General features: G+C 41.0%; 5 protein-coding genes and 4 non-coding genes across 22 annotated transcripts; 1 reads left to right on the top strand and 8 right to left on the bottom strand.

Moving 5' to 3' along the window:
- Positions 1 to 13,849: 13,849 nt before the first annotated feature.
- On the bottom strand, positions 13,850 to 18,367 carry LOC144688539 (uncharacterized). 3 transcript variants are annotated; one of them, XM_078555239.1, is made up of 8 exons: positions 18,308 to 18,364; positions 17,394 to 17,462; positions 15,419 to 15,471; positions 15,163 to 15,234; positions 14,907 to 14,978; positions 14,678 to 14,722; positions 14,434 to 14,497; positions 13,850 to 14,346 (listed from the first exon to the last, which is right to left on the bottom strand). In XM_078555239.1, the coding sequence occupies exons 2-7, from the start codon at positions 17,450 to 17,452 to the stop codon at positions 14,463 to 14,465; spliced, it is 336 nt and encodes a 111-aa protein (XP_078411365.1). In that variant the 5' UTR covers positions 17,453 to 17,462; positions 18,308 to 18,364; the 3' UTR covers positions 13,850 to 14,346; positions 14,434 to 14,462. The 3 variants fall into 3 exon arrangements, 1 of the variants encoding a protein (XP_078411365.1); XR_013578432.1 differs by lacking the exons at positions 13,850 to 14,346; positions 14,907 to 14,978 and having other exon boundaries at positions 14,454 to 14,497; positions 17,398 to 17,462; positions 18,308 to 18,367; XR_013578433.1 differs by lacking the exons at positions 13,850 to 14,346; positions 14,434 to 14,497; positions 15,163 to 15,234 and having other exon boundaries at positions 17,398 to 17,462; positions 18,308 to 18,367.
- Positions 14,151 to 14,242, bottom strand: LOC144689305 (small nucleolar SNORD12/SNORD106). Its single transcript, XR_013578635.1, has one exon. It is a non-coding gene; the product is annotated as a small nucleolar SNORD12/SNORD106 (small nucleolar RNA).
- LOC144689301 (small nucleolar SNORD12/SNORD106) lies at positions 14,784 to 14,872 on the bottom strand. Its single transcript, XR_013578632.1, has one exon. It is a non-coding gene; the product is annotated as a small nucleolar SNORD12/SNORD106 (small nucleolar RNA).
- Positions 15,040 to 15,128, bottom strand: LOC144689304 (small nucleolar SNORD12/SNORD106). Its single transcript, XR_013578634.1, has one exon. It is a non-coding gene; the product is annotated as a small nucleolar SNORD12/SNORD106 (small nucleolar RNA).
- LOC144689302 (small nucleolar SNORD12/SNORD106) lies at positions 15,296 to 15,384 on the bottom strand. Its single transcript, XR_013578633.1, has one exon. It is a non-coding gene; the product is annotated as a small nucleolar SNORD12/SNORD106 (small nucleolar RNA).
- Positions 18,368 to 22,820: 4,453 nt separating the features above from the next.
- Positions 22,821 to 69,718, bottom strand: stau1 (staufen double-stranded RNA binding protein 1). Of its 11 annotated transcripts, none has more exons than XM_078555244.1 (16): positions 69,508 to 69,695; positions 62,257 to 62,528; positions 57,861 to 57,985; positions 55,068 to 55,115; positions 53,408 to 53,543; positions 52,929 to 53,064; positions 48,971 to 49,142; positions 44,437 to 44,535; positions 40,916 to 41,128; positions 35,415 to 35,552; positions 35,181 to 35,327; positions 35,016 to 35,094; positions 27,268 to 27,599; positions 26,086 to 26,208; positions 25,809 to 25,894; positions 22,821 to 24,479 (listed from the first exon to the last, which is right to left on the bottom strand). In XM_078555244.1, the coding sequence occupies exons 2-16, from the start codon at positions 62,432 to 62,434 to the stop codon at positions 24,392 to 24,394; spliced, it is 2,100 nt and encodes a 699-aa protein (XP_078411370.1). In that variant the 5' UTR covers positions 62,435 to 62,528; positions 69,508 to 69,695; the 3' UTR covers positions 22,821 to 24,391. The 11 variants fall into 11 exon arrangements, with proteins under 11 accessions (XP_078411370.1, XP_078411369.1, XP_078411367.1 ...); XM_078555243.1 differs by having other exon boundaries at positions 35,415 to 35,558; XM_078555241.1 differs by having other exon boundaries at positions 53,387 to 53,543.
- Positions 69,719 to 76,300: 6,582 nt separating this feature from the next.
- cse1l (CSE1 chromosome segregation 1-like (yeast)) lies at positions 76,301 to 121,923 on the bottom strand. 2 transcript variants are annotated; one of them, XM_078555254.1, is made up of 25 exons: positions 121,795 to 121,923; positions 118,442 to 118,537; positions 114,919 to 115,061; positions 112,310 to 112,411; positions 112,082 to 112,227; positions 110,391 to 110,481; positions 110,120 to 110,227; positions 109,945 to 110,037; positions 107,808 to 107,975; positions 104,126 to 104,255; positions 103,530 to 103,595; positions 100,354 to 100,556; positions 100,186 to 100,270; positions 99,747 to 99,808; positions 99,319 to 99,455; positions 99,044 to 99,147; positions 96,811 to 96,908; positions 96,083 to 96,233; positions 93,858 to 94,066; positions 83,778 to 83,875; positions 83,601 to 83,686; positions 83,237 to 83,318; positions 79,750 to 79,896; positions 77,965 to 78,196; positions 76,301 to 76,709 (listed from the first exon to the last, which is right to left on the bottom strand). In XM_078555254.1, the coding sequence occupies exons 2-25, from the start codon at positions 118,524 to 118,526 to the stop codon at positions 76,620 to 76,622; spliced, it is 2,916 nt and encodes a 971-aa protein (XP_078411380.1). In that variant the 5' UTR covers positions 118,527 to 118,537; positions 121,795 to 121,923; the 3' UTR covers positions 76,301 to 76,619. The 2 variants fall into 2 exon arrangements, with proteins under 2 accessions (XP_078411380.1, XP_078411381.1); XM_078555255.1 differs by lacking the exon at positions 121,795 to 121,923 and adding an exon at positions 121,199 to 121,318.
- An 11,436-nt stretch (positions 121,924 to 133,359) lies between these two features.
- Positions 133,360 to 244,109, bottom strand: LOC144688541 (brefeldin A-inhibited guanine nucleotide-exchange protein 2-like). The gene is made up of 39 exons (XM_078555252.1): positions 243,890 to 244,109; positions 210,806 to 210,836; positions 209,294 to 209,426; positions 205,254 to 205,397; positions 203,979 to 204,158; positions 195,524 to 195,788; positions 193,221 to 193,310; positions 192,339 to 192,511; positions 185,878 to 186,011; positions 183,863 to 184,097; positions 181,105 to 181,204; positions 179,657 to 179,796; positions 177,270 to 177,378; positions 176,855 to 177,056; positions 173,561 to 173,672; positions 172,457 to 172,662; positions 172,231 to 172,315; positions 171,409 to 171,580; positions 169,680 to 169,831; positions 168,869 to 168,997; positions 167,626 to 167,784; positions 166,395 to 166,536; positions 163,053 to 163,149; positions 159,417 to 159,457; positions 156,957 to 157,126; positions 156,576 to 156,727; positions 155,423 to 155,595; positions 154,921 to 155,081; positions 153,420 to 153,550; positions 153,190 to 153,319; positions 152,260 to 152,395; positions 151,780 to 151,918; positions 151,534 to 151,588; positions 151,302 to 151,416; positions 149,779 to 149,918; positions 145,230 to 145,398; positions 144,026 to 144,164; positions 136,909 to 137,026; positions 133,360 to 135,411 (listed from the first exon to the last, which is right to left on the bottom strand). The coding sequence occupies exons 1-39, from the start codon at positions 244,011 to 244,013 to the stop codon at positions 135,250 to 135,252; spliced, it is 5,445 nt and encodes a 1,814-aa protein (XP_078411378.1). The 5' UTR covers positions 244,014 to 244,109; the 3' UTR covers positions 133,360 to 135,249.
- Positions 244,110 to 316,139: 72,030 nt separating this feature from the next.
- On the top strand, positions 316,140 to 536,521 carry prex1 (phosphatidylinositol-3,4,5-trisphosphate-dependent Rac exchange factor 1). Its single transcript, XM_078555256.1, has 40 exons — positions 316,140 to 316,428; positions 386,865 to 386,936; positions 387,741 to 387,863; positions 396,886 to 396,990; positions 397,541 to 397,642; positions 406,700 to 406,861; positions 409,095 to 409,228; positions 410,893 to 411,008; positions 415,151 to 415,300; positions 432,734 to 432,881; positions 434,487 to 434,587; positions 438,906 to 439,009; positions 439,212 to 439,261; positions 440,697 to 440,772; positions 443,827 to 443,899; positions 445,364 to 445,506; positions 452,446 to 452,538; positions 460,323 to 460,471; positions 463,704 to 463,789; positions 474,892 to 475,028; positions 477,169 to 477,352; positions 481,954 to 482,120; positions 483,807 to 483,968; positions 484,987 to 485,197; positions 488,720 to 488,996; positions 489,917 to 490,123; positions 496,234 to 496,322; positions 496,976 to 497,058; positions 499,890 to 499,980; positions 501,077 to 501,205; positions 503,653 to 503,694; positions 506,522 to 506,739; positions 507,788 to 507,890; positions 520,139 to 520,282; positions 520,884 to 520,989; positions 522,200 to 522,266; positions 523,287 to 523,477; positions 527,982 to 528,084; positions 528,213 to 528,280; positions 532,952 to 536,521. The coding sequence occupies exons 1-40, from the start codon at positions 316,288 to 316,290 to the stop codon at positions 532,992 to 532,994; spliced, it is 4,950 nt and encodes a 1,649-aa protein (XP_078411382.1). The 5' UTR covers positions 316,140 to 316,287; the 3' UTR covers positions 532,995 to 536,521.
- Positions 536,522 to 576,716: the final 40,195 nt, after the last annotated feature.

The following is a 576,716-nucleotide window of genomic DNA, read 5'->3' on the forward strand; positions in this document are numbered from 1 at the left end:
GGTGAGGGTTCAGAAGAGATTTACTGGAATGGTACCACTGATGAGGAACTTCAGTTATGTGGAGAGACTGGAAGAGGTGGGGATGTTCCCCTTAGGGCAGAGAGATTTGAGAGGAGATTTGATAGAAGTGTTCACAGTCATAAATGGTTTTGATTGAGTAAATAAAGATGAATAGTTTCCAGTGGTGAAGGGTCATTATCAGAGGACACAGATTTAAGGTGATTGGCAAAAGAACCAGAGATGACATGAGGAATTATTTTGGTTTACACAATGAGTTGCGATCTGGAATTCACTGTCTGAAAGGGTGGTGTAAACAGATTTAACAATAATATTCAAAAAAGAACTGGAGAAATATTTGAAGGAAAGGCATTTATAGAGCTATGGGGAAAGAGCAGGGGAATGGGGTTAATTAGATAGCGCTAAAGAAAGAAAAATTCCAAAGGGAGGATCCACCATCCATGGCTAACTAAAAAAGTTAAAGATAGTATCAAACTTAAAGAAACCGCATCCAATTGTGCAAAGATGGGTGTCAGTTCAGAAGATTGGACAAAATTTTAACAATGCAAAGAATGACTACAAGATCAATAAGGAGGGAAAAATTAGAGTGCAAGAGAAAGCTAGCAAGAAATATAAAGACAGATAGTAAGAGTTTCAATAGATATTTAAAAAAGAAAAGAGTTAACATAGTGAGCATAGGTCCTATAGAAAGTAAGTCACAGGGAATTAATAATGGAAAATAAGAAGATGGCAGATGAATTAAGTAGGTATTTTGCATCGGTCTTCACTATAGTGAATACAAGTAACATCCCAAAAATAGCTATAAATCAGAAATTTGAAGGGAGGGAGGAACTCAAGAAAATTACAATCACCAGGCAAGTGGTACTGAGCACATTGTTGGAGCTGCAGGCTGACAAGTCCCCGGGTCCTGGTAGATTTCATCCTAGGGTCTTAAAAGAAGTGGCTAATAAAATAGTTGATGCATTGGTTTTAATTTTCCAAAATTCACTAGATTCGGGGAAGGTCCCATGAGATTGGAAATTAGCTAATGTAACTCCTTTATTCAAAAAGGGATGGAGACAGAAAGTAGGAAACTACAAGCCAGTTAGCTTAACATCTGTCATAGGGAAAATGTTAGAACCTATTATCAAAACGTTATAACAAGGCACTTAGATAAATTCAAGGTAATCAGGCAGAGTCAATATGGTTTTGTGAAAAGGGAATCATGTGTATCCAATTTAATGGAGTTCTTTGAAGAAGTAATAGGTACTGTGGAAAAAGGGGATGAAGGGGATAAAAGCTCATGGTGTAGGAGGTAACATATTAGCATGGATAGAAGATTGGCTAGCTAACAAGAAGCAGAGAATAGGCATAAATGGCTCATTTTCTGTTTGGCAGGATGTGACGAGTGACAGGGATCAGTGCTGGAGCCTCAACTCTTTACAATTTATATAAATGATTTGGATGAAGGGACCGATGCTATGGTTGCTAAGTTTGCTGATGACACAAAGATAGGTAGGAAAGTAAATTGTGAAGAGGACATAAGAAAGTTACAAAAGGATATAGATAGATTAGATGAGTGGGCAAAGATCTAGCAAATGGAGTATAATGTTGGAAAATGTGAGGTTGTACATTTTGGCAGGATGAATAAAAAAGAGGCCTATTATCTAAATGTTGAGAGATTGCATAGCTCTGAGATGCAGAGGGATCTGGGTGTCCTGGTACATGAATCACAAAAGGTTAGTATGCAGGTACAGCAAGTAATTAGCAAAGCTAATAGAATGTTATCGTTCATTGTGAGGGGAATTAAATACAAGAGCGGGGTGGTTATGCTTCACTTATACAGGGCATTGGTGAGACCACATCTAGAGTACTGTGTACAGTCTTGGTCTCCTTATTTAAGGAAAGATCCAAATACAATAGAAGCAGTTCAGAGGTTTACTAGATTAATACCTGGAATAGGCAGGTTGTCTTATGAGGAAAGGCTCAGCACACTAGACTTGTATCCGCTGGAGTTTAGAAGAGTAAGAGGCAACTTGATTGAAACGTTTAAGATCCTGAGGAGATTTGACAGGATAAATGTGGAAAGCATGTTCCTCTTGTGGGAAATCTAGAACTTGGAGTCAGTGTTTCAAAATAATGTGTTGCCCATTTAGAGATGAGGATTCTTTTTCTTTCAGGGCGTTGTGAGAGTTTGGAATTCTCTTCTTCATAAGGTGGTTGTGGCAGAGGCTGGGATTTTCCACGCCCACCGGCATTGGGCATGTTCGGTGGCGTGAGCAGGTAATATGGTGAGAAGGCCAAAAATCAGTTTCACAATGTCATGAAACCAGTTTGTGATCGTCTGCTCTGCCTGCCGACTGTGGGCTGTGATCCCTGCCTTCGGACGTTGGGAACCTCACTGTAATACATCAGCGTATCATTATAAAGCTGGACTCATCCACCACCCCCCCCATGCTTGTTTGTCCGCCCACGTCGGCGGGAAAACACACCAATGTGTTTCACAACAGGATACAGAAGGCGTGCTTTTGGCAGGCTGCACTTCACTCGGGACTTCAAGGTTTGTTTGCCGACCTTGCTTCGGTCAGCACGCGCATTCATCAGCGCCAGGCTTTACAGGCAGCACCACATCACTTTTGAGGCTACAGGTAGGTCTCTTCCTATCAGATCAGCCATATGTGGGTGGCTTTTCAATGGTTGCAGGGCAAGGTCTTGCTTGGGGAAGGGAGAGAAGTGGCCACAGGCAAGAGAAGAGGCTGCAGGACAGGGGCTGTATTGGAGAAGGAGGGTATCCCAGAGTATGTGTGGGGGCACATGTTGATCTGTGCATGTGGCCTCAAGATGGTGAGGGCTGAGCAGGCAGTCTCCAGAGGAGACGAGGCCAGATGGACATGTGAGGGTGTGTGTGTGAGAATGGGTGGTGATTTGTGCTGGCAGTGAATGAGATGCCAGTGAATATGTGATGGGCTTGAATGTGAGAGTTATGGCCAACCTCTTCTGTGTAACATCGGCACTGATCACCACTGCCATTGCCTACCAAGCCGGTGTGGTAATTTAGTTGCCCCTCCTGTGGCCAAAGCGGGGGTAAAGGACATCACAGTAGGCCTCCACAGCGTCTAAAAGGTGCTTGAGGGCTGCAGCCTTCTTGTCTTTCGGGGCCATGTCTTCTTTGCTGCAGTCCTGGGCTGGAAGCACTGAACGCGGCTGTACTTTAAATGTGGTGTCTGGCGTGATGAAGTGGCGAGGTGATGGCATGACAGGCGAATCCTGCCTGCTACGGAAACAGCGTGTATTCTGGGAACGCATAATTAATGCAGCAGGTTTGGGACGATATGGCGTGTAAAATGTTGTTTTACCCACCCACTATCTGGGATGATTCCACCCAGAGTCTTTGATTATCTTTAAGACAGAGGTAGATAGGTTCTTGATGAGCAAGGAGGTGAAAGGTTATCAGGAGTAGGCAGGAATGTAAGGTTAAAATCGGATCAGCCATGATCTTATTGAATGGTGGAGCTGGCCCGAGAGGCCAAAAGGCCTACTCCTGCTCCTAATTCATATGTTTGTATGTTCTAACAAAGAGCAGCACAGCATGATGGATGAAACGGTGTTCTGTGCTGTATCATTCTGCAATCCTAAAACTGCAGGTTCTGCCCACTGGTATTAAGCCATTGAAAAAAGTGGATTTTTCTTGATGCGCCTTCGCTAAATATTTCTAGTGAGCTCCCAGTGCTATAGTATCCCCTATTAACAACTGGAGTAGGTCATTCAGCCTCTCGAGCCTGTTGTACCATTCAAGTAGGTGTATCTCAAATCCCTTTTCCTGCCTTTGCTTCACATCCCATGATACACTTATCTAGCTTCCAGTCTTGAAAGCTTCAGTTGGCCCAGCATCCATAGCCTTGGGAAGATGGAAAGAGTTCCAGATTTCCACTACATTTTGTTCAAAAAAGTGCTTTGTGATTTCACCCTTAAATGGCAGAGTTCTAATTTTAAGATTAATCATTCAGAATTCTCCCAGCAGAAGAAACAGTTTCCCTGTATCAACCTATTGAATTGCTTTATCATTTTAAAGACCTTAATTAGATCACACTCCAACCTTTTAACTCCAAGGGAATGCAAACTGTTCAAATTTTTTAAGATGATTTAAAAAGTCTATAAGTATATCGACTGGTGGAGTGGATGTGGGAAAATGGGAACCTAATCTTGTCTCTATATGAACAACAGGTCTAGGGAATGGGATAAACATGCATCCTGAGCACTAGCTGTACCTTAAACAAACCCTGTAGCATAGAGGCAAAGGCTGAAAGGATTATAAACTATGTCCTCAGCCAAATGTGCAAACATAGATATTAGGCAGGCCAAGTTTGTATTACAGGTTAGAGTAGACCTAGGTCCCCTTTAACTTTGGAACATTTTCCAGAAGTCAGGAACAATGCAGCTGTGCAGAGGGCCTGGAGCTGGTTACCCAGAACTTACGTTGTTCTCTGATATTAGATTGTCCTCCAAGGTAGTCAGAATCTGGAAACTAGGTGGTATTATTTGCAACACAAAAACAGAATTACCTGGAAAAACTCAGCAGGTCTGGCAGCATCGGCGGAGAAGAAATCAGTTAACGTTTCGAGCCTTCATGGCCCTTCGGCAGTTTTTCCAGGTAATTCTGTTCTTGTTTTGGATTTCCAGCATCCGCAGTAGCTTTTAGCTTTTTGTTTTTACCTTGGTATTATTTGCATGCTATTTAATATAAATGAAAGACCAAATCAGTCACTACAGTAAAGTTTAGTATTATCAAAAGTACATGTGCTTGAATCATAAGCAGAGTTATTGCTGCCAAACTAACAACCTCTTGTTGAAATGGTAACCACTAAGAAAACCACTAACACAAAACAAGTTTATGGAACCTGTCCTCATAATTAAACCTTTTAAGTCCTGGTATCATTCTGGTAAATTTAAACTGCACATCTCACCAGAACATTTACTCTATCCCAACAGTCTCCTGCCTTCCAACTAATGTCATATGGTAATATCCAATTTTATGCATTTGCATGTTTGCTGATAACATTTTGTTTTAAAACTACTAAGTACCTTCTGGAAATCTATAGAGCTCCCCTATCCACATTGCTTGTGACTTCAACCTTCAATTTATTTTAATATTCTGGGATGGAACCCATCAGGTCCTGGAGATTTACCCATCTTAAGATGCATTATTTTTTCCATTGGCATTTTTAAACTTTTTAAAATCCACAAGGTTTATCCCATTGAAAAGAGGTAGCCTTGACAATGAGCCCCTGACAAGCTACTGAATGCTAGAATAAGTTCAGAGTTCTCCAAGACATTCAAACCTTGCTATGCTAACCATTATAAAATACTGGTTAGACCTTAGCTTAGAGCGTAGTGTTTAATTCTGGGCAACACCCCTGAGGAAGGATGTCAAGGCTTTGTGTGAGGGTTCAGAACAGATTTACTGGAATGGTATTAGTGATGAGGAACTTCAGTTATGTGGAGAGACTGGAGGGGGTGGTAATGTTCTCCTTAGAGCAGAGAGGTCTGAGAGGAGATTTGACAGAGATGGAGGGGTGTGAGTCATGTACATGACCACACCCCCCTCCACAGCTGGTAGAAATAATAATATTGCCTTGTGGAACTACAAAGCTCAGTCTGCTATCTTTCTATCTACCAAGCAGCAGCACAGCAAAGGGGCTCTGTCTGGATTTGAATGCCTGGCCCCATCTACACTGGTCCTACAGGAGACATGCTGGCATAGTGATATTGTTGCTGGATTAGTAATCCAGAGACTCAGGGTAATGCTCTGGATACCCAGGTTTGAATCCTGCCATGGCAGATGGTGAAATTTGAGTTCAGTAAAAATCTGTAATTAAAAGTCTAACGATTACCATGAAACCATTGTCCATTGTTGTAAAAACCCACTGGGTTCACTAATGTCCTTTGGGGAAGGAAATCTGTTGTCCTTACCTGGTCTGGCCTACATGTGACTCCAGATCCACAGCAATGCCCCAAGGACAATTAGGGGTGGGCAATAAATGCTTGCCTGGCCAGCGACACCCACATCTCATGAATGAACATATTTAAAAAAACTTCAGAACCATCGTTTACAAGACTGATTCATCTCCACGTGCCTATCTCATCGTGGAAATCAGCTACCCCGGAAAAGTGAATTATCCAGCATCAGTTCCACCTGCCAACCTCTGTGAAGGAATACACCATTGGACTTTTGATTCTGGGCACACATGAAACAATGATTCTTTTCTCTGTGGCCTTTGCCCTGTAAATCTTTCTTTCTTTGTCTTTTATTGTATGGGTCAAAAGGAGGCAACGTTGCCACCCTCCTCCTGCATTTCAGTGTCCAAAATAAACTAACCCTTTGAGTTCATCCTATCACGAGTTTGCTGTGGAGGTTACTAATAGAAATTGGATCACACAGAAACCTGAAGGGTTGGAAAAACGGAACCGCTTTACAAAGGGGGAAGCAAATCAAAAACACCTCTCTGTTTATGGAAGGGTGGTGAGAGGATAAATCAGGGTTATTAAAATTAAAAATCCTCCTGTCCGGAACAGAAAATGGGAGCTCAAATCCAGGATAACCTGTTTGAATTTGACCAATGTCCAAGTTAAGAGGCGAGCAAAATCTGATATAAAGGAATCTATCGGAAGCCAAAAGGAGAAAACCTGGTGGCTGGAACATATTTTAAAACATAAGTAACTTACCACAATAAATATATATATATATAAAAGCAAAGAACTGCGGATGCTGGAAATCCAAAACAAGAACAGAAACAGAAATACCTGGAAAAACTCAGCAGGTCTAGCAGCATCGGCAGAGAAGAGCACAGTTGACGTTTCGAGTCTTCATGACCCTTCAACAGAACTAAGAATAAACCACAATAAATTCCTTTTCCCTAATGCTAAAAAAATGGCAACTTTTGATGTCCAAATGTGGGAAGGTCGAACAGTGAAAAATTGGCGGCCTTTAGCACAAAGCAGTTGAAAGCTGTAGCTGGAGGGAGGGATAGTTAAAATTGCCCAGTAAAGTGAAGAGAAGTGAACCGATCCAGCTGTTAGTAGAACATTTGGATCTCACGTAGAGCAGTAAGATTGAGAACTCAACCATGACTCTGAAACCCGTCCCCTAGCCAATTTTGAGGTGGAAAAGCTCAGATTTTCAGCTAGGAAAGAGAAGAGAGCAAGGAAATGAGAGAGAAAGAGCGCCTCAGGAGAGGGAGCAAGGAAGGGAAAACGAATTCCAGCTCTAAAAATTGGAAATGGATCTCGCACCCCAAGGACGGGAGGCCAGACAGCTGGAAGCTGCCAGGGAAAATCTCTTGCTACCCGGTAGCAACCCCATCTCTCTAACCCAAACCGCTCACTGAGGCCCTCAAGTGTGCTAAATTCATTCCCAAATTTGAAGAGTGATGTGGAGTCATTTTTTTGCCAGCTTTGAGAAAATAGCAGGACAGGTAAAATGGCCATCAGATATTTGGACATCTTTAATTCAAGAGCAGCTGTCAGGGGGAGCCCAAGAGGTTTGCTCTATGCTGACTCATGTATCCATAAATTATGAGCAGACCAAGGCTGCCATCCCAAGTCCCTAGAGTTAGCCCCAGAGGCATATCACCAGAAATTCCAGAACGGTCATAAGAAGCCCACACAAACCGAGGTCGAGTTTGAAAGGCTGAAGCAAATTGTGTTTGACTGATGGGTAAGGTCCCAAAGAATCCCAATCATTTATGAGGTACAACGTGAGTTGGTATTGTTAGAGGAATTTAAAAATTGCTTACCCTCCAACCTGCAGATGCTAGATTGGAGAGCAGAGAATCCTCACAGCCAGGAGTGCAGCAGTCATAGTAGACAGCTACAAGTTCCATGGGCCTGGAAACTCAGGCAGACCCTTTCCAAACCATTCCCATGAGCATTGGAAATATAAGCAGGGCAATCTAGATGGGAAAGACCTCCCCCACCTCCAACCCAGAAAGGAAAACAGAAAGGAGGATGCGAGAAGCCCCCTGCAGCCATGAAAGGAGGACCCCCGGAGACTGATGTGTTCTCATTGCAATAAAATAGGCCATTTCAGACCTGAGTGCTGGAGATTGTGCAGGAGGCCTGTTGGCGTCATAGGGCTCCATATGACTAGTCCCTCGAAGGATATCCCAATGGATAGTGTAGCAGGGCAGGCAGAGACTCACTACAGAAACTTACCCCTTGGACGGCATGACAATGTGTGTGTCTGACCTAGACAAACTCCCCGAGTGTCCCCCTACCCGTCCTAAAATGTGAGCAAGTTGATTGTACTGCTCTGGGACACAGGGGCCACTCAGTGTTGCCAGCTTTGAGAAGGGAAACTTAAACCTACTCACCCCCTGAAGGCCAAAGCATTGATCAGTGGAGTGGGAGGAGGTCCACCTAGAGTATGACTTTGTTTTAGGCCCTGTCATGGTAGGAATTGTCCCTGAACTACCAGGAGCAGGAATTGATTTCCTCCTTGGGAATGATTTGGCTGGCAGCAAGGTGTTAGCCAGTGAAAGAAGGGGCCAACCAGCCGGAATTTGCAGGCAAGCAGAAAGCTGGGCAAGGTCCAAAAAGGTGAAATAGCTCCCCTAAACATTGAGCGAGGGCTGCTTAAATATAGCAAGGCCGAAGCCTGGCCAGTAAAGTTAAAAAAAGGTCCAGGAAAGGCCATCAGAATCTAAAATAGCTTCACAGAATATCCCAGAAATAAATAGGGTCTACAGCAGTGAAACAGATAGTGAGAGAGATGCCCCACATACTCGAAAAACCCGAAGGAAGGCAAGATATTACACAAGGAAAGACAAAGGTTAAGGAGTGCCTTAAGTATGGCTGGCTGAAACCTTCTTTCCAACATTAAATAGGGGCAAAGAGAGTACCCAAATGTATGAACAGGTAGTGAGGGAGATGCCTTCCCCTGCTGAAAAGTCACAAGGGAGTGTAGCAGGAGCTGGACCTCCACCAGAGGGCAGTGGTATTCCAGGGGACATGGAACATGTTAGGAGAATGCCACCTCCAAAGCCAAAGGCCCCAGGTAGGAAACCAAAGTTTGGTTTAGCTGAGAACTTTATGGTGAATTTAAATGGGGACAAGGAAAGTTCCCAGATTAGGCCAGAAAGAGTGAAGGTGATGCCTCAGTTAGTTGAAAATCCACCCAGAGGTATAGCGAGAACTGACCATCCACCAGAGGGTAGCAGTGTCCCACCAACCACCCAACTGACCAGCACAGGGATCCAAACCAGACTGGATCCCAGACCCACCCACCTTAATGCAGAGACGTGGGGCAACCTGACAGAAAGTTCAGAACTTTAGCCAGGAATAGACTTCAACAAAAGATGAATTTCGAACGTTCCCACGTCACCTAAACCTTCCACCTCCCAGGGCTGGACAATGTCCTTGCTGATGCACCAACCCAGATTTAAGCCTCAAAAAAAGGAAAATGCAGCAGTGAACTGCCAATGCCCCTGTCAGCTGTGTCACTGCGAGTGAGAGAATGCACACATACTTCTTTACTTCCTATTCTTTGATTCTGGACACACGTGAAACAATAATTCTTTTCTCTGTGGTCTTTGCCCTGTAAATCTTTTTCTGTCTTTTTTTGTATGGGTCAAAAAGAGGCAACGTTGCTTCCCTCCTCCCACATTTGAGTGTCCAAAATACCAACTAACCCTCTGAATTCACCCACCCAACAACCACAAGTCCATCAGGCAGTGTTCCGCACGACATGTAAGCTCCGCGGGGCTCTGCTGGAAAAGGAGATGGAGGATCCTGTTAGATGGTTTCCTGAGCAGGCTGTCAAAGTCATTTGGTAGAATGCCCATCACCAGAACTTTCAATCAAGCACCATTGATGGTGAGAAGGGCCCCCTTCCCCCGAGATCCTTCATGCACACCCAGAGACTGAGCACCATTATGTGCTGCCCTCGAAGTGGCTAGGGCAAGGAAGGTCATCGGCCACCTTCTCCTAGAATGCGGCTTTGGAAAGAAGGACTGGAAAGAAATATATTGGCTTTTGTCAATGTTCATCCCGAGTAGCTCCATCATGCAGAAGTCTGCTTTATGGGCTGCACACTGAGATAAACATCAACCCTGGTGGAGGTCCAGCAGCTCAGTTTAAGATGCTCCTTGGTCCATCCAAAACATTATTCTTCCAGTGCAAAGGGTCGCCTATGCCCAATGTTGCAAACTGACACATATACAAGGTCCAGGACTACATACCGAAGGACAGGCTAAAGCTTGGAGTAACTGTCACAAAGAGCAAAAGCCTCCGTCTAAGGCTCACCTGCCAATAGAACACAGGCCAGAACCTGTGTAGAACCCCTCAGGCTGTACACACCAGGGAATATTTGACATGGAATATATAAGAAATAGGAACAGTAGTAGACCATTCAACCCCTAAAGACTGCTCCGCCATTCAATAAGATCATGGCTGATCTTCTTGCGTTTCGATTTCTACATTCGGGCGTATCGATTTCTACATTGCCATCTAACCCCGATAATCTTTGATTCCCTTGCCTAACAAGAATCTATCTACCTTTGCCTTAAAAATATTCAATGACCTCGCCTCCACCATCTTGAGGCAGAGAATTCCAAAGTCGCACAACCCTCTGGGAGAAAAAAATTCTTGTCTCTGTCCTAAAAGGGCAATGCCTAATTTTAAAACAGTGCCCCTGGTTCTGGGCTCACCCACAAGAGGAAACATCCTTTCGGCATCCACCTTGTCAAGTCTGTTCAGGATCTTGTATGCTTCAATCAAATCACCACTCATTCTTCTAAACTCCAGTGGAAACAAGCCCAGTCTGTCGAACCTTTCCTCTTAAGACAACCCACTCATTCCAAGTATAAATTTAGTAAACTTCCTTTGAACCACCTCCAATGCATTTACTTCCTTCATTAAATAAGGAGACCAAAACTGTACACAGTATTCGAGGTCCGGTCTCACCAATGCCCTGTATAACTGTAACATCCTTACTTTTATGTTCTGTCCCTCTCGTAATAAAGGATAACATTCCATTAGCCTTCTTAATTACTTGCTGTACCTGCATACTAACTTTTTGTGACTCATGTACTAGATCTCTCTACACCTCAAAATTATGCAGCCATCCTGTTTAAGTAATACTCTGCCTTTTTGTTCTTCCTGCCAAAGTGAACTTCATTAAACTGCCAGATTTTTTGCCCACTCACTCAACCAATCTATATCCATCTGCAACCTCATGTCCTCTTTACAACACTTTCCTACCTATCTTTGTGTCATCTGCAAATTTAGCTACCATGTCTTCACTCCCCCCATCTCAGTCGTTGATGTAAATGGTAGAAAAGTTGAGGCCCCAGTACAGACCCGCGTGGGACCCTACTAGTCACATCCTGTCAATCAGAAAAAGACCCATTTATGCATACTCTCTGCCAGCCAGCCAATCTATACCATGCGCTTTTATTTTCGATAATCATCTTTGATGTGGCACCTTGTCAAATGCCTTCTGGAAATCCAAGTACAGTACTTCTACAGGTTCTCCTTTATCCACTGCGCATGTTACTCCTTCAATAATGTCAAACATGCTTTTCCTTTCACAAAATCATGCTGACTCTTCCCAATTGCCCTAAGCTCTTCTAGGTGCCCAGCTATAACCTCCTGAATGATTGATTCTAATAACTTCCCCATCTGAAGTATCAAGTTAACTGGCCTAGTTGCCTGTTCTCTGGCTCCCTCCCTTCTTGAATAGAGGGGTGGTTTGCTACTTTCCAGGCTGCTGGAACCTTTCCAGAATCTAGCAAATTTTGGAAAATTAACACCAGCGCATTGACTACCTCATTGGCCACCTCTTTTAAGACCCTAGGATGTAGTCCATCGGGACCCGGAGACTTGCCAGCCTGCAGCTCCATCAATTTGCTCAGTACCGTTTCCCTAGTGATTTTGATTTCCCCAAGTTCCTTTCTCCCGTTCACCTCCTGATTTGCAGCTATTACTGGAATGTTTTTTGTATCCTCTGGTAAACACATCAGCAAAATATTTGTTCATTTATTCTGCCATTTCCTTATTATCTACTATTAACTCCCCATTGTCACTCTCGAGAGGACCAACACTCACTTTACTTACTCCTTTTTTAAATACCAGGGTGCATGGATTTAAGAGATCTAGAATTTTTTTCACCGAGGGTGGTCAATTGTAACAATAATATGGCCGAGAGTAGGCAGGTCTTTTGGACGAGATGAGTTTGGAGAGTGCATGAGCAGAGAATGGAGAAACTTGAGAAAATTCAATTTTATGGGGGAGGGAAAACCTTAAGAGGAAATGACAAGAGGGAAGAGGTGACAGAGGCAGCTGATCAAATTGTCTCAGTCTTAACAGAAAGTCCACAAGTCCCCTGCACTTATTGTTAGAAGGGTGGAGGTGATAGGGGTTAAGACAATTTGCAGTCAATAGCAAGCAGTTTTGGTGGATCAGAGCAGGACTAGATTATGCTCTAGGTGGTGCTGGCAGTGAATATGAAACAGATGCTTACAATATCTGTGCATGTCTGCTTCCCTTGGATTTATATGCAACATGATAGTAATGGTTTTATGAGGACTAGGGAATCAAAGCTGAGGGTGAGCAGATTAGTCCCTGTAGAACTGTCAGGCTAAAGGCTGCACATAGAATTTCTTAAGTGCAGTTGTAAATGAATTGAGGGCTTTTTCTCCCAGAGCAGGAAACACAAAGTGGGGGGTGGGGAAGAGAAAGGGATTGTGGGTGGAAAGCAAGTCATCACAGATGGCCTCATCTATGATTGATAGGCACAAGATCTTGCATGATCAATGGGGTAGCAGTGAATATGGATTGCTGAGTGCATAAGAGGAAGAGATTCAAGTTATGATATAAAGGCAGGGAATACAGAACATGACAACTTGAGATGGGGATTGAATTGCTTGGTGCAGAGGCTGAAGAGGAGAGCAGTTAAAATAGCTCAGTTTGAAAATTGATGTTACTTGGGTAGGCAGGAGAGATCAAGGATTTTAAATGAGAGGTTGAAATGAGAAAATACCAGAAGTTATGGGGTTAAAGAAATGGTGATAAGAACCAGTCAGCCTAGGGTAGGCAAATGCTGGTTAAAAATCAATGGACAAAAGCACACTGGGTTGCACTTATGTTTGACTACATCAAGTGCTACAATAAATGCCAAGTTTTTAGTTCAGAAAACTTTAAAAGCTCCCAAAAGACCTGGGGAAATAATTTTCACATCTAATGCCAACCCATCATTTTAAGGCAGTTCACCAATTCAACTAATCTCAAAAGCACTTTCAGGGAACAAATGTAGTATCTTAAAATTTTGTTGGGGTCCTGGTGTTGCACTTCAGTATTAGCCCTGGCCGATAGTGATGTTCAGTTTGTAAAGGTGTCTTATCCATGATCATTTTTTGCACAGCTTTAGGGTGAATTTGGGCAAACTTTTTAATAGTTTTGTGCACACCAGATTGTACCAAGAACCAATCACCCAAGTATCTGGCAAGTATTCAAACTGTCAGTTGTAGCACTTGTCTCGGGCATTAGACAAGGAGGCTTGCAACAATCACGAGATTCTCTCCTCAGATAGCTATGTACTTGGGATCCAATTAACTAGCCAACCTAACTTCACTCTTCCCCCCGAACTCCACACCAGAATCCCTGATAGGCCTTCAGGTACTGAACTCCTTCCCCTAACATCACAGAGGTAAAGAAAGGGGAAGTTTAGTTTGATTCCAAGGTGCTTCCAGGAGCACAGAACCATGCAGGTTATTTGGTCTGGTACAAACCCAGATCCAGGAAGTTAATATTAAGTCAGATAGAAGAATCTACTTTTAATACTCCCTCAACTAATCAGTCTCATAAAAAATTGCATTTATTTCTAAGCATATAATCTACCTTCAGCAAATGTAATCATTTGCCTTTAATATTCTTCTTGGCAATGTTCAGAGTGAGCACACTTTGAAAACAACTCACTTATATTAAAAAATTTATTAAAAAGTACACTTTACAGCATCAAAAGCAACTTTTTCCACAAACTCTGTCATGGATGTGAGAGTATCTTCATTGATAAACCTCAGTTCTCCAAATCCTGCAGGTGGAAAAATACATGGTGAGCACAAGTATAAAACAAAAACTTTCTCTAAACTGCAGGTATGTACTGATGTCAGACAGAGGTTAGCTTTATATATCACCATTCAGCACAATCGATATGATGGGGAAAAAAGTTCTGGTCATCACTCAATCAGAAACAGTAGTAAACTAATGTCACTCAAAATCAACCACATACCTTAATTGCAACCTCACGTCCCATCACCACTATTTCAAGCCATAAGCGCATTCTGAACCTGGGTACTGAAAAATAAAATTTGTTTTAATAGACTACAACTTCAAAATCTTCACTTTCACAATGATAGCAACGGTTCTAAAATTATTACTCACACGCCTGACTCATGGCACTTGCAACATCTTCAGTTAGGTTTGCAAATCATTGTGGCTCCTGGACCTACATGAGATGAGCATGCAAAATGATTAGCAATACAAATATGCAAAAACAAGTAATTACATAATTAACCTTCACTTTAGCCGACATTTAGCAGGACCAATAAAGCCAGGGGATAGAGTGAGGAAACAGGCAGATTTGGAGAGAAATTAAGTATTTTATCACAAAAAAAAAATCACTCACCTCCATCTTCAAGATTCTGAAATTGTTTCAACCGACCCATCTGACCTAAAGGCAAAAATACCACATTGAGGGACATGAAATAATTAATTGGCCCAAACTAATTACTTTTCCAGTGTCAGAAGAATTTGGCTTATTTTACAATCACCATGATCGATAAGATGGGGAAAAAAGTTTAAAAACATCATTCACTGGAGCATGTAAATGTTTACAGCATTGAATATCTACATACCCAAGATGTCAGCATTGTCACACTGGATACAAATGTCTATCGCAACATCTGGCCTAAGCCGGCCCACCTGACCTGGAGAAAGAAATGCCACGTTGAGACACATAAAATGATGAATTTGCCCAAACTAATTGCTTTTCCAGCGTCAGAAGAATTTGGCTTATTTTACAATCACCATGATCGATAAGATGGGGAAAAAAGTTTAAAAACATCATTCACTGGAGCATGTAAATGTTTGTAGCATTGAATATATACATACCCAAGATGTCAGCATTGTCACACTGGATACAAATGTCTATCGCGACATCTGGCCTAAGCCAACCCATCTGACCTGGAGAAAGAAAAGCCACATTGAGAGACATAAAATGATGAATTTGCCCAAACTAATTACTTTTCCAGTGTCAGAAGAATTTGGCTTATTTTACAATCACCATGATCGATAAGATGGGGAAAAAAGTTTAAAAACATCATTCACTGGAGCATGTAAATGTTTGTAGCATTGAATATATACATACCCAAGAAGTCAGCATTGTCACACTGGATACAAATGTTTATCGCAACATCTGGCCTGGGGAAAGAAGAAAAAAAATTGTTTTAAATGTTCCAACTTCACCAATTTTGCCATCAGTTTTGAAATCCTCACAGGAACAACTCTTAACTTTTTATGCTGAGGAAGAGTCCAATAGGAATCCTTTCAAATTCTGAGCAGAAAACACCACAATGCTGTAGCAGAGTTAGAGAATTAGACATACCCTCTGAACTCCACAAGTGGTACTTTAACCACCAAACAAGTAACAACTCTCTCCAATTAGGTCTTGTGGGCATTACAAAATCTGCACTGAACTAACACATAGACAGCAGTGATGGGCGTGGTGGTATTGTTGCTGGACTAGCAATCCAGAGACACAGGGTAATGCTCTAGGACCCAGGTTCGAATTTCAATTCAATATAAAAAAAACTGGAATGGTGACCATGACCTAGCAGAGGTGGCAGCACAGTGGTATACAGTCAGGAAGGAGCTGGCCTGGGAGTCTTCAATATCAACTCCAGACCCCATGGTCCAGCTAATTACCACGTATGGCCCTCCCTCAGCTGATGAATCAGTGCCCCTCCATGTTGCACACCACTTGGAGGAAGCACTGAAGGTGGCAAGGGTACAGAGTGTACTCTGGGTGGGGGACTTCAATATCCATCACCGAGAGTGGCTCAGTTGCACTACTACTGACTCCTGAGTCCTAAAGGACATAGCTGCTAGACTGGGTCTGTGGCAGGTGGAGAGGGAAGGAAAAACATACTTGACCTCATCCTCACCAATCTGCCTGCCGCAGATGACAGTATCAGTGGGAGTGACCACCACACTTGTGGAAACTAAGTCCCACCCTCACATTGAGGCTACCCTCATCATGTTGTGTGGCATTACCACCGTGCTAAATGGGATAGATTTCAAACAGATCTAGCAACTTAAGGCTGGGCATGCATAAGGCACAGTGGGCTATCAGCAGAACTGTACTGGAACACAATCTGTAACCCTGTGACCCAGCATATCCCCACTCTACCATTACCATAAAACCAGGGGATCAACCAAACAGCAACTGATACAGAGCTTAGTGATCCCAGAACCAACGGGTCAGATCTAAGCTCTGCAGTTCCACCACATCCAGTCATTAATGGTGGTGGACAATTAAAGAGCTGTGAAGAAGTCATACGGACTTCAAAGCATTAACTCCTGTTTCTTGCTCCATGGCTGCTGCCAGACCTGCTGAGTTTATCCAGCATTTTATGTTCTTATTTAAGCCTGGAACTGTGTTCTGTCTAGGGCATTACACCTTAGGAAGGATCAGCCTTGGTGGGAGTGCAGCAGATTTACTGGATTGCATGCGGACACCCAACAAACACTGCATTTACACTGGTCTTAAAACCAGTGCAGCCACCGGCTAGGTTCATTGCTTCCTCTGCCCAGGGAACTTGGGCACTGAAACAAAATACATTGTGGCTGTATTCCATAGAATTTCAAAGATCAAGAACCAATTTGACTGTAGTTTATGATATGAAGAAGAATCAAAGGGAGACAGATACAATATTTCCACTGGTCAGGCAGTCTAGGGTGGAGAGGACATAATCTAAAAATTAGAACGAGGCCTTTCAGGGGTAGTTAGAAAATACTTCGACAAAGGGTGATAGAAGTTAGGATCTCTCTTCTCCAAATAACAATTAATGCTAGCCAATATTAACCTTTGAGATTGAAAGCATCTTTGGCTGACAGTAGTCTAAGGGTACAGAACAAAGGCAGGTCTATGAAGATCAGACTGCTTGGAGTGTTGGAACAGGCTCGAGGGGCTAAATGGTCTACTTCTGTTCCTCAGAATTTAAGCTTTCTTCAAAACTGAGAAACAAACAAGAATCCTTAGAATCCAAAAAGTGCAGATAAAATTCAAATACTGACAATCTTCACTGTTTAATGGATAAAGGAGCAAATAAAGACTTTCTGACCAACCTGAAATATATTGCATTCCAGGATTTGGCACAGGAACACTAGATTCGACATCCATCCAAAAAGCCCTAGGAGGGAAAATAAAACGTGCATTATTCACTTGGGCTATGGTCAGAAATCTTGCAGTTTAACATACCAGCTGGTGTATCCGATCGAATTCGACTTGAGAAAAAATTGCAAACAGCATTGACGATCGGATGGGGAATAAAAGAGTTTAGTCATCACAAAATACCAGCAGAGACAACATTGTCTGGAAAGTCTCTAAGATAAAAAGGTCGTTCTTCAGCCTGAACTAAAGGGCAGTATAAAATGGGATCGGCCCCCACGTGTTGCTCGCTCCTGAGGAATTCCTGCTTCAGGTCCACTACTCTCCGACCGCTTGCCCCCTTTCAGCCCTACTCCCCACTCTGTAATTCTCTCCCTAAACCCCTGCCCCCTTCCACGGTCAAACATCGGGAGCTGTTCATCGGCGCATGATATTAAACAGTGCATTAACAGCAGTAAGTGCAGCATCCAGCCGGTCTGCATCGCTTCCACCAGCTGGGAGGGGGTCTCAGACAAGCAAACGCACGGTGGCCCCCCTCCCTGCTGATGGGGCCGGGCCTGCACTCGTTGCCGGAGCAAAGGTGGGAGCCTCCTCTGGGCTCAGAGCCCTGATCGGGCCTGGTCTACAGCCATCTGACGGGCCACACATACATGTAACCCGGGCCCTTTGAGCCCTGCTCCAATCATTAATCAGCCAGCCCGCCGCAACCTCGTGTCAGAGCAGCCTCCGCCCCACTTTAAACACTTGGTTTTCCGGGAGTGGGACATGAACCCACAACCCTCTGATTCAAAGGCGAGGGTGCTATGAACTGAGCCACAGCCCCCCAGCCTCCACCCAAATCCACATTAAACACTAAACCATACTCACTCGCTCAATCCCGGCGCCAAAAGGAAGGTCCAATCCCGCGCAGCCACTTATATAGCAACCTGCCGGCTGATGCGCACGCGCACGGTACAGGGCATTCTGGCGTCAGAATCATGTGGAGCCGGCGCGCCAATGAGAAACTGCAACAACCTGAGCAGCACGTGCTCAGAGCCAATGTAACAAGACAGGACTGCGGGGACGCGCGCGTGAGAACATTGACCTGAAACCAGCAACTCTGTTTCTCGCTTCAGAGATGCTGCTAATTTCCAGCATTTCTGTTCTTTATTTGTAATAGAAAAGGATACATCTCCAAAAGGGCTGTATGTTCTGTGCTTAGACATACGCACACACTGCCAGTTACCGATGAGCAGAGTTATTCTTTCTGTGGGAAATGCGATTGGTAACTAATCATCCAGCATTCTGCTTGCATTGTGTAATTTGGTAGAGGTGGCATAGCCTTAGGAACTTGGCTTGATAATGCACTTACTAACAACCTACCGGCGCGGCAGACATAATCAGTCAGAGTTGAGACAGTGCATAATGCTATCACTCCATGTTTCAGGCTGTGCACAATATTAATCCTTAAAAGATATTTTGGATGCGGTTCTAACGGTAAAGGAGCTAACACTATAAAGCGAACAGGTCTAATCTGCTGCATGGAACAGAGCAGTGTGGTAAGTGAATAGAGGGGTGCTATTAACTGATATTTTCAGGGACACCAAGGATGGATATGTTTGCCATCTGGACAGTCCCAGAAACTAAACTTGTTACTTGAAAATAATCACTAGTGCCAAGTTAAGGATTCATGGGGCATTTGTGCTTTCCTTTGTAAGGATTTGTCATTAAATTCAAAATAGCTGCTTTATCTTATTGCCTTTGTTTGAAACTAATGGATACGTAGCAGTTGCATGAGGTGCTATGCTCCATGAGGTCTGAGTGCGACAATTGATTAGTTGTACAATTGGAGCACTATTAACCCAAGTAATAATTTGTTATAGTGTCACATTACTACACAAATCATAGGAGTGACTTGTGATCTAGAATTTACACAAAGGGCTTCAAAAATGCCCTCAGCCACATGGTTATACCAACCCACACGAGTGTAGTATTTAGGTTAACTTTATCTTGAGAAATCCTTCACGTTTTGCTCTGCTGAAGTCCTGGCAATCCTTCATCATCAACAGCATCACCATAGGGTCCCAGGCTGCAACACTTTAAGCCTTTGATCCTGGTGATCACTTAATTAGACCACATAGCAACATGTCCTGACTCCTCGAAGTCTGCATCATATACATAACTCAAATCAGGAGTGTGATTGAAACTCAACATTTGCCACTGGAATCAGCATTTACTCCATTCTGTGTACTTCTGTACTCTGGGTGCAGAATATATGGCCTACAAGATGTACTGCAACAAATTTATTCCAATTCCACCTTCTTCCCTGAAACTTCCAGGACTAAGAGCGAGAGAAGAAATGTGAGAACAAAATCACCTCCAGGTCATGCATTGCCCTGATCTAGACTCTAAATCACAGTTCCTTCAGTGACACTGGGTCAGTGTTCTAGAATTTCACACCTAGCACCATTAAGACTGCAATAGTTCAAGAAGAAGTTGAAGAGCCTTCAAGACAACAGGAAATGGGCAATAAATTTAACCTTGCTAGCATAATCTAAATTTCAAGAACACATTTAAAAAATGTTAGCCCATGGGTTTATTTAAAAAGATAAATGTCAGAAAATATACAGCCATTGCAAACACAAATTTCACTGAAGTAATTACATGCTTCTCATTTTGGCAATAGCCAACTTCAGTGATCAACAACAATTCACTTTGCTTATTAAGTCTGAACATATGTGAATCATTCAAGGAAAAGGACTTTCCTTCAGTTCTTCCTTAACTGGCATGAAGTAATATTTACTTGCCACAAAAATACTTGGAAGAAATTTTTTTTTAAAAAAAAACTGCAAAGATTACAAAATCTTTCGAAATTTTTTCAAAATGTCTCTGCATTATTGAATGCCACCGAGGATGAATAAGGCATTTTGAGTGAAATATTTGCAACCCTCTTTTCTCTCTTCAACTCTGGGCAAAGAATTAACAGACTGAATAGAAATTGACAGTAAGACATGGCAAAACATTAGTTCAATGTTTTGGACTTTAATGTTCAGGTAAAAAGTTGAGTTTACATTTAGATGTAAAAGTAAAACCAAACAGCCAGAAATTCCCTGGAGCAACAGCAGTCCAAGGATTAGAATAATGGGAAAGTTAGATAGCAATGTATCCCATTAGCTGTGGCATGGAAAAGTACTGTGGACAGTTACCATCAGAATTCACAAAGAGGCAATCAAAAGAGGACTTGAAACATTAACTCTGTTTTTCTCTTTCCACATGTGCTGTTAGACCTGCTGAGCATTTTCTGTTTTTATTTCATATTTCCAGCATCCACAGTATTTTATTTTTATCGATCAAGAGTTCCTGGTTGTAGATTAACATATGAATACTAAATCAGTACGCAACTATTCTCTCCAATGTATGAGTTAAATATCAAGATTAATTTCAGAAACTCAAGGCAGCTATTTTAGATCTAATTTATAGAACGTATTCAATGAATTGTCACAAAGGTAGATGTTTAAGTACATAATTTCACAGGGCATTTAAAAAAAGAGGGAAAGGTGGATTATATAACTTATTTTCTCTGAAATTGTGATGCAACTTGTTTTCCTTAACAGTATCTTATTGCCAAGTTATTTATGAACATCCACAGAGTTCCAAATCCGAACCAGTTAATTTTCCTACAACATTTTAAAGATAAACATGCAAATAAGGCAGGAAAGCAAGAATCTGCACAAGTAGTATTAGAAAGCTGTATGTACACTTGTAAAATGGTAGTTCAGCAGGCTCCTTAAAACCAATAGGCGTACATGAGGTAGTGCTTAAGGAAGCAATTTTATAGGTTTCAAATCAGGTAACATTGTCATTCTGAAGCGTTTCACAAATGTCACAAGGCAGTTATAATACCAACTGTCCCAAGTATCATACAAACTCAAGCCAAGATTTTTAATCTGCTATTAATACCTATGCTTTGTTTAATACCTATGCTTTGTCCTATGCTTTGTTTCTTTACCACAACCATTAGCACTCCATTTGCCTTTTGTTCCATGACTTATTTGGTATTTAATCTCCCCTGCCATCTAACATATGCCTGACCTTCCCTTCTGTTCCACCTAACCCTCACCCTTTTACAACAGCATAAAACCAATAACATTTCTCTTTCTGAAGTGTCATATTGGATTCGAAACATGAATCGTTTCTCCCTCCACAGATATTTCCAGACCTGTTGAGTTTTTCCAGCACTTTGTTTTTATCGAAGATTGTTTACACCCGAGTATCGTTGGCCTTGAAGCAGTCATTGTAGCAGAAATACACTGGCTGGTATACTGGTATCTACTGAGCAGTCTTGAAGGTATTTAAATTTATTTTGCTTTTTTTTAAAATAGCAATCGTCCAATAAATGCTGTCCATAGGGAATACAAAAGTGAACCGTACACTACGTTGGGATAGAATCGAGAACAACACTTCAGCTGCAGAGATGCCATCCTTTGGTTAAGATATTAAACTGATGTCCTATTCACACCAAAATACATCAACTGGTCATACATCTCATTGCAGTTTGTGGGACTTTGCTGTGCATAAATGTCTGCTATATTCGACTACCTAAATTCAGAAGTTCAGAAGTGATTCATTGTATGTGAAGAACTGGAAATATTTCAGAAACATGATAAATGCAAGCCTATCAGGAACACATCTTTTCTCCACTTGTTTTAAAGCCTTGTTCATACAGCAGTTAACAAACTTCAGAAGCGTTTAGTGTGATGAAGTTCAACCCTACAATTCATACAAAGTTCTGCTGGCAGACTGGATCTTTTGATAGGATGTTTAAGTCTGAGATCATCAAATACACCGAAGAGAGTTTAAGTCAGCTTTGTACTGTTTTATGTCTATTTAGTCTTAAAACAACACAACTGTACATTCAAATAGCAGCAATTCTCATTCGTAAGATCTACAGATGTAAATTGCTCAAATTGCTAGGTTAGCTGTGAAAATAGAATGGACCTTACATCTCAGGAAAGTCAAATGAATGAGAAGTGAGCACAACTACACAGATCTGAAATAGGAAGCAAAGTAAGTAGTTCCAGGATAAAATAGATGCTTAAACAAACTCCAATTCAAGTTCAATAGCACAATCCTATAGGTGGGGAAGAAATTCCAGATGCACTAAAAGCAATTTTCAGCTAGACTTTCCCTCTCCTCACATCACCCCATTCCGGTGCCAAATTTTAAGTGGTTTTGCAAAAAAGTGTGTGTGGGCTTATGTAGTCATTCTTTTTCGAACTTTTAAACAATTTCAAAACCAAAATTGCTCAGTATTTAATAATTAATTCCATTTAGGGTCAACCTCAAAAATGCTGTACTCCTCCTACCAATATTTGAATCAAAACAGTTTTAAACAATTAAGTTTTAGTCAAAAGAACTTTTAATACAGTAAAGCTCCATCGTTCTCAATTGAATAATTTTTCAGAGCTTCAAATCTATGCCATTTAAAAAATCTCAAACCGCAGATACCCAAAGTCATCCAAGTGCAACTTTGGAGTAGTGTTATTATTCAGACCGATGTCATTAGGTAAAAAATCCTTTATCTTTAAAGGTTAGCTGTTCTACCACACACAATGGAGAAAAGCCTGTGTAGCTTGACTTAAAGGAGTTAAATGCTTCACTTATAACCAAAAGGCTTTTAAAAGTAATTTACTGGCATGCTTACAGCATTTTCCAGCAATTTTACAAGCTAACTATTTTTCCTTCTACATTTGTAAAGAACAGTATTGTGATACACAAAATAAGTAGTGGAATAGCCTAGCTGTTTAAAAACTAGATTCCAAAAAAAATGTATTGCAAGATAAATCAGAACCAGTAAGATCTTTTCAAAATAATCTTTTAAAAACGTTGAAGCAGATTATAAATCAAAGTTAAAATTGAATGGCTTACAACTCCTTTAACTCAGCTTCACATAAAATGTGTTATGCCAAAAAAAGCCACCAGTACTTTTGCACAAACACCAATTTTTACTTCTCCATTCCATAGGTACAGTACATGGGAAGGAAAAAAAAAGTCCAAAAGTAAAGTAACAAAGTTTTGACTTAGTTGGCAAGGGTTTCGTGCTTTACTTGGACAATAAGCAAAATGTTTACTGTACACACTTTGTGTACATCACATGGAACATTACATCAAAGCATTAATAAAGTACAACACAACATCTTACATTTTACCCTACACCAAGATTTACAGTAACCTGCAATTTCTGGTATAAGCTAGGTAACAGATCATATCCAACAATGTAATTCTTGTGCACTGTTGAAAATTACTCATTTATTTTTTATATAAACAAAGTTTAATATAAAAACAAAAAGCAAAGTCCTTCAGAATTACCAAATTAAAAAAAACCCTTTAGATTAAAAAATACAAACTTAACCTAGAAGACTGAACATGCTACTTGATACCATCTTTAAAGGGTGAAAAAAAAGAGGCAGTCTTTATAACTTATCGAAACAAACTCTAAATTGAGTTTCAACTTGCTTCTTTCAGATATACAATTATGAAAATGCAGGCACGCTACTTTTTAAACTAGCACCAAGTTTTGTCAAACCAAAATGGTTTATGTTACTAACGGCCAATTCAGACAGGTACCAAATCATGAACTACATACATTGGATATGACCCTGATTTTGTTAAGCAATTTTTCAATCATCATGTAATGTACTATTGGAGAGTCATCAACAGAAATTCTAACTTTTTGCTGCTGGATATTGGTGTGAACAAGGTTCCAATGAAACATTAGGAACAAATTTCCTTCATCAAAAAAAATGAATTAATGTTGAAATGCATTACTATTTTAAAAAGTTAAGCAACTTAATTATTTAGATACTACAGCAAGATTCAAACTGTAGTTGTCTAAAACATAAGTTACATGTCACAGAACAGGAAGCATCCGATTTTCTCTGGTGCTTGGCGCTTTGGGTCAATAAAAGGCTTTCAGTCAGTGACATCCAGTGTTTGTCCTAAAGTGTTTGAGTTAGCCGGTTTGATGAGAGAGTCGCCATCAATTTCTTGTTTCACACATCTGAAAAGAAGGATCAGTTGGTTTTTAATTTAATACTAATGCAAAACAAAATATGTTTTCTTTCAACCATAAAATAGTGCAGGTTTAAAGTTGTAGAACTTAAAATAAATACAGTAAGTTATGAATTGTTCAAAGCTGCAGATGCTTATGGATTACAAATTATGTTTACTTAATCATGATAGGGAATCCAAAACTTTAGTACAGATGGTTATCATTTAGCCCATGTTTCGCTTCTTCCATCTTGGGAGTTATGTACACACATATTTATATACATATATTAAAGATACAATGCAGATTAAGGTTCCCTTGCAAAAATGGTAAAAGAAATGCATCCAGAGATCTAGTTTTAGTAACACTGATATAAGGTTCCAGACAAAAGTAGCAGCAAAAATAAGTGGGGTTGGAAGGAACCTTGTGGCAGGGGTCACCAATTAGTTGGGAGACAGGACACAGGCATGATAAAGGAATGCTCTCTGATTGGTGGTATATGGCAAGGGCTGTTCCCCCAGGATCACTTTTGGAGTTGTGGATGAGCAAAGGGATTTAGGTGCCCATATACACAAATAACAAAGGCTAATGTTGGCCTTCATGTCAAAAGTGTTGGAATTCAAAACAAAGGAAATGATGCTTCAGATCCCACCTGGAATACATTGTTCAGTTGTGGGCCACGTTAGGGCTAGGGAGGCCAAGCAAAGTAATTGTTTAATTAAAAATAAATTAATTATTTTCCAAGTTTCTTTGTGGCCAGGAGTAAGAATGCTAATCCAGGTCCCACAAGGAAAGCTTCAACTTCTACCCTAGCCTTTCCCACACTCCTCACAAACGGGATTCTCTCCTGGAGCACTTAGTTTGTGTTAGGGAATGCTCACTTAGGTCCCTGGCAGCAGCTTGTTGCCGAAGGGTTTAAACAGCTGGACAGCCACTCTCCACCAATTGCTTTAATTGGGCATTGAGCAATCTGATTACTAGTAAGGCCTGACTATTTCTCTGCATTCCTCCCTTCCTGCTCTGAGGTTCAATTCTAGTAACTTTGCCAGGTCTGTAGTTAGCTGTTTTTCCACATCCCTTCTTAAATAAATAGTGACATTCTCAATATTTTATAATCCAAAAGGCACAATTCTTGAATGTAGAGCTTTTTGGAAATTTATAACTAATGCACCTTCAATTTCTTGTAACAATGTGGAGGTAGAAACCATCAGTAAGTCTTATTCTTTTCTCCATTACCATTTACATACACAGAGCAAGAAGGAAAAAAGGTATTCTCTTTTCAGTTCAATCCCTCTGTCACACACTCACAAATCAGAAAGACCAGAATCAGCTTATACTTACACAGCAATTGGTCCATTTCCTGTTCTTGGTATTTCTACATTTTGTTGGTCCAGCTCAGACAACAGTTTTAAGATATTAAGAGCAGCCTGAAAAGTAAATAGGGGTATTTACTGCCTGAGCAAAAGAAAATGCAGATTTTCTGTATATTGGTCTTTGAAAAGAAGTCTGACCCTCTATTTAAAAGGTAACTCTTAATTTGACTGAATTATCAGTTTGACAACTGAACAAGCAATAAGACATTACATTAAAGATTTGAAAATCATAAAATATCCTTTACCATATCATGACAGGACTCAACGTCTTTTCCAATTCCATGACTGATCAGAGGAGGTTGGGATGAACAGTTTATCAGAGAGACATACTCATTTTTATTGTTTTTTGGAAAATCTTTATATTCAACCTAAAAAGAGATGACATGACATGACATAAAAGTCACACTAAAATTATCTTTTAGAGGCTATAATGTACAAAGGCTACACATTGGGTTGAGCCAAAACAAGTTACTGGAACTGTAAATGATTGCATTGTGAAGTCAATTTTGAAGCAGCTTGAATTAACATGATAGAATATGGACAAATCTCAAAAAACTTTAAAAGTAGATGTTAAAAGAATTTAGAAATGGCTTCCTACAATGATATATAAAATAAACATAGCCTGATATGCTACTGAGCTACTGTTTCAAAACACCTCAGGCATAATGCTGTGTGGGGTTATTTGAGTCATCCTAACAGGCATGGAGTTGTGGGGATGTGGGAGGGTGAAAACAAAAAGGAATAAGCATGCTGCTGGTACCTAGAAAATTAACTATGCTAGACAAGATCAAGATTCAAGAGACTTTGAATGACATTCCCCATCTCAAATAGTCAATTCAAGGGAGCGGTTACAGCCAAGGCCAGTCTTGGCTCAGCACCTAAATTTGCACATTAACAATAATCATCTGGATTGGATATCAGAAGGCAACTGGTACCTGTGAAAATTGTACCTCAGCACAAGTCAATACCTTTAAAAAAAGGAATGAACTGAAGCAAGTAAAACAGGTGTACTTTTATTTTTGTTGCACATTTATTACACTCATATTTCCGATGCTTGAATTTTTGCTAACAAGTCACAATACCATCCTAATAGTGCTTATAATCTTAGCCTTGCTTCAAACTACACTTAAAACTGACTATCACAAACCAAACATGGAAGGATTAGAGCAGAGAATTCATGTCCTTTTGCATGGGCCACATTCGATATTACTCAATTAAAGATTAACCATGTTAGTATTACACAATTTCGCATTATAGCAGAAAGAAAACAGCCTGTTATAGCAGAGAAGGCAATGTTTTGTTGAATGCACTTCGCATCTCAAATATAAAGACAAGAAATTTGATGGTGCTTTACAAAAAAAAAGCTATTTCTGCTAAACTGGTCACTAGGATAACATAGAACTATCCCCAAGAGAGATTTGTTATACCTGTAATCCTTGAACACTAGCCAAAAAGTCCAACTGTTCGGAAGGTCGGGTAAGGGTGTTTTGTGGCTTGCGGGCCGCAGGATTATTTTTCAAAATTGTTTCTGCAGTTATGGATGTTCCGCCATATAGGAGTTCTCTTGCTATCATTGCGGTGACAGTGGCCATGGCTGGATTTGCTGCGGGCCTGTTGAAATCTTTGGTATGATGCCCTTGATTGACACCAACAGCCTGTGCTACCTCAGGAACCATAGGAAGGATTCCCGCAGGCAGTTGCTGGTGGCTGGGATAAGGCATTCGAAACTCATCTTCTAGACGCATGCTCCCATCTTTAACTGAAAAGTAGTACATATTAGTATTCTCTATAATGCTTGAAAATACTTCAATACCACAAAAGCAGGGTTTGTTACAGAATTCTCAAATGTAGATTTTTCTTTCAGTTTAATCTTTGGAATATTGGACATTTTCATTGTTGACTGTGAAAGTTTACCAAACTCAAGTCTGTTCTTTCACATTACATATGTGAATAGTCACCATAGGCTCTAAACCAAGCATTTTTTCAGAAGCTTTACGCTCCCCAATAAGGTAAAGATTGCAGACCAGTTAAACATTACTTGATATCAGTTCTCCACAATTGAACCCTGGCCCATGGCACTCTATTGATGACCCTTCATCTTCAAAGAGACATGGAATCCATCAAGTCTCATGCAATATTCAATCAGCATATTTCCTTTATTAGTTCACAAGACTTTTTTAAAGCAAGGTTGTAATATTGTAATAATGATTGCATACAAAGTAGTCATCTTCCTCATACAGAAGCAGCTTGGAAACACCTCAGTGCTAGATTTTAAAGTGGAACAAAGAAGCAATTCCTCAGCTTAGTGATATTCAATGTCAGCTTTGGTAGTCGGGAATAGCATTAAAGTGAGCATTTACCCGTTTAATAGTGCAGAAAGAGGTGGCCATTCACCCCATCATGCCTGTGCTTGCTCTTTGAGGGAGCTATCCCACTGTAGTCTCATTCTCAGTCTTTTCCCCATCTTAACAATTCATGGTGTAAACAAACCTCTCATGTCTCCTCTAGTTTTTTTTTACCTCAAATCTGTCCTCTGGACAAAGACACATCTGTCACTGGAAACAGTTTCTCCTTATTTACTAGGATAAAACCCTTAAAGATTTTGAACACCTCTGAATTCTGCCCTCATTCTACGCTACCTAAAGGAAAACAGCCCCAGTTTCTCTGCTCTTTATATATAAGATGTTCTTCATTCCTGCTACCATTCTAATAAATATCCTCTGCACCCTCTCCAAAGCTATGACATCTTTCCTAAAGCATGGTGTCCAGAACACTGCAGCTGGGGCCCAAGCAGCATTTTGTAAGGCTTCCTTGCTTTTCTATTCTTTCCCTCTCTTCACAAAGAGAAGGATCCCACATGCTTCCAGGTGCCAATTAATTTTGCCTAAGATTATTGTCTTGAAGTATTATGACCACTGACATTAGGCTGACTGGTGGAAAGTTGCTGAGTTTAAACCCTCTGTTTTGTTAGGAACATAGGAAATAGGCGTAGGCCATTCAGCCCCTCCAGCCTGCTCCACCATTCAACTAGATCATGGGTAATCTTCTAGCTAAACGCCACTTTCCCATTCTATCCCATATCTCTTGATATGTTTAATATCTAGAAATCTATGCCCGTCTTGAATATATTCAAATGACTGAGTCTTCAGCACCGCTCTGGGATAGAGAATGCCAAAGATTCAACACCCTCTTGAGTGAAGAAATTCGTTCTCATCCGAGTCCTAAATGGCCTACCTCTTATTCTGAGACTGTCAGAATGGTTCTAGACATCCTCCCTGCATCTACTCTGTCGAGCCTTGTAAGAATTTTTTATTCTTCAATGAGAGCACATTTCATTCTTCGAAACTCTAGAGAATATAGACCCAGTCTCCTCAATCTCTCCTCATATGACAAACACCGCATCCCAGGGATCAGTCTAGTGAATCTCTGTTGCACTCTATGGCAGGTATATCCTTCCTTTGGTAAGGAGACCAAAACTGTACATAATACTCTAGGTGAAGTTTCACCAATGCGCTATACAATTGCAGCAAGATTTCATTCATTCTTGTACTCAAATCCTCTTGCAATAAAAGGCCAACATATCATTTGCCCTCCTAATTGCTTGCTGTGCCTGCATGTTAGCTTTCAGTGACTTATGAAGAAGTACATCAAGGTTCCTTTGGACATCAACACTTCCCATTTCTGTTTTTCCTACCAAAGTGGATAACTTCACATTTTTCCACATTATATTCTATCTGCCTACTCACTTAGCCTGTTTAAATCCTCAAAGCCTCTTTGCATCCTCCTCACAATTCACATCCTCACCAAGTTTTGTGTCATCAACAAACTTGGAAGATTAGATTTGGTCCCAACATACAAATCATTGATATAGAGATTGTGATTAGCTGGGACCCAAGCAATGATCCTTGAAGCACCGCACTAGTCATAGCCTACCAACCTGAGAATGACCCTGTTTATTCCTACTCTGCTTTGTTAAATTCTCAACCATGCCAGTATATTACCCTCAATCCCACCTGCTCTAATTTTGCTTACTAACCTTCTGTGTGGGACCTCATCGAAAGCCTTCTGAAAATTCAAATACACCAGTGAATGGTGTATCCATTCCACTCGTAATATCCTCAAAAAACTCCAACAGGTCTGTCAAACATGATTTCCCTTTCATAAATCCATGTTGACTCTGCCATTATTTTCGAAGTATCCAGTCACCACATCCTTTCCAATAGATATAGCATTTTACCTACTATGGATGTCAGGCCAACAGATCTGCAGTTCCCACTTTTCTCTCTCCCTCCTTTCTTAAATAGAGAGTTTACATTTTGCTACTTTCCAATCTGCAGGAACTACTCCAGAATCGATAGAATTTTGAAAAATGACAACCAATTCACCCACTATCTCTACAACCACCTCTTTCAAAAAGCTCTGGTACGTAGATCATCAGGTCCAAGGGGTTTATCAACTTTTCCTTTTGAGCCGAAGTGTAAATATTTGCAATCCTGGAGTCCTGAGGTACCACTCCCATACCCAAGGGGGAGGACTGGAAGATGGTGGCTAAATTCCATCCTTATTTTTCATAAACAACCGAGAATGCATCCTATCTGGTCTGGGTGACCTTTCTGCTTTGAGCACTGCCAACCTTAACCTCATTTATTTTTAGACTAATTTCTCGACCATTCCTCCTTCGCTGCAATATTAGCAGCAAGCTGTTCACTAATGAAAGTATTCATTTAGTACCTCTGCCTAGTACCTCTGCCTCTACAAGAGGATTGGTCCCTAACTGGCCCCATCCTTTTATTATTTCTATGTTTATAAATCACTTTTAAGTGCCCCTTCATTTCCTCTTTCAGTTGTGTACTGTTCATATTCTCCTCAGATCTCTACTGAATTATATTAATGGGACATTCATCACAAAATTCCTTTTTGTACTTCATCTTAATTTAATTGGGCCAGATTTTACAGTCATCTGTGAACAATGTTGTTAGTCATTCATTACAAGTGCCACAGACTGCGGGCTTTTGAACTGGAATTTGTAGTTATTAGTGAGCCAAGACAGCATGGTACACTCTGCAGGGGAGCAGAGACCTGTATGGCTGGGGTAAACAAAGGGGTCTTCTTTTAAAAAATTGTAGAATCCTTAGAGACACAGAGCCTAAACCATGAAATGGAAGGTAAATAATTAATGAAATGCCAGGTAAATAATTAATGAAATGCCAAGCATATACAGAAAGCAAAAATAAAAATAGGGGAAGATGGATGGAATTAAAAGATGAGACAAAAAGAAAAAGTAAATAGATTTTACTATTAGAGATTTAAAGGAATAAGACTCCACACTTTGAAAATTAATTTTCAGTCCAGAAAAGTTGTTTGGCAGTAACTAAGACATAAAAGGCGATGGCGTAGTGGTATTGTCGTTGGACTTGTAATCCAGAGCCCAAGGGTAATGCTCTGGGGACCCAGATCCAGCCATGGCAGATGGTGGAATTTGAATTCAATAAAAATCTTGAAGTAAAAGTCTAATGTCGATTGTTGTAAAAACCCATCTGGTTCACTCATGTCCTTTAGGGAAGGAAATCTGCTGTCCTTGCCTGGTCAGGCCTACATGTGATTCCAGACCCACAACAATGTGGTCGACTTTTAACTGCCCTCTGAAATGGCCTCGCAAGCCACTCAGTTGTATCAAACCGTTACAAAGTCACAAAAAAGGAATGAAACCGGATTAGTTACCCGGCATCGATCTAGTCACCGGAAATGACAATGGCAAACTCAGCCCTGTCGACCCTACAAAGTCCTCCTTTCTAACAACTGGGGGCTAGTGCCAAAATTGGGAGAGCTGTCTCACAGATTAATCAAGCAACAGCCTGACATAGTCATACTCAAGGAAACATACGTCACAGATGTCCCAGACACCACCGCCATCATCCCTGGGTATGTCCTGTCCCACCGGTAGGACAGGCCCAGCAGAGGCGGCAGCACAGTGGTATGTAGTCAGGAGGGAGTTGCCCTGGGAGTCCCTCAACATCGACTCCAGACCCCATGAAGTCTCATGGCATCAGGGTAAACATGGGCAAGGAAACCTCCTACTGATTACTATGTACTGCCCTCCTTCAGCTGATGAATCAGTGTTCCTCTATGTTGAACACCACTTGGAGGAAGCACTGAGGGTGGCAAAGACACAGAATGTACTCTGGGTGGGGGACTTCAATCACCAAGAGTGTCTTGGTAGCACCACTACTGGCCAAGCTGGCAGAGTCTTAAAACACATAGCTGCTAAACTGGGTCTGTGGCAGGTGGTGAGGGAACCAACAAGGGGGAAAACATACTTGGCCTCATTCTCAGCAACCTGCCTGCTGCAGATGCACCTGTCCATGACAGTATCGGTAGGAGTGACCACCGCACAGTCCTTGTGGAGGTGAAGTCCTGCCTTCACATTGAGGATACCATCCATCGTATTGTGTGGCACTATCACCATGCTAAATGGGATAGATTTCAAACAGATCTAGCAACTCAAGGCTGGGCATCCATGAGGCGCTCTGGGCCATCAGCAGAATTGTACTCGATCACAATCTGTAACCCCATGGCCCGGCATATCCCCTGCTCTACCATTACCATCGAGGCAGGGGGTCAACCCTGGTTCAATGAAGTGTGCAGGGGGGCATGCCAGGAGCAGCACCAGGCATACCTAAAAATGAGGTGTCAACTTGGTGAAGCTACAACACAGGACTACTTGCATGCCAAACGGCATAAGCAACAAGTGATAAACAGAGCTAAACAATCCCACAACCAACAGGTCAGATGTAAGCTCTGCAGTCCTGCCGTATCCAGCCGTGAATAGTGGACGACAACTAAACAACTAACTGGAGGAGAAGGCTCCACAAATATCCCCATCCTCAATGATGGGGGAGACCAGAACATCAGTGCAAAAGATAAGGCTGAAGTATTTGCTACACTCTTCAGCCGGAAGTGTCGAGTGGATGATCCATCTTGGCCTCCTCCAGAGGTCCCCAGCATCACAGATGCCAGTCTTCAGCTGATTCAATTCACTCCATGTGATATTAAGAAACGGCTGAAGGCACTGGATAGTGCCAAGGCTATGGGGCCTGACAATATTCCAGCAATAGTGCGGAAGACTTGTGCTCCAGAACTTGCCACGCCCTGAGCCAAGCTGTTCCAGTACAGCCAGAACACTGGCATCTACCTGACTATGTGGAAAATTGCCCGGTTATGTCCTGTACATAAAAAGGGGGACAAATCCCACCCAGCCAATTACTGCCTTATCAGTTACTCTCGATCATCAGTAAAATAACGGAAGGGGTCATCAACAATGCTATCAAGCAGCACTTGCTTAGCAAGAACCTGCTCATTGGTGCCCAGTTTGGGTTCTGCCAAGGCCACTCAGCTCCTGACCTCATTACAGCCTTGGTTCAGATATGGACAAGAGCTGAACTCCCAAGGTGAGGTGAGAGTGACTGCTCTTGACATCAAGGCCGCATTTGACTGAGTGTGGCACCAAGGAGCCCGAGCAAAACTAGAGTCAATGGGAATCAGGGGGAAAACTCTCCACTGGTTGGAGTCATACCTAGCACAAAGGAAGATGGTTGTGGTTGTTGGAGGTCAACCATTTCAGTTCCAGGACATCACTGTAGGAGTTCCTCAGGATAGTGTCCTAGGCCAAACCACCTTCAGCTGCTTCATCGATGACCTTCCTTCCACCATAAAGTCGGGGTGTTTGCTGATGATTGCACAATGTTCAGCACCACTCACAGCTCCTCAGATACTGAAGCAATCCATGTCCAAATGCAGTAAGATCTGGACAATATCCAGGCTTGGGCTGACAAGTGGCAAGTAACATTTGCACCAAGTGCCAGGCAATGACCATCTCGATCGAGAGAGAATCTAACCATCGCCCCTTGACGTTAAATTGGCATTACCATCACCGAATCCGCTACTATCAACATCCTGGGAGTTACCATTGACCAGAAACTGAACTGGACTAGCCATATAAATACTGTGGCTACAAGAGCAGGTCAGAGGCTAGGAATCCTGTGACGAGTAACTCACCTCTTGACTCCCCAGAGTCTGCCCACCATCCACAAGGTACAAGTCAGGAGTGTGATGGAAAACTCCCCATTGGCCTGAGTGCAGTTCCCACAGCACTCAAGGAGCTTGACACTGTCCAGGACAAATCAGCCCACTTGATTGGCACCACATCCACAAACATTCACACTCTCCACCACCGATGCACAGTAACAGCAGTGTGTACCACCTACGAGATGCACTGCAGAAACTCACCAAGACTCCTTAGACAGCACCTTCCAAAGGCACGGCCATCACCATCTAGGAGGACAAGGTCAGCAGACACATGGAAACAACATCACCTGGAAGTTCCCCTCCAAGGCACACACCATCCTGACTTGGAAATATTTTGCGTTCCTTCATTGTCGCTGGGTCAAAATCCTGGAACTCCCTTCGTAACAGCACTGTAGGTGTACCTACATTACAGGGACTGTAGCAGTTCAAGGCAGCAGCTCAGCTCACCACCAACTTCTCAAGCGCAACTAGAGATGGGCAATAAATGCTGGCCCAGCCAGCAAAGCCCAATTCCAGTGATTGAATAAAAAAAGCAATTAAAAACTTGCAATTGAATGGCTAGGTGCAACTTTTTTTTTGTCATATTTATTGGTTACCTTAAGCAAGTGCCACAAGTTAATGCACTTTCCATGCATTTGAAGGTAGAGTCTCTTGGCGAGACATTTACAGCTAAGCTTCTGGAGAAGCAGGGCAACTGTAACAGAAACTTCTATATGTAAATATGCATGCGCAGATGTTAGAAGTTGCCATCTGATTTATTCTTTAATGACGTTTGCTGATATTTTCACAAGAAGTCTACCTTGGAATTTCCTACCTTTCTCCCTTATGGGAACGTGTCTAATTTGTACCTGACCATGTCTTTGAAGGTCTCATATTACTTACTCATCTTACCTTATCTAATAGATTCTGATCCAGATGGGCCAGTTCTCTCAGCAATTGACTAAAATTAGATCCCCTGCAGTATTTTTACATCTGGTCATTTATTTTCATTTTCTCCAACTACACTAAAACTAACACTGTGATTACTGTTTCTTAAATATTTCCCCACTTCATTCTACAGAACTAGGTGCAGTATTTCTATACAACATACCTGTTGCTGTATCTTCTACAGAGGAACCAGGCTCGAAAAAGGTCACTTTCCGTCCTTTAACAGGATCTTTCACTGTTGGCTTAAAAAGAAAATGAAAATTCCTTCAGAACAAGCCCTGGAACTTAAAAACAAACTAATTTTAATTGGATTGATAAAAAAAAATACCTTTTCTTCAGTTTTCAAAGCTGGTTTGGGTGGCTGAGGTTGAGGAACTTTAAAACCCAAAAGCTCCAACATTTTCTCAGCTGCATTTCGCTTGGCAACTTTCTTATTTGGGCCCATTCCCTCTCCTACTTGACCACCAACTTTAACCTAAATAATGGAATACAGTTTAGATTATTTGGGATTGTACACTTCATAATCTGTAGATAATCAAATAAATTATGTAACAGTTCTCACCCGCATAACAAACTCTCTGAGGCGAGGAAGGCCTCGTTCTACCATTAATGTATATTCAGGCTCCTTTTCTTTTTTTGCTTGCTGAATTTGAGCTAGACGGCTGATTGGATTCATTCCTTGCCCATACTCTGGACTTGTCTGTAGCTTAAAAATAAAAAAGATGCAAGCTCAGCATTTCAGCACTATTCAAATTAAATCAACGGGTGAGAAAATGAGTAAAGTTGGTTTAATTTTTGTAGCCAAATTTGAAAAGCCAGATTCTGTTTTGGTTCCAGGTACAGAAATGACCAAATGTTAAATTTTAAAAAAATTAAGAATGCTGAATCTTGCAGATTTTGTAAACACCAAAGCGGTTTTGTTTCCCCTCAAGTTCTTTTTTTCCATTTTCCTTAAGGCCGAAAGGGCCTGTTCCCAGCCCTCCACCAATAATCATTACTATTGGTTGCCAGGAAGTGAGAAAGTGGAGTAAATGGTCCTAGAATTTCTGTCCCTATTAACTCACACTGAACCGAGAGTTCATCATGCACAACAGATACTGGGCTATCCTCCAAATAGCCAAAGGAATAATCAAGCTCCCCAAGAATGCCTTTTTTGTTCTCGACCAACAAACTCAACTCAATTTAATACACTAACGATAACAATTGTACTGGTGAAAGACAGTCTAAAACTCAGATGATGACAACTCAGATTCAGTTAATTGTAGCCAAGATATTCATGAAGAGGACACAGAGATAAAGTTGGAAGCAAGAGGTTAGCTTGTTGCTAATGCTGAAATCAAATTTAACTCAGGGGAAAAAAAAAAATCCATCTTTTCTGGCTACAAGAATCATTAGTGAACTTTAAGCCATTTCAAACCAGGTATAGGTGGATGAGAATCCAGTTCACAAACTACTGATTTGTGTTTTTTTTTGAAAAAAGGCTCAAGGTTTTCAAGATTTTCATGAGGAACTATCCAGTTGGCATAGGAAAAGAAAACCAAACACAGGGGTAAATCATATCACTTGCACCCGGCATACATGCAATTAATACTGAGAGTATTGAAAGTAGAGAATCTCCAGCATCAAGGTTCAGAGGTCTTATCATTTAACATAGAAAGGAAAATATAATGCAGAGTGTTCAGAGAATAATAATTATAATTCAAGAATTGGAGTAAAGTTTTGAAGACAGGCGTAAACTTTTAATTTGAGATAAGACAGACACTAGTATCTTGGCATTTGAGAGGTTGAGATAGTGGAAATAAGTAGGTTATTTAACTTTGATGACGAACAGAGCTAGAAAACAATTACAAACTCTAAGCTTCAAGTGAGACTGAAAATTAGAAATTTATTCCTACACGGACACAAGAGAGATTCCAATGGCAACAATTATATGCAGATCAATTCTTTTAATAAAAATGATAGGATAACTAATGATTAGCAACGTGATGGAAAGTTGAGATGAGGATAAACAGAGCACAAATATTCCACATAACAAAGCTGTTCATGGACTGCTGACATCACAGTAACATCTTTGTCAAACAATGGCCAGGCTAGAATGTGGTGGTGCAATCATATATTTGCTCAAATCTTTGGGGGAAATCTTGGCATAACTCTATAGATTAGATAATTGAGGTACAACAGTCTGTGGAAGGAGCATGAAATATACCAGGTACTTAAAAGTTTCAAATTACATTACCTTGATGATTGACCAGCCATATAAAATAGAGGAGCGTTTCTCTTAACCCCTAAAGCTGTTAACTCACCCTCAGAATTAATGTTCTATGCCCCATAGTACCTTACCCACAATTCATACAGGGATCTTGATAGCAAGTGCGAGCAGGATTTCAAACTGAAAGTCAAAAATCAGCCCAATTTGCTCCTCAGATGTTAGCTAGATATTTGTGGTTCCAGGAGGGACCAACAAATAGCAGTAAAGCACAAGAAATCTGACCAATATTCCTTTCCATTATCCAGGGAATAGTGACTACATCATTGCTGGTGTTTAACCGGCTCAGCAACTCAGAACCAACCCAAGAAATTTTTCCTCATCTCCATGCATCAAAGACATTACTTCAGCCATCAACATGTTGACAGGCTATCAGACTTGGCCCAGCAAAACATGTACATTTTTAATCCCACTGAAGTACTTTAAAAAGCATTACTTGCTTAATATGAAGCACAAGGTCTCAGAAATTTACTGCCCATAAAATGTTGGGGGTTCTCAGTTTAAATCCATAAAAGTACACCACATGTCCTGCTGTGCTATCCAGTTTTTCCTTTATATGGACAGTATCTATGCATTATTACTAACACATATCTAGTTAATAGATGCAGTTGTGGCATTGAATTCCACCTTGCCATAGTTTCATGATGTTGCCTAATATGTTACTAGCAAAAACAAAAATTGCTGGAAAAACTCAGCAGGTCTGACAGCATCTGTGGAGAGAAAGACAGGGTTAACTTTTTGAGTCCTTATGACTCTTTTTCAGAACCAAAGAGAAGTAAAAATGTGGTGAAATATATACTGTTTAAGGGGGGTGGGACAGGTGAAGCTGGATAGAAGGCCAGTGATAAGCGGAGGCAAAGGAGATTGCAAAAGATGTCATAAACAAAAGGTCGAAGGAGTCTTACGTGCAATCATCGTTCAGCTGTTTTTGGGGCAGATGGGGAGCAGTGGCGGAAGGAAAAAGAAAAATATGTTATGATACGATGCACCATAAAAAGATAATTTGCTCATCGTGCTCGAGTCATGTGTGCGCTGGTTTGGGGAAAAATGTAGTGCTGGGTAAAAACTTCATCAAAGCTCTATAGTCTACCTAATCTCAAATTTGTAAAATTAAAGAATTGGCTAGGAACATTTGTTAGATGCATTGACAACACCTGTGGCCAATCTTAAGCACCAAGTGCATAGTGTCCAATTTTCAACAACATAGCTTTTCCATGTCAAACTTTATGCAATTATGACAATTATTTCAAGCTGTGTGCAAAACCATATTAATAGGCTGACCTTGGAATTTGGACTAATTTTTCCAAGGTAAAATGGAAGTTATAGCTTTGGAGTGAATGTAACATACAGAAAGTCACAGTAGTTTCACAAATAAAGTAACTCCCATCAGAATAGCTTTTGTATAATGGGGCGGTTTTTAGACTAGAAACTCATATGAACACAGGCTTCACAGTCACATCTATTGGAAGAACCAGTTAACTCATTCTTAAAGTAAAACACTTTTATCCTGGAAAGTTTGCCAACGACAAAAGCAAACAGTCCCAAAAATACAAAGGTGCCCAATGTGCAGTCAAAAGTTTTGCGTGTTCCCCGGGGATAACAAACTCCATAGATCTACCTCTCCAAGCCATCCTCTCACACTGCATGCTTCTATCACATCTCAAGGCAACTCTTGGACAAAAAAATAACTGTGTCCTTTATGTGTTTACAAAATCATTTGTCTCTGCCATCTTGGTTAATTCATGTTTGAAGCCCCTCCAATTAAATTTCCATCCCTACCACAACACTGAAACAGCCTAATCAAGAATCACAAATGACATCCTACATGACTGTGGTAAACCATCCTTTGACATGTTTCCAAACTTTATCACATTTGACCATACTACCCTTCAACATCTCGTCTCACTCATCCAGCTGGCTGGGACTGTTTGGTTCAATTCTTATTCAGCCAGTCATAGCCAGAAAATCAATTGCAATGGCTTCTTTCTCTTCTGCTCCCACACCAGAGTCCCCCAAGAATCTAAGTTTGGTCCCCTCATTTCTCATCTACATGCTGCCCCTCAGCAATATCAAAAACCCATCAGGTTCTATATGCATAATGACAATACAGCAGCTCCGCTGCCTCCAACATGTCATGCTGCTTATCCTACCTCCAGTACTGCATGAGCAGCAATTTCCTCCAACTAAATATAGGGAAGAGCAAAGTGTCATTTTTCCATCCCCAACCCAAACTCTGTTCTGTAGCCACTGACCCCATCTGTCTGCCCTGTCACTGTATATGGCTGAATCAGACCATTTACAGCCTTATGTGGCCCCAAGATATGCTTCTAATCAAATATCCATTCCAGCACCAAGACCACCTACATGTCATTTCACTGCCTCAAATCAACTGCTTTAGAAACCCTCATCCATGCCTTGATTACCGTTAGACTTCATAGTTCCAATGTTCTTCTGGTTGGTCTTATATGTTCCACCCTCCGTAAACTTGAACTCATCCAAAACTCTGCTGCCCAAATTTTAACTCTCATCATCCCATTCACCAGTCCTGTGCTCACTGACCCATAATGACATTGTTGGAATTGGCAGAGTGTAAAATTCTCAACCTTTCTTTCAAATCTCTCCATGGCCTCACCCCTCCTCGTTTCTCACCTTCTCCAGCCCGACGACCGGAGATAACAGCCCTCTTCCAACTCCGGCTCCTTGTGCATCTCCAATTTTAAATCATCCACCATTGGCACCTGTACTGTCATCTGCCTGGGCCCTCAATTCTAGAATTCCCTCCCCGAAGGCCGCCTGCTCTCAAACTCTCTCTTCCTTGAAGAGGCTCCTTCAAACTTACTTATTGTCATATACCCTTACCTTTGGGAATAGATATTTATGAGGCTATTCAGGGAAGTGGCGTTGATAAGTTCAGCCATGATCCTATTGAATGGTAGAGGGTGACTTTGTCAAATTTAGTTTGAAAACACGCCTGTGAAGTGCCTTAGAAGGCATTACTATTAAGCAGGAATCAACAAAATCCTAAAAAGTAAATAGCTAATTAATGGACCATTGCTTATAATAGATTTAACTTAGGATAGCTGTCATAACCAATTATATTTACTGCCCTTTTCATGCACATTGCACAACTTGCATGCTTCTTTTTTTTAAGATAATTATGTTGCCAGGATTTGAGGGACAAGAAAATACACCAGGAAATCCCATCCAAAAACCAATTAAACCACTTGGGAAAAAAAAAATACCTGCATTTCAACAGTACTTCACAGCAAATGGTCTTAATGGAATGTGGATTCAATAAGGCCATGGCTGAACTACAGCATCAGCTCTACCTTCCCATTCTTGATCCAGAAACATATACCCCCAGAGATAAGGGACATCAGCAAACCTGGCAGCCATTGTGCACTGCAACATTTCACAAGCAGCAAAAGATGAATGGTTAAAGATTATTTTGGTGATGCACACTGAATTTTCTGTTGTTTCAATAGCAACATGATATTTTCATCATCCATTTGATGAGACTTTGGTTTCTCCTTTCCAATGGCTTGCCGTTTAACAACACAGCACCCCTCCAATGTTGCACAGAATCCTCAGCTGGGCATACAATTTGAAGAATCATGGCGGATCATAAATATTTCCCACTTGTAGTTATCAAATGACTAGAGCTGGAATCTTGGAACGAGTAAAGCTGAAAAGCTGCACTTCTGCTTCAATATTAGTTACTGAATGATTTTCTACTTAACGTTAAGGATTTCCCCCCCAAATAAATGTTCCTTTTCATGGGTAAAATACCTACACACCTTCACTATTGATTTAGTTTTCTTTTTTATGCGTGGTTTCACTTTTTCTACTGTCGGAAGCTGTGGAAGTTTCTTCAGTTCTTCCAGAACAGCTATTGCAGCAGCTTTCTTGGAAATTTTCTTACTCTTCCCTTCTCCTTCAGCTGAAAATTCTCCAACCATTACTTTTGTCACAAAACTTTTCATGTGAGGAGGGCCACTTTCTTTTATTACCTGTGAATCCAAAAAAAACACTTAAAACATGTAATGTCTAATTTAATAACAAATTACTGACAAAATTTGGCAATTATTTGCAGCATCCAATTTACTTGATTCCCACACAATGCAAGGGTGGCTCACTAATGTCAAAAGTTTTGCAGTAGCAATCTGCCTTGAAATTTCTCCCCCCTTCCCTTGTCATTTAAAAAAGATTTTCTTTAAGGGAAGCACTGACAATAAATGGATTCGTTCCAGAGATAGATAGCTACACAGGTCCTTGTGTTATGCATTATTCATCTTTTTGGCAACTCGTATGCAATTGTGCAGTCTTTAAGGACTGCTGCGTGAATGTCAATAATTTGCATACCAGCAACAGGAGAAAAGTTCCAACACAGCATGGTCAAATGATAGGCTATAGATTTGCTGTGTGCATTGCCAGGGGTTCTCTCCTGCTGACGAGAAAGACGGGAGCAATTTAATGTCCCATTCTATTGATTTTTTGACTGAACAAAGTGAATGAGTACAAAATCTAAAATCCTCACTCAACATCCAACAAGGGTAACAAGATGGCAGACAGCCTCTGCCCACATCTATCAATAATATTCAAGGTAGCTATTAGGTTCTTTTTTTTTTAAACACAAGAACAGTGCAGGGTTGTCTCCATGAGACCACTTTCAATATGGGTTGTATGAGTCATATCATCAGAATGAAGACTCAAGTACAAACCTACAAACCCATTATTCAGCATCACTGCAACCAACCTTACCTTGGCCTCTTTCCTATGTCTATTTTGGGACCACAGATAATAATATGCACTTAGCAGAAATATTTTTCTTCTTTGGTGTTGTTATTAATCAGCTTCAGAAAACATTTTCTGGAGCTTCCCTGATCACAAGTATTTGTTGAACCGGAGCTGCTAATATGCAAATTATTGAGATTCACACAATGCTTCTTGAAAGACAGACCACTTGAGTATTAGTTGGCATAAAGATGAATGAAGCACAATAAAGGAACCTTGTCTCTATAGCCAATGAGTTACAGAATCACGTGACCCCAAAAATCTAACAGGGATTTGGGGGGTGAGATTGAAGCATAGAAATGAGTAAGACAAGTGAAAAATGTAACCACGTGAACATTTAAGCCAAGTTTAGGATTTCTATTGGGATCAAATTATACACATTTATTAAGTGTGTGTGCAATCATTACATTAAGGGAATGCCAGCACAATGGCACATAACAGACCCAATCTGAACAGCAATGTAAATCCAACATCTTTTTCTTCCAAATAGCCCTGACAGCAATGACAAGGTTAAAAAGGTACTGAAAATATTCCAATTAAAATCAGGCAACTTGAATAAAAACACTGAACTGTGAAATATTAATATTCTGACAGCAATTAGCAGACAAAAAGGGAATGATGATGTAGGCTATAGAAGTTTACATTCTCTGAATCAATGGCATGCTTCAAGGCAAAGAAAAAGTCCAAGCAAGTAAAATCATCAAATCAGTGTAGCCACCAATGATACAAAGAAGCAAAAGGTTATGGTGTGGATAAACAGCATTGCCCCAGAAGCACAAAATATCCAGTAACAGAATGAAAGCAAATCCAGTCTTCCAAAACCTACAGCGAATAATAAAAAAATGGCCTTCTACTTCGGATAGAAAAGGCCCCTCATCTAGCAAACAAACGAACTCCCTCAAGCGTGCCCCCCCACATCCTTTCCTCAGCAGTGCAACAGAAAATGCTCCCCTACCAAGGAGAAACCAGTCTTCCAGAACATGCGCCCCAATTATATCTTCATCCAAGGAATGTCTCCATGCCATTATCTGCACCCCATCCACCCCACTTCCACCTTGTCTCCTCAACTCTTTCCCCTCCGTTCTCACTTTCTCTCCTCCTCAGTCCTGCTTGCACCTGCTTCCTCTCCCCATCACCTGCATCAGTACAACTATGCTTCCATTTTCTATTTCTGCTTGATCCTGAAATTGCCCCAATCTAATGCATGCTGGCACAAGAAAACCAACAAACACATATTGAAAGTAGGGGACACATTGCATTAGAAATTCCTCTTTACCTGGAATACCTACTATTTCCATAAATTCTGCTTTACTACGTATGTCTAGATGTCACACTGTGACACACAACAGTTGCTATTTAGAGTACATAAACTTGCGATTATGTTAACCTGGTGACCAGATTGTTCAAATTGCTCAAAATGTAATGGGAAATCCCACCTCCTTCTTGCTGATCAGATCCCACATACATTCTTCCTCTTGACAACCCACTGACTTCTATTACTACTTCTATGACACAACTCAATCAGCATATTTCCCTTCCCTCTTGCTCCCGTCATGCATGCTTCAACTTACGTCTACTTGACCTGTCTCTCACTACCAAAAATGAATGTCAACTGACTGCCCCTCTTCTCTTCCTCCTAACTTGTCTTTAAAGAGTGCTGTTATGTTTTTAAGTTAGTTTTTGAAAGCTATGTTGGAATGATCAAAGAAAACTGCTTATTTCGCTCACTCTGTCCCAAACCATTTTAATGGTATAAACAACTGACATTGACTGTTACCCAAATGTCAAGTGGGGCTTTCTTTTGAAAATTGAAGATAAAAATGAAGGACATATGCACCTCCAACTTGTGTGCCTCTTTATTCCTCAGTCGAATATTCTTGAGGCAAAATAAAATCAAGGCATGTAATCAGAACACTCCGATGCACAGACAGGTGGGTTTTTTGTGAAAAAAATACTTCATTGAATACAAGTTTTGCTCTAATAAAGCTTGTAAATTTTTTCCTGTCTTTTTCCAGGCAAAAAGTACTGGGTGTTAAGAAAATATCACTTCGCTGAATGGAGAGCCCTGATGCAACCTGGGAAGTTTAAGAATTTGAACATGCTCAGGACAAAATGCTAAATTCCAAGGTCAGGTATATAGGTGAGGCTGAAATCTTCAAATCTAAAGGTAATTTAAGTGGATAAATTTAAATCTTTTGTGGACATGTCATTTAAAAAAAAAATACTGAAACCTGTATTTTGGATCGGACATTTCAATTAAGAAAGAAAAACTCAAGCATTGATGGGACTCAGGGATCAGATTATGTAACCTCAGTGATGCAGCATGTTCACATGGTGTGATACCACTAAATGAAAACACTTAGCAGAGTGACACCTTCAGCAGTAACAGATGCTGCAGGTGCCTTAAGAATTTTCAATAAACATGCAGCCCATGTATTAAATTTCATATATATTAATGAAGAATAAAAAAAACTGAATGGATAAATCGAACACCCAAAGTGGTGACATTTTATGAAAAACTTACTTCAAAGTTTACAGGCATGTTTCTTTTCAGTGCAATCTCAAAAACTTGGCTTATTTCAGATTTATTGAGATCATCATCATCTGGTTCTTTTCCATTAACCTGCAAGGAAACGTTCAAGTAGTTACCAGCATGAAATTACATAATAGAAGTTTTAAAATTTCGCCAGCATACCATGTTCATTTTCCTACAACAATAACTACACTTTAAAAGTGTTCACTGACTAAAGTGCTCTGGGATGCCTTGAAGTCGTGAAAGACACCATATTAATGCAACTCTTTTTTTTCTATAAAACTACAGATTCAATTGTAAAAGACATTTATTTGAAAATATTATCTTGAAAATAACCCTAGGGTGTCTAAACTATTTTAACTGATTGTGGAACACTACTGCTCAAAAACAGCCGATTTATCTCACCTAATCTGTGGTGCTTTTTCACAAGCCACCCAATCTAATCTCACTCTGCTGTTTGCTCTTCAGGGGAAAGGAGAGCTTGCAGGGAGAGGGATGGTGGGTGAAGAAAGAGGTTGCAGGGCTCAAAGTAGTTTGAGATAGGACAGTAAATGCGATAAAGGATTCAAACACAAGGATAAGAATTTTAAATGGGAGACATTGGTGAAATGGTAGCCAATGGATGCAAGCAATAGACATGATAAACAAACCTGGCATGTGATAGATTATAGGCAGCTGAGCTTTGGGTGAGCCAAAGGGTTGACAGACAGTGGAGAATGAAAGGCCAGCTAGAACAGCACTGGAACGTCAAGTTAAGGGGTGATTAAAGCATAAATGAGGTTTTCAATGACAGATAGGGTGAGACAGAGTCAGAGGTGGACTAAGTGGAAGTAGGAAGTGTTTATAATAGGTAATGTGGAGCTAGAAGCTCAACTTGGGATCAAACAGGATGTAGAGATTGCAGCCAGTTTAGTTCAGCCAAGACAATGTCTGGGGAGAGGGAGGATTGGCAGTAAGGATATAGGGCCTGAGGTGACAGCCAAAGAATGGTTTCAGTCTTCCCAATATTTAAGTGAAACTGTGTCTAATATTTGGTTGGGATAAACAGTCTGACACCAAATAGGCAGTGGAGATGTACAGCATTGGGCATTGTCAACATACATGCTGAAGTTGACTCCATATCTTCAGGTAATGGGGTCAGTCCTTAAGGGACACCAGAGCTAAGAGTGCAGGACAGCAAGAGGTACCATTGCAGAAGATGCTTTGGGTACAAGCAGATAATTAAAAGTCAAAACAAGTAAGGGCTACCCCACTGAGCTGGAGTTTTTCTAACCATTCCTCTACTTTTACTTTTTAAAAGTGGTCATCGTAGATAATTACTCTTGTCTGATGTAAGGTACAAATTTATCACCATCTATCAGATTACAACTCATCATCATAAAGGTGCCCAGCAAGTGAGTGTAACTGCTCATCTTGGTAACATTCTCATAAATCTAAGCTACACCTTTTCCATTCCTTTCATATTCTTCCAATTCAGGGATATCCAAAATTATACATATTACTCCAACTGCAATCTAAGATTTTGGAAAGTTCAACATACTTTCATTGTTCGATTTGTCCTTCTAGATAGAAAAAGACTTCCGTTTTTAAAAAAAAAACGTTGTCACTTATGACTGATAGCAAACGTATCTAACACACCATAGAAAAGTCACGGCACAGAAAGAATTGGCAGCTCCATCTGTAGAGTATTAGTGGGAATGATATTGCCCTACATTTGATGTTTTAATTACCAGAGGGCATAGATTTAAAGTGATTGATAGAAGGATTAGCGGGGATATGAAGAAAAACTTTTTCAGCCCATTCAGCCCAGAATTCAGCCCATCACATCTGCGCCAGCCAGAGAAAAAGGAGGAAAAAAAACTAGCTGCTCATTTTAATCCCACTTTCCAGCACCTGGACTTGCAGGTACAGCACTTCAGGTGCAGATCCAGGTGCCTTTTAAATGAATTAAGCGTTTCAGCCTCATCCACCAAATCAGACAGTGAATTCCAGAAGCCTACCACCCTCTGGGTAAAAAAGTTTTTCCTCATATCCCCGCTAATCCTTCTATCAATCACCTTAAATCTATGCCCTCTGGTAAATAAAACATCAAATATAGGGCAATATCCTTCCCACTAATAGTCTACAGATGGAGCTGCCAATTCTGGTTTGATTTACTTTAGTAGGTTGTATCATATTGATAGTACACCCTCAATCACCCTGCTACCATGTTCCTGCTCTTGCAGTAGTCATGGTAACTGCAATGCCCACAATTCTATGTATTTCAGAAAGTACTCGATCCATTTATCCTAGGCCTAACCACCTTCAGCTGCTTCATTAAGGACCTTCCTTCCATCATAAGGACAGAACTGGAGATGTTTGCTCACAATTGCGCAATGTTCAGCACCATCCACAACTCCTCAGATACTGAAGCAGCCCATGTGCAAATGCAGCAAGACCTGGACAATATCCAGGCTTGGGCTGACATGTGGCAAGCAACATTTGTGCCACACAAGTGCCGGGCAATGACCATCTCCAACAAGAGAGAATCTAACCATTGTCCCTGGACATTCAATGGCATTACCATTGCTGAGTCCCTCACTAGCAACATCCTGGGGGGATACCATTGAACTGGACCAGCCATATAAATACTGTGGCTATAAGAGGTCAGAGGCTAGGAATCCTGCGAGTAACTCACTTCCTGACTCCCCAAAGTCTGTCCAAAGTGTGGAACCTGTACTCCAGCTATGATTGGAGGCTGGCGTCTACAAATGTAAACTTAGTATTACATTTTCCAACTTTTGACTTGATGTTTCAAACCAAGTTATATGGTAATCAAAATTAAAATACCCACATTTGGTAACTTACAAGGCACAAGTCAGGAGTGTGATGAAACACTCTCCACTTGCTTGGATGAGTGCAGCTCCCACAACACTCAAAAAGCTTGACACCATCCAGGACAAGGCAACCCACTTGATTGACACCCCATCTGCAAACAATCACTTCCTCCACCACTGAGGTACAGAGAGAGCAGTGTGTACCATGTACAAGATGCACTGCAGGAACTCACCAAGACTCCTTAGGCAGCACCTTCCAAATCCACGACCACTACCATCTAGAAGGACAAGGGCAGCAGATATGTGAAACCACCACGTGGAAGTTCCCCTCCAAGCCAATCACCATTGTGACTTGGAAATATATCGCTGTTCCTTCACTGTTACTGGAGCAAAATCTTGTAACTCCCTCCCCAACAGCACTGTGCATGTAACTACACCTCATGCAGCAGTTCAAGAAGGCAGCTCACCATCACCCTCTCAAGGGTAACCAGGGATGGGCAACAAATGCCAGCTTAGCCAGCGACACCCACATCCCATGAATGAAAAAAAAATACTGGTTAGACTGCACATACCGCAGGCAGCATATATCCTGGGATTGGTTGCAGCACTGCCCTTTGTTCAAATTCGAAGTGTGTCTGGCCAAGAACATGAAAGGATGAAAAAAGTGTAAAATTCCTCTTTATAATTTGCATAGCAGTTTCCAACAGATTAATCTTCTGTTCAAGTGCACACCGGGAGGTACTCTGATAAGGTCAGACAGGGACATTGAGGGCCTATGCCTGTAGCTTTGATCATGTGGCATCTGATTAAGTATACCTGATATCAAAAGGGACGCTGCAATGATGGCCCAAAATGGATACTCGCAATACCCTGCACCACTGAAACCACCCCAACATGTGAGGGAACCAGCCAGATTGTCAGGTTCCAATGCTAGGCCAATTTCAAATTTTTCTCTTGGCTTGTTCACAACGATGCCCAGGAAATCAAACCTCAATTACAGTATCAATCCAGGCACTCTATCAATCCAGGAAGGCTGGCAGCTAATTACGGTGGATGGAAACTACAATGATTCTTCTTTTTAGATTTGGGTGTTCCAAATGAAAATTAACTGCCAAACACTTGATTTTAATTCTATAAGCATAGTAGTCACTGAAAGGTAGGAGAACAAATCAAGTTCTCAGTGATGAACCGAGAAATTAACAAGGCTCTTCATTGATAATTCTTATTTGGTATTTGTATTTGTTACTCTCAAATTCTCTGAGGGAGGACAGCTGAAGAGATCCATCACCTGAGAGGTGTCAGCCATGGCTCACTGATAGCATTCTTGCCTCTAAGTCCGAAGGTTGTAGGTTCCTGTGGATACCTCATGTGACTATGACAAAGGTAAACCATACCTTCTCACCTGGATCCCATTGTTCCATTTCAATGTGGATAGTCCCTTTTTAAACAAACCTAGCTGCAGTTAATTGAAGTGCTTACAGAATACAAACTCTACAGTTCACAAGCTCTAAACATTACAAGTTTTAATCAGAAAGGAGAGGGCTTGCAATTTAGAATATAGTGTAAAGAGGCTTCTGTCTGGCTGGAACCTGTACTCCAGCTCTGATTGGAGATTGGCATCTACAAATGTAAACTTAGTATTACTTTCTCCAACAGTTGACTTGATGTTTCAAACCAAGCTAGACGGTAATCAAAATGAAAATACCCACAGTTGGTAACTTGGATGGCAGGGTTTCATTTTGCAAGGCTTTGAGTGCTTTAGCAGCTGCATCATGTTTAGCAGCCTGCCTTGATCTTCCTTTTCCCTGGAATTGCTGATTTCCAATTACAAGTTCAACTTGGTAAGTGACTGGTCCAACAGGAGGGAAAGGGTAGAAGTACCTTGAGGAAAACAAACACCAAATTATGAAATCTCAATTCCCAAGAACAATAGGATGAAAGGTTTCAGTTAAACATTCATATCAGCTACAAAGGTATGCAGATTATAGAAGTATTGACACAGATTAAGAGGACTTTACAGAAAGTAAACAAAACACTGGGGCTCATTTCTAAAAGGGAAAAATTGAAAAGTAATGTTAAACTTGTATAAATTTGGTTAGACCACACTTGGAGCACTAAAGGTTCTAGTTTACATATTATAAGGATACAGAAGTGCCAAAAAAGATTTGGAATGACACCAGGTGGAAAGGTGACACGCATAAGGAAGAAATGAACAGGTGGGGCTTTTTCCCTAATAAAGATGACTGAGGAGTGACCTGATACAGGTCAAAATACTCCCACCTGTGGGAGAGACCAGAACTAGGGGCCATAAATAAGGTAATTACTAATAAATCTAATAGAGAATTCAAGATTAACTTCGTTACCCAAAGAGTGTCTAGAATATCTAACTTGCTGCCAGAAAAAGAGTAGTTGAGGCAAATAACAGATGCATTCAAAGGTAAAGTGAAGCATGTGGAGAGGAATGGAAGGACATGTTGATGGGTTTAGATAAGAGGGGTAGAAGTGGCTTATGCAGAGCTGTCAGGAAGATATAATTATTCTCATATTAACGGAATTTATTGTAAAATAGAGTAATAGTGAGATGTGTTTATATGTGCGTGTGTGAGAGAGATTTACTGAATTAGAGGCAGCTAGTCTGGGTGCTTTGATGTAAAAAGAGAAGTTAGGTTTGAAATGCTAATTAGGTAAACATGGGGAAGTTTAGAAACATAGGTGTCAAGAGAACATTTGCATTTTTAAATAAACCAGACTAGATTGTTTTCAAAAGACGGAGTGAAGTTTAGTGAAGATTACTAGTAAAACTTAGTGCCATGAGAGATTTTTATTATCTGGGAGATAAAGTCCAAAGGCATAGTGAAACAATGGGTGTTCGCATTCAAAGAGGAAGATATGTATAAAAGGAGAGAAGAGTGTTTGCAGGGGAAGGCATCTTAAGATCTTTCAAGTGTGAAAAAGCCTTTAATATCTATGCCTCAAGCTGCTGTCTCCAGGGACTGAAGTGAAGAGCACTCACTTTGAATTCGGCTTGTTCAGGGTATCATGTTTCTTGGCCGAGGTCTTTTAAAATCTGTGTCTTACTGTTGCCTTACCAAAAGTGTAACTGGGAGTTAGATTGATTAGGGGCTTGGGGCAGTCGCCGCAAAGGTGCAATGAGGAAGGGTCGCTGTCTAAGACCTTTCTGCCACAGTGCACCGAGGGACTGGGAACTGTGTAGAGCCCCTTGGGCTGTACAGCTCAAAATGAATGTCTGCAAATGATTGTAATATTCATTTATTGTATTGATGCACCTCGTGATACATGTTGTAAAAGTTGAACCTGATTGTACCTTTGTGTTTGTGATGGTGATTTTGAAATGGTTTGGTATGTTCTTCCAGATATTTTATGAATAAAGTATATTTTTCCAAAAAAAAGAAAAAAAATTTAGGGGTTATCGTAGTAGTTTGTAGATCTGTGTGTGTATTTAAAAGCACTTCTCTTATTAATAAATGTTTAATTTAATTTTAAAAACCTATAAGACTTAGTGGTCTTATTACGACTGAATTCAAGGCACACACCTTGAAATTTATACAAACTGCAGAACAAGTTGTGGCAGTTGTTTCAAGTTTCCCTTTGGGATTTGAACAACTCAGCATTTACCATCTGCCATGCCATAACAGGAGGATAAAGACTGGCATGGACCTGTTGGGCCAATTGGCTGTTTGTGTGCTGTAAACATGGTTAATTTTGTCCAGATTATCATTTGTAAAAGATTTAGGCACTTAAAAATATGGATTAATTATACAAAGTCAGCAAGGATTTGTCAAGGGTAAATTATGTTTAATTAATTTGAATGAGTTTTTTGATGAAGAAAGGGATAATGACATTAATGTGGTTCATGTGGTGTACATGGACTTCCAAAAGGTGTTTAAATAAAATGCCACATAACAGGCTCATCAGCAAAGTTGAGGAATAAAAGGGACATTGCCACCATGGATGCAAAGTCGGCTAAGTGACGGGAAGCAGTGGTGGTGAACGACTGTTTTGACTGCAGAAAAGTATATGCTGTGGTTCCCCAGAGGTTAGTATTAAGGCCATCATTTGTGATCTACATTAATGGCTTAGACTTGTAAGTGCCAGGCACAATGTCAACACTTGGAAGTATTCTGAAATGTGAGGAGCATAGTGATAGACTTCAATCAGACATAGTGAGGCTGTTGGAATGGGGGGGCTCATGGCAGATGAAATTTAATGTGCAGAAGTGCAAATTGGTGCACATTGGTAGGAAGAACGAGACAGCACAACATAAAAAGGTACAATTCTAAAGCAGCAGCAGAGGGACCTGGAGGTTTATGTTTTGGGGCGGGGGGGGAGGAGGGGGGGGGGGGGGGGGGGGGGAGGGGGGGGAAGAGAGTGAGAAAGAGACAGAGAGAGAAAGAGAAAAAGAAAAAGAGAGAGAGGCAGGCAGAAAGAGGAAGGGAGGGGAGGGGAGGGAGATCCGAAAGAAGTATTTAAAATCATGAGAGATCTGGACAAAGTAGGTAGGGAGAAACGTCCCATTGGCAGCAGGGTTGAAAATCAGTGGACACCAATTTTAAGTGATTGGGAAAAGATACAACGGCAAAATGAGGATAAGTTTTTTCTTCCGGTTTGTAGAGTGTGGATTCAGTTTGAATTATGGCTTTCAAAAGGGAATTAGATAAACATCCGAGGAGAAAAAAATTGCTGGGCTACAGGGAAAAGGCATAGGAGTGGGACTAGCTGTGCAGCTCTAATGGAGTGCTAGCACGGTCACAACAAGGTGCCAGCTTTTGGACAAGATGTTAAACTGAGCCCTGTCGAACTCTTCAGGCAGCCATAAAGGATCAAGAGATCTTATTCAAAGAGGAGCAAGGAATTTTTCCCAGGTCCTGGCCAAAATTCCTCCTTCGGCCAACATAAAAATTTTTTTTTGCTGTTTTTAGGACCAAGCTGTATGGAAATTATCTGTTTCATCTGCTTACATGAAAATAACGACTACATTTCAAAAGCCATCGGCTGTGAAACACTTTGGAACATCCCGAGGTCATTAGAAACAACTTTGCCAGTGTATGGCACTTTTTTTCCCTACTGCTCAACTATAGAAGTGATTTTCTTAGAGTGTACGCTCTCCTTACCACTACATTGCATTGCCAGATGCTCCCAAGCCAAGCATCATCTATGTCAGCTTGTTATTAGAAACTATTAGCATAACTACAAGGCTTAACCAAATTGTCTTCAGACAATACAAGTTGGGATTTTCAGAAACACATGCTCACTTTTTTTGCAAATGTCAGTAATCAGTGATCAAAAGGCAGAATGTCAAATTGATTCTCCCCCGTGCCCCCCCACTCCCCTTAAGGAATGACACAATACCAAATTGCACCTTGAGAACAGCACAGTAGAGGATTTGAACATTGGAATATTTAGCCCACATGGTGTAATTTTTGCTTAAACCTACTGGGCTACCAGAAGCACTCTCTTTTGATATTGCACAGGATGCCCTGGAACAAATCTACAACTGCTTCTTGATTTTTTTCCCTAAACCTACTTAAAAAAAGTGAAATGGTGCTTTCACTTCAAGCGCTATATAGAATGGGTAGCTAATAGATAAATCATTTCAGTTGTGATAGGCAGAACAGAACAAAATGCAGCCATAGATAAAATTGATACCTTTGAGGGTAAGCATTATTTCTCAGCATATTGTAGCTCGGCCTTAGCCCAGGATAAGGATCAATTGGTCTGTAGGTCGGTTTTTTCCCCATTTTCATACACAAGGCATTCAGTTCTACTGTTGGAGTAACACTGTCTAAAAACACAAATAAAATTGTTAATTTTATGTCATCCCCAATTTCAAAATTATGCACACACTATTCAACTTGTACAATAGCTGGCTTTGGAATAATAGGTTGTGATTGAGTGCAATGTGACATTATGAAAATAAACTGCCAAATAAATGAAATTCACTATTTTACTTAAAGAAACAAAGTGCCTGTTCCTTTATTTTTGACCTTATATTTTCAGATACCACTCTCTACTGATGATTTTAACCTTCACTTTTGTCAAGAGTTTGACAGACAGCGATCAATATTGCTTCTTTCAGGGACTGTTCTACTAAAACTAATTTTTACCAGGATTTTTTGAATCATTACGTGGGGGACGAGGTGGTGGTTTTGGGAGACTGGTTTCCACTAAGGCCTTTGCGGCTGCTGCATGCTGAGCCTTCTTAATGCTGCTTCCTTCAGCTTCCCAGTGCTGGTCACCAAGTGTCAGTTGCACCGTAAAAACCTAAAAGCAAAATTTACAAGACATCAAAAAGTTCAGTGCAAACCATTGTAGGATTAACTTTAATTTCCATTTAGTGTATAGATTGCATTTAGGTTGCATATTAAAATGAAAGCAGTTAAACATTACTACTAAACCTCACTAACTGCACTGAAAAATATATTATATCTACACAAAATAATTCTTATGTCTGAAATAACTACATAATCAAAAAGCCATTATGGCATTCAGATACAATATGTTTTACAATAAATGCCACTTCATATTGACCAAATATCTGGACAAAACCATTGAAAAACGGGGTATGAAGATCAGTGCATCAAGAGCCAATATGTGAACTGACAGTTTGAGCCTAGAGAAGAGGATCAGAGTGAAGCTATAAATATTATGGGTGAAGACTTGGAGAAAGTGAGTTGTTTCAAGTACCTGGGGTCAGTGGCGGCAGAAGATGGAGTATAGAAATGGAAATTAAGCAACGGGTTAGCTCTGGTTGGAGTATTTGGAAGATGTGCAGTGAAGTGTTGTGTAATAGAAAAGTATCACTGAAACAGAAGGGAAGAATCTACAAGACAGTTACAAGACCTGGCCTTGTTATAGAGTGCAGAAACTGAGGCAATATCAAAAGAGAGGAACGATGAATGGATACCAATGAGATGGATCTGTGGGGTAACGGGAAAGGACAACATCAGGAACCAGGCCATCAGGGGGCCTGTGAAGATTGTAGGAGCATAGAAGAAACTAGTAATAGGGTAACCTGTCATGGAGAGAGGAAGGAAATGCAGCGAGGCGAGTAATAGAGAAGGGACTGCCAGAAGAGGAGGAAGGCGGCCTAAGACTAAATGGAAAGATACAGTGGCAACAAACTTAAACATAGCCAGGTGGTAGTCGTAGGAGGAGGAGGAGCACTTTGGGGACACAAGACAGATGGACGTTGACTACTGACCGAGAGAGGCTTGTGCCAACATAACATTAGTCAAATGCAATTGATTTGCAATTCAAATATTAAAAAAAAAACCTTTCAAAATGTTTTCCTTCTTTTCCAGAAGCAAAGATAACACACTTACTAGTTCCATGGGAGACAGAAGCCTTCAAGAGCAAGCACTATTGATAATTCTAATAAATCTGGACAAAGAACATCTGCCAGCTATTCAACCACAGAGCATCATAACCAATCCTTGCCCTTAACTGACAATTGTGTACGCACTTGACAGAAACAGCCTAGAGAAACTTGGATGATTTACCTTCTCCAGTTAACTTAGTACCAGGTAACATAATACAGACCAAGAATGGAATAAGGCACCTTGTGGCCTGAATAGCTTTGAAGTAGATCATAACTCTAGACCCAATGGGGATTTCCCCCAAATCTTTAATAATCACCCTCACTTGAGTTCAAAGCAGGCACCTCACAGACACTTATTTTGGGTCTGAGAAAGTGAACTACTGCTCCTCCAAGGAAGATGACTATCAAGAGATATTACCTTCTTCCAGTTAGCCTGTTAAATAATTTGTCAGTCAAGTTATAATTACCCGGATATTATAAGGGTCCGGGGGTTTCTCTTCAAAAAATTGTATTTTCTGGAAGTGGGAAGATACAAGAAAGGTGGGTTCTTAAATTGCTTACAGAAGATTACAAGAGATGTTATACTTTACTAACTTATTTACAAATTTATTAAATAACTATTTAACATGCAATACAATTTAAAGTGGATAAGAACATCGCAACGTTAATGACTATAAAAAGATTTTAAAAGTCTTAGTTCTAACAGAGAACCCAGTGAAAAAGACTTTAAAATACAATGGTACAGTTAAAATTAGTTAAGGATATCCATCAAATATTCAAAGTAATGTGTTACTTTAAATCCTCGAGTGCTTCAGTTGATGGGCAGTTGGACACAAAAGCTGTCCTCTTAAGATATCCAACCCCTCAACAACCGGAGAAATATTGGAGGGTTCTCAATACCCTTCTGCAATATCTCTGATTTTCTGAAGACAAACTTCAACATTTATACCCTTCTAAAACCAGGTTATATTATCTTTAGCAGCTCTGGGTGCTGCCTCCTTGATTTAACTCCTCCTTCTTGATTAGCCATTAAAATTCAATATTATTTAATTGTTAAAATAGTTTTATTATATCAACGTTGTGAGCTGATATCTGGTCAACGTGTACTTATAATATGTTCCAATATCCTTCCTCATTTCTTCCAATTGATTCTATTTCTTCATCAAGTGATCCTAAACATTTAATAGAGAAAAAGAGAGATTTTTTAAATTGCTTTTTGTTCTCCAGCTTGGATGGAGCTGCATCCCTATAATATTTATTTTTGTATCAGGTGTCTGGTCACGCTCAATTCTGATTTGCTAAGCTAGGTTTAGCGATGTCTTCTTAATGGGAATAGTACCAGACTATGTCATTATTAATTGTCCCTAAAATTCCTTCGCTAGTGAATAAGGCAATTAAGCTTTTCTCTATTTCCAAAAAAGGAGGCCCAGTGATACCCAGTGGATGGTACAGAGGAAGTAGCATCTGTTTCTAGCTCAAAGCAGAGCTCTAAGCTAGTGCTGCCCATGTATATGTTTGAGGGTTTCTGGGTAAAAATGGCTATTCATGAATCTGTATCCATTTTCTCAATTCTAAAGTATAACGTCCTAAATATATTTGAATTCTACCTATTTATTCATGAATTTCCTTCACAGCTTAGTGTGAATACACCACTAAGCCATGAGCCACATAAGTACTCTTTTTGCAATTTGATTTTGTTGACTTTATTCTTTGCTCCCTTTGTAACCAGAGTGTACAACAGTATAGCACATCAACTTCTCCCAAAATAATCTATATTATTCCTTTAATATCCACCCAGAAAGTGGTCCCCAAGGTATATCTTAAAGGAATATTTCAATTTTTTCTTTGGATTTGAATTTCAGAAGAACCCAGGAGATGCATAGTTATCAAGCTTTTAATTTTCATATAGTCTAGCCTGTCATCCTCCCAACAAAACCAACGGTTGGGAATAGCTTAGGTCTCCCTCCCAACTCCATCCGCTGTCCAACAGGGCAAATTTCTGGGTTAAGAGCAGAAAAACAAACAGTCTGAGAACAAAAAGGTTGCAGCATGGAATACAATATTTTGTAAATTGGTTGCAGAGTTCCTGGGGCAGGGACAATGCTATGGGACATATGTTGGGCAACTAGTTCCAACAGGTCTCTATTTTTTTCCCAACCAAAGAGAAATTCTAACAGGAAGGATGGCAAGTGTACAGAGGAGAGCAATTAATTGCTGGTGGTAAAGTGGTAAACTAAATCTACAGAGTTTAAATCCGAGTCCACCTTTGAAAAGAACGGCCCACCCCCTCCTCCAGAGGGCACTATAATGGCCGTTCCATATTTCTTGCCCCACCCCTATCACAGGTAAGCCGACGCACAGGGAGTGATCTAAATGGCACAGATGCCTACCACTTTGCCTTTGACCCAGGATTTAATGCATTATTAATTTTGGATTTGAAAGTTGGATACAAGCCTCAGCCTCCCACAACTCTGGTAGTGGAGAAAAATTTCGGGTCGATTAAGTTCTAACTTACTGAGTTCACTATGAGATGCTTATAATATAAGCATCTGTGGTTCTAAGAGCAATGCAAATTCTGAGATGGGTAAATTGCAGTTTGATAAAGTGTACACTATGCTAGTTTAGAGTCCAAATGGAACGTCTATGTTGTCATGGTCCATATTGCTAAACAAACTGGAAACTTCATCTCCCAGGTGGAAAGAGATTTTAAATTTCACTTTTGTAGTGAAAAGCCGTCTAGTCAGTCACTTCCTCATCACCAAATGCAATTGTGGCAAGCATTAGTGTGCGCATAGAAATTAGTAACCTACCTCTAATTAAAAATATGTTCTCTCGCCAACACCAAGGTCAATGCACTGCAAATCTACATTTCATTCAACCTCACCTAGTAATAAGAATGTACAGATTCATTTAGATACTCAAGGATATGTACTAAATATTTAAAACTTAAGTACATCTTCCAAGGTCCTAAGTTACATTAAGTTATTAGGGATTGATTTTTTTTTTTAAAATGGAGAAGCGCACTCTGCAACATTGCTATTTGGGGAAAGATAAATGAGCAATGGAGCTAGTGATAATTTCAGGGTGTTATTGCACAAAGCCTTTGCATTGCTCTTACCCTAAATTTCTGAAGGAATTGCAGTACTTTCAACTTAGCAGTTACAGAATACACACATCAATTTGAAATAACCTATTAAAACTTGGGGAACAGATTCCTATCAAAGCACAAGAGGACAGAAATATTAATGTTTTCTACTTACCTTGGCATGAGCTGGACCAAGTTCATTTAAAAGTTTGTATTCTGGCTGAATCTTGTTGAAACGGGCTAACTCATTCACAAGACACATAGGGGTTTTCTCTTTGGGGTTTGCCATGTTTGAAGGAACTGAAAAAAAAAGTTGAAGTGCAACAACCAACACATTTATTTCTGTATTGCTACCAAATATTACCACACCCCACCACTTCCAATAAGCAGCCATTATTGGCAGTACTGATTAATTTTATAAATTAAAAACTTCCTGGACAATGGATTTTATAGTGTTTCAGCATGTAAAACACATCATGATGTTCTTACTAATCCAGGGTAGTAGGTTAATGCATTCACTGGCATAATCTCTGAATCCATAAATAAACGTATCCGTTAGAAAACCATTCAGGAACATCAATTAGGTACTTCTGTCACCAACTTTTACACAACTACAGCCAGTAGTGTTCTGGACAAAGATGAGGGTACTTGCAGTGCAGCCTGCAATATTTTAGATTAGCTGCACTTGAGAGACATTAGTGGACAAAAAACAAGACTCAAGCAAATATAAGCACGGATAAAGATTTCAGTAGAAAAGGAAAGGTAGGGGAAAGGTAGCCACATTCAGAGGCGAAAAAAATAGTCTTGTTAGCAAATTGAATGAAGAAAGAAAGCTCAACTTGGTGTTTAGTTCACAAAAGTTCAACAATTTTAGTCTAAGCTGGACGAAGCAGATGGAGAAATTCATGGAATCAAGGTGGATAGAACATGAATATTTTCAGAATCTCAAGGCAGCAATTTCAGTTTTGCTTCATATCAGAAAGGCAGTTGAAGGCATTAGCAACAGCAATGGGGTCAGTCGAAGAGGCAGTGATGAAAAGTTGAAACATAACCATGTACTTGAGGATGCCAATTTCATGCTTCCAGATGATGCCACAAAAGATAGCAATTATTGAGCATGGGGCTGGGGTGGGGTGGAGAAAGGGAAAGAAAGAACAATTAAGCTGATTTTTAAAATATTCATTCATGGGATGTGGGCATCGCTGGCTGGGCCAGCATTTATTGCCCATCCCTAATTGCCCTTGAGAAGGCGGTGGCGAGCTGCCTTCTTGAACTGTTGCAGTCCACATGGTGTAAGCATACACACAGTGCTGTTAGGGAGGGAGTTCCAGGAATTTGACCCAGTGGCAGTGAAGGAACAGTGATATATTACCAAGTTGGGATGGTTTGCAGCTTGGAGGGGAACTTCCAGGTGGTGGTGTTCCCATGCATTTGCTGCCCATGTCCTTCTAAATGGTAGTGGTCATGGGTTTGAAAGGTGCTGTCAAAGGAACCTTCTTGAGTTCCTGCAGTACATCTTGTAGATGGTACACACTGCTGCCATTGTCTCAGTGGTGGAGGGAATGAATGTTGAAGGTGGTGAATGGGGTGCCAATCAAGTGGGTTGCTTTGTCCTGGATGGTGTTGAGCTTCGAGTGTTGTTGGAGCTGCATTTATCCAGGCAAGTGGAGAGTATTCCATTACACTCCTGACTTGTGTCTTGTAGATGGTGGACAAGCTTGAGAGTCAGGTGGTGAGTTACTTGCTGCAGGATTCCTAGCCTCTGACCTGATCATACAGGTATAAAAGGAGAAACTGCTAAAGGCAATATAATGACCATGAGACAAGTAGCAGTGTAGCCAGAGTCTGGCATCAAAAAAATAGGGCTGTGCAAGAGATGCCCATGGATAATACAATGTTAAAAGTGTTAAAGCAGCATACAGATTGAGTGGTTAAAGTTTGAGAATCAAAAAATTGCTCGATAAGCCAACCAACTAGATAAGCCATGATGTTTCTGCCCATTTAAGTATTAAAAATATATATGTAATGCTATTTACCAAAGAAGGTATCTAAGCTGCTTACGTGCTTACGAAACAGTGTGATGGCCATGTCAGTTAAGTGGTCCACTGGTTAGTGCATTAGTCTTTCCAGAGGAACTATGCATGCAGGGTCAAAGTACATTTCCTGCAGCATCTGAAGTAAACTGCTATAGCAGTTTAAGCCATTTTACAAAGAGTTTTCCAAATCTTGATCTGGAAACCCAAGGGTTTACACTGAAGTAAATGGACAAAGGATGGCATCCTAGCATTCATTTGGGACGCAAAACCCAAAGAACTTCTACCATCATAATGCTTTACGAGGAAGCGCCTGCTCCAATAAAATAGCATTGCCAAAGTAAGCAATGTGGCAAATCAAGGGCATAGAAGAATGTCCATTGTGCAGTACAGAACATAAAGGTTCAAGTCACTGTCTTGTGGGCAATTAGGGACGGGCAATAAATATTGCTCTTGCCATTTGGTAAAGAAAATTAATAGAGGGTGGTATTAGATAGACTGGCTATACACAAAGTTGATAAGGCACCAAAATTAAATGATATGGATCCACGGAAGCAAGGATGAAAATTGAGGAGATATTGGCCATAATCCTCAAATCCTTCATAGGTCCAAGGTGGTTTCAGAGAACTGGAGAATTGCAATTGTTACACTTTTGTTCATAAAAGGGCTCAAGGATAAACTCAGCAACTGCATGCCAATCAGTTTGCCCTCAGTGGTGGGAAAGGTTTTTGAAATAACAATGCAGGACTAAATTATCACTTTAAAAAAAAAGTGAATTAAAGAAAGTCAGCACGACTTAAGGGCAAATCATGTTTAACTCGATTGAGTTTTTGATGAGGTAACAATTTGATGAGCTGGTGAGGGTGGTATGGTTGTACATAGATTTTCAAAAGGTGTTTGATAAAGTGCCACATAACAGGTTTGTCAGCAAAGGCAAAGCCCACGAAATAAAAGAAAGGCGTCACAGAGAGGAGATTGGCTGAGTGACAGGTAACAGTACTGGTGAAAGTTTGCTCCTCGGACTGGAGGAAGTTATTATGTGGGGCTTCCCAGAGGTCCGTGTTAGGACCCATGCTTCTCTTTATTTAATGACTCAGACTTGGATGTAAAGGGCACAATTTCAAAACTTGCAAATGACAAAATATGGAAGCATCGCAAATTGTAGGAGCATAGTGATACACTTCAAGAGGACTTAAGGCAGGCTGGTGGAATGGGCGGACACGTGGCATTTGGTAGGAAGAATGAAGAGGCAATATAAAAGGGCACAATTCTGAATGCAGTGCAACAGTAGAGGGACCTGGTGGTATATATGCATAAATCATTTAAGGTGGCAGGACAGGTTGAGAGAACGGTTAATAAAGTATTTGGGATCTTGGACTTGATAAATATAGGCACAGAATACAAGAGCAAGTGAGTTATGATAAGCCTGGTTTGGTCTCAACTGGAATACTGTGTCCAGTTCTGAGCACCACATTTTAGGAACAATGTCAAGGCATTAGAGAGGAGGCAGAAAAGATTCACGTGATGAGGAACTTAATTAACAGACAGATTGGACAAGCTGGATTAAGAGAGATTAAGAGGAGATTCATTCAAAATTAAGGGATTTGGACAGAGTAGATAAGGAGAAACTGTTCCCATTGCCAGGAAGATTGAGAAGCAGAGGACACCGACTTTAGGTGACTATTCAAAGAAACAACGGCAACACAAGATTTTTTTACACAACGAATGGTTAGGATCGGGAATGCACTACCTGAGAGTTTGGTGGAGGAAGATTCAATTGAAGCCTTCAAAAGAGAACTGGGTAATTATCTGGAGAGCAAACAATGGCTGGGCTATGGGGAAAAAGGCACTTAAGCAGAACTCGATCAGTTGCTCTTTCAGAGACCCAGTACAGACTTGAAGAGCCAAAAGTCTGCTGTAACCATTCTTCGGTTTATTATAAAGCCCACATCCCATGAATGGAAAGAAAATTGTCCCGTGTCATTAATGCAATTATTTACTGTATAGCTGAAGGAGTGTAAAATAATTCAATAAATTGAGAGGGATTACAATGTTAAGACCAGGGTGCTACATTGTTTCTGTGTGTATGATGAGTTTCAGAACTGCCCTTCGTTACTCATCCAAACAACACTTAGTTTGGCTTTGAATAACTCCCAGCTAGATATTTGATGCAAAAAAATTCCTCAAGAGCAAACACAATATCCTGGAAAAACTCAGCAGGTCAAACAGCATCTGTAGAGGAAAAAAAAGAGTTAACGTTTTGAGTCTGTATGACATCTTCAGAGCTCTGAAGAGTCATATGGGCTTGGAACACTAACTTTTTTTTTCTCTGCACAGATGCTGTTCGACCTGAGTTTTTCCAGCATTTTCTGTTTTTGTTTCAGATTTCCAACATCCGCAGTATTTTGCTTTTAAACACAATATCCTGTTAGCACTCCCTGCCCCAAACAAATCCAAAAAGTTACCAATGAAAAAATTCATATCTGATTATCTGCACGCACAACATGGACATTTTCTCAACAGCTCATCCATACTAACCTGCAGCTGCGGTGGCGGAAGTGGCAGACATGGAAGGTAAAGCTAAGCTTTGAATGGGCCTGGTAGCACTTTCTGATGGCAGAGGACCTATACCAGAAGGAATGCTCTGGCCAACAGTGCTACCCATAAGAGGCTGCGATAGACTGGAGGGCGAGTTATGAACCTGAATCTGAGACATTTCACACTTCCAACTCAAACTTTAAGATTAGGTTTACAGGAAGATTTCACAGAGGTGCTGGTTAAGATCAGAAATATGCAGTAGCAGGATCTACCTGGAAACAAATAGAAACATATCATAATTTAGTACAACTGTATTAACAAATCACAAAATCTCATCTCAATATGCACTATTTCACCAATAATTACATTTCAGAAAACAGCATTTATAACTTGATATTTATTCTATAGGAACTGGAGTGCAATGCTAAATTAGTTTCCAATATCCATACTGTAATTAAGTGATTACAGTATAGCCAATTCAAAAATTAACTTAAATGTTTTACAAAATTCACCACAGGTAGTTAAATATCAATTTAGTACTTTATCCATAGCCTCACACTTCAAATAAAATAATATATACCAGGTTATCTTCATAATTAAGCTAATAAAAAAGGGAGTTCAACAAATTGCTGAGCAAGTTTATCCAATAAGTAAATGGGCCCTAAAGAAAGGTGCTATTTTCACTCCCAGTGCCCTGAATTAGTGGATTTGCACTGGGATGATGTGGGATACAATTGAATGATCTTTGTGTGTCTGTGTCATTATCAAGCAACACCTGTTAAAAGAACACATGCTCATAAACATACCAGGCAAGAGGAGGGTTAGAAAATTGGGGGCAAACATAGGAGTGCCGGAGCACAGTAGATTAATGCATCATGTCACTTCCATGACTGAATTCAATCCAGTATGAAGATTAGGTTCAGGCCTTCAAATGAACTTGAACAGTCTTTTTCAAACTTTCTCCCCATTTCACAGCAACCTATTCAATGAAGGATGGCTTCATAGAGAACTTCTATCCATCTTTCCCAGCACACATACTTCCAGGGCACTGGATAGCTAACAAAGTAGATAATGGATTAAAACCTGGATGCTTTTGGTGTGTTCAGTACTATGTGGCAAAACAAAGATTGGAAAAAAAGAGTTTGCCTCTTAAGAACAAGTCATCATATTGCTAATCATGGCAATTCTGACAATTCCAATCTTGCCCTCCTGCCATATCTTTACTTCCTAATTGAGTATCTATTCCCCTTCAAACATTTCAATTGATTCATCTTAAGAAAGTATAACCCAGTGTCTTAAGAACTCAATCCCTTCAGCCCTGGAATCATTCCGGTAACTCATTGTTGCTTTATCTCCAAGGCCAGTATATTGGAACAGGAATAGATCATTCAGCTCAAAACAGTCTGCTCTCCCATTGGATTAGATCAAAGAATGATTGAGCAGAGAGAGATGCCATGTGATCTTTCAAGCCTGTGTACAGCTATACAATTAATCTCACTGCACTATTCTTCCCAAAGGCCTCTAAGTTATTTTCCCCCCTCAAGTAATTATTAAATTTCCTTTACAATGCTGCAATTGAATTTGCTTCCACTATCTTTTTAGGTAATGCATTCCATATCACAATTGTGAAAGAAAAAATAATGTTTCATTTCATCTTTGGTTCTTTTGTCTATTACCTCAAAGCTGTGATCTTTCATGGCTGATCTTTCTCAACAGAAAGTTTAGCTCCTTATTTACTCTATCAAAACCATTCCTGATTTTGACCATCCCATCAACTCTCCTTTTAACCTCCTTTACTCCAAGGAGAACAACTCCAGTTGCTCCAGTCTCTACACATATTGAAGTCCCTTATCTGTGGTAAAATAATAGTACAATCGCATCTGCACCCGCCCCACGACCTTTACTTCCTTCCTAAAGTGTGGGGTCCAGAAGTGAATACAATAATCCAGCTGAGGCCAAGCCTGTGCTTTAAGGTTCAGTATAACTTACTCGCTTTGTACACCATTCATAAGGCCAAGAGTCCTGTAGCCTTTTCTCACAGACTTCTCCACTTGTCCTACCACCTTCAAATATTTGTGCACATCCACCAGCAGGATCTGTTTCTATGCCCTCTTTAAAAAGGAAACTATTTAGTTCATATTGCTTCTCCTTATTCTTCCTACCAAAGTGTATCAATTCACACATCTGCATTATGTTTCGTCTGCCATGTGCCCACTCATTTTAACAGTCTTTGTCTTCCTGAAGTCGGTTATTATTGCTGCACCCACTTAGTCTATGTGCATTTGTAACTCCATCCTCCCATCCACTTGGTTATTGTACCAAACTGCCTTAAAACAAATCACAATACATCAAAGTGAGGTATAGTCCAGCGCTCCGCATAGCTAAAGGTACTTTCCAAAGTCAGAATATCATTCCTTTAAAGAGGGGATACAGTGCGGATTCACCAGAATGTTACCAGGGCTCCCAGAGTTAAATAAGAGGAGAAATTACATAAACTAAGTTTGTGGCCCCTGGGATATACAAGGTGATTTGACAGGATAGCTAAAGAGAACATTTTCCACATGTAAACAAGTTTAAGACAAGGTAGCATAAGTTTAAATCTGAGCCAGCCATTCAGAAGCTGAGGCTTGGGTGGAATATAAGTACCAGCATAAACCTTGGGCAAATGTCCCTGTGCTGCAGATTTGATGCTAATCACTGTCAAGGCTGTTTGGGTTTTCATATGAAAAACGGATGCAATCCCCAAAATACCAAGAGGGGAAAGTCTGACAATCTCATATGAATAGAATTTGCTTTTTTCCCCAGTCAGATTATCTGCATTAGAAATTGGCTGGATATGGCCCCAAAACAATGGCTAAAATCCTGGATTTCCATGCAACACAAGTTGAATTTGATTTATTTAGTCATGGTGAAACAGTGGTCCTGCTTATATCCATTTTCCACAGAGCATTCCATCTTTGTAGTCTTGGAAAATTGATTTTCAACCATTGGAAAGCTGGTTGTTACAAATGTCTTGATTGTGATAGTGACTTGCCGCAATGTTTACAAAGAATGGCAGCAAAAATATTTAGTCACAGTAAACTGCTGCTTGGTAGTACAGAACTTGAGTATTGCTGATAAAAACAGGCATGCTGTTGAAGCTTTTCATTTTGTACTCATCAGGACAGATGTAAAAATGCCAAGTTTCAAAGGGAACAACAATAAATACTACGAGAAAAGCAGTGCCAACAGTACATGCAGTGTAAATTGTTGTTCCCTTTGAAATTTGGCATTCTTGTATCTGTCCTGATGATTGCAAAGCAAAAAGCTTTGACAGCATCTCTCTTCTTTCAGCAATACTCATGGTAAATTTGCTGATCCCAGTTCCTTCTGTCTACTGTCAATTATATACAGCATAGGTGCCCAGTACCTATTTTCAAAGAATTTAGTGAATGCTTTATTGGAGATCAGGTATAACATGGATATTCAGAAAGTTCACCTCTTATTCTGTGGTGGCAATAAGCCACAAACCCTCCAACTTTGAGAAAAGCCCAACACCCCACTGCCTCCCCTGGCTTTCCATGCCAGCCAACAAGAGGTTATCTCTTGGTAAGAAAAAGCCAGCATTTATCAGGCCTTCAAGACATCAAAGTGCTTTTCAACCAATTAAATACTTATGAATCATAAGCAGAAAAATTTATTTACAGAAATCTCCCATAGTCATTAAATGAGTGAATGACCAAATTTATTTTTGATAGTTTTGGCTGAGAGGAACGAATATTGGCCAGGTCACAGCAAGAGCTTCCCATTCCGGTTGAATATTGTCACGGGGGTTCAATGCTTTGAGATGACAAATGGGTCCTTAATCAACATCACAACCAAAAATGGTTGGTACTTGTACCAAAAGCAAGAGCTTCACATTAAATGCAAATGATTGATTGTAATAGATGGCAAACTAAGCTGAGAGGTATAGCAAATTATCATAAATGGCAAAAGGATAGAGTGACAAGATGCCAGAAGCAGCTTAACACAACAGAAGTGTGAAGTGAAATTTTGCAAAAGAATGGAAGATGGGGTCCAGGATCAACGTGAAGTAAATGAAGAAATCTAAAGGTAAGCCATTAAAGGCAAGTTTGCAAGTTGTATAGAGTGATCAAAAAGTATTAGTGGACAGTTGGGCTTTTTCACAGATTACATTACAGGGGAAGATGGTGGCATGGTGATGTCACTGGATTAGTAATCCAGGGGCCCAGGCGAATTCCTTGAGGGAAAGGGTTCAAATCCCAACGACAGCAGCTCGTGGAATTTGAATTCATAAATAAATTTGGACTATAAAGCTAGTCTCAGTAATGGTGACCATGAACCATCATTGATTGTTGTAAAAACCCATCTGGTTCACTAATATCCTTTAGGAAAGGTATTCTGCCATCCTTACCTGGTCTGGCCTACATGTGATTCCAAACCCACAACAATGTGGTTGATTCTTAACTGTGCTCTGATATGGCCAAGCAAACCATTCAGTTCAAGCGCAATGAGAGATGGGCAACAAATGCTGGCCTTGCTAGCAACACCCACATCCCAGGAAAGAATAAAGAACATAAGCAAAATGTACTATTACAATTGTAGGTGCTAATTCTAACTCATTTGATGTATTTAGTTTAAGGACAGGAGTAGGCTACTCAATTCATCATGGTTGTTTCACCATTCAATGGCATCATAACTGACTTTTATCCCAATTCTTGCCTGCCTTGGCTGTATCCATGAATATCCTTGGCTAGAAAAAAAACTATCATTCTCAGATTTTAAATTATTGAACTAGCGACTGCTTTTTGTTGGAGAATGTACCACACTTTTACCACCCTTTTCTTGCTTTCTCCCTCATGCCACTTCTCTGAATTCCTGAAATTACTTTCATTTATTTGCCTCCATTTATTTTAACTATTTCCCATCCTACAAGTGGATCTGCACTGTATGTTCTCCTTCCAGTAATGGGCACCAAAACTGCACCAAGTGTTCGAACTGTGGTCTAACCAATGTTCTGTATCACAACCTTTTCACTTTCAAAAAACCATAAGGGTTGCCTTTTAATGGTCTGTGTCCCTCCACTTGCAGTTAAGAGGATCATGTATTGAACCCTTAGGTCTCTCCATTCATCTTCACCCGTCAGTGTTTCTCCATTATGTACACTCCCAATTTGATTTTCCTCCAAAAACATATTACAACAAATGTATTGCCTTACTCTTCTCCATTAACTGCACATGCCCATTCTGCTCACTTCTCAATGTCTCCAGAAGTCATTCATGGTACTCTTCACAGTTGGCCAAAATTAATTTTGTATTGGTAGCAACCCCAAGTTGAAGACATCAGTATGAACAGAGAACAAAAGTGGATCCAGCACGCTCCCTGAGGGAACCACCGTTTACACGTACTCTTACCCCTTTGTCTGTCATCTATCTCTGGACTGGAATAGTATCATGATTCTGCACTGACCAAGGAACATTACAGAGATGCTGTTCCCATTTAAAAAAAGATACATCTTAATCTTCTGAAGACCTCATCCAAGCTGTGGTCATTTCCAGATTTCAATGATCTGAATGATTTTCCACCCTTCAAAAACTTCAGTTCATCCAAAACTTTTGCTGTCCATAGCCTAACTCACATATCATACTGCCCTCACTAGCCTACAAAGGCTCTGAATTATCCCAATACCCATAATTTACATTCTTACCCCAGTGTTTAAATTCCTTTGTGACCTTCCCCATTCCTATCTCTCTAACTTTTCCCAGCCCTACAATACACATGTTCTTTACCTCTTGTGACGTGCTTGGTCCCCGTGTCCAGCCTTGACAATTATGCCTTTAACCAACCTATGAATTCTCTCCCTAAAATATTCCTGCTTCTTCAGCTCCTTTAAGACTCATCTTAAAACAAACTCCTTGGACCAGATTTTGAGTCAGCACATCCCAGTATTTAATTCTTTACTCTGGAATGCATTTTGTCCGATGCAACTTTGTGATAGAGCTTCAGAAATTTAAATTACATCAAGATTTCTACACTAATTTTCCATCTCCCATTTGCCACACTCACCTCAATCAATCCATCGACAATTTCCCATGAGCTTCTGATCTGTACTAAATGTACACAAACAACTTGGGGGTATCTCGTTTTCTCATTATTTTTCAATTCATATTAGATTTCCCCAACCCTTTTAAGTGTTTTCATGAAGTACACATACCAAGAAACTTTAACATACTGACAGTTAATTCTATAGCGTAGTGCCAGCACAACAATTACAAACAAATCAATTCTCCTAAATCAACACTGCAAACAGGAAACAACCACCTGTCATACAGAAGCAGAAAATCTCAATCAAGTCTAACATCCATGCTCATGTCAATTTGCACACATTCCAATCTGCTGATAACAGAATTAAGATTTATCCACCAATGAAGAAACAGTACTATAAATAGCTCTTTTTAAAACCAAACACACAATATAACTCAAAGATGACCACAAATTAAGAAATTCAAACAAAAATAAAACAAGAGTTGCTTGGATTTTGGGGATCATATATGACGGTTAGGAATGCATATAATCCTATGTACACAGGTTGGGCATCCGAAAGTCTAAAAAAACACGAAACAATTATATTCCAAACTAGCCACGAACTGTATGTTCGGATACATGAAAATACCCAAATAGTTAACTTTAAGGGGGACTCCTTGCTGTGAAGACTTTTTCGAATGATGACAACTGGTATGTGTACACCTAAATATACCGGAATTATTAATGTCTCAGCCTCCCGAACGAGCGGCAGGTATTAGGACATTTTCAGTTGCACAGCAACTGTACTATTTTCCTTAATGGAAAAGTGACATTTTCCTTAAGGTCTTGAGGGGTGTCAACACTTGCAGAGGATTTGAAAAGTTTGAAAATCTGTGCGTGTGAGGGGGCAGCGGCCAGTGCATTGGAGCCCAGGGTTTAGGCTGAGCAGGTTACATAGGTGGTTTTGTAAAGCCGCATGGACAGGCTGGCCCTCACAAGCCGCTGTAAAGGTTTGTGTTTTATGGCAGGGTGGGGGGGCCTAACCCGGGCCTTCTCAAGCAGCTCCCCCAGCTGGGGCAGTGCGGCCTGCTCATGCTCCCCGTCCCCAGTGCGGGCCTCTTGTCGCCCGCAGCCAGAGTTTCTCTCCGGTGAAAAGTTCTGGGACGGAGCGAGCGCTGGGGCCGCTGCCCGCAGCCGGCGGCCTCATCTCTCACACACCAAACTTACCTCCTTTCTTCAAAAAAGCGAACTTGAAGCCGAATTTCTGAAGAAACGAATCAATCCATTCGCCCCCGAAGCAGGAAAGAGGAGCCGCTTCCCGCTGCCGACACACGGCAAACACTAAAGAGAATCAGACGAACCGGCGGCGGAACCGACCTTAACCGCTTCACCTTCCCAGAGCGCCGCGCGCCATCGGAACTGACGTCGCCGCGTTCCCACAAAAACCCCGCCCCCCCGCCCGCCGTTGCCCTTTAAACCAGGGGTTAGGGCGCATGTGCACTCCTCAGGCTGAGCCACTTAGACCGTGTTCCCTTTCAGCTGTATGCTTGACGTGCAATCATTATTGTAAATATTAACGGCGTAAACGCAATGAGTAACACACAGCATTGGAAGAAACTGATTAGGCTTTACACCTTAAGTGATGTCAACTTTGGACGGTCATGTAACGCGCCTTTATGAAATATATTTTTGGAAAAGAATACTCCTGGGGCCAGGCACACATGACTCATTCCATATGGCATTTCATTTACTCAAGTCAACATAAACCAGACAAAATTTTAATTTTATATAGCAGCTTATCAAATCCTGCGGGTATCCAAAAGTGCTTTTCACTGTTGTCATGGAGGCAAACAAGTTAACCAACCTCTGTGCAGCAAGATTGTACATGCAAGAAAAGAACGGTCTACGAGGTAGTTTGTTTTTGGTGATCTTGTCTGACAGAAATGTGCTGGCGAAGATACTACTACTTAAAACAGTGGCATGTGATCTTGATGGATAAGTTGTCAGTCACATATAGCCAAAATTGTTCAGACCCCACTCAACCACTTTGAATATTAAAAAACAGCCTTCTCACTAGGCATACACATCTGCATCATAATGGGAGAGGAGCTGCAGAGACTCAGTGTGAGGTACCATAACAGAAGGCTGCTATATTTGTCCTATTTACCACGCTGCATTTGTGTTCGTTTTACAGCAGTTTTGAACTTTTCAGGGAAATTTGAAGATAAATTGCATTTGGCAAAATTGATGCAATACCTGCTATAAATCCCAGTATGATTCAAGAGCTTTAACCTCAATTACTGCTGCTAATGATAACTCACATGAATTGTCATTCAGGGTCTTGTTTGGTTTAAATATCATATATAATTCCATCGACATAAGGTTGGACAATAACAAAATGACCTTTTCTGATCTAGTTACTAGATAATTATCACAAAGTGGCATACCTACTGAATTTGAAGGAAGGCGTGTCTACATGTTGCCGACTGCTTCAAATACCAATGAATTGTTCAACAGGAAGGAAATTCACTGTCAACCTGTTTGTGTCTCCCTCCCAAGTAAAATAGGATCATTGCAAATAGAATGCATACCCTATGTTGCTGGAAAATAGAGTGGCCTTCTGTCTTTTCGACACCTGGAATCCCAATGAATGCGAGCTTTAAGTTGGACACAATTTTTTGGGAAAGCACTGAGCAAATGTGAAGAACAGCTTAGTCTTTCTTCCGTGACAGCAAAACCCCAAAGCATGTTGTTAGCCTTGTATTGTGTAAGACACACAATGATTTACTTTGATAAACTATTAAGGAAAAGCATACAATGTAAGGGTTTTCTACAGTTCATGCATGAGATCTAGGAGCAAGCAAAAGGTGAAATAGTTGCAAGGATGGCTCTTGACACTGAGTACCTTGGAGAGAATTCAGTATCACAGTACATGTACCTCTTCACTAAAACCCTTCAAATGGCAACCTCAATGAAATAACTGGTGTTGGTTAACACTGATATGTCTCATTCCACTCAAACATTGAGAACATCAAGGTGGCTCGGACACAAAGTTACCCTGTGTAGGTCCTTCCACCATATTGAAGGCTGATATCCCTTATAGAGCCAATGTGAACATTCAGACTTGGGGTGATAGCTGTTGAAGGCATTACCTGAAGGTCAAATATGAACACATTTTTATACATGCAGGACTTGGTACCTAAATTGAAGAAAGGCAATCAATTGTCTCTAAGGTTCTGCACTACAAATGGTTAAATCACCGTTCAGTATAGGGTATGTTGGTGCAGTTGTTAGGAAGATGATGGCAATGCATTCAGGCATTTCATGATGTGTTATTTAAATGGAGAGAAACTTTAGAATGCTTCAGTGCAGAGGGATCTGGGTGTCCTCATGCATGAATTGCTGAAAGCTAATATGCAGGTACAGTAGGTAATAAGGAAGGGAAATGGAATTTTGGCATTTATTGCTAAAGGAATAGAGTATAAAAGTAGGGAAGTGTTGTTGCAACTCTACAAGGCATTGGTGAGACTGCACCTGGAGTACTGTGCACAGTTTTGGTCCCCTTACTGAGGAAGGATGTAATTGCATTGGAGGCGGTTCAAAGATGTTTACTAGATTGATTCCAGAGATGCGGGGCTTGTCTTATTAGGAGAGATTAAGCAGTTTAGGCCTTTACTCACTAGAGTTTAGAAGAAGGAAAGAAGATCTAATTGAGGTATATAAGATGCTAACGGGGATAGACAAAGTAAACATGGAGCGGATGTTTCCCCTTGTGGGGCATCCTAGAACAAGAGGCCATAGTTTTAGGCTAAGAGGTGGTAGATTTAAACCAGAGATGAGGAGGAATTACTTTTCTCTCAGTGTCGTGAATCTGTGGAATTCACTACCTCAGAGTGCAGTGGATGCTGAATAAATTTAAGGAGGAGATAGACAAATTTTAAATTAGTAACGGGTTGAAAGGTTATGGGGAAAGGGCGGGAAATTGCAGTTGAGGCTGAAATAAGATCAGCCATGATTGTATTGAATGGCAGGGCAGGCTCAAGGGGCTGAATTGCCTACTCCTGCTCCTCGTTCTTATGTTGTGCTCACTATATACCAGGAGATCTGGTATATACTGTCTGGTAGCAAGGCCTCAAGTCTATTTTCAGTTGTCCAATGACAAACTACTGACAATCTTCCCTTGGAAAGATAGGCAAGGGCACCAAGGTGACACACCAAAAATGGAAGTTGAAAACCAAGTCAACGATCTATGGCAGACTGTGCAGTACCATTCATGAGCTATATAGGTCTGCACTATTAATAATTAATCAGTCAGCCTGGACTATAAGATGTCAGAGCAGAAGTAGGCCATTCGGCCCATCAGGTCTGCTCCGCCATTCAATGAGATCATGACTGATCTGATAATCCTCAACTCCACTTTCCTGCCATTTCCCCATAACCGTCGATTCCCTTACTGATTAAAAATCTGTCCACCTCAGTCTTGAATATACTTAACGACCCAGCCTCTACAGCCCTCTGCGGTAAAGAATTCCACAGATTCACTACCCTCAGAAAAAATTCCTCATCTGTCTTAAACTGGGAAAGATGAGTTATTCGGAACTGGCATTTAACACACCTCGGATAATCCTTTAGAAAAATATCTAATGAGTGTTGTCATACTGTCTAAACAAGCAGCAGGAAGCTAACTAATTTTCTGTGCTGTCAAAATCCAGCAGTATCCTTGCACAACTAAGCCTTGACTCTATGCACCTTCACCAAAGTTATTTGGTTATGTCCCCATTAAATGACAGCCTGCACTTAAAATCAGGCGAGCAGATGCTCCACCTGAGATTTAGGCTCCAACATGGTGAGGGCTTCTGCATGTTAGACACCCAGCTGACCAAATAACACTAGATTGCAGTAAATTTCTAGATCATTTAGTAGGTGTTTGCCCTCCTATATATTAGGATGTAGCTTCCCAATAGCTTTGAATGAAAGCCTCTGATCCATGTAGACAAGGAAGTTCCCAAATTTGATTCTCCTGTCAATATTGAGCTAGATGTTATCTGCCAGAGTAACAGTATGGGTGCAACAATTGACTCCAGTGCTTCTGAGTTAGGGAAGCGATAAAGGTACCACCTAATGCTCGTTGCTTCTGTCATTCCTGCTAAAAGGGTGTCATTATGAATGCTCAGCATGGACAGTATTACATTTGCTTCTAGTAGCCTTAAGTCAGATTCAATGTCCAGACTCAAGTGAATAATGACTGGAGGACAAAAAAAAATGTTTTATGTATGTCTATGGCACATGTGATATCTGGTAAACTGCTGGCTGGATTTGAAAGTCAGTTAAATAGTGTTAACCAAGTAGAAACTGACAGCTATTTCCAGCTCCAACTTCTACTTAAATCCACTATGCCAGGCCGCCCAACCTATGAAAACTAATCGGAGAACATTGTGCCTGTCCTATACCTGTCATCTGCTTCTACAACTCACAATCAAAAGAATATCAGTCTGTTAGCTGCTCATCAAGCGCTAAGGAACCGTATACACGTCATCAATCTCCCTATTGGTACATCGAACTGAGCAAGGCAAAAAGATTAAATGTGTTAGTAGATTTGCAAACTCACGACTTCTTATCATTAAGGACACAGGATTAACACCACCTGTGAGTTCCTCTCCAAGCCACACATCATCCTGTTTTGGAAATATATCATTCCTTCATTGTCACTAGGTTAAAATCCTGGAACTCCCTAACATCACTGTGGGTGTACTTGCATTACACAGGCTGCAATGTTTCAAGAAGGTTGTTCCCACCATTCTCAAGGGCAATTTGTACCAATTAAAAAATGTTGGCCTTGCCGGTGACACCCATATCCCATGAAAAAATAAATACATTATTAAAATTTTATAGAACTTAAATTCTCTCAAAAACATACTGAGCTAAGATTGGTCCATGCAGCAGCGAGTACTCGTTTGATGAAAATCTTCTAACAGAAGCAGAACAACATCCTGCTTCAAATAAAATGTCTTCCCCTTCACATCCCATTAAGTTTTTGATAGGTCAATATGGTAGATTTAAAATGGATTCACTTAATAGCATCGTGCATACAATCCCATTTCTAATCCTTCAAAACAAATGCATGTTTTATGTCAGTTCCAGACAAGGAAATTGTTTCCATTTCTTAACTGCCCAAGTATGTGAGTTTACATATTGAGTATCTCTGTTACTGACCTTGTTCTAAATAATATTTGAATCTACAGATGTGCGAAATTAATAAAAGGAAGAAAAATAAGTTTGAAAGGTATATGAATTTCTGCAGAGTGTTAAATTAGTAAGTTGGGCTAACATTTTAAGATTGGGCAGTTTTGATATGCCAAACTTTCATTAACCTGGAAATCATGGAATTTAACCATCCATTGAATGAGGTAGAAATGGTTGACACATGGAGCCTGATGGTACTGTCAAGTCATAAAAAGGATAACTAAACTTGTTGTTACACCAAAATAATGTGTTCTGCACATGAATATAGCTTACTTTGAAATGGAAAAGTCAGAGGAGAGTGATGATCTGGTTGAAATGTATAGTCCTTTGAATCTATCTGCCTGGTGAGTAATGATTTGGATAATCTGTTTAATAGGCCAAGATGAAGCCAAGTCCTGGGCCTCCACTTGCTTGAGTTGAGATCTTTTCTGTTGGTCCATGGAAAGTACCACTCTTAGAGCTAAGTATGCAGAGTTAGAACACAGATTTTATAAGCCAAAGACTAAGGATGAGTAGAGAAATGGACAAATGCCAAAGTCCAAACAACAAAGTCAATGATTAAAATGACTCAATGAAAGTAATAAAGTTTCTTTCACTCATTTGCTACTAAACTGTATCTTTTTCCAGTGAGTATACCAGAAGCTGGAAAACAAATATTTTGGAACATATTGGCAGAAATAATATTGATGATTAGAATAACCAAGGGTGTAACACAGAAGAAGTCAATAGGTACAATGGAGACGCGCAAGGTTACAAATAGCACTCTAACTGGGTCAATTGTGTCTTATCACATGATTTCTATCCTATTTTAATATGGCCATTAAACAAAAGAGAACTATTTCAATTCTGATCAACATGACTCCCTATTTATGAAACTTCTTGAAGAAGCTTCATCATAACATAGGAATTGCAAAACAAAAAGAGGTGCATAAAAGTTGACTTTCTACCAGCCTGGTGGTTGCATAATGCAAAATTGGGAGCGCTTGACTAATTATAGGAATTAATCTCTATCAATTGCTCTACAATAGACCCAAATACAATGTGAAAAACATCACTAGTTGAACAGCTTTGGTAACTGTGGATCCCAACTCACCTGGTTCCTCTAAGCATACAACACTTAACATGTCTTAAATTACTCACTGTATCCCAAAGTGTTACTTCTGGAAAGAAATTTAATTAGCCTTTGATTAAATCAACAATAAGGGAGCCTGTTTCATAAATTGACCATACACTGAATGAAATATTATTTCTACAGATTAGTTTTGAATTTACCTCTTTTGAGCGGTGTTCTTTGGTTCTACTATTCTGGACACGGTGAAATGCCTTATCATAGTCTACATAATTTATATCAATACTATAACTTCTCAACCTTCTCTTTTCCAGTAAGGACATTTGCACCCTACACAATTGGTCCTCATAATCCTCTATCCTGAAACGTTTATCTGAAGATCCTTAACCATGATTGAATACTTCAAGATAACACATCTCAGAATGTTAGAGTGTACTTTTGTAAGGTCATGATGTTGGTCAGGTTACAAAGGGATGGAAGAATGCTTTCTAACCTTACCTGTTTAGGGAAGGTTCCAACCTCCAGCACCAAAGCAAGGGCCTGTAACAGGAAGTCATCATATGAGGCATTGTGGACACAAGACTGCACCCAGCCATTCTGTCGCACCCTGCGTTGTTTAGGCATCTGTTATCAACTTGCTCCTCACAACTGGGAAATCTGTTGTGCAATAAATCTGAAATGGGTAAAATGATGGAAGCAAATGACAAGTTTTTAATATTTTCCATTTTTATTTTACACCAGAGTAACTGTACACGGCAATGCATCTGTAGGTGCTTTATTGTTTTAGGTTTTTGCAGTCAGATTAAGAAAACATAAATAAAAGACAGAAAGATGGATAGAAAGAGATCACAAGCGTTAAGCCTACACAGGGCCGAAATGTATTTGGGCAGAAGTCATCATAATCATCGCTGGCCGGTACTACTCCCCCAGGTTTATTCCTACTGCATACGCAATCAAATGATGTTCACTGTGCAAGCACACATGGCAAAAAGCCTTTGAAGAGTGTCCTTAGTCAATTAGAACAGGTTCACACCAGCTGCACGCTTGCAGCCTGAAGATAACTTTGCAGATACCGTAAAGCCTCTGCATTCAAACTTGTGCTGATCATCGATGGCACCTATGGGAGAAAAGTATTACATCATTAATTATATTAAGTACATTAAATCAACAAATGCAAAAGCAGTTCTAGTTGATGCACATGATAAGTTTGTGAGATTTATTGTTTTTAGGGCCCAATCTCATCTTTAACTAAGTCTAAAAATATATTTCTCTTCCCAGGAACCAATGCCATTAACTTCTGGATGTTTCAATCAAAACAATATTTTCTGCACAACATAGTAATGAAGTATGAAATCATTCCTTAAATTGAGCTTAATGAATGACTTTTATAACATGAAATCGTAATTACAGCACCTGATCAATATCCTAGTTAAGAAATAGCTAACCCAGCAGAGACAGGGAATTCAAATTGGGACCTTCCTGGTAAACTTACTTAGCCTAGGACAGAGTGACTATTTGTCCCTAGACATAATTCTCAAATTTCTTGTACTCCTCCAACTTTGGCCTTCACTTCCTTAAAGTCTAAACATTGCTCCTTTGAGTTCAATGATCAAAACGAGAACTAATGGTCTCTTGCGCATAACAACATTAAGTTTAATTTCTAGAAGTCAATTCAGTTAAACGAGAATTTGCACATTTGGTGACTCCGAGAAAATGTGTCAGTCTATGGCAAGCTACAACAAGCTGTATTTGAGACTGACTGTCTATACGTCGTTGGCATGGGATGAGGCCAGTGAACTCAAGTCAGTTGTCAGCTGTGGGAATCAAACCTAGTAGTCTTGCCTACAGTAATGGAATTAGTAGGATCCCAGAATTGAAATGTACAATTGCTTCATAGCTCTTCCCCAACATGATACAACTGTATTCCCACTGAAAAATAGGGTCTATCGCCCTGCTAAAAGTTTAAATTCATTAGGCAATACTTTGAACACAGAGGACAACTGTTTTACAAGTATAGCTTTCTTATATAAATACTACATTGCCTGATAAATGAGCTTATCCAGTGAGGTTCACTTCCGGGTCTTTGATGAAGTTGGCCACTTCCAACCAGGTTAGTAACGGAGGTGTTCAAGTGACCTTATCAATTGTGTGCTAATCATCTGAGATTAGGGTTGATTGCAATGTTCCCCATGGTGAAAACAAAACAATGAGGTCCATGAGGCATCCAATATCTATGGAACCATGTCCCTGGTTTTGCTTCCACAGAATGACAACAAAAGCATCTCTCATATGCTTTCATGGTTTGGAAAAGATTAATCCTGTCCGAATTGGATTTATCCAATTTTTCCTCAATGCACAATTTTAATACCTACCCTGCCTGGACATGCTGTGGAGAGCTTGTGAAGGGACTGGGCCAGATGAACCCTTGGATTGCTCACTGTTGCACCAATGGGATCATGTTCTTTCTTTCCTGCAAATGCCAGCTGGGAGAAAGCTGTCTGATAGCCTGGTGCATCTTCAATATCAATGAAATGTTCATCATCAGGAATGCTGTCATCTTCAGGCAATTCAAATAACCCAATAAGAGCCTGGAGTAAAGGAGTCCTGTTTAAAGAGAATGGATAAGGAGAATCAACACATTTAATTTTGTCATTATGAATAATTAATACTATTATGGGTAAAACCATTAACGACATAATTTAAGTAGGTGAAAAAGGGAATTTTAAGAGCATATGAAAGGGGAAAGGAAATAGGATAACAGTATATTGTTCCATCCTGCATCCACGCCACCCTGTCCCTCACCACACCTGCACCCTCCCCCCTCCAAGTTTGGGGAAATCACAGCCACAAGTCCTTATTTCATCAGCCAACAGCACATTGTTTCCTCCAATACTTAAGTCCACCAATATCTCAGCAATCTGAGATTAGTCTACAGTCTAGAGTTTACAGTATTAGTCCAAAGAGATGCATTAATGCAACATAAAATGGATAATACTAATTCTACAACTGGAAATCTGCACCCAGATAAAGATTTTTTAGCTCTGAATATTTCCAGTTACACTTTGGTGTGTGAGAGAAGAGGCCGCCGGCTGCAGGCAGAACTTTTCACCAGAGAGAAACTCTGGCTGCGGGCGACAGAGGCCCGCACTGGAGATGGGGAGCATGAACAGGCCGCACTGCCCCAGCTGGGGGAGCTGCTTGATAAGGCCCAGGTTAGGCCTCCCCCCTTGCAATAAAACACAAACCTTTACAGCGGCTTGTGAGGGCCAGCCTGCAACAAAAAAGGTGATAGCATTTCAATTTAACTGATGGGACTTTTTGTTAGTAAACTAATTAAGAACTGCTTGAATTATTTCTCTTTCCCACAATCAATTCCCAGATAACAAGTGCACAGGCCACTTACTTTACAAATCAGGAGCGTGATGGAATGCTTTCCACTTGCCTGGATGTGTGCAGCTCCAACAAAATCCAAGAAGCTCATCACTATCCAGGACAAAGCAGCATGCTTGATCGGCACCCCATCTACCACCTTAAACATTCACTCCCTCCATGACCAAGGCGCTCTGGCAGCAGTGTGTACCAAATACAAGACGCAGCAACTCACCAAGGCTCCTTCAACAGCACCTTCCAAACCCAGAACATCTACCACCCCGAGAAGGCCAAAGGCAGCAGACACATGAGAACATCACCATCTGCAAGTTCCCCTTCAAGTCACGCAACAACCTGGCTTGGAACTATATTGCTGATTCTTCACTGTCACTGTCAAAATCCTGAAACTCCCTTCCTAATAGCACTGTGGGTGTACCAACAATAGATGACTGCAGCTGTTCAAGGCGGCAGCTCACCATCACCTTCTCAAAGGGAATTAGGGATAAGCAACAAATGCTGGCTTTGCCAGCGATACTCACATCCCATGAAAGAATAAACGAAAATCTTTCCATATGTATGTGACCTTCCTGAAATTGGAGCCCTAAGACCATCCCAACTGTGCAGGAGCCTGGGTCTACTTTCCTCCCCCCCGGCAACCCCACTCCACCACAAAGTAATTTCAGTTTTAATATTAATTTAAAATCTGGTACATTTCAGAGGCTGGCTGTCAAGTTAACAGATTCCAAACAGAACAGAGACTCTTTGCAAAAAAAAAAACACCAATTTACCACAGCTTGGTATAGTCAGTGTCCATCATAGAAGGGCATTCTGTTAGGATCTTTGTAATTCCGACTGCACAAATCTTTTTCTCAATCTGTCCAGACACTTTCTGCACTTCCGGAACAAAAATCTTTTCCAAAACCATGCCGAACATTCTGCAACAAAACAATTGCATGTTATTTTAGAAAAAACGCGACAAGATGATGAAAGTTAACTCAGAAGAAACAAATGTATTTACTTAGCAAGATATTAATTCTCAAAAGTTGTATGTAAACAGTATACTTGGCTAAATTCAATTTTTAAAAAAATTCATTCAGTTGATGTGGATGTTGCTGGCAAGGCCAGTGTTTATTGCCCATCCCTTCTGCCTCCGAGGTGATGGTAGTGAGCCAGTATTTTTGAACTGCTGTCGCCTGCATACTGAAGGTACTCCGAGGTAGGGAATCCTAGGATTTTGACTGAGCAATGAAGGAATAGCAATAGACTTCCAAGTCAGGTTGATCTGTGACTTTGAAGTGATGGTATTCGCATGCGCTTTTGCCATCCATTTAAGTGGTAGGGGTTGTAGGTTTGGGAGGTGCTAGATGTTGTCAAACTGGCTGCTTTGCCCTGAATGGTGTCCAACTTGTTCAGTGTTGTCAGAGCTGTACTCATTCCAGAAGCATTCCATCACATTCTTGACTTGTGCCTTGTCTATGGTGGAATAGTTTTGGAGAATTGGAAGTGTCATTCGCTGCAGAATACCCAGCTTTGTTCTTGTAGCCAGTGTGTGGCTGGTTGGTCCAGTTCAGTTTCCGGTCAATGATGAACCCCAAGATGTTGATGGTGGGGAATTTTACAATGATAATGCCACTTAATCACAAGGGGAGGTGGCCAGACTCTTGTTGGAGACAGTCATGGCCTGGCATTTGTGTGGTGCTTATATAACTTGCCACTTTTCTATTCAAGACTGAATGCTGCCCAGGTCCTGCTGCATGCAGGCATGGACTGCTTCATTAGCTGCAGAATTGCAAACGGAGCTGAATACTCTGCAAACATTCCTAATTCTGACTTTATGATGAAGGGAAGGCCAATGATGCAGCAGCTAAGGATGATTTTACAAAAGACACCGCCCTGTGGAACTCCAGTGAGCATAAACATCTTCCTCTGAGGTAGGTATGACTCTAGCCAGTCAAGGGTTTTCCCTGATTTCATTTCCAGTAGGGCTCCCTGATGCCACACTGAATCAAACGCTGCCTCAATGTCAATGGCAGTCACTCTCACCTCATCTCTGGAATTCAGCTCTTCTATCCATGTTTGAGTCAAGGCGATAATGAAATCTACAGCCAAATGGTCCTGGTGATACCCAACCTGTGCATCAGTGAGCTGATATTGCAAGTGCCACTTGATAGGACTGACTATCAACAACCCCTCCCATGACGCTGCTCTGAGGGGTGGTCATTGGTTAGATTGGATTAGTCTTGCTTATTGTGGACAGGAAACACCCAGACAGTTTTCTACTATTTTGGATGCCAGTGTTGTAGCCGTACTGGAATAGCTTGGCTAGAGATACAGCTTGTTCTGGAGCACAAATCTTCAGCACAATAGCCGGAATGTTGTCATGTTTGAGGAACCCATAGACTGTGTTGTATCCTCTGTGCTCAGGCATTTCTAAATATCATGTGGTGTGAATTAAAATAGCTGAAGACTGGCACCTGTGATGGCCGGTACCTCAGTAGTAGGCCGAGATGAATTATTGGCACTTCTGAATGAAAAGTTATGGTAATAGTTCTAGAGTTTATAATTATTTAGCTATTCACTAGTTTTAAACATCTTATTTGTTTCTGAGCTATATGGATGGTTTTATTCAGTCAGAGGAGAAACTGCTGAAAGTGTAATTTGAATGAGAAAAGAGTCGCTTGCATTCATACTGCCTTCTAAAAGCAATCCTGGTTCCATTTACATCATCTTAAAAAACAGGATTCACCTCTGATAACTATAAAGGGGATAACCTGGTTTAATTTCTCTTGCTCATTTTCCCAGATAATAAATTTCTTCCAGAAAGCATGCAGAATTGATGCCACCAATTTAAAATACGTGGATGTCAAAAAATGTTGACATCTGTGGCATGCCAAACTTCAATCTGAAGAGTCAGGAATTTACATGAAAAATAATTTAAAATGAATTATGAGAGCCAGCTTGAACTCAATATTGATAGACATCTTGTCTGCTGCCTTTATCCTACACCTGCAAATGTTTTAGCAAGAATGGTTATGCATGTGAAGAGAGCAGAGGTTTATGCATGCATACCCAGATGGGGAAGTGGGGGACAGGCAAATCCACATTCCTTTACATACATTTAAATAAGTTGTTGCAAACAGATATAGGTATGTTGATTGAGGATTTATCCACCACCAAAGCATCGGTGCTAAATGCAATCCCTTCCAAATCTATAGATTTGTAAAATTCAATTTATACAGATGAGTGTCTAAAAATGGAAGGTGATAGGACAGCGTTGTTATACTAATGAAGCCCATAAACCACAATTAACTCCCTGTTTTGTGTTATGGACAACAATTTACAGAATTGATTGGGCGTTGTATTGGACAAAGGATATCTTTGTTTTCCTGTTCATGTGTGTCAGTCTTTCAAAGACAAGTACAAAAGTAAAAAGTCTTAAGTGGTGAGCTGAAATTAATTTATGCATGAGGGCAGATACAAATCTCTGCACAGTTTGATGTCTGCTGCTAAGCAGGGAGTTAAAATAGGTGCTGAGATTATGTATGTAGAGTTGATATGACTTTTCTGGGTGTCTTTTCTGTGTTCAATTAATTCCTTTAAAAAGCAACTGAAAACTTCTAGATACAGAAACTAGGGAAAAAATGAATTTGCAAAATTCAGTAAAAATGAAGTTCTGCCAGACAACTGAAAAACATTGGGAGCAAGCAGGAGCAAAACACACGCACAGATTTGATGGGCTAAATGGTCTGCTTCTATGCTTTAACATTCTTTGATTAAAATTGGCAATAATATGCAGGATACTGACCCAAAAGCAGTTGGAATATAATTCTTGGAGGTGGTCAGCAATAATCTTGGTAAAAATTCTCTAGAGATTAAATAAATTGAATAAAGTATGAAGTGTGAACCAACCAGAGGTGGTCTCTGGCATTAAAAGCTGATGGACTGAATTTCTTTTTATTTTCCATTTGTTTCCTACTGGACACTGATTCAGGTGAGTTTCTTCTGACTAAGAAGAGCTGTTGGTGCCATTTCTTGCCGACAATAAGTAGAAAGTTAAAGGTTACATACCATGTCCAATTTACATGTGAAAAAGAGTGCTTTGTAACGTGGCAGTTGTGAAGCAAAGAAAGACAAAGCCAGGGAGAGGGTGAAATAGAGTTTAGACATGTACCAATAAGCAGCACATAGCAGCTGTTCTGCACATCAGAACAAAAGCTGTAAAAAAAAGATTTAAAGTTCATTTTGCTTCTCACATTTAGGCAGCATTATACCTACTTTGGTTGTATACTGTCGAATATTTCTTGCAATGCTATTGCTCCATATTTCACAGCGTAAAGGTTAACGAACACCAAGAAACCTAAAATGCAAAACAAAAAAAAAATCCAGACAAATCAATAAATTGAGAAGATCCCCCTCCAAATATAAGTGCATAGCCCTGGAGCACCAATAAACAGTGTCAGTGGTGAGTTACAGGTTCAATCTTTCAGGTTCCCATTTCAGAATTTGCTAGTCTCATGCATGAAAGCACTGAGTTGGAGGTAATAAAAAGAGATTTGTCACTTCGCTATAGGGAGGAAAAAAAATCAAACCATTTTGTAAAATTTTAATGAAGGACTTCTTTAGAAAGAAAAAAACTTACTTTTAACAAACTTTGTTGTCTTTGAATTCTGAAGTCTCTGGAAAAGCAAAATGAAGATCTGTTTCCGATATTGGTGCATGGCATCACTAACAGATGGAAAATACAAAAACAATCCATGAACATAGTTTATTTAGCTGTTAACACCCAAAAAACTGTAGAAAGTAGCTCTATACTTACGGAGGCATGTGTTCAATTATACTGTTAAGCAGGTAGAAGCCTTGATGGTCATTTGCTTTAGATGCAATTAGCTTTTGGAAGACTCCAAGCAATCCTGGCTATGATTGGAAAGAAAAAGAAAGCAAGTCAGGAAAAATCTACACCTATATTTTTCTTCGAAGTACCTGTTCAACTTTCTGCTTACCACCAGGCACCAATACTGGTTAAGAATATGTGTCTGTCTAGGTGCCACAATTAGCATCAGCTCTGCATTGTGCTTGTCAGCAGCTATCCCTTCCTCTGACTGTCAGCTTGTTTTGCACCAAAGACACTCTTGTCTTTTCATCTTTCTCAGGTGCGGTCACAAATTTATTAAATACTTGTATTTCTTCATATCTTTTAAAAAGGTCAATTGCCCCATACGTTTTGTGATTTTATTTCAAATGTTAAAAGGAGCTTGCATTTGATGCATGTATATGAATCCTGCAGCATGGTCTGGATATCGGTGAGCTTTACTAAATCAGTCATTCTTTAGGGTTGCTCTATTTTATTGACAATAAATGCCCCTAACATTGCTGTCCATAACTTTTAACTTGCTTGTTGAAATGCAACTCTGCTATCCCAAGAGACCAGTTTGAAATAGTTAAAGCTGCTGAATGTTATGAAGCGGTCCAACTGAGAATCCTACATCAAAGGAACAGATTTCTTATTTAGCCCAAAATCTCACTCTGCAAATTATGATCATTTCTTTCATACCCAACCAAGATGAGCTTAGCTCAACAATTAATCAATACCCAATTTCCTACCACACTTCCAGACATAACTGACATCCTGTTCACCTAAGCCTATTCTATCATTATGCAAAATCTTCAGAACACCACCTTTTCCTTGAGGTGTCAAAGCTCAGGCGTGGAGCAATTTATAAAATGGCAATGTAAAATAAAAATGCTTTAATTAAAATGGATAGTTATTATATACATTGCAATAGCAATATCCAATTATTGTCAAATATTTCTATTATATTCTTTATTACAATCCGGTGCTTTACTTTTCTTTAAAGCAAAGATCATTATCAGTTATACAGGAAATCTGAACCTGGTAAAACCGGCAAGGTGCAAGTTAAAAAATAAGAGGATGAGATGAGAACAGAGCTGCATGTGCTAAATTAACCTAAGTCTTCTTATGCAAGCCACATGCCGTTCTCCTTGCATCTCTTATATCCACATAGATCAAAATAAATTTTGAGCACAAAATTTGCTGCTGAAGAAACAAACTGATGTATAAACAAATATCCCATTTAGATTAATAATTGAACAATTAAACCCCGCTTGTGCATTCCATGATTAGGCAAATATCATTTTCAGGTTAGCAGGCTGCAACTAGTTGGGTGCTGCAAGGATCAATGCTTGGACCTCAGATGTTTACAATCTATATCAATGATCTGGATGAGGGCACAGAGTGTAATATATCCAAATTTGCAGATAGTGCAAACTTGAGTGGGAAAGCAAACTGTTAGGAGGATGCAAAAAGGCTGCAAAGGGTTATAGACAGGTTAAGTGACAGGGCAAGAACCTGGCAAATGGAATATAATATGGAGAAATGTGAAGTTATCTACCTTGGTAGGAAAATAGAAAAGCAGAATATCTTTTAAATGGTGAGAGACTGAGAAATGTCAGTGGATTTGGGTCCCCTTGCACACGTAATGTGAAATTGACACAGGTACAGCAAGCAATGAGGAAAACAAATGGTATGCTAACAATTACGATGGGATTGCATTACAAGAATGAACAAGTCTTAATGCAATTATATAGGGTCTTGGTGAGACCACACCTAGAGTACTGTGTACAGCTTTGGTCCTACATAAAGGACTTGCTTTAGAAGGAGGGCAACTAAGGTTCACCCAACTGATACCCAGGATGAGGAGATTGTCCTATAAGGAGAGATTGAGAAGACTAAACCTATGTTCCCTAGAGTTAGCAGAACGAGGGGTGAAGTAATTGAAACATATAAAATTCCTAAGGTGCTTAACTGGGCAAATGCTCAGGGGATGTTTCACCAGCTGGGGAATCTAGAACTTGGGGCGACAGTCTTAGACCGAGGAATGAGGAAAAGTTTCTTCACTCAAAGGATTTGTGAAATTTTGGGATTGGCTACCCCAGAGAGCTATTAATGCTCAGTTCTTGAGTATATTCAAGATAGAGAATAATGGAAGTTTGGATAGTAAGGAAATCAAGGGATATGAGAACAATGTAGGGTAGTGGAGCTGAGGTAGAAGGTAATCATGATCTTACTGAACGGTGAGCAGATTTGAAGGGCCAAACGTCCAAATTTTGCCCATATTCCTTATGATCTTTCCACAAATCATCAGTACATGTTTAATCCTGCAAAATGATTGTAAACTAAAATGAACCTGATAAAGAAAAATACTGCACATCCCAAAGGGAGTAGAAAGAAAACAAAAATCTGCATGTGTGCGCAGGTGCAGGGCAGGGAGGGCAGGCAGGAGTGAGAAGGGAAGGTAAGCTGAAAGCAAAACAAGCATTGAAAGCAGCAATAAAAACAGAAAATGCCGGAAAAACTCAGCAGGTCTTGCAGTATCTGTGGAGAGAGAAACACAGTTAATGTTTCGAGTCCGTATGACTCTTCAGAGCTCAAAAAGAGTCATACAGACTCGAAACGTTAACTCTGTTTCTCGCTTCACTGATGCTGCCAGACCTGCTAGGTTTTTCCAGCATTTTCTGTTTTTATTTCAGATTTCCAGCATTCGCATGTTTTTTTCATGGAAAACAGCACGTTGTGGCTTTGATGTCAAATTTCCATCTTGAAGTCAACTTGGATACCTGAAGTTTCTCAATCTTGAACAAAAACAAAAGGGTGAACAGAATATATATAGCCAGAGTCTTAAGTTATGTTTATACTTTCTTCAAAGTTTCTAACAAAATTGCAGAAACTTAAGTCATGTCCAAATGGAAAAATAATAAATGTAATCTTGATCACAAGCCATTTTTCAGAAAAAATGGAATTAAAATCCTGCCGCCTTGATTTCATTGTGGCAAGAAAGTATCGGCAAACCTGGAGTTCTTGAAAAAACTATTGTGGTGGCCTAGACAAATAGGGAACCCACTTAGTACTAAAAGGGTTAATGGAGAAATTGAATTAAATGCTTAGGTCTAAGAGAAAAACACTGCAACCTTGAAGAACAATAGCATCTTGTCTGACCACTATAGCAGGATAGGCCCTGAGACATTCCATGTGTCTCTCTCTTGGGCCGAATGTAATCAAAGTTGTGATAGTCAAATTATAAACAACTGCACTTGTGGTGTAGGAATGGAAATTTACTGGAACATGGATTGGTCAGTAAACTTATGCAAATAAGCAGATTGAGATGTACAAAATTTACTGATTGGTTGTAAAATGCTTTTAAGCAAGTCTTTGTGTATTCTGCTTGGAGACGGCATAATAGCTCTCGTTGTATTGTTCTCCCTTGTGCACAAGTAACAAATGGGGTTTCTATGTATTAATGATGCCTCGGTGTGATTAATCTCTGACAGTTTCTGGAGGTTCCACCGAGATGACTAACCCTTGGGGTTGAGTCACGGAACGCCAGCGTTAGGACCTCGCGGTTCAAGGACTCCTCAGTCCGCGGCAGCCCCATTTGGGCTTCTGGGGTTCGTTGACCTGTGATCTGCCTTCGCCTGCCTGTGGCTGACTCTCAGGGTAAGTCATCTATTTAAATATTTGGGAGATTAATTTGGCCAGTAATTTAGTGAAAAGTAGTAGTAGTATTCCCAGAGGTTTGAGTCCCTGGAGGTAGAAAAACAGTAGTAGTATACCCAGGGGTTTAAGTCCCCGGAGGTGAAAAGTAAGTAATTTGTGTTTTTTTTGTGTATATTATTAAGTAAAAATGGGAAATATGGCATCAAAGAAACCCCAGGTTCCCCCTTTGAAGGGAACCCCAAATGCTTATATGTATGTCCATTACGGTCCTGAAATTGTCCAATGTGTTTCTGATTGGGTTAAATGGACTCAAGCTAAAGGAGAGAGCTTCCCACCAGCTGGAACTTTTAATCGGGACAGAATTGAGCGCTTATAATATGTTTAAGGGAGGTAGATAGTCTGCGACTGAATTTTCTGTAACTTAAAAAAAAAATGAATTGATCTAAGTTAAAAGAGCTGTTTGTGCTGAAGAGAGAGAGAGAGAGAGAGGGAGAGAGAGAGAGAGAGAGGGAACCCTAGGGGGTTAGTGAGCAACTGACAAGCAGCAACAGAGAAAATATGAGCTTTCGTCAGTTTGAAGGTCCCTATAGGTGGAGCCTTCAAGATCCCTTTGTTCCCCCACTGCTACTCGAAGCTTCGTTTAGAGTTAAGTTCAATATTATAGGAGTTTCGATACATACCTTTATCTATGTGTTTGTTTGTGTGCAATGAAGCATTTTTATGTGAGCTTTAATGTGATTTCTTCCCTGAATTGTCTTTTGTGTGTGTAGTTAAGCACTTTCGAGTCAAAAACCCCACATTAGATTAAAGGAAAAGTTTTTTCAAATATTCCAAAGTTTTGAATATAAGGTTTGAGTTGAGATTTCTGGCAAAAATCATAATTTGAAGGTAGTGTAAAGATAACACAGGGCTTGCCTTTGTTTGAGATGAACCAACCCTTGTACCACCCCCTTGCAGACTAGTAGGGAATAACCCTCATCATCAACTTCCAAACTGATTGGGATTAATACATACGAGCTCGTATTCTAAAATTCTGAGGAAAAAAAAAATTACTTGAAATTCAGAAAGATTCTAGGAAAACCAAAAGACATAAACACAAGTTCTAGATGGTTCCAATGATAGAAAGGGGTTTCTTATGAAGAGATGAATTAAATATTAGAGGAAATCTGCTTTCCAAAAGCACTGGAATTTGAATTTGGGACAATCTTGAGATGTAAAGTGCAGTGAAATTTAACAGGTTACTTTTGAATCACTAGGATGCTATCTAAGATAAAGAATGTGTCGATAAACATACGGACATTATAACTTGGATACAAATCGTTACACATGAAAAAGAGGTTGTTTTAATTTTGATAGTGTAAATTACAGTTCTTACAAAGTTTAAAAATTTTAGGTTTGGTTCTTCATAAAGTTCTCAAAAGGGAATTTTCATTTTAAAAGGTTTGACAACAATTGGCACTAATTCAAATGCTGCAAGCTTTTGTATTTGTAAGTCTGTTCCCCAAATATGAAGCTAAGCTCAAGACCTTGACAAAGTTTGGCAGAAATCCAATTTTTGGCCGAGTTAATGAATCTGGGATAATTCTAAAAAAGGGTCAGACACAATTTAGTGGGTTACTTTTGAGAAGAAGTTAAGGAAGCAAAACATGTCAATACCTGATTTCTGTTTTTAAATTTATTGTGAGAATATTTTATTTATTTTAAAGTCTCTCCAGGCAACCTGAACAAGATAAGATGGTAGCTGTTGCATGTGTAAAATGGTATGAGGCAAGTAGGAGAATGAGTTAGGGAAAGAGGACATAATGTACAAACTGTTTTAAGGGAAATGAATTTGATAATCTGGCCATCAACTGAGGCATTGGAACTGCACAGGGGGAGATAAGCAAAGATCTAGAGACAGAAATCCCTGTTGAAATGGAATAGTTAATATGGCCTAAAGAGTAAGGAAACATTTTAACCAATCAAGACAATAGAGAAACTGAATTCAAGAGAAACTTAGGATGATCATGGTCAGAAAAAAAGTTAAGAGGTAAAACTATGTGGAATCTGTAGTTCGGGAATTGAAATGTAAAGAGAAATAATACTTAACAACAATTTACCACAAGATGGATACAGGTAAAGGGAAAGCTGGAAAAAGGCTAAATAGGTGTATTACTGATTATATTAATGTGCCTGTGAGCTACAAAAAGTAAAACCACAGGATTAACACCTTGATGACAGGCAGAGTTGCAGTTCCCAGAGAGAACCATCACTGGAAGTGAAGATACTGAGCCATTGAAAGATAGGATAAGAAGGTGCATTGTAGAGTTGTTTAAGGAATTGAGGTCTGACACGAGACAGCAGCAGGAGAGAATAAACTGAAAGGAGTGGGGGTGCCTACCCAGATGGATTCAGAACAGGGAACTCATTTCACAGGGAGAGTCATTAAAGAAGTGTGTAATCTTATGGAGATTAAACACAAATTCCATATTTCTTACCACCCCGAGTCCAGGGACGGTGGAAAGGATGAACTGAACTTTAAAAAAAAAAATCAATCAAGAGACAGGGAAAAGCCCAAAATTCTAATGCATCGTGGACTACCCCAAGCAGGACCGCCGGGTTCACCCCATTTGAAATGATAACAGGAAGGGCCATGCAATTACCTGAAGGCATTATAGTAGGAGGTGCAGGGTCACCGAAAGGAAAAATACAGGACAATGTAAGGGAATTAAGTAGGCAATTACATGAGTTGAGAGAGGAAGTTAGAGACTGACAGATGATTAAGGATATGGAAACGGGCAAATCCAAAGAGCAACAACGGACCCCCCCCCCCCCCCCCCCCCACCCAAAGTGAGGAATAAGGTGATGGTCAAGGTGAGCTTGGAGCGAACAGGCATGGACCATACGAGGTAATTATGACAGGTGATACATGCGCAGTTGTAGATATGAGAACGAGAGCCGATGTTAATGTCTCCACAGATCTACAATCCTGGTCGTGGGCGTATCATTACTGGCAACAAGGTCGGGAATCATCGCTGCTCATCCTGCACCGCAGGAGGAACTTTGGTACAGCACGGACAGTGCCAAATGCAACACGCAACGGGGAATGATAAATGTAACAGTAGAAGAACAAGTGCTTTCAAATTGTAGTAAGGGTTTGCTTCGGATCGGGCATGGGAGGTTCACCACTACCTAGCCACCTCCCACCTCTACTTTCACAGTCCAAGTAGAGATAATTGAAGCCCCAAACCACACCGACTGACCCATCTTGTCCGACTATGCATCCAGGACCGACGAATGGTTTGGTACTGGTTAATCAGAAGTTTTGTATGATAATGTACACCATGAGCTGGTACCCATAGCCTTGAACATATCCGGTGTCGTCCTGCCCTAGTGGTGTTCAACCCATACCCAAGCACTCTATATGGCTCTGACGTGCCAATTGATGACTGAAGCAGTTCAGTTCAATGGCGAGATGCGATCAGGCTTGGGAGGGAACCGCGTTAAGCACAGCCTGATAAATGACGCCACTACGATATTCAATATAGGGACATCATTGGTTAATCCAAAGCCTGGCTACCATGCTCGAAAGTCATGCGGGACTATCAATAAATTAATTGAAATAGGGAAAACTATTTCAGACGAAGCGAGCGGAAATGATGTATGCAGCACCTATGGATCTTGGGCACTGGAACAAGCCCGAGAAAATTTAAGACAGATTAATGAAGAGGTAGTCCCTTTATGGGTAACTAATGAGAATTTATTGAATCTCCCACGACACAAGCATCATGACTTGACCGGTTGCCAGCTCAGAGGTTTAACACGTGTATATAGAATGAATGTTGAATGTATAGTGAATAGTAATATGCTAATAGACATTGTATTAGTAATACCTATCATACCTATGTCAATGACATAATCCAGGCAAGACGCCCACAGTGACTGCTGGTACGGGACCCCAGCCTTTGTACACCTACAAATGGACTTTATACAAATGCCTAAATGTATGGGATATAATTATGTTTTAGTTATAGTATGTTTGTTCTCACGATGGGTGGAGGCGTATCCCACCCGACGAAATGATGCTGTTATTGTTGCAAAATTGTTGTTGTGTGAATACATACCCAGGTTTGGGATACCAGAGATTTTATCGAGTGATAATGGGCCTCATTTTACCGCTAAAATGATAAAGGAATTGTTGAAGGCCTTACAATGCAACCATCACCTTTCCTGCCCATACCACTCCCAGTCTACTGGGGCGGTGGAAAGACAAAATGGTATTCTGAAAAACTAGCTAAATTACGTGAAGAAACCGGTTTGAAATGGCCTGAAGCTCTACCCTTGGCGCTCATGACTATGCACTCTCACCCTAACCGTACCACCTCCCTTTCCCCTCATGAAGTTGTAATGGGACATCCTATGCGCCTCCCAGTGGCCCCACCTTTGTCTGCTAGGGAAATGGACATCCATGCTATGGATGAGGGAATGATTACATACTGTATAGCACTCACTAATTCTCTCAAGAGCTTGCATATACAGGTAGTAGAAGCTCAGAAAAAGCCCACCATTGAAGATTGCCACCAATACCAGCCCAGGGACCTAGTCCTGGTAAAGACCTTCAGGAACCTCGATGGGAGGGGCCTTTCCGAGTCCTGCTCACTACCCATACGGCCGTGAAGGTTGAAGGATGACCCTTGTGGATCAACGCATCGCACGTCAAGCGGACGCTGACCTCGGACGGAAGTGCTTGTGCAAGAACTTTAACTGAGCCATCAGAATGCTGAATCTGATTTGGATCCTGTCCTGCGTGGTCCATGCGGGGGCATGGCCTACCAATTCTGTGGTTCAACGAATGCAGGCCGTAGTCTTGCAAGTTAATCGGACTAAATGTTGGATTTGTACTAATTTTCCTGTTAACTCTTCCCCCTCTGAGATGCATTTTCTGGCTTTCCCCTCAGATTCTGCATGGTCCCTAGGTAATACAGGGGCCCTTTTTCAGCAAACGCCCATTTGGATACGGGAGCCCACCTTTGTGGTTGTTAAGGGGGAGGCCTGGCTATGCGTCAGGAGAAATTATACCAAGGGTAGCATTCGGGTGGGTTCCTGTGCCTACCTTGCTGGTGGCAAGCCAATTATCTATTCTCTCCCTTTCCTCAGGAATCAGGATTCCACTGAGGATGAAGCCCGGCGGCTAGGATACATAGAACTTGGATAAGGGTAGTGGATTGTCCTTATAGGACAAAAGGGGGGAAGTGTGGTGGCCTAGACAAAAAGGGAACCCACTTAGTACTAAAAGGGTTAATGGAGAAATTGAATTAAATGCTTAGGCCTAAGAGAAAAACACTGCAACCTTGAAGAACAATAGCATCTTGTCTGACCACTATAGCAGGATGGGCCTTGAGACATTCCATGTCTCTCTCTCTTGGGCCGAATGTAATCAAAGTTGTGATAGTCAAATTATAAACAACTGCACTTGTGGTGTAGGAATGGAAATTTACTGGAACATGGATTGGTCAGTGAATTTATGCAAATAAGTGGATTGAGATGTACAAAATTTACTGATTGGTTGTAAAATGCTTTTAAGCAAGTCTTTGTGTATTCTGCTTGGAGACGGCATAATAGCTCTCGTTGTATTGTTCTCCCTTGTGCACAAGTAATAAATGGGGTTTCTAAGTATTAATGATGCCTCGGTGTGATTAATCTCCGACACTATGACCACACTTGCATTTATAAATTATCCCGTAAATGTCTCAACAATTTATATAAACAACATGCAAACAAGATATACTGGTCATGGCACCATTGCGTAATGAAGGCACAAGGCAAAAAGGGCGGAATGGACATTCTGCACAGGGCAAAAAGGTTGGAATGGACATTCTGCAAGTTTGCAATAGGCTACACCAAATGCTAAACATCAAATTGAAAAGAAAAAGTACGTGTCCAACAATAAAACCATTTTCATCCAGAGGTGTAGTAGCATTTGCTGTCCTTGTAAAGGAGATAAAAGTTAAAAAGCAAAGTCAACTCATAATAGAACATCTTCAGGTAACGGTAGCATTCAGACCCTGACTTCTTGCAAATGATTAGCAAAGCTTAACAGTATCTGAGTAACTTCTAATTTTAGCAGGAGAGTAAAATAATGGCATTATATTGCATCACACCCCTCTTCTGATTTTCATTTCCACTGTAATTTTAAACCTTTGCTGGAGTTGAGAGTTACCCTACAACTCTCTCACTGGCTACAACTAATTGTTAGGGATTCTCAAAACTATTGACATTACTGCACATTTGAATGTAGCCTTTCTGATTCTACTTTGTATTAAAATTGTTCTAAATCAGGTAAAATTTGGTCAAGAAATGCTAATTTTGAAAAATGTTTTAAAGAGTTAAAATAATTATACGTACAATTTTATCAGCTGCAGTAGTAGAAATGGAATTTGCTCCTTTCTCCAAGAAAGCCTGCAGTAGTCTGACAAGAGGCGGGATGTTCCCTACACGTTCCCAGAGTAGTGGCTGCAACAAATGCGGGAAGAGAGCCATGTAGCATGGAGAGATATCAGCACTGTATATTTCCAGGAGCAGCGACATCACTTGAAACACATAAGGAAGGAATTCTAAAAAGTAGAAACAGAGAGAACAAAGAAAAAAAAAATCCATGTTGAGATGTGCAATGATCCGAAATTTCAAGTTTGCTGAAGGCATCAGAGGAGACCTTAAACTACCAGCTACATCTTTCTCATCTGAAAAACAGAAAATTTGATGGGGACCCTGTGCAACCATTTGTCTGCCTGAATCAACTTTCAGACAGGCTTTTAAATGAGTGGCCCAGGATTGTCACCCAACACATGGAAAATACTTTTTAACTATTAAATAAGGATTCTGCACGTGTTTTAGGATTCCAGATGAAACCTTTAAGGAGAAATGGATGAAGTATGCACGTGCATGCCAATCTGACTTTCTCCATGTGTTGAGGGGCCTTACAGATAGTTCTTAATGGGACTGCTGGAGGTCAGCCCTTGTGGGCCCAAGCGTTGCAAGATGGGCATACCAGGCCACAAAATGTTCCGATCGCAGCAGCCTGTTTCACCAATTCCACTATTCCTAACACCCACCTTGCTTTCCACCGGCGCCCCCAGCCGACTCCGTTTGTTTAATAGACCAGTGAGCTGCAGCGGAACATCTTATTGGGGCTGCAGCTCGTAAAACAAAAGTTACTGTACCCATTCCACCTATTGGGAGGGTACATCACCAATAGCAATCATAAAGGGTCTCTCATCATCTCTCTACTAGCTCAATTTGCAGATCTAGAATTGTGATGGTTCAGTGAACTTCTGCAATGAGCGACTAAGGCATACTGTTATGATCCTTAACCAGACCCCCAAGTTTTTGCTAAGATTTGGTCATGGACCAAAAACATTTTGTTTAAAGTAGACAAAGTTTGAGATTCAAGACACTTGCCTAGTGAATAAAGCTTCAAGATTTCACAGGTTTTGAACAAACAAAAATAAACTTTACGACATAAAAGGTCAGAAAGATAAAACAATTTACAATATCTATCTTATACCCTAATATTCAGGGTAAATATGAGGTACATTGTGAATTAACAAGCAACCTGTGGTCAAACACACCACACTACACAATAAATGGCAGGTGCGACCAAGACAGAGTCCATGAATTTCTCAACAACCCACAGAGAGGTCAGTAATCACTGAGTCAATCAAACTCACTGAAACTCTGTCTCTTTCACACGAAGGATTCCAGTCTTTACATTCGAAGATCTAGCCTGGAATTCCCTCCAAAAGTCATTCAAAATCGGACCGCATCAACAACAGCCCACCTCACAGGGTTTCAATCCCTTCTCCCGAGATTCTGTTCCCCTGCATTCCCGAGCATGCACCCAGCCACCAACTTAAGCATAACTTTAGATCTTCGGCTGCGTCAAGCAGAATGCTACTGCTCCAAAGGGGTGCCCTTTGCGCCAACAGCCCAGAGTCACCAACCTTCTGCTGCCCTCTTGGATCTTGAGGGCTTCTCCTGAGCCCTCTTCACTTGAAGTCTGCTCTCTGCAGCCAGTTTCCTGTTTGGAGCCTGTTTCTCTGCTCCTCTCTTTTTTTCTTAACTTAACTGGGACCTGTTTCTGTCCCTGTCTGGGAGTCTCCCTTTGGGACTTCTTCCTGTCTCTTCTCCCCTTTGGAGCTTCTCCCTGTCTGGGACATTGGTTTTCCATGGTCCTCCCACCTGGCCCGGGTTTATGCACCATTTTACCTCTGTGCGCCGGCACACTGGGCCCTTGGCCCAAGAAAAGTACAAGTTGCAAAACTGCGCATGCGCAGCCTGCTCTGCGCATGCATAAAAGCTCCAAGGTTTGTCAGGAGTTGGAGTTCCTGACCGCCACTTTCAACGAGGTAAGTATAGTTTTCGTAACAATACAGATCAGGAAGGTCCCAGGGTTTGCTCTTGAGCCTGTACTTAGTTAACTGATCTCAGCTTGTACGTGAACAACAATTACTCCCAAGATTCTCATCATTCCTGCTTTTCTCTCCATCTAAATGCAGAATTTGGTCAAAAACACTGTAATACAAAAGTGAATTCACTGTGTAGTTAGTGAAGTTATTTGCAACTATACTCACCTTGCACATCATTCTGCAAGATCTCTGTGAACACTGGGAAGAGGGCCTCTTCAAAACTTCTCACAGTGGCAGGGTTTGCCTTGCATGTTATACGCACAGAGAGGCAAAGAGACTCAAACAGGTAATGGTTGAAGTGTGGCTTGCTTGGATTCTAAAACAATATCAAATTCAAGTCAATGCTAATAAATTATTACATGTTAACAAAGAAAGAATTTGTATTTATTTAAGTCCAACCAATGCGCAAAAGGCCAGATAATCTAGATTTGATTGTGCTGACTGAATGAACATGCTGACGAGAAGGCAGAAAGAAGCCCCTGCTCTCCTTCAAATAGTGACATGAAATCTTTCATGTTCACCTGAGCAATCAGACAAGACTTCAATTTACCATCTCATCCAAAAGATGGAACCTCTAACAATGCAGCACTCACTCAGTACCACAGCAAAGTATCAAGTCCATTTTGAGGTTCAAATCAAAATGCTAACTCAGAGTGCCACCAATTGAGTAAAACAGCAACAGAGGTGCAATATCTTTATCAGTGAACAGGTTCTTTAAAGAATTGCATCTAAGAAAGAACAAATAGGAATGGCAATTGAATGTATTGATCTTTTCTTCAGACCACATCATAACTTCTAAAGACTTTAATAAATAGAAGAAAGGATTTAAAACACTCAAAATTCATCTTAATATGAAGTAAACTATACATGATATTAGTAACTGGGTACTTCACCTTGCTAACTAGTAATAGCTTCTGTGTTAGCTGAGTAATCAGTGTGGGGACATAAGGAACAATTGCTTCCTGGAGGAGGGAGAAGCTTCTCATAATGGCTGTCAACAGAAAGAGAACATATTTAGAAGATGTTTTTTCCACAAGCTATGCAGCCATTTCTTGTGAAATGGGTGAGCAGGCATCCCAAGCCAATACTTTTACTTGAAGGTGTTGTCAGGAAAATTGATGTCATTTGCCCACTGTTGTGTGTGGTGGAATGCGCAATATACAAAAATAATCATCTTATTTTCTTGTGTCTCTAATGCCTGGATAGCTTTGGAGCAAATCATTGCCCCTGTGCACTCTCAGGTACAGAAGGTGGCAGAAGGGGGTGAAAGAGGAAAGATTCATTTCATATGCTAATTATATAGAGTGCAGGAATGTTACAATTATTTTAACACCTAATGACCTCATGAAAAGCAACTGTAGTTTGTAAAATATTTTAGATTTGCATTTCCCGAAACAACCTTGTACTATGCCACAAATGTAATTTCCTTCTTCAAAAGAACTTCTTGCTCATAACCAAACTATATTCTTCAGTAAAGGAACTGCATTAAAGTTCTCCATAATGAAAGGATACAAAGAGGCCATATAAATGATGTTACATGGATACTTGTTTTTTATGTCTATAAATTGAACTATAACATGCAGTACTTGGGGTACTGCACATAAATCCGCACTGAAACATACTGGAGACAGACATCGTATAACATCAGTTTCTACTCCTGTTACATGAGCCAAGATGTGCATTCAAACAAAGCAGGCTTATAAACGTGTGATAAGTCTGAGAAGACATGAGCAGTATAGTGTTAGTACAGGTAGAATAACTCAAATCTGGCAACTGTGTTAATGCCAGATTTCAGAACTTTCTGGTTTGCGGAAAGACAATTGGGACACCTTAATTCTGTGAATAGGGGACGCAGGAAAACCAATTTATGATTGCAAAGCACTTTAAGTTAATGGCCATGTCACTGCTGATATTAATTCACTTCTCAAGCACTGGATTTAATCGCTGTTCAGTGCCTCCCCCACTTCCCCATATCAGCACACCTCATTTAAAATGATAAAACATCAAATCGAAATAATGTTAAAAATGCCCTGTAGAAGTAACTGAAAACCATTTTTTTTCACTCATGCAAGATTGTACAGTCCTCTTTAATACTGTAACTTTCTCTGAACTGACTTGGGCCAGCTGCTAAAAGGCAAGTGTCAATGGAACTTAAAGACTTGTGAGTATTAAGTGCAATGTTTGAACTTAAGCCGGAGTGCTTCTAATGCCATCAAAACTCAATACAGGTATCCTGAACTGTAGCAACAATTGGCATATGTCCTGATCTCAAGTACAATACACAGATAAATATTCTGCCTCATTGGATTCTCTAAATCTTTTGTTCTTCCTGGGTGAGTTCAACCATCTCTGCCACATCTGCACTGGGTCGGGTGGGGTCAAGGTTCGCTAGAGCATGGGAACTATCAGACATGCAAAGCCAACCAGTACTCAGCAACTCCACAAACTTTATCATGCTGGGTCGGGTGGGGTCAAGGTTTGCAGGAGTGCGGGATAAAACGTCCAGTTTTTGAGTAGCCAGATTTGAGGTAGTCTACCTGTATGTATTTTAAATGCAAAGCAGAGGCCCAACAAAGAATCCCAAGCATTTACCTTCTCTACTGGAATGCAAAAGTTAGACCCCCCAAGTCAAGGTAAGCTGCATGCTCATCTTGCTTGGTATGAAGGAACCCATAGTTGGAACCCATGCATGATACTTAAATGAAATGGTTCTCCAGCCTTGAATAAGGAAGATAAGAAGGATGGGAAAATAAAATAGCATTGAGATGAAGCCAGCTCACCCATATCAAGCGGTACTGTACCTTTAGTCACTTGTCACATACATACATGTTGTAGTTTGGAGGTGCGTTTGCATGCCTTCTAAAGCACATTTAGATTAGTGATCATTTTGCTTGGGAAGGTATAAAGCGTGGTGAATTGTAACAGGGATTTGTATTTGACTTCCAAGAAATACTCAATAGGTGGTATTTTCCCAAATTAGATTCATTTGATTTGTAAGTACTTCGCTCTATATGGAGAATTAAACTTTGAATAAGCAAAACTTTGCTCGCAAATACATTGTTTACTGTCATTGAATGAACAAATTAAAGCTAGCCAACCAACAGCTCACTGCTAAATCATTCTCACCTTTCATGACATATTCATTTTCAGAAGACCCCGGTAAAGTCAGGGCTTTGAAAAGGTTTGTTAACAACTGTTCAACCATAGGAGCGAGCTCCACAGCAGATATTCTGAAAACAGAAAAACGTTTTTCCTTAAACAATTGATACCTTTGCATATGAATTACTACCTTACTAATGATTTACTAAAAATAAGACAAAACACACAATTGAAAGATGGCCACAAGTAACCACCTTAAACTATAGATGTGGACCTCAACTGCTGTCACAAGAAATACTTACAATGTGGTATTGTTGGGTCCTCTCATAGTGAATATCCTTTCAAGAGCATGGGCGGCATACGTATGAACAACAATGTTTTCTGCTTGTAAGTGGTTTATTAACAGTGGGAGGGACATCAAAAGCTGTTCCTTAGGAAGCTGTAATGCAAGCATTAAATTAACTCATATACTTTACCTTCCCAGTAGCAAAAAAAGATAATGACACACAATGAAAAATACTTAAAAACACAAAACAAAATTGAACTAAAAGGTTAAGATACATCTCTCTATGAACTAAACTTTAACTTAGTGCATTGCTACATATCCAGTAATAATTTATGTGAAAGGCATTAATGTTTTACGAATACTGACATTTTTCTTAACAGTTTTTTTTTACAGTAACCATTTAATTTGAAAATATATCAAGTACAAAATTGGAAGTGCCCTTGCCTGATTCCTGAAAATCATAACGTATTTAATACCATCTGCTTTCAGCACAGGAAACTCATTCACTGTAAATAAAATTCAAAGAATATAGATCAGGTACATTATCATTGACGTTAAGTGCCAAAACAAGACTATAAACTCTGTGCCAGAAAACAATTGAAATACATTCCACAAATACATTCCAATAGGTAATGTGTGGCTGCAAAAGGCTAAGAGCCTTGGAGTAAGCAATGCATCTGTTGAACTTGAGCTTTCTGACATTACTCAGTTACTTTCATGTATGTATTTGCACCATCCATAAATGCATAGGTTTAGTGACAACTTTCTCTTCATTCGTGATTGTGTTTTATCAGTAAAGCCATTACACTGCACATACGCAGTTTTAAATTGTACACAATTTCTAACATTGTTTCAAAATTACTGATGGAATATTTCAACTCACCATTTGGTGACTTCAAATCAGATAGTATGTGATTAACAAAGAAGTCTGTTAAATTTACGAGCTCGTTTGCTTGAGTTATTCCATGCTGCAAATTAAAAAAAATACTATTTAATAATTAAAGCAAGACACAAGAAAACAAAATGTGCCAGTGGGACAGAGAAACAGTACCTTTTGAGTTTGAGCTTTGGAGGCAAGTGAGGTCACAAGATAAATTGCAGCATCTTTGTGTTTCCAATTAACGGAAGGATTTTTGGCATATTGTTGCAGCATAGAATTGACATAGCCAGAGAATATTGCTGTTACAGGCCCTTCAAAGTATTTGCAAAGTCCCCGCACCAAGTCACAAGCTGCCCTTCGCCTTGTGTCGATATCTGCAAAAAAAAGTTAGAAATTAACAAACTCTAAAGAAAGAGATTGCTTTTTGGGGTGGGTGAGTGCAAAGACAGAAGAGATATTAAGAACATTTACTCTGCATATAAAGGTCACAACTTCAAATATTTATTAAAATAAAACAAGTCCAGATAATGAGTGTCATCAAGCTCAAACAGAATTGCAGCTTTCCCTGTAAGCTATTTCAGAGCCCAACAAATTCAGCAGTCAACCTAATGTAGCTCCAAGAAACATATTTTTCTACATTGTAACTTAGTTCATTCATCTGACACAGCAGGTCTCAGTCAGCAAATTATTTCTGTAGCAAACTGAACTCTATCCAGTAAACTTTAGAAGCGAATCTAATTGCAGTTAACATCAGCAAAAATATGAAATTGGAAGCATCATTGACAGCATATTAACTTCCAAGAAGCATCAATTCATGTGTCTGACACAATTCCACAAAGTCACACATGAGTTTAAAAAAAATTGTTCTTGGGTGGGATCAGTGAGGCTACATTCATTGCCTATCCTGGGTTCCCCGAAAAAGGTGATGGTGACCTTCTTGGACATTTGCAACCCGTATGCTGGTGGTACATTTATAATGGGAGTTCAGCAGGAAGTTAAATCACCAATAATGCAGGAATGGTGGAATCTGCCCAAGTCAGATGCTACTTGGAAGTAGTGCCGCTTTTCTCTCTCTTGGTGGTAAGGTCATAGGGCTGGGAGGTGTACTGAAGTAAGCTGAGTGAGTTATGTTGCTTCCTGAAAATTGTACATAGTGCAGCCCAGTCTCATGGTGGATTGTTGGGGGGACAAAGTACATTTTAAGCACAATGATTGAGAGGCTAATCTATTTAGACTGGCTCTGTCTTGAGTGTTGTTACATCTGCATCTATCCAAATATGTGGTGGTTATTGCATCACACTTCAGACTTAAGCCTTGTGATGGTGATGAGGTTTCAAGGAGTCTGAAAGTGAACCACTCAGAGTATCCAGCGTCAACTTTGCTCTTACAGTCATGATGTTGATGGAGGTGGTCCAGTTAAGCTTTTGTTTAATGGGGTTTCAGAGGATGTGATTGTGGTGCCACTGAAGGTCAGGATGAGGTGGTTCACCCTTTCATTGTCGAAGGTGGTATGAGGGGACAAAGACCTCACCCTGTATATTTTTATCAAATACATACAGATATCCTCATGGCTATTTTTAATATTTTAAGAACTGAACAAAGACCTTTTAAGATGGTTGAATCTATGTCTGTCTGTGACCCCTGAACAAAAGGAGCTATCTGGCATTATTAAAAAAGTTTGCACCTTGTTACCTCTGAAGAGACACTAACGACACATTGTGGGCTGCACAGACCAAATTCAGAGAGCTATACAAAGGCCACTTGCATTGCATAACCAGGGGGCCAACTGGAGTCTAATTGTCTGTTGGACAAAGGGCCCCGCCATCTTCCTTTCAATTCTTAATGGTTGAGGCATTTAACCATCTCAAGGACCCAGACAGGGGCTACACAACCTTTGTCAAAGACACTGTGAAGAGGTGGCAGTAATGTGACATGGACCTCTAGTTTGTGTAACCAGTAATATTGCCTTGCTGTACTGAAAAAGCCTCAGTCTGCCATTTTACCATCTAACTAGGAGCAGCACAGAAAAGGGGCTCAGCTCAGGCCAAATACCTGGCCCCCATCTACTGGGAATTCTGTACCATTGCCTATAAGACTGATTCATCTCTGCATGCCGATCTCACCATGCAAAATCAACACCACCGGAAATGTGAATTATACAGCATCGGTTTTCAACTTGCCAACCTCCATGAAAGGATACTTCATTGGACTTTGATTCTGGATTCTGGACCCAGGAGAAACAATATTTCTTTACTCTGTGGTCTTTGCACTGTAAATCTTTCTTGACTCTATCCCTCTTTTACTGTATGAGTGCAAAGGATGCAACGTTGCAACCCTCGTCCTGCGTGTTGAGTGTGTGCAAATGAACTAACCCTTCGAGTTCATCCTATCTCAAGTTTGCTGTGGGGTTATTAACAGAAAATTGGATCACACCAAAACTGAGGGGTTGGGAAACACGCCGCCACTTCTAAAGTGGGAAGCAAATCAAAAACACCTGTTTACAGACTGTGGTGAGAGCAGAAATTAGTGCAGTTTAAATTAACCCTCCTCCTGTCCGTAACAATGGCTACTGCATAGCACAAAAGCTACTGCCATTTGTGATAAGCCTGCATATTAACTGGATCATACAGCAGGAATGGGCTCCTTCATTTTGGAGAAATTATAAGTAATACTGAAATTGTAAGTATATAGCTCCAGTCCTGAGTTTATGCAGAAGGGAAAGTTTTTGACAAAGTAGTTGAAGATGGCTAAGCAAGAGTACCCTGAAGCTCTTCTGCAGCAATAATCCTGGGGCAACAATGACTGACACTGAACAATCACAGATATTTTGTAAGTTACTGGGAGATCTTCCCGTTAACCTTAGATTTGTAGATCCCCTTGGTGCCGTACTTGGTCAAACATCCATTTGTTGCAAAGGGCTTTCAGCTCAAGGCCATGCCTAGGACAAGGTTGTGATGAGGTCTGAACATTTTTGTTGAAACCCAAACTGAGTGTTGGCAAGTAGGTGTGCCTTGATAATACTGTCTGAGAGTTCTATGATTTTGCAGATGATTGGTCGAAGGCTGTTAGGGTGATAATTGTTTGGATTAGATTTGCCCTACATTTTGTGGATCAGACATACCTGTACAATTTGTTGTATTTCAGGGTAGGTGCCAGAAAAGAAACAAAGCAGTTAAAAGGCAAAAACAAACATTAAGCTTTTGGCTGGAAGCCATAGCCACTATTTGTGAAAAAGGAGCTTCAAAATATACTGGATAGTTTGAACATTTATCGATATTATGTGGTTAGTAGTTGTGATCTTGATGAATCGAACATCCATTCATTATGGACAAGAACCACTAAATTACCTGATCCCTCCAAATCTCTCCTGATGTACTCTTCAGAGTTATCCTCAAATGCTTCTTCATCAGCAGCTAAAAAAAAATATTTTGCTGCTAGTAAATATGACGAGTTTTTTTGACATACCTATCAATTTAGTAAACAATTCATTTGAGGGTTAACCATACGAAGCTACTCATGCAATCACATTTCAAATACTACACCCAATGCAATTCCAAATTTTATTTTTAAGCTAGAATTCTGGTCATTTTGTAAATAACTACAAAGTCCTGAAAACAATATAATATATTGTTGCCAAAGTCATCATAGACATAAATGCTTTCTTTCAATTTTCTTTCCTGCACTCTTAAAGGCCCCAGTTCATGCTTAAGTATTATTCCACAATTGTTAACAGTCCTTAGGCATTTTACTCGTCTAGGTCTAGTTGATGTCTGTCACCAAGCTGCTCAACAACTTCTGCCACCCATACTAGAGTCCAATCTGGTCTTCACCAACTCATCAATGTACATTCTCATCAATGTGCATTTTCAACACAGTTTCACTGAATCATCACAGAAATTTATGCTCTGTATTTGACAGTATAAATTCCTTTGGAGTTAATTACCTCTGAATTCCATGTTAGGAACAATAACTTTTTCACAGATACTGGTTAATGTATTCTGATCTTCAAATAGATGTTTGTAGTGAGGTCTTTCACAAACAGATGCCAAGAATTGAATAGCATTGCTTACCAACTGAAAAGATAAGAAAAAAATGATTAGTTTTACTTGGTGGAATTAGCAGGTTTTGGGGGAGGGCAGGAAGCACTTAGTGTCACGTACTCCCATGAGATTTAAAAAAGAAAATCAACTTATACAAAGCTATCTCATTTCAGGCCTGCACTCAAAGCCAGTAACACTCCACAATGTTGTGGTTTACTGTGGCATCTTGGAACAGCTCTTGTTCCTAAAACAGAAGGCAGAGCTATTGATGGATGATGATCAGGGGTGCTGTTAGAATATTATCTCTTATGATTTTCAATATTAAGCTTTGCTGGGTTCAAGTTTAGTACAGGTTTTGCTTTTGTATAATTTTATTTTGAAGAGCATGTTGAAACATAACTTCCTTACAGTTAGAGTTATAATCTTCAAGGTCTATACAGTGAGTCGCCATCTGCATGTGCAAATATTGTGTTCAGGCTAAAAAAGTTAAGACAAGAAGGGAAGACACCCGATTAAATGTATTTTGCCTTGTTATCATTTTTTAGGGTATTATATGGAATCTAGGCTTTTGTTAATTTAGAGGCAATCACCAGGCTAAGAAAACAACTGTAGATAGGGAAAAGCAACACGTATTCTTAAGTTATGTTCCCTATCCAATTCAGATATCATTTCTAGCTTTGCTTTGTCAATTGTGGTTTAGATAAATGTGCATTCATCGTTGTTTTTACTTCTCAAAATAAACAATTATGGTAATCATTGCTGTTAGCTTTTATTATGAAGAGGTTGAAGTGCAAGAGTAAAGTAGCCATATTACAATTATGCAGACGTAGTCGTTTTGTAGTACAGAATTTCAATATTGCTGAAAAAGGGACACATCGAAGCTTTTGGTCTTGCACTCACCACAAAAACACTTTGCAAGACTGCCAATATAAGGGGAAAACAACAATTTATACTGTACAGCATAAATTGTTGTTTTCCCCTTATATTGGTATTCTTGCAAAGTGTTCTGACGAGTGCAAGACCAAAATCTTTGACATGTCTCTCTATTTTGAACAATTCTTTAGAGCCTTGGTGAGGCCACATCTGGAAGTACAATGTACATTTTTGGTCTCCTTAGCTAAGTTAAGCATATCCAAGGCAGAGATCAATGGATTTCCTTAATATCCAAAAATCTATGGATATGGGAATAGTGTAGGAAGGAGTTGAGGTAGAAGATCAGCTATGATCTTACTGAATTGTGAAGGAGGATCAAAGGTCTATATGGTTTACACTGATCCTATTTTTTACGCTATAACCTGCTGAACAAGTAAAGGAGGCCTAACAGACAATAATAAATAAAAAGCATGAAGGAGGAGGTTGAAATCTTGCTCAGGAACAGGAGTATGCAATTTAACCCCTTAAGGCTGTTCCACGACTCAATGAGATCATGGCTGATCTGAGATCTAATTCCACATACCTGCCTTTGCCCCATATCCCTTAAACTTTTATTAAGCCAAGTTATTATCAGGATCAAATTTCAAATTAACAATTGATCTAGCATAAATTGCCTTTTTCAGAACTGAGTTCCAACCTCTACCATCCTGTGTGTTTAGAAGTGTTTGCTAATTTCACTTATGAAAAATCTGGTTCTAATTTTTAGACTATGTCCCTAGTCTTTGACTTCCCAATCAAAGCAAATAGTTTCTCTTTCCCTCTACCTGTTCCTCTTAAAATTTTGGATCATAACACCCCTTAACCTTCTAAATTCCAGTTTGTACAATCTCATAATTTGTATCATTCTGGCAAATCCATGCTGCACACCCTCCAAGGCTGATATATATCTAAATTTATTCATTCTTAGGAAGCAAGTATTGCTGGCAAGGCCAGAATTTGTTGTCCATTCATAATTCCCTTCAAGAAGGTTGTGGTGAGCCACCTTCTTGAGCTCCTGTAGTCAATGTGGTGTAAGTATACCCACATGCTTTTCTCGTTAGCTGTTTGATACAACTGAATGGCTTGCTATGTCGTTTTCAGAGGGCTGATGATAGTCAATCACATTGCTGACGATCTGGAGTCTTGTGTAGATCAGATCAGTTAACAACAGCAAATTTCCCCCCTTGAAAGACATTAGTGAACCAGATTTTTGTTTTGAAACGACAATCCAATAGTTTCATGATTTAATGAGACTAGCATTTATTAAGTGAATTTAAACCCCGGAGCTGCTGTGGTTTGAATTGAACTCATGTCTCTGGGCCATTGGTCTGTGGCTTTGGATTACTAGTCCAATAAAATTACCACTATGCTATCGTCCCTTCCATGCAGCTTGGAAACATATTGGGCAGGATTTCCCAGTCGGCGAGCAGGGGGCGGGGCCCGCTCGCCGACACATAAAATGACGCGGGATGACGTCGGACAGAACTCTCGACAAGTCGGCGGGGGCTCAGCCAAATCAGCTGTGTGCCCGCCGACCTGTCAATGGCCTATTGAGGCCATTGACAAAGTAACTGAGCTAGTTAAAGGACTAGCCCGTCCAACCTTAAGGTTGGTGGGCAGGCCGGGAGCCCTGGCGGGCTTCAGAGAAAGCATGAAACCTCATGCGCGGGCGGGATGAGGTTTCATTTAGGTTTTTAAAAATTTAGGAAAAGTTCAACTAAAAGTGATGGACATGTCCTAACTCATGTGACAGTGTCACATGAGGGGACATGTCAGGGAAATTGTATTTTTCTGTCCTTAATATTTTTGAATTTGGCACCGATCTCTGAGGCAGCACTTAGCCTCAGGGAGATGAGTGTGCTCTTTCATGCACATGCGCGAAAGAGCACACTCTTGGCTCAGGGAAATCCGTCCCCCCACCACCCCGCCCGCACAGGGAGCACATAGCACTTCCTGGCGGGCGTCATGCTGGGCGGGCCTTAATTGGCATGTAAAATGGCGGCACGCCCCCAATTGGGGGCACCAATCGGAGGCGTGCCTCCACGCGCCACTCCTGAACATCCCCCCCGACGTGCGGAAAATTCTGCCCATTGGTTCTGACAGCAGACCCCAAGTCAGTGTGCACATACACCAGCTGGTGTTATAGTCATTAATAACAAGAGTTGACCATTTCTCTAGATTTCACAATACTTGAGGATAACTAACTTCTACAATGCAAACTCAGAAGTTCAAGCAGGGATTTTTGTAGAAGTGTTTGGGTTTTATCATCTCCACCGCCTACACCCTAAAATGATTCTATTCTTGCCTTCAAGTCATCACGTTCCAAACACCATAACATATTTCGACAACCTGCTCTCAATTCTTTGACAGACTGTTTTAGAGCCAACCATTAGAAAGTGAGAAAGAACAGTTCAAGTACACAGGTACTGAAGATGTCCGTCTCCTTCTGTAGGAGAATCATGTGGCTGGGATCAAAAGTTCCTGAAGAGAATTGAAGAGAAAGAATCTGCACCCAACCAGTAGATAGTCAAAGGTTAATTCTGAAAATAAGCAAACAACAAAACGTATAGTGCAACAAGTATATATGGAATTCACCTTCTGAAAGATTTCCCAAAAAGCGTAATAAATTTCTATTAGTTTGCTTATATCACTTCTTGTTGTCACAAAACCTACCAAGTCATATTTAACCTCCTGTTTGGTCGTAACCAGTAAATTCCAAATAGCAGTGACAAACCGAGGTAGATAGGGCTGGAATTCTTCATCATATTTCTGAGCATAGAGAGCAGCATTGTCACATATTTGAGACTTTAGCAGCTCCAGTAAACCAGCTTCCTCTTCATCCTGCAATGTAAAAGACATTAGGATTACAACAATAAATTGAAAATTAATGAACCTTACTTTTGTTAGGGCACTTTCTCAAAGAGTTCTGAAGTAGTTGACGTAGAGTCAGACCATTAGTAGCTAAGCATTCCAATTCTGCTCCAGACCAAAGATAGCTGTGATATTACAATAGAAAGTCTAGTTAGCACTAAGTCTTGAACATTACTGAAGAGTATCATGATTTGGCCAGCAACTGTTAGTTACTGTTACCAAATAAGATATTTATCCTACAAAATCAGGCCAGTTCACTAATATGGTGCAGTGGGAGAATAGAAATTTGGATGAAATTTAATGCTCAATACAACGTACATCAATAATCAGCATTTTCTGCCACAAAGACATTGGTAGCTATTGCCAATTTGTGAAAAATGGGAGGTTATTCTTTTTAATATTTTGGGGGAATTTTGTGTTATTCTGTAAAGAAGGTTGTGTGTCTGTGTGTAAATGATTTAATTAAGCTGGGCAGAGGTTACTAGGAGACAGGTTGTCTGGGGGTTTTAAAACATGAAAGGATAGAGGTGTTGGGTTTGAGGTACAGGTAAATAGGTTGGATCTAACATCTGCATTTTTAGATAAGTTGACAGTTCATACGAATATCAAAGGGAAGTCAGAGGCAACAAGAAATACGTTTGCATCTTGCAGGCGTTCCATAAGTAAATAGAAGAGGGAATATTATATTTTTGGACCTGAAATCAGAGAGAAAATAGAAAACATGGAGATTTTATATTTGGAAGGATTTAAGTTTCAAAGAGGTGTAAGAACAATGAAACCTGACTTGAAAGGGGAAAAATGGTATTTTAGAGTTACTGTGGAAAGCTTAAGGTAGCTGAGAGGTGGAGCCTAGCTGTGAGAAGTAGCTGTTAGCTGTGTGAGGGAGGTCTCCTGGAAACAGCTCTAGGCATGAGAAGATGCAGTTTGAATCAGCCATCCAGTCAAGCCAGAGAAGTCTTGGGCTGCAACAAGCAGTCTGGTTCTGAAGTCTTGGATTTCCACAGCAGAGTGGAAGAGAGTTAGAGGTCATGTGGCATGCCTTTATTAAAACTACAGCAGTTTGCCTTGGATAATATTACTCACTTTTTATAGTTAAAAATCTATCAGGAAGTGTTGCCTTAAAGGTGTTTACTTGTGGGTCTGACCAAGTAGGGAGTCTTTTGGGAGAAATGTTTTAAGACTAACTTTAATTGTGCGACCGTAATCTTGTGTGCTTAAGTTTTCTTTGTTTGTTGATAAAACTTTTACTTTTAATTTTTAAAAGCCCCAAAGTGTTACTGGACTTTTTGCTGCAGAGATCAGTACATCATCTTCTAGTTTTCAGGATACAAAAGCATAGTTTCCCTCTGGGGTTTGGTTTGCACAGCAATTAACATCGGCTGTGATAATAACACACTGAAAAGGTAGCAAATATCATGCATTCACTAATTTACTTGTTAAACTCAGGCAAGAATGCTGCCTTAAGAAAGAGCTAAGCTTTTAACTAAAACTCCATTCATAGGGACTATATGCCAATACATTTTAGAAGATAGAATGAATGACAAAGAATTCTTTCAAAATTTGTAACAAAAGTTTTGTATAGCATTATATACTACAACATCCATTTCAATGTGGGACAGCTGCTGAATTCTCATAGACAATGAGAAAGAGAAAGGAGTGGGTCAGTCAAAGGATCATTCAATTGACAGCATGGAAAGTACAACTTCACCGCAGCATTTTACAAAATAATAAAGATGACATATTATACTTCTGGGATGCAAGACAAATCCAGAGAAAGTCTACCTCTCAGTGGTCTCTTGCCTGGGGGATAAAGGAGATGATCAGTGCTGCCTGTTACCCAACAAAATTCTTCCCAGGTACAATTTCTTAGCATTAAGAATGAAACTTATACATAAACATTGCAAATGACATAAAATGCTTTTACAGACAAGCCACTTACGTTAGTTTGGAGTAACTTATTGTCCAAAGTGAGCAAACTATGGAAGTTCATCATCCATGTTTCCATGTTATCCTCAAAAAACTCTGGCAAATCCTTCAGAAAACAAAATAAAATATTAACTGCAAATCTACTGAAAGGCACATTAATACTGTAGTCAAAACTACTGAATACTTACTTGGAAATTTAAGCTATAGAACAGCTTGGCAATCAAAACGAGGGAAGAGAAGAGAACCTTCAACACATTGACGTCCTTGGCATGTGTATGGCACAGCTCAATAGTAGTCTGCAAAAGTTTTATAGTTAAATTATGATAGAAAACTAACACACATAATTTTTAACCCACAATTCACAACCTACATTACCTCAACATTAAAACTGTGAGGTATTAATACTACTGAGAAATTTCAAAATCTAGACATTCTTATGAAGTTAGTGGTAACACTTACCTTAAAGAGTGCTGTGAGGGGCTCTGCAAATGTGTCCAACACCAGTTTAATCTCAGTCCACAATTCATTTGACTTGAATTCATGTCGGTACCTAATGAAATGAAAGAGAAAAAGGTAACTTTTGTTTGAAACAACAAATAAAACTTGTATTTATATTGAACTTGCATGATTTCAGGATGTCACAAAACATTTTAGTCAGTGAAGTACTTTTGAAATATTGTCAATGTTGCAATGTAGGAACTGCAGCAGCAAATTTCCACAAACAGCAATATGATAATGACCAGGTAATCTGGTTTTCAGATGTTGAGTCAGAGATTAACATTGTCCAGGACACACTTTTTCTTCAAAATAGTGCCTTAAGATCTCTTACATCCAACCAAAAAGAGCAGATGAGGAATGTCTCATCTGAAAGATGGCACCTCTGACATTGCAGTACTCCTCCAGTACTGCACTAGTGTCAGCCTGGATTTTTGGGCTCAAGTCTCTGGATTGGGACTTGCCATAATCCTCTGGCTCAGTAGCGAAAGAACTGCCAACTGAGCCATGACTGACACCTAGGAGAAAGGGAGAAAGAATAAATGAACAAATTTGCATTTTTCACAATCAATCTATTGCTTTTAAGTGTAGCCACTGTTGCTACGTGGGAAAACACAGCAGCCAAAGTGCCAACAAACAATCATCAGTTAACCTATGTTTCTAAGCATTGTTGCCAAAGAAGAATACCTAGGGAACTCCCGTGCTCTTCTTCAAGTAGTGTCTTTGAATCCTGTACTTCTACCAACAGTTCATTGTCTCATCTGCATGACAGCATCTCAACACTCCTTCAGAGTACTGCACCCAAGTCCCAACAGAAACACAGCTGATAGAGAACACACACACACATTTGAAATTTTGTTGTGTGATTCCTTTAAGTTGGTCACTGGGAATTCAAATCTATTTTTAAAAGTTCATTCTCTGTGGGGATCATAATTTGTTAAATCTTTCATCAGTATGGTAAAAAAAAAATCACATTTATTATTTTTTGTGATATTCTAATTTCTACCTTAATCCATGCTCAAGTCCCAATCATTTGCTTCACTGTTAGCAAAACTTAAAATTAAAATTCAAGGCATTCAGTGGTTTTTATTTCCTGGTTTTCTGACTGAGAATACTTCAAAGAATTACCCCCCCTTGATGACATTACTTTGCTGAACACAGAGATGCTCTTGGTGCCAGGTTCAAACGATGTTGGAAAAGGGGAAATCCATGCTAGAGATCACTGGAACTTTGTGAGCAGCATTTTTTTTAGGTCACCAGCAAACGCTGCTGCTTAAGTGCTGAGTGTGAAATCCAGAACAATAGCACAGGACACACTTTCAAACTTACAATTCTAGTTAGAAAAATTCCTATGAACTACAAAATATTGATCTATATTCCCCTGTCAGTTCATCTAACAATAAAATACATGCCTACTTGATTTTCCACATGAGCGAACTGATTTCCTAGTGACACCTCTCAGCGTTGGTGAAATTTCAGCCAAAGAAAATCGGAAACTTAATTAACCACTAAACCACAACTTGGTTTACAGTCTATTAAGTAATCAAAAGCAGGATGTAAAGACCATCGTCCATTAAAAATTAGCAATCACAGCAGTCTACATGGGGTGAAATCTTAGCCCAGCCCTCACCCCAACCTCAGGAAAAACCAAATACCTTTTAAATAAGGAGTGTGCTGTTCGAAGTACTCCATTAATGACATGAAAATCTCCACTCTGAAAACGGTTAATCATTTCTGTTAGAAGGTGCGGCCATTTCTGAGGAAAATCTTCACGCCCAATTATACTGATAGCATCACTTAACTGCAAGAGAACATGATCATGTAAAGAAACCAGAATAGACAATGCTCATTAACCTTTTGCACAAGCAGAAGTAATCAGGTACCTGTTTCTGAATCTGCTCAGGACTACTCAGCATCAAATTCACAATATTGGCTTTAATAGCTACCCTGTCGGCTTCGCAGATTTTGTTTGGTTCGTCTTCAATCTGAAGGACAAAAATAAATGTGTAAAAACAGGCTGAGATAGTTACCAGTAACTTTTAATTTTTGGATTTAAATATTAATTTTAACAGGGCAATAAAGATTAGTACTGGAATACCTTTTTAATTACTCCTAGTTTTCATCTACTCATCATAAATTACATGATCACTGTTCTGGGAAATGCTGGCAACGGGACTTCAACATCCCCTGAAGTTACTTGTCAGGTAGCATGGATGTGTAAGGCAGAATGGCTTCCTCCATGCTGTGAATTTCTGATTTTAATTTCCATAATTCCAGGCTGGCAGTGACCTTACTTCCTGAACTGCCATAATCCTCGTAATGATGTTACTTCCCAAATAGTATGTGTTAGGGAATTCCATAATTATTGATCAGCAATGATGAAGGAACAGTGATATATCCAAGTTAGGACAGTGTGTGACTGGGAGCTGATGATTTTCCTGTGATGTTGTTGCCTTGTTCTTCTTGACAGTAAAGGTCAAGGGTCTGGGAGGAGCTGTTGAAGGTTTTAGTTAATTGTTGTGGAGTATGCTGTAGATTGTACACCATGCAGCTTTAGTACACCAGTTATGGAAATAGTAGATATTGAATACGGTGATAAGCGTGCTGACAGACCATATGGTCTGAGGCAGTGACGAACATTGAGTGTACATGCAGCTGTAACTAGCCAAGATGAGTGTTCCATCACACTGCTGAATGAAACCATAAAGATAGTAAAGAGGCCTTCAGGATAAAGAAGTGAGCCACTCATTGCAAAATATCCAGCCACTACCCTACCCTTATAGCCACAGTACTGAAATAGCTTATTCAATCAATCATCTGATCAATGATAGCCTCAAGAAATTGTAACTTGGTAAGGATGATGCAACATATTTGATTCTTGTCATTGGTGATGGTCACTGTCTAGCACTTGGTAGTGGGCCTGAAATATAAATGGTACTCATCATGTTTGTTCAAGCATAGATGTTATCCAGAGCCTGCTGTAGACCACAAGTGGGCTTCTTAATTATTGGAGGAGCCTTGAACGGAACTGAACTTTTGAATAATCAGGACGAACTACTTCTTATCTTCTGACAGAAGGAATTGATGAAGCAGCTGAAGGTGGTTGATCCAAGGAAGCTGAACAGAGGAACACCTGCAGTCACATCCCAAGGCTACAAGAAGTGGGCTCAAACAAGTGTAACCATTTTCCAGAGCACCAGGTTTAATTCCAGCTACTACAGCAATTGCTCTTGGACCACAATGCCATCCCCATCTCAACTTTGTGGGTACAACTGAGAAGGTGATGCTTGGCTTCAAGGCTAGCTGCTCCTACTTATATAGTAACATTCAGTACTTGCATTGGTGCCTGCAATGAGCTCTGGAACTGAGCATTTCTGACAGAATCTGAACTAAGCAACATGTTATTGTTAAATAGGTACCACTTGTTGCCACCACTCTTCCCATCATAACAATAAATTTCTCTAGTACCTGTGACATAGTAAAATGTCCCAAGATACTTAACAGGAACATTACCAAACAAGATCTGAAACTAAGCCACAGAAGGAGATATTAGAACTATGGCTTTCTAAGAGAGAGAAATTTTAAGTAGCAGCTTAAAGGAGGAAAGGGAGCTCAGATGAACAGAAACGTGTGGGGAAGGAACAAGAGAGTCTGGAACTAGACTAAAATTGGAGATGGTCAAGGGGCCAGAATTAAGAGTACCTCAGCCATCTTAGAAGGTTGTCGAATTGGAGGAAATAACTGAGATAGGGAAGGGGCAAAGACACGTTGGGATTTGATAACAAAAATAAGAATTTTTAAATTCAGGTATTACTTTTCCGGAAGTACATGGAGGTCACTCAGCCTAGGGGAGATGGGTGAACAGGATTTGGTGAATTAGGATACAGGCTACAGAATCTCGGATGATCGCAAGTATATGGTGGGCAGAAGATGGGATACTGGACAAAAGTGCATTTGAATAGTAAAGCCTAGAGTAACAGTGGCATGGGTGTGCCATTGAATGGGAGGGACTGATGGGCGGTTATTGGCAAGGATTATTTTTCCATTATGTGGCTAGGACATAGCTATGCTGAAAATCACAAATCATTGGCTACTAAGACACTGGCTATTTTTGGGCATTTTCTACTTGCTACCTCTGGGATAGGATTAAAAGATGCCCAAGTGCACATCTCACATCTACCTGGCCAGTTGCATGGTTTGAAGAATGTAAAGTGTGTACAAAACTCACCAACAAGAGTTCCTAAAATCATTGGATTATGCAGAGGACATTGAATAACACAGTATGTGGTTCAAATGTCTGAATCTCAGTTGCAATATATTCATATGTTAATTACAAAGTTTCAAATTCAAAATTTTGCAAGTCCTTTAGCCTGCCCCAAGAAAGTGCATTTTACTTTAAGGAAATCCATTTCTACTTTTCTACACAGCACAACAGGAATAGCTTGAACTTCTATAAAGTATCTCTATGATTAAGGCACCACAGATTACTTACGATTCGCCAGTTTCTTTTGATGTAGTTCTTGAAAGTCACACTTGAACACACTTTCATGACATTGTCTTGAGACTTTTCAATGAGAGTTAGCAGTAGCAATGGGTAATTTTGGCTTCTCTCCACTGACTCAAGGAACTTTTCAGCTAAAAAGCAAGAGCTGTGATTTAAACATGTGCCTAGAAAGCAAGTTTTCTCAGATCTATTTATAGAATGCACATTAATACTTCAATGTGCATAAAATTGCCATTTCCCTCCACCATCTTCCACAGTACAAGGTTTACAATCATCATTCGGCAAATATATATTTTAACTGGGGTACGGCCCTACGCAACGAGAGATGTGGAAGCTCTTAAATCTATTATTCTCAAAATGTCAGTGATTTCTATTCATGGGACAGATGCTGACTAATCAATCTGAAAAGATTATGATTGCCTTCTGTTGTTAGGTTTGCAACTGCCTTCAAATTACAAAATGCTTGCTAAAATCCATTGACCACTACCATCTAGAAGGACAAGGGCAGCAGACACATTGGAACACCACCAACTGGAAGTTCCCCTCCAAATCACTCACCAATCTGACTTGGAAACATATCGCTGTTTCTTCGCTGTTGCTGGGTCAAAATCCTGGAACACCCTCCCTAACAGCATTGTGGGTGGACCTACACCACATGGGCTGCAGTGGTTCAAGAAGGTAGCTCACCACCACCTTCTCGAAGGCAATTAGGGATGGGCAATAAATGCTGACCTCGTCAGTGATGCCCACATCTCGTGAATGATTTTAAAAAGCATGAAGCCATAGCATAGGCATAGTACCTTCCTTCAGGACATTTCATGTCATACAGGAAAGAAATTAAGTTAACTCATTTCTTTACTACAACCCAGACATAGGCCACTATCGTACTAGCAAACACAAGAATGCAGCAGCGTAGTGATTACGATAGTTGTGTTGAATCGAGAGACCCTAAGTTCAAACTCCAGTGTGGTAAATAGAATTCAGTAAGTCTAGAATAACATGTGACATCAGATAAAAGTTACATAAAATCTGTTTGATTGTCCTCAGTCCAACTGGGTCACTCATGCCCCTAAGGAAAGATATCTGCCACCCTACCAAGTCTGCCCTAGATTCTAGTTCTGCACTTACTGGTTGACTCTTAATGCCCTGAAGGTCAAGAAGGATGGGAAATATGCCTAGATCCAATGAATAAATTAAAAGACCTCCTGGTTTTTAATATATTAATACAGTCCATGATGCTTATCGTGGGCATGTTTGTACAAATGAGCTGGCTAGCAAAAGTGATGGCTGGTATAAGGTGAGCATTAATTTCAAATTATGGTGATATTATACGAACCTGGGGCAACTTGGGGCAACATTCCCGTAATGAAACAAAACCTTGTAATGAGTAAGAGGGGAAATGGTGAGAGAGTGATTCTTACAGTAGTTGGAAAGTACTGTATGATGAAATGTGCCACATTGCTTTCTTTTCAGACCAATTCACTGAAACTGCAACTAAAGCGTCTGTGACATTTCAGATGCAGTCTATGGATATCAATTGTCTTTCCTGGTCATGTGCAATCCATTTTCTAAGTGCACTGAGGCATATGGGATGGTTGGTAAATCCATCTGATTCCCTAATAATTTTCACAAGAGGGCCATTGAAGGCAAAATTATCTTGTGCAGCTTGTTTGGGTGTCTCCGGTAAGGAAACTGTCAAAGAGATTTACTGAAATGGACTAAACTTTTTTCATTACCTCTACCTCAGTTTTTTCCTTCAGATAAAATGCTAGAGACCCTCAATACAGCTGCTCCAGCCCAAAATAAATGCAGTACTTAAGTCACTATAGCCCAAAACTTTGAAATTGATGTCAATGGTCATGACATCCCTTTCTGAACAATATAACCAATTGCCCAGCAAACATGGATGGGGGCTGTATTACAAGTATGCTCTTATATTAACTGTTACTCGCTGACCACCAAATATTTAGCTTTAATGTGGTAAAATATAAGAAAATGTATTATAAAAGTTAAAACGTACTCCCAGAGTACCTCAAGGGGGAAGGTGGTAGCATAGTGATATTCCAGAGTAGTATTCCAGAGACTCAGGATAATGCTCTGGGGACCCAGTTTCGAATCCCACCACAATAGATGGTGAAATTTGAATTCAATAAAAATCTGAAATTAAAAGTCTATGGCCGTTTGTTGTAAAAACCCATCTGGTTCACTAATGCCCTTTAGGGAAGGAAATCTGCCATCCTTACCTGGTCCGGCCTACATGTGACTCCAGATCCACAGCAATGTGGTTGACTCTTAAAAATTAGGGATGGGCAATAAATGCTGGCCGAGCCAGCGACGCCCACATCCCATGACCAAATAATTAAAAAAACCTGTAAATAAGTGCTGAAATCAAACAATTTGACAGAAAAAATTTAACCAAGTCAATAGTTTTCCACAAAATTGAAAATCACCAGTGTCAGTTAACTCAAGTCCTAGCAAGAAATGCAAATTCAAACAGCACAACAAATAATTACTTCAATATAAAACTCATGCTGTGAGGTAAAACTTAAAAATGTTACTCTAATAACTTTCAATGTCAGAACAGGACAATGTCAGAGACAAACATCAACATGGAACATTGCAACACCATGAAGCGTTCAGCGATTTCTTCAAAGTTAGCACTTTCCATGTGAGAAGATATTGTCCCGGACAAGTATTATGAATAAAGTATGAAGAATGGTTAAAAGAAAACGGGTGCAGTTCTTGGAATGAGACTCCAATCTGCTCTCGTTGATAAAAGAAAAGATCCATGACAGGAAGAAGTCTTTTTCAACTTTAACTGCAATATAAGATCTTAAGTCAAAATTGAAATTCTGAAGTTTTCAAGGTTATGAAGGAGAGTGACAGAAGCTGTCCAGCAAATCATTCATCATGATAAAGGATTAAAATGCTAGGATACATGCCCAAAACTAAAAGATGAAGAGTAAGTTGGGGATGGGGTGGGTGGGATGTGGTGGCAATGGAGAGAAAGAGGAGGTACAAATTGATCTTGATTTACCAGGGAAGGTAACTGAAACATGGCACAAATTGATTCAATGATAGTTTGTTTGACAGAAAATAATAAGACTCAGTGAGAGATAGGTTAATCGGTTAATTGAACAGACCTTGGCGAGCCCATTAACATCCTATTGCTACACCCTCAAAATAGGGCCTCAAATACACCATCAAAAGATGGCTCTGACAGTACAGCACATTTGCACTAAGGTGGCAGGCTAGATCATTTAAGGGGGCTTCTGCCTCATGCAGAAGTGTTACCACTAAGCCACTGCACATTCTTTTTGAGTACTTGCTCCAAGTGCAGCCACTGTACATAGGAAATAGAGGTTCATATTTGCATAAGCCACAATAAATAAACGAATGCCAGACAATCAGCTTTTGTACTAATGGTGGCTTTGAAGGAATAATCGCCAGCATGACAAAAACATAGGGATAGACAATATACATTTCAATTTTGTCTCACAAAACCAGTTACCTGGTCTCCTAACTGCAGGATCAGGGTCAAGAGTCTTCTTCAGGAATTCAGACAGGGATTGTAAATTGGCATCACTGAGGTCCATAATTACAAATCCTAAATGAAAAATGACCAAGGCATGAGATTAATATTTACTGCAGATCAGTTCTGCTTGCTCGTTTATTTTCTCCTAAATGCAATTATTCCAAGCACTCCAGGACCCAAGAGTATGTCAGCTAATACAGTTGTCTATTTGTGATGACAACTGTGCTGATTTTAACTCCATCAAGGAATCACTTGGCTTCCATCTGTTCCTTTTCTTGGGGAGAAAAATGAGAAACTTTTCATTCAGTTACAGAAGTTTATGTACAGAATATCATTTCCATTTCTAGCTGTTCACTAGGGCAATCTAAAACTAATCCCACTTCCCTGCTCTCCCACCAGTTTTGAATCCTCCTCTGCCTCAAGTACTTATTCAGGTTTAACTTAAAGGAGGCCCTACATCATCCAGTCACTGTGGCAAAGCAGCTATCCGCTGTAAAGACATTACTAACCTCTCTCCTCAATCTCAGTGAGTATTTTAAATTGATGACCCCCCCTCATCACTAGCTCCACAAACAGAGTAAATGGGGACAGCTATCAAAAATCTTCATAATTTTAATAATCTTTTAAAAATCTTTTGACCCTCTTTGCTCTAGTGTGAATAACACTAGTAACTCAAATCTCTTTTGATAAGAAACAAAAATAAAAATACCTGGGAAAACTCAGCAGGGCTGGCAGCATCTGCGGAAAGGAACACAGTTAACGTTTCGAGTCCGTATGACTCTTCAACAGAACTAAGTAAAAATAGAAAAGAGGTGAAATATAAGCTGGTTTAGGGGCAGGGGGGTGGGACAGTAGAGCTGGATAGAGGGCCAGTGATAGGTGGAGATAGCCAAAAGATGTCATAGACAAAAGGATGTCTATGACATCTTTTGGCTATCTCCACCTATCACTGGCCCTCTATCCAGCTCCACCTGTCCCCCCACCCCGCTTAAACCGGCTTATATTTCACCTCTTCTCTATTTTTACTTAGTTCTGTTGAAGAGTCATAAGGACTCGAAACGTTAACCGTGTTCCTCTCCGCAGATGCTGCCAGACCTACTGAGTTTTTCCAGGTATTTTTATTTTTGTTTTGGATTTCCAGCATCCGCAGTTTTTTGCTTTTATCTCTCTTGATAAGGATCCTTTCCCATCCCATGTACCAGCTTGGTGAATCTATGCTGTACACTTCCATGACCTTTTGATAATAGGGTGCCCAAAAACATATACAAGCATTGACTGGTACTTTCTTGATGGACGCCGCCTGGAATTGCAAGGGCTTGGCAGTCAGAAGATTGGAATCTTCTCACTTGGCTTGCTTGTGTATTTTTCTTCAAATTTTCACTTTTTTTTTAACCCATGTTCTCAAAGTCCCTAATCCTACTAGCCTTAAATTTCACACAGACAGGTATGTCTGTGCCACTGTACGTTTGCCAACTATTTCTGGATCATCAAACACATAGACTGCACTGGTAGGCGGCAGCTCACCACCACATTCTCAAGGATTATTAGGGATGGGCAGTAAATGCTGGCCTAACCAGCGACATCCACATCCCATGAACAAATATAAAAAGTGTTCGAGAGCAGCACCAACTTCAGCCTGACTGCCAATGACTGTATCAAATTGCATAACTCAAGCAGACCATCAAGTGGCTGACACACAACTACACTTCGCCATATTGCATACTACAGGGCATAGATGCTGTTCATGTATTAACCTGCAAAAATATCTGCATTTATATAAAGGTATAATGCCTTTCAGAAACATCTGTAGAGAGCACTGAATTGATGCTCACATTTTTTGAAGTGTTGTAACTATGAAGTAGATCTGACAGTTATTTTGTATGGCACAATCCCACAAACTTCAGTGAATAGCACCATGGAAATCAATGGCCTGCCAACACTGCGTGTTTGCACACAAATTAGCCCCTAAAGAAGTCAATGGTTTAGAAGCACTCCTTTGCCTCATGTGGCATAAAACAGACCCTTGTATGAAACAGAATTAAAGGCCAGAGAATTATTAGGATAAACATGGGGACTTATTTCAGTCAACATATTTACTTCATAAATGGCCAATTTCATATATTATTTCAGTTATAAATTATGTCCACCAAGGCCTCATCTGCTAGCTTGCTCGGATGAATGTGAAAGATCACATGGCACTACCTCATTACAACAATGACTACATTTCAAAGTCCTCTTTGGCTGTAAAGCGCTTTGACATGTCTAGTGGCCGTGAAAAGCACTATATAAATGCAAATTTTCTTTCATTTATAATAGCATGATCTATGCAAATGTCAGCTGTAATTAAACCTCCCATCAGCGATGACGCTACTTGCAGTGAAGTGTAAGTACAGTGGACAAGTTTACAATAACCCCACTATGAAAATGAGCACAGAAATTCATAATAGAAAGCAAAAACAGGGGGCTACATATTACTAAGATCGAATGGACGAGGGATAAAACTTAGCAAGGGGGAAAAGACAAGTTTCTAAGAAATCTGAAAAATAATTAAAGACGGCTTCTAAGTGCAATAGTGTCAAATCTACCGTTCAGCTTTAATTTCTTAAAGGTTTATTCTTAAAACGCAAATTGACTGGTACTTTCTCGATGGACGCTGCCTGGAATTTCAAGGGCTTGGCAGTCAGAAGATTACAATCTTCTCACTTGGCTTACTTGTGTAGATTTATAACCTACCACGTATTTTATAATAAGTAACTTGCAAGGACAGCTTGTATTTCCCTAGGCCTGGAGGCAGCGAGCTGAGTACGAGTAGTGCATTCCTTCGTGGAAGAAACGCGGCTTCAAAGTCCAGAGGAAGGCCTGGAATAAGCAACCTAACATGCTGGACAGAGTTGGTGATTGACAGGCAGAACAACCAATCACAAAGCGGCACAGCTGACATTACCTGACCAGTTACCAAACAGCGCCGTTTAAGAGTGAGCAGCAGGTTTGGTTGCAGTGAAGCCGTTCAGTCTGGGCCGAGAACCGGGCCTCGCGTCCGAACACGGGCGGTCGGCCGGGGCGGGCAACAGCCGTTTACCCTTCTGTACTCACTCTCGGTTAACAGAAGGCGGCGGCGGTAGCAGCAGCTGCCGGGCCCAGCCGCCCTGTGGAAGTCGGTGCTGCGGCGACACCCCGGGGGGGGGGGGGGGAGTCACCAGCCCCTTCAGACTGAACCAAATGGGAAAGGTAAGGGCCGGGGGGGGGGGCTCCTCAACATCGAACTGCGGAGATCCTAGAAACCGGCCAAAGATCAGTGTCGAAATCCGGACGGAGCCGCTCTTCCCTACCTTCTCTTTCAAATCAAAGTGATTTCAAACCCTCAGGCGCTCCTTCCCAGTTCAGGCTCGTTCAAACACAAGGAAAATGGCGCGCTGCCTAACGCAGGCATGCGCACTACCGCGGGACGGACTCTCCGCAGCACGCATGCGCCCTAATTCCCACATGATACAATCGTACAGCGCGCGTGCTTGGTGCTGCTGTATTGACTGAGATGTGTCACTGTAACCACCCTATGGAAATCAAGAGTCTCTGAGTCACATTGTTACTGCCATTCTTTAACTAATGTAACCCATTTACTAATATCAAAACACATTTTGCTAGCTCAGTGAGCACCTTAGTACGCATCCCAACTCTTACTAGATCCCGTTTATCTGTCCTGTATTTGCTGACCGACATTGGCTTCTAGTTCAAACCCACCTTCATTTTAAAATTCTCAATTTTGTTGTCACCTTCATGGCCTCACCTCTCCCTAGCTTATAATATTCTACAACCCCTCAACCCTCCAAAATCCAATTCTGGCATCTTGCAAACATCACACTATTGAGGCCTTAAACTTGCTATGTCCCAAGCTCCAGGATTTCCAGCCGAACTTTTAATAAATGGCAGTTTAATAGGTTGGGGCTGTTTGTAGTGCACTGAATATTTTTAAGTGTAGTTCGCCCAAATGTTTACTTCAATAAATGCAGCTGCTGTTTCCACTTCTCTTCAGCTCTGAAGAAGGATCATACGACTGGAAATGGTAAGTCTGTTTCTCTCTCCGCAGATGCTGTTAGACCAGAGTTTTTCCAGCATTTTCTGTTTTTGTTGCTTTTTCCACGTGTACTGGCGAACAGCACAATGTTGACAAAACGGTTTGCACAAAAAATCTTGGCAAAAGTTTATATTAAAATAAATTTTTAACAAAATATGATGAGTAATGCAGTTCTTTCTGTTTCTAAACTTTTCTAATGCTTCCTATGTTACAACAATGAGTTTTAGAAAGTAATTGTAAATGTAAAGTGCTATGGCATGTCCTGGAAAACACTACTGTATGAATTGAAAACAAAAACAAAAGTACCTGGAAAAACTCAGCAGGTCTGACAGCATCTGCAGAGAGGAATACAGTTAACGTTTCGAGTCCGAATGACCCTTCATCTTTAGTTCTGATGAAGAGTCATTCGGACTCGAAACGTTAACTGTATTCCTCTCTGCAGATTCTGTCAGACCTGCTGAGTTTTTCCAGGTATTTTTGTTTTTGTTTTGGATTTCCAGCATCCGCAGTTTTTTGCTTTTAACTGTATGAATTGAATTTTTTTGAGCATTGCCCTCCCATCACTTTTGTCGCTTTAGGCATTTCAACTCTGCAAATCATGTTATGGATCTTTGCAAAAGTTAACTGATTTTATTACAAAATGTCATGCAGATGCCCAAGTCTTCAGAGTCAGATTTACTGAACAGCCAGCATCTTGGAAGATCTCTGACAGAGATAACGAGTAAAGTCTGTAAGCAGATTAGTTGTTCATGTGAGTGAACCACTTAGCTTCATGGTGCAAGGAAATTGGAATTGAAATAGCTGTTTATAATCTCAGTTAAAGAATAAAGATGAAAAATCTGACAACGTTATTATGTTGGACAGAGGGAACTGATTAGTTAGCAGTTTTAATCAGTAAAAGTATAACGAGTCACTTGTTTCTGCAAAACTATATTTATATTAAATTGCTTAGCCTTAAGGGTCCATCAGAGTGATTTTCCACTATTTCAGAGGTCATTTAACTGTGATATTCTGTATTTTCAGTCTACATTCCAATGTTGAAGGGGTTAATTGTTGATCCTGCATCCCAATCTGAGATATTTTGTGCACAGCAGGTTTCAGTTCAAAGGAAGCATAAGACTATCCATTCAACTAATTTTAATGCAGAGCAAAATAAGGAGTATTGGGGAAAGGCAAGAATTGTAACATAGCTACATTAGAAACATCAGTAGGTTGTGTAGCCTTGCAATCAGCAATAGCCTGCAGCAAGTTATACTAACATTGCTGAAGTAATGTGAATGGAAAGGAAACTACCCCCCTTGAGGAAGAACTTCATGAGACAACAATGAGCCACTGTTGCTCCATATAGTATCTATTCCATTTTCTTACAGCATAGTTTCATGGGGCAGTTTGAATTTCTCATCAGAGTAGCTAATCTATATTATAACCCTGTAAACAAGAATTTAAATTAAACAACGTTTACCATCACATATCAAAGCGTTAATGAAAATATACATTCAAGTCAGATAATCTACTAAGACAATATAGAGCCTTTTCACTTTTGTAAGATGTTTCTGCAATATTGCCTTCACATAGCCATCACTGATACACTTACTCTAAGTGTGGAAAAGAAACGTTCCACCAATTATGGCAGGATTGATAGACTATAGGCTAATATTGCTTTCATTTTATGGCAGGGATGCTGAATTAATAGGAATTATCATGGACTTATGATTTTACAGGATAATACTATAATTTCTTCACTGTTGCCTCTCACAGCATCATTCAGTGTCTTTTTCATTGATTAATCTTTTCCCCTAACTTTCCATCACTCTTGGCTTAAGAAAGTAGCTGTGAATGTGCAACACTTTAGTGCCTGTTTGCAACCAGCTGTCAATTACAGGTTCACGGTTCTCCAAACTCTTCCTGAGCCACATATTACTGGAAGGTTGAACTTGGCTTGGAACTTTCAGCATGTAGAACTGTTTGCACAAACTTAGCTCCAAACTTGCATTCTATAGCACAATTTGTCACTTTCACCATCCTGCAATACGGGACCGCACAACCATTTTTCTTCTTTATTATTTCATGAGATGGAGGTGTCATTGGCAAGGCCAGCATTTGTTGCCCATCCCGAATTGCCCAAGTAGCTTACTAGGCCATTTCAGAGTCTACCACATTGCTGTGGGTGTGGAGTCACATGTAGATCAAACTAGACAAGGATTTCAGATTTCCTTCCTTAAAGGACATTAGTGAACCAGATTTGTTTTTACAACAAACTAGAGTTTCCTGGCCACCATTACAGAGACCAGCTCAATATTCCAGGTTTATTAATGGAATTGGAATTCCAGCAGCTGTCAAGGTAGGATTTGAACCCATATCCCTATAGCATTAGCCTGGGCTGCTGTATTACTAGCCCAGTGACATTACCCCTAAGCTACCTTCTCGACTGGAAAAAAATTAAGTAATTGAATTTAGAAATTGTCTTCAGAAATGTAGCTACAGTGATAATAGCCACAAATGTAGGCCATTTAGTCTGTTCTGCCATTGCATGAGATCATGATGTGACTTAACTCCATGTAGCCACCTTTGCCCCGTGCCCCCATTACTGAATGCGTTTAACAAAACTTTTAAAAATCTGATATTGTTACAAATAATTGACCGAGCATCAACAGCCATTTGTGGGAGTTCCAAATGTTCAATCACCCTGTGTGTACAAAAGTGTTTCCTAACTTTAATACTGACAGATCTGGCTTTAATTTTTAGGATATGCTACCCAGTCCTAGACTTCACAACCAGCAGAAAGTTTTTCTATCCACCCTCAGTTCCACTTATCTTGAAAACTTAAATCATATCACCTTCTAAATTACACATAACACAGCCCCAGTTTGTGCAAGCTCTCCTTGTTATGTCTGTGTAATTTTGTGTTCCTAGACATACTGCTTACAACGCCGTCCTCCTTTCTTCCATTGGCAAACCTACAATTTGTGGCTCACATCATCATCTAAATTAGTAATAGTCAACTGTTGAATCCCCAACACAACTCCCTCTAAGACACCACTAGTCTCATCCTGCAAAGGGAGAGTATCTGCCCACTTTCCCTACTCTCTTCCTGGTGCTCAGCTATTTTCCTAACCAGGTCAATAACTTGCCTTCAAGTCCATGAACTTCAACTTCAGGTAACAGTCTATTACGAAAGGTTTAATCAAATGCCTTCTGAAAGTGCATAAATAACATCCATCCACACAATCCCGTGTCCACTACTTCAAAAAAATTTAAGTCTGGTTCATCAGATTTGGCCCATCCTTTACAAATTCTTGCTAACTCCCTCCTAATATCTGAAAATTGCCAAGGTGTATAATCATCCCATCCTTAATTATAGACAAGTAATTTCCTAACAAGTGACGTTTGCTGCACTAGACTCTAATTCACTGGCTCTGCCCCCTCACTTTTCCCCCAAAAATAATGGAGTGATTTGTGCAATTTTTTAATCTAAAGAAAAGTTGTTTTCATCTTGCTCTCAAAATACCATGGATCACTCATCTGAGACTCATTGTGTCTTACATACAACTGATTTTAAAAACAAATTCACAACCTTTTTGTACATGACAAGACCAGCACTCATTGCCCAATTACCCTTGAAGGTGGTCTGAGCTGCCTTCTTGAACCACTGCAGTTAATATGCTGTAGCTACACCACAGTGCTGTTAGGAAGGAAATTCCATGATATTGACCCAGTGAAGGAACAGCAACATAGTTGCAAGTCAGGTTGGTGAGATTTGGAAGGGAACTTGCAGATGGGGGAATGCCTGTACATCTGCTGCCCGTGTCCCCCTAGGTGGCAAAGGTCACAGGTTTGGAAAGTCCTGTTGAAGGAGGTTTGGCAAAATGCTGCAGTGTATCTAGTAAATGTACACACTGCTGCCACTGTCCCCTGGTTGTGGAGGGAACTAATTTTTAAGATCGTGGATGAGAAGCAGGAAGTATTCCATCACATGCCTGACTTGTTCCTTGAAGAAGGTGGACATGCTATGGGGAGTCAGGAGGTGAGTTATTTGCTGCCAAATTCTCAGTCTCTGACTTGCTCTTGTCGCCACAGTATTTATATGGCTGGTCCAGTTAAGTTTCTGGTCAATGGCAATTCCCAGAATGTTGATTGGAAATAGATTCAGTGATGGTAATGCTGTTGAACATTACGAGATGTAATATTCTCTCTTGCTGACTACCATCACTTCCTGGCACTTGGTGCAATTACCTGTCACTCATTAGCCCAAGCCTTTATGTTGTCCAAGTCTTGCTGCATGCAGATACGAACTACTTCAGTATCTGAGGAGTTGAGAATGCATAGTGTTCAGTATCAATCATCAAACATCCCACTTCTGACTTCATTTTGGAGGGAAGATGATGAATGAAGCAGCTAAAAATAGTTGTGCCTTGGGTGCTACCCCAAGAAACTCCTGCAGTGATGTCCTGGGGCTGAAAAGATTGGCCTCCAACAAACGCAACCCTATAGTCATTTACAGAACTTGAGTATTGCTGAAAAAGACATTTTGTGGAAGCTTTTCATCTTGCATTCATCAGGACAATCGCAACCATATGAATGTCAGGGGAAGCAACAACTTTATACTTGTATGAGAAGAGTGCGCTGATTGGTTGGCAAGTGGACTCTGATTGGTAGAGGTGTTGCCATGGACAATACACCAGTTAATGGTTACTGACATTTAACTGCCAAACAGTTTGAAATTTAAACCAGGCAGCTTGACACTGATTGGTCAAGGCATTGCGCTGAGGAATGAACCAGTGATAAATGATAGCCATTACCTGCTTCATTCCTCGCAAATGCCTTGACCACAGTCAATCTGCCTGGTTTAAGCTTCAAACAATTAACTGGTGCATTCACCATGGCAACGCCTCCACCAATCAGAGTCCACTTGCCAACCAATCAGCACTCTTTCATACAGTATAAAGTTGTTGCTTCTACTGACATTAGTATTCTTGCAATTATCCTGAGTGCAAGACGAAAAAGCTTTGACAAAATGTCTCTTTTCAACAATAAACACAACTCTTCCTTTGTGTTCCATAGGACTCCAACCAGTGGAGCATTTTCTCTCTGATGCCCATTGACTGCAATTTTGCTAGGGCTCCTTGATGCTTGTCAGTCAGATACTGTCTTGATGACAAGGGCAGTCACTCACCTCAGCTCTGGAATAAGCACAGCTTGATGGCACTGTTGACGACACTTCACTTTCTATTACTTTGCTGATGATCGAGTCATCAATCATCGACAATTGGTCGGATCCAATTGTCCTGCTTTTATTGAAAGGACATTTTTCACCAATTTTCCACAATGTCATGGAGATGCTAGTGTTGTAGTTCTACTTAAACAGCATTGGTGAGGGGCACAGCTAGTCCTGGAGCATAGGTTTTCAGTATTTCAGCTGGGATATTGGCAGGGCCCATAGCTTTTACTGTATCCAGTTCTTTCAGCTGTCTTTGATATCAGGCGGAGGGAACTGAATTGGCTGAAGACTGGCATCTGTGATGCTGGGAACCTCGAGTAGGGCAAGATGCATCATCCACTCGGCTGCAAATGCTTCAGCCTTGTCTTTTGTAATGACATACTTGACTCTACCAGCATTAAGGATGGGAGTGTTTGTGGAATCTCTTCCTCTGGTTAGTTGTTTAAGTTTGGAATGGCGATGAACAATTAATGTGGGAGAAAAAAGCAAAATACGGCGGATGCTGGAAATCTAGAACTAAAACAAAAAAACCTGGAAAAACTCAGCAGGTCTGACAGCATCTGCGGAGAGGAATACGGTTGATGTTTCGAGTCCGTATGACCCATCAGAACTAAAGAAATAGAGAAATGGGGTGGGACAGGTAGATCTCGATAGGGGGCCAGTGATAGGTGAAGGCAAAGAGGAGATTGCCAAAGATGTCATAGACAAAAGGACAAAGGGGTGGTGATATTTCTAAGGAATGTGCTAATGGGGACATTAAGGGTAGCAAACAGGACAAGCTAGTGGCAGATGGCCCTAATGTGGGAGGACTGCCTTGGTTGTGGGATTGTTTCACTATCTAGAGCATGTATGCTAAATGGCAGAAGCAGCATGTAGTCTGTGTTGTTGCTTCACCAGGTTGGCATCTCATTTAGGTATACCTGGTGCTGCTCTCTCACACTTCTTAGTGAGGTGAGAGTGACGGGCCTAGACATAAAGGCATTTGACCGAATGGGGCATCAAGCAGCCCTAGCAAAACTGGAGTCGATGGGAATCGGGAGGAAAATTCCCCACTGGTTGGAGTCGTACCTAACACAAAGGAAGATGGTGGTTGTTGTTGGAGGTCAATCATCTCAGTTCCAGGACATCACTGCAGGAATTCCTCAGGGGAGTGTCCCAGACGCAGCCATCTTCAACTGCATACTCAATGACCTTACTTCTATCATAAGGTCAAAAGTGGGGATGTTCGCTCATTATTGCACAATGTTCAGCACCATTCATAACTCCTCAGATACTGAAGCAGTCCATGTCCAAATGCAGCAAAACCTGGACAATATCCAAGTTTGGGCTGACAGTGGCAAGTAACATTCACGCCACACCAATACCAGGCAATGACCATTCCAACTAGAGATAATCTAACCATCGCTGAATCCCCAACTATCAACATTCTGGGGGTTACCACTGACCAGAAACTGAACTGGACTGGCCATAGAAATACTGTGGCCACAGGGGCAGAGGCTAGGAATCCTGCAGCGAGTAACTCGCCTCCTGACTCCCTAAAGTCTGTCCATCATCTACAAGGCACAAGTCGAGTGTGATGGAATATTCTCCACTTACCTAGAGTACAACTCCCACAACACTCAAGAAGCTAGACACCATCCAGTACAAAACAACCAACTTGATTGGCATCCATTCAAACATTCATTCCCACCGACGCACAGTGTATACCATCTACAAGATGCACTGCAGGAACTCACCAAGCCTCCTTAGACAGCACCTTCCAAACCCATGACCGCTAGCATCTCAAAGGACAAGGGCAGCAGACACATGAGAACACCACCTGAAAGTTCCCCTCCAAGCCATTCACCATCCTAACTTGGAAATATATTCTTCACAGTCACTGGGTCAAAATCCGGAATTCCCTCCCTAACAGCACTGTGGGTGCACCTATACCACATGAACTGCAGCAGTTCAAGAAGGCAGCTCACCACCACCTTCTCAAGGGCAATTAGGGATAGGCAATAAATGCCTGTGAGACCCACATCCCAAGAAAAAACAGAAAATATAAAGAAACAGCCGTTGGCAATGGTCGAGTAAGGGATATTCCAGGATCCAGATTGTGGAAACCAAACTCAAGGAATTTCTCAAACACAGATAGAAGCAGCAATACCTTTATAATCTGTCACACAAATCATCTGTTGTTACATACACTTTAAAAAGCACACTAGTGCAAATAATTGAGCTTCAATCATCAACTGTAATGAGCAACTTAGAAGATGTAAAACCTCATTGATTTATTAACTGATTATCCAATTCCAATCAGTAGTATTATACAGAATATTTTGACATAGAAAACTTTACATAGTTATTTCATATATATTTGATCTGTTCCTCCAAAATATTTATACATCCACAGTGGCAAGGAATGCTCTTAAATTATGCGTATTCTTTAATGCACTTCACAGTAATATATTCTCATTCTTAAAACCTATAATTATTCATAATAATTATAATTAACTTTTACATTGTCTCCATAATGTCCTAGAACTTAAATATGTAAACATAACATTTTGCACACAAACAGTCCAAATAGTACATTGAAATGGAGCTACGATTGGATGCGGCAATCACAATTACATTTTTCAGGATTCAGTTAAGATTGTTTTTAATTTAAGCCATATTGTTTCCATTAACAATTTCTGGTGGGATAAGCAAAACCCTTGTTGTATTTTCAATGGCACCAGCAAATTAACTGATTAAATTTATATTGCTAGAACATACTTCATGACAGCAGTTACAAATTTGAGATATTTAATTCAGCAATCAAACATTTTTTAAGCTACAATAGGGCGGCAAAGATTTATTTGACAACAGAGTCAGGGATCAGCTATCTATTCCTTCAAAAGGGAATTTCTGATAAAACAATCTTCGATTATTCTCCCCGATGACTCATTGAGAAGACATTGCCTGGTGTGGTACTAAGCTACATGGAATAGCAAGGTTCTATTTTTCATTCATAAGTTAGGTGATCTCAGCCTGGAGACAGAAAAGGGTTTATAGCGGTTGTTGGCTGGGGGAAAAAAAAGAGATCCTGCTCTGGATCACTATCCAGTGATGCCCTCCTGGAAAATCCATGGATGTACACTATGGATGAGAATTGGCTCTCAATACTCAGCACTTAATATCACACATGAAGATTACCCACTTTGTTGATGTACCAAAGGCATCCATTAAAGCCTCCAGGAGCAGGGAGGAGCAATAACTGCAACACTGAGTAATGCAATGATGATGCTTTAAGAAACAAAATGCTGTCTGTTAACAAGAACACCCAAGGTAACCATGGTAACAACCCATGATACTTAAAGGATGCATTCACTTCAATTGAAACTATCATAGGTTAACCATTTTACCCTACCTCTGTTGCATAGAATACGTGTACTTTGTTTTTAATGCAAGTCCAAGAAAATATAGTAATGCATTATTTTCAATTGGGTACTATGATAGCAATAGCATCACAAGACATGGATCAAACTTTATTTACAAATAGGCCAACTAAAAAGTGCTCAATATGTTTTATTTAATGGTCAAACTGGCTTGGTGCACTTGCTGAGGTTACACTACATCTCCAATTGCATTATCAATAGTTTCTGAACAGAATTGCAAATGAGGAATTATGGCTCCACTATTAAGCAACACTGCTGTAGAGTTCAGGCAGCAATAGATCTCAATGTTCTTCAAAACATGGCAAGAACTCTTACTGGTCAGCAAGCTCTGCTAACAGTTTTGCTACTGAAGAAAAACTGGAGAGACAAATCGGTGCACATAGAATTAGAGAGCACCAAGCTATATTAGTGTTAATCTTTTTAAGTTAAAAATGGGCTTCACGCTCATAACTGTCATGCTGCTGGTGGTGAACAATGTAACTGATGTAAGGCCTATGGCAGTCTCACAAGAGACGAGCAGCACTTCCTACACTTTGCAAGTTATTTTAGTGCTTACGCCAAAGTTCATAAGATCCCTAAGTAAACCAACTACAGGAATAGATGTGAAACACGGCTTACAGAATTAGGCAACAAATGGGTTGTCTTAAACTATGAGCAAATAAACTGCTTCAAATAAAATACTTGGTGCACCTATGTGGTCAATCATTGGACATACTTTCATAAACTTTCACAAATTAATTAATTTGCTGCTGCCATTTTTAGTCATTCATTATGCTCATAACTAAATTAACAAATTATTAAAAAAAAAATACATAACTATGCAAATGACCACGACCCACACCATTAAAACAAAATCAAACCAGAATGAGTCAGAAAAAATGTAGCAAGATACCAGCTAACCAAAAATTCTACACCTTTGATATTGTTGATAGTAGCCACGTACATTACAGGTGGAGATTAATTTTAGTGCTCATTTGATGCCAGAGTTAAGGCCACAACAAAACTTTCTATTTATTCTTACATCTTTAAACAATTTTGAAGCACTATTTTTGACAAGATGTTTGAGGAATGAGCTACTTAGAAGAATTTGTATTGATGGCCGAACCCATTGCATCTGTAATGTGATAAATCAACCCATTTAAAAATACCTACTTCATTTCCATATAATTTATGACATTTTAACATAATTTGTTTGATATAGTAAGCAATGACTTAATAAATCTTTTCATTACATCACAATCTTCATTTTTTTTGTGTGATGTCATCACTCATCAACACAGAGCACACTCACGGTCAACAAAAATACCATCCCAGAAGTAAATACTATCCTCTCCATCAACCTCACTGTATGAAGTGTAAACACGCATAGCCTGGAGTGATTTCAAGATTGTTAGCTCATCCTGAGATCTGAAAGCTAGTTATGAATTGCTTGAGACTTATAGTAAATAACATTATTTGAACATCACATCCCTTCACTACAATAAGATTTCAGCTTGGACAACACCCCCAAGTTATTCTCAGTGTATCATTATTGCAACATGGCAACTTAAGTCTGTTCACACCACACTGTCTCAAAAGTTCAGAGGTAAATGCATTGGTCAGGATAGAACAAGCCATGAAGACCAGGGAATCCTCGACTGACTCTTCAGTCTGTGTGGAGTGTGCCGTCAACCAGGGCAGTGGTAGCACAGTATCTATCTTGGTTATAATGCATGCCACAGTCCGATAACCCACTGGCACCCACTGTTTAGGCTCTCACATTTGGAATGGCCCTTAGGTCAAAGTGCAACCAGTGCTTGTGCAACTGGATTTCAGTGTGAGGTCACACTTTTAGGTGGGAGAGGATTGGGGTGCAAAAATGTTAAACTTGTCCCAAGTTACCTTAATTCAAATTAATCAATATTTTCAAAAAGTTGTCGATAAAGAGTCATTTTACTGTATAAATGCTAGATTACTTTCTCTCACTTCAAGTGCATAAGTTAAATACATAGTAATTATTGCATAATAGTCAACAGGAAAACTTTATAATCCTTTCAGGTATCCTTTCATCTTATGTTATTTTTAAGGGCTCTTGTCCTAACTCTTCCTACCATTTGATACCCAAGAGAGCAGTGGGCTACCAGGCACATGCCAATGCTGGCTTTAACAAAGCCAATAGAAAGGGTCAGAGCTCCAGACTTTTGTGGGAAATCACTGTAAAACTTAGCAATCACTATGGATTTTGTCATTTTTTTTCTTCTCTTTCCCCAGTTTTTCCTAATGTAATTGTACAAGAACCAATACCTGATCTACTGATACAAATACCTGGTGTCCTGATTTGAAATGATAATTAGATGACATTTGCAAGTGGCTATTAGCTATTCATTTTATGCCTTACCCAATTCGCTTAAAGATAAGTTGTAGCAAGTGTCGAATGTCTGGGAAGTACATAATTCTATTTTACATACAGCTTTTATACTGGCTGGCACCAGTGGAGTTCTGCATTGTCAGTTCATAAAACACAGGCCTCACAAGTTAGCAGCAAGCCCAATGTAAACTTGCCATATTTGCTAAATGCTGCAGATTCATACTGAATTTGTAACTGGCCGACTGACACCTGCACTTTAGTATTAGGTGGCACAAGCATCCTCCTGGCACCAACATAAAAAGGACCTATTAAACTCTTGTTCTTAAACAGGTGCTTGTCAAGAAATTCACTGGAGGTAACTGTGCATGATGTGAAATTCAAGATCAACAACAAACTAACCATCACTTGAGGGAAGATTAGTGTCAATGAACAAAATTCCAACTCAGAACAAAATATATTGGTCCACTATGCATTGGTTATGTACTATTTAATACCTAGCTGCTATTTAATATCCTGGTGCAAAGTCAGGCTATGTATTAGGCAGCAATTGATATAAAGGAGTAGAGGCTAAGCAGAACCAAATGTTTTTCATGAGTTTAAAATGTTCAGTTTCCCTAAAGAGAAGTAAGCATAGCTTTTATACAGAGTTTTAAAAGTAATTAGATTGAGTTTGAGATGTTGCCAAATCCTGCACAAATTTAAGAAAGAATCCACATTCTCATGCCTTAGGATTTGGCCTCGAGGTGTTATAGGATTCAAGGAGCCTTAGCTAAGGGATAAAAAAGTGAGACTATTCTCTAGCAACATATGAAGAGATTTTGCCATGCGGCACCATCAAAGTGGCCATCAACACATCAACTGGAGCTTTTGTATCATCTGCATATTGTTTTGCATTGAAAAGTACTTTGTTCTAAAACAGTCAAGTTGAAATCCAGCTTCATTCTCTCAGTATTAATATTGTTTTCTTATTGCAAGTTTGTAATTGTGCTTAAGATCTACTGTGGTCATAATTTAGGGGGAAATTGAGTATGCAAGCTCCACCATAACAATGCAAGAAGCATATATCAAAAACATCTCAGATTCATCACATCCACCTAACACAAAATTGAATTGTGCACAGAGGAGGAACTCAAATGAAAATTGCCATTTTTGCCTCATCAAATGAATCACTGAATTTTCTGCATCTTTCAATTACCATCATTCCCTCAATAAGCAATTCATGTATTGTGTTTCTAGGCACATCACAACTGCAATTCAAAATTACACATCTATTGTTTTAACAGTTACTCGTAATTTAAAAGCACTGAAACCATAACTCATTCATGACATTAATGACTTCATTTTACACTGTACAGTGTTCAAACCATTTTTACCTCAAATATTTACTTTTTAAGACAGTAGTGTCCCATAATGTTGACATACATAACAATTCAAAGTCCCTGAAATGGTGAAACTGGGTATTTTAGAGACATAAAATAAACGAGGCAAACAACACAGACATTCCTTTAAGATAAACAAAAATAAAAATGCAAACTGTAGAATACACAAGATTCAGGATAAGTGCCTCATGGAATACCCTTTGACAGACGGAATACACGTCACTTATTTTGGAATTGTCTAATATAATGTTCAAAATAAGCTCCAAAATTAATGTTTTCCTTTACTACAAGTAATATTAGTGGATCCATTTATAGGCTGGAAGTAGAAATGCATGCTGACTTTTCATTATGTAGTATCTTCTTGTCGCTGCTCCTCCGGATGGCAGATTTGAAATACAAAGCCGATGCGTAGAAAGAACTTGCGTAAAACTGCTCTCAGTTCAGGGATGAGGTCAAACTGCACAATTTCACACAAATATGGATAGTATGCTGATGCATGGACCTTAAACTTAAAAAAATCAAAAATCAAACGTCAGAGATATGGACTGTAAACATGCATATTTTACTGTTTCTGTTTTTAAGTGTGAAAATTTAAACTTTCCAGCTCAGGATCAAGTATTCCAGTATTATACTCTTATGAATTATCTGGCTGTGAAATTTATAGATCAAAGCATTTCTTACCAAAGATACCCAAAGGCATTTTTGCCCATGTTAATACTCATTTTTGGTGGTTTATGCTTCAGTTCCTGTCTAGTTATGTTTTGCAGGTGTCAACATCTGCAGTTTTTTGTGAACTTATTTATTATTAACATTTCTCCAGCTTACACCATTGCTTAAGGACAATTATAGCATTGTGACATTACACTGAACCACACAGACTCATAAAATCAGATTAGAGTCTTAGTGTATACTAGATTTAGTTAATAAGTTGCAATGGAAATGAAAAAAATTAAACTGAGGCGAGGGGGGGGCATGGTTTCTAACTTTTATCTAGCAACTCCAACTGAAAATGTGTGTATATATGAAGATAATAGGTTCACATTTAGTTCTGATGTGCCCAATATCACTTTCAAGAATAAAGAACTGCTGCTTCGCAAGCTGCCAACCATTGGATCTTACCCCAAAATTGAGTTATTGAACAGAAGGAACAGGGATGGAAAACCCCTTTGAAATATGGTGCGAAAAAACATTGACAAAAAAATAAGTTTCAACACGACTTGATAAAAATTTACTCTTTTGCAAAGCACTGACATGACAATTCTAGAATCGTATAAATGACAGCCATTTGGCCCATCTTGCTCATTCATGGGACGTGGGCGTCACTAGCTAGGCGAGCATTTATTACCCATTCCTATTTGCCCTTGAGAACTCAAATGGCTTGCTAGGCCATTTGAGGGCACTCAAGAGTCAACCACATTGCTGTGGTCAGGATGGGCAGATTTCATTCCCGAAAGGACATTACAACAATTGACAATGGTTTCATGGTCAGATGTTTTAATTGAATTCAAATTTCACCATCTGCCGTGGTGGGATTCGAAGCAGGGTCCCTAGAGCATTACACTTGGACTCTGCATTACTAGCCCAGTGACAGTTGGCTCCCCATGTGCTGGCATTCTCTCCAACCTCTCTTTAGTGTATTCTAATTTCATTTTCTGCTCCCCACCTCCACCATTAACTTTTTACATTCTTTCCCTATCCAATTCTCTTTCAAATCATACCATAGTCTTTTGTCAGAGGCCAGTTATGAAACAATTCAAACAGCAGCACGGATAAGACCTAATCATGTTGGTTCTTAACAATTACAGATGGTGCTGGGCTTCAACCTCCTCTACCATTGGCCCAACCCTCATTTAGAGTGAGACTTCCTTTGTGGCTGTTCCTTATTTCCCAAAGATGATTTTATTTTTGAACTGCAGAGGTAAGCCTCCATATTATTTTACATGTGATTTAATGATCTGAACTCTTTGAATAGATAAATATGTACAAAAATAAGTTTCACCCATACCTTTTCATCACTAGTTTTGAGAGTCTTTGTAAGGAAGAGCAGTAACAAGTTTGTCCAAGCTTCACGGTGACTTTCAGAGGTCAGTGTTATGAAGTAGGCAAGGGCTTCGCTACAAACACTAATGAAAACAAAGTTTTCAATCAACTGACAATTGTAAAACTGACAAAAAGGAACAAGAAATCTTTCATAATTGGTGTAATTCTCCACAACTTTCAGGTTTAACTGTTCACCTTGATTTAATCCTAAAGTATGGATAAAATGATAAATGAAGAAACATGACCTTAGAAAAATATTTCTCACTCTTCAAACAGTGCTATCCACAGCATACCACAGGATTAAGCCTGGTTCCTTTTAATAATCCTACAGTATGGAGATTATAAGATACCGTGTATTCACAGCAATAAACCAACAGTAAGTTCTCATCTGACAGTTATATATTATATATGGCAAGTGCACTCAAAATTCCAAGAAGGTACTGTGCCAGCAGATGGCACTGTTAACGCTACCTGCATACTAACATGAATTACAAAAAGTTAGTGTGCACATACAGCAAGTGATTAAGAAGGCAAACGGAATGTTGGTATTTATTGCAAGGGGAATGGAATTTTAAAAACTAGGAAGTTTTATGCTGCTGTACAGGGCCTTGGTGTGACCACATCTGGAATGCTGTGTACAGTTTTTGTCTCCTTATTTGAATGAAGAAATAATTGCATTAGAAACAGCTCAGAGAAGGTTCACTCGACTCATTCCTGGGATGAGGGGTTTATCTTATGAAAAAAGGTTGAACAGGTTGGGCCTCTACCCATTGGAGCTTAGACGAATGAGAGGTGATCTTATTGAAACCTACAAGATCCTAAGAGGATTTGATAGGGTAGATACCAGGAGGATGTTTCTCACTTGTGGAACAGACGAGAACCAGGGGATATAGTTTAAGAATAAGAGGTCAACCATTTAAGAAGGAAATGAGGAGAATTTTTTTTCTCTATAAGGGTCATTAGTATGTGGAATCCTCTTCCCCAAAAAGTAGGCTGAGTCATTGAATTTTTTCAAGGCAGAGTTAGACAGATTTTTGACAGACAAGGCAGTCAAGAATTATAGGGGACAGACGACAAAGTGGAGCTGAGACCACACCACATCAGCCATGATCTTATTGAATGGCGGAGCAGGTGAGAAGGGTTGAATGGCCTAATCCTGCTCCTAAGTCCTATGTTCAAAGGTTTCATACTTAATGTTATGTGATAGCCTCAAAAGGAAAAGACTAATCTTCATGTGTACCTTTTGAAAATGGTTTACAATTTTGGTCTTCACAGAACAAAGAGTAATGTGAATCAGCAAAGGCATTCTAAATTCTATATATACTCAAATGGAAAGTAATTTTAGAATGTTAAAAGCGAATAAACCTGCAAGAATTTTTAAACAGGGACAGAACTAACAGAACACAAAACTAACATGAACAATACATGCAGCAAACATCCCAATGGTGGTTCACAACCAATAAAGTACTTTTGAAGTGTAATTATTCTTGTAATGAAGGCACATAAGCATTCAATTTGCACACAGCAAGGCTCCATAAACAAAATGCAAAATCAAGCAATCTATTTTTGTAGTAGTCATTGAAGCAGAAATGTTGGCCAGGACAATGGACAAACCTCCCTGCTGCACTTCAAATAGTGGCCACAGAACCTTGCATATCCACAACAGAAGATGGATAGGAGCTTGATTTAACATCAGTTCCAAAAGATAGCACTATGGACAACACAGCAGCCCTAACAAAACTGAAGCTGGGGAAAAGCAATTTGGAATTCCACTGTCCAGGGTATATTGTGTTAACTTGCTGAGTTTGTTTTAAAATTTAAAATCTATTTTGGACCGTTGCCTTAAAGAGAGTGTAACTGGCAGTCAGGTTAATTAGGAATTTTAGGAGTTATTATAGGAGCAAGTAATTGTGGTCTTATATGCTTGAAATCTTTTACATTTTGTTAATAAATATTTTAATTTAATTTTTTAAATATCTAAAGGTCTTGGTGGACTTATTACTTCTGAATTCAGTGCACACATCTCGTAATAAATACAAATTGCAAAACCGTTGTTATAGCGCGACCAAGTTTCTCATGTGGATTTGGTCCGCCTGGCATGTCATAACAGTATGCTCACTGGCCCAGAGATGAGTTTGACCCAAGAACTTTCTGACTCAAGAGAGTCAGAAAGCTTTCAGTGAGACAAGGCTGACATCTTGTTTGTTCTTTGTTTACCTTTGTTTAGGGCAAGCATCTTACTCATGTCTTCTCTTGTAAATACTTGAAAGTAATTCACATTCAGAATATTCATTATCTGCTAAACTGCTGCATTAAGAGATTGGAAGGGTATGTTAAAACAGGAAAGCTATTTCAAAGGGATTTCACATCAATTAAATAGAAACTGGGAAAACTCTGGGAATCAGAGTTGATAAATGCAATGCAATTTATTTTGATATATTTGTATATGATCCAGATTATGTACAGTAAATGTAAATTTTAGCACTCGAAAGGAACATCACCACAGAAAAATTAAATTCATTATGATCAGAAAATCAATAATGCCCAAGACCAGGAACCAGATACATAACTTTAAAAGGGTGAAATTCAATAAAACGGAGGAACAAGCAAAGCAAGTTGATTGGCAGATGTTTTTCAACAGTGCTAAAGTCCGATAAACTTAAATGGCATAATGCTGAGCATGAAGGATAAATATATTTTAAAAATCAACAAGCTCAAATTAAACAAACATGATCCAATATGGATTAATAAATTAAACGTGATTTAAAGAGGAATAATGATCAATAAATCCTGCAGTGAGAAACAGCAAAAAGGTCACTGTGAGGAATGAGTAATCAGAGAGACAAAAAGCAAGCTAGAGAAAAAAAAAGTAGAGGCTATACACAAATTGAAAAAAAACATTGTACTGTTAACACCAAGAAGTAGCTGAGATTAAAAAAAACCCATAAAAGACATGAATGGCATTGAAAAGAAGGATACACAGAAGATAGTAAATATTCTGAATGATTACTTCCTGCTAATATTCACAAAGGAAAAACATGAGAAATAAACCCTCCTCAAACAGAGTATCATAATTCAGTTTTACAAATCTGTAACTAAAAAGCTGGTATCAGTATACTGACTGAGTTGTTGTTGAATTGCCATTACAAACCCAACTGGCTCATTAATGTTATTTAGGAAAGAAAAGTACTTCCCTTATCCTGTCTGGTTTATAAGTAACTGCAGTCTAATTCCAGTGTGATTGACTCTTAACCGCCCTTTGAAGTTGCTAGAAAACAATTAAAGGCGGCAACCCACCACCACCTTCTCAAGACAACTCATATGAGCAATAAATACAGGCCTTGCCAGTGATGTTCGCATCTCATGAATAATTGTAAAAAAAAATTCAAGAAGAAAATTAACGACGTTGATAGCAACAATTTGAGTTTAACTCATGGTTCTTCTCGTCAATCTTTGTCAAATACTTTTTGGAAGTCCAAACAGATTATGCTCCAGGACTTTCCAGAGCTCATTTGGGATATTACTTCCTCAAAAAAGTTAGAGTCAATGATAATAACATACATATATAGCGCATTTAACACAATTAAACATCCAAAGACGCTTCATAGGAGCATTACAAAATAAAGTATGAAACTGAACCACAGAAGGAAATATTAGATCAGATGACCAAAAGCTTGGTCAAAGAGATCATTTTAAGGAGTGTCTTAAAGGAGGAAAGTAAGGGATAGGTGCACAGGTGAGGGAGAGCTTGGTGCCCAGGCAACTGAAGACACAGCAACCAATGGTGGAGCAATTAAAATTGGGGGTGCACAAGAGGCCAGAATTAGAGGACCCCAGATTCTCAGAGCATAGTGAGGCTGGAGGAGATCACAGAGGCCTGGGTTGGGGGGAGGGGTGAAATTTGGAAACTGGGATGAGAATTTTAAAATCAAGGCGTTGCCTGACCAAGTGCCAACGTAGGTCAATGAGCACAGGGGTGATAAGGGAACGGGATTGTTCAAGTTTACAGAGAGTAAAATGTAAAATGTGAGACCAGCCCTGGGTGCTTTGGAATAGTCAAGTCTAGAGGTAACCAAGGCTTGAATAGATACAGGCAATGATTTGCATTTCTGGATTTGTGTGTTTTGAAAAGGTCAAGTTAAGTTTTAGTTTCACTTTAAAAGGTCCCTGCATTTCTAATGAGAGTTAATGACTGTATGAAAAGTTAAACAAACACACAAGTAGAAAAACTGGGCTGTTGCCTAGCAACAGGGGTTCAGAGAGGCAGGTCCCTCCCAGAGAAACACACACAAGAAACAGCAGTTTTTGAGTTCAGTTGGTTTTGAAGACAGCTGCCAAATCAAAGCAACCTAAAAGACTCAGATAGCCAGTTCCAAGCGAAAGTTGGTTGAAAGTAGCTGCCAGGAGAGTGTGGAGCAAAGGGAACATATAGCAAGTCCCAAGCTAAAGGAAAAGTCCATGAATCCAGGAGAAAGTCCCAAGCAGACCTTCGAATCAAAGGAAGGACAGGAACCTGGAAAAGGTCCTGTTAAGTGAAGTTAAGATTGAGGGGCAGAGAAAGGCTCCAAGCTTAAAGCTTCAAGGTGCAGGATGCAGAGTCAAAGCGACATAAAGGCTTCTGAGAAGTCAGATGGTCCAAAGAGATGACTGAAGGTCTGTAACATTTTGCGATGGGCATATGAAACAGTGGTGTACTGTTGCAGCTGAGTCAGTGAGAGTGTGCGGAGGACAGCTCGAACGCATGAGGTGACCCAGCAGGAGGAATACCTAGAGGTGAACCCTTGTGGAAGGCGTCTGAGAGAAAAGTGTCGATTTTGGAGACGATTCCAAGGCGAGTTCTTCAGAAAGTGGAGATTGGAAACCCTTGTGTGAAAGACTAAGTTCAGTGAGACTGATTGGCTCACGGAGCAACAAGCTTTCGGGGGGGAGTTGAGGAGAGATCAACAGCGTCTGTCTGGGGTGGCATCTGTTACTTGGTTTCAGAGTGTGGTCTGTCTGACCACAAGTCGTCAATTGGTTTATATGGACTATACTTAAATGTGAACATTAGAGAGTGATAGCTTATGTAACTTGTGTTATCCTTACAAATCTGTATACATCTGTAAAGGTATAGTTATGGGTGAAGGAGTATTGTAGTATAGTTCATCTTTTCTTGTTTAATAAATGTTTTATGTTTTTGTTAGAAGTTCATTAGTTGACTCTGGTGACTCTGGTGACTCTGTTCAGTCGCCCCTTTCCATGTATCTAAACAAACAAATAAAAGTTAGGATCTATCAAGCTGGGTTCCATCCTGGGATCAGGCTTGTCCAGTGGTAACCTCCGCTGGGGATTATAACGATACAGTATTCGAGATGTAGTCTCACCAATGCCCTGTATAACTGAAGCATAACATACTTACTTTTATGTTCAATTCCTCTCGTAATAAAGACTTGCATTCCATTAACCTTCTTAATTACTTGCTGTACCTACATACTAACTTTTTGTGATTCATGCACCTAGATCCCTCTATACCTCAAAATTCTGCAGCCATTCTCCATTTAAGTAATAAGCTGCTTTTCAATTCTTCCTGCCAAAAGTAAACAACTTCACATTTTCCCACATCACACTCTATCTGCCAGATTTTTTTCCTACTCAGTCAACCTATCTATATCTGTCTGCAACCTCCTTATGTCCTCTTCACAGCATATTTTCCTACCTATCTCAGTGTCGTCTGCAAATTTAGCTGCCATGCCTTCGCTCCCCTCATCTAAGTAATTGATCTAAATTGTAAGAAGTTGAGGCCCCAAGACAGACACCTCTGGGACTCCACTCGTCTCATCCTGCCAATCAGACATATATGCATACACTTTTCTGCCAGCCAGCCAATCTTCTATCCATGCTAAAATGTTAGCCCCTACACCATATGGGCTTTTATTCTCTGCAATAACCTTCGATGTGATACCTTATCAAACGCCTTCTGGAAATCCAAGTACAACGGGCTCCCCTTTATCCACAGCGCATGTTACTCCTTCAAAGAACTCCAATAAATTGGTTGAGCATGATTTCCCATTCACAAAACCATGCTGACTCTTCCCGATTACCTTGAGTTTCTGTAATTATGGTTATAAATAACCTCCTTAATGATCGACTCTTAACACCTTCCCCATGACAGATGTCAAGCTAACTGGCCAATAGTTTCTTGCCTTCCTCTTACCTTGAATAAAGGGGTTATATTTGCTGCTTTCCAGTCTGATGGAACCTTTCCAGAATCGAGTGAATTTTGGAAAATTAACACCAACGCATCTACTACCTCACTAGCCACCTCTTTTAAGGCCCTAAGATGAAATCCATCAAGACCTGGAGATTTGTCAGCCCACAGCGCCATCAGTTTACTCAGTACCACTTTCCCCAGTGATTGTAATTTCACCAAGTTCCTCTCCCCCTTCCACATCCTGATTTATAGCTATTACTGGAATGTTTTTTTGTATCCTCTACAGTGAAGACAGAAGCAAAATATTTATTCATTTCATCCACCATTTCCTTATTATCTATTAACTCCCGATTGTCACTCTCTAGAGGATCAACACACACTTTAATTACTCTTTCCCTTTTTAAATAGCTGCAGAAACTCTTGCTATCTGTTTTTACATTTCTAGCTAGCTTCCTCTCATACTCTAATTTCTTTCTCCTGATTAACTTTTTAGTCATTCTCTGCTGTTCTTTATTTTTTGACCAATCATCTGACCTGCCACTCATCTTTGCACAGTTATATGCTTTTTCCTTAAGTTTGATGCTTTCCTTAACTTCTTTAGTTAACCACGGATGGCAGGTCCTCCCTTTAGAATTTTTTCACATATTTAGAAAATAACAGCATAAAGCACTTTTGCCTTGTCTGTGTACAAAATGGCCTTCTTAGTACTGTTAAATATTTAAATATTGAAACATAATTGAAATTAGTAGCCCAACATTCAGAATCTTGAACACACAATTAAAGGTCATGTATATAATGACAGAATTTGCAGCAGAGAGCTTGCTTCTTGTTCAGTTTTCATGATAAACACAGCAGTGTAACAAAAAAAAATGATGAAAATAAATTCTCATACTTCAGTAGTCGTTTCTGGATGTTGTTCCAAGAATCCTGGCGATTTTCATCTGTATACATGCGGAAAAGTATACGAAGACAACAGGCAAGACTGCTAGTTTCCTGCTTTAAAAGATTAGGCTTGGATTTGCCCTTAAATCCTGGAATAAGAAAAGCACTTCAAAGTAAGTATTTAATACAGTATGATGCTAAGTAACCATTTGCATGCTGTCATTACAGATTATGCACTTTCTGCCATTTAGGAAATCAGTTTTCATTAAAACACCAGGTTTTACTAAATTGGCCCACCTTGAACTGGTTTCTGATTGGGATGAAAAAACATTAAAATGGGAAAAATGGTGCATTCCATGGGGGTAGGGGGGCAGAGTGTTGAACAGATGCAAATACCTCCCTGCAGACAAGGTAAGAAATTCAGTGGCAAGTCAACTTGACAACTGTTGGGTACTTTGATCGAGAGCTAATTGCAGAAAGGCAGTTTGATAAGAAACACTGAGCCGGTCATTTATTATCCCTCTAAATTGAGAAACTTTAAAAGTCAGTTTCCCTCACCTGTAAAGAAACTGCAACAGTTTTAAAAAATGTATTCAGTTCTACATTTTCAACAAAGTAGCAGTAATAGTGTGACAAAAACCCTCTTCACACCACAGCTGCACATACAATTTGTTGGAAAAAATGAAAATGAAGACATGTTGTATATAAATCCCAAACTTGTCTTCTCAATATGATGCCTGTTCCAAACAACCACAATGGCTGTGACAAAGAACCCCAAATCACACATTTCAAAGTCCTCCACATTATTAATTACCTAGTCTCCTGTTAAGTCACAGAACTGTTAATGCTGCTCACGGAGTTCCAAATGACATATATTTCTCTTCCAAGTAGCCAAATAAATCGGGAAAATCAAATTTATTCAATCTGATTTTCACCAAAAACAGAATTAATCAAACTAAACCCTTTTACTGACTACTTCAGATCTTTCAGAATGTACTAACTTTGGGTTTCTCTCTACAATTCCATTGCTTTTTCATACAATTAGGCACTTTTAGCGAAGATGTGACTGAACAACATCCATTTTATTCACAAATATGAGTGAAATGATGTGTTACTGTTCAAATGTAACATACTAGGGAAATTAGATTAGTGCAGCTTATTCAAACTTAAGATGACAAGATCCACTCTTAATTAACGATGTATATAGTATTTACCCGCTCTCCACAGCGTTGTCCTCTGTTCATTATTTGAGTTGAAAGCCTTTGCAAATGAATGTGACTCCAACAGACAATCCAGGAGTTTGAAAAGCTGCTGTGAAGTCATGTATCGGTACATTCCCTGATCTTCAGTATCTATATGGACCTCAGCATCAATTGAATCCCTCTGTACAAATAAAAAATTAATTTTGATTTGTGACACTTCTGTACTTCCAATATCAAGTGTAAAAATAAATGTTCCTTATTCACATCTTCCAGTCTTTCCAAAAGAAACAGCAAGCAAATGACCAATTCTGAAACCTCTACCAATGCAGCAAATAACATGTCTGCTGATTTACGTTTCAAATTCCCCGGGTTCCAATCGGGTAACACCTCCTCTCTGTTTATTGCTGCTGCTGACTGATCCTCAGTTTACATTATATCGCGTCCATCTGGATCCAAACCTCAGCGCAGGCTTTGTCCAAATATAGGCAAGAAGTTAAGTTCCGAAGCGAGGGGAGAGTGAGTGCCCTTAATATCAAATGCAACATTTGGCTCATTTGAGCACCAAGGAACCATAGGAAAACTGAAGTCAATGGGAATCAGGGAAAAGTCTCCACTGGCTGGAGTCAAAAAGAGAGCAAAAGATGATGGTTGTGGTTGATGGAGACCAATTATCTCAGCCTCAGGTCATCACTGCAGAAGTTTCTCAAGATAGTGTCCTAGGCCGAACTGTCTTGAGCTGCTTCATTAATGAATTTCCCTCTATTTTAAAAGTCAGAAGTGGGGCTAGTCACTGATGATTACAGCATCAGTTGCATATGTGATTTCTCAAATAGTAGAAGAGCCCATGCCCGCATGCAGCAAGACCTGGAGAACATACAGGTTTGGGCTGATAAGTGTCAAGTAATAGTTGAGCCACACAAGTACCAAGCAAAGACTATCTCCACAAAGAATGTAACCACCTCCCTTTGCCACTTAAAAGCTTCATCATCATTGAATCCACCATGAACAAATTTTGGAGGGTAAGTGGGCGGGGTCACTATGGACCAGAAATTCAATTGGACCTGCCACATAAATGCCACGGATATTAGAGAAGTCCAGGGGTTGTGGAAAGAGGCTCACTTTCTGACTCCCCACATAGAAGGCACATGTCGGAATGTGAGATAAAATATTCTCCTCTTGCCTGGATGAGTGCAACTTCACCATCACTCAAAAAGTTCAACACCATCCAGCAGTCTGCTTGTTCAGCAACCCATCCATCATCTTATACTTTCACTCTCTTCACCATCGCAAACCATGGCTGCAATGTTTACTAACTACATGTTGGACAGCAACAACTTGCGAAGCCTTCTTCAACGGTGCCTCCCACCATCAAAATCTTGGAACTACTTAGCTAACATCACTATTGGAAAACCTTCATCACATGGACTACCACATCTTATGAAAGTGGCTCAGCACCACCTTTAGGGCAACTCGGGACAGGCAGTAAATGCTGGCCTTGCTAGTGATGCTTACATCCCTAGAATATGAATCTAAGAATTAGGAGCAGGAGGAGGCCACTTGGCTCTTCGAGCCTACTCTGCCATTCAATAAGATCATGGCTGATCTGATTGTAACCTCAACTTCACATTCCCACCTATCTCCGATAACCTTTCACTCTTTGTTTATCAAGAATCTATCTACCTCAGCCTTGAAAATATTAAAACACTCAGCTTCCGCAGCCTTTTGAGAAAGAGTTTTCAAAGACTCAGAAAAAAAATTCTCATCTCTGTCTTTAAACATTGACCTCTCGTTCTAGATTCTCCCACAAGAGGAAACATCCTTTCCACATCTACCCAGCCAAGATCCCTCAGGATCTTATGTTTCAATCAAGTCGTCTCTTATTCTTCTAAATTCCAACGGATACAAGCCTAGCCTGTTCAACCTTTCCTCATAACACAACCTGCCAATTCCAGGTATTAGAGTGGTAAACTTCTCTGAACTCCTTCCAATATATTTACATCCTTCCTTAAATAAGGAGACCAATACTGTACACAGTACTCCAGATGTGGTTTCATCAATGCCCTGAATAACTGAAGCATAACCTCCCTACTTTTCTATTCAATTCCCCTCACAATAAACGATAACATCCCATTAGCTTTCCTTGTTACTTGCTGTCCATGCATACTAACCTTTTGCGATTCATGCACTCGGATACCCAGACCCTTCTGCATCTCAGAGCTCTACAATCTATCACCATTTAGATAATATGCTTCTTTTTTATTCTTCCTGCCAAAATGGACAATTTCACATTTTCCCACATTATACTCCATTTGCCGATCACTTAACCTATCTATATCCCTTTGTGGCCTCCTTATGTTCTCTTCACAACTTATTTAACTACCTATCTTTGTGTCATCAGCAAATTTAGTAACATTACCTTTGGTCCCTTCATCCAAGTCATTTATATAAAAAGTTGAGGCCCCAGCACTGATCCCTGTGGCACACCATTAGTTACGTCTTGCTAACCAGAAAATGACCTATTTATGACTACTATGTTTACTGTTAGCTAGCCAATCTTCTATATGTTAGTCCCTACACCATGAGCTTTTATTTTCCACACTAACCTTTGATATGGCACCTTATTAAATGCCCTCTAGAAATCTAAGTACAGTACATCCACCAGTCCCCCTTTATCCACAGTACATGTTACTTCTTCAAAGAACTCCAATAAATTGGTTAAACATGATTTCCCTTCTTGATTACCTTGAACTTAGCTAAGTGCCCTGCTATATCATCTTTAATAACAGCTTCTAACATTTTCTCAATGGCAGATGTTAAGCTAACTGGCCTGTAGTTTCCTGCTTTCTGTCTCCCTTCCTTTTTAATTAAAGGAGTTACATTCACTGTTTACCAATCTAATGGAACCTCCCCAGAATCGAGAGAAGTTGTGAAAATTAAAATCAACGCATCAACTATCTCACTAGTCACTTCTTTTAAGGCCCTAGGATGAAATCCATCAGGACCCAGGGATTTGTCAGCCTGCAGCTCCAACAATTTGCTCAGTACCGCTTCCTTGGTGATTGTAATTTTGACTTTCTCCTCCCTTCGGTTTTCTGATTTACACCTATTACTGGGATGTCACATGTGTCCTCTATAGTGAAGACCGATGCAAAATAGCCATTCAATTCATCTGCCATCTCCTTATTTTCAATTATTAATTCCCCAGACTCACTTTCTATAGGACCAACGCTCAATTTGTTAACTCTTTTCTTTTTTAAATATCTATAGAAACGCTTCCTGTCTGTCTTTATATTTTTAGCTGGCTTTCTCTTGTACTCTAATTTTTCCCTCTTAATTAATCTCTTAGTCATCTTTGCTTTTTTTAAATATTCTGTCCAATCTCCTGACCTGCCATCCATCTTTGCACAATTACGTACTTTTTCTTTAAGTACGATACTGTCTTTAACATTTTTTAAGTTAACCACAGATGTTGGGTCCTCCCCTTGGAATTTTTCTTTCTCGTTGAAATGTATCCTGTGTATTCTGAAACATCCCCTTAAATGTCTGCCACTGCATCTCCACTGACTATCCCTTAACCTAAATTGCAAGTTCACTTTAGTTAGCTCTGCTTTCATGCCCTCACAATTGCCCTTAGACTAGTGTTTTAAACTTAAATTAGACCCTATCTTCTCTCCCTCAAACTGAATGTAAAATTCAGTCATATTATGATTGCCGCTACTTAGGGGGCATCTTCACTATGAGGTCATTGATTAATTCTATCTCATTGCACAATACCAGATCTAGCAAAGCCTGCTCTCTGGTTGGCACAGAACGTGCTGTTTTAAGAAACTATCTCGAAAACATTCTGTGAATTCCTCATCTATTAATCATTGAGGTAAGTTTGCAGTTTATAAAATTCCATGGCACTATTTCTGGAATTCAAGACATCCATCTGAGTTGCGAGTTGTCGAGTTTACAGCCAGAATCCTCATTTCTGGCATCGGAGTTGCAATGAATGAAATTACAAGGTCATTTATTGAATGCTGGAAACTTGCCTTTGGTATACTCACTATATTGGTCTGATCCACTGAACAAAGGAGGCTCTCAAGGAATACCTTTGGGTTTTCTAATAGAGATGGAAGGTACCAGAAAACCATACATAACTTGACCCTGATAATGACAGCGTCATTTCAAACTTTGCATTTGCACATAAATATTACTGCAGTGAAGATAATGATCCGCGAATGAGCCTTGAAAGATTTTGAATTGAGCACCTCACCCCCAACAAATAATACTTGGGTTCCATTCACATTTTAGCAGTGACACTCAGGCACTCAAGTCAGTGGGCAATGTACAAGTTCAGTTTCAAGGACAGCTCACCACAGCTCTATTTAGCTAGCTTGTTAAACTGGACTTTTTTTTTCCCCCACATCACATATAAAATTAAATCAATTTTAAGTTAGCAACAGAACTCTCTTCCTATGGGAAGCAGCTAAAATTTAACTGGAGTTTTAATAAGGCCATTATTGGCAATATTTAATATTACAAGCAAATTGTGTCAGGCAAATAGGTTTCATTTTACCTGTACAGCTGCCATAGTTTCAGCATCTTCCTTTTTGCTTGTTGCTGGAAAGAACACAATGTTGTCTATTGTTTGGATTAATTCCAGCTGCACAACACATTTGATGAGGAGGGCAGCAAAGAGTTTCTGATCAGACATTCCTGGAAAAATGAATCAGTGGAGGACCCCATCAACATTCATTCACTTGTACATGCATTAAATAATTGCGGCACTAGTATTTAAATGTATATTTTGCCATTCCTGTGGTTTGTTGCTGAAGCACATGGTAGCAAGGGCATTATTGCCGTACAATGATTACATAGCAGGAATTTATCCATGCAATGAAGGCTGAATTGGTACATAATCTGTCATTTTTTTCTCATTTGTTCATGGGGTATGGGTGTTGCTGGCAAAGCCAACATTTATTGTCCATCCCTAATTATCCTTGAGAAGGTGGCGGTGAGCAGCCTTCTTGAACTACTGCAGTGTAGATAGACCCACAGTGCTATTAAGTGGGGAGTTCCAGGATTTTGACCCAGCAATGATGAGGGATTGGTGATATACTACCAAGTCAGGACTTTGGTGGAAGGGGGGTGGGGGAGAGGTGTCATGGTGCTCTTACGTGCCTGCTGCTTTCGTCCTTCGAAGTAGTAAAGATCAAGGGTTTGGGTAGCTGTCAAACAACTTATCACACAGATGTTGTCCTCTGCTGTCAGGTCAGCTTTATTTCTGGCTGCCAGGGGTATTTGTTTCTCTTGCTTTTTCTTACAGCTATGTTACATCAGCACTAAGTTGATAGTGAAGCTTTAACTACCAACCTCCTTTTCACCTTAGTTGGGATAAAAGTGAGGACAGGTCAGCTATTATTCGCATTTGTACGAGTGCAGGAAGTGGTGGTGTACTTGTAACTTGCACAAACTTCCAAGGGTAAATCAGATGCTAAGAGCTCATCTAAGTTGTCAGTTCAGTTACTCCATAGACAGGCTGATGAATAAAACATTCTTTTGCTATTGCTGGATGAAATATAGAAGGTTACACAAAATTGACTAATTTGGAAATTCTCACTCAATATCAGTATACGATTATTTAGTAATATACAGAAAATAACATTTTTGGCATATAGTGATTTGGCATCTTTAGAAAGTTACCATGATCATTATAGATGCCAGTTATAGATTATTATAGACCCCAAAATTAGATATAGTGCCAGGTTAAAAAATATATAATACCATTTGCATATACTTGCCAGCATAAGTTTCTGGACAATTACTAGAAGAGCCTTTGTTAACTTATTTTTCCTCATCCTGAGCAGAGGGGACGCTGAGGTCACTTTAATTTTTTTACAAGATTAAGACTTAGCATGTGTTACTTTAACTGGAATTAATTTTTTTAAATTATGCTTGTTGGGGAAACTTTTGTGATTGAAGCTTATTTCAAGCATGGCACGAAGATATTCACATTTTAAAACAACCGCACTGCTCAGGAAACACCTGCCTGGATATTTACAGTAAACAGAAAATGTGGAGTGCAAAAATAACACTTACTTGCATGCGGTCTATTTTTCCAAGTTTCATCACTGGTGTTAGATACTTGACTTTGACCTTTTTCAGAAGGGTTTCGCTCTGTGCTGCAGATTGATTGGCGGTCAACTTCCAAGTCCTATGAAAACATGAGATACATTATTAAGTTACAACAGATAAACTACCACAATATTTTTTTAAACATGCATTTAGGCATTGAAGCCTTTTAATTGCATTTATTTCAAATTACACTCACTGAACCCTTCTCTGAAGACTCCTCCTCCAAACCAGTGGGTCGCCATGCTAAAAGACTGTAAACACAAGATAGATATTTATCGATCAATCTATAAAGGATGTCATTATGCCATAATTTAAAGAATATTTAAAAGAACATCGTGAAGTGTTCATGCTATTGCTACAGCAACACTATTTTTCAGATAAGTTTCCAATGCTTAAAAAAGATCTCTTACATTCATGTAGATATTTGGTAACTTGAACTTACGCATGGGGAATAGTGGTCTTGAAGATGTCCAGCATGCAACCACATGTTTTATCCCAGACTAAAGGACTGAATTTGTGACCAGTTAGTATGACCACATTTTCTAAACAGTTTGTTCCTGATCGGGCCAATTGTTCATTATCTATAATAAGATAAAAAAGGTCACAGAAAAAGTTTAATCACATGAAAATGGAAAGGAGCATTTCAAAGAATGCATATCATCACCCATTCAAATCATGTTAAGTTTCAAGGCATCAATTTACCAAACCACATTTACCCTTACCCAGCAAACAAAATTCTGCAGTTTGCACAGCTAAGACTTAATTAGACTGAGAAGGACAAAAAAACTACCTAGCTAGACCACTTGTTTCAAGAAAAACAAAGCTATTACCATTGGGCACCTCAAGCTAGACTTTCATTTAAATGATATCTTAATACATTTTAGAATTCTTCTGTTACGATACTTCTGAATAAATAAATTACCTTGTTGTACACACCAATGTAGTTGAGCAAATATGTCATCCAATAGTACATGATTTAAAACTTCATAGAATTGTGTGAAAACATCGCAAATAGCATAAAGTGCATGATTACATGTGGTTGTCATCCATTCAGACTTCTGTGAAGAAGATTAGATGTGGCATTTAATTATACATTTGGCACGTTTTCGTAAAATGCAACAGTGAATTTTAATAATACACCTCAGAAAAAAAAAGACTCAAAAGTATTTCGTCAGGTTCGTCACATCAAAGCAGCAAATCAGGGATTGAATCTGGGACTTGCAGGCTGTGTGGGTCAGAACTGCACTGCACAGTATCTTTATCCATTCAGTCATTGTGGAAGTTACCTTAATCTATATTTATTAGCTAATTATAGTGGATAAAACAAAATATGTCTCTCTGGTATTGATGAATATTGCAGTTGTCCAGGTTAATCATAACATATTTTGGGGCAACAATTTTTAATGAAAAATCTATTATTCAATCATAGATTTCTACAGGTGTGATGTACATGGTAAAACCTACAGCAAATGTTAAGCCTGACATTTATTCTCAAATAATTTGGAAATACAGCACTCAGCATTCAAAGAAACTGAAACTTCTGTATTAGGTTAGATAATAGATTCAGAAGAGGGTCATTCATTCATTTCTCCAGAGACCAGCAAATATTACCCCTTCATTTATCCAGTTCCCTTTTAAAATGATTGCATCTGCATCTACTACCTTTTCAGGTAGTGTATTCGGGATCATAATAACTTGCTGTGTGCAGTTTTTCCTTCATTATTCAAATTATCTGGAGATAATATAGTACAAGACTACAGATTGCCAAAATAACTACTGTTGTTGGCTATTTTGGGTCCTGTGAGACAAAGAAATCAAATTAAAATTTATACCAAGTCCACTTATGTCTTACTTCAGTCTGCTGTTCGGGGAGTTTCATGTTATCAAATATCCGAAAAATAATCCTAAACAGATCTTGCCACCAGTGTTGCTCAAAAGTTTGACCATAGCTTTTTATGATTTCAAACATCACAGTGAGCCCTCTGCAAGACAGATTGCATGAAAGATGTAAACTACAAATCATCATTGTAACATGTCTAATCGACAGTTAAATGAAAGTATCACAATTGAACTGTTTCTTACCTTGTACGGACATCTAATTTGCAACGATTAATAATGCAGGAAAGCTCAAACAAAATTGGAAACCATCCTCGTACCCATACTCTATCCCCAGGAGCTACATTCATGTCATCGCTGGTGTATTCCTTTAGTGCCTAATAAAATACATTTAAAATTTGAACATTGGATAATGCAAAATCCATGTAATCAAACCATACTGATTATAATTTATAAATGAATTTACTTGGATCACACACGATGTACATATAACAAACAAAAAATTATCATTTTTAGTGCTAATAGTCCTTTCCATCACTGGACAGATGGTGGCAGAGGTGAGCAAAGCACTCATGACAAAGTCCTGGTAGAATCTGTCTAGCTTTGGTAAAAATCGAAGATCCTCTGGACTTAGGCTACTCTCCACACCCCAAGCGATCAGAAGAGAGATTGTTTTAGGCTACATTCTATGAACTTGAATGCATAGATTTTTTTAATACAGAACAGAATTTTGTCCATAGACTGCTTACAGTCAATTAGTGGCTCATTCTGGGAGTTGTAATCCATTATTTGGTTCACTTCCTAAAGCCCTCTGCTTCTCTAACTTCCTTTAAGATGTTCCTCAAGACTTACCTCTTCAACTAAGCTTTTGGTCACCTGTCCTAATATGGCTTAATGTTAAAGTTTGTTTAATAGCACTCCTGTGCAGCTCTTAGGATGTTAAGCTACATTCAAGGAGATATATAAATGCAAGCTGCCATTGACTGAACTTCTCCATTCAATTCAGCAAAGCCTTACACTAGAATTATTCAATATATAAGCAGATCATGACTTGGTTCTGTTATACTACATTTAAAAGACTATTCTGCTGATGCACGCACCATATTTACTATTTTGTTGCTCATTATTTAGATGATATCACACACCTGCATGTGGCACTGTCAATACAATACTTCACAATATCAATGTAGCAAATAACATTTTATAACACTACCCAATGCTAAATAAGCGATTGTTAACAGCAGCTTAACAATTGACATCAGAATAGATTAGCACAAACTAGCAAAGTTATGGTATCTGGCACGGCTCAATGTTAACACTCTTGTTTTGAATCAAAGGCTGTGAGTTCAAGTTTCTAGGCTTAAGTTGTAGGCCAATGCTCCAGTGGTGTACTGAGGGAATGCTGCACCATTAGAGATACAGTTTTTTGAATGATTCATTAAACCTAGTTTATCCTCTCAGGTGGATATAAACAATTCCAAAGCATTCTTTCTTCCAATATCAGGGAAGTTTTCCCTGGCGCCTGGCCTACAGTCATCACCCAATAACATCACTAAAATAGATTATCAGGTAATAATCACTTGCTTTTTTTGGGGATTTTGCTATACACAAATTGGCTGCCAAAATTCCTACATTACAAAAATTACTATACTTTAAATTACTTAATTGGCTGTAAAGCACTCCTTAGATCATGCAAGGTGCCACATAAATCAATGTCTTTTTATCTTTTTCATTAATATTAACTCACTTGTGGTCTCTCAGACACATATGTTGCACAATGTCGAATAAGTCGGATAGCCTCCATACTGGTGTCAGGAAATGCAGCATTACAAGCAAACTCAGCCAAACATTTCACAGCGTCCTGGAAGGAATCAATGGCTGCCGGAAAGTGCTTCTTAAAAACATCCACTAAGGGACAAATATCCATCAGAAGAAGAATAATTGATCACTGGTTCTCCATGTTTCATTTACAAACACGATACCAATCTAGAGACTTCAAGCATATACACAGCTACAAAACTAGTTGACAATTTTCAGTTCTGTTTTTGTCTATTATAAAACTATTTTCAGATATTCAATTAAATTGTGCTATATTCTTATATTGAGCTTTTAATGTACTGTATTATAAATGGCTTGTACATAGAAAATGTATATTATCTGTGAGGAAGCTTAATTAAAATGAAAGCATTTACTAGGGAAGGAATTCTAATGAAACTTGTACTATAGCATTAAATAAAGAGAACATTTACAGATGATGTGCCCAGTAGTCTGGAATGCCAACTCCACAATTGGCTCATCATGGTCTGAAGCAGCTTGGTGGAATACGGAGAAGATGTTTTTCCATCCTGAACGAATATTTGAAGCCTGTGAATTTACCATCTGAGCAATGCACCGAATGACCATGTCCTTTATTGTGGGTGACCTGAGTACATATTAAGCAAACACATTTGCCTTTGTGTTACAAATTTAAGTTTAGTTGCTAACGTTACTTTGAAACGTTTCTAGTGATTGTGCTGAAAATAACTGTACATCAATATACTTGTAATGAATGATTATACTCTATCCATTCCAATTACTTTTATTGAAATGAGCAAAAATTAATAGTTCTGAGTATCAGAAAGCAAGTTGCAAAACAATGCAAATATTATAGATCAGGAAGGTTACCCCAGATATAACCACAGTCCAAATGATATTTTTTCATAAATGTAGCTTTACGTTCAATATAAACAATACTCAATACAGATCCAAAATGACCAGAATTGTATAAGTAAATTAGCGTTACACAAAAAAGGTGTATATAGTACACCAAGGCTATTACAATGGATTGTGATGATCTTACAGGAACTTACAGCTTTGCTTCAAACTCCAGACCCACAGCAATGTGGTTGACTCTGAGATGCCCTCTGAACAAGGGCAATTAGGGATGGGCCAAAAATGCTGGCCTAGCCATGAACATCCAATGAATCAATTAAAAAAATGGAATATCTTATTAAAATAAATATATTCTCATTTTGGGATCTTCACAAATATTCAGTTCCATATTTTTGAACAAAGGGAACATTGTATTGCGGCAGATTCAACACAAGTGTTGACAAGGTGCTGTTGGAGTAGCAAATCTTCAGTACAGGCAAAATTATAGTGGACTTCAAAACTAGCAAAAATAATAACATGCATTTATACTGTATCTTTAATGAAGACACTGCTTTAATGAAGAATTACCGATGTCCGAGCTATACAAGCGTTGAACATTGGTCCATTGGAGATCAGTAATGTGTGAATCAGGCGTTGTTGAGAAATGATATATATAATTTTTTAAAATCACAAAAGCTAAGTTGTTCATAAAATGCCCTCCTACTTCTAATTGGATTATTTTTCTTCAGTGATCAAGTAATATATTCATACCTGTTCCTTTTCATAATGTGCTCAAAAGGTCTCAAGAAGTCCTTCTGGAACCGAAAGTTTGCCAACTCTCCTTTCTCCAAAAATTTCATTGACAGTTGTCTTAGGGAGTCAACAGCAAAGATGGCAACATCCTCATTTGGATTGCATCCAACCTGTATCAGAATGCAAATACACTTAATTACTCCTGAATGGTAAAATCTTTAGCTTCTGGGAGGACACAAGAGGCACATCCAACAATTTCTTCATGCATTTAATGGCTTCTTAAAAAAGAAACCTGTGAAGCATTTATTGGCCAAACAATGACTCAAATGCTTATATGAACTTTGGACCCTTGCCAAGTGAGAAACTTCTATAGAAAAAGGAAATTCAACACAACTGTACCTTATTAAAATGGTCTCCAATCACTTGCCAAATTCTTGACCACTGAAGCCTGATTCGACCCATGTTATAGTATGAAATTTCCACAATCTTTTGAAGACTGAACATGCGTGGATGGTGAGGTGAACCCAATTCATCCATAGACACAGCACACAGCCAATGTACAAAATCAACTGGTGAATTGAAGAGAATATGTTAAGTTTTTTTCCAAAATGATTTTTAAAGAAAGCCCTTATATTGCTTGTGGACAAAAACAAACTGATCTCCTTCCTGCAAGTTTGTGCCTTTCCCACTCTAAGTCTTCTTGTCACTTTCTCTTTCAAATACTTGGAATCACTATGCATCGGATTTGCATCTGATTTTTCATACTCATTCCCCATCATTGTTTCTGGAAATCTTCTCTACCCACTGTCTTTTTTCTCTTCTCTCAATATCTCATCCACATGTTCTTCCACTGGTAAACTCAATTTCTCTGCTTTAGCTCTGACAAAGTTTATGATGCACAGCAACATAATAGACAATCTATAGAAGGACACTGATTGCGTGGGGAAAAGTTACCAGGAGTTGGTACAAAATACAGTGAGAGAGAAATTGGCAGGTTCAGGCTATGAGATTAGACAAAGGTGGAGTGTAGAGTCTAGGAATTTTTGGAGCTAAGGGTGGAAGGAGCTGGCAGAAAGCAAAATTTCAGATGGAGGTTCTTTGGCAGCACGAGGGATGTCAAGTCTCGTGCTTCACCGGTATGTCCCTGACAACACTTGGTTCTGATAGCAATGAGAAAAAGAAACTAAGATTTGCTTTTATATAGCACTGATCACATCTCTAGAAGTAAGTCAAAATCATTCACCTTTGCTGATTAATGTTTGAAATGCAGTCACTGTTATGAATTATGTTGCAACCAATTTCCACACAATAAGATTCCAAAAACACAAAGGAAATAAATGATAAACTGTGCCGTTTTAGTTGGTGTTGACGGAGGGAAGAATAACAGCCAGGAAACTGAGAATTCTGACCTTTAGGGTTGCCTTCGAAACCAGTGACCTCTACCAACTAGATGTACAAGGGCAGCAGGTGCATGGGAACACTATCATCTGCAAGTTCCCCTCAAAGTCACACACCATCCTAACTTCGACATGAAGTTGCTGAATAAAAATCCTGGAATTCCCTCCTAACAATACTGTGGGTGTACCTATAACAATTCAAGGAGGCAGCTCACCACCATCTTGAAAAGGGCAATTAGGGATGGGTGACAAATGCTGGCTTAGCCAGTGATGTCCACATCCCGTGAAAGAATAAATAATTTTTTTTAAAAATCTTGATTTAACATCTCATCCAAAATATACCATCTCTGGCAATCCCACAACAGTGCAGTAGAGTGTCAGCCTAGATTACATGCCCAGGTTCTCAAGTTGGATTTGAACCTACTACCTTCGGACAATAAAAGAGACAGCAAGAGGTACCACAGACCAACAGAAACAGAACAAGAAATTAGCATGTGACCATGTCATGGTTCCTAGGCCTTGTAATATATCACATGGTATCCTGAACATGCACAATTTCTAACTTTTGATCAGGAACATGGTGAATAAACTGTCCATGTGGTGACAGTCTATGTACCTGGAATTCGGGATGCTATTAGCCCTGGTGTATGCATGGTTATTTTGGCAGAAGAGGAAAGAAAATTCCTGGAACCAAGCTTAAGGGTAAAAGTTTTTTTTTGTTGAAGAATTGCATAATAAATTTTTTAGATGAATATAACATATTGAGTTGGAAAAAAGGGAGGAAACTAGGAAGCTATTTATTTGGTTAGTTTTCTGGTATATGCTGGTCCAGCAATGGTCACATAGGAAAATAAACTGAAGAACTTGATTCCTCAGTTTTCCTTTAGTTACTTACCATTAAATATTAACTTGTACTCACTACCTGTTGAGTGAATGGAATTGCTTTTGATTCATTCACTTTTTGAAGATTAAGGAGTTAATACTGGGTAATGGAAATATGCCATATTTAGAGGAGCATTAAACATTTCTAGAAAAAGTACAGTACATCCTGGTGCAGAATAAAGCTTCCTCTGACCCAATAATGTGCCTCAGTTCTAACATCAGGAGAGTTCCTGTACTGGAATGATATCTTTTTCCTGCTGTCTCTCAGATTGCCAACTGCTAATGAGTTAAAGGTAACTCTGTATTGTAGATCAATGCCCACAAGGAACTGATTAGAAACCACCCAAGCTCATTTTCAATTGTCAGCTGACAAAGGAAACATTAATCCCATCAGAATGGGTTTGGATTTAAATCCATGTCCATGTCCAAATGGTGAAAATTCATATGAAACCAACTGCCCATCCAATGCAATGATTCATTTTACATTTAAGTATTTGGATTTTGATTACCTAAGTTAACTATCTGATAAATTACTCAACATACACACACACAGACAAATGGATAGTATTCAGAAACCTACCAATTGCATTTCCATCTAGTCTCGTTGATCCAGTGAATATCCTGAAATGAAAACAGGAAAGAAAACATTACTGAATACTTTGTAAGATTTGTTCCCTTAAACCAGAGATGTCCAAACTGGGGAGTTTGGACATCACACTGATATTTTAGAGTTATATCTTTTAAAATGAACACATTGGTTTGCATAAAGCAAGACACGGGCACAACCGATGTTCCACAATTACATCTGTCTTTAACTTGGCTTCATATCCTTGAGACATATTATACATATGGTGCTGGTAGTTGGTGCTGTCATACGTTATACACTGGTCAGTCACTTCAGGTACTACAGTTCAAATTCCAGAAGGTTGGGTGTAAGAATATAAAAGAGTTTGGGCGTATTCAATTCAGATCCGAGTTGGAATAGGCCCAACACCATCTGGAAGAAGCACCTAGGGTGGCAAGGGCACAGAATGTATGCTGGGTTGAGGACTTCAATGTCCATCGCCAAGTGGCTCAGTAGCACTACCACTGACTGAACTGGCTGAGTCCTGAAGGACATATCTATCAGACTTGGCCTGCAGCAGGCGGTGAGTGAACCAGCAAGTGAGAAAAGCCGACTTCACCTCATCCTCACCAATCTAACTGTTGTAGCTGCAGCTGCATTGTTAGTTGTGACCACCGTACCTTCCTTTTGCAGACAAATTCTCTTAGAGGCCAACAGCAGCAGCAGAACAGTGTTCAACCACAATGTGCAACATCATGGCCTGGCATATGCTCACTCTACCATTACCATTAAGTGTAATGTGGCCAACTGTAGTTCAATGATGAGCACAGGGGGGGGATGCTAAGCAATATCAGGTATACCTGAAAATGTGATCCCAACCTTGCAAAGTTAAAACACAGGACTACTTGCATGCCAAACAAAAGAAGCAGCATGCTCTACCGAGAGATAAGCAAGCCCACAAGCAACAGGTCAGATCAAGGTTCTACCGTCTTATCAGTTCAAGTCATGAATGGTGGACAATTCTGCAACTAACTGGAGCACGATGGTCCACAAACATCCTAATCTTCAATGATGACGGAGCCCAGCACATGAGTACAAAAGACAATGTTGGAACGTTTGCAGCCATCCTTAGCCAGAAGTGCCAAGTGGATGATCCATCTTGGCCTCTTCCTGAGGTCCCCAGCAGCACAGGTACCAGTTGTCAGCCAATTTGATTCGCTCCACGTGATTCCAAGGAACGGGGGTGATATCAAGGAATGGGTAAAGGTACTGGATACGGCAAAGGCTAAGGGTCCCAACATCATCCTGGTTGTAGTACTGAATACTTCTGCTCCAGAACTAGCCATGTCCCTAGCTAAGCTGTTCCAGTGAAGCTACAACAGAGGCATCGACCCAACAATGTGAAAAGTTACACAGGTATGTCCCGCCCACAAAAAGCAGGACAAACTCTATTAGGTCAATTACTACCCCATCAGTCTACTCTTGACCATCAGCAAAATGATGGAAGATGTTGTCAACAGTGCTATCAATCAGCATTTCCTCCTCCTCCTTCAGGTACCATGCCCCAAGAGGGCATTGGCGACCATGAACTTCCATTGGATTGGTCCATGCTTATGCTTGGCAAAGTAGTGCAGTGGTTTGCTATTGCCTTCTGCAGTATGGCTGACCAGGAAACTCCCAACTCTTCCTGAGGTAGGACTTGAGCCTGGAGCTTCTAGCCCAGAAATAGGGACGTGACCACTGTGTCACAAGACCTCCTATGCAGCAGTTACTCAGCAATAATCTGATCACCGATGCTCAGATTGGGTTCCATTGGGTCCACTTGACTCTAGACCCATTAGACGAAAGAGGCAAAATTCCAGAACTGAGTCGAGAGGGCTGCCCCTTACACCAAGGCAGCACTTGACTGAGCATTGCATCAAGCAACCCTAGCAAAACTGAAGTCAGTGGGCATCAAGGGAAAGTTCTCCACTAGTTGGGAGTCATACCTAACACAAAAGAAGATTGTTGTGGTTGCTAGGAGGCCAATCATCTCAGCCTGGAACAGCACTGCAGGAATTCCTCAGAGTAGCATCCAAAGCCCAGTCATCTTCAGCTGCTTTGTCAATGATGACCTTCCCTCCAATCTAAGAAGAGAAGTGGGGATGTTTGCTGATGATTGCACAGTGTTCAGTACCATTCACACCTCCTCAGATGCAGTCCGTGCTGGCATGCAGCAAGAGCTGAACATCATTCAGGCTTGGGCTGATAAACGGCAAATAACATTTGTGCCACACAACTACCAGGCAATGACCATCTCCAATGAGAGGATCTAACCATCTCATCTTGACTTTCAACAGCATTACCATCACTGAATCCACTGCCAAAACCTTGGGATTACCATTGACCAGAAACTTAAATGGACCAGCTATATAAATACTGTGGCAACAAGAGCATCTTGGAGGCTGGACCTCTGCGGCGAGTAACTCAACTCCTGACTCCCCAAAGCCTGTCTACCACCAACAAGGCACAAGCCAGGAGTGTGATCGAATACTCTTCATTTACCTGGATGACTACATTTCCAATAATACTCAAGAAGCTTGACACCATCCAGGACAGAGCAGCCCGCTTGATAAGCATCCCATCTATCACGTTAAACATTCAGTCCTTCCACTACCAACGCACAGTGACAAAGCAGTGTGCATAATCTGCAAGGTGCACTGCAGCAACTCACTAAAGCTCCTTTGACAGCACATTCCAAAACCATGGCCTCCACCACCAAGAAGGACAAGTGCAGCAGGCACATGAAAACATTGCCAAATACATCTAAATGCTACACACCATCCTGACTTGCCATACTTTCACTGTGACTGGGTCAAAATCTTGGAATGTCCTCCTTAACAGCACTGTGGTTATAGCTATACCACATTGACTGTGCAGTTTAAGGTGGACAATAATTGCTGATTTGCCAGTAAAGCTCACATCCACAAACAATTTTAAAGAAAAGTCAACCTGCAGTGAATTGGCTCTCTTAGAGAGGCTACAAGATAGTTAGAATGTGCAATGTCAAAATTTCACACTGGAGCACTGGAGGAATTGGTCTCTTATGGATAGGTGCTTGACGGCCGGCATGGACACGGTGGGCCATAAGGCCTGTTTCTGTGCTGTATAACTCTATGACTCTATGAGTATTGATGCAGAATAGAGAGGCTGCACAATACTTAACAGGGGAGTGCTTCATCCTGATATTGTGTGCTTGAAAAAGCATCACCCATGCTCCTAAGTTTGAAAACATTATTTTTCTTTGCTGTAGTTTATTGGTTAATCATTTACATTTCTATTAATATAGATTTAAAAACCAAATTATTATGGTCTGGAAATTAGTGAAACTACAAAAATACTGTTTCTTCAAAATTGGAGGGTTGCAAGAGGCATGAATCTCCAAAGGGAACTCAATAAAAAAAAGTTTGGGAACCTCTATTATATATTTGTAGTTATTGGTTCAAACAATCATAACTAGATTATGTCAAAAATGGCATATTAAACAATTTTGAATATCATTTTCTTTTATCGTATGCTAACTCAGCATAAAGAAGAATTTAAAATACAGCTGAAAATATTTTATCAAGACATAAAACATGCAAAGCCCATGATTAGAGGATTTTTTTTAACCTGTCCACTGCAACAACTACACTCTGTGAGCTGGTCTCTCCAACAGATTCCTGAATGCTGGCTATTTGTTTTTTATCCACAGTGCCACCAAAGGTACCTGGAACCAAAAAGAAAAGCACAAAGTCAAAATTATACACACTTCAGAGAAAGCAAATGTTGGTCACCTGTCTCCAAATGCCTTATCCCCTGACTTGTCATTTATTTCCTTTACACTTCTGCCAAGCACCTCAGGTTGCTTTTCTATGTTAAATGCACAATATCAATGCAAATTGTTATTAATCCATCATGTTATTCACCACAACATTTCTGCAACTACCGATCTGCTCAGCCACATGTTCACCTCCACCTTTGATGTGCGAGTGCCCATCAAAACTATTAAGCTCTCTCACACTGCCCGCCCCCCCGGTACAACCCTTATCTTTGCGCCGTTAAGTGCAAGGTATAGAAACTTCAACAGAAATGTTGGACAAGTGGCTAGCCATTCACCGCCATATCTGGCTGAACCACTTAAAGTACTACCGGGTCTTGCCCTCATCTGCTAAAGTTGTCCACTATTCCAGGGTCATACTGGAATGCAAAGTTTAGCTTCTTTTCTCTGCTGCAAATCATCTTAAATCTTGCTCTCCTGCCTCTCCCACCCTCACCTCCAACATCAATAAGCCACTTCTACTGCTACCCTCCACTCAACTAGCCCATCGGACCATACTTCCTCTAAGATTGCTCCTTGCCCTGGACCTGACCTTGCACCTTTCTCTAATTTTTTACTTATCTTCCCAAAACCCTCTCCAACCTCCACTTGTCCATGAGATCCACCTCCTGCTCCCTTGACTCGATTTCCACTAAATTGTTGACCACTCAACTTCCCTTTCTAGCTGATATTGTTAATGCTTTTCTATCCTCTGGTACTTCCCCTTCTCTTTCGAATCGGCCGTCATCATGCCTCTCCTAAAGAAAAATATGGAGTTCGTCCACCTCTGCAAATTACCAACTCATCTTCAACCTCCCTTTCCCCTTAAGTCCTTGAACATGTTCTTGTCTCTCAAATCTGTGCCTGTATTTCCTGGAACTCCACATCTGAATCATTCCAATCAGGTTTCCATCCCTGCCATAGTACTGATACAGCTCTTATCAAAGTCACTAACTACATCCAATGTGACTGTGACAATGGTAAACTATCCCTCCTCATTCTTCTCAACCTACCTGCAGCCTTTGGCATAGCCAAAAACACCAGCCTCCTCCAACTCCTCCCCACTATCTACCAGCTGGGTGGGACTGTACTCAATTTCATTTTTATCTATCCAGTTGTAGCCAAATAATCAATGACAATGGCTTTTCCAGTTCCCATACCATTACTTCTGAAGTCCCCAAGAATCTATGTTGGGCCTCCTCGTGTTTTTCATTTACATGTTGCCCCTCCAAAACATCATTCAAAATGTCAGTTTTCGCATACATATTGATTGACGACACTCAGCTCTACCTCACCACCACCTCTCTTGATTGCTTCACTACCTCCAAGCTGTCACACGGTTTGTTCAACATCCAGTAGTGGTTGAACAGAAAATTTCTTTAACTAGCTATTGTGAGGATTGACACCATTGTCTTTGGTCCCCACCACAAACCTTTATTCCTTAGCCACTGAGTTCCTCCCTCTCCATGGCAAACAGCTGAGGCTGAATCAGACTGTTCACAACTTCGGTGTCACATCTGATCCTGAGATGAGCTTCCAACCACCACCACTAAAACCACCCATTTCTACCTCCACAAGATACCCCCCTTTGCCACACCTCAGCTCGTTTGCTGCTGAAACTCTCAACCAAGCCGTTGCTACCACTAGACTTGACCATTCCAATCAGTCTAGACACTCTCATCTTCCACCCTCCATACAGTTACGGTCATCAAGAACTCTGCTTTCTGTGTCCTAACTTACACCAAGCCTCATTCACCTATCATCATAGCCCTAATTGACCTATGCTGGCTTCTAGTTAAGCAATGCCTTAAAAATCTCAGCCTTGTTTTCAAATCCCAACATGGTCTCAACCTTTGAAATTTCCTCCAGCCCTACAAATCTCAGATATCTGTGATCCTTCAGTTCTGGTTTCTTAATCATCCCTGATTTCGCTTCACAACTGGCATTTGTGCCTCAGTTGCCATGACCCTAAGCTCTGGAATTCCCTCCCTAACCTGTCCAGCTCCCTTTCTCAAGAGGCTCCTTAAAACCTACTTCTTTGACCAAGCTTTTGGTCATCTGCCCTAATATCTCCTTATGTTGCTCCATGTGAAATTTTGATAATGCTCCTGTGAAGTGTCTTAGGACTTATATTACGTTAAAGGCACTAAATAAATACAAGTTGTTGTCATAAAACTCTGATTGCTTTCCTGATAGCTGAGTCAGCATTCATTCTTTGTCTAGTGTGATACGAGCAATATAGACAAAATTCTGTTCTGATAAAAATACATTATCCTTAATAATGTTCAGCATTAAACAATTCAATTAAATACAAACCAATGAATTCTGTATTACAATAGCTAAACAGTAATAATCTTGAAACACGTCCTTGTCTTTACTCAATAACTGAATCAAATATCTGAATAGGCAGTTCTAAGGTGTAGTTTGCTAATGGTCAACTAAATATTTGAAGTACAGTACTGTCTTTCTCACTTCCTGGAACTTATATCTAAATTTAAAAGAAAATTTCCTGTTTAGAAGTGATACTGAACCGGCCTAATTTATTGAATGCAACAGTACACCTAGGCACAGTCAGAAGCAACTAACAAGATGCATCAACTTGTGATTGATGTATAAATTTTAAATATAACTTTTTAAAAATTATGAGATGTTATTCACTTGCAGATTTTCAATCTTAAAATGTAACATAAATCAGGATATTCTCTCATCACTAAAAAGGTTTTCTTTAAACGTATAATTCAAACATAAAAGGAAAGATGCAATTAAATTCTAATCACAGCAACAAAAAGGACCACCAATGGGCAAACTGTACAGTTTTGCTGAGGATTATATTAACACTTAAATTACTTATTGTGGTCATAATGTTAAGATGACAAATCTGCTCTAAATAAGTTAGTTGCTACTTCTTTGTTTATTTGATAAAATAGAAAATGTACCCCAACTTAAAGACATAGGCAAACGTAGTTTATTCCATTACTGCTGTGTGGTAACTAAAAATCAAAACATGAATGTGCTTTTATTCACAAAATACAAGTCCACATTTAAGCTAACAATTTGTATTTGCATCTGAATAATTCAGCAGAACATCTAAAAGCCAGGTTTGTATTTGACGCGTCTACACAATAGCTTAACCATGGTTAAGTTGTTCATTTTACCTAGTCCTAAGAATTCTTCTCCTCCAGTTCCAGAACTTCCAATGAATCCATCTTTAGCTCGCAGAGAACCAGAAACATATTTAGTCTTGACCCCTGTACCTATCAACTGTGCCAGTTCCAGCTGGCTAATGCACTTCAGGATCTAGAAACACAAAGGTTAGAAATCCAAAAAGTTAACTTTTTAAAAACAAGGACTTGGACTTTGTGCATTTCTGTTTGCTCCAAAATTATTAGAATATTTGCATTTTGATTGTGAGAAAATGTTTAGATCTGTTACCATTTATATCCTAAAGCAGACACAACTATTTATACAAAATACAGATTCCTGCTTGTCTATTTAAAGCTTCTCCTCCAGAAGTTCAGTTTTCAGCGACTTTTGCATGTGTCATAAAATTAGTCCAACTTTAAGCAAAGAACCATGCATGATGGGAAGGTCAAAGTACTTCAAGCAAAGGGGTATTAGGAATGTTTACTGTGCTACCAAAAGTGATGACTGAAGCGGCAATCGCAATATGCGAGAATGAGATAAATACTTGAAAATATCAGACATTCCCGCACAGAAAAAGGTTGTTTGAAGCGTAAAAGCAGTATGTCAAGCACTATTGCATACGTTTTCTCTTGATGTTTCAGAGTGACAGAGAATAATCAACTACTACCAACTCCTGTGACACTGTTTCAGTTATAATCTTTTCAAGGATTAATAGCCCAACTCTATTATTCAATGTCAGAAAAGAGAAATGCTGGCATGGAGGATGCCAACCCTCCTGCTTTATATTACTTTCAAGGTACCAAAGAAAGACTCTTTCATGTAGGTCAAATAATGGACACTCATGCCAACTGGCCTTTTGTTTACTGCTTTGATATGATTTGGAGATTTGGTCACTGTTACATCCAGGCAGTGGTTACTAATAATTAAACTGACAACTAGCTGAGGGAGGCCATTAACAACTGTAAAGAAATTTTCAACACAGACCTGGATAGTTTGTACATATATTTTTCTTCTTAGCTACTTTCCCTTTATGACTTGGATCATGTTAAGAACTATGAGTATCAGGAGAGAAATGATAGAGAAGGTAACAAGCTAGGAGTTAATCCTACGAATATGAAATGGCCACATCACATCCTGTATAAAGAATCAATCTTTCGGCTCATTTATCTTTACTCATTGACCAATGCAACAAATACTCCAAAGGGATTTCAAGAAATAAATAGCATCTCTCAGAATATTTACCTCATGCCAAGAATTTCCAAGGTAGTTACCATCAGTGTGGGCCACAGTAATAAGCGTCTTAATAGTATCTATATTCTTCTGCTTCATTTCTGTGATGCCAGAACTTGCTGTCAATAGTGTAAAACGGGCCAGAGCTTGAGCATAGGCATCTCGTTCAATCTACACAAATGATGTATTAATAGCAGATTTTATTTCATATCAAATGTAGGTTTAGCTATACTAAAATAACTATGTTTACATTCCTAAACTTCCCTGCTGTGTATAATGAAAAAGAAACACAAACAAATTTACACTGGAATTTGATTTTAATTTGTATCTATTTTCTACATCCAGACAAAAATAATGGCCTGTTTTTCCAACATCCAATCATGGATGAGGCTCAATTTTGATCAATTTTACATTGACAAAAACAAAGCTGTTGCCTTTGGCCCTTGCTACAAATTCTGTTCCCTCGTCCGAGTCTATCCTCTTCCCTGGCCAAGGTCTCATGTTAAAACAAGATTGTTCTCAACCTCAGTGTCCTATTTGAGTCGGAGCTGAGCTTCTGACCCTATATCTTCATCACCACGAAAACACCGCCTGCTCACGATTCCATGACTTATACCTCCCTTCCACTTTAACATATCTGCTGTTGAAACCTTCTTCCATGCTTGCGTTAGCTCCAGTCTTAACCATTCCAATGCTTTCCTGGCCAGCCTCCCATTTTTCATCCTCCATACGCATGTTCATCCAAAACTCTGCTACCCGTATCTTAAGCCACATCAAGTCATGCTCGCCCATCACCCGTGCTTGCTACCTTGCAATGGACACCGGCATCTCAATTTTAAAATGAGCTTGGTGTTTGAATCTCCCCATGGCGTCATCTCTCCCTATCCTCCTCCAGCTCGATAACCCTCTGAAAACTCTGCATTTCTCCAACTTACACATTCCCCACTCCCTTTGCACCACCACTGGTGGCATATTGCACATCCCTGCTATCTTGTGCACTTCCACTGGCAGCTGTGCCATCAAACGTCTAGGTTCTAAGCTCTTGATTTTCCTCAATAAACCTCTTGACCTCTCCCAGACAGGCGCCGTGACGGCAAAATCATGGTTGGGACTCAGAAACGGTCACGACTCACAATCTTATCTGAAGAACAGAAGATTCCACCCATTGTGTGCAAAACTTAGATTGAGGTTTGAAGAAAAAGCCTACAATTCTAAATTAACACAGCATGGATGTTGGGGACACATAAATACATACCTGCATGCCAAAAATGCAGGCTATCCTAACTGCACAGCGAATGCCTTCCAGGCAAAGGAAGGCCACATCAGGATCATCACAGTCTTGTAAGCCAACACTGAATGCTGCTAATAGTGGTGTCCACGCCAGCTGCAAACAGAAATATAAAGATTTTCAATGACATTGTCTGTCTTTCACAATGTTGATGATATTACTCAAAATTGAAAGCATCTTCATTGAGAGTAACAGGACCAAAACAATTATTGCAAAACTAAGTGTCCATTTGTGTGTTTTACAAAATAAAAGGTTGAAAACCAAAAAGATATAGTCATGTAACACCACCAAACATACACTGAAGTATTTTCACCAGTAAAATGAAGCATATTTCCGTCTAAAATGGAGATCAAATCTGCACTCTGTTATCATATGGGCCATCTGAAGAAAGTAAGTTTTCTGTCTTCGGAAACTAAATAAATTGTGTTTTCTCCACTGCTGCCAATGAAAGTGGGAAATCTGCTTCCAGGCTTCAATTGGTGTTGTATTTGAACCACCTGCTCATAGAACAGACCATGGTAACAGAGGCCTTGGATTTTCCACTGTTCTACTAGCAAAGCAAATAATCAGAATATGGTACCTCAGTGTAGCACAGTCATAACCAAATAGCTACCAACTGAAGAACTTCAATTCGAACAATAACTTAACTTCTCCACAACAAAGTACATTTGAATGCATGCTGCAGTTCCACACTTCCAGTCAGCTGCAAGTTTTCCTGGGATCTCTGTTAGTCATGTCAAGGGGAAAAAAATGATTTGAGATTTAGCAACAAACTTACTTTAAACATTGGTCTGACATGCTCAAGATGTGTAGCACTGGTAAATGGTGCCTGTGCATGACTCACTGCCTCCATCAGAACCTTGGCAGTTTTTGCCATTTGCTCCATTTCAAGATTATACAGTAACCTTCGCTGTTTTTCAGTGGCTACACCTACAAACCAAGATGACAAAAATCTACTTAACATTAAGATAAAACGTAAATGGTTAGGTAAAAATGTCTCAGTAAATCACAACAAATTAACCCAATCAACGGTTCAAATAGTGTTGTTAACCACAAGTATAAAACTGAAATCATCTGAACCCCTTAACTAAATTATTATTGACTCAGGCTTATTCCATGCCATTCATTTTTGCACTGTTAGCTGTTTTCAGTGGTGACATTGAGACCTGTAAAGAAAAAGTAGTGGCACATGATTTAGAAGTTATTTGTTGTGTTGCCAAGTTGGAGGTTTCTAATTATTCCATTTGTACACAGGGGTCAGAGGTAAGAAAATCACAATCGTACTACCATTTGGGAGCAGCAACAAATTTACTATATGCCAGGTAAAATGCGTAAATTTAATATATTTTTTGAATGGCCCTGTATGAAAAGAGTCACAAGTCACTGTGGGAATCTTAAACTTAAGTGGCTTAACAACCAAACTTTTTGCTTCACCAGATTCACAAATTACTCAATTCCAATGGGCAATTGTACAGTTTTTTTTATTAGTGCATGGAATGTGGACATCGCTGGCTAGTCCAGCATTTATTGCCCATTCCGAATTATGGTGTGCTGCCTTCTTGAACCTCTGCAGTTGATGTGGTGTTGGAAACACCGACAGTGCTGTTAGGAACAGAGTTCCAGGATTTTGACCAAGCAACAGTGAAGGAACGGCGATGTATTTCCAAGTCAGGATGGTGTGTGGCTTGAAAAGAAACTTGCAGGCGGTGTTCCCATGTATCTGCTGCCCTTGTCCTTCCAGGTGGTAGAGATCGTGGGTTTGGAAGATGCTGTCGAAAGAGCCTTCGTGAGTTGCTGCAGTGCATCTTGTAGATGATACACACCGCTGCCACCACGGTGGTGCAGGGACTTAATGTTTAAGGTGGTGGATGGGGTGCCAATTAAGTGGGCTGCTTTGTCCTAGATGGTGTCTAGCTTCTTGAGTGTTGTTGGAGCTGCACTCATCCAGGTAAGTGAAGAATATTCCATCACACTCCTGACTTGTGCCTTGTAGATGGTGGACATGCTTTGGGGAATCAGGAGGCGAGTTCCTCTCCGCAAAATTCCAAGCCTCTGACCTGCTCTTGTAACCACAGTATTAATATGGCTGGTCAAGTTCAGTTTCAGGTCAGTGGTATTCCCAAGCCTGTTTTACTTGCATTGCTTGGAGACTAGCACTTGAGAATGTACTTGTGATGTGCCTGAACATATATCCAATGTTTCTTGCTTTCGATGAATGCCAATTTAGCTTTAGGTCTTCAGTCAACTCCATAAAATTGTGACTGTAGGTCAAGAGCACAATTAGTTGCTAATGAAGCTTTAATATAGTACACACAGAAAAACAAAAAAAAAAGTGTAACTTGCATCAGTGGTTCAGATCCACACAGAATATTTCTAAGATCTATCAAAGGACTATGGCATCCATAAAACACTTATTTTTGGGAGGATTATTAAAATATCAAATTCATGTGTCCCATATTTAACGACCAGTCTAATGAAACTGCTGCAGTTAAACATGTCTGACTTACTTGGTTTAGTAGACTTTGGCGTGATTGAAAATTCTTTTGTCTCTTTCATGGCAATTTTTTTCCCTGCAATTTCATCATAGATGGAAGACAGGTATTCTTCTGGCAGATCTTTGCTGTCATGGATCCCACGATTCATTTTTATGTACTGTTCTTTGGTCATTTTGTTCTTTACCTGTTCAATACATTAGGTAATGTAAGCCTTGCAATAGCACTTCAAGATATTGATATCTGATTCTTGAATCGTTTCTCAATAAAAGATTATTGCTTTGCTTAAGGAGGTCCTGAAACAGCTAAAAAAAAGTTTGTTCTTTTTTCTTTTTGTTACTATTTTGATGCTCTTCCCTGTAGCCTTATTTGTAACAAATAACTATCCAAACACCAGTTGCTGTTTCTTTCGCAACGAGAACAAGGGTAATAAAAATGCTAACAGAATTGGGGCAAACTTTCAACTTTGACTGACGGTATAAAATAAGTGGCACCAGATTAGCTGCCTGTTTTACACCCTGAAGTTGAAAGTTCCACCCATTCTTCATGATATTAGAAGATTTTATTTTGTGCAATAACATGATCCCCTTTTCAATAATGTCCAATCTGATGAATATATGGGAGTGGAATGAAAAACATACATTTCATAGTCATGCTGCATGGGGAATATTCATCCTTGGGAAGGGAAATGGTAGTGGGTAGAGGAGAGATGAAGTCTGAATCTCAAACCCAAATTAATCCAAATGCGAATCCCCCATTTGTGTGTAGCTCAGGAAAACCAACAGTCACAAAACCAAATCTTCAGCTCACAGGATATTTTCTCATGAAATAAGTTACCTGAGGGCTATGCAGATCCGTTGTCAGCATTATAATAGAGTAAGCCAGAACATATGCCGAGTCAGCACTTGCAAAGTGTGTCTGTCTGGGTGGGGGAGTGGGAGGCAAAAAGTGCATTAATTAATTAAATAAATAAATGTTCAATATTTCCAAGTACAACTTTTTTTTTTAAAGCCCAAACCCAGATCTCATTTTAAAATATGAAAAGTTTACTCGTAGAATTTACCCTTGATTGCACTCCAAATATCGAGCTGCAAATTTTTCCATGAGTCGGTCAATTTTCTGTGCTTCTCCAGGTAGACGAAATCCTTCAAGGTATATACGAAGTGCTGAGACAAAATCCTTCTCACAGAAATCCAGTTGGTCAACATAACTGTACATCACCTCTTTGTTGAACTTGGTGTTCTCCCCTAGGAACTCACCCACTTGGCTCTGTGTGCAAATTATGCTAAATTAAGTTGAGGCTTTGGTACTAGATTAAACATTCATCCTAAAATTACAATACAAAAAAGCGAGAAGGATGATTCTTTCAATCCACATCCAAAATCACGTTATGCTAACATTGAAGTAATTAAAAGAATACCCCAGGATAAGGTCCTTCAATCCCATTATTTGTACTCCGAATAAAAAGAAATATTTGCCATGAACTTGCAGTGAATTGCAGTTCATGGGAAGTGCAGAGATTGCGGAGGGGCGGGGACAACAGCTAAATTGAGACAGAGGTATATTCTTCAAGTGAATTGTTGAGATAATCCCAATCTCAGGGATATGCATTCTTATAAAATGTCATGAAATATGCAACATACCAAGTACCGACATCATCTTACTTGATCTGTCATATGCTTGTCACAACCAAACAACTTGTCCACCCATTCATAATTAAATGAGATCATCAAACTGAATTACTGAATTAATCAACAAGCATCTGTAATCATGCAGTCAATCATACGTACAAAATAAAAATTACATGGGAGGGAGACATTTAAAATGTTGTCCATTTTAGTTATAGCTGTAGATTTATTTAGGATGAATAGAATTAGCAGCTGTCTCAAGTTTCTGGTTTGGCATGCAAACTTAACACTAACCCCATGTGATCTACGAAAGATTAGAATTTTTATGCTTGAGAATAATAAGCACGTATTCCAATCTCTGAGGAGAAGGAAAAATTATTCTATTTTGTCATTTGTTCTATTTTGCATTTTAGGATACTGGGGTCATTATGTTTGCAGCAAAATGTGCATTCAGAAAAATACTGAAATGGAAAAAGCACTATTGCCCTGGTAGAACTAAGAATTTTTATGCATGTCTCACTAACTAATATAAATCTTACTGAATCTAATCTTTCTTCCTGTTGAAGGAACTGTGCAATGTCTTCAGCTGTCGTGCCCAACATTCCTTGTTCTTGCAAGTACTGTATACCTCTCTTTGGTTTTCTGTTGAACCTAAAGACAAAAAATGCAGGGTTATTGCCATCACTGACATTCTACAAGAGTGACAATGGAAAGGAGGTGCACAGAATAGATTTTATATGCAAACACAAGGATTTTACAGGTTTTCTAACTGGAGACAAGAATGAACAATGACATGCATTTTGATGCTTGCAAATAGCAGCTGCATGTCAGCTTCCTGGACATTATGATACCTGCGTAGCATCAGAACATGCTGAAAGCTGAAACTATTCTGATAAAATTTCAGTCAGTAAACAAGATTGACTGTACGTTATCACAGCAACCGTGTGCAAATGCTCGTCGTTCATTCTAATTCAAAGAAACTATCCCACAAGGAGCTGTCTGGCCCATTATGCATGTATGATGCTAACTCTTCAACGAGAACTATCCACTCTAATCCCATTTCCCTGAATCATTTCATATTCTTGCTTTTCAAATATTCATCCAATTCTTTTTGAAATGATGTTAAAGACTCAGCCTCAGCAGCCACTTGTATTTTAATATTTTAATCAACCTCTTCGTTCTCCTAGTGATAATCCTTAATTTATGCCCCACATATACTGACCAATGAAAACAATCTGGGACGATCTGCTCACGTTCTATCTGCTTGCCCATACTAGTTACTGTATATTAATACATATATCGTATTTATCCATATCCATCTAGTTTAAATTCTACAAGTATAATTTGCCAACCTGTCAGTCAAAATAAATCATTGGACTTATCACCCTAACTGCTGGTATGAGGACAGTTATAATACATGGTGCCTGTCAGACTGTTAGTCAGCAAATCCTTCTACTATTTCACACTATTACCTCCAGGCAACTGTGCAAAGATACGAAAATTGGTTGTAGCAGTTTTTGATGAAAAACTGGCCACGTTTTTGCTGTCAAAAAAGTCAAAAACATAGGCATTTTCCCTCAAACATTGCTATAATTCATTTTCACAGAGTGGCAAATTATACTTGAGGAATTTACAATGCTAACCAATTTCTGCCATACATATGCAAATGAAACTCTACAACACAATTGCATCAGGCTCAATCAAAAAAGAGGAATAACCATCCCCGAATGCTCATCACATTGTAAGCCAACAGTATACTTGCAAAAGTTTATATTTTTGTTCTCATAATAGGTCATTCATCATGAGTCAACTAGCATCTTTAATAGGATGGGTCAATATCTGTGAAGTAATAAGATTGAGTGCTACTGAGATATTAACAAAACAGCTTGATATTTTTTGAGAGATTAGTTTGGAATTAAAGTTTGTGCCCTAAAATAAGGGACGAACATGTGAAGCAGAGCAAACTGTTGGCTTAGTGGCAGCATTTCACCTCCAAGTCAAAGGTTCAAGGCTCATATCCCGCCCCAGACAGCCCTGGGGAATGGGAGGTCTGGCTCTAAATTCTGATTACATGCCCAGTGGTTGTAGATGTCACCAACCAACCTCACCCCCCCTCCCACCAATCATGTGTTGAAGGAACCAATAAAACCATCCCACCCTATTGGACAAATCACATCAGCTGATATGGGGATAGTTACATTCACATTGTGTCTGTCAAACTGTTAATCACCCTACAAAATCTTGTCCTATTTCACACCATTAGTGGTGGGACAGTGCGATGATACAAAACCCCGATCTATATAACAGCATATATACGACACAATGACAGCTACAGATGGAATACATGAAGAAAATTCAGGTGTAAGTGACATATTACAATATGCCCAAACTTACTCAATCCTTTGCACCAATTCTACAAAACCTCCACCAAAATCCTCTGTCAATCATGAGCACATGCAGGTTCCCATGAAAATTTCCTGAATTTATGCCAGTTGTGAAGTAAATTAACATGTGAAATGTTAAGTGCAATAGGACCTAAAGTCATATTTCCAGTCTTTGATCGTCATTCTTTTATTCTATTTTTCTTCACGGAGACCTAACATTAATTTGCTCTAGCTTCGAATGTATCTTTGTGGCACCAGGATAATTTACATTCAATATGGAAAATCTTCCACAATTGTACTTTTAAAAAAATCTTAGAGGCCATGAGTTTCTGCTTTGGGCACAAGTTGCAATCTAAATACAAGTTGTGCTAGTTTTCGGAAGTGTTTTTTTTTGCTCAAGTATCTGCTCAAACAGATTTGCTCATTGTCAAACCTTCCATGGACCAATGCATTTGGGTTGTAATATTCTTTTTAAAGTTTGCATTGATAAATATTCTTATATAAATTTCAGTGGTAACCTGGTACAATTTTATTAATACAACTGATGAAGCGTTTTCACAAAAATAATGTAAATTTGTGTGTAGACCACAACCTGTGAGTAAGCCGATTCTAAATAACTAAAAATGTTAGAAAGCATTCAGAACTATTCACTGGTTACATTGGTGTACAGTTATCAGTTTCTTAGTAAAAAAGAAATTAAAACATTTTAAAAACATCTAATAGTATCCTTGCGCCTAAAAAACCTCAATTTTCAAAGCCGCCTTGAAGGCCTGCAAATGGGGGCAATCAACAGAAATGCACTATGGTGAATAATTCGATCTGGGGCTTGAAATTTCTCGATCTTTTGTGCTAGTTGGGCTGACTTTGAGCAAACTGCACCCAATCAGCAAAACCAGGCAGAAACTCCTGCCCTCTGGCACTAATGATGCATAACAATGATTTGATGCCTGCAAATCTTAAATTTCCAAACAAAAAGGGGTACTTGAAGAAGGAATAAATATAGTGTCAATTCAGCATTTTCCTCAGGCTTCAATTGTAACACAGAATTCCACATGTACAATGGTCTTTATGTTTTGGCATTTGCTCATGTGATTCTCAGTAAATTTCAGCACAATTCAATTCCAGGAGGATGAACAGATGCCCATAAGATCAATTTCAGAAAGTTCTGGGTTGTGATGTGACAGAAAGGCTGTGATAAAATTATCATTCACAGATTGTGGATGGAGCAGGCTTGATGGGTTAAAATGGCCTCTTCTCGTTCTCAATTTTTCTTATGCCCAAAGTTGATTGCAACTTGGTTAGTCAAATTTCCTTCATGACCTTACTTTGCAAATCCTAGCAGTAGAAAGGGTAGTACATGCATTAATTTGATAAAGCTCTGCATAACAACAGAGCAAGACTTAAAGCACAATGAATATTCAAATCTGCACATTTTATTTGAGAACTCACAGATCTATTCCTTGCTCAATAATATCCTTCTGTTGTTTCAGGACTTCAAATTGCTCAGGGTCATCTGCTGAAGATGTCTGAGCACTAATACTCCCAACACCTGATGATATAGTGGAGTCAAAGGAATTTGTACTCCCTCGTCTGCGCATAGCTTCTGCAAGTTTGCCTTCGCTGTTATCTTGCTCAGATGGCTTCTCTTGACCTACAAATTCAGTTAATGAGAAAGGGAGATTTCAGCTGTATTATTTGCTAATTCCAGCTTAAGTTTAGAAATTGTTCATGACTTAGACACATGGTTAAGTTTCCATGATCATTATGATAAATGCTAAAAGCAAACATAACATTTAGGTTTCCCTCATCATTAGGCTTTGTAAAGCAGATAGCAGGTAAGTGTTCACAGGCTTTGCTAACTCACCAAGATTAGTCTGATGGTTTGGATTTATATATAAATCTTTACTCCATTCAACCATGCATTTCAGGATGGAAACCAAGCATTCCAGTCCTTTCTTTCTAAGGCTCAGTTCCTGGAAGATAAATAAACAACATTTCCTCAGTTGAATATGTTATATGTTTAAAAGACAAATATAAACTGGAACAACAACCATAAATTCAATTATGTGCTTCTTGTACTTTGTGAACAGGATATATAGGTTTAAAATGAAAAGTGATTTTTGTTTAATTCTTTTATGTTGAAGAGGAGCACCCCTCTTAATATTTATAATTTCAGTGGGTTGCATGAAACCAATCTACTGTCAGTGCATGGTTTTGCCTAAAAAAATACATAAATTAACAATTTCTCTATGGCTGCAAATGTTTTTCCTTTAAACTAAGTATTTGCACTTCAATCATTCTGCTTTTCACTGGAAAACTTAGCAGATGAGCATGCTCAGCAGTGCAGAATAATTGCTGGAACCTTGAGCACAAATTTCCAGGGCCCTCTGTCTGAATCAGATCTGAACAACACCGGGAAAAAGCAGGTTACGGCAATGTTGAGAAAATCTGAAAGCCCTCTCGGTTTTATTCTTCTTATAATCTTTTGGAGCAGTTTGATACAACTGGGCCATTTCAGAGAGCAATTAAGAATCCTGTCTGTCGGTCTGTAGTCACTTATAGGCCAGGTTGGATAAAGACAGCAGATTTCATTCCCAAAAGGACATTGATAAATCAGATGGGTTCAGATGGACTTAGAGGCAATACTTGCAACATAGGATCTATTGACAAAGATTAAAATATATGGAGATAACCAAGGCCCAGTGCCGCAGGAGACTGCATCTGTCCAGGAAGATGGTCGCAGGCATCTGCGTCCTCATCCTTGAAGATCTCGCAGCTTGCAGCACTGGTCGCCATGCTCTACCAGAGGTCGTGAAAATCGCTGTGGCCTTGAACCTCTTTGCTTCTGGCTCCTTCTGAAGATCAGATCAGCTGCTGACCTTTGTGGCATTTTTCAAACAGCAGCACTCCACTGCATCATGCGGGTCAGTGATGTCCTCTTTGCCAGAGCTGAACAGCACATTCATTTAATGACAGCTGCGTATCGTGGGCATTGGGGTTTCACCTCCATTGCTGGATATCCCCAGGTGAAGGACATCATTGACTGTAGCCATGTGGCCACCAAGACTTCCTTCCCTCAATGTCCAACTGGTCTGTGACCACAACATGAGCCATCTCCATGTGTATGCCCACTTTCCTGGCAGCTGCCATGACTCCTTCATCCACCACCAGTCCATACTGCCTCAAATCTTCATTCCAATCCCCCAAGGCGTGTGGATGGATGCGAGGGGACAAGGGAAATCCCGTGAAGAGATGGCTACCAACTCCTTATAGCAGCCCCAGTCAGAGGCACAGAGGCAATACAACCTATGCCACCTGCTCAGCAGGACAACCACTGAGCAAGGCACCCTCTGGTGACTCCTTGGTCTCCAACTCTCCACAAGCTTCATTTCTTAGAACAGGGGATCCATTCTCACCTGCAGTCCTTTTCCTCTACCTGTCACAGCAGCACCTGCTGTGGGTCTTCTTCTCCAAATCTCTCCATCTAACTGACTCTGAGAACCTGAACACAGCAAGACTCGCTGCCTCCTCCTCTGTATAAGGGTGTTAAAACTTGCACCTTATTTTCATTAAGTTTTGATTTGAGTTTCTGTCTCCCCAACAAGGTCACATGGGTTTGTCTCTGGCCAGATTCAGCCTGAAGCCAACAAGTCACCAACCTTCAAGAGGTACGCCTTTAATTTTACTGGTCTCTAAATGACCTCGTCAATCTTCCCCAGTCTATAATCTGTGTGTGTGTGTGAACTTCAAGTGTGAGTGCATGTGAAAGTTGGAGTGTCTTTTTTTAAATTATTTTTACTTAGACGAGGTTATGTATTAAAAAAGACTATGCTCTTTTTAAAAACACAAGAAAACCTGTCTGATCAAGTCTTCTATGGTCACAGCATTTAGACAGTTAAACATTCATGGAATTGGCAAATATATCCTTTTTTTAAAAAACCAGTTGAAATCGAACGAAGACAGGAAAAAAGAGCCAAGTCATGAGGCCTCTCCTCACCTGATCGTAACAATATTTTTGATCAGAAGCAGACAGACCTTGCATAAATTCAGTTAATTCCATAAAGACTACCTGATGGAAATGATCCTCTATTATATGGAGCAATTATCCTAGACTAAAATGCATTATTTTGAGTAACTGGGTCTTGAAGATTCATGGGTCAAACAGCTCAAGCATTGCAATGACAGGATCTGGATTACAACATGTCACTAAATGTTACACTATTCTTCTGATGATTTATAAGATCAATTTACCTGCAGAGGTGTCATCCCCAACTCCTGACCACTTCGTCCCTGAGCAATTTTTGACAAGTCATTCACAAGGCGTTCAAATATATTTGCAGCATTTAAATCACAATCATAGTTCACATAAATATCCACTACGCACTGAGCATCTGAAATATACAAAGATAGGAATTTAATGTGACAATCGACGATCGTCCTGGGGTGTATTTTTTTTGATTAAAGAAGCTGAGAATCAATTGATCTTAAATCTCAAAATTAAGCACAAAATGTATAACTGATTGTCCATACAGCCAATGTTCCCTCTAATTTGATAAAGTGTCACATCAAAGGTTATTGCAGAAGATAAAAGCTCATGGTATAGGGGTAACATCCTGGCATGGGTAGAAGATTGGCTGGCTAACAGGAAGCATAGTGGACATAAATGGGTTTTTTTCAGGTTGGCAAGATGTAACAAGCAGTGTGCCACAGGGATCAGTGCTGGGACCTCAACGGTTCACAATTTATATAAATGACCTGGATGAAGGGATGGATCCCGGTTGCCAAATTTGCTGATGACACAAAGATAGGTAGGAAACTACGTTGTGAAGAGGACATAAGGCAGCTACAAGAAGATGTAGATAGGTTAAGTAAATGGGCAAAGATCTGGCAGATGGAGTATCATGTGGGAAAATGTGAAATTGTCCATTTTGGCAGGAAGAATAAAAGAAGCATTTTATTTAAATGGAGAGAGATTGCAGAGCTCAGATTCAGAGGGGTCTGGGTGTCTTAGCATATGAAATCACAAAAGGCTAGTATGCAGGTACAGCAAATAACTAGAAAAGCTAATAAAATGTTATCATTTATTGCGAGGGGAATCAAATACAAAAGTAGGGAGGTTATGCTTCAATTATACAGAACACTAGTGAGACCACATATGGAATACTGTGTATAGTATTGGTCACCTTATTTAAGGGAGGATGTAAATGCGTTGGAAGCAGTTCAGATAACTGTTTTCAAGAACAATTCATGTTCAAAACTCACATGGTTCGTTTAGGCCAGTACCAAAATGCTATTCAATTTTTACATGTATAAACTCGGACTTTGGTCTTGCAGTCTACTTCGCTGTGCACAGTTCAAATACTAATAAGACCGGGTTGAAAAAGCTAGAACGAATTTTTGGTTACAAACTGTTTTTCAAAATGTGCGTTTCATTTTTGAGAGAATTAAGATTTTTAACCTGGCTTTTCTTTAAGCTGATATTAATTCCTGTTACAAGAACCCTGCTATATACATTTTATGTTGCCGTCCAAGTGATGATTTGTTTTGGAGATGGCAACTGCACTTTGAAGGTTCAGAATGCAAGATAAAAACAAAGTCTGATATGATTTTGGTTTTTGGATACTACAATGGGAATTAATGCTTAGAAAAATAAATTCCTCAGCTGTGTTGAAGGTGAAAAGTATGATAGAACAAATTACCTGCACAAATCCTGGTCAGAGTTTGAATGACCATCCACTTATGCTCAAACGTACTTGTGGATGTTTCCAAAATATTTAGGAAAATCTCTTTGAAGAAAACCTGCTCAATTGGGGAAATAGGAGTTAACACTTCAAATTCCTAAAAGCATACACACACAAACTTTACAAAGATCAATATATTTTTCTAAGTAGAATACATTGGTCGACTTGACCAAATCAGACACTATCATCCAAAAGATTGGTTTTTAGGCCTGATTTTCCAAACACATCAAATTCTATTGCAATTTTCTTTTCTTAACAAATGTGACTGGAAACCATTCTCAGTAAGGAAATTCTATGGGATAGAAAAGTTACATCAAAAGGAAGTTTGTTAAACTTAGTGGATTCCATTAAGCTAGTCTCAGTAGGATGGAAACCAGGCAGGGGACTCAAACAGTGAGTTATGAATCAAAATTCTGGAACTCCCTTCCGAACAGCACTGTGGGTGCTCTTAAAACACATGGACTGCAGCGGCTCAAGGCAGCAGCACACCATCACCTTCTCAAGGGCAATAAATGCTGGCCCACATCGCAAATAAAAAAAATTAAGCAGTGGGAAAGAGACAACTGAAGTGCCAGTTCAGAATGAAGGTGGATCAGTGTCTCATAACAGCAGCCACAAATAAAGCACCATTCCCAGGGCTCATCCAGATTTAGTGCTGCTCAGAAAAACAAGCCATCAGTGCCTGTGTGGGAAGATATTGATAGATTTTCACAAAAGCACTATGGATTGTCCAGATAGCAAAAATAGCAACAATGCTTCTCCGCCTGACCTTGAGTGCATTTTCAACCAGGTATATCACTGGGACATGCCTGTGTACTACCTCCAGAATTAATCTCAAGTTCTAGTTGGTACACAAGTTTTACTGTGGACCAGGAAAAAAATAAGTTCATGTTCTAGCCCTATTTCGTAATATTTCAGGAGCAGACAAGTGTGCATTTGTGTACTTCAACTTTATGATCAGCACGAAGAATACTGAAGTCTGCTCCAGGAAAGCCCTATCTCTAGCCCAAGATTTCAGTCCATGACCAGAACCTGTCAGCAGTGGATAGGTTCACTTATCTCAGCAACACACTCTATTGAGCTGTCTATACTGACATCAAGACACATGCAACAAGTGCCAAAGCAAGAGTGGTCTTCAGCAGACTTTGAACATGTTTGGAAATGAAGAGGAATAATTCTGCCTCCCAAACTCAGTCTACAGAGCAATCGTTCTGGCCACTCTGCTCCAGAATGCAACACTTGGGCTGTACACCAGCATCATGCCAAGTTTAACCAATTTGATTCAGCTGTCGCCAGAAACTTCTGAAGATCAGATGGCAGGACAAAATACCAGACACTGAGGTGCTCACCCAGAGCTGGCATGCCAAGCATCCACACCGTATTAAGAGAATCACAACTGTGTTGGGCAGGTCATGTAGCCAGAATGCCTGGCATTTGTTTTCCTAAAGTGAATCGGCTATGGAGCGTCTGAGTCTGGCAGGGGGAAGGGGGTGGCACTCTCATGGCGGTCAAAGGAAGCACAACAGGGATGCTTTGAAGGCTTCACTTAAGTGTTCTGACATCAACCTCAAGTCCTGGGAGAAGCTCGTCCCAAATCACTACAGCTGGTGCGACAAAATAAAAAACAGCACAGCCTCCTTTGAAAGCAAGTATGCACATCACAGGCAGAGAAAATGCAAGGAGAGAAAATTCCAGGCCAGCAACTTGTCCATAACTCAATCATCTGCAATATCCTGTCCTATTTGCAGCAGAACCTTCCAGAGGTGACCAGCCTTAGTAGTCAGCTACTGACCCACCAGAACCCTTCAAACACCCCAGATGATGAAGATGGTCATCTTCACCTTGAAGGACGAACAAGAAGAAAATCTGTACCATCTCAAAATGAGTACAGTTTTAAGTAAAAAAACTCTAAAACTCCAAGTGATGTACAATGCCAAAGGACTGACACCAACACTGTTTACTAAATTCAGGATATTAAGACATTTCAGTCAATTCCAACTTGGCTCAGATTCTTCGGCAGGACATCACTGGTGACATTTTTTTTTAAAAGAACACTTTCATTCAATAATCCATCCTTGGCTGGTGGTGTTGGAAGTCTTTATTGGGTAAGGATAAGGGAAAGCATTCCCTACTTGTTTGTTGGTTTAACTGGAAGTTTGACATTCGTGTCTGTGTTCTGGCTTCCTATAGCAAGCCAGTTTTTTGTTTTGTGCCTCTGCCAATTTTAGATGTGTGAATTTTTGTGTTTATCAAGGTGGTCATGGTAATAGAAGTTAGTCCTTTGAAACAAAGTACTCCAGACACACTATATAAAGCATCAAGTGGTTCCAGGCACAGGAGTAAAGCTCCTAGTGTTTGGATCCAACCAAGTGCCATACTCTGTTACTCTCTCTACAGATGCTGCCAGACCTGCTGAATTTGCAGCAGACCTGCAGCATTTCTGACTTCAAGGCAGCTCCTAGCCTACCTGAACAATTAGTTGCTTGAGAAATTACAGGCTTGAAACAATATACAAATCACAGGGTACAAAACCATCCATAGCTGTTGAAAATCAGAGTATAACACCATTGTATTGTTCTAAAAGTATCCATATAAAAAACTGAACAGTGGTTTTTCAGGAATTGATGGTACATTACAAAATGGAGAGTACATGGACACTGCAGCCAATGCTTTAACATCACACAAATGTACTACTGAAGAGACATTAAAGTCATACCTCAATTTGCATTTTTAAATGAATCTTGAAGTGTGAGAGAAGTGTAAGGAAAATAGCCAGTGAAAGTTCAAATACATCTGGCACACATGAGACACCATTTTTGGATAACGCCACACAAAGGTATTGTTTAATTGCATTGATAAACATTTCATTAGTTTTGAAGGCAGGACCAGCATTTTGAAGGACTGACAGAAGTAGTTGTAGTGAAATTATCTTCGACCGCAGCTCATGGGACCTTGAAAAAAATTGTTCGAAGTAAATTTTTTATTAAGAACTATACATACTATCAGATAATATACGTGATTACACTAAATACCATATGTGCCAGAACTAACCGCTATTCGGTTGTGCTATTCAGAATTCAAATTAATATTAAAGACCTAAGAATCACTCACTATAAATATTGCAAACAATTCTCTATGTTCAGTAGCCAGTGCTGTAAACCTGGGAATAAAACCAAAAGTGGATTCTAAATTTCCTCTTATGAGTTATTTTGTACGACTTTGGATAATTCTTAACAGCACATCGAGAATCATTCACTAATTTTTTTTGAATACCCAAAGTATTTTTCAATGTGACTCCATTAGTTTATTTTTTTTTCCTCTAGATCTACTGAATAGCATACACAGAATATTAATGATGCCTAACTAACCTTTGTGTAGTAAAGAGAGTTAAGTTTGGTAGTAGTACAATTGTTTGTGATCTTTACTAAAATGAGCTCCAAATTATGCAAGTAAAATTACATTTATATAAAAACAAGTCAGTTGCTTCATATAATAAATGGGAGAATTTTACCTGTACTCAATGGTACAACTTTAAGATGACCCAGTTTTGGAAATTACCCGTAAGATACACAAGGCTCAGCTGACCACTACTAATAGGAATTGACCCAAAATTTTTGTTGTTGTTATTGTTGCTGCAATGGCACAACTCACATTAAACAATGCGAATTGGACTTTCTACCTCATCCTTCAGATCGCACCATATTTGCATTGCAAATTGCAGGATTTGAGAATTGATAATGGTGCAACGATGTCAACATTGTATTTGGGAACGCATATACATCATACCCAACATTCTATCTCCTTAACCAATGAACTAAAGGACAGAGAAGAAACAGAGCAAACAACAGAGAATGAGATAGGCCGAGTTAAGGTCAAATTATGTGCTCAAAGAAGCACAATGAGTGGATTAAGAGAGAGGAGAGAGGCAAAGAATGAGCAAGAAAAAAATTGAGAATAAGCAGATGTGAACATTGAAACCCAGTTGTGTTTGGGAATTGTACTGATTGTCGAAAAGTTATTCAAATGAATAGCAAGGCAGATACTTAAAATGCACAAACATTCTTATTCAGACACTGCATCCCAAAATGACTTCCCACAAAATATTAAATTTCATTTCTGATTGTTAAATCAGCTTTAAAATCCTCAAAATTACTGCCTCTGACATTACCAGGAATGTGGATGGCAGGTCTGGTACAAAAAATCCTGCAAGGACAGATCTTTAAAAAGATTAAAAAAAGGAACAATTTGATATTTGTTGGAATAAAAATCCGCAGCTTCGTTTGTTTCCTTCTGGACATCCAAGGCTAAGTGTCATATCAAGACCATAAATCAAGTCATCAACAGGATCCTAACGATATGAATCACTAGCCCTAAATGGAAGTTTAATTTGCATTCATGTCACAAATCCAGCAATTTCATTATGTGCAAATAATTTCAATGGGAGGCTCCTGATGGGGTTACAATTCTTTTGGTTTTGTCACTGCTAACAACAAAGCTGCACAAATAGTCCAGCAATTTGTGGAGAATGGGAACTCATGGCATAGCCCCTCTTCTCTAAAAATCACTTGATATTTCTCAACTGATTTTGGTGGGTGTCATGAATTTCCTGGTAATTTTCTGACAATATCTGGGCCAGTGTTGTGACTGATCTGCTTTTTTGAACAACGAGCTAAGATTGCACAGTTTAGTTTACGTACAAGATTTTTTTTTAATGTCTTGGCAATCACTTACTTTGGATCTGGAGGTCCATCACTTAATGGCTTCATGGAAAGCTTACAAAGGGATCTGAAGACCAAAAACGCATCTTTCTGCAAAACGTGCGAGAATTTAATACCAACTGGAGGTGGTACCACAGCTTCGGTCTCCTAGTACCAAGATAAAATGTGATATTAAGTAAGAGCTGCAACATTTATTGTCGCTGTTTCATTTAAATTTCCCAGGTTTCTCCATCCACCTCTTCTCTTAAACAGGCAAGTATTTCCACAAAATTTTTTATGGGCCAAGAAGTGAACACTTCTTCAACTTAAGTACATTGGCATAAAACCAAATGATCATTGCAAGTGGTTAGATACTGCAACTGATACTCATGCCTGTGTCTTAGGAAGCTTGATGATGGATACAATGTATTCTACCTTAAACATTCAGGCTGTTAGAAGGTGAGGAGAAGAAAAGGAAATTGCTAATTGGCATGAGTTGTGGCTCAACAAATGTTGAGCACTGATGGTGCAATGATGTAGAATTTTGGGAAATATCATATTTGGTCTTATAACTTAAGTTTTATTTAAAAAAATCAAGAAGAAAAGAGGAAAGGGGAAACATTACCATTATGAATAATAATCACTGTGTCTGAAGTGGATAAACAGCACCTGTAGCTTTACGTAGAAAGGTTGAAAAATAGGTTGAACTAACTATTGGCAAGGTTTAAGCACAAAACATGCAATCACTGAACAACTATGATTGTCTACAGATTTTTGTTCAATTAACTATATTTTTAAAAGCATCACATAAGAATATATAAAAATAAACAGCCAAGATAATTCAAAACACTTTTTTTTAACTTCCTTAAGTCAGTGAGTAGCTGGGCCATAAATAGCAGGAAGGTCTCAAGTTTGATATCTGACATACAAAGAGATTAGGAGAGAAGTTAATAATTAGCAAGGAAAAGGGGAACGATTAAGTTAAATTATCAAGGAACATAAATCAAATTAGCAAAATATTCTACAGGCACATTAAAAAAAGGAAAATTATGATGCAAATACTGCCACTAAGGGACAAACAAGTTAAAATCACAGGCAGTGACAGTTAAGTGGCAGGGATATAAATAATTACTTTGCTTCAGTATTTACCAGGGTGGACATGACATCAGAAGATGAGATTATTTTAAATATGGTTCTTTAATTTCTAAAAAGGAGAAATCGTAAAGGAACTAATAAAACTCAAAATTTGAAAAACTCCGTGACCTGAATGGATTGCATCGAGGTATTTTAAAAGAATCTAGAGGAGAACTAGCAGAGGCACTATTACATATACTTAATAATTTATTAGAAAAAGGTGCAGTGCCAGAAGGCTGGCAGATAGAAACATTTCATGTATTTTAAAGGAGAGAGGTAGAACAAGTGGTTGTTCAGAGTGGCAGAAGGTGGAAAGTGAGGTCCTACAAGGATTAATGCTAGGACTAAAAAAAGAGGAATAAAAAAGTAGAGAAGTTACGCTACACTTGTATTGAACCCTGATTCGGCAATACCTTGAGTAGTCTATACTGTCCTGGTCACCTTATTATTAGAAAACGATATAGATGCAATGAAGAGGGAGTAATAAAGATTTACAAAGCTAATACCAGAAATGAGGGGTTACACCTTTCAGAGAAAGAACAGGCTGGATGGCCAATGCCTTGAAAGGAGAAAAGTGTTGCGACCTGGTAGAGGTCTTTAAAATTAGGAATGGTTTTGACACAGTGAGATTCTTTCCAGTTGTGGGTTAAAGCAGAGGCCATCAATTTATCATCACCGAGAAATAAAATGAGGAATTCATAAAAACTTATTTATTTGGACAGCAATGAGAATGTGGAATTTGCTAACACAGGAATGATTATGGGGAATAGGAGAGATGGGGTTGAATCTTCAGAGGAGTGGCAACCACCGTAAGATTGCCACTCTACTCTTTTTTTTGCCTCGCACCAGAGTCTCATATTTCTCACCCAGACTTCCAAACTAGGCCTCTTCAGAAATGTGGAGCTTTCTTGGAGTCCTTCCTCTTGGTGCAGGATTGCTGGGGGAACTCAAGCTGCTCCCCCTTTTTACAGCACTAGCTGCCTTATAAGTACAAAGTTTAAAGGTCCCAAAGCCAGTTGGGGAAGCTACAGAGAGAAGGCAAGTATCTAGATATTTGTGGGTGAGGGGGCAGAGTGGATCAGGGGGGTCAGGGAGTGGGGTAGACCAGGGTTCAGTAGTATAGTTACCCAGTAGTCACAACTGATTTTAATCCTAACTTTTCCTGGGTAACTATTCAGCTAAGTGAGTTGGAACCCTCTCATTTCTCCAACTTTAACTAGGAATTTGGGGGTTCCAGATGTGAGGGAGTTGCCTAAGAGAAGTCCAAACTTCCCAGTCAATTTACACATAGTCAGCACGTCAGGACATCCAAGGGGTCCCCCAGTGCATTGTCTGGGGTACGACCACCTGGAGATTGGAAGATCGGGGCCATTTTATTTAAGGAGAGGCTAGATAAGCATATAAAGGAGAAGGGAATAGAGGATTGATACAGTTAGATGAGAAAATGTGTAGGAGAAGGTTTGAGAGGAGCATAGCTACAAACTGATTGAGCTAAATGATCTGTTTCTGTGTTGTATATTCTATGTACCATTTGCTGATTTAGCTGATCTGAGCCACACCTGTGGTACAGATGTGCCACAACAGACACATAGCTCCAGAGCTAAGGCAAAGAAAATCTGTTAGGACTTGTGTTCCTAACTGTTATTCAGTAACCCTTCCTGCAAGTGTGTGAGAACCTCTGGTAAACAAAGATTAGGCCTTGTCTATGGATGCCAATATTGTCAAATAACTTGCCAAAGCTGTCCATTAAAGCACCAACTTGAATAGTGACTACTTGTATCAGAGGGTGATCAGCACCTATGGAATTGCATCTGAGCAAACTGTAAATGCCTTCAGGAGAGAAGGGTAGAAAATGGGGCATGCTAAAATCCTAATAATATTTCAAAGGAAAACTTGATGGTAGAGTAAGGGGCAATATGTTGGATGACAATTCATTGCCTCATGTTTCCTTCACCTCTCTGCAACTTTAAAGATGATTGACCATCTTCCTCCACTGTCTTTCTTCCATTGGTGGCTTCTGCAGAATTCCCCCTCAGTTTCATTTCCACCCATTTCAGCGTGGCCAGCACAGCTATCGCAATAATTTGATCAGTTTTCATACTTATGCAAACAATAGCTGACCTTATCTCTGCATCACCATTCTGCTCCATGACTGTCTTGACATGAAATTGTCAATGAGTCAGAATCTGACCTTCTAGCAGAACATCAACCAGCCAAATGCATCATTGTTGGCTTCCATAAAATCCCAGAGGCTTGTGCCCATTCCTTTTCCTGAAAAGCCATCGAACCCAACACAGCTCTAATGTACTTTTTGACCTTGAGCCAAGTTTCAAACCTGACTGTGGTCCATCAGCCCGTTTCCTCCTCATCTGAAATACTATCTCCTTCCATAAAACCCATTGCTGCTGGCAATCTCACTTATGCTTTCGTCAACTCCAGAATCAACTTTAACAATTTTCACTACAATACTGGTGACAGAAACTTTAGCCTTCACCGACTTTGTCTCAAAATTCTCCTACATTGTTTCACTTGACACTTATATTGAAGAGCCTCCTTACAACAACCTTTTGGACAGTGATCTCACCTTCCTTCCAAATTCCCTTCTATTCAGGTCTGAATACTAAATATAAAGATATTTTATGACATTAACAGGCTTCATATAAATGTTGGCCATAAGCTGCGTAATGGTGGATGATGGCAGTACTCATCCAGTTGCTGATATGTTTTCTCCTTGAGCCAATTCAATCCTTGTGGCGATGATGTTAGGCAGGGAATTCCAAGATACTTACCCAGGAGTGTGAGAGATGTGGAAAAGGAATTTACAGACGATAGTGAGCCCACAACATTGGTGTTCATCCTTTTAGATATTTCAAGTTTTGGGTCCTCAAGGTGCTTTCCAAGCAACCTTAGTAACTTGCTGGAATGCATCCAGCAGACAGTGTACACTACAGCCGCACTTAAAGGGTAATATTGTCTGGTCAATTATCACAAGAGCTGTGAATGGAGTTAAGCACTGTAGACCCATTGAAAAACCTCACTTCTGACCCTATGACGGAGGGCAAGTCACTGAGAATACTGCCACCAAAAACTCTGGCAGAGATGTTCTAGGGCTGTAATGATTCACCTCGTAACTATGGCCATCTTCCCATCCGTCAGGTATAGTGCCAATCTCTTAAGAGTTTTCACATGGAACTCACTTTTGTTGCAGTTTTTGGTATCATGCTTGGTTAAATGCTGCCTTTGGCAATTACTTCAATCTCAGTCAGTTCTTGCATCAATGACTAGATCAAAGCTATAATGAGGAGGTCAGTGGTTGAGTGTTCTGGGGGAAGCAAAATCTTGGAGGAGGTGTCAACTTGATGGCACAATTAATTATTTCTTCCATCACTTGACTCATGATAGGTGAGTAACTTGTAGGTTCAATTTGTCCTTTTTTTAATGTGGATAGGACACAATTGGGCAATTTAACAAATCATTTGGTGGATATTATCCTAGCTGTGGTGGAATAGATTGAGGAGAACAGGTAGTTACAGTTCACAGGTCTTCAGTACAACAGCCAAAACGTTATCAGTCTCATAGGCTTTTCTGAGTCAGTGCTCTCAGCTGCCTCTTAATGTCACATAGGGTGAAACAAATTGTTTGGGCCCTGATATGAAAGATGGTGGTGAGATCTCAGGATAAGGCCAAATATGATTGCTCACTTGGCATTTCTGGTTGAAAATGGTTGTAAATACATCAGCCTTGTCTTTTACACTCACATACCAAGCTCTGCCATTATTGAGAATGAGTATGCTCATGGGGCCTCCTCCAATTAGCCACCTTATAGTCCAACATTTTCAATGGGAAATTGCATAGTTAAGAATTTCTCTTGAATCCATTGGCTGTTGAACTGCTTAGTTTCACCTATATCCAGCTGCTTAAGGTCTTTAACATATAGTTAGCCCAATTTTGTAGCCTCATGTTAGGTGTATGCATAGTGCTGCTCTTCTTCATTGTGCCATTTTTCAGATTGATGGAGGATGGGATGTGCTGTACTGTTGAGTTACAGATTGCAGTAGCATACAACACTGCTGCTGATGGGGGCCAACAGCCACTCACCGACAGCTAATTTTCAGTTTCTTCAGGTGTCATTCGACTTCTCCTTGAGCATGGTGGTAATGCCACACAACACAACGGACTGCATCCTCAGTCAAGACAAGAGCCAAAGATCAGAGAAGGGGCCACAGCCAAGAATGTTGCAGAATGAAAGGACTTTAAGCCAAAAATAAAAGACGGTGACTGTTGGCTTCACTTGCACAAACTGCCTTTGACAAATTTTTTTTAAAAAGCAAGATTTTCATGAACTCACTGAAGAACAAGGAAGTAACTAAGATGCAGTAATTCAGTTATTCCGTAATGATGAGATCACAAGTAGGTGGTGTGTGGGCTGAAGATGGTTAAAGAAGATGGAGTTGAAACCTGAGAAACAGAGTGAGCAGGGTTGAAAATTTGGAGCAGGGGGAGGGGTCACCAAAAGAATGAAGGCTGTACAATATAGCACAAGTTCCTGGGGAGCTTGAAAGTTTACTGAAAATAGTTACAAGATAAGCGATCAGCTATATTAGAGAAAAAGCTATTTTAGAGGAGATTATATGCAACAAACATAGGGTGCCCACAAATTACATGGTAACTTCTGCAGGAATGTACTGTGAGCAGTGGAGTACGTGAAGCCTGTTAGGAACAGCAGCAGCAGACCTGATCGTCAGGAGCTCCGAAGGCAGTCCTGGTTCTTATAAAATTTCTGATTGGTATTCTAAACTAGATGTAGTGCTTACATTTGCACAAATTGCTACTGCTCAACTTCATAAAAAATCTTTTATTAAAAAATTCAATTAAGCTTCCAAGCCTTATTTGAAAGTACACAGAAAGACCCAAAAAAATAGCTTTTATCTCTGACTGTTGCCAAATTAGTATTTGTGCATTATAAACAGGCCTACTTGAATTGCCAAAAGATTTGAGAATTGCACTGCAACAAAAAGTGCAGGACCCAACAGACCAGATACAAATAGAACTCTGTACACAATGAGTGATCCAATGTACTGAACTATAAAAAGGAAACTACCTGTCCCTTTATTTCTCCAAATACCCTGCATACCAATTGTGTTCTTGATTTAGGCTAAACAAAGAAAATGAAACTTCTGCATACATAAATACAACTCAAATACACATTTGCACAGATTGTTTCTGACAATTATACCAGGTTGAACCACAGCTCCAGCTAGGGAGCACAAAATAAGCATTAATAATTTCAGTGTCAATGCACCAGAGTCCTTGAAAAAGTAGAGCCGAGATTCTAGCAAAAAATATAATTAGGTTCCTTACCTGTATATCATTATACGGTATGGACTGCCTATCAATTAATGAAGTACTATCAGGCAGCGGCAGTGAGCCTTCAGGGATTCCATTGGTTTGCAGGTTTTCAGTGCATTCAACAGCAGCTTGGTTTTCAGAAGCTGCTTCCACAGGTCCATTTTCTTTGTTTTTTGCTTCTACCTCTTAAGCAAAAAAGAAATTACCAAAACACCTTTCTGGACATAATTTATTCAATAGCTAAGGAAAACTGTATAAAAAATGCACTTCAGCATCTTTTAAAACTGTCCCATTCAAACATTAAATTATGCCGCATTGTGTGTGAAAATATATGTTTTTTGGCATTTCTTCAAAGATTTGTACCATTGTTTTGTTTGCAACTACTTTGAATGACTTTCATCTGTTAATAAGATTTTGCTAAATTCTTGGAAAGTTTCTTATTTAAAAGTAAGCTTATATAATTCATACAAGTTAAAGGCTTTCTAGTTCCAAAGCATATGTCTTTGAAATATCTGATTTTAGGACCTATTTAACATTCCAACAGCAAACCCAATTAATCAAAAAATAAAATATACATTTATCATTCAAAAACAATTGGTTTCCACGAGAATATTGACTTTTCTTTCCCCCACTCAGGAATATATTCCTGGTTCAACAAAACCACAGACCAGCTTTCAACAATGGGAGACATATTAACTTTCATGAAATTTTCTCATGCTAATCTTGAGCTGGCAGCTCTAAAGCTGGTTCAACTGGTCAGGCAACAACTCACCCACCAAATTTACTGCCTGCAAAACACACGCAGTTTCCACATTGCAGCTTAAAAACAGAATTCTTGAAAAAAAATTTGGGGGTGGGTCATTAAAATTATTTCATCAAGATCCCATGAACTACCTCCAGTCACAATGGCCACCACTTCCTCCAATATTTGTCCCACAATATCTTCCGTTTTCACATCTTCCTCAGGATTTTCATCCACATTCCCTTAAGTTAAAACATAGTGGTTAGAGTCCAAAATAGTGCCTGAAACTTTGATCAAGACAGCACGCAGGTAAAACATTGAGGCATGCTAAATTCTCATTTTAATATCTGAAAGTGCATTAAATTTGGAATTTGGCACTGGCACACATAATAGAAATAGTAGAACCCATTAATCGTCATTTAGAAACAGTCATAGAACTGAGCAAGCGTGATAGCATCAGGATATATTTTTTTCCAGTTTCTCTGTGTCATACAAAACTTTGGATTTACAAATGCCTTATTCCTAAGTTTGGTCAACGCCTCTATGGTGTAATGAGAAAAGTATACAATTACTTCCTTTCCTTTGCTGTAATAGTCATTCCATAAGTCCTTGGTCAAGCGTGGCTATCAATTGCCTATCGGGATATCCAAGATGAACCTGTGGCCTACAAGCCCGTGGGTTTAAGTACTGCGACACCTCCAACTTACACAGAAAATTATGATATAGCAGAATGGTGCTAATTTGAACATGACCAATCTGCAGTCATGGAATTTAACTGATAGACAGTAAAATGCCTATCAGCCCTGAGTAAACATACATACAGCCCTTGACACATAAAATTCCTTTAGAGCTGAGAAATTAACACTCATCCACAGACCAGTACATTTAGTGACCAGCAACTGAAGCTGGGGGTACGGCTGACCCAATGACCAAGAAATTGCTCCAAGTTTAAAAAGGGCAGCTGAAACTTTACCAACAACAAGAACTGGAAGAATGTTTGCCATTTAAATAATACTGCAGTGGAAGATTGAAGCACAAAGCCAAATGTAGCTCCGCTACAAAAACACCCTGGAAAAACTCAGCAGGTCTGGCAGCATCTGCGGAGAGGAACACAGTTAACGTTTTGAGTCCAAATGACCCTTCAACAGAACTAAGTAAAAATAGAAAAGAGGTGAAATATAAGTTGGTTTAAGGGGTGGGGGGAACAAGTAGAGCTGGATAGAGGGCCAGTGATAGGTGGAGATAACCAAAAGATGTCACAGACAAAAGGACAAAGAGGTATTGAAGGTGGTGATATTATCTAAGGAATGTGCTAATTAAGGGTAGAAAGCAGGACAAGCAAGGTACAGATAGCCCTAGTGGGGGTGGGGTGGGGTGAAGGGAAGGGATCGAAATAGGCTAAAAGGTAGAGATAAAACAATGGATGGAAATACATTTAAAAATAATGGAAATAGGTGGAAAAAGAAAAATCTATATAAATTATTGGAAAGGGCGGGGGGGGGGATTGGAAAGGGGGTGGGGATGGAGGAGAGAGTTCATGATCTAAAGTTGTTGAACTCAATATTCAGTCCAGAAGGCTGTAAAGTGCCTAGTCGGAAGTGGTCCATCTCTGACACTTCCCTTCCCTTCCTTGACCTCTCTGTCTCAATTTCTGGTGATAGCCTTCCGGACTGAATATTGAGTTCAACAATTTTAGATCATGAACTTTCTCTCCTCCATCCCCACCCCTTTTCCGATTTTCCCCCTCCTTTTTGTTTTTTATAATAATGTATATAGATTTTTCTTTTCCCACCTACTTCCATTATTTTTAAGTGTATTTCCATCCATTGTTTTATCTCTACCTTTTAGCCTATTTCAATCCCTTCCCCCCCACCCCACCCCCACTAGAGCTATCTGTACCTTGCTCGTCCTGCTTTCTACCCTTAATTAGCATATTCCTTAGATAATATCACCACCTTCAACACCGCTTTGTCCTTTTGTCTGTGACATCTTTTGGTTATCTCCACCTATCACTGGCCCTCTATCCAGCTCTTCTCGTCCCACCCCCCCCTTAAACCAACTTATATTTCACCTCTTTTCTATTTTTACTTAGTTCTGTTGAAGGGTCATTTGGACTCGAAAAGTTAACTGTGCTCCTCTCCTCAGATGCTGCCAGACCTGCTGAGTTTGTCCAGGTATTTTTGTTTTTGTTCTGGATTTCCAGCATCCGCAGTTTTTTGCTTTTATCTTAATTGTCTACTTACTCAATTGTTCCTTTCCCGTGACAGTAATTAACACCTCATATTAAACGATATTAAACTATTTTAAGCCATGTTCAGTTGTAATACTCTTATAGTGATATTCTCTTGTAACTAGGTTTGGCTGGATGGCAGTTTTACTACTCTGCAGATTTACATTTTTTTGACACGGTTCTAAATAGTAGTTTTTAGCCAAAATTTCAAATAAATATGAACACCTGCAGTATGCAAAGAACAATCAGATGCTACATGGTCGTCTTCTATATGGTCTGCTGTTGTCCCATTTTCCGTTTCTGAGATTCCAGATTGGGTTTTCTCCTGCATGGTATCCGCTTCTCCCTCTGTAGAAGCCAGTCTGCAAGAATGTTCTTCTATTCTATCAAGTTGTGGAGATCCAACTAAACTATGAGGTCCAGGAGACTGCTGAAGCTGATGTTGATGCTGTTGCTGCCTGCCTTTCTCTAGGTCTTTAGCCTCGTGTACCTGCAAAGTGGATAGCCAGATTCCAATGTGAGAAAATTGTCTTAACTATGGTAGCTTTACAACAGTTTTTGGAACAATAATTCATCTAGGGGGTGAGGGGAGTGGGAAGGGGGGGGATGGGGCATGGGGGAGATTTCCACAGCAAGTTCTGGTCATCCTGAAGAACATTATGTAGGATGATTCACTATAGGATGTTGATGTAAGTGGGTTCAAAAGTATTAGGCTATACTTTTCTAACATATTGTTTGAGTGTATGCCAAAAAAGCATGATTAAAAGAAAAATTCTGTTAAAAGTCAGCTCCTCTATATGGCTGAAAATCTGTTACCATGCTGGACATGACAAAATTGTCAAGGCATTTTGCTGGCATGGTGAACCAGAATTATACTTGGAGCAACAATTCATTGTTAGAAGCCCAAAATTTAAACAAATTTCCAACACTGTTTCCTGGCCTGCAGTTGCTTCAAATGTAAGCAACATTTCAGCCAAAGGTATCGAAGCTGAAAAAATAGCCCTTAATGAGTGAAGAGTTACAGCCATGACTTAAAAAAAACTCACTTGGTTCCTAATCCTGGAACATTAAAACTTCAAAGGAGTTTTTAAAAAAATGTCTTTAGCAAGTCTTATGTGCTTCAAATGGACAGGTTACAAATCATGTTTGAGACATAAACTGCAGTTTTGTTACTTAAGGAAGTACTGTATTTGTACTGCATAGCTCCAACTGGAATTCACCTGTCCAAGAGCCAAACTTGTAGAGTCCTTTTCATAGCCATTAACATTTAGCTGTTTTTAGCGTGTAGGTGGTTGATGTACACACAGTACCTTTCCAACTCCAAGTTTAAATAAACTGTTCAGGAGGTCCAGCTGACCCTTCAAAAGACACTTGAAACTAGATTTGATACTACTTTGCAATTATATTAGATGCAACATCAATCCTATGAACTTTCAAATTACTAATAGCCTCATGTAACTTATGTCCAGGGTTAGTTAGATGTTCACACAAGTTAAATCATACTGTTAAATGAAAACTGCTCCACAGTGATGAGGCTATACAGCGTAAAATACTGATTGAGTGATAAACAACTCGAGATAATGCCAATGGAACAGATTGTTTGACTGCAGGTTGCTCATCCAGAAAACAAACTTGTGCAACAGCTGGACAATTATTACAGATGATTGCTGGAACAGTGCTCCTTAGCATCAACACTTCCTGATTTCTAACAAAAAACCTTATGTTGCACAAAGCCTGACATGGATCAAGCGGAAAAAAAGACTTTTAAAATGGGTTTGACATGACAACGAAACAGGCTTCGTCTCATGGGAACACAATTCCCTGAATGTTTGAATCCTGCTTTGTATCCCAAGTGATGAGTTGCATTCAGCAATTTGTTTTCCCTTCTTTCACTCAAATCACCTCTCCAGCTAGAGCAGTGGAAGGCCTGCATTTGCTGATGTGTTTATAATCTTTGCCATAACTTCTCAATAACAAATTATCAGAGGTAACCTCAATAGGCAAAATGTCCTTCCATCTTACTGAGCCAAAAAATTGTGTTACACTTACTAATTCTGTGAAATTGAGCCAAGTACAACACCCATTCTTATTAGTTACAGTCAGATATTCAACTATCTGGCAAAAGAAGGGTGAGGGGATGTTGGAGGATGGGAGTAACTCATTGCTGAGCCTGATCCTCTCAAAAGATTTTTAAACACACATTCCCACAATATATAGTTAACTGTGTATTAATTGTGTTCAGTTATATGCAGGTGTTGGACGTTAACTGGGGATTCACTCAGAGGGTTGTGGGTTCACGTCCCACTCCCGGAAAACCAAGAACTGTGATTGTACTCAAAGAGTTGCAATCTGTGACTGCTGATAACTCGAAAGAGTATAAATAGGAACAGACTGAAACTGTGGTTGTTGGTTTAGGGCAGGTGGTGCATGTTTGTAATGTATATCTCTGTAAATAAATGCTTATCAAATATGTAAAGGTTGGCTCCAGTTCTATCTGCATTACATGGCTTTCGAGACTATAACATGGTAGCGGAGAATAGTGCCTAAAGGTGCAGATTGGAGACTAAGAGAAGAAACTCAGATTTAAAACGAAATTCGTGACCACTGTGGAAAATTGTAGAAAGCAAATGTTAATTAGCAGGGCATGGTTATCCTCTGATATTCTTGGAGTCTGAACCATATGAACCTGCTGGAAGAATGAAGTGGGTATGTAAATATGGGTTATGACTTTACGAAAGAGAAAACAAGGCATTGAATTGGTACTGCAGCTTCCTACAAGAAGTAAAAGCAGAATGAAGTGTTTTGTGGGATAGATGCCTGTCAGCTGGGCAACTGGGTCTAACTGGTGTTCTATTTCATGAGAAGTAGAGCCCGTTGGATCAGAAGTCTGTTACCTTAGAAATAGTCCTGGAAAAACAGTTATCTCCTTCAGCCTTCAAAGAACAATGAGACATTCCACAGTGTCACAAAATAGGAGGCTCAGTGATCGTCAAATTTCAAAATAGCCCAGAATCAGATGCAGGCGTCAACAAAAGCAAGAAAACAATTAGGAGAGCAAAGAGGGGATATGAGAAAGCCCTGGCTGGTAAAAGAAAATCCCAAGATATTCTATAAGTATATCAATGGGAAGAGGATAACTAGGGAAAGAGTAGGGCCCGTTAGGGACCAAGGGGGCAATCTATGGGTGGAACCAGAGGACATTGGTAGAGTGTTGAACGAATACTTCACATCCATCTTCACCCAAGAGAATGAGGATGAAGGTATGGAACTTGGGGAGAGAGACGCGAGGTTCTTGAGCAAATTGATATAGGGAGTGACAAGGTATTGGCAGGCTTAAAAGTGGAAAAATCTCCAGGTCCGGATGATTTGTGTCCCAGACTGTTGAGGGAGGCAAGGGATGAGATCGCAGAGGCTCTGACCCAAATTTTTAATTCCTCTCTGGCCACGGGGGAGGTGCCAGAGGACTGGAGAACAGCTAATGTGGTTCCGCTATTTAAGAAAGGTTGTAGAGATAAGCCAGGGAACTACAGACCAGTGGGTCTCACGTCAGTGGTAGGGAAACTATTGGAAAAAATTCTGAAGGAGAGAATCTATCTCCACTTGGAGTTGCAAGGTTTGATCGGGGATAGTCAGCATGGCTTTGTCGGGGGGAGGTCATGCCTAACAAATTTGATTCGATTTTTTGATGAGGTGACTAGGTGTGTAAATGAGGGTAGTGATATGTGATAAATTTGATTGGATTTTTTGAGGAGGTGACCAGGTGTGTAAATGAGGGTAGTGATATGTAGTTTATATGGATTTCAACAAAGCCTTTGACAAGGTCCCACATGGGAGACTTATGAAGAAGGCAAATGCACATGTGATACAGGGTAATTTGGTAAGGTGGATTCAAAATTGGCTTAGTTGTAGGAGACAGAGGGTGATGACAGAAGGCTGCTTTAGTGACTGAAAGCCAGTGTCCAGTGGCGTACCACAGGGATCTGTGCTGGGTTCCCTATTATTTGTCATTTATATAAATGACATAGATGCCTATGTGGGGGGTAGGATTAGTAAGTTTGCGGATGACACAAAGATTGGCCGGGTGGTTAACAGTGAGGTTGAGTGTCTTGGGCTACAGGAAGATATAGATGGGATGGTCAAATGGGCAGATAAGTGGCAGATGGAATTTAACCCTGAAAAGTGTGAGGTGATACACTTTGGAAGGAGTAATTTGACAAAGAAGTATTTAATGAATGGCATGACACTAGGAAGTTCTGAGGATCAAAGGGACCTTGGCATGTATGACCATAAATCTCTGAAGGCGGAGAGGCATGTTAGTGGGGTGGTGAAAAAGGCACACGGGACACTTGCCTTTATCAATTGAGGCATGGATTACAAAAGTAGGGAGGTCATGTTGGAGTTGTATAGAACCTTGGTGAGGCCACAGCTGGAGTACTGTGTGCAGTTCTGGTTGCCACATTATAGGAAGGATGTGATTGCACTGGAGGAGGTGCAGAAGAGAGATTCACCAGGATGTTGCCTGGGATGAAACATTTAAGTTATGAAGAGAGGTTGGATAGACTTGGATTGTTTTCGTTGGAGCAGAGAAGACTGAGGGGCGACCTGATTGAGGTGTACAAGATTATGAGGGGCACGGACAGGGTGGATAGGGAGCAGCTGTTCCCTTTTGTTGAAGGGTCAGTCATGAAGGAACATAAGTTCAAGGTGAGGGGCAGGAGGTTTAGGGGGGGGATGAGAGGAAAAACTTTTTTATCCAGAGGGTGCTGATGGTCTGGAATGCACTGCCTGGGAGGGTGGTGGAGGCGGGTTTCCTCACATCCTTTAAAAAGTACCTGGATGAGCACTTGGCATGTCATAACATTCAAGGCTATGGGCCAAGTGCTGGTAAATGGGATTAGGTAGGTAGGTCAGGTGTTTCTCATGTGTCGGTGCAGACTCAATGGACCGAAGGGCCTCTTCTGCACTGTGTGATTCTGTGAAAAGGATCAAGGGTGGGCAGATTGAGGATGAAAGCACTTTTAGCAGATCAAGGGCTGCTTGATAAAATGAGTGATTATGGCATAAAACAGAGCCATCACATTCACAGGCCTATTACCCAGAGTGGGTACTTGGGTGACATATATTTTAAAGGGGTCTAGTGAATAGAGGGATGTGATAATTGTGAGGCATACATGAAAATCTATTGCCAAGTTTAAATATTGGTTCAATGTTCAAGATGATGCCCAAGAAAAGAGATGGCAGGATAATGTCAAAGAGGGAAAATTTAAAAAAGTACAGTGCAAGTATTAATCTTGAGTCCAGAAGTGACTCTTACATCAAAACGATCACCTACAGGAGAAAGAACCTCAATAGTGCAAGAGGGAGATCTCACAGTTGTACTCCTGGAAAACATAAATGTGCATGTAGAAACGTGAAGGGCAATCTCGTAGTAGTCATCCCGGCAGTCATAAAAATGGATGTAGAGTAAAGGTTTTTCTCATAGTCGTAGTTTCTGCTGACAAAAAAAATGGGTGGAGAAGCCTAGCCTAAATATAGCAGATAATGAAATAAAGGCCACAGAAAAGCCTAGTCACAGGACTAGAATAAGTATTTGAGATCGTGAGGTTTTGGTGGCTGCCAATAAACTTAAGGATAAACTAACGAGAGGCAGAACAAAGGGAGCTGGAGTTCAGAGTTTATTTTGACATACCACATAAGGGTCAATCAGCTTTGCTGCATAGGTGGATTTGTAATGAAAAAGTCCTTGCAGATGGGGCTTGTAAGGCTAGAGCTAAGCTAGTTGCTAGGGGCTTTAAGAGTGACTGGGTAATATAGATGTCAGAGCAGACTCTCCGACAGCCTGAAAAGTAACCATAATTATTTTTTGGCTCTTTTGGCCACATTCATGGGAACGCAAGGTCAATGTAGTGCAATGCTTTTTAGAAACTGAACAAACAGGCAGCAGATGCAGATGGAAAGCTATGGAAAGTAAACCAAGTCTATGGCCCAAGTAATGATTGCAAGGTATGATATTGTTCAGTGAAAACCAATTTAAAGGTCATGTTCAACTAAAAGCAGATCTCTCAATATTTGACTGGAATCAAACGAAAACTTTCATGACATCTTCATGATGCATGTAGGAAAGTCCATGTTTAATAATTTTAATAGTTTTACTTTAGTTATGTGCAATTATCAAGGAATCAAAGTATATTAATCAATTAGCTCAATATGTTAGGCACATGTATCATATTATGTGAGCCTCTCTTTTTAGGTGTGTACCATATTGCCTTAGGCAAAAGTAATGTTATGTTTTATGGTTTTACACCAGAACAAATGTTGAAGGAAACTCACTGTGGCATTTTATGGCTTGATTAGAGGACACTTGTGAGGTCTCTCGTAGTTTAAATGTCAAAGCAAATAATGCAGAAATGCTGTAGAAATTAAACTCTGGGAAGTGGTTTAACACTTATGCTATATTCCTCTCCAAAGCCTATTGTGTGAAGTAAACCAGTTTTAGGTCTCAAATTTCAGTTCTAGGTCTTAAATTGTCTTAAACAAAAATAAAAATACCTGGAAAAACTCAGCAAGTCTGGCTGCATCTGCAGGGAGGAACACAGTTAACGTTTCGAGTCCTTATGACTCTTCAACAGAACTAAGTAAAAATAGAAAAGAAGTGAAATATAAGTTGGTTTAAGGTGGGGGAGGTGGGACAGGTAGAGCTGGATAGAGGGCCAGTGATAGGTGGAGATAGCCAAAAGATGTCAAAGACAAAAGGACAAAGAGGTATTGAAGGTGGTGATATTATCTAAGGAATGTGCTAATTAAGGGTAGAAAGCAGGACAAGCAAGGTACAGATAGCCCTAGTGGGGGTGGGTGGAGTGAAGAGAAGGGATCGAAATAGGCTAAAAGGTAGAGATAAAACAATGGATGGAAATACATTTAAAAATAATGGAAATAGGTGGGAAAAGAAAAATCTATATAAATTATTGTAAAAAAAAGGGGGGGCGGGGGGATTAGAAAGGGGATGGGGATGGAGAAGAGAGTTCATGATCTAAAATTGTTGAACTCAATATTCAGTCCAGAAGGCTGTAAAGTGCCTAGTCGGAAGATGAGGTGCTGTTCCTCCAGTTTGCGTTGAGCTTCACTGGAACAATGCAGCAGGCCAAGGACGGACATGTGGGCATGAGAGCAGGGTGGAGTGTTGAAATGGCAAGCGACAGGGAGGTCTGGGTCATGCTTGCGGACAGACCGAAGGTGTTCTGCAAAGCGGTCACCCAGTCTGCGTTTGGTCTCTCCAATGTAGAGGAAACCGTATTGGGAGCAACGAATGCAGTAGACTAAATACTTAAACGGTCTTAGCTTTTTGACTTAAAGTGCCTTAAGGGGAAACAGTCATTTTCCTACAAAGTATACAATACATTCGTGCATTACTGTGGTTTTTATCATCAGTTTCTGTAATCAGTGTTGTAAAGTCGTTTTTGTGGCTTTCATTTCTTAAAGACATGTATCAATAGAATATGGTATTTTGTTACGTGTATGGCTACCTCAACTTTAACACATCAATTATCTTTATGCACTGATTTTATACGAAGCGTAGTAATTTTGTAATTGCTATACTAGTTTAAGACTGTGTACCTCTTGGAGTTTTAGTTATGTTGTTAAATAACTTGCTTCACGCATCAGCAGTCATTAAGAAGTTACATATAGGTGTCTGAAATTTCCAAAACGTCAAAGATGTATCAATTAAGTCTTTTGGGACGATGAGCCCAGAGCATCAATCATGAGGAAGTGAGACCAGGCATACTCTTATCACAAATAATCAGACACACAAATTATCTTGTGGTGCCTTGTTATCTTAGTGGACAATATAAACTTAATAAAATAACAGGGAAAAGCTATAAAGAGAAGCATATTCCCACAAGTGACTGACGTCTTAGGGAAGGAGTTAATAAGTGATATCAGCAAGGTGACCATCACCCTTAAGAGATCAATCAGACATGGATCATACACCACTTAACCATTCAGGGACTGAACATGTGCTGCTTCAGCCAACCAGAACTAAAGGATACTACTGACCATGCATCGAGGTAGTGGCTTGCAAGGGTTAACAAGCAACAACTTTCAGTAGCTAGGCACGCAACATCAAGAAAGAAGAAAACACTTCAGTCAACAAGAGACAGCATCACAGTCAACCGGAAATGACAGTTTCCATTGCTTTTGCTAAGTATTGCATTTTGTACTTATTACAACTAACTTAATCAATTCTATGAAATTTGTTTTGAAATTGTTGTACATATAAAGTCTAATTTTCAAAAACAGATCAAATTAATTGTACGCAGGTGCTTTCACTTATGCTCCCATAAAGAAGAACAGAATGAATCTGGTGCATGCTGGTAAACAAAAGCTTATAAAAGTGTGTAAAGATTGGCTCAAGTTCTATCCTTAACTATGTGGTTTTCTGAAATATAGCATATACTGCAGCGATCCAGAAGAAAACTCTGGCAAATTTTTCTCCCTCTTTAATCAAGAGCAGTGAGGCCAATGTAGCCAATCTATTGAGATCAATAATTCAATACAGACCATTGTTCAAAGCTATCACCTTCTGCTCTGCAGAGCTGTCATCTACTGCCTTCAGCAACAAAGCTGCCAGGCATAAAATAAACTTGACATCCTAAACTGAATTTTTATTTTAAATACATACCACTTGGTTTTCCATCTTTGTAAATATAACATTGAGCATCTGTGTGAGAGTAGCTTTTGCTGTAGTTTGATTGATCAGATTTTTACTAGCTAGGTAGATATTATAGCAGGTCCGGACAGTCTGCAAAATTGTTCCTTCATGGATTTCAATGTGAGATGAAGTCACAGCAGTGAGCAGTGCCTAAAATGATGAGCAACAGATAAACAAGCAGTGAAAAAAAGTCCACTTCATGGAAACTGCACTCAGTTTAATACTTTCAATATAATTTGATTTTCCTTAGCATCATCCCCTTATCATTTTCAGACTATTGTACAGAGATTTCACTGCCGTATACATTTTTCATGCAGGGTCCATCTGCTCAAAATATTACATCATTATTTAATAATTTAATGTTAGTTCTTTATTTCAAAATATTGTGGTTTAGAAATATACTGTCATTCATTTTTAACGAGTTGGAACTTCACACAGCTACAATATGCTCAGTTGCCTTACGACACATGAAATGAAGTATAGCAGTAGTCGGATTAATTCCATCACTAACAAAAATACCTGCAGGTTCTTGGCTGCAGCCCCAATTTAACCCTTTCCATTCTATTGCAATTACAATTTAAAATCCATCATAGAGTCTGCAACCCCTCTTGTGACGATTTCAGCTAGCTTAATTTTTTTCTAAATGAAAATGTATTAACACTACTGTTAGCCAGTGAGTTGCACTGTGTCAACCAATGAAGAATTGTCAAGCAAGTGCAGGTTGATAACACTGTCGACGACTCCCTTCATCACTTTGATGATTGAGAGTAGACTTATGGGGTGGTAACTGGCCTGATTGAACTTGTCCTGCTTTTCATGGACAGGACATAACTGGGCAATCTTCCACATTGCCAGGTAGATGCCAGTTTGTACAAAACTATTCCAGTACAGCTAAGGGCAAGGCTTGTTCTGCAGTACATGCTCAGATTCTGAAGTGAGATTTGAACCCATTATCAGAATGCTAATAGGTCAGAATGCAATCAACTGAGCCAAAATGACACTTAGAATGTAAGTTTAAAGAGTGATGGACTCAGAACTGATTTTGATGTACCAATCAAACTGAAAAGGTACCAATGTCTACCTACACATTGTGGGTGGCTAGGTGCAACGATAACTGTTTGGTAGAGTTTAACATGTAAAGTTTAAGGATCATAAGATGAGTGTTAGATTTTTCAGAGCTAAGAGCCACATGATCTGCAATTTCCCTGTTGTACAAAACAGAATCAGTGGAAATGTCAAATATACCTTAATTATCTGAAGCTGAACTCCTTCATCTGTCTGAGTTCCTTGGAAACATCCACAAATGGTTTCAATAATCCTATCAATCAGTCTCTTTCCAGTCGAGCTGTCAGGGGCATTACCTGTGATATGTCCATATGCTATCAGCTTCTAAGAAAGAGATCACAACAATGCACATTTTAGTAAACATTGAGATAAACAGTGCTTTCCCAAATCTATAGTGGTAACACAAGGGGGCATCCAAAACCTGCCAATACAATTTGACCCCCATCATTTTCAGCTGATGCATCTTTTTGAAATGTCAAGCTGCAATACTAATAAAGAAATTTTAAATCAGTGCAAAGTTCTCTTGGACCTCTAATACTCAGAACTGTATTTCTGCTTGGTATACAAGTGTAGACAGTAATGTTCACAGCCATGGGTTCCAATGGTATTTCTGTGCAATTTTCTTTAATAAGAAACATAACAATACCTCCAGAATTCTGTATCAGCGTATGTTTTACATCAGTGTACCTGTGCCAGGATGGTTAATCAAAAGTTTGAACAAGTGATATTCCACATCCCATTTGTTACAAGTATGAGGTTTATAACATTATTATGTTTGAGGCTGTATTTGTAAGTTAGGGGAAAATGAAGGGGCTTATGTGACCTGTTTGGAAGTCTGTCCAACAAGATTAAAGGAAGGCCCAGATTGTTTTGCTGGTAAGTGTAAGGTTTTCACACTTGGAGACAATGGCAGCAGCATCTGTGTTTACAGGGGTTAGACTGCAAAGTCTCAGGAAGATGAGAACGTTGAGTTATAAACAGTTATGCTTTAAACTGTTCATTTACTTCCAAGCTAAGAAAATTGGGGTAGTTAATCAGCATTTCCACCTGGATAAAAGGCCCATGTGATTCATGCTGCTATGGAGATGGGTTTTCAGAGGGGAAGGGTTTCCAAGAAATCCCTGAAAACTCTCAGATACAGCCAGTCTGCTAGGCTCTGGGAGAGAGAGAGCAACTAGAGGCTGAAAGTCTCTGCAGTTCATCGCAGTGGAGTCTTATGCTCTGATTGAAAAGACCAAAGTCGTGAGAAGTTAAAACGAGGCTGGGAGATTAACCTAGCTTGCACGAGAGAGAGATTCTGTGGGAAAGCTCTCACCATGAAGGACTGTTCTGCAATTATATACCATGCTGAGAAAGGACAAGAACAGAAGTAAACCCTCGGGAGCTAAGAATCACATTGGGCTGGCTCCTGGAAAATTGAATGTCTACCTAAAGGACTGTGTAAAGTATACCCGTGAAGTTTTTTTTTGGTCTGTTAAAAGTAATGGGGAGAGTATGGTTCTGGAGTTCAAAATATAAGCTACCTGCAAAAGTAGTGTTTAGTCATTAGTGCTTTTAGTTTGTTTATTATAGTAAAGTCCTAAAATGTGAAATCTTGTTGTGTCATTCCTTCAGCTATTAACTGGAAGTTCAAATTTCTTGTTAAACGTTCAAGGCCTCCACGGAGATCATAACACAATTTCAACTGTGCTACAAACAGATAATGTTGTTGAGAGTCTGGGGATGACTCCAAATCAGGAAAGGAAGAATGAACTTTTGAAAGGAAGCCATCCCAAGCTATAAAAATGAAGCAAATAACCAATTACCAAGTACTAGGGATACACTAAAAAGCTAAGGAAGGAAAGTGCATGGTGCAGATAAGAGAAAGAAAAATTACAAATAAAACCATGCATTGTGATGAGCATTCAACCAGGGTATATCATAGAAAATCTACAATCTAACAGGACACGTTTGGCCCATCGTGTCCATGGTGGTTGACAATGAACTACCCAGTCTACTCTTACCTTCCTGCACTAGGTCCATAGTCCTGCAGATCACAGCTTTTCAAGTAAACATCCAAATAATTTTAAAATATGGTCAGAGTTTTTGCCTCTACCACCCTTGCATGCAGTCTGTTCCAGGTCCCTATAATCTTCTGGATACCCTCCTCCATTCACAGGACAACAGATCCATACCCTCACATGTCAGAGTCAGGCATAGCTGGGTTCATAGTTGCTAATTTCAAATCTAACTGCAAATCGCTGAGTAACACATGGTTGGATGACCAAAGCCACTTGCATGTGCAGGTCCATAAACACCTTCAAAGTCTTCAGGAAAAATATTGAACCCTTATATCTATATTAAAGCAAAGTATTTATTCCCCAAAAACAGCTGAACACGTAAGAGAGAGAGATAATGTCAATGCAGCTGAAAACAATGAATCAAATGGAATCTAAGAACATTTCCTGTATATTCTTCTGTTTGATTCAAACATTTTTCTAAAGATCAGAGACGTCCTTGATAGAAGTAGTTTAAACATCTGGATTCGGATTGAACACATGGATTTCTTTTATAATGATCCCAACTGGACAAGCCTGATCCCAGGGTGGAACCCGGCTTGGTAGGTCCTAACTTTTATTTTTTTGTTTAGATACGTGGAAGATAGCTACTGAACAGAGTCACAGATGTCAGCTGATGAACTTTTAACAAAAGAATAAAACATTTATTAAACAAGAAAAGATGAACTATATTACAATACTCCTTCAACCACAGCTATACCTTTACAGATATATACAGATTTGTAAGATAACAAGTTACAAAAGCAACATTATATACTAATGTTCACAGTAAGTATAAAATCCATGTAAACCAATAGGTGACCTGTGGTCAGACACACCACACTCTGAAACCAAGTAACAGATGTTACCCCAAACAGATGCTATGGGCCTCTCATCAACTCCCCCCTGAGACCAGTCACACTTGAGCCAATCAATCTCACTGAACTCAGTCTTTCACATGAGGCTTTCCAATCTCCACTCTCCAAGAACTCGCTGTGGAATCTTCTCCCAAACCAACGCTTTCTTTCAGATGCCTTCTGCAGGGTCCACCTCCAGAGTTTCAAACTGTCCTTCCAATGTTCCTCTCCCCTGGGTCACAACATGCATTGAAGCCTTCTTCCATGCAATGTCTCTTATCGATTCAGCCATCAACAGTACACCACTGCTTCACATGCCCATAGTAAAGAGTTACAGACCTTCAGCTGTCTCTTTGGACCTTGTGACTTCTCACAAGCCTACATCACTTTGAATCTGCTTCCTGCAGCTTTCTTCTCTTTAAGCTTGAAGCTTTCCTCTGCTCCTCACTCTAAGTTCACTTAACAGGACCGTTCCCAAGTTCCTTCTTTTGACTATCAGGTCTTCTTGGGACTTTCTCCTGTTCACTCTCCTGGATTTTGAAGACTTTATTCTTCAGTTTGAAACCTGCTATCAGTCCTTTTTCTTGTCCTGGCACCTTCTTCCAACTGAACTCAAAATGCGTTCAGTGTGCGTATGTGTGTGTGTCCTGCCTCTCTGGACCCTTGTTGCTAGGCAACAGCACAGTTTTTTCCACTTGTGTTTGCTTTAACTTCTCCCCAAGAGTTGTAAAATTCATTAGAAATGCAGCTGTACAGCTTTAGACCTGCTGTCTCCACTCGAAATTGAAACTAGATCCCTTCACCTTTTAACCCAAAGAGAAAAAAAGTCAATTAAACTAAAACTTAAAGATATACCTTATTCCCAACACCCAAGTACACATATAATTTACCTCAACCATCTCCGTTTCCTAACGCTTTTCAAACAAATCCTCTTCTTGATATTAACCCACTGTTGAATTCAATTTCAAGAACATTTTTGATAGACGAATTTAAATTTATTAAACTTATGAGAAGGACACCTGGTGGTGCAATTCCAGGTCTTGCAAAGAGCAAGGCAAACAGGACTATGCTAATCCCATGCAACTTCCATGAGGCTGATTTAAGACATTATTGCCAGAGGATTGTGGAGTGTTTACAAACCTTACACTCTACAGCAGTGAACAATCAGTGTTTCTTTTGTGGAGGGAAACCTAAAAGTGACAAATGAGTAATAGTCAGGGAGAAGGAAGGAACAAATAAGTCAGGTTTGAAGAATTTGACACTTACAGTTCAACATTTTATTTGCAACAACATTAAGGAACGTGTTTCATCAAGCAATTTTACACACCTGCAAGCAGTCCAAAGATGTGCTGATAATTCGAGGGGATTTTGATTGACAGGCCAACTCAAATGGAAGAAAGTACTTATCAGCCTCAATGAAGTTTGCCTTTGGTGCTGCAGAGACATTTTTGTCTCCGGCTCTATAGAGAAAAATTAGTCCAAATGAGTCAAAGCACAATGTGAAGAAATGGGCAAAGAATCTTGCAACAGGTCCATTTTCCAGCAGCTCCACAAAACAGTAAAAAACAATATTAGAAATCAATTAACTGGGAATTAACATACATTAGCCACTGACACAAAAACTAACTTTCTTCCAACATGTCACACCACGTACAGGAATCTTCATGTTCTTCTAATTAACTTGGACCTGTTACAATATTGTAAAGAACATATCTTTTTATTTTTTCATTTCTATTGGACTGTGAACTAAAATTACAATGGCTGCAGTTTGAAAGGCATGTCTACTGGAACAGTGTGAGGATATATACAATGTTGGTGTCCTGGAACAGAGTGTGGCAAAAAGACAAGATGGTGCCGAGCAAGAATCCGGTCTAACGTGGAACTGCATGGCAACAACATTTTAATTGGCTCCTAACCAGGTGACCAGGGTTTGTGAGAGAGCAGTGCAGCAAAAAGCTCCTAGCCTGACAAGAGAAAAAACCTAAAGCCTCTTTCTCCTGTGTGTCCAAGATTCCAATAATTCTACAATAATAGCTGCCTGTTTTTTTCCCCTCCTATCTCTATAACCTGCTCTCTCTCCCTCTCTCTGAAAAACCTCTGTCAAGAGGAAAGGGGGAAAATCACTGTTAGATACATTGAAAAGCAAGTGCTCAACCAGTGAATTGAAGACTGAAAGTACCAGAAGACCACATTGTGTCATCAATAAAGAAATGAAAGGAATTTGGAAGACATCGATCAAAATCAACCAATTGAATTGTGCACTCTGGAATTGGTGCGATTGAACTGTTTTATCCCACCCTTAAAATCCATGTTTTTGTGTGTCTTGTATGTGTGTGTATAGGGATTTAAGAAGGGGTAGGGTTTATGTTAGAGGGAGTTAGAGATTAGCAGTTCATATTTCTTTCTTTTGCCTCTGGTTAAAGACAATTTGTTCAATAAACAGCCATTTACTTATTAAGTTTACAAACCTGGTGCTCGTAAACTGTTAACCTAAATTAGCAATAAGGTGGTTTGATCAAACTTTTCACATTTGTTGCCGTTTGGGGAGCAGTGGGGTTTGGTATTGCAGCGCACTATCCTCAGTGAGTCGTGGCAATATAAAAATATTGCTGTACTGCCAACTTGATTGTATTATGTAAAAATAAATCAAGGGTTTATTTCAAGTATATATATATTTCTATCCCTAGTGAAATCGTACGAAAGGTTAATGTTTGGTGCTTTTTTTGGAACAAAGTGTCATTTACTGCCGTATCAAGTCAAGTAACTGACACCCACATCTGTGAAACAATAAACTAGATACATGACAATTTTCAGAAGTAATAGAAACTGCATTTCCTACCTTTGTTTCTCTATTTCAGCTTTTATTTCTTCTGTTGAAGAAAAAAAAATCACAGAGTTACTATCTATAGTTAAGTGGCACATGGACATCGTTCAAAAACAGTGCTTCAAACAAATTTACAAGACAAGTGTACTGTAAAAGCTTCCCAAAATGATCGCTGGCATAGTCACCATGGGCCTAATGCCTCTTTCTGTGCCGCAAACATTCTGCATTTCTACGTTCAACTGTTACACCTTTGCAAAAATACTCCAAACGGACATCAAGTACACAGGAGCCTAGTAAATGTTATGAACTAATATAAAGGACCAGTCCTTCAGGTCACATTCAGTCAGACCAGCACAGTGGCCATTTAGAACAAATGGTTGACTTCAGTTTGGATTAGGTTCACATTAGTAATATAATTCAACATTTTCTGGGTCCATAAGTCAATGGCAGAAATGAACAAGTCAATTTAAAATCATCAATTTCTTATGTTTTATAGGTTGTCACAATATAAAATTAAAGCCATACATATGAAAATAAAGTCTAGGGAAGCAGCCATGGAACAGTTATACCAAGAGCTGCACTATTCAGCACAAGAATGCACACAAGACAGGATTTTTCCTTGGCTCAATTCCTTATATGGATTTAGGATGCAGAAGTTAAACAGCAATATCCTTGAAAAATACATTTTCTAGTCATCACCAATGAAGGAAAGAACTGGAGAAACTCACCAAGTCATAATCGTGACAGTGGCAGAACCAAAAAATATATAGCAAAAAGGGGGAGGTAATGGCACGGTGGTATTGTCGCTGGACTAGTGATCCAGACACCCAGGAAAATGCTCTGGGGGCCCAGGTTTGAATCCCGCCATGGCAGATGGTGGAATTTGGATTCAACAAAAATTAGAAGTCTAACAATGACCATGGAACCACTGTCGATTGTTGTTAACAACCCATCTGGCTCACTAATGTCTTTTAGAGAAGGAAATCTGTCGTCCTTACCTGATCTGGCCTACGCATGACTCCAGACCCACAGCAATGGTGGACTCTTACATGCCCTCTGAAATGGTCTAGCAAACCTACACAAAAAAGTCATGAAACTGGGCGGACCACCCGGCACTGCATTCAGCACTGGAAACGACAAAAGCAACCTCAGCCCTGTCAACCCTGCAAAGTCCTCCTGACTAACATCTGCCTAAATGGGGAGAGCTGTCTCACAAACAATTCAAGCAACAGCCTAACACAGTCATCCTCACAGAATCATACCTGACAGACACCACCATCACCATCACTGGTTATGTCCTGCCCACCAGCAGGACAGGCCCAGCAGAAGTGGTGGCACAGTGATATACAGACAGGAGGGAGTTGCCTGGGAGTCCTCAACATGGACTCCAGACCCCACAAAGTCTCATGGCATCAGGTCAAACATGAGCAAGGAAACCTCCTGCTGATTACCATGTCCCGCCCTCTCTCAGCTGATGAATCAGTGCTCCTCCATGTTGAACACCACTTGGAAGAAGCACTGAGGGTGGCAAGGGCACAGAATGTACTCTGGGTGGGGGACTTCAATATCCATCACTAAGAGTGGCTCGGTAGCACCACTACTGACCGAGCTGGCCGAGTCATAAATGACATAGCTGCTAGACTGGGTCTGCGGCAGGTGGTGAGGGAACCAACAGGAGGGAAAAACATAGTTGACCTCATCCTCACCAACCTGCCTGCCGCAGATGCATCTGTCCATGACAGTATCAGTAGGAGTGACCACCGCACAGTCATTGTGGAGATGAAGTCCCGCCTTCACACTGAGGTTACCCTCCCATCGTGCTGTGTGGCACTACCAAGGCAAAATGGGATAGATTTCGAACAGATCCAGCAACTCAAGACTGGACATCAATGAGGCACTGTGGGCCATCAGCAGCAGAATTGTACTTGAACACAATCTGTAACCTCATGGCCCGACATATCCCCCACTCTACCATTACCATCAAGCCAGGGGATCAACCCTGGTTCAATGATGAGTGCCGGAGGGCATGCCAGGAGCAGCACCAGGCAAACCTAAAAATGAGGCGCCAACCTGGTGAAGCTATAACAGGACTACTTGCATGCCAAACAGCATAAGCAACAAGTGATAGACAGATCTAAGCGATCCCACAACCAACGGATCAGATCTAAGCTCTGCAGTCCTGCTTCATCCAGTCGTTTAATTGTCCACCACCATTCACAACTAACTGGAGGAAGAGGCTCCACAAATATCACCCTCTTCAACAAGTGGAGGAGCCCAGCACTTAAGTGCAAAAGATAAGGTTGAAGCATTTGATACAATCTTCAGCCAGAAGTGCTGAGTGGATGATCCATCTCGGCCTCCTCCAGAGGTCCCCAGCATCACAGATGCTAGTCTTCAGCCAACTCGATTCACTCCACGTGACATCAAGAAACGGCTGAAGGCACTGGATACTGCAAAGGCTATGGGCCCTGACAATATTCTAGCAATAGTACTGAAGACTTGTGCTCCAGAACTTGCCACGCCCCTATCCAAGTTGTTCCAGTACAGCTACAACACTGGTATCTACCCGGCTATGTGGAAAATTGCCCAGTTATGTCTTGTACACAAAAAGCGGGACAAATCCAACCCGGCCAATTACCGCCCCATCAGTCTACTCTCCATCATCAGTAAAGTAATGGAAGGGGGTCATCAACAGTACTATCAAACGGCACTTGCAATAACTTGCTCAATGATGCCCAGTTTGGGTTCCGCCCGGGCCACTCAGCTCCTGACTTCATTAAAGCCTTGATTCAAACATGGACAAAAGAGCTGAACTCCCAAGGTGAGGTGAGAGTGACTGCCCTTGATACCAAGGCAGCATTTGACAGAGTGTGGCATCAAGGAGCCCTAGCAAAACTGGAGTCAATGGGAATCAGGGGGTAAACTCCACTGGTTGGAGTCATACCTAGCACAAAGGAATATGGTTGTGGTTGTTGGAGGTCAGTCATCTCAGCTCCAGAACATCACCACAGGAGTTCCTCAAGGTCCTTTCCTCGGCCCAACCATCTTCAGCTGCTTCATCAATGACCTTCCTTCCATCATAAGGTCAGAAATGGATGTTTGCTGATGATTGTAACGTTCAACACCATTCACGACTCCTCAGATACTGAAGCAGTCCATGTCCAAATGCAGCAAGACCTGGACAATATCCAGGCTTGGGCTGACAAGTGGCAAGTAACATTCGCGCCACACAAGTGTCAGGCAATGACCATCCCCAACAAGAGAGAATCCAACCATCGACCCTTGATGTTCAATGGCATTACCATCACTGAATCCCCCACTATCAACATCCTGGAGATTACCATTGACCAGAAACTGAACTGGACTAGCCATATAAATACTGTGGCTACAAGGGCAGGTCAGAGGCTAGGGATTGTGTGACAAGTAACCCACCTCCTGACACCCCAAAGCCTGTCCACCATCTACAAGGCACAAGTCAGGAGTGTGATGGAATACTCCTCACTTGCCTGAATGAGTGCAGCTCCCACAACACTCAAGAAGCTTGACACCATCCAGGACAAAGCAGCCCGCTTGATTGGCACCACATCCACAAACATTCACTCCCTCCACTACTGACACACAGCCGCAGCAGCGTGTAGCATCTACAAGATGCACTGCAGGAATTCACCAAGGCTCCTTTAACAGCACCTTCCAAACCCACGACCACGACCATCTGGAAGGACAAGGGCAGCATATAGGTGGGAACACCACCACCTGGAAGTGCCTCTCCAAGTCACTCACCACCCTGACTTGGAAACATATCGCCGTTCATTCACTGACGCTGGGTCAAAATCCTGGAACTCCCTTCCGAACTGTTGGTGTACCTACACCACGTGGACTGCAGCGGTTTAAGAAGGAAGCTCACCACCACCTTCTCAAGGGCAACTAGGGGTGGGCAATAAATGCTGACCCAGCCAGCGAAACCCACATCCCATGAATGAAAAAAAAAGATTCACCAAGCCATTAAGTGCAGACAAGTTTCTGCTTGCCAATTCTCTTCCCTCAAGACACTAACTCCTTATTCGGATACAGTTGCATAGGCCCAGTCATTCTCCAGTATCTTGACCAAATGACCTTTATTTATTTGGTCAGTGACTGCAATGTCAGATCACAGGAGCTGAACAGCCAAATCAGTTCCTGCCATACACCAATGCACACAATCTTTAGTGATAGTTAAGGAGGACACAGAAAGGCTATACTGCTAAAAGCTAAAATGATGGAAATAGCAAATCTTGAATGGAAAATATCATGAGTAGACCTGACATTTTAGCAGAATCTGGAAAGAATACATCACGCAGGCCAAAGATTGTCATGAATAAGAAACCTCAGTTATCATGGTAACTTATTGGAAGAGATATCGGAGAAATTGAGAAAAAAAGTACAACTTCTTTCAACCTTTATTGCAACAAAAATCAATGTGCAAGGTCAATGTGAATCTTGAGAAACAAACAACAAGCTCTTTTGGAAAAAAAAGTTTATGCAGTTGGCATTTAAAGAAGACGGGGCCATCAGCAAAGAATAACTGGGAAAAATGTTTCAAAAACCAGAAAATTTTCAGCTACCATGTAAAAACCAAAATACAAAACTACTTACGCACACCTATAAAAGGATCATTTCATAGTTTTGACATTTAAGTAGCATAGACCCAAACAATGGTGATAATGTAGCGTTATGCCTCTGAAGGGTTTCAACAGAGCAGTAAGAGCACATGGGTCTGTTCAGGGGCAACCACTTCAGCATTACCATGTCTAAGCAGCACAAGGGTTAAAAGCAGTATGAACGCCAAGTTGGAATTGTTGACATGTGATTGCATGAGTTGAAACTCATCAAAAACAGCAACAGCTATTACAATAGTTAGTCAGGTAACTGAAACATAGATAACAATACTAATATGAACAATGGTTTTATAATTATGAAAAGTATGAACTCTTACGTCACAGAATATTACAACAGCAAAACAGAGCAGACAGCAAATAAGTCTGCACCAATGCTTTTCTCCACATAACTCATTGGTTGAATTCCACTCATTTGTTTGCACTTAAACTCAATGTCTTGTTGTTTCTGCTGGATTATTTGGTATGATTCACCTGAAATCAGCCATGAGAGAGAGCAATTTCAAGAGCAAATTACATTCAGCGTAAATCTAGTTTCCACAATCTTATGCTAGTTGAAAAAGATATTGCACTGCAAGCCGGCTGCATCACAGAACCGGCCGCTCTCCCAGCATGAGTTAGTCACCAAGGCAAGCTACCACTCATCATGCCTGTGTGTAGGCCTTCAAGGAGGCTCAAAATTAAGGTTTATTTATCACTCAGAAGCTGATTATACTTGTTTCACTGGTGCACATTAATTAAACAACTAAACAGAATCATTTAACTCATTTTCAAATTGGGTTATACACAGATGGTGCATTAGACATGATTTTAAAATGCTCATTTTTCGTGATAAATCCATTTTCAACTGTATTAATACAATTGCACCACATTATCACTCTTAAATTCTTCAAGAATTTTTTAATACAATTTTTATATTTAAATTACATTATAAAATACTACCTGATTGTGCTGGTTCATAGGTTTTACATTTGAAAATCTTCAAGGTAAAAAAAAAGTGCTCAACTAAGGAATCATGGGAAAAAATGGACAGTTGGAACATTAAATTGAGACCCTGACTGCTCTCATTAGTTCCTATGATTCTATACCATTTCTTGAGGAACAAGGAGCCCTCTTGGTCTCCTGGCCACCATTCGTCCCTCAAACAATACCAAAAAAAGGTCAGCAGGTATTACATCTCATAGTTGTGCACCAAGTATCCATCATGTTGGTCAATGTAACAGCTTGCTGCACTTGGAAGTAATTAACTGTAAATGGACACAAGAGATGTGATAGGACATAAAAATAGAGCTTTTCATTGCATGGATTGGACTACACTGAGCCTCTAAAAATCAAGAAGCCTAGAAAAGCTGTCACATCCACATGTTTCATTGTCAGGAAGATAGAATAATGTTATTGGAATTTATTGTAAAATCTGTGTCTATATGTGTGTGTGTATATATATGAGAGAATTAATTGGATTAAAGGCAGATGGTCTGAAGGCTTTGATGTATTAGAAGATAAACTAGGTTGTGCTAAGTAGGTAAACATGGGGAAAGTTTAAAATGTAAGGTGTAAAAGAACATTTGCATTTTTAAATAAACCAGACTAGATTCTTTACGAAGGAGGAGTGAAATTCACCTAGTCTGGTGAATTTCAGAAAGTGTGTTTATTTTTCCCAAAAATCAAAATTACTGGTAAATTGATACTGTGATAATTTTTTATGATAAGGGAGGTAACGCCCAAAGGCATAGTGAAACAATGGGAATTTGCATTCAAAGGGGAAAATATGTCTAAAGGAGATAAGGCTGTGTGTAAAGACAGGCATTTTAAGATCTAACAAGTGTGAAAAGCCTTCAGTATCTATGCCTCAAGCTTCTGTCTACAAAGAACTGAAGTTAAGAAAACTCACTTTGAATTGGATTGTTCAGGGTGTTATGTTTCTTTGCCTGCGTCTTTTAAAAATCTGTGTGTCTTACCGTTGCCTTAACGGAGGTGGAACTGGGAGTCAGATTAATTAGGGGATTTAGAAGTTATTATAGTAGTAATTTGTAGATATATATATGTGCTTAAAATCATTTCTCTTATTAATAAATGTTTAATCTTGTTTTATAAAAGCCAATAAGGCTCAGTGGTCTTATTACTACTGAATTCAAAGCCTGCATCTTAAAACATAGAAATTGCAAAAATAGTTGTGGCTCCAGAGTTCTCTCTGGGATTTGAACAACTCAGCATTTACCATAGGCTGTGCCATAACATTCATAACAGAAATCCTGGACCACCTCGTCTGCTTTTATCCTAGACCAGTGGTTCCCAAATTTTGGTTCACTGTTCCAAGTGGGGTCACAGAAAGAGCGAATGGAGTCACAAGATCCCAGACTGTGCCCTGCATCAGCACCAAGGATCACATGACATCTGGCCCTGCCCTTGCCCTGCTCATCTTTCGGTCTCTCTCCCCGGGCCACATGCACCTGCATGCAGATGCTTCACTGAGTCTCGAAGCTCGGACCTGACCATGAACCTCGGGGCAATGGCTCTGCTGCTCAACTGCAGCCTGCCTGAGCATAACCCCATCATCCAGGCACTTCAGAATGACCTGAGCTCCAAAATCATCCACTCAAGACGCTCATCTGTGCTTCTGCTCCTTCCTGGTCCAGGTCCATGAGCTGGAGTGGCTGAGATGAAGTAACGGTCTGGTGAATATCATCCTTAAGAAGTATTTTACATCACAGATTTTCATATTTATATGATGGATTGTGTGTTGATCTATATGAGAACTTTAATAATTACATACTGAATGTTACTATGCTGCTTTACTGCTGTTTTGTTTTTGTTGGCATCTCAAGTCACATGAACTTTCAAGTGTTAAAATGGGGCCATAATGGAAAATAGTTTGGGAAACACTACCCTACACTTATAAATGGATGAGTAAAATAACTGATCAAAAAAGATGTGCAGTACTCATTGTAGATTAACTAAATCATACCAAATTCTGAAATTCAATGTTCATAGATAAATATCCACTTTTGCTCATTCTCAAGTTAGTGTACATTTTAGTTAATTTCAGGAAATACTCCACTGCTAATGCAATGATTAATGTCACACTCTACCAACTACCTAAAGTAGCCACAATATTCCAGAAAGCCGAAGCAGATAAAGATGCGAATTCATACTGTATTAGACTATTTCACTTGTGTCTTAATTATTTTGATAAGTTAAGATATGCAAAGAATAGGCTTGCAAGCTTGGCTGAGCCTAGGCATTCAATAAATTATTTTGTTTTACACATCGGAAAAAATACACTAACATTTTCACGCTTATGCTTAAGAACATTATTTCCTGATTTCCCTCATACCAAGTCACCTTCAACTTCTTTTAGCCACATTTGCCAATCAAAAAGTTGTGTGGCATTGTTCTGATGGACTGCTCTTTAGGGTTGCAGGTGGTGGTTCACACCCTTCATTCCATTCCTGCACATCAGACTTCTGATCTTAGCTGTGTTGCAATAGGGCAGTGGTGAGCCAGGCCAGGTACTCTGTCTCTCTTCTTTTTCTATGGTGCTGCTACACTTCATCCAGCACAGATTCAAGTCTCAGTCAGCTTGGGACACTTTTTCAAGTGGAAGCTACAAACAGCACCATATGCTGTGGACATTAAATCCATACCATATGCCCCGTCAGATAACCCAAAACTTGACTAGTTTCAATTATAGAACATGCACATTCTTCAATAGAATACTTACATTTTATATTCCATCTTGGCATAAAATCACAATACTAAATATGTAAACTGGAATGGTTCTGCCATCAAATTCAGACAAATTAACCCAAAAAAAGGGTGGAAAAACCAATTAAAGGCTACTACATCCACCCCTTCTACATACCTAGGACAACTAGTCCTATTAGAGACTTGTTAGAACATACTAGATTTCTCCAGGTAAAACCTGAAATGATAAAGCTCTGTGAAATTTCTCCTCAAACCCCCATCTCCAAAGCAACATTACACATCCACAAGTAACACAAAATATAAAATTACCTCCTCAAATTCATACTCGCTCAGAGCAAACTAACAATGATAAGCAGCTAAAATCTGCTGTAAAAACAAATTCAATCACCAATAATATTTAAAGTAGTGTGTTTCCATTTACCTACAAATTAAATTCAAGATGAGTTTTAAAACATAAAAAGTACAAATTTTACTATAATCGAAAATCTACTGCAGATGCCCGAAGTCTAAAATAAAACAGAAAATGCTGGAAAAAACTCTGCAGGTTAGGCAGCATCTGTGTAGAAGGAGAAACAGAGTTAACGTTTCAGGTCTGTAACCTTTCATCAGAACTGGAAAAGGTTAGAGATCGAATAGATTTTTAGCAAGAGGTGGTTGGGACAAGGACAAAGGAAGGTCTGTGATCGGGTGAAGACAGGAGAGATTGATTGACAGAAAAGTTTGTCCTTCAGGCCAAAGGGAATGGTGATGCGGGCAAGAGAAGAACTTAAGAAACAAAAGATGTGCCCATTGCAGGTTTGCTGATGCCTGAAAGACAAAAACCAAAACAAGCAGAGAAAAGAAAAAAGGGGGAACAAAGTTCACAGTCAGAAGTTATTGAACTCAATGTTGAGTCAAGAAGGCTGTGAAGTGCCTAATTTAAAGAGCAAGTGCTGATCCCGAAGTTTTTATTGAGCCTCACCCCCACAGTGCAATCACCCAATCTGCATTTGGTCTCACCAATGTAGAGGAGACATGCAACAATTGTTAGCAACAATTTGCTGAAAGGTCACAGGCCTGAAACGTTAACTCTTTTTTTTTCTCGACACAGATGCTGCCTAACATGCTGAGTTTTTTTTCCAGTATTTTCCGTGTTTATTTCAAATTTTACTGTAATCTGATTAAACACAACTGAAAAAGTCTTGTGAAGAGATTCACAAACATTTCTAGTTGGAAACTTAGAACTTCTGTCGGTCTGACCGTTGATATTTTGTCCTCCCAGAGATTTTTAATCTTTCATGGGACACGAGCATCGCTGGCAAGGCCAGCATTTATTGACCATCCCTAATTGCCCTTGAACTGAGTTTGCTCAGCCATTTCAGAGGGCAGTTAAGAGTCAACCACATTGCTGTGGGTCTGGAGTCACATGTATGCCAGACCAGCTAAAGACAGCAATTTCCTTCCCTAAAGAGCATCAGTGAATCAGATGGGCTTTTATGACAATTGATGATGTCTCATGGTCACCATTACTCAGACTAGCTTTACTTATTGAAATTAAATTCCACCAGCTGCCATGGTGGGATTCGAACCCATGTCCTCCCATGTCCCCCAGAGAATAAGCCTGAGCCTCTGGATTACCAGTCTAGTAACATTACCACTATGCCACCATCTCCCCACTCTATCACTGCTTGTTCAGAAGAACATAGGAGGAGTAGGCCATTCAGCCCTTTGAGCCAGCTCCGCCATTGAATAAGATGATGGTTTAACTGGTTGTGGTATCAACTCCCAACTACACTTGTTTGATTTGTGGTCTCAAAGGAGCTCCCAACAGTGCCTGCAAGTCCCAAGATACTGGAGCCTGGGAGTGTACATGCTGCAAATTTTCCCAGCAAGCATCAGCTGGTTTCATCATAGTTAAGGCAGTGCGTTCCAGATCACAAAAACTGTGTCAAGAAATTTCTCAGCTCCTCTCTTGTTCTTTTGCTAATTACCTTAAATCATGGAGCTCGGGTTGATGATCCTCCAGCCATCAGAACCAGTTTCTACTTATTTACTCTATCAAAACTTTTCAGAATTATGAACACCTCTGCAAAACCTGACCTCTTTTGTTCAAAGCAAAGTCTCTGCACATAACTGGAGTCCCTCATCACTGGGCTATTCCAATAAATATCCACCGAAGCCTCACTAAGGCTTTGAGGTCCTTCTGAAATTGTGATGACAAGAATTGACAATACTCCAGGAGAAACTGAACTGCTGATTTATTACGGTGTAACATAAGTTCCTTGCTTACAGGAAAAGAATAAGGGAAATGGAAGAGAGGGAACGTACAGTGTGTGAGGGGGGGGCAGAGAGCAAAAATGTTAAGGCCGCAAAGAGAGCTGGCTCTTCTCTTGACCTTCATTCTGCTCGTCCCCATTCTGCATCTCCTCACTGTCCTGCCTCTCTCTGCTCCCATCACCACTTGGTTTTAGAGTGCGGGGGGAGCTGTGCAAAAGGGGCACAAGGAGGGGTGCAAAGGTGAGGGCAAGTGCAAGTGGCACTTGGAGACTGACACAGATATGTTTACTTAAGTTGGAGAACAGAGATGTAGGAATATAGAATGGGAATGGATGAGCCGACCATTGTATTTTCTGATCATTGTGTGTCTGATTCTTTTAATTTTTCACTTAATTTCTTATTGAATACAGTATCCTTCATATTTTAACAGTTCTAAATAATATTCTTTTGTCTTTACTGAAGAAATACTGCGATAGATAAAGGAAGTTGCAATCTTTCCACCAGCTACCTATTTGTCTAAATCTGTGCTAATACTGCAGAGCTCAGTGTACAAGATTTTCCCATCAATTGTATCTAAAAAAAAATGCCTTGGTCTAATTTTAGTTATAGTTCTTAATTGAAATGTACATTTGTCTCATTAAACCAGTGCAACTATGACAGCATAGATATCTTGTTATGAAAACTAATTTATCTTCTCATCGAGAGCAGAGATCAGGAACTCTAAGTCCCTACAGATCTTGGGAGCTTCCACACACATGCAGACCGGGAGCAAACTGCACCTGTGCAGTTCCGCATTTAAGTTCTTTGGACTGAGGGCTGGCCTGGTGTGCCTGTGCATGATGAAAAAAACGCGGAAACCAAGGTCATGTGTTCGGTTGCAGAGTGCCATTGAAAACAAGTGTCCCAGGCAGGGGACAGGGACAGGAAAAGGTCCCAGTTCAGTTTAAAAAAAGAGTAACAGAGAAAAAGACTCCAATTAGAGAAAAGGCTGTAGTTAGCAGACTAAGTGAAGAGGGCTCAGAAGAAGCCCTGGCGATCAAAGAGGACTTCAAAGAAGCCCTCAAGAACCAAGAAGGCAGCAGAAGGTTGGTAACTTCGTGCTGCGAGCCATTGGCTCGAAGGTATCCCTTTAGGGTACCAGTGTTCTGTTCGGTGCACCAAAAGACTGACATTGTGCTCCTGACTTGGTGCTTAAGTGAATAGTCAGGAATCCAGGGGAACAGAATCTCAGGTCATGTGACCAGGCGACGCGATTGATACACTGCGAGGTGGGCCACTGTTGTTGCTGTCCGAGTTGGAGCAATTTGTGGAGAGAATTTCAAGGCGAGATCTTCAAAGATGAAGACAGGAATCCCTCGTGAAAAAGACAGTTTCAGTGAGATTGATTGATTCAGTGTTTACTGACATCTGGGTTGGTTGTTGAGAGATCTGTGGACTGTGTCTTGGTTGCATCTGCCATTTCGCATGCAATGTGGCGTGTTTGGTCACAGTCTGCCTGTTAATTCACATATACCTCATATACTCTAATATTCAGGGTTGATAAGATAGATATTGTGAATTGTTTTATCTTTCTGACTTTGCATAGCTAAGCGTATTTTTGTTCGTTCAAAATCCGTGGAATCTTGTGCCTTTATTCTCTGAGGAAGTGACTTGAATTTCAAACCGTCTCTACTTTAAACAAAACATCATTGGCCCCTAACCGGATCTTGCCAATAACTTGGGGGTCTGGTGTAGAATCATAATGGTGTAGAAATAAAACAAACTGATGGAAACCCATCAGGCTGCTTCTGATTGTCAGCTATTATAATCCAGCATAAAACAATACAATTACCACATCCCCGTGCATTGTTTATTTTCTAACAACTGAGCAATTTCATTATGTGATTGTGACAATCCTGCTCAGTGTTGGATTTGAGTCTATGTTGTTGACTAACAGAGGCTGTATCAAATCAAGATATTACTTAACCGGAAGCCAATATAGGTCAGAAAGCACAGGGGCGATAGGGAAACGAGCAGCAGAATTTTGGATGACCTCAAGTGTGGAGGGTAGCATGTGGAAGACCAGCCAGGAGTGTGTTGGAATAGTCAAGTCTAAAGGGTAACTAAGGCATGAATGAGGGTTAGAGCAGCAGATGAGCTGAGACAGAGACAAAGTCAAGCAATGTTACAGAGCAGGAAATAGGTGATCTTAGTGATGACAGAAGTATGTGGTCAGCAGCTTAACCAGCAGTCAAATATGACACCACAGTTGCAAACCGACTGGTTTAGTCTCAGACTGTTGCCAGGAAGAGGTTTAGTGTTGGTAGCAAGGGAGTTCGGAGTGGAACTAAAAGCAATGGCTTCAGTATTTTCAATACTTAATTGAAGAAAATTTCTGCTCATCCAGTACTGGAAGCTAGATAAGCAGTTTGATGATTGAAGCAACAGTGGAGGAGAGAGGGAATGGTAAGATAGAGCTGCATGTCGTCAGCGTACAGGTGAAGTCTAATGCTGTGCTTTTGGATGGTGTAACCAAGTGGAAGTATGTTGATGAGAGTCAAGGATAGATCCTTGAAGGACACCAGAAATAGGAAGTGCAGGGGCAGGTAGAGAGGCTATTGCTACTATTAGATAGATAAGAACAGAGCAAAGTGAGTGCACTCCCACCCAGCTGGGCAGTCGAGAGGTGTTGAAGGAGGATGGTGTAATTAACTGTGCCAAAGTCTGCAGGCAGGTGAGAAGGATAAAGAGGGATAACTTACCTTTGTCTCAGGCACATATGGCTTTTGTGACTTTGATAACGCGGTTTGGTACTGTCCTAGGGGTAGAAACCTGATTGGAGGGGTTCAAACATAGGGATCCAGGAAAGATGGGTATGGATTTGGGAGATGACAACACGTTCAAGGAAAGGGAGCTGATAGGACAGTAATTTGCAGCAACAGATCAAATAGACCATCAAAGGCAGTTGCTTGCAACACATCAGAGTTCTTTTGTTTTAGTTTATGAAACATGGGTTATAATAAGATCCACCATTTGGCAAATAGATTTAAAAATCCATTGGGAATATTTTTCAACTACAAATATCAATGCAAATAATGGCCATAATGTCTTAGAGAAACACACTGCAAGGTATTAGATTTTTTGCTACTTTTAAAAGAAGTTCATGCATTCAACCTACAATTTTATAACTATTTGAAAAATCACTAATTTGGGTCATGGTTCAACACTTGTTTGAATAATTGAAGATTTAATAATGCAAGGAAATAATTCATTGAACTGCTTGGAAGCAAAAATGGTAACACAACTAAGAATTGCATTGACCAAAGCATAGTACAGTTTCAACACGACAGCCTTACAATTTGGCAATATTACTCGGCTTTCTGTTCACTTTGTTGATGCAACTTTGCCATGAATGTACATTTTTAGTGTTAGTTTATCATCACTCGCATCTTGTTCAGCCTCTTACTCAACACCATTCATTGGGTAACTGTATACGTAACACCGTGCTCATGACAATACTAAATTGTATACTACAGTTTTGCTCACTACACATTTTGCCAAGCTTCTTCAATGCCTCATCAGTTTCCCCATTTATTTATTCTTTCCTCCCTCTTTCCCCTTCCACCAGCAGCATCATCTACAAATTGTACTGCATTTTCATCACCAGGTAATTTCTTTAGATTAGAAACAGAAAGAAGAGTGTTAATCCAAACACTGCATTCAATACATTTCCCCAGTTGCATAAAGCGTGTTACTGCTGTTATCTGCTATTTTCTCTCCCATTTCCCAGTCTTACCATGGGGATTCACTGCTGTGAACTTGCACAGCAGCTTCTTGTTGAACATACAGGGCCAGAAGTCAGTGGAGTAGGTTCCATTAGAACAAAAGCCTACAAAAATCAAGGGAAAAGACCAGCTGGTCCATTGAGCCTATTCAATATGGCCATAACAAAACATGCACACCACAATCCCCACTTCCTGGCAACCCTCTCAGGAAACCAGCTACAGAATATCATGGGAGGGACATATAAAGAAGCAAATGAAAACATGACCCAATTTAAAGAAACTTTTTTAGAATTCCTCTCCATGTCTTAAAAGACCAAACAAGTTTCAGGAGGCCAATGTGATCAAGAGACACAATCTCAACTATCAAGAGTGCTTTGTGTTCATTCATAGCATATGATTGTTGTCATGTAATGACCATCACTAAATGCACTTAAGAACATAAGAAGTAGGAGCAGGAGTAGACCATCGAGCCTGCTTCACCATTCAGTACAATCATGGGTGCTCTTGGGCTTCAAGTCCATTTTCCCACCCGTTCCCCATATCCCTTAATTCCCTCAGGTACCAAAAATCTGTGTATCCTAGCCTTAAATACTTTCAATGATGGAGCATCCAAAACCCTTCGGGGTCATGAATTTCAAAGATTCACAACCCTTTGAGTGAACTAATTTCACCACATCTCAGTTCTAAATGATCAGTCCCTTATCCTGAGACAGTGTCACTGTGTTTTAAACTCCCCAACCAGTGGAAGCAATCTCTCAGCACATACCCTATCAAGCCCCTTCAGAATCTTGTAGGTTTCAATGAGATGGCTCCTTGTTCTCCTCAGCTCCAGACAACATAAGCCAAATTTATTCAGCTTCTCATCATAAGACAACCCTCATCCCAGGTACCAATTTAATGAACCTTCACTGTACCACCTCCAATGCAAGTATATCCTTCAAATATGGACACCAAAGCTGCACGCAGTACTCCAGATGTGGTCTCACCAAAACCCTGTACAACTGTGGCAAGACATATTTATTTTTGTACTCCAATCCTCTTGCAATAAAGGCCAACGTGCCATTTGCCTTCCTAATTGCTGGCTGCACCTGCATGTTAACTTTCTGTGTTCCTTGTACAAGCACACCCAAGCCTCTTTGATCATCAACACTTACAAGTTTCTCACCTTTCAAAAAATATTCTGCATTTTTCTTACTTCACATTTCCATATATTATACTCCATCCACCACTCACCTAATCTGTCCATCTCTTTGCACCTCCTTGTTCTCCCCATAGCTTACTTTTCCACCTAGCCTGGTAACATCATCATCCTTAGATATATTATTCTGTCTCTTCATCCAAGTCATGAATATAGATTGCAAATAGCTTAGGTCCCAGCACTGATCCTTGCGGCACTCCATTGTTCACTGCCTGCCAACTTGAAAAAGCCCCATTTAAGCCCACTCTGGTTAATGGATAGAAAACAATCTCCTATCCATGCTCATATATTACCCCAACTCCATGAACCCTTATCTTACCTATTAACCTTTTGTGTGGCACCTTATCAAATACCTTTTGGTAAGCCAGGTATACAACATCTACTGGTTCCCCTTTATCTAACCTTACGAGTTACATCCTCAAAAAAAACAATAATAAATTTGTCAAACAGGATTTCTCTTTAGTAAAACCATGCTGATTTGTTCTACTAATACTGTGCCTTTCTAAGTTAAGACTTTCTTAATAGCATATTCCAGCATTTTCCCAACAATTGATGTAAAGCTAACCAGTTTGTAGTTCGCAGTTTTCTCTCTCCCTCCCTTCTCGAGAAGTGTAACATTTGCCAACTTCCAATCCAGTGGGACAATTACCAAATCTAAGGAATTTTGGAAAATCACAGCGAGCACATCCACTTTCTCTGCAGCTCTTTTAGAACCCTAGGGTGTTGGCCATTAGGTCCCAGGAATTTGTTGGCGTTTTTGGTCCATAAATTTCTCCAGTACTTTATCTCTACTGATAATAATTTCCTCACTTTTTAATCCCCTAGGTTACCATCTATTTCTGGTACGAAACTTGTGTTTTCTATATGAAGACAAACAAAATATTTGTTCAGTGCCTCTGCCATTTCCTCATTCCCCATGATAATTTCTCCTGTCTATGCTTCTAATGGACCAACGTTTATTTTAGCTACTCCCTTTCTCTGTTATATACTTATAAGAGCTTTTACAATCTGTTTTTATAATCCTGGCAAGTTTACTTCTGTATTCTATTTTTCCCCTTCTTCTCAACTTTTTGGTGGCACTTTGCTGGTCTCTAAAACACTCCCAATCCTCAGACTTGCTACTGTTCTTTTTGCAACATTGTAAGCCTCTACTTTTAATCTAATACTATCCTTAACTTCCTGAGTGAGCCACGCATGGGTCCTTCTTGCTGAGTTTTTGTTCTTCAATGCAATGTTTTTTGTTGAAGATTTTGAATTGTTTCTTTGAATGTTTCCCACTGTTCATTTATTGGGATTATTTTTAGTCGACTTACCCAATTAACCTTTGCCATTTCTTCCTTCATGCCTGTGTAATTGACTTTGTATAAGGATATTTGTTTGAGATTGGAATATGTCACTTTCAAGCTTAACATGGAATTGAATGGTATTATGGTCACTATTCCCCAGTGGATCTTTTACGATGACATTACTAATTAACCCTGCTTCATTACACAATACTAGATCCAAGATAGCTTCATCCCAAGTTGGTTCCACTACCATAGGACCATAGAAAAGTTACGGTGCAGAAAGAGGCCATTCAGCCCATTGTGTCTGTGCCCACCAAAGAGAGAAAAAAGAAACTAGCTGCTCATTTTCATCCCAATTTCCAGCTCCTGGTCTGTAGCCTTGCAGGTTCCTACTGCTCCAATAAAATGTTGCAAAAATATTCTACAAACTCATTTTCTAGACCGTTCTTGCCAATTTGTTTGTCCTGGTCAATTTTTTTTTATTATTCATTCATGGGATTGGGGCATCTCTGGCTAGGCTAGCATTTATTGCCCAACCCTAATTGCCCTTGTTCAGGGGGCATTTCTGAAGGTTAAAGTCACCCACAATTATTACATTTCTTTTGTTACAGGCTCCAATAATTTCTTGTTTAATGCTTTGCCCAATGGTATAACTACTGTTAGGGTGCCTATAAACTACTTCCACCAGTGCTTTCTGGCACTTGCTTTTTCTCATTTGCATGCATACTGATTCCATTTCATGATCTTCAGAGGGCAGATCCTTTCTCACTCATGTCCTTATGTCATCCCTTACTACAAGGCCTACACCCCACCTCCTTTGCCATTCTGTCTGCCTTTCTGAAATAATGTGTACCCTGGAAAATTTATTTCCCAACTTTGATCACTTGTAACCATGTTTTTGCAATAGCAATTAGATCTAAATAAGTTACCCTTATTTGTGCCATTATTAATCTGGCTTATTGCAGATGCATTCAGATAAAAAACCTTTAATTTCATTTTTTACTTTCATCCCCTGCAATTACCTTATTTGCTGAAGATGGCAACAAGCTGCCTTCTTCAACCGCTTCAGTCCATATGATGCAGATATATCCACAGTACTGTTTGGTAGAGCCTTGACATTCAATGGCATTACCATCACTGAATCCCCCACTATCAACATCCTGGGGTTACCATTGACCAGAAACTGAACTGGACTAGCCATATAAATACTGTGGCTACAAGAGCAGATCAGAGGCTAGAAATCCTGCGGAGTAACTCAACTGCTGACTCCCCAAACCAGTCCACCATTTACAAGGCACAAGTCAGGAGTGAGACTTGTGCAGCTCCAACAACACTCAAAAAGCTTGACCCAATCCAGGACAAAGCAACTCACTTGACTGTTTGTGGATGGGCTGCCATTCATTCCCTCCACCACCAACGCACAGTAGCAGCAGTGTGTACCATCTACAAGGTGCACTGCAAGAACTCACCGAGGTTCCTTACACAGCACCTTCCAAACCCATGATCGCTACAAGCTAGGACAAGGGCAGCACACACATAGGAACACCACCACCTGAAAGTTCCCCTCCAAGCCACTCAACATCCTAGCTTGGAAATACATCACTGTTCCTTCAGTGTCGCTAGGTCAAAATCCTGGAGCTCCCTCCCTATCAGCACTGTGGGTGTACCTACACCACATGGACTGCAATAGTTCAAAAAGGCAGCTCACCACCAACTTCTCAAGGGCAATTAGAGATTGGCAATAAATGCTAACCTTGCCAGCAAGGCCAACATCTCATGGATGAATAAAAAAATAATTTTGACCCAGTTACCATGAACCTCCAGTAACTGTACTTATGTGGCTGGTCCTGTTAAGCTTCTGGTCAATGGTGGCTACCCAAGATGTTGATGATGGAGGGTTCAGTGATGGTAATGTTGTTGCATGTCATGGGGAGTGGTTAGACAACCTTTTGTTGGAGATAATCATTGCCTGTCAGTGTGTGTGGCACACATGTTACTCACTAATCATCCCAAGCCTCAATGTTGTTCAGATCTGCTGCAGGAAAAAACGGATCCATTATCTCAGGAGGAGTTGTGAACAGTGCTAAACATTGCACAAACAACAACAAACATCCCCAAATCTGACCTTCTGTTGAAGGGAAGGTCATTGATGAAGCAGCTGAAGATGGGTGGGCACAGCACAATAGCCTGAGGAACTCCTCCTGGGGTTACGATGATTGGCTCCCAACAACTGCAATCTTCTTTTACACTAGTTATGACTCCAGTTAAAGAGGAGCCGCCTGGCTCCCTGATTCTGACCGATATCACATGCAGTGAATTAAATTAGCTGAAGATTATATGTGTGTTGACAGGGACCATTGGAGGAGGCTGAGATGGACCATCAACTCAGCAATTCAACTCAGCAATTGACTGAAGATGGTCACAAATGTTTCAGTCTGGTCTTTTGCGCCAAGAGTCTGGGCTCCACCATCATTCAGGATGAGGGCATTTGTGGACCTGCCTCCTCCTCATTAGCTGTCTAATTGGCCACCACCATTCAAGGCTGGAGGTGATAGGGCTGCAGAACCTTGGTCTCAGCTGCTGATTGTGGAATCGCTTAGCCCTGTCTACAGTATGCTGTTTTGATTGTTTAATAAGCAAACAGTCCAATATTGTTGCTTCACCAGGGTGGCATCTCATTTTAGGTCTGCTTCGGACCAGTCCTCGCTTGCTCTTGTATACACACCATCTAACTTAAACCCTCTCCACAAACCAGCCACACAATTACCTGGAAGGGGCAGATAAAGAGGCAAAGAAACACTGCCTCCTGCCAACTCAAAATGGCCATGCAAGATGGCTACCGAGACCTGTCTGCACATGTGTTCTTGGCCACACACACGCAGAATCCTATGTCGTCATTTGCAGGAGACAGTGCCTGTTGGAAGCAGTTCACCCAGGTTCTGAGCCCTGTCTTGGGCGGGCAGTTGGGGCGCAGCTCCCCACAGGGAAGGCTTCTGATTCTGAGGGTTGGGATGGAGAGATAGGGGAGGCTTCTGATCCCTGAAGCCATTCACTCAGTTTCTGAGTCCCGCAAGGACCGGCAGTCACAGCATATTTAAGCCCAAATGGGCAGTCAGATGATGGAATACAGGCTTAATTACACATCATCCCTTTCACACCGCTCAGATATACTGCTATGACAAGATGGTTTATTGGAAGAAAGGTGCCTCCCCAAAATAATGGGGGGGAGAAAAGGCAAGAGAGAAGTTAAGGAAATCAAGTGGGATAAAGAAAACTGTGGGACTCCTGAAAGATTCTGCTGCCAGCACTATAATATTTGCAGTTCCAGGGCCAGTGATCACCACGCCTGTAACCTGCTGCACACTGTCTCCTATAAAGATGTCAGCTGCATACAACTGTGCACGCACAGCGTTGGCAGAAAACCCAGATTTTAAGAAAACGTCAGCCACATTCATGAACTTGTCCAGCTATCTATTGACTGTTAGCAACAAATTTGCACTCAATAAGTTGACAACTTGATTCATATATCAACAGCTCTGAAAATAAATATGTCCTGCCAATTAATGGAGTTTTCCAATCAAATACATGCATCTTTTGGGTAGTTTTAATCATGCTTTCAAAACATTTAAAAGATTGTTTTATCACAACATCAAGTTCCTCTCATTGAAGATCTGAAAATATGTTGGGGATTCCTCTTGTCCAATTTGTCAATCTTGGCAGAAATTTTAAAGGGAAATGCTGCTGTCATCCCTAAACTTCTTTTCAATAGTTACCCATTCTGTGGATCGCTGGCTTTCCACTGGTTTGAAATGTAATTATATTTATACAGTGAGACTCTTATGATTGCATTTTAAACTTTGAGCCATCAACATTTTGCTTTTAAGGGACGAAAGATAAATGTCAATTTTCTAAGCAAATTCCACTAAGTGGAGGAGAGACAATGATAAAGACATTTTGGCTCAGATTCTGTAGTAGGAATAATGGTGCTCTCCCTTATTAAAGAGTAAATGGAACAATTACTTACAGCTTCTGCACACACACACAGCTGAGATATAGGTTACTGGCCGATTTGCCCTGCTCCTCTAGAAATTTTGCCACAATGCTACCTTACCACGAGATTCAGCATTCAAAGGGTGCTTCAACATGAAGGGCCTGAGGGTGCAGTACTTAACCACTAGATGCCCAATTAAAACGCCAGAAATAGTTAGGACTTTTCCATTCCTGTGTAAAATTAATTTCGCACAATTTGGCAAGTCTTAATTTATATCAAACAGCTTCTCTGTACTCTTCTACAAGTGTCTCATTCTAACAGAATATTTAAAAAGTCAAAAATCAAAATCGTTTACTTTTCTTGGTCTTTTTTTTAATCTCCCTCTCAATTCATCTAGGTTCATTTCCTGTACATGATTCCACATTGAATTAAAATATTTAACACTCACTTCCTGTTTTAGACTCTGCATGCTTCAATTAGGATTCTTCAATCTGATTGGCTAAGGCTGTTGCCTGCCTTGTTCACACAGGTCCCAGAAGCATGTTGAGGTCGCCGCACGCTTCTGGGCTCCTGAAGACCATAAGTTGCTGCACAATGCCCACGAGAGGTCTGTGGGCAGCTGTAAGGATTGACCACTGACGACAAAATCCAGGCCATTAAAGCATAAAAAAGGTGAAAAGCTTTGGTGGGATCGACAAAAGTTCTATTTTAGTACTTGTTTATGAGTCCCTCCATTTTTTTAAAAAAAGAACTGCTTTCCTTGAAAAATTTAAAACAAGCAAATCTTCTGCAGTGTTTGTACTCAGCTGTAGTTTGAGTATGGAATGGTGTGTTCTTTAAGTGTTACACTATGTTCTGTCATGATTGTCCTACGTGGGCTTCATCTGTTCGGGTGGGGATCTGAACGAGGGATAGGTCAGACTGGTGAAGCTCAGATTGGACAAATGTTGCTTCTGCAGTGCTTGTTGTTTCCCAGGCAGCAAACAGTTGCGAGTAGGGGTTGAGCTGTCTTCACAATCACTGCAACTTGTGCAACCCTCTCAGAGGCATCTGGTTTGAGAGACAGCATCAAGAAATTTGAGCACCGTCGACACCACCTGTAGTACGCGGTCTGTGTTGCTTTCAGCTTTTCTCTGCACTTCCATTATTCTCATGTGCTTGCTTATTTCAGCTTCCTCCACTTCTTCCATTCATTTGTCACCATTATTTTTTCCTCTGTGGTTCAGTTCCTTTGTGTGCATCTGTTACTATCATTCTTCCTCTACTTAAATCTCATTGCTCTGTATCCTTCCTTTTAGCTTAGTGATTTCAGACAATTGAATTTTATTCTATTGCTGTCCTGGATAAATGCTTTTTCCTCTCAGTTTTCTGCATTCAGCCAACTTTACATAAATGATCAGTGCTAATAAAGCACAAGATTACTCTGCTCTCCAGGTGGCTCAATCGCCTCTTGTTTTTCACTGCATTTTATACTGAGATGAGGGGTATTCTTGGAATGTCATTCAAAATAGTAACTAAAAATATGAAGAGGAAAAAAACTGATGAATAGAAGGAAATTCAGCAACATAATGTGCTGGATTTCGCGGTCAGTGGTGAAGCAACAGCGCTAACCATTGACTTTGAACATAACAAATAGAAGTAGGCCACATGCACCTCTCAAGCCTGCTCCGCCATTCAATATTATGGCCTCAACTGCACTCTCCTGCCTGTTGCCCATAACCGTGAACTCCCCTGTAGTTCAAAAATCTATCTCAGCTTTGAATATATTCAATGAATCAACCTCCACAGCTTTCTGGGATACAGAATTCCAAAGAAACATTACCCTCCGAAAGAAGAAACTCCTCCTCATCTCCTTCTTAAATGGGAGACCTCTTACTTTGAAATTGTGCCCCCTAATTTAAGATTCTCCCACAGGGAGAAATATTCTCTCACCATCCACTCCATCAAGCCCCCTCAAAATCTTATATGTTTAAATAAAATCACCTCTTATTCTTCTGAATTCCAATGAGTGAGTATAGGGCCAACTTTCCTCAAAAGATAACCTCTTCACCCCAGGAGTCAACCGAGCAAACATTCTCTGAACTACCCCAAATTGAAGTTTTTCCTCCTTAAATAAATAGGCTAAAACCGTGTGCAGTGTGGTCTCACCAAAATCAAGCAAGCTCCATCATGCAGACTTCCCTTTCCCCACCATCTGTTTGAATCTGGCGTCAAGTCAAGCGGATCATCTCCAGAAATAGTGATGCCATCAACCAGGGTAAGCAATTAATCACATAGTGGTTTTCTCACAGGTGGAAAACCACTAAGTAAAAACCATCAATACCTTTACTTCTAATTTTTGAATCTTACAGACAGTAAGATAAATGTTTGGGACATAATTATGGGATTACAGTAGAAGTTAAAATATCACAAGCAAATGTTAATTCTTTTTTCATTATAATGAAGAAATCTGACACTCCACAAATATAAAATTATTCTTTCAGGGCCAGTAAGGCCAGTAATTATGAATTCAGTATGCTGTTAAAAATCCAGTTACATCTAATTTGACATGACAGAACATTTTCAAGCCTTTTCACAGCGAGATTAAGAGCGTATGAGTGAAGTTCTTGTCAGTTCAGTGACTTCTATTTGATAGTGCAGGTTGGCGGGGAGTAACTTCAACAGCGGACCCTCTGGAGAAGTGTTGAATTAATGACAGCAACTTATGGATTTTTGCATTTAACTGCACTCGTGCATACTCTCCAAACTGCTGTGAATTTCAGGAGGAGCAATAACGGTGAACGCTGACAGTTTCTCTGTCATTACAACCACAAAACCCCGGCCATTTAAGGTCAGAAGGCTAACAGTTGCTTACTATTTAGTTTTGCAACTGCAATAATTTAATTCTTACAATTTTAAGGAGGACAAAACTTTATGAAAATGCTCAAAGGGTGAAAAACTTTATAGCCTAAAAAAGGCCAATAATATCCATGGAGTAGATGGGTGGCTTTTAATCCTTGGGCACTGAAGAGTAAGGGATGAAATCTTTGAGATGCTGGTAATCATGAGAAAAGAAGCTAACAAAACAGTTGACAGGCCCTGGTGGACTGGAAACAAACCAGTATGGTGACCATATCTGAATAGCAACTAGAAACTGGATTGGGAAGGGAGAGTTGGTATTGGGCATGGACAGCACAAAAGTTGGATAATTTTTATTAAACCTCATTTTGTGAAAAGAGGTGATAAACAGACTTAACCAAACAAAATCTTAATTCTGGATAAATAGGAGTTAAAATGGAATTGACTATCAAGAGTAAGCTACAGGATTAATCTGCAAGAACATAGGATTTGCAGCAGTAGGCCATTCGGCCCTTGGAGCCTGCTCCATCATTCGAGAAAGAAGCTGCATTAAAACCAAGCCTTAACGTGTCTTCAACTTGTCCCAAAATGCTTTCTCAACAATGAGTTATTTCTGAGTTGTAGTTACTGTAATAATGTAGACAAATCTAACAGCCACTTGTGTACCAAGTAAGGTCCCACAAACAACAATTGGAAAAAAAGGCCATTTATCTAATGACCTCATGAAAAGCAGCCAAGACAGTTTCAAGAGGAAAATAAGAACATGAGAACATAAGGAATAGTCGGAGTAGGCTAAACAACCCTTCGGGCCTGCTCCACCATTCAATGAGATCTGGCTGATATTCTCCTTCAGCACTGTTTTCTTGCACTATCCCTGTATTCCTTGATGTTTTTAAAATGTAGAAATCTAACAATCTCAGTCTTGAATATACTCAACAACTGAGCCTTCACAGCCCTCTGGAACAGAGAATTCCAAAGATTCACCACCCTCTGAGTGAAGAAATTCCTTAGCTCAGTCCAAAATGGCCTCCCCCTTATTCTGAGACTGGGTCCACTGGCTCGTGACCCACCCAACCTGGGGAAACATCTGCCTTCATCTACCCTGTCGAGCTCTGTAAGAATTTTCTATGGTTGAATGAGATCACCTCTCATTCTTCTGAACTCCAGATAATAAAGGCCCAGTCTACTTAATCTTTCCTTTTTGGACAATCCCTCCATCCCAGGAATTAGTCTGACGAGCCTTTGTTGCACTCCCTCTATGGCAAGTATATCTTTCTTTAAGTAAGGAGACCAAAACTGTACACAATACTCCAGGTGCAGTCTCACCAAGGCTCTATATGAGTCACCAATCTCCTTGGATTTGAGGAAGTAATATCTCCCAATAGCAGCAGATGGACCTGGCAATGTGCACGCACAAATTGTTGAAGGTGACAAGCCAGACCGAAAAAATGGATAAGATGGCAAATAAGATCCTGGGGCTTCACGGATAGAGGAAGAGTACAAAAGCACGGAAGTTATAGTGAACCTTTATGGTTCGGCCTCAACTGGAGTATTGTGTCCAACTCTGGGTGCCACACTTTAGCAAAGAAGTGAAGACATTGAAGAGGGTGCAGAACAGATTTTTGAGAGTGGTTTCAGTGATGGGTGTCTTCAGCTATGTGGATACATTGGAAAAGCCAGGGCTGTTCTTCTTAAAGAAAAGAGATTGAGAGAAAATTTGATATAGGTGTTCAAAATCAAGAGGGGTCTGAACAGAGATGATAGGGAGAAACTGTTCCCATTGTGGAAGAGTCAAGAAGCAGAATAGCAATAGAACAAAACATGGAATTCATTGCCTGAGTATGTGGTGAAAGCAGATTCAATCATGGCTTTCAAAAGAGAACTGGGTAATTAGCTGAAAAACAATTTGCAGAGCTGCAGGGAAAATGTAGGGGAATGGGATTAGCTGAGTTGCTCTTGCTGCAACTGTTCTGTAATTGGAAGAACTATGTTCACCAATACAATGTATCTGGACCTCTAAAATGCAGCTGACAAAGATGAATGTAAAAAAGGTCACTAGTACCAGCCATAACTTGGTCAGTGGCATCCTTGCCTCTCGGTGAAAAGGCTGTGGATTCAAATACCACTCCACAGACTTGAACACAAAAATCTAGGCTGACACTCAAGTGCATTACTGAGGGAGTGCTGCACAGTTGGAGATGCTGTCTTTTGGATGCCAAGTTAAACCAGCACCCTTCTGCTCTCTCAAGTGTGTGCGAAACATCTCAAGAAATAATTTTGAAAAAGGGCAGGGAGTCTTTCCTTGTGTTCTGGCCACTATGTGCCCCTCAAACAAAAACACTAAAGCAGATTATCTGCTCATTATATTGCTATTTGTGAGAGCTTGCTACGTGTGTTAGCTGCCATGTCTATGACTGTACAACAGTAACTAGACTCAGACATCTACAGCACAGGAGGAGGCCATTCAGCCCATCATGTATGTGCCAGTCAACAAAGATCTGACTGCACTAATCCCATTTTCCAGCGCTTGGCCCATAGCCCTGGAAGCTATGGCAATGCAAGTGAATATCTAAATACTTCTTAAATGTTACAAGAGTTTCTGACTCAACCACCCCTTCAGGCAGTGAGTTCCAGACTCCCACCATCCTCTGGGTGAAAAAACTTCTCCTCAACTTCCCTCTTAGCCTTCTACCTCTTGCCTTAAATCTATGCCCCCTGGTTATTGACCCCTCTACTAATGGAAAAAGTGCCTTCCTATCTACCCTATCTATGCCCCTCAATCTTATACACCTCTATCAGTTCCCCTCTCAACTTTCGTTGCTCCAAGGAAAACAACCCCAGCCTATCCAATCTTTCCTCATAGCTCAGACCCTCCAGCCCAGGCAGCATCCTGGTAAATCTCCTCTGCACCCTCTCCAGTACAATTGCATCCTTCCTATAATGTGGTGACCAGAACTGCAAACAGTACTCCAGTTGTGGTCTAACCAGCGTTTTATACAGTTCCAGCATAAATTCCCTGCTCTTGTATTTGCTCTTGTATTCTATGCCTTGGCTAATAAAGGCAAGTATCTCATATGCCTTCTTAACCATCTATCTGCCCTGCCACCTTCAGGGGTCTGTGGATATGTACATCAAGGTCCCTCTGATCTTCAGTACTTTCCAGGGTCCTCCCATTCATAGTGTAATCCCATACCTTGTTAGCCCTCCCCAAGCGCATTACCTCACACTTTTCCAGGTTAAATTCCATTTGCCACTGCTCTGTCCACCTGACCAGTCCATTGATATCCTCCTACAGTTTACAGCTATCCTCCTCATTATTTACCACCCTACCAATTTTCCTATCATCTGCAAACTTCTTGATCATATCTCCTACATTTAAGTCCAAATCATTTACTTACACCACAAACAGCAAGGGCCCCAGCACCAAGCCCTGCAGAACCCCACTGGGAACAGACTTCCAGTCACAGAAACATCCCTCTACCATCACCCTCTGCTTCCTGTCTCTCAGCCAATTTTGGATCCAAAGTGCCACTTTGCCTTGGACCCCATGGGCTCTTACTTTCTTGGCCAGTCTGCCATGAGGGACCTTATCAAAAGCTTAGCTAAAGTCCATCAAATGCATTACCTTCATCAACACTCCTGGTTAACTCCTCAAAAAATTCAATCAAATTTGTCAAGCACAACCTTCCCTTAACAAATCCATGCTGACTATCCCCGATTAATCCGTGTCTCGCCAAGTACAGATATATTCTGTCCCTCAGAATTCTTTCTAGTAACTTCCCCACCACCGAGGTTAGACCGACTGGCCTGTAATTTCCTGGTTTATCCCTTCCTCCCTTTTTTAGTAATGGGACAACGTTAGCAGTCCTCTGGCACCTCACCTGTGGCTAGAGAGGATTTGAAAATTACTGCCAGGGCCCCTGATATCTCTTCCCTTGCCTCCCTCAGCAGCCTGGGATACATCTCATCTGGGCCTGCAGACTTATCCACTTGTAAGGCCACTAAACCCGCTAGTACCTCCTCTTTCTCTATGTTAATTTCATCTAATATTTCACAGTTCTCCACCCTGATTTCTATATCTTTTTAATTAATTCATGGGGTGTGGGCTTCGCTGGCTGGGCCAACATTTATTGCCCATCCCTAGTTGCCCTTGAGAGGTGATGGTGAGCTGCCTTCTTGAAATGCTGCAGTCCACGTGGTGTAGGTACACCCACAGTGCTGTTAGGGAGTTCCAGGATTTTGACACAGCGACGGTGAAGGAACGGCGATATATTTACAAATAAGGATGGTGAGTGACTTGGAGGGGAACTTCCAGGTAGTGCTGTTCCCATCTATCTGTTGCCCTTGTCCTTCTAGATGGTAGTGGTCGTGGGTTTAGAAGGTGCTGTCGAAGGAGCCTTGGTAAATTCCTGCAGTGCACCTTGTAGATGGTACACAATGCTGCTACTGTGCGTCGGTGGTGGAGGGAGTGAATGTTTGTGGATGTGGTGCCAATCAAGCGGGCTGCTTTGTCCTGGATGGTGTCAAGCTTCTTGAGTGTTGTGGGAGCTGCGCTCATCCAGGCAAGTGGAGAGTATTCCATCACACTCCTGACTTGCGCCTTGTAGATGGTGGACAGGCTTTGGGGAGTCAGGAGGTGAGTTACTCGTCACACGATTCCTAACTTCTGACCTACTCTTGTAGCCACAGTATTAATATGGCTCGTCCAGTTCAATTTCTGGTCAATGGTAACCCCCAGGATGTTGACAGTGGGGGATTCAGTGATGGTAATGCCATTGAACATCAAGGGACATTGGTTGGATTCTCTCTTGTTGGAGATGGTCATTGCCTGACACTTGTGTGGCGCGAATGTTACTTGCCACTTGTCAGCCCAAGCCTGGATATTGTCCAGGTCTTGCTGCATTTGGACATGGACTGCTTCAATATCTGAGGAGTCGCGAATGGTGCTGAACATTGCAATCATCAGCAAACATCCCCACTTCTGACCTTATGATGGAAGGAAGGTCATTGATGAAGCACCTGAAGACGGTTGGGCCGAGGACATATCCGTGTCGTCCTTTTCCATTGTGAAGACCAACACAAAGTATTCATTGAGGACTGTACCCACATCTTCTGGGTCCACACACAGATTACCTCTATGATCCTTAATTGGCCCTACTCTTTCCCTAGTTATTCTCTTGCTCCTTATATATTTAAAAAATCCCTTTGGGTTTTACTTTATTCTACCCACCAATGCTTTCTCATGCACTCTCTTAGCTTTCCAAATTTCCTTTTTAAGTTTCCCTCTGCACTTTTTATACTCCTCCAAGGACCCGTGTATATTAAACTACACTTCAAAAATACTTCATTGGTTGCATGGTGTTCCAGGATGTCCTATATGGTGCTATATAAAAGCAAGAATTTTGCTCCTCCAGCTTGAAGTAGGGAGGGTTCACAGGAAAACCCAAGAATAGGTAAGATATTGACTGAGCAACAGGTTAATGGAAGTAAAGGGCCAGGGTGAGGAAGTGAGCACTGACTGCAGTGCTCCAGAGAGCAATGTTGGTTTGGTTGTCCAACTTTCAAATTTATACTGCTGGCAAGTTCAAGGTCTCAAAGCAAAGTGAATAAACTCAAAGAGTATATCTAACAAGTCGGGGCAGTTGCAATCAACATGGTTATCAGGGACCTATCAAATGAGGGAGATAACTCTGAATGGTAGAAATACTGGGAGATGAATTGCGATTTTGATAGGTGGAAAATATTGCATAAAAGAAAAAAAATTGCATAACTTCGCCATGAATTGTCAAAATGATGAGGATAAAATTTAAAGACATCTAGCATCATTAGCTAACTTGACATATTCCAATACAGCTGAGCTGCAATAAACAAGGCCAATAGGCTACTTACCTACATAGCTAAAACAGCAGAGTAGAGGTTAGAGGGAATCATGCTTAATTTGCAGTGTCACATTGATTCCGGTCATCAAGCTGCAAAGCAGACATTTTAATCTTGGTGCTCAAGAATGACAAGACTGTTCCCTGGCAATAAAGGCCATATTATAAGCAAATACTGGACAAATCTGGGCCATTTCTCCAAAGTAGAGGCAGCACAGGGGCACAAGATAATAATTGGCACAGGAAGCATAAATACAGAACATTACTTCAAAGTAAATTGTTGACATAGGCTAAGGGGCCACAAGCTCTAATTAGCAAAAAGCATATTCAGGACTCACACCATAATTTGATTTTCTTTAGGCATTCTCCGGTTGAAGGAAATAATAAACCTGCAATCATCAACTAAATGGCAGAATATCAAGATGGGGACAAAGTAATTTCCCCTCCCTGAGGATACACAAGCAAGGATGGTCTTAAAAGTCTTGATCAAAACATAGACATTGCCAGGTTTACCTCAGGCCCGAGTCCTAATAAGTAAATGATCCAGATCTTAGTGTACAGGGGACAATTTCAAAGTTTGCAGATGACACAAAACTTGGGAGAACTGTAAACTGTAAGGAGGACAGCGTGTAGAGCTTCAAAAGGACATTGACACATTGGTGGAGTGGGCAAATAGGTGGCAGATGAAGTTCAATGCGGAGAAGTGTGAAGTGATACACTTTGCCACGAAGGACATGGAGAGACAGTGTAAAATAAAGCATACTATTCTAAAAGCTCTCTGCAGAAGCAGAGAGACCTGGATGTCTATGTATATGCGTCATTAAAGGAGGCAGGACAGGTAGAGAGAGCTGTTTCTAAAGCATAGAGTATTCTAGGCTTCATTAATAGGGGCTTAAGAGTTAAAGAGCAGGGAGGTCATGATGAACTTCTCTACAACATTGGTTAAACCTCAGCTGGAGTATTGTATACAGTTCTGGATGCCACACTATAGGAAGGATGTGATCGCATTGGACAGAGTGCAGAAGACGTTTACGAGAATGGTTCCAGGGATGACACACTTCAGTTATGAAGAAAGAATGGAGAAATTGGGACTGTTTTCCTTGGACAGGAGAAGGCTAAGAGAAGACTTGATAGAAGTTTTCAAAATCATGAGGGGTCTGGATAGAGTAGATTGGGAGAAACTGTTCCTGCTCGTAAACGGACCAAGGACAGAGGGCACAGTTTTAAAGCATATTGCGAAAGAAGCAAACGTGAGGTGAGAAAAAACATTTTCACACAGTGAAATTCTTCCAGTTTCCTGGTCAATATTTATCCTTCAGCTAAACTCATTAAAACAGTCTCTGTATTTGTTCAAAACCTGCTACATCTCCAATTTTTTCCAGTTCTATGAAAAGTCATTGAACTAAAAAGTTAATAGTGTTTCCCTCTAAAGAGATGCGACCTCACCTAATGAGTATTTCAACAACTTATATTTGTGCATTTATATATTTATATTTCCAGCATTTTCTCTTATTATTTCAAATTATTTTGCTTTTGCACTATAACACATTATCTGGTCCATGCCATGACTAAGATCACCTATCACCCACATCTCTTACATCCCCCTACTTCAACTCATCTGCTGTTGAAACCCTCTAAACCTGACTATTCTAACACTCTCATGACCAACCTCCCATGTTCTACCCTCTGTAAACTTGAATCAAAAACTCTGCTCCCATGTCCTAACTTAAACTAAATTCCATTCATCAATCATTCCTGTGCTCGCTGACTTTATTAGCTCCCAGTTAACTTGTACCTCGATTTAACTCCCTCTATGCCCTTGCCTCTCCACATTTCTTGCATTCTAGCTTTACAGCCCTGAGACATCTACGTTCATCTAATTCTGGCTTTTTGAGCATCAATGATTTTAATCGCTCCACCACTAATGGCCATGTTTTGAGCTGCCTAGGCCTAAGATCTGGAAATCCCTCTCTGAACTCCTCTGCCTTTCTTTATGCTTTCCTTCTTTAAAACACTCCTTAAAACTTAGGTCTCTGATCAAGCTTTTGGTCCTCTCCCCTAATTCGTCCTTAACTAGCTCAGTTTCATATTTTGTTTTGAAATGCCACTGTGAAATGCTTTGGGATCTTATGTTATATTAAAGATACTACATAAACACAAGTTATTACTGGATATTAACTCATGGCAATTTGTAGGAACACAGATTACGTAACCTAGCTTCCACGTTGTCCTACATTACAGCAGTAACAACACTTCAAAAGTATTTAATTGGTTGCAAAGCACTTTGGGACATTCTATTATCATAGAAGACATTTTGTAAATCCAAGTTCTTTCATTTGCCAACAATATCATATAATGTACCACAGCCCTACAAGTACCACCTGTACAATTAATATTTTAAATCTGTAGAACATGCATCAGACTCTAATCTTTATCCACAACAAAATTTGTCATGCTATACCACAATTCATTTGCTTCACTGTCATTTGCAGACTTCTACCATATCCTCTGTCTCAGCAACACAAGATTTAGCTATATGCTATTAACATTTAAGCACACACAAATTTCACCATCAATATAGCCTTGTGATACCCACTGTGAGGTTAAGTCATTTGCACTCATTCTGAGGTTCCATATTACAATTCAACCCATTACTGGAATGTGAAATTAATTTTAGTCAAGAAACTAGTATGAAAACAACACAGAAGAGCTTGGCTGCTCACATTACTCAGATCTGTCAGTTTATGGTTGATATTTATGTTAGGTAAATTATATACAATTTCACTTCAGAACTTCATACATTTAAACACAAATTCTACAACAGGGCTCAGTGTACAGCTATCACTCATTATGAAAACCCAAGCTTAGACGAAGTGAACACATTGAACAGACTGACAAGGAAAATAAATTCGTGCAGGTAGTGTGGAAAATTTCACAAAAGAAATGCATAAATTGGTGAAGAAAGGCAATTGTGGGATATCTATTTTCGAGAATAGTCAGCCGCACCAGAGTCTTATCTAATCTTGTACTTTCAAAGCCTACATCTACTAGATTACAGAAAAGTGATTTCTAATTTCTTGAGCAGAGGCCCATTTTTTTACTCTCAACTAGTACTAATAAGGATAGTTTCAAAATCTGAAAACAAAAGATGCAAGGGTGAGACGATGGGTCGCACGCAAAATAAACTTAAGCTACCAATGTTTTAAATGTCATAGAAGATAGAATCAGATTAAATGCAATCAGTTGCAAGGTCTCGCTAATGCTGGTAGCTGCTGGTGCCTCAATTAGATCTGTCTTGTCAGCACGGTTTTAATCGCGGAAGTCAATGAAAAGGGAATTCTCAAAGAAGCGGAGGAAGGCCTTTTCCTCGCCAAGTTGCAGATACTCAGCTGCCCTGGAGTTGAGATTAGTGCCAGTCAAATCCGTGCCTCAGTTAGCTAGAGGAATGCGCAAAGTGAGCAGGTTAATACATTTCGAGCCTCAATTTTCACGAAATCTCTCCTTCCCTCTTTCAGCCGAACCAGGAAACTCACCCAAGGCCACCTCACAGGCTTTGCGGAGCTGGGAATGGTGAGTTTTCCTCACATCTTTATCGGTTAGGATCTTCTCAAGCGCTCGGGTCAGAAACATGTTTTTCGTTTTGCTGCCCTCGTGCATGATTTTTCGGCTGTCGATGACAGTGAAATCACGGAGACAGCAGCGGCCGACGAATTCCTCCTAAGGCTCAGGCGCCGCCATGTTGGCAAGTTAGCACGTGACCCGCCCCTGACCCCTGGCCTTCGCCCCGCCCCCGCGACCTGCGGTTGGCGTCATGGAAACGAAGGGCCTGCTCCCCCCCCGACCAGGGACAAGGCCAAGCTGTCCCTTCACTCCTCAATCGGGGAGTGAGTGCTGTGTGAAAGAGGCATCGCTTGTCTGGATTAAGAATGAAGGTAATTTGTTTTCCACATGAAACGAGAAACATTGTCACAATTGAACCATTCAATCGTCACTTGTTTTCACGGAAACGCCCCAATTATTTTGGTCCTTTTGTTAAACTATTTCTGTGTGCCTCACTAATTAAAACAATCCAATCCATGTAAATTGAGATTTACAATCCGTCTCATTTTTTTCTTCCCATGTTTAGTTATTAAACATTTTACATCTGCTCCCATTTTCTGTCTGCATAATTTCAGGACAGCTTTGCATCCCCTGATAAATTTTCATCTTCATTTTTGAATGGCTTTTACCTAGGGTATGGTCACGCAGGGATGATACAATCAGGGGCTTGAACCTGAGTTAAGATTCCACCATGTTAGTTGGAAGATTGAGTGTGATTTTTAAATCTGGTCATAAAATGCTGGTATCACTCATGACTGGGAAGCAGTTGTTGCCGTAAAAACCCAACTGTTCACAAACATCCGAGAATAACCAAGTTATATTTTCCAATATGATTTAGGAACTATATGTTCCAGCATATTATAAATAAGTATCCATAGCAGCACAGCACTCACTGCTCTGCTGCAGTCATTGTACGGAGCAACAACATATCAGTCTGCAGCACATGGTATGATTTGAGAAATATATTTGATGAAACTCAAGAATTTGAGTCTAAAAGTGTGATTATTTCGAACTTCTGGGAACCACAAGACATAACAAACCGCAACTTTATTTTTATATACCTCTAAGGTAATAAAATATCCCAAGACATTTCACAGGAGTGTTATAAAGTAAAATTAGACACTGAGTCACATAAGGCGATATTAGGGCCGATGGTCAAAAGCTTGGACAAAGAGGTAGGTTTTAAGGTGCATCTGAAAAGAAGCAAGAAAGAAAGAGAGGCAGAGATTTATGGAGGGAATTCCGGAGCTTAAGGCCGAGGCGTCTGAATGGTGGAACAATTAAAATCAGAGATGCTCAAGAAGCCAGAAGTGGAGGAGTGCAGATAACCCAGAGGGTTGTGGGGCTGGAGGATATTGCAGAGATGCAGAGGGTGAGGTCATGGAGGGATTTGAAAACAGTGCTGAGAATTTTAAAATCAAGGCTTGACCAGTGTAGATCAGCGAGCACAAGGGTGATAGGTGAAGGGATCTGGTGTGAACAGGGACAGGGGCAGCAGAGCTTTGGATGACCTCAAGCTTATGGAGGATAGAATGTGGAAGAATAGCCAGGAGTGCTTTGGAATAGTTAAGTCTGGAGGTGACAAAAGTATGAATGAGGGTTTCAGCAACAGATGAGCTAAGGCATAGACAAAGTTGGGCAATGTTGTAGAAGTGAAAATAGGCGGCCTTAGTGGTGGCCTGGATATGTAGTCAGAACAAAAACAGAATTACCTGGAAAAACTCAGCAGGTCTGGCAGCATCAGCGGAGAAGAAAAGAGTTGACGTTTCGAGTCCTCATGACCCTTCAACAGAACTGAGCAATATCAGGAGAAGGGTGAAATATAAGCTGGTTTAAGGGGGGTGGGAGAGAGAGAAGTTGGGGAGGGGGGTGTGGTTGTAGGGACAAGCAAGCAGTGATAGGAGCAGATAATCAAAAGATGTTACAGACAAAGGAACAAAGAGGTGTTAAAGGTGGTGATATTATCTAAGAGAATGTGCAAATTAAGAATGGATGGCAGGACATTCAAGGTACAGCTCTAATGGGGGTGGGGTGGAAAGTTTGCGTTGGGCTTCACTGGAACAATGCAGCAAGCCAAGGACAGACATGTGGGCAAGAGAGCAGGGTGGAGTGTTAAAATGGCAAGCGACAGGGAGGTTTGGGTCTTTCATGCGGACAGACCGCAGGTGTTCTGCAAAGCGGTCGCCCAGTTTACGTTTGGTCTCTCCAATGTAGAGGAGACCGCATTGGGAGCAACGAATGCAGTAGACTAAGTTAGGGGAAATGCAAGTGAAATGCTGCTTCACTTGAAAGGAGTGTTTGGGCCCTTGGACGGTAAGGAGAGAGAAAGTGAAGGGGCAGGTGTTGCATCTTCTGCCTGGGCATGGGGAGGTGCCATAGGTGGGGGTTGAGGAGTAGGGGGTGATGGAGGAGTGGACCAGGGTGTCCCGGAGGGAACGATCCCTACGGAATGCCGCCGGGGGGGTGAAGGGAAGATGTGTTTGGTGATGGCATCATGCTGGAGTTGGCAGAAATGGCGGAGGATGATCCTTTGAATGCGGAGGCTGGTGGGGTGATAAATGAGGACAAGGGGGACCCTATCATGTTTCTGGGAGGGAGGAGAAGGCGTGAGGGCGGATGCACGGGAGATGGGCCGGACACGGTTGAGGGCCCTGTCAACGACCGTGGGTGGAAAACCTCGGTTAAAGAAGAAGGAGGACATGTCAGAGGAACTGTTTTTGAAGGTAGCATCATCAGAACAGATGCGACGGAGGCGAAGGAACTGAGAGAATGGGATGGAGTCCTTACAGGAAGCGGGGTGTGAGGAGCTGTAGTCGAGGTAGTAGTGTGTTTACTAAAACCCGCTTTCACAGCCATATTTCCTTTCTCAGTGGTGTTTACTAAAACCCGCTTTCACAGCCATATTTCCTTTCTATGTAGTCAGAAGCTCATCTTGGGGTAAAATATGATACCAAGGTTGCGGACGGTACGGTTTAGTCTCAGACGGTTGCCATGGAGAGGTGGCTAAGAAAAAAAATTTGAAGCACAACCAAAGACAATGCCAATTTGCCAATATTTAATCCAATAATCAATGTTGAACAAGTAGTCTTACATAAGAACTAGGAGCAGGAGTAGGCAATTCAGCCCCTCGAGCCTGCCCCACCATTCATTACGATCATGGCTGATCTCATTTCGGCCTCAACTCCAATTTCCCGCCCTCTCCCCATAACCTTTCAACCCATTACTAATTAAAAATCTGTCTATCTCCTTAAATTTATTCAGCGTCCTGACATCGACTGCACTCTGAGGTAGTGAATTCCACAGATTCACGACCCTTTGAGAAAAGTAATTCCTCCTCATCTCTGATTTAAATCTACCACCCCTTAGCCTAAAACTATGGCCTCTCATTCTAGAATGCCCCACAAGTGGAAACATCCGCTCCACGTCTACTTTGTCTATCCCCTTTAGCATCTTATATACCTCAATTAGATCTCCTCTCATCCTTCTAAACTCGAGCGAGTATAGGCCTAAACTGCTCAATCTCTCCTCATAAGACAAGCCTTGCATCTCTGGAATCAATCCAGTGAACCTCCTCTGAACCACCTCCAATGCAACTACATCCTTCCTCAAGTAAGGGGACCAAAACTCTGCACAGTACCCCAGGTGCGGTCTCACCAATGCCTTGTACAGTTGCAACACTTCCCTATTTTTATACTCTATTCCTTTAGCAATAAATGCCAAAATTACGTTTTAGAGACAGTGGAGGAGTCAAGAGAGATGATGGTGAGGTATACCTGGGTGTCATCAGTGTACCTGTGAAAACTAGCAGTGTGCTTTTGGATGTGTGTTGGAAGGAAAGGGAAGGAATGCTGGGTGTACATTTGGCTCTACTCCTACACCAACATAATTGACTATTGATGTCGTCCACAAGCCGCTTTGTTGTATCAGACTGCCACCAGTTGTCCAAGAAGGTCCTCCAACTGAGGACAATGAAGGGTCGCCACATGCCAGGATGAAAAACAAATTGTTGCGCAATAATTACACCTTCCACTATTGGTGGCATTGTTGCACTTGTTTCCTTTCAAAATCCTGAATCATCGGTATTCCTGATTGCTGCACTGCTCATATCCTGTTCTGTTTCATGATGTTGCAATCCTCATTTCATAAAACAGCATTTTTTGACAAGTTGGCCTCACTTCTTATTGCCGATGTGGCCGAGGAGTAAGTTTTACTTTGTTAAATTCAAGATGGACCTGCCAAACTCAACTGTCACTGTCAGTCTTGCAGCAAATTTTTGAAATCACCCTTTGTAAGATGGTGAATTTCATCATATCCAAAAATATAATCTTGGAGTGTTCCAACCCATGAAACCTGCCTAGACCTCTCTTGTGGGTCCCAACCCTGCTGTACAAATGTACTATATGCCTGTTTCTTGGCAGTGGACAGTACACTGGGACACAGGAGATAGGACTATTGGAAATTCCAGCAAACCATGCCATTCCACCAGTTCCATTTCTTTATATTATGTCAAACTTCATGGGGTGGGCAAAATAATCACTTTCAGCCACCCTGAAACAAAATCCTGATGTTGATGTCAACAAGACATAGACGTGATCTTATTAGGTCACATCCCATTTTACATCCATACTTGTCTCGGTCCACCTAAAACACACCGGAAGCCCAACACATGACCTGAAGAAATTCATGGCTGTGCTGTTTGTATAGTCAAAAGACTACAAGAAACGCCTCAACACTGGAGGAATAAGAGAACATTGTTGTCAGTTAACATTATGCTTATGAGCAGCTGCAATAAAACACATTGACCCGATCAAGCACTCACCTTAACTTCAGCAGGTGTATGGCATAAGAAGAACATTGTTGGAAAACAGATCTTTATATAGCATGAAAGATAATGAAAGCTGGGAACAGTTGTGGCTGTGCTTATCCAAGTGAAGCATGTCCCTTTAGTTGACCCTTTAGGAGACATCCCAGAGAAGCATGTAAATGCTGAAGAGTGAAATATTTATGGTTCATTTGAATCTGTTCCCCATATTCTATCCCACTCACTTATCACTTCTGTCCTCACTGATCTGCATGTATTCCTCGTCCCTCAGTGCTTCAAACATAACATTTTCATTCTCATATTTATCACTGTGTCTCCTGCCAATGCAAGATAGCCACTGATACCCACTTGTCTGCGCATGAGCAGATCTTCGCTCTTCTGGAACTGAAGGTTAATGGACACAAGTTTAAGAGTTGTATTTTTTTTCCCTTTGCTATCAATACCAGGTAATTCTCTGGGCTATTTATATCAGTAAATAACAATACAGTACTGAGTTTTCAGTTTGGTAAAACACGTACATGTTCAACTGGCATTGTACTAACTTGGGTTTGTTTATGCTTCATCGTTTGCAATGACGTCACGGAGTAAAACAGTACGATTGTGCATGCACGGCGTTGGCAGCAAACAGCCTATTTTAATTCCTTCATGGATTTGCTCCTCATCACCTTTGCAATCTTCACCACTACTAGCAGCCCCCTCCCTGATCTCACCATTCCTTCAAGGATTAGAATGCATTCAAAACTAGATCCCTGAGGTGAACAGACAATGCTATAACATGCTGTACCAAATCTTTGGAATGCACTTTCCCAACCTAAATCTGAGTCGGGGCAGTATGAGGTTTACTTGCTCTACATTTGTGTCACCAGTTGCTTATGTCACTAACTAATGTAACATATCCACAGTGACTAATTATAAGCCGCAGAGAATGTTAAAAAGCCAGATATGGGTAATGTAAACAGTTTGTACTTAATCACAGTTACTGCCATTGACACAAGCTGTGGTTTGTTCTATATCTGCTTTCATGTGGTCTGTACTTATCTCCTATTAAAACTTAACCCTGTAATTACTAAAGGGAGATATTGGTAACAAAAATAGATAATATGTTTCTGAAGATTGCCATTTTTTGCTTTATTAAAGATACATTGAAATGTACTGTAATAGAGGGAAACCCTGAAGAATAATGGAAATTAACAGATAATTGGGAGTCTTTAACATTGCACAATTTGAACAAATAAAAGCAAAATACTGCAGATGCTGGAGATCTGAAATGAAAGCAGAAAATGCTTGAAATACTCAGCAGGCCTGGCAGCATCTGTGGAGAGAGAAACAGTTAACATTTTAAGTCCAACATGACTCTTCTTTGGAGCAGAAGAAGAATTCTCTGAAGAGTCATATTGGACTCGAAACGTTAACTCTGTTTCTTTTTCTACAGATACTGCCATGATATGAATGAAGATAAGCTTAAAACAAAGAAGACTTTACCACCACCTTTTCACTGTCACTGGTCAGGAAATCTTGCCACGAATTCAGTTGAACATTTTGTAGGTTCTGAAATCAATTTATGTCAGACAGGAATAGATTGTTGTGAGCAGACTAATAAAGCAACGTCTCATGCAAGGCTTTGTCTTGAGAAAATCCTTGTGGATAATTCGAGCACGGTAATAGAGGTGACACAATGTTCACTGGTTCACTCAGTGCTTGCCTCATATATTGTCTCTACAAATTGACTTACTTAATCTCTTTAAGCTTTGCATCTCACTCTCCTGTGGTTTTGCACATAAGGAGTCACGTCCAAAGTTTCCAGGTGAAGTGCTGTTAGAGGCAGGTGGATACTTGGACATAATTCAATCTGCACTTTGAAGTTATTAATTCTGTCCTTATGTTTATATTCCTTACTGTAAATTGTTTCTAAAATTATAATGGAAATTGCTTGTCATACCGTTTTTATACCCTATTCCATCGAGTAGCATTTTCCACCATTTGATAACCTTCACACCGCCTCTGAAAACAACACATTAACTCATTTTTTACACAACTAACACAGTTGAGAACCATGTTCACTCTCCAGAAAATGTCTCAATCGCACTGAAAAAATAATTCCAGTTTCCGTATGCAACATTTGCACTTCCCTTTCTCTCAAACCTGTGTTATACCCGAGATAGCCATTTGGTAAAGGAAGAATCCAAAGCCAATCTTTGCTTGGGATATGTTTATTTGCAGAGTGAAACATTACAGGTATATATGTCCTGACTCCACTCCACCCTTGTGTCAATGTCTCTTCATATGTGCTCAAGTAACCATCTAATCAATGCCCTCCAGTAATAGGTACTTCCCCCCAATTGATACTGTCATGACCAGTGAAGATAACACGTTCCTAACTTTCAAGATACAAATTTATGCAATGTAGACTTTTTGAAATTGACTTTAAAAAGTGGACAATAAACTTCAAAATGAACTGGCCACCCAGGGTCAGGTGACTTTTTGTGATTTATGCACAGACAAAGAATTAACTTAGGTCTTAAATGTAAGTAACTGTGGGTGGATTGCCCTCCCTTGAAAAGACATTCAAAATGCAAAACCACTTGTGAATTCATATTGCCTATCATCTGAGTATTTACAGAAGCTCAAAATCAGTAACCCCCAGACTGACACAGTGTCTGAGAGGTCGACACTTCTCAAAGAGAGGTGCGAAGAAACCAGTTTACCACAAGCAGGTGTAAACAGCCACTATTCATCCTACATTGTGTGGTAATAGCTTCTAACTTTGAATCCTTTGTGTGGACAATAGAAGTATTGATCATGTGGTTACATGATCAAAACTGACCAGATAATAAATCTTATTACTGCAAGAACCAGCCAGGGCCAGGTCAGCCTGGGAGTCAACAGGATAAGAGGGGCCATTCCTCCAGCAAGAAAAATAGAACCCTGCCAGAACAACCATTCAACCTAGGCAGTGAAAAAGTGGGGCTAATTTATCTTCACCTGCAAAGAATCATCTCAACAGCTACTCAATGATGACTTCATCTAGAAATCCAGAGGCTTTCAATGCTAATTCACCCAAAGAATCATGAAAAATAATCCATCCAGGCCTGCAACATGTGCATTTGAAAGGACTAAATTCAAACATGTGATTTGCTTCTCATATTTTTGTGAATAATATATATGCAAGCTTTGTCTCTAGAATCCATCTTTGCTTGCATGTGTGTCTGTGTGCATTAGGGAGTTTGTGTTTTTCATTGCATTTACATTTCACATGTTATATGAATAAAGATAATCTTTTCTTCTGATTTAAATGTACCTGAAAGCCTGCTTCATGTGTATTACTAGGGGTCACAACACAAAATGGGTTTTAAAAAACTTCCTCTGAAATACATCTTGTGGACAACCGAGAGATGAGGTGCCAAGGGAAAATGTCTTCCAACCATCTCTCTTCCATCAGTAACAGACTGGAGGCTCAAGTCTGGAATTTGGAATCATTTGAGGTAAAGGTAAAGGTGAGGTAACTTGGACTGCATTAAAGCATTAAATATCGAAGAATTAAGAGCTGGAGTCAAGCAGATAGATGTAAGGATAAGAACTAAAAGCGAAAAATGCCAAAATATACAAATCCTGGCTAGTCATTTGGATCTGGGGAGGTGATGGCATAGTGGTATTATTGCTGGACTAGTAATCCAGAGACCCAGGGTAATGCTCTGGGGACCCAGGTTTGAATTTCGCCATGACATGGTGGAATTTGAATTCAATAAAAATCTGGAATTAAAAGTCTGATGCTGACCATGAAACCATTGTCGATTGTTGTAAAAACACATCAGGTTCACTGGAACTGGTCTGGCCTACATGTGACTCCAGACCTTTGACTCTTAAAATGCCCTCTGAATAGCCACTCAGTTGTAACAAACCGCTACAAAATCACAAAAAAGGAATGAAACCGCACAGACCACCTGGCATCGACCTTGGCACCGAAAACGACAACGGCAATCTCAGCCCTGTCAACACTGCATAGTCCTTCTTACTAACATCTGGGTGCTAGTGCAAAAATTGGGAGAGCTGTCTCACAGACTAGTCAAGCAACAGCCTGACATAGTAATCCTTACAGAATCATACCTTACAGATAATGTCCCAGACACCAACATCACCATTCCTGGGTATGTCCTGTCCCACCACCATCAGAGGTGGTGGTATACAATCGGGAGGGAGCTGGCATGGGAGTACTCCATTGATTCCAGACCCCATGTAGTCTCATGGCATCAGGTCAAACATGGGTAAGGAAACCTCCTACTGATTACCACATACCGCCCTCCATCAGCTGATGAGTCAGTGCTCCTCCATGTTGAACACCACTTGGAGGAAGCACTGAGGGTGGCAAGGGCGCAGAATGTACTCTGGGTGGGGGAGTTCAATGTCCATCACTGCGAGTCACTCGGTAGCACCACTACTGACCGGACTGGCTGAGTCCTAACTGACATAGCTGCTAGACTGGGTACTGCAGCAAGTGGTGAGGGAGAAACATATTTGACCTCATCCTCACCATGCTGCAGATGCATCTGTCCATGACAGTATCAGTAGGAGTGATCACCGCACAGTCATTGCATAGACGAAGTCCCGCCTTTACATTGAGTATACCCTCCATCGTGTTGTGTGGCTAATTTCGAACAAATCTAGCAACTCAAGACTGGGCATCAATGAGGCACTGTGGGCTATCAATAGCAGCAAAATTGTACTCAAACACAATCTGTAACCTCATGGCCCGACATATCCCCCACTTGACCATCACCATCAAGCCAGGGGATTAACCCTGGTTCAATGAAGAGTGCAGGAGGGCATGCCAGGAGCAGCAACAGGCATACCTAAAAATGAGGTGTCAACCTGGTGAAGCAAGTAACACAGGATGACTTACATGCCAACCAGCATAAGCAGCAAGTGATAGACAGATCTAAGCAATCCCACAACCAACGGATCAGATCTAAGCTCTGCAATCCTGTCACATACAGTTGTGAATGGTGGTGCACAATTAAACAACTAACTGGAGGAGGAGGCTCCACAAATATCCCCATCCTCAATGATGGGGGAGCCCAGCACATCAGTGCAAAAGATAAGGCTGATGCATTTGATACAATCTTCAGCCAGAAGTGCCGAGTGGATGATCCATCTCGGCCTCCCCCTGAGGTCGCCAGCATCACACATGCCAGTCTTCAGCCAATTCGATTCACTCCACATGATATCAAGAAACGGCTGAAGGCACTGGATACTGCAAAGCCTATGAGCCCTGACAATATTCCAGCAATAGTACTGAAGAGTTGTGCTCCAGAACTTGCTGCGCCCCTAGCCAAGTTGTTCCAGTACAGCTACAACACTGGCATCTACCCGGCTATGTGGAAAATTGCCTAGGTATGTCATGTACACAAAAAGCAGGACAAATCCAACCCGGACAATTACTGCCCCATCAATCTACTCGCCAGCATCAGTAAAATAATGGAAGGGGTCATCAAAAGTGCTGTCAAGCGGCACTTGCTTAGCTATAACCTGCTCACTGACTCCCACTTTGGGTTCTGCCAAGGCCACTCAGCTCCTGACCTCATTACAACCTTGGTTCAAACATGGACAAAAGAGCTGAATTCCCGAAGTGAGGGGAGAGTGACTGCCCTTGACATCAAGGCCACACTTGACCGAGTGTGACATCAAGGAGCCCTAGCAAAACTGCAATCAATGGAGATCAGGGGGAAAAGTCTCTACTGATTGGAGTCATACCTAGCACAAAGGAAGATTGTTGTGGTTGTTGGAGGTCAGTCATCTCAGCTCCAGGGCATTACTCCAGGAGTTCCCCAGGGTAATGTCCTCAGTCCAACCATCTTCAGCTGCTTCATCAACGACCTACCTTCCATCATAAGGTCAGAAGTGGGAATGTTCACTGATGATTGCACAATGTTCAGCACCATTCCCAACTCCTCAGTTACTGAAGCAGTCCATGTCCAAAGGCAGCAAGACCTGGACAATATCCAGGCTTGGGCTGACAAGTGGCTAGTAACATTCGCGCCACACAAATGTCAAGCAATGACCTTCTCCAACAAGGTAGAATCCAACAATCGCCCCTTGATGTTCAATGGCATTACCATCAGTGAATCCCCCACTATCAACATCCTGGGGATTACCATTGACCAGAAACTGAACTGGACTAGCCATATAAATACTGTGGCTACAAGAGCAGGTCAGAGGCTAGGAATCATGGGATGAGTAACCCACCTCCTGACACCCCAAAGCCTGTCCACCATCTACAAGCCACAAGTCAGGAGTGTGATGAAATACTCTCCACTTGCCTGGATGAGTGCAGCTCCCACAACACTCAAGAAGCTTCACACTATCCAAGACAAAGCAGCCCGTTTGATTGGCACCACATGCACAAACATTCACTCCCTCCACCACCGACACACAGTAAGCAGTGTATACCATCTGCAAGATGCACTGCAGGAATTCACCAAGGCTCCTTAGACAGCCCCTTCCAAACCTACGACCACTACCATCTAGAAGGACAAGGGCTTCAGAGAGATGGGAACAGCACCACCTGGAAGTTCCCCTCCAAGTCACTCACCATCCTGACTTGGAAATATATCACCATTCCTTCACTGTCACTGGGTCAAAATCCTGGAACTCCCTTCCTAACAGCACTGTGGGTGCACCTACACCACATGGACTGCAGCGGTTCAAGAAGGCAGCTCACCACAAGCTTCTCAAGGGCAATTAGGGATGGGCAAAAAGTGCTGGCCCAGCCAACGAAGCCCACGTCCCATGAATGAATAAAAAAAAAGTTGAACCAATAGACAGAGGAAGCAAACCTAGAACCAGAAACTGACAAATGAATGTGAGCTGGAATTCAAATGGAGAGGGAAATTGCCATAAGAAAGATGGAATTAGAATTCCAAAGGGGAAAAGTGCAAAAGGGGGAAAAGGAAAGAGAAAGGGAGAAAGAAATGCAGTGGGAGAGGGAAATCAGGTAATTTGTGTTGTAAAAGGAGAAACTGTAATTGGATAGCGTGGGTGCTGCTAAAAATTTTGATTCTGATTCAGAGCAGAGCTTTGATTTTCTGAAATGTTTACAGCTAGTGCCCAAACTTAACGAAGAGGAAGCCGAATCCTGCTTCATTTCCTTTGAGAAAATTTGAAAAAAAGACTAAAATAGAAAAAAGAGTCCCGGACCCTACTCTTAATGGGTGAATTATTTGGAAGGGCTCATGAAGCTTATTCCACGTTGTTGGAAGAAAGCTCTTGTGATTATGATCAGATGAAAACTGCTATTTTAAATATCTATGAGTTAGTACTGGAGGCATATCACCAGAAATTCAGAAACTCCCAAAGTCAGCCTGCCCAGACCTACCTTGAATTTGAAAGAGAAAAACATGTAACTTTTGATGACTGGGTAATATCCCTGAAATTAGACCCATCCAAGGAAAACTTAAAGAAAATAATTTTACTGTGGGAATTTTAAAACAGCATCCCAATTTAAATAAAGTCCCATATCAAAGAACAAAGAGTAACAAGGGTGAGAGATGCTGCTATCACAGCAAACAGTTATGAGCTGACCCGCAGACCCTTTAATGCAGGAAAACGTTTCCCAAATAATCTCAAGAGGTCCGGGAAGGACAGCAAATGGGAGAACAAAGGGAAATCGGATAACAGTGAAAGGGAAGAAGGGGAAGGAGAAAAAAGGTCCAAGGAGAAAGACAATGGAGGAGGAAGGACAGATCATTCTCCAATTTATAAAAGAAGAAGTCAGAAAGGGGCTCACCCAACCTGCTTACATTGTGGTAAACCCAGTCATGTGAAAATGAACTGTTGGAATTAGCAGGGTTGACCAACAGAGGGCTCTGTGGTTGAACCCATGGCTGTGGCCATGAAAGTTGTGCGTCTGTGCTCAAATGTTAAAGCAACAGGGAAGTACAGCAGAAGCTGGACAGCCACCTGTGAGCAGTAGTGCTCCTGAGGACATGGGGAAAATTGGGGGAAATCACCATCCCATCAAAAGGGAAAGGGAAGGGAATACACCCTAGATGAACAGCATTTGTGAACACTACAAGGAAAGCATAAATTAAGCCAGTATGGATTTTTTCACTGAAGAATCAAGTAGTCAGGTTTGAAATTCAAAGCTAACCAAACCCAAAATTTAGCTTCAGAACCCACTAAAGAAAAAATGCAGAAGGAGACTCATGCCTCACAAGGGCTTAAAAACAATTTAGCACCCACTGTCACCCTAGAGATAAAAATTATCAAAGTACCAGAACCTGAACTATTGGACTCATGGGTTGTGGAAACGTTAATCAAGGTAAAGACTTTACAAGTAGTGCAACAATGCAGTAACAGAAATTTGCATATTACAAACCTTGGAACAGAAAAGCTGCCTGTACAGCAGTCTGTGAAATTCGATCCCCTTGAGTTTGCACTTAGCCCAAACCACAGGAAAAACAGTACATCTGTTGGTATTCAAATTCCCAAATTACTACAAACAGATGCTGGGGAATATCCAACCACATTCAAGAACACATAAATGGGATTTAAAAGGATAGAAGGCACTAGGTGTCTGAACAAAGCTTCCCCAGGGCCAAACTTCAATGTCCCAAAACAAATCAATTAAGATTGTGCCTTATCCAAAAGGGGATGATGAGAAATTCAAACTCGAGCAGAAAATGGTTGATGCAGACAACACCAGCTGGAGCAGTTGTAAGATCTAGATTTGGATGTCTGAATGAGTGCAGAGGGAATGTTGAGGTGTTCATGTTTCTCTTACTTTACCCTGAAAACAATGTAAAAAAAAGAATTGGGATTCCATATGTTTTCCTTGTGGCGGGGCATGTCTTACTCAGTAAAGATATCATATTCCTCAATTTCAAGATATGACTTTATGCAATTTAGACTTTTTGAAATTGACTTTAAAAAGAGGACAATGTGCTGCAAAGATGGCAATCAAGGATCAGGACCTTTTGTGATTTCTGCGTAGATAAAGAATTAACTCAGGTCTCTAGAAAGCTCTTAAATTGCATATGACTATGGGTAGAATGTCCTTCCTTGAAAAAACATTCAAAGTGCAAAACCACATGAAGTTACACATCCTATTGACTGAGTATTTACCAAAACACAAAATCAATTGTCCCCCAGACTGACTCACTGTCTGCGAACTTGACACTTAACAAAGAGAGATGTGGAGAAACCAATTTATCACAAGCAGGTGTGAACAGCCACCATTCATCCCCCATTGTGAAGCAATGGCTTCTGACCTTGAATCCTTTGTGTGGACAATAGAAGTATTGACCATCTGGTCACATGATCGAAACTAATAAATCTGATTACTGCATAAACCAGCTAAATACAGGTCAGTCTGGAAACCAACAGGACAAGAGGGATCATTCCTCCAGCAAGAAGAATAGAACCCTGTCAGAACAACCAAGGAGTGAGAGGGTGGTTAATTTGCCTTCACCTGCAAAGATTCATCTCTACAGAAACTGGGTCATGACTTCATTTGGAAACACAGAGGCTTCTAGCTCCCATTCATCCAGAGAATCATGAGAAAGAATCCATCCAGGCTGCCGTGCATGCATCTTAAAGGACTAAATTTAAACACGTGTTTTGATTCTGGTATTTCGGTTCATAACCTAAAAGCAAGCTTTGTCTCTAGAGTCCATCTTAGCTTGTGTGTATGTGTCTGTGTGCGTGAGGGAGTGAGTGTTTTTCATTGCATTTACATTTTGGGGTGTTATGTGAATAAACATTATCCTTTCTTCTGACTTAAACTTAGCCAAACGCCTGCTTCATGTCTATTGCTAACAATCACAAAACTCAAAAGGTTTAAAACACTCCCTCTAATAAATACATCTTGTTGCAGACAACCGAGTGATGAGGAGCAAAGGGGCAAAGTCAGTCCACCATCTCTCTCCCGTCCGTAACAATATAATTAATACCCTGCACTGAGCCCCAGCTAAACCTTTGCCCCTACCCAATTAAATCAGAGCATACCTACCACACAGTTTCCCCAACAGTGACCATGATCCCTACCCATTCTCCCTCTCTCGTCAAGCTACCATCCCCATTTCTTTTCTTTTGTCCGTAATCCCCAGTAACCCTCTCACCAAGCCCTCATTTTCACTGAGCTCCCATCCTCATCTCTCTTTCCACCATCCAATTACATCCATTTGCACCTCTTCCCCAGATTCCAGACCCCCCCCCACAAAACTTTTAATAGCCCCGCCAACCTCTGAACCCCACTCTGACTCCCAATTATTCCTGGCACACCAACTGTTCCTGGCTTTCAGCCAGTGATTTAACAGGGATGGAGGGGTCCTGCTGCAGAGTGAAATTTAAAATCCTGGGCAACTCGCAGCAACAGTGGAGATCCATGTTCCATTCTAGGAAACTCTTGGTCAGTCCAGGAGGGTTAACAACTTAAGATCAAACAAGACAGGAATGGAAAACTAAAAAGACAAATAAATTTTAAATTCTATCAAGTAATCTTAAATTTTACGTCTTACAACTAAGCTTAAACCATAATTAGCTCAAAAGGATCAAAGAAACAGGGTTGCAGCCAATCTGGCACAAACAACTCAGAAAGCTGTTCCACAGTCACCTGTAATCAGCACGACAAGTTTATGTAGACATTTCCATTACAAATGTGGACATTAGAACTTATAAATGGAAAAAAAGACATAAAAGTGTGATTTAAAGCATGGCCACAGGAAGTGAAGTGGTGCGGAAAAAGGATTGTGTATACGCCTAAGACTTTTAAAAATGTTATCAAGATTAAACGCTTGCAAGAATTGCATCATACTCAGGAGAGATAATGAGCCATACTTTGATTTAAAACTCACAAAACTGGGGCTCTCTCAATTGAAACAGAGGAAGTTGAATGTTTCTCAAAACAATTTAGAAGATTTTTCGAGCGTAAATTTCATTCTTATAATAATGTAGATGACAAGAAAGGTAGCACTGTAAAACTGGTAAATTTGATAAGGTTGTACTGGTCAGGAAGTAGCTCAAAATGGTAATCGTGAAAATCCTTAAAATTGGACCTTTTAATTGCGTTCTAACCATTCAAGTATTTCTCAAAGAACAACTCACAAAATTTGTAAATTCTGGATGTGATGTTGTCACATCACAAATCATAGAAATATTCAGTAAATGGAGTGGAATTAGACCGTTTGGTTCCTATTTTCTGAGAATGTCCAGAAATCAAACATGAAAAGCCTACTCATTTAGCAGTGCCTACTGGTGATTCCCTTGTGATTATTTCTCTGGTTTACATTCAAAGAGTTTAAATATTTAAATATTTTTAACATTGCATAAAGAAAAAGAAGCAAATTCCAGATTCAGAACCATACAATTTAGACAACAGCAATGACTTCAACATTCATGCAAGAGGGAGAAAACTCATTTGAAAAATATACTTGAATCACAGTAAGTTTAAGCCCTGATTTTGGTTTGGAATAAGAATGCATGATTGTTTGTTTATTAATGTCTGATACACTGGTCAGGGTTTTTAGACCTTACCAGGGCCGCAAACAGAGGCAGGTTCCTGGCTCCATCCCATACCTGGGCATCTTCTAAGAGGCAGGATGGGGCTGATGAGTGAAAGGGCCCCCGTTCACAAACAGTGGGTAGCCAATTGAAGTAATTAAAGGCCAGTTAAGGCATATTAAAGGAGGCTGACTGGGATTTTCCAGTTGGTCTGCAACTATGGCAGACAGCAGGGAGCAATTTAGTTGCCCGAGGCACCGTAGACACGGGACCCAGCACTCCAGGCAGGGTTAGAGGCCCTCCTTGACTGTCTGGGTTCAGTAGCAGCCACAGGTCACTCTTTTAGGGCACCTCCATTTTGGTGCATCCACTTTCTCTCACTTACCCGCCCTGGAATCCTGCTGCTGCTTTCATGCCGGGAGACTTCTAATTGGCCCTTCCCAGCTCCTTCCCCCTCCCCTGCTGTCCTTAATTGGACAACAAACCTGCCTTCTGACCACTAATTGGTCATTTCAGGGTAAATTACAGGTGAATGACTGTTTCCCCCCCATTTGAGCAGGGCTCAGAAGCCCACAGGAAAACACTGCCCTACATCCCAAAACAGTAACAAACTATTTCAACTTATTTTAAAGAAATAACAGGTTTATTGTTTGCAAAAATATATTTTATCCATAAAATATCAATAGCCACCACAGAAAGTGCAATGATATTCAAATGTTCTACGTACATCATGTTACACTTTGAGGTGCTTCAGTACAATAAAAAGAACATTACAAACATTTCAAAATGGTCACTACAGAAAGTGCAATGATATGCAAATTATCTACATAGATCATGTTGCACTCTGAGATGCTTCAATACAATGGTGATACATGTAATATTTACTGTATACATTCGATGTGACTAGAGGTTAGTCAGGAGAAAGAAATTGGAGTATGAGAAGAAGCTAGCTAGAAATGTAACAATGGATAGCAAGAGTTTCCAAAGGTATTTAAAAAGCAAAAGAGTAAGTAAAGTGAGTGTTGATCCTCCAGAGAGTGACAATGGGGAGTTAATAGATAATAAGGAAATGGGGGATGAAATGAACATGTATTTTGCTTCTGTCTTCATTATAGAGGATAGAAAAACATTCCATCAATAGCTGTAAATCAGGAAGTGGAAGGGAGGGAAGCACTTGGTGAAATTACAATCACTAGGGAACCATTACAGAGCAAACTGTTGGAGCTGTGGGCTGACAAGTACCCAGGTCCAAATGGACTTCATCCTCGGGTCTTAAAAGAGGTGGCTGATGAGGTAGGAGGAGCATTGGTGTTAATTTTCCAAAATTGCCCAGTTTCTGGAAAGTAGCAAATTTAACCCCTCTATTCAAGGGGGGGAAGACAGAAAACAGGAAACTATAGGCCAGCTAGACTTAACGTCTGTTGTAGGGAAGGTGTTAGAATTGATCATTAATAAGATTAAAGCTGGGTATTTAGAAAAAGTCAATGTAATTGGGAAGAGTCAGCATGGTTTTGAGAGAGAGAAATCACCTTTAGCCAATTTATTAGTGTTCTTTGAAGGAGTAATATGTGCTGTGAATAAAGGGGAGCCTGTAGGTGTACTGTACTTGAATTGCCAGAAGGCATTTGATAAGGTGCTACATCAAAGGTTAATGCAGAAAATAAATGTTCATGGTGTAGGAGGTGACATATTAGCATGAATAGAAGATTGGATGGCTGGCAAATAACAGATACCATACACAATTGGGTCTTTGTCTGATTGGTATGGTGTCACAAGTGGAGTCCTGCAGGGGTCTGTGCTGGGGCCTCAACTTTTTACAATTTACATAAATGACTTAGATGAGGGGAGCAAAGGCATGGTAGTTAAATTTGCAGATGATGCAAAGATAGGTAGGAAAGTATGTTGTATGAAGGAGACGTGTGGAGTTTGCAGACAGACATAGATAGGTGAGTGAGTGAGTGGGCAAAAATCTGGCAGATAGAGTATCATGTCGAAAAATGTGACGTTGTTCATTTTGGCAGGAAGAATAAAAAAGCAGAGTATTACTTAAATGAAGTTTGGAAGAGTGAGGGGTGACTTGATTGAAATGTATAAGATCCTGAATGGCCTTGACAAGGTGGACATGGAAAGGATGTTTCCTCTTGTGGGTGAGTCCAGAATGAGGGAGCACTGTTTTAAAATTAGGGGTTGCCCTTACAGGACAGAGATGAAGAGAATTTTTTTCCCTCAGAGGGTTGTGCGACTTTGGAACTCTCTGCCTCAGAAGGCTGTGGAAGCAGGTCATTGAATATTTTTAAGGCAGAGGTAGATAGATTCTTGTTAGGCAAGGGAATTAAAAGTTATCAGGGATAGATGGCAATGTGGAACTCAAAACACAAACAGATCAGCCATGATCTTATTGAATGGCGGAGCAGGCTCGAAGGGCCGAATGGCCTACTTCTACTCCTATTCCGTATGTTCCCACTACATTTAATATGAATCATACAACCCATGGGGTTCTTTACAATTTCCAGCCCCTTGGTGCAATATGGCTGACAGGCCTTAGACTGGAATGTGCCAGTCAGAGGTGGAAGTTGGTATTTTTTTTTTGAAAAATATACTTTATTCAAAAAATATCTGAAAGAACATTACAAAACATTTCAAAATGGCCATCACAAAAAGTGCAATCATATTCAAGTTTTCCATAATGCAATCAATGAACATAACAGACAATTCAACATGGTCATTACTGGCAGTGAGACAGTGCAATGGTATTCAGGTTATTTACATAGATCATGTTGCATTCTGAGGTGCTTCAATACAATTGTGATACATGTAGTATTCACTGCATACATTCAATGTGAGGCATACAGCCTGAGGGGTCTATCCAATTCCCAGCCCCTCGGTGCACTATGGCTGAAAAATCTTAGACAGCGACCTTTCCCCATTGCACCTGTGCGATGACTGCCGCAAGCTTTAGAGTGTCCCTCAGCACATAGCCCTGGACCTTGGAATGTGCCAGTCTTCAAAACTCGGTCGGAGACAACTCCTTGCACTGGAAGACCAACAAATTTTGGGCAGACCAAAGAGCGTCTTTAACCAAGTTGATGATCCTCCAGCTGCAGTTGATGTTTGTCTCGGTGTGTCTTCCTGGGAACAGCCCGTAGAGCACAGAGTTCTGTGTCACAGACCTGCTCTGGATGAACCTTGACAAAAACTGCTGCATCCCTCTCCAGACCTGCTTCGCAAAAGCACATTCCACAAGGAGGTGAACAACAGTCTCTTCCCCACCACAGCCACATAAAAGGCAGCATGTGGGGGTGGGGTGAGACTCCTGGCGTGTAGGAAGGATCTGACGGGGAGGGCCTTTCTCACCACCAGCCAAGCTACGTCTTGGTGCTTGTTGGAAAGTTCTGGTAAAGAGGCATTCTGCCAAATGACTTTGACAGTCTGCTCAGGGAACCATCCAACAGGATCAACCATCTCCTTTTCCCACAGGGCTTCTAGGATGTTACGTGCCGACCACTGCCTGATGGACTTGTGGTCAAGAGTGTTTCTCGGCATAAAGATGGAAGTTGGTATACTTATGCAATGTTCCACTCACATCACTTGGTTATTCATGTTACCTACCTTGTTGCACTGACCATTTTGTGTGTCAAATTTACACTGCTATGGCCATTAATGGAGGTTGAAAATCCCAATACTGAACTGTTGATTTCATTTGCTTCTTCCATGACCTAGCTAATACAATAGCTTGGCAGAGGACCAGTGTTGTCTGAGCTCACTTATAACACAAGAGTAACCACAATATTCCACAAACCATGCAGTACCCAAATCCCACAACACAATTACATGCATCAATGCTGCTGCTTATGTTTATTTACCAGGATATGCCTGACGCCTTTATTTGATGGATGATAAGTAAAATGCCTCAGATTATGCAGGATTAACCAATTCTGGAGATGAAAATAAAATTATCCTGATTTTGTACTCAGATATATTTTAACAAAGACCGCAATATAAATGTATGTGAGTGAGCCCAATTGGCCCAGCTGGTTTATCCTTGCACGGAAACCTCTAATTCAAACAAAACTTTTTGTTGTCCTATTTTGCTCGGAGACAAAAAAAAGGAGAGGTCTAGATGCTGGTTTAGCTCAAACTACATACTATTTATTGCTGAAAAACACAAGGAAATTCTAAATGACAAACAAAATAATTTATACAGCTGTGTGAATATTGAAAAAGGAGTAAGGCCTTAAAATTACAGTATCGAAATTCATATCCAGCTATTTAATGTTTTTGTATTGAATTCTATATTCCACAATATTAACCAAGATATCAACCTGCTGAAATAAAAGAGTCAACACCTGTAAAAATAGCAGACAGAAGAATCTATGCAAATTCATAACATCTTCATTTGCTAATCTTTGTGCAATATAATTTCAAGTCCTGAAAGAAAGAGATAACAGAAAAAAAGAGAAAAAAAATGAAAGAACTGTACTGCGGAATTTACAACATGGATGAACCCTGGGCCAGGGTTGGTTCTTCAAGTGGAACTCTTTATTCTAATTCCATTTCATTGTGCCATTTTATATTCTTTCACAAATACTTATTCAACTCCCTTTGAAATTATGACATAGTATCAGGCGGGATAACACTGGAAATGATGTGAAAATGGGGAGTGGAGACCCACCTCCTTCTCCTTGGCCAGACCTGGATTTTCCAGCCCTACTTTACTGGTCAACCTTTTATGCTTACTGCTTATAAATATAAGTGGCATCCTGACCTATTTTCATCTCATCTGCCTCTCTTATTTCTGATTCCCAGGACTACCAGTTGGAAGGTGGCATTAGGCCTGGGGTACTGGTGGTTATTGCTCCTGATAATAAGATTTCTCGATTTACAAATGGGCCCCCAAAATGTACCTTTGTGGGCCATGTTCCCTTTTCTCCAAGAATGCGCTCTGAAATTTTTGGTCTCCCTTTTCTCGTTAACTGAAATTTCTATAATAAGGGCTGAAGCAAAATCAGAAAATTGATAAAATACATAGTTTACAATGAGATGATTAGAGGGAGCTGGAGTGGCTCAGTGGGTAGCTCCCCTGTCTCTGAACCTGAAGTGCCCTGGTTCAAGTCTCAGTCTAGGATTTGTTTGCCACATAAGAACTCAGCCAATGGTGCAAGCAAGTATATCAATGCCTGACCCCAGCCTGGATAAATGGGGAGGGTGAGCAGCAGAAAGTGCATCTGGCTGTAAAGCCACCCATCAAATCCAAAATAAAAGATCATTGGTATGAAGGATGATCAACCAGCATTGTGGTGACCCCAAGTAACATGAGAAAAGTGAAAGAGGAAGGAAGGACGATGGCATTATTAGGTTTAAACTGTTTATTGTCTTCTAATACCTTCAATAACTTTTTAATGAATGCTGCAGCCTCTTGCAGAAGCCTGTGCTTGAACTTGATATTTACACATAGAACTGTGATAAGGTGAGCTGAGTTTGCTTTTGTCTAGTCTGAGCACGTGCAGCATATTAGGTTCCACAGGATGCATTAGTACAATTCAGCAAGCTGTGATGATAGAATATTTTTCCTCATATTCTTGAATTTTTTGTTCACTTTATTTTCATAATCATTTGAAGAAAAGTTAGAAGACACATTTTGAAAGGTTTATTGAGTACAATTTATATTGAGGTACTCTAAAAAAACTGTGAGAAGCCAACCGAGGAATATCACAATGTGCTTCTTACACATATGATGTGCCTTTTGTTTTTAATGTTCTACACAGTTCAGAAATTCAAATCGTTAACACCTGTAAGACAGGAAGTGAAAGAGGCAGATAGAGGATGCAAGTTTCCTCAGTCTAAAATGATTTCTTCTGAAGTTAAGTTGAATTTTGAAAGAAAATACAGTCTCTTTGAGGTAAATAGATTTGAAAAACATTAAGAGAAGGAGAAAATAGTTTGAGGATGAAGGGATCTCTGGCATCTCACCCCTCATCCTTGGAAAGAATGTTTGGATTGGATGGATGGAGGGGGAAGAATGAGATGAATGACAGTTGAGCAAGGGGGCGGAATGGTTGAGCAGGGAAAGAGGTAGAGGAAGTGATGGGTGTGAGGAGATGACAAAAGTGGGAAGAATCCTGGCAAGGTGAAGACAGATGTGAAATGATGGACGAGAGCAGAGGTAAGAAGCAGGAGTGATTGGGAATAGGAAGGTAGGAGTTGAGGATCACATTTGCCCCATAATCCCAAATGCAACCTATAGCTATTGGCCGCTCCTCCCCTGCCACACCATGTTGTGCACTAACCCAAAAATAAAGGTGAATAGAAGAAAAAGAGGAACAACAAGGAAGTTAGGGAGAGAGAAGCAGAACAACTCATGAGAAAGGGAGAAACAAAAGCAGAAAAGGAGATCTGAAACATCAACAGGAAACAGGTGGAAGAAATAATATTTTCCAACTTACCACATACAATGCCACAGGAGATCAGTCAAAATGTGGATTTTATTTTCTTTTGTTCTGAGAATAAGTGAGATTTTGGGAAGTCTATGGCTGAGATTTAGTTCTACCTACAGGGGTCTCTCCCTCTGCCCCACCACTGATTCGAGAACCAATGAATCCCATGTCACTTCTGTGGAGGAGGCCCAACACTAGTTAAGTGCCCTCAGGCACTTAACCAGCCATCATCGGGCCTTCTACACAATCAAGCCCCCCCAGTGAGGTGGAAATCCCAGGTGGAGAACTGCCAGCAGCTCTCCATTGCTGGCACTGCCACTGGGAGCGGCAACAGTTGTTGGTAATGCCCCAAGGCCCAGCCCAAGGATTGCCAATGGATCCCTGAACACAGGTCAGTGGAGCAGGATGGGGTTTGTGGGAAGGGAGTCACTGGAGAGGGGGTCGGCGGCAAGTGTGGGGGTTTGTCTTTCAGCAGCGATCGGGCACAATGCCTGTCAACGAGGGACCCACCTTCCCACCACCTCCCCACCATGAGGCTGCAGACAAACCTGACAGACAAACCTGATAGGGTTTGCTGGGCAGCCATGTGAGTCTTGTTAAATCCCTGAATCACCATTGAATTCCGGTGGGCTCATAGTTAATTAGTGTCAAGTGACTAATGAGCCTAACTGACATCCCACTGCTGGCAGGCATAATACTCTTGTCGGACCCTTCCCACCCCCAACTTAATTGGGGACAGTTTTCCCGACACTGGCAATCTGATGCAGGTCCTGGCACCCCTGCCATTATACCTCCAGCGGGCTGAATTAAGTTCCACCCTATTCCTCCAGCTGTCTTGAGAACATGACAGTGGGCCTTAACGCCCAACCACTCTATGGAACAGAGGGATCTGGGCGTCCTGGTACATGAATCGCAAGAAGTTAGTATGCAGGTACAGCAAATGATTTGGAAGGAATATTGAAGGATATTATTATGTTATTGTGTTGGAGTAGTTTCAATAACTCCCAAAGCCTGCTCGCTGCAAACGTTCTAACTTTGTTCGCATGTTTGTATATTTACAGTTATGAGAACTTTCCCTTACCCTAGTTTCTTTCCATACTGCTTTCTCCTAGCCTTTCTCAGATCACATGAATATATGACACTTCCTTCTATGATATCACAGACAATTACAGTTATCTCTTTATGGGACTTAGTCTAACATACTCCATTATACTATACAAAAATAAAAATGCCTGGAAAAACTCAGCAGGTCTGGCAGCATCTGCAGAGAGGAACACAGTTAACGTTTCGAGTCCGTATGACTCTTCAACAGAACTAAGTAAAAATAGAAAAGAGGTGAAATATAAGCTGGTTTTAGCGGGGGGTGGGGGGGGGGCGGGACAGGTAGAGCTGGATAGAGGGCCAGTGGAGATAGCCAAAAGATGTCATAGACAAAAGGACAAAGAGGTGTTGAAGGTGGTGATATTATCTAAGGAATGTGCTGTGAAAGCGGGTTTTAGTAAACACCTTGTCAAACACCAGGAGAGAAATGGAAAGTAATCAGCCATCATCGGGCCTTCTACACAATCAAGCACCCCCAGTGAGGTGGAAATCCCAGGTGAACAAGGCAAAAGAGAGATACGGAAATCCTGTCGGAGAGAAGAGCACTACTTCTTCAAGGTAGGCATTAGCAAGGGGAATTGAGTAAAAGTAGAGAAGTATTGCTACAGCTATACAGGGCCTTATGAGACTGCACCTGGAGTACAGTGTACAGTTCTGGTCTCCTTACTTAAGGAGGATATAATTGCATTGAAAGCTGAGAAGGTTCACTTGACTGATTTCTGGGATGAAGGGGTTAGCCTGTGAGGAAAGGTTGAGCAGGTTATGTCTATATCCATGAGAGCTTGGAAGAATGAGAGGTGATCTTATTGAAAAATATAAGATCCTGAAGGGACTTGACAGGATGGATGGTGAGAGGATGTTTCCCCTTGTGGGGAGTCTCAAACTGGAGTACTCATTTTAAAAATTAGAGCTCTCCCATTTAAGATGGAGATGAGGATTTTTTTTCTCTCTCAGAGGATCATTAGTCTGTGGAATTCTCTTCCCCAGCGAGCAGTGGAGGTTGGATCATTGAACATATTTGAGGCTGAGTTAGATTTTGGATCAACAAGGGAGTCAAGGGTTCTTGAGGGCTGGCAGGAAAGTGGATTGAGGCAACAATCAGATCAGCCATGAGTTTATCGAATGGCAGAGCAGGTTTGAGGGGTCGAATAGTCTACTCCTGCTCCTGATTCTTGTGTTCACTGAGGTCCTTTTGGTGATGGCATTTCCACAGAGGCATTCAGTCGTTGTACTCATGCCTGAGTCAGAAGGTTTGTGGGTTTAAGTACCACTCAAGAGATAAGCACTAAATCTCGGCTAACACTCCAGTGAAGCACTGAAGTACTGTCAAGTTATTGAGGTCTTTTGGATGAGATGTTAATCCAAGGCTCCATCCGCCTTCTCAGGTCAATGTAAGATATCCCACAGCGCTATTTTGAAGAACAGCAAACTATCCCTAGTTTCCTGGCTAAAATTTGGCTCTCAACCAACATTACCAAAACAGATTATCTGGTCATTATCTCATTGCTGTTTGAGGAAACGTGCTATGTGCAAATCAACTGCCATGTTTCCAACATTGCTACACTGGCTACGCTTCAAGAAGGAATTAACTGTTGGAATGCACATTGGGGCATCCCAAGACCATGAAAGGCACCATACAAATGCAAGCTTTTTCTTTTAGGTAAGGAATTTCAGAATTTTGACTTGGTGATGAAGAAGAAATGGCCGTAAATGTCAAAGTCAGGGTGATGAGGTAATGGTGTTTTCCTAATGGTGCTGCTCATGTCCTTCTCAGTCGTAGAGGTCAGAGGGCTGGCAGATTCAATGGAAGTAACCTTCATATGTTGCTGTAGTACATCCTGTAGACAATATATACTGCAGCTATAGTACACTAAAGATGGATGAGTAGTTATTAAGGTCAGTGGAAATGTTTTACTCAAATGGACTGATTTATTCTGGCTGTTGTTGAGGTTCTACCGTGTTGTTGTGGCGAGATCAATCCAGACAAATTTTGAAGTTTCCATCATACGCTGGACTTGAGCCAAGTGAAAAATAAAGAGGCACTGAGGGGTCAAGAGGTGAATCACTCACCACAGGCCTTTGATGTGTTCTTGTAGAGCATTGTTATAGCAAGACCAGTAAAGCTTCTGCTCAATGGGTGACCTTCAGGATGTTGAAAGAGGGAAACTTGACGATAGTTACGGGTATACTGTTGAAGGTTAGTTAGTGGCCGAGTCTTTTCTTGTCGGAGATGATCATTGTATACCCTTCATGTGATACAAATGTTACCTTCTATTTACCATCCTCAGCCCAGACTTTCAAGGTTCTTTTCTCGGCTGAAATTACCAGACAAATTCCGAAATGAGCTGAAGTTGGAGAAGCTTCAGCAAGCAATCACACTCCCAACCTTATTGTTTCTGGTTAAGTAGAAAAACCTATTGCCACTGGGAGCACTTTGGAGCATCAGTTTCTTTCCAAGACAGAATGATGAGCTGGCGAATGCATCCCTGAGGAGTTACAGTGCCTCTGCTGGCGGAAGGGTCTATTACAATGTGATGAGTTAACCTAGTCTGCTTCCCCAGTAATTGCTCACTTAATGTTGTAGCTGCGTTCCTGAGAAGTCTGATATGAAGCGAAACAACATTAAGCAAATCAGAATTTTGCATGACAACTAATATAAAAACTGTAATTAGTTCCTTTTGGACATTGTTCCTCCTCAGAAAAAAAAATCAAAACATTATACTGTAAGTTGAAATACCGTACATTCCTAGCTTCCTAAATGAAATAACTTATAAAATATAATGAATGTATAGATATAAATATAAATAAATATAAGTAAGATTGCAGTCATTAGCCGCCGAGCTTCGGAGTGATCAGTCTCCATCTAGCGGCAGAAGATGCTGTCGATGCTGGAGCAGCTGAAGAAGTTCCAGGTGGTGGATGGCAGGTACCTGGGATTTCAGCGCTAAGAGCGTGTGGGAGGAAGGGAGCAGAGGCGGTCTTTTTGGCGATGACTTGCGGGGGATAATACATGTAGCAATGTCCACCGGCTGCACCTCGGCTGTGGGACAAGGAGAGCAGACCAGTGAAAATCGTGGGAATCATGTTATAGTGAAATCACAACCTTGAATGGATAGATGTCCCTTATTTTGTCAGCTAGCTTATAATGAAACAACGTTGACTGAATCAATATTAAAGAAGAATTACTGTCGCTGTGCAAATACAGTCATCGGGTTTTATAAAGGGAAAGGTGTGACAAAAACAGTACAGCTGGAATTTAGATTTTGTAGATATGAAGTGCATGCAGGTGTATATTTTAAAATATATTATAGGTGTTCTGTAATATAACTTCCAGGCTTTAAGACTGGCGTTTATTTAACTTTTAAATTTAGAATCCTAGGGTTTACACCTTTCAGCTGAAGCTGTAAAGAAACTCATAAGTGTGCAGAATTCCACAGTATCTGTGGATACCCTGTGCCCACAGTCCTCTGATCTCTTTCATGAGTCAGTTAATCTTTTGACTACTAAAATAATTGTTCTTTATGTGTGCTCTACCGTGAGTGTTGACAGGTTCTTTTCACATGGAAGGCTTCACAGTTGAGCAAGCCTTTATCCTAACCAATATTTCACACACACACATATCGATGTCAGTGGGTATTGATCAAGAGTGGAAATCTAAAGTGAATGTTTTCCCCCACCGCAGCCCAAAGAGATGATAAGGAATTGCAATTCCTTACTGCCACCATGTCAAATATGCTCCATACATTTATTGTGTTTATTATGCACTTTCCTATGACTGACAAAGCCCTTCATCTAAAGTTACACATTGATAAAGATTTATGGGTCAATTGCCATTTTGCGAACTTTTAGGAAATCTGTCGGCTGTGAGCAGTGAGGAACAATCAATAGACAAAATTGCCTGTGCCCGCTGGCGTCGGGCATGCTCGGCAGCGTGAGCAGACAATATGATGAGAAGGCCAAATATCGGTTTCACGATGTCACGAAACCAGTTTGCAATCATCCGCTCAGCCCGTCAATGGCGGACCGCGTTTCTTGCAATTGGACACCAGGAACCTCCTTGTAATACACCTGCATATCATTATAAGGCTAGCCCGCTGGACCCATCCCCCCATGCTGGATCGTCCGCCCACGTTGACGTGTTTCACAGCTGCATGTAAGTGATGTGCACCTGGCGAGCAGCACTTTGCTTGGGACTTTGAGGTTTGTTTGCCTATCTTGTTTCAGGCAGTGCTTGCAGCCATCAGCGCCAGGCTTCACAGACAGCACCACAGCACTTTTTGGAGGGCTCACGGGCAGTTCTCTACCTTCCAGTCCAGCCATAAGGCAGGGGTGGCTTTGTATGGCTGCAGGGCTAGAATTTGCTTGGGGAAGGCGGAGAAGTGGCCTCAGGCAAGGGAAGAGGCTGCTGGGTGAGGACTGGACTGGGGAAGGAGGATATCCCAAGGATTGTGTGGGGGAACTAGTTGATCTGTGCAAGTGCCTTCAAGATGGTGAGGACTGAGGAATCAGTCTCCGTAGCAGATGAGGCCAGATGGAGATGTGAGAGTATGTGTGAAAGGGTGAGTGGTGATGTCCCTTGAGCTGGCAGTGAGTGAGATGCCAGTGGATATTTGATGGGCTTGAGTATAGAGTGATGAGATAGTCACTTTACTTTGGCAGCACGGATGAGATCATTCAACCTTTATCTGCATTAGATGGTGCCATGAAGATAATATATATAATGTTATTGGAAATTATTTTTATTTGGACTTGCAGTAGAGTCTGTGTCTGTGGGTGTGAGTGTGTGTGTCTTAATTGGATTAAAGTCAGCTAGTCTGGGTGCTTTGATGTACAGTAATTTTGAGATGTTAAACAGTAAAGTAAAGGGTACATTTGCATTTTGTTGAATAAGCTATTCAAAGACTGGGGGTGAAATCTTGCACCTAGCTAGGAGACACCAAGCAATATGTTTATATTACTAATACAATTGATACAATGAAAGAGATTTTATTGTTAGAAGAGGTGGAGTTCAAAGGGCCTGGTGATACAATGACAATTTACTTTCAAAAGGAAGACTAGGTATATACAGAAAAGTGTTTTGTGTGTGGGTCAGAGGCATGTAATATCTAAGCAGCCTGTAAGCCCTACAACTGTCTGCAAAGGAAACAAATTGCAAGGGACCTCATTTTGAATTTGTAGGATAAAATGTGCTTTGCCTGGTGTCTGTTTAAAGTCTTTGGGTTATTGTTGCCTTGGGGAAGATTTACCTGGGGAGTGATTAATTTGAGGATTTGTTTAAAAATTATTATGGTAGCAATTTGTAGACATGTGTGTGTGTTTAAATTTGTTGTTAAATTAATAAATGTTTAATTTATATAAAAACCCTCTGGAGGCTTGGTGGTTTCATTTCTGAATTCAGAGCTGCATCTCAAACAAACCAATTGAAAATATAGGTTATGACAGTTGTTTAAAGTTTCCCTCTGTGATTTTAAATAACTCAGCCCTTACCAACTGCTGTGTCATAGCAGATGGCCTACTTCTTCCGTACAGCATTGGGACTGATCACCACTGCCATCGCCTATCAAGCCGGAGTGGTAATGTTGCTGGCCCTCCTGTGGCCAGGGTGAGGGTAGAGGACATCATGGCAAGCCTCCACAGCGTACAAAAGGTGCTTGAGGGATGAGTCACTAAACCTGGGGGCTGCAGTCTTCTTGCCTTTCGGGGCCATGTCTTATTTGCAGCAGTCCTGGGCTGGAAGCACTGAGAGGTGTGCGTGCAGCTGTACTTTAAATGTGGCGTCTGGCATGATGAAGCGGCGAGGTGACAGTGTGGCGGGCGAATCAGAGCCCGCCTGCCATGGAAACGCCATGTTTCCCAGGAATGCATAATTAATGCGGCAGGTTTAGGACGATACGGTGTGAGAAGCCGCCATTGCGGCTGGCAGCTATAAAGTTGTTTTACCAGCCCGCTACTGCATCTAGTGCCAATCTGGGACGATTCTGCCCAATATTGCTTGCTGATGTAAGACCACCTGAGGGCAGTGTAACAGAATGGATGACAATGTGCTGACTATTAGTAAAAACTAACTTTTACACCTTTGATACATTGGAGCAGTAATATACTGTGTATTAGACTTCATGAATCACTAAAGACAAAAGGATTAGTGCAGAGGAAAAAAAGACAAGAAAAATATTTATGCTCACCTTATTTCTTAGTGATGTCATTTTAAATGCCATCCAATGTATACTTAATTACTTATAAAAGTAAGTTAAAATTCTTGGCATATAGTAATCTTTATCCCTGTGCTAATATTGGAAAATATACTTTATTTGGCCGATTGCATGAACAGTTAAACAAATATCGTGTGTCAGTAACTCTTATCAGGGAAAATTTAATGAAGTAACACCTTTTGCAATAATTTATGATGCAGTCTTTTCTCAGATGCCACATCCCCTTTCCTGTGCCCTTGCTGATCCCATGATAACTTCACCATGTTTCCTTTACTCCTATTGTAAGGAATTGCAGCTGTGCTTTTTTATGCCATGCTGCTATGTCACTTGGTTTCTGGGCATAGTTCATTATTTTCATTACATGAGGTGCTAAGAAGTCATATTGCCTCAGGGAATATTAGTGACTGAAGGTATAGAAGCCTAAGTATTGGGATGGAGACTCTATTTTGAGAACAATTGGAGCAAGGGCCTCAGCTAAGTCTGGTTTCCAGCATCAGCTGAGATGGATACAGAATTTGGCAAGCACTTTGATTTTCTCCCACTTTCCTTCTTTCTCCTTCATACTTTCTCCCCTTAAGGTCGTGATCAGTGCAGAAGTACAGTTCACAGTTAGTGGTTGCACCTGCTAAAATAATTGTTCTTGATGTGTGCTCTATCATGAGTGTTGACAGGTTCTTTAGACATGGAAGGCTTCACAGTTGAGCAAGTCTTTATCCTTATCAACATTTTATACACACACATATCGATGTCAGTAAGTATCGATCATGAGTGGAAATCTAAATTGAATGTTTTCCCCCACCGCAGCGTAAAGAGATTATAAGGTATTGCAATTCCTTACTGCCACCATGTCAAAAATGAAGTATTTTTGTGTAGCTTGGTAGATAGCCCTTTAATTCAGTCACAATAGATAGGATAGGGTTGCCAACCCTCCAGGATATGGAGTCTCCAGGAACACAGGGAAGTAGGCCATTTAGGTATTCAATGAGTTCATAACTGATCTGCAACCTAAATGCATATACCCATGTTTGCTTCATATTCCTGAACACCTTAGGCTATTAAAAATCTATAAATCTCAGTTTTAAAATGATCAATTGATCTGGCATCAATTATCTCTTGCACAAGAGTTCTAAACATCTAATACATTCACATGAAGGAGTGTTTCCTAGGTCTGGTTCTAATTTTTTGACTTTGCTCCTTAGTCCTAGACTCCCCAGTTAACAGAAATAGTTTCTCCCAATCAACCCTATCTGTTCGAATTAATGTCTTGAAAACTTCAATTAAATCACCCCATAACCTTCTAAATTCCAGTGAATAAACCCAAGTTTGTGTAATGTCTCCCCATGGTTTAACCTTGGAGTTCATCTTTTAGTCTAGTAAACCTAAACTATGCTCCTTCCAAGACCAATATCTTCTTCTGAAGGTGCACTGCCTAGACCTGCTGACAGTAGCACAAACACGGCCTAACCAGGATTTTGTATAGCTGAAATATGAATTCCACCTTTTTGAATTCTAGTCCTCTTCATATAGAGGCCAGCTTTCCATTACCTTTTTGATTATTGCTGTACCTGTTCAGGACATTTGAATGATCTCTGTACCTGAACCTTAAGTCTCTTTTTGGACCTCCACTGCTTTGATCTTTTCACCATTTAGCAAATACCCTGTTCTATCCTTTCTTTGGGGTGATGATCAAACTTCAGTACAATGCCATGTGCAACCCAGAAATAAAGCCATAGGGGCATAATTTTTTTTGTGCAATTCTGGTTCATAATTATACAAGTATTGGAGATAAGAAAAAGGGTATTTAATTGACAGTGAAGTATCATCCGATTGGGTAGAAGAGTTTTATCACTTTTCAATTATGTAGGAAGGTGGGTGCCAAGAGGATTGATGTGCTTGGCAAGCAACGGTGGGATGCAAGGCAGTTGGAGGGAAGGTTGAAATCTCCAAGAATACATCCAACCAGAGTTGGCAACGCCAAGATAGCAACCTGAAATTCCACAGAGGATCTTTCAGTCACTTGTAGTTACTTTGGCATGAGACCAGCAGAGCCCCCAGGGAAATGGACTAATTGGCATTGCTTGTAATGTTGCTTTGGAAGTTCTTATGCTCTCCTGCCTTGTTTATGATGAGAAACTGAGACAATGCTCATGGAATTGTTCGGCCAAGAATTTTAAATCTAACTAGATACACCATCACACCCCCAGTGTAAATCAATACAAATGTTAGTTTGATTGTTTCCTTGACAGTTGGCTTAAGGTGACCAGTCAAGCATACAATTCAAATACAAACAGTGTGAATTGTTCAATTATCAACATGGCTAACAGCTTTACTGAATTTAGCTTGTAGTTATTTAAGTCCAATTAGTACAACAATTGTTTTGTGGAATAATTATGCTGTCTGAATTGAGTTGGCTAGAATGAATGAAGAGAACAATTTCATGTGGCATTGCACACATTTTTTTTATTCATTCATGGGATGTGGCCGCCGCATTTATAGCTCATCCCTAACTGCCCTTGAGAAGATGGTGGTGAGCTGCTTTCTTGAACCGCTGCAATTCATGTGGTGTAGGTATACCCACAGTGCTGTTAGGGAGAGTTCCAGGATTTTGACCCAGCAACAGTGAAGGAACGGTGATATATTTCCAAATCAGGATGGTGAGTGACTTGGAGGGGAACTTCCAGGTAATGTGTTCCCATGTCAAAAATAAAAATACCTGGAAAAACTCAGCAGGTCTGACAGCATCTGCGAAGAGGAACACAGTTAACGTTTCGAGTCCGTATGACTCTTCAACAGAACTAAGTAAAAAGAGAAGAGAGGTGAAATATAAGCTGGTTTAAGGGGGTGGGGGGTGGGACAGGTAGAGCTGGATAGAGGGCCAGTGTTAGGTGGAGATAACCAAAAGATGTCACAGACAAAAGGACAAAGAGGTGTTGAAGGTGATGATATTATCTAAGAAATGTACTAATTAAGGGTAGAAAGCAGGACAAGCAAGGTACAGATAGCCCTAGTGGGGGTGGGGTGGGGTGAAGGAATCGAAATAGGCTAAAAGGCAGAGATAAAACAATGAACCATAGAACCATAGAACACTACAGCACAGAAAACAGGCCATTCGGCCCTTCTAGTCTGTGCCGAAATATTATTCTGCTAGTCCCATTGACCTGCACCTAGTCCATAACCCTCCAGACCTCTCCCATCCATGTATCTATCTAATTTATTCTTAAAACTTAAGAGTGAGCCCGCATTTACCACGTCAGATGGTAGCTTGTTCCACACTCTCACCACTCTCTGAGTGAAGAAGTTCCCCCTAATGTTCCCCCTAAACCTTTCCCCTTTCACCCTAAAGCCATGTCCTCTCGTGTTTATTTCTCCTAATCTAAGTGGAAAGAGCCTACACGCATTTACTCTGTCTATACCCCTCACAATTTTGTAAACTTCTATCAAATCTCCCCTCATTCTTCTACGCTCCAAGGAGTAAAGTCCTAACCTGTTTAATCTTTCCCTGTAACTCAACTCCTTAAGACCCGGCAACATCCTAGTAAATCTTCTCTGCACTCTCTCAATCTTACTGATATCCTTCCTGTAGTTAGGCGACCAGAACTGCACACAATACTCCAAAGTTGGCCTCACCAATGTCTTATACAACCGCACCATAACATCCGAACTCCTATACTCAATACTTTGAATTATGAAGGCCAGTATGCCAAAAGCTTTTTTTACAACCTTGTCTACCTGTGACGCCACTTTCAGGGAATTATGTATCTGAACTCCCAGATCCCTTTGTTCCTCCGCACTCCTCACTGCCCTACCATTTACTGTGTATGTCCTACCTTGGTTTGACCTTCCAAAATGTAACACCTCACACTTTTCCGCATTAAATTCCATCTGCCATTTTCTGGCTCATTTTTCCTGTTGGTCCAGATCTCTCTGCAAGCTTTGAAAGCATTCCTCGCTGTCCACAATGCCTCCAATCTTAGTATCATCAGCAAACTTGCTGATCCAATTCACCACATTATCATCCAAATCATTGATATAGGCAACAAACAACAATGGTCCCAGTACAGATCCCTGAGGCACACCACTAGTCACAGACCTCCAGTCTGAGAAGCAATCATCCACTACCACTCTCTGTCTTCTCCCACACAGCCAATTTCGAATCCAGTTTACAACCTCTCCATGGATACCAAGTGTCTGAACCTTCTGAACTAACCTCCCATGTGGGACCTTGTCAAAGGCCTTACTAAAGTCCATGTAGACAACATCCACAGCCTTTCCTTCACCTACTTTCTTGGTAACCTCCTCGAAAAACTCTACAAGGTTCGTTAAACACGACCTACCACGCACAAAGCCATGCTGACTATCCTTAATCAGCCCTTGGCTGTCCAAATAATTATATATCCGATCTCTCAGAACACCTTCCAATAATTTACCTATTACTGACGTCAGGCTCACTGGCCTGTAATTGCCTGGTTTACTTTTGGAGCCTTTTTTAAACAACGGAACAACATGAGCTACCCTCCAATCCTCCGGCACCTCACCCGTGGCTAAGGACATTTTAAATATTTCTGCCAGGGCCCCTGCAATTTCTACACTAGTCTCCCTCAAGGTCCGAGGGAATATCATGTCAGGCCCGGGGGATTTATCTACCTTTATTCGCTGTAAGGCAGCAAGCACCTCCTCCTCTTTAATCTCTATATGTTTCATGAAACTACTGCTTGTTTCCCTTCCTTCCTTATACACTATGCCAGTTTCCTGAGTAAATGGATGGAAATACATTTAAAAATAATGGAAATAGGTGGGATATTGGAAAAAAAGGGGGGGATCGGAAAGGGGGTGGGGATGGAGGAGAGAGTTCATGATCTAAAATTGTTGAACTCAATATTCAGTCCAGAAGACTGTAAAGTGCCTAGTTGGAAGATGAGGTGCTGTTCCTCCAGTTTGCGTTGAGCTTCACTGGAACAATGCAGCAGGCCAAGGACGGACATGTGGGCATGAGAGCAGGGTGGAGTGTTGAAATGGCAAGCCACAGGGAGGTCTGGGTCATGCTTGCGGACCACCATCTAGAAGGACAAGAGCAGCAGATGAATGGGAACACCGCCACCTAGGAGTTCCCCTCCAAGCCACTCACCATCCTGACTTGGAAATTTATTATTGTTCCTTCACTCTTACTGAGTCAAAATCCTGGAACTCCCTCCTTAACAACACTATGGGTGTGCCTACACCACATGGACTGCAGCAGTTCAAGAAAGCAGCTCACCACCAACTTTTCAAGGGCAATTAGGGCTGGGCAATAAATGCTGGCCTAGCCAGTGATACCCACATCCTGTAAATGAATTTTAAAAAAGGCAAAATGAAATTAAAACAAAATACCACAGTTAAATTATTACATAATATTATTTTTGACCCTTTAATGTTATTTTTAATATTAACAACTTGCACCTCATTCTGTTGAAGGCTCAAGCTGCAGGGGGAAGGATATCCTGCCAACATTGTATTTCCTGATTACTCGCTTTGACTTCTGCAAAAGTCTAAGATGGCAAAATGTGGTGATTGAAACCAAAAGATTATCAAATTATATTTTGACTTAATCCATTTACATGCACTGATCTCAGTAGAATTGTTTCACGAATTTTCATAATTTACCCTGGGAAATACAAAGTTTTTTGGACATTTCAAACAAATCAGCAGTGAATTATTAAGAGTAAGAGGATAACTAGGGAAAGAGTAGGGCCCATTAAGGACCATAGTGGTAATTTGTGTGTGGAGCCAGAAGACGTAGGTAGGGTTCTAAATGAATACTTTGTGTTGGTGTTCACAAGTGAGAGGGACGACGTGGGTATGGAAATCAGGCAGAAGGACTGTGATATAATTAAAGAAATTAGCATAGAAAGGGAGAAGGTTCTAAGTGGTCTGGCAGGCTTAAAAGTAAATTAATCTCCATGGCCCAGATGAAATGTATCCCAGCCTGTTGAGTGAGGCAAGGGAGGAGATAGCAGGGCGCTGGCAATAATTCGCAATACCTCTCTGGCCACAGGAGAGGTGCCAGAGGACTGGAGGATAGCCAATGTGGTACCATTATTCAAGAAGGGAGGAAGGGATAAACCAGGGAACAACAGGCCAGTCAGTCTAACCTGAGTGGTGGGGAAAATATTGAAAGCAATTCTGAGGGATAGAATTAATCTACACTTGGAGAGGCAGGGATTAATCAAGGACAGTCAGCATGGTTTGTTAAGGGGAGGTCACGACTGACCAATTTGATTGAATTTTTCGAAGAGGTGACCAGGTGTGTGGATGAAGGCAATTCTTTTGACATAGTCTACTTGGACTTCATCAAGGCTTTTGATAAGGTCCCTCATGGGAGACTGATAACAAAGGTAAGAGCCCATGGGATCCAAGACAATTTGGCAAATTAGATCCAAAATTGGCTGAATGGCAGGAAGCAGAGGGTGATGGTCGAGAAGTGGTTTTGTGACTGGGTTCCTGTATCCAGTGGGGTTCCACAGGGATTGGGTGTTGGGTCCCTTGCTGTTTGTGGTATATATAAATGATTTAGACTTGAATGTAGGAGGGTTGATCGGTAAGTTCGCAGATGACACGAAAATTGGTGGGGCAGTAAACAGTGAGGAGAATAGCCTTAGGTTACAGGAGGATATAAATGGGCTGGTCAGATGGGCTGATCAGTGGCAAATGGAATTTAATCAGGATAAGTGTGAGGTGATGCATTTGGGCAGGACAAACAAGGCATGGGAATACACGATGAATGGTAGGACCCTGGGAAGTACTGAGTATCAAAGGGACCTTGATGTGCATGTCCACCAGTCCCTTAAGGTTGCAGGACAGGTAGATAAGGTGGTAAAGAAGGCATATGGGATACTTGCCTTTATTAGCCAAGGCAAAGAATTTAAGAGCAGGGAGGTTACGCTGGAACTGTATAAAACACTGGTTAGGCCACAGCTAGAGTATTGCGTACAGTTCTGGAATCCGCATTATAGGAAGGATGTGATTGCACTAGAGAGAGTGCAGAGGAGATTTACCAGGATGTTGCCTGGGCTGGAGAGTTTTAGTTATGAGGAGAGATTGCATAGACTGGGGTTATTTTCCCTGGAACAGAGGAGATTGAGGGGGGACATGATTGAGGTGTATAAAATTATGAGGGGCATAGATAGGGTAGACAGGAAGGAACTTTTCCTCTTGGTGGAGGGATCAATAACCAGGGGGCATAGATTTAAGGTAAGGGGCTGAAGGTTTAGAGGGGATGTGAGGAAGAATTTTTTCACCTAGAGGGTGGTGGGAATCTGGAACTCACTGCCTGAAAAGGTGATAGAGGCAGAAATCCTCATAACATTTAAGAAGTATTTGGATGTGCACTTGCAATGCCATGGCATACAAGGCTATGGGCCTAGTGCTGGAAAATGGGATTAGAATGGTTAGGAACTTGTTTGACCAGCGCAGACTCGATGAGCTGAAGGGCCTTTTACTGTGCTGTAGACCTCTATGACTCTAATTATCGAAACAATGTTACACAGTAATTTGATTTTATAAGTAATTTGATTCACTTAATACGCCCCATTATTGCTCAAGCTCTTTGGCTTCACCTCAGCCTCATGTCGCCAGCATCATGCTGACAACAAACTCCTCCAATACTTTTAGTCTGACCTGAAGATTTGAAGCAGTGATTGCATTATTTTCTCTGTGAGAGGCAAGGGGATTTATTAAAAATAAATGCAAATGCAACATTTTAACAAAAGCAGAATCAACAAAGTTATTAATTAAAAAAATGGTTCAAAACACCAAATGGTTGTAGTGGTAGACAAACGCTGCAGGAGACCATGGTTGCCCAATCTAAGCCAAGGCTTCCCAAACTGTGAGTGAGATTTTGGGGTGTGAGCTGTGAGGCAGCAATAGCTGCCATGGAGCTCAGACTGATTTCTGACAGTGTGTGAGTCCCTTTAAATGCTTGTAATTTTTTGTTGGTGGGTATGGCTTAATAGACTACTCTCTAAGGCCAAATTACTGCTGCAAAAAAAGCCTGTGAATAATGAGTTGTTTTAAACCCTGCCTTTTCAGCAACTTTCCTCATGCTCAACTCCTTTCCTCCTACCCTCCCCCCTCCCCACCTTGGTCAAGAACAAAAACTAAAGAACCCCATCCCTGGCCTCATCACCCGCCCCCTTACCCTACTTCACAACTGAAGCCCCCCAACCTCTGCTCAACAACTTTTGTATCCCCCAGTGTTTCACTCTGTGGTCACACTAAGTCTGAGGCATTAGAATTAAAATGGAGCGACACTGGAAGAAAGTTTGAACAGCACTCTAAGCACCTTATTATTTGAATACTTAGCTTGTCATTCAGAGTGAAAGGAACAAGACCTAAAAGGGAAACAGAGGCAAAGATAAGAAAAAGGTGCTCTCTGATCATAACAAAATTAGCAGGCAGTTCACAAAGTATTGTGAGATAAGACATTGAAAAATACATGTTTTCTACATAGTCATTTGACAAACTGCAACAGTAAGTTGAACAAGTACAGATGTTGTCTAAATGTGCTCTGCTGATTCCCGGGAACATAGATAGAGTTGGTAAAATTGTACCACAGTACTTAAAGTAAGAAAGGAATTCCCAATAACCTAGTCGGATCTTCAGCTGATGCCACTGTCTGGAATAGAGTGCTGCAGGCAACTGAACAGCCGAAGGTATTTTGATGATACTCCATTCAGAATTTTGGGATTGCTAAAATATGTTGCCATGAAAATGCAGCAGCTGTTTGTGGCATAAAAATGAAAGTCTGGCAAGTCATAAGAGCAGAAAAAATAGTACCAGAGGTTGGTCATTTGACCCTTTGATTTTGTTCCGCCATTCAATAAGATCACAGCTGATCTTTGGCCTCAGCTTTACCTTTCCACATTATTCCCAAAATCTTTGATTCCCTTGGTATCCACAAGTCCATTGATCTACCTTGAATATTCTCAATGAAGGAACATCCACAGCCCTCTAGGGTAGAAAATTCCAAAGATCCACAACTCTTTGAGTGAAGAAATTTCTCTTCAACGCTGTCCGACATGGCCAACCTCTTATTCTGACACTGTGATCCTTACTCCAGACTTCCCAACCAGGGGAAACATTCCACCAGCATCTACCCAATGAAGCCCCTTAAGAATTTTGTATAATATTTTATATAATTATCAGATTATTGCATTCCAATCTATCCAACTTAATGTGGTTACCAGGTTCTTTCTTGGTTTCCGAATAAAGGGGATTTAAGTCATTTAATCAACTTTCTTGTTGCTTGGCTTTTCACAAGGAGAACCACCTTGAAATAAGCAAGTGAGCATAACTGATGGAGCAGTATCAAAGGGTCAAACGGCCAACTTCTGCTCCTATTTCTTATGTTCTTAAGACTTAACAGACCTTAATTTTCATGCCATGAACAGTTGCTGCAACAGGACAACAACATATTTCAGCAATCCCAAAATTCTGAATAGGAGTGCCATCATCAAAGTATCTTACGCTGTTCAAATGCCTGTTGCACTCTCTTTCAGACAGTGCCATCAGCTGAAGTTCTGACCCTTGTATCTAAAGCACCTAACTCTCTGCCAGGCCTCCATCTGTTTCAGGTACTGTTCAGCTACATATCTCTGATGTCATACTGGATCAACTAATGTATGGAAGGGACAACAAACAACAAATGGCTTGTGTAAAGGAGCATAATTATTTTGTATTTTGACAATTTAGATAAAATTCATTTTTAAAGATGATAAACTTAATTTGAAAGCTATATTGACACTTTTTGTATTCTTTCACAGGAAATGGGCATTGCTGGCTAGGCCAGCATTTTTATTACCCAATCCTAAGTGCCCTTGAGAAGGTGGTGGTGAGCCACCTCCTTGAACCGTTGCAATCCATGTTGTGTAGGTACATCTACAGTGCTGTTAGGGAGGAAGTTCCAGGATTTTGACCCAGTAACAGTGAAGGAATGGTGATATATTTCCAAGTCAGGATGGTGAGTGGCTTAGAGGAGAGCTTGCAGGTGATGGTGTTCCCATGCATCTGCTGCCCTTGTCTTTCTAGGTGGGAGAGGTTGCCGGTTTGGAAGGCGTTGTCAAAGGAGCCTTGGTGAGTTGCTGCAGTGCATCTTGTAGATGGTACACACTGCTGTCACTGGTGTCGGTGGTGCAGCGAGTGGATATTGAAGGTGGTGAATGGCGTGCCAATCAAGCGGGCTGCTTTGTCCTGGATGGTGTCAATCTTCTTGAGTGTTGATGGAGCTGCACTCATCTAGGCAAGTGGAGAGTATTCCATCACACTCCTGACTTGTGCTTGTAGCTAGTGGACAGGCTCTGGGGAGTCAGGAGGTGAGTTATTCACTGCTGAATTCCTAGCCTCTGACAGGTTCTTGTAGCCACAGTGTTTATATGGCTGGTCCAGTTCAGTTTTTGGTCAATGGTAAGCCCCCCAGGATGTTGATAGTGAGGGATTTGGTGATGGTGATGCCATTGAATGTCAAGGGGAGATGGTTGGATTCTCTCTTATTGGAGATGGTCATTGCCTGGCATTTGTGCGGTGCGAATGTTGCATGCCATTTATCAGTCCAAGCCTGAATATTGTCCAGGTCTTGCTGCATATGCACACGAATTGCTTCAGTATCTGAGGAGTCGCAAATGGTGTTGAACGCTGTGCAATCATTAGCAAACATCCCCACTTCTGACCTTATATGGAAGCAAGGTCATTGATGAAGCAGCTGAAGAAGGTTGAGCCCAGGATCCCTGAGGAACTCCTTCAGTGATGTCCTGGGACTGAGATGATTGACCTCCAACAGCCACAACCATCTTCCTTTGTGCTAGGTATGACTCCAACCACTGGAGAGTTTTCCCCCTGATTCCCATTGACTCAAATTTTGTTAGGGCTCCTTGATGCCATACTTGGTAAAATGCTGCCTTGATATCTAGGGCAGCCGGTCCCACCTCACCTCTTGAGTTCAGCTCTTTTGTCCATGTCTGGACGAGGGCTGCAATGAGATCAGGTGCCGATTTGGCAGAACCCAAATTTAAAGGGTTAATGTGCTCTGAGGCAGAATTAATGCTTAACATTATTTGTATAATTAGGTGTAATGATGTGGGGTAAGATCTCCTTTCATACAGTGCAGCAGCACTGTAGATGCATTTATTTTACAAGTTTGAAAAAAATAACATATTAACAAGAGATTTTTATCCCTGGGTTATTTACACAGCTGGTTTGGTATGTGAAATGGTATATGCTTGCATACAAACAGGGGAGAGACCTCATCCTGAGTGAGACACAGTCAGAGTGAGTGTGGGTATTGGCAATTTGGTGCACAGTGGGAATTCAGTGCAGAGGGGAAGAGATGCTATTTGCATTTTTTCTTTGCTATCCAACTTCTTAAATCTTCAGAGAGTGGTCTTGTCCTGCTGCTGCAGTAGAGGTTATAAGGGAGAGAAATGATTGGTAAGTAGTAGGTAAGGTCAGGTGAGTATTTACTACTTTTATTGCTTATAGCTTAAGGTCTTTTTGTGATTTATAGTTTGTATATTCTGTAGTAACGAAGATCAGGAAAGAAGGGCCCTAGAGTAAGTGATTTAAAAGGTTTAATTTAAAGGATTAAGTCATGGCAGGAGAGCTCAAAGCCGTTGTGTGCTCCTCGTGCTCCATGTGGGAAGCCGGGAACATTTCCAGTGACCGGGACCAGCATGTGTGCAGGAAGTGTGTCCAGCTGCAGCTCCTGGAAGTTTGGGTTTCAGAGCTGGAGCGACGGCTGGGGACACTGTGGAGCATCCGTGAGTCTGAGAGCATTGTGGATAGCACGTTTAGAGAGGTGGTCACACCGCAGCTGAAGGGACTTGAGGAAGGAAGGGAATGGGTGACCACCAGGCAGTCCAAGAGAAACAGGCAGGTAGTTCAGGAGTCCCCTGGAGTCCCGCTCACAAATCGGTATTCCATTTTGGAGGCTGATGAGGGTGCTGGTTCCTCCAGGAAGTGCAGACAGAGCCAAGCTTCTGACACCACAAGCAGCCTGTATGTACAGGAGGGGAGGAAGAGAGGAAGAGCAATAGTAATAGGGGATTCTGTAGTCAAGGGAACAGATAGGTGCTACAGTGGCCGTCAACGCCACTCCAGGATGGTGTGTTGCCTCCATGGTGCCAGGGCCCTGGATGTTACTGAACGGCTGCAGGGCATCCTGAAAGGGGAGGGCAATAAGGCAGAGGTCATGGTACATGTTGGTACCAATGACATAGGTAGAAAGAGGGATGAGATCTTGCATCAAGAATTCAGGGAGTTAGGCAGTAGACTAAAAAGCAGGACCTCTCGGGTTGTAATCTCTGAATTACTCCCAGTGTCACATGCTAGCGAGCACAGAAACAGGAGAATAGCGCAGATGAATACATGGCTTAAGAGTTGGTGCAGCAAGGCGGGTTTTAGTTTCCTGGATCACTGGGACCATTTCTGGGGAAGGTGGGACCTGTACAAGCAGGATGGTCTACAACTGAACCAGAGCGGGACTAACATCCTTGCAGGCGGGTTTGCTAGTGCTGTTGGGAGGAGTTTAAACTAATTCAGCAGGGGGAGGGGACACAGAATGTTAGCAGAATAGGGACACATCATAATACAGTAAAATAATCAAGTCAGAGGGAGTACAGCTGCAATAAGCTTCAAGGGAGTAAGGCAAGGCTGGATGGCCTCTACTTTAATGCCAGGAGTATTACAGGTAAAACAGATGTGTTAAGGGTGAGGAGTGACACGTGGAATTGTGATATAGTAGCTATCACAGAGACGTAGTTGAGGGAGGGGCAGGATTGGCAGCTCAACATTCCGGGATATAGAATCTTCAGACAAGACAGGAGAGGGCATAAAAGAGGAGGAGGCATTGCATTATTAGTTAAGGAGTCAGTTACTGCAGCAAGGAGAGATGATGTCTTGGAGGGGGCATCGAATGAAGCTTTGTGGGTAGAGTTTAGGAATAAAAAAGGAGCAGCCACATTGTTAGGTGTTCATTTTAGACCTCCAGATAGTCAGCGGGAAATTGAGGAGCAAATATGTGCACAATTTGCAGAGGTGTGTAAAAACAATAACAATAGGGTAATTATGTTAGGTGATTTCAACTTTCCCAACATTAATTGGGATAGCCATAGCGTTAAGGGCTTGGATGGAGTGGATTTCTTGAAATGTGTACAGGGAAACCTTTTAGGTCAATATGTAGAGGGTCCAACAGGGGATGGCGCATTGCTGGACCTAATTCTGGGGAATGAAGCCGGACAGGTGGCTGAGATGGTGGTGGGGGAGCATTTTAGTGATAGTGACCACAACTTGGTACAATTTAAGCTTGTTATGGACAAAGAAATAGACAAGTTGCAAAAAAATGTTTTGGATTGGGGGAGAGTGGATTTTAGTAAAATAAGGCAGGATCTGGCCAAGGTAGACTGGGAACAGCTACTTGTGGGGAAATCTACAGAAGAGCAGTGGGGGGCTTTCAAAAAAGAAATGGGGAGGGTACAGGCTCAACATGTTCCCTCTAGGGTGATAGGAAGGGGTAACAAGCCCAGAGAACCATAGGTAACCACTGATATTTAGGATACGATGAGAAGGAAAGGAGGGGCTTTTAGCAGGTACAAGGGGAGAAAATCAGCGGAGGCATTAGCGGAGTACAGAAAGTGCAGGGTGGAGCTTAAGAAAGCAATTAGGAGAGCAAAGAGGAGATATGAGAAAGCTCTGGCTGGTAAAAGTAGGGAAAATCCCAAGATATTCTATAAGTATATCAATGGGAAGAGGATAACTAGGGAAAGAGTAGGGCCCATTAGGGACCAAGGGGGCAATCTATGGGTGGATCCGTAGAGAGTTGAACGAATACTTCACATCCGTCTTCACCCAAGAGAATGAGGATGAAGGTATGGAACTTGGGGAGAGAGACTGCGAGGTTCTTGAGCAAATTGATATAGGGAGTGACAAGGTATTGGAGGCGTTGGCAAGCTTAAAAGTAGACAAATCTCCAGGTCCGGATGGTTTGTGTCCCAGACTGTTGAAGGAGGCTAGGGAGGAGATCGCAGGAGCCCTGAACCAAATTTTTAATTCTTCTCTGGCCACGGGGGAGGTGCCAGATGACTGGAGAACAGCTAATGTGGTTCCGCTATCTAAGAAGGGTTGTAGAGATAAGCCAGGGAACTACAGACCAGTGGGTCTCAAGTCAGTGGTAGGGAAACTATTGGAGAAAATTCTGAAGGAGAGAATCTATCTCCACTTAGAGATGCAAGGTTTGATTAGGGATAGTCAGCATGGCTTTGTCAGAGGGAGGTCATGCCTAACAAATTTGATTGAATTTTTTGAGGAGGTGTCCAGCTGTGTAGATGAGGGTAGTGCAGTTGATGTAGTTTATATGGATTTCAGCAAAGCCTTTGACAAGGTCCCACATGGGAGATTTATAAAGAAGGCAAATGCACATGGGATAGAGGGTAATTTGATAAGGTGGATTCAAAATTGGCTTAGTTGTAGGAGACAGAGGGTGATGACAGAAGGCTGCTTTAGTGACTGGAAGCCAATGTCCAATGGCGTACCACAGGGATCTGTGCTGGGTCCCCTATTATTCATCATTTATATAAGCGACATAGATGCCCATGTGGGGGGTAGGATTAGTAAGTTTGCGGATGACACAAAGATTGGCCGGGTGGTTAACAGTGAGGTTGAGTGTCTTGGTCTACAGGAAGACATAGACGGGATGGTCAAATGGGCAGATAAGTGGCAGATGGAATTTAACCCTGAAAAGTGTGAGGTGATACACTTTGGAAGGAGTAATTTGACAAAGAAGTATTCAATGAATGGCATGACACTAGGAAGTTCTGAGGAACAAAGGGACCTTGGCATGTGTGTCCATAGATCTCTGAAGGTGGAGGGGCATGTTAGTGGGGTGGTGAAAAAGGCACATGGGACACTTACCTTTATCATTTGAGGCATAGATTACAAAAGTAGGGAGGTCATGTTGGAGTTGTATAGAACCTTGGTGAGGCCACAGCTGGAGTACTGTGTGCAGTTCTGGTTGCCACATTATAGGAAGGATGTGATTGCACTGGAGGGGGTGCAGAGGAGATTCACCAGGATGTTGCCTGGGATGAAACATTTAAGCTATGAAGAGAGGTTGGATAGACTTGGATTGTTTTCCTTGAAGCAGAGAAGACTGAGGGGCAACCTGATCGAGGTGCACAAGATTATGAGGGGCATGGACAGGGTGGATAGGGAGCAGCTGTTCCCCTTAGTTGAAGGGTCAGTCATGAGAGGACACAAATTCAAGGTGAGGGACAGGGGGTTTAGGGGGGATGTGAGGAAAAACTTTTTTACTCAGAGGGTGACGACGGTCTGGAATGCGGTGCCTGGGAGGGCGGTGGAGGCAGGTTGCCTCACATCCTTTATAAAGTACCTGGTTGTGCACATGGCATGTTATAACATTCAAGGCTATGGGCCAAGTGCTGGTAAATGGGATTAGGTAGGTAGGTCAGGTGTTTCTCACGTGTCGGTGCAGACTCGATGGGCTGAAGGGCCTCTTCTGCACTGTGTGATTCTGTGATTCTGTGAAATAGGCTACCCAATTCTGCAATAGCGTACTTGTGCACTCTGTTCAGTGGTAGCATTCTTGCCACTGAGGGTCATTGCTAATTCCAACTGAGGGAGTGCTTTTACTATGGAGGTGCCATCTTTCAGATCAGTTGTTAACTGAGGTTCTGTCTGGGATCTCGCACAGAAGCAAAAGATCCTGTAGTATTATTCAAACAAGATCAAGGGAGTTTTTTCTGGCCAAAATGGGGCACGCAATCAATATAACTAACTTACATTGCTTGGTCATTTACCTCATGCCGCCTGTGGAACTATGTTCTGCAAAAAATGGCTGCCATGTTTTCCAAAAGTGACTACACTTCAATCTACTTTCTTTGTAGTAAAATGCCTTCAGTCATCCTGAGGCGTTGAAAGGTGCTATATAAATGCAGCTCTTTCTCTTTGAGAGGCTTTTTCTTGAGGCACATGCTGTCAAGAACAGCTGATGGTTTGAGAGCCACAATATATTCCTGTGGTTCTCCCTGCATGCCTCACAAGACCCACCTGCGTGAAGGTTTGAAAATCCTGTGAGGTGTGCTGCAAAGTTTTGAAGGCCTTAAAAAGGCAGCTTGATTGAAACACATGGGCTCCACATGGGTCCACTAACTAAATGTAGGCTGACTTGGATCCATGTCTTTGTACCTCCCAATGTTGACTGTTCCAATGCCCTTCTGGATGACTTTCAATCTTCCACCCTACATAAACCTGAGCTCATCTAAAATTCTCTGCCCTTATCCTAACTTGCACCAAGTCCCATTCACTTGTCACTCCTCTGCTCATTGACCTACATTGCCTCCTGGTCCAGCAACAGCTCAATTTTAAAATTCTCATCTTTGGTTTTAAACCCCTCTATGGCCTCACCCGTTTGTATTTCCGTAACTTCCTCCAGCCCTCCATGAATTCTGCACTCATCCAGTCCTGGTGACTTGTGCATCTCCAGTTTCAATTGTTCCAGCATTGGCAGCCATGCCTTCAGCTGCATGGACCCTAAGCTCTGGAATTCTTTCCCTAAATCTCTGCCTCTCTACCACTCCCTTCTCCTTTAAGATGCTGCTTATAACCTGACCTAATGTCTGCCTTTGGAGGGGAGCAGGCCAATGGCAGCATATTGGTAATGTCACTGGACTAATAATCTAGAGCCCTGGGATAGTGCTCTGGGGACATGGGTTCAAATTGCAGCAGACCTGAAAGTGTAATTTAAATTCAATAGATTAAAAATAAATCTCAAATTGAAAGCTAGACTTGGTAATGGTGAATATGAAACTATCATTGTCATCGAAGCTCATCTGGTTCAATGATGTCCTTTAGGGAAGGAAACCTGCTGTCCTTACCTAGTCTGGTCCACTTGTGACTCCAGACCCACAGCAATGTGTTTGACTCTTAACTGCCTTTTGAAATAGCCTAGCAAGCCACTCAGTTGGCAAGGGCAATTAAGGATGGGCAACAAATGCTGGCTTTGCCAGCAATGTCCACATCCCATGAAAGAATTTTTTAAGAATGTGGCTTAGTGTCCAATTTTGTTTGATAATGTTCCTCTACGTTGCCTTGGGATGCTTTACTATGTTAACGGTACTAGATAAATACAAGCTATTGTTGTATTCATGTTTAATTCCTAAAAGCTATTCTGCAAAAGGGGAGATGGAAGTGGGGTGCAGAGCGGAGTGGGGTACATTGAATGGTCTCATTCTCCGATGAATCACAACTCATGTTGGGGACACTCCTCTGATGGGGGTGAAAGGGATTTAGTTTGAGCTACATAATCTCCAACATTCCAAAGTGCACATGTGTTTTCTTAAAAAAGGGATACTAAGAAATATCACTGAAACCAATAGCTGTTAAGGTGGTTCTTTGGGGATTCATGACATGCACAGAAGATATTCTTCAAAACAGAGGAATAATGAGAAAGGAATGGAAAGGATTTTCTTTTGATGAGGAATATGTACTGTAAGTCAGGCTTAGCTTTATATGAGGTCACAGAATATTGTAATTCTAAGTATGATCTTATGTACTCATTTGAATGTATTTTCCTCAGGCTTTTCAGCCATTGCATTGTGCAGCCCATCCTATGGAAGCTGCAGCTATGGAATTTCATGAGCCAAATGTCGAGTTTTGCCTGGAAGGTGCACTCCGTTTACAAATTCTGTGTACAGATAGATGAGCAACTCAGTGAAGTTATCCCTCTCAAAAGAGGAGTGGGGCAAAGTTGTTGAACTGTCGCTCATCCTAATCACTGTCTTCATCCTTTTTGTGGGATTCACAATTGCGCACAAACCACCTTCCAGCTTCTGCAATGGGACATGTGGCCTGTTCGTCAATTCATCCTTTTGAATTCTTCATTTCATCATTGTCCCTTTGCACTCAACCTCAACAGTGATTGTGGCCATGCTATAGTTCTACACAACAACAACTATTCATTCTTCAATTGCTTCTCATCTGGAATCATCCGGAACCATCTGGAATAAATCATTTGCCCTGTTTTCTTCCTCAAACAAATTGGCACCTTCCTAGGTTTGTGCGACTGAACTGGCATTTGGTTCTAACAATATAGGTAATGCAAAGTGCCAAGGTGATTGTGAGGTTGCAATAGCACTAGGTTCCTCTGACAGTTCTAGGAAAAAGCTGATGGCATCAGATGGGCACACAGGTATTGTAATGTACATTGGTATTGATTGTGTATACAATGTTTTGTGATGGAGCACAAACAATGCTTGGACCTACTGAAAGCAAAAATTGTTATCAGAATTAACATAATTGGTTCTCATCGCACAAACGAAGACCATTGTCATTTTCATGAACGTTAGCATCACAAAGGTGCCATCTTTGTGAAGGATTTTATCTCCTGAGTGATACCACAAACCCTCACACAGTAGCACCGGTTGAAGGCTGGTTTCTTCTGTAAAGAAAAGAACATTATGCATTGCCTGAGACTAAATATTCAGAGTGAAGCAATCAGTGCATTGCTAGGTGTAAAAATGCCAATACTTTACCAGTGGAAGCTACCACCAAAGCAGAGTAAGTAGTTTTGTTTTGTCATCTCTGTCTGTGCATAAGAAAAGTTAATGGCAATCTTTATCAGCTGTTGGTAAACATGTGTGCTTTTTGTAGCTTGTTTTTATACTTATAAAGTATCCTCAGTATCTTATTTTGTGCTCGACTTCCACACCAGTAAATTACTGGATAAATTCAAATGAACAATGTTTATCCATGAACCAACTCAGGCAATTATGGATAAGGCACAGAAGGAGGCAATTTAGAAAAGAGCTATCCAGTCTAATTCCACCCTCCATCTCTTGGTCTGTAGACCTGTAGGTTATGGCATTGCAAAAGTGTATTTTTCTAAATGCGATGAGGATTTCTGCCTCAACATCCTTTCAGGCTGTGAGTTTTAGAGCTCCACCAACCTTTGGGTGAGAAGAATTTCTGAGCTCTCCTCTTATTCTTCCACCAATTACTTGAAATCTAACCTTCCTATTGACCTGTCTGCTAACAGAAATAGGTCCTTCCTATCCATTGTATCTATAGTCCTCTCGTAATTTTATGCAGCCCAATTAAATCTCCCCTCAGCTTCCTTTGTTCCAAAGAAAACAAATCCAGCCTATCCAATTTTTTCTCTTAGCTAAAATTCCCCATTCCTGGCAACATCTTTGTAAATCTCTACTGCGCCCTCTCGAGTGTGATCACATCGTCTCTGTAATATGGTGACTAGAACTATAGGCAGTACTCTAGCTGCAGTCTAACGAGTGTTTTATACAGTTCTAACATAACCTCCCTGCTCTTATAAGCATGGCTTCGGTCAATAGAAGAAAGTATCCCAAATGCCTCTTGGCCGTTCTATCTCCCTGTTCTGCTACCTTCAGGGACCTGTAGACATAAACTCCAAAGTCCCTCAGTTGCGCTACACTTTTCAGAATACTACCATTTATTGTGTATTCTCTTGCTTTATTTGTCCTCCCCAAATACATCACAGTTGATGCCTACAGACTTCACATATTGCCATTTCTGCTCATGTAAGATAATTGCCAGCCATACCCATGTGTTAAAGTACCATGTATAAATAATACAGCTCTACCCATATATAGCAGAGTGAAATATTGATATTGCTTCTCATTGCTTACCATGGTACATTTCTTCAAATCAAACACCTTCGTCCGCACATCCTTTCAAGCACAGTGGATTGTTGTCAGTGTGTTTCCTTCCCTTGCTTGTTGGACTGTTGTGCAACGGGTTGTCCTTCTGTCCTGCAGAAGACACTTTGCCATCCTCTCCTGTTATCTTCAACAATCTGTAGTGTCTCATCAGTGAAACAAATTGTTCTTTGCTTCCTCCATGAATGTTCTAATTAGATTGATACACTGAATGTTCGTTATTTAACTTAAAACATCCAATGTGCCAAGAGCAAATTAAACACTGTGGTGCCAATTATAAAGTGCTCTGAACTGAAACATCAGGTTTCCCAGTCAAATAGATTTTCATCTATATCTGTTATAAAAATAACAACAGTTACAAAGATCTGTGTCACAAAAGTATTATTTTCTCAAAGATTTTTGTTTTTAAAATGCTTTCATTTGCAGTGAATGAATGAGAAGTGGATTAATGATGAGATGAAATTAACAGATTTCTGAAAGAAACTAGGCATGTTTGTCTCCACCAATGTTTGACTCCCTTTCACAATTTTCTTCAGCTTAAGTCACCAACCATTATAGTATAAGAACATTTTTTTTTAAATGAGGAGAAATACAGAAGTGAAAAGATTTTCAGGGTAAAAGGAAACTCCAGGCTTCACAAGGCATTCCTCCAACATCTGCTGCCGAATTCAATATAGCTACACAGTAAAAACAAGTTTTAGAATTGACTTTTTGAAGTTGATTGTGGTGTAGATTTTGTTACCAATTCAAAACTCTGCATAATCACTGAAATTAAGTGGAAGTCTACGAGTTCTGTCCTTTTCTTTATTCGTTCACCAAAGCGCAGGGTAGTCATTAATGTGCAGAAAACTCTTCTTTGGTCTTGTTACTTCTAAAATCCTGTTTCTATAAAAACTTCTAATTAAAGAAACTTCCTGTATTGAGATTTATAGTCTCCTGTGTATTTTAGCCAGCAGCAAGCAGTGCGACATCATCATCCAGTGACAAGGGGCTGCTAACAATCTCTCCACAGCAATAAATAACTACTTCCACTTAAGTGAAAAATAATCACTTTGAAACTTGATTTTCCACAGTAGGCAAAAAGATAAAAATGAATGATTGTTGGGAAATAAATATTAGAGAAACAGCCTCTTTAATCAGGTTCATTTTTTAAGTGCTTTGTATTGTTAATTGGTTACATGTAACATTACCCTATCTTTATAGACATTTTTTTTAAACTGTCCCATATATTTGCTTTTACATACTGTGAAGTAACTTTTGCACCTGGCACAGATATTACAATGGGGCCATGTGGTGTGCAACCCCAATAAAAAAATGTTTTCACTACCTTTGCTTTTCTATGCAACAGAAGTCCAACCAAGATAGCATCCTGTTGCTAGCTTTGTTATCAATTTTGCTTGGCAACCAGCTCCTGAATAGGACAGAGAAGATTCTCGCTCTGATTTTTTCCTCTCTTCATATTCATCATTTCCATCAAACATATGATTGAGATCACAGAATCATTAGAACATAGCAATTAAGCAGGTTAACCTTCCCACTTTGACTTCTGATGAAGAGTCATACGGACTCAAAACGCTAACTCTGTCTCCCTCTCCACAGATGCTGTCAGACCTGCTGAGTTTTTCCAGCTATTTTTGTTTTTGTTTCAGATTTCCAGCATCCGCAGTATTTTGCTTTTAACATACCCATTTTGCTGTTCTAATGCTAATTCCTTAACTCAAACCCCATTGCTGTGCCCTTTTAATGTATCTCTTTGCATTCTTCCTTTTCAAATATTTTTCAAATTCCTTTGTTCCTAAGGTTATTGACGCTGATTTTAACCTAAATGCAGGAATGGCAAGAGCCACAAAGCGGGCATCACACCCAGAAACTAGAGTACCACCGAGGCCTGGATGATTTCAATAGCCAGGCCTTATTTGTATGCAGCTTTCTGACTTCCCAACCAAAATGACTGGAAAGTTCATGGCAAGCAGCTGCCTGGCCATGATGAGAGCTTATTAGAGTTAGGCAGTTTAGAGAATGGAGCACCAGTGGGTAAATGGAGTTGAGATTAAGATCAGCCATAATTTAATTGAATGATGAAACTAGCTTGAGGGAAGAATGGTCAATTCCTGTTCCCATGTACCTACAACATTGTTTTGTACCAATAATAAAATTGCCAATTTATGTTAATAAATAAAGCTGTTTTTTCCAGCTTTCATATTTAAAATTGGATGGTAGTTCACATCTTCAACAATAACATGGAACTAGTTGTGTATTTTTTATCTGTCATATTAATCGAGTAAGAGTAGTTAGCAGTAAATGGACTAGTGCTTTAATTTTAAACAGATTATAGTTGTAATTAAACAAGATCTTTGAAAAATGATCAGGCTTAAGCTGAGTCTCTTTATGTGCTGCAAACATTTGCGCACATCCTGTAGCACATCTGGTAAAAATCAGACGAAAACAGTAATTTATTGAGCTCAGCTTGAGCTGGGCAACACCTGGACCATTTTGTTTTATATTGATTCACATTTTGAACATATAAAAAACATATTCAAGTCAATGAAAACAGTAGTCAGTGAAAACCTTTTTGTTTTAATTGAACAGCAAGCCTTGTCTTGCTTGTAAGGTTTCTGTTGATTCTACATGAAAGGGATGGTAGTCTTAAATTAGACACCTTATAGTTAATTTCAAACTGTCCCAAATCATCAGAATGTAATTTTTTTACATGCTTCCTAATTTATTTCCTTAATGTTAATTTTTTTTCCTCCTGTTTCCTCACCTGTCTAAGCCTAAACTTTCTCAATAAGGTGGACTATGGAGGGTAACCTGTTCCCGGGTCATTGCTCATGCTGAATTACATATGGTTGCATGAGGCAGTCATCAACCCTCACATCCTCCCTATGAGGAAGTTTTGGGTTTCTGCTCAGTTCTTCCCACTATCAGCATGGCTGAGATAGGGAACTTGTAATGAATACAACCATGGTTTTGAACCCACATTGTATCGGAAACAATGTATTACGCAGAATGGGACACCATACAATCTTGGGCATCAGATTTTTTGAACAGTTTCCTGCTTCTTGATCCTTCAAAATTTCCCCAGCATATTATTCTGCTTTTGGTAATAAACACCACAACTAATTTCAATAAAGCTGTTTAATATAACAGCAATATAGAGCTCAGCATTTCGTATTGAATAATTACAATAAGATGAGAATTTATTTTCCTCTGCACTTACACCCTTCAATGTTCCTGAGGTCACATATGGTGGAGCCTGATGAAAAAGTGGAAGATAACCACAGAGAATGCTGACTTTTGCTTATGATGATCTGTGGCTAGTTTACAGAAGGTGCTGAAGTGGAAGTTGAAGTGAAACCTACAACAATTTTCCTTCCTTCTAGCCAATCTAGCTAGGCTGGAAGTTTTTAAAAATTCATGCACAGGATATGGACATCAATGGTGAGGCCAGCATTTGTGGTCCATCCTTAATCACCCTTGAAACTGAGTGGTGTTTCAGGGCAGTTAAGAGTCAACCACATTGCTGTGGGTCTGGAGGCACATGTAGGCCAGAACAGATAAGCCTTCCCTCAAGGAGATTTGTGAATCAGTTTTTATCACAACTGATGATGATTGTCATGGTCACCATTACTGAGACTAGATTTCAATTCCAGATTTATCAGTTATGTTTAAATTCCACCAGCTGCCTTTGTGGGATTTGAACCCATGTCCCGAGAGCATTAACCTAGGCCTCAGGATTACTAGTCCAGCGACATTACCAAATTTCCCCCTAAACTATTTGATTATGTGTAGTAATGGGGCTGTGTTTCTAATCTGGGGCATCCAATTCATGTTGCAATGCATTTAAATATTGGGACACTGCACTGGCCAGGCTTTTGGTTTTTATTTGTTAACTCAGATGGTGTTATTACCTCCACCACTGAATGTAAACAATATTTCTGAAAAACTAATGACAGGTTACAATGAAACTTGGTACACAGTTAGAAAGAATATGGCCCAAGGAGAAGCTGATTAATCTTTGGCAAAGATGTGGGTCCTGATCCAGATCCTGGAATTTGTTAAAGGATCCATTAACATTTACAAATTTACTTGTTTTTTTGGAATGTTGTGGGTTGTTTTACTCAAAATGTTGTTGATTGTTTTAGAATGTTATGGATTATCTCAGTGGCTTTGGTGCAATTTGTTATTGCTGTCAAAATGTGAGCAGAGTTTTTAGAGCAGGATGTGGATTGGCTTGAAGCCTCCTCAGTGAGATGGAAACTCTTAGTAAAAAGATTTTTTTCTCAGCTTTGTCATTACAGAGCATCAACCAGGCAGGGAAAAATATCAAAAAAGAGCTGTGTAATTGTAATAGTGTTGGGTTAACACAACGTGGTAGAAGTTTGCATTCCACTGAGTGCCCTCTTTACTTTTCTTGCTTCAATTGTACTCAACGGTTGACAGAGAATGACAAGAAGATGAACTTCTTCCTTATTTTGATCAACGTCTATTGTGATTGGATTTCCCAGGCTTTGGGACACCTGGTAGGTGAAAGGAGGTGCATGAGTTAAGTGCCTTTGCAGCCCCACTTGTGAGATCTCTGTCCTGCTCCAGGTTTGGCTTCTTGTGCATCCCCAATTTTAATCATTCCACAATTGACAGCTGTGACTTCAGCTGCCTAGGCCCTAACCTCTGAAATTTCCTTTCTAAATTGCTCTATTTCCCTCTCCTTTAAAACACACCATACTTGTCCAAATACCTCCTTATGTGGCTCAGTATTAAATCTTGTTTTAATACACTGCTGTGAAACATCTTGGGTGATTTTACTATAGTTAGAGGTGCTATACAAATGCATGTTGTTGATGATTAGATTATAATCTGTTCCAGGACAATTCTAGCCACAATTACAATGCCGTCATCCTCTTTACTCTTTCTCCCTGCCTTAGATCCTGCCTGATTCCCACCCTTTAGACCAGCCTATTTCTCACCTCATCCCTTCTGGATGTGCAGATCCACCCAGTTCGTATTTCACGCTGAGTAGGCATAATTTAATGTTGGTGGTAAGTGCCTGTTGGGTGCCCTGCGTCACCTTCATTGAGGAATTCAATGCTCATCAGGCCAGTGTCAGGCCTTCTCCTGGTTTTAAGACTCCTAAGGTGTAAATCCCAAGAGCTACAGGTCAGCCAGAGGTTGGCAGCCCTCTAATATCCATCAGCGCCACCAGGAGTGGTGGCTGATGCCGGTAGTGCACCCACCAGGGGCCTAGGATCAATGAAGGACACAGGCCACAGGTGAGTGAGGGTGGCAATGGGTTGGGGCGAAGGGGTCTAGTGGCTAGAAGTGGTCGCCAGAAAGGGCAGGGGTTGGGTCTCTGCAGACCCCACCCCCTTCCTAATGCCTGGACTCCATCACTGAGTGCCTTTGAACAAGGGACCAGCCCACCCCCAGCCCCCTGAAGCCCACAAGTAAAGGCTGTCCATAAGCCTTGCCATCCCGGGCTTAACGGGGCAGAGGCCAGAAGCTGAATGGGTCCCTACCCTGTACCCACTCGACTGAATGTCCCCCCATCTCGAAACTTGCCGCCGGGGGTGGGGGTGGGGGTGGGGGTGGCCCATTAAATTCCATTCTGTGTCTATACAATAATTTAATACTGCTACTCCCACTCCTGCTGTTTGTTATTGGGATTGCAAGCAATGCTGCAGGATATTCTCAAATAAGTCTGATTTAAAAAGAAATTGAAGACCATTTGACCTCTGTAATAGAATTAGCTGACGCTTGGAATCATCCACGTGAATGGACAGAACTATTTCACATTACATGCAAATGAAGTTTGTTATATATTGTTGAAATATAATTTGCAGGTGATGAATTAAAGCAGACTCTTGCAGCAATACAGTTGTAGGGCCTGCCTGGATAATACTGACTTCTGTGCACTTGGTTTTGTTCCCAGACTTGGCAAGGACCCTTTTCTATTGCATCTGTGAGAGCCTGGTTCACTTCCATATGAATGAAATAGCTCATTTCTATGTGGAGAAGCCATTCAGCTAAGGATTATTCATCAAACAAAGGAGACTGTTAAAATACTGATGTAGAAAATGAAGATCTTGCATTGAAGATACATTCCATCCACAGATACTTCCATGGTGATTTTTAGCCTGGAATCTTGTACCAGAGATAGCACTGTTCGTTCTCTGATAAGAATGTTGATTTTCAGTATGATTTTTGCAACACAAGAAAACATTGATACATTGCTATTATAATGTTCTCAGTCATGGAATTCCAGACAATGAATGTTTGAAGATCAAAACAGCAATGAGGATACAATCATCTAAAGTGTTTTACTTGAGATCAGTGCGGTGAGGATGCATGTACTGCAAATCCAAGAAGGTAAACCAGCAGTTTTAACTAAACCTCCTGAGAAGTATTTTTGGTACATGTGATACACCTCTGTTAGTGTCCTGCACACCTGCATTAGCTCAAAAGTATTTCAATTTATGGTAAGCAGATGTATCTGTGTATTAATAACCTGTCTTTAATTTAATTCTTAGGTTTAATTCCAATACCTATGCCGTCTCAGAAACAGCTGAAGAATCTTAGCAAACACTTCAAAGTACATTTCTTCAGTAATAGGGGAGCGGGCAGAGCTTAGCTTAGTGGAGTTGAATAGAGTAGAAATTCATGACTTAAAACACTCTCTTATCTGGTTGTAAAGGTCACAGGTGAAATGGATCTGAGAATTATCTTGTGAGCACAACTTGGTCCAAAATTTAGAACCAGTTGGCAAAAGTTACAGATGAGCCCAAACTCAATAATCTGGACACAGCATTAAAATTTAATATCTTTTGGATCGCTTTAGCTACAGAATGCTACAGAAGTTGTGGTAGCATGTTCCTAGCATTCCCATTCACTTGTTGGTTTGATCAATTATTTACCCATCAGTTTGGTTGCTCAATTGTTACTAATATGCTAACATTAAAATATAAATGAAACATATGTAAAAATAATAATATTCCACTGACTTTGCTAATGCATTTTTGTGGATTCGACTTTTATACCAATACTCTGCCAGTGAAGGCAGCCAGTGTTCGTTTCTTGTAAGATCATGCAAAGTCAAGGCTGAGATGATGCTATATATCTCTATCTATTTTATGAAACAGCAAGTTGAGTCCTAGGGAATGGGGGCCAAGCCACAGGGCTGGAATGCTTGTGTTGCATGTGATTTATGGTGCTCCTGCACTGGATCAAGAGCCATAGCCCTAATTGATATTGACATATACAGAAGATTCAGGAATATGTGTGGGTTAGAGTGAAACATTGGGGTAAGGAGAAATCAGAAAGATAGAAAGGCGGATATGGAGGTGTGGAGGTGAGTGATGGCAGGGCTAAGTTCTGGGGATGTGGAGAGTGAGACTGGAGGCTTTGCATCCTGATTTTAGGAGTGGGAAGGCCACAGAATCTGAGCATGGATATAGCAGTTTTTTTCTGAAAAAACTGGCTAGAAAATGTTGAAAAGGTTCTTGCTTTCCCTCGTTCCCTTGTTTCCCCTCTTAAAGATGGTTTCTGTGAACGTTTCTGTTCTCAATGATTTCCATTCAAGATATTGAGATTGACAGAAACGCTGTAAAAATGCAAATATTTCTTTTGTCAGCTTTGATTTCTGTAACTCCGCCTCCCCAGCCCCACCCACTAAATCTTTCTGCTTCTTCACTTTTCTATCCTTTAAAACTTTCTCAAAACCCGTGTTTTTCTGCAAGACTTCAGCTGTCCTTCCTAAACCCTCTCCCTGGCTTAGCATTCTCTTCCTTTCCTTATCACGCTGTGAAGTGTTTAAGCACACTTTAAAGGTGTGACACAACAGTAAGTTGTTGTTGCTGTCATTTGTGTTAGGGAGTCAATGATATTACAGTCTTGTAATGCAGTCCATTTAACTATTTTTGATGCATAGAATAGATTATTATCTCAATCACAGAGGTCTTAGATGACAGCAAGTGGGAGAGTCTGGACAAACTGTTAACCTTGGATGAGCTGACAAAGGGCATCTGGTCCTTTGAGACAAGTAAAACACCGGGAAGTTAAAATTTACCATCTAAATTGTATTCAACTCTGGAACCTGCTAGAAATTTATGAGTCTATGCTTCTGACCAGCAGTGTATCAGAATCTATCAAAATCTACAAGTAGAAGGGAGAGAGGGAGGAAATTAGAAATCGACGACCCATTTCATTTCTGCTTTTGGACAAAACGGTTTTGTCCACGGTCATTGCCAAATGTGTCGAGTGTGCTATGGATCGTGATCCATCCTGATCTGACCTGCACTGTACGCAGCAGGAGAAGATCTCTGATAGCCTTGTGCAACTCAGGGAAATGATTGCCTATGTACAGGACAAGGGAGTGGACACCTGCCTCATCGGCTTGGACCAGGAGAAGGCCTTTTACAGAATAGCGCACACCTACATGATGGACATGCTTTCCAAAATGGCGTTTGGAGAGGGAATCTGCAATTTGATTCAACTGCTCTACAAAAACATCAGTAGCACAGTTTCAATCAATGGGTGAGAATCAGAAAGCTTTCCGATCAAACCTGGAGTCAGGTAGGACTGCCATCTCACCTTTGACGAGGCAATCTGGAAGGATGTGGGCATAATAGGGGTGACATCTTCTACCCAGATCCTCTGTCCGTTTGCATACTAATGGACATCTGTAACCAGTTCAAACTGGCCTTGGAGCCAAAGTCAGTTTTGGGAACTGGGCTGACTAATCCTTTGTCCCCTTCACCATCAGGTCAGATTATGTGAGGTTGCTGGGAACATGGTTCAGCGGAGCCATGTCTGTGCCAAAAACTGTGAGGAGTGTATAGCTAAGGTTAGGCAGAAGCTGGGCACATAGGAGTGACACGCCCTCTCCATTGTGGGTAAGAAGTTTGTCATCAGGTGAGAGTTGCTCTCTGGTTGCCGTATGTGGTGCAGGTCTAACCCACATCCCGTTCCTGTGCTGCATTAGTCACCCAAGCCATTTTCCACTTCATCTGGAGATCAAAGATGGACTGTGTTCACAGGCACACTATGGCCCGTAACTTCAGTGATCCTCAGCGTCGGATTTGGAGGGTACCCCAAAGATGCGCTGGGGAATCCCTCTGACAAGTTCCCAGGCAAGGATTTACATGGCAATTGCCCTGAAGTGCTAACTCCCTTTGGACAATTGTGCTGCGCTGGGAACCATCTGAAAATGCGATTTAAATTGTAAACTTCGGATGGTTCTGCTGCGGTTATAGCAATAGTTACCCAGAAAAAGTTAGAAGAATTAAAACCTCTTTTAACTTCTGGGTAACTATTGTAAAGACCCAGACTGACCCCACAGGAACCCCCGACACACCCACCCCACCCCCCCACCATGGGACTCCCCCCACCGCCCCCCCCCCCCCCCGCCAAACCTCTGACAACCCCACCTCCCCGCCCCCAACCAAACTCACTTCCCCCCACCCCGACATCGGATCCATGCCCCTGACCTTGGACCCCCTGTGGCCTTGGACCCCCTCCCCACGCCCCCCCCCCCCCCGACCTTGGATCCCCCCCTCGACCACGGAGCCTCCGACCGCTGAGTGCCCCCCACACCCCGCTGATCTCTGGATCCACCCCCAACCTTCAGACCCCACCCCAACCTCTGACCCCAACCCCACCCCATGTCTGAAACCCCCTCCCTGACCTCTGGACCCAGTCCCCAGACCTCCGGAGTGTCCGTGACCTCGGACCCACTGATCTCCAGACCCGCCCCACCCACCCCGACATCCGAACGCTTCTAACCCTCCTCCCACCCCTCAGACCTCGGACTTCCGAACGTTCCCAACCCTGCTACCTGAGACCTCAGACCCCCAGACCTTTGGACCTCTGGAGACACCCAACCTCCAGACTCCCCCCACGACCTCGGACTCCCCCAAACTCGGACCAGCCCCCTCCGATCTCGGGACACCACTACCCCTCCCCCCGACCTCAGGACAGCCCTACCCACCCCCCCAACCTCCAGACACCCTCAACCACCGGACACCCCAACCTCCCCTGACCTCCGGACCCCCCCCACAACTTCAGACCCCCCCCCCGCCCAACCTCCAAACTCACCCCCCGACCTCCTGCTACACGCCCCCCTCAACCTCCAGACACACCCTCCCTGATCTCCAGACACCCCACCCGACCTCTGGATATTCCTAACCCCCCCTCTCGCCCGCTGACCTCTGGACACCCCCAACCCCCAGATACCCGCAACCTTCCCCTGACCTCCAGACACCCCCAACTTCCCCATTGACCTCTGGACACCCCCAATCCCGACCTCCAGTAACCCCTGACCTCTGGTCACCCCCAATCCCCAAATCCTATCTACTTATCTTAGACACTTACCTTCCTCTGGCCTGTCAATTTCCCTGGCCCTTTAAACTTACCTGCTTTACGGCAGCAAGTGCTGTAAAAATGGGGACGTGGCCTCCTTGAATCCACTGGACCTAGACTTTGCTGGGGCCTGTGAGGATTCTTTTGATGCAGGCCCCAAGCAGCTCCGGTGATCAGAAGTGGCATGCAATTTTCAAGACCAGGTAAGTGTGCATTTATTTTGCCTAATTTCTGCGGGCCAGCACTTTCTGATGCTAGTCGGAGGTTACGGCCCTATGTACAAATTTCTAGATCAAGGGGGGAAAGAAGGACCCAATGTCACCCTTGTTCTGATGGTCACCTTTGTGTGCAGATGCATCAAGCTGTCTGTAGACCTTGGCATGCAAACACCAAGTGTAACTACAGGCCGAGGTTGTGTCTGTCCCTGTGTTGTCATGGATGGATATAGCCACATTGCCGTGGATCACTTCATTCAGTTGGACTGTGCCATACCACCTGTTCTTCATGGAAAAGTTTGTGTGAAAAAATACCTTTGACCACAAATCCATCAGGCAGTGGTCCACAAGTAACTTCTTTGAGGTCCTGTGGGAAAAGGAGATCGTGGATTCTGTCAGATGGTTTCCTGAGCAGATTGTCAAAGTCATTTGGCAGAATGCCTCATCACCAGAACTTTCAAACAAGCACCAAAGCATAGCTGGCTGGTAGTGAGAAGAGCCCTCCCCATGAGATTCTTTATGTATACCTAGAGTCTCAGCATTACCACACACTGCCCTCGAAGTGGCTGAACTGGGGAAGAGACAATCGCCCACGTCCTTCTGGAATGTGCCTTTGCAAAGAAGGACTGGAGGGAGACGCAGTGTTTTTTGTCAAAGTTCATCTCGAGCAGCTCTGTGCTGCATGACTATGCTCCACAGGCTGCTCCCAGAGATGCACACCGAGACAAACCTCGTCTTCTACTGGAGGAGCGTAAACTCGATGAAGAACGCTCTTTGGTCTGCCCGAGACTTGTTGGTTTTGAAGTGTAAAGAATTATCCATGACCGAGTGTTGTAGACTGGCACATTCTAAGGTCCAGGACGACGTGCTGAAGGACACCTTAAAGCTCGGGGCAGCCGCTGAAAAGGCTCAATGAGATAAGGCCACAGTCTAATGCCTGCCTATGATGAGTACACTGAGGGGCTGTAAAATGTGTAAAACTCCTTGGGTTGTATGTTTCACATGAAGTGCATGTTGTAAATAATATTGCTGTTGTATTGAAGTACTTCACATATTGTGTGGAAATAACTTGAACTGTATTGCACTTTCTGTAATGACCAATTTGAAATGTTATGGAATGTACTTTTACAAATTTAATAAATAAAGTATATTTTTGGAAAAAAATCAGAACTTTATTTGCATTTTTGATTTAATTTTGTTATGATCTGGTTAGGGACCGTTAGCATTACACCAGGCCTAAAATGCAACTAACGGTCTCAGAAAACATCCAGATAAATCTAAACCAGGGAACCTCCCTAAGTTTCACCCATCTCCATGATGTTGTAGCATGCTCTGGGGTGTCCTCAATCAGACCTTTAGGTTACATATCCCTCATTTAAAATTGCTTCTTATCTGATGAAAGAAACGGATTTTACAATCCTTTAGGGTTACTGAATGCTTTTAAACTCGTTTAGCTCTAACTCCCTAAACAAAAATATCTCTCTGCACTGCCCTTACTGGAATGATTGCAGTCATCATGTCTTCACCAAAAAGCCCGCAGATAGGTCATGCGTTATTTAAGTTTCTCCACCTGCTGTTTTATGATCCTAACTTTCTAGCTGCTAATCACTTAAGTCAACATGGCCCCAGCCTTTTAAGTGTAATAGACCCCAAGTTTGTTTTTATTGCATCTACAGTTAAAACTCAATTCCTAAAATTAAGAGTTATATTCTTAAGCACATGAATCATGAATTAGATATTCACAGTAATATCCTGACCAACTGATGGCCAACATGAGACACAACAAACCTACTGTAGAAGACTGCAGCCAGGCGATGAAGCATAGCAGCAATGGAGAGAGGGAGAAAAAAATTGGGATATGGTTGGGGGACTCTAAGCAAGAGGGAGGGAGGGATAGCTCAGGGCATAGTCAGGGAGGTTTGCAGATTGCAGTGGGGGTCTGAAGAGTGGGGGAGGTTGGGAGATCATGTGGGAGGGCCTGATGATCATGGGGAGGGAGGCAGATCACGACAGGTTTGTTTGAGGGGCCAAAGGAAGCACTCCTGCTCCTCATGGCCTGCAAACAGTGCTCTAAAAAGCAGTTAAGTGCTGGAGCTGGCAGCTTCCACCTCCCCAAACATGCTGGCTACCGTAAGCTTGGGAAACCCAGCCATCCAGCATTAAATTTATTTGGTTGCCAAAATCTGTGAACTGAACATCGTTTAAATATTATATTCATGGATTCACCTCTCCAAAGTGGGATATTCAGACAAGTTGCGGTTAAACCAATAAGTGGGTTCATGCGGTTAGGTTTCACATATTAACTGATCAGATAAGTATGTACCACTCTCCCAGCCATCACAGAGGGAATAAAATTACCTATTTTAACATATGTACATACACGTTTAATCTTACTTTTTCACAGCTGCTTTCAAGAAGTTCCTGTTCCTCACTTCCTGCTTTCTGAAAACATTTATGTTTGTTAGAAATTTTTACCAATGACAGGAAGTCTCTGAAGGGAACATCTTGGGATGTTGTTTAAAAAGAAAGTCTTAAGTAATATATCTACATGAAGGAGAAAGGCAGATTTATCTTGAAGGACAATTTGAAGTAGTGGAAAGATTTGGGGACTGATTAAGAGTTTGACAGGCCATGATGTATATATTCCCTCCAGTATTGTAACCATTTAAAAATTTTTATTAACTCCCAAGGCCCACATCCACCAGACATGAATACTCTGCTATAATAAAAATAGAAAATGCTGGAAAGACTCAGCAGGTCTGCCAGCATCTGTGGAGAGAGAATGAATATTCTGCTGACTATCAATCCATAAGTTAGAGCCAGGGTTCTTGGGCCACAATTTTTGAAGAGCTGCGGAAAAATGCATGGAGGCAGGAGGACCCATTATTTGTCGTCGCTAGCCGGCATGCTGACTGTTTGTGTTTTGAAATGTAACCAGTCTGACTGATACATCTGGCTTTCCATAGTCATGTGACACTGCCATTTCTAGCCAGTTCAATAAAGCCTCTCACACTGACAGACACTAATGAAGACTGCTGTCCTTATACATGAAATGTGGTGTCAGAAAGTGAAGAAAACTAGATTTTTGAACACTGGAAATTATGCAGAGAGGTTCAAATCTGCAAAAAAAGTTGCTGGACAAAGGACAAAAAGAAAAGCTGCACTTAAAATACTGGCTACAGAGAAGACAGAGCTAAGAAAGGCACAAAGAAAGGTTCAAATCTGCGGAAAGCTACTAAAAATAGGACAAGGGAAAAGCATTAAGCTGCAGAAAAAGGATAAAAGAAACACAGAAAAAGACTGCAAGTAAATTACAGCGCGAGTGAAATGACTGCAGTAAATTTTCCAATCCCATCTCCGGTCAAACCAATAAGTGATGCATAGCAAAACTGGCAGTTTTTCCACTTACAATGGCAAAACTATGAGATTGCAACAGTCTTAATTCTCTCCCTGTGCATGTTGTCTTCTGCAGTATTTGCATCCTGCCCTTTGCCTGCGATTGCTCCGCTCTTTCGGCTTGGACTGTATTTCCTGGTCTGCTCTGCCATACATATGCTCTAGCTGACAGTTCAAAAACTTCCGCATTTCGGCACATGTCTATTGCTTGCTTCAGCATCAGTTTTTCATCTTTTAGTAGACTTGCTCTCACTGAGGGGTCTCTCACACCTAAGACCAATCTACTTTTAATCAGATCATTTTTAAGCTGTCCGAATTCACATGATTCTGCAAGCTGCATTACTGCTGTCATGTACCATTCAATGATCTCGTTTTCGCTCTGAACTTTAGTGTTGAAAACGTAACCTTCTTATGTAACATTCACTCAGGATTCAAAATGTGCATTCAAGACTTTCAAAATCTCTTCAGTCTCGCTTCTTTGCTCATCTGTTAGATTTAGAGTGGTATACACTTTATAGCAGTCCCTCCCCAGCAGTGTTAAAAGTGTGGCTATACTTATCGGTTCAGGCTTGTTAATTCGGACAGCTAAAAGATGATCTGATTAAAAATAGATTGGTCTTAGGCGTGAGAGACCCCTCAGTGAGAGCAAGTATACTAAAAGATGAGAAACTGATGCTAATGCAAGCGATAGATATGCGTTGAAATGCAGAAGTTGTGAAACGTCATCTAGGGCATATGTATGGCAGAGCAGATCAAGAGACACATGATGCTAAGAGACAGTCCAAGCTGAAAGAGTGGAGCAATCGCAGACAAAGGGCAGGATGCAAATACTGCAGAGGACAGCATGCACAGGGAAAGAAGGATTGTCCAGCATGGGGAAAGCAGAGGTTTAACTGCAAAATGCAGAATAATTTCCCACACAAGTGCTTAGCCAGAAAAAGGGAAAACAAACCTATACAGAAGGCCAATGGAGAGATATTAGCAGGCGAGTCTGATGAAGAATTATACACAACAGGTTGGCTCCGGCAAGTCCAAAGGCAACAAATGGTTTGTGACTGCTACAATGATGACCACAGAGGGAGACCATCAAGCGAACAAGAAGTGTCAGATAGACATGGGTTCGTCATGCCACGTAATGACCTTCACAGACCTGTGTGAAGTGGCTCAACATGGTGATTTGAAAATGAAACCCTTGAAAGTAAAGTTGAGGCTATATGATGGCACAATACTTATACCGCGAGGACAAATTCATCTGACAGCCCAATGCAATGGCAAGAAGGAAGGTCTAGAATTCCAGACCATAGATGGGACACAACGACCCGCATTTCAGCTGAAGCAAGCCTAAAGCTCGGACTGGTAACCCTGACTGTGCCAACAGAGATTCACAATGTGTCACAGCACAGAAAACTATTGATGGTGGAACAGATCCTAGAGGAGTACAAAGGTGTGTTTACAGGATTGGGATGTCTACCAGGAGAATATCATCTAGAAGTGTCGATGCAGACTCGATGGGCCGAAGGGCCTCTTCTGCTCTGTGATTCTGTGATAGAAGTAGATGTGAGTGTAAGACCAATTCAGTATTTACCGAGAAGATCTCCAGCTGCCCTCAAGTCAAGCCTAAAAGACAAGATTGAAGACCTGGAAAAGAGGGGAGTAATCAAAAAAGTGACAACTCTAACAGACTGGATTAGCAGCATGGTAGCAGTGAAAGAACCTGGAAAGCTGTGAATATGCTTAGAAGAGATCTCACTACCCCATGCCAACCATCAAAGGAATTTAGCTGCAACTTGCCAAGGCAAAGATATTCACTGCACTAGATGCAAAGGATGATTACTGGCAAGTGAAGCTGGATGAAAGCTGCAGCTTCTAACTACATTCTGGATGTCATTTGGGAGATACAGATGGTTGCGCATGCCACTAGGCATTTCCATGGTTCCAGTAGAGTCTCAGTGCAGACAACATGAGGTAGGCAATGATCTTTCAAGAGTGGAAGCTGTAGATGATCTTCTAGTCTATAGATGTGGAGACACAATGGAAGAAGCCATAGTTGTTGACCATGATCATAATTTAATAGGACTGCTGGAGAGAGCTTGCCAGATGAATCTGAAGCTGAACAAGAACAAATTGCAACTGAAGATGCCTGCAGTCAAGTACATAGGTCATGTACTGAAAGCAAAAGGTCTTCATCCAGATTCTAACAAGGTGAGAGCTGTAGCAGCTTTGCAGCGATACTGTGAGCAACGGATGTGAAAGCAATGCAACAATTTGTTCGATTCGTGAATTATTTAGCTAAATTTTTGCCTAATTTGTCAGCTAAGCATGAACCATTACACAAGCTCACTGCCAAGGAGGTGCTGTGATATTGGGGAACAAAACAAGAAACAGTGTTCACTGAAATCAACTGGTGACGACAATGCTGTTGCTGAAGTACTATGATGTCAATGAAGGAAGTCACCTTGCAGTGTGGCGCCAATGAGACAGCTCTGGGAGCAACTCTGATGCAGCAAGGATAACTGGTTGCATTTACATCCAGGGCAGTAACGCAAACAGAACAATGCTACAATCAGCTTGAGAAAGAGTGCCTGGCTATTATTTTTGCCTGTGACCCTTTTCATCAGTACCTGCTTGGGAGAGACAAAGTAACAGTGGAGTCTGACCACAAGCCCCTTCAAAGCATTTTTCACAAACTGCTACTATCTGCTCCAAAGCGACTGCAAAGAATGTTACTTCATTTACAAAGGTATCACCTGGACATGACATACAAGCAAGGAAAACAGATATACATTGCAGACATGCTGTCAAGAGCAGTGCTCTCCATGAAGAAAGTTGAGGAGGCTACAACAGAATGTGACATCTTCCAGATTCAATGTGAAGCATCAGCTAGACATGCTCTGGAAACTATCAATGCAGCAGAGATATTGAATCTGACAGACAAGGGCCTTGCTCAAATCAAGCAAACTACCCAACTAGATGCAACTCCACAAGCACTACAAGATGTAGTGATGAAAGGATGGCCTGAGAGCATCAAGGACACACCTGTGGTCACAAGAGCACATTGGGCATGCCAAAATGAATTGACAGCCCAAGATGGCATCTTGTACAAAGGAAATAGAGTCATCATCACTAAGGAGATGAGAGGAGAGATGCTGAAGTGCATCCATGCAACCATCAAGGAATTGAATTGACTCTGAAAAAGGCAAGAGGTGTGTTTTACTGGCCAAACATGAGCAATGAAATTAAAGACCACATTGGCCAATGCGGTGCATGTAATGAGTTCCAAGCTAAACAAGCTAGAAAGCCACTGATGACGCATGACATCCCAGACAGACCATGAATGAAGCTGGGAGTAGACCTTTTCACTTTGGCAGGAACTGATTATCTTGTCACTGTAGACTACTGGGAATTAGACCAGCTGACTTCAATGACAACAGAAGAAATAGTAGGATGCCTGAAAGAACACTTCAGTCAGTACGGCATTCCAGACATTGTGATGAATGACATTGGCCCTCAGGTCATGAGTGAAGAATTCAGCCGATTCACAGAGGATTGGGAAATTCAGCACTACACATCATCTCTGCACTATCCCCAGTTAAATGATAAGGCTGAGGCAGCAGTGAAAATCGCCAAAGGACTCATCAAGAAATCAAGCAAATTTAGCACAGATGTATACAAGGCAATCCTTGATTGAGAAACACATCGTCTGAAGTCATGGAAAGTAGTCCATTTAAGAACCAATTAGATGTTTCAATGGGAAGACTTATGGGTTATTCTGAGTGAATAAACTACGATGGAACAAATTGTGTGATTTGATGATATAACACAAGTCTCTTTTTGAAAAGGAAAATTGCATGCTGGTTTGCTTATTGGAGTGTTCGTAGTATAATATCTTGACAGTGGCTGCTGGAAGCATTTATAATGGAAACGGAATTTATGTTATTGGAAAGTTAATTTTATTCTGTCGTCGAAAGAATTGTCAGCTGTATAATGTACTTGTTCTCCAATCTCTTATGTAAAAGAGTCACAGAACAGAAACTAAGAGCACTAACATATTATAGATACTAGATTGAAACTTGTTAATAATGTTGCACTTGTGTGCCTGAGTAAGTTCCCATTTCCAGCCATTGAAATGGAATGCTGATGTGCAGCATTTTACTTGCCAGCACAGTATGTTGTTAAATTTTGAATCTTAGTGGAGAGCTGATTAACATTTAAAAGATTCAAAACATTACTGAACAGTTGATCTGCAGCCTGTATAAAGCTGAAGTGATGCAAGATATTTTCTGTAGGTTTTTTCATTCCATTTCACTTTGAATTCTGTGTACTTGGCACCCAAATTACATTTCACTGTTTGAAATATGAAGGACTGATACAAACTGTGCGATATAACTGGCCGGAAAGCATTCGAGCAGATGATGTTTGAAACTGGAAGAGTAACACTGGGTTCAGAAATGATCTACCATAGATTCACCATGGATATTTAGTTTGTACAGGTACCCTATACTAAATCAGTTAAACAGCTACTATGATTTGACTTTGTGCTCTAACCTTTACACACCCAAACAGCCTGAGCAGTTCAGTTGGTTGTAATGTCAAGTGGTATTATGTAATTGCTCAAGCTGAACAGGTTATCCCAAAACTAAATACAGCTTAGAAAAGCTACTTTTCCCATTTGGCTCAATATTACAAAAAAACTCTGGTCCCTCTAGCACTGACCGCTATGCAGTGCCTGAGGTTGAAGCCACTTTTTCCACATATGCTCATTTTTGGTCACCTAGTTCACACAGTTAGGAGATGTTTCATCATTGGTAACAAAAACAGAAAATGCTGGAAAAGCTCAGCAGGTCTAGCAGCATCTGTAGAGAATCAGAGTTAACGTTTTGAGTCCATTTGACCCTTCTTCAGAGCTAAAGAGAAGTAGAAATGTGATGAAATTTATACTGTTTATGGGGGTGGAGCAGGTGAAGCTGGATAGAAGGCCAGCGATAAGTGGGGACAAAGGAGAGATTGACAAAGATGTCATGAACAAAAGGACAAAGAAAGGGAGTGTTAATGGTAGTGGTAAGGGCTAAAAAAAGGTGCTGATAGTGGCTTTAATATAAGAAAGCAGAGTGTGATAATAACAGAACAAGGGTAAGCACAGTGTGAAAGAACAACATGGAACAAGTAACAGATGGCCCTTTTGGGGATGGGGCGGTGGGAGGGGGTAGTGGTGGTGGAGAAAGGATAGAAAATGGGATAAAAGGGGGATAAAAAGGGATAAAACATTGAAATATAAAACAATGAATATAAAAATAAGTGGATAAAATATAAAAATGAATGTAGAAAAAAGTGATTAAAAAAGGGGTGAGGATGGAGGAGAGAATTCATGGTCTGAAGTTGTTTAACTCAATGTTAAGTCCGGAAGGCTGTAAAGTGCCTAATTGGAAGATGAGGTGCTGTTCCTCCAGTTTGCGTTGGGCTTCACTGGAACATTGCAGCAGGCCAAGGACAGACGTGTGGGCATGAGAGCAGGCTGGAGTGTTGAAATGGCAAGCGACAGGAAGGTCTGGGTCATGCTTGCGGAGAGACCGAAGGTCCCCAAAAGGGCCACCTGTCACTTGTTCATGTTGTTCTTTCCAGAGTGCTTACCCTTGTTCTGTTATTATCACACTCTGCTTTCTTAGCTTAATGTCACTATCAGCACATTTTTTGGCCCTTACCACTACCATCAACACTCCCTTTCTTTGTCCTTTTGTTCATGACATCTTTGTCAGTCTCTCCTTTGTCCCCACCTATTGCTGGCCTTCTATCCAGCTTCATCTGCTCCCCCACTTAAACAGTATAAATTTTATCACATTTCTACTTCTCTTTAGCTCTGAAGAAGGGCCATGCAGACTCGAAACATTAACTCTGATCCTTTCTACAGATGCTGCTAGGCCTGCTGATTTTTTCCAGCATTTTCTGTTTATGCTTCAGATTTCCAGCATCCACAGTATTTTGCTTTCATCATTGGTATCCTGTCAAATTTAATATGATGCTTGCTGAATATCTGGTGGTATTTGGTATGACAGAAGATCTGAAGATCAGATGGCAGGACAAAATCCCTGACGCTGAGGTGCTTACCGAGGCTTGCATATTGAGAGAGTCACAACTGAGTTGGGCAGGTCAAGTAGCCAGAATGCCTGACACTCACTTAACAAGTGAATCTTCTATGGAGAGCTTGAGTCTGGGGTGTGCTCTCATGGCTGTCAAAGGAAGTGCTATGAATACATTCTGAAGGCTTTTTTTTATTCATTCATGGGATGGGGGAGGGGCATCACTGGCTAGGCCAGCATTTAATGCCCATCCCTAATTGCTGTTGAGAACTGAGTGGCTTACTAGGCCATTTCAGAGTCAATCATATTGTTGTGGGTCTAGAGTCACATGTAGGCCAGACCAGGTAAGGCCCCTCAAGGGATGGGTGATGGGTTTTTACAACAATTGACAACGGTTTCACGGTGATCATTAGACTTTTAGTTCCAGAATTTTTATTGAATTCAAATGCCAACATGCCATGGCGGGATTCAAACCCAGGTCCCCAGAGCATTACCCTGGGTCTTTGGATTACCAGACCAATACCACTACACTACACTACCACCTTCCCTTTATTCACTTAGGAGTATTGATATCGAGTTCTAGTACTGGGAGAAGCTCACTAAGGATCACTGCAACTGGTGCCTCCTCCTTTGAAAACAAGCACTTTTCAGTGGCAGAGAGCAAATGCAAAGAGAGGAAATCCCGAGCAGGCAACTTGTCCAAGATGCAATCATTTGTGGTATCCATCCTGTCCTATTTGCAGTGAAAACTTCAGGGTGCTGATTGGCCTGAGCAGTCGTCTATATACCCACCAGAACCCTATAAACACCTCAGATGATGAACATGATCATCTTTGCCTCAAAAGACAAATAAGAGTGCCATCCCTCTTGCCTATCTAAAACAGGCAATTAACTTGCTGTTCAATGACTCCAGAAGTTATTCATCCACAACCCTGCTCAAAAGATTACTCTAGGTACGACTCTGGGTGGAAACATGCTTTCTCACATCATTCCTGAAATTACCCTTCACCAGTTTATGTCCATATCCCCTGTCCTGCCTGGTTTGACAGAAATAACGTTATTCGCTTGGTATCTTGCACGTTTCTCCAAGAATTCTCTCATTTTCTTTCTTGCAAGGTTCGAGTCTTAAGTTTTTTGCATAGCTCATAATTTTGATTTCGATCAGTCTCAGACGGGGAAAAAAGACCCATTTGTATTTGTGTCCAAATCCAACGCAGTTCGAAGATAAACAGCCCATTTTACTTCAATGTTCTCAACTTTCACAATCTTTTGACATGAGGGGAGGTTCTCTTCACAACTGAGGATTTGTCCAGATTTTAGGCAAGTCAGTCACTGAGATTGGTCGACAAAATACATCTGCAAAGATCGCCCTCTAGAGTAAAACGAACACAGTCTTACGATCTAATTATCAGCGTTTCTGAGTTTCTCGCTATGTTTTACGTACGTCCTGATAAAAATTAAATAAATTCCACTTTAATATTAATGCATGCTTATCGCTTACAAAGAAGAATCGTGTTACTACAGAACAGAGCAGCGGAATTGTAGGCAGCGGTGTCTAAGGGATGTAAGGGACCATCTCTAACATTGCACCTTTTAGAGTGCAGTATTGAAAGTTATTTCCTGTTTCCAGAATCATTTGAACTTTAAAATAAAATACAACGTCAACTGGTAAAAAAAAAAGTTGTCTAACAATAGACTAACAATGTAAAAGCTAGTTTAGTTATTGACGCCAGTCAAATTTATAGCTGGCACTGGCAGCTTTGTTACTTAGACCACGTTTAGCTATAGAAAAAGTTTGACCTGATACAAGAAAGCCTTTTGTTCTTACAAGCTCTGAATCTGAGAAAAGCAGTAAATAAGTTATTACTCCGAAAAATTGGAACTTTTAGATGTAGACTTGTTCTCGTTTGAGCCAAGTTGCTTTCGGGAACCCCGCTGCGCGATTCCACTGAAGTTTTAAATGAGATTTTGTCGACGGTCCCTTCACTCGGTTTCCTGAGCATGTGCTTGTTGTCTCATTGGTAAAAAGAAAAGCGGAATTTGACTCGACGGTAGCATTTGCTACAGATTTCGGCAATTTGCAGCCCGTCACTTACATCCTTATTTTTGGGCTTGTGACTTTTTTTTTTCTGCAGCTGAAATCAAGTTCGGCGGAAGTTTAAGGACAAACATGCAATCATAACTCAACAGTTTCATGTTGAAAAGTGACTTCTAACGGAGTGCAGTGGGGACTTCTCAGAGCAGCAGCGGAACGGAGCACTGCTCCCTTGTAATCTTTTGTGGTGTTTTTGAACAGAACTGAAATAGGCAATCCAGCTCCATCAAGCAAGTATTTTCCATATGGTCAAAACAACATTACAAAATGAGAGGGGGCCTGAACCCAACTGATTCCGAAGTGTTTTAAAGAAGCCGCCAGTTGTGGAACGGTAGAAATCTACATACCCGTCTTTTCTCCACACCCCCCCCCCCTGAACAGACTTGTTTACTTTAAGTAGCACAGGAACATGGATGAAGAAAGTCACCAAGAAAATGGAGTGGAGAGTGGAAAGGACACGGATCGGCAGCTTCGTTTACGAGTTTGTGTGATGAATGAGATTTTAAAAACGGAGAGGGACTACGTGGGGTCCTTGAAATTTCTTAAGTCTGTAAGTTCCTTTTTAATCCTGTTGTTCTGTGTAGCTTTCTTATTTCATCGGTTGTGAAATCGGCAAATCAAGGTTCAGACCCTACTGGGTGCAACAACATCATGTTAGCGCCAGTTTAATTTCAGATGGTGAAGGGCTTTGTGATTCCCTTTCAATTACTAACCTATTAACTCCTTAAATTGCTGCTATCATTGTGATTTGGAACTTTGTGTCAAGAGTCACGCTTTCTTTTGAGGCCGATGGACTTAACTGGCTGCTGGGGCCAATCCTAACTGTGAGACACTCAGTTTAAAAGGGCTTCGAAATTGTAATTTGGAGAAGTGGCGCTTCAAGTTCCTGTAGACCTGGTTAATTTTAGCGCAGCGGACTTACACCAATTCAGCCAGCGAGCTCTGATAGAATGAGGAATCGATCCATTGAGCAGCTGAAAGCGTCTAGGGACCGAAATTAATAATGAACGCGGATTCAATGTACATCTTGAAGTGGGGGTGGGGGAAAACCCATGAAAGGTTCATGTTTCAAATATTGTTAGAAAGACTTTTACGAAACTGAAATACAGATTTTTGCATCATTTAACTTTTTGGAATTCAGTTAGAGCCATTTCTCTACGCGATCAGTGTGGGAGAGGGATCCCGAAATTGGTTTGGTGTGACATAGTAATTAAGCCGACTTGTTGTTCTGTGGTTTCCTGTTGAGATAGAGCGACATCTATTAGCAGGTTCGTTTGCTGCCGATAAGGCGTGCTGGGAGCTGAAAGGTGTGCCATATGGTTTGTGTAAAGTCAAATACACGGTCTCCAGACACAATGAGGTTAAGGGGAAAGGCGCAGTAAATCAGTCTCCGTCCTTCCTGATTGAACATCTGAGCATTTGGCCGCAGACCCTCGAGCAGTCTTTTGGGATCTAAATCAACCTGACTTCATGTGCAGTGTCTTTGACTGAACAAGCCGACAGGACAACCAATTTCAGATTTCCAATTCTGATTTCCAATTCTGATTATGTACTTAGGTAAAATTAGATTAAGGTTTCACTTAGAATCTAAAGCGAGCGTGTGGTGAGAGTTTCCCCCCTCCTGCTTTCCTTTCTCCTCCCCATCAGTTCGCTTAAGTGGATGTTACCTGATTCACTGGTTAACTGTCAAATGTTGGCATTTATGTCAAAATCCGAAAAAGAACTTCTGAATGGAATTTTTGGGGGTGGGGTGGTCTTTGGCATAAATGTTGTGAACTGTCAACCTATTTTCTAGCTGCCTTAGATGTGCAGACTGTTGTAGACTATTTTTGGGTTTCAGCCCTGGAAAATCTCTACTTCACTTTTCTTCTTTTAAGTTACTCCTTAAAACCCATCTGACCAGTTGTCCCACTCTCTTAAATCTGCCGTCATCACCCATGTCTTTTTTAAAAAAAAACAACTCCCCCACCCCAACCCCCCCAATCTACCATCCATTTTCAAACGCCCCTTTCCTCTCCAGAGTCCTTGAATATGTTGCCCCCACTCCCGAATCCATTCCCATCATTCCTGGAACTCCATATATGAATCCCACCAATCAGGTTCCCGACCATCACCACCACCAACACGTAGCGAGACAGCTCTTATCAAAGTCACAGATGGCACCTTCGTCACAGTTACATAGGATAACTTTCTCTCCTCCTCTATCTTGACCATTGCCTTTGAGGTGCTTGCCCACAATGTCCTACTCCAAAAGCCACACCAATATTGTCCAGCCGGGTGGGACTGCTCTTGTGTGATTCCGTTTTTATCTAATTGTAGCCAGACAATCACTTGAAATGACTTCTCTCCCTGCTCCCACACCGTTTTTTCTGGTATCCCACAAGGATCTATCCTTAGCTCCCTCCAATTTCTCATCGACATGCTGCCCCTTGGTGTCATCATTTGGAGACAGTTATTTTTCTTATTTATACGATGACACCCAGTTCTACCTCACTACCATCTCTCTCAACTCCTCCACTGTTGCCAAATTATCAGACTGCTTATCCGACAACCAGTACTGAATCAGCAGAAATTTCCTCCAGTTAAACATGAACCTCCATTCCAAATTCTTTTCGCCAGCTCCTGACTCCATCCCTCTCCCTGACAACAGTGTGAGAAAGTCAATCTGTTTGCGGCCTTGGTGCTACATTTCATCCTGAGAAGAGCTTCTGATCTTATTTGCACCATCAATAAAACCATCTATTTGCATCGCTAACTCCGCCCCTGTCTCAGCTAATTTGCTGTTGAAACCTTCGTTTGTGTTTTGATACCTCTGGACTTTACTATTCCCATGTATTCCTGGCTGTTTTCCCACATTCGATACTCGGCAAATTTGAGAGAGTCCAAAACTCTGCTGCCTGTGTCATAACTCGCAGCAAGTTGTTCCTATATCACCCCTGTGCTCGCTGACCTACATTGGTTCTCAGTCAAGCAGCATCTTGATTTTAAAATTCCCATCCTTGTTTTCAGATCTCTCCATTGCCTCGCCCCTCCCTATCTCTATAATCTCCCTTTTCCAACTCCTCAACCCTCCAAGATATCTGCGCTCCTCTAATTCTGTCCTTTTTTGTGCATTCCCAATTATATTGCTTCATCATTGGTGGCCATGCCTTCGGCTATCAAGGTCCCAAGCTCTGGAATTCCCTCCCTACACCTCTCTACATTGCATTCCTTTTTAAGGCACTTCTTAAAACCTACATCTTCGACCAAGCTTTTGGCCATCTGATCCAACATCTCATGTGGTTTGGCGTCATATTTTGTTTTATAATGCTCCTGTGAAGCACCTCGGGCCATTTCATCTCTTGAAGGTGTAATATAAATATATTGTTGGGAGTAGGTAGCTGGATTACATCTTTTATATGATATGCTTACTCCAGCTCTAACACACTTGAGTGTAGATAGAAGGCTTGCTGGAACTTTTGTTGAGGAGTGAAGCTAGATTGGCCAGTTTTACTCTGAATTTTATGTCGTCGTCAGTAATATCTTCGATGGTATCTCAGGATCATCTTTACTGACTATTCCAGACATTTCTGAATGAACTGCAATGCTTGTTTTTGTTGTTACTGGTGTATGATGTCATTTCAACATCTTCAACAGTGGAATAATGGTGCTGGGTGCACCCAAATGCTGTATTATGGTTTTCACAGTTAAAGTGGGAATCCTGAAGGTATTGATTAAAAACACAAGGAGCATATGCTCCACTTGTATCAATACCTGAGGGTTCTGATATATGTTGACATTAGCTCAGAAAGAGTTCTTTGTGACCTCACTGAATGATCTAAGTGTTTTGGGGTTTTCTCTTTTTTTCAGTAACTGCAAAAGTCTAATGTTGGTTAAGTTTGTGGCATGTAAGCTGTGCTTAAATAATTATCCTGAATATTTTAAGTTGATGGCATGCAGTCATAGGATTCTATGCAGCATATGCGCAAAGATCAAGCTGAGGTGAATTGCTGGAAGGGAAAGGGAATTTAATGCATTGCAAGAGGGTCCTGGCCTATGTGGGACTGTCAATTAGTGGCCTAGGTGGGGAGTTAATCTCACAGTGGACCCGTACTTTGTCAAAGCTAATTCTATAAGAACCTTGAATCAAGGAGTTGCATACAAGTAGCCTGACATTGTATATGGGCGTCTTGAACATCAAGGCAGCTGCATACCATAATGTCATGCATCAGTCTTTGCACCACACTGAAGGCACATCTGTCTTGCAGATGAGGAAATTCTAAACCTTGGCAAAACAGCTGCTGGAAGGTGTTATTTAGAGGCTAGTTCTAAATATGATTTGCTTCTATCTTGGTTTGATGCATACTATGACTTGGTTTCAAGAGGTAAGATGTTGCTGCTATGCACTGTGAACTGGTGGAACCATGTGTCTACTTGTGTGTAGGGCAGATGGTGATGCATGTTTGGAGAAATTTTTGGAATTTACTATCTTCCTGATGTGCTCTGTTACTATCTAATGACCAACTAGTGACTATTCTTTTCATAATTTTTTCTTGGACCCTCTGCAATATGCATTACATCTTGCTGGCTTATAAAACTTTGCAAGTGAATGAAGTGGGAGGCCAGATTTATCCCCTTCTCCATGATAATTTTCTCGTAGGAGCATTATCTTCTTTATCACTGTCGTCACTACAGACTTGCAGTGTAAAGCTGCCACAGCTATCTCTGAACCTGTTACTTGTTGCAGAATTGAAGCATTGTCATTACAACTTAGCCATGTTACAATGTCTTCCTCGTCTAAGTCGATGCCTACATCAGTTTGCATTCGCTTGGCATAAAACAAGATATCAACTGCCTTGGCCTTAACTTTGCTTACATTAACGCCCTCAAAATTTTCCCCTAAACCCTTGTCATTTAAACATTGTAACAGCACAGAACTTATGTCATGCATTTTGCAAGAGTCTCCCGAGTGACACTGTCCCATGCATTTGCCAAACACCAAACAGGATCTGAAATGCTGAAGGCTTTCTTAAAAGCATCAACACCACCTGTGCTGCAGCTGTTCATGAGACGATACAAAAAAAATTTCTTGTAGTAGTTTTTCATTGATCTAATACCATTCACTGAGTTGGAGATGTGCAGTTGGGGCAGAAGTATGTAGAGGAGAGATTGTCTGAATCTAACCATCCAGCAGTGAGCTGTCCAAAAGCGCAATTTTGCACTCTGTAGCCAAGCCAAGCCAACCCAACGTACGACACTGTGTGCAGGCTTTGGGGAGAAAATAATTACGGAATCAGTTATTTATGATCTCCTGGGTGATCCATGCATCCTTTAGTGGCCTTGTAAAGCACCAGCATAATTTCAATCTTTTGAATGCATGAGGCTTAACATTTTTGCTAATAACCAAGAGGGAATTTAGGTGTTGCAGCAGCATTTGCGCATGTGAGCCTTTCTTTTGATTTTTGCAACAGTGCGCCACTGTCTCCTCTGCAGCAAGTGTGCGACATGGCAAATGCCCCCAGAAAAGACCTGTCCTGTCTGCATTATATATCTGTTCAAGGTTAAGTTCCTCATCCTTTGTTAACTTAACAAATTCAGTTACGTACAACAGCCTAGCAGAAGTCTTTTTGCCAGGAGCCTTAAAATGGTGAATCCAATACCTATGATTAAATTTTTGCAGCCAACCTTGAGTTCTCACACACACACAAATTCTCAAATCTGTATAAAATGTTTTGGCCTTTTCCATAAGCATTGTTCCTTAAATAGGGACCCCTCAGTATGTGGTTGTTGGAACCATTTGTACAGCACACTAGGTCAGCACACCTAACAATATGCAGCATTCGACACTCACTAATTCTTTTAACTATGTCACTTTCTGCATAGAATTTAAATAGCTTTTCATGCTGCTGCTTAATGTTATAAACTGTTGAGACACCCACACCGTACGCATTTCACTGAAGCACACTTAGCTAGTTTCTTGATGATTCCATCTTTCCAATCTTGTAAGCGTAACATGGTTGGTTACGTTTTGCTGCACTTTTCTTAGATGCACTTGTGGGGTTTTTTAAAAAAAACAAACTACCCTTGGAATGCTCGGGTTTGCTCCAAAGCACCACTGCAAAAGAGGAGGAGGAGGAGGAGGAGAAAGAGGGAAATTCTGTTAATGATGAGGAAAGAGTGAGAGGCCAACAAGAGGTGGAAAAAGAGAGAGACCGAGAGATGGAGAAGTATACCAACTTAGAATAGAGACAAATTGAGTTAGTGATTGTGTAACTTTGTGCTGCGTTTTGCTGCGATATTCAGTCACTGTATCTCTTCCCCCCCCCCCCCCAAAATCACCCACCATTTTCTACCCAAAGGTTAGGTGAACCCATGCATTCCTGATTTGTTGAAGCACCTAAATAGTCGAGTGGCGAGTCTGATTACCAGACAATTGGTGTTTCTGGAGTTTGGACATCTGAACCGGAGAGATTATAGCATAACATTTTTCTGTGTGGGTCAGATTCCAGTTTGGGTGGAAAGAAATGGTGGTGTTTTGTTACTCCATCCTCCTTAACACTTGCTTTCAGCTAAGTGTGTTGAAGTCTGATTGGAACCTAGAATTTAATTTAATTTAAAATTGTAGAATATGGTTTATTTTACTTGTATAAATGAAGCCTTTGACAGTGCAACACTTGGCTTCCAGCGTACATTATGCAGAAAGGCTGCAGGGGAAAGTCTGGACTTTATAAATTTGTTAATATGGATGTGGGTGAAAGACTGTTAAATTTAGTTTTTTCCTGTACAGCGCATTTTCGTTTTTTACTTCATGACATGGCATTTCTAAGGTAATTTTGGGTACTGGAATAACATGAATTAAAATGAGTTTTCGGAGTCTGAATTGGTCAGAATGGAAAGTGTGACTGAATTGTAGTGCAAACCAAAACACCAAAAGCCCCCGCAACTCCCTGTTTGACTGAAAGTACTGCAGAGGTTTTGTAAAATGTAATTTACTGGTTGCCAGATGCATTGGTAAAGGAAAGCTGTGTAGGATTGTGTGCCACTTGATTCTTCCCAGGACTTTGAACAAAGTGTTTGTGATTTATTGGTGGCCAAATTATATTTTCAAAGAATGGAGTTGTACAGTATAATAAATGGTAATGTGCTGGTTGTGTTCAAAATCAAGTGCTTTCTTCATTAAGTAAATAATTGAGTATTGCTGAAAAAAGGCCTTTTGTCAAAACTTTTTGTGTTGCACTCATCAGGACAATCCCAAAAATACCACTAATGGTGCATTCTCCATGGTAATGCCTCTACCAATCAGAGTCCACTTGCAAACCAATCAGCACTCTTATACAGTATAAGTTGTTGCTTCTTTGGTATTCTTGCAATTGTCCTGAGGAGTGCAAGACGAAAGGCTTCAACGAAATGTATTTGTTCAGCAATACTCAAGTTCTGTACTACCAAATGACTATAAGTAAATAATTGATATGAACTGGTGGAAGATTTTTCAATTACTTTGCAATCTCTGGGTGGTGATGCTAAATAACACTTCCAGCATTGGATAAGAGATTTTTGTGCCTTTTCATGTTTTGCGAACCTTGATTATGGTTGGTCATAATGTATAACTATATTCTTTCCAAGATTCTGACCCTTGTCTCTTCGGACCCACTCAGAGCACTTTCTTTGGGGAAGTGGTGGGGGGGAAACCCATGTCAAATGCCCCTCTTTTCACTGTCCTTGAGTGATAATTCCTCCTTTTTAATTAAATCGATACCTTCTCAAATTTCACCAACAGATTCTGTGACCTGTATTTTTTTGCTTAAGATTTGAATTTCTGTTTTTGTCCTTTGGTTCCTTGGTTTTAAATATCAATTGATTTTTTTTTTAAAAGGTCTGACTGTATGTATTATTAAAAACTTATTGAATTAATTAAGATATTGACATCAGACTAAGTTACCTTTTGGCTCCCAGTGAGTGGTCATCAGTTATACTAAATACACTGTAACATGCATTTTAAAAAATGGTTTACCCGCAAACCTTTGTTTTTTTTTGCTATTATGAGCCTGAAAAACTTGTTGCAGTCTCTGTATGTGATATGGCCTATATTTGACCTGTCTATCGTAATTCCTTCAAACATTATCAGCGTTAACATTTTGAGGGTGTCTATCAACTCCTGTGACTTTATACAGAAGCACAATATGATACTGTAGTCAGCCATAGTAGTCATGAAGATTGCATTTTCATTCCTTGGCTTTAGGATGAGATATTAAACTGAGGTAAAAACAAAAAACTACTGCGGATGCTGGAAATCCAAAACAAAAACAGAATTACCTGGAAAAACTCAGCAGGTCTGGCAGCATCGGTGGAGAAGAAAAGAGTCGACGTTTTGAGTCCTCACGACCCTTCAACAGAACTGAGTATAGTTAGGAGAGGGGTGAAATATAAGCTGGTTTAAGGTGGGCGGGGGGAGAGAGAAGTTGGGGGGAGGGGGGGGGGTTTTGGTTGTAGGGACAAGCAAGCAGTGATAGGAGCAGATAATCAAAAGATGTCACAGACAAAAGGATCAAAGAGGTGTTGAAGGTGGTGATATTATCCAAGAAAATGTGCTAATTAAGAATGGATGGCAGGATACTCAAGGTACAGCTCTAGTGGGGATGGGGTGGAAAGACTGACAAGGTATTAGTTGTAGATTTAAAAATAATGGAAATAGGTGGGAAAAGAAAAATCTATGTAAATTATTGAAAAAAACAAAAGGGAGGGGGAAGAAACGGGGTGGGGATGGGGGGAGGGAGTTTAAGATCCAAAGTTGTTGAATTCAATATTCAGCCCGGAAGGCTGTAAAGTGCCTAGTCGGAAGATGAGGTGCTGTTCATCCAGTTTGCGTTGGGCTTCACTGGAACAATGCAGCAAGCCAAGGACAGACATGTGGGCAAGAGAGCAGGGTGGAGTGTTAAAATGGCAAGCGACAGGGAGGCTTGGGTCTTTCTTGTGGACAGACCGCAGGTGTTCTGCAAAGCGGTCGCCCAGTTTGCGTTTGGTCTCTCCAATGTAGAGGAGACCGCATTGGGAGCAACGAATGCAGTAGACTAAGTTAGGGGAAATGCAAGTGAAATGCTGCTTCATTTGAAAGGAGTGTTTGGGCCCTTGGACGGTGAGGAGAGAGGAAGTGAAGGGGCAGGTGTTGCATCTTCTGCGTGAGCATGGGGAGGTGCCATAGGTGGGGGTTGAGGAGTAGGGGGTGATGGAAGAGTGGACCAGGATGTCCCGGAGGGAACGATCCCTACGGAATGCCGCTAGGGGGGGTGAAGGGAAGATGTCTTTGGTGGTGGCATCATGCTGGAGTTGGCAGAAATGGCGGAGGATGATCCTTTGAATGCGGAGGCTGGTGGGGTGATAAATGAGGACAAGGGGGACCCTATCATGTTTCTGGGAGGGAGGAGAAGGCGTGAGGGCGGATGCGCGGGAGATGGGCCGGACACGGTTGAGGGCCCTGTCAACCACCGTGGGTGGAAAACCTCGGTTAAGGAAGCCCTGTTTGCCCTCAAGTGGATATAAAAATACAGTGACACTATTTTGAAGAAGAGCAGGGGAGTTATCCCCACTTTCTTGGCCACTATTTATTCCACAATCAAAATCACAAAAGCAGATTATATCTGGTCATTATCAGATTGCGGTTTGTAGGAGCTTGCTGTATACAAATTGGCTGCTTAATTTTCAACCTTGTTATGATCTGGTTATGGCTGTTAACATTTGAAGAGCAATCTGAACACCTCGTTTTAACCAAATCAACTATGCCACAAGATTTCACATTTCTGAACAAAAACAAACTTTATTGTGCATAACAGCCATGAAACAAGCACGATTAACTTAGCATGCGTAGTTATGCACCATATTGTTATGTGCTCATTATAACTTGTTACTTCCCCCAAGAATTCTTTTATTATGATATGTTAGAGTGATTCCCTTCTGTTGGGGCTACCCAAAATTATGTCACAGTCTTCTGGGCCTTCACTTTAATTCTCCATTGTGTTCAAGCTCTTGTCAGATGTGGGACTTCAACTTATGACCTCTTGACTTTGGATGCCTCGGTTCCTTGTTCTGGTTGCCTTAATGCTTCGCAGCTAATTTTGCTTATCACTTTCTTTTGCCACAAGACTCCTGAAGACTACCGTAGATTCTTCCACTAGTTTCAAACTAGGTAATCTTACAGCCTCTTTTCCCTCATGGAATTCAAACTGAGATTAAGCCTCGCCTGCATTCCGCACAGGGAATGAAGTAGTTAGCTTTATGCCTGTTTACAGTGCAGGCCTAACTAACTTATTTACTTTGGCAAACTTCTCTGAGAGCTGTGAACTGCACGCACCAGGTCCAAGCTGCAACTAACTCTTTCAGCAAACAACCAGATAATTTGAGACCAGGGAACTTCCCCAAGTTCCACCCATCTCCATGACGAAGTGGCATGCTCTGGGATGTCCTCAATCAGACCTTTAGGTTAAGCATCCTTTATTTAAAAATCTTTCTTTGACCCGATTTAGCTCTAACTTGCAAAAAAATAATCTCTGGACTGCCCTAACTGAAATGATTGCAGATGTCATGTCTCCAGTTGTAAGTCCACCTGCTGTTTTTAGGATCTTATTTTTCTAGCTGTTAACCTCTTAAGTCAACACAGCCCCAATTTTTCAAGTGTAATCAACTTCAAGCTTGTTTGAATTGCATTTACCCCATTTTCTACAATTAAAACATTAATTCCTAAAACTAAGTTATACTCAAAAAACATGAATCAAGAACCAGAAATTTGCAACAACATTAAAACAGTGACTCTGCTTCATAAGTTCTTCATTGGCTGCAAAGTTCTTTGGGATGGTATTATTGAAAAGTACAATTTTTTTACCAGCTGATTTCACCTTAGATACCACTAAGGCACACCCTTGGTACTCCAGGATGGGGTGGAGGGAGATGGACACAGATTCCTGCTCCCATTCAATATTTCAATCTGTAGGAGGCGCAGCGCAGGACATTAGATAAGGATGGGTTTGGTTGTGATTTATCTTGTACTGAAATATAGCCATCACTTGGTATTTAGGCATTTGTATCAAGAATGGCCATTTAGTTGAGGAACTGGAGGGCCGACACACTTAACACAACATGCATCATCACCACCTCCAGAAAAGAAGTATTGAGGTCAGAAAATTGGAGGGAAAATTTAGCTGAATTTCCAAGAGGGAGCTGTGCTCTGTAAAGAAAGAATATTGATTTTAAGTTACTTTAGACTCCACTTTTCCTTCTTGGAAAAGGGTTTGAACGACAGGTCAGTTTTTAAAATTTGGCTTCATGTTCCCTTCCCATTTTGAAAAATTTTAACTGGCTCAAAGCTGCAGAGCTCGGCAAACAGATTTTGTAGTAACTTTGCAAGTTCACCTAAAGCTGTTTGGAACTTCACCATTGTTTATGTTTACAAATGTCACTCCTCATACGGTTCTCATTACATCATCCAAGATGCAGGCAAAATGATGATTATCGACACTTGTATTAAAAGGGAGTAATGTTGATTGCTGATAACTATAATACTTGTTAAAAAACAAAATTCCATTACTAGGTATTCGAAAAAATGGATAGATGAAAGTCTGCCTTCGTGCAAACATATCATGTGGTGTTACCCTTTACTAATCTGCATTGTTTCTTGCATATTACAATAACCCTTTTTTGTTTATACATAAGCAAGTGGTTGGCTCACCTCAGAGTTAGGATCAATTGTATAATGTATTGGTTTCTCCAGGAGGTTAGAGCTTTTTAATCTTTTGAGCATTTTCCTAACTGATATATCATGGAATATTCATAGGCTTAACCTTGACTAATTTGAAGTGCATTTGCCCAAGTCACAAGTACACTATTTTTGCTTTGTTTATTGGTACAGAGGTATATACTTAAGAAGTATGTTTGTCCTTGGACACCGTTTCAGCATTGGTATGGATTGTGGGTCATCTCACCATGTTAACTTGTGCATAAATTTAGTGGCTATCTTAATAAATTCATACACCCCAGACTGAATCTTCTGTGTGATTGGACTTTTACACATGGAAAATTTGTCTATTCACTTGAATTAGATAAACTGTATAGTATTTATGCATAAATAAAATGATTTATAGAATTTAAGTTAATGGCGCCTCAAATTCTGATAGTACCTTTTTTTCAAATTCAGGCATTCCTTGCCATGTTGGTATAAAACATCAAGAAAGGCTTAGACTTTAAGCTCTTGTTGTTATGTGCTACCATGCTCAGTAAAGGCATGTCATATTCGTAACTTAAAACATGGACCATATTCAGTGAAAATTTTTCTGGAACTGCCTTTTTTAAAAAAATAGACATTAATGGGTGGCTAAGATGGCTGCTGAGGGGCAGGTGACTTTTGTAATTTCTGCATAGACTTAAGTATTTTGAGTCTCAAAGTTCCTAATTGAATGATGATGGGTGGAGTGCCTCCCTTGAATGGACATAGGAGGACAAAACCATTTGGGCTTCACACCTATAGTTTATGGACTAGCCCAAAACTCAAAATCTGTGGACTCCAAGATTTACTGTCTCCAAGCTCAAAATTTACCTGAGAGCTGTAGAGAAACCAGTCAAATCATAAGTAGATGTGAATAGCCACATTCATTTTCCATGGTATAGTAATGGCTTCTAGTATTAAATCATTCTGGGTGATCAATATGAGTATTGACCATGTCAACTGACTGAAACTGCTTTCAGATAACAAATCTTATTCACCCAAGAACCAGGGAGAAGTTGGTCCATCTGCAAAACACACAGCAAGGAACAGCAGCAGCAAAGGCAGCAACATCTATGCCTTAAAACTGGAAAGTGCAACATTATAAGGTCTCCCACCCTGTTCCTTTTCAAGTCCACCAGTACAGAGACTTGACATCCTGGTAAAAAGACCACAAGTAACTATCTTGGTGACCTGCTGAAAATCCATCTCTTTGAGGGAATCCTGCAATAATCATGATACACACCTCTGACTATTGAATACACTAGACTAATCTTCAGGAGTGAAAAACAATTCTTCACCAGGCCTGCAGCACATGTTTTTTCCTAAGGTGAGCCAAGCACATGAATTGTGAACTATTCTTTATTTACAACTCATAAAAGCGCTATAATCTCTTTAATTGGATCTTTCCTCAATTGTGAGAGTGAGTGACGTAGCATTAGACTTTCAGGGTAAATGTGTGTTTAAATTATCCCCTCTATTTTAACCCATGAAAGCTCGCTACTGGTTATCAAATTGACCATAAAATTGAGCATAAACCATAAAATATTTTCAAAAACACATTGATTCTGACAGTAAGGGAAGGAAATTGGTGTTTCAGTTTTCTCTTATCCCTGTCCGTAACAGTGCCATTGGCCTGTGCCAATTCAGAAGTTAGATTAATCACTTGCTGTGTCATGCAAATTCAAGTACCAAAATATACTTTGATTGCAGCTGCTAAAATTAGTAAAAGGTGGACACTAATCTGTTGGAAAACTTGTTAAAACAATTGCAATGATTTTGTGAAGAATTTTGGAAGCGAAGCCCTACATTTCGTTCAATCTTTAAGCCGACTGGACACCTGTCTAGCTGCCGTCTCGAACAGATGTGCCATTTTATCTTTTATTTCTCTCCCTTTCAAATGAAAGGACAATTTTTTTTAAGTATTAGAGATCAATTGCATACTAAACATTGAGTAGCCTCTAAGGTGTATGAATGTATCTTCTTACCCTTTCAATATAATACCCTGGAGATGTGTGCCATTTAAGTACTAGTGTACATGCTTCAGAATTTGACCTGTTACTGCAAACAAATAGTTTAAATAAGCATTTTCCTGGTCAATAAGTATTGACAATAAACATTAACTTGGAAATGCAAATGCGCCAAATGAATAAATAGTTGTACTTTAGCTTCCTTCCTTAGTAACAAACTTATTTTTTGGTGGGATATTGCTCTGATTGGAGCTTATTGATCAGTTCAATAATGAGAAACCATATTATTACTAAACATGAGACATGCCAAACTTTCTAAGTTGAGCATTACCTTGATGGAAAAAGTGATTTTGGTAAAGCCTTTATTTTCAGATCAGAGGAGACTCGTGCATCATTTTTGGATGATATGTGATTTGCCATCACCATGTGCATCTGCAAACAGATGAAAAAGGTTTGCCAGACATGGTTGCACGAAGCCATTACCGCTAAGTTTCCTTCTGTTGGAGAAAAGTATGCATCAAATTTTAACTGTTTAAAACATCAGTCATGAATAAATACTTAGTTTTCTGGTATTTGCCAAGGAACACTGTTGGTTAAGGAAGTGAAAAGGGGGAAGTTTGCTGTCATTCACGCACACCATGGAGCAACTGGGCCTTTGTCCGACTCTGCTGGGCTCTTGGACAATAGGGTTTTTATTTCATTTCATGCCGAAGAGTGAAGGGGCTTCTTTTACAAGAGATGAATTTCATTAATGAGCCAAAAATGGACTCAGCTAAAATAATGAGTTTTTCGGTACTGCATTTTCTGAGTAACTTGTTTTTGTTGAACAGATTTAAGTTTTGTACATGCCTGAAAACAAGATGGCTGCTATTACTTGTATGAAAACAAAACATTTCTTTTGATATACTGTTTTGTATAATGCTTTACATCATCAGAGCTCTAACGTGCTTCATTGCTTAGTTACCAGCATTACTCTAGTAACCTTTTAGGATTTATATTGTGTGTGGAGAAAAATAAATGATTCTGGAAACTGTAAATCAGGAACTGCAAGCACACATCTAAGAGAAAAAAATAATTTGTAACCCTGTACTATTCCCACTTGTTCCATGTGATCCTCGAGGCATATTTCTAACTGGTTGCATGGATTAAAGTGTTGATTAACAATGCACTGAACTTTTATGAGAAAGTCACAGTGTGAACAAAGGGCATGAGATTGATCACAGTTTTGATTTGTTTCAAAGCCATGTTTTTTTGGTTGACTTAAAGTTTGCCTAATTTATTCTTTTAAACTGCTCACGATATGAGGAATAATTAATATTGCTGAAGAATAAAAGCAACACAGCTTTAATCCTGACTGTGTATCAAATCCAGGATGGTGAGTATTAAGAAATTAGTTGTGGAGCTTGCAGTTTAATATTTATGACTATTGCAGTAGAATCTTGATACTTTACAAATAAAAAAGACTAAAATCTTACTGTAATCATATGTCATTTGAAACTCCAGATTGCAAGTCTAAATTTTCCCTACTCCAAAGCAGGCTGCCAATTTTCACTACCTAAAATGAGAATTCTTCAGTTTGAGATGTGCAAAGTAAAGATGCTGAGGCTGTATTGGCTTGTTTTTGCCCCTATATAATTTATTGGAAATTCTAAATTTTTGCCCCTTGTAGGTGTTTTAACTTCAGCTTGATGTGCATTTTTGCCTTTGGCTGTAGACACAGAATGGCCATCTGAATGCAAAATTAATGCCATTAATACTGAAAGTTTCAACTGAGGTTCTGATAATGGATTCAATCCATCATGTTGATGGCAATTCTAGGTAAATGAGTTGCTAGCATTACCAGTAAACAGCTTCTGAAATGCAGTGCTTTGTGTCAAGAGTAGATGTTAAATCAAGCAAAATTGATGTTCATTTCCAACAAGAAAAATTGAGGCAACAGTGGCGGCAAAGAGTGCCTTGAATTGAAGGGATAAAATCATCCAAGTTCTCCAGATTGGAGTACCAGCAAGAGCTGACAAAAAAGCTTAATTTGCAAAATGTATGTTCAGGACTGAAAAAAGGAGTGAAATTCCAAGTGCAACAACTTAAATTTATATAGTGCATTTAATGTAGTGAAGCATCCCAGGTTGCTAAACAAGATTGATAGCAAAAAAACACTGAGCCACAAGTAGCAGATGCCAGGACAGATGACCAAATATGTTATTGTAACGCACTTACAGTTATAAGAACACTCTTTTACACGAGCTTCTTTTCATACTGCTTTCTTCTCTCTGATCACATGCATATATGTCACTTCCTTCTATGGCATCATGGTTAACCCTTTTATGTGAGTTACACTAACATACTCCATTATACTACATTAGTTAGTTTAACAGTTTCAAGGAATGGAGTTTGTGGCATGGACCAAAGACAGTGGCCTCAGTCAGCACAATATTAAGATGTTGGAAATTTCTGCTGTTTGGATATTGGCTGTGAGGTGAGCAGTATGACACAGATCAGAGACAGTGGAGAACTCCAAAGAGGTGTAGGTGAGATAGAGCTGAATGTCATCTACATAAATGTGGAACCTGATGCTACCTTTCCAAATGTTAACTTGAGAGTAGCATATAGATGAGAAATAGAAGGGTGCTAAAGAGGGACTCCAGAGTTAACAGTGTGGGAATGAGAAGAGAAGCCATGGCAGATAATTCTCTAGCTACAATTTGCTAATAATGGAACCAAGCAAGAGGACTTTCCTCTGTCATCCAACTGAGTCAGAGGCATTGGAGGAGGATGATGTGATTAACCATGTTGAAAGCTGCAGACAGGTGAGGAAGGATGAGGAGAGAGAGTCTTGCTTGGCTCCAGCTGCGAAGAATGTCATTAGTAACTTTGAAGGTCATTTTCGGCACTGTGGCTGGGCTGGAAACCTGATTGGAGGAACTCAAATATGGAATTTTGGAAAGATGGGCATGGATTTGGGAAACAACATCACATTAAAGGACTTTGAAGAAAAAAGGAAGTTTGAGACATGGCCATAGTATGCAAGGACAGAGGGGATAAGGGGAGGTTTTCTTGGAGAGAGGTGATGTCAGCTAATTTGAAGGGGTGGGGAAAGTTTTGATAAAGGGCCACAGCCAAAATTAATTTAATTTTAAAAGGAATGCTGATGAACTTTTGCATTTCAAAAAAGCATCTTGTGTAACACCTCAAAACACGAGGCCAGAAAATTGTGTTAACAAGAGTTGTGTGACATTTCTGTCTCATACTTAAATGGGGACTTAGTTCCATTTAAAATAAATTGATTAAGTTTGCATTTAAGGCCGCAAGAATAACATTAAATGTAACTCTGGCAATAATTTCTAGCCGAAATTGCTCCTTTGACCCTGTCCAAAAGTTGTATATAATTGTAATGAAAATAAAATATTGAAGCAAATGAAGATACAGTTCATAGAGGCAGCTACATGAAGCTGAATTTTGTGCTATCAGATGGACCTGACTGACATGACAAGAGTCTGGCATCTATTATGCTGTTTCATTAATGCTGCAGGCTGCCTTAGGTAACAAAGGGGCCTCCATCACTCCTTAACCCCTCTGCCCTAGCAAACTATGGTCACATTTCAAAAGTCCTCTAAGGTGTTTTCCAAATCTATGCCACCCCTTACCACAGTTCCATGTTTGGGTCCCTCAAATCAGGTATCCAGCCCAGCCACAGGATTGAAAACAGCCTTTAAAGTTATGAATGACATTCTATGCAACTGTGACCAAGCAAGGCTATCCTTCCTATCTGCATGCAGCTTTCAACATAGTTAACCACATGATCCTTGTCCAATGCCTCTCCTCTGTCATCAACTGAGTCCAAGTCCTCTTGCTTGGTTCCATTCTCATAGCTTTCAGTGTTAGTGAAAATAAGATACTGTTTGAATGCAAAATGGACCAATGTTTCACATCAGTGATATGCCAGAAAAATTCTAAATAGTTTTTAATAGCTGCATTTCAGCTTATGTATTAATCATTGATTTTCAGCCAAAAACCATGCACCTTCAGCTCTCCAAAATCATTTGTTTATCTTTCATAATAAAGTAGAAAGTTGTAAGAAATTAATTGGCCATAATCTACAAAGGACCATAGCCATCTGCTCACAGGAGAGTGTGATTTCTGCTTGGTTATAAGCTGTATGACTGACTGCAGCCTTGTCTTCCAGCTATGAAACTGACTCTAATGCCAGGACAAAAAAAAAGCTGATTTTTCTTTTATTAAGCTAACACCCAGGTTCAAGTGCTGATGGTACCCTCTGCAATAAGTTTCTGACAATTGTCACTTCCCTACAAATAGCAGTCCATAGACCACTGTTTCAGTGCACAATTAAGAGCTATGCAGGATGTGGAAATATGACAACGGTCAAATCCAGGGGTTCAGATGAGGCCATTATATGTAGAGGATAGACTTGTTAATTATCTAAATTGCCACTTAAAGTTCTCTGCAATTTTTAAAAATTCATTCCATGGTGCTTTCATGTAGAATGGAGCAGAGTTGGTTTTGTTGAGTGAACCATGTGTGCTTATTCTGGGGACACTGCTGAGAACTGGGAAGTTGTGGGCACTCTGGACAATTCAGAAGCAGCAAGAGAGTGGGATGATCTGGCAACTCAGGAGCATAGAAACTGTCCAGCAGCTGAGACCTGGGAACCCCAGAGCAAGCTCATAGCATTCTTTATTGGGATTCTTGATTTACATGGTTGATTTATAGAACATTTATAGAACATTTATAGATCATTTAGCCCCTCAGCTTGGTTCTATCATTAAGTGAGATCATGGCAGATCTGTGATGTAACTCCACATATTTGCTTTTGCCCCATAGCCCTTCATAGCGTTGGTTAACAATTCTACCAATTTCAGATTTAAAATTTAATCATTGATTAAACATCAATGCCTTTGTGAGATATTTAAACTTGATGAATGGGTGAGATATATCAATTCTGCAGCTTCCCCCATCATAGAATGATATAACACAGAAGGAGGCCATTCAGCTCATTGGGCCTATGTCAGTTTTTTAGTAGAGCTGTCCAATTAATTGTACTTCCCTGCTCCTTCCCTGTAAATGTTTCTTTTTGCCAATCCCTTAAAATCTGTGTCCTCTATGGAAACTGTTTATCTTAATATACTCTGTCAAACCATGAATGGTTTTGAACACCTCAATCAAATCATCTAATCTTTTCTGCTCCAAGGAGAACAAACCCAGCCCCTCCTGTTTCTCCATGTAACTGAAGTCCCTCATCCCAAGAACCATTCCTGTCAATCTTTACTGCACCATCTCCAAGGCTGGTGCCCAGAATTGAACCCACAACTCCAGCTGATGCAAAGCTGGTCTTTTTATAAAGGTTTGACGTCTCTTGATGTGGCATTGCTTCTTCAAGAAGCTAAACTAAAATATGAACTTTCAGGTGGCACATGAGGCTTTCAAAAAAGGGGTTCAAAAAAAGTTGTATTTTAAATACACTTTTAGATATTTTTGCCAGAGTTGGATGTGAGATTGAGTTCAACAAAACAATGAATATTGTACCGGTTTGCTCTTATTGAGAGATCGGTGGAAGTGTTCCACCCTTTTGTGTGCAGAAGAGTTTTCCAACTTTAGTCTTGAAAGGTCTGGCTCTAATTTTCAGACAATTCCAGTTAGTTCTAGACTCCTCAACCAATGGCAAGAGTTTCTCCCCATTTGCCCTATCTGTTCCCCTTAATAACTTGAAATTTTGATCAAATCCTACCATAACCGTCTAAACTCCAGGAAATACAATCCTAGTTTGCCCAATCTATTTTCATAGCTTAACCATTGTCCAGGTATGAATTGATTAAGTTTACACAGTACACTCTCCAATGCCAATATGTCCTTCCTAAGTTGTGGTGGGCAGAACAGCTCACAATTCTCCAGATGTGGTCTATCCAGGGCTTTGTATGGCTGAATCCTGCCTCATCCACCGCTACCCCATCCTCCTAGATGTGGAAAAAAAAGTGTTTTATTAGCCTTTTTGGCTATGTTGTACATCTGTTGATAACATATTAGTGATCTATGCACTAGGATTTCTAAATCTCTTTGGACCTGGACTATTTCTAGCTTTTTTTCCCCCATTTCCTTAAAATTGCAAAGACACATTGTTAGATTATGCTTCCAATCCTCACTCCTTATATTGCTGCCTACTTTCGTCATTGCCAGTTGTAGCTCTGTTAAAACGAAAGTGCTTAAGCCTCAAGAAAATTATTAAATTTGTACGATCTTTCTAATGTCTTAGAATGTAAACCATTCAGAATAAATAACACCATGTGGTCTCTCCAGAACCCCCTGATGCATTCAAAATCCAGACTTAAAGTATTCATTATACACTTATTTAAAATCTCAACTCCTGCCACTGTTTTGTTACTGTTGAGTGATGCAAAAAATGTCAAATTATACCAGGCATTTCTATCTGTTGAAATGCAAAGCAATTTAACAATGCTTTCAAATGCTTATTTAGAATAGCGTTTCAAGCCCTGCTTGGAACTATGATTTTAAATTAATGGCTGCTTGATATGCTTGTTGTTTTTGTCGCTGCTAATGTGGCTGTTCCACTCGGAGGTTTTTGCATTTGTTCACTGATTAAAATGCTATCCCCTGCCCCCAGCAACAGGTTAATTTGCTCAGCCTTTCTTGGGCCAACAGATGAAAAACTTCCAGTGACTTGAGTGTTTGATCTCTCTGTGCCTGGAGTGTGCTGAGCATAAGATATGCACTACAAAGATCAGTATTGGTATGCAGAAGTATATTTCTTTCTAAACAATCACTAGCATTGATGGCTGCAATAGTTTGCAGGTCAGGCCATCCTGCTCTGAACAGAGGCAGGCAACTGAAGTTTGAACAAGTTAAACTGCTCAAAATAAAAATTTGCAGCTCCAAAATAAAAATTTACACCATTTCCACAAAGATGCGCGCGAGTTGATATTCTTCGACTTTGTGCTTAAAAGAAAACTTCACAGAATTTCTAGAATATCTACTTATATGGAAACCAGTACAAATGCTTAAGCTCTTTTTAAATAAGATTAATGCCTCATTGTTGCTTTATAACTCCCAAAATGGGAAATGATACAAAGGAAGTTTGTGAGAATTGTTGTTATTGGTGCCAATAACTGGTGATTTTGTTATTGTTGCTGTACTGAGTCTGGAGTTATCGCTCAATTCGATGCAAGTTTTGAAGTCATGCTTCTCAGTTAAGTGTTGGTGCATCTGAAAGCAAACTTGTTGCACAAATGATGTGTTATTTGCAAGTGTAATGAAGAAGTTGGCTGTGTATGTGTGTGTTTTATTTTCCTTAGCCTTCCCTTTGTGGGGAAAGTGCCCCTTTAACTGGTTGTTGCCTGAACAGACGACAACCATCAACTGAATGTATTGGGAATTGTGGGTCACGCTGTATCCTGGAATTGTGCAGCACTAACTCATTTTTGCTGTGAATGTTTTAAGATTTCATCATAGTGAACTTTCATCTGAATGCCCACTCTCATTCACTCTCGATGCAATTTTGGCATTTCTTTTCTTGATTTGTTCCCCCCAACCCCCCAAAAAAGAATATGTCCATTATAACAGCACTTTATTTTTCAATAGTGCCTGGTGCGGTCCTGTTAAAAAGAAGGTGCTTAAAGCTTGAATAAAATGATTAACAGTATAGGATCTTTCTAATTCCCTACAATTTATAACAAATTCATGAATGGTAACTGGTAGTAATGCTATTTATCTGATCTTGTGAACCACAGGAATGAAGTTTGAGACTATTTATAAACGATCTCTGAACCCCAATAGCCTTGAAACATAGTCCCTGTAATGAGTCATTGCCACTTCGGTAAAAGTAAGCAAATGAAATTCAAAATGACCTGAAGCTGACAAAAGCTGTTTTACACCTGGACATTTGTGATTTTATGTACTTTTAATTATAGGGCATAGCAAGCTTCTCTTGCAGGATTAGAGCAGTTGCCCCAGTGGTGCTTTTCCAACTGTAAAGTCCTGCTTTATCCCTCCTGATGCTACCAAGTGAAACACCAATGACCATTTCTTACACTTTATATTAAAGTGTAAAGTTAGGACAAATTCCTACACCTTAAATACATGTACTTAATTCTGTAAATTTTGAGATTGTGAAGGTTCTACCTGGCACAATATGCACAACAGTCTCTTAGAAACTATTGTTTCTGTACTTGCTGCATTATCAGCACCATTTAAAAGAAAAAAAAAGTTAGGAAAATAATATATTTAATCAGTCGAAAATTAAAATTGTCACAATGCACAATTATTTTTGGAGGGGGGTTGAGCAGCCAAGGGGAAAACAATTTTAAAATTGCAGTTTAAATGGGAGTGAACATTTAGGTGAGATTTTGCCATGAAGAAATCTCAATCCTCACAGCAAAAATTAGTTCTGTTCTCCTTTTAGAAGAAAACATTCACACAATTCTCCTTTTTGTCAGCTGATAAAACTAGTTAAAACATGAGTTCTCTGCTATTGTAACAAGAATAACAATTGGCATTTATATAGCCCCTTTTCTGAGCTAAAGGTTCTCATAGAAATGTAATTAGGCTAAATCAACAGCAAGCTGAGGAATAACGAGCTTAATCAAAGAGGTCATCTTAAAGGAAAAGAAGAAAGTGGGGAAGAGGCTCAGGAGGGTGTTTCGAGGTGAGGTGCATCAGAGTAGATGCCACAACTGCCCACAGCGAGGCAGAGAATCACAAAGGCCAGCGTTACGAGGAATGCATAAGGCTGAAGTGGTCAAGGCCATGGAGGGATTTGAACAGGTAGGATGAGGACTTTGACGAGCACGAGCCAATGCAGATCAATGGCCACAGGATGATGCTTGAGCAGGGCTTGGTGTGCACGGAGCTGACGTTTATGGAGCATGTGAGGCTACCCAGCGCAGAATTTCAGCAGCAGCTGGGTTGAGGCATTGAAGACTGGTGATTGTTATGGATGTGGAAGATGATGGTCTATCTAATGGGGAGAATATGGCATCGGAAGCTCAATTTAAGATTAAATAGACAATATTTGCAGAAAGTCCTCTGATCAGATTGTGGTTTGACATTCATTAGAGATATAAAATTGCTTTATTATGTGAGAGATCTTGGGAGCCCAGACTCTCTTAGATTTTTAATGTCATTTTTGTTTGGTTGCTGAAACTTCGAGCCTGCTGTGTTTTGTTTTTAGTCCTTTCCTGTACTTGCTTTCTGCTTTGTTGACCAAAAAACATAATTAAAGGGACAGAATAAGGTTGGACTCCCACATGATTTTACTGAAATGTCTAAGATGAGCTATTTGCTTACAATGAACATTGATCTGCTTTACACTTTTGAACCAAAACATAGCTTGCCAAACCTTCCTGTGCTTCTCCAGCTGGGACTTCCCTCGTCTATTGAAACATTGGGTTGTGGGTTTATCTGGAGTCAAATGTGAAGAATTCTCGCTCCATCGGGAATCCTAGTCAACGAGTTTCTTCAGTGAGGGGGGGATGACTGGGTTTTCATTAACAGTGCCTTGGGATACTGCAGACTTCAGTATATCAGACTTGATGAAACAGACCCTGAATCAGAGATTTAACTTGTTTCCCAGCTTCCATCAGAATGCCTGCCCTTGTGGAGCCACTTTGACGACAGAGCCTTCACTTACCTCTTCGCCTGAAGAAGGGAGCATTGAGTAGGCAATTCCCCAAATGCTACCTTTATTTGGTGGTGATAATAGTTGGTATTGGAGCTTAAGGTGCGCTTTTATTACCTGGCTTACTCTCCATCCCTCACTTGCATCTTGTGCTTGTTCACTTGCGTTTAACTTGCACTTCCCTCAATTTGGCCTACTGCACTCGCTGCTCCCAATGCGGTCGTCACTACATTGGAGAGACCAAACGCAGACTGGATGACCACTTTGCGGAATACCTTCGGTCTGTCCGCAAACATGACCCAGACCTTCCTGCCATTTCAACACACCACCCTGCTCTCATGCCCACATGTCCATCTTTGGCCTCAAAACGTTAACTCTGTCTTTCTCTCCACCGATGCTGTCAGACCTGCTGAGTTTTTCCAGCAATTTTTGTTTTTGTTTTTGTTTCAGATTTCCAGCATCCGCAGTATTTTGCTTTAACCTGTTTTAGTGATGCTGGTTCAGAGATAAATATTAACCAGGATACTGCTTTGTTGAGAGAAATCATGTACTTCTCTATGAAATAATCTCCTGGGATATTTTACATTCACCTAAGAATGCAGATGGGTCCAGTGTTTAATATTTCAGGTGAAGTTGGCACTCGTCACAATGTAGTAGAGTCTCAGCACTGCACTGATGTGCTAGATTTTAGACTCCAATCTCTGAGGTGAACTGAAATCTGTGTTCAGACACTGATTCCTATCTCCGTCCCGCTTAAAAATGTTTATTACCTATAGTGCCCTATGGTGCTTCAAGATGAGATTTGAGGATTTAATGTGACATGTTTAACTTGATCACTATTTGTTTAAAAGCTCTATGAACATAAAAAAGGAGAGTATCTATGAGTAACTTGCAGCTTCATGCCAAAACAGTTTGTTATTGAGTTCTTTGTGGTCACTCTATGTAGGTCACACTGACAGTAACATATGTCAAAATGACCACAAGTGAGCAAAGCTGCAGAATGAAGAACCAAAAGTACTGATGACAATTTAATGTCAATCAATCACTACTTTGTAGGCGCTAAAATTATTAAATTAGTCACCAACTGGTAAAGGTCAAAATATAATAATTTCTCTTGAATCAAGAAAATTGAAGGGACGCTGAAGTGATTAATTTGGAGACTGCTGAATTTCCCATCTGGTCTTTGTGTTCAAACTGAAAATTATTCTAAGCAAGATTAAGCTGAAGACATTGCAAGAGGCAATTTGATTCTAATCAGCTACATGTCCAGTGATTTATTTTTTTGATTACTTTTTCTGCTAAAGATCTAAATTTCAAATACAACTTATCTGAAATTCTATGTTAAAACAGATGCTTGAATTGAGCATGCTAACTGTTGAACAATTATCGTTATATAAAGCAGCATAAACTGCCATTTTTTGGCAGTTGGTCAATATTAGGAAAACCCCACAGCAGTTGACATTTCATACGAATGGGTGCCAACAGCTAAGAGCTTTCGGTAGAAAGTCAAAGTTAAGTGTTAATGGGGAGCAATTACAAATTCTACTGTCACCACAAGGTAGTAATTATTCTATATTTCTTTCTCTTAACACTACTCTCCCTCCACCACCCGAGCCTTTTCCTTGGACCACCAATTGTAGAACGTTTTATTTAAACTGCCTCTAAGGAGGTTGTTGTTTAATGGCCCTTTGATAATCAACTTGTTCATGGAGTATGATAGATTTTTGTTTATAGGAAGAGTTTGTGTTTTCTTTCAACTTGTTTAATCTAGTTAAACTCTGACCAAGAGTTCTTCAAGTTATTCAAACAACTTGAACGGTATTGTGGGGTTGAAATAAATGTCTGTAATATATCTGACTTCAAATGAACTTGTTTCTCCTTCTAATCAATCAGTAAGGTAGGATTATCTGAATCTGAGTTCTCCATAGCAATTATCAAAGGCACTGTAATTGGGTGACAGCAGCTATGCTGCTTCAAGGTACCATGATCCTTTCCATATTTGTTGGCTGCCTCAACTGACGTAGGTGTCTGCTTTGCCAAACTGGTGGAGGCAGACCAAGTTTGGAGGGATGGTTTTGGCTTGTTTGTGATATACTGCCTGGTCCTCTCTTCTGAGCTCTTAGCATTTAAACCATCAAAGTAGTAGTTGCTGGAGGTTGCCTAGAGCTCCTGAAATGAACATTCTATGCTGTATCAGACTATGACTGGAAAGGCACAAGTTCAGGATCATGTTGTGTGGTTACATCTAGAATGAAAATAAGATTGAATTTGTCCAAATTAATTTGGAATTTTAAATCGCTAGAAGAGACATTGATCAAATTCATTAATGATGCAGACCTAACTGAACTGATTTTGAGCATTTTCTGAATGTGAGGGAACAGTTTATGACAGCATCCTCACTGTAGTCCAGCTTTCCTGGTTCCATTGTTATCTTTCTAATCGTAGGCAGAAAGTCACCATCAATGCCCCTCCACTGTGTATAAATTATCGGACTGCTTTTCTGACATTCAGTGCTGGGTGAACAGAAATTTCCACCAGTCAGATATTGGCAAGGCTGAGGCCATTGTCTTTGGCCTCCATTGCAAACTCCTTGTTGTTGAACCAGTCTGTTCGCAGTCTCTGACCTACATTGGCTCCCAGTTAAACAAATCTTGGTGTTTAATTTGACTTCAAGGTGAGCTTTCAACCACATAACTATGCTGTCATTAGGACCGTCTATTTCCACTTCACTAGTATTGTCCTTCTCTGCCCCACCTCTGCTCTTCTGCTGAAATCTTCATCTATGTTTTTGTTACTTCCAGACTTGATTCTTCAAATGCACTCCTAGTGAACCTCCCACATTCTACGCTCCATAAACTTGAGACAATCCAAAGCTCTGCTGCCTGAGTCCTAACTTGCACCAAACGTGGCTCGCGCAACTCCCCTGTTCTCTCTGACCTACACTGGCTCCCAGTTAAACAAATCCTTGGTTTTCAAAATTCTCAGTCTTGTTTTCAAATCCCTCCATGGTCTGACCCTTCTCTATCTTTGTAATCTCCTCCAGCCCCACAACCCTCTGAGATATCTGTACTCCTCTAATTCTGTCCTGTTGAGCATCCCCGATGTCAATCACTCTACCATTGCTAGTTGTACCTTCAGATGCCAATGCGCTTAATTTCTACCTACATCTCTCCACCTTTCTACCACGTTTTGTTCCTTAAAACCTTCCTCTTTGACCAAGCTTTTGGTCATTTGCCCTAATACATCCTTATATGTTTGAGTGTCATATTTTGTTTCATAATGCTTCTGTAAAGTGGCTTGAAACATTTTGCTATATTAAAGAAATGAGATAAGTAGTAGTAGTAGGAGAAAAAATCAAGAACCACCTTCCCTATCCCCCACCCCCAAAAAAGCTGAGGCCAGGTCAATTAAAAAATTAAAAACGGGTATTTGTTGGGACAGTGTATTGAGGGTTATAGAACCAGTGCAGGTAGATAGACTTTGGATAAAGATCAGCCATTATCTAATTCAATGGAACAGGCTAGAGGGGCTGAAAGACTTGATCCTGCTCAAATTATCCCATTTTGTACCTATTTGACATTACAATGTGAGTTTTTTTAGGATGGACATGAGAAATTTTGTTTTAACTTTGCTGTGGAGTTGCATCATTTACATTAGAGAATGCAAACTTGTTTTCCCATGGCAGTTCTTCAGGAGCCAAACTAGCATTCATTTAACAAACTCCATTTTATTTGACTGTCCTTAGTAAGGTTTGTTGGAGTCAATGAAGTTATATAATGACAGCTGGGCACTCGGATTTGGGTATAATCGTTAAAAACCAAGTTCAGCACTGATATCAGGAAGTACTCAATCAGGAAATACTTCATACAAAGAGTGATTTAATATCTGGAATAGCCTTCGAGCTAGAAGATTGGAAGCAAAATCTCAGGAATGAGCCAATGCAGTTGGAAGCGGTGAGGACTGTAGGTTTCTTTGGCAGGATGAACTATATGTGCTGAGTGGCCTGCCTTTCTGAAAAGAAGTTGACTGCGCTGACATTGGGGAGCAATGCAGGAGCAGCAGCACACAGTGTACATCCAGTGACTCCTCTTCATGAACTGGAATGGGAAGGAGTGGGTGGGGGGGAGGGGTACATAAAGATAGATCACAAAGTTTTTAGTACAGGTGAGTAAGGGCACTCAGTTTATTTAGCTGACCTTTGCTTTCAGACCTACAATTCCTTGCCATGATCCAGTTTCACCCCCCCCCACCCTCACCCCTCTCAACAGCATGGGATCGAACTGCCTCTTGAAGGATTCCAGAGCTTCAGCCTACAACACTTTGAAGACAATTATTCTCCGGGTACTCTGTATTCACAGCCCATGACCCCTTGTTCTATAGTCATATTTGCTTAAAACAGTGCTATGAATCAACCTTTTTCTGTTTTATCTATAAGGTCCCCTCATTTGCCTTTTCTCCAGACCAAAGTGTAGGTTTTTCTCTCCTTCTGTCATCACTCATCCCTCTGATACTTGGGATCAACCTCCCATGCCTGTTCTGTACCTTTTGCAATGGATAGTACACAGACAGTCTGAAATTCAGGCAGCAGGGACTTCCACTTTGGGAGTTTGATCATTTGCATTTGAGAAGACTCCTGATCCTCTGGCAAAGGAGTAAGAAACAACGGAGTTTGAGTGAAACAACTAAATTTGAAATGGCTAATTATGAGAATTGCATACTAATGACTTGAGTGACAGTATAACCTTACTGATCCTAAATCCAGTTGAACAGTTATTGTTTCAAATGGCACTGCCATCTACAGTTTTATTCTATGACACAATTGCAATAAGCTGGAAATGTAGTAATTTGATTCTGGCACATGTGCAGGATATGAAACTTTGGAATTTAAATGCTCAAAGCATTCTAAATTTTGGCTATTAAACTAGAGCACAAAGCAATCCTGCCTCAAAATAAGGTTCTCTCCGAATGCAACAGTTTTCTGTTTGACAGTCTTTGAACAGATTCTGGCGTTGAAACAGGTCTCTGAGAAAAGAGCAGAGTCTGTGTTACTGCATATTATTCAATTGGAAAAAGCAGAGAGCTCAAAACAGGAAGGGCAAGGAGTAATGGATCAGACAATACCCAATTGCTGCAGTTTGTGTTCCTGTAGCCCTCGAGATCATTTGAAGAGGTTGAAGAAGGGAGTCTCTGGGGATTTTGTGCCATCAGGACTGTTTTGACCGAAGGGAGAGAGGGTTCGTAGATGTGTCCCTTGTCAGTGTTGACCATGTCTGGGGATATCGGATGGAATAAAACTGCAGGTGAACTCAAGGGCCGAAATGATTTGATTGGAAAGTGAGAGACCCTAAATAGCGGAGGCCGAGTTGGAAAGACTAAGATTGCACGTGGTCCCACATTTATGTGTGAACTAATGCAAGTGCTTGCAACTGCAGGAGGCATATCTTTGTTCTATCAACTATTTAAAGTGAAATTTACCTCTTTGAAATAAACTTCCTTTGTTAACGTTTGAGTAACGTTGATTTTAACTAGTTAGTTGCAGTAAAAGTTTTTAAAAGTGAAATTTTCTCCCACCACTTTTCTTTCCATGAGCCTCATGGGATTCCTTTTTAAAACGTTATCAGTGTCTACAAGAGTCGTAACAGTACACCCTCCGATATCTGTTCTTATACCCCCTTAAAATTCTATAATTTGCTTTGTATTGCCTTTCATTGTTCACTCAATAATTCTCCCTATAATAGTTTATCACTTCGCACTTGACTTTATTCTCTGCTAAATTTCATCTATTTGCCCATTTCACAAGTACACCTGTGTCCTCCTAACCACCACATTACTGACTGCGTTTTAAAGTTTTGTGTTATCTTTAAAGTTTGAAGTTAGACCCTGTATGCTGAAATCCATGTCAAAAAGGACAGTGGTCCTAATATAGCAACCTTCAGTCTGAAAAAGTAACTGTCCTCAACTATTTACTTGGTCTTTTAGCCAATATTGTATCCAGACAGACACTGCTCCTATAATCCAAAGGGATTTAGTTTATCAAAAAGCCTTTGGAAGTTCCATGCACGCAGTAACCTCACAAGCCCACTTAGTTACTTTAACAAGGAATTGAATCGAGTGTATCTGTAGTAAATCCTGGCTTTTGTTTATTAACCCATGTTCCTAAGTGCTAGTTTTATTTTCTCCTGGATTATTGTCTTCAAATTGTTACCCACCGCTGCCATCAGGCTGACTGACCTGTCATTGCCACATTCATTTCTTTCAAACAGGGGTAACATTTGTATTTCTTCAGATTTCAGACACCACTCCGATATCAGAGGAGGGTTGGAAGATTTGTGGCCAGTCTCTCTGAAATCACTACCCCTAGTTTGCTTAGCAATCGATGAGGCATCCCATCTGGAACAGGTGACTTTATGAGTTCAGTACGTCTGTTGGAGTTGGCAGACTAAAATATGGTTGCTTGGTTTTGAATATTTACAACTTGAACTTTTTATTACTGGAAATTAATGAAAATATTTTTACAAAGCTTTGGTTTGAATGATGTGTATTCACTTTTATTGGGAACAATGTTTTTCAATTTTCTTTGTTGAAGAACAATTTCAGGAAGTAGTACAAATGCTCACCCCTGTGATTCACTGGGGAGTCTGTGGAAGTCAGAGAAGACATTTCCTAAAGATGTTTCTGACCTAATAATATCCTTGTTCAGTAAAGATCAATGCTGTTTTGTGGCTCTTAAAGGTTATAAAAGTTAAGCAAGCTGTCTAAACAAAACAATGGATACTTGCAAAGAACAGGAATTCAGTTCTATTTTCTATCCTTGGGAAAATGGGCAGTTTGGTTTTGACCATTGTCTTGTTTTTTTCCTTCTTGATTAAACTGGAGGGAAATGTTTGTCTTTTCATGGGATTGTGCATGGACATTTACTGACCATTTTTTCATTCCTTGCATAATCTTTTATCCTTTTTGTTCCACCTCCTCTACTTAAAACTGACAATGTACAGTTGTTGACTGGTTCTGCTCATCTTTTTGGAGAGGGGGGAGTGTCAAAGCAGGGTCAGCTTCATGTCAATGGAATATGTACAACTCAATGGTGAGGCTGCTCAAATCAAATGCAGACATTCAGTGTGAAGCCACCTTAAGGAGCAAAACTGCAATCAATAGGAATAAAGGCACCAGATTAACATATATCTAATTTACATGCCTTTCTAGTTTCCAGCAATTCTGTCATAATTGCCAGTACTTGATAAATGTCCTCCCTAGTCTCGCTTAGCACTCTGGGATAAATGCCATCTGTGGATGGGTATTAATTTATTTTGAGCCTTTTTTAGATACATAAGGACTTTACTTTCATGAGTATTCTTGATATTGTTTGGGTTAACTCAATTTGGTGGAACCATTGGTTTTCCCTCATCAAAGTCAGTCTTTCAGATTGTTTGCTTCTTCCCTCCCCGCTACAGTGGAAGCCATGTGCAAGTAGTCTCCTTTGAAGATGATGCATGGCTGCGTAAAATAAATGTACAAGTATTGCACACTGAAATGATTAAGTCATACACAACAAAAGAATTGAGAAGATACTGGTCTTTCAGATTAAAGTCTGTTTTCCATCTTGTATCATTTCTAACCAACCCCTTACTATTATCTAACTGACTTCTTCTTAGCTCAACTTCTACTGATTTCCCCCATTCAAAAAAAAAATTAAACTTGCAGTTAATAGCTGAAAGGATGACATGACAAGATTTCACTTTTTAACATCCTTACTGTAAGAAAAGACCAAAAGAGCCATTGATTTAACACTATCTTTGTAGGCAACTTTAAGCTACAAAACGGAACATTGCTCTTTTTCTTTTAGCACAACCAAAAACACCTTTCACACATGGACTTTACACTACCCTTTTAAGTGGACATTCAGTTCTCCTGGAAACAGTCCAAAGTTCTTGGTTCATGAGGATTTACTTCTGTTCATTTCCTTTCCCAGTCTGGGAACTTTTAATTTCAGACCTATGTTTCACAGTGAGGATTCTTCCTCAAGTGCAAGCTAGGCATATCTTCCAGCCTTGTTTAACCACCACATGAATTTTGTCTTCTCAATCCAAGCACACGCTCCCAACCACGTTTCTGCTTGGTGAAACAGTGTCTTGCTGCCTATAGCTGCTCCCCCTCTCCTGGATCCTCGCAAACTAACCTTGTCTGTGCATTTTCAGGGATATCTTAGACCCTTTGCTTCTCAAAGCCCATCTCCATGACAATGTAAATCACATGGCCCTTGTATCCAGGTAGAAATGCTGATTAGCTATCCTTGAGATCCCAGCTCTCTTTTACCTTGGAAGTAAATGGGCAGTTTAAAGCATAACTGTTGACTACCTAAATTCTGAATGCTTTTCTGGGACTCTGGATGCTCCCAGTCTATCCACTGTCTGCACACAGGCTGCTACCATTGGCTCAAAATGTGAACACCATGCACTTTTTTTTCCCCAGTAAAGCAACCTTTACCCCCTCTGATCTCGAACAATCAGAGCACTCAGGCTTGCTGTCAAGCAGACTTCAGAATATGTCACATGATTCCCTTCATTTTACTTTAATTTAATGACAAAGTCCTAAAATGCAACAATCTTATAAATCTCATAAATATAACACCCTCCAGGTCTCCCTTTGCCCTGTTGATCACTGTTTTTAATGTGTTCTTGTAATTTTTTTGTGAACCTTTCATCTTTTTTTCTCCTGAAAGATTTGAAAAGGCTGTTTTACCTTGCATTTTCGTTTCAGTTTGTTAGCAAATGCACATCATATTACAGCTCTATGGTTTGAGCTTTATCATGGTAATAAATACCAAAGCAAAATTATGTGGTTGATGGAAATCTGAGATAACAGAAAATGCTGGAAATACTCAGGTTCGGCTGTACCTGTGGAGGGTGACATAGAGTTGATGTTTCTGGTCAATGACCATTTTATCAGAGCTGGAAGAAGTTAGAGATATGACAAGGTTAAAGTGTGGGAGATGTGACATGTTTGAAGCATGTATATAGGCAGGGAAAGGGGAAGAAAGAAGAAAAGGGAAGATTTGTGATGGGCTGGAAGACAGGAAAGAGTGAATGACGAGAGTGATTATGGGACAGCTAAATAAACAAACGATGTTCTGGAGGTGTACATGAGAAAACAGCATCACCAACAGCTGCTGTGTTCTGGAGGTGTACATGAGAAAACAGCATCACCAACAGCTGCTGTCCAAAAACAAAAGACAACGGGTGCGGGGGGGGGGCGCCTGGGCGGGGGCAGAAGTTACGATCTGAAATTTTTGAACTCCATGTTCAGCCTGGAAGATTGTAAAGCATTTGAAAGTTGAGGTACTATTCCTCTCTTTTATGTTGAGCTTCATTGGCCCAGTGCAGGAAGTCGAGAACTGAGGTCAGAATGGAATGGAGAATTAAAATTACAGGTGACTGGAAGCTGAGGGAAATGCTTACAAAAGAATCATCCAATCTGCTTTTGGTTTCCCCAGTGCGGATGAGATCCCATCATGAGCAGCGAATGCGGTATATTAAATTGTAAGTAGGACAAGTAAATCGCTGTTTCATCTGGAAAGGAGCGTTTGGGGTGTTGCATGGTGAGAAGGGACGATTTAATAGGGCAGGTGTTGCATCCCCTACAACTTGCATGGGAAGGTGCTAATCGAAGGGATGTTGGAGATGAAGAATTGGCCCATGGTGTCACAGAAGGAATGGTCTCTTGGCAATGCTGCAATGGAAGGAAAGATATGTGTTAGGTTGAAGCATCACACCGGGAAGGATTGGAAATGGTGGAGGAAGATGTTTTGAACAGGGAGGTTGATTGGGTGGAAGGTGAGGACAAGGGGAACCCTTTTATGGTTCAGATGGGAGCAGAAATAGAGGAAATGGAAATGAACACAGTGATATTTTGGTTTGGCACTTTGACAGCCTTCTGGACTCCAAAGTGCGTTCAACAATTTCACATAACTTCCTCATGTTTTTTTTTGTTTTGTTTTTGGTGATGATTTTGCTTTCCGATTAACACCGCCTCCAAGATCCATCTTTTTGTTTTTTGTCCCATTGCCATCTCTTTTTGCCTTGCGGCATCATCCCTTTGTCATTTAATCATTCCAACCTTCCACCCTATCACAGACCTTCCTTTTTGTGTTTTCTTCCCCTCCCTGCCTCTGTACATGCTATAACTTATCACATCTCTCTAACCTCTTCCAATTCTGATGAAAGGTTATTGATCTGAAAGACCAAACTTTGTTTCTTCACAGATGCCATAAAACTAGCTGTGTATTTCCAGCATTTTTGTATGTTGTTTTTTTGAATATCCTTGTCCTGCATGCTCAGCATTATTCATTTGTCCTGTAATGTATTTTCATTTCTGAAACCCAGTCCACCCTATTTGTTTCAGTTCCTGTGTCTCTTTGAATTTGGTTCTTTTGAAAGTTATATAATTGACTCCTGGCCTTGGAAATTTGTGACTCCCATGATATGTTGAACTGAACTATTCTTTGCTGCTGCCTTTATGGTGTTACAGCTTCCATTTACTGTACATTGAATCATTTTGAAGTAAATGATATGAACACTGACTCTTGTTATTGGCTTGATGCAGTCATGCATAGCATTGGGCAGCACTGAACTCTAAACTAGTTATTTTTCAGTTTACATTTGAATGATTGAAGTCTCCTATGAAAATACCTTGGCTGCTCTCGGATATGCTTGTCATCGCTATGGAGCAAATTGTCCTTTTTATGCAGACTGCTGGCATAAGCATGGATTCTAAAGTTTAAAAAAAATTGAGAAGTCTAACCAGATTAGTTTATTTTGTAGTTTGTCATCTGCTGAAAGTCCCTAATTTAGAACTACATCCATTTCCTTCTCTGTGCACAATGTGTTTTTTGAGCATACCAGATTCCTGAATGTTAACTGCCTTTCAGTCCCCTGGATTTAGTCATGCTTCTGTAGTTTATCTTGCCTGCCTATGCCCACCATTTCCTACATTCTGCCATCTAATGCATTGCATCTGGTATCTGGTTTCCTTTTTGCTCTTTCTGCTAATTATTTATTTGCTGCCTTGATACTCAAGTCTCTTTGTTTTTCCCACCCCAGCTTGTTTTTTGTGTAGCCTTTCTCTTGTGCCAGTTGTCTCCATTCTGGACCAAAATCTCATTTGTTTATGAATGTGTCTTTGTTGTTACCCCAGGTTAGTGGCCACTTAGTATATGCTTTGTTTTCTTGGTGAACTTTCAGCCTTTTCCTAACAAATGCATCTCTACCTTGAAACATGGAGGCAATTCTTGTATATGTGACTACCAAGGCCCACATATTGTGCCTCCCAATATCCTTTATCCCTACTTGAACTTTCCTGTCTCTAAATATCCTTTCTAACCTTTCTTCAAATATAATTCTCAAACTCCAGGAATACTATTCATTGTTACTGCCCTCACAACATAAGTATTGACTTTGCTGAGTAAAGAATTATGCGTGGTTGCAATTTGTCTGAATAAATTGCTTCATTTTTCAAGTTGTCATCTCTCTTCCTGGTTCCCTTCTATTTGAGACCTTGTTTCCTTTGCTTTACTGGATCTGTTGATTGTTGCAATCTGTTAAGTAGCTTCACTGACTTGCTTTCTTTTACTGCTTTAATCCATCCATTAACTTAATTTTCCTGGCTTAGCACTTTTTATTTCATAGCAGCCCTGTTTGGGATATTGCTAATCCCTGCTTCCATCACTGATTAATTTGTGAAGTCACATGTTGCTTTGGACATGTTGCTGACCTGTAATGATACACCATTGATATTTTGGCTGTTGTTTGCCTTCTCTTTGTCTTTGATCTCATTACTTCTTCAGTGCTTCAAGATGAATTCTCTTGCTTCTTGCTGACCAGAGTGAAGATGCGGTCTGAGAAAAACATTGTACAACTTAATCATGATTTTCTCTGACATGGCCAAAACAGTAGAATTTCGCTGTTCATTGTTTCTTTTATTGCTCTGTGTTGAACTGATTCTGGTAAAACTCTTGGATGGCTTGAATTTCATCTGCAGCTATTTTTATATCATCCCGAGAGTACAAGTTAACCATTTTTCCTTCCTATGTGCCAGACTTCACTTATTTGCATAAAATTTGGCCCACTCAAACATTTGCTATTATTCAGTAAATTCATGGTTGCTTCCTTTGATTCCACTGCCCCTCCAAGGGTTATATTATCTTCAACTTTGACTATCTTGTGTGTTGAGATTCTGAATCCAAATTATTGATCTAAAAATTTAGAAACCACCGTGGCCCCAATATATTTACCTGGGGCAGCCCAATCCACATTGCCTCATCCTTACCCTGACTAATACCTAATGCTTTCTACCCTTAAGCCAATTTTCCATAAAGTTCCACCGCTTTGCATTTAGTAAATTTTTTTCATGTGAAACTACCAAATGTCTTTTGGAAGCCTAAATTCGCAACTCTTTAGGGTTTAGCACAGTTGAGTTGGATTGCCAGTTCCTCAAAGAAATTGAGTATGTTGATAATTTGTGCACGTCACTCTTGATGTCTGATTTTTTTAAAACTATAGTGTTTCTAATTAGGAGTGCACTATAGGCAAGCAGGATTGAACTTTGAGCCACCATGACTTGTACATGTATCCTGGTGCATGCAACATGCTTTGTTAGAATGCAGTACTTTTCTCTTGCAGTGTCTTATATCTCAAGTTATAGCCAGTTCTCTTTGTACTAACTACAAGACTTATCAACTTTCATCGAAGATGGTGACGTTCATATCCCTGAATGTGGAAGGGGGTTGGAACTTAAATGCAACCTTGTATACTATGACCCTTCACTGTAATTTGCCGTTGTATGCCTTTGAGAGAGGGTCAGTTAAACTGCAGTCATTGCAGCATAACTTAGTTTTGATGCCATTATGCTTATTTTGCAGGTTCTGATATTTATGTTAAACTAACCAGTTAGCTTTATGCAAGTGGAAGTGACAGCAGCTTGAAACATGGCTGTACATTTCACAGGGCCAATATTTGAAGTAGTGTCACAAACTCTGTCCTATCACAAAGTGAAATGTTTTTAGCACCTTTCACGTCAGAATATGCTGATGTATATTGTTGGGAATTTCTGAAAAGTTTCTTCTCTGGTAGCACTTTTTAAAAAAAAAAATGTTCCTTATCCCATGAATGTCTCACGTTAATTTTTTGTTTTGTTCTTGAAATCTGACTTTTTGATGCTAGCAAATCTACAGCTTTTCACAAGGATTGTGATTGCAAGATGTTGCTTTTTCATTTCTTTGTGAGCTGTTCATTTTCTATTTATTTATTTTCACTTTCCAGTTTGCCTGTTGCTATATTGGTTACCCATTCAGTTACAATTGCTGTTTTATGAAATTTGGCCCAATAGTTGCAAGAAATGTGCATATGCATAGGTGCGCCAGCAAAGTGTGTGATAAATGCAGCATTTCCATACATTTTCACTTGCACATGCAATAACAGTTTGTAACTATCACCACCAAATTAGAAGCTCTACATTTTAAATAACAGGGGCTTTTGCCAAGACCACCCTGAAGTCACAGACATCAGAAATATTTAATTACAGAAACATACTTGTGGAGATTAGGTTATTTTTCAAAATGGGTGGCGTGCTATTTTACCTGCTCTGTCCTGCACTTGTCCCAAATGATAGAATCAAAAGTTAACCTGTTCACAAGCACCTGCCAATGAGGCTGCCTTCTGTCAGGCATAGGGTGTGAGTGATGCTTCTCTAACATCTGCTTAAGCCTGGGTTCACTCGTTGGCTTCTGAATTTGGTACATGATATATGATGGTATTATCATGTCCAATAATTTCCTATAGTAATTGCACTTAGCTTTGTGGAAGAGTTAAATCTTTGTAGCAGTGCATGCTATTTCAAAGGCCATCAGTGCTATTAAGAGTTTGAGGAGCAACAGCTGTGTTGTTTCTGCTTTTGCATGCAGTTTCAAGTTGCCAGCTTTAGTAACATAGATTGTTCATGTGTTGTTGCCATCACTTTTTTTTGGTTGTTTGTCATTTTTCAAAATTATTAGTACTTGAAATTATTTTATATCGTTTTAGAGCACATAATAAGTTTAATGGAATGAGGAAAGAGTGGCTGTTTTGAAGTGGTAATCAATATTTTTAAGCTGATGGTCCACCAGAAAGATCTGAATATTAAGTCTATAAATGGGAAAATTACTTTAACAGCCTCATAATTTACAAAACCTCACTGGCAAGAGTGTGTGGACAGTACTGCAGCTGTGTTATCGCCAACACTCTCAAATTATGTAACAGTTCCACTGCGATATCTGAAAGCAATAAAAACATGAAAGAACACAATGAATTACTACTTCAAACAACATTCAGGGAAACTTGAAATTGGAACCTTGTTTCCATTCACAGTATTGTTACAGTCAGGGGAGGGAGTCAAAACTGAACTCTTCTATTTTCTTGCTGTCTGTCCGTAAGCAGAGGTATTTTGATTTTTGAAAGGGATGTGGTGCGTTTCCCTAAACCCTCTGTTTGTGAGGTCAATTTTTAAAGTGACTTTAGGGCTAAATCAGAAGTATAGTTTATTCACACATTTGAACCTGGAGAATGGATGCAACTTCATACTCGCACACAAGATGGGCAAGAGGAGCTTTTACAACTATGAGTAACTTGAAAGAAAAAGCAGCACCGATGTGGATATCAGTTCACCTGATTGCCAGAGTCCAGAAAGTCGGAGTCCAGTGAGGGTTCCTTCATGGAGGTGCTAAAGTTCAGCTAGCTGAATTTTGCAGAATTCCTTGCTATACAGAGACTTGGTCTGCTCGGAAGGCAGCGGCAGGAATTGTCCAGACAAATATGGTTTGAGGAGACTTGGACTTGATGCAGATTGTTGTCAATCTCGAGTCCTGCTTTGATATTTGTTGGCTGGAGTTCAACAACATACTGAGTTGTTAGTCTGGAAATGCAGTATTAAAACTTTCCAAAGGCCAGAAGCTTGGGTCATGTGATGTTGCCCATTAATGAGTCAGTTGCAGGCTAATGAGCAGTTTCTATGCCTCTAGCCAAAATCCATTATGTACCTTAAGAGATAAATGGTGGATTTTAGTGCCTCTGCAGGTGTAATTAATTTCAATAGCTTCCCTTTTGTTATGGGACCAAGCTGGAGAGACAGATTTTCTGCTGGTCCCTGGTTTTGTTGATTGCAATGTGTCCTCTCGATGAGAGGTATGAAGTTCTACAAGGATGAGGGTTTAGCTTTTGTTCTGTAACTACATTTGGAAATTTCCAGAAACTAGCCAACTTGTAAATCATGTGACCTGTAGCAGCCATAATTTGGTTCAGCAAAGTCCGCTTTTTAAATAAGCAACAAGTTAAGGTTTGGTTTAACAGTTTATGATCTCTTTCATGTCTCAGGGATATGACACTATTGATAGACTATTATGACCAGTTCTATGTTTGTTGCTGTGCAACTAAGTATTTGAGTAAATTGCACCAAAAATACTTGTACTGAACCTTTTGAGTTACTTGGCAAAATGTATTTGTCTTTATAGCCGGTTTACAGCCATTGGAGCACTACCTGTCATGTTTCGTACCGTTTGAGATGAGGTTTGAGTTTATTGTCCCTAGAAGCAATTGGCTCCACAGTAACACAACCAAGATCTTAAAACCACATTTGCTCATTGTGTTAATTTTACCTACTGTTGTATTGGCTATTAGTGACTCTCATTCATATGTCTTCACAGCCAAAAAAACCCGTTGGCTGACCAAAAATTTTTGTTGCAACTAGACTTAAGATGTCATTATCCATAGGATTCCGCATGTGGCAAGTGCAATGTTGACCCTTTCTCTGGAAAACTAGGCTAGTCCTGAGTCATAAGCAGGAGGGTGTACTGTTAAATTGATTTCATGCGTTCTTGAACTCGGCATGTGCAGTTCTTGGAAACCAAACAACTTGGACTGTTTTCGAAGCTAAGCATCTGAAATGTAGTTATGTTGTGCTTTTTATATTAACATGAAATGTATGGCTTTTGTGCTGTTGTTTTATAAAATTTTTATAATAGGGAACCATAGACCAGGTCGCTTAATGCAAGTGGTAGGAAAGATAATAGAATCTTAGAAAAACATTTAGGAACTGAACATATAATAAAGGGCAGTCAAACCTGATTTCAAAAGGGAAGTTCATACTTGACCAATTTATATTAAATTCTTTTGAAGTAGCAGAAAAAGTAATGCAGTACATGTAATATACTTGGATTGGCAAAAGGCCTTTAATAAGGCACTACATAGCAGATTCCTGACTGAATGTGTGGAACCGCAGGGTGAAGTAGCAGAATGGATTTCAAGCTGGCTACAAAATGGAAAACAGAGTTGAGATTAAAGGTGGCTGCTCAGGCTGGCAGAAGGTGCAAAGTGGTGTTCCACAGGGGTCAATGCTAATGCTGAGAAGTTGACTGTTCATCATTTACATGAATGATTTGGACTCTGAAGTGAAGATAAAACTTCAAAATATGCATCAGTACCAAATGGGGGAGCTGGTTAACATAGAGAGAAGCTTTGCAAGTTACAAGAAGAGTTTAGGTGTGTAAATGGCCAATTAACTTCAGTGTAGGCAAATGTGAGGTGGTGCATTTTGGTTGGGGGAATAAGGAAAATAAGAGTCTGAATGGGGTAGAGGAGAATGAAATTGTCAGGGGGTGGTTATACACAATCTTAAACCACTAAAAGCAGCCACGTAAATTAACAAGTTGATTAAAAAATGCAAAGAAAGCATTTTTTAAAGAGGAAAATAATTGAAAGGCAAGGAACTTAGGTAAGATTTGTACAGGACCTTGGTTCGACTACAGTTTGAGCATGGTGGGTAAGAGATTTGGTGATCTTAATAGAGAAGAATTAAGAAGCACTGGAGAAGATATATAAAAAAAAAATGTACAGCAATGGAGGTTATAACCATCATGGAAGATGGATTAGGGTGGTGGTCTTCTCATCTAGAAAAGCAAAGGCAGATGGTGATCTGATAGAGGACTTTAAAATTATAGAGGTTTGATAGGGTGGAGACAAGACCAAAACTGGAGAATTGGGTAAAGGAGAATAGAAATGGCTTGTCTGGAGCAAAAACACCGCTTTAGATCATTTGGGCCTTACAGCCTGTTGTAAATTCCATGTATTCCATTCATATTTCCTTCTTGGAGGCTTCTGATGAAGTGAAATGCAACCATTCATTTCAGAAAAAGTGTACACAGTTTTATGAACAATTGAAATTGGTGTGAATTTATACCAGTGTATTTCAAAATATAAAGAATTGTCATGTGAGCTCTCCCTCTAATTTATTCTGAATTAATTTCAAGCGCTTGTTTTAGCTTTAAAATGAGTTTCACATGTCCCCAACTAAATCTGATTTGCAAATTTAACCCATATGAAAGATGCTGTGTCCACACTGCTTCACAGTTCACAGGATCTTAGAAAAATGCAACACTAATGTGAATCGAATACCATGAAGGACTTATCTAATCAGGTTGCCTTTAACAGGATTAATGTAAAGATTTATTATATTTTATTCAACATTTTCTTTTTCTTTTTTTCATTCGTGCATGTGAATGTGTGCCAAAATTCATTCATGATTGGAAACATGGGAACTTTGGCCCAATTTTAACTTTGACTGGATTGTGCCTCCTTTCACTGTAATGGTGTGGATGAATGGTCCATCATTTTCGCTGTTTGCATTTCCTGCTTGTGCATTATCTTTTCTTGTTTTCATATTGCTGTTCTGCTGGCAGCTGATGAGTTTTTACTGTTTTTAGACTATATATGGCCCTGGTGTTTAGAGGTTTCATGTCTACCTGTGTAGATGTCTAGATTTGCTTGCAGTTGTGTTTAGGCTGGGGGGCAGGGAAGCCAAGGGGAAAAGAGGAAATTATCCAACATATCCTGGCGATTATAAGGAGGGCAGAGAGCATCGTTCATGTTTACTGGCTGCTAAGGGCAATTTTGATGATGGTGGTTTTCGTGGCATAGCCTTAAATTTGAAGCTTTAAAATGTTTGTCTCTTGTACGCTATTTACGGACACACCTTGAATTATTATCTAGCCATCTCGATTCTGCCCCTACGTAAAGAAGTAATTGTGTGTTCTTCCCTTTTTTGAGAAAAGATATCTGATCTTGTCAGCATTTTCTTTGAAGCTTTTTAACCACAGGCCTAATTTAACTCATAGCTTGATGAAAGTAAAATACCGCAGATGCTGGAAATCTGAAATAAAAACATGAAATGCTGGAACAACTCAGCAGGTCTGATAACATCGTGAAGAGTGAAACGGAGTTAACGTTCCGAGACTGTCTGACTTGTATAACTTGTACATTGTTGAAATTCTGCAGCTGTTATTAAAACCCCAATTCTTTAAAATGTTGAATCTGCCACCTTGCATCTTAAATTTTGCAGTACACTTTTTTTTAATAGATTCCTTCTCTCCATCTGCACATGCCAGACAGCACCTTGGGACTTTTTTGTACTACATTACAGGGGTGTTCTATAAATACAAATTGTTGCTGCTGTGGTAGGGTCAATGAACGGAGTTCAATCCACTATGCTCAAACTTTGGTTTGTTAGCCACTATGCCCAAACATTTTGGCCCACAACTTGGTCATGTTTGAATTCCTATTTCTTTGACACTGACTTGTCTCATTTGGATTGTGTCGGCTGTTGTATGTTCAGTAGGCCTGAGGTTCCAAGTCTTGTATGGTTGTACATTAACTGTTTATTGATAACATATCCTGTATGCATGTACATAGTTATTGCCCAAGCTATGAGCTAACTCTATTCTTGCTCTTACACAGGGCCCTGTCTTGTCCACAACTGGCCCTAGTCTCCGGTAATGTCTCTCTTTACACCACACTGGGCAGTACTATTTCCCAGTCCCACATTAACCTGTGCTCTGCCCGATTAGCCTTGTACTAAATCTCCCCCAAGTCTTTACCCAACGCATTTACATAACAATCATGCTAAGCCATCTCCCCAACACCACCCCTTTCAAGTCTCTGACTTGATAAATTCTGATGGCCTGGAGGCTTGACAATTCTTCCAGATCTCGTTCTGGTCACATTTTGAGGAGTGGCAGGCTCTGTTGATTTGGGCATACTTTGTTGATGTAGAGTTTGAGTTGTAGTCTCTGTTTTTGGCACTTGGTTGTTGTCTTCTGATAGCTTTTTCCACACCTTGGAGTCAACTCCCCATCTGCTCTGCTCAGGGACCACTGGCTTGTCCTGTCCTTTCTGGTGGGAGCATTCACTCCGTTCAATCATGGTGTGAACCCAGTTTTTCTTTGCCCATGTGGTCCACCGTGACTTTTGTGGGAGTTGAAGGTGTGTCTCCCTGTCATTTGGATGTTCCTGATCAGTGGGCTCATCTTGCCATTTGGTTTTTGTTGCAACACTGTGTTCTTCCCATGTGTCTCCATGCCTCATTCTGGTGTGCTCTGGTAAGTTGATGTTCGTTAGTTCCTTACTCCAGCATCGTCTTCAGATTTATGCCTTGGCTGGAGGTTGCATTGTCTGTGCCATAGTGTTTACAGGTAGTGTGACAGCAGTTGTTGGAGCATGGGTTTGGGGCTGGTTCTTCTGATGCTGGTCATTTTCCTGTGTGTCTTCCACTGGAGGTACAGTGGTAATTATCTGAAAGTTTGGCTGGTCTGACCAAAGAGGAGCTTCTGCTGCCTGTAAAGAATTTGGACAAACAGGCTCTGCGAAGACTGAAGACAATTTAGAGCTGAAGTCCCAGCTGAGAGTCTCCCCGTGGGTGGGCCTCTTGGGAACTTGCAGCTCCGTGCAGTTGATGAGAGAGGTTGTCTTGAAGTATTCTGCCATTTTTAAGAAGGTTAAGGGCAATACAAGCATCTCTGCTCAAGAGAGAGGGATTGCTTTTGCATTATGTACATGACTTTGAATACCTGCTTGTTGCTATACCTTAGTTGTTTGAAGATCATGCCTATGACTGGAAGTCGGATTCCACCAGGCCTGTAGAGTGATGTGTCTGTCACTTGTAGTCAGACACCTCTCATCCTTATCAGAGAGTACTATAACACTGGCTCCCATGTCCAATTCAAAGTTGGTGGGGCGACTGTTTTATTGAAATGTCCACAGTGCAAAATGAGATCTAGGATCCTTGACCTCACCCGAGAAGCACGGTTGGGCTCTCCTTGGTTCGGTACTTCAATCTCATGGATTGTCTTGGGATCCCCCGCCCATCTGGGTATCTCAGCTTTGCACAGCTTTCTGAAGTGTCCCAGGCGCTTGAAACACTGCACTGAGATTGCTGGACATTGCTCTTGCCTGTGAGGTCGTTTGGCTCCGCAGCACTGACATGATCGTTCACCCTTTTGTGATTGGTTTGGGTATTGCCTTCCTTGGTTTAGAGCCTCTGTCCCTTTGTTGCTTTACTAGCTGGACAGTTGTGGTTGCTGTAGCTTAGTTTTGCCTCATAAAATAGATCACTGCTGTTGGTGGATTTTAGATGACCTGGCGTTTCCTTGAGTCCGATCTTCCTTGGCCTATGGGGAGGTGGTGGCGTAGTGGTATTGTCACTGCACTGGTAATCCAGAGTCCCACGGTAATGCTCTGGGGACCTGGGTTTGAATCCCATCACAGCAGGTGGTGGAATTTGAATTCAATAAATATCTGGAATTAAAAGTCTAATGATGACCCTGAAACGATTGTTGTAAAAACCCATCTGGTTCACGAATATCCTTCAGGGAAGGAAATCTGCTGTCCTTACCCGGTCTGGCCTATGTGTGACTCCAGACCCACAGCAATGTGGTTGACTCTTTAAAAATGCCCTCTGAATAAGGGCAATTAGGGATGAAATATAAATGCTGGCTTAGCCAGCGATGCCCACATCCCACGAACGAATATAAAAAAAAAATAATGCCTGAAAGGGCATCGTCAGCCACCTTGACAATAATTCTGTCCCTTATGAGTTCTGACCTAAGGTCACCATAGTAACAGCCTTTAGCCAATCTGTGTAGTTAGTTTATAAAAGAATCAACTGGTTCGAGCTGCTGGACACGTTTGCTGAATTTCACGTGCTCAAATTCTGTTGCTGCTTAGATTTAAAATTTGTGTCAAATGATTTTAGAACTTTATCAGATTCACCTGAGGATTATTTTGTTGCAAGGCAAGGAATAAATCAGTGACTGAATAAAGTGGTGTATTCACTTGTTAAGCTTCTGTCTTTTTATTTAATCCTGAAGCTATCGTGTATCTTAAGAATCTTTCCTCCGACGTCCCCAATTTTGTTTGGTCTGGCTCTTGGATCGGTCCAAATTGGACTGGTAATGCCGATAAGTTGCCCATCGTTGCTTTAAAGTTCAGGCGAATACAGTATAAATGCAGGTTTTAAAGATGGCACAGCAGTCACCGTTTTTTCGGTCTTCCCGTGCTTGTCACATTTTGGGCTCTGGCAACGATCGTGGTTCCGACTGCTTTGAGTAAACCGCTGCACAAGACTAGAGTCGATCACCTATTCTAAGCCTTCCCTGCGTTATTGGAGGATTTTTTGGGCGTTTTACAATTGATTCCTGGCTTTGGCTGAGGTTTTTAAACAATCTTCTGACGAGCTTGGCTGCCACGTGGTAATGCGCCAATTCTGAATCCAGGCTGGCTGCAGTGGTTTTGGAAATGGGCTGCTATGACCTTTTACAGCACTGAAGCTTCTTAGACTAGCCTGGGCTTCGAACTGGATTTTTTGCTTCCCTCCACCGCCAGGCCCTTTGACTCTGCGCTCTGTGGACATTCACAATGGACTCCACAAGGTCTTGTGGAGTCCTCGGCTGTACTGTAGAGCTTTTGCTTCTGCCTTTCTGCTTCCAGTTCTGCAATGGAGCTTCTTTCAGGTGATCTCCCTCTGTGTCTTCCCTCGGGTGCTTTCATTCAGGTCAGAATGTTGCTCCTTCAATTTTCCAGCTTTTGAATTTCTGCTCCAGCTTCTGAGGTTCTAGTTTTTTTTCCCATTAGCTGTCACTATGTTGTATATTCAGTAGGTCTCATGAAGAGGTCCGAGTCTTATCTGTTTCAACATTGTGTTTATTGATAACACACAACTTTGTACATAGCTTGAGCTATATGCTGTATACATGAGCGAGCTCCATGTTTGCTTCTACACAGGTCCCTATCCAGTCCACAACTGACCCCAGTCTCAGGTCATGTGTCTATTTCCATCACACTGTAGGTGGTACTGTCTCCAAGTCTCTCATTAATCCTTGTGATGCCAGATACCCTTATACTACACAGGCCTGAAGATTTGGGTAGGGTTGTTATTGGTGCTGTTTTCTGATTGATAGATTAATCCTGAATCAGCTTTAACATGTCTTGATGACAACAGCTTGAGATATATGCAAACTGTTGTGAATTTACATGAAATTTTGTGCAGCTGGAGGCCAATCACCTACACACTGCATAGACAATCCAACATTACACTGAAATGACAAATGACAAAAATTAAAGAAACAGCATCAATCTGATAGAACTGGAGGCATGGAGATAAGATTTTAATGTTTTTAATATTGCAGGTTAAGAGCCCATAACCTAAGGTTTTTAAAAATCTCTTCAGATTGGGAACCAGATTTTTAAAAAAATGCATCACAGTTTAGAATATTGAGCCGAATTAGGAACAGTGCCAATGATTATACACAATGCTTATAATATAGTGCAGTTAAGTGCTGCTAATTTGCTTTGTGAACAATGTAATTCTGCCCAGCAGTAGCAGGTGACATAGTGCATTCTACATAATTGGGTACAGTAATTGAATTGCTTGCAAATTTGTAGATAATGTGAACTGAATTTTGCCTTAATCTGATTCATGAGCAATGGCTATTCAAGAGTTGTCCATGTGTTTAAAAAAAACAAATCCTTGTCTGTCAAATGCTCAGCAGACGAGACCCAATTCACCAGATACAGACAATGAGGAACTCACGCCAATTCACTCCCTTCAGTTACAAAGTTTTTCATCAAATTTGCTGGGAAGTGATCAGTGGAAATTTGGGGTCATAACCCATAACTTCTGAGCTCTGGGGCGAAGATACCCCAAAGATGCACTTGGGCTCGCACCCCTCCCCCCGCCCCACCTCCTGAAGTCCCCTTGTCAGGATTGCTTGGGAAGTTCAAACTTGCGTTGGGCAATTGCCCTGCAATGGGAACCATTCGAAACTTCGATTTGAATCACAAACTTCGGGTGGTTCCAACTGTGTTACAACAGGAGTGACCCTGAAAAAGTCAAAAGAATTGCAACCAATTGTAACTTATGAATAACTATAGTGCTGACCCATATCCCACCTCCCCCCCCTCCCCCCCCCCCCCCCCTCACCCCAACCAATCCTGCCCACTTAGCTTACACACTTACTTTCTCCCTGGCTCTTCAAGGTGGTTGTACCTTTAAAGGTACCTGCTTTACGATAGCTAGTGCCATAAAGAAGGGGCGTGGCTTCTTTTACCTCTGACTCAGTTGCCCTTAACACAAGGCCTCGGGAACCCGCTGCACAGCACCTTTCTCACCCGGCCTGAGTCGGAAGGTCAGGTGAGAAAGGTACAGCTGCATTTCAATTTAAGTAACAAGTAGCAGAGTGACAATTCAAATATCTTGTCTTACTTTTCTGACTGCCTCAAATATGTACTTTTCATAGCTGTATCTGGCTTTCCTGAGAGAAACATGTATTTTGCTTAAAGATGATAGATTTTCTATTTTATAGATTTTCTTTATACCCTATAAGCCATTTTATGTTCTTGATGGTAACAGCCCCAAACACACTCAATGCGCTCCAGTTGAAGACTAGAAATATACCCAACAGAAGTTTGGGCTTGGGGAAAATAAGGGTTTTCTTTCTGTATTTGACAAGCTGGCATGCTATCAACAGCTGGGTTTATCAAATATTCTTGGTGGCTAGGGCTTTTATTTTGGAAATATGTAAATTTATGAATCAATGGAGTGCAAGTACGACTACATTGGCTGATGGATTTCACAATCCAGTCTGTTGTTCAACAGTTATTTCTGTCAGCATCTGAATAGGAGATCTGCCAATGTTATTCTTACATCAGACCTCCAGTGACACTTGAGGTTTAAAGAGCTTTGAAAGCGATGTGCTCAGGACTGGCATCACATCGGCTGAATTAGAGCTGCCAGGAGTCTGCTTCCTTAGTTCAAGAAATGAATTTGATTATTTTATCACTGAGGGACTTACTGGAAGGGAATTATTTAGTACACAAATCAGGCTATTATGCACAAATAGATCTGAGCATGTTGTAGCCTGTTAGTACTAAGAGTGTTCTAGTTATAATATTTTAAAAGATTCAACCCAATCCATGTGCTATGACTTGTGATTTATAGTAACATTGAATTTGAACCTTTTTCGGGGGAGGAAAAAGCAATTTTAAAAAATTCTTTACAGGGATGTGGTCATTGTTGGCTAGGACAAGACTTATTGCCCATCCCTAACAGCCCTTGAGAAGGTGGTGGTAAGCTGCCTTCTTGAACTGCTGCAGTGCAAGTGGTGCAGATACACCCACAGTGCTGTTTGACAAGGAGTTCCAGGATTTTGACCCAGCGACAGTGAAGGAACAGCGATATATTTCCATGTCAGGATGGTGTGTGGCTTGGAGGGGAACTTGCAGGTGGTGGTGTTTCCATGCATCTGTTGCCCTTGTCTTTCCTGGTGGTGGAGGTTGAGAGTTTGGAAGGTACTGTCTAAGGAGCCTTGGTTTCTGCGTGCATCTTGCAGATAGTACACATTGCTGCCCCTGTGCATCGGTGGTGGAGGGAGTGAATGTTTGTTTGTGGATAGGGGCCGATCAATTAGGCTGCTTTGTCCTGGATGGTGTTGAGCTTCTTGAGTGTTGTTGGAGCTGCACTATTCCAGGCAAGTGGAGAGTATTCCATCTCACAACTGACTTGTGCCTTGTAGATGGTGGACAGGATTTGGGAGTCAGGAGGTGAATTACTTGCTGCCATGCCCTGCTCTTTCTATCCATAGTATTTTATGGTTGGTCCAGTTCAGTTTCTGGTCAATGGCAGCCCCCCAGGATGTTGTTAATGGGGGATTCAGTGATGGTAATGATATTGAATGTCATGGGGCAATGGTTAGATTCTCTCCTTGTTGGAGATGGTCATTGCCTGGCACTTGTGTGGCACAAATGCAACTTTCCAGTTATCAGTCCAAGCCTAACTGGGCTACTGTTCCTTTTCACTATGATTGCAAATGTATAATTAATTGTAAATGTAAGAAATTTTTAAAGATAATTATCTACTTAAATATTGGTTTTCCATGCTCTTCCTATATATCTAAATAATAAGGCTATGGTGTGATTGGCTAAATTTAGTATTTCAGTCATCTTTTTAGGGTTGGGCTGGATTAATTCTTAAGGCTTGAATTTAAAAAAAATTCTGCAGACTTCCTGTGTAGGGGGCTACACCTGAAATTAGTTTGAGCAGTTGGAACCCAGTTCCTAGGTGGTGTGGGTTATAATTTGGAGCACGGATAAATTAACAATGGTGTGGATTTTGTGGTCAGCAGTAATACCGTTGACTAGAAGTTGAACAAGCAGCCCCATAAACACCATGGCTACGTGAGCAGGACATAGGTTAACTGCTTGGCAATGAGTAGTCCTGAACCCTAGAAGTCATGCCATGATTTAATAAACTCAAATGGCAGTGTGATAGAGGTACCTGCTGTTCTCCTGAGCTGATGTAGTTGCAACAATGCTCGAAGTTTAACAGATCAGTTCAGTCAATTGGTGGCACTGGGCTCAATATTTACCCTCTCCCACCACTGGCGCAAAGACTGCAGTCTGTATGATCTATAGGTTGCAGAGCAGCAACTCACGTAAGGTTACTTCGACCCACCTCCTTGGTGACCCAAATGAAGGAACAGTAATGTTGTGGGAAGACTTTTGCTTCTAAGCTGGACTCTGTCCTGCATACCATTCTGATTTGAGCACCTATTGCTGTGCCCTTACTGTCAGGAGGTGATGATCTTGGAATTGTGCCTAGCATAAATGTGGGAGTACCATCAACACAAAAATAGTGGTTCATGGAAGAAGCCCATTAGCACCACCTCTGAGCCACTAGCAACAGATAATGTGACCATGCCCTGTCACCCAATCTTGAGAATGAACAAAGTTCAAGTAAGAGACTGGATGAAATTCTTGTATGTTCTCTTTCTGATTGAAGCAATATAGTAGGTCAAATCTGATCCTGTTTCACCTGAGCATTCACTAAGCGCCTTTTAGAAGATTGGAGAAGTGATTGCAAGACTGTGTACGAGGATCACAGTATCGAGTTGAAAAAATAAGGAGGTCTTATTGTTAAACACTTCTAGGTTTCCCTATCATACATCTTGACAAATGGTAGCAAAAATAAATGTTTCCGATTTGTTTATGGAATAGACCGCTGATGCAAACATGAGAGAAAATCTATGTCAAAGTCAATAATTGTGATGTATACTAATGGTGCCCTAAAGCATCAGATCTAACAAAAATAATACATGCAATGCTGTCACTGTGTTATATAAACAAACATTGGAGGCAACCTTTTCTCACAGCAAGATCACAAAATAGCAGTGAGAGGGACGATGAGTCCACTTAGTTTGGTGTTTGGTTGTAGGAGGATGCTGTCCAGAACACTTAAAAAAAAACTCCTATGCTGTTCAAATATTGTTCTTTTGGTATCCACCTGAAAAGGGAGCTGGAACCTTGATTTAACATCTCCTCTGAATGATTGTGTCCATGGTGACGTAAGCACTGAAGTCTTGGAAGGGGCGTGAACCTGCAACCTTGGATTCAGTTGGTAGGATCATGTGTAGCTTATATTAGGTATGTATAGTGGTATCAGTTTTGTTGTTTGTGAATTTATATGTTGATCGTTGGAAATCATGCACTAGCCCCGGTTTCAACATACGCTTGCCAGTAATTTTACCTACCAATGAAGCACTCAGTCTACTGATTCATGATGCGGTTTAGTATCCGTACTGTACCAGCATTTCTTGCATCAGTTTTCCTGGTGAGCTTTGAGTAATATTGCTGATTTGACACTTGTTAATGCTTGTGGACATGTCTTCACCAACTCAATTTACACTGTTGGTACATGGGAGATATTCTTCTCATCAGCCTCAGTTTGGAGTAAAGCCCTAGCTCAAGTTGAAAGTGTGGTAATAGTCTCTACCCCCACCCCCTGGACTAAATTATTACCAATTTAAGTCTCTTGCAGAATTATTACAAATCGAAACAACTTGACAAAACATTCATCCTTCCTGTAATACGGCAGTATTATTTCGAACATTTTATTTGAGTCCGCTGCAGAACTTTAGGAAATGGAAAGTTGTGTTTCCTGGTTGTTAATGCTGAAGAAATAGTTAGAACACAGTCGTAATGTCAGCAAACAGGATGTGGTAGTCACGCAAAGAAGTTTGCAAAGTCCTATTTATGTTTTACTTCTGTAATTTATCACCAACTTTTGTCAGGTATTTTTGTGCTGCCATCTGATACTTCAGTTGTCTGCTTCAGCGAAATGGTCTTGCACAAGATCCGGTATGAAGTGCTGATTCTTCGCATCTAGTTTTGATGACCCACATTCACTGGGCTTCTTAAGTAAATTCCCTTGGACTTTGCCTACCAGCAGGGCAGGAGATTGGATAAATTGAGACTTTTGATAGGATTAGCCTCTCCCAAAAAAAAAATGTGAATGCCAATTGTTGTAAAATTTACTTTTTTTTCTTTTCAAGAAAAATGCTAGGTGAGGTAGTTTTCACTGAGGTCCTTTGTGCCTACCACAGAACATGGTGATTTATGGTTGGACAACACTACGCAGTACCATGGAAACCCAGTGTGATGGGCAGGGGGGTGGGGGGAAGAAAGTTCCCACCATGTAAATGGATTCAGTCAGTCCATTGCACAAGAAATACCTTGGTAAACACAGTTGCTGTTTTATACTATTCTAGTTGTTGGCCTGACAAGTGAAAACACACAGATGCTCAGAATTTTGCTGCATTCAGCTTTCTGGCATTGCAAAATAAAAGTTTATCTTGAGCTTAGATAATATTTCCTTAAAGGAACAGCAGCATCCAATTTGGATTTCCTCTTTTACATTTTGAAGTAAGATACTGTAGTGTTCTGATTGTTTTCAGGTTGCTGAACTATATTGGCCAGTTACAGTTTTGAGACTCACTTGCAGTAACTCAGGTTTTGGATATTATCATATTACAATGTTTTGAATTTTTGTTGTTTTAAGCTTTTAGTGCTAGTATTAGCAAATGAGTTAAAGTCATTGGGCTTGAATTTTAAATCATGTTAGCTTGGCCCCTTCATGATGTTGTGGTGTTCAGTTACCTCTTCCAGCCAGTTTCCCAAAAATGTCTTAAGTACTCAATGTTTCAACATTTTCTTGTAGCCAGATATTGAAACAAATGGATGTTGGCAGTGCAGTTAATGCTGAGTGTTGGAGTACCACAACTTGGTAAAGGAGTGGGAAAATGTAGGTCTGTTTTCCATATTTACCTCTGCTCCTAATCTGCACCCTGCCAAGACAAGGCAGGAAGTAATTATTGGCCCAAATCCTCCGATATGGGGAGAGGCCTCCGACTCAACTTAGTCGTTGCCTCAGGACCCTGAATAAGTCCAGATGTGTGTACATCTGTCCCTACAGGGAAGTTCAACCAACCGATTGCCGATTTTACCCTGTCGGATTGGCCCATGATTCCCTATGACAGTGGGATCAGACAGCCAGAACCATGGAGGCTTGGGCTGTTTGCTCTATACTTGGAGTAGTTTTTACCCGGATTTATTTCAAGCTCTTCAAAGCAAATGTGAAGCCTGCTGAGCAGCGTAACACTTCAGCACATCAGCTGGAGTGTCAAGGCACAAGGGCAACTACAGCAGCCCCAGAAATGTTGACCACCCCCCCGCCAACCTCTCCTCATCCGCTATATTCAACTGTCTCCCTGCTCACCCCCTCCTGCAACCCCTCACCCATTTCACCTTCTGGAATCCTTGGTTTCTGTCCGGCTGACGTGAGAAGAGTCAATATTGTTGGGGAAGGTAGCCTGCAAAGCTACAGACCAGGTACTGGGAGGTGGGATTAAATTGGACAACTAGTTTGTTTATTTTTTGTTATTCGGCCAGTGCAGACACGATGAGCCGAATGGCTACTTTCTGGCTGTAACTTTTCTATGGTTCTGTGGAATTATGGAATGGGGGTAAGGGGGGTTTTGAGCATTTTTGTGGGGCGAGGGAGGATTGTGAATACCCTCCATGGGGTGAGGGAGGGCGGTATCGGGGGTGACAGCACCACTTAAAAACTGTAAGTCAGTGAAGTGAAGGCAGACCTTAAGGGGCGTATGTTCATGACGGAAAGGGGCATGGCTGCATTGAAATTACACTTGGCCACCCAACTCTGTCCCTGCATTTCTGCAGGAGTCAGGATTAGAAAGTACCAAGACTCCAGCACAAAATGGCAAGTGGGTAGATTAAATTGGAGTCAGCGTTGGACAGTTCCTGTCCGCACTGACGGAAGACCTGGGCCAATATATTACTGAGAAAAGAGGCATGTTGCCTAAGCTTTTTGGTCTCATCTGCACAGACGTAAGAATGCCAAATTTTAAAAAACCACAACAATTTATGATACAGAAGAAAAGGGTGCTGATTAGTTGGCAAGTTGACTCTGGCTGGGTTTCTCTCTTTTCGCAATATTCAGGTTCTGCATACCGAGCAATTGTAGTTTGTAGATATTGTCTTGGTAAGAATTCTATTCTTGAACTCGGAAATGATCCAGCTTCCAGGAGGTTAACAAACAAAAGAAAATCCATTGTTACCTGTTCATTGAAAACTGTCAACACCATCTTGGTGTGAGCAGTTTGAAGATCAATAAGTGTTGTGCACCTCTGCACTGTACTTACAGTTAGTATGAAGCGTGAATATTTTGGCAATGCATTCTGTGGGCTGAGGTTCAAGTGCTAGTCTACTTGACAGTAGGAATTAAGTTACATTTTTGAACACATGATCTATAATTTGTTCCCAGTTTAAATGCAACTACTCTGGAGAATGAATATTTCTGGAGGTTGAATTTATCGTAACTCTAGAAGCTTGAGAGTGCCTAGTAGTTATTTTTGTTAAGAGACTGCATGAGCTGTATAATTTGCTAACTTCTTAGGCATTTGGCTTCTATAAGTATGTAGGAATAAATGGTAGGAATAAATGGTATCCACCCTCTGAATTTCTATCTATTCAGACATGACAGCATCGGTAACTGTTGTCTTATACAGATTAACTTTACTTGACAATTTGTGTACTCGGTCATTTCAGAGGAGCAGGTCCATGAGTTATCATATTTCTTAGCTTGCGTTAGAGGTGAAACCTGAAAGTGGGGCAAGTGTTCAAATTAAGGAAGGGCAATTGTAAATGTATATAAGTGAAAGTTCTCAGTGGTTGTTGTTTATCAGCTTGGATATATATTGCTATTTGACTTGAGGCCAAATTGAACAGCTTATCCAACTGGATGAAATGCAAAGAATTTTAGGCTAGATTTTCTGCCCTCCACCACCTCTCCTTGCATTCCTAGATCTCAATTTCCTGGTGGGCAGTTCTGGAAGCTTAAACTCCACCTGCCTATACATGGGTAGGCATATGTAAATTTGATGTGGCTCCCATTGCTTGTTCTAATCAGACATTGGGCCTCAAGGCATATGTTTGGAGAGGCTTTTGAGTGATAATTGTCAAGGTGTCTGTGTGGATCGTCTGAAGACAGCTGTACATGTCCCAACAACTGAATATTTTTCCCAAAAAATTCAGTTCAGTGGCTTTTTTCCTGGACCCCTAAACCTGGCACCCGCTGTTCATGACCAGAAATGCAGCTAGGGTCTGAGGGACGTGTTTGGGGCAGACAGAATCCTCACAGGGAAACTCACTGTTAACACTCCCTCATTAAAACAGCCCCCTGCCCCGAACCCTCTGTGCTGTCCCAACTTTCTTTACCTTCACAAGATTCGCAAATGCATCTTCGCAGTCTGACTTCACCACGCCTTCCAGCACTTGATGTTTGAATCACCTTCACTCTGATTTTTGTGCCACCCACAGAGACTACCCTCCACAAAGTCTCCATGTAATTTGCATGATCATGGTGCATTGGCTGTTTGTGTGATTTCAGTGTGGCCTTTGCAATTGCTTGTTGCATCCTGTTTTTGCTTTACTATTTTCTCTGGTCCAATTTGTTACATTCCTTGGTTGATTGCTAATTTTCGATGCTACATAATTGCTGCTGTGCCCTCATTTGTCATCTCCTATAACTATTTTGCATGCAGCATTTTGGAGACATTATCCATTGAAATTTAAGGCTCAAGATGTAAGTTGATGACACCAGGTTTATCTTTCTGTCACCACCCTTGACTCAACAATTTTTGCTGTTAATTCCTATCAAGTTATGGATGCAGTGAAAGTTGCCATAGTCCCAGAGGGCCTTAGGCTGCTCTCTCAATAGAGGGATGACTGGAGGTGAATTTAACCTGAGGGTCACCCGCAGCTCAGGCAAGGGGTGAAGTTGAGAAGGCAAGGCCTTCATGGATGACCTTGACTGTTATGGGAATTTAATCTGCGCTGTTGGCGTCACTCTGCATCACAAACCAGCTGTCCAGCCAGCTGAGCTAACCGGCCACTGGAATTTCCAGCAACCCAAATTTGGCAAGACCGAAGCAGTTCTCTTCTGCTTTTGGACACTTTGCACTTCAATTCCGAACGCTCTCCCTGCCTGTTTGCCGCAGCTGGAATTATGGTTGGGCAACCAAAACCTCTGCCTCTCAAACCCTCCTGGGTGTTTTTTTTCTCTCTCGGCAGTTTTTGAAAGTTCATCTTCCAAACCTAAAAATTCTGAATTACCATAAATTCCTCCCTTGAGTTCAGTTTTGCTATTTTGCTTTGTAAGTGCATCTCAAGGCAGAGTCAGTGCAAGGAGTCATACTCTTGCTCCTATTTCTCAAGCACTTATTCTTATGTACCTTGTGTGCCACAGTTGAGTCTCATTATTCACTAATTCTGTTACTGGACTAGAAACCTACAAGCTTGTACTAAATTCAGAGAACCTGGATTCCAAAAGCACCATGGCAATTTAAGTAATTGAAGCAACTTCTTTCTTTAGAAAAAAATCTGGAAATAAAAGTTGATATTGATACGTGAAATTATCAGGTGTGAGGAAAGATACAACTGTTTTGCCTATGTCTCTTGGGGAAGGAAAGCTGTCATCTTTACGTGGCCTATATGTGAATCCATTCTTGTGCCTGTGGTTGGCACTACCCTCTGAATTGGCTGACCAAACCACTCTGTTGTATCAAACAGTGAACTAGCGTGTTGGTGACATCGATTTTTCACAAATGAATTTTTTATTTAAATTATTTGTATGATAGCTTAAGCCAAGTATATCCCTATTGGTATGCATACCAGATATTTTGTCCTCTGCATGTACCATTGTGTGTGCATTTCCAATCTCAACTAGACTGTTTACACCCAAGTTTAACGAGGTCAGAACAAATCATAAAGGTATTCCATTTCTCACCTTGCTGACTAATGAATTGCTATTTGGCTTTTGCTGGAGAATGCCAATGTCTAAATGCCAATGTTCTCATTAGAACTTTTAAACACTATTTTGTCTTCAGTGAATATACTTACTTTCAAAAGTCCGTGTTTTAATATGACATTTTGAAATCTCTCCTGTGAAGAAATGGTAAAACATACTATAACGTATTGCTCCAAGTTGCTTGAACTATCCATGCTCAGTGTCATGTGCATGTGTCATGTGCGTATGTCCTATTTTCTCCTTGAACCCCACTGGTTACTTATTCCCTAACTTGTGTTCAAAACACTAAGTATTTTTTCAACAATTCTTCCTACTAGTTTACATTACTCTGCTTTTATCATCTGTTCTGCTGACTCTGACCTTCTGTTTGTTCCTCTTCCCTTCAAGAAGATGGCACAGTCTTCGATCATCATACCCTGAAACTCTGCCAAACCTTGCCGCTTTCAAAAGTCTCCCCAAAGCCTTTGATCACTTCCATTAACTGACCACCCAAATTGTTATTTGGGTTCTGATTTTTCTCCCCCGTCAACCCCCTGCCTTCCTGGGGAATGTTAACAGCAATAAAGTTGTTATATATGTGTCCAAGTCACTGCTGAGGAAATATTTTGAAAATATCATTTTTGTAAACGGGAGTTGGAGATATCTTTTTTCAAATGGCATTACATTTCCTAAGTTGATATTTACTCGGTTTAAAAACTGCACTAAATTGAAGGAAGCAATTTTCCTCTGCGCTCTGATTTGTATTTGAGCCTTTGAAAAAGTTAATTAAAAACTGCCTTAATTGTAGGAATGAACTCTTGTCTGATTTAATTATACAGCTTAAAGATTGGCCAAGCACCACATCATGTCCCTGCAATAAAAGCTTATCCTCACTTAACTATCTTTTCTGCTGGGAGAAGCGATGGTCTTGGGTCAAAAACAGCTCAAGGACTATTCAAAGCAAAATTTGTGACTTGCTAACCAGTGATTTGGAAATTATGGCTTGCCTAATGCCCATCTGCCTTTCAGGGTAGTACTTATCTGTGCAGGATCCACAATTCAGGATGAGTTAGTTGTCTAATGACATCTAAGGTGGTCAGTAACTTTCAACGATTGACAACATTCAGACCTGAACCCAAGGCTACCCAGTTGGGAGGAGGTGCTTCCTGCTGTTAACAGATTGAACTACAAAGCAAAGAATTTCCAAAATTGTTGTTATGGTTTTGCCCCTCAGACTAGTTTACTTTATTAAATTATACTAGCTGATGGTATTCTTCCATGAACCAAGCGATGATGGACTTTCAGGAAGCAATCCATTTAGGTGGGTTATCTTCGTATAGTACATCTTTGCTGATGGCTGTGAAGGTCAATCCTTAAGAGGTAGGTTCTGCCACAAACAGTGCATGTGAAGCTGTCAAGTGAAGTGGGTTGTTTTCGGTGTTGTCCCCTATTGCCAAGTTACTGTCGCCTCTGCTTGTCATGGTAGTGAACTCCAGCCCACAGGAGGTGTTGCCATTTCCCTGTTAAACCAGCTAGTATCTCCCAGGTGTGATAGTCGATGCTTAGGGCCTTCATGTCATGCTCACAAGCACCTTTGAAATGGAGCCTTGGGCACCCCACTGGTTGCCTGGCTCTGGCTACCTCACCACACAGAGGGCCCTTGGGTATGTGATTATCTTCCGTCCTGCAGGCGTGCCCGATCCACCAAACCACCTTTAATGCCAACGCAGTTGGGAGCACTGCCACATTTGTAATTTTTGTCCTGCCAGGATATACCTACAGTGAAGATGGAAATTATTGAATTAATTTTCCTGATAGCTGTGTATTGTCCATGTTTCCATGCAGTAAGGTGTTGAGGATACCATCAGCTTGGTGTTATCTCACGCAAGTCAGCAAAAGTGGCAGCTGCTTTTCCTATGCGCGTATTGAGCTTTGTTCCAAGGGGCAGATTGTTTAAGGGAGCAGAATTTGATAAACACTTCAAGTGGGGTTATATTTGGTGTAACCAGGGGCAGAGATGCAACACTTTGTCCTATGACCACTGTTCACTGTGAGGGGTTTGCTGATCAGGGATTTGGTGGTAGCAGCAACAACAACTTATATTTATATCGCACCTTTTACTGTAGTAAAGTTTTCCGAGGCGTTTCACAAGTCAAATGTAAGGAAATAATGGGGAAAGATGACCGAAAGCTTGGTCAAGGAGGTAGGTTTTAAGGTGTGTTTTAAAGGAGGTAGGTAGGTTTAAGGAGGAAATTCCAGAACTTGGGGCCTTGGTAGCAGAAGGCATAGCCACTGAAGAATTCGGAGGAGGGTTGTGGGAGCTGGAGGAGATGACAGAGATGAAGGATTTGGTTGGTAGTGGTGTTGGTGGGGGAGATGAGCTGAGCTGGTGGAGGGATTTGAAAACCAGGATGAGTGTTTTAAAATCGAGTTCTTCTTTGACTGGGAACAATGACGGGTGAATGGAACTTGGTGTGAGTTAGGGTGCTGCCACCAGAGTTTTGGGTGATCTTGAGTATACAGAGAATAGAATGTGGGAGGTTGATATGGCGTGCACTGGAATAATTAAGTCTAGAACCAACAAAGGCATAGATGACTGTTTCACCAGCAGATGAACTGAGGCAAGGATGGAATCGGGAGATATTATGGAGCTGAGAATAGGCAGCCTCAGCTATGGAGTGATGTGAGGTCAGAAGTTTATCTCTGTCAAATGTGACATGAAAGTTACGAACACTCTGGGTTCAGCCTCACAGTTGCCAGGGAGAGTAATGGAATCGATTATGTTGTGGGGACAGAAGATAATGGTTTAGATCTTCCTAATAATCAGTTGGAGGAAATTTCTGCTGATTCAGTGTTTAGTACCCTTTCAGACAAGCAGTCTGACCATTTAAAGCTCGTAAGCAGTCAAAGAGGTGGAGATGAAGGGAAGCTGGTGTCCTGGCAGATGTGGAAACTAATGCTGTATTTTTGAATGATGTCACCGAGTGGCAGCATGCATGTGAGAAATGAGGAAGCCAAGAATCGACCCTTGGAAAACCAGGCATAGTGCTGCGTGAGCAGGAAATGAAGAATTGCCAATGATTCTTTGGCTATGATTAGATAAAAATGGAACCAGGTGATTGCAGTCCCGCCCAGTTGGAAGATGATGGAGAGGCATTGGAGGATGGTGTAGCCAACCATCTTCAAGGCTGTAAACGGGGTTGAGAAGGACAAGGAGGGATGGTTTAACTTTGTCACATTCGCATAGTATGTTAGGATGTCATTTGTGACTTTGATAAGAGCTGTTTCGTTACTGTGGTGCGGCAGAAATCTGATTGGAGGGATTCAAACACAAAGATGGGCATGGATTTAGGAGGCGACGACTGTTTGTGGATTTGGGACACTGAAGGGAGGTTAGATAGTAATTTGCAAGGGCAGTGGAGTTGAGGGTTGGTTTTTTTGAGGGGAGGGTGATGACGGTAGGTTTGAAAGTGAAGAGGGCAGCTGGTGAAGAGAGAACACCATTAACACTGGGTAATATGGAAGGGTGGAAAGGCATTTGGATGGTCAGTTTAGTGCGAATAAGATTAAGGAAGCAGGGGATAGAGCTCCTGGACAAGATTGGATTGAAAAGGGCATTAGGGGAGATAGGAGAGAGACTAGAGAAAAATGCTCATTCAGGACTAGGGCAGGATGACCTAAGAGGAAATTTAGTCTGGTGGGTCAGGGAATGGAGAGAAATGGCAGAAGCAGCTGATCAGATGGTCTCAGTCTCTGACAGAGAAGCCTGTGAGGTGCTTGAGCTTGCTGAAGGTGAGGGTGCAGGTGACAGGGTTAGAGGTATTTAAAACAATTTGCACCAGGGAAAAGAAACCAGGGGTTATATTTGCATTCCAGGGTGATGCTGGAATCGTCAGCATTTTTGGCACATGAGCACAGGACCCGATAATGCTTTGTGGCCAGACCTGGTCGTGAATGACTATAAACCGGTTGTCCACCATAACCTTGCAGTTCTGCACCCCTTGATCTTATGGAAGTGGAGACAAGGCCCACATTGGGAGAACATTAGGGTGAGAGAGTGTAATTGTTTCATTGGGGAGTGGGGCATCAGAGGTGGAAGTGAGGGTGTAAATCAGTAGCTGCAGAAATGTTGTGGCCAACAGAGGACCAGATGTTAGACAGTAATAATTTTAAAAGTGCAAACGTCAGTTAATTGGGAGGGTTCCTTTCCCTGGATGGTCATAGGATGGCGTACGGTTGGGAGGGGGAAGGGGGATGTGGATGTAGAGTGATACAAGAAAATGATGCAGTTATTACCTTTATAAGTTAGTGATTAACTATGAACATGGAGAATAGATACAGGACATTGACACAACTGGTCCATGCTGAGGCTTATGGTGCATTTGGGTCCAGAAGCGTGGCACTACCTAGCTGGGTGGTATTAACTTGTTGAAGTGTGTATAGCATGTGCTAAAAGACACGAGTTAATGCTGGGAATGGAGCTTGATGGATTCTGCATTATCAGACAAATCTCTGCAACCAAGTTTAGGGATCAAGATGTTTTTGGAGCTGGGAGGCAAGGTGTTCCTGGGTTGAGACTGTTGATAATGAGGTCAGTTCTGCATTATTTTTAGGAGGTTCACACTGTTGTTCATGACTTTTGGTGCCAAACTTGGTCTTGAGATTAGAGCTTCTGACCATGCATTCATGTCATCTCTAAGACTGCCTATTTCCATCTCTGTAATTTGACCCCTGCCTCAGGTTATCTGCTGTTGAAACATTCATTCTAGCCTTTATCTCTGGATTTAAGTACTCCTATGCATTCCTGGCTGGTCACCCTTTTCCTAAGCTCTGTAAACTTGAAGACATCTGAAACTCTGACTGTGTCTAAACTGGCAGCAAGTCCTGTTTACCTCTCACCCTTGTGTTCACTGATCTATATTGGCTCCTGGTCAAGCAACATCCTGAATTTAAAATTCTTGCCCTTATTTTCAAATTCCTTCCTGACCAGCCTCAGTAATATCCCCCAATGCCACAACCCTCCGTGATATCTGTGCTCATCTAATTTTGGCGTCTTGGGCATCCCTGAATTTAATTGCTCCTCTATTAGTGGCCGTGCCATCAGCTGCTGAGACCTGTAGCTCTGGAATTTGCTTCCGACACCTTTCTTACATGCCACCTTTCTTCTTTTTAAGATACTCCTTAAAACCTACCTCTTCCTTCAAGTTTCATATTATGTTCTCCAATATTACTTCATTGCTTGGTGACTAACATTGCTTTATAATGCCCCTGTGAGGCACATTCTCATTGCGTTCATGGCACGATATAAGATAGTTGAAAGAAAGACTTGCATTTATATAGCTCCCTTCACAGCTACTGGATGTCTAAGTGCTTTATAGCCAATGAGGTATCTTTGAATTGTACAAGCTTCTCCCAGAAATTAGCATTGATTTGAGGGGACAGGGAAACAGTTTATTGTAGTCAGCCCTTTTTCTGAAGAGGGCAGGGCTTGCCGCATGGATGTGGATTAGACATGAATGGCTAGTCTTGCTGTCAATTTGAATTTGCATGTTTGGCATTGCCTGTGTTTCAAAATATGACCATGCAACTTGGAAAGGAGGAGTTTTTATTTTTGCTTTTTGACTGTTATAATTTGCCCTTGGAGCCTCTTGGATAATTATAGTTCACCCCCTGATAGCTGTGGAAACCCAATCAACTCCCAGCTTCTTGAAAGAAAATCTTTGTGTTTCCTGGATTTGAAATCTCTATTTTTATTACATTAATTCTATATTTGATCTATGTTCCTGGATTCTAAAGAAAGCAGAGTTGCTGCCAAAAGGATATTCAGAAAATAGTTTTGGTCTTTTTCTTGGATTTCTTGCCCACCCCTCCCCTTGCTAATTAGTTTATTTGTAGTTTTTTTTTTGCTCAGTGTTGGATTTTTTTTGGGGGTGCACTTTTGTGACTGATTGGAGATTGTACTAGTGTGATTTACTGTGTCTTTGGTTCACACGACATTTTATTCTAATCAGCTGCAAGACTTGTGTCGATATTGGTGGATCTCCATGGTTTTGTTTGCGTGGGTGGTTCTTGCATATTACAGAGTCTGAAGCTGCATTTAATTACCAAACTCCTCTGTATTTTTTTCCCCCCAATTTATTAAAAATTTCAAAGCTGCGGGGATATAACAAATGAATTTCCCTGTTCAGTGAACTTGCACGGACCTTGGTCTCATTCCCACCTGAGTGTTTTTGTTATCCTCCAAAAAGATGAACTGACAAGAGATTTTTGAAATGAGGCCAATAACCAGCTGCCTGGATTAATTCATGCATAATGATTACAGTGAGTTTTAACTTAATTTGTAACGGTCCTTTTTAAAAGAAAATAAAGCATGTCTCTCTGTCTCCAAGAGAAGTTTCTGTTTTGAAGTCTGTGTTCTGTTAAGACTCAACCTTCCTTACATTTGAACAAGACTTTCTCCGCAGACAGTTTCTTGGCTATGCAGCAAAGTAAGACCTTATGACCCTCCCCACAATCTGTCCAGCAATTGGTAGGTTGAAGTGCCAATCAAACAAGCTACCACTCCTGAGTGGGTTTCTGCCTGCTAACTCCTGTCGCCTTCACATATGTACAGAGACTGTGAATATATACTAGCTATTATCTGAAACTTTAGAGGTTGTCTCAATGATTGTTGCAGACCTTATTCCTCTTTATTCTAGTAGCTACATTTTTCTTAAAAATATAAGCTGCTGGGTTTTCAGTATTTTTTAAAAATATAATTTTAAATCCAATGTCGTGTCAGAAATATATTTGTGGCTTAAATTAACAATCCCTTCTCGGTAAAAGAGCTACAAATCCCAAGCAAAATAATACCTCAAAATCAAGGTAATAGTTTATAAGTTTCAGGGTTAAATTACAGGTTTGTTAATTATAGGTCAGTAAATTTAAGGCTGCAGAATGAAAAAGCCAGTCCATTTATTTTATAAAAGAATTGTTTTTTGCATACACAACATGTGCACGGTTTGTAATGGCTTGCATTAGATGGAAGACAACTTACTCTAATAACAAAAGTGGAAATTATTTGACAGGACTCCAAGTATATAATTAACATTAAAGTGGAAATGCAAAATTTCAGCTTGTTTAGACTATATATATTGTACATAAAATTGAAGAATTGCTGCTAAACTGAGTGGGAAATACTATTATCATTGAACTTAAACTTCATTTAAACAAACTGTGGTGGTCTTATTGGAAGTTTACTGTGAAGTTACTTTTGATTTTCTGCAATCTGAGCATGCAAATAAGACTGAGTAATGTTACAAATAAGAGATGTATAAGATTGTTTTGGGAATGTGCCTTTAATTTAGGATAAAATGAAGGGGATCATGTAACCTGTTCTGAAGTCTGCCTAATAACAGGCCTGGGTGATGTGGTTGTTCAAGATTAAAGGAAGGTCTGGGCGGTTGGCTGAAAACAAGATGTAAGGTGTTCACACTTAGTGCCAGCAGCATCTGTGTTTATAGTGGTTCAGCTATGAGTCTCAATAGTTCCAGGAAGGTGTTGAGAATGTAAGGTGGTAAATTGTCATGCTTTAAACTGTCCATTTACTACCACGATAAGAGAGTTGGGGTCTCAAGGATGGCTCATCAGCATTCCTACCTGGATACAAGGCCCAGGTGATTCATGATGCCATGGAGATGGGCTGTGAGAGGGGAAGGGTTTCTAAGATATCCCTGAAATTCAGACACAGCCTGTCAGGATTTGGGTGGAAGTTCGCACTTCTATTGAAAAGGCAAAACTCATGAGGATTTGAAATCAGGCTTAGAAGATTCATCTAGCTTGTGCTAGAGGGAGAATCACCAGGAAAAACCCTCACTGTGAAAGACACTTCTGGGGTTAAAAGTTAGCAGGCTAGGAAAAGAAAGCAATGGGAAGTAAATCCTCAGGAACGAAAAATCACTTTGGATTGAATCAGGGAAAATCTCATGACTATCTTCAGGGACAGTGTGAAGTGTGCCTGTGAAGTGGGCTTTCGTTTGTTCTAAAAGTAAAAGGAGAAAGTTCTGTTCTGTAGCCTAAAGGATCATTTGCTTACAAAGATAGTGTTCAGTCAATAGGGCTTTTACTCTGTTTGTTAGGTTAAAAGTCTTAAAACGTGAAATCGTGTTGTGTTATCATTTCAGGGCTCAACTGGAAGTTTGGATTTCTTTTGTAAAATTATCGGTCTCCATGGGGTTTGTAACAGTAATAACAGAAACTTGAAACGGTTATTGTATTTGCATTCCTGTTGGTGCTCTCAGCTATATGTGTGTGACTGAAACCACAGGCAGCTATCAGATTGGAGAATGTGATCTTGAGATTAAATGCAATAAAGGTTATGTTTTTACTGTGTAATTACAGAGCTGTTTTTAAATCTTGTTATTTTAGGCAGTATTTTTGAAAATAAAATTGACTCCTTAAATTAAATCCTTGATTACTCCCCAAAGCACTGTGGTGACATTGTATTTATGTAGCAGTTGTTGAATCCCAATTTAGAGAATAAAAAGCAAAAAGAAAGGTATTCTGAAAAAAAAACTGGTTGAGGAATTGTCCTTTCAAATACTGCTGTTAACTGACTTCTAAGGTGAACTGGCAAGGTGTGATTTTGATCAGTGTTTATTAAATTGGGACCCACAGATATCTGGGAGTTTGCAGTGACCTTCCAGTGAGTCCACAACAGAGGGATGGTCTTATGGGTGGGGTGACGTGTTCATGAGTGAGCGAAGAGGTGGTGGAGGTATACTGTCACTCTCCCCAGGCTTCCCTCGTGCTTGCTCTCCTGCTGAAGAGCCAAGGAAGGCAAACTCTGCATTGAGAAGCAGGCACACTGACCCCATTGATATCTGCAAATCAATAACCTGTTTTCTTAAAAGCTTTATTAAAACTCTCTTTACATGCAGCAGTTTCATAATATGAATACTATTGTAAGTTACATGCAGAGTAGGGGGAGGGGGGTCGGGGCAGTGGGTAGGGTAGTGCAGGATGTCCAGGATTAATCCCTTTGAAAAGGGGTCAACCAAATATTTTGAGAACCTTTTGATTTTTGACTTCTGTAGGAAGGCAATGGCTTGAATGTTTGCTGAACTACCGCAAAGGTTCAATTGTATTTCGGAATTTGCTATTCGAGTTGAAAGAATAACTGGAACCAATATTGATTTCAGTGCACTTAATTGCTCGCTGGTATTGATCAGCTGTTGACTACCTTTACAATAGCAATTAGTATTGTAACATTGCAGTGCCACGTAATATCAGCACCAAAACATTTGCCTGGATCCGGATGTTCTGAAAAGTGCTTGAAATGCACAGTAGATAATCAACATCTGTAGAAAGACAGACAAGCTGGCATTTTGGGTGTAACCCTTGCTTGGCTCTGAGGAAGCAAATATACCTGAAACTAACTGGTACTGTCTCTTCACAGTTGTGCAAAGATTTATTGCATATTTCCACCATTTTTTTTATATATTGGTCTCAAAAATAGACTAGCAGCAGTGACGGCCGAGATGACGGCTGAGTCTTCACAGTTGAAGATCATGGGAAGACTTCTCTCTGTGGTAGTTGGAATGAATGGTGACTGAAGAGGCCAGTTCTTGATCTTCAGGCTCTTGAGCACTTTTTAAAAATTCATTCATGGGATGTGGGTGTCGCTGGCTAGGCCAGGATTTATTGCTGATCCCTAATTGCCTTTGAGAAGATGGTGGTGAGCTACTTCTTGAACCGCTGCAGTCCATGTATTGTAGGTACACCCACAGTGCTGTTAGGGAGGGAGTTCGAGGATTTTGACCCAGCAGCGATATATTTCCAAGTCAGGATGGTGAGTGGCTTGGAGGGGAACTTCCAGGTGGTAATATTCCCATGTACCTGCTGCCCTTGTCCTTCCAGATGGTAGCAGTTGTGGGTTTGAAAGGTGCTGCCGATGGAGCCTTGGTGTGTTCCTGCAGTACATCTTATAGATGGTATACACTGCTGCCACTGTCTGTCAGTGGTGGTGGAGGGAGTGAATGTTCATGGATGGGGTGCCAATCAAGCGGGCTGCTTGGCATTGGATGGTGTCAAGCTTCTTGAGTGTTGTTGGAGCTGCACTCATCCAAGCAAGTGGGGAGTATTCCATGACACTCCTGACTTGTTCCTTGTAGTTGGTGGACAGGCTTTGGGGAGTCAGGAGGTGAGTTACTTGTCACACGATTCCTAGCCTCTGACCTGCCCTTATAGCCACAATATTTATATGGCTAGTCTGGTTCAGTTTTTGCTCAATGGTAACCCCCAGGATGTTGATAGTGGGGGATTCAGCAATGGTAAGGGGGATTCAGCAATGGTAATGTCATTGAATGTCAAGGGCAATGGTTAGATTCTCTCTTGTTGGATATGGTCATTGCCTGACACTTGTGTGGCGTGAATGTTACTTGCCACTTGTCAGCCCAACCACGTCCTGCTGCATTTAGACATGAACTGCTTCAGTATCTGAGGAATCGCAAATGGTGCTGAACACTGCGATCATCAGCGAACAACTGCACTTTTGACCCTATGATGGCAGGAAGGTCATTTATGAAGCAGCTGAAGCTGGTTGGGCCGAGAATACTACACTGAGGAACTCCCGTAGTGATGTCCTGGAACTGAGATGATTGACCTACAACAGCCACAACCACCTTCTTTTGTGCTATGTATGACTCCAACAAGCGGAGAGATTTCTCCCTGATTCCCATTGACTCTAGTTTTGTGGGGGCTCCTTGATACCACACTTGGTCAAATGCTGCCTTGATGTCAAGGGCAGTCACTCTCACCTCACTTCTGGAGTTCAGCTCTTTTGTCCAAGTTTGAACCAAGACTATAATGAGGTCATTAGGTGAGTGGCCCTGGCAGAACCCGAACTGAGCATCACTGGTTATTGCTGAGAAATGATGGCACTGTTGATGACCCCTTCCATCACTTTACTGATGATCAAGAGTAGGCTGATTGGGCAGTAATTGGCCGGGTTGGATTTGTCCTGCTTTTTGTGTGCAGGACATACTTGGGCAATTTTCCACGTAGCTGAGTCAATGCCAGTGTTGTAGCTGTACTGGAACAGCTTGGATAGAGACGCAGCAAGTTCTGGAGCACAAGCCTTCGGTAGTATTGTTGGAATATTGTTAGGGGCAATAACCTTTTGCCTTCAGCCGTTGCTTGATATCACGTGGAGTGAATTTTAATTGGCTGAAGACTGGCATCTGTAATGCTGGGTATCTCCGGAGAAGGCCTTGATGGATCATTCACTTGGCACTTGGGGCTGAAGATTGTTGCAAATGCTTCGGCCTTATCTTTTGCACTGATGTGCTGGGATCCCCCATCATTGAGGATGGAGATATTTGTTGAGCCTCCTCCTCCAGTGAGTTGTTTAATTGTCCACCACCATTCACGACTGCATGTGGCAGGACTGCAGAGCTTAGACCTGATCCGTTGGTTATGGAATCGCTTGGCTCTATCTATCACATGCTGCTTAGGCTGTTTGGCATGTAAGTAGTCCTCTGTTGTAGTTTCATCAGGTTGACGCCTCTTTTTTTGTTACACCTGGTTCTGCACCTGGCATGCCCTCCTGCACTCTTCATTGAACCAGGGTTGATTCCCTGGCTTGATGGTAAGCGTAGAGTAGGGGATATGCCAGGCCATGAAGTCACATTGTGGTCGAGTACACTGCTGCTGCTGGCCCACAGCGCCTCACAGTTGCCCAGTCTTGAGTTGCTAGATCTAGTTTGAAAGCTACCCCATTTAGCACGGTGGTAGTGCCACACAATTCGATGGAGAGTATCCTCAGTGTGAAGACAGGGCTTCGATTCCATAAGGACTGAGTGTTGGTCACTCTTACCGATACTCTCATGAACAGATGCAAATGTGGCAGGCTGATTGGTGAGGATGAGGTCAAGTATGTTTTTCCCTCTTGTTGGTTCCCTCACCAACTGCCGCAGACCCAGCCAAGCAGCTATGTCATTTAGGACTTGGCCAGCTGGGCCTGTAATGGTGCTACCGAGCCACTCTTGGTGATGGACATTGAAGTCCCCCATCCAGAGTACATTCTGTGCCCTTGTCACCCTCAGTGCTTCTTCCAAGTGGTGTTTAACATGGAGGAGCACTGATTCATCAGCTGACAGGGTGAGGGGGAGGCAGTGAATGGTAATCAGCAGGAGGTTTCCTTGCCCGTGTTTGACCTGATGCCATGAGACTTCATGGGCTCTGGAGTCAATGGTAAGGACTCTCGGGTAAACTCCCTCCATACTACAAACAACTGTACCGCCACCTCTGCTGGGCCTGCCCTGCTGGTGGGACAGTGGTGATGGTGGTGTCTGGGACATTGTTGCTTGACTAGCCTGAGACACAGTTCTCCGAATTTTGGCACTAGCCCCCAGATGTTAGTGAGGATGACTTGGCTGAGTTTGGCATTGTCATTTCCAGTGCCTTGGTGGATGCCGGCTGCTTTCTCCAGTTGAATTCCTGTTAGGCTTTTTAGCAGTTTGATACAACTGAGTGATTTGCTGGGCCATTTCAGAGGGCATTTAAGAGTCGACCATATTGCTGTGGTTCGCGAGTCAAATGTAGGCCAAACCAGCTAAGGACGGCAGATTTCCCTCCCTCGAGCATTAGTGAACTGATGGGTTAATCGACAATGGTTTCAGGGTGGTCATTAGACTTGTAATTCTAGATTTTTATTGAATTTAAATTTCACCATCTGCCACCCAGATTCACAGAGCATTACCCTAGGTCTCTGGACTACTAGTCCAGTGACAATATCACTATACTACCACTTCCCCAAGGGGCGCAGGAACTCCTGATTTGGTGTTCTGATATAGGCACGGACAATGGAAGGAGTCTGCTTACCTTAAGCAGCTTGTGTCTGATTGTTTTAGACTTTTGGGTTGCTGTCCTGTTATTGTGCACTAGCTGGCTCTTTCGGCAGCCTCCTGCTCCCACACCCATTGTTCAGTGTCAGCCAGAGAGAGCTTTCTTTTCGTCTGGTCTTTTGAAGTATTTGCAAGGTGCGCTTTGGTCTCTTTAACCAGTGCATAGTTCACCATAAAGCTCTGCTTTTAGCCATGTGGAATCCTCCGTGTGTGACACATGCGCTACGCAGCACACTTGGCATTATAAGAAAATGCACTCAACGCTCGGCAGATTGACTTGGTTGATGACCGCTTTGTTTTAATCATCTCATAAATCAGATGATGTTCCTGTAGCCATGAACTCTACATAATATCTTTGTAGATGGTTGTTGGCAAGAGCCCCATGTGCTAAGAGAAACTATGCAAAGTCTTGCATTATTAGTGACAGAGCCTGATCTATTCTTGCAGCTTTCCGATGAGGTGCTGCAGGCTTTCCATTAAAAGTGTTTTTTTTATTCATGACTGATGTCATTCAGCATGGTCTCAGCCTCTTGTATCCCTTTTCTTGTCTCTTCCATTCTTCTTTGTTTTCAAAGCTTTAATCGTTACATCTTGAATATTAGTAAATTTTTATTTCTTTCATAGGGAAATTATACATCCTGACAAATACAAATCAGTTTGACTACCTGTCCGTGTGACTTGCATAGTTACCATCAGCTACAATCATATATGTATATAGATGTAACATTTCTAATGCAGATAGTTTCAAGTTTTAGTGTTTTGCCTTGAAACGGGGAAGTGAGTGCAGAAATGACCTGCTTTCACTGTCCTGTAAGGTACGCCATTTCAGCTGCACATGCAGACATAGTTCTGAAGGTTATTGTAATGGTTACCACTGGCTGTTTTATACTGATGTCATCGAGGTGTTTCCAGGATTGGGTCACAAGCAGCCAACAGTCCCAATGTAAAACCAAATTTGCTGAGGCTACCATTCAGGAAGACCACTTTAACAATTGAATGGCAGACTCTGGGTGATGCCTAAAATGTTGCAGATGATAGACACGCCAGTGATGTATGGATGAACTGGAAATTTGTATTTAAGATCAACTTCCATTGCAATATGCAAGCACTGGATCTGCTGACACTTGGAAAAGTATTTTTTTTAAAACAGAAATTAAACTGGAGCCAAATTTATTTGATTATTCACTTAATTGCTTGTATTCTGTCCACATGTTGACCATGATTAGCTCATCTGCTGAGGGGGAATGTGAAGGCTGCACAATTCGAGAATACTTTGTTTCTCTTAATTTGCTAACCATTTGGTAATGTTCAATTGGATGCACTTTAAGACCAATCATCACCAATCCAAGGTGAATATTAAGCATATAATTCTATAACTATAGAATATTGATAATAACCTGAGAACTCAGCCAACAGAAGTTGAGTGCAATTTCTTCAAATTGCATTAGGTGGAAGAGTTTTTATTTGGAGGGGTAAGCTGTCAGAAGGTCAATGCATTGGTTAGATTTTGACAGGTGTAGTTAGCAATTCAGCAGTGCACTTATGTGGCAAATGATTCTTTTCACCATTTGGTATAATGTACTATTGAAATTGGAAAAGCTAAAGAACCAAATCTGATTCAGCAGTGAAGACTTCAGCATTCAAACTGATGCCAAGGCCAATTGAAGGCTTGTCTTCCTGAAGCTTTGAATGTGTCACAGGATTTGGGAGGGTGGGTTAAGGGAACGTTTTCCAGCTTGAATACCCCTTTCTGCATTCTCTTGATTAGTGAAGAATCTTGTATTGTCAAAGACTTGTGTTGTTTAGCCCTGTGATGCCCTGTGAATGGGTATTTGACTGTTGGATCTATATGACAGGCATTTATTTTTGATCATGAATTGATGTGCTCTTTGAAATAATTTGTTAAATGTTATTTGTGTTTATCTGGTTCAAGTCCCTGCCCTCTTCTTTTAATGTTTATGTCACTGGGCAAGATTAAACGTGAAACTTATGACCAAAAATCTTTTAATCTTTGTCTTGTGCATTGTACTTCCTGTTTCTCCATCGCGAAAAATATTGATGCTTACAAATAGCAGTTGTGAAAAGTGTTTAAAATTGAAAAGACACTTGAGATCATTTTTATATTTTATTTATTGGTTTGCAGGTGGATAATTTCATCTACGGAATATATCTTGACGTGCATACAAGTAATGAATCTTTTTCTTTTGTGTGTAGTCATTCCTGCATAGAAATCATCAGAATGATGGAGACAAGTCTGAAAAACAAATTACTGAAGAGCATCTCAAGGTAGGACCATTGTAAAGATTAAGATATATTAGTAGTATTACTTAATGGTTCATTGCATTGTTGTACTTGTTCTGTGATCATTTGGGGTCTGGTGAAAAATCATTAATTGTGGAGCATGCTCAATGCCCTGTTGGATAATTCAATTTTGTGTAATTTTCTAAAATCTCTAAGCAGATTAAAGGAAAACACCACTTATGCTTATTCACAGTTAATGTTTTGCTCCTTTCTTTTTTCCATTTTTTTGCCTTGAAAGTGTTGGCTGGCAGTGTCTGCCTTGTCGCCTATAAAACTCCCATGCATGTTAATAGACTTTTTTGTCATTCCTCTCTTGATTTTCTCCCCCTCCCCCTGTAGAGAAATGTCATGTTTCCAGTTGTACTTGCTGAAATAGTTCAAGGTCTTGTATGTATGTAAGAAGCTACAGACATGAGCCAAACCTCAGTGGATCATTGCATGTTTTCCTCAAGGCAGGAGCTGCTTTGTGAACAATGTTAATTCTGGTTTATTCAAAAAATGAAAGACACACCCCAGCAAAGAAAAGATCTAGATTTGTTTTTTCATATGCTCACTTCACACTATCAAGGTTACACCCAAACAGTTTTATATTTGGTTTCCTGCAAAAATGGGGCTTCTAATCTAATATAATCTAGAAATTGGGGTGGATTCTTAAGAATATTTTTGGTTCATTAACCATTTGTTCATTAAATAGACATTCAACTGATTTCAGCTGAAAATTAGTTGTGTGTTTTTAAAATACTAACATAAATTTTGGTCCTGAAAATGACTTTGTTCTGTTTTTTTCAGATTTTGTTTTCTAACATTGAAGAGATACTTGATGTGCATATGCTGTTCTTGGCAGCTCTTGAGGGTCGCTTACAACCAGAGCCACAACCTCAGCATGAACTTGGAAATATCTTCCTTCAGTTTGTGAGTAGAGTTGTTTGTGTTTTATTTGTGCTCTTTTGCTAATCCCATTTCCTGTCACTTGACTTCAGTCTCTTAAATTTGGCATCCTTTAACTTTTTAAACAGCTTTTAACTTTTTCTCTGCCACCACTTTAGATCCCTCATGGCGGTCTGCAAATTCTAATCCTTGGGGGGGAAATACTGGAAGGCTATCCTGTCAATTCAACATCTGCATTTGTGTAACATCTTGACAATTCTTAACACAATCAAGTTCAAGCCAACAGTCACAACTGATGTGAAAAGAATGATTTTTCATTCTTAAAATTTAACTGGTAAAACATTTACTCTTTACAGCCATGTAGGCAGTCAGCAAGGCACCAAGAGCCCTCTGGGTCCTTATTATCCAACCGACATTCACCTTTGTGATTTTTAGCGAGGGTTCCTGCAAATGATATTTCTTTTCTCGAGAGATTAGGATCACCACAGCTTCTTAGACCAACTCCCCACCCCTGTCCCCTGCCCCAAAAATGCTGACCGAGTTCCAATCAGTTCAGTCAGCACACATCAAAGGTTGAACATGGAACATTTTTAGCCTGTATAGATCAGGTACATTTTTCCCCCACTGGTTAAGTAATTTCACTCCTATAGAGAAGAATAAGCACACTTGACCAAGTCTAGCAGGCAACCACTACCCACTCCCCCAACATTAAATGAAAGCCCATTGTGTGTCTTAGGTGGATATGCACGACCTCGTGGCAATATTCAAAGAGGGCAGATGTTCTCCTAGAATTTTGACCAACATTTATCCCTCATAGACTTGCTTATCTCATTGTAGATGTGGAACCTTTGCACAAATTGACTGCTGTGTTTTCTATATTACAATAGCAATAACAGAACTCGATTGACTGTCAAGTATTTCTGAGTGTCCTGATGTTCTGAAGTATCTCTATAAATAAAAGCTTCTGTTATTATTTATGCTTTGGACCTTTAGCGCTCATGTCTCTCGTCTCCCTGCTTTCCAGCTCAATCAAGTTGTTTGTATTTAAGGACAACAGAATAATGATGTGTATAGCTAGTGCAATTCATATCCTTGGGCTGTCCAAAAGCATTTCACAGCCAGTGAGGTACCTCCGAAGTGTTCTCTCTCTCATAAAGTTAGCAAATGTGATGCCAGTTTTCATACAACAATGAGATAAATTATCAGAAAACCTGCTTTTCATGATGTTGGTTGTTGAACAGAAGTAGGTCATAATCCTGGGAGGAATCCATGACTCAGCGCCAATGTGCAATGGGATCGTTTAAGTCCACCTGAAATGGGAGATGGTGCCTCAGTTGAACGTTTAATCTGAAAGTTGGCACTTCCAACATTGCAGCACTCTTATTGCACTGGATCGTCAGCTTCATTTGTGCTCAGGTTTCTGGAATGGGGTCTGAACCCATGATCTTCTAACTCCAAGGCTATGTATCCAAGAGGGCCACCTAATTCATTGCATTGCATTGATCATCATGTCTAGTCTTCTGACCTCCAGCAACATGACATGATTGATCTGTGATCAGGCAATATATTTTCTTCGGGCTGGGGGAGAAGCTTTTAGCAAGGCATGACAACAAGTGAGACTATGGGACAAGACATGTCAGATGGAGTCATGCTTTTCTCGATGAGCCCCTTGCTATGTCAATGTTATTCAGCAATTACGACTTTCCCAGCACCTATTTAATACTGTCACATAGGTCAACAAACCATGTTTAGAATGCATTATACTAACTTCACACTTGGATCTGCATTGCGTATTAACATTCTGCATTAGGAATCCTTTCCAATAATTCTGCTAATTTATTGAATATAAATATTTTATTCAGACATTTTGCTATAAGTACTTGCATAAACTGCATTTCATTAACATGATGCTTGTATGCTCTGGATGTGAACAAATGAAGTAGACCTGGAACTTGTTCACTGTGACCTGATGAGTGTTTCTACTTGTTTATATCCATGGCGTATCAATATCCCAAGTGACCAAGTCAGAAATCTGCTGTAGATGTTAGAAACACAGGAGTTGCAATGGCCAAAGTTTTTTTTTTGATGTAGAATTTGAACCTCAAGTGTGAAGAACTCTGTTCCCTCCTATCACAAGTACTCAATCACAGTTTTGGGGTGGTTGGGGGCGGAGTGCATGTGATAGAGTGGCAGGTCCAGGGTGAGAGTCGGTAGGGACAGGGTCAGGGTAGGCATGGGGGACGGTAACGAGTGTCGGTTCTGAGGGGAGGAAAGGCATATGAAGGTGGGTCATGATAGGGTCCAGGGTAATGAGGGGAGGCTCAAGGGTGACAGAGGGGAGAGGCATGGCGATGTTAGGTTGGTCTATGGTGATGTGGGAGGAAGTTGGTGGAGGGAGTTTGAAAGATGATGTGCACCATTTTTCCAAACAGACCTTGATCACGCAGTTAGTTGTCCAGTGAGATCCTTCGAAGTGGGAGGAGGGTCTTTTCATATGTGTGGAGTTCAAGGACAGCGCAAGTGGTTGACTGAAGGGACACCCGAATGATTGAGGCAACTGGATGTCAACCTTGCTCACTTGTGTTCTCTCTATGGTGAAGCCCACATTGCAGCAGGTTTGTTCTTAACTCATGGGCCTCAGAACATCGAGATCCCTGCAAGGTCTGGAGCTGCTGTTAGTTCCATGCCATTTGCCATCTGCTGCTGCCAGAGATAGGGATGAAAGTACAGAGGAAGTTGGATGCCTCCAAGGAGCACGGCTGATGGAGGGCAGCCAACTCGTGACTTCAAACCCTCGTCCTCTTGGGTGAATGATCATGGCTGACCAGGGCTCATGCTATTAACTTTTCTATGCTGCCAAGGAGTGGCCTTTCTATAAAGTCTTGAGGATAGTGGAGGCAATCGGAATAGCGTCAGAGGAAGGCTTCTTGCATGTGGTTCTCATAGAACAAAGAATAGTACAGCACAGGAACAGGCCCTTTGGCCCTCCAAGCCTGCGCCGATCATATCGCCCGTCAACTAAAACATTTTGCACTTCCGGGGTCCGTATTCCTCTGTTCCCATCCTATTCATGTATTTGTCAAGCTGCCTCTTAAACATCACTATCGTACCTGCTTCCACCACCTCCTCTGGCAGCGAATTCCAGACACTCACTACCCTCTGCGTAAAAAAACTTGCCCTGCACATCTCCTCTATAGTTTTCTCTTCTCACCTTAAATCTATGTCCCCTAGTAATTGACTCTTCCACCCTGGGAAAAAGCTTCTGACTATCTACTCTTTCCATGCCACTCATAATTTTGTAAACTTCTATCAAGTCGCCCCTCAATCTCCGTCGCTCTAGTGAGAACAATCCGAGTTTCTCCAACCTCTCCTCATAGCTAATAACCTCCAGACAAGGCAGCATCCTGGTAAACCTCCAATGCACCCTCTCCAATGCCTCCATATCCTTCTCGTAATGTGGTGACCAGAATTGCACGCAATATTCCAAGTGTGGCCTAACCAAGGTTCTATACAGCTGCAGCATGACTTCCCAGCTTTTATACTCAATACCCCTGCCAATGAAGGCAAGCATGCCATATGCCTTCCTGACTACCTTATCCACCTGCGTTGCCACTTTCAGTGACCTGTGGACCTGTACACCCAGATCCCTCTGCCCGTCAATGCACTTAAGGGTTCTGCCATTTACTGTATAATTCCTGCCTATTAGACCTTCCAAAATGTATTACCTCGCATTTGTCTGGATTAAACTCCATCTGCCATTTCTCCGCCCAAGTCTCCAACCGATCTATATCCCATTGTATCCTTTGACAATCCTCTTCACTATCTGCAACTCCTCCAACTTTAGTGTCATCTGCAAACTTACTAATTAGCCCAGTTACATTTTCCTCTAAATCATTTATGTATACTACAAACAGCAAAGGTCCCAGCACTGATCCCTGCGGAACTCCACTAGTCACAGCTCTCCATTCAGAAAAGCACTCTTCCACTGCTACCCTCTGTCTTCTATGACCAAGCCAATTCTGTATCCATCTTGCCAGCTCACCTCTGATCCCGTGCGACTTTACCTTCTGTACCATTCTGCCAAGAGGGACCTTGTCAAAGACCTTACTGAAATCCATGTATATAACATCCAATGCCCTTCCATTGTCGATCATCTTTGTCACTTCCTCGAAAAACTCGATCAAGTTAGTGAGACACGACCTCCCCTTCACAAAACCATGCTGCCTCTCACTAATACGCCCATTTGCTTCCAAATGGCAGTAAATCCTGTCACGAAGAATCTTCTCCAATAATTTCCCTACCACTGACGTAAGGCTCACCGGCCTGTAATTTCCTGGATTATCCCTGCTACCCTTCTTAAACAATGGAACAACATTGGCCATTCTCCAGTCCTCTGGGACCTCACCCATAGCCAGTGAGGATACAAAGATTTCTGTCAAGGCTCCAGCAATCTCCTCCCTTGCCTCCCTCAGTACCCTGGGGTAGATCCCATCTGGCCCTGGGGACTTATCCACCTTAATATTCTTCAAGATGTCTAACACCTCATCATCCTGGTCAAGGAGCAATGTCCCCAGGCACAGTCATGTATGAACAGGAGGAACACCCATCTTTGTTCTTCCAGCATGCCCTTTACCTGGAAGGCCTGGGGTGGGGATGCCATGTCTAGATGGAGGCCAGGTGAAGGGCTTAGCACTGGCCTGCTGGCTTTGAGACAGAGGAAAACCTGTAAAGGACTAAATGTATTACTTCAATTTGTTCACACATCTACTGAGATGTCGATGATGCAGCCAACCTTGTCTTGGTAATGGCTCTCATCTAAATTGAAGAGATGGGTGGCCCAACACCAGTTGGCACAGGGCTATGAGGAGCAAGGGCCTGAGCAGCAAGAGGCAGCATGGCCCCTAAGGTTAAGAGGCTAATGCACATCGACCACTGCAGTGGTGCACATCGGCCCGGCCATGGGTGTATCGCTGGTGCCGTTCTTGCCTAGAGATGAGTGAAAGGCAATGCCAAAGTCGCCTCATGTGCCCTGGGATGTGGTTGCTCGCATCTGCCAACTTCTCCAGTGCGAGCTGTGGCTGCAAGGAGTCTGAAGGAGTAATGTGGAGCTCCTGACCTACAGTGAATCAATGGCTGTCAGGTGACATTTAAATATGATTTCAGGACCTTGGACCTCATGAGGTAACAGGGATTGGGGGAGGGGGGGCATGCAACTGCCTGCCCCTCCCCGTCGCAAGTTTCCCCAAGCTCCTTGTGGATGCATAATTAATTAACTGAAAAGTGGAAAATCACACGCTTTCAACCGTGCCACCTCCTGTTAGTGATCACACTGACTTTCCTGCCTGCCACTACACAGTCTCCAGAGTAGAAAATTCTGCCCAGTGTTTCATGTTAATGACCTTTCATCAGAACTGGAAGAAGTGATGAGTGTTACAGGTTTTAAGCAAGTACAGAGGCAGAAAAGGGAGGGTGACGGGGAGCAGAGGAAAGAACAGAAGTAAAGTTCTTCTGTGATCGGATGGAAGGCAGGAGAGATTAAATGATGAAAGGCAAGGCAAAAAGGAGTGGCAGTGGGGCAAGAAAAGAAACTTGAGGCACTAGGTAAATACAAGTAGTTGATGGAAGAAAAATTGGGAGCCATAGTTATGATCTGAGGTTGTTGAAGTTAGGGAGCCCACAAGGTTGTAAAGTGTCGAATTCAAAGATTGGGTGCTGTTCCTCGAGTTGTTTGGGCTTTGTTAGGACAGTATAGAAGGCTGAGGTCAGAGTGGGATTGGAACAAAGAATTGAAGTGACCAGCAAGGAACAGACCCCAGCGCATGAGCATTTTTTTGGACTTGTTTGCACCTATTCCTTAGTTATCAACCTCACATCCATTATAAATGGTTAGAAAAATAGGATTTGTAACTACTTGTCATGGACTAAATGTTACTCATTGGATCTTCAAATATTGCAAGAATATATGTGTATTTTTAAATTAGTGGGTCATAAGGGACTTATGGGACTAGATTTAAGGGAGTGTGCACCTATCCCTGTAATTTTGTGGTTAGATTGCATACCAGAATTGTTAATGTTCTTGAGTACTTGCAGTCCTGCTGAGCTACTGAGTAGGATATTTTAAAAATTAAAATATTTTTGAATTGTCCATTTTAGACTGTACGTGTGTGTAATTTGGAACTTCAAAAATCTCCTGGAGTGGGTTAAGTACACTTTACAAAGAAACCAACTTTTGAAAATGTACTGTATTTGCTATAACAGTTTTGATGATGAAAAATTGAAGCAGCAAAATCTTCCTGCTGCACTTGCATCAGTGAATAGCCAGCAGGCTACTGAACAGAAAGTTTAGTTCATTCCAGAGTAACACCTACGAAACTGACCTGTCTCTGTTTCCTGTGCTATAGAGCTGCACTCAATCATGGAACTAAATTCAGTTTAGTAGCTTTGTCATGCATTCTATTAAGCTCTGTTGCATTTCACATTGGCTGTTAAATTTCTTAGCTTCTATAGAGGAGGGATTATTGGATCTTAATAAATTGAGGTGTCACCTGAGAGAGATGTCGGTTTGGACGTTTCTTTCTAAAACTAACACGTGTATATATAATGCACGATGAGACAAATTCACAGTGGGTCCGTTTATAAAATGTTTATTGAGTACATTTTTTCCGCTTGGATAGCAAAGCAACCTTCCATGAAACTGTTATGCAAGAATTTAGATTTGAGATAAACACATTAAAGTAGAACCACCTATTCTAGACTGGAGGTGGGACACCCAGTATGAGATTATGGCTGGGATTTTCTGGCCCCACCAGTGACGGATGTCGTCGCAGGCATGATGGGAATTGACTTTTGGCTGTTCTCGGAATTTTCCTATCCCGCCTGCGCTGATCCCCACTGTTTGAAAATCCTGCCTTTTGACTCGGTTTACATCAGGATTTAGCTTTTAGCCAATTTTTCATGGAAGAGAGTTTTAAAAACTGCTTCCTTGTACATTTAAAAAAAAACCTTTCTTCCTGGGCAAGTATGGCATTTGTGTTGTTTAAATATTTAAAATGTGTTAGGTTACGTTTTATTGGGATTGAGGACTGGTGGGTAAAGTGTATTCTTTTTGTTAAATATGTCCAAACATATATCTAAAAGCTGTGTGTGTTTTACGAATTAAACTGGCTCTTTACCAAACTAAGTGAATTGGTTAATTCAATTTCCTATCCAGAGCTGCAGTTGGCCAGGGTTTTGAGGTCAGCAATGAAACAAGGGTGCTCGCTATGATCTAATGATCTCTCTGGAGTGGTTTTCCCCTTCATTTTAAATCTGGTGCCTTGGCAGCAGTGATGTCAGATCCCATCCCAATTGTTCACACACAACAAACCAGGAAGTTAAAAGGACATTATGTCCTTCGTTTTTATTTGAAATTTTCAGACAGTGGCATAAATGATATGGATTAAGATGGAAGTTGAAACAACTTTAAAAAAAAAATAGAAAATCATAATGGAGAAATTTGATATTTCCATAAATATAAATTAGCTTTTCAGGACCAATCAGCGTGTTCAGCAGCAATTATTAATTTAGTATGCCATTTTAAAACCCAGTTACATTTTTTTCAATAGAGCAACTTTCTCGATGTTTTTTTTCAGCAAGACTAACGGTGTACGTATGGCAGTCCTTGTCATTTCCAATGATTTGATTTTCATGACGGGTCTGTGGGGGTGGGATGGGATGGGTGCAGCAGCAGTGTACCCTCCAGAGAAGCATGGAAATCACTACCAGCAGCTTGTGGGTCTGTGCATTATTTTTTGCAAGTCTCGGCTCCCAAAGTTGCTGCCAGTTTCAGTTGGGGTGTGATGGCAAACACTTAAGTTTGGCATAACTCCCCACAAGTCCTGCTTATACATTCTCATTATTGCTTATGCACTTTGGGTTTGCCCCATGAACGACAAATCAGAACTTGACTCCAAAACTCAGATCCATTTCAAAAAACTGCAGGACCACTGGCATCCCCATTTCCATGACCCTGTTAAATGCAGGATATCTTAAAATCAAACAATCCGAACGAGACATTAACTTTTCTGGGCTCCAGAGAACTGTCTGTAATATTTACATTGCACACAAACTCTCTCAGTTTGGTTAAAATTCACTGAGCAGCAGTCGAGTGGAGATAATTGTAAAAATCCAGTGCAAATGGATGTATTACAAATGGTGCTTTTGAAGTGTAACTGAAATTTGATGCTTCATTTCAATGTGGCGTCGAAATTCTCTGGATGGGTTCACAAATGTTAGTTGTTTAATTGGAAGGCCGTCCTTACCTGTGGTGCTTGGTTTGTCATAGCCTGTGCTGCACTTACTTCAATGGATATTTTTCCTTCTTGCTGTTGTCTTTTTGTGCCAAGTTTCTACTCTGAGCAGAAAGAAGCAGTAGTAAGTTTATTCTCTGGTCTCGGTCAGCAATACTGTTTTGTTTTTCTGTATGAAACAAACTCAAGTGATTTGGAGTGACTTAGCTCTATGTCATGCCTTCAAAGGTGGCGATCTGAGAATGGAAGCTGACTCTATAGGACATTGTACAATAGGTTGGAACTGTTTCATGTTAGATCACAGTGTCACCTGCACAGCAATGAATTAACCTTGGTCTTATTAGTGATCTTCATAAAAAGATCATAACTGTAGCTAATGTACATGTGTGAGATACGTATCATAATTTTTATTGCGGTTTGGTGAGAAAATGTATTGATAATAGGATCATGCATCACAGTAGGAAACCATTTGGCTCATCATGCCCATGAGAGTGCAATTACTGTGGAAAGAAGGCTGAGTGAAGTTCATTAACTCTAACCTTACGTATGAACTGCTAAAACACTCAAGAACTAGACTCATCAGCTGCTTTATAATGCTTTTCTTTCTAAAGGGTCATATTTTACCTTACTAATCCTAATATATTTTTTCTCCAGTAGTGCACACATTAAGTGTGAGTTTAAAATTAAGCCAACTTAAAATTGTTGCACAAAAACCATTTGTTTTAATGCCGATGTGATCTTTGTGTTTGTGATTGTAGAAAGACCGATTTTGTGTCTACCAAGAATATTGTAGCAACCACGAAAAAGCCTTGAGACTTCTAATGGAATTGAACAAAATACCTGAAGTGCGGGCAATGCTTTTGGTAAGCTGCATGGCTTCTCCTCAAATTCACTTGGAAAAATATTTGTTTGTTTGAATGTGGCCTGTGCAATTGGTTGAATTTGGGCTGCCTAATACAGTTATCCTTCCTTATAGTCGGACACTAGTATGTATTGCTGTGAACCTTATATTCAGCAACAAATCTTGCTTGGTCAGTTTAAAAAAAAAAATAATTCCAATGTTGATTTTAATCCGGTTCCATGAGACATTGGTTAAATATGTAAAATATTTAAGAATTTTATCTAGCTTTTATAATATTTTAGATCCAAAAATGAAGATTCACTGCACATTTATTGTGTTAACATAAGCACCTCTAGGATGTAAATCAAGATATTTAAAACTTGTGACAAAAGTGGCGAATTTAAACTCATAAGCCTTGATGGAGAAATGGTCAAGTATGAGAATTCTAAAATGGAAAATTGCTTTTGGCAGTATTTGTCTCTAAGATTTAGATAATCATCTTGGGAGCCAGTTGTTCAATGGTATCTGTCCATTTAAAATCGTGTGACTTACCAGTTCCAATTTCATTTTAGAACTGCATGGTACTGGGAGGAATGAAGACAACAGATATTCCATTGGAAGGCTATTTGTTAACCCCAATACAGAGAATATGCAAGTATCCACTACTACTAAAGGTAAGTGACTAGAATAAACAAAAATTTAATAAATTGTGAGCATTGTGTAGTTTCTTACATAAGTTACTATGATACTGGGCTTAATCTTCCTCTCACCAGATTGCTTCCAGTTTGATCTGGCTGGATTTCCACAAGAAATTCAATCAGAATTTGAATGTTGTGAAATATTTTCAATTGTTATTTAAAGTGTTGCTTAACTTTAAAATTTAGAAATTTCAGTTGCTTGGAAGAAGTTGTGGATAATTTCTTAAAGCTGTGATTTGTTGGTTTATGAAGGCAATGTGGCAACTAAATGTTTACGTAATATTTTCCATTATAATAATTTGACGCAAACTGTTTAAGATGTAATGTTTGTGATCAAGAAATCTGTGTCACATCCAAGATTTTTAAGAATTTGCTTGTTGATCTCCTCGAACATGGCATATGGGAAGCTGAGACCAAACATAATCTTCAAGTGAAGCAGGGTTAGAGGGCAGAGATAATTGGAGAAATTGCCCTTTTTTTCCTACTCCATGTGTCATGTAATAACTAGCAACATTTTCCAGCCATTCATGATTTTTTTTGCAAAGGTGAAAGTCTAAATGTTGCCTTTAAACTCGCACGCTTCTGCACTGGGGAAACCTCATTTTTAGTAAACTTTTAAAATCTGTTTGTTCTCTAATTCTAGCAGTGTAGTATGGTACTCATTTTATATCAGTGGTAACCTCAATGAAGCTGAGTAGTTCATATAAATCAATATGTATCTAATGTTTGAAGATTGTCCAGTAACTGCAACAGTTAATCTATAGTTGAAATAAAAAAACTGATTTTAAAGTTTCTGTTGTATACATCAGAACCTAAGAGTTTTCTTGTGATAGCTTTTGAGCCCAGTATAACTCTTGATTATTACTGAAAATGCCCATTTGGCTGAATCCAAAATGATGTCTAATGTACAGTAGCTGGTGTTTACAAATGTTATTTTATTGGACTGTTCTTCGATACTGATATTGAAGTAATTGATATTCCAAACAAGCAAGTTATCTAAACTGTGAAATAGATAAATATACCAAAGAAACTTGGATGTTTTGCTCTTTGGTGGGCTGGCATAACAGACAGGAGGATTAGAGTAATGCTTATTATTCCTGCTTGTGTTGAGTTAAGGGGTTTCCTCATCCAGTATTGCTACATGTTTGAAAACAAAATCAGTCATGTTATGTTGAGAGAAATGTGTTTGTGTTGTTAAAACTTTTGCCTCTGATTTAATTTGGCTGATGCACTGCCATGGCTAGGAAACCTAAGACAAGCCGATCCAATTCTTGTGTAAGCACTTCAGATTTCACAAATTAGTGTTGAAAATTAGTGGAAAAGTTCTCCCCCCTCCACTTCCGTAATCCTGTGTGCTTGAGTCATTTTTATTTGAAATGACAATAATGCAATTAATAAACTGGCTAGTCAAAGAGTCCCTCACAAATAATAGATGGATTGATTAGATCTTGGTAATCTTGACTGCTTGTGGTTCCAAAATCAACTTCCAAACAATTTAATGTTCTAGTCACTTTGATGGTCACAGCAATGATTCACATAGTATGGTGAATAAAATATACTATACATCCACTATTAAGGAGCCAAATGTTAGACCGATATATTCCTGTTCATCAACAACCTAGTTCCAATATGTTAAACTTCGCATTTTATTTTTCTCATTAGCATTGATGCATTCAATGATGTGCAGTCAGAAAATTTTAGATGAAATGTTATTAAATGTCTCCAAAAGCAAGTGGTTGCTTGTATTCCTGGTGTATTAATCTTTAGACAGTTACTACAGTGGTGTTGTACAAATAAAGCCACTTCTTCAGTTTCTAAGTTGCTGTTGGATTCAGGAAAACCACTCCTACTCAGTTGCTCTTACAGAAATTCATGGATTTAACTCAAACTGTTATGATGTGGCACTCAGTTTTATAAAGGCATCCTTCAAATGAGCTTCCCAAAGCAAGGCAGTCGAGAGCCAGCACTTGTTGATCCCTTGTATTTGATCATTGAGCTACCATGCAAGTCTACAGGTACCAAGTATCACTGGCATTTCTTTGATACTGGTCTTTCAGAGCTATGGATTTCATAACTTTGACGGATCAGATAGCATTCCTGCATCTCAGTAGTTTGCAGCTGGTGGAAATTGATGTGGAGAGACACAAAAATTGCAAGCCCCACTGTACTTTATCAATCCATTTGAAATCTAACAGTTTGCTGAAAAAGAAATACAATTGCTGATCAACTAAGGTGGTTCTGATTTCTTGACTTGCTGGAAGCATCCCACCCAAATTTATATGCTTGCGTCTATAATATTGTCTCAGCTTTGTATTTGATGCAGCTCAATTAACTCATAATCCTATATGAGCCTGCAGCTCTAGGATGCTGCAACTTGAAATATGCACTGGGTAAAGTTTTCAAGAGCACCTTATTGGCAGCACTTAAATTTATTCTCACTTTGAACCATACATTATTAACCAAAGTGGTTTTCAGAGCAGTGCTGGCAGCTGGCAGGATTACGTGAAGCCTCTTGCTTGATTATTGAATATTATGGGATAATCATAACAGTTTGAGTGAAATTCATGAATTTCTCTAAGAGCAACTCTGTAGGAGTGGTTCTGAATCCAACAGCAACTTAGAAACTGGAGAAGTGGCTTTTATTTGTACAACACCACTTGTAGTAACAGCTTTAAGATGCAAAATACACCAGGAACGCAAACAACCACTTGTTTTTGGAGATATTTTGTTGGAGTTAGCTGTACTTGCAGCCCTATGTCTGTTTTAAGCTTGCATGTGATTCAGTGTTCCACTCTCTCAAGTGAACATAAGAACTAGGAGCAGGAGTAGGCAAATTCAGCCCCTCGAGCCTGCCCCGCCATTTAATACGATCATGGCTGATCTCATTTCGACCTCAACTCCAATTTCCCTCCCTCTCCCCATAACCTTTCAACCCATTACTAATTAAAAACCTGTCTACCTCCTCAAATTTATTCAGCGCCCTGGCATCCACTGCTCTCTGAAGCAGTGAATTCCACAGATACACGACCCTTTGAGAAAAGTAATTCCTCCTCATCTCTGATTTAAACCTACCACCCCTTAGCCTAAAACTATGGCCTCTTGTTCTAGAATGCCCCACAAGGGGAAACATCTGTTCCACGTCTACTTTGTCTATCCACTTTAGCATCTTATATACCTCAATTAGACCTCGTCTCATCCTTCTAAACTCTAGCGAGCATAGGCCTAAACTGCTCAATCTCTCCTCATGAGACAAACCCAGCATCTCTGGACTCAATCTAGTGAACCTCCTCTGAACCGTCTCCAATGCAACCACATCCTTCCTCAAGTAAGGGGACCAAAACTGTGCACAGTACTCCAGGTGCGGTCTCACCAATGCAACAACAGTTGCAACAACACTCCCCTATTTTTATACTCTATTCCTTTAGCAATAAATGCCAAAGTGGTGTTTGAACAAGTCTGTAATGAATGACCCCCCCCTAGCTTCAGGTGACACTCTCCTATCATAAAAACAGAAAATGCTAGAAAAGCTCAGCAGGTCTGGCAACATCTGTGGAGAGAGAAACAGTTAACGTTTCAAGTCTGTATGACTTCTCTTCAGAGCTCTGAAGAAGAGTCATACAGACTCGAAATGTTAACTGTTTCTCTCTCCACAGGTGTTGCCAGACCTGCTGAGTATTTCTGGCATTTTCTGTTTTTATTTCAGATTCCCAATATCCGCAGTCTTTTGCTTTCATCAACATTCTCCTATACTTCAGCTGGGTATTTTTTGAATTGTTTTCTTTTTAAACTAGGCTGCAACAAACATTGTGTATTCCAGAATTCCATATAAAATGCACAACTGGTGCAATTTACTTTATAACAATTGATTATTTGAAAGACTTCCAATGTTTAGACTCTGCAATTTTCACAAAACAAGCAGCTCTCCTGCCCATCCTTTTCTCGTCCTCTTTCTCCCCTTTTCTCCCTCACCCCAATAATGTGACCTGAGGTCAGGATTCTCAAATTGGGCTATCCATGTCTGACCAGCTGAAAATCAATATAATTGTACTGTATTCATAATCTTTCAGTTAAGATATTGGAGACAATAGTTTTGCTTCTCTCTCGGCTACTAGTGTCTACTTGGAGGTAAAATTATCTTCCTCAAATCTGAACTGCAAGTATTTTATGAAGACTGGAGAGGCAGCAATGACCAAAAGCATTATTTGTAGAGACTTTTTTTATACAGTTATTGCTGCTTAAAAAGCTTGTTCTGTAATTTATTGTGGACTTAACTTTGTATACCTGAATAACTTCTAACTGATGAAAGAATCTACCTTTTAAAAAAGGAAATCCATGGGTGAATTGGTGTTGGAGGCATTCCTGTGTAGAATGTACATACATAATTTGGGCAAAACAAAGCTATATTAAGTTTTCAAATGGCAAAGGAAGTGATGAACCAAATAAAAAAGCATCAGGATAGACAACAAAGGTAGTTTTATGAGTAGGAAATGACACTTAGGATAAATGCAAGGTAATGACTAAGGAAGGTAAATAATGGGTACAACACAGAACAAGCATTTGAGAGTTTTGTTGGATAGTTAATTGAAGCCACCAGCACAGTGAGAGATGATCCAGGGATGTGTATCCAGAGGTTAGAGCGCAAATCACCTTTGGTGGTAACATGTTGTTACGACCGGCCCCTGGGTGAGGTCCCCCAATTTGTTATAATTCCAGACGAGGTACTCCGAATTGTTATGCTCCCAGGTGAGGAGGGATGTACTGGCTCCCCTTCTTTATTCAAACTTTATTCCAACCCCTCGGTTGGTCCCATCAAGGTTAAGTGAAAAAAGATCCCTTCCCCTATGGAAGGGATTTTCCAGTCCAAATGTATTTATGTCTTAAAAGGAGCCAATTTAACCAGGCTTTCTTGAGTGAAAAAAAGGAGTGAGTTTATATGAAAACACAAGAAAAAAACAATAAAAATGCAACACGCACAGAGGCGGGTGTGCTAGCGCACACAGTGAGAAGTTAGTTGAAAAATAAAAGTTAAAGAGAGATGAATCGGTCTTTGGCTTGTCTGTGAGGAGGAGATGGTGAAATATTGCGGCCCGTTAAGTTGGGTTATTCTGGTTGCGCTGACTTTGAGCAGTTGCTTTGAAGATTTTTGGTTCTGCAGGTTAGCTGAAAGGAGTGGTCCTGTGTCCTTGTCAACTGTGGCTTTGCGGACTTGTGACTTGCTTCCAGCAACCGGAGAGAGAGACTTGTTTACCTGCAAGTGCAGGGATGCCTTTTTCAGCTGTGACCTGCACAGCACACACTAGCGCAGTATAACTGGAACACCAGACTAGCACACGCAGGCCAGTTGGTTTTCAACCCCATTTGTTGTTTTTTTGCCTTCCAGGAATATACATGTCCTTCGCTCAGAAACTGCTTTCTTTCAACTTGTATCATGTCAACAGTCTGGGATATAACTCCGATGAGATGTTTTCTGCTGAGATGGTACCTCTGCAAAAACAAGAGGTTACAGAGATTACATCTCTTCCCTTAGTGTTTCTGTTTGAAGTAGGTCTGAACACGCTTTTAGGTGACACATTCTGTTCTCTCTAGACTAGTTGGTCAAGTGTAATCCACATAGGAATTTTTCAGCAAGTGGTTACCTTAGAGTCTTAGCCAGTTTTTGCTTCTGTTTCCTTTGTTAAAAACAAATCTTAGTTAAAAGTTCATTATGTCTGTAAGTAATTTGGGGCTATGATCATGAATCTGTCCATACAAGTGACTGGGCTGCATGTAGAATATCATAGACAGTCCTGGTCACTGTCCTGACTGAAGATATCAAGGCAATTAGTTAGTGCAGACAAGGACAACCAAGCTGGGAAGTAGCTGAAGCAGATGAACAATGATTAGGTTGAGTCGTTGAAAATTGTGCACTGTGGAGAAACTAGGCTTGGGAGATATAATTCAAATATTCTGTGTTCTTAAAGGTGTTGTTAAATTGAATTCCCATAATGGATTCCAGATCGGTACAAACTCTGGAATAAGGGACTTTAACTTAGAAGAATGATGCATGGACAGTTTTGCTTTAACTGCTTCATGCTGTTCGGAAATAGAGACAGTTTAAGTAAATTATGTTTGTGGATGTTAGGAATGAGTTTTAGCTTTCAATTTTAAGTTTGATTTGTATTTCTGTATCTGTGTGTTAAGACAAGGTCAAGTTGAGTTTTACTTTTTATTTTAAAAGATGAAATCTAGGACTTAGTTTAATTTTTGAGGGAGACAGCAGGTCTAAAGCTGTATAGCTGCATTTCTAATAAGCTTTACAACTCTTGGGAAGAAGTTGAAGCGAGCACGAGTAGAAAAAACTCTGCTGTTGCCTAGAAACGGGTCGAGAGAGGCAGGGCCCACACGCACACACGGAAAAAGCAGCAGTTTGAGTGCAGTTGGAAGCAGTCTAGAAGGGATAGACAGCCAGTCCCAAACCCTAATTCAGTTGAAGCCAGGATTCCAGAGAGACTGGATGCTGGGAGAGGGAGCTGCAGAGTGAGAGCAGATTTCCCAAAAGAACTGAAAGGCCCCAAGGCCAAGGAGTGGAACAGGAAAGAGAATCTCAGGAAGACCTTCTAGTCAAAGGAAGGACAGGAACCTGGAAAAGGTCCTGTTAAGTGAAGTTAAGAGTGAGGAGCAGAGGAAAGCTTCAAGCTTAAAGGAAGAAAAGTTCCAGGAAGCGGATTTAAAGCAAAAACGGTTTGAGAGAGGTCAGGAGATCAAAAGAGACTGCTGAAGGTCTGTAACTCTTTGCTATGGGCTTGTGAAGCAGTAGTGTACTGTTAATGGCTGAGTCGATGAGAGTGCGTGGAAGAAAGCTTGTGGTGATCCAGGGGAGAGGAACATCGGCAGGAGAGTTCGAAACCCTGGTGGTGGACCCTTGCAGAAGACTTCTGAGATAAAGTGTCAGATAAAGCATCAGTTTGGGGGGAAAATTCCAAAGCATATTCTTGGAGAATGCAGATTGGAAACCCTCATGTGAAAGACAGAGTTCAGTGAGACTGGTTGGCTCATGGTGTGACAGGCGTCTGATAGGGAGCTGATGAGAGATCCATAGTATCTGGTTGAGGTGACATCTGTCACTTGGTTTCAGAATGTGGTGTATCTGACCACAGGTTTACGTTGACTATGTACTTACTGTGAACGTTAAGAGTATCAGGGGAGAATTTTCTCCCGCCGGGGGCGTGGGGGGTGAGGTTGTGCGGAGGCGGGCGTGCAGTGACCGGCGTCCCCAATCGGCTGGGCACTGCCATTTTATGTGGGTGGGTCAATGAAGGCCCGCCAATCATGACACGTGCCCGGAAGTGCTGTGTGGTCCCTGTGCGGGCTGGGGTGGAGGATTGCCTGAGTCAGGAATGCACTTTTGTGTGCGAAAGAGCGCATTAGTTTTAAGTTTAAACAATTTAACACAGTGTTGAAAATTTTTTTATGACGTCCCCTCATGTGCAACTGTCACATGAGCTGGGACATGCATTAATTTTAATAAAAAATTTTCTGAAAATTTTAAATCATTCATGAAACCTCATCCCGCCTGTGGATGAGGTTCCATGAAAAATGCAAAGGCCGCCTGGGCTCTTCGCCTGCCCACCAACCTTAAGGTTGGACGGGCAGCTCAGCTGATTGCCTTAATTGCTTTTTAACAGGCCTTAGTAGGCCTTTGACATTTTGGTGGGCGCACTGAACTGAAAATCTAAATAATGCGCAGTGATGTTGGGTCGCACACCCGATGTCACTCTGCGTCGTTTTACGCCTCGATGAGCAGACCCCGTCACTGCTCATCGAGCTGAAGATTCTGCCCTAAGAGTTTTTGTAACTTGCGTTATCCTTACAAATCTGTATATATCTGTAAAGGTATAGTTGCGAGTGAAAGGCTATTGTAATATAGTTCATCTTTTCTTGTTAAATAAATGTTTTATTCTTTTGTTAAAAGTTCATCAGCTGACATCTGTGACTCTGTTCAGTAGCCACTCTCCATGTATCTAAGCAAAAATTAAAAGTTAGGATTGATCAAGCTGGGCTCCACCCTGGGATCAGGCTTGTCCAGGGGTAACGTCAACTGGGATCATAACAATGCAAAATTGAGCATGTGGAGAAATCCATGTCTGTAGTGACTGTGTGGAAAATTGAGTATTAGCTTGGTGTAATGGGGAGCAGGTGATTGAGAGGTGTTAGATTCGGGGTTACATCAACTGCAAACTGGCTTCTCTGGCCCTGTACTTGCTATATACCACAGAGAAAGGATCCTGTTTTTAATATTCACAAAAATGTCTCAAAACTACCCAGAGTGATTCGTCTTTCATAAGAAAGCAGCCAAAAATATGATGTGCCAAAAGAGTAATGAAAAAAATCCTGCTGCTTCTCATGGATTATCCTTTGTTTTGTGTTCAAATCTCTCTTGATTGCACTCTGTAACAAGATAATAGCTTCATTAGGAAGCTCTTGATATATTCCCAATTAATGATGTAACAAAAATGGGAAATGAGAGATTCGTACTATAAGGCCTTGTCTGTATGAATAGTGTTGGATCAGTGGCCTCCAATAAAATCCAGAATGAGAGATAACTTATCCGTCAACCAGTTGTGTTCCAGAACCAGGTGGCCAATGAGATCTCAGAACCATACTAAATTGTCATTTCTGGTTTGTTCTCTTTTAAACTGACCTTAGTTGTGACTGTATACTTTTTGAAATATAACTCATAACATATTAAAATATATTATTTCATCTTGCAGCCTTTGTTTCATTTCCTCTGTCTTAAATGTACAGAAAATTATGTGCAGATAAGCACAAACTTAGAGATGCTTTTTTTAAAAAAAGTTGTTCTTGATCATTTCCATGGGATTTGTGAAGGATTTTTTTTTATCCAATCTTAATTATAAGAATTATTTAAAATAAACTATTCCTTTTTATTGGAGGGGCTGTATTGACACCTGAGTCGAGTTTAAATGTTTGTTTCAAGTATTTTGGTTTCTGAGATGGCATTGAAGTTTGCGATGTGGTTTTCTGTTTTTGCAGGAGTTGCTGAAACGGACCCCCAAAAAGCACAACGATAACTCAGCAGTGGAAAAAGCCTTACAAGCAATGAAAGCTGTGTGCACGAATATTAATGAAACCAAGAGGCAGATGGAGAAACTGGAAGCTTTAGAACATTTACAGTCTTCAATTGAAGGATGGGAGGTACGATTAGAAAGGCTGAGAAAATGAGAGGCATTTCCTTCTTGTTTTCGTTTGAAATGTCGAACAGTGTATTTTTGAACAGTGCATTCTTAATCTGGTGCGATGGAAGAAATGTTTTTGCATTTCTAAATCCATCCACAAAAGGCAATTTCGAGAAATCCCTGGTTTATAATGGTGCTATTGACTACATTTTTCCCATTCGAAATGGTTCCTCACAGGTGCATTAGTTTAAAATTCTGTGATGAGGTTGACGGAGCAGATGTTTCTTTGTACACTGACGTTTATTGGTGGAACCTTCATTGTGCATCCAGCCCCTGCTGTTTCACCAAACATAGGCAAAATTTAACATTAGCCTTGCATTTATATCTACAATATTAAGACTTGTATTAGATAAATTTAGCAACAGTCTTTCCAATTAAAACACTTTTTTTGGGGAGAAATAACATTATTCTAGTTGTGCATTACTATGCACCTTGTCAACAATTCTGTCCATACTAGAAACAGCGCTGTATGATGGGTTGATAAGTGCTATTAATCTTAGTCACATCGAAGCTTAAAATAACAAACTTTATACTGTAAAGTGCAACAACACTTGTCATTCTTGTGTGATAGTCATTTCTGATGTGATATCAATTCCGTTGTGAATGTCTCTTTTGTTAAAGAATTGAAGACCTTTGCTGTTTCAGTTAGTGCTTTGCATCAGTAGCAGCTGCAAAGATGATGTAACTTTCTGACTGAAGGAAGTGCCTTCTCTGTTGCCTTGACTGAATGCTGGACAGCAAAAAGCCCTGCTGAGCAATTTGAGGTAGACCAGACTTCTTTAGTCACACAGCTACAAGTGGCAGTACTGCTTTATTTTATTATTTTAATGGAGAACTGTTATTCTCTTCATTTATTCCCATGTCTATAAACATAGATCCTTTCTTATTTCTTCCCCAAAAATAGCTATATCTAACGATCATGTGGTTTGAGGTGGTGGATTGCGTGTCCTAGTCTCCTTTTCCCCCCCCCACCCTGGATAACTTAAAAATTGTTCCATTGTAAAATGTCAAAATAATTAACTGGATATTTTTGAAGAGAAATTATACAAAAAAAATCCAAAGATAAACTTCTGAATAAGCTGTGCTAATTTCTGTCAACCAAAGATTTCATTTGCATGTGCAACAACTTTGATTTATGTGGTGCCTTTGAGATGGTAACATGTCCAGTGATGGAGCAATGAAAATTTTCATTGTAGAAGAGGCCACAATTGGGGAAGTACATGATCTTGGAAGCTTGTGGGGCTGAAGAAAGGTCTCGGCTTGGAGAGGGGTGAGGCAGTGGAGGGATTTGTAAGACAGCATGACAGGTTTAAAATCGAGACGTTGGGAAAGCAGAAGCCAATGGTAGGTAAATAGGACATGGTATGAGTCAGGATATGGGCAACAGAGTTTTAGATGAGCTTAACTTTACAAAAGGTCCAAAAGCAATGCAGGCTAATGCTGGCTTTTATCATCTCCCTTATGGGGAAATATTTTGTGCAGTTTATGCTACCAATAGCTTAAAGTTTCATGTATTCATTTTGGAGGTTAACAGGTCATAAACTGGGTGCAGTTACTGATAAAGCGCAGACAGATAAGATGTCACGTATTATTCAACTGCAGGGTATATAGCATGACTCATTGCTTACTGCTCTCGTGTAAGAGAGACAATATGGATTATTGCCAATGGCTTTTTTAACCGAACTATAGTGCACAAGTTGGGGCTGTGGTTCAGACTCCTTTGTGCAAATGTGGTATGTACTGTGGTCTTGATTATCTGTTTATCCTCATTCAATGCAGAGGCATTTCAAGCTGTGTAAGAACAGAATACACTTATTATTTTAATAGTTAAAGTAACCTAAATTTTGTTCTGGAGTTAGTCATACAGTCAGCAACTTGTATTTGGGGAAAATTGAGGATCTTGCAACTTTGCCACTTTCTTCCCTATCTTCTAAATATATAACATGAGAGTGTTCAGCTGTGATGACTGGTTGAGAGGATTCAGCTATGTACTTCCTCATCTGCTGTGAAAGGACATTTTGAGTGGACATTAGTGCAAGAAATAAGGATGTGGCCAATAATCAGGCCATTTTATTTGCGCCATTTTAGCTGTATATTCAACTAATCTGTCTTGTATTCTGAATTTGTACATGAGCTGATAATCATACACAATTATGCGTAATACAGGATGTTTCCAATGTTTTTTTTGCCAGGGTTCAAATTTGACAGATATATGCACTGAGCTGCTGCAACAAGGACCTTTGTTAAAGATCTCGGCTGGAAATATTCAGGAACGAGTGTTCTTCTTATTTGATAATTTGCTGGTGTACTGCAAAAGGAAGTCTAGGTATGTTATGATTAAGATGCCGTTTTACATATCCAAAAGAGTTGGAGAAATTGCTGACTTTCAGCTTCTTCACGAGATTAACTCTGTTGGAGTTGCATACTCAAAACTCTGGATTCCACTACTTCTAGCATTAAGCATCATTCTTGAAAGTGTGAAATTCAGTGACAACTGATGGTCAATTTGAGAGAGCACATCCTGCTCTCAGCAGAACGTGTATGTTACGTGCCCTTCCAATCTGGAGATGCTTATTTTAAGGAGAACTGAATGTAGTGGGATCAGTGACCATGATGTGCACGAATATTGTTGTAGTAAACTGATGGACTTGAAAGGCAGTCTTGTGCTTTTGGTCCTTAGATGTGACTCATTGTAATTTCACTAAGGAAGGAAACCGTTGGCTTCACGTTGCCTTACCATTTACTGGCAGGGCTTGGAAATTAAAAGTAGTGACTTCCCTACATGTTCTGCAGTGCTGATGTGGCATTTGTTCTAAATCTGCTCAAGAGCAGCTGATCATTCTCAGCCCAAGGCGCTGCATGCAGGAACATTGGTGCACATTGCTCACTGGAGTGCTTTTTGTCAGTTACTTTCTGGATCCTTTATAGAAAGTACTAGGACATTGTCCACAGCAATCTGATGAATGCACCTTTTTAAAAATACTGTGTGGCAAAATGGAGGAAAAACTAGACAAACTTGTTCAAGAACTAAAACCTGGTCAGGTCTCGCAATTATACTGTGACTGTTGACACACTAAACGTGAATCAGAAATGCTGACATTGTGCTTCTATGGTAAATTAGATACAGAAGCATGAAAAATCCTGACAGACACAGTAAGATATGTGAACGTGATATACACACTACACAAGTTTTTTAATTTATAGTTATGTGAGAGCAGGTGATTAGAGAGATGTTATTTTTCTTGTTAAATTCCAGAACAACTGCTGTTGCTCGTGATACCCTGCAGTAAAAAAATTATTTAAATATTTGAGTTTGATTGCCCTAATGGAGATAAGAGACAGATTGTTGATTTACCTGTTTAAAACTAACCAAGGTAATGAGTTAAAAGCAAAAAACTGCAGATGCTGGAAATCCAAAACAAAAACAAAAATACCTGGAAAAACTCAGCAGGTCTGACAGCATCTGTGGAGAGGAACACAGTTAACGTTTCAAGTCTACATGACTTGAAGAGTCATACGGACTCGAAACGTTAACTGTGTTCCTCTCCGCAGATGCTGTCAGACCTGCTGAGTTTTTCCAGGTATTTTTGTTTTTGTCAAGGTAATGAGTTATCACTTGTGCTATGGACTTTTAACTTCCCTTGCATGGAATTTTGGGAAGCACTAATTTTCAGTTGCTCACTTAGTTCTAAATTTGAAGCAAACCTGGAACAAAAGAACAGAAGTGGAAAATTTGGCCCACTTCAACTCCCAAAGCAACTCTCTCCAATCTTGATTGCCTGTCCTCTCTCCATCTCCCTTAATGCTCTCACTTCCCAAGTTTAAATACTTATCTCATTTCTAAGCGCCTCGCTTGACTTCACACCCTGGAAAGCAGAACTGTGATTTTGTCATCCTTTGTGTGAAGATGATTTTTGGGTTTTTGTTTAAGCCTGATGATTAAGCTGTGGAATTTATAACACTAGAAATACTTATTTCCTCTCTGCTCAGAGTTGCTGGTAAGAAGTCAACCAAGCGCACCAAGTCAATAAATGGAGCCCAGTACATTTTCCGTGGAAGAATTAACACTGAGGTGATGGAAGTAGAGAATGTTGAAGATGGAACAGGTATGTTTCCTCTTGTGGGGGTATCTAGAACTAGGGGTCACTGTTTAAAAATAAGGGGTCGCCATTTAAGACAGAGATGAGGAGAATTTTTTTTGAGAGTAGTGAGTCTTTGGAACTCTCTTCCCCCAAAAGGCAGTGGAAGCAGAGTCTTTGAATATTTTTAAGGCAGAGCTAGATAGATCCTTGATAAGCAATTGGGGTTAGGTGGGAATGTGGAGATGAGGTTACAGTCAGATCAGCCATGACCTTATCAAATGGTGGAGCAGGCTTGAGTGGTCTACTCCAGCTCTTAATTTGTATGTTTGTATTTTAACAGCCAATTTGCTCTTCTGTTGCCGCCTCCTTGATAACCTGAAGGTGGTGATGATTGCGTGCTGGAATGTGTTTCCATGGATGTTAGTCATCCTTTGCTACCTTACCCAAGTGGCCACCTTTTTATATTGACTTTTACCACATAACTGTTTGACTGTAGAGAGCTTCAATCCTACCCAATACTCACCTCACTTTATGCCCATACATATGCATATCCAGCAAGGGCTTGATTGTTATGACGCGGCAGATGATGTGTGCCAGATGGGCTAAATCCACAAGAGATACTTAGTCGCGCTTTCACAATAGTTTTGCAATTTGTATTTATTTCAAGATGTGTGCACTGAATTCAGAAGTAATAAGTCCACCAAGACCTTAAGAGATTTTAAAAATTAAGTTAAAATATTTATTAGCAAAAAATATAAAAGATTTCAAGCACATACATAAGACTACAATTACTAGTATAATAACCCCTAAAATTCCTAAATAACCTGACCCCCAGTTACAGTCCCTTTAAGGCAACAGTCCAGAGTAGATTTTAGATTTAAAACGATCTGTAAGTTAACACAACATCCACTTAACAGTGGAATTCCAAATGGCTTTTCCCCTAATTCAGTTTTGTTCTGTAGCAGACTCACGCACAAATGCTGGAGGCTTCGTTAAGGTTATATCACACATTCCTGTTAGAGACAGGGCCTTCTGACACATAGAGCATCATATATAACGGAGAATGAAAGGCTATCTCTTTTTAATATGTAAATTCTATTATTCCGTATGTCTTTGAAACCGTGTCTTCCTCGTAGTATAAAAACTATCATGTTGCCAATATATTGTCAGTAACCTTTGGGAAAAATAAACACATTCCTTAGCCTTGCTTATCTGGCTCATTATGAACAGACTAAGAGATCCCTTTGAAATCCAAATCTCTTCATTTATCTAAAAATGCAAATTCCCTTAACACCTGGCATGCTAAGCCAGCATCCATGCTTACTCATTAGCATGTCAAGTACTTTGTTTCTTTTGATGATTTCAAACTTGCAGTCTACTTGACTCCAAATGTAATTACATCACACACAGACCCAACTATAACTTAGCCTCATAAACCTACTTCGCAATAAACCAGAAAAATATTATGAAAGTTATTATATTATGATACTGCCATTGGGTACAAGAGCTTGAAGCAATGCCTCATTTCCCAGCTGTAAAATGTCTTGCCTTAATGATCACAAATCTTTACCTTGCATTATGATGCAGCAAATGAGTTTGTAATTCTGTTCTGCTCCTGTTCTAAATGTAGTTGATAATCCTCAGGGTTGGTGGGGTGACCCAAACTTTCAATGTACTTTTCAATTTTTAGGTTATGAACTGGAGAAGTTGACTCGGTGACTGAATAAATTGAGCCTGTTTTCATGTTCTGAATGAGGTTTTTCCACATAGCATTTGTCCAGTTATATGTTCCAGCCCAGATACTGAAGATTAATCAAGTACTGTTCCTACAATTAAAAAATAGTGCTGTAATTTATGGGAGGCAAGGAATTTCTTCACTATGGTATAGCTCACTGTTGATGCTACTTTCTTTACACTGATTAGAAAAGCAATTCCCTTCCTCTCAACTTCCATTAATCGATTAAAGATTTGCTTGGTTTTTAAAATTCGAGCTTCTGTTCTTCCTATTTATAGCAGTAAGATGAGCAAATAATTGAAGTTATAGTCGGCTACAGGAATTTTGAAGATCGAATTTGGAATTAATTCCCTGACATGTTCAAATTTGAGTTCTTGGAACTTGCATAGCTAATAAATTAAATGAACTACGCAGTTTAACTGCTTGTTGGTTGAGATAAATTAACTGCTAAACTGATACAAATTCTTAATAGCACATTTTACAAAATGTTCTAGTCAAAGGCGCAAAAGGTTTTGATGCTTTTGGAATAATTTCTTGCTTGACCTATTTCTTCTTCAGTAACTATGGGCAAGGCAAACAACAAACTCAGCTTGGTAGCTTAAGACTGAGATGAAATCAATTTACTACATGCTTTTTTGTCCATTTTTGTGGGTTGATTGTATTGCCTTTGTCATTTGGACCCTCCAGTATTTGCCCTTGCATGTCATTTATAGATTGTGAATGAGAGCATGCAATCAAAATTGGGCCTCTACTAGGGGCAGCATTTTGCCCTAGGTTGGCGGGCGGCCCCCACCGGCTCGGCGGCGGCGGGCGGGCAGCCAAACTCCGCTGCTGAAGTGGGCCCCGCCGCCATTTTAAGTGGCGGGCCAATTAAGGCCTGCCCAGCTATGCGCTTCCTGTGCAGGGGCTGGGGAGGGATTCCCCATCTCCCTGAGACTAAGTGCTGTGTCTGGGAGATCAGTGAAAGTTTTACAAACTTAGAAAATAGAAAAATAAAAAAATTATTAACATGCCCCCCTCATGTGACAATGTCACACGAGATGGGACATGTTAATAAATATCACAGAAAATTTATTAAACATTTTTAAAGCGGACATGAAACCACATCGCGCCAGTGGATGAGGTTTTATGTTTTTTCTGTTGCCCGCTGGGGCTCCTGGCCTGCCCGCCAGCCTTAAGGTTGGACGGGCAGGGCCTTTAACTACCTTAATTATCCTGTCAATGGCCTCAATTGGCCATTGACAGGTTGGCGGGCGGACAGCTGATTTCGCTGTCCGCCTGCCTTCCTCAATATTTAAATGGACCGGGATGACGTCGGGGGTTCCTCCTGACGTCATCCCGTGTCATTTTCCCGTCGGCGAGCGGACCCCGCCCCCAAATCGCCGACGGGAAAATTCAGGCCCAGGTCATTTTAGCCAAGTTGGGATTCAAGATTTATCTTGCTTAAGAACTGGCACTGAATTAATGTTAGAGTTCATTATTTTTTTCTTCCCTTCCCTAATTCAGTTGCAGAATAGTCCATTACACATGATCTGGTTCAGTGACAAACAAATTTAAAGTGCTTTTGCTAACTTTGTTGCAAGTTCTCTGCATGAAACCAGTTTGTTTCAGAAGAAATAAAAGATGAGATTTTTCTATTCCAGCGTTGCATAGGCCAGAAAAGTGAAGGGGTGGAATTTCCACTTATCTTAGTGACCAGTTTCTGACCTTGGAGAACTTGAGTCAGAATTGGTGCTGGGAAGCTCACTGTGGAGGCTGGGGCTGGGGGAGAGGCAAAAATGCACAACACTGCTGCTACCGCTACTTGCAAGTTCATCTGATGGAGTGAATGTGAGCCTGAGACGTGCATGGTTCTGCTAATAAATGGCCTGCACGTCCCTGGCAGTTGTTGAATCTAGTGAACATCTATAACAGTAAGTGTAACGTATAAAGTTACATCATTATTTTTGTATCCTTCAAATATTTTTGCACAGAAATAAACACGTCTTTATGGTGTAAAAACAAAAAATGCTGGAAAAACTCAGCAGGTCTGACAGCACCTGTGGAGAGAAGGACACAGTTAACGTTTCGAGTCCGTATGACTGTTCTTCAGAGCTCTGAAGACGAGTCATACAGACTCAAAACGTTAACTGTGTCTTTCTCTCCGCAGATGCTGTCAGACCTGCTGAGTTGTTCCAGCATTTTTTGTTTTTGTTTCAGATTCCCAGCATCCGCAGTATTTTGCCTTTGCCCAAGTCTTTATGGTGTCTGCTGTCACTTCCGGCAGAAAATTTGGGGATCTGGCATAAATGTTGTAGGTCAAGAAAATTGGCAACAAAGCCACTGGTACAGGCTGAAAAATCGCTGCTTGAAGTGTGTTTGTATTGAAAAAAAATCATGTTTCATAATTATATTCTAATGTTCCATAACTAGTGCTGTCCATTGTTTGCAGCTGATTACCATAGCAATGGCTATACTGTGACAAATGGTTGGAAGATTCACAACACAGCTAAAAATAAATGGTTTGTCTTAATGGCCAAAACTGCTGAAGAGAAACAGAAATGGCTGGATGCAATTCTGAAAGAACGGGAGCAGAGGGAGAGTAAGTAATTTTAAATCATCTTTATTGTTTTACAGAAGAGCAGAATAATCAATCTTGTCCCACTACATGAGCCAGTTATGAATTATTGATAGATGGCATGCATAACTCATTTCCCTATGCTTTAAGCCAATTTTTCGAAGCACTTATTTAAAGCTTGGATCTAGATGTTCATTTAAAATTCTTCTGTTCAAATTCCGTAGTGCATGCAAATATTTCCAAGCAGGTTGAGATTAAATAGTTTCAAATGCAAGTTTACAGTGCCGTGTTGCCATTTTTTCTTAAGTTTAGATAACCAGCTAAATTATTTTCATGCTTGTGTAGAAGGTCAGAGCCTTAACAAATCGCTGAGAAATGTCATTCAGACGTCTACATGTTTGTATTGTTCTTTGGCGAATAATGTCTTTGGACATGCTTCTATTTCAGTAATAGAACTATGATGGAATTCAATGTTGGCCCACCTGACTTGGGGATTTCTGTTGTAACTCTCCTAGCTGGCTGCCCTCATTTCCGACCTCGTCACAACCTGTACTACAAAATTTGCAATTTTGCTAGACATAAAATTATTGCACAGTGGTGCAAGTCATACCATTCGGTGCACAGTGATACCTGGCCATTGATAATTTATTGCTCTTTAAATGACCTTGTCAGGATTTTAGTGTTTGGGGCCAATGAAATCTCCGAACATGAAACTTTCTACAATTTTTCCAAATGTAATCAGGGCACATCTCTTGCCCTTCAATTTGGTTGCAATAATTTACTTTTTGGCAATAGATAAAATCATGATTTGTTAAAAACTATTGAAGGAGTGGAGAGTGGGAATCCAGCTGATGGTGGCAGAAATGAAAAGACCTTTAATGCGTTTGGAGAAGTTATAGCACATTTCTAACAGAGGGTAAGCTCACAGTAGAGTAGAGCAGCTTGTGTCTCCCTTGTTGGTACAGCATCAGAAACTGGGACTTGGAAGGTAGCATTGGAACTGGCGATGGGGTGTAGATCTTCAACAGCATCACCAGAGATAGAAGGGTGCCTTTGTCCATTGATCCTGATAGATGCTGTAATATGCCTTGAGGATAGCAGCATGCCATCACTAGAGGGGAAGTGTGTCATGTGATCCAGCTTCAGTTCCAGTTTGGCCTGGAGCAGAACATCGCAGACACAGCCCTGCTGCTGATGTCTTCAAGCTTTTCTAGCCATATATGTATGTTCACATGTGCCTAGTTTAAATAAATGAACCCACAATGTGTATACAACATCCCTTATGAGTGACTGGTGCCTTTTATATCATTATCAAACACGACATGGTGCTCAGCAGTGGTCAAGCAGCATTGCAGCAAGATCCAGTACAGGTACGATGTGGTGAACAGCCTTGGATTGTGCTACATGAGATGACCCTCAACATTTTGGTCAGACCGCAGTGAGTCCGCAGTGCGGAGTGTGTTGAAATCATGGTGTGCTGACTGCATGGAAAAGCTTTGACGGCTGCTATGGTGCTCAGGTAAAGAACTGGGAAGTGAAGGGATCCCCCTTGGTGAGTCAGGCAGTGCTAAGAGGACCAGCACTGGGTTAACTCAGTCAGGAAAGGTGAGAGATCAGGGGGTGGACCAGATCGATAGTGAGCAAGGAGAGTCAAACAAAAAAGTCATAAAAATCAGGCAGAGAAAGTTGTGATTATAACAGGCAGATCTTTGGAAAATCATGCCAAAGCGACTCCAGTAACACTCATCACAGGTACTAGGGGAGAAGGAAGGTCAAAGGGAATTGTCAAAATGTTCACAAAAATCCCCAGTTTGAATTGGAATGCAGTTGACCTACTATCCGAATTCAAAATGTTTAAACAGTGTAGAGAGCTATAGCTTCTTGATTCAGGTGTGTCTGAACCAGACAAGCAAGCCATAAAAATTTGCCAATAATTGGGAGTGAAGGTTGAACATATCAGGATTAACAGCAGAGGAGCTAAAGGATCCCCTCAAGGTATGGACTATATTGGAAAACCGGTTCAGAATCAGGTCAGATTTCCGTATTCATTGTCTCGAGTTCATGTCATTTCAATAACAGCTTGCAGAACCCATAGACCACTTGGTCAGCAGAGAAAAGGATATGTACTGTGACTTTTCAAAAGCAGAACTGGCAGACACAATTGTGGAGTTGATGATCACATCCATTCCCATGGAAGCATTCCAGGAATATCTGCTAGACAAGCCCAAAATGTATAGCATTGAAGAACTAATCAAGGATGGATGGACAAAAGTATGAAGCGATCCTCACAGGTCAACAATGCTTAGGGGTCCTAAGCACAACCCCAATTGTTGATGCACTTATTAGAATACCCAAACCCAGAAAGACATGTGGAAGGTGTGCCCTTGTGCATGCACCAAGGAAATGCCCAGCTTTCCATTAAATTCTGTGAGGCATGTGCCAGAAAAGGCCATTGGCAGTGGCAGTGCACTAGAGTAAAGGCTGATGCAGCTACAGAGAGCTGTGCATTGATCCAAACAGACCTTACAGAATGTTTACTTTCAAGCAATAAGAATGACCACCTGGTATCCCATCAGAAACATGAGGTAATGGGCAAACTAGAAAATGACAATGATGTACACGATGAGATGAAGAGTGGTGAACAGATGTTTCATACACTCAAGTCTCGTGAAAAACATAGGCACTGTCACATTGTCCAAAGTGTTTTTCAAAGTTTGAATTATCTGCCTGAAGAAGGTTGGCAAATACTTATTATTGGCTAAGATTTACAAAAGGGCACGTGCCAACATATTACCCCTGCGAATTCTGAAAGGCATATTTCCACAGACACGGAAGGCCATGGTGAAACCTAGTATTGCACAACTTTCAGCATACACTAATCCCATGTGCCGGATCCATAGTTCTGGAGTGGAAGTACAATCAATCCCCCTGGGTGCCCAGCGATTGTAGGTCTGCCAGCATGCTGTGACCTTGTACCGGTGACAATGCATGGAATCATTCAGACCTCACATGGCAGATCAACCTCAGAAACTATTTCTATCACCTCAGTTCATGACATAACATCAAAGTATCCAGAATATTTTGAAAAAATTGGCCATTTCAAGGGAGCTGCAATGTTAAGCTTGCAAGGGAATGCAAGTCTGTCAACTGATCTGATATATTTTATGCAATGCAAAGGCCAGCAGCTACAAGAAGAAATGGTGAAAGGTTCTAGACTACAGAAGTTGTGGAAAACCATCATTGAAGAAAAGCCTGATTTTAATTCAGCAGTACACGAATGCGTGAAACTATTTTGGTCTTAGCGGGTCAAACTCGGCATCTCCCAGGGAGTCATTTTTAAAGGCAGGCAGGTCATCATACCAGAATCTTTGTGACCTGATGTTCTTCAACAGCTCCATTGCTCACACGTGGGCATAGATCGGATGAGAAGACTCGCCAGAGAGGGAATCTATTGACCGGGTATGAGCAATGACTTTGAAGTCCTCGTCAAGAAGTGCAAGGCATGTCGAGAGCAAATGCCAAGTCAGCTGAAAGAACACTGATTTCACATGAATTTTGTACCCATCCTTGGTCCAAAATCGCATTTGACCTTTTCCATGTCCATGGCACTGACTTAATCGTCATCGTTGACTACTTTACCAAGTACCCCATTATTCAACATTAGTACAATACGTCAAGCACAACCGTTGCACACACTCTAAGTGCTATTTTCAGTTTATTTGGTGTGCCTAGAGACATCATTACCGATAATGGCTTTCAATTTATTGGTAAGCCATTTCAAGATAATGTGTGAGAATTGGAATATCGATCACACTACTAATTCTCCCTGATACCTTAGATCTAACAGCTTAGCTGAACAAATGATTCTCACGGTGAAATCCCTAATTCTCAAATGTAGACAGAGGAAGAAAGATCTACACGTTACAATGTTACATTTGGGGGCAATAAGTTTAAGTGCCAAATTAATCCACCACTGGCAGAGGTCATGTTTGGCAGATCAATGTGTACCAGTTTACTGACTCCTACACATTCTACTGTTTTAGAAGCTAGAGAGCAACTTTTCAAACAGCAAGAGAAGGTGATCACTGTGTATGATAAGACTCCAGGTAGAGAATTGCCAAGTTTATTGTTGGGACAACAAGTTCTTATCCAGGATCCCACAGAAGGTACATGACAACCAGCCGAAGTGACGAAGGTTTGTTTGGAACCAAGGTCCTATGAAGCCATTACGCACAAAGGCTGCAAGGCTGAGATGTAACCAAGGACAAATTAAATTCATCTCAGTTCCTTGGCCACAGTGCAGTCCTAAGGCATAGAGGAGAAAATCTTGAATGCAACCAGGAGCAACATCCAAGAATGATAATCCCACAGATCACTGTGAGCAAATGAAGAAACCTCCAGACAAGATTACCATGACCAGATCTGGGTGTACCAGCAGATTGGCCCACAACATCGGATCTGCAGCGCATTATACCTGGAGGTGGGGTGTATCCCAGTGATGCACTGGGGGTCCCCCATGCCTCCCCCCCCCCCCCTCCCAGATGTCACCTCGTCAGGATTACATGGAAATTGCCCGGCAAGTTGAAACTTCATCTGGGCAATTGCCCTGCAATGGGAACCATCTGAAACTCGGATGTAAATCGCAAACTTTGGATAGTTCCAGCTGTCTTAGAGTGATATATACCCAGAAAAAGTTAGAATTAAAACCTCCTCTTCTAACTCCTGGTTAATTATAATATGAACCCACGCCGACACTCCAAAGGATCCCTTGACTGCCCTCCCAACCCCTGACTGCATTCATGCCCTCGCCACATCCCCACTGATCACATCACCGAACTGTCCCCCTCAACGACCACTTAACCTCGTACCTATGCTTTCTACGTAGCTTACATACTTAGCTTCTCCCTGGCTTCTCAAAGTGGCTGTACCTTTAAACCTGCCTGCTTTATGGCAGCTAGTGTGGTAAAAAGGGGAGCATGCCTTCTTTATCTTTGACTCAGCTGCCCTTGACAGAAGGCCTTGGGAACCCACTGCACTATTATTACCTGGCCTGAGTCAGGTGTGCTTTCATTTCATCATTAAGGTTCCTAAATGGCACCTTTTTCAAATAAACTTTGAAAATCAATAGTTTTTATTCATTTCTCCTGTCGGATTGAATAGAGTTCTGCAAATGCAGCTTGCCCTTTTAAAAATCCATGTTGGCTGCTTAAATTAACAAGTGTCATTCCAGGTGAGTAGTTTTAGCCCATACAAATTGGATCTTGCCCACTCCCATGGTTAGGGTGACTGGCCTATTGTAACCCAGCTTATCCATTTTTCATTTTTTTAAAAATCGGAAATGTTTCATTGACAATCCTTCAATTCTCTGACACAACTAGTGTATCTGAAGTTATTTGAAAGATTGTTGCTGGAGCCTCTGCTCTTTCCTCTTTGACTGCCTTAGCATTCTCAGATGTATGTCACCAGGATCAAATTTATTCAGCCGTACTTCGTTGTCAATTGTCTTATACTAACACCTTCTCCTTCAGGTGCCATGCCTTAAGAGGGCGTTGGTGACCATGGACTTCCAGTGGGATTGGTCTATGATTACGCTTGGCAAAGTACTGCAGTGGTTTGCCATTGCCTTCTACAGCATGCCTGACCATGAAGCACCCCCCTCTTTACCGCCTGCCATCAGGCCTATTGGAAGGGTTTACAGGCTGATTATCAACCCATTTGGCCACGTTATAAATCACCTTCTGTGGCCATCAAGTCATGAAGCGGGACTTGAACCCGGAATTGCTGTAGTGCAGAAAGAGGCCGTTCGGCCCATCGTGTCTGCACCATCTCTCTGAGTGAGCAATTCATCTAGTGCCATTCTCCTGTCTTCACCCGTAACCCCGTTGATTGTTTCTTTCCAAATAATCATCCAATTCCCTCTTGAATGTTCAATTGAACCTGCCTCCACCACACTTGGGCAGTCCATTCCAGACCCTAAACATCCACGGTAAAAATAAGATTGCTCTTCTTCTGCGAATTATTTTAAATCTGTGCCATCTTGTTCTCAATCATGTCATGAGTGGGAAGAATTTCTCCCTATCTCCTCTGTCCAGACCCATCATAACTTTGAATACCTCTAACACATCTCCCCTCAGCCTTCCCTTTTCCAAGGAAAACAGTCCCAACTTTTCCAATCTTAGTTCATAACTGAAGTTTCCCATCCCTGGAACCTCCCTCGTAAAACTCTTCTCCAGTGCCTTTACATCCTTATTGAAATGTGGCTATCAGATCGTATGCAATATGCCAGCTGACGTCTAACTGCTGTCTTACAGAAGTTCAACATAACCTCCTTGCTCTGCCCCTATTAGCAAAGTTTAGGATACTGTATGTTTTATTAACTGCTCTCTCAACCCATCCTGCTGCCTTTAAGACTTATGCACATATACATCCAGGTCCCTCTGCTCCTGCACCCCTTTTACAGTAGCACCCTTTATGTTATACTATCTCTCCATGTTCTTCCTACCAAAATGTATCACCTCACACTTCTCTGCACTGAACTTCATCTGCCACTTATCTGCCCATTCCACCAACTTGGCTATGTTTTTCTTAATGTTCTGCATTGTCCTCATGGTGTACAGTGCTTTCAAGTTTTGTACTGTCTACAAATTTTGAAATTGTTCCCTGTACACCTGTTCCCCAAATAGATCATTAATATATATCCAGAAAAGCAAGGGTCCCAACACCAATCCCTGGGCAGCTCCACTACACACCTTTCTCCAGCCTGAAAAACATCCATTAACTATTACTCTCTCTTCCCTGCCATGTTGCTACTGTCCCTTTTATTCCATAACTTTGCTCACAAGTCTGTTGTGTAGCACTGTATCAAATGCCTTTCGGAAGCCGATGTACACCACATGAACAGCATTACCCTCATCAATCCTCTCAGTTACCTTTTTGAAAAGCTCCAGCAAATTAGGTAAATACTGTTTTCCCTTAAGAAATCCATGCTGGCTCTCCTTAATTAACCCACATTTGTCCATGTGAAAATTCATTTTGTCCCAAGCTATTGTTTCTAGAAGTTTCCCCACTGCCGAAGTTAAACTGACTGGTCTGTAGTTGCTGGACTTATCCTTTATGCCCTTGTTCAAAAACTTTTTTTTTTCAAGTCCTCTGGCACCACCTCTGTGTGTAAGGAAGACTGAAGATCTCCCATACTATTACCACACAACACACATGATTTGCTCATTTGTCTCATGGCTTTTTGTCAAATTGTGTACAAATTTTGTGCACAAATTGGCCACTATTTTCTGACTTAAACTGGTATCTACATTTTAAAAGTACTTCAAAGGTGTGAAGCACTTGGAATATCCTGTGGCCGTGGAAGGTGCCATACAAATCCAAGTTTTCTGTTCTGATTGTACAAGAGCGAGAGAAAGAACACTTATCCCTATTATTACACTCTGGTGTAAAATTATATTCAATTTAGTGTCTGGACTACTATTCTCAACTTCTGTAGGAAAATGGTATCTTATTGGTCCCATCCTTTCTTCACTGTTCTGTGTTTATAAAGTCATTTACCTTTGTTACCTGTGTCAAGAAGATATAACATTATAAGAATTATTATTGGAATTTATTGTAAAATAGAGTAATAGTGGGATGCGTGTGTGCGCGAGAGATTTAATTGAAGAAGAGGCAGCTAGTCTTGGTGCATTGATCTAAGAGAGGTTAGGTTTGAATTGTTAATTAGATAAACATGGGGAAGTTTAGAAACATAGGCGTTAAGGGAACATTTGCATTTTGAAATAAACCAGACTAGATTATTTTCAAAGGAGGGGTGAAATGTGTCGCCTAGCCAGGTGAAGTTTAGAAATGGTGTGTTCATTTTCCCCAAGGGTTACTGGTAAAACTTAATGCTATGAGAGGGTTTTATTATCAGAAGGCATAGTGAAACAATGGGTGTTTGCATTCAAAGAGGAAGATATGTATAAAGAAGGAACAAGGGCTGTGTGTGAGGGAAGGCATTTTTAAGATCTTACAAGTGTGTGAAAAGCCTTCGACTTGTCCAGGGTATCATGTACTTGCCTGGGCTTTTAAAATCTGTGTGTCATATTGTTGCCTTAACAAAAGTGTAACTGGGAGTTAGTGATTAGGGGATTTAGAAGATATCATAGTAGTAATTTGTATGTATTTAAAGTCATTTCTTCTATTAATGTTTAATCTAGTTTTGTAAAACCTATAAGACTTGGTGGTCTTATTACTACTGAATTCAGGACACGCATCTCAAAATTTATACAAACGGCAAAACAAGTTGTGGCAGTTGTTTCAAATTTCTTTGGGATTTGAAAAACTCAGCATTTACCACTGGCAGTGCCATAACACCTGCTAGTCTCCTGTCATATACTGTCAGCCTTCCTCATTTTTTTGTCACCTGGATTTTTTATACTCTTGAATTTGTGTTATTCTGTTTGGTGTTAATGACCCTAGATTTGCCTTTTGATTGATTTAAATATCCTTTTTATTAATTTTTCTCCATGCTCAAACAACTCTGGCATTTGCTGCATCTCCTTTAGTGTGGGAATATTTCTAGTTTTCTCAGCAATTTATTTGTCACAGTTCCCCTTTTATCTTGTTTTTTTGTTCTAGTTAAATTGTAGAATAAATATGCTTAAAATCATGCCTTTCATATCCATAGGACTTCCAAAATTACTTGACAATTAATTATTGAGGTATGGCTACCATTATGTATGCAGCCAATTGATACACAGCAATATGATAAAAGACCAGATCATCTTTTATAATGGGGTTAGTTGAAGGTTAAATTGGATGGGGAGATTCAGGGACCAAAAGTAGCTTAGCAGAGAGGCTTTTCACATACTAAAGAGTTTTAGAATGGCTCATTGTGCAATATTACATTTACTGAATGTTAAATTGAAGTGTCTCAATAAGAGTACCACTTCTGTCATTCTGGCAACAGACTTGGAAAACAGCAGCTCTGCATTTAACTATATACACAGCACTAGGGAAGTCCTGTCAGAACCTGTAAAATTTAGTTTAACATTTGCTTTGCATTTTCAAGCATATAGTATGCCTTTATATTTCATTTAACAAATAATTTTTGGGTCCTCTCTTCAGAGTTCTATCAGGTAAAGGCTAATGGACTGCAGGTCTGTAAAAATGATTGGAAACACGTGGAGATCTAAATGCATTTATTATGTAAACTGTTCTTCATCCCCTGAGTGTTGCAAATCACAATTGTTCTTGAGCAGTTGGGAATTCAGAAGATTATTGCACAAAATGATGAAGATAATCAATTAAATTTTTAATGGGAACGGGACGATACGCATTTTGATGATTGGCCTTGATGATCTAAAATGGTCTCCGGTTGGAAATATTATCCAACAAAAAAAGTTGAAGTGTTGAAATCATGCCCACCTGGGACCATTTTGCACTGGGAAACTGTCCACATAGAAATTAGCTAGGAAGCAAAGTGTGGGTAAAATGTTGCATTTGTGTGCGGCTAAAATGCAGTAAAGGCCGCATTTATTAGCGGCACCACATTGTTCAGCTCTTGAGGCAGCTTGCCACCTGAGTAAAATGCTAAACTTTGTTGATTTTGAAAATGAATTTGAATTTTCTTTATTGGTTTATTCTTTACTTTTACATGTGTAACCATTTAAAATGTAGCTGTCATTATTACTGTGCTAATGAACTGGTGTTTGTGTGCGCGCGCATGTGTGTCCCCCCCATCCGTCCGTCTGTCCCGTCTGGAATAAGCCCTGCAATGACATCAGTTATTGTTATATATTCAATGGATAAGTTCATGCACCATGTTTCTGAATGTGCACCAGCAGTAACTTGCATTTATGTAACACCCTTTTTAACATAATGAAGGTCCCAAGGTTGAGTGATAGTACAAGACCTATGAGAGATGACCCAAAGTAGTGTTAAGAAAATAACCAGGTAGACTTTGAGAATATTCTAAAGGGCAGGAAAGCTGCAGAAAGGCAAAGATTATTGAAGAAGTTCTGAAACATTGACTTTTACAACTGAAAATTCTGCTACCAGTACAGGGTTAAAAATCAAAGAGTTGAAGAGAGCAGGCTGTGATGTAGGACTGGCCAAGTTTACAAAAGTAAGGTTGTGTGTGAGCAGGCAGGGATTTGTAAGCAAGGCTGAAGATTTCGAACTGAGTTACTGAGCAGAAAGCCCATGGAAGTTGACAAGGATGGATACACAATGCACAAACCTTAGTGTGGGGTATGGTGCAGTTAACAGAGTTTGTATAGGATAGAACTTCGGCGTATGTCCCTGAAGGTCAACAAGAGCTTCAAGAGTGTTCGTTAGTACTATGGTTTGGGAGCAGAGTTGGGTGCTATTGCAGAGGTTAACTATCTTGATGGTTGAAATGTGAGATTTGGAGCTCTGTGTATTCTGGTCGTCTGCTTAAACCTAAGTGGATGGCTGGAAAAGAGCAATGCTTTAGTTTTCTCAATTACAATTGGAGAAAATTTAGGTAGAAGCATGCAGTGTGAAGTTAAAGATGTCGCCTGCTAATGAGCCAGGTGTCATACCCAGTACAGGCATGAAGTTGTTACCAACTTCAAAGCCATATTTTTTTAAAAAATGAACACCAAAAGCTGTTTAAGATGGCTGTAGCATATCATATGACTTGACACTATGCAACTCCAAAAAGCTGTGAAACTCGAGCAAATACCTAATTACATCTGGACAATTGCAGTCACTTGTGAAATTCTCACATGCCCTTGTTAAGGATGAACCATCAACAGAAAGGTCCATGGACAACCAAGGTATCAAAACTCAACAGGTGCTAGAGGAATGTGAAATAGATCTCTTCGACTTTTTATTGGGATGGTGAGCCATCACGATACAAACAAAAAGCGAGAGAGCATGAAAGAGCGCACATCTCCCTAAGGCTAAGTGCTGCCTCAAGGAGATTGCTTACACTTTGAAAAATATGAAAAATAGAAAAAGAAAAATTCCCTAACATGTCTCCCTCATGTGACAATGTCACATGAGATGGGACATGTTCATAACTTACATAATAAATTTATTAAACGTTTTAAAACGCTACATGAAACCTCATCCTGCCGGTGGATGAGGTTTCATGTTTTAGCTATTTGCCACTGGGGCTTCTGGCCTGCCCACCAACCTTGAGGTTGGATGGGCAGGTCCTTTAATTGTATAATTGATCCTGTCCATGGCCTCAATTGGCCATTGACAGGTCGGCTGGCCCGCGGCTGATTTTGCTGCGGGCCTGCCTTCCTGAAAATTTAAATGGACTGGGATGATGTTGCGGGTTCCGCCTGATGTCACCCCGTGTCATTTTACGTGTTGGCGAGCAGGCCCGGCCCCCTGCTCGCCGATGGCAAAATTCTGCCCATAATCTTTATTTTTAAATTTGCAAAGGCTTGTTGCTAGAAATGATTTAAATTGGGACAAATCACCCTGAGGGTAAAAGAACACTAACCTCAGAGTAAAACACTGATTGTGGGCAACAATAAAATGCATAAATTCTGTCCATGACACAGGTTTTAGTTAATATGTCAACTCAGAATGTTGATCCAAAATCAAACTGAAACTAAACAAACGAGTTTGTTCAAGAACCTGGAGAAAAACATTTGCTTGTGGATTCAAAGTGAAAAGAAGAGAACAGGGAGGAGGTTAGAGGTGTTGATCCCTAGCATAGGAACCAGGTAGGATTGCTACTGGGAAAGAGAAGTGAGACAGTGGGAATGGTTGCTGCTTTAGAAGAGTTTAGTATCTGTGTTGGTTGGAGATCTGGGTTAAACTACATGGTGATGGTCTGTTCGGTTCAGGACCTAGGTTTTGGTTGAGAAGCTTGGGCCAAGTTGGAATATAAGGAAGCTGGATCTGGCTGGTTTACAAAGGGTGACTTGAGTTGCCCAGTGGTTGGAGAAACAGAGATTCGCAGTTTGGTTACGGCTCAGGATTCAGCCATACCCTTTCATGTGTATTTGTGGCTTTCAACCCTTAGAGGTACAGCAGTTGCTGTAATTTTCCTTTTACCTCCACATCCTTTTCCAGTGTGGATTCATTCTGCAGACTTGTGCATTTCTCTCCATTTCACTCTTTGCTTCAATTTTAATATCCTAATCCTAGGACTTTTGAAACCTCTTGCATCCTGTGAGATCTCTGGTTGAAGTTCTTTGGTTTACATTTGCTCCATGACCCTGAATTCTGTCTGTTAAATGCATGTAATATTTTTTCATATGAGAATGCTTGTTTGCTCCACAGCATTTCATCCAGTGTTCCTTCATTGTTCAATCTGTCAAATTTCTGGGAACCTTGGCATGTGTTTCTCTGCAAGGCGTCATTTATTTTCCAAAGTTATGAGAAGACAAATCAATGACTTGTTTAAGTTTGTGATTCAAGCACGGACTCAATTGTACAAGAATGTCATTAGAAAGTTGGGGGAAAGTAGGAAATCTTTTTTCCCCTGGTTGCATTACATGTAGCAAGGTTGCTTTATAATTTTTGAAGTATGTTTTATCTATTCTTCTTTCGTCATTTGAAGTTGTTCGCTTAAGGTTGTGATCAATGTGTTTGGCCAATGAGGTAGCATTCCTTCTGTAACTATCAAAAACTGAGTCAGAAAGTGCTGTGTTACCTTCACAACCTCTCAGAACGTCATTAACCAAAAGCCAGAACTTGAGCAGGTGAGTATTAGCATTGGCAAGTGCCGCATGTGCATACTGTCGGAATAGATACTCTGCCATGCTTTTTGTTACAAAGTCTGGAATTAATTTTGCACTGAACAGTTAGTTATTTAGCACTTACCTTCAGTCACACTTTCAATTGGAGTGCATGTGGTCCGTTGTGTCCTGTCAGAATTTGACCAGAATCATGACATTTGAAAGTGGAATTAATTTTGTACTTGTGGATTGGGCATCATTACAGGATTTCTTTACAGTGAAGAGTTAGAAACATAGAAAATAAGGTCAAGAGTAGGTCATTCGGCCCTTTGAGCCTGCTCTGTCATTCAGTATGATCATGGCTGATCCTCAATTTCAACACCATACTTCCACTCTCTTCCCATACCACTTGATGCCTTCAGAGTCTAGAAATCTATCTATTTCCTCCTTAAATATATTCTTAATATATGACTTGACCTCCACAGCCTTCTCTGGTAGGGAACTCCACAGGTTCACCACCCCCTGAGTGAAGAAATTTCTCCTCATCTCAGTCCCATATCCTGAGACTCTGATCCCTTGTCCTAGGCCCCCCAGCTAGAGGAATCGTTATCTCTGCATCCAGTCTGTCCAGCCCTGTCAGAATTTTATATGTTTCAATGAGACCCCCTCTCATTCTTCTAAACTCCAGTGAATATAGGTGTCGTCGACCTAATCTCTTGTACGACAATCCTGCCATCCCAGGAATCAGTCTGATGAACCTTTGCTGCACCTCTGTTATGGCAAGCATATCCTTTCTTAGGAAGGAGACCAAAACTGCATGCAATACTCTAGCTGTGGTCTCACTAGGGCCCTGTACAGGTGCAAAAGGACATCCTTGCTCCTGCTGCTTAATTTCTCATGATTCATGAGAAAATTTTATATCCTCTTGCTCAGGTTGTGAGCATAAGCATTCTAAACAAGCCTAGGATGCAGTCTTAGTATGGGGGAAAGAACTGACTAAACTGTTGTCTTTCTCTGAATACTATGGCAAAATTAACTGAAGGTTTGAGAAAACCTGTGGTTCAGACATTCCTGCTAATTTGTTGAAAGAGGTCCTCGACAGTTGAGTCTTATCATTAGGGACTTGAAGGAGGCCAATGATAAGAAGGATTTAAATGTTTTAATTTTTGTGGACTCTTTTTTCCCCCTGTTTCGAAACACATCTGTGCACATTGAGAATTTTTAATGAACAAAATGGAATTTTCCATACCCTTCAAAATCATTGTGTACCTATGTTCTTAAGACTTAAACCTCAGAATTTGTTGCAATGAGATTGAAAACCAAGTGCCAAAGATGAAGTGGAGTGGCTGCATTCCTGTGAAGGGAAAATCACAAGGACATGAGATTTACAAAAACCGCACAGAATTCTAACTAGGCACATTGAGAGGCTCTTGCTATCCCCAATGGCTTCAAATAAATTAAACTTCCTGTTATTAACAAGAACCAATAAGAGGTATATTCTATATCCTCTCCACATGACCTGTGTTAATGAGACACGAAATGAATGAATTGTTTCAAGACTTTGGATTCATAAATAAGCACCTGCTGTAATGAAGTCAAGCTTCATTGAATGTGGCTGCAACTCATATCTTTATAAAATAGTGTGCCGAAAGTACAAATTTGTGTCCATCGCTGGCTACACTGAGTTCCGTAGATTTCCGGGAAATGAATAGAATATTAGCTCAACAGTGGAACCCAATCGAAGAGAGTGAATCCTGCCACAAGGAATAGTTTTGCTATTATCAAGGAAATAAGTACAGCAGCGTGCTACCTGAAATTCGCTTCACTGTGATTAGTTGTCTTTTGTTTTGATCTTCCCCCCAGAATGATCCCATTTCAGTGGATTATTGAGCTCCTTTCTCTCTCTGCACTTATTGCTCAGATACTGGTGCTTAGAGGATCTCCATTTGTTTTTATTAATTGTTCATGGGATGTGGGAGTTGCTGGCTAGGGCAGCATTTATTGCCTTTGAGAAGGTGCCTCCTTGAACCGCTGCATTCCATGTGGTGTAGGTACACCCACAGTGTTAGGGAGGGAATTCCAGGATTTTGACCCAACAACAGTGAAGGAATGGTGATATATTTCCAAGTCAGAATGGTGAGTGGCTTGTGGGGGGAGCTTGCAGGTGGCAGTGTTCCCATGTGTCTGCTGCCCTTGTCCTTCTGGATGGTAGTGGTCATGGATTTGGAAGGTGCTGTCTAAGCAGTCTTGGTGAGTTCCTGCAGTGCATCTTGTAGATGGTGCACGCTGCTGCCACTGTGCATCAGTGGTGGAGGGAGTGAATGTTTGTAGATGGGGTGCCAAGCAAGCAAGCTGCTTTGTCCTGGATGGTGTCAAGCTTCTTGAGTGGTGTTGGAGCTGCACTCACCCAGGCAAGTGGGGAGTATTCCATCACACTCCTGACTTGTGCCTTGTGGATGGTGGACAGACTTGGGGAATCAGGCGGTGAGTTACTTGCCACAGGATTCATAGCCTCTGACCTGTTCTTGTAGCTACAGTATTTATATCGCTAGTCCAATTCAGTTTCTAGTCAATGGTAACCTCCAGGATGTTGATTTGTATTGATTAAATACTGAGACTTCTGAATTCCAGCATCGCTTTATATAGTGGTTATAGTGCATCTTGAAGGTAGTTAAGGCAAGAGTTGGGGCAGTAGAATTGACCTCCAGAGTACTAGGCTAAAAAAGGCCAAGATTCTTGCTTTCTTGGTTATTCAGAAATTACTGTTGGAAGTGGGCATGTTGGGAAAGTCGAGTGACAAATTTGGTCTGAATGGCCCCTGTCAGTAAGTAATCAGCTTGAACCACCCCCCCAGCCCATCCTTAATGTGAAAACTGGGCAACAAGATTCATGTGTTGAATATCTGCCAGTACTCTTGAAACTTCTTCATTGGCGGGAGGCATCGTATTTGTAAGGTTCAGCACAAGCTGTGATGTCATTGTTACACTTAGCAGGTTAGATTCCTAATGTTCATTTTTTTTTTGAAAATAAAGCTAAATGTTTGACAACATGATAAAACCCACCACTGAGTTTCCAATTCAAGCTCCTGAGAAAATAACAAAGGAGTTTCTGTTTGCTTGGTGGGGGGTACCCTTTTCTTCATAGAAGCAACCCTTGCTTGTCTAAATCCAGAAAACTTAGATGCAGGTTGACAAGAGTCCAGGCTTATTAACCCTCTTTGTGTTCACATACTGTTGTGCTGAACCAGCTAAATTATGCAGCCCCTGAGGACTTTGCACTACAAGCCTTGCTTCTTGGTGTAGAGCGAGTATCACCCCATTGTTCATTTTGAAATTACCTCCCTCAACCTCTTTGCCTCTCCCATCTCGCGTCCCTTTTAATGCACTCTGTAAAACCTATCTCTGACCAAGCTGCGGGTTTTTTGTCCTAATTTCTCCTCCTTTAACTGGATTATTTTCTCTTTGTCTGATCATGCTCCTGTGAAATCTTTTGGGCTAGTTGTTGTGTTAAAAGGTACTATATAGATGAAAGTCTTTGTGCTAGTGATGCTTACACATGTGGCTTTGTTCTTTTATGGTTCATTTGTGAGCTAGGCCAGCTTATCAAGTATCCACAGCTGCACAAAAGATGTGAAGCTTCCTGGCTCGGGCATCAGACTGGAGATTGCCACAAAAGGTTTACTTGGTTTCAAATTTGTATTGTTAGGCATGTATTCCTGGAGTCATATGTCAATCCCAAAGAGAGTCTACATGTAATGCCTCCTTTCTTTGTCAGTCCACCCAAGTCAAAGATAGTCACAAGTTAATTCAGACAGTTGGCAGATGTGCATTTGAGTTTGTGCTATGTGGGTAGAAGCTTTCATAAGTATCACTCAGCCAACCCGATGGGCACAGCTCATCACAAATGGTATTAGCGTATTGCCATCATTTTCTTGATTCCAGTATACATACCCAAATGATGGGTCAAGGTGTTGAACCTTAGCATTGTAATCATAGCAGGCACTGCTATGCGAGTGTGCTGTCATTCTTGGCCTGCGGATTAAAGTCTTTCAGCAACTTTTATCCTAATTCTTTGTTTTCTTAATTATTATGAGAAATGTTGCTAGGCATGGACTTCAGGCATGATGGACAGACTTACACAGGGTTGTTAGCTTTGTGTTGCCACCTTGATGTTTTGGACATTGGAAGTTCAATGTCAGGTATCAAGCTTGTTCATTGACAAATGTTAAATCCAGATCCTGGTGAGTTGAATTTTAATTTGTAAGGCTGACTCTTGTCATTTCTTTCCACCTGCGCTTGTATCTTTCTGCCAATAATCCATCTGTTTGATCATGGATATCATTTTGAGTCAGACGAGGCCTTTGTATTGCATCCCGTGGAATGCTAAATAATGACAGGAAACTGTTTGGACTTGTATCATAAGCCAGGAAATGCAATAGAACCTTTGAAGTATAATAGGGTTGATTGTTGTGCAGTTTCTTATTTTTTGGAGGCAGATGCTGGCACATTGGTGAAGCTGTGAAGGGAGCTTTTTTTATATATCTAACAACATAGCTACCCTGCTTCTACCTTCCCACCACTGCTTGGTGAGACTGTTTCTGATCTGTGTTACTGTGCAGTGAATGCATCAAATGGACCTGAAAGCTATAATTTGAATACAAATAAGCAATTTTTTTAAGGTATTAGAATCTAAGTTGAACACTCAATTTTTTTCACATTTTAAACAGTGCATGGACTGAACTAATTTGTTGCCAAGAATGTTCTATGAATTGGTCGTGTGATGTTCTCTAACCTTTGATTTCTAGGTCTCAAGTTAGGCATGGAGCGTGATGCATATGTCATGATCTCGGAGAAGGGAGAGAAACTCTATCACATGATGATGAGCAAGAAAGGAAATCTTATAAAGGACAGGAGGAGAAAGCTGTCTATTGTCCCAAAGTGCTTTTTTGGCAAGTAAGGCAACATCAATTTTCATGTTCTATTCATGCAACTTGAAAGACTTTACACTTGATTTCCTGTCGACTTAATTTTGGTTTGCCAAATCAGATATCATTTGATGGGTCCTAATTTGCACAGACGTTGCTATCTACTATTTGAGGTACAATTAATAATCATTTTTGTCTAAACTGGGCACTGAATGTGGATTGCATGGTGTGGCAAAAGCCACATTTTCCATTACACTAACGTAAAAATTGCAGTGAAAACAATTAAATGCTTAATGATTTTAAAAAAATTACTGTGCACACAGTTTGTTACCCTAGTTAACTGTATATTTATTCAGATCATACTACAATCATGATAAACAGCACTGCATAATAAATGAAACTTGGTGTGTATATATAGATTGCATGTATTCTGCTGAATGTGGTAAGCTGTTGTTCTTATCTGTTCCATAAACGGCAACTTGTATGAAGGTTATCTTGCCAATTGTATTGAATTCAAAGTATGAAAGATCCCTAGTGTTCAATCATGGTAGATAATGAATTACAGTTGTTTGTTGCATGAGCAGGAGACACGCTTAGAACTGCATCACCCATCTCATTCATGTATTGCAAGAACCTTTTAAAATGGTTTTTCAAAGGATTTCTGAGCTTTTTCCTGCGGCTAATTGTAAAGTATTACTAATGTTTGTGAAATAATTTCTTTGAATTTTAACTGAATGTTTATATAAAGACTGAAATGACCAAGTTAAATGAAAGATTTAAGTAAATGATGCCCCTGTATCTTGAACCAAATTAATGCCTCAAATAAGGAGATGAAAATCTAAGTGTGGGCTTTCAACTATACCATCTATGGAATATATGCTTCCTTGTTTGCTCCAAATGCAGCACTTTTTTTAAAAAAGATAAAACCCTCCAATAATGTGTGCAATAGAGTAACCTGATTTGAAATGTTGAAAGGAATATTTCAAAAAGCCATAGATTCAAATTGTGAAATGTTTATCATTTGTATGTAATTTAGTTATGCTCAAAGTCACCATGCGTTACTAGCTGCTGTGTGTAGGAAGGTGATATTTGGACGAATGAAAAGTGAATTTTGTTTCTGGCCTCTGAAAAAGCTGTTGCCTGGCTGTGGACCAAGTTCAACTTAAAAGAAGCCTCAACTGTTTAAGAATTAGGCACTTGACAGAGGTTATGAATTGTGCCAAAGGAACTCTTGTGCTTATGTACTTTAGATGACAACTAGCTCTCAGAAAGGAACATGCAGCTTCAAAAAAAGTTTTATAGTTACAGCTTGGCTGTTGACTGAGGACATTTACTTTACAAAAACAAATTTATCATAAGTTTCATTTTAAAACGTTTTTAATTATCCAATTAAAGTCATAGTGTTTTAAACTAAGTCCCCATTTATGACAGGTTGTAATTTATTTAATACCTTGAGGCTTCTACAAATTGCCGTTTGTAATCAGATAATCTATCAACATTCGAAATGAAGTTTTGTATTGCATATAAATTGTAATATGCTAATAAGTGGATTTATAGCATTTGTGCACACTGGAGATAACTATTTGCCTGTTTTATGCTAATTGTATGAAATTCTTGGCAATATTTTTTCCAGTGAGTTTGTTTCCTGGCTGATGGAAATCGGAGAGATCAGTAAAGCCGAGGAAGGCGTGAATCTGGGTCAGGCATTGCTTGAGAATGGCATCATTCATCATGGTGAGTACATTCATGCAAAGTTTTAAAATGCATTGCAAAGGAAGGCTGTGCTATTCTTCTGGGTCCAAGGCAGCTGTTAATGATGTGCCTTGAAATGATCCATCTCAAATGAACTGGACAAATTTACTGGCAGTGAGTGAATACAGCTTCACTTAAAGGGAAAGCTTATTAACTCCAGTTGTCAGATTCACTGGAGCTATTATAAATGCACAAAAATTGTGCTTTCATTAGAAAATGAAATATTTTTCTCAGCCTCCACAAAATGCAATGCCTGTTGAATATCTCCTCATGTTGCAGAGTCATACACATACTCTGTGTGAATATGTCAGCATGGTACAATATCTTGTACAGTGTATAATATAGGTAATTCATTTAACACCTCTTTTCCCCCTCCCAATGCCCATGTGGACCCATGTGGACACATGCACCCAAGACAGTGTCACACATCTGTGTCATGCAATTTCAACCTAACCCATATGGTGGGAAATTGGCTGGGTCTGTTGATCTCATTTCTACACCATGCCCAGTTTTCGTTTCCATTGACTTCAATAATAGAATAATGTGAACTTCAATACTAATCTCACAATTGAACTTGCATCTTTAGCTAGTTTGTGTACTGTTATATCCCACAAGCAGTGATATGATGAATGACTAAATGAAACTGTTGCTGGCTTTGTTGTTTAATGGATGAATGCTGAGGTCCATGTTGATGATTTTCCAACTTAAAAGGTATGACCTGACATGACATAACAGTCATGAAAAGTTACACCAAGGTGCAAAGTTAACAATTATAAGCAAACCTTAGAAAAGGCATCCTTATGCAAGAGGGGGTTGCAATGTAGAATTTTCAGTTTCAAACTACTGATAAATTCTTTAATATTCATCTTCAGACATTTTTTATTGAAGTCTAGAATGTGAGTAGGAAGGTGGGGACAATGCAGTTGGCTGAGGAGTGAAACACTGCTAGATTTAGAGGGCTCAGTAGTCTGATGCTTAACATTCTACTTGAACATTTACTAGTTGTACCCACCCTGATAATATGGCAGAGATGAAGTAGAATGATTTTTTTCTTAAGGGTTGACTCAAATTGGCGTGGAATTTGAGAAAACCACAACTGTAGTAGAAGAAAAAGTCTTGCTGCCAATTAAGCAAGTTCTGCAATTCTTGAGGCAAATGCCACTCTGGAGTTCTAGTGCTATATTAAGGCATTTCTTGGCTGTGATCATCTCTGTAAAGAACAAAGGGAATGGTGAGGAAATGTGGATAGTTTTGCTTTTGGAAGCCAATATCTGACACTTGCCGTAAACTATCTTCATCCTACTGTGTCCAAGCTAAGCCACTGATAAATCCACAAGTGAAGCTGCTGGTTTATCTGATTTGGAGAGCGCAAACTCTACCTGGAGGGATGCATTCCACTCAGCCCAGAGAACCTGACTCTTCCTAGCCCTTGTCTAGGGATTGCCAAGAGCGCACAAGGAAACAGCTAGTTATACGCCAGCAAAAATGACACAATGTAATAGAACAGGCCACTGTTGATCCAGTTAGGATCACCCTACCAGCTTGGATATTGACTTGGTGAATAATTGAAAGCTAAATGGAAATTTGCTCTCTTTAAGACCTGAGGAGGTTGATCAGTCACTATCTATGATTCAGTAATGTTGTGAAGTACTACATGGGAACAGGGGACAAGGACCACAATTATAGGTGCTGAAGTTAAGATATTAATGGAGATGCTTGCACAAAACCAAAAGAAATGACAGCTTGGTATTAAAACCAGGTTGTGGTACAAAAGTGCAAGAATTAGACCTCAATACCAGGTCCCTCAACAAAATAATGGAATCCAAGTAAATCTTTGATGAATTGACTTAGATGAAGGAATTGAATTCCTAATTATTTTCTAGTATTTCATTTCTTAAAATTGTCTGCATCTATGTAAAATAGCCTCAGTGAAATTGTCATATGCTATTGAGTACTTTACAATCATGTTCATTTCAAAATTATGCATGTTTCAAAGCAGCATGCACTCTATCTGTCTTTGCTTTCGGTGTTTTTGGCTGCTGAAACTAAGGCAGACCTATTTAGTTTGGGCTTGGCTTAATCTGAAGCATCTCTGCCACAGCTATGCCTAATCACTGTGGTGCTGAAATATTATTCCTCAAGGAAATTAAACCTTGGTATTTTAATTATCAGCTTTTACACAATTGCACCATTGGGCAGAGAGAGACAAAAGCTTTTCACCTGCATATAGTCTTCTAAACTTGGAGCACATTCTCTTTATATGCATGTAATTGACTCATCCGACCTGAACTTGCCTCCACTGACTTGCAGAGAAATGTCTTTAAGCTGTGACATTGCTCCATGCATAGTGGAGCAACTTTACATAATGTTAACTCATAATAGAATGGCTGAAGTAAAAGCGCTGATTTAGAGATGATGGCTTTAAATTTAGACTATTGCTGTCAATTTTAATTTTATCCAATCATTGTCTCATGCCTTCCTATCTTTGGCCTCCAACAGCTTGGTGCGATTTCTATGCTCCTCCATTGCTGACCTCTTGTGCACCTTCAATTTCTATTGCTTTACTATTGGCATTCATGCCTTCAGCTGCCTAAGTCTGAAGCTCTGGAATTTCTTCTCTAAATTTCGCCACTTCTCTACCCCTCTCTCCTCCTTTTAAGATGTTCCCACCTCCTTGACCAGCCTTTTGATCATTTGTCCTAATATTTTATATTGCTTGGTGTCAAATTTGGTTGATAACGCTGCTGTGGTGTGCATTGGGGTCTTTTACTACATTAACAGCCATCTATAATAAAAGTTGTTTTTAAAGGCTGTGCAGTTGACATTCTCCATCTTACCTGAACCACCACTCTGAAAATAGAAAAAAGCTAAGTTGGTTAAATACCTTCACAACATGTAGCCAGGAGGTGTCCCTGAGGCAGGGTAGACCAGCTAGGTTGTTGAATGTTTTAAGATTTTAATATTCAAAATTGATGACTAATGCCAATATGAGCTAATTGCTTGAAAATTTAATAGAAACTATACCATTTCCTTCAGTCAATAGCTGTGCACAGATTTACAGGTTAAACCAAGTGATTGTTTTTCTGAAAAACCAAACCACAATTGCTGAATGCTAGAATTCTTATTAGCAAAGCACAGTTCTAATAGGGATGGGAGGGGAAGAAAATTACTAATCTGTATGTGAGACATTGCAATTCTTTTTAAGTGAGACATTGTCTATAGGACAGAACAAGTTTTTTTTGTCTCAACTGGTCTATATTGGTGCTTAATGTACCACACTAGCCTCTGCCCACCAAGCTTCATCTCACCCTGTTCGCATATCCTTTATCCCTTTCTCCCCTGTGCTTATCTTGACTCTCCTTACATGCATCTGTGTTAGTTCCCTCAGTCGCCCCTTTTGGTAGTATGTTCAACATTCTTGCTGCCTTTTGGGTAATGTTTTTTCTCGGTCTCCTGTTGAATTTATTAGTGATAATATATGGTTTACAGCAAGAATGTAGCTCACCACCACCTTCTCGAGGGCAGTTAGGGATGAGCTATAAGTGCTGGTAGAGCTAGCGATGCCCACATCCCATGAATTAATTTTGTAAAAATTTTGATTGTTCGTCTTGAACTCAGCACAAATAGAAAAATAATCTCATGACTACCGTCTACCTTCCTTAAAATCTTAAAGAACTATTTTTTTTAAACATAACACCTCAGCCTTTTTTTTGAGCAAGAAATCCTAGCCTCGTCAGTCTTTCCTGATGGGTATATTGCCTCAGTTCTGATATCATCTTTGTGAAGTGTTTTGCACCTTCTCCAGGGCCTCTATATCCTTTTTGTAGTGTGGAGACCAGAACTGTATACAGAACTATGTGATCTCACCAAGGTTCTGTACAAGTTTAACAAATTTGCTGCTTTTAATTCTATCCCTCGAACCCAGTGCTTGGTTTGCCTTAAGTCCTTATTAACCAGTCACTAATTTGCCAGTGATGTATCTGCATCTCTAGATCCCTTTTGCTCTAACACCCGTTTAGACTCTCTACCCAAGTAGGGTGCACCCTCCTTATTCTACCTATCGAAATTGACCACCTCCCACTTAACTATGTTATGAACATATTATATTTCTAGGAGTGCTTAAAAAATGGCAGCAGATTTTAAATTGCACTGTTATTCTAAGAAATTCAACTTGATTAGAAGTACATTAGTATTCCATTTTTAGTGTTTTAGATTGAAAATCATTTTGAGATTTATGGGCAAATGATGGTGCATTATGTAACCCTAATTTTGATTTCTCATGGGCATTTTTATGTTTCAGTTTCTGACAAGCACCATTTCAAAAATGAGTTGGTGCTCTACAGGTTTCGGTATGATGATGGAACCTACAAACCTAGAAGTGAGATGGAAGATATCATGTCTAAGGTATTGCTCTTTTACTGGAGTGACCTTTTCGTTAAATGGACTTTCTCAGCCTCTGGCAGTTGCATGCTGTGTGTTGAAGGAGCTTGTGGAATAATCCCATTTGGTAACTGTTGGATACAGATGGAGTTATTACACATTTCTGAATAAAACTAAGTGAAGTGCACTGTTTTGCATATAAATGATCTTTCTTTCTTCTTGACAGGGCGTGAGACTGTACTGTCGATTGCACTGCCTCTTCACTCCTGTGGTCAAGTAAGTTATGCATTTTTCAGTTTGCTTTTTGTTGATTTCATGAGCGTCTGTCAGTCATTGAGTGAAAAGAAACAACCTTGTACATGACTGATTTAACTTTTCAATTTGAGTCTTTGTTAAAGAAGGTTCAAAAATTGGAGAATTTCTTTGCATCTGTTAATTTACTTTTGTGCATGAAAATTAAACTTCCAAATGTCATGAAGTAATGGGACATTTATTTGCCTAGAGCTCCCAGTCTGGTGCATTGGTAATACCACTCAATTTCTTGATATAATGCCCCAACTACTTCCCAATGCAAATCAAGCACAGGCTGTTGATAGCTTCATGAATCAGATTGCATCACTCATATATTGTCCTTTGCATTTGATAAAAACTGATCTTGCTCCTGAAACTTCATCTAGTCACCCTGTGTCCAGTTTTGTCAGGTCTTTACACCTATAAATTGTTCTGTTTCTTTGCAAGCATTGTGTCAAGAATGTAGTGTTGCAACGATTTGGATAAGTTCTGTCTGCCATTAGTCATGATTTCCCCAAAATTACTGCTTAATTAGGGGCTGACAGCGTGGGGGCGGTGGGGGGCGGGAAATTAGACAAAGTAATTTATGCTTCGTGTTTAGGAGATTAAAGCATATGTCATGTGTGCTGAACTATAGCACTGTTTGTGCATCAGAGTAAAAACTTCTTGACTTATACAAGAGTGAAAGCAGTAAGGTGATAGTGCTGGAGTCTTTTGTTTTGGTAAAAGTTTTTCAGAATCCGTTCTGAAGGTACAGGAAGCTTTGCTGTGTCTTTACCCATGTTGCTTCCACATGTAGTTCAAGAGTGTTATTTCATTAGCGAAGAAAATAAGTAGTTCTCTAATACGTAAACAGATTTTTTTCTTAAATGAAATCAGACTGAAGAGAGCATGTCATTGGCATGAATTCCATAAATATTTTCTTCAGTAAATGTCATTTGACACTTTTCCTTCCCAGTCATTTTTAAAGTTTGGCTGAGAAATGGCAGCTCTTTTTGATCACATAGCTTGAATTTCTGAAAAATAGCTTTCAGATTGGATCTAATCTACAGGACAGTTTAAATGATAGTAAGAATAGAGATTTCACTAAACTTGGAACCTTGCAGTACCAAGTGTTTCAGGTCTCTAATGAATTTGACTTCCCTGCTCTCTCAGTGCCACATTTTGTATTGTGATTTCTAATGGCTTTAAAACTTGCTATTTGATTTTAATTAAATGAGCGCTAATTTCATGATTGTTGAAACACTTGAAGTTTTGGATCCTGTAAATTATCTCAAGTGCATCAATATTTAAAATAAATTGACCCCTTTTCAACTTAAAGGAAAACTTATCAGTCCATGCTGGTGAAACTTTACTACATATGTGACCTAAATGCCGGAAATAATCAAAGAAAAATCACCTTGTTTTGTATTAAATGTAGAGACCGAGATCACCACCTGAAAACCTATAGATCTGTGGTGCCAGCAAGCAAGTTGATAGATTGGCTGCTCTTGCAGGTAAGGAATAATTGAGCGAGGACAGGATAGATGTTCCCTTCCAAACTCTTTTTTTCGTTGTTGTTATTGTTACACTTAAGTGGAGAGTGGCTACTGAACAGTGTCACAGGAGTCTCTGATGAAGAATAAAACATTTATTAAACAGGAAAAGATGAACTATATCACAATACTCCTTCACCCTCAACTATACCTTTACAGATTTATGCAGATTTGTAAGGATGACGCAAGTTACAAAAGCTGACTTATATTCTAATATTCATAGTAAGTACACAGTCCATGTAAACCAATAGGCGATCTGTGGGTCAGACACATCATGCTCTGAAACCAAGTGACAGATGCCATCACAAACAGATGCTATGGATCTCTCCTCACCTTCCCCCAGATGATTGTCTTACCATGAGCCAACCAGTCTCACTGAACTCTGTCTTTCACACGAGGGTTTCCAATCTCCACTCTTGAAGAACTGGCTTTGGAATAGCCCCTCAAACTGATGTTTTCTCTCAGATGCTTTCCACATGGGTCCACCTCCAGGGTCTCAAGCTCTTCTGGATTTCCACGTGCATTCAAGCTTCCTTCCACATACACACACTCTCCCTCTGACTCAGCTGTGCTAACAGCTTCACATGCTCATAATGAAGAGTTACAGAACTTTAGCTGTCTCCTTGGATCTTCTGGCTTCTCGCAAATTTATATTGCTTTAAATCTACATCCTGCAGCTTCTCCCTTTAAGCTTGGAGCCTTTCTCTGCTCCTCACTCTTAACTTCACTTAACAGGACCTTCTCCAGATTCCTGCTTGTTTCTTTTGACTAGAAGGTCTTTTCGGGACCCTGCTTCTTCTGTTCTTTGGGGAAACTTGCTTTCTGCAGCTCTGTCCTGTTCAGCTTTTCCTGACAGCTGGTTTTAACTTTAGTTTGGGACTTGCTGTCTGTCCCTCTCCTATACTGCTGCTGGCAACTCCTTTCAACTTTAGAGCACACTGACCAACTGAACTCAAACAGCTCTCGGTTTCTGTGTGTGTGTGGGGCAGATGGTCCCTTTCTGGACCTCTGTTGCTAGGCAACAGCACAGTTTTTTTCTATGTTGTTGGTTTTAACTCCCCTTCAAGAATCATAAAATCTCACTAAAAATGCAGGCATATTTTAAAGTGAAACTATAACTCAGGTTTTATCCTTTTCTTAATGCACAAATACAAAATACAAATTAAACTCAAGATATACCTTATTTCTAACACCTCCAAATATACTTATAACTTAATTAAAACTATCTCTCTTTCCTAACAACTTCTAGACATTTGCCTTGTAATTTGCAATATTTTTAAATAATAGTGTGCTCAAAAGTGCAACAGAGCTCACTTCGAGATGGCATACTCCAGCAAAATCTGGATCATAATATTTAGATACTGTTAGCATCTTAGTTGCTGACTGGGAACAGCTTGATTTTTTTAAAAAATTCATTCATGAGATGTGGGCATCACTGGCTGGGCCAGCATTTATTGTCCATCCCTAGTTGCCCTTGGCAAGGTGTTGGTGAGCTGCCTTCTTGAACCGCTGCAGTCTTCATCCTCTTGTGTGTGGGGGGTGTCGTGGTGCAAATTGTTCAAATGGGAGAAAATTACCTCCAGAAAAAACGACCAGGTGAAATATTCACAGGTTTCTTGTACTTCTGTGGAATCATAGTTAGTTCATTTTTTTGGGCATTATACCTGACAAATGAAGGTATTCTAAAAGCCACAGGAATGCAGTCCTCAGAGCGAAATACAGCTGGCGGAATAGTTGAAAGTCTTTATAGAGTGGACTCTGTGCCACTACTTGCTCATCTGGGTGGGTCACTCTTGTTGAGGGGTGAGAGTATTGGTGAGTACCAGTTTGGCTCCACAGGCTTAGACATCGCTTGTCACAAGTTGCTAGTTGTAAACGTTAGAATTTTTTTCCCCCTTGTGCTGCGTGTTCTTAAGCAGTTGGCCACTCCCAGGCTTAATTCCTGTCATCAAGAGGGTTTGCGGGAGAGGCTAGGGTAAACTTTTCACATTTTCCCCTTTTTCATTTCTGGCTCAGGGCCTCTCTGAGACTGACATCTGGAAATTGTTATGGGTCTGAATTTGCACAAGAGATTGTTTTGGTGACTTGTGGTGCAGCTTTTCATGAAGTTTTTCTGCATTTCACAGCGATACTTGTGTATCTACCAACACTTTAAAAATTGGTACTTTCACCTTGTTTGGGATGACCAGGAGCACACTTTTTTTGGAAGTATGCATGAAGGGAATTTTACTGTATTCCAGCTGCTTCAGTAATAAATAAACTTATGCTCACTGCCACATGGATAAGTTCAAGTATGCTTCTCATTGCTGTTTTATAGAGAACTTAGGACATGAGTAATCATTGTGCACCTAGACTAAAGGGAGCTATACTTTCGATTGCAGCCCAGTTCTGCAGTGTCTCTTGAAGGGATGAAGTATGAAAACAAAAAAAATTGAAAAGCGAGTCTCTGCTTTTTCTAACATGACATTCTCAGAAAATTAAGTTTTTTTTTATGTTCGTTGGTCAAAGTTAACTATCAATAGCCACAAGTTATCTTTGTGTCCGTGGCTTTCTATGAAATCCTGGTTTCTTCAGGAAATCATAATTCTGATAACACCCAGAGGGTATCTTTAGTTAAACGATTTACTGATGAGATACTGACCTTATGTTCATGAGAGAGGCTGTTTGTGGTACTTCTGTGAAACTGAGTGTCTACTGTTTAAAAATAAATTTTGCATCAGAAACCAAAATGTAAGTCAGCTGTTTTATCTGAAGTCATTTGTTTATGGCTAGTACCATGGTTGTAAGTGAACTTTAGATAATTGCCTCCAGACGGGTTCTTTGTTGTCCTGACTTCCTCTGAAAGTATTCATAGCTCGAGATTTGCTATTTTGAAACATCAATGGAGACTCTTGCCATTTCTGTTGAGGTTATTGTCTTTAACAAAGAATACCTTCTAAATTTAGACTTGTAATCATGAGCAGTTGTTTTCCAAAGGAAATCTCTTTAGGTGTAAAAATGTCATTTTGTTGCCAGGGCGACTGCCAGACCAGAGAGGAAGCGGTCACACTCGGCGTTGGACTGTGTAATAATGGCTTCATGCACCATGGTAATCAATCAAAGAAACACAAAAAAAAAAACTTTCTTTAAATGTAATTTCAATGTGATGGCTGGGAATTATTCTTAATTAAACTGACAAGTCAGAACTTGAGGTGTCCTGCAGTCCCTTTTTTGTTCTTTGCAGACTTTTTATGTTTCATAATTTGACCACCCCACACTGTCCCCTTCATTCCACAAAAAAAATTCAGTTAATTGGATCATACAAATCACTGATTTGACTGTCCCAATTGACCTCCCCGGTTATGTTGAAGAACTATGGAGGGTAGGTTTGGCTTTGTGCCTTTTCCTTGTCTCCTGCTTCCTAAAGGTGGCTAATTATCTTCTCCATACTGTTCAAACCAAACATTCAGTCAGAATCTCAAGTATCAGCATTGCTTATGAAAGCATTCAATGAAACCGACAATTAGAGCATGAACGTGAAGTAGCTTTTTGTTGCTGGCATTCCATAGGCCATTTCTGCTTTCCTATAGCCACATATTTGCACCCTTAGGTCATTGTAGCCGCTAGCTTGACTTAGCACTCAAACAAATTCTTCACACACTGTTTTCATTAATAAACTGGAGCAGTCATCATGGTGTCTTATGGTTTTTGTTTCTCTGAAATCTCCTATAGCGTTTATCTTTCAAATTGTGCATGTTTGTCAAAAAATGTCCATTGTGTCCCCTTTTCTCTCTAGAATTTTGATGCTCTGTGAAACTTGTGGTTTGGCAACTATTTATGATATTCCTGCATGTCCATTATTGCCATTGACTAATTGCTTTTGCAGTGGGATCATGGCACTGTGCATTGTACTAACATGGTCAGCCCATCATTCTGCCAACAGTTTAGTATATGTTGGTGAACATATTGACTGTTAGTGGCAACATGACATATCCCTCCCCCACCCAGACCAAAGATTGACCTAATCTAAAAATCAGCATTGGCCAACTGGAAGGGAAACTACATATTTCAAATCCTACAGCAGATTTTTTACTCACAAGTTATTGATGCTTCAAGATTGTAAACAATTACCATTCCCCAGATTTTTGTGGTAAGAAATTTCATTTATTGTTTGGCAAGGAACTAACTCTTATGTACAGGAGAGTTTGGATGTTGGGTCAAAGAAAATGTAGTCAATTTTTAGTTTCAAATAAACCCAAGTACCCATGCCACCTATTTTCATGTCATTTTAGGGACATCTTTTGAATTACATTTCATTTTATTGCTGTAGTTCACAATGAAGACAAATATGTTGGCATATGAATCATTTGAGTTATTGATAGTGGGCGTTGGATTTTTGCTGAGAGTTTTCTTTATTGGTAACATTTTAAATTAGCAGTTGCAATTGTTTGATATAAAAATTTAATTACAACTCTAGAATTTTGACAAAATGTCTGTTTTGACAGAGTAGTGGTGACTACTTTTGTTGTATTAGTAAAAAGCACATGTTAACATTCAGTTTAAATTTCAACAGTGCTGGAGAAAAGTGAATTCAAGGATGAATCCCAATTTTTTCGCTTTTATGCTGATGAAGAAATGGAAGGGACTAGCTCCAAAAACAAACAGCTGCGGAATGACTTCAGATTGGTTGAAAACATCCTTGTTAAATCTCTTCTGGTAAGAAGATAAATGGTTGATTTTTGCATTTGATATGGGAGACTTTTTTCCGTGCTGTTATTCAAGTGTTGCAGATGATGGATTGTAGAAATTTGCAAGAAATGCTTTACTGTGCCTGATTCGGTCAATGCATGGAACGTTAATGCACCAAATACTTACACTTTCCTTCTAAGTGTAGAAATTTTGACTTTCAATTTAAAGAAAACACACTACTTCAATATTATTGTAAAAATGGCAATTACAAATGTAGCCTTGTTGCTTTTGGATTGATGCCAAACAAATGGACATGTCTTGTACTTTTCATCTCTTGCTTTGCATTTAAATGAAGACCTATGAATCCTTCTCTCTCTTTCCTCCTATATTGGTAAGTTTTAATCATTTGATGATTTTTGTACCTTGTAATACCTTTTTTGTTCCCTCCCTGCATTGTGCCACTCTTCACAATGAATAGCCTAGTAAGAATACTTGCTGCTGTTCTGATTCAGAGATTGGGAGATCTGTAAGGGTAACTTGAATCAATTCTTTTTCTACATTTACTTTCTTGAAAAGAAATATCTTTGTTTACATTTGCATCTTCCCCTCCATTTGGCTGGTTTCTGGTGATCCTGTTGTAGGTAATTATGGTTTCAAATTCAAGTACCATATGTCAGTGCACCCAAGTGGTGCTGTGTCACATTGGAGGGAAAAACGTCAATGTGTCCCTGGAGGATAGGTTGTTTGGCATTATTGATGTGATCTTAGCTAACTGTTGAGGCCTTTGCAAAAAGGAATGATTGTGTTATGTATGGGACAGTTGGTCTTGATCTGCAGTACTACAGGTGGGGGTATTTCAGCCAGCTCTAACATCACTGAACAACTGTTGAAATATATTTTTGTTAAGGGTGATTTGGTGCTATATTTCATTGTTCACTCACTGATTTAGGTTTTTGGCTGCAAATATAAGACTTGGTGATATCAAAGATTTTGCAGTTTTTCAACATTCATGTTTGCCTCTTGCTTTACTGAACATTGTATTGTTGTGCTTGATGTTGCATGCTCCCTTCCAATGTCAAAATCTGCAATGGAATATTTCTCATTACACAAATGAATATTTATTTCAAATGCTGAACGCAGTAACTGACATTGGAGTAAAGTTCCACAGGGTAATAACCTTACCTCATGGTGAGTATTGATAGGCTATTTGTGCAACAATTCCATGTAAATTGGATAGTTTCTCCCTTGGTATTTGCATCTGTAGATATACATTCTTCTTATAGTGGTCAATGGGACCACGAGCATCATCATCAATAATTTTGTTTTCGCTCTGGACTAGGAATAATGAACCATATGTTGTGTCTCTACAGCGAGCTCATTAGAAATAAACAGTTGCTCGTGGATAACAGATTTAATCCTGGGAATTCCCTGGTCAGTTTGCACTAGTACTGCGTCATATTATGTAATTGTTCACTGAGTCAACAGGAAGGCCCTTATGATGTTTTCAAATATATAAATAAATCTGAGTAAATACAAACTTTCCTAGACCAAGGAACAGTGTACCCACTCCCATGTGTTAACTCCAGTAATTATATATAAGGGAAGCTGGTCTTTTACCTCAAGCAAGTTTATTCTTCAGCCAGCTTAACAGAGTGACAGACTCCTAGTTCCATTCTCCTATGCAGTGTCACAGCTGTACCTATTTATGGGTGAGCCAATGCCCATCGCCTGTTTGGACAAAGCAATTGCCTTAGCAGTGTAATTGCTGATAGACTGACACCATGTGCCATTATGGTTAGATGGATAGAAAGGTATGAATTCACAACCACAGTTGAAAGCAGACTGGCTGTGTAAACACTGCTGCCTGTTGTAACTCTTTTCGAGTACATTCACAGTTCTTGGTTTCCAGGAGTGGGACATGAACCCACAACCCTCTGATTCAAAGGTGAGGGTGCTATGAGCTGAGCCACAGCTGACACCTCGCGCCAGAAAGGAAAAGTTGCTCATGACTACCAAATGGTTCTCAGAGTTGTCAGTGGATAATTGGTTGTTTCGGACTTGCGTATTTGGCTTTATTGGTGATGGAGGTATTTTGATTGAATGAGTCTATACTGGATCTGAGTTTGGTAATCCATGAGAAATTTGAATTGTACTTCACCAGCTTCACGTTTTAGAGACACTGAAAATGACTTTAACATGTGAGTATGGGTAGGATTATTTGTGACATGATTTTAAACCATATCTAAGTTTTCATTACATAATGATGACAAACATGATTTTTCAGTTAAAAATTTAACTATTCTCGCTGCTTCCAGGTAACTTCACATGGTGATTAGAAATATTTACTCTATCTAACCCAATTTTAAATAGTGAAGTAGGATTTGATTACATTAGAGAGGGTTACGGAGGAGATTTATGAGGATGTTCCTATGACTGGAAAATGTGCAGCTTTGAGGAGAGATTGGATAGGCTGGGGTTGTTTTCCTTGGAACAGAGGAGGTTGAGGAGAGATTTGTTGAGATGTACAAAATTGAGGGGCTGGGATAGAGTGGATGAGAAGGGCCTATTTATACTTTAGCAGAGAGATCACTGACTTGGGGGGCATGGATTTAAAGTGATCGGTAGAAAGATTAGAGGGAAGATGAGGAAAACTTTTTTTCACCCAGAGGGCATCTGGAACTCACTGAAAGGGTAGTAGAGGCAGAAACCCTCAGCTCATTTAAAAGGTGTCTGGATGTGCACCTCCAGTGCCATAACCTGCAGGGCCACAGACTAAATGCTGGAAAGTGGTTGGCTCATTTTTTTAGGCCAGCACAGATACGATGGGCCAACATGCCCTCTCTTTCAAACAATCGTAGCAAGTTTACGGCACAAAAAGGGGCCACGTGGTTGCAGTAGCTGCATCATAAGAGATCTGATTGGTGTGACTTACTTGTAGTGCTTTGCACACTGAATACAAATTCCAGAAACCCAGCAAGCAAGTAACCTAGTTCTGAAACACTGTTTAACACAATGTCGTACAGGCATTAGTATCAACATCCTGATATTGTCTTAGGTTCTTATCATCTGATGGCAGTGGGTCTCCCTTTCTAACTGTGCAAAGCTTTTTCATTTCTTGGATTGCTGAGTTAAGTTCTCCAAATAAAACTATGTACGGGGGTGGAGACTCCTTGGATAGAGGTACAATTTGAAATGGGGCTGTAATACTTTAGGAGCAATCACAGAATTTGTCTTTCTATCTCATTTTTCATGGTTTACTTTGATGGAATTAATTTGAATCCTTAAGCCTTTATGTTACAAGTAACCCTGTCTGACAGCTGTTCATATTGACTCTTCAATCTAGAGAGTCATGCTGACAGAAATGGTGCCTGTGTTTTTGGTGAGGTCCAACTATCTTCACAGCTATTTGGCATTGAGTCCTTCCATTTTTCCCATTATTACCTTGTCTGTTGTTCAGATATACATGATAGTCCATTGGATTGCCTTTAATTTCATGAACTAGCTGATGCTATTCCAGAAACCATTCAGTGGCCTTCGTGTTCACGCTTAAATGTGAGCAAAATAGTAGCTCAAATTCAGGAAATTATTGAAGATCAATTCTATTTCTGATTACTACATGTTGAGATTTAGCTTGTCCCCAGTGTTTTAGAATGAATTTGAATCCTCTACAGATATAGCCATGTGCTTGAGCCCAGGATCCTAATTTATTCAGTGGCATTTGAGCTAATGAAAGTGTACATTATCATTGCTAAAACTATGCCATGGTCAAAGGAAATGGAATTGTATCCCGTTTGCTGCTTGGAAAATGTATTGACAAGTTGTTACATGAGATCAATGGCAAGAGCCTTGTTTCTTGAGATGGCTGGTTGGTAGTTTAATTTTGTTTTTACATAGTGTTCACACTTTCCTCAAATGGTGAATTATGTCTGAGAATGAATTAAAGGCATTGATTTTTTTTTACAAGCTTGGATTTAATTAATAATCACTGTATTGAAACTAAGCATGAATGCTGCCTTGAAAGTTACACCAATATTATTCATTTAGTTCAGCTGAGATTTTTCCCCTCCCTATTCTATTTTTTTATTTTCTGTTACGTCCTTTCTGTAAAATGAAAGCAACTAAAAGCCAAGAAGCTAAACTAAGGATGATTGCAACAGTTCCTTTTAGGCTTCATTTTTTATGTGAAACTTAAAGCATTTTCAGCAACTCCACAGCACACAGACTTGTTGAGATCTACATCTTTGGCCATTGACTTTAGTTACTCTGTGTCTATACAAGGTATATAGCTTATGATAAGCTGTTCTTGTTGTAGCTGAGTTAGTGATGTCAGAGACTCCACCTGAGAGGTAGCTGGACTTTTAAGTTTTAATTTTGGCTAGAACAGTATGAACTTGATTTTATTTGCCAATGTCATTCATAAGCAGGCTTTGTAGTGAGCACAAAATGCTGGATGCATAAACCTGGATTTTCTGTTTGGAAATATTTTAGCACCAGCAACAGTTCAATTTATTTTTCACAGGCTGTTAGTGGTGTGAAAACAATAACGATCAAAATTGAGGTGGGACAGGCTCAAACAGAATAGTACATTCAATTAAGCATGAGGGAAAGATTCAAACCCTTGAAGCACTATAGAGCAAGGCCATGAAACTGGTCCCTACTGCTAAAGATTTGAATCGTGAGAAAGAGTTCAAACAAAACAAAACAAAACTCTTCAGCATTGATACGTGGCCTCTTAAACTTAAGTGAAATACTCAGAGAAACACCAAAATTTAACCTCGAATGCTGTTTCAGGTTAACCATGATTGGAGGACTAAGGAGCTTAACTACAAATCAGTTAAAGGCAAGTTCAGGACTGATGCAAGGAAGACTATGACCCAAAGGATCATTAATAGCTAGAATCAACTTTGTGCGAGGTAATGGGTAATCAGCAATCGGGTGTTGTGCTGGGAGACCAACGGTTTTTAATAAAAAGATGGACTGGATGGCTGCTTTCATCTATGATCCATTGCTGCATTTCTGTCAGTGATGATTGACATTGCACAATGAATGTTTTATTGCACTCCATCATCCCCGGTGGTGCTCCTGCCACTCTCACCACCGCCCCCCTCCCACCCACCGCACCTAGGCTATAAAGGAAAGATTTGACGGCAATGGAGCTTTTGACTTTTGACAAACCAAAGTTTGGCTTTTTTTATGTATTAGTGCTGGAAGCCATTTTTGTCGCCAGCCTTTGTCGCAAGTGAATTTTTCTGTAATCTCTTAAACTTTGGAAGGTAAACTGAACTGTGCACAGTTGATGATTCTGTATTGAATAAATATTTCCAAAGCAAGGGCGACAAGTAAACTGGGAAGGACAGGAAATAAGGATTAAAGGGGCTCTAGTGTATTGCTGAAAAGAGAGACATGTTGCCAAAGCTTTTCATCTTGCACTCTTCAGGACAAACGCAAGAATGCCAAATTTCAAACAACCACAGCAATTTATACTACAGGAGAAAAGGGTGCTGATTGGTTGTCAAGTTGACTCTGACTGAGGTGTCACCATGGTGTAAACGATGGGGAACTATAGGCTCTTGGGTAATTCAAAAAAGGTGCAAAGCTTGAACAAATTCCTTTTTGCGGAAAACCGGTCCCTGCATATGAATGTATGTCACTTCTAGTAAACATAAATGAGCCACATTATAAACTCCACTGATTATGTCAAATTGGTTGTTTGTGGAGCTATTCGCATACTCAGTTGTTTACCAAGTGCTGCCCATTCGCATGTGGCTTTCTACTGTGATCTACTGCTCTTTTGTTGCAATTTGGGGATCTTGTAAAATTTTCTCGTGTTTGTAGCATGTAATGAACCATTTAAGGATGCTTTATATTTGTGAAGGTAAATCAGTAACTCTCCCTTAAATTTAAAACTTAATATCAAAATGTATAGTGGAGAGCTGCTGACTTCAGACCACAGGAACATATGTAGGCCTTTTAGCCCCACAAGCCTGTTCCGCCATTCAATGAGAGCATGGCTGATCAGCAACCTAACTCCATATACTTGCCTTTGCCTCATATCACATTGTGCCTTTTGGTTAATAAAAATCTATCAATCTCAGTTTTAAGATGAACAATTGATCTGGCATCAATTGTTGCAGAAGAGAGTTCTAACCTTCTACCACCCTTTTGCACAAATAAGTGTTTGCTAATTAAAAGTTTTAGAAGTGTCTCAGCCTGTGTTTGGCTCCCATTATGGTATTCTTCATGTGATTTCTCCTATAGAAAATTCCAAAATTTGAAGTTTGGAAAGGGCAATTTTCCCTATGACTGAAGTGTAGCAGTGACCAGATTTGGCAGATAAAGAGAAGTTCAATAGTATAAAAGCAAAATACTGCGGATGCTGGAAATCTGAAATAAAAACAGAAAATGCTGGAAAAACTGAGCAGGTCTGGCAGCATCAGTGGAGAAGAGAAACAGAGTTAGTTTCAAGTCTAAAATGACTGTTCATCGGAATGATTCGACACCCAGGAGTTGAATTTCCACTTCGGGGACGCAAAATAGCTAGTGGATTCAACACCCATTATTCACCCTTTCTAGTGACACACTAATGGATCCATTTTTACGCTGAGGCAGAAATCTTTTCAAGTATCAAAGTGCATCTGAAAATGCATTAAATCAATTCGGATTTTTAAAGTATTTGCACCTAATTACTAATTAATTATGTGAATTGTACTTAAAAATGAATGCTCCGCCATGGAGACTGACATTCCAAATTCCAGTGTTGAAACCTCACCAGTCTTGCAGTTTGTACAATTCTACGGTTGTATATATTTCTGTCTCCTATTCAAATTGGTTAGTGCGAACCTGGGTGAGATGTGGATCAGCACGCTGTGGATGATGGTATAAATAATTTTAGGTTTTTAGATATTTCATATCAATTGCATGGAGAACGTAGCTCTTTTGTTCTTACATTTTGTTTCCTTTCTCTAGATTTTCCCCGAAGAAGAGAGCTACGGATTTGAAATTGAGGAGAAAAATAAGACCATTGTGGTGAAATCTGTACAAGGTGGCTCTTCTGCCGAGGTAACTCTTATTTTGCTTTGCTGCAATATTGAAATTCAGACCCAATGAACAGAACAGCCCTAGAGAGATGGACACCATTACTTGGTACTGCACAAAAAAGGATCTTCCAGTTAACCATATTTGTATAGGAGTCTCTGGAAGGAAGTGGAGTGGTGGCAAGGGTGAGAGGGAGTTCCAGTGCTTAGGACCTAGACTGTTGAAGGCATGGCTCCTAATGGCAAGGCGAAGAAAGTGGGGGATACATAAGAACCACGAATTGGAGCAATGCCAAGTTCTCAGAGGGTTGTGAGGCTGGAGGAGGTACAAGGAAAGGAAAGGGGTGAGGCCGCGAAGGGGCATGAACACAGGTGAGAATTGTAATTTTGAGGTATTTGTAGATTAGGAACCAGTGCAAATAAGCTAGGGCTGGGGCAATGGGTGAAATGTGGATTAGAAGAGGGCAGCATATTGGGAGGGATGAAGCTATGGAAGGATTGGAAAATGAAGATGAAAATAGTAGAACTGGGTGTATCAGACCAGAGCCAGTGTAGGTTAACGAGCACAGGGGTGATGGGTGAAAGGGGTGTTTGGTGCGAGTTTAGATGCAACAGCACAGTTTTGGATGCCGCAAGTTTATTGAGGATCTGAGGCTGGCCAGGACAGCACTGAAATAACTGAATCTGGAGATAAAGCATGAATGAGAGTTTCGGCAGTAGGTGGACTGGTGCAGCAGTGGATACAGGTGATATTACAGCTGTGAAAATAGGTAATCTTGCAGTTAATGCTTTGTATTCAGCTTGTCTCACCAAGGGTTTGTTCAACCTATTGAAGGTGCACAAATATGAAAGACTCTAGTTCACATTTGAAGGGGCTATTTTTTGGAATTCCCCTGGGTTACACTATCAGGGCTGTGTAAGTCAAATCCCACGAAAGTAAGTCACCATTGAAACAAAGACCCATCTGCAGCATACCCAAATTTGTAACAAGAAGTGAATGTTTTTTTAAAATTTATTTTTTCGTGGGATGTGGGTGTTGCTGGCTTGGCCTGAATTTATTACCCATCCCTAATTGCCTTTGAGAAGGTGGTGGTGAGCCGCCGCCTTGAACTGCGAAAGTTCATGTGGTGTAGGTACACCCACAGTGCTGTTAGGAAGAGATTTCCAGGATTTTGACCCAGTGACTGTGAAGGAACGGCGATATATTTCCAAATCATGATGGTAGGTGGCTTAGAGGGGAACTTGCAGATGGTGGTGTTCACATGCATCTGCTGTCCTTGTCCTTCCAGGTGTTAGAGGTCACGGGTTTGTTTTCTAAAATAATGGACTAGAGCTAGCTGAAGAAAAGCTTCCAGTTATTCTGTAATAAAAAAAAATTGCGCCAGAGTAACTGCGAGATTAACGAATGCTTTCCAAACACCAGATGCATGAAGTATACTTATAATTGATACACGTGACTTATGATCTGCTATAAGATGTGAAGTACTGCAGGACCAAATTGAGGTTGTAATGAAAACAGAGTTTGCTATGTGTGGCTTGCTAATATTTTGAGCAGGCTTAAAAGCTATAGCCTGGTTTGCATATTTGATACTCTTCCAAAAAATCTAGTTATTATTAAAAAAGATGTATTGAGCTCCTTAATCACATTTGATGCCCTGGTCATGTGAATTTCTTCTCGTGCAGGATGACAAATTTTAAATTATAAAATTCATAGGCAACTTATCGTAACAGACTACTACTCAGTTGGACATGCTATAATTTGTCTGGTGGGGTTTGTTGTTTGAGAGGTTATGGTAGCCCCTTGTAATCAGAATACTGTATCGAAGCTGTTGTTCAAATCAACTCAAAAATTGACAGTTATGCCTCCAAGATTTTTTTCAAATGCAGAAATACAGTTCCATCAGTATCCAGCAATTTCTTTCAGGCGTGTTCCTCCATTTGACAGTGGAATTGGCCAACACCAGCATTGTAATAGCATTTCCACAGCAAAGCATCAATGTGGATAGGTTACTTAACACTGGAATAAAAGGGACAGTAGCAACGTGGATACAAAATTGGCTGAAAAATGGGAAGCAGAGAGCAATCGTCAATAGATGTTTTTTTGGACTGGAGGAAGGTTTGTAGTGGAGTTCCCCAGGGGTCGGTATTCAGACCCTTGCTTTTCCTGGTATATATTAACGATCTAGATCTTGGTATGCAAAGGACAATTTCAAAATTTGGGGATGATATGAAGCTTGGGAGAGTTGTGAACTGTGAGGAGGAGGGTGTGGAACTTCAACAGGACATAGACAAGTTGGTGGAGTGGGCAGATAGGTGGCAGATCAAGTTCAATGTGGAGAAGTGTGAGGGGATGCATTTTGGTAGAAAGAACATGGACAACCAATATAAAATAAGGGGTGAAATTTTGAAGGGGGGGTGCAGGAGCAGAAAGACTTGGGTGTATATGTGCATAAATCATTGAAGGTGGCAGGACAGGTGGAGAGAGCAATTAGTAAAGCATATATCCTGGGCTTTAATAATAGGGGCATAGTGTACAAGAGCATGGAGGTTATGCTGAATTTATATAAGACCCTTTTTTAGACCTCAGCTGGAACATTGTGTACAGTTCTGAGCATCATATTATAGGAAGGATGTGAACACATTGGAGAGAGTGCAGAAAAGGTTCACAAAAATGGTCCCAGGGATGAGAAACTTCAACGATGAGGATCGATTGGAGAGGTTGGGACTGTTCTCCTTGGAGAGAAGAAGGCTAAGAGGAGATTTGATAGAGATGCTCAAAATCATGAGGGGGCTGGACAGAGTAGATAGGGAGAAGCTGTTCCCACTTGTAAAATTATCAAGAACGAGAGGGCACAGATTTAAAGTGATTTGCAAAAGAAGTAAATGTGACATGAGAAACAACTTTTTCACACAATGAGTGGTTCGGCTCTGGAATGCACTGCCTGGAAGTGTGGTGGAGGCAGGTTCAATCGAGGCATTCTAGAGGGCATTAGATGATTATTTGAATAGAAACGAGGTACAGGGGTATGGGGAAAAGGCAGGGCAGTGGCACTAAGTCATAATGCTCATTGGAGAGCCGGTGCAGACATGATGTGCACCACAGAATTTATTTGGCCTAAGTGCCGCATCTCTCTCCCTCCCTCTCTCGCTCTCTCCATAATCCAGAGGAAGAAGTGCTTTTAGGGATTTTCTTTTCACTCAATACATATGTTTCCTTGATCAGGTTGTGTTTAATATTCAGAGAGATAGCAGTACTGTCAGTTTGCCTAGTAATTGCCTACCAGTTACGCATTTCATCTAAATTAAAAATTATTTCCTATTTCTATAATTCAAAACAAGTATAAATTTATGCAAATTCTTGTTGATGGAAGCAGTGCAGACTAATGCAATCTTCAAAAATCTGAGCTGTGCAAATTGATAGATTTTTTGAGTGAACGAGATCCCCTGTGGGTCAGTTTTGTGGGAATTAATGATAGGAATCAAAAAACAGAGTTAGTTTGACATAGCTTGTGTTTATTTTACACTTCTCAAATCCCCTTTTTGTTGTAATCCTCTTAAAGCATCTCTCGATGCCTATATTTTGCAAACCAACCTCACTTATGATCTTATACTTGACCAGTTTATTTTAATAAGTCTACTTCCTATTAGATTTTAAATTCCTTGTGGATAAACAATTACTTAAGGTTGTCATTGAAAATTCACATAAAAGCCAATTGTTCAAATGCATCGCATTAGGTAGCAGATAGATACTAGGAATGTGTACAAGTGGAAATACTCTGGAAGTCCACAGGTGTCTTTTTTAATGAACAGTTTGCTCATTAAAAATATCTTTGAGAAATTAAGTGTTAAATTCATTAAGTTGCTTTCAAAGCTGTACTCGTGGAAGTACTGAACAGTGCTCATAGGAGACTAGAATACTAAGCACGGATTGCCAGTCTGGTAATAAATGACAAAACCTTTAAGGATGCTGGTCACAGTGTCTCAACTGCATTATCATGCAGCAGGCTTATTGTGCAAAAGCTGAACAGATGTGCTTGATGTAAACCAGGATATCGGCTATTTCAGAACAGGGAAAAAACAAATTTAATTAAAACTACATGTTTGCTTTACAGATTTTCCATATTATTGTATTGTTGGATTTCAATGGAAAGGCTAACTTTGAATTAAGAGGATTTGGACTTGTTTACCATTAATTTAGTCTCAGCCTGTTACAGTTCAAGCCTTCCAACTCATTAATATAAAAGTAAAATACTGCGGATGCTGGAAATCTGAAACAAAAACAAGAATTGCTGGAAAAACTCAGCAGATCTGACAGCAACTGTGGAGAGAAAGACAGAGTTAACATTTTGAGTCTGCATGACTCTTCTTCAGGACTAAAGAGAAGTAGAAATGTGGTGAAATATACATTGTTTAAGGGGGGGTGGAACAAGTCAAGCTGGATAGAAGGCCAATGATAGGTGGAGGCAAAGGAGAAATTGCAAAAGATGTCATAAACAAAAGGTCAAAGGGGTGTTGATGGTGGTGATACTGGCTAAAAGGGAGGCGGTGGTGGTGGCAACATTAAGAGTAGAAAACAGGATGAGCAAGCGACAGATGGCCCTAGTGGGGGTGGGGGGAGGGGACGGTGTGGGACAAAAGATTGAAATAGGCTAAAAGGTGGGGATAAAACAATGAATGGAAATAAATTTTAAAAATAAGAATAATAGAAATAGGTGGGGGGGGGTGGGGAGAATGTATATATAAAAATTAAATATTGAGAAAAGGGGTGAGGATGGAGGAGAGAGTTCATGATCTGAAGTTGTTGAACTCGATATTGAGTCCGGAAGGCTGTAAAGTGCCTAATCGGAAGATGAGGTGCTGTTCCTCCAGTTTGCATTGAGCTTCACTGGAACATTGCCGCAGACCAAGGACGGACATGTGGGCATGAGAGCAGGGTGGTGTGTTGAAATGGCAAGTGACAGGGAGGTCTGGGTCATGCTTGTGGACAGACCAAAGGTGTTCCGCAAAGCGGTCACCCAGTCTGCGTTTGGTCTCTCCAATGTAGAGGAGATTGCATTGGAAGCAGCGAATGCAGTAGTCTAAATTGAGAGAAGTGCAAGTGCACTTGAAAGGAATGTTTAGGCCCTTGGATGGTGAGGAGGGGGGAAGTAAAGGGGCAGGTGTTGCATCTTCTGCAATTGCATGGGAAGGTGCCATGGGAGGGGGTTAAGATGTAGGGATGATGGAGGAGTGGACCAGGGTGTCCTGGAGGGAATGGTTCCTAAGGAATGCTGACGGTGGGTGGGTGAAGGGAAGATGTGTTTGGTGGTGGCATCATGCTGGATTTGGCGGAAATGGCGGATTATGATTCTTTTGAATGGGGAGGCTGGTGGGGTGATAAGTGAGGACAAGGGAGACCCTATCATGGTTCTGGGAGGGAGAGGAAGGTGTGAGGGTGGATGCGCGGGAGATGGGCCGGACACGGTTGAGGGCCCTGTCAATCACCATGGGTGGGAAACCTTGGTTAAGAAAGAAAGAAGACCTGTCAGGAGCATTGTTTTGGAAAGTGGCATCATCGGAACAGATGTGACGGAGGTGAAGGAACTGAGAGAGTGGGATGGAGTCCTTACAGGAAGCAGGATGTGAGGAGTTGTGTAGTCGAGGTAGCTGTGGGTGTCGTTGGGCTTGTAATGAATATTGGTGGACAGTCTGTCATCAGAAATTGAGACAGAGAGGTCAAGGAAGGCAAGGGAAGTGTCAGTGATGGACCACATGAAAGTGATGGAGGGGTGGAAATGGGAAGGAAAAATAATAAATTTTTCCAGGTCCAGATGAGAGCACGAAGCAGCATTAAAACCGTCATTGATGTACCGGAGAAAGAGTTGTGGGAGGGGGCCTGAGTAGGACTGGAACAAGGAATGTTCCACATACCCCATAAAGAGACAGGCATAACTGGGGCCCATGCGGGTACCCATAGCCACACCTTTTATTTGGAGGAAGTGAGAAGAGTTTAAGGAGAAATTGTTCAGTGAGAGAACAAGTTCAGCCAGATGGAGGAGAGTGGTGATGGATGGGGATTGTTCGGGCCTCTGTTCAAGGAAGAAATGGAGAGCCCTCAGAGCATCCTGGTGGGGGATGAGGTGTAGAGGGATTGGACGTCCATGGTGAAGAGGAGGTGGTTGGGGCCAGGGAACTGGAAATTGTTGATATGATGTAGGGCATTAGAGGAATCTCGGATGTAGGTGGGAAGAGACTGGACAAGAGAAGAGAGAACAGAGTCTAAATAGGAAGGAATAAGTTCCATGAGGCAGGAACAGGCTGACACCATCGGCCTACCGGGACTGTACTGTTTGTGGATTTTGGGGAGGAGCTAGAAGCGGGCTGTCTGAGGTTGGGAGACTGAAGTTGGAAGCTGTGGTGGGAAGACCTCCAGAGGAGATGAGGTCTGTAACAGTCCTGGAAACAATGGCTTGATGTTCGGTGGTGGGCTCATGGTCTGGGGGCGATAGGAGGAAGTGTCTGCAACTTGGCGCTCAGCCTCTGCAAGGTAGAAGTCAGCGCGCCAGACAACAGCAGCACCACCTTTGTGAGCAGGTTTGATGACAAAGTCAGGGTTGGACCTGACAGAGTATGGCGAGTTCAGAAAGAGACAGGTTAGAGCGGGTGAGGGGAGCAGAGAAATTGAGATGGCTGATGTCATGCCAACAGTTCTCAATGAAAAGATCAAGAACAGATAAGAGGCCAGAGGGAGGGGTCCAGGTGGAGGGAGAATACTGGAGGTGGGTGAAAGGATCCATTGAACACGGGGAGGAGTCTTGCCCAAAAAAGTGAGCGGGGAGACGAAGGTAGTGGAAGAAGAGTTCAGCATTGTGCAGAGCCTGGAATTCCATTGAGGTGAGGGCGTAAAGGTATGAAACGGAGTCCTTTGCTGAGCACTGAACGTTCAGCATCAGAGAGGGAAAGGTCAGGGGGTATGGTGAATACATGGCCGGGGCTGGGATTAGAAGATGGGATGGGGTCAGAGGGATGGGAAGGGGTGGAGGGTCCTGGATGGGTGTTGGAATCAATGAGTTGTTGGAGCTTGCTTTCCTTAGCACCTGAAAGAAAGAGACAAAGTTTCTTGTTAAGGTGTCGGATGAGACGATGAAGAATAAAATGAAACTGGGGGCAAGGACAGCTTAGAGATAAGGTGAGCCGGTGCTGCTGGTGGGAGAGGTTGAGTGTGTTCATATAGTGGCGCATGGCACTGAATGTGGATCTCGAGATGCGGCTAGAACAGCAGTCTGAGGAACGTTGTATGTCCCAGAGATACCTGTAATCCTGGGTGGATTCAAAACGTGACGGATGGAACTTCAGTTGGAATCCAGTATATATTTCACCACATCTACTTCTCTTTAGTTCTGATGAAGAGTCATACGGACTCAACGCTAACTCTGTCTTTCTCTCCACAGATGCTGTCAGGCCTGCTGAGTTCTTCCAACTCATTGTTTAGTTACAATTTTTGCCCTTCCCTCATAAAACGCACATTACCTATGAAACCTGCATTTGCTTATGCCCTGTTATGGAACTGGTTGCAATGAAAATGGTTCTGAATATAGTGTTCATACTTGGGGTGAACATGGCAATATTGGAACAATGCATTACTTCATGAGTTGCTATGCATGTTGGTTTAAAGTCGTGAACCTTTGCTGCTATTATCATTGTCCTTGTTTCGTTTAAGTCATAAATTGGAAGTCGGTGCCATTTTGGACAATATCGCAATGGTGGCTAACCCGTAATGACCATGCTGTTTTTAAAAAAAAAAAATCTGACTTTTCATTTGTACTATAGGTGGCAGGTCTTCAGGTTGGAAGGAAGATTTACTCCATCAATGAGGATTTGGTTTTCCTTCGACCACTTCTGGAAGTGGAGACAATTTTAAATCAGTTCCATTGCAGTCGGAAGCCACTGAGGATGCTGATTGCAACAAAACCCAAAGAGTGAGTCATCTCATGTGATCAACTAGAAAAGCTTGTGCAAAACTGTAATGTGCCATTTGAGTGCTCCACATTAGTTACAGAATCATAGCACACTCATTTCTGTAAGCTGCTTGCCATTTGGGGCTATCTGGCTTAAAATTAGATAATTACAACCAATGCATTTCAACAGTTTCCTCACTAGTTGCTTTGTCACAAATTTATTTTGAGTTCTGGGTGTTGGTGTTGAAGATTGGAATACTTCTACATTCACTGTTGGAGTTTGCAACTTTTTGATCAGTTGCATTTAATGTTCAAAGTGAAGTAACCTTTACCCTAATGTGCTAGATTTTAACCTTTGTCTTACACCAGTTGTGCTGGTGTAACACTTTTCACTTCCTACATCTGCCATTACCTTAATGTTTGTTTTAACTCGTTTTCACTTCAGACATTTTGTGAAGAACAATTCCATCGCTTCAGCTGGGATCTGAAGTCAAGCCCAGGTCCCAAAGTTTAAAGGACAATGTTGTAACTTGTTGAACCTTTTATCAACTATCCACATTCCTTTCAGCAATTTTTAAAAAACCTTCACAGCCATACCTATCACCATCTTGGGGGTTACTATTGACCAGAAACTGAACTGGACCAACTATATAAATACTGTGGCTACCAGAGCAGCTGAGATGCTGGGAATTCTGTGGCGAGTAGCTCACCACTTGCCTCCCTAAAGCCTGCCAGCCAGCTACAAAGCACAAGTCAAGAGCTTCATGGAATACCCTCCACTTCCCTGTGTGAATGTAACTCCAAGAAGCTCGACAGTATCCAGGACAAAGAGGCACACTTGATCAGCACCCCATCCCAGAGTGACCAATTCGTGGGGCAAAAACATAAGGGACACTTTGTTATGGGGGACAGTGCAGGGATGGAGAGAGGGGAAGGGCTTGGGGCTTGGGAGGTGGGGTCACGGGGTGGGGTAGTGGGTGGGGGTGAATTCTGTCCAGACTGTTTGGGAGGGGGGGTGGGGGGGGCATGAAGGAGGCTGGATGGCAAGCCTTTGGGAGTGGAGTAGGGGTGGTGGGGAGCACATATCCCCACCCCCAACCCAGTGGCAGCGAGCCACCTGTAGCCAAGTGTAGTAGTTGGCATATACAGGGGAATCCTGCACATGCACGTGAATCACAGATCTGAAATACAGTACAAAGGCCATCCTGGCAGCAAACAACCCGGGACACAGGTCGATCGCCTCCAAATCTGGGAAGGTTGCTCACCATGCTCCATCCAGCCCCTTAAATATTTACTCCTTCTGCCACTGACATACAGTGGCAGTAGTGTCTACAATATATATAGGATACAATACTGCAACTTGCCAAGCTTCCTTCAATTGCATTGCATCATCTGTGACCTCTGCCACCTAGAAGGGCAAGGACAGCAGATGTATGTCCATCTGCAAGTTCCCCTCCAAGTCACACACCATCCTGAATTGGAGCTATATCACAGTTCCACTGGATCAAAATCCTGGAACTCCCTTCCTAACAGCACCGTGGTGGACTTGAGCCAGATGGACTGCCACCGCTGAAGAAGATGGCTCACCAGAGCCTTCTCAAGGGCAATTAGGGATGGGCAACAAATGCAGAGCCAGCGACACCCACTTCCCAATAATGAATAAAAAAGTTATGCTGTAGCATGATGTTTAAATCAGCACTACTCAAATATTTCTACTTTAAGGTCCCCCTCCAAGTATTGACATGCTATTGAAGACTACCTGTCCTAGACCAATGAAAACAAAATGCAAATCACCACTGGAAGCAAAAGCAACATTCAATAAGATCTGATGACCTCATTAACTCCTTGAGTCCAGGGATCCCAGCTTGAAAACAGCCAAGTGTGGTTATTGGGAGAGGATATCATAGATAAATGATTTTAGATGAAATTATGACTAAGCTTATCTTAATCTTAGTCGGTTATTTTCACCAAGTTAGGGGTAGGGTCAACTAAATATGAATATGGAAGTGTGTGCTGAATGTCTCAAAAATGGGTGGTTAGAGCACATGCCTGTAAGGAACTCAGTTGGTTTTTCTTTGCTTAACTAATTTAGATAAAGATGTTGGGAACATTGGGCTAAAGATGCATTATGTTCCTTTGTTTTGCTCTAGTATAAATTATGGCAGTAAGAACACTAAATGTGCTCCTGCTTTGAGGTCATGCATTGAGCACCCTCTTGGTGACATGATATGTAATTTGTTACACTTTTAATGCCTCTAGTAGTATGATTTCTCTCTGAAAATAGGCATAGTGAAATCCTATGAAATAATTAAAAAATACCTTGGTCTTTGAAGCATAATGTAAAGTTCTGACAGCATTTTGTAAACCAAAACAAGTTATTCACATTCAGTTCTAACCTTCCAAAAGTCTACCTACATTTAACCAAATGGATTTTTAAAATGTCTAGATTTATGAACAAACCAAATCAATCAAATCCAAAATAATTGAGTGCTTAAATGAGCTATAGCCATGTAATGGTAATTAATGTGCTCTCGAACAAAATAGTCATTCCATGTGGCTGTTGGGCACATTTAATGATGTTGATTTGCTTAATTGACCCTGTTAAAACTTGTGCAGTGTTGACGCACCTTTTAGTAATTTTGGCTGGAAGGAACCATTGTTGAAATGTGGCAAGTTCTTTTTTTTAATGCAAGTCCTCGGGAAATAATACCAAGATATTTTTTTCCATGATATGTGCAAATGATGCAATGACACAATTTGGTATAACATATGTTGTCTTGCAATTTGGTTTGCTAAATATTTTTTCCTTTAAGTTGGTAGACCATTTTATATCCTGAATGTAACTTCACTATTTGATTTCATCTTGTGCCATCATCACTTAACACTGCAAAGTACTTATTCAGTATTGGCATTTGCACTTGTTCCTGGGCAGTTAGATATTTTGTATTTTGAAAGCTCTGAATATTGAAACCTCATGTTGGGATGAAGCTTATGTGGAATTTGAAACCTTCAATTACATTTTAACAAACTGCTGTTCGTGGTTCAAATACTGATCCAAGTCTGATTGCTGCATTTCTTTCCGTTTAAATTATTATGGCAACAGGATTTTATAGGGACGTCCTTGAAGAGGTACTTTTTAACCTAGAGCGAGTTGTGACCAGCCTGGGAATGTTAAGTTGTACTGATAAATACAAAGTTGAGATTCGCTAGCTGAGTGTAGTTATCCAATGTTTATGTTGCAATGTTAATGCAGGATAATCAAGGTTCCCGACTCTTTGGAAGGACTGAGCTTCCAGATACGTGGAGCTGCCCCACCATTTGTTCATGCAGTCCTGAAAGGTAAGACTGTTGGGAAATATGTAAGTATGTTGGGAAATTAGCATTGTGTTCTACAAATCTGATGCAAACATTACCTTAGTTGCAATATCAACTGTTATAATCAATGACCTGTGAACATTTCTATGTGTTATGTGACTTTGCACCAAGGTAACATAGCGGCCCTTATTTTGTAGTTAACAGCGACACTTGCTGCTGACATCAAATAAAGTTGTGCATAAACCTACTGCCATCCCAGTGATGAGAATCTTGGCTGCCTTGAGGGAGGATTCCTCCCTGGCATGTGTTATAGCAAGGCCCAGTATTGTGTTTTTATAATGATGACTCAAGGGACTGCGTAAGCATGTTGTGGGTTCATTTATTTCAACTCAGCACATAAGAATATATATGCATCGATAGAAAGAAGACAGCAGCAGCAGAGCTGTGTTCTGTTCACAGGCCAAAGTGAAACTGAGAATGCATCACATGACGCACTTCCCTTCCAGTGATGGCATGCTGCTATCCCTTAAAAGCATATTACAACACTAAGCAGTGCAGGCTCATGTGGGTGAAAATGGCAGGCAGTTGTGGGCACAGCTTACAGTCATAGCACTACAAAAACTGACCCAAAAAAAGGCAGTTGTGGTAAAAAGGCATTGAAAAATCATATTTCAAAAATACTTTGGAAAATCATATTGAGGAAAGCATTGAAAACTTATATTTAGAAAAGGCTTTGGAAAATCATATTTTAAGAAGGTTATGGAAAACCATTATTTGTAGACATAACTTATAAAAAGCTAAGAATATAAACTTATTTTGTAAGCACTGCAATTTTGATTAAATCATTTTAAAAAGTGATATTTAAAAAGTCTGAAATAATGCTCAAAAGTCATAGGTTTTATTGTAGAGACTTATCAGATTAGTCGTTTGGTAGTACAGAACTTGAGTATTGCTGAAAAAAGAGACGTCAAAGCTTTTGGTCTTGCACTCATCAGGGCTCTGACAAGAATACCAATATAAGGGACAAAACAGCAATTATACTGTATGTTAAGAGAGTGCTGATTGGTTGGCAAGTGGGCTCTGATTGGTAGAGACATTGCCATAGAGAATTCCCCAGTGATGGTGACTGACAGTTAACTGCCAAGCATTGTTTGAAATTTAAACCAGGCAGTTTGACCCTGAGTGGTCAAGGCATTGCCCTGAGAAATGAGTCAGCAAATGGCTGTCACTTATTTTGTTCAGCTGAAATGTGCTGAATGTGTGTAGACGTTCTTTCTGTCTGCAAAGAACAGGGCCCTATGTAGCAATACATGTAGCTTCCAGTACATTCAAATGTGTCACACTGCGGTCCCGACTGACAATCTTAAATTAGTTGTCAGCATAATTTTTAGCACACGGAGGATTATTTAGCAAATGTAGCCCAATCGTGGAATCACATCCAATGTTGGACACTGTGTTTTGAGCTTTTCAAGCACGGGCTGGTTGGGTGCGGGTTGGTACATTGCCCGTTGTGAACAGCGGCTGGGACATGGCCTTTGGGACGTATGGCCTACATACCTAGCATCACACTGACACTGAAATTAATATACCACATTACTTATTCGTGTTATAGGCAAAATGTCTTTTTGGCTTGACGGTAGCATCCTGTTAGTGGCGATACCACTCTAGACCTGCCACCATTGTGTGAAGCAGTATTCATTGAGCTTATAAACTCGGCAACTCGCACAGTTGAGTTTAGTTTTAACGACACCGTGTATGCCCAAATAGATTGTGTTGTCATGTCATTTGTGTGTACTGGAAGCTACATATATTAATACACAGGACCCTGTTCTTTGCATACAAAGAACATGTACACACATTGCGCCTGTTTCAGCTAAACAAAATAAGTGATAGCCATTTGCTGGCTCATTCCTCAGGGCAATGTATTGACCATCCAGGGCAATGTATTGACCATCCAGGGTCAAGCTCCCTGGTTCAAATTTCAAACAATGCTTGGCAGTTAACTGTCGGTCACCATCACTGAGGCATTCTCCATGGCAGTGTCTCTACCAATCAGAGTCCACTTGCCAAGCAGTCAGCATTGTCTTCTCATATAGTATAAATTGTTGCTTTCCTACTATATTGGTATTCTTGCAAGTGTCCTGATGAGTGCATGTCCCTTTTTTCAGCAATACTTATCAGATTTTTAAAAGGCTTCAGGTTAAAAATGTTAAATCAATCTATTCTAACTTTTTAAATTATGCGGGCCTTCTCTGAGTATTTGCGAATTGAGAGGAGGCCTCTTGGATCTAATAATGGTATAAAATGTAAGAGTCCTGACTGGTTCCTTACTTGGTGTTTGAAGTAATGAACCCTCAGGAGCAGCATTGATTGGCCCACTGCAACTGTGGATTATCAAGCTGTAGTGCACATGTGTACACTTTGAAGCTGGAGAGCCTCTTCCACATCAGTTGTGAACATTGAGCATATCGCCACGACTGGCACTTTGAAATCCGCTCCAAAATAGTTACAGAATACAGACTTGGAGCAATGCCAGATGCATCTTAAATCTTTGAGCTAACAATTGGAGAAAATTTGCCAAGTGTTTTGTTAATTTCTTGTTTTATGAGAGGTTTTTGTTTAACATTTCTCTTGACAACAACATTTCAAAATCATGTACTTTTTCTGAGCCCTACTGTGAAATACACTTATCTTTCTCCTATTGCGCATGTAGTGTGCCATCTTCTCACCAAGCAGGTACAATTCTGAACAGGCTTTAAGCAACAGTTGCACAGGCTATGTGTGTATATTTGGGTATGATGGGGATTGTGGGGGGGGCGGGGTGGGGTGGTGGTGTGCAGCTTCTTGTAATACACTTGCTTTTTTTCTTTTGCCTGTAACTCGCTTTCACTTGAGCTTTATTTCCTGTTCTGTACCGAGAACTCTGAGGAAGAACCTAAGTCCTAGCACCATGTCTCAACCAATGTACTGCTTTAGTGGAACACTGATTCCTGCCCTTTGTCCCCAATTGGAGCATGGAGTTTTTGTTTTCCAAACAGAGTCCTGGAAACTATGCTTAGCTGGCATTCTTCAAAAATATGCCTGATTTTGAAAGCGTTGCATTTAAATTGTGGTTACAATTCGTGCATTGCATTTTTGTCTGCTTTTTCTGCTCCTTCCAAGATCTTGGGATCACTTTCACCTTGGAGGATGGAGACAAAACCTCACAAGCTCCAACATTGATTGCCTTCAGTCAACAACTAAGAAATTTACGTGAAAAGATTATTCACTAACTTTGGGTGTTGTGTATACTTCCTTTCTCTCTCTCTCCCTCTCTCTCCTGTCATTGAAGGTTTACCCACTTGACATTTCATGGCTTCAATCATGTTGCAAACCGATATATAACACACTATGTTGATATATCAACACGTCATGCCACTTAATTCACACAATCCATATGAAATGCAAGTTTCAACATGACTGACATTTTTTTCAGCAACTTCCTTGTATTAACAAAATATTTTCATTCAGGGCTTCACTGAAAAGCTCAAAATGCAGCTTTTATATTTCGACAATTACACTAACCTTAACTTTCAAATGCTTGGGTGGTGACCTGCAATTTAATTTCCTTTGATCAACAAAAAGAAGTTTGAACTTGCAGAGAAAAGGCATAATTGCAAACAGGTGAGGAGGAGGTGCTGGGATTTTATTATTGGAAAAATGAAAGATGTTTCAGAAGTAGAAACATTGTGGGCGTTGCAAGTGAAGAAGCTTTTCCTTTTTTGTTTGAACAAATTTTTGATGTGCTTTTGTTTTTGATTAATGATGGCTAAGATCTCAACTTTAAAATAAGTACACAGTCCAAAGCTTGCTGCTTTCTTCAGATGTATTTCTGACTTGGTGTGTGTTGGGAGGGAATCAATATCCAGTATTCAAATCAACATTAAGTACAGTGCACATAGTTTGTTGAACCATGACAAATATGGTTAATGTTCACTTTTGCCACAATCCGTTTTTAATGTGATTCATTTTAATTTTTATGGTAAATATCTTTTGTTTTCCGAAGCATTTATTTAGAAGTTTTAAAATGCAGGCCTATATTGCTGCTGCTATTGAGTTATAGTGACAACTGAAGCTCTTAAATTTTTGTTTAAAATCTCCAGCAAGGTTTTTAGTTGACTTGTGCAGTCTGATTCAGATAAACATGTATCTGATCCAAGCATAAACTATGATTAAAGCATGAAATTGTAAGGTATCAAGCCATATCATATTCACCAGCATCTAGACTTCCTAATCCAGTAATGGCACTTGTCGACTCAATTCTGATGTAGGCATAAGACTTCTCAAATTATTCATTTTCCAATGGGGCAAGACTTCACGTCATCATCTACAGATTACCATCTATAGATTGCAATTTCTGCTTGATTTAAATTTGTTGACTTTATTTGGTTTGGTAGAAAAGCACCCCAAAGTGCTTTGTTGTGGCATAATCCAGAAATAATGGAATGCTGGGCATAAGGAGGAGATATTAAAGGTGAGAGCACAGGGATGGTTTGATGAGGGCCTCAAGAGGCAAGCGTGGTGTCGGGGTTGTTAGCCTCCCAATGTCTTCCTTGGTTCTGTGTCTGTTTATTTCTAATTGTGCATCTGTTTAATGCCTTAGGATATTTTTCTGTTAAAGGCACTTTATAAATGCAAGTTGTTGGTTGTTCTGTGAAACTTAGTGCGAGAGTGCAAGTGTTCTCTTAGAGAAGGAATGGTAAATTTGAAGGATTGAACTTGCAACACAAAAGCACATAAAATAGCAGTTACCAAGTCTACTGCTTCACTCCTTCCTTACTGAACAAGCCAGCTGTTCATCACGTCTGTCTCATCTAGTGCCAAAACATTAATTTACACCTTCACCACTTCATTCTTGCATGTTTCCAGTGCTCCCTTCGCCAGTATCCTTGCACTATCTTCCACAAATTGCACGTCATCCAGAATGCCACCATTCCCAGCCCCCGCCAGACTTTCACCTGCATGAATTCTCATCATCCTTGTCCTTCTCAAACTCTACTGGTTTCCTGGGCCCCCGAGATTCAAATTTAAGATCCTTGTCCTCCGCTCCAAATTCCTCTATAAGGCTTTCCCATTTCCTGTGTGTTCTCCTGCACGTTTTATTCCTTCAATGCCTGTTTGTTTCTGCTACGTCATTGGTGGTTTCTCCTTTAGTGTCCATGTTCCCACCTTCTGGAACTCTCTCTTAACTCCACCTTATCAGTGCTCTTCCTGTCTTCAAAGGTTCTGCTTCTGCTGTCTCCAGATCCATTTTCCTTTCTTCCTACTGCTTGAGGCCCACTTATTTTCCAATGTGCTATAAACCACTGAAATGTTTCTATATGTAATAAGTGCTATAGAAATGTAAGCTGGTGAAGGATGGAGTTCAGGGGAATGAGTGAGCTGTTGATTTCCTATCCTTAATAAAAACATTATGTAAGGAGCAGGAGTAGGCCATTCGGACTCTTGAGCCTTGTCCGCCTTTCAATAAGATAATGGCTGATCTGATCTTGGCTTCAACTCCACTTTCCTGCCTGCCTCCCAAAACCTTTGACTCCCTTGTAGATTTAAAAAGCTGCAACTCAGCCTTGAATATGTTCCATGACCCAACCTCCACTGCTCTTTAGGGTAGAGAATTCCAATTATTAATAACCCTCAGAGAAGAAATCCCTTCTGACCGCTTGCTTTATTGGGTGGCCCCTTAGTCTGAAATTGTGCCCTCTACTTCTAGATTCCCCCACAAGGAAAAACATTCTCTCAGAATCTACCCTATCAAGCCCCTTCCGGAATCTTGCATATTTCAATAAGATCACATCTTATTCTTCGAAACACCAGTGAGTATAGGCAAAAACTGCTTAGCCTTTCCTGATAAGACAGCCCCATCATCCTAGTAATCAACTTATGAACCTTCTCTGAATATCTTCCAACGCAAATATATCTCTCTTTAAGTAAGACCAAAACTGTACAAGGTACCCTAGGTGTGGTTTCACAAGTACCTTGTACAGTTGCAGCAAAGACTTCTCTCCTTGTATGTTTATGTATGGGAGCACCCAGATCTCTCTGTACCACAGCATTCTGTAGTTCCATTTAAAAAAAAAAAAATCTGCTTTTCTCCACCACCACCACGCCCGCCCCCCAAAGTGGACAAGCTCACAATTCCCCACGTTATACTCCATCTGCTAAAGTTTTCCCCACTCACTTAACTATCTGTATCCCTTTGCAGACTCTCTGCCCTTCTCACAACTTGCTTACTAACCTATCTTTGTATCATCAGCAACTTTGTCACTGTCTCTTCATTTAAGTCATTAGTATAGATTATAAATAGTTGAGGCTGCAGTGCTGATCCTTCTGGTGCTCTGCTAGTCATAGCTTGCTAATCTGAAAATGACCTATTTATCCTGATTCTTTATTTCCTGTTCGTTAGCCAATGTTCCATCTGTGCTAATTTATTACCCACAACACCATGAATCTATCTTGTGTCGTAATCCTTTACATGGCACCTTATCAAATGTCCATTGGAAATCCAAACACACTACAGCTACTGGTTCTCCATTACCTACTCTGCTTGTTACATCTTCAAAGAACTCTGAATAAATTTGTCTCCCACTTTCGTTCAGTCAAGCAAAGCCAACAGGGTTTTATGGTTTTATAAATGTCCAGCACTCCTTAATAATGGATCCTAGCATTTTCCCAGTAACAGATGTTCGGCTAACTGGCCTATAGGTTTCTGTTTTCTGTCTCTCCCCTTTCTTGAATAGGGGAATTACATTTGCAGTCTTCCAACCATTGGGACCTTTCCAAAATCTAGGGAATTTTGGAAGATCACAATGAATATAACTACTGTTTTTTTTAAGACCCAAGGATGCAGTCCATCAGATCCAGGGACCTGTCAGCCTTCCGTCCTATTAGGACTGAAGTAGTACCTTTTCTAGTACCTTTTCTCCAGTGATAGTGATTGCTTTAAGGTTCTCCCTTTTACCCCTTGATTTTCGACTATTTTCAATTGGATGCTTTTAGTGTCTTCCACTGTGATGACAGGTACAAAATGCTTGTTCAAAATCTCTGCCATTTCCGCGTTTCCCATTGATTTCCCTGTCTCACCCTCCAAGGGACCGGTGTTTGATTTAGTTGTTCTCTTCCTTTTTATATACTTGTAGAACCTCCATGGTCTGTTTTATCTCCCTTTTTTTTTTAAAGTCAACCTTTGCTGGTTTTTCTCTTCTGGCCCACCACGAATCTTCGCAACATTATTTGCCTTTCTTCCAATTTGACCTCCAACTAACTTAGTTGGCTGCCAATGGTTCATCCCTCTCGTAGTGTTTTTCTTTCTTAATGGGATTTACCTTTGTGAGAGCTACGAATATCTCCTTAAATGTGTGCCACTGCTTCTATACTGTCTTATCTTTAACCTATTTTCTGAGTCTACTTTAACCAGATCTGTCTTGGTATCTTTGTAGTTTAAGTTTAAGACATTAGTTTCAGACCCAAACTTCAAACTGTCCTTTCTGTTGCTTATTTACTGTAACCTGTTTGTGACAGTGTTGGGAGCTAATGCTAAAACTGTCCTCAAAATTAATCAAAATGAATCATTTAAAGACAAAATCTTTGTGCAATGGATTACAGCAGGACATTGCAGAATATGGGCTAGGAAACAATATTGTGTAATCTTTATGGTAAGAGCTATTTATATAGAGATGTGTGAATACCAGGATTCCCGGAACCATTGGCTAAAAGCCATATGTGTCCAGGCTTCTTTTGCCAAAAATGCAAAGCTACTGGCAAGCAATGGGTGTGAGAGGCTGCAGGAGATTGTATAGATCTTTGAGTAAAGCTTTCACTAAGACTACAGCCAGAATTTTCCAGTGCCACCAGCAGTGGGTTTCATGGTGGGTGGGAGCGGAAAATTCTGAGTGAAGCCAAAACTCGGATTCCCATCGGTGGAAAAACAAGTCGGAATTTTTCCCTTTCATGGTGGGATGATGATAAGTTGGCTTTCCTGCTGATCCATGTCGGGGACACCGTGTTAGTGTCTCATGAATAATCATTAAAAATGTAACTCGCCAGATTCACGCTCCCCCTCCCAATTACATGCCACGTCAGTGGCAAATTAGACTGGTCTCATTCACAACCAGATATATGGCGTGCCTCACTTTTAGTTTACACTTCGAGGTGGGCGCAACATTCAAGCTTAGCTGCAACAGCGCAGCTCCGGTTCCTCAGCAATGCCAGTGTTAGCCCACACTGGTAGGGCTGCTTACCGTGGTTGCTTCAGGTGTTGAGCTGGGCTGCTCACCGTCTTTGCTGCGCTACTCTGGCAGGACAGCATTGTGTGCTGCGAGTCTTGGGCAGCGCTGCACTCTAAATCAGAGACGAGCAAGGTAACCTGCGGGGATTGGGGGTGTGGGTGGAGTGGGAAGCTGGAGCCCAACATGGAACAATAGAGCACAAGGGGTGGATGGGAATCAATTTGCGTGAAGGAGAGGGGATGCACGTAAACTGTAGAGTACGAAAGGGGAGGGGTTAGTGTGGCACAAGAAGGAAGGGTTGAGCTGGGGGGGAAGGGAAATGGCTTTGTGAGCATTAATTTGAGGAGCCACAGAGCTCAGTCAAAGATGATCCTAGGCACTGGACTGATGCCAAGAGGTTGGGGTGAGACATTAAAGGCAGTCCTGGGGCTCTCTGGGCCATGTTACAAGGCTATGCATGGTGCACACTTTGCCCACTCCATGGAAGGGCAAGGTCTGTGTGCTCACTGGGGATCAAGCAAAACTTGATGTGCAGGGTGGTCAGAGGATCACAGTCGGTGGCGATGGGGGTGTGTGGCTTGGTACTGGGCTGGAGATGGGATGGTCGTGGTCAGGGGAGGCATCTGCAGCCTGAAAACGGGTAAAATGTGATCAAGGGAGGAAGACTTAAGACTCTCCTGGGGGTTGTGGTGGAGGTTGACCTCTGTGTGACCATGCACACAGCCTCAAGATGGGGAGGGGTGAGATCCACATGGGACATGGGGACTTCAGTAGTGATGGGTTCAGAGGGGAGGGCAGGAATGTCAACACTGACAGTGGGATCCAGGGTTACTGGGGGAGGTTGGAGAATCACCAGAGGGAGTTCTACCTGCACATCCTGAGGTTCCAGGAACATTGGTGGGTGGGTGGGTGGGGGGAGCCTGAGCTCTGACAGGAGGAGGGTTAAAGTTGGTCTCAAAGTAAAAATGCAGCACAACCTCGAAGTTATGACAGTTTAAAATCAAAACTGGAAAAGAATCTGCCCAGGAGGGGGGCTGAGGCAGTGTGGGAGGAGCCCATGGCTGGACTCGGGGACCCTAACAGAGGCACCCTCACACTGCTTAAAGTAACAACATGGAAGTGGAGTCTGAACTGATAATAACCTCTTCCTGAGTTCTGAGAAGGTGCATTTGGATCCGCAGATATTTGGAGCATTTTAACGTGAGACTGTAGGAGTCATTGGGTTCACAATGAAGTTGATCAATTTGGACATTAACAGAGAGGAATGTGAGAATGGAAACTCTTTCGAGTTACCAACAGTCACAGATTGCAACTTCTTTCGAGTACAATCACAGTTCTTGGTTTTCCGGGAGTGGGACATGAACCCACAACCCTCTGATTCAAAGGCGAGGGTGCTATGGACTGAGAAGATGCAGCCAATCATGGAGGGAGCACAGCTGCTGGATATCTGCAAGATGATCAATGACAGCCTCTATGGTGCTTGTTGCAATTGGCATGGCTAACGGGCCAAAGGGCATCCAGTCATTCCAAAAGTGCAGGTTAGGCATAACCATTATACCAGATCAGACATTGTGCATGAGGTAAGGTTGAAGATATCCTGGATGCACTAAAACCTCTTCCAAACTCTCTCAGATTAAGATGTCAAGCAGCTGGAATGGCATCTTGGTCACCTAGAACTGTGAGGTCACGCCTCAGCTGGGACGCTGGATCAGGGAGCAGCTCGCCTATGCACAATTCATGAGGTTTTAAGCAGAAGATCGGGTGTGAAAACCCAACCCGCCAATCAGTGGGAAACTTGCCGCTAATCCCGACTGCCACTTTTAAGTCTCTGCAGCCGAAAATTCCACTCTACAATTATGATTGGTTTGAATCTGTGAGGTGGACTTCAAACGTAAAACATGCATTTTCGAAGCGCATGCCTTCTCCAAAAGAACCCCGTTGTGGAATATTATAAGACATACGGTTAGCTTACAGAAGAGACAATGTATCTACGTATTATCAGAATTTCACACAAACTCATGAGGAGGTCAGTCATGACGTGCCATCTTGCTAGAAACTACTTGGCAGTCGGTCTGTTTTATTCCTTTTTTATTCTTCCCATTCCTTGCACACTAATGGGCTTAAATTTTCCAGCTTTATGAATGTTTTTGGAATACTTCACATTCAGTGAGGAAGTGAAAAGTGATGCAAGCTGGGTTATTTATGGTAACAATACGGATGTGTTTTGACTTCATTCTCTTTCTCCATCTAGTGTGTGTGAGGGTGCACGCATGTGAACTGTGGGTCAATAGAGTGGGAGGAATTACCAGGCGCACTTGCGATACTTTTCACAGTACAGGGTGATAGAAAATGTTTACTGTCTTCCATTTGTTGATTTTTGGTTCATTACCTTATTTATTTGAGGTCCATGTCTGCTTCTATTAAACTCAGCACCTTGAGTTTATATTTTGGAGCTTGTACTTTTAAGCGATAAATGAGAAATAATGATGCATGAAATCTTGAAGGTTCAGTTCTGGAGAACGTTTTCTGTTGGTAATGGGGGATTTCTGCCTTTACTATTATGATGTAACTGTGAGTAGCTTAAATGGATAGTGTATTTGAAAGGAAATATGGGGATGGAGCGCTTTCTGTTAAAGGTTTCTTTCACTTAAAAGTACAATTTTATATTTAATGTTGTAAGTATTTTCTGTATCCAATATAACTTTGATGGTTGACCATCCTGGGCAGCTGCTGCCAGCTGGGAATTTGGTCTAATCCAGTCAGTAGAATGCTTTCCAATGTCTGTTGTAGGGTTGTGCAACTTTAGGTTTGTGCACTATAAATGGTTTGTAAAAATGTGCTGAAATTTTGACTATCTTGCAGGGTCTGGGGCTGCAGCAGCTGGGCTTCTCCCTGGCCAGTGTATTCTGAAAGTAAATGGGAATAATGTCAGCAAAGAGAACTGCACTGAAGTACTTGAACACTTCAGTGCATACAGAAATAATCCACAGCATCTCCTGGTAAGTAGCAGTAACATTGCATGCAATCATGGGTTTTTGCTCTAACTAGGTGCTGATGAATTGGTCTAATCACTATGTCACTGTAAATAAATTAAAAAGAATATGTTTACAGTTCCTCTACACATAGCTAATCAGAGCAACTTGTCCTCTTTCCCCTGCTTTCTGCAGCTGCAGGTGAATTGCATTTTCAACTGTTTTTAATGTTCTGAAATAATCTAATAAACAGTGAAACTAAAGGCTATCTTGTGTTAGGGTTCTAAAGCAGTGTTCTATGTACTGCTGGAATCAGGGCTTGTTTCCTAAGTCTGTCATGGCAAATGTATATATTTGGTTCTACTTTTTAATCTGTTAAGGAGGTGTGGGAAATGCTCCATTTACTGCCCACACTGAACTGCCTTGAGAAGGTGGAGAGAACCACCTTGAATTACAGCAGTCCTCCTGATGATGTCTTCACAATGCTATTTGATATGTAATTTGCTCCAATAATGATTAATGAATTGTTAATTTATGGCCAATCAGGGTGGTAAATGACTTGGACTTGTGCACTTTATAGCGAAAAAGTGAAATAGCAAGCAGTGCAACTTGGATGCAGTGGTTCTAGTCATTACCTGAAGGTCAGAAGTGGGGCATTACCAAGAAACCACCTAATTTGTCGCTCATAATTTCCAAAGCCCTTGAGTGACTGAACAGTTATTGGCTAAGGATTGGGAGGTTTTCATTGGTTTGTCGTGCCAGGCAGGGAATCATTTTGGCTCTGCGATAGCTAAGAGGCTGTTGGAGGGGATGTGTTCCATTTGGTCAAATAAAGTCATACTTCTATAAAGTGCCACTGTTAACTCTGCATTTTGTCCTTTGCATTTTATATTACCAATACTGTTTCATAAATGTGCAATTGTAAATGAACACAAATGTATACAATTGTGCATGAATATAGTTGAAGGAATAAAACCTATTTAGCTTCCAGTAGTGAGAAATAACTTTGCATACTGTTGCAGTCTCTTTAGTACTTTTCATACAATAATGAATTTCCTTGTTTTGTTTGAAAGAGCATATGCTTGAAAGTGCAAATGATGTGAATGGACACATGTCAGTCTGTTTGGAGCAATAAGTAATATCTTTAATCATCAAAGCTGAAAGATTCTGTGTAGCACCGTCAGTCGAATTCTAGCCTAATGGCCCATGACTAAAATCACATAAAGACTCCCATTTATATAGCGCTTTCAACCATTGGACATTTCAAAGCCAATGAAGTAATTTTCAAGTGTAGACACTACTGTAATGTAGGAAGCACCAGTAACTAATGCTCAGCAAACTCCCACAAGCAGCAATGTGATAATGACCAGACCATTTTTGTATGTGATGTTGATTGAGGGATAAATATTGGCCAGAGCACTCGGGATAACACTTGTGCTCTCCTTTGAAATACTGCCATGGGATCTTTTGCATTCACCTAAGTAGGCAGGTGGGACCTCTGGTTTAATGTCTCAGCCAACAGATGGCACCTCCAACAGTGCAGTGCTCCTTCAGTACTGCATTGATCTTGACTTTTGAGCTCAAGCCCTGGAGTGAGACTTGAAAGGTCATGTGATGTGTTTCATAAAACATTAACCGATTCATATTGTTAAGCTAACAATTTTTGTTACCACACTATTTGCTTTAAGAAGTATATACTGGTGGTATTACACATGATACCATTTGCCTTTTTTATATCTCTTGCATGCTATTTATTTATGGCACCAGAACCAAAATTTGTTGGACCAGTAAGGCTGATATATTCATCTGTTTGCCTTTCTTACCGCCCCCCACCCCCAACCAACTCAAAAACAAAACTCTTGTTTTAAGAATCCTGTAAGTTGTATTTCTTTTTTTAAATTTATTTATTTTGGCATTCCTCTTCCTTCTCCTGTAAGTAGCGCTGGTTTGACTGAAAACTATTAAACAATTCTAAATTCTGATTTCTTAAACAGTTGTGTGAAAAGGTTCAACTCTAGTAAATGCCAGCAGTGTTAATCAAGAAATAAAACAAAACATTTTGTTTATTATTTTAAAACCTAGTTGGCTTGAACAAATTTGCAATGCCCGAGTCTAATGAAAAGTGTGAACAATCCTAATACGTTCTTTCTTTCTCTCATTTCTCAAGCAAACAAATTCCAGTCAGTGGATATACAGGACTGTTGATGATGTCGATGAGACAAAACAAAGTAAACTCAACACAGATTGTCTTTGCAGCATTTCTGATCTATCAATGCATGATAAGCTGTTAGATGTTTCAGCCAGTCAAACAAAAGCATTTGATCATATCAATGAGAGCAAACAAGAGGCAGGTATGTTGTGGTTAATTGCAAACGGAACTTGCCTGACCAAACTATTTTTTTCCAAGAAACTGTCAATGTGTTTTGTGTTAATTTGTATTTTAAGACATCCAGACCGCAGAGTTGAAAATTTAGTTAGGTTGGTTGGCCAATGTAATATGAGCTGAATAATTTCTGGTAAATTGCTTTAATCAGAAGTAGCATGAGTAGGACCACAAAGTTGAATGTGTTGAATAAAACTGGTTAAGGTAAAGTCTTGTTTTTAGTTCTATTTACACAACTGGCTTCAAACGTATTTGTTGGCCATGCCCTATAGAGGCCTATGCATCAAACTTGTGTACATTTATCAGATGAAAGTTCTGCTGCAATGCACTGATATTTTCTGACCAATGTCTAGGGAATGTAAACTTTTCATACACTGATCCATGAAGTGTGAATGGATCAGGCACCCTACCCTGGCAGTGGCTTTGACGGCCTGTCGAATTTTACAGCTGCTGTGCAAAGGAAGATGGTAAACCACTTCTGTTTTCAATTGTAAGCTGTGTTTATTTTATATGGGAACCAAGGCCATACCACGGTTACATGCAACTTGGGTTTCTTGCAACTGGCTGAAAGTGGCTGCCACTCAACAAAACTGACTGGGAGGTGAAGGCCCCTTTTCAGTGGGTTTTCCTGGCTGCCAATCTTGAGAATCCCGACAGTTTCACTGTGGGCTTGCACCCGACTGTGTGAGACTCGTGCTTTGGAAACAAATTGCATTAGCAAGATCCTGTAGATATATAAGAGCAGCTGACATTGCTGTTGGATTATAAATACAAATCTGGGACCAATAATTGATTTTCTTCCTGATGTAGAACAACACTCCCTGAACAGATTTTCAATTTATTTTGCCATTTAGAGAATTGTGGAGGTGGGCAGGGAGAGTGATGATCTCTCCTGATATGGAGTAAGATTCGTCCGTTTGGTATGAGGCAAACTATTGGAATCCTTGAATTAGGCCTCTTGGCAGGCAGATCATCTACCTGACTTGCAAGTTCTTCTGCCACTTTCACATCAATACATGTTCAAATCTAAACCACTTTAATTTTCTAAGAATCCTTAGAATTTTCTTTTCTAAACACATTGCTTCAAAAATATTTCATGCAGACAGAATTGGAGAAGGAGAATATGAACCCCATTGTTAGGAAAGCTCAGCTTCATTGCCATTGACTTCATTCATCAGCCACCCCTAGGTCAGTTATGTTGTGAATTAGTTGTGTAGCCATTTTCATCTTCAACATTCCTAATCTCCCAAAAATTACCTAATAATCGACAATATATTTAATAGAAATGGGAGTAGACCATTCAGTCCGCTGAACCTGTTGCACCATTCAGTTATATAATGGCTGACCTGTACTTAAACTCCAATTGCGCTACCTTACTCCATATTCTTATGTCATCATGTTCCATTACCCTTTGTTATCCTTACCTTGCAAGAATCTTATTAATCTTATTAACATTTGTCTTGAAAATTCTAATTTACCTATCATCCACAGCCTTTTGGGAAGTAGTTCTACATTTTCACCACTCTTCGTGGGAAAATGTGCTTCCTTGTTTCACTTCTAAATAACTTTGAATATTCAGATTCCCCCCACAACCCCCATTCTGAATGCTGCCACCCGATGCGATACTTTGTATCTATCAGTTAGCACCATTTCCATACTGCTCACTAATACCTTTTGAGACTGTACTAAAGCAGGCAACTAACTTGGTGCCAACTTCCAGTACTTAATGTCTTCACTTTAATTTTAGGTCATGTTTATCTCTATTCACCAACTTTGTTATGTACCATTGCCATAGCAAAGAGGAAGTCATTCTGATGCTTTGTTTCTAGCTCATGTATAAAATAGGTTTGGTTTGACATGCAAAATAGTAGCATCTCTGCTCTGTTCTTAACTGGCAGCCCAGCTAAGATGGGAGTTTCCAAGATAAATTGCCAACAGTTGTCGTATTGTGTCAAGTAATTAAACCTTCATATTTGTTTTAACTGCCCGATTTTCTATGGTGAAGTTTTTGTCATCTCAGATGATTTTTAGCAATGGAAATAAGGAATTGCCATATAAAGGGTCTATAGGTGAGGACAAGGGGTTAGAAAGCAGGCAACTTGTTTCATGCCTTACCACTTTTTAGGATGTTCCAAGAAATATTTTCTTTAATTTTCCTTGTGCTATAAATGTAACTATTATTCAAAAAGGAGGGAGATAGAAGTGGCAAACTACAGGCCAGTTAGCTTAACATCTGTTGTAGGGAAAATGTTAGAAGTTATTATTAAGGAAGTTATAGAAGGGCACTTGGATAAGCTCAAGGTCATCAAGCAGAGTCAACATGGTTTTGTCAAGGGAAATTGTATTTAACCAATTTATTGGAGTTCTTTGAAATAATATGTGCTGTGGATAAAGGGGAACCAGTGGATGGACTGTCCTTTGATTTCCAGAAGACATTTGATAAGGTGCCACATCAAAGGTTATTGAAGAAATTAAAAGCCCATGGTGCAGGGGGGTAACATATTGGCATGGATAGAAGATTGGCTGGCTAATAGGAAGCAGAGAATAGGCATAAATGGGTATTTTTCAGGTTGGCAAGATGGAACAAGTGTTGTGCCACAGGGATCAGTGCTGGGATCGCAACTGTATACAGTTTATATAAATGACTTGGTTGATGGGATGGCTGCTAAACCTGCTGAAGACATAAAGGTAGGTAGGAAAGAAAGTTGTGAAGAGGACATAAGGAGGCTACAAAAAGATATGGGTTAAGTGAGTGGATAAGGATCTGGCAAATGGAGTATCATGTGGAAAATGTGAAATTGTCCATTTTGGCAGGAAGAATAAAAGAGAAGCATATTAACTAAATGGTGAGAGATTACAGAGCTCTGAGGTGCAGAGGGATCTGCGTGTCCTAGTGCATGAATCACAAAAGGTAGTCTCAGCAAGTAATTAGGAAAACTATTAGAACGTTATTGAAAGGGAGCGATAAACACCCTCCAATTCCGCAGAGACCAAACGAGCCTCAAGCTTCTTAACACCAGTTTATTCAAGCATATGCAGGGGAGCTGCATCCATTCACAGAATGGCGTATGAGCTCTCTAATCAATTACATTCCATTACTTTATACCCTTGCAGACCATAGCTCGTTTGAATATACCAATCATTAATTGACATATTTCTTACTCTAATATCATTATCCAATTATATTCATTTACATATGATTAGGTTACCCTATGACGTTCAAGACACATACACATGATTATACTATCCAATCATATTCAGAACACGTATACGTGAGACTTGGCCCTTGCCCGACTCAGTAACTCATGCCTACTTGTGGTTTATCAAAGCATCTTCCTCGTCCATTGTTCAAGTCTTTTAACCCCTTCGCCCCCCCCCCCTTTCATTATAATTTATTGCAAGGGGAATTGAATACAAAAGTCCGGAGGTTTGGCTTCAGTTGTGCAGGGCACTAGTGAGATCACATCTGTGGCACTGTGTACAGTATTGGTCACTTTATTTAACGAAGGATGTAACTGTGTTGGAAGCTGTTCAGAGAAAGCTTACCAGGCTAATACCTGGAATGGGCAGATTATCTTATGTGGAAAGGTTTGACAAACTAGGCTTGTATCCGCTGGAGTTCAGAAGAGTAAGAGGTGACTTGATTGAAACATATAAGATCCTGAGGGGTCTTGACAGGGTGGATATAGGAGAATCTGGAACTAGGGGGTCAGGGTTCACAAATAAGGGGTCGCCCATTTAAAACACAGATGAGGTGAAATTTTTTCACTGAGGGTCGTGACTCTTTGGAACTCTCTTCCTGAAAAGGTGGCTGAAGCAGAGTGTTTGAATATTTTTAAGGCAGAGGTGGGTAGATTCTTGGTCAGCAAGGAGGTGATATGTTATTGGGGGTAGGTGGGATGCAGATTTGAGGTTACTATCCGATCAGCCATGATCTTATTAAGTGGTGGAGCGGACTTGAGGGGCTGAACAGCCTACTCCTGCTCCTTGTTCGTGTATACCAGGTGGGCTACAAACTCCACAGAGCGCTACTGTTTTGTCAGTAGACAGTTTACAAGTCATGACTTAGATAATGTTGAGAGTTTCTCCTGATAGACTGACCAAGTTATGAGCGGCCTGTTTTTCAATGCATGTTACATTCCATGTGCTTTCGCAGATCTTGGAGGGAACATTGGTTCTCAGAATGAAGTGTGGCTACTTCTTGTTTAGGCAAATGTCTGAAAGATAATGATCCAGATAACTTCAAGGATTGGCTCTAATGGGGCTTCTTGGTTCTCCGATTCTTTCAACTCCTTAATAATATGATGCTTTGCTGATTTGTATAAGAAAACAGTTATAGATAACTCACAAACTGAATGCAGAATAGGTTGGTTTGACTAATTCCGTAAACTTAAACTTTCTCCTTCGGCTTAAGCAAACTTCCAGTGAGGCAAAGAGGCCAATTCAAAATCAAAGAAGTCTGATTTCAGTTTATAATTGAACCTAAATCTAACGAGTGAATAATTGAATTTGTTTTCAGGTAGTTAGTCTTTTAATCCATGAAAGGTAATCACTTATTGACCCTTGCAGATCTGCAGTTGAACACAGATAGGGTGACTTCTCATATCAAGATGACTGTGGATAATGTACATTTGGAGCATGGTGTCATCTATGAGTATGTCAGTACAGCAGGGATAAAATGCCATGTCAAGGAAAAAATGGTGGAGCCTAAGAGTTGTTTCAATTTAACTGCAAAGGTACGTGTTATTCAATTATACTTCTGGGACTGATTTCTTGTGCTTGTTTTGGAGTACTGATATATTTTATGTTATTAGACAAGGCCACCTATAAATCACTCCATTGGTTTATATAATAGAGATGGAATATTTTGAACTTCAAAGCCTCCATTTCAGGTTATTGAATGAAGCCTACTAAATCCTAGTAGGTCTACAAGTCAAACTCCCCTGACCATCGATGAACTCTGACACAGAGATAGTCCGTTTGACTGATTGGGATTGGGTTTTAACTGTTCCCTTATTCCAAAGACTAGTTTGGAATTATGTAATCTGAGATTGATTCAGTACAATACTACAAAACCATATGCAATGATTCAAAATTGTGGTTGCTTTTTACCCAAGCCATTTTCTGCAATAGAAAATCAAATCTGAATCAATTAAGGTCAAAATTTGCTGCCGCCAAGAGCCGGTCCCTGCTTATTGATGACTGGAATGGAAGAAGGACTAGGTGGTGGAGAAACAGCTGTGTTTTGGGGGTGCGGGGTTCAGGTGCTATGGGAGAGGTAGGGAAGAAAGAGAGGCAGTTGTGGGGCACCAGGGGCCAAATCATTTTATGCAAATTCTGCTTTGAGCCCAAGCCAGTGTGTGGTTTAGAAATGCTGGTGCCATGCTGAGCTTAGGACAATGTCCTGTGAGAAATGGCCCAAACATTTGTGCAGTGCAGACAATTTTGTCTGTCGTTCGAATGAATATCAATAGGTATACAATTATTACTAATTATAGGTCGGATACTGGAGCATTACGCCGATTCCTGCCAGCTACATAGGGGGAATCTGAGTGGTAACAGTATTATTCTTAATTATTGGTGTAATTGAGCTACTGTAAGGTCCTGGTTGAATCAATGTTTCTGCCCCCACCCCTGCTGCACATCCCTCAACACCTCTAAATTCTTCTTCACTTTTGGTCCTGGTTCTCTGATGGCTTGACACCATCAGCTGTTGTGCATATACGTACATACTAATTGGTAGCAGAAGTAGGCCCCTCGGTCCATTGAGTCTGCTCACCATTCAATAACATCACAAGCAAAGATACTCCACTACACGAGGCCCAACCTTTATAAGATAAATGTAGCAACATTTGCAAACAACAGGTTGTCAGAATGCCACGTTATCAAATCTCGTGGAATGCTTCCAACAACCATTGGCAGCTCTCCTGGGATTTAGTATCATGAGCAATTAGTATGTGGTTGCATCTTGTAAGAAAATGGATGAATCTGATGGTCTTGCCAGATTGTTTTTGTATTTTAAGCAATTGCAAAAATGCTATTGCTTTCAAGATTTGCCAACCAAAATTATCCTACCGATGACCGAGGTAGCTTTGATTGCCAAGAAGTAAATGGGATTTCCCCACTATATCAAAGAAGAACTCCATGATATGCCATGTTTATAGTAAAAGAATATTCAAGTACAAGCACAATCTTCAGATTCAGATAAAATTTGCATGTTAACTATTGCATTTTGAAAAGCTTTCCCTTATTCTGCATTGAAATGTGTTGCTGCCCCCCTCAACCACCACCCTCTTTCTGTCACCTAACTGTTCTGTAATGTTCCATGCCCCAAGGTAAATATTCCAAATTTTTTTTTCCCCAGTTGATGCTTGTTTAGTTGTTCAGAAGACCTCGTTAACTAACATTGCCTACTTTGTCAGATTTTAGAAGCCTTAGCAGCAGATGACTGTCAATTTATAAAGAACTGCAGAGGATTGATATCTTCTAGGAATTCCCTTATCTTTAAATCTCAATTTGAATTCCGACATCTGTGTGAGACCAAGCTTGGCATCATTGGCAAGCGAATTGCCAGCTATTCCAAGGTACGTACAGCAAATTTGTTAGTTAAATTGTAGACCCTAACCAGTGAAATCTGATTTAAATCTTAGATGAAGCTCTAGGATTATGCAGCACTATGCTCCATTATTATGATAAGCATAGTTAAATACCTTGTTGCATTTGTTCTGATTTTTCTTTAGTTATCCTAAAGTTGGTTAAGTCTTTGGTTGGAGATGTATTAGCTAACTTTATAGTTTTGACGCCTTGAGCCAAATTGTGATAGTATACAGCCAGGCAAATTTCTCATTTATTCTGAACGCTAATCGGGCCACACATTTATGGTAACAGAACATTGTTTACAAAACATGGGTTGCAGAATTTTTACCAATATTTTGGGGATCAGTTAATGCCCAACTATATTGGGGTAAGAAATCTTCTGGTTGCCAGCTGTAACGACGTTGTACAAGCATTCCTGAAGTTAACTGGGAAAATCTTCAGAAATAATTAAAAATATTGTTGCACGTAGTGACCAATGGAATCTCTCTCCCTTTAACAGCAAGCAACTTGCTGCTTTATGCATTTAGCATCGAAAGTCTCTCTCCCCATGCTTTTATTTTATATACAAGAGATATTGCTAGAACATGGACTCTGTTACTGGGAGCATGGTAAAAGCAGATCCATAATTGTTTTTTTAAAAAAAAAAGATGGATAAATACTTGAAGGAAACAAAAAGATTTTGGAAAGGACTCGGGCATGGAATTAAGTGTATAGGTCTTTCAAAGAACCAGCACAAGCACTATGGCCTGAATGGTTAATCGCAGAATCATAGAACACAAAAAACAACCCAACTAGTGAAGTGCTGATCACAAACAAATGCTGTTCCCCAGCACTGAGGGAAAGTAAATTCATTATCACTGAAGCACTGTCAGTACATACTGCTTAATGCCTCCAAGACAAGCAAACAGTTTATATCCTGTTTAAATTTTGGAAGCTGTGGCATGATATAGGGAATGTCCGTAAAAGTATCTTTTATTGAATTTTGTTCTTTGTGGCTGTCTTTAGTTTGCCCAGGAGTTGAAAAACCGAGCATGGCCCTCCTTCAAGCAAGCTTCGACCAAATTGCACCTGTTAAATAGCACTGATTTCTGTCCAACCAACTGTCATGTTAATGTAACTGAAGTATCCTGTCCGAAAAGCACTACCTCTCTGGGAAGATCTTTCAGCATACGCTTTGGTCGAAAAAATTCTTTTCTTGGCCTGGAGCAAGATCAAGGTAATAGAAAATTACTGTCTGACTGTTACAGTTTTAATTTTTTTTTTACCAATTTCAATTCCCACTGAACCGAAAATGCTTACAATTCAACTAATTGAAGGGGAATTTATTGTATCTCATGACCAACTTGATTCACAAGAGGTTCTGATGTGTGCTGTGGTACAGTTCCATGTATATTGGCAGCCCTCTGGCACCTCATAAGTTTGCATTCTACATATGTAAGTCAAGAAAGTAAATGTCAGCAAGTTAACTGGTTCATAACAGCCTGATCCCATCCTCAACTGACACAAACACATTTAGTTAATGCTTTTCCAGCAGAGCCACTAGATACCAATAGAAACTTAGTTGAATTTTCACTTCTCTGTGGCCAGTTGCTGAGATAACTATAGTATGCCAACTGCCACTGTAATTATGTTTAGTTCATCTTGGAGATTAAATCTGGGAACTTCAGGGTTTGCATCACTAAGTAACACACACCTATTTTTCCCCGAAATCCTTGGAAGCATATGTTAATTGGTTTAAAAACGTTTCCACAACCACCACCTTCCTTGTGTCCAGCTCTACTTAACTGTTTTTGACTTTGGAGTATCTACTTGGTTTGACCATATATGGTGGAGCATGATGCCTTTTTTATTCTGGAGTTGTCTTCCTATACCTTTGTGCTCTCACTTTAGGCCTGCCTTAACTTTCCTGATTCTTTCCTTGCCCAAACATGTTTTCAGCTTTTTTTTGGCTTAGGTATTCAAGGCGCTATAAAGTGCTATAAATTCATGTTGTTCTTCATCCTATTTGTATTGAACCTTGACTGATCTGCATTGTGCAGAACGTTCCCATTTTTTGGCGACTGACCAAACTAAAATTTGCCATTGAAAACCGAGTATGTTGGAAACAGTAAGTCAAGCAGCATCTGTGGAGACAGAAACTAAGTTAACATTTTGTGTTGATGACCTTTAATCATTTAGAAATGTGTCAGGTTTAAAGCAAGTACAGAAAGACAGGAAAAGAGGGGCAGGGATGTGGTATTGGGAGCAAATATTCAAGGGTAGCGGACAGGAGAGATTTGATGACGAAAGAGATGATGGAGCAGGTAAAAAGTGGGTATGATTAGGATAATTAAACAAAAGATGGTTTCCGAGGAGGTGTAATTGAGGCACCTGCTGCCTGAGGAAAGCGAGAGCAGTGGCTATGACCTAAAATAATTGAACTCCGTGTTAACTGAAGGTTGTTGAGTGCCTAGTCAAAATGTGAGGTGCTGTTTCTTGAGCTTGGGTCGAACTTTATTACAACCAGCATAGGAGACTGAGGTCAGAGTGGGATGACAAATTTAAATGGCAAATGACTGGTAGCTCTGAATCACTGCCGGGGATTGACTAGAAATGTTCAGCAATGCAATCCAGTCTGTGTTTTAACTCCCTCAATGCTCATGAGCAGTGAATATGGTATACTAAATTAGAAGAAGTAAAAGTAAATCACTGCTTCATTTGGCAAGCATGTTTGGGACCCTGGATCTTTGGGAAGGGAGGAGGGTGGTAGAAATTTGGCATGCAATTTATGATTTTAAACCTGAGATTGGTCATTCTGCTAGGCAAGGGTATAAATTGATAAGGAGCCAGGGCAGCATGGAGTTAATTAGATCGTGGCTGATCTGTGTTTTGAATGGTGGGTGGGGTTGTGGGGAAGCAGGCTTAGAACTGAATGGTCTACTTCTGTTCCTAAGTTATGCTTCCCTTTTGTAGCACGGTATGGTTAATTGCTGAATAAGCCTTGATAAATGGAAGAAAATGGTAATCCTCAGCTTCTCAACAGTACTTGTGAGAAATGAAAATGGGCTTAGAAACACTTGGAAATTGGAGGTGGTTTTTGAAGATCGGATTTTATGGAAAATATGATGGTTTTTAAGTAATTTTTGGTCAGAGGAAAATGTGAACTTCTTTTGAGTTTTGTTTCCATTTTACTTGCCATTTTTACATAATCTTAATAAATGACTCATACTATTATCAATGCCAAACCAAGTGCATTAAAATCATTGGACTTATCCACATGATTAAACATTGGACATAATTAGACAGTGTTTCTCCTTCAGAAGAAGTTCCCCTGTCTTTGCAACCTGGAGTTAGTTCTCAAAAGTTGGAAATGGCATCATCTTGAACAGGTTTAGCCTGTACAGGCATAGTGCATTGTTGCTTCTGATGCCAAACAGTTAACTGGGAAGGGACCAATTCAGGTTCGAGGGGGAGGAAATTCAAACACAGATGTAGGCCTGAGAGACCAGCTGCTGGCTGTTGGCCTGAAACCTTTATGCCTGCTGCTGGAGAGCAACCCCAAAAATTCAATTGGCAAGTGCACAAAATGGGTCTCCTCTATGGCCAATGCTTGTACCTTTCAGACATTCAGATCTGGAATCTGGGGGGCGCGGGAGCATGTGTTTTCCAACATGAGCTTAACACTAGCTTCATGTGGCACCATTACCACTGCAGGAGAAAAAGGTGCAAGGGTAGGAATTATTAACATTGGTGTGTTGAAGATTTTGCTCTTTGCTACTAGAGAAATAATATCTAAGTAGGATATTTGGGGGTCCTCGTGCATGAATCCCAAAAAGCTAGCATACAAGTTCAGCAGGTAATAGGTGTATCTTTCCTTAGATAAGTGGACCAAAACTGTTCACAGTATTCTAGGTGTGGTCTAACTAGTGCCTTGTATAGTTTTAGCAAGACTTCCCTATTTTTCTACTTCATTCCCTTTGAAATAAAGGCCAACATAATGGAATAAAACCAGAGATTTTATGCAGTAATTATCACTTGACATTTAAGGCTCAGTCCTGAATACATTAGCCCTAACTTTTTCATCTGTCTTTAGGACATGACTAGTGGGCAATTAACACAAAGGCCATGCCCTTATAATTATTTCTGACTAGGTTCCATTGGCAACAACACTACCAGTGGAGGAGCTGAAGCAATTTCCAGTGTTGCGCATTTAACAGTGTAAGTGTGGAATATCTGAAATTTAGTTTTGGTGTGCGTTGACAGCCTTGCTGTTATTAGTATAGCAAAGTCTGGGCCACTGAAATGGTGCCGAGAATGTTTTGTGCAACCAGTTAATGTTTTTGACTTTATACAGCAAGTTGCTTTGAGGATGGCTTATTTTATGTGACATTCACCTGTCAGGAAGTGAATTTCTTTATGGTTGTTAGAAACATGGTTTGGATTGGCAGATGGAATTTACACTTTTTTTTCCTCTTCTGAAGTATCCTGTATTTCATCTTGCTACGTTTTGCTGCTTGTTACAATAGCTCTGTGTGTTTATGGTTGACTTTAATATCAAGATTGGGATTTCGGAATCTGTTCCTCAGGGTGATAGTTCAATGTTTTCCTGCTGGTAACATTGGGTGCTTGATCGTGCTCATTTTTTATATTATTTACTGCTGCTCCTTGATTTCAGGAATGTGTAATCTTCAGTGTTTCTTTCATTGTTTGTGAAGTCATTACCTGGTGACTATCAGTAAAATGTTATTTTTGTTTGCAGGTGTTATAAATCCTATGAACTACACTCGGCATAGCATCACCACCATGGCAGCACCCCAGTGGAAGTGTTTAGTTATGGGAGAGGAAGAAACAGACCAGCAGCTGGACCCAGAAGAGTTGGTAAATCAACAAAATGGAGAGGTGACCCAAGAAAGTGGAGGCTTGAGCTTTCTATTGAAGCAGGAAGATATGGAGATTCAGGACTCTTTCTTCCAGCTTTTTATTAAACTGGAGATTTCTTTGAAGGAAATGAAGCAATATGTAATGCAAATAAATGTGTAAGTGCTCAGTAGCTCTAGATTGAACATTAATCGTTACTTTGTCTGCAAAAATGCGCTTTTGTGGCAATATAACAAATTGGATTATTTGCTAATAATTATTTAATGATTTTTGCTGCACTATTTTTAAGGTTTGCATGGCTAATTTGTCTTGCATTTGGTTGCCTCCACTAACCCTCCCATCCAAAAACACACCAGATCATGTTTATTTCTCAGCTAGTGAGGTGACCTGTTTCGGTGCCATTCTGCAGGCACTGCTTTCTTAACAATTGTTGGGATGTACTTGGAGAATCCTGAGCTAATTTGTCCTTCTATTTTTTTCTCCCTTGTCTTTTGGTTTTTCTGGCGGGTGGCCTTAGATAGTCGGCCTTCGTTCAACTACTGGGTCAAATCATGTAATTAGGGGAGGTGATGGTGTAGTGGTAATGTCGCTGGACAAGTAATTCGGAGACCCAGGCATAATGCTATGGGGACCTGGGTTCAAATCCCACCATGGCAGATGGTGAAACTTGAACCCAACAAAAATCTGGAATTACAAATCTGATGATGATCACGAAGCCATTGCTGATTGTAAACATTATTTAAGATTTAAACTGTGATTTCTGAACTCATTCACCAAAAGGCTGTGATGTCCTGTTTGTAGGGTAGCCATTGATTGATGACCTGGAATCAGTATTATTTGTGCATTTACTGCATTAATGTCTAACTGTAACTTGAATCAATCTGTCTTGTATTGAATTACAGTTTTCACCTCTAAATTGTGTTACATGTGTCCCTCAAATGCAAGAAGTGTTAACCAATCCATCTGAAATTCAAGCCGATCGTTTCCGGGTGGCTTGACAAAGAAAGAGAAAATTATTTCCATATGCAAAGCATTTATTGTCAATCAGAGTGTAACATTGTTTCTATTGTGTCTGCAGCCTGCTGTCCTCAATAACTGAGCCTGCCCAGTCTGAGACTTCAGAGCACACTTCATCAGACCTAGCACTTGCCCCATCTGTTCTGATGGAAGAAAATGATATCGACAAAGCAGAGCACTGTGGAACAAAGCGAGTCTGCTTTGTGGTCAATGAAGAAGAGCAGGATGATTCAGGACATGATACAACAAGTTATCGGGATTCTTATAGGTATGAATCTCTCCCAATTCCCTTCTTGAGACACCAGCAACCTAGCATTAGTTTATGATGCATCTTTGAATGGCTAATTTATTTGAACAAATATTGTAAGTTGGTGTTTTTAATCACAATATTAAAGCACAGAAACATACCATGAAGCCCTGTAAGCTTGCACTAGTTTTCTATCTTCATCTTAGCCACCTGTCCTAATTCCATTCCCCTGGTTGCTCATCAGCCCCATAAAGATTGTTTTTAACTTGTGCTATTGACCTGGCTGAATTGCTGAAAAGATTCTGTTGATGGGGCTTTAATTGGTCACTTTTAACTAAGATTTAGTCTGGAGTCATGCAGAACAATTAATCTGTAGGGAAATTTTCTGTCTCAGCTTCTGGCCTCCTTCCAATAATGCACTCTTGTTATCCAGTTGAAATTGCGAACTCTCTTTGTGGGAAATCTCTGTGTTGAGAATTCACCACCTATGCATAAGAACCATTAGGACACCAACCGCTTGTGTTATAAGGCAATTTTACCACTATATATTTATCTGTTTTTTATAGTAATCTATATATTCACTGATAGACAACAATATATACTTTGGTTATTCTATGCCTTTGAATGGGTAAATTAACTTGGGTGAAATCCAAATGCTGAATATTTTGCCAAGAAAAATTACGTTTTTGAGGTTTAATGCTGCCCACTGGGGGTTATTTTGCAGTATTCCTTGCATGCTGCATTTCTAATCTTGTAGCGAGGGACTGTACCAAGTAAACATCAGGTACTAACTCTCCAGAAGGGATTAAAAATAGATTAAGCCTAGTTCCTGGGCTACTTTTGCATATCTACAGAAGTCAGTTATAGATTGGCATTGGTGGGACTCCAACACCAGGTCATCAAAGTTCCTTCTTAGCCTTGGGTGAGGTGGGATGATAAGGGATTGGTTAAATGGCTTGAGTTAAAAAGTATGATTAATCAGCCAAAGTAATATGTTCCAGTGATGGAATGTTGTGCTGAGCATCCAATGAATGCAGTTCCATGCTTGGCTACTGTATGTTAATTCAGCTCTCAGCATGTAGAAATTGATTTTATTTAAAAGTATTGACATTGTTGGTCAGGTCAGTTGCTTTATTCACAGTTCAAGAAGATCAATTTGATACTTTCACCCAGCCTGATTCAGCTCTGGTGTATAATGGTAGTGCAAATGTTTTGCAGCTACATGCAATATCTATGGCAGTTCCTTTATTATGGTTAAAACCTAAGTTGCAAATCTCCCAGAACATGTTTTAGACTGATGTGCATTCCGTACCACCCCACCCCCCCCACCCCACCCCAACCAACCATTCCCCCTTCACTACCCCAAATAGTCCTTGAATTGGTTTTACATTTGTAATTGTTTGAGACTATGGAGTCATAGATTTATTGGCCCAGTTTAGACAGTTGCTTTCGATGTTTGATTCTTCCTGGAGTGATGTAAAACTGCACATCACAGTGATTGAAGAGACGCTATGTAACCAACTTTCATGCTGAGCTGCTTGCTACCCCCCCATGCATACTTCAGTGAGTACCAATAGGTGCAAATAGTTGAACAGCTTCCAATTACACCATGGAATTATGCACCTTTTCCTGTAATGTTTCAGAATCTCTGCTAGATGCAGCACTGCTTTTAAACTAGATGCCAAATATGAAATGAACAATTTCATCTGCCAGTTTCTGAAGTTAAATCTGTTAAGTGAGCACAGGAATGTTATAAGCAGCGCTAGTTATGCGGTCTATAAGAATTTAAAGCAAAAGCAAAGCATGAAGTAGTCGTCTTAATTTGTTTTCTTCTTTCCAAAATGCAGACACTATAAGTTGAATTAATCAATTGCTCCATTGTGTGCTGATTTGAAACAGATTTATTTCTTACAACTTGTTCATGCTTGGTGTAGGTTTGAAATGCCAGCTGTTTGAAAGATTTTTTTCCAGCAGTCTGTGAACAATTTTCTCACGAGTTCAGTTCCAAACATTGAAAGCCCTTTTTTTCTCTTAAAATGTTTGGCTCTTGCAGGTATTATGCAGAATGGCGAGTTGGTAAGAATTGTTTATTCAGGTGTCCTCGAGAATCCTTTCTTCACTGTTGGGGCAATACATGCCAAGTTCTTGATTTTGGATGCAAAGTATTTCTCAAATGAGTTCATGAGTCTCATAACCAATGGTAACAAACATTCCTAGCATTTTTCCTTGAGTAGGAAGTGTGTGAATTTTAAGAAACATTGATTGTTGAATATCTAAAAATACATAAGCTCCCAACAGCTGATGGCAGTTTGGTGTGAGGGATGGTAAGTAGTAGGCTCTAATCTCTGCTCATAGTAAATCTAATTGTGTTATTTGGGAAAAAAAGAATTATTGGGACTCCAGTGAAAAATCTGGGGCAGTGCTCTGGGTCCTCCTTGGAAAACCATACAAGCAGTTAGTTCTGAAACACTAGTAGAAGCGCTGGTCACAAATGATAGATGAAGGACATCAATCAGCCCAACTGGTTAAACTGCCCATGGAACCCAAAACACTAGCCATTATGTAATTAATGGAATAAGTTAACATGGGTTACTGACCACATAGTATTTCTGCAACCAACGATTGAAGGAAGTTTTAGATAACTATTTGTGAAGGGCTAATTCCTTCCAGGTGTGTTTGAATATTTGGGTCCCATTGCCCACTATTTGAATTGTTTCAATCAGCATAATAAGTATTTCCTTTTAAGATGATCAGGCAATGATTTCAGCCATTGGAATAGCAAACCAGTTTTCAGTTAACAAAAACAAAAATAGCTGGAAAAACTCAGCGGGTCTGACAGCATCTGTGGAGAGGAATACAGTTAACGTTTCTAGTCCGTATGACTCTTCATCAGAACTAAGAAATATAGAAATGATGTGAAATATAAGCTGGTTGAGTGGGGTGGGACAGGTAGAGCTGGATAGAGGGCCAGTGATAGATGGAGGCAAAGAAGAGATTGCTAAAGATGTCATAGACAAAAGGACAAAGGGATGTTGGCGGTGGTGATATTAGCTAAGGAATGTGCTAATGATGACATTAAGGGTAGAAAGCAGGACGAGCAAGTGACAGTCCGAGTGGGGGTGGGGTGGGGGGAAGGGATCGAAATAGGCTAAAAGGTAGAGATAAAACAATGGATGGAAATACATTTAAAAATAATGGAAATAGGTGGGAAAAGAAAAATATATGTTAAAAAAAAATTATAAATTATTGGAAAAAGGTGGACCGGAAAGGGGGTGGGGATGGAGGAGAGAGTTCATGATCTGAAGTTGTTGAACTCAATATTAAGTCTGGAAGTCTGTAAAGTTCCTAGTCGGAAGATGAGGTGCTGTTCCTCCAGTTTGCGTTGAGCTTCACTGGAACATTGCCGCAGGCCAAGGACGGACATGTGGGCATGAGAGCATGGTGGTGTGTTGAAATGGCAAGCGACAGGGAGGTCTGGGTCATGCTTGCGGACAGACTGAAGATGTTCTGCAAAGCGGTCACCCAGACTGCGTTTGGTGTCTCCAATATAGAGGAGACCGCATTGGGAGCAGCGAATGCAGTAGACTAAATTGAGGGGAAGTGCAAATGAAGTGCTGCTTCACTTGAAAGGAATGTTTGGGCCCTTGGACGGTGAGGAGGGGGGAAGTAAAGGGGCAGGTGTTGCACCTTCTGTGGTTGCCGTTGAAGGGGGTTGAGGTTTAGGGGTGATAGAGGAATGGACCAGGGTATCCCGGAGGGAACGATCCCTGCGGAATGCCGCCGGTGGGGGGGGTTGAAGGGAAGATGTGCTTGGTGGTGGCATCATGCTGGAGTTGGCGGAAATGGCAGAGGATGATCCTTTGAATGCAGAGGCTGGTGGGGTGATAAGTGAGGACAAGGGGGACCCTGTCGTGGTTCTAGGAGGGAGAGGAAGGTGTGAGGGCGGATGCGCGGGAGATGGGCTGGACATGGTTGAGGGCCCTGTCAACTACCGTGGGTGGAAAACCTCGGTTAAGGAAGAAGGAAGACATATCAGAGGAACTGTTTTTGAAAGTGGCATCATCAGAACAGATGCGACGGAGGCGAAGGAACTGAGAATGGAATGGAGTCCTTACAGGAAGCGGAGTGTGAGGAGCTGTAGCTGAGGTAGCTGTGGGAGTCAGTAGGCTTGTAATGAATATTGGTGGACAGTCTATCACCAGAAATTGAGACAGAGAGGTCAAGGAAGGGAAGGGAAATGTCAGTGATGGACCATGTGAAAATGTTGAAGTTTTCAGTTAAGGTGGCATTGATGTCACAGGTGTGACATCATTAGAGGATGTGGCATCAAGATTCAGTCTCTAAAGATAAAGCATGGCAAATAGTTTTTTTTTTCTGGAGCTTATTGGCTGTTAAATGATGTGCAGCATTGTGAGGTTCAACAATGTGGCCTTGCTTATTTTTAATGTCCAATTGAGGTCAAAGGATTAAACAAAAATGGGTTAAGGTTCTATGAAGACACTAATCAAAACCTGATCAGTCCCTTTGAAAATGCATTTTTTTTTTACAGCAATTCTGGATAATCTGTAGGAGGCAATTCTTCCCTCTTTCTTCTCCAACATTCATCCGGGATGTTTTGAATACTGAAACAAGTAGTACTTAATCCAGTCTTTGTGTTTGCACATAACTACTCTGCAGGCCGTTATTACTTGAAAACCAGCTAATTGCCAATAATGATGATTCTAAAATTATCTGCTTCTTTGTTTTGTAAATTGCTCTAACCTCCATCCCTAAGGGTATGAATGAAGGTAGCTTTGTATTTTTTTGTATCTTTTTCTTTACAAAGCTGTGAATTAATTTACAACTTCACCCTTGGTAGTTTCATTCTTACCACTGATGTATTTCTATTTTGCAAGTAAACATGTATATCAGAAAGGTGGTCCAATGGTAAAGTCAAGGTATTTGGGCATCAGAGATTCTTTCATGATTAATAATTCAATGGGATCTATTGACCCTTCTTCTGAGCAGTGCTTTCTATAATAAAGCAAGTAATTGAGTTAATTTCCTTTATATGTAACTTTTGATTTTCTGAAGAAATCATCAGGAAGGTAATTTAGTTATAAACCCAGGGCAATAGAGGGAGGATGATATTGATTTACTCACTCATGCAGTCTCGGGTATTTTAAGAAATGTAACGTAATGTATGTTTTGTTTTGCCCTTGTGTAATACTGCTGTGTAACCACATCACAGTTCGGTGGATGTTTAGACAAGAAAGCATGGTTTTTTGATTTATTGCCCCCTGGAGGCAAACAGGGGAATGGTGTGAATAATTTTCAGCCCCAGTATTTCTGCAGTTTAAGCCAAAAAATAATATAAAGGCCGATGAGCTACCAGGTGCCAATTTGAAGGATTTTATCTAAAAATGTATGAAGTGAATCAAGCGGATTCCAACTAAATATCCACATCCATTTAGGTATGGGATGTGTGTAGAGTATTGCTCTATTGGCACAATAATACAAGTGGTTGTTCCCAGTAATGACTGTGTAGACTTATGTAGCAACGAAAACCAGTAATCTTTACCTATAAATTGAAAGCTCAGTTTATATCTTAGCTATGTTGGACAGGATATTAAGAATTTTGTAGTATATAAATCAAGCACATCATCTACTGACGTTTTATTCAAAACTGATGTCAAATCCCAATGTAAAGGCTATATCCTTTTTAATAAGATTCTCTGTTGCTCAGGCTTAGCTCTTGGTATATTATGGGGCGTTTTAACCACAGTTTTATTGATATTTTTTAATGCAATGTATCTGCTTCCCAAGGGCTGAATGTGAGTGGGCGTATGTTCACTATGTCCTTTCTGAAAAAATGATAGATTGTGACGTGGATTTCATTATATCGACTTTGGTTTGTGTAAATCACCAGGTTTTAAACATTACTGCTTTATGTGCTTGTAAATTACTTTATGTACTGCAAAAGCTAGTAAACTACTGTTGGCTTCAAAAAAAATCTTTAAAAAAACTTGCTGGGTTGCCAAATTTTTATTCAACTTTTGTGAACCTAAACCAAACAAACTTGTCTGAATTTTAGTTCATGCAGGGATTTTGATGCTCAAAGTTTCACTTGTGTTTTTGGTCATGTCTTGCAGTGAATGTAATAGCAACAGAGACTCAGTGCTGTCCTATACCAGTGACCGCAGCAGGAGTTCCTATCTGGGCAGTGATGAAATGGGATCAGGTGAGAATTTGCTCCAGGTAAAATCTTATGAAAGCATTTAACTATTTTCAGTAACTTTTTCAGTAACATTTTTTTTTGTTGCTTTTACCACAAGTGAGAGAGGATATAAGATCATCAAGATATATATGGTATTTAGAAGAAATCTACCAGGTCTCATCATTCACATTTGATAACAACAGTAATCACAGTGCCATTTACTAGTTGTCTATCTGGTGATGCAAATGTCTGTTCAAATTGAAACGTAGCATTGACAACAGAGATGCACTGTGTTCACTCTTGAGTTGATGCATTTTCCATTCATGTTTCCGCATGGATTTTCATATTAGCTCATATTTCCTTCATCATTAAACCATCTGTGAAGTTTATTTCTTCATTATGTAATGCTAATTGGAAACTTGCAGATAATTATAGATGCTATATGGAAGCAAATGTTGACATTCACCGTCTCTAAAATGTGCAATGATATTCTACACTGCGGGAAACATTTGCTCATGAAACTTCAGTGATTGGGACGTATTTTCTGTCGTAGCCCTCTACACAAGACTACTATATGATTTGAAGATTAATAAAGTGGAAGAGATGTTGAAACTTCTTTCAAAACCCTGTATAATTTTTTGTATAAATTGAAGTATGCTTTCTCTCTTCGAAAACAGGCGATGAACTGCCTTGTGACATGAGAATTCCTCTTGATAAACAAGACAAATTGCATGGCTGCCTCGAGCATCTTTTTAATCAGGTACACATACTTTATACCATCATTTACATAAAGGTTGCATCTAAAAGGTCTTAGCCTCACATGCTTGAGGTGTTGACCTGAGGCACCATGCTTATTTAAATAGATTTTTGTGTCTCTAGACTCACTTTTGTTGACTACTCTGAAAGGAAAAACTACCTTGGATACAAGCAATGCAGAATGAGCAGTAGGCAAATGAAATTGCTCAAAAGGTTTTGTAAATATAAAGATGTCAAGCCTTACAAAATTGATTAACATTTTAAAACCTACCTATGTAGTCATATTTCCTAAATTCAAAATGCCTCCAGCAATATTTTTGATTAGCCTTCTGTCATAATTTGAATCTCGAGTTCTTGTCGATTTCTCAGTTTGTTTTTACTTCCATTGACAGAATTCCACAAGGTATATAGACCCATCTATGCATTTGCTTTCATTAGTGATGGCAAGACTCACCATTCATAGTGTGCCAGGACTTGTTGATAAACCCATCCTTTCCTTTATGCTGGTGTTAAAATAGAAAATTACTTAGGGCATAGACCATCTTAGGAATTGTGAAAATTATTGCAATCCTTTTGGTTTAAGATAAGAAAAATAATAACATGTATCTTTTTGTGACTTCAAAATAAAAAATATGCCTCTACCACGCTGTGTTAACATTATTACACCTACTCTTCCTCTGCAACTACAAAACTGAAAATAGAAATCTTTATTAAGGGCTTTCATCTCACTGAGGAGGCTTCAGGCCAATCCTCATTGAACAATCTGCTTTGAAAACTCTGCTCACAGTTCGACAGCTGTGACAAATTGTCCCACAGCACTTGAGACAATCAGCAACATGAGTTTTCTAAATAAAACAACACACAACATTCTTTTTAAAAAAAAAATCAATTCACCCTATTTTGTAATGTTAACAGATCCTTTAAAAAAAAATTCCAGGATCCAGATCCACCTCTTCACCAAAAACTAATCTGTCCTTCCTTGGGCCATAACCTATCTGTATGCCAAGTTTCATTGAAACCGTCTATTAGCCTTTGAGTTATGTTGTTTACAAAACAAACAAACAAACAAACTACCAGACAGGGCCTACATTTGGTGGTAGAAGTAACTAGGCAATTTTTTGAATCTACTGTTGGCATTTCTAGCAAGTCGAACACTCGGGCAGTAGAATTAAGGGAGAAGAATTTTGGTGAAAATGGCTGGCAATAGGTATATTTTTAATGCTTTGTCAATACGTACACCAATTGAATGTATTTTTTTTAAGTGCTCAGTGATGAATCCATACAGTGATAAGTTCTGAGGAAAGTGTGAGAAGTGTGAAAGAAAAGTTATTGCTCATGGAATAAAAGGGACAGTAGCAAAGTGGATACAAAATTGACTGAAAAATAGTCAGTAAAGAGTAATAGTCAATGGATATCTTGCTGGCTGGAGGAAGGTTTGTAGTGGCGTTCCCCAGGGGAAGGTATCCAGGGATGATACAAAGCTTGGGAGTGTTGTGAACTGCGAGGAGGACTGTGTGGAACTTCAAGAGGACATAGACATGTTGGTGGAGTGGGCAGATGAAGTTCATTGTGGAGAAGTGTGACGTGATGCATTTTGGTAGGAAGAAGATGGGCAGATAATATAAAATAAGGGGTGAAATTTTGAAGGGGTGCAGGAGCAGAATGACTTAAGTGTATATGTACATAGGTCATTAGCAGGACAGGTGGAGAGCCTAGTTAATAAAGCATATAGTATCCTGGGCTTTATTAATACGGGCATAGAGTGCAAGAGCAAGAAGATTATGCTGAATTTATATAAGACACTCATTAGACCTTAGCTGGAATAGTGCGTGCAGTTCTGGGCACCATATTATAGGAAGGATGTGAACACATTGCAGAGTGCAGAGGAGGTTTACAAGAATTGTTCCAGGGATGAGAAACTTCAGCTATGAGGATAGATTGGAGAGGTTGGGACTGTTCTCCTTGGAGAGGAGAAGGCTGAAAGGAGATTTCATAGAGATGTTCAAAATCATGAGGAGGCTGGACAGAGTAAATAGGGAGAATTCCTGCTCGTAAAAGGATCAAGAACGAGAGGGAACAGATTTAAAATGATTTGCAAAAAAAGCAAATGTGACCCGAGAAACAACTTTTTCACACAATGAGTGGTTCGGGCCTGGAATGCACTGCCTGGAAGTGTGGTGGAGGCAGGTTCAATCGAGGCATTCAAGAGGGCATTAGATAATTATTTTAATAGAAACAATATGCAAGGGTGCTGGGGAAAGGCAGGGCAATGGCACTAGGTTATAATGCTCATTTGGAGAGCTGATGCAGACATGATGGGCTGAATGACCTCTTGTGCTGTTAAAAATCTGTGATTTTGTGATTCTGGAGTTAGAGGGAGAAATGGCCTGGACTTAAACAAGTATATTTAAGTAGAGCATTTTGGTAACGCTATTGTTTGAGATATGCAGTAGGGGAATGTAAATTAATTTAAACATAATTTAGTTTCATCTTCTCAAGCTTTAAATATTTTTGACTAATAGGCAACACCCGGAATCAACCATAAAGAGCTATTTGCTTATATTGCAATCAGCTGTATTAAATGAAAGCAGCAAAGTTATTTATTTACCAGTAACAACCAAGAAGAATACCAGTCAAAAGCACTTGCTTCTCCGTCTCTATCAGCAGTCTACTTAAATATCCTAGCACCTTTTTCCAACAACTTAACCTCTCTCCCATCACAAGCATCACAATTAGTAATCTTTTACTATTTGCTGTGCAAAGCTTGTGAAGTAAAACACCGAAAGCAAGTATTGGAAATTGAAACACATTGTGATGCTCACTGAATTATTACAGGTGGATTCCATTGATGCACTCCTCAAGGGGTCGGTTATGACCAAAGCTTTCGAAGAGACAAATGGCATTAGTACAGAATACAACATACAAGGTAACGTAGGCTTTTATGGTAATAAATTTTAAATACTAATTGTCTGCATTTTTCAATGGTGTTACGTTAATAGCCATTCTCCTTAAATCTCTCTTGCTGGCCTTCATTCACTTGTACATTGGTGTACAAATGCTTAATGAGTAGTGAAAGCTAACTAATCATTAGCAGGATGATACCTAGAAGTGCTTCAGCTATACATCTTTTATATTACATTTATATGCAACCGACTCCCATGTAATTTAATATTCATGATTTATGCTGTCCTTTAAACACAGAAGGTGACAATTTGGGGAGAAAATTAGATGCAACAATTGGCAACCGTTCTAAAATGTGATGGGAAATCATAAACCCAGAATTTTATAGCCCCTGAGGAGTAAATCCTGCACAAGTTTTGATTAATACCATCACAGAATTGTCGTCCCAGATGGCCTCAAATTATTTAACCGTGTTCAATATCAATTTTCTCAACAGGACGAAACAGTTAACATTTAGTCCTAAGTGAAGTCACAACTGGTTCTTGCCATCTGTGCTTTTTGGTGAGATTTTTGACTGCAGAAATTAGTACTCATTCAATCATGTACCCTGGTTAAACACAGAGCAATGTTGAAGTATATGGTTTTACTTTAAACTTAATTGTATTTTTCTGCATTCTTCTCTGGGGTTAAAATTTTAATTTTAAGTACTTTGAAGAAATGTTGATTCTTTGATTCTAATTGAGAGCTACTTACACAAATACATAATTTCAAACTCATGCTCATTGTCTCGCTAAAACGGGTTTAGCTATTTTTTTTTGTACTTACCTGCCCCATTTCTTGGTTCAGTGTTTACAATGCTCCCTCCCTCCATAAAGTGCCTTTAGGCTATGTTGTTAATTCAGAGCTGCTGTGTTGAATATAACCTCTTGAATTTCTCTGTATCCCTTTCATAGAAGTATCGTATTTGGGGAATAATGGCAGAAAATCTGAATTTTCCATCACGCGCAATATGGTGGTGCATGTCTTGCTCACCCATTATGCATAGTATCTTCATGTTAGAAATGGTTACAGAAGACAGTAATGAGATTTGTGATCACCTAAGTCTCAGAATCTCTCTTTAGAATTTCGACAGAAAGTTGACCGAAACGTAAAATATCGAAGTATAATCCAATCAAACGTGCAGGAAGACCCCTGGAACTTGCCTTGTTCAATCAATGCCTTGGTGGACAATGTACAGGAATATGTTGAAGGTTAGTAACTTATTTTCTAAGAATTTTTGAGACCATTTCTCCCATCAGCCACCTTTCAACGTGTTATACAATAGTTTTAAGTTAATGGGTAGCAGTTAAGTAAACATTTTTATACACATTGATTTTTATGATACCCAAGTCATAGTACACAAGGATGTGCATTCTTTTTGCATTCAGTACACAAGGGTTTGTTTGACTGGAGTCCAAGCTAAGTTGAAATTGACTGTGGTGGAAATGCATGCCTTCTCAAATCATTACTGCCTGGAATCCTGGGATGTTTTATGCTTTAAATGATTTAACAGATGGAATACAATCTGCAGGCCGCATAATTCTAAATGTAATTCATTGAGTTCTTGCCAACTTCGAACTCTGCTGAAAGGGAAGACATTCCAAGACTGACTAAAAGTGGAATAATTTAGCAGTGCAAGGCATGAATATGTTGTATATTTTGCTGTACCCTGCATTATTGTGATTCAACATATAACTGATATAGAAAAAGCCCTCTCTAAGCATTTCGTGGATTTGGTATTTAGAGAAATGAAAATTATTTCAACTAGATTACTAGGATATGAATAATGCTCTCAGATTGCCATTATAAAAAATTGTAGCTACATCAGCAGTAACTATTGATAGGCAGTTGCACTTTCACTTCAGTTGAACTAAAGACTCCTTTCTCTGATCATCAACCCCACTGAAACAATTATCTGGCGTTCACAGCTAGAAGTTCATGGCACTTAATTATTTAAATATCAATAAGTTACATTTTGAAAAGTAATTCTTATTACAATTTGTGCCTGAGAATTTCCATGTTCAGATTTTTTTGATTTTTTTCAAACAAATACTTCATACTGTATCACCAAACATGCTGGTGTCTTAATTGCAAAATGCTCTGCAGATTTGCAATCTGTCTCGTTTTGCACACTGCAGAACCTGAATGGCTTTTAATTATTCATGGGATGTGGGCATCGCTGGCAAGGCCAGCATTTGTTGCCCATCCCTAATTGCCCTTGAGCTGACCTTGCTAAGTAATTTCAGAGGGCAATGAAAAGTCAACCACATTGCTGTGGATCTGGAGTCACATGTAGGCCAGACCAGGTAAGCATGGACATTAGTAAACCAGATGGGTTTTTACAGCTTTGCAATTGATAGTTTTATAGTCATCATTACTGAGACTAGCTTTATAATCCAGATTTATTAACTGGATTCAAATTCCAGCTGTTGGTGAGTTTTGGACCCATGACCCAGAGCGTTAGTCTGGGCCTCTGGATTACTAGCCCAGTGACATTACCACTATACCCCTGTAGATGGTAACTTATGTTTATAATGAACATGTTCCTGGGCTTTTCACAGGGCCAAAGACAATGTTTTACAATTTTGTGGAATAAGTGAATTTAAAAAGTAATAATTTGAGCACTAATGAATGGTGGTTTGCAGCACAGGCTCTATCTTGACATTTGAAATTTTCAGTATTTGTACCGTGGGATATTGCTTTGGATGATGTATTCATTTAAGTGCTATGGTACTGCCACTTGTTTCTTCCATGGTTATCTTGAAATTTTGTCCCTGCACAGCAGTTAAGAGAAGATGCTATTAACATTGCTGCAAGTACTTAAGTGCACTTGTATATTGTGCTCCAATTTGTTAATTGATTGACTTGTGTTTTAACTTAATTTTTTCAGCTGCATTGCTGATTTAATACTGAGCACATCGGTGAGTTACAATGGAGCTTAAACATGTTGCAGACATTTCTACTGGCTTATAGATCAAATGACACGAAGTGGCACCCCTTATTACAACACTTTGGAAGTTCTTGCTGACTTTCACGTAGACCTTTGGAATATTATGCTGCTTGCATCACTTCAATAATAAGACTCAAGTTCTTAAATACCAATGGGAGTGCAAATCACAAATATATCCTATTGTATATTGAAACTATTTTCATGTCGTCAGGGATTTTAAGTGCAGCCAAAGAAAGAGGAACAGTACTTAACTGCCAGATTATGACTCATCACTTGGCTCCTGAACTAGTCCCATACTTTGCGTTCCTTCTTTCTCTTATCTGCTTATCTGCCCCCTTTCCCCTCTTTTCTGCCTCTCTTACCTCCCCATTACCTTTTTCTGTTCCGTCTCTAATGTCTGCTACCTTCTTCTCCCTTTCTCCTCCTCTACCTCCTCCTCTCACTGTTCTTCACTAACTCTTCCCTCCCAAATGCTGCTTCTGTCTTCTCATTTCCTGCTGTCTATCTTGGTCCAGATATCTTGGTCCAGTGTCCTCCATGCCAGCTTGACCTGAATACTGTACTTGGTCTTGCAACATCATGGCAGATTGAGTTATATTTTAGTGTCTTACGTTATTCTAATCCATAGAGTAGACATTAATTTAAAACCTATTTTCTTCAAGATGTGTAAATATTACATTTTAGTAATTTCTATAATTGCTTCCTCAGATGGGAAAAATCAATTGCTTTTAGCTCTACTTCATTGCACAGGTAAGACATGTTTTAGTCATTGCAATTAAGCTAAGCCAAACTGCTGTTTTGAGGGGGTGGCAAAGTTTGTGCACTATTTTATAACTCTTTGTAGCATAGCCCAATGGAAACCAAATGTTACAACTCCAAGTAATATTTGTATTGAGAGCAAAGAACTAAGGTTATTGGTATATTTTTTAACATTAAAAGCCTTGGAACTTAAAGGCCTAAGTTAAGACAGAAGACCCATATGAAAGAAGTAAATGTTAATTTGGTTGTGGTCCATATACAATAACTAGTTCTATATTTTCAGTAATCAGTTATCTATAATGAAAGTGGAAGTGTTTAACTCCAATATGCAACACTATTACTTGGAGGAGCATTCTGAAGTGATTATTTCTCAATATAAAAAAAGATTTGCTGTAATTCTGTGGTAATGTTACATCGTCCACAAAGAACAACATGTCAACATTGCTATCTGTTTGGTGTGAAAATATTTAATAACAAAAGCATATTTTCATAAAACATGTTTTCAATGGATTTGAGATTTTAGAACACAAAATGGAATGCTCTTTGCAGTTCCCTTTTTCACTTCTTTTACATGACAAATCAAAATATAGTTATCAACCAAAACTTTTCTAAAGAAATGTCATCTTAGGCTTATGGCTAACTTATTTCCAGCTTCAGTCAAGCTCGGTTAATTTTCTTCTGAAGCAACAAGTCTAATTTCACTTTGTGTTCTGTTGTGCAAATGTGGATGAGATGAAATCTTATCCCGTGTGATTGGGAACAAATGAAAGATTATTTAAAGTTTATGATGGAATTGCTGCTTACTCTAGCCTTTGGATTTAGTTACTGTACCTGGTTTTATGTTGTTCTCAAAAATCCAACAGAATTTGCAGTGTTTATAACGGTGAACTGTCAGCATTTTCCATCCTTCCCCCTCTGAATCTCACCTCAACTTCAGGATTTTAGCACAAGGGCAAATTAACATGGAAATCCTGAAATTGTGGTTAGTCATTGATTGTTTGGCTGTCTGGACCCCTTAGCCTGCACCTGAGGCAGCAATTAGTAAAATCAATTGATCTGACAAGAACTTTGCTCTTTTCCACTTCGTACCACTGAGGGAAAACCCATCAATGTTTGATAAAAGCAAAATACTGCGGATACTGGAAATCTGAAATAAAAACAAAATGCTGGAAAAACTCAACAGGTCTGGCAGCATCTGTGGAGAGAGAAACAGTTAACGTTTCGAGTCCATATGACTTCTTCAGAGCAAGTTATACGAGCTCGAAACGTTAATTCTGTTTCTCTCTCCACAGATGCTGCCAGACCTGAGTTTTTCCAGCATTTTCTGCTTCTATTCCATCAATGTTTGAGCCTTGTTTAGTGAGGTGAAACTGGGCTTTTTATGATCCAATGTTGAACAACTGTTAAATATTTTTGAAATGTTGCCAAATGTCTCCATTATGATTTAATGCATTTTTTTTTAAATAACTCAAATTTTTAAAGTTTACTCAAGATATTTCAACTTCTACCATAACCCCAGATGTATGCCCCAATTTTCACTTTGCTTTCAGTAAAATCTCTACAAAGTGATTTGATTATTTGTGCCTTTCATTTCATTCCCTGGTTGACTGCCTGAGATTTTTTTAATGTGACTCACTGTTTCGACTGTTGACGACATCATTGCAGCTCGAATGTTAGGAATTCCGATTTAAACTACCAGAACTATCCATTGTACATCAAGGGGTTTCAGGGCGCCAGATTGCTCACTGCAATTTTCTTTGAGGCTGGCAAGTATCCTTGTTTTGCCACTGAACTCCCAAATCTGTGCCATTGTCATTTCTTTCTTTCCATCAATGCACAACGCTTATATCATTTTGGCTGTTAGTGACTGGATTTTTCTGCCACAGGTGCTCTTCCTAGCCATTTATTTGTATAGCCCAGAGTCCACTTTCTCATTTGTTTGGGCAAGGTAAAGCTTGATTTGTAAGGTTGGAGCTAGTATTCCTCGGATTTTTTGAGGCTGGATTACACTTCTTTACTTAAGAGGGTAGAGAATTTTAAATATGAGGAGAATGTGTTTTGTATGATTTTGTAGAAGTAGTGATTCACTTTTTTATTTTCATAATCTACTTTCAAACATGCTTGTGGTATAAATGGTTTACATTTTGTAAACTTTCCAAGATGTGTTGTAAATAAAATATCCTTCCGCCATTCATTCATCTGATTCAGGCTTGCTGCTTTTCCTTAAAATATCCATAGCAACACTGGAAACTTGTGAAGCCTTGTGGACTTAGTTGTGTAAGAGACAAGAGACCTCTTGATGAATTAAGAAGCAGCAGCCAAGAATGTTAATAAAGTGCACTTCAAGAATATATATTTTTTTACATATAGTACTTAATTTTTGGTTCCTGGTGGCACAAGAGCTTCTGTTGTGGCTTGTTACGAGGGTGCGAGATCCCATTTGAGAACACCTGAATTATGATCAGGTGCAGAAGTGCTTTAAGTTAAAACAAAAAGTTTGCGAAAGTTCAGTTGTTTCCATTTCTCCCCCTCCCCCCACATGACCACCATACATACATACATACATACACACACACATTGTAATTCTCTTTCTCTTGGTCTCTCTCCATCTACCCCTGTCTCTCCCTCTTGCTCTCTTTTCCAAGATTCTCCCCTTCCACAAACATCATTACATGACCACTAGCTGAGGTATAATTGCACCCTAAGCCATATTAGGTTCTTGTACTCCAATGAAAAAGCACCAAGAACATTAGCTGTTCACTGAAGCATGAGTTTTGATTCCTCCTCCTGACGACACAGTTTTTTCTTCCCTTTACAGACCTGGAGATACAATTACGCCGAGATGTCCTCTTTTGTCAAAGCCTTGTAGCGGCCATCTGTACCTTCTCTGAGCAGTTGTTGGCTGCTTTGAACCACCGGTATAACAATAATGGAGAATATGAAGAGGAGAGCAAAGAAGCCAGCAAGAAATGGCTTGAGCAGATAGCTGTTACTGGCGTCCTTCTCAACTTTCAGTCGCTGCTTTCTCCAAATGTGGTCAGTGAACACGCATAAGTTTACACATCATCATTTGGTGTCTACTAGACAATACAGAGAGACTTCTCTATGGGGTTCAGGGAATTGTCCAAATTTTTTTAACAAGTGAGAGAATGTAGACAATTGATGATTTTGAAGTTACAAGTGAATTATAAAAGCTTACAAATTGAATAATTATTCATTGATTTCATTTTGTGTATTTTTGCATTGGGGAATGCAGCTGTGTCGGCAAATTGTTGTTTACACATTTTAAATAGAAAATTTGTATTTCTCAACTCTTTGTCATTAGATGCCTAGTGGTTTGAATTCCTGTGTTCACTAGTTTTAACGGAAATGATGTGTTCAAAACTTTCTGTGCTACATTTTACTTTTTCTCCCTCCTCCCTCCCTCCCTCTCTCTCTCTCTCTCTCTCTCTCTCTCTCTCTCTCTCAAGCCTCTGTCTGGAGGTTTCATATGGTAATTAACTTCTTCTAGAAAATAGATTGGATTTTCCTCTTGCATGCCTGAACCAAATATCTGATTTTTAATGATACCTGTATCCGTTTGCTCTTTAACAACACCTGCACCTCCTTGTAACCCTGTTCTGACTTGCGAGACCTCAAAACCCTTGCTAATTGTGATCACTTGATAAAGATGTGAAGATATATTGTTTCAAAATTTGTCTTGATAGAGGTAGAAGTGAAATGTGCTGGCAATTCAACTGAAAAGGCCATAACAAGCTTTTATGTCTAATGACAATGTATTGTTGAGAAGCAAATGAGATTGAATCCCAGAAGTCACTATACCATATGTCTCAAAATTCCTTCCCTTCCCTCATCGTGGGCATGATCTGAAGATCCTTTTATAAAAGCGTAATGGACACATGTTTTATGTTTCTAATTTATGTTAAAGTAAGATAATATGCAGGAGGGATTTAATTGAAGCAGTTGCCTGATAGATGCACAGGCCAACTGCATTATTGGCTTCTCTTGTTTCTGGAGTTTGGATATTACTTGCTGTTCACTTCAGTGAAGTGGAATTAATAATTATCATTTTACTTCTGCACAGAAAGATGAGCGCATCATGCTGGAAGACACCAAGGTCGCCTTGTCCGATCTGGATAATGTAACATTCTATTTCAGGCAGCTGGAACATGAATACCCAGTAGCAAGTAAGGATTTCACGTACTGTTTTATTTTTGAATATTAACCAGCATTTATAGTCCATGCTGAAATTCTGTTCAAAGCAAGGTGAAGCACTGCAGCAGTAATTATGAACCAAAATAAAACCATAATCAGAACAGAGAGGTTTTGTTTCAGGAACATCGTGCTTCTTCATGTTGAGCTGCCTGTCCCTTTGTGGTCAGCTGTGTACCTTTTGTAAGACGCAAGAATTTAGGAGTTGGTGTGATGCAGTAGTTCAGGTGCTGGTTTCTCATGTCTGCAAAATGTGTTACAGTCCAATCCAAACTGATGGGATGAAAATCTCATGCTGGCTTTGTGAGTTACTTGTGATAAGAGTTTGGGCACACGTTTATCTAATTCCCAGTGTAAATAATTGAGATTGCTGAGTTGGCAATAGCAGAGGCTAAAGATTAACTGGTTGGAAAAAATATCATTGGTTCCCTTTGAGGTTGGGGCCGAGACACATTATTCGGTCAGGAGAGGGCAAGTTGCACTCTGTGTATGTAAACCGTAGTGTACCTGACTTAAGCTGCTTCAGATCGAAAGGGATATGTGGTGGTGGGATTAGAGGAAGATCCCAGAAAAAGAGAAGTCAATGGACGTGGGTTAGAGATAGGAAGTAGGAGGGAGTAGGTGCTTCTGTCATGAGGAAAGTATATCCACCCCCCCACCCCTCCGCCCCGACAATGTTGAGGGCTAGGTCAAGGTGGTTCCTTAGTGGAGAGGGAAAATGGTCAGAAGAGGCATCCTGACTCATACCCACGCCTCTTAACAGCTATTTGCATCTAAGGAAAAAAATGATAAAGCTGAAGAAAAGATCACTAACTGTGACCAGGGAATCTGGAGTAGGTAGATGAAATTAAGAACCATAAGGGAGAGAGATTTTTCTACAAACACTTTCAGGATATTTGTACACATGCTCAGAAATAATAAATATGGGTTTTGGAATTTCACCAACTTTCTTCAGGTCTCCAACACAATTGTTTGGTTTCATGCTGTAAATACAATCATCCCATCATTAGAATGAATTTGAAGCTGTTTAGGTTAAATTTTTTTTTTTAAGTGTATGAGGACTCTAACTACCCTCTGGCGTTTTAGTATAATATTCCCACCACTGAATCCTGATTAATTTCAGCCATTTGCAACAAGACAAACATTTTATATCGTGAATTAACTGAAATGATTGCTGATGACTTCTATGAAACAATGAGGGGGCAGGGCATTTGCTGTCAGACTTGATGTTGCAAGTGAATGGACCTGATCCAGTGGCAACACATGTAAAATCAGTGAAATCAAAACTCTATTTAAAAGAGCCATGGGGCAGAATCGTCTCAGATTTGCACTAAGTGCAGTAGCGGGTCAGTAAAACGATGTTTTATCTGCTGGCTGCGATGGTGGGTTTTCACGCCATATCGTCCCAAACCAACCACGTTAGTTATGCGCCCCCTGGAAACACGGTTTCCATGGCGAGCGGGCTCTCATTCACCCGCCTGCCACCACTACCACCCCGCTATCACATCGGATGCCATATTTCAAGTCCAGCCACAAACGCACATCTCGGCATTTCTAGACCACCACTGCTGCATGGAAGACATTGCCCTGAAACTGAAGGAGACTGCAGACCCCAGGTTCAGCGACGCGTCCCTCGAGCAGCTTTTGGATGCCGTGGAGGCTCGCCGGGATGCCCTCTATCCCCTCTCTGGCTGCAGGATGGCCAGCAACAGCACTAACCCGGCTTGGGAAGCGGTGGCAGCGGTGGTCAGTGCAAACGCTCTTCAAAAGAAGACAGCCACCCAGTATTGCAAGAGGATGAATGATCTCCTCTGTTCTGCCAGGGTAAGTCACTCTTCTCATGATTCTCAACGCAAACACACACGAACCCATCACACTTTCACAGGGCCCACGCTCGCTGCCGGTTCAAGGGATATCACCATTTACTTTCTTATACACACTGTCATTGTCCTCATCCCGTCCATGGGACCACTCACCAGCCACACAGGCCAGGCATACTTATCATCTGGCCTGGCAGGCATCCTGCTTACACTTTCTCCATCTCTATTCATGCTGGACAAGCTGGCACACAACAAGAGGGAAAGGTTGCAGACTGGTGACGGAATGCCCGAAATCAAGGTCTTCACAGACTATGAAAACAGAGTGATCCAGCTGGCCGGCAAGGATCTGGACCATTCCTATGCTGACGATGAGGTCAGTGGTGCTCTACCAAGAGAGGATCCAGCAATGCGACATCCATCAGACAGCCATTCTGTGAGTGACGTGTCCTCTTTCACAGGCCACTGCCATGGGCTAATTATCTCCCCTTGCTTTTGCAGGCACATCTGCCAAACAGTCGACAGGGTCCACGACCCAAGTCCTCCAATCAAGCCCTGAAGAAACCTCTGAAGAGGAATCTGGAGTCACCCTCCCTGAAGTTCCATCACAGCGCTCACCCACACCCTCCACCAGTACAGAGACACACATCTCGGTGGGACCTCGCTTTAGATTAGCTCCGGGATTACATTGCACTGCCTGATCCACAGCAGGTGGAGGCAACGACTTCCCAGGTTCCTGGCACCCGGAGGACTGCAGGAGGCCAGAACTTTGCTGAGCCCGAGTTAGATGACGAGCCTCTGGACTCAGTCATGACACAGTTGCTGGAGCTGCAAAGGTAAGCTCGGGAACATCAGGAAAGGATGTCCGCTGCACTCCTCAGATTGCAAGGCACGATGGAGGAGTCCTTCCGCCTTCAGTCAGAGATGATAGCGCGGGCAATGCAATGCACTGAGGTCAACACTGGTAGGGTGGTGGCCACCATGGAGACATTGGTTCAGGATTTAGCTCCTGCACTGCTGCATGGTCTCAACTCTGTTGCTGATGTCATAGTGTGTACACGAGAGGGGTGCAGGGCAGCTTGGTCTCACTCCAGCTACCCCTTCCCCTCAAGGAGTCAGCCAGGGGCCCGCGGGCACCCATGGGGAGGAGGATCAGCAAGTGCATACTTCAGGCCCATCCACCCAGGAGACTCTGGGAGTGGTCAGCCGATCCGAATCCCCTCTTCCTGTGACCTCCGCAGCTCCAGCTTCACAGGCTGAGGAGAGTGCCACTGCCACACAGCAGGACCCCGAAAGCATGCTGGGGCCCTCCAAGTCTCGGCCCTCCAGAAGAAACCAGCTAAAGTCATCACAGACAGGGCGTCACAGTCAGCAGGCTGCCTCCTACTCCGCTGTGGATGTCCGGGGAGCACCAAGACATAGCAGCAGGATTAGGAAAGTTGAGGAGAATTAGTTGCACAGCCTGGGCATGGGTGTTAATCACTTGTACATAATGTTCACTATTGTCAATAAACTCTCAACAATGTCTTCCTGCCTGTGGCTCCTTGTCCTGATGAGCAGTGTTCTTGTCACTCAGATGTGAAACCTTTCTGCATAAGATAAAGGCAGGTGTTTCAGTCCAGGGCCTCTTCCGTGTGCTTTGTGCAGCCTTCAGACCAAAGTGATGGTTCGGGCTCTCACTCCCTGGAAACATTACTGATGCCTGCACCTCGGCAGTGCTGGTCATTGCTGCCAGAATGTAGTGGGCAGTCGCCACAGAGTTCTCTCATTCTCTTGATGTGCCCTCAGCACCTTTTAAGGAGGGGCTGGTCCCCATCAATTCAGCATCTGTGACCTGTGATGCTGTGCTCTTGAAGGGTTCAGGTTCTGAAGGCGGACAAAGGATCAGATGCCTCTAAAGTTTCATGGCTGCGTCTCTATGATATGACCCTGATCACAGAGCGTGTGAGCTGCCCTCGGCCAGACAGGGGTCAGACATTCTCAGAGGCTATGTGAAGATTTATGGAGTGTCCTCACTGCATGTCGTTGTCGTCATCGTCATCATCCTCCTGCAATCAAGTGACTACACAATGTCTCCATGACAGGAGCATTCTCAGAGGGTAGTCACTCTGCCATAAGCCAGACTGGAGTCAAATGTTCACAGATGCAATGTGAGGATCTATGGGGTCACCTCACTGCATGCCGTCATCATCCTCCACAAATCTAGCAGCTGTGAGGGCCTCCCGAGCACACCTGCCTCATCTAGCCAGTGCGAGGACCTCATCCCCGTCATAGTCACCTCTGAGGACCTCCTCACCCTCATCCCCATCCACAACGCCCCCATCTCCTTAGCCAGGTGCAGCAGACGATGATGATGTGTGACACTCTCTGTGGACTATATTGCAGGGCAACACCAGACCGTCCAGGCACTGAAACCGCACCTTCAGCATCCCGATGGTCTGTTCCACCAATTTGAGAGCTGCAGCATGAGCCTCATTACACCATTGCCCTGCTGCAGTCTGAGACCGCTGCACAGGTGTCATCAGCCACAGCCTCTGTGGGTAGCCCTTGTCCCAGAACAGCCATCCCTGCACCTTCTGTGGACCCAGGAAGACTTCAGGGATCTGTGACCAAATGAGGATGTAGGCGTCGTTCACAATCCCTGGAAACTGTGTTTCTGGTGGTCACATACCAGCTGCATATTCAGCGAATAGAACCCCTTGCGTTTGATGTAGTTCAGTGTGTTGCGATGGAGATCTGAGCGCCACATGAGTGCTGTCGATCGCACCTTGAACCTGTGGGAAACCCTAGATTTGGGCGAATTCAATGGCCTTTGCATCCTGTCAGTTCTGGTCCCGGGCAAAATGCACAAAGTTTTGTTCCCTCGCAAAGATGGTATTTGTGACCTCATGGACGTATTCGTGGGTGGAGGCTTGTGAGATCCCACCGAGGTCACCTGTTGGATCCCTGAAAGGAGCCACTGGCGTAGAAATTGAGCGCCATGGTCACTTTCACGGCCATGGGCAGTGGATGCCCTCCGTGTCCCTGTGGCGCCAAATCCTGCAGTAGCTGGCAGATGTGACCGACCAGTTCCCTAGAAGTGTGTAATCTTTGGCAACACTGGTTCTCGGTCATCTGCAGGAATGAAAGGTGACAACACGATGGCTCGCTGTGGCTCTTGGGCGGTGTGTGTGGGATCCCCAGTCACCCCTTGTTCCTGCTTCTGCTTCTGCCTCTGCACAGCCAGGAGCCTCCGTCGCTCTCTTCTCCGTTATCTTTGCGCTTTGTAGGCTACCAGGCATACAGCTAGTTCACAGGCTCCATGATCCTGATGTACTTCTTCGTGACAGGATTTACTACCATTTGAAAGCAAATGGGTGTATTAGTGAGAGGCAGCATGGTTTTGTGAAGGGGAGGTCGTGTCTCACTAACTTGATCGAGTTTTTCGAGGAAGTGACAAAGATGATCGACAATGGAAGTGCATTGGATGTTATATACATGGATTTCAGTAAGGCCTTTGACAAGGTCCCTCATGGCAGACTGGTACAGAAGGTAAAGTCGCACGGGATCAGAGGTGAGCTGGCAAGATGGATACAGAATTGGCTTGGTCATAGAAGACAGAGGGTAGCAGTGGAAGGGTGCTTTTCTGAATGGAGAGTTGTGACTAGTGGAGTTCCGCAGGGATCAGTGCTGGGACCTTTGCTGTTTGTAGTATACATAAATGATTTGGAGGAAAATGTAACTGGGCTAATAAGTAAGTTTGCAGACGACACTAAGGTTGGAGGAGTTGCAGATAGTGAAGAGGATTGTCAAAGGATACAACGGGATATAGATCGGTTGAAGACTTGGGCGGAGAAATGGCAGATGGAGTTTAATCCAGACAAATGCGAGGTAATGCATTTTGGAAGGTCTAATACAGGCAGGAATTATACAGTAAATGGCAGAACCCTTAAGTGCATTGATGGGCAGAGGGATCTGGGTGTACAGGTCCACAGGTCACTGAAAGTGGCAACGCAGGTGGATAAGGTAGTCAGGAAGGCATATGGCATGCTTGCCTTCATTGGCAGGGGTATTGAGTATAAAAGCTGGGAAGTCATGCTGCAGCTGTATAGAACCTTGGTTAGGCTACACTTGGAATATTGCGTGCAATTCTGGTTACCACATTACCAGAGGGATATGGAGGTGTTGGAGAGGGTGCAGAGGATGTTTACCAGGATGCTGCCTGGTCTGGAGGTTATTAGCTATGAGGAGAGGTTGGAGAAACTCGGATTGTTCTCACTAGAGCGACGGAGATTGAGGGGCGACTTGATAGAAGTTTACAAAATTGAGTGGCATGGACAGAGTAGATAGTCAGAAGCTTTTTCCCAGGGTGGAAGAGTCAATTACTAGGGGACATAGATTTACGGTGAGAGGAGAAAACTATAGAGGAGATGTGCGGGGCAAGTTTTTTACGCAGAGGGTAGTGAGTGTCTGGAATTCGCTGCCAGAGGAGGTGGTGGAAGCAGGTACGATAGTGGTGTTTAAGAGGCAGCTTGACAAATACACGAATAGGATGGGAATAGAGGGATACGGACCCCGGAAGCGCAAAATGTTTTAGTTGACGGGCAATATGATCGGCGCAGGCTTGGAGGGCCAAAGGGCCTGTTCCTGTGCTATACTTTTCTTTGTTCTTTGTTTTCCTGCAGGATGAAAGAGAGAGACATGTGGTTAGCATGGGTGTGCTCAGAACCTGTCCTGGTTAAGTGTGACAGCCCCTTAATGTTTCCCGGAGAGTGCTGGCCACCACTTGGATGGCCTGAGATTAGTGCACTACATGGCTGCCGCCTTAGCTTGAACCATGGGGGAGACTGGTCCAAACCGGGATGATGACATTGCCAGGCGCTGTGAGTGCCTCCAGCAGTGACTGCTACATGGCCAGCTTTAGCGAGGAGATTGTACAACGTGTGCAGTCTTCCAACTATTCTGCACTCCACTAAAATGCTCATAAATTTGCAGTCTTTGCTGTGGGTTGAGGGTGTGGGGGCGCGCTGAAGATGAAAAGCTTTGGAATACTTGGTGGCACTTTGATGCTTCTGCGCTGCTTGAGTGGGCAGATAAGCTGGGAGCCCGACCCCAATCATATCAATGTGGCTGCATCTGAACTGTCTCAGTTGCAGAGGAATGGTCACTTTTTATACCGGGTTCCTTCATGCGTGGCCACTTTCCTCACCCCACCCCCCCCGCGGGCCACTAGTTGCTTCAACGGCCGGGCTGCCCTTAACCACCCCCCAACGCCACTAGTCACCTCAATGGCAGGGGCTTTTTTTTTTGCAAAAATATATGTTGCTCATAAAATATCTGAAAGAACATTACAAAACATTTCTAAATGGCCATCACAAAAAGGGCAATCATATTCAACTTTTACACGTAGATCACGAGGTGCTTCAATACAATCAATGAATATTAGTCATTTCAATATGGTTATTACAGACAGTCAGACAGTGCTGTGGTATTGGAGTCATCGACATACATTATGTTGCACTCTGAAGTGCTTCAAATATGCCACATTTAGTATTCACCACATACATTCATTGTGAGTCATACAATCCAAAGGGTCTATGACAGTTCCCTGCCCCTCGGTGCACTGTGGCAGAAAGGTCTTAGACAGCGACCTTTCCCCATTGCAACTTTGCGGTGGCTGCCCCAAGCTTTAGTGCGTCCCTCAGCACGTGGTCCTGGACCTTGGAATGTGCCAGTCTGCAACACTCATTCGGGGACAACTCTTTTCACTGAAAGACCAACAAGTTTTGGGCAGACCAAAGAACGTCTTTCACCAAATTGATGGTCCTGCAGCTGCTGCTGATGTTTGTTTCGGTGCGTGTCCCTGGGAACAGCCCATAGAGCAGAGTCCTGTGTCACAGCACTGCTCGGGAGGAACCTCGACAAAAACCACTGCATCTCTCTCCAGACCTTCTTTGCAAAGGCACAATCTACAAGGAAGTGAACACCGGTCTCTTCCGGGCAACGTGCAGAGGAGGTGAGACTCCTGGCATGTTGGAAGGATCTGACGGGGAGGGCCTTTCTCACCACCAGCCAAGCTACATATTGGTGCTTGTTGGAAAGTTCTGGCGATGAGGCATTCTACCAAATGACTTTGACCGTCTGTTTGGGGAACCATCCGACAGGATCCACCATCTTCTTTTCCCGCAGGGCCTCTAGGACATTACGTGCCAACCACTGCCTGATGGACTTGTGGTCAAAGGTGTTTCTCTACATAAATTTTTCCATGAAGGACAGGTGGTACGGCACGGTCCAACTGCTTGGAGCGTTCCGCGACAGCATGGCCAGACCCATCCTTCACAACACCGGGGACAGGTAGAACCTCAGCATGTAGTGACACTTGCTGTACGTGGTCCCTCGGTACACAAACACCTTGATGCAGCCGCACACAAAGGTGGCCATCAGGATGAGGGCGATGTTGGGCACGTTTTTTTCCCCCCTTTATCTAGAGACCTGTACATTGCGTTCCTGCGAATACGATCCCTTTTCGATCTCCAGATAAAGCGAAGGATAGCTCGGGTAATCACCATTGCGCAGAAGTGAGGAATGGGCCAGACCTGCGCCACGTACAGCAAAACCGAGAGTGCCTCATGAATGATGACCAGGTTCTTACCCTCAATGGCCCTCTATCGGCGGTCTGAGCGGAGGATCGCGGACTGGTTTCCCACCATCATAAAACTGATCGTGCCATATTGTCCGTTGATGCCACTGACCACGCCCGATGTCGGCGGGCACAAAAACTTCTCTCGGTGCCTCATGGACAGGACCCTGGATTATGGGCAATTTGAATCTGCTGGTTTAACTGGACACAGATCAGGGAATCAACAGTGTTATCAAATGAGGCTGGCTAAATAAGTACCTCCACATTAAATTTATTATTATGAACTCCAGCTATTTTTACATAAATGTGCATGCTAAGTAATGACCAGAAGAAACACGAATCAACACTGATAGAGTCTAAAGTGTAATTTTTTACTTAGATTATGTCTTGCATCTGGATTATTGTGCAGGCCAAAGTGTTAAATTTAAAGAGAAAAGTTTTGAAGTTGCGCAATTTGGCTGAAATCATCAATTTTAGACTCGACACTTCAGAAAAAAATGTTTATTTCAGAATCTCTGGTTTTGAAATACCAGAATATCTGGAGAGAACTGTTTTGGGGGCATATTCATTACATAATCAGCTGCTGAAGTGGAAGTAAGCTTTTCTACAATGGGCGTTAGCTTAATATTTAAAGATTTCTATGCCAACTGCATAGTGTACTGGTTTGAAATATTCAATTTTCCTTGTTAATACTACATTCCAGAATGAAAACTGATTACGATGAATCAGTTTCATTACTAAATTTGAAGCTCTGGACTAGGGCAGCAGGGTAATGTTTAGTTGAATCTATTATTGACTAACAATTAAGCCAAGAATTAAAAATCTAGCACAGTTTTACTTGATTCTTAACTAGAGGAACATAAAGTAAATATGTTTGGATTATTTGCACTTCAGCAATGTTGCCCAAAGGAAAATTTGTATATCCCAGGTTTTTCTGAAGTAAGCTGACCTTGCAGTGTGCTCTATTAGGTCGACTTGTTCGTACAAATTTTAGGTTGTAAGTTTTCTCTCAAAGTTGCTGGATGTGCAAGCTGAAAAGAGCGTGGCAAGAACAACAGGGAACCTTGGTGAATAACAAGATAAATGGTGCATCTCCTTAATCGATGAGATTAAAGGATTGAGAGAGAAACTGTCAAGACTGACAAGGGTGAAGGATGAATTAGTGTGGTTAAATCTCATGTAAAATTGGGTAAATAGATAAATGGAGATAAAAAGGTTGGATTGAGAGAGAGGAAAAAAGGAAAAGTAAGAAAATGTGAAAATTTAAAATGACACATTATTAATCTCCAATAACAACCTTAAGGGATGAGACTCCATACATTTAATTGTTCGAGGTTGATTGGCAATCATTAACCATTATTATGTCATTAAAAGCACGGTTACTAGGCTTAACTTTCCATGGTGCATTTAATGGCCAGTTAATTGGCAAATGCAGAAACTTCATGAAAATCACAGGGTGGGCTAGAATGAGATGCTGTTTTCACAAAGCTAATGACAGTGACATGAATCATCGAGCAACTTATGGCGTTTTGCAGCTCATGGGTTATCTCTTCTTTGCAACAAGTTGCTGCCCAAAGTGCACATTAAAAATGACTTGGATCATTCACATTGTTTTTTCAGCGAGCTGGTAATTATATGTCTCAAAATACCAGGCATACGTTAACTAAAAATGAAAATCCAATCAATATACATGCCTATCATGGCTCAGAGTTCCTTCTCAGTGAAGAAGTGACTGCTTTCACCATTCACCTTGCATACAGTTACCCACAGACTTCTCATGGCTTGCCTGGAGATTTCTACTAAGTTGACATCTGTTTCAATGTGCTGCTGCCCTCTACAGGATCTGTGAGTAGCTCAAGCAGCAACAAGGGTCTTCAATAAAGCAGATTGATTTATCTTCACTGAGGCACAAACTGCAAGCCAAGATTTATTTAAAACATAGCACAGGAAGTAAAATAGAAATTGGTACATTTAAGATGGGATTAAGGAAGAGAGATGAGGAAAAAAAAAGCAGAAATTGAATTTTTTATTTTTCTAAAATCTACATCAATTTTCTTCTGAGGGATTGAGACTCCACACTTGTAAAAACAATTTTCCAGGGCTACAGACATTGTTCCGCAGTAATTATCATTTATTACACCATTCAGCAACTCACTTCCTCCTGAATGTTTACTTATATATGATTCAAACTGCTTGAACTATATCAGATAATATTGTACATGCATGTTCTGTGGCACTCAGCTTTGGTCAAGAAGGCATTAATGTCTATAGTTTCAGCTGGTTAAATAAGCCGATTTAAATTTTTCCTGCTACGTGGATTCTGTCCATGGCAAGCTTCATCAACAAGCACAGCACAACTTTGGCAAAGTTGCATCGTACTCCATGGGGGTGCATTGCCTGTAATGTAGTATCAAATCCTATTTATACCGTAAAATAGACTGTTCTGAAATATAACCTCATTGCTTCCAGAAATGGAACAAAATGACAGTAGGACTGGATATGCTGATCTATATGTACAACATCTAATTTTAGCAATTAAATAGGAGGCCTCCTTCTCAAAGCTTTTAAGCTGTAATCCTTTGACATTTAAATATATAACTTTCTCCATTGGACTGCTCTGTTGCTGGACTTTCTATTCTGGGATGAAAAAACCATGTTGGGGATCACCTTACCTCAAGGTTTTAAAGGCTTGCTAATATATTACTGGGGAAATTCACTACACCCCTGCTACCACCCCCACCCCCCACCCCTGCCCCCAACCATCGCTTCCCTCACCATTTGACCTCTGCTCACTCTCATCTAAATAAATAAATTCTCCTTCAACTCAGGACCCTGTTCATCTTTTCCTAATGTCTGGTTCAAATGAATGATTCTCCATCTAGTGTGTACCTTTTTATTTCATCGGCTCTCTATTACCTTTTGATTTTATCTTCTTTGCTGTTTTCTGTTCACTTTTTATATAAAAAGGATCAATTTAAAAGTCCTCAGGCCAACATTTATATTGGAGCAAGATTGAATTAAAATAACTATTACTATTGAATTTAGTTGAATACTGTAATTCTGGTCATCTTGGGCTTTTGTAGTTTAGTGCTTGATGTCGCATTTATTTATTTTTCTTAAGTTGATGGGCATAATCCTTGTCCACGATACCTGACTGCAGTTTATATAATTGCAGAACACTAGGTTTACACGCTAATTTTACTGTGTATTTGGAGGAATTATTGAAGATGTCTAATTTAGCATAAGGTGGTGGAAACATTCAAGGTGAATGGTTGGGTCTCGGAGGGTGGTTACTGGTGCAATGTGCCAAATGGCCTCCTCTGAGCTGTTAAATTCCATGATTCTAAATTTTCATCCATGTTGACCCTACCTTCTCACCAGACACACACATCCATTTCTGACATGGTAAGATAAAATACAAACTGCTATTGATGTCATGGGCTCTGTGGTTTAGAGTGTGTTCCATTGATTAGACCTGTATAGAATGTATTTTTAATGTGGCTACAGGTTTTTTTTTTTCCTGAACACTGATTGGCCTGGTATTTCTTTTTCTTTTAAACACTTTTTTCCAAAAGTCGAAAGAGTGCCTACCTGGCAGAGTATTTTGTTTTCTTCTTCGTGTATTGGTTGCTCCTATGTGCCTGCACTTTCTTCCCTGCGCACTTTGAAGAATACATGCTAGTTGTTTTCTTTTACTCCTAGTCTAAATGAACTGCAGCCTTTGTGGGGGACTTGTGTTGTAATACCAAAATGGATCTTAAGTGCTGATTTTAATTTTATTTTGCAGACAACTCTATCACTTATCATATAGATGGAAGTCGGCAAGCACTGAAAGTTATCTTTTACCTCGAAAGTCATAACTTTGCAGAGTTGCCTTCTAAGTTTCAGAATGGTGGAAGTTTAAAGCTACACACCGTTCTGTTCACTCAAGGTAAAATTGCTTTCATTTAAACATTGCAGTTGTCCTTTTATTTAAGTATAATATGACAAAAATTGTTTTGTAATGTACATGGTATGCTTCTTCCTAAACACTTCCTTGTGTGTATTAAATGTTTAATGTAATTGGAAATGTGTTATTGATGTGTTTTTCTCTGATCATCAATTGCATTTGAATTGTAATCTGCTACAGCTTCAGAAGTGTGCTTTATAAACTATCAATTTAAATCGCAATAGAATGCTATCCAATGCAGGAAGTTGCTTAAAATTAAATTGGCCTCTTCGGGATTGAGTAAAACGTTACTTACTGTAAAGAGTAAACTGGTACTTGGCAACAATTTGCATTCATCAAGACCTTTCAAGGGCTTTGAGTAAAACAAATCTAAATTAAAGTAAAAAAAAAATCCAAATCCATCTTCATGGTTTAATTATTGCTGTCTGATGTTATAGTATGCTTAACCATTATGTTTTGCTGCCATTCCGGGAAGGCTTGGTATTTTTTTGTCTTAATAAGTGGTTTTGTGTCGTGACTATATTTCAGGCAACCACAACCAGATTCTATACCAAGGTAGTAATAATTACATTTTTCTCCGTAGCTCTTGAGAGCCAGTGTTCTCCAGAAAATGTGTCGGTAGAAGAATTTCAACAACAGATCAATTCTGCCTCTCTTGAAAAAGTGAAATATTATTATCGAAAACTCAGGTAAGCTGATATTTGCAGAATGAATTTGGACAAAAGCATTGTAACTTTTTTGGAAGATCATTCCTTAAAATTATACTGATCAAATCAAAGATTCAGTCAAGTCTACCCCAAGATCCTATGGCTTAGGGACCAAGCTGGTGCAAACTCTAATTTGCGTTTAATCCTCCTGGTAGTACGGCATACATCAAGGTTCCGGAAAAACTATGTTGGATGAAAATTAGACACTTCTCTCCCGCTTCATGTTCAAAAGACAGAGCTTTCTTTGCAATTAAGAGGAAAAGCAAGATTCAAAGTGATTGAAAATGTTACTTGGTAATTTAATGATTTAGCATTGGGCATCAGTCACTTATGATCCTGACTTAGAACTATATCGCAGTTCCTTCACTATTCGAGTCAAAATCCTGGAGCTTCCTCCCTAACAGCACTGTGGGCATACCTACACCATACGGACTGCAGCGATTCAAGGAGGTGTTGCATCACCATGTTCTCAAGTGCAGTTAGAGATGGACAATAAATTCTGGCCTTGCAGTGATGCTCACGTCCTATAAACAAATATAAAAGCAAATCAGACATATCCCTCACCTCCATTCTAACCTGAGTTAGAATTCCCACCTTGCTAGGCAGGTTTAGGTGATTGTGGTTATTAAAGGGAACTAAATTGAAGCACCAAAAAATGGTGCAAGAAGAGTTGGAATTCTAGAGTTGGTGCTAAGGAATATAAGGACAGAATTGTGGGAGATTTACTTTTGCTTTTGGAAAATACCTTCCGCTCTCTAACATTGACATCCTTGATCTTCATGAGCACAATAATTTGTGAAATATGTGAAAAGAAATTTCACATATGTGAAATTTTTCTGATCAAATCAAAGATTCAGTCAAGTCTACCCCAAGATCCTATGGCTTAGGGACCAAGATGGTGCAAACTCTGATTTGCATTTAATCCTCCTAGTAGTACGGCATACATCAAGGTTCCGGAAAAACTATGTTGGATGAAAATTAGACACTTCTCTTCCACTTCATGTTCAAAAGACAGAGCTTTCTTTGCAATTAAGAAATATGTGAAAGGAAAAATAGTGTTGAAGGATCTGTTGATGTCTGTTACCTAGCTGTCCAGATTCAGGAATAATCTAAATATTACAAATACATTTTTAAATAAATGTATATATTTAACGCTTAACTAAATTCGAAGTTCTTTTTGATCTTTCCATAGGGCTTTCTATCTAGAAAGATCTAATTTGCCTTCTGATTCTTCTACAACAGCTGTAAAGATAAACCAGGTAAGGTATCTCTAGTGGACCTGTCAATGGCCAATTGAGTAGGTAGTTAAACCAATTAAAGGCCCCGCCCATCCAACCTTAAGGTTGGTGGACAGGCCAGGAGCCCCAGCAGGCTTCTGAAAAAACATGAAACCTCATCCACCGGTGGGATGAGGTTTCATGTCTGTTTTTAAAAAGTTTAATAAAGTTTTTGTGATATTAATTAACACGTCCCATCTCGTGTGACATTATCACTTGAGGGGGACATGTTAATTTTTTATTTTTCTATTTTTGAAGTTTCAAACACTGTCAGCGATCTCCCTAAGGCAGCACTTAGTCTCAGGGAGATGTGCGCTCTTTCACGCACATGCGTGAAAGAGCATACTCTGACAGTTGGGGAATCCCTCTCTCCCCCCTCCCCCAGCACAGGAAGCGCATAGCACTTCCTGTCGGGCGGCCCGCTGGGTGGGCCTTAATTGGCCCGCCCACTTAAAATGGCAGCGGGGCCCGTTTCGGCAGCGGCCATTGGCTGCCCGCCCGCCGCCAAGCCGGTGGGGGCCTGCCCACCCATCAAGGGCAAAATTCTGCCTGCTATGTTATTAGCTCTCTTTTCTTTATTGCATGGTCCTATAGCTACATTCGACTTGCATTTCAAATTTTGAGGCGTACCAAGATAAGCCAATGTTGCTTAGGGTATCTTATTGATATGTACATCAGGAATAAAAGAATGTGCTGATAGTGTGGGAGGAGGCTTGTGCAGAACATGAACACCAGCACATGCACATTGGGCTGAATGGCCTCTTCCTGTCCCTTAAATTCTATGTAATTAGTTTTTGTGCAAGTAAAGTGAATATATATTATTGAGCTGTGCTTGATCTTGCATAGAGTGCTGTGCTTAAGTATTACAAGAGGCAAAAATCTAGCTGCTTAAAGAAAAAATGGGAAGGGGACCTCGATATTAAGTGCAGTGGCATTCCTTGCATGTAAAATATTGGAACAAACCAGATTTGTAAATAACGCTTTATTGTTAAAAATGCGCAGCTGTTACGTCCCCTCAACGCTTTGGAGGAGCTTCGGCGACTAATGGAGTTGTATGTCGGCCCAAAGCATTCAACATCCACAGCGAGCTCAAGTAGTCCTGCTTCTGGAATTGCAACCTTGCCGATATCTTCTGAGCTCTGCAACAGGCTTGGAGCTTGCCAGATTGTTATGTGCAGCACTGGTATACAAAGGTATTTGATATATCTCCAATTACCTCAGTCTTTCTGTTAAAACAGAATATTCCAAGCTGTTCATTCTTGGAATGCTATGAAAATTGTAACGTAAAAATATCAGAATTCATTGATGTGGGGTATGTTGGCACATTTGCATTCATTTGTGAAATAAATCTGTGTGTCTCACTCATGCTGCCTTCATGGTGATCCTGATTTCATAAGTCACTATTACAATATTAGCCTGGCGATATGTAGCACAGCCTGAATAAATGGTCATTCTCCGTAATATTGAGGAAGGTCAGAAGACAGAAAATTGAAGTTACACTTGCATCTTTTAATGCATTGCTGTTTGAATTCTTGCCTATGCTGTGAATTCTGAGCAGGAATATAAATGGGCCAACTTCTAGTTCTTCAGCAGTCTTGGTAAATTACACCAGGGTTGCATTGCCGAATTCAATCTCTATGGAGATGAGTTCCATGTTCTGCAGCACTGCATCCTTGATGGCCACTGATGAGATGAATAAGAAGTGGTGGGTGCAGCTTATCACTTGTAGACCAGTGTAAATCAAACACCAGCTGCTGTGTTGAAATAGAGACAGTGAATTTGGAGATAGTGAACTTGGTATTGGATTTGGTTTGTAAGTTTATGATGGGAGAGTTGTTGCTGTGAAACTTCTACATATAAACTGGAAAAATCAGATGGGCAAAGGTAGTGTAGATGAGTTCATAGAATGTTTTCAAGATAGTTTCTTAGAACAGCATGTTCTGGAGCCAACCAGAGAGCAGGCTATACTAGACCTGGTATTGAGCAAGGAGATAGGATTATTTGATAACCTCCCAGTGAAGGCACCCCTAGGTAGCAGCAATCATAATATGATTGAATTTTGCATTCATTTTGAGGGAGAAACGAGTGCCCAAGACTAGTATTTTAAACTTAAATAAGGGCAATTATGAGGGCATGAAAGCGGAGCTAGCTAAAGTGAACTGGCAAATGAGGTTAAGGGATATGTCAATAGAAGCAGACATTTGAAGAGATATTTCAGAATACACGGAATATATACATTCCAATGAGAAAGAAAAATCCCAAGGCCAGGGCCCATCATCCATGGTTAACTAAAAAAAGTTAAAGACGGCATCTAACTTAAAGAAAACACATCATAATTATGCAAAGATGGGTGACAGGTCAGAAGATTGGAAAGAATATAAAACAGCAAAGAATGACATCAATAAGTAGGGAAAAATTAGAGTATGAGAAAAAGATAGCTAGTAATATAAAGACGGATAGTAAGAGTTTCTATAGATATTTAAATAAGAAAAGTGTTAACAAAGTGAGCATTGGTCCTGTAGATGCTGCGCCTGAGAAATTGATGATGGAAAGTAGGGAGATGACAGATGAATTAAACAGATATTTTACTTCAGTCTTCACTACAGAGGACACAAATAACATCCTGGAAATAGCTGTAAATCAGGAAATGGAAGGGATGGAGGAACTCAGGAAAATTGCAATCACCAGGGAAGTAGTATTGGGAAAATTGTTGGGGCTGTGGGCTGACAAATCTCCAGGACTGGATGGACTTCACCCTAAGGTCTTGAAAGAAGTGGCTAGTGAGATAGATGATGCATTGGTTTTAATTTTCCAAAGTTTCCTAGATTCTGGGAAGGTCCCATTTAGATTGGAAAATAACAAATATAACTCCTTTGTCCAAAAAAAAAGTTGAAAACTATAGGCCAGTTAGCCTAACATCTGTCATAGGGAAAATGTTAGAAGCTATTATTAAAGATGTTCTAACAGGGCATTTAGAAAAATTCAAGGCAATCAGGCAGAGTCAACATGGTTTTGTAAAAGGGAAGTCATGTTTAATCGATTTATTGGAGTTCTTTGAAAGAGTCACATGTGCTGTGAGTAAAGGGGACGTACTGTACTTAGATTTCCAGAAGGCATTTGATAAAGTGCCAGATCAAAGATTATTACAGAAAATAAAAGCTCATGGTGTAGTGGGTAACATATTGGCATGGATAGAAGATTGGCAAGCTAACAGGAAGCAGAGTTGGCTTAAATTGGTCTTTTTCTGGTTGGCAGGATGTGAAGAGTGGTGTGCCACAGAGATCAGTGCTGGGGCCTCAACTTTTTACAATTTATATAAATGACTTGGATGAAGGAGCCAAAGGAATGGTTGGTAAATTTGCTGACGACACAAAGATGGGTAGGAAAGTAAGTTGTGAAGAGGACGTAAGGAGGCTACAAAGTGACATAGGTTTAGTGAGTGGGCAAAGATCTGGCAAATGGAGTTTCATGCGGGCAAATGTGAAATTGTCCATTTTGGCAGGAAGAATAAAAAAGCATACTGTCTAAATGGTGAGAGATTGCAGAGCTCTGAGATTCAGAGGGATCTGGGTGTGCTAGTGGATGAACCACAGAAGGTTAGTGTGCAGGTACAGCAGGTAATTAGGAAAGCTAATAGAATGTTATCATTTATTGTGAGGGGAATTGATTACAGAAGTAGGGAGGTTATGCTTCAGTTATACAGGGCATTGGTGACACCACATCAGGACTATTATGTACAGTACTGGTCTACTTCTTTAAGGAAAGAGGTAAATGTGTTAGAAGGTTTACTAGATTAATACCAGGAATGGACAGGTTGTCTTATGAGGAAAGGCTGGACAGGTTAGGCTTGTATCCACTGGAATTTAGAAGAGTAAGAGGCGACTTAATTGAAACCTTCAAGATCTTGAGGGGATTTGACAGGGTGGATGTGGAGAGGATGTTTCCTCTTGTGGGAGAATTTGGAACAACGGCTCACTGTTTAAAAATAAGGAGGTCGCTCATTTAAGACAGAGATGTGGAGAAATTTTTTCTGATGGTTCAGAGTCTTTGGAACTGTCTTCCTCAAAAGCCGGTGGAAGCAGAACATTTGAATATTTTTAAGGCAGAGATAGATAGATTATTGATTAGCAAGTGGGCGAAAGGTTATCAGGGGTAGGCAGGAATGTGAGGTTGAGGTTACATTCAGATCAGCCATGATCTTATTGAATGGTGGTGTAGGCTCGAGAGGCCAAGTGGCCTACTCCTGCTCCTAATTCATATGTTGGTATGTTTAATGAGGGCACTTTATTGTCTAAAGTGCCATTTGGCTGTTAAGCTGAGGCCCTGTCTGCCTGTTCAAGGTAATGTTAAAAAAGTAACAGGAGTTCTGTGTCCTGGCCAACATATTTCCCTCAACTGAAACCATTTTTGTAAAAAAAAAAGACTATAACCATTTATCTCACTGCTGTCTCACTAAGAAACTGCTGTGAGCAAATTAGCTGCTCTATTTGCTTATTTAGGTGAGTACATTTCAAAAATAATTAATTGGATATGAAGCTCTTTAGAACCTCCTGTTTATATGAATGTCACTGTATAACTATAAGTCTGTTCTTTAGTCTAAACTTGGTGCAAGTGGAATCTTCTGTCAGACCTGATTTTTGAAACTGCATCTGGACATATTATGTCTTTATTATCTAGAATTGTGTAGAAATGCAGTGAAGCCAGCTGGTAACATCTATCACTGGTCTAGCAAAGCATGTCATCCAAAACTGAACCACTCACATTTTTAATTCTCCAGCAGTTTGCAATTATTGAGTATTTTCAGAGTATCAGTCCAAGTTTTACTTGCAAAGTACAACCTCTGTTTAATTCTGTATTCTAGCAATTTATATTTTATTACTGTTATGCAAGCTTAAAATTGAATTATAGAGTTTCAAAGATTAATATCCACCTTTTTGTAAAGGTGATGTACTGGTGCTGTTTAGTATGTTTTCTTTTGCAAACTCCTAGATCTTGTGTAAAGAATGTTATTCTGGTTCTAATGCACTGCATTTGTATTGATTGTACCATTTCAGCTGCCATATTAAACCCAACATCAATGAAAATGTTAGTGCACTATTCAATTGTATTTTTGCCAAAATTCCCAATATTAATCTGCCGATTCCAAAGTGCTTTAGTCTCAAGTTGGTCCAACCACATTGTTGCACTGTAATTTACATCATGTACCAGAATGCCCAGACATAACAGCAATATGTTGCTTAACTATTTTGAGCATTTTTGTACAGTTCAGTAATAGCCGAACTCTGAAGCTGCACTAAGATACTGATTTCTCTGAAATAGGGCTACAAATTTTCAGCACTTTGAGCAAGCAATAATAATGTTTTCATGTTGCTCATGAAGTAACATCAACATTTTCAGATATTCAATTAACTGATTACATTTTTGAACATATAGGGAAGAGGGCAGGGCATCATTTTAGTTTTCATAACCTTGCGACCAAAACTCAAATCTTGGAGAATTCATCTCGTATGGTGATGGAATTACTTTAGAAAAGCATGATACGGGCTTTTAAAAAGGATTTGATCATTTTAGTGGGATTTGCTGAATTAATCAGCTCAATTGTTTACTCCTCACCTGAACAAATCATGCAGAAGATGTTTTGTCTTTGTTGTTGTGATGAACCTATATTAATTGTCCTGTTATTTTGGTTTTATTCAGGAGTACTTTAAGTGTAACCCTGGAACAAGCAGTTATTTTGGCTCGTAGTCATGGGCTCTTACCTAGATGTATCATGCAGGCCACGGACATTATGAGAAAACAGGTAAGATCCTCAAAGACCAATTAAATGGATTCAAGACATGTGCCTAATTGTTTTAAACTCTAAACTGTTGTGTGTGTGCAGTCCAATTGCCCTTCTTTGAGAACAATGGATTCTTTTTATTTCTGCAGGGTGCAAGGGTTGAGAACTCAGCCAAAAATTTAAAAGTAATGGATCAGATGCCACAATCTGTACCAAGGTAAATTATAAACATGTATGCTGGTAATATCTTGTGTGTCAGATTTGAGAAGTTACTTCAGTAGTTCTTCTAGTTCAGCCAGGAACAACAATTTCAGAATTCTTATCCTAGCCAGTCAACATTAGGAATGTAAAATATTTCAAGTGCTTCACAGTACTTTAAAGTGCTGTTTTCTCTCTAGTCCTTGAACGTGTATGTTGCTTCCCAAATTCATGCCTTACTTCTCTGCAATCCTGTGTTTGAGCCCCTCCAATCAGGTTGTTGGTCCTGCCACAGCATTGAAACAAAGGACCCTTAGTAAAGCAACAAATGACGATATCCTGTGTGATGATAACCGTCGTTGTCACCTTTGTGCTCACTGCACGATGTTGGCAGCACTTTACTTTTAAAATTCTCATTCTTGATTTCAAATCCTTCTATGGCTTTGCCTCTCCATATCTCTAATCTCCAGCCCTTTATAGATTTATACCACACCACCACACTCCCCTCCCCCAACAATATTTCTGCGATCCTCCAACATTGACCTATTGCACATCCTGGATTTTTATTCACTCCAGTCTTGGTGGCTGTGCTTTCAGCTGACTGAGCCCTTAGTTCTGGAATTCTTTCCCCCTCTCGTCTTCTTCAAGACCCTCCTTTAAACTGACCCCTTAGGAAAGGTGATCAAAATCTTGTCAAATGTCCTCATGTGACCGTGTTTGATAATGCTCCTGTGAAGTGCTTTGGATGCTTTACTATGTTCGTAGGCGCTATAGAGCTCTGTGGATAGCATGTTTGTAGGTGTGGTCACCTCGCAGATTAAGAGTATGTAGCCAGAGGGGGAATGAGTGACCACCAGATGGTCGAGAAGAAATAGGCAGGTGATGCAGGAGCCCCTGGAGTGCATTTAACTCCACCTAGTATTCAGTTGTGAATACTAATAAAAGTGATGTTTCATGTGGGGAGTGCAGGCAGAGCAAAGTCTATGGCACCCCACAGTTGACTCAGCTATACAGGGGGTGGGGCACAAAGAAGACTGGAAGACATAGTCATTGCAGATTTGATAGTTGGAGGGTCAGACAGGCATTTCTGCATTCACCAACATAAACCCAGGATGGCATGTTTCCTCTGTGGTCCCAGGGTCAATGATGTCACTGAGCAGCTGCAGAGCACCCCTGAGGCGAGAGGGTGAGCAGTCAGCAGTTGTGGTCCACGTCAATACCAACAACTTTGGTAGAAAGAGGGGTATGGTCCTGCAGTCAGAATTTAGGGAGCTGGGAAGGAAATTAGCAAGCAGGACTGCAAAAGTTGTAATCTCCAGATGGCTCCCAATACCATGCGCAAGTAGGGAGGAGAACAGATGAATATGTGCCTGCAGTGATGTTGCAGGAGGGAGAACTTTAGATTCCTGGGACATTGGGATCAATTTTGTGGGAAATGGGAACTATACAGGCTGGATGGGTTGCACCTAAACAGAGCCAGGGCCAATTTCTTTGTGGCATGATTTGCTGGTGCTATTTGGGAGGGTTTAAACTAACTTGGCAGGGATGTGAAGACCATGAGGTAATACTAGAGAGGGATACCAAAGTGCAAAGGTAGATGGTTTGATGGTACTAGAGTAGGAAATAGTAAGGTATTAGGTGGGCTCAATGTAAGGGGGAAAGTAATAATGTCTAAATTCGGGACACAGTACATGTACGTGAATGCGTGGAGTGTGGTAAATAAGATTAGTGAGTTGCAGACACAACCATATTTAAAATGATACATTGGGATAACAGAAACCTGATTCAAAGAAGGGCAGGACTGTGTATGAAATATTCCTGGAATCAAGGTGTTTCAGAAAAATAGGAATGAAGTAAAGGAGGAGGGATGGCAGAATTGATTATGGAAGGCATTGCAGTGCTGGAGAGAGATGATGTTCCAGGAGGGTCAAGGACAATCTCTTTGGCTAGAGCTAAGGAACAAAAAAGGTGCAATTACATTGCTGGGTGTAGTCTATAGGCTGCCAACTAGTGTGAAATATGTAGAGGAATAAATTTGCAAAGAAATTAGAGAAGCGCAGGAATTATAGCGCAGTTTTATAATGGGGTACTTTAGTTATCCGAATATAGACTGGGAACGTAGTAATGTTTTTAAAAAAAAAGGGCAAGAGTTGCTCGAGTTTGTTCAGGACAATTTTCTACAACAGTATGTTTCCAGTCCAAAGAGAAAGGAGACATTGCTAGACATGGTTCTTGGCAATGAGCTGGGCCAGGTGGACCAAGTGTCAGTAGGGGAACATTTAGGGGTCAGTGATCAATCTATCATAAGGCTTAAGTTGGCTCAGGATAAGGGCCAGAAATAATCCAGAGTAAGCATAAGAAATGATCTGGCCCAGATAAATTGGAATCAAAGATTAGCAGGCAAACCTGTAACTGAACAATGGGCTGTCGTTAAGAAAGAGTTTGAGAACGGTCAAGGTATATTCCCATGAATGGGAAAGGTAGGGAAAACAAATCCAGAACTTCCTGGATGATGAAAGAGAGAAATTAAGAAGCAAAGAAAGTGTGCATATGACACATGTCAGGTGGATAAAATAATTGGGAACTAGGCCAAATACAGAAGGTTCAGAGGGGCATTGAAAAAGCAAAGTGAGGGAATGAGAAGAGACTGGTAGCTAAGAAAAAAGGGAATCCTAAATTCTTACATAGGTATATAAATATAGTAAAACGATGGTAAGAGGAGGAGTGGGGCCCATTAGGGACCAAACAGGGGACTTACCCATGGAGGAAAAGAGAATGGCTGAGGTGTTAAATGAATACTTTGCATCTGTCTTTGCCAAGGAAACTGATGTCATGGTGAAAGAGGCAGTTCAGACACTTGAAGGGTTTAAAATTGATAAAGTGGCATTGGACATGCTGTGTGCTTATGGTTGATAAGACACCAGGGCCGGATGAGATGCACCCAAGGTACTGAAGGAAGTGAGAGTGGAAATTGTGGAGGTACTGGCCATACTGTCTTCATTAGACTTGGGGATGGTGTCAGAGGATTGGAGAATTGCAAATGTTGCACCCTTCAAAAGAGGGTGTAAAGGTAAGCCAAGCAACTATGGGCCAGTCAGTTTAATCTCATTGGTGGGGAAACTTTTAGAAATGGCAATTTGGGACAAAATTAACAGACACTTGGGCAAATCAGGTTAATTAAAGAAAGCCAGCCATTTGTTAAAGGCAAATTGTGCTTAACTAACTTTTTAAAAAAACTAACTTGCTTGACTTTTTTGAGGTAACAGAGGGTTGATGAGGGTAACACTGTTGATGTTGTGTACATGGGCTTCTAGAGCAACAGACTCGTGAGCAAAATTAGAGCTCATGGAATAAAAGGGACAGCAACAACATGGATATGAATTTTGCTGAGTGACAGGAAACAGAGTAGTGAAGAACAGTTGTTTTTTGGCCTGGTGGAAGGTTAAAAGTGAAGTTCCCCAGGAGTTGGTGTTCAGGTTCCTGCTATTCCTGATGTATATTAATGCCCTAGGTCTTGGTGTATAGGCACAATTTCAAAATTTGCAGATAGTGCTAAATTTGGACGTATTATGAACCATAAAGAGGATAGTGTAGAATTTCAAAAGACAGGTTGGTGAAATGGGTGGACGAGAGGCAGATTAAATTTAATGCTGAGAATTGTGAAGTGATTCATTTTGGTAGGAATACCAGACAAATAAAAAGTATACTTCTACAGGGGGTGTAGGAGCTGAGGGATCTGGGCGTATATGTGCATAACTTATTGAACACGGCAGGACAGGTTGATGGCATGGTTAAGAAAGCATACGGCATCCTGGGCTTTGTCAATGGGGGCATAGAGTACAAAAGACAGAAAGTTATATTAAACCTGTATAAGACGCTGGTTTGGCCTCAACTATAGTGTTGCATCCAGTTCTGGGCACCACACTTCAGGCAGAATGTGAAGGCATTAGAGTGAGTGCAGAAAACATTTCCAAGAACGGTTCCAGGGATGAGGAGTTTCAATTACATAGAAAGATTGGAGAATTTGGGACTGTTCTCCTTGGAGAAGAGAAGACTGAGAGGAGATTTGACAAAAGGGTTCAAAATCATGAGGGGTCTGGACGAAGTAGACAGGGAGAAACTGTTTCCACTTGTTGAAGGATCGGGGACCAGAGGGCACAGATTTAAGGTAATTGGCAAAAGAAGCGATGACAACATGAGGAAAATCTTTTTCACCGAGCAAGTGGTTGGAATCTGCAAACTGAAAAGGAAATCTTTGCAGGACTACAGGGAAAAAGATCAGGGGAATGGCACTAGATGAATTGCTCCTTCAGAGGGTCAGCACAGATACGATGGGCTGAATGGCCACTTGTGCTGTAACCATCCTATGATTCTATATACGTATAGCTATTTGCCTTTGATTCCAGTAATTACAAGCCTGTCATATGACCTGGTAAGATTAGGCAACTAGTGCAGTAGCATCAAAGAGCAGTTTCATCCTTTGTCCTATTCAGCGTGTGTGCTTATAATCTGGGGAGCATATAATCAGCTATGCTGAAAGCCCCAAAATTCAAAGACCAGACCCACTTGGACTGTACTTATCTCCACTTAGCATGTTGAAGGAATGTATTGCTGTTCTTTTCTTTCTCCATTGGAATAAGATAGATTGCAAATGCACTTCATTACTAAATTCCCTTTTATTTCCTCTTAGATTATACCGGCTCTGTCAACCACCTTCCGATGGAGACATATGAAAGATGCTTCATTGTAAAGGCTGTCCGAAACTTTCCAGAGAGCAAGAGCTGCTAGACATTGTACAATTTTGTGATGTCTGTGTTTTGTTACAGTCGAACTGTGGGGTGTCTGTGTATGCACAGCAATACAGTGGCAGTTATAGCACAGGAACAGAGCTGCTCTGTTGCCCATATTTCCATTAATAGCACAGTGATAGTTGACTGTCCCAATCTGCATCAGCTTCTGGATATATTGTTATATCAACCTATAGAAAGCTACAAAATTAAGAACTTGAGGTATGCACATGCCTAGTCATGCAAGGAATTTTTAGACCTCTTTGACTGGTTTGTGCCACTGAAGTGATGGGTTTGAGCACATGTTTTCTCAGCATTGGAATTCTTCTGATTTACATATGCATCTCAAGTTAATGACTATGCATGGACCTTGTTTTCAGATACTAACTGCCTGACTGAAGTAGAAGTAAGATGCTATGCAATTAGGTTGTTGAGTTAGCAGAGAAGCTGCAGCTGTTTTTATTAAGTACCCATTGCATGATGTACTCTTGAGACCATCTACGGTACTGTACACGCAGCTATTCTATGTTGTGTAGCTACAGAAGGCTCTCAATCATTCTGCTTTACCAGAGCTCCTGATATATCCTGTACTGTTAATGATTCATTTTTTAATGAACAAACCATGTAAAATTCTCTTGATTATAATGCCCCCTATGGTATTATGCTTTTTGTGTTGCTTCTAAGACAGCTTGAATGTGGTCTACTGAAATTGTCCAGATTGTGTTTGTTCTTCTGTTGAATCAATAGTTCAATTTTCCATTTACTTTCCAAAAGCAGCTATGAGCAGCACAAACTGAGTTCAAATGCAAAATGAAAACTAATCTGTTGGCCTTTTGGGATAGAATTACGTTAATCTAAACCACCTCAAATTTGTCCAAGTTCCTCACTGTTTTATAAATTCTGCCTGAATCTTGCAGAGTCCTACATAAAAGCCTTCAAATTATGTCAATGTTGCTATTCCTGACCGTTATATACCTGCTGGAACCAGTTTCATTGTCATGGCTGACAGTCTTAGCATCCACTTTTTTTTATATTGAGCAACAATAGATAAATCTCCAACATTAATTTGTCTACATTTTTCTTTAAACTATTTTATAACATAAGATAAAATGGACATTTCTTGAGGTTGCAGCCATGAAACCTTGTGTTTACATCTGAGTACAGTACTTAATTCTAAATGCTTCTGGAACAATACCAATTGACACAACGTGTCAACAGCTGAATAAATAAGGGAAGAGCTGGAGTCTAACAGACATGTCACGAAGAAAAAGACAGACTGTTGCCCACATTATTTTAGCCTCAGTACATCTCCACGTTTTCAGTTTGAAATTGCTGATATTAAGGATAGAATTTGAAAGCTATCTAATTTGATCTAATCTTTGTTTTGTTTTGTCACAAATAGCAAGAGAAGATGCTTTTGTAAGCATTTTGGTTTTAGTATTAACTTTTAAAAAATTCTCTCTCTTTGCACAATAGATAAGTGTTGAAGCAGTTGTCTCAGGGCAAAAGGTTAATTGGTTAAATTTTGAAGCCCATTGATAGTGCCTTAAAGCTAGAATTATAAGCTCCTGGAATTCACCTTTGTTAGGTTGAAAATTTATTCAGTATTAACATAGTAAATATTCTATGGTTATAACTATTTCCTATTAAATGTAAAATATCTTCTCTTGCAATTGTTTTAAGCGTTATGTTGACCATTTTACTGGCTGAGCAGATACCAAATGAGTGTAGCTATACTTATTTGTACATATGTTTTAAATTATGAATTCAAGTAACTTTTGGCTTAGAATTGAGGAGGATGATGTAAGCAAAGTGAAGAAACTGCTTTTGATTTAATTCCAGTTCCGAATTCCATGATTTCCAATCTGGTCATTTCCTGCACTGCCTGTAGTCCAGAGAACAGGTCATTGCACCACCCCAGTTAATCATCTCACACTGAAGCAGTATAGATTGTAATGGTTTGAGAAATATGTGACTTAACCTATGTGCAATGTCCAAGATGCTTAGTTCAGCTGAGCCAAACATGCGAAAAATCATAAAATCCAGCATTTCAACCAAGAAACTCTGCTTCCTTTTCACGAGCTGTTTATTTAAGCAGTCTTTGATGTCTTTAGTGCTGTTCTGGTGGTGATTTAGTCCTGTATTACTCGGAGTTCTAACAGATCTGAAAATTTACCATGACAACTTAGTGAGACTGTATCTATGTGATGAAACCTATGAAAGTGCAATAGACAGTTCTCTTTTCTTCCTTAATCCTCCTCCTCTCCCAATTTTCTTTCTTCTCCTGAAGATGCTTGCTGGGTATGATTACATAGGTGCTGGCCATCCTCTTGCTTCCTGCAAGTGTTCTTTCTTAAGGTATGAGCGAGTTGGGGATTTCTGGCAAACTGTTCTTATAGCTGAGTCTCCTCTGTCTTCAGCCAATGTCCACACATTACACCAGGGCCTACAGGATAGTGATCAAGGCATATTTTCGCCCCTTGTTAGCCCAGCAGTGCTGAGTCACAATGTCTTTTATAGATTTGGGTTAGACACTGCACTGTGTGGAAACTTTCTGCACAGTAAATAACTTAATTAAGAAATAATAGGCATTTTTAACTGGCTCCTAGTTTGTTTTTCCTACATTGCACAATATGGAAGATCAATTCATGACTTAAAAAAAGGCATCTTTTTTCCCTTGCTCATTGTGTACCAGCCTAAAACTCCAAGTTTAAGGGAAAATTCGAAATTGGACCAGCAATTTTAAAAATTTCATGTTATTCCAAATGGATATTTTAGCAGCAGCTTGTGGCTTGATGTTTGCCTGCTCAGCCTGTAATTAGGTCAAATATTGATTATAATATGTTTAAATTCAGCAGAAAATGAATTCACTGAATTTGGATCTCGAGTAGCAATCAATTGTCATAACTAAAATATCTGTTCATAAAAAACTTGTACATACAATTACACTCAATTTAAAATGCCTAATTCTGCACAAACAGAGAATGGTATATTGTTATTCTGATTCTTGTCTAATCTCTGTTTACTGGTGGTATGCAATTACTTGTTTTAAACATTCAGGAACATTAACACAATTCTGTTTCATTTAAAGTCCTAGATTGCACCTCTTGTTTGGAAGATGTCAATTCACAGATCTGTAAAATTAAGACAATCATTTCTCTTGATTTTAGATTAAGGGACCAAGCCCTTGTAACAGTTTCTGTCATTACCAGTGCAATACTTTCTTTATCAAAGACCAGCAAGGAAGAGGTGCACTTTCATCCAGCGATTTATAAAAATTTGACAAAGCCATTGTTGTGTATAATGCTAGTAACCATTGTTTTGCTAATGTTGTAAATAAGTCGGGTTGATGTAGTTTTTCTTCTGTAATTCTACAGTTGTACAGTGAGTGGTTAATTTTAAATGCTATTTTATTGAACTAGTTAGATTGTCAGACTTAACCTGTTAGCAAATAAATTTTTATTTACATTTGAGGATTGGATGTGCCTTTAATCCTGTTTTCATTTAATAATTGTACTTCATTGTATTTAAAGAACTTTCCATCCCAAAATATCTAAAGCAGTGGCTAGTCAATCACAAGCACACTTTATTGTTGAAATATTCTATACATTAATCATTTTACAAGATACAAGTTGGCCTAATGAAATTATGTACCTTATTTTCTAACAAAGATTTTGTTAAGCCATTTTCTGTTTACATCTTTGATCTGTTGCACTAGTTTCTGCCAATCTCAGAGCCGAAATGCATTTGCAGAGTGGAGATTAATGGCACTTTTAAATAAGCACATTGCAGAATATCATTCTTTGCAAAAACAAGTTAGCATTGTTTAGGGAATGGATCATGCTGAGATTGGCTACCACATCCATTCTCAGTGCACTAACTGGCGTAATACTGGACTCCTTTATTCAAAACTTGGCCACTGAGACTTGAATTGTTGCTGATGCTCATCAGAAAATCATCAATGGCCCATACATGTGCAAAGGGATTGGGACAATCAGTCAGTTGTGGAGTGAAGAAGAGTTTTAGATGATATGACTGAACTGCAACAGTTGGAATGGTGCTTGAACAATATTTTGCGCTGAGTGCATCCTTCCCTATTTCTTTCTGAAGCTTTTTAAATTACTGAAATCCTGGAATTGGAGACATTTAGTGGCATTATGGAAGTAAGAATTGTAGACCCTTTGCAATGTAACTATCTTGTGACCAATAAAGTATTTCATCAATCATGAAGCTGTACCTACTTCTTAACTGCATTTGCCTCAAAGGGAAATCCACTGTACAATGCTTTAATAGGATTTGGAAATATCTGTACATATAACTAATTAGGATCAACTGCATCTTTATTTCTGTTCATATGTTAATATGGACTTAAACCCATCAAGAATCGTACATACCCTGGCCATTTTCTCTGCCTTTGACAAACTAGCGTTTTGCTTATTCTATAGTGAAATATTGCTTGCACTTCAAAATATTTGACATCAAATAGAGAATAATAACTTCCTCAGCGAGTCTCCTGATTGGCTGCTGTACCTTATGAGAGATTAGCAGAAAACCTCTATGTGCTGAGGCAGGCAGTAGATGCTGACCTGGAAAACCTCAGAGGAAATCCTGATGATGGTGTCTCAGTTGGTGGATAGTTCATTGTTGGTGCTTTGCTGCTGGATCTAGGACAATCCCCATCTTGCTGGACAATCTGATTTTTGTTCTTTATTAGCCCCAGCAGTGTCATTGAAGGAGGCTCAAACCATGCTTTTTTAAAAAAAGGTAATTAGTTGCATGAAAAATACAAGAACTAAAGTTTGTGGGGAGTGGGCAGAATTAGAAATGATGTGGGGAGAAAGAGCAACACCAACTTGAAGGGCCCATTTCTGTGCTGTGAATCATTGTTTGATAGAATATATCATTCAGTTTGTCCTGTTCTCTATTTTCCCTCTGTTTTCCCGTTCCATTTAAAAAACATTTTGGTCCCCTACATAATCCGATTGTTCTTGTCTTTTATGTTAGAGATTACATTTCAAAGCTTACTTCTCCTGGGGTGTGATTTCTGTTGTTCACGATTTGTAATATAATAAATGTATTCTTTATAACTGTAAAGAAAAACTCCCACTCCACAAGAATTTCTTTTCCTCGATTTCCTTTAATTATGCGCATTTTGTCTTTTTTAAACTAGCTTTGGGTGATGCTAACAGAATCTTAATATTTGTATGGTTGTATTTGTATGCATCAAACCAGGAAAGTAGCTGAAAGTACTTTGCTGCTTCAGTTTTTCATTCAGACTTTATGGAAAAATTGGTTCAGTGCAGTACCATGTATGCTGGTGCACAACTGAGCTGACCTAAATGAATTACTAATTTAAATAACTTTCTGGCACACCAGAGACATTGCTTGTGATATGTTCAGGGGAGCCAAGGCCAAGACTGGAATGTTATGCACCCCAAGCAGACAAGGGGCTGCTGGCTATTTTCTGTATGAGTGATTTTTCTGGCCTGTGCAGAGAGCATCTGTAGCCATTGAGCAGGATTGCTGGAGGTTATCATACAATCTCTTCTATGGCACTTGTCTTCAAATGGACACTGGATGAAAAGCATGGATCGGGCACTGTAGCTCCAATATGAGGTGACTTTATAATTGTACAGAAGTTAGAGACCGACTGAACTTAATTCACTGACTCCCACTTCCACTTGGTCCATATTTGAGGCACGTTGTCAGTACCCACCACCTCATTCTTCAACCCAATATCAGTTATGTTACCAGCAAAGTGTTTCCACGTTGTGAAAGGGCTTGATAGGGAAAATGTTGCAATATTTCCACTAATGGGTGAGATCAGAGCTAGGGGCCAAAGATATGAGAGAGTCACTTGCTACAATCCGGTTAGGGAGTGTTAACATTTAAGAGAAATCCCCAAACATCTTGTTTTAACCAAAAGAAGAATTCACATTTTTCACAAAAAGCTAGTCATACTTTCACAACCTGGAGACTTGACATTTCTGGTGTCCTATTTGTTAACCTCTTTTACTCTGTCCCATTAAAACTCCAATTACTTCAAATACAACTGCCTGTCACTGCCATCCTTGCTGGTCCACATTGGCTTCTAGATCCCCCAACACAATTAATCTAAAATTTGCATCCTTGTCTTTTATTCCTATTGTCTTTGGCCCATTTGTTCGCTGCAACCTCTTCCAGCCATGCATCCTCTCCAAAATGGAACAGTTTTCCAACTCTAGAATTTTATGCATTACCTCTTCCTTCGCCCAACAAATTGCTCACAAAATGTCAAAATTTTGCAAAATTTCCTACTTAAGTCTTCAACCTCTCTGCAACCCCTTCTCCAACCTAAACACCTTCTCAGAACTCATGTCTGCTCCATTATCTATTATATTTTCCTTCCCTCATGTTCAAAGTGCTATATAAATCTAAATTGCTGCAGTACAGATCAGTGTAGGCTGCAGCTGTTTTATGATATATATATTTTTGCCATAGGCTACCAAAGAGATAATTGCTGGCATGATGTATGTTAAAAGCTTCATTATGTTTTACAGCAGAAAGCTGGTCCTGCCAATGATTGTTCGCAGATTATTATACCTCATTTTCTTCTGACAGTTCTGAATTTAATGAACAACTTCCTGAATGCTACACCATATTCAATAGCCAAAAAGACCAGAATGATTGTTCCATATGGAAATAATTGCAGTCCAGGAATTTGATGCAACTTCATGTCTTTTAAAGAAAACAATTATGGCAACATCAGTAGCTTCCCATGATGCAGTGAAATTATTTCTACAGTGTAGGCAGATATTAGCTCAGACTGGATTAGTGTGGGTGGTTGTGTTACATAGAATTAAAGACGGCACAGAAATAGGCCAATGGCTCGACCTGGCAATGCTGGTCTTTATACTTCATGAGTCTCCTTCCATTCTACCTACCTCATCTCAGCTTTTCAGCATATCCTCCTATTCACTTTTCTCTCATGCACTTGTTTAGCTTCCTTTTTGAAAGCTTCTTGCCCTTTCTGTAAAGACCTGTGGTTCCTCCAAGTTACCTGAGGACATGAAGCTTGACATACATCATCCTCATTACAAGGGACTGATGACCGTGATTTCTCTTTCTAATTATACCTTGTTTTTCTACTGTTACTTTTAACTAGCAGAACTACTCCACCTGCCTTCCTTCCCTTCCTGAAATATTTAGTTGCCAATTCTGTTCTTTATGTAGCCATATTTCAGTCATCCCGATTATATCTGTAACAAGGATGTGTTTTCATTTTAAAGATGCAATTTCTATTTTTTCTTCTGGCTGGATTTTTAAAGAAATTGAAACCCTCTAAAGACAATGGAGACTGCCCAGACAGCCACAATATACAGCTTGTATTCCACCAAGTGGGATGAAAAGAAGACACTCAACCACCTGGGTGAGTGAAAGACCCCATCTTTTGTTAGCTTTACACTATCCTGAAACTTTTCAAATGTCTCTGGGATGAGACATCAAAATGTAATTACCTGTTCTAAAATAATGATTGCAACAGACATGGACTAATAGAATTTCTCTGGAATATACAACCAGCAGGGTACTTTAAGAGATTGTTTACCGAGCAGGAGCGAGATCAAGAGAATTCTGCACTGAAACAGGTGGTTGAAGCTGTTTGCCCTCTCTGTCTCCCTCTCTCTCTGAAATATTGTGACCGGATTTGCGAAGTAACCATCCTGAGAAGGGAAATTTACTGCAAACTCAGATCTTTTGGGAATAAAATGTAGAAATCTGCTTCATGCAACTACACCCAGGAAAGCAACTGAACAACATGGCTGCAATGTGGAATCACCGCATTGAGACCGGCCAAAAAGAACAGTTAACCATATACTCTATTTTATCACGAATTGTAACAAATCCTTAAGCCTATCCTCTTATTCTGCCATCTGGACTCGTGTGCGTGCGTGTGTGTGTGCTCGCTAGGCAAGCATATGTGATGTATTGTCATTGTGATTTACATTTTTTTAAATTTAGGACATAGGTTAAATAAAAACAAGTTTATTGAAACTAAGAAAATCTGTCTGACTAACTCTTTACAATCTGAAAACATGAATAGTCAGGTTTCTGCAGCATTGACAAAGCACATCCTCTCAATTCACAAAAAAACACCCTGTTATGGTCAGACCTGAAGGGAGAGAATAGGGGAGTCATTTAATCCCTCCTTATGTGGTCATAACAAGCCTCTGTGTATGTTATTGCCTTGTTCATCAATATTGGATTTCATTCATTCATGAGATGACCATCACTGGCAAGGCCAGCATTTGTTACCCAGCACTAATTTGTCCTTGAGAAGGCGGTGGCGAGCTGCCATTTTGAACTGTTGCAGTCCATATGGTATAGAAACACCCACAGTGCTGTTAATAAGGCAATTCCAGGATTTTGACCCAACAACAGTGAAGGAATGGCGATATAGTTCCAAGTCAGAATGATGTGCAATTTGGAGGGAATCATGCAGGTTCTCATACGTCTGCTGCCCTTGTTCTTCCAGGTGGTAAAGGTTTTGGGTTTGGAAGGTGATGTCTAAGGAGGCTTGATGAGTTGCTGTAGTGCATCTTGTAGATAGTACACACTGCTACCACTGGGTGTCGCTGGTGGAGGAAGTGAATGTTTAAGTTAATGGATGGGGTGTTGATCAAGCAGGCTGCTTTGAACTGGATGGTGTTGAGCTTCTCGAATGTTGTTGGAGCTGCACTCATCCAGGTAAGTGGGCAGTATTCTCTCACACTCCCGACTTCTGCCTTGTAGATGGTGGACAGGCTTTGTGGAGTTAGGAGGTGAGTTAATCGTATCAGAATTCCCAGCCTCTGACCTGTTCTTATACCTACCATATTTATTTGGCTAGACCAGTTAAGTTTCTGATCAATGGTAACTCCCAGGATGTTGTTGGTGGGGGATTAAGTGATTGTAATGCCACTGAATGCAAAGAGGAGATGGTTAGATTCTCTCTTGTTGGCAATAAGGACTTAACATTAGAACATAAGAAATAGGAACAGGAGTAGACCATTCGGCCCCTCGAGCCTGCTCCACCATTCAAAATGATCTTGGCTGATATTGTGTTTCGATTTCCACATTCCCATCTATCCCCAATAATCTTTGATTCCCTTGCCTAACAAGAATCTATCCACCTCTGCCTTAAAAATATTCAATAACCCCACCTCCACTGCCTTCTGAGGCAGAGAGTGCCAAAGTCACACAGCCCTCTGAGAAAAAGTTTCTTCTCATCTCTGCCCTAAAAGGGTGACCCCTAATTTTAAAACAGTGACCCCTAATTTTAAAACAGTGCCCCCTAGTTCTGAACTCACCCACAAGAGGAAACATCCTTTTGACGCCCACCTTGTCAAGGCCGTTCAGGATCTTGTATACTTCAATCAAATCACCCTTCACTATTCCAAACTCCAGTGGAAACAAGCCCAGTCTATCCAACGTTTCTCATAAGACAACGCACTCATTCCAGGTATCACTCTAGTAAACCTCCTCTGAACAGTCTCCAATGCATTTACATCCTTCCTTAAATAAGGAAACCAAAACTGCACACAACATTTGGGGTGCAATCTCACCAAAGCCCTGTACAACTGAAGCATAACATACTTACTTTTATGTTCAATGCCTCTCATAGTAAAGGATAGCATTCCATTAGCTTTCTTAATTACTCGCTCTACCTGCATACTAACTTTTTGTGACTCGTACTAGAACACCTAGATCCCTCTGCACCTCAGAATTATGCAGCCATTCTCCATTTAAGTAATACTCTGCTTTTTTGTTGTTCTTGCCAAAATGAACAACTTCACATTTTCCCACATTAAACTCCATTTGCCTGATCTTTGCCTGATCTTTGCCTACTCACTCAACCTATCTATATCCTTCTGCAACCTCATGTACTATTCACAACATACTTTCCTTTTGTATCATCTGCAAATTTAGCTACCATTTCACTCCCCTCATCTAAGTCATTGAAGTAAATCATAAAAATTGGGGGGGAGGCGATGGCGTAGTGGTATTGTCACTGGGCTAGTAATCCAGAGACCCAGGGTAATGTTCTGGGGTCCCAGGTTCAAATCCAGCCACAGCAGATGGCAGAATTTGGATTCAATAAAAAAGCTGGAATTAAAAGTCTGATGATGACCATGAAACCATATTGTTGTAAAAACCCATCTGGTTCACTAATGTCCTTGCCTGGCCTACATGTGACTCCAGACCCACAGCATTGTGGTTGACTCTTAACTGCCCTCTGAAATGACCTAGCAAGTCACTCAGTTGTTACAAAGTCACAAAAAAGGAATGAAACCAGAGGGACGATCTGGCATCGACCTAGGCACCGGAAACAACAACAGGAATCTGGTATACCTACACCATATGGACTGCAGCAGTTCAAGAAGGCAGCTCACCACCACCTTCTCAAGGGCAACTAGGGATGGGCAATAAATGCTGGCCCAGCCAGCGAAGCCCACATCCCATAAATGAATTTTTTTTAAAAAAAGACCCCTGTGGGGCCACATCCTGCCAATCTGAAAAAGACCCATTTAGCATACTCTCTGCTTTCTGCCAGCCAATGAGTCATGCTAATATGTTACCCCCTACACCATGCGCTTTATTTTCCGTAATAACCTTTGGTGTGGCACCTTATCAAATGCCTTCTGGAAATCCAAGTATGTTTACAGGTTCCCTTTTATCCACTGCGCATGTTACTCCTTCAAAAAACTCCAATAAATTGGTTAAACATGATTTTCCTTTCACAAAACCATGCTGACTCTCCCTGATTGCCTTGAGCTCTTCTCCTTAATGATTGATTCTTATAAGTTTCTCACATTAAGCTAACTGGTTTCCTGCTTTCTGCCTTCCTCCCTTCTTGAATAGAGGGGTTATATTTGCTACTTTCTAGTCTGATAGAACCTTTCCAGAATCTAGCATATTTTTGAAAATTAACACCGCATCGGCTACCTCATTAGCCACCTCTTTTAAGACCCTAGGATGTCGTCCATCGGGACCTGGAGGCTTGCCAGCCTGCAGCTCCATCAATTTGCTCAGTACCGTTTCCCTAGTGATTTCAATTTCACCAAGTCCCCCTTTCCCTTTCACCTCCTAATTTGCAGCTATTACTGGAATGTTTTTTGTATCCTCTATAGTGAACAGGGGGGCCTGTAGACCACTCCCACTGATGACTTTTTTTCCCTACTATTCCTCATCTACACCCAAACGGATTCTACATCCTGATTTCCTGAACCAAGGCCACCTCTAACTATTGTTCCAATGCCCTCTTTGACTAACAGTGCTACCCCTCCACCTTTACCTAGCTTCCTGTTCCTCTTGAATGTCATGTACCCCTCAATATGAAGGACCCAATCTTTGTCATCCTGCAGCCAGTTCTCTGTAATTGCCATCAGACTATATTTATTTATTTCAATTTGGGCCATCAATTCATCTACTTTGTTATAAATGCTACGTGCATTCAGATTGAGAGCCTTCAGTTTTGTCACCTGTGTAACATCTAGCCTTGACTGTTGATATATTCTAAAGTTTTTTTTCTAAAGTTTCTGTCCCTTCCTGCCATTCCCTGACCCTCATTTCTCATATTATTATTTTGCTCTCCTGTCTTGACTCTACACCTTGAATTGTTACCTCTACCCAAGCTTGATCCCTCACCCCTCTTGTTTAGTTTAAAGCCCTCTCTACTTCCCTAGTTATGCGATTTGCGAGGACATTCCTCCCAGCATGGTTCAGGTGTAAACCGTCTCAACGGTACAGCCCCCACTGTCCCGAACCCTAGCACCGGGCAGGCAACCCAGCTGTCTGGACTCTCGCTCTTTGCTGCAGAGAACAGTGTCAATCTCCTTCTCTATACTATCCACTATCACCACTACATTCCTTTTTGCTACTCGTGCTTGGACGGCTTCTTGTACTACAGTGCCATGGCCAGTCAGCTTATCCACCTTGCACACCTCGCTTTCATCCACACAGGTTCTGAGCACCTCAAACCTATTTGACAATTGCAAAGTCTGGGGCTCCTCCCCTACTGTCTGCTCAGTCCCATTACCTGCCTCACTGACAGTCACATCCTCCTGTCCCTCAGTGCTGACCAAAACAGATGACCCTCTTCTAAGAGGTGTGACTGTCTTCTGGAACAAAGTATCCAGGTGTTTCTCCCCCTCCCTTATGTTGCGCAGTGTCTGCATTTCAGCTTCCAGATCAGTATTCCTGATCCGGAATTCCTCAAGCTGCTTACACTTCCTGCAGACGTATTTGTCATGGATCACCTTGGCATCCAAAAGCTCCCACATCCCACAGCTGCAACATAACGCCTGTCCCACCATTCTAACTTATGTTATTTAGTTAATTTACTTTAATTATTTTCTTCCTACGTACGCTACAATTTACTGTGTTTGTTGAATGCTAGTACCACTGACAACTAAGGGTTGTATGCTTCTTAATTACAAAGGTATGTGTTTTAGATGTTTAAATTACTTTATTGCTTTTTTAAAATCTTTATTGATTTATTTTAATTTTAAAGTTTTCAAATTTTGGTTTGTTATTTTAAAGTTTTAGTTCTTTTTATTCATAGGTCTACCTGAACTCGCCTGTTCTAAACTGGTTTCTCACGCACACTCCCTTGGACTGAGCACTTACCGACCAATCAACTTACTAGCTTCCTGTGACATCACAGCTGCTTTTATTTCTCTCTTCTATCCCCTACTGCTGCCTTGCAGCAGCTGAAACACTGAAACAGTGCAGTTCTCAGCTCCCAACTGTCTTCCGCAGGTCCGCTCCTTTCCGACTACCAGCAAGGTAGGCCTCACTCGAATTCCCGGTCTGTATTCATAAGCGCTCCACAGGTCTGGCCTGACTCCCAGCAAGGGAGGCCTCACTCAAATCCCTGGTCTGTATTTATAGGGGCTCCTTAGCTCCCGATTTTTTCCCACAGGTCCACTCCGACTCTCAGCAATGGTCATTTCATGGCACTTGTGTGGTGTGAATGTTACTTGCTACTTATTATCCCAAGCCTGAATGTTGTCCAGGTCATGCTGCATGTGGACATCATTTATTTCAGTATCCGAGGAGTCATAAATGGTGCCAAATAATGCACAATCATTAGCAGACATCACCACTTCTGATCTTATGTTGGAGGGAAGGGCATTGATAGAGCAGGTGAAGGTGGTTGGGCCTGAGGAACTCCTGCAGCAATGTCCTGGGACTGGGATGGTTGAATCACAACCATGTTCCTTTGTGATAGGTATGACTCCAATCAGTGGAGAGATTTCCCGCTGTTCCAATTGACTTAAGTTTTGCTTGGGTTCCTTAATACCTCACTTGGTCAAACACTGCCTTGATGTTAAGTGTCATCACCCTCGCCTCACTTCTTGAGTTCAGCTCTTTTGTTTGTGTTTGGACTAAGGCTTTAATGATGTCTCAAGCCGAATGGCCCTGTGGGGCCCCAAATTGAACATTGGTGAGTAGGTTATTATTGAGTTAAGTGCCGCTTGATAGCACTGTCAACAGCAACTTCTATCACTTTGCTCATGATTGAGATTAGGCTGATGGGGCGGTAATTTTCCAGATAGGATTTATCCTGTTTTTTGTGGTCAAGGCATACCTGGACTATTTTCCATGTTGTCAGGTAGATACCAGTGTTATAGCTGTACTCAAACAGCTAGGGGTGTAGATAGGTCTGGAGCACAGGTATTCAGTACTACAACCAGGATATTGTCACGGGCCCAAAGCTTTTGCTGTATGTAAAAGCAAAATACTGCGGATGCTGGAAATCTTGTCTGTCCTTGGCCTCCTGCAAGGTTCCAGTGAAGCTCAACGCAAACTGGAGGAACAGCACCTCATCTTCCGACTAGGCACTTTACAGCCTTCCGTACTTAATATTGAGTTCAACAACTTTAGATCATGAAATCTCTCCCCCATCCCCACCCCCTTTCTGATCCCCATTTTTCCAATAATTTATCTTTTTTAATTTTTTCTTTTCTCACCCATTTCCATTATTTTTAAATGTATTTCCATCCACTGTTTCATCTCCACCTTTTAGCCTATCCCTTGCCCCCGCCCCACCCCCACTAGGGCTATCTGCCTTCTACCCTTAATGTCCCCATGAGCACATTCCTTAGCTAATATCCCCACCGTCAACACCCCTTTGTCCTTTTGTCTATGACATCTTTGGCAATCCCTTCTTTGCCTCCACCTATCACTGGCCCTCTATCCAGCTCTATCTGTCCCACCCCCCTCAACCAACTTATATTTCACCTCATTTCTATATTTCCTCAGTTCTGATGAAGAGTCAAACGGACTCGAAACGTTAACTGTATTTCTCTCCGCAGATGCTGTCAGACCTTTGCTGTATATTGTGCCTTCAGTCATTTCTTGTTATCACATGGAGTGAATCAAATTGGCTGAAGACTGGCACCTGTGATGCTGAGGACATCAGGAAGAGACTACGATGGATCATCCACTTCTGGCTAAAGAGGGTTGCAAATGCTTTAACCTTATCTTTTAAACTGATGTGGTGTCATCATTATTGAGGATGGGAATGTTTGTGGAACCTCCTCTCTCCAGTCAGTTTAATTGTCCACCATCATTCCCGACTGGATGTGGCAGGATTGCAGAGCTTTGAATTGATCAATTGGTTGTGGAATTACTTAGCCTTGTCTATTGCATGCTACTTCCACTCTTTGGCATGAAAGTAGCCCTGAGCTGTAGTTTCAACAGGTTGACACCTCATTTTTAGGTACGCTGGGTGCTGCTCTCAGCACTCTTCATTGGACCTGGATAGATACCCCCACCTTGATGGTGATGGTAGATTGGGGGATATGCCAGGCCATGAGGTTACAGATTGTGGTTGAATATAGTTCTGCAGCTGCTAATGGGCCACAGGGCCTTATGGATGCCCAGTTTTAAACTGCTAGATCTGCTCTGAATCTATCTCATTTAACACGATGGTAGTTACGCACAACACAATGGGCGCTATCTTCCATGTGAAGATGGGGACTTTGGCTCCACAATGACTATGTGGTGGTCACTCTTACAAGCATTGTCATGGACAGATGCATCTGTGACAGGTAGCTTAGTGAGGGTGAGGTCAAGCAGGTTTTTCCCTCTTGTTGGTTCCCTCATCACCTGCTGCAAGCCCAATCTGGCATATTCGTCCTTCAGATTCGGCCAGCTGATGTTACCCAGCCTTGCTTGGTTATGGGCATTGACGTCCCCACCAAGAGCACATTCTGTGCCATTGCTACCCTTGCTGCTTACCCATGTTTGACCTGATGCCATGAGACTTTGTGGGGTCCAAAGTCAATGCTGAGAACTCCTAGGGCAACTTCCTCTTCTGCTGCCACTTCTGGTTGGTCTGTCCTGCCCATGGGACAAAACATACCTAGGGATGAGATACCTGGAGCATAATGGGGCTTGGCATGGCTATATCAGACTGTTGCTTGAGAGGCCTGTGGGACAGCTCCCCCGATTTTGGCACAAGCCCCTAGCTATTAATAAGGAGGGCTTTGCAGGGCTGATTGGACAGGGTGTGCTAAGTAATTTCTGGTCCCTAGGTCGATGTCGGATGGTCTGTCTGGTTACGTTCCTTTTCAGCTTCTCTATTGCAGTTTTGTACAACTGAATGGTTTGCTCGGCTGTTTCAGAGGGCAGTTAAGAGTTGATCATGTTGTTGTGGTTCTGGAGTCACATGTAAACTAGGCCAGGTAAGGACGGCAAGCGTCTTTCTCTAAAGAACGTTTGTGAGCCAGATGGGATTTAATGACAATCCGATAGTTTCTTAGTCACTGTAACTGAGAGCAGCATTAATATCCAGATTTATTAAGTAATTGAATCTAAATTCCACCAGCTGCTGTGGTGGTATTAGAAACCATGTCCCCAGAACCTGGGCCTGGGCTTCTGCGTTACTAATCCATGCGCTCCCACATTCTTCATTGGACCAGGGTTGATCCCCCATCTTGGTGGTGATGGTAGATTGGGGGATATGCCAGGCCATGAGGTTACAGATTGTGGTTGAATACAGTTCTGCTGCTGCTGATGGGCCACAGAGCCTTATGGATCCCCAGTTTTAAACTGCTAGATCTGTTCTGAATCTATCTCGTTTAGCACGATGGCAGTTCCACACAACACAATGGGAGCAACTGATACCCTGTTTTGAATACAATGTACAGTTTAAATTGCTTTGATTTCTTATTTCTCTCTTTAATATTTTATAACTTTATTTATCTCTGAACGTTTGTGTTATCCTTATTCCTCCCCTTAATTTGCCCTTTCCCCTCTCTTCCTGATTCTTTTATCGTTGAACTTCTTTAATTTCTAGTGGTTCTTTCTCTCCATACTATTAATTATAGCTCTAGTTATCATTTTTGCTGGGACCTTGTTTCCAGCCTGGTTCAGATGCAACCTTCCCCAATGGTAAATCACCTTATGTCAGTGCACCATGAAATGGAACATCTCCTTCCCACACCACCCTCTTAACCACGTGTTGACTATTGTAATTTGTTTGCCCATATGCCATTTTCCAAATAGATTATTATCTGTGAGATCCTGCTTTTAAATTTAACTTCAAATTCCCAATACTCTATTAGCATGATATCTTCAGCAATTTTTCCTATGTCTTTGGTCCTGACATGGGGAACAAGAACTGGATCTTCCCCTCCTTTTCCAGATTCTTTTCTGGCCATTTTGCGATGCACTTACCCTGACACCAGGTAGGTAACAAACCCGTTGGGACTCTTGTTCCAGACCGCAATGAATAATGATAAAATCCCCAATAATTACAGCCTTTCTACTTTACACCTCCTCCACCTGACAGCCTCCTGCTTTATCATGTCATGGTCAGCATTCTAGTTGTGCTTCCCACAGTCTTTCTCCTTATCCTCACATATATTGAATGCTTTGCACCTGCTGAACAGGAGTAATGTCTGCTGAATCTCCTTCTCTACCTCCCCTTACTCACCTTACGCACACTCATGTGCTGTCCTTGTTGTCTGGTAAGTGATTGTATTCAGGAATAAATTGTTCAGCAGTGTTGGCACCGTAGGCAAGTGTATTAGCTCATATTCGACCCATCTGGGTAAGTGTATTAGTACCATTATTGATCAAATTGTCCTGAGGGGTGCAACTGTCAGACCAGGCCTACATCAGGTGGTGAGGGAATCACCACAAGAAAGTAGTTTATTTGACCTCTGCCTCTCAAATCTATCTAGTGCAGACATGTCCGTCCAAGATAACATTTTTAGAAGAAATTGCTGTACAATACAATACAATACAAGTCTTACCTCCACCGTGATGACATCTGTCATTGTGCTAAATGGAACAAACTAAGGAGAGATTTACCATTCATGAGGTGCTGTGGGTCATCTGCAGCAAGTTAAATGTATGTTACACAATCTGTGACCCCAGGCCTAATGTGTTTCCCCATCTAACCAGTAAGTGCAAAAGGCGGGTCTGAAGTATCTCAATGAAATGACCTCCCTGTCAACTTTCTCTCAGTTGCCAATAGTGCCATCAAGTGACACCTTCTCCTCAAAAGCCTACTCACCAATGTTCAGATAGGATTCCACCTTGGCTCCACCACTGTCACTAGCAGTCAGTGCTGGTCTTTGGAAAGGGTGAGTGACTGGGAAAATGAAATGGCAATCAGATGGGGATTGGAAGTTTATTTTCTGTCAGATTGCTTCAAACAAAATGTTACACAACAATGCCTGCAAAGAGAAAACAGTTTATTATCTATGCTTTTTGTTTTAATTTCAGATTTCTAGCATTTGCAGTTTTTATTTTATTTTAATTCTACTAAAGTTGTTAATGTAATTAAAAAGTTGGAATATGTTTTGTTGGGAAATTTCAGGTTGCATCTGTAGGCAGAGTGAGGAGGACTCTCTAAGCCACACTGGGTAAAGGGGAGTAGGGAAGTACCATAGGTTGCCAAACCTATGTTTTAAGTGGATGGTATATATTTTTGACCTCAATTCACACTGCTCATGCTCTGGCACAAAAGCTCACGTATATTTTACCATTTTAAAATGCTCCATGATGTCTTGCTACAATCCCTTCTGTGCTGAAATGCCAGGCATGTGTACAATGCATTTGGGACCATGCTCATCCATCCTTGATGCCCCAGGGACCTTCCACTTTGGAGGTATGAACATGCCACCGGTCAGATTGAAATTACTGTAGAATGTATTACACAGTGTCGCTTATAGTAGGAACATTGGTGAGCGTTATCACAGCTGAGTTTGGTGGGTGCTTATCCAGGACCACCCATAGCTGTGAAGGGACAGATGCAATATGTGGTCTTGAGTAATGGACAGCCTCTAATACAGTAATGTGAGGAATACGTTAAAAAAAATGCTCAAAGGTTCCAGAGACCAACCAGGCAGAGAGGTAGGCTACTTTACAGCTTTGGCTGAGGCTAGCAAAACAGTTCACCAATTGGAAGTAACATCAGCTCACTTATGCCTCCAGCTCTGATCATAAGTTGTTTCTTTGTTTTCTTTTACATTTTTGTGCCATGTATTAAATTGTGCTTAGATTGTATCAAACGGTAGCTATTGCGTCTGTTTTGCATTAGTTTCTTTGGTAAGCTTTAAGTAACTTGAGAGCTGCACAAGTGATTTTAGCTTGTTCACAATCTTCAAAAAGAAAGCTGCCAGTTTATGGTCAGTGAAGGCTGGAGAAAAATATCCTGAAAATGAAGAACTAAAACATCAAGCAAAAGGGAAATTAAAATAACAATTTATTTGTAATATATAGTCTTTGGGATAGATCTTCCCCACTCCAACAGGCCTGACAAGCCACCTTTTCATGCAAGGTATTTGTTTTAATTATGTTTTTCAGTCCAAACTTCTGCGTTTCTGACCAATGTTTTGTCTTTAAGTAAGAGCTAGTGAATGACCAATGCTCATAGCCTGAGAGTTAATTTTGTTCATCAGCAAGGTTCAGGTTATAAATTGGATGTACATGTCATTCTGTTATATTGCCTTCTTGCTGAGCTTGCGAATAGCTAAAGATGTAAGATTTACATTACAGTCACTTCATTTGATGTAAAAGAATTTTCCAGAACTTTGTTTCTATTACAAATCTATTGCTTAGTTAACAAACTATTGAATTTTTTTTTGAAAAGCTTTCTTTATTTTGGCAGGGCAGAATTTAGATTTTTTTTTTACAGATGCACGATGGGGAGGAGTGGTTGGGGAATGTGACCCCTCCAAAAAAACTTAATGTTTGACACTTGGTGCATTTTCCAACATTGTGAAGTATGTTTTGATACTTTTCTTTGTCTGCTTTTCTGTTCAATCTTAAAAGTGAACTGAAATGTTATTTTGTGAGTGAAACCAGGTTTTTAACCCCTTATGTACCATAACAGAATTTTTAAAAAATGCTCAGTTTTTGTCACAATCTCACAATTCCTTACATCACAAAGACTTGCAATATAAATAATTTAATGTTAATGTAACAAGAATTCCAAGCAATGTTATTTAATGAATAATCATTCCGTGCTTAAAACTGTGAGAATTACAACAAGCACTATCTACCTATCCATTGTGATTTACCCAAGGTAAGGAAATTTCAAAGCCACTTTTTTTTTTTGTAAAAATATACTTTATTCATAAAATATCTTCAATCACATTCCAAACCATTTCAAAAACAACATTACAAGGGTACAATCCAGGTTAAACTTTTACAAAATGTATCACCAGGTGCATACAAACAATATTACAATCATTTACAGCCTTTCATTTTGATCTGTACAGCCCGAGGGGCTCTAAACAGTTCCCAGTCTCTCGGTGCGCTGTGGTAGAAAGGTCTTAGACAGCGACCCTTCCCCATTGCGCCTTTGCGGCAGCTGCCCCAAGCTTTAGTGCGTCCCTCAGCACGTAGTCCTGGACTTTGGATTGTGCCAGTCCGCAACAATCGGTCGGGGACAACTCTTTGTGCTGGAAGACCAACAAGTTTCGGGCAGACCAAAGCGCGTCTTTCACCGAGTTGATGATCCTCCAGCTGCAGTTGATGTTTGTCTCGGTGTGTGTCCCTGGGAACAGCCCGTAGAGCACAGAGTCCTGTGTCACAGAACTGCTCGGGATGAACCTCGACAGCAACCACTGCATCTCTCTCCAGACTTTCTTTGCAAAGGCACAATCCACAAGGAGGTGAACAACGGTCTCTTCCCCACCACAGCCACCTCGAGGGCAACGTGCAGAGGGGGTGAGCCTCCTGGCGTGTAGGAAGGATCTGACGGGGAGGGCCTTTCTCACCACCAGCCAAGCTACGTCTTGATGCTTGTTGGAAAGTTCTGGCGATGAGGCATTCTGCCAAATGACTTTGACAGTCTGCTCGGGGAACCATCCCACAGGGTCCACCCTCTCCTTTTCCCTCAGGGCCTCTAGGACGTTACGTGCTGACCACTGCCTGATGGACTTGTGGTCAAAGGTGTTTTTCTGCATAAATTTTCCCACGAGGGACAGGTGGTACGGCACGGTCCAACTACTTGGAGCGTTCCGCGGCAGCGTGGCCAGACCCATCCTTCGCAACACCGGGGACAGGTAGAACCTCAGCACGTAGTGACACTTGGTGTTTGCGTACTGAGGGTTTACGCACCGCTTGATGCAGCCACACACAAAGGTGGCCATCAGTATGAGGGCGATGTTGGGCACGTTTTTTCCCCCTTTATCTAGAGGCTTGTACATCGCGTCCCTGTGGACACGATCCATTTTCGACCTCCAGATAAAGCGGAATATGGCTCGAGTGATCGCCATCGCGCAGGAGTGTGGAATGGGCCAGACCTGCGCCACGTACAGCAACAGCGAGAGTACCTCACACCTGATGACCAGGTTCTTTCCCGCAATGGAGAGGGAGCGTCGCTCCCACATGCCCAGTTTCCTTTTCACCATAGCCACTCGCTCCTTCCAGTTTCTAACGCATGCCCCGGTCCCTCCGAACCATATCCCCAGCACCTTCAGGCCGTCAGCCCTGACAGTGAAGGGGACAAAGGATCGGTCAGCCCAGTTCCCAAAGAACATGGCCTCGCTCTTCCCACGATTTACCTTGGCTCCCGAGGCCAGTTCGAACTGGTCGCAGATGTGCATCAGTCTGCGCACCGACAGCGGATCCGAGCAGAAGACGGCGACGTCGTCCATGTAGAGGGAGGCTTTTACCTGAGTGCCTCCACTGCCTGGGATCGTCACTCCTCTTATGCCCGGATCCTTCCTGATGGACTCGGCAAAGGGTTCTATGCAACACACGAAAAGGACAGGCGAGAGAGGACAGCCCTGCCTGACTCCAGATTTAATCGGAAAGCTATCTGTTTCCCACCCATTGATTGAGACTGCGCTACTGATGTTAGTGTAGAGCAGTTGGATCCAATTTCGAATTCCCTCCCCAAAGCCCATTTTGGAGAGCACATCCCCCATGTAGGTGTGCGATATTCTGTCAAAGGCCTTCTCCTGATCCAAGCTGATGAGACAGGTATCCACACCCCTGTCCTGTACATAGGCAATCGTATCCCTGAGCAGCGCCAGGCTGTCAGAGATCTTCCTGCCTGGCACAGAGCAGGTCTGGTCAGGGTGAATCACCAATTCCAGAGCGGATTTGACCCGATTGGCGATGACCTTGGACAGAATCTTATAGTCCACATTCAACAGTGAAATGGGTCGCCAATTTCTAATTTCCTCCCTTTCCCCCTTGTGCTTGTAGATGAGGGTGATGATGCCTTTCCTCATGGATTCTGACATACTACCGGCCAGGAGCATACTCTCGTACACTCCTAGCAGGTCTGGGCCGATCAAGTCCCACAGAGCCGAATACAACTCCGCCGGCAAGCCGTCGCTTCCGGGGGTTTTACTCTTCTCGAAGGACTCGAGGGCCTTAGTCAGTTCATCAGGAGTTAGCGGTTTGTCCAGGCTCTCCCGCGTACTGTGGTCTAAGACCTCCGTGATAGAGGACAGGAAGGACTGGGAGGCCGTGCTGTCCGTGGGCATCACGTCATACAATCCGGCATAAAAGGATTTGCTGATCCTCAGAATGTCGGACCGTGATGACTTTACTGAGCCGTCTTCTTCCTTCAGGCTGCTGATCACAGAGCGCTCTCTGTGTACCTTTTGGAAGAAGAAACGTGAGCACGTCTCATCCTGCTCCACGGAGCGGACTCTGGAACGGAAGATGATCTTGGAGGCCTCCGAGGCAAAGTGCGAGGCTTGCTGGCCCTTCACCTCTTGGAGCTCCTCCTTGACATCGACCCCCATCGACTGCAGCCGGAGCAGATTCTGCATCTTTTTCTGGAGTCGGGACATTTCCCTCTGTTCCTTTCTAGCTTTCTGGGTGCCTTTGAGGATGAAAAACCTCTTGATGCTTCCCTTGATCGCTTCCCACCAGTGTGTCAGGGACTCAAAGAGGGGTTTCACGGTTCTCCAACCTTTGTAATCCCTCTTGAGCTCCTCAATGTTCTCTGGGGTCAGCAGTTGCACATTTAGCTTCCATGCCCCCCTGCCCACCCTCAGGTCCTTCTCCAAGTGGCAGTCCGCCAGTAGGAGGCAGTGGTCAGAGAAGAACACCGGCTTGACCTCGGTGGATCTGACTGTGAATGCACGGGACACAAACAGGAAGTCTATCCTGGAACGAATGGACCCGTCTGGCCGCGACCAGGTGTATCTACGCTGCGCTCCGTCTGCAGGGTTGCTGAAGACGTCGTGCAGCTTGGCATCCTTAACTGTTTCCATCAGGGATCTGGACGTAGCGTCCAATCTGCTTCCGGCCCTGCCGGATCGTCCAGCCGCATCGATGATGCAGTTGAAGTCACCGCCCAGAATGACCGGCCTGGAGGTCGCCAGCAGCAGTGGGAGCTGCTGAAAAACCTCCAGCCGCTCAGCCCCTTGTGCCGGGCCATACACGTTAATTAACCGGAGTGGAGCGTTCTTGTACATTACGTCTGCTACGAGGAGTCGCCCGCCCACCACCTCCTTGACCTCGGAGACGGTGAAGTTGCCTCCCCGCAGCAGAATACCCAGGCCGGAGGAACGAGAGTCGTTTCCGCCCGACCAGATCGATGGCCCGTGGGACCACCATCGTGACCATTGCCTGTAGGAGCTGAGGTGCGGTATCGCACACTCCTGCAGAAACAACAGGTCAGCTTTGACCTTGGCTAGGTAGTCCAAGGTCGCAACACATCACGTAGTAGATTTAATGCTACGCACATTTATGGATACAATCTTTAAACCCATTTTAAAGCATTTATTCTCCTACCAAACCCACTGTCTCTGAGAGTCCCAGACCTTTAGTCTGCTCCTTCATACCCGTAGTGAGCTCAAATTCCTTCACTTTGGATGGGCTGAGGTAGATCTCCTTGGCCGTGTTCTGCTCCGGTGGCATCTGGAGGTTCACGTAGAGAGTGGGTTTTGAGATGACCTTTGCTGGAGAAGCTTCTCCAAAACTCACCCCCTCTGGGGTGTTGCTATTCCCGGCTTCCTGGAGCTGGGGTGCGATGATTGCCTCACTGCTCCCAGATTCCAGGGGCTGTGGTGCACTGGCCTCCTCAGGTTGCAGGCAAAGTTGGGGTGCGCTGGTCTCCTTGTTGTCTCCAATTTTCTGGAGCTCGGGTGTCTCGTCCTCCAACGCCCTGGAGCTTTGCCGCCTCTTCTGTCGGTGCCGCCCTGGCACTTCATCATCCGAAGAGCTGCTGCCCTTGTCATCCGTGTCGGATGGGAGACGCCTCTTGCCGCTTCTCTGGGAAACGCCTTTGCTTCTTCTTCGCTCCCTCTTACTTTTCTTGTTCTTCACCGTCCGCCACTCCCCCTGCTGCTTTTCCACTGCTGCCTCCTCCTCCATTGATTCGCTGTCCTGAGGACTGGGAGGTACAGGGGGTAGTGCTGCTGATTGGCTCTCTGTTGCCTCGATCTCTTTCTCCACCTTGTCTCTCTCTGTGTCCTCCTTTGTCCCGTTGAGCTCCCTGGGGGCCTTGGTGGTTGGAGTGACACGAAACATTTCTTCTGCTTCCCCCTGGTCGGCTTTGGCTGCCTGTGCGTAAGTACGGCAGCGTTTGGTGCAGGTCCTGTAGAGGTGTAGAAGGATTCAAAGCCACTTTTTTTTTTTTTTTTTTGTAAAAATATACTTTATTCATAAAAAATCTTCAATCACATTCAAAACCATTTCAAAAACAACATTACAAGGGTACAATCCAGGTTAAACTTTTACAAAATGTATCACCAGGTGCATCAGTACAAACAATATTACAATCATTTACAGCCTTTCATTTTGATCTGTACAGCCCGAGGGGCTCTAAACAGTTCCCAGTCTCTCGGTGCGCTGTGGTAGAAAGGTCTTAGACAGCGACCCTTCCCCATTGCGCCTTTGCGGCAGCTGCCCCAAGCTTTAGTGCGTCCCTCAGCACGTAGTCCTGGACTTTGGATTGTGCCAGTCCGCAACAATCGGTCGGGGACAACTCTTTGTGCTGGAAGACCAACAAGTTTCGGGCAGACCAAAGCGCGTCTTTCACCGAGTTGATGATCCTCCAGCTGCAGTCGATGTTTGTCTCGGTGTGTGTCCCTGGGAACAGCCCGTAGAGCACAGAGTCCTGTGTCACAGAACTGCTCGGGATGAACCTTGACAGCAACCACTGCATCTCTCTCCAGACTTTCTTTGCAAAGGCACAATCCACAAGGAGGTGAACAACGGTCTCTTCCCCACCACAGCCACCTCGAGGGCAACGTGCAGAGGGGGTGAGCCTCCTGGCGTGTAGGAAGGATCTGACGGGGAGGGCCTTTCTCACCACCAGCCAAGCTACGTCTTGGTGCTTGTTGGAAAGTTCTGGCGATGAGGCATTCTGCCAAATGACTTTGACAGTCTGCTCGGGGAACCATCCCACAGGGTCCACCCTCTCCTTTTCCCTCAGGGCCTCTAGGACGTTACGTGCTGACCACTGCCTGATGGACTTGTGGTCAAAGGTGTTTTTCTGCATAAATTTTTCCACCAGGGACAGGTGGTACGGCACGGTCCAACTACTTGGAGCGTTCCGCGGCAGCGTGGCCAGACCCATCCTTCGCAACACCGGGGACAGGTAGAACCTCAGCACGTAGTGACACTTGGTGTTTGCGTACTGAGGGTCTACGCACCGCTTGATGCAGCCACACACAAAGGTGGCCATCAGTATGAGGGCGATGTTGGGCACGTTTTTTCCCCCTTTATCTAGAGGCTTGTACATCGCGTCCCTGCAGACACGATCCATTTTCGACCTCCAGATAAAGCGGAAGATGGCTCGAGTGATCGCCATCGCGCAGGAGTGTGGAATGGGCCAGACCTGCGCCACGTACAGCAACAGCGAGAGTACCTCACACCTGATGACCAGGTTCTTACCCGCAATGGAGAGGGAGCGTCGCTCCCACATGCCCAGTTTCCTTTTCACCATAGCCACTCGCTCCTTCCAGTTTCTAACGCATGCCCCGGTCCCTCCGAACCATATACCCAGCACCTTCAGGCCGTCAGCCCTGACAGTGAAGGGGACAAAGGATCGGTCAGCCCAGTTCCCAAAGAACATGGCCTCGCTCTTCCCACGATTTACCTTGGCTCCCGAGGCCAGTTCGAACTGGTCGCAGACGTGCATCAGTCTGCGCACCGACAGCGGATCCGAGCAGAAAACGGCGACGTCGTCCATGTACAGAGAGGCTTTTACCTGAGTGCCTCCACTGCCTGGGATCGTCACTCCTCTTATGCCCGGATCCTTCCTGATGGACTCGGCAAAGGGTTCTATGCAGCACACGAAAAGGACAGGCGAGAGAGGACAGCCCTGCCTGACTCCAGATTTAATCGGAAAGCTATCTGTTTCCCACCCATTGATTGAGACTGCGCTATTGATGTTAGTGTAGAGCAGTTGGATCCAATTTCGAATTCCCTCCCCAAAGCCCATTTTGGAGAGCACATCCCCCATGTAGGTGTGCGATATTCTGTCAAAGGCCTTCTCCTGATCCAAGCTGATGAGGCAGGTATCCACACCCCTGTCCTGTACATAGGCAATCGTATCCCTGAGCAGCGCCAGGCTGTCAGAGATCTTCCTGCCTGGCACAGAGCAGGTCTGGTCAGGGTGAATCACCAATTCCAGAGCGGATTTGACCCGGTTGGCGATGACCTTGGACAGAATCTTATAGTCCACATTCAACAGTGAAATGGGTCGCCAATTTCTAATTTCCTCCCTTTCCCCCTTGTGCTTGTAGATGAGGGTGATGATGCCTTTCCTCATGGATTCTGACATGCTGCCGGCCAGGAGCATACTCTCGTACACTTCTAGCAGGTCTGGGCCGATCAAGTCCCACAGAGCCGAATACAACTCCGCCGGCAGGCCGTCGCTTCCGGGGGTTTTACTCTTCTCGAAGGACTCGAGGGCCTTAGTCAGTTCGTCAGGAGTTAGCGGTTTGTCTAGGCTCTCCCGCGTACTGTGGTCTAAGACCTCCGTGATAGAGGACAGGAAGGACTGGGAGGCCGTGCTGTCCGTGGGCTTCACGTCATACAGTCCGGCATAAAAGGATTTGCTGATCCTCAGAATGTCGGACCGTGATGACTTTACTGAGCCGTCTTCTTCCTTCAGGCTGCTGATCACAGAGCGCTCTCTGTGTACCTTTTGGAAGAAGAAACGTGAGCACGTCTCATCCTGCTCCACGGAGCGGACTCTGGAACGGAAGATGATCTTGGAGGCCTCCGAGGCAAAGTGCGAGGCTTGCTGGCCCTTCACCTCTTGGAGCTCCTCCTTGACATCGACCCCCATCGACTGCAGCCGGAGCAGATTCTGCATCTTTTCCTGGAGTCGGGACATTTCCCTCTGTTCCTTTCTAGCTTTCTGGGTGCCTTTGCGGATGAAAAACCTCTTGATGCTTCCCTTGATCACTTCCCACCAGTGTGTCAGGGACTCAAAGAGGGGTTTCACGGTTCTCCAACCTTTGTAATCCCTCTTGAGCTCCTCAATGTTCTCTGGGGTCAGCAGTTGCACATTTAGCTTCCATGCCCCCCTGCCCACCCTCAGGTCTTCCTCCAAGTGGCAGTCCGCCAGTAGGAGGCAGTGGTCAGAGAAGAACACCGGCTTGACGTCGGTGGATCTGACTGTGAATGCACGGGACACAAACAGGAAGTCTATCCTGGAACGAATGGACCCGTCTGGCCGCGACCAGGTGTATCTACGCTGCGCTCCGTCTGCAGGGTTGCTGAAGACGTCGTGCAGCTTGGCATCCTTAACTGTTTCCATCAGGGATCTGGACGTAGCGTCCAATCTGCTTCCGGCCCTGCCGGATCGTCCAGCCGCATCGATGATGCAGTTGAAGTCCCCGCCCAGAATGACCGGCCTGGAGGTCGCCAGCAGCAGTGGGAGCTGCTGAAAAACCTCCAGCCGCTCAGCCCCTTGTGCCGGGCCATACACGTTAATTAACCGGAGTGGAGCGTTCTTGTACATTACGTCTGCTACCAGGAGTCGCCCGCCCACCACCTCCTTGACCTCGGAGACGGTGAAGTTGCCTCCCCGCAGCAGAATACCCAGGCCGGAGGAACGAGAGTCGTTTCCGCCCGACCAGATCGATGGCCCGTGGGACCACCATCGTGACCATTGCCTGTAGGAGCTGAGGTGCGGTATCGCACACTCCTGCAGAAACAACAGGTCAGCTTTGACCTTGGCTAGGTAGTCCAAGGTCGCAACACATCGCGTAGTAGATTTAATGCTACGCACATTTATGGATACAATCTTTAAACCCATTTTAAAGCATTTATTCTCCTACCAAACCCACTGTCTCTGAGAGTCCCAGACCTTTAGTCTGCTCCTTCATACCCGTAGTGAGCTCAAATTCCTTCACTTTGGATGGGCTGAGGTAGATCTCCTTGGCCGTGTTCTGCTCCGGTGGCATCTGGAGGTTCACGTAGAGAGCGGGTTTTGAGATGACCTTTGCTGGAGAAGCTTCTCCAAAACTCACCCCCTCTGGGGTGTTGCTGTTCCCGGCTTCCTGGAGCTGGGGTGCGATGATTGCCTCACTGCTCCCAGATTCCAGGGGCTGTGGTGCACTGGCCTCCTCAGGTTGCAGGCAAAGTTGGGGTGCGCTGGTCTCCTTGTTGTCTCCAATTTTCTGGAGCTCGGGTGTCTCGTCCTCCAACGCCCTGGAGCTTTGCCGCCTCTTCTGTCGGTGCCGCTCTGGCACTTCATCATCCGAAGAGCTGCTGCCCTTGTCATCCGTGTCGGATGGGAGACGCCTCTTGCCGCTTCTCTGGGAAACGCCTTTGCTTCTTCTTCGCTCCCTCTTACTTTTCTTGTTCTTCACCGTCCGCCACTCCCCCTGCTGCTTTTCCACTGCTGCCTCCTCCTCCATTGATTCGCTGTCCTGAGGACTGGGAGGTACAGGGGGTAGTGCTGCTGATTGGCTCTCTGTTGCCTCGATCTCTTTCTCCACCTTGTCTCTCTCTGTGTCCTCCTTTGTCCCGTTGAGCTCCCTGGGGGCCTTGGTGGTTGGAGTGACACGAAACATTTCTTCTGCTTCCCCCTGGTCGGCTTTGGCTGCCTGGGCGTAAGTACGGCAGCGTTTGGTGCAGGTCCTGTAGAGGTGTAGAAGGATTCAAAGCCACTTTTTTTTTTTTTTTTTTTGTAAAAATATACTTTATTCATAAAAAATCTTCAATCACATTCAAAACCATTTCAAAAACAACATTACAAGGGTACAATCCAGGTTAAACTTTTACAAAATGTATCACCAGGTGCATCAGTACAAACAATATTACAATCATTTACAGCCTTTCATTTTGATCTGTACAGCCCGAGGGGCTCTAAACAGTTCCCAGTCTCTCGGTGCGCTGTGGTAGAAAGGTCTTAGACAGCGACCCTTCCCCATTGCGCCTTTGCGGCAGCTGCCCCAAGCTTTAGTGCGTCCCTCAGCACGTAGTCCTGGACTTTGGATTGTGCCAGTCCGCAACAATCGGTCGGGGACAACTCTTTGTGCTGGAAGACCAACAAGTTTCGGGCAGACCAAAGCGCGTCTTTCACCGAGTTGATGATCCTCCAGCTGCAGTCGATGTTTGTCTCGGTGTGTGTCCCTGGGAACAGCCCGTAGAGCACAGAGTCCTGTGTCACAGAACTGCTCGGGATGAACCTCGACAGCAACCACTGCATCTCTCTCCAGACTTTCTTTGCAAAGGCACAATCCACAAGGAGGTGAACAACGGTCTCTTCCCCACCACAGCCACCTCGAGGGCAACGTGCAGAGGGGGTGAGACTCCTGGCGTGTAGGAAGGATCTGACGGGGAGGGCCTTTCTCACCACCAGCCAAGCTACGTCTTGGTGCTTGTTGGAAAGTTCTGGCGATGAGGCATTCTGCCAAATGACTTTGACAGTCTGCTCGGGGAACCATCCCACAGGGTCCACCCTCTCCTTTTCCCTCAGGGCCTCTAGGACGTTACGTGCTGACCACTGCCTGATGGACTTGTGGTCAAAGGTGTTTTTCTGCATAAATTTTTCCACCAGGGACAGGTGGTACGGCACGGTCCAACTACTTGGAGCGTTCCGCGGCAGCGTGGCCAGACCCATCCTTCGCAACACCGGGGACAGGTAGAACCTCAGCACGTAGTGACACTTGGTGTTTGCGTACTGAGGGTCTACGCACCGCTTGATGCAGCCACACACAAAGGTGGCCATCAGTATGAGGGCGATGTTGGGCACGTTTTTTCCCCCTTTATCTAGAGGCTTGTACATCGCGTCCCTGCAGACACGATCCATTTTCGACCTCCAGATAAAGCGGAAGATGGCTCGAGTGATCGCCATCGCGCAGGAGTGTGGAATGGGCCAGACCTGCGCCACGTACAGCAACAGCGAGAGTACCTCACACCTGATGACCAGGTTCTTACCCGCAATGGAGAGGGAGCGTCGCTCCCACATGCCCAGTTTCCTTTTCACCATAGCCACTCGCTCCTTCCAGTTTCTAACGCATGCCCCGGTCCCTCCGAACCATATCCCCAGCACCTTCAGGCCGTCAGCCCTGACAGTGAAGGGGACAAAGGATCGGTCAGCCCAGTTCCCAAAGAACATGGCCTCGCTCTTCCCACGATTTACCTTGGCTCCCGAGGCCAGTTCGAACTGGTCGCAGACGTGCATCAGTCTGCGCACCGACAGCGGATCCGAGCAGAAAACGGCGACGTCGTCCATGTACAGAGAGGCTTTTACCTGAGTGCCTCCACTGCCTGGGATCGTCACTCCTCTTATGCCCGGATCCTTCCTGATGGACTCGGCAAAGGGTTCTATGCAGCACACGAAAAGGACAGGCGAGAGAGGACAGCCCTGCCTGACTCCAGATTTAATCGGAAAGCTATCTGTTTCCCACCCATTGATTGAGACTGCGCTACTGATGTTAGTGTAGAGCAGTTGGATCCAATTTCGAATTCCCTCCCCAAAGCCCATTTTGGAGAGCACATCCCCCATGTAGGTGTGCGATATTCTGTCAAAGGCCTTCTCCTGATCCAAGCTGATGAGGCAGGTATCCACACCCCTGTCCTGTACATAGGCAATCGTATCCCTGAGCAGCGCCAGGCTGTCAGAGATCTTCCTGCCTGGCACAGAGCAGGTCTGGTCAGGGTGAATCACCAATTCCAGAGCGGATTTGACCCGGTTGGCGATGACCTTGGACAGAATCTTATAGTCCACATTCAACAGTGAAATGGGTCGCCAATTTCTAATTTCCTCCCTTTCCCCCTTGTGCTTGTAGATGAGGGTGATGATGCCTTTCCTCATGGATTCTGACATGCTGCCGGCCAGGAGCATACTCTCGTACACTTCTAGCAGGTCTGGGCCGATCAAGTCCCACAGAGCCGAATACAACTCCGCCGGCAGGCCGTCGCTTCCGGGGGTTTTACTCTTCTCGAAGGACTCGAGGGCCTTAGTCAGTTCGTCAGGAGTTAGCGGTTTGTCTAGGCTCTCCCGCGTACTGTGGTCTAAGACCTCCGTGATAGAGGACAGGAAGGACTGGGAGGCCGTGCTGTCCGTGGGCTTCACGTCATACAGTCCGGCATAAAAGGATTTGCTGATCCTCAGAATGTCGGACCGTGATGACTTTACTGAGCCGTCTTCTTCCTTCAGGCTGCTGATCACAGAGCGCTCTCTGTGTACCTTTTGGAAGAAGAAACGTGAGCACGTCTCATCCTGCTCCACGGAGCGGACTCTGGAACGGAAGATGATCTTGGAGGCCTCCGAGGCAAAGTGCGAGGCTTGCTGGCCCTTCACCTCTTGGAGCTCCTCCTTGACATCGACCCCCATCGACTGCAGCCGGAGCAGATTCTGCATCTTTTCCTGGAGTCGGGACATTTCCCTCTGTTCCTTTCTAGCTTTCTGGGTGCCTTTGCGGATGAAAAACCTCTTGATGCTTCCCTTGATCACTTCCCACCAGTGTGTCAGGGACTCAAAGAGGGGTTTCACGGTTCTCCAACCTTTGTAATCCCTCTTGAGCTCCTCAATGTTCTCTGGGGTCAGCAGTTGCACATTTAGCTTCCATGCCCCCCTGCCCACCCTCAGGTCTTCCTCCAAGTGGCAGTCCGCCAGTAGGAGGCAGTGGTCAGAGAAGAACACCGGCTTGACGTCGGTGGATCTGACTGTGAATGCACGGGACACAAACAGGAAGTCTATCCTGGAACGAATGGACCCGTCTGGCCGCGACCAGGTGTATCTACGCTGCGCTCCGTCTGCAGGGTTGCTGAAGACGTCGTGCAGCTTGGCATCCTTAACTGTTTCCATCAGGGATCTGGACGTAGCGTCCAATCTGCTTCCGGCCCTGCCGGATCGTCCAGCCGCATCGATGATGCAGTTGAAGTCCCCGCCCAGAATGACCGGCCTGGAGGTCGCCAGCAGCAGTGGGAGCTGCTGAAAAACCTCCAGCCGCTCAGCCCCTTGTGCCGGGCCATACACGTTAATTAACCGGAGTGGAGCGTTCTTGTACATTACGTCTGCTACCAGGAGTCGCCCGCCCACCACCTCCTTGACCTCGGAGACGGTGAAGTTGCCTCCCCGCAGCAGAATACCCAGGCCGGAGGAACGAGAGTCGTTTCCGCCCGACCAGATCGATGGCCCGTGGGACCACCATCGTGACCATTGCCTGTAGGAGCTGAGGTGCGGTATCGCACACTCCTGCAGAAACAACAGGTCAGCTTTGACCTTGGCTAGGTAGTCCAAGGTCGCAACACATCGCGTAGTAGATTTAATGCTACGCACATTTATGGATACAATCTTTAAACCCATTTTAAAGCATTTATTCTCCTACCAAACCCACTGTCTCTGAGAGTCCCAGACCTTTAGTCTGCTCCTTCATACCCGTAGTGAGCTCAAATTCCTTCACTTTGGATGGGCTGAGGTAGATCTCCTTGGCCGTGTTCTGCTCCGGTGGCATCTGGAGGTTCACGTAGAGAGCGGGTTTTGAGATGACCTTTGCTGGAGAAGCTTCTCCAAAACTCACCCCCTCTGGGGTGTTGCTGTTCCCGGCTTCCTGGAGCTGGGGTGCGATGATTGCCTCACTGCTCCCAGATTCCAGGGGCTGTGGTGCACTGGCCTCCTCAGGTTGCAGGCAAAGTTGGGGTGCGCTGGTCTCCTTGTTGTCTCCAATTTTCTGGAGCTCGGGTGTCTCGTCCTCCAACGCCCTGGAGCTTTGCCGCCTCTTCTGTCGGTGCCGCTCTGGCACTTCATCATCCGAAGAGCTGCTGCCCTTGTCATCCGTGTCGGATGGGAGACGCCTCTTGCCGCTTCTCTGGGAAACGCCTTTGCTTCTTCTTCGCTCCCTCTTACTTTTCTTGTTCTTCACCGTCCGCCACTCCCCCTGCTGCTTTTCCACTGCTGCCTCCTCCTCCATTGATTCCTGAGGACTGGGAGGTTCAGGGGGTAGTGCTGTTGATTGGCTCTCTGTTGCCTCAATCTCTTTCTCCACCTTGTCTCTCTCTGTGTCCTCCTTTGTCCCGTTGAGCTCCCTGGGGGCCTTGGTGGTTGGAGTGACACGGAACCTTTCTTCTGCTTCCCCCTGGTCGGCTTTGGCTGCCTGTGCGTAAGTACGGCAGCGTTTGGGGCAGGTCCTGTAGAGGTGACTTGCCTCGCCACACAGGTTGCAGCACTTGGCCTGTTTGCAGTCTTTTGTCTGGTGCCCTTCCTGTTTGCAGATCTTGCAGAGGGAGGCGCTGCAGTTGGCCGCCACATGGCCAGCCTTGCCGCATGAGCGACAATGCTTGGGTTGCCCAGCGTAGACCAGGTAGCCACGGTTTCCCCCGATTGCGAAACTGGAAGGAGGGTGGAAAATGGCTCCCTTACCATCGGTCTTTAGCGTGACCTTAAACAGGCGTTTGCCTGTCCAGATCCCCAAGTCGTCTCGAATCTCGGTGCCGCTCCCCACCTTATCGAAGTACCTGGTGAGGAAGGTGACCACGTCGGCGACAGGGACGAAGGGGTTGTACACATGCACCATCACCTCACGTTCCCGTTGCAACGGCAGAGAAAAGTGCGGCTCCGCCGTCAGGATCTTCATCTCCGGCAGGTCTCTCTTCTCCTCGAACACCCTCAGGAGCCGGACGCAGTCTGCCACCCGCTTGAACGTCACGTCAAAATAACCCCCTTTGCGGGAGTCGTGCAGGGTGAAGATCTCCGTAGCTTGGAAGCCGCACGCCTTCAACAGGATCCTCCTGGTGAAGAAGCCCCGATCCATAGGTGATCCTCCTTCGCTGTGGTTCACCGTGACTCGGACGGTGATAGGTAATCCACGGTATGGATTTGGATTGCGATTGGTTATCGCCCTTCCATCCCGACCTTGCCTTGGCAGGACCATGGTGTCGCCCCTGCAACACTACACTTGATCTTAGCCAAAAGGCCGAGAAGATGGGCTCTGTAGCTGCGATGCACATGTTTAGCTTGTTTTCTGATTAAATGTGAGTTTTCCACCACCTCACATTTTGATGGAGTGGACTGAGAAAATTCTTGGGCAGAGCTTTTATCCAACTGACCCATTTGTAGCAGTGGGAGGGGAGAGGACAGGGGTGATAGTGGGTCAGAACCCGATTATGTGAAAAGTGGCTTTGCTGTGGCTTTTTAACTCTGCCACAGTATTAGCATCCTGGGTTTTCTGGCCAATTACAGAGACAGAGAGCAGTGTAATGGTGCAGAAGCGTCATACGGACTTGAAACGTTAACTCTGTTTCTCTCTCCGCAGATGCTGCCAGAGCTGCTGACTTTTTCCAGCATTTTCTGTTTTTACATCACTCCCCTTGTCTTTTTTTCCATGACATCTTTTTAATTGTCATTTAATCTCTCCCACCCTCTACCCTATCCCAGTCCTTCCATTTTGTTCTTCCTCCCCCTTTCAAGAGCATAAAACCCATCACAGACAATGATGGAATATAGGAACAGGGTGCGTAAATGTCACTAAGACTTGTTGGTCACAAGGTAAATGGTCAACATGGACTATCTGGACTAAGTAGCCTTTTCTTCTTGTGACTTTAGGGGTGATTGGAGGGCGGTGGTGGGGGTGGCTGGTAGTTATAGAAAGAGGTAAGCTCGCAAGTTAGTTACAGGATCTTCCTCTGGGAGAAGCGGGGAGTTCCATTTTCTTCTGATATTTTCTTTAATTTCCACACTGTTTACTTAATAAAAAGAACACAATTATTTGTAAACGTGTTTGACTTTAGAGAAGCTGAAACCTTGAAATGTAAAAGAACTCTAACTAAAAGGAGAAGTGCCACCTGCACACTGTCTCCTGCCTGTGGAAAGATGGAAAAGTCCTAGGGTCCTACATGGGAGTTCTGTCGCAGGCAACCGTGACTCAGAAATTGTTTCTGAGAAGTCAGGTGCTGGTAGCAAGAACAAAGTATTTCAGGTAGCTTATGGAACCTTTAACTTTAATTTTTAACCTGAATTACATAATGGTTGGAAATAGGAACTTGAACTCGTTGAATGTGCTGCTCCCCAAACCTGACCCTGCTGATGCATCCTGGGAGCGAAACACTTTTGGTTTGCTGCATCATTTATCCAAAAAGCATTCGGTTTGCTGCAGCATTCAGCAATGAGCGGTCGTAAACATACATTAACACCAGGAATCTTGAACTGTCCTGGCTTTGAAATTTTTGGCTCATGTTCATATTGCCTTGCCAAGGTATAGTCATGAGAGCCATGCAATTGATGTGGTTTGCCCCCATACAGTCTAAAAGCCCTAATTTTCAAAGAAAAGGTTGGTGGGGTAGATGGGACGGGGGCTGGGAGAGCATTTCTTCAGCATATCTTGCAAAGTGTGCCCCCCACGATATTATTCTACTTTTATAGTCCACATGATGGAGTCAGTGAGAACAAAACTACCATTATAAGGTATGAACTGCTATTGCTGAATGATGATGCAAAATCAAATAATTTATGTGTTGTCTCCCTCTTGAGGCTGAAATATCAACTGTAGCTTTTTGTGTGATTAATATTTTGAAACTATTAGATTTTTGAACAGCCAAAATCAGGCAATTAAAAACCTTAAAAAAAAACAAATGAAAACATTCAGATCAAGAGGGATATAAAACATGGAAAATCTCATCAATTTTATTGTTTTTCACAAACAGCAATGGTCAATATTTTCACATAGGATGTTTTGTGGATCTGGCTTGTTTATATTCTCTGGGGTGTAGGGTTCTCAGGAGTGTTTATTCGTGTTTTCAGGTCTTAATTAAGATACTGACCTTTACAGTTATGCTGTAATCTGATATCCTCAACTGTTGACATGCTTTATGCCCCCCTTGCTCTGAATGATTTCATTTCTCGTCTTGTAGCACCATGGGGTTTTTGTTCTTGCCATAGGTTATAAGAGAGAGTTTTCCCAGAGTCCAATGAAGCTTCAGCTAAGATACTTTCTCAACTCAAAAGAATTGAAGCTGATACAGAATAGGGACATGTTATATACAGAATTTTCTCTTTATTTTATATTCTTTCAATTTAATTTCATCAATTTTCTTTTTGTAAATTCAAGCCATATTTTTGCTTAATAGGATTGATGATGGTTTACAAAAATAGTCAATTTGCTCCATTGCCACATGATGGAGACATTCAGTAAGCTGAAGCGCTGATGCTTTTTAAATATACCTTACTCTGCTTCACATTGTGCAAAACTAGTCCGAGCTTTTTGTTTCTGGTGTGCACCGGTAAACAATGGTCACAAAATATCAGTATTCTCCATTTGTTCATCCAATCCTGAAATATGCAAGTTGTGTGTAGGATCCAGAGAAATGAATAAGGTTGAAGCAATCCAAAGATGTGCTGCACAATTCTGCACAAATCAGTATGGAAAATACACTGGTGTCACATCCTTGATCAAAGATTTGGAATGGGAATCACTACAACAAAGGAGGGAGAAAAACAGACTGACCTCGTTGTATAAAATGTGGAATGGACTTTTGGGAATTGACAGAAACAAATACCTGGTGCCCTCTGGCAATGACAAAATGCGAGGTAGCCATCCCCACAAACTACAAAGACCATTTGTTTCCAAGACACTGTATCAACAATCTTTCTTCCCAAGGACCATCCCACAATGGAACAAGCTGCCAAAGGAAATAGTCACAGCCCCATCGCTTGAAATCTTCAATGCCCATCTTTAGATTATTTCCATTTAAAAGTTTTCATTATCAGGACTACCATCTCAAAAGGTTATGCCAGGTTTAGCCAGCACTGATCATATAAATGTTGGCAGAATATGGATATTTGTCCGGGATCTCAACACAAGTAAAACAGAAAGCAGATCTGCATGCTTCTGAAGTTGTGGATACTGATAGGCCTTGGTGTTTTGATTTAGGTTTTATTTAGGACAAAAACAGCAAATAGGAAAGAAAGTATTAGCACAAATAGAATTTAGTTGCCAGGGCTGGAGTGCCAGGGATCAAGGGCTGGCGTGTCAGGATTTGAGAAAGTGTATGGCATGGGGATAGAGTGTGATGCCCAGCGGCAGACGCTATGCTGGCAGGCGGCTTTGTGGCCTGGGGTGGCGGTTATGTGGCTTGAGGGTGCTACATGGGCAGCTCACGGCCTGCAAGTCACTGTTGGTCCAAATGGCAAAAGGATTACAAAGCTGTGTAATGGAAAGCTTTTCCTGCCATTGGATCTGACCTGGGGTAAGAAAGAAATAATAGCAGTTTGCCTTTATGCAGAAACACTTCTGTCTGGCGAAATACAGACAAACTGGAATAATGTGGATTGTGTTCTTTTTTTTTAGAAAGTCTTGCCTTCAAACAATACATAACTTAAAATTAAAGTGTAACCTGGCACTGTCATCTTTAAAAAAAATCACAAAGTTTATCAGTTGGATTATGAAAAATTAACCAATTATATTTATTTATATAAATAAACTCAGTGAGCTTTCTATTTAGTTAGGAATTTTTCTGTACAGTTGTAGGAAAATCAGTTCTTGTGAAAAGGGTGACTGGAAGCTCAGGATTATACTTGTGGGTTGAATGGGGGTGTTCCACAGTCACCCAATCTGCATTTGTTCTCGTCAGGGTAGAGTAAACTGCATTGTGAGCAGTGAATACACTTTACTAAATTGAAAGAAGTTCATGTAAATCACCATTTTATCTGGAAGGAATGTTGCAGCCTTGGATGGTGACTATAGAAGAGGCATAAGGGCACATGTGGCACCTCATGCACTTGCATGGAGAGGTGCTGTAGGAAAGGGAGGACTGGTTGGGGGTGATTGAGGAGTGGACCAGGATATCACAGAGGGGAAATGGTCCCTTCAGAATGCTGGTAGGGGAGTAAAGGGGAAGAAGTGTTTCAATGAATCTCAATGTAAGCTTGAGCTCATAGTCAACATATTTGAAGCTCTTTTTGCATATAAACAAGGTGCAGATTGCAAAGATATCCACACAATGGAAGTCGAATATCATGTCAAAGAGAATCCTGCAATTGTATAGACTGCAAATGGGAAGTCGGTTTTGCATATCATTGGATATGCTCTTCACACAATAATCCAGTGTTTTTAGACAGAAAGTACTAGAAACTTGATTTGTGACTTTTGAAACACAGACCCTTTTGCTCCTTTATTGGAGTGAGTCTGCCAAATATTGCCAATTGATGTAAGTTATTGCATCAGACAGCATGTATAATGTTTGGCTGTGCAGTTGTCCCATTGTTCATCCTTTTTATAGTGTAGGTCATGATTTCAATTCAAAAAATATATAGCCAGATATTCAAAAGCGTTTGCAGAATGAAAGACGGCAAAGGTCATTTGCTGCCTGTTCTTGCAGTTCTACTGTCAAAAGCAACTTTAGTAGCAGAACTGCTGAGTAGATGCTGCTCTTTGAGTCATCTTCAACCACCTCAAAAAATAGTTTCCAAAGACTTTACAGTACAAGCTGCCATTTTTCAGTCCATGCACAGCCTGTTTCTGCATGTGGCGTCTGCCTTGAAATTAGAAAGGAATGGATTCCATGGCACCAGCTATTGCAGAATTGTTTTTAGAAATGGTGTGCAACATAAATAGAACACTAGCTTTTTACTGCTTTAGTAAATGGTAAACGTTAATTTCTGATTCAGGACCTTGGGATTTGGCTCTACATGTGCAATGAGTTACAAAAAATTCAACCTCTGATGATGTGAATAAGCCCATGAAATAAATGGTACAAAATCCAGATTTGATAATGCCAAGCCTCAGGATTTCAAACACTAATATAATGACAAGTGGGAATACCAACATTTGTTTAATGAATCTAATGCAAGAAGCAAATAATTCCATATACAATTCAGAATCAGTAAACCATCATTAACCTTAAGGGAACCTACATTAATGAATGCTCCCAATCTCTGATAGGGCCATAAATCAGCATCACATCTATTCAAGAAAGCATGTGTTAATGGTTATTCAACAAGAATGAAGAATTCATCAGGCAGGAATACTAACGTGAAGAGTTAGGGATGATTTGAACTTGGAAGTAGCATTGAAATCAAATAAGAAACTGTGCAAGGCAGTGAGTTGAAATGTCTTGGAAAAATGTCTAAAGAACGCTGTGGGCAGGAAGAAGGCGGAAATCTAAACCATGGTATTATTTACCTTCCACATAATATTTGGCAGTAAGTAATGGAGACCCATTAGACAATGGGACTTTAGAGAGGTTTCCTATGTGGCTGACTGTTGTGCTGATTTATAAGATTAATAAATAGAAGCGGATGAGAATAGTATATGCTGTTAAGTTATGATTGGCAAGTAGTACCTTATATGTAGTTGCATTAACTGAAACATTGCAACGGTATTTTCAAGGTGTCAAGGTTTTTGCTTTTTCTCATCTTGTACATACTCACATGTGATCATTGTACTAAAGTCATTATTGTTTAAGATTGGAATTTTGTAAATTGTGTGTTATTCATGGCTTTGCACAAACTGACCCACTTTTTCCTAAGTGCTACTTTGTTTGACAACTAGACCCAACAATGTCTTTGAAAATCCAAGGCTTGGCATTACAAATCTGGATTTTGTACAGTTTATTTCATGGATTTATTCACATTATCAGTGGTTAAAATTTTTGTAACTTATTAAGTAGAATGAAATCCTAATGTTCTATTATGAATGGAATTCATTTATGACTGCTTGAAAATCTTAATCTTATACAACCTCTAGCTTATTTCATTCTCATCTAATTAAAACTAGCTGTTTTATTCAGGTATTCAAAGTTTCTAAATGAAGTTACATCAATTATTTAATATTTCACAGTGTGACTCCCTCGGGGAAATAGTTTTCCTGCGCTGCTTTCCAGCCAATTATGTATGGCGACGTTTCTTTAAGCAGATTTCTATTTTAACTTAACCATGTGTTCATATAAGCCAATTGATTGTAAATGGGCAGATTTTGTGACTGTGGACGTATCCTCATTTACAGTGAATTAAAGGAAAAGTGTAAATATGTGAGACAAGATTTTACAACAACATCTTACAGCCACAGAACTATTCCATTAGATCAATTACAAAGAGTAACAAAATACCATCATAAGTCCAAGATTCCTTTTGAACAACTGAATGAACCTGATTGGTTAATTCATTAATTTCAAACCTTGACTTTATTAGGTCAACAGGAATTGTTCCCAAAGCTCACATTGGAAATCTCTATTCACATAGACCAAATCATTACGTGTCAAGAACTTGTTGTAATATTTGAAGTATTAATGTTGAAAAGGCTACGTCAATCCCAAGTACATGTGAGATTCAAACCTAGTTTATTCAGCAGAAACTTGATTTTAAAATTGTAAATGAGGTTAGAAGACTATTTCCTCTTGATCTACTTGTATTTTCCAACGCCATTTTTACTGGTTCCAGACACTCCCTTATTAGGGAATGGGCAGGCCGATTGGCTTGGATTTAGCAGTCAGTGGTGAAGCAAGAGCGCTTGCTGCTTACTTTGAAGAAAGCAATCTAGAAAGATCTAATGATTTCTGTGGCATGGTTTTCCTTTCTCCTAATAGTAGTTTAAACCTGATGCCAAGTCAAGGGGATGGGTTGACGTGCAGCAACAGACATGTTTGCAAGCATGTAAGAAGCCAATCACATTGAAGTATTCACTCACAGCAAATCAAAAAGTTAAACGCGCTTAATCTCGTTCACTTTTCATTTACATTTTCAGATAAATGAGTTAGATGATTATGATTGGATTATCGTAGGAGTTAAAATAAAGGCAAGCTTCTTAAAAAAAAAGGAAAACAGTTATATTTTTAAAATATGCAGATCTTTTAATCATTGTGGAGAACTTTGACATTCCACAAATAGAAAAATATTTTTTGAGGGCCTGTAGCCGGGCCTCTCTGGGTAAACGTGGAGGCGGTGCTGACACGGGTGGTGGGACCCCCTAAGAAAACCCATGCGGGTGCAGCTGCTTCTGCGGCCCCATCACCTTTCCGCCTCCTTACTAAGGCCCTGGGGGTGAAGAGCTACACCCACCCTGACATGACCATCGAGGTGTCTGTGAATGCGAGGGCTGGGGTTGTCGGCCCCTCGGCCTTCGTCGCAGCCTTGAAAATGTATGACAAAGCCGTCATTTTCTTCAGGACTGAACGGGCGGTGCACCCGGCCCTTGAAAAGGGGCTCAATGTGGGCGGGACATTTCTAGCGGCGGACCCCCTGGAGGCCACCGCCCAGAAGATCATAATTTCTAATGCCCCGCCCTTTGTCTCCAGTGAGCTCTTCCTCCCGCACCAACATCAACTGGGGGTGGTCAGGCCCGGGGTTGCACCAATCCCGCTTGGTCTCAAGGATGCGGCCCTCTGCCACGTCTACTCTTTCCGTTGCCAGGTTTTCATCCGCCTGGCCTGGGAAGAGTGTGTGGAGGGGGCCATTAATCTGGAATTCGAGGGGGCCGCATACAGAGTTTTCTGGACTGCGGATGGTGTGGCTGCAAGGAGGTGGGGCATGTCCAAAAGAACTGCCCCGCCTCCAAGGCCGCCAGCAACAGCCAGACGGCCGGGGCTGGCACTGCTGCTCCTCTCCCACCCCCACCACCACCAGCAGCCACTGCCGTCTCGGCTGCTGGTGAGGAAGACCCGCCACTTGGGGGCGGCCCCCAAGACTCCCCCGACTCCCCAAAACCCTGCAAATCCACCCTGAAAACCAGACCCCTGATGACACTGGCTCGGAGGAACAAAAATCATCCCGCCTCAACGTCACGAATTCGCGTGCTCCTGGGCCTGTGTGTGCCTCACCAACATGAGCTGGGCCTGGCGTTGTCCCCGTGTGGGTTCCCGGGTCTGGCGGCAGTGAGGCGGTGGACTCATTGAATGGGTTGGACTTGCCCAAACCCCAGAGAACGGAGCGTCTGTGAGGGCTGGACGAGGCTGCGGGGGCCTTGCAAATAGAGGTCTCCACAGCCTCCAGCCTGCCCCGGAAGAGACGTCACCCCTCGGAGTGGGAGGACATTCCGACCTGTGAGGTTGGATGTGTCCCCTCCGGCGGTGAAGAGGTGGTGGCGTCTCCACCCCATATGTCCTCGCTCTTCTCTCTGGGGGGAGCCCAAACCCCCAATACCCCTGTTACCCCTGTTCCCTTGCTGCAGTCCTTTGAGCAGGGCCCCTCGGGGGTCAGTGAGGGTGCCGCTCTTGCGGTGGTGCCCCACCCCGACCCACCTTGTACCCCTAAGTGGTCATCTGGCCCACCAGGGGACTGTAGCAGCGCCTTCTTGGCCCCTATAACTGGGTCATTGGGTGGCAGTGGTGAAGAAGGCCTCCCTGCGCCCTCCCAACCTTCAGCACTGGGTGCCACTGTCTTAGATCTGGAGCTTTTTCTGGACTCGCCAGATGACCCAGTGCCTGAGGGGGAGCGAGGCTCTGAACCACCACCGCCACCCTTTGGCCCAAATCCCCAAGAGGACACCAGAGAGGACCCCTCTGGCCTTGATCCTGGGGGTGGGATCGAGGCAAAGGTCGAGCCAGCTGGCGGCTCCGAACCAGCCCCCATATGCAATGTGGGGGAGGGGTCGGAAGCAGGAGGTGATGACCCGGAGGAGGATGGGGTGTCGATAGCGAGCACCATCGGCAACCTAGAGTTGCTGGAGCCAGGTGAGGTGATGGGGGTTTCGGTCCCCGCTGTCGACTCCCCCCTCATCCCCATTGGGGAACTCCGGGATTTTCTGGTGAGCAATCGCGGTCGCCGAGACAGGGTCCAGTTGGCCTTGGACCGGTGGCATTCTTATCCTCTGGTGTTCTGGTCCACCCGTGAAGAACCAAAGACCCCCGGGTTGGACCAGAATGCCAAGAGGAGGGTCCACACGTTTCCCGCTGGGCTCCTGAAGGAGAGGACAACTTTAAAAAGTCCTCTCCTTTTATTTTTTCTTGGGGATGGTAGCACATACTTCTGACAATGAAGACTACCATAGCCCGCCTCACGGCAGCAGGGACGCACAGCGCAGGTTCCAGAACTTCTCGGTTCTCCGGGATGGGAAGTATGCAGTGTGCTTCCTGCAGGAAACCCATACTATTCCGGGAGACAAAGCTACGTGGCCCCTGGAGTGGCGAGGGGGAGGGTCTACATGAGTCACCTAGCCTCCAATTCTGGCGGGGTGGCTATCTTGTTGGCCCCACATTTTCAGCCGGAGATCTTGGGGGTCAAGGAGCCGGTGCCAGGCCGGTTGCTGCACCTGACTGTGCGCCTAGGGGGTGCAGCGCTTCACTTTGTGAATGTGTACCCTCCCCTGGACACGCAGCAGCAAGCGAGCTTCTTTGAGGAAGTGTCCACTCATCTGGGCTCCATCGACGCAGGTGAGTGCATCGTCCTCGGGGGGGATTTCAACTGTACCCTCAGGGCCTGGGACCGTCACGGTATCCAGCACCGCACGCTAGGTGAGTAAGTTGCTGGACCTGGTCGGGTCCTTCGACTTGGTAGACGTCTGGCGACATCTCCATCCTGACTCGTGTTTTCACTTTCGCGTCACCTGGAGTCAGAGCGTGCAGACTCGACCGCCTTTACGTTTCTAAGGCATACGTGTCCTGTGTTCCGTCGGCTTCTGTGCGGTGGGTGCCGTGCATGGATCACCGTCTGGTGTGTGCAGAGCTCGTTCCGTTCTGCGCTCGGATGGGGTCCGCGTACGGGCACTTTAACAACCTGTTGCTGGAGGACGAGCGGTTCCTGGACTCGTTCCGTCGTTTCTGGGCCGGCTGGAGAAGGAAGCGGGGAGGCTTCCCCTCCTTGAGGCTGTGGTGGGA

Source organism: Cetorhinus maximus, chromosome 13 (genome assembly GCF_964194155.1).
Source record: "Cetorhinus maximus chromosome 13, sCetMax3.hap1.1, whole genome shotgun sequence".
Classification (NCBI taxonomy): domain Eukaryota; kingdom Metazoa; phylum Chordata; class Chondrichthyes; order Lamniformes; family Cetorhinidae; genus Cetorhinus; species Cetorhinus maximus.

Coding starts and splice junctions, on each gene's coding strand:
- cse1l (XM_078555254.1), bottom strand. CDS start 118,526: ATGGACCTCAGTGATGCCAATTTACAATCCCTGTCTGAATTCCTGAAG. Junction 112,412..114,918: donor TCAAAAGAAACTGGCGAATC/GTAAGTAATCTG, acceptor TTTGTCCTTCAG/ATTGAAGACGAACCAAACAA. Junction 83,687..83,777: donor ATAATTGAACACATGCCTCC/GTAAGTATAGAG, acceptor TCCATCTGTTAG/TGATGCCATGCACCAATATC.
- LOC144688539 (XM_078555239.1), bottom strand. CDS start 17,452: ATGGATGTCGAATCTAGTGTTCCTGTGCCAAATCCTGGAATGCAATAT. Junction 14,979..15,162: donor TGACAATGCTGACATCTTGG/GTATGTATATAT, acceptor TTCTTTCTCCAG/GTCAGGTGGGCCGGCTTAGG. Junction 14,723..14,906: donor TGACAATGCTGACATCTTGG/GTATGTAGATAT, acceptor TTTTGCCTTTAG/GTCAGATGGGTCGGTTGAAA.
- prex1 (XM_078555256.1), top strand. CDS start 316,288: ATGGATGAAGAAAGTCACCAAGAAAATGGAGTGGAGAGTGGAAAGGAC. Junction 415,301..432,733: donor AGAACGGGAGCAGAGGGAGA/GTAAGTAATTTT, acceptor TTTGATTTCTAG/GTCTCAAGTTAGGCATGGAG. Junction 483,969..484,986: donor GAATTGCCAGCTATTCCAAG/GTACGTACAGCA, acceptor GGCTGTCTTTAG/TTTGCCCAGGAGTTGAAAAA.
- LOC144688541 (XM_078555252.1), bottom strand. CDS start 244,013: ATGCACGAGGGCAGCAAAACGAAAAACATGTTTCTGACCCGAGCGCTT. Junction 204,159..205,253: donor TTCAGCTTCAGATAATTAAG/GTATATTTGACA, acceptor TCATCATTTTAG/GCACTGCTCACTGCTGTGAC. Junction 153,320..153,419: donor AAATTAGATGTCCGTACAAG/GTAAGAAACAGT, acceptor TCTGTCTTGCAG/AGGGCTCACTGTGATGTTTG.
- stau1 (XM_078555240.1), bottom strand. CDS start 62,434: ATGTCTCAGATTCAGGTTCATAACTCGCCCTCCAGTCTATCGCAGCCT. Junction 41,129..44,436: donor ACATGCCTGTAAACTTTGAA/GTAAGTTTTTCA, acceptor TTGGATTCACAG/GTAATAAAAGAAAGTGGCCC. Junction 27,600..35,015: donor TGTAGAAGATACAGCAACAG/GTATGTTGTATA, acceptor ACTACTTTTCAG/TTAAAGATGGGAGCATGCGT.